A 529,888-nucleotide genomic window follows, 5' to 3' on the forward strand; every position below is an offset into this window, starting at 1 on the left:
TAACGATCAAATCAAACCGACTGAAAAAACACTATAGGAGATTCAAGTTTATGAACACTTCTTATGGTGTAGGGACACAGCTTTTAAATATATGGACTTTGTTTCTGTTTTTTTTTTTTTTTTTATCCGTTAGATTTGACGATTATTTGTTGATTTTAATGTTTTTTGGGGGGGGGGGGGGTTGGGGGTTATGTGAAGCTCTTTTTATTTATTTTTTGAAACTGCCACAAATATTTTTTTTAAATGCCCCTTTTGTGGTGGTATTCTATACACTAATATCAACCACCTCAATAGTGCCGTATGTACAGTATATATAGAAAGGCTTGTATCGAGGTGGTATTAAGGAGTATTAGAGCCCAGATCTCTCCATAATGGGACCTGTTACTGGCCATGTTGCTCATCCCTTGTGATAGCAATAAAGTTCATAAAAAAATAAAAGGTACAGTTAAATTTTTTTTTAAACAAAATGTAAAACAAAACATTTTTTCTCTTATATTCACCAACCAACACAGCTCCTCTCTGTAACTAAATGGGTTGTATAGCCTGCCATTAGGCGAAACTAGGCAAAATTGTTACTAAGTCCCCTTGCAGGTGGCAGGCAGGCTAGGGTCAGCATGGCTTCAGAAACTGGTGTTTCTTCCCCCGAAATCCAGGCTATAGCAACCAGGTCACCTGTGGTTAGAGCGGTACGCATGGACACCCTGACGGCGGTCCTTGACTCCTATGTTGCTAAGATAGAGGCGGCACGTGGCAGGAAAGGTGCATGTAAGAGGCCCCTGCCCCCGTCCTCTGGGGAGAGCTCTGATGCAGACCCGGGCCCTGCTGCGGCTGGAGACCCCTGCTCTGACCTATCAGACGTGGCTGACCAGGACCGTTCGGACACTGAGGATTATTCCCCATCTGGGCACGACAAGGTGCTTGTTGGAGCACTTATCACAGCTGTGCGTGATACCCTGAAGATTCAGGAGCCAGCGGATTCCTTTGCTAATGTATTGGTCCATTTTGGGTCCCGCAAGCCAGCACGTTCACCTAAGGTGTTCCCGTATTTGACTTATTCTCACAAATTCATCTACAGGGAATTGGGACGCCCGCAACGGACCTTTTCGGTCCCCAAAAATATGGCGGTGTGTTACTCCTTTGAGGAACGCCTTCTCAAAAAGTGGTCGGCTCCTCCGGTCGTGGACCCCCCAGTGTCTAGGTTAAATAAAGTAACCACAATTCCGGTTGAGGGGACTCCTGCATTCAAGGATCCCATGGAAAGGAAGGCCGAGGCAGTGGCTCGTTCCTTGTTTACGGTGGTGGGGTCGGCCGTGCGACCTGTACTGGCATCCGCACTGGTGTCAGACACTGACTGAGTGGGCAAAATGTTTGCACCGTGAGTTGGGAGAGCAGAACGCCTCCCCGGTCTGCGTAGAGCTAGCAGACCAACTAGTGCATGGCCTTAAGTACGTTTGTGACGCGGCCCTGGATACTCTCCCCCTGTTATCCAGGGCCTGAGTGTCAGCCGTGGTGCTGAGGCGCCTCATTTGGCTGAAATGCTGGTCTGCTGACCAGGCATCCAAGAAAGCCCTGACGGATCTTCCCTTCCTTGGCGAACAGCTCTTTGGAGCCTCGTTGGATGACATTATTAAAAATTCCACGGGTGACTACACTACTCCCACAGGCCAGGAAGGCTAAGGAGCCACGCCGCATAGAAAGGGCCCTCTTTTTCAGCTCACAAGTGGCTTTTTCGTCCGCCAGGTACTTCGGCAAAACGCCCCCCTGCCCGACAGGATGCCCACGGACGGTCAGAACCGTCCCTGGAACCGCAATCCTAACAAGCCTGCGCACAAAAGTGCTACCGCATGAAGATTTGCCCCCATCCATGTCTTGGGTGGGGGGTCGTCTTCGGGAGTTTGCAGCCCGGTGGACCTTCTGGTTATCAGACCAATGGGCCTGCGATCTAATTTCCACAGGCTACAAGATAGAGTTTCTCTCTTGCCCGCCAAACAGATTCTTCCCCTCCAGCAGACCCGTGTCCCCGGTTCACCGGGAGGCCCTGTTAGGGGCAGTGAGGGACTTGCTGAATCAGGGGGTGATTGTACCGGTTCCGGAATCGGAACGCTTCCAGGGGCTCTACTCAAATCTGTTTGTGGTTCCCAAGAAGGTAGGGGTACATCCAATATTTGACCTAAAAGCCCTCAATCACTTTGTAAAAGTGCAGAGGTTCAGAATGGAATCAGTTCGCTCAGTAATCGCACCATCAAGGGGACTTCCTGGCGTCCTTGGACACTCAGAATGCCTACCTGCACATACCCATATGCCCCCGGCATCAAAAGTTTCTGCGTTTGGCAGTCGGGGAAGCCCACTACCAGTTTGTGGCTCTTCCTTTTGGCCTGGCATCAGCACCCTGAGTCTTTACCAAAGTACTGGCTCCAGTATTGGCGTTGTTGAGACAAGGCGGGATCGCGATCGTAGGTTACCTAGACTATCTACTCCTGAGAGCTTCTTCTGCCTCAGAATTAGAGGAGGATGTGGCGATCACCTTGCAGTCCCTGCAAGAATTTGGGTGGCTGTTGAACTTAAAAAAGTCGGTGGTTTACCAACTCAGCGTCTAGAGTAATTAGGGTTGCTGTTGAAAGCAAGGGTTTTTCTCCCCTCAGACAAATTGCTGACTCTCAGATCTGCGGTAAAACTACTGATGAACAGCAAGTGATCATCGCTCAGCTTTTGCATGTGGGTGCTGGGGCTCATGGTAGCCTCTTTCTAGGCAGTACCTTATGCCCAGTTCCACACCAGAGTCCTGCAGAAGGAGATCTTGACAAAATGGGACAAATCTCTATTGTCCCTAGATCGGCAGATCCAGGTGAGCCAGCCAGTCAGGGACACCCTGATCTGGTGGTTGAGATCCCCGGTGATTCAGTCCGGAAAATCGTTCCTTCCTCTGAAATGGACGGTGATCACTACGGACACCATCCTATCTGGCTGGGGTGGAGTGATGGGGATTCAGTCGGCTCAGGGCCTCTGGTCGACGGAAGAATCCAAGTTGCCGATCAATCTGCTAGATTTGAGAGAGATCAGGCTGTGTCTCCACACATGGTCGATGTGTCTTTAGGGGAGTGCGACAAGCATACAGTCGGACAACGCCACGGCTGTGGCGTACATAAATCACCAAGGGGGAACAAGAAGCTCAGCCACTGCTCGGGAGGTCGCTCACATACTTCGGTGGCAGAGCGACACGTTCCGTGGCTGACAGCCATTTACATCTCGGGGGTGGAAAATTGTCAGGCGGACTATCTGAGTCGACAGATGCTAGACCCAGGAGAGTGGGCATTGCATCCGGAGATATTCAGGCTGCTGTGCCTGAAGTGGGGCACACCAGATGTGGATCTATTGGCCTCTCGTCTCAATCGGAAGGTGCCCAGATTTGTGTCCAGGACGAGAGATCCGTGGGCAGACGCGTCAGACGTGCTGGTGGCTCTGTGGGATCAGTACCAGCTGATCTATGCCTTTTCTCCACTAAAATTATTGGCACGTCTTCCAGTAATCTTGGTTGCCCCGGATTGGCCTCAGCGGCCTTGGTACGCACACCTGGTGCATCTGGTGGCAGACGTTCCCTGGCGACTGCCACTGAGAGAGGACCTCCTATCTCAAGGTCCAATCTTTCACCCTGCTTTACCATCACTGGCTTTAATGGCATGGCTATTGAGAGCCAGGTGCTGAGAACCAGACCTGTCGGACTGGGTGATTCCAACTATGCTGAGGGCGCGGAAATCTTCTTCACGGAAGGTATACCATCGTACCTGGAAGGCCTACATCTCCATGTGTGAGGAGAATGGGTGGAATCCGCCCTCCTTTTCTATATCCAGGATCCTGCTGTTTCTTTAGCAAGGAGTAGACCAGAAATTGGCATTGAGCACCATTAAGGGGCAAATTTCAGCCTTTTTTTCAGCGACCCCTGGCGTCTCACTCATTAGTGAGTATATTTGTTCAGGGGGTACGACATGTAGTCTCTCCGGTGCGTCCTCCGTTACCCCCATGGGATTTGAACCTGGTGTTGTCGGCGCTTCAGAAGCCGCTGTTTGAAAATATCAGGGAGATTACCCTGTTGACCCTTTCACAGAAGGTGGTTTTTCTAGTGGCCATCACATCGGCCAGGAAGGTTTCGGAATTGGCAGCCTTGTCCTGCAAGTCGCCTTTTCTGGTCATCCACAGGGATAAGGTGGTGTTGTGTCCGCAACCGTCCTTTCTACCGAAAGTGGTTTCGGCTTTTCACATCAATGAGGACATTATATTAGCATTGTTTTGTCCTAAGCCGAAGCACCCCAAGGAGGTGTCCCTTAACGCTCTCGATGTGATTAGAGCTCTGAAGGTGTACTTGTCGGCCACAGCTCCCTTGCGGAAGTCAGACTCACTGTTGGTTTCGGTGGCTGGTCCTAAGGAAGGCATGGCAGTCTTGTCGGCCACCATTTCCAGGTGGATCAGACATATTGTAGTCCAAGCCTACACCTTGAAGGGGCAGGTGCCCCCCTTTCCAGTCACGGCCCACTCTACAATAGCAATCGGCACATCTTGGGCCTTCCGACAGCAATCGTCTGTCGCTCAGGTGTGCAAGGGGGCGACCCGGTCGTCTGTCCATATGTTTACCAAGTTCTACAAGGTAGACACCGGTGCATCGGCTGATGCCTGTTTGGGCCGCAAGTTTTGCAGGTGGCCGTGTAGTTGCAATTACATTTTTTCCTGGTTTTTCGATAAAAACACAGTACTGTTTTGTTAATGCACTGTTGCATTACTTCCGCATTGTTGCGTCTTAAGGATCACCCGGTTATATAGTGGTGTTTTTCCATACACTGCTGTTTTTTTGTGGGTTTAGTTTCACTAGTTCCCACTTGCCATGGTGGATGAGGTTTTTATGCTGTTTTTTCCCACCCCTCGTTTGGCACTGCTTGGGGACGTCCCATTTAGTTACAGGGAGGAGCGGTGTCGGTCTGTGATTATAAGAGAAAATAGGATTTTTTGTACTTTTCCTGTAATTCATTGACCGACACAGCACCCACCACTCCTTTTTTCTACGTTATACTGCTTGTTGACGTACTGAAGCTGCTAGGAGCAGTGGGAAGGGTTGATAGCATAGGGTCCGCCACCCCAGAGGCGGGATTAAAGTTCTGTGTATTGTGTAACAATTTTGCCTAGTTTGTCCTAATGGCAGGCTATACAACCCATTTAGTTACAGAGAGGAGCTGTGTCGGTCGGTGAATTACAGAGAAAAGGATTTTACGGTGAGTACAAAAAATCCTATTTTAAAGTGTGCCCGTCCCCCAAATGCTTGCGTGTAAATTGCAAACGCACAACTTGATCCCACTTGCGTATGTAAACAGTGTATGCCCCATTGTGTGAAGTATCTCCGCAAATGTCAGTGTGAGAGCAATAATTCTAACACCAGACCTCCTGTGCAACTATAAACTGGTAACATGTAAAGGCCTTTAAAGTGTCGCCTATGGATAATTTAATGTACCGTAATTTGTTGCCCTTCCAGGAGCGTGTTGAGCTTTAAAGCCTGACATGGTATCTATTTACTCTAAAATTAGGTGTTCTATTGTTTAACCCTTTCACTGCCAAGTCCGTACGCCATACAGACCTACAGATGTGCCCGCAGGTGGCCAAGTCAGTACGGCGTTCGGACTGCCTTTCTCCCTCTCCTATAAGCTTATGGTCACTTCAGTGACCATAAGCTTATGCGGGTGAAGTTGGGGCTTAGTAAACATGTTGCAATGCATCAGACTGTAACTTTATGAATTAATGGAATCTCTATACAGATTCTTATTCAAGTAAAGTGATACAGTGAAAGGGACTATTTTCAACGAGATATGGGGGTCTGCCACCAAAGACCCCCCCCCCCCCCCCCATGGTCCATTTACATCAGTCTCTCCATAGAAAACAATGGGTTTTCTGATTGGGCCCGCCTGAAAAACCGACAAGCAGATGCGATAGGTGTGTTTGTGTGAAAGGGGCCCAAGGCCTTGTTCACACGGGAGGCATACACAGCGTACCTTTACAGGGACACACAGGTGTTCCGTGCATCTCTGTGCAGGCAGTCCCATTAATGTCATTTGGGATGTAGCACCTGCACGAACAGAGCCGTTGCTCCCAATATTACATCCATGTAGGTCTGCATGCATGTCCCAGACCTCACACTGTCTGCGTTTGGGGTCATGTACCCACACAGATGTTAGATTGCGAACAGTAGCTATGCCTGTGCAGCCGTTGCATCCCAATTGACATAAATAGGACTCCCTGTATGGGGATGCATAGAACACCTGTGCATCCCTGTGTGGGTAAACATGGCCCCCCATGGGCGTACACTTTAGTATGCCACATGTGAACAATGCTTTAGTACTAATTTAGCAGGAATTTTGTAAGTTATGTTGTGTATATGTGCAATATTAATGATTTTAGTGTATTTTTAGTGGAAATGGCGATATGATGAACATTTGCGCAATTATTGCAGGGCCCAAAAAAATCAGTAGCACTTTTTTTTTTATTCTACATGTCATGTGCTTTTAGAAAATGCCTAGTTTGAGGGGTATTTTCAAATTCAAAGCTGGAAGTGAAAAATTAAAACCTCCAGATTTTTAGAGAATTTTTTTGGTACGTTCGATTTTCACCATTTTGCAAAAAGGTACAATGTAAAAAAATTTAGCTTTTTGTTATGTATTGACTCATGTGGCAGCACGCAGGTAAAATCACCTGGTTGTATTCAGGATGGGAAATATGTGTGTCCTAGATTCAGGCTTTATGCAGACTTTTACAATTAGAGGGGAAGAGTTAATGAGCCCAGCTGTAATAAGTGGGCTCATTAAGACCTCTACAAAAAACCCCAGCATGCATAGGGAGATGCTCCATCCTGGAACCAGTTTTGTGTGTATAGACTGGGGAGTCTGAGATCTGTTCTGTGCGGTGAGTTAACGCCTGTGTGGCAAACCCCTACAATAGAGACAGGGATTGGGGCAGCACAAGGCTGCACCCAGTTGTTAGACAGGGAGTCTACGTGTGTAGTTAGAGGTCAAGCTGACCAGGATTTATTTTCTTGTTTTATTTTGTTTGGCTGTTATATGTATCATTGCATGTAGCCTAAATAAACCGGATCTTTTGTTTTTTGCACCTACACCGCTGTCTGCTGTGCCTGACTCTGTGTTGTGAACCCATCCAGGGGGTCACACACACCCGCTACCGAGCTAACCCCCTCACAGTTGGTGGAGAATTTTGGCAGTTTTTTTTTTCAATTTTTTTTTTAAAAGGCCAGCATGGAGGAGATACTGAGACAGCTGGCTCTAGCAAATGCAAATCAGCAGTAAGCAAATGCAAATCAGCAGCAAACAAATGCGGCTTTACAAAAGAGCCTTGCAGCTCAACAACAAGCCCAGCAGCAGGCAAATGCAAATCAGCAGCAGACAAATGCAACTTTGCAGCAGAGTTTGGAAGCTCAGCAACAAGCCCAGCAGCAGACAAATGCAACTTTGCAGCAGAGTTTGGAAGCTCAGCAACAAGCCCAGCAGCGATCTGAAGCCCGCTTCATAGACCTGTTGCAGAAGCAAGAGCAGAATTTTCAACAGCAAATAGAGACATTGATACAGCAACGTCCGCAGACCAATGAAGCAAGTGGGTACAATAATACCGCAACCTTTGGTGTGAGCCGTTTACTGACAAAAATGACTGGAGAGGATGATCCGGAGGTGTTTTTGACCACATTTGAAAGGACTGCTGAAAGGGAAAAGTGGCCTAAGGAGCAATGGGCTGGACTGGTGGCCCCTCTGTTAACTGGGGAATCGCAGAAAGCTTATTATGACCTAGAGCCTGACCAAGCAAAAGACTATGTGGTGCTAAAAGCAGAAATATTGGCACTGCTGGGTGTCACCCTGGCAGTCCGGGCTCAGCGTGTGCATAACTGGACTTTTCAGGTTGGAAAACCTCCCAGGTCTCAAATGTATGATCTCATTCACCTGAGCAGGAAGTGGCTGCAGCCAGAGATTTTGACCGCACCAAACATTGTGGAACGTGTGGTTATGGATCGTTTCCTGAGAGCTCTTCCTACTGCCATCCAAAAATGGGTAAGCCATGGAGACCCAGAAAATGCAGATAAACTTGTGGATCTGGTTGAGAGGTACTTGGCTACAGAGAACTTGACCACCTCTTCCAGGGACTCACGGACTTTCCCCCCTAAGACCAGATCATCCCCAGTGGCGGGTAAGATGACTCCAAGGGGTGAGGGTGGAGAGAGTGAGAGGGTGGGAGTTCTACCTAAGGTCTGGCGGGAGCAGCCCAGGAAGCCCATGCTGCAAGAGGCAGCAAAAAAAATTATTTGCTACCGCTGCCGGCAAGAGGGACATATTGCAGCCAATTGCCCAGTTGTGGATGAGCCTATGCAATGTGACTTTGTAAGGGAGAGACGTCAGTCGCTGTTTGCGACAGTTGCATGCACGGCCATTCGGGGACCTGAGAAACATTTATGTAAAATGTGTATTAATGGTAGAAATGTTGATGTGTTGCTGGATTCAGGTAGCCTGGTAACATTGATAAAAGCTGAATTAGTTACTACAGAGGTCTCTGGGAAGAACAGGGTGGCTGTTATTTGTGTGCATGGGGACACCCGAGAGTATCCTGTAACTTCAGTGTTTTTTGAGACCCCCAAAGGTAACCTCTCTCATCAGGTGGGGTTAGTGTCTCAGTTACCACATGATGCTATTGTGGGAAGGGATTTTCCAAAATTCTGGGAACTCTGGGATTGTCCTGAGGCCCCCATTGGTGCCCCTATAAACCAGGAAGATGACCAGAATTCCTCTGGGAGTGGTGAGGACTCTCCTGAATTTCCCTTGTCGGTATTGGCAGGGGAAACTCGAGAAACTGGGGAGGAGCCAACATCCTCAGATGAAAACATGCCGTCTGTGGAGTTTTCGGATCTTGAGGTTCACAGGGAAAATTTTGCCACAGAACAGTTAAAAGACCCCACCCTAATAAAGGCACGGGAAAATGTGGTGAAAGTAGATGGCGAGTTAGTGAACCCAGATAAGACTTGCCCTTATCCTTACTTCACTATGGAAAGGGACCTGCTGTATCGAGTGGCTCAAAGGGCAGAAGAAACCATTGAGCAACTTGTAGTACCCAAACCTTACAGGAAGTTGGTGTTAGAATTGGCTCATGGACACATTCTGGGAGGCCATCTGGGGACAGAGAAAACCAGAGAGAGGGTATTGCAGAGATTCTATTGGCCTGGGGTCATGAAGGAAATAGAAAAGTATTGTTCCTCCTGCCCTGTGTGTCAGAAGTCGGCACCTATGCCACATTTCCGTAACCCACTGGTACCTCTTCCTATCATTGAGGTCCCCTTTGAGAGGATCGCAATGGATTTGGTAGGTCCGATAATGAAGTCTGCTAGGGGGCATCAGTACATTTTGGTTATATTGGACTATGCCACCCGTTATCCGGAAGCAATTCCTCTCCGAAATACCTCGGCCAAAACCATAGCCAAAGAGCTATCCCTTGTTTTTAGCCGCGTGGGTATTTGTAAGGAACTGCTTACGGACCAAGGTACACCCTTTATGTCCCGGGTTATGAAAGAATTATGCAAGTTGTACAAAGTGAAGCAATTGCGTACATCTGTGTATCACCCCCAAACAGATGGGTTGGTTGAAAGATTCAACAAAACCCTAAAACAAATGTTAAAGAAGGTGGTGGATAGAGATGGAAAGAATTGGGATTGTCTAATACCCTATCTGATGTTTGCCATTAGGGAGGTACCCCAATCCTCTACGGGTTTCTCACCCTTCGAGTTGCTCTATGGGAGACACCCAAGAGGGCTGCTGGATATCGCCAAGGAAACTTGGGAAAATGAGAGTTCTCCTCACAGGAGTGTGATTGAGCACGTCGCCCTGATGCAAGATAGAATTGCACAGGTAATGCCAATTGTAAAGGAACATTTAACCCAAGCGCAGTTAGCACAGCAGAGAGTGTACAACCGTGGGGCCAAGACCCGTACTTTTTCCCCGGGGGATAGGGTCTTGGTGCTAGTCCCTACGGTTGAAAGCAAATTTCTGGCCAAATGGCAAGGTCCATATGAAGTAATTGAAAAAATTAGTGAGGTGAACTACAGGGTTAGACAGCCAGGAAGGCGAAAGCCGGAGCAGATCTATCACGTCAATCTGCTGAAAGCCTGGAGGGATAGGGAATCCCTAGTCGCAGAGACTTTGTCACAAGTACAGCCTGATTGCTTAGTTCCTGAGGTTGGAATAGCAGACACCTTATCGAAACCCCAACAACAGGAGGTTAAAGAGTTTGTACTTCGAAACAAAGAGATTTTCTCTGAGCTTCCGGGACAAACATCTGGCGTAGAGCATGACATTATCACCCCGCCAGGAGAAAGGGTAAAACTAAAACCTTATAGAATACCAGAGGCCCGACGGGAGGCAATACGTGGGGAGGTTCAAAGGATGCTGGAATTGGGTGTGATAGAGGAGTCCCAGAGTGACTGGTCCAGTCCTATTGTACTAGTGCCCAAACCTGACGGGAGCTGGCGGTTTTGTAACGATTTTAGACAATTAAATAAAGTTACAAAATTTGACACCTACCCCATGCCACGTATAGATGAGTTGATTGACCGGCTGGGAACAGCCCGATATATGACAACTCTTGATCTCACCAAAGGGTATTGGCAAATTCCCCTGGCCGAGTCGGCCAAGGAGAAAACTGCGTTTGTAACCCCCAGATGGGGCATTCCAATATAAGAGAATGCCGTTTGGGTTACAGAATGCACCGGCAACATTCCAGCGGAAAATGGATAAGATTCTGAGGCCCCATCAGAAATATGCTGCAGCTTACCTGGATGATGTGATTATCCATAGCACAGACTGGGTCTCACATTTGCCAAAAGTACAAGCAGTCCTAGACTCTATCCGGGAAGCTGGGTTTACGGCCAATCCAAAGAAGTGTACCATTGGACAGGAGGAGCCAAATATCTTGGGTACACTATTGGGAGGGGGGTGATAAAACCCCAAGTCAATAAAGTCGAGGCCATACAGAGTTGGCCACGTCCCAACAGCAAGAAACAGGTACGAGCCTTTCTGGGAATCGCTGGCTATTATCGACGATTCATTCCCCATTTTGCTTCTCAGGCTGTGCCCCTCACCAACCTGACAAAAGGGAAAGAGTCGGTTATGGTTAAATGGTCCCCAGAGGCTGAAGAAGCATTTCAGTCCTTAAAAACAGCCTTATGTAGCCAGCCAGTGTTGTACTCACCAGACTTCTCTAAGGACTTCGTGGTACAAACTGATGCATCAGACGTTGGGTTAGGAGCAGTGTTATCCCAGGTCTGGAACGGGGAAGAGCACCCAGTCATTTACCTCAGCAGGAAGTTGAAGTCCCATGAGGTAAATTACTCCACGATTGAGAAGGAATGTTTAGCAGTGAAGTGGGCTCTAGATTCCCTTCGGTACTATCTGCTAGGTAGGCACTTTGACCTGGTGACTGATCACGCTCCTTTAAAGTGGATGGCTCAAAACAAGGAGACCAATAGAAGGGTAAATAGGTGGTTCCTGGCCCTACAGGAATTTAACTTTACAGTTAAGCATCGCCCTGGTGTTAAAATGGGGAATGTGGATGCTTTGTCTCGGATACATGCGTGTCTGGCTGCTTGTGTTACAACCCCAAGGTTGAAACAAGAGGGGGGGGTATGTGGCAGCACGCAGGTAAAATCACCTGGTTGTATTCAGGATGGGAAATATGTGTGTCCTAGATTCAGGCTTTATGCAGACTTTTACAATTAGAGGGGAAGAGTTAATGAGCCCAGCTGTAGTAAGTGGGCTCATTATGACCTCTACAAAAAACCCCAGCATGCATAGGGAGATGCTCCATCCTGGAACCAGTTTTGTGTGTATAGACTGGGGAGTCTGAGATCTGTTCTGTGCGGTGAGTTAACGCCTGTGTGGCAAACCCCTACAATAGAGACAGGGATTGGGGCAGCACAAGGCTGCACCCAGTTGTTAGACAGGGAGTCTACGTGTGTATGGTTTTAGTGTATTTTTTGCAAATATATTGGTTCGATAAACATTAGCGCAAATACCACGGGGTCTAAAAAATCAGTAGCACCTTCTTTTTATTTCAGAAAATATCGTTTTGGTGGTCTTTCACAAATTCTGAAAGCTGTAAGGGGAAAAATTACACTTTTGCGTCTGTTTAATTTTCACTATTTTGCAAAAAGGCGCAATTTAAAAGTTGTAAATATTTATTTATTGACTCAATACAGGTTAAGCTTTTATATTTAGTTGGAATTTTGTAAAATTTGCTCTTTTTATCTGCCAATAATGGTTTTAGTGTATTTTTTGCAAATATATTGTTTTGATAAACATTTGCACAAATACGAGGGGTCTAAAAAAATCAGTAGCACCTTCTTTTTAGTCTACCGATCATGTACTTTCAGAAAATATATGGTTTGGGGGGTCTTTTACAAATTCTGAAAGCTTTTTCAGTGTAAAATAAAAAAGCAAAGGACAAATTGCAAAAAAGGTCTGGCCAACTGAATGTACAAAATGGAGCGCAGGGCCTGGCAGTGAAAGGGTTAAATCATAATGGCAACAGAAACTACCCAAATGACCCTGATCAAAAGTTGACATACCCCAGTTCTTAATACCGTGTATTGCCGGCCTATAATAAGGCTTACCTGTAGGTACCCAGGATATCTCCTAAACCTGCACGGCATGCGCAGGAGTGACGTCACTGCGGCTCCGGCCAATCACAGCGCCGGCAGTTGGCCGAAATGTTGCCGACTGGAGGGGGAGACGAGGACGGCTGCGGGGTCTTCGTTCTCGGGTAAGTATTTCATAGTGAGCTAGTGTGCTATGCATACTAGCTCATTATGCCTTTGTTTTGCAGGGTTTTTTTTTTTTTTACATCAATAACATCAATGACAGTTTTAAGTTTTTTGTGGTATTTGTGGATGAGGCTCTTTATCTTCTCAGATGGTAAAGCTGGCCATTCCTCTTGGCAAAAAGCCTCCAGTTCCTGTAAATTCTTGGGCTGTCTTGCATGAACTGCACGTTTGAGATCCCCCAGAGTGGCTCAATGATATTGAGGTCAGGAGACTGAGATAGGCACTCCAGAACCTTCATTTTTATTCTGCTGTAGCCAATGACAGGTCAACTTGGCCTTGTGGTTTGGATCAATGTCATGTTGGACTGTCCACGTACGTCCCATATGCGCAGCTTTCTGGCTGATGAATGCAAATGTTAATCCAGTATTTTTTTTAAACGTACTGCATTCATCTTGTCATCAATTTTGACCAAATTTCCTGTGCCTTTTGTAGCTCACACATCCACAAAACATCAGTGATCCACCTCCGTGTTTCACAGAAGGAATGGTGTACCTTTCATCATATTCCTTGTTGACTCCTCTCCAAATATAGCGTTTATGGTTGTGACCAAAAAGCTCAGTTTTGGTCTCATCACTCCATTTGATTTTTTGCCAGAAGGTTTGAGGCAGGTCTCTGTGCTGTTTGGCATATTGTAACGTGGATACTTTGTGGCATTTGCATAATAATGGCTTTCTTCTGGCGACTCTACCATGCAGCTCATCTTTCTTCAAGTGCCTCCTTATTTGGCATCTTGAAACAGCCACACCACATGTTTTCAGAGAGTCCTGTATTTCGACTGAAGTTATTTGTGGGTTTTTCTTTGACTCCTGAACAATTTTCCTGGCAGTTGTGGCTGAAATTTTAGTTGGTCTGCCTGACTGTGGTTTGGTTTCAACAGAACTCCTCATTTTCCACTTCTTTATTAGACTTTGAACACTGCTGATGGGTTATATATCTGCGTTGTGTTATGCTTTGGGTGAGCTCCCATAGAGAGGTACAGGTAGTAGCTTTGTATATAGAGCGTAGTGCTCTTTCCCAGTTATGGGCGGTGTAATTTTGTTGTAGATCTTATTCCCACGGGTGTAGAATCTTAGAGTGTTGGAAGACCGATTTTCTCATGTAGCATATTGTAAAAAACAGAAATGCCTTTTGTGTGTTTATTACTCAGTGAATAATAAGCGAGGGCTTGTACTGGCATAGGGGCCAGGAGGTGTGGGTTATGGTGTATACAGTGGGCAATTTGAAGGTATTGGTAGTATAATGTGTTAGGTCAGATTGTAGCTGGTTGAATGATTTTGTGCAGTTAAGGATGAGGTCGTTCAGTTGGGTATCTTTGGGCCATCTGTTGACGTTTATGCCTGGGATTAAAAGTGTTCGTATGGAGATTAGTAGCTTCGTGAAAGCTCTAGGTGTATCTAGCCAGGGCATGGAGATAAGCTTTCGCCATGTCCTGACTGATGCTAAAATAGTAGGAGAGAAGTGTTTGGATAGCTTGGATTTTGGGTGCAGGCTATATAGCCACGATTTCAGATTTCTGCAAGGTATGAGGCAGCGTTCCAAGTCTCCCCATAGGGAGTGGGCTTCTGTGAGAAACCACTGTTTGAGTTGGGCAAGCACAGTGGAGTAGTAGTAGTCTGCGATATCAACTAGGCCTGATCCGCAAACTGACTTATGCCTGGGCAACCCGTGTTTTTTTTTGCCTTTCGAAATGAATTTAGATAAGATAAATTGCAGAGAGCTTAAGTAGGAGTATGGGATAGGGATGGGGAGGGAGCAAAATGCATACAAGAGTTGTGGGAGGGTTGTCATTTTAAGCTAGCGTGCTGGCCCAGGAGAATTCGTGTTTGGATATTTGTTCTAGGGATTTAATGAATTTCTGTTTAAAGGGTATGTAGTTTGCTTTAAATAGATTCTCTGTATTTTTGGTCAGGGTGATTCCTAGGCCAGTCTCTGACCACTGGAATGGAAATTGTAGGGATAAAAGATTTTAGTGACACTGTCTATACCTAGATTAAGTGTATGTGATTTTGAGTCGTTCACCCTATAGTATGATACTTCGCTATATTTGTTGAGAAGAGCTTGGGCTGCGGTTAGTGAAGAGTGGGGATTTGTCAACATCAAGATGACATCATCGGCGAAAAGGCTGATTTTATGCGCTATTTGGAATCCTGAGATCAGGTTAGATGTTCCAGGGGTTCCATGGCTAGGTCGAAGATGAGAGGGGATAGGGGGCAACCCTGCCTTGTGCCATTGGTTATATGGAATGAAATTATCCTATTGGAGAATCCAAATTTGGCCAGGATGGCTTGCAGGTATCCCTAGTGGACTCTGTCGAACGCCTTCTCCGCGTCCAGAGGGAGGAGCAGAGAAGGCGTTCCAGAGCTTCTTGCCAAGCGAGTAATGTTAATCAGACACCTGGTGGTGTCAGAGGACTGATGACCCCTGACGAATCCTGCTTGATCTCTGTCTAGGTAAGAAATGATAGTCATTATCCTGGAAGCAATAATTTTAGCATACAGTTTTATGTCTGCATTGAAAGAAAAAAAGGTGGCAATACAGCGCTGTCTAAACAATAATTGAAAAATAAAACTGTGCTTAAAAAACTGAATAAAATAAACCCATTGAAATTAAACGTGAATAAATTACAAGCTGCAACTCAAATGTGAGATACCCACAATAATATCAACAAATTTTCCAAAAAAGCTGCGCTACATTAATTGAACAGCTATACAATATCTAACTTGTATAGCATAATATAGAAAATAAGAAATGATGAGATAAGCCTTATTCAATTAACCATATAGTGTTAACTCATGTGACATAGATTTAATCTATGTCACATGAGTTAAAAACTCAGGAAACTTTGCATTGAGCAGAGAAATTGGTCTGAAGTTCTGCGGTGTTGGTTCCTTCCCAGGTTTAGGAAGGGCCACTACTAGAGCCTTTAGCATTTCCTGAGGAGGAGGAGGTGGCAGCTTCATTGAAGAGCTCACATAGAAAGGGAGCTAGAGTGTCTTTGAACTGTTTGTAAAATTCCTTTGAGAGCCCATTGGGACCGGGTGATTTATCATTTGGAAGGAAGTCTATATATTGGGCGATTTCCTGTAGAGTAAAGGGAGCATTAAGTACTTCTAGTAGGCTCGTGGAGACAGTCGGGAGATTTATTTGGGATAGGAATTCTTTAATGTTAGCAGGAGTTGGCTGTGGGGTTGAGGTATCATTTTTAACCACTTCAATCACGGGCATTTATACACCTTTCTGCCCAGACGAATTTTGAGCTTTCAGAGCTGTCGCATTTTGAATGACAATTGCGCGGTCATGCTACACTGTACCCAACTAAATTTGTATCATTTTGTTCCCACAAATAGAGCTTTCTTTTGGTGGTATTTGATTGCCTCTGGGATTTTTATTTTCTGCTAAACAAAAAAGACTGAAAATAAAAAAACTTTGTAGATAAGTAAGTTTTCTCCTTCACTGATGGGGCTGCAGTGACGGGTACTGATAAGGCGGCACTGATGGGCACCAATGAAGTGGCATTGATGGGTGGCACTGATATACGACACAGACACTGATAGGTGGCACGGATTGGCATGGATAGGTGGCAAGGATTGGCAGGGATAGGTGGCACAGATGGGCATGGATAGGCGGCACGGATGGGCACTGATAGGCAGCATGGATGGGCACTGATAGGTGGAATTGTAGTGTACAGTATTGTAGGGATGGATGCCAAACAATGCATGGCAATCAGGGATGCCCATTGTGGGCACTGATTGGCATCCCTGGTGGTCTAGCTTGGCATACCTGGTGCTGGGCATGTCTGGTGGTCCAGTGTGGGCATCTTCAGGGGGGGGGGGGCTGCGCTGATAATTGATCAGCACAGAACCCCCTGTCAGAAGAGGTGAGGAAAAGCTGATTACCGGCTCTTCCTATTTACACTGTGATCATCCGTGATTGGATGTGGCTGATCCCATGGTAAAGAGTCTCTGTCAGAGACTCTTTACCAAGATCGTAGTTGCGTTGTGTCAGACTGACATAGCGCAACAACGGTCGCTGCGATGTGTGCCCCCAGGGGCACACAACGGCTTAATATCCTGATCAAGTCATATGACGTCCCGTCAGGATATTAAAACCACTTTGCCACCGTCATTTTGCTATATGGCGGGCGGCAAGTGGTTAAGGTTGTATAGGGACTCATAGTAATTGCTAAATGTGTTGGCTATCCCTTGGGGGTCTTGAATTTTGATCTTGGGGGTGGTGTGGAAAATAAATGGGATCTTGGCCTTGGTGCGAAGGCCATGAAGTCTCATGGCTATGCGTTTGCCTGCTTTGTTGCTAGTGGAATATGAGTAGGCTTTGAGCCTGCAATGTTTTCTTTTCAGAAAGATTCTAGTAATAAGGACCTGAGTTCTTGCCTCTGGGCCAGGAGTTTGTTTGAGGGAGTGGGATGGTGTCAGTTTGTTGAGGGATTCCGTGGACTCTATTTGGGAGATTACTTTGTCAATTCGCTGCGTCCTACTCTTTTTTTGCCTGAGACCCCAGTTTCATCAACACCTCGCTAATGACTGCTTTATGCGCGATTCGCAGAGTTGCGGCTTTATCCACTGAACCAACATTGTGTAGGAAATACTCATCTATCTGACATTGAATCTCCTCTGTGTAGGGAGGAGATTTCATTAGAAATGTATTAGCCCTCTATAACTTTGTGGGTTTGGGTGAGTTACTTGAGTCAATTGTTAGACAGATAGGAGCATGGTCCGACCACTTGTCAGTCAGGAAGTAATCAATCCTAAAATAAGAGTTATGTGCAGTGGAATGGAAAGTGAAGTCTTTCTCAGTGGTGTGATGGTATCTCCACACTGTATAATTCATTTGCTAGGATAAAATGGTGCATCTGGGAGGTATTTGTTGTGTCAAAGTGGTAATCTGGAGCAATGTTGAATTCTCCACATAGAATTAGAGAGCCCTTTTGGGCTTTACAGGCTTTCGTCAGTAGTTTATTTAGGAATGAAATTTGATGAGAATTTGGGGTGTATAGATAGACTAATGTGTATGGGGCTGAGTCCAGTGTACATACAAGGATCAGATAGCTTCCGTTAGGATCTGGGATTTTTCCACTAGTTGGAAGTCAATAGTATTTTTGACAGCTATCAAGACTCCATGTTTCTTTTCTGAGCTACAGGCTAGAAATACATGAGGGAAGGAGCTGTTTTGATCGAGAGGGTTGCAGTGTCCTTGAAGTGCATTTCTTGTGTACAGACAATATCGCTGTTCAGTTTAGGGCTGTTTGCCAGAGGGAGGTTCGCTTGGCCGGATGGTTCAGCCCTTTAGTGTTGCTAGATGTTATTTTAATGCCTATTGTGGGTAATGAGTGTGCTGGATGTAGCTGTACTCATGATTTGTTGGCAGCTTTTGGCTCTGGATATCCAGGATGTTGACTCTTCATCTATAGGTTTAGATGTTGTAATTTTGGTGTAGGAGCTGCAGTGGTTGTGGGATTAGATGCAGACTAGGGGGAAAAAAAACATGTAAACAAACAAACAAGAAAAAACTAAGAAATGCTCAGCTGGAGGTACTTGTGTACAGCTGCATATTCTGGGGAAGGGATATGCGTTCAAATAGGTTAGGAACTGCAGCTGAAGAGCATTCGGCGGGGGAGTTTTGTTGCTGACTTTTTCAGGGCGAGGGACCCTTCAGAATTTGGGTTGGAAGTTTCAGTTAGATTTGTGCCACAGAGGTGGAATTGGACCTGCAGCGTTCCGGGAGTTTGATATGGGTGGCGGGTCAGGAATAATTCCCCACTCATTTAGTAAGGCAAGGTCAGCCTCAAATGAGTTTATGGTAAATGATCTTCCGTTCCTGTCGATGGACAGCTTAGTTGGGTGGCCCCATTTGTCCTCAATGCTAAAGTTTCGCAGGGCTTTTGTGATTCTATTTAATTGGCATCTGAGGTCCTTTGTATACTTGGATAGATCCGCAAACACTTGTACGTTTTCGTAGAGGTCTGGAAATTTCCCCAGGGTTCTGGACTTCCTCAGAATTTGGTCTTTGGTTGTATAAAAGTGTACTCTCATGAGTACATCTCTAGGAATCGTGTCTTGCATGAACAAAGGTTTTGGGATTGCGGTTGATGGCTAATTAGATCGGTAGAAGATAAGGGAGGAGTGCATAGAAAAGGTCCATAGCATATTGTTTTAGCTCTGAAGATTGCACGGACTCTGGTATGTCACGCAGCTTCAGGTTATTTAGTCTAGAGCAATCTTCCAAATCTACGATCTTCACCTGCAGCCATTGTCTTTCTTCTATGCCATCTTCATTTGCATCCACTAGGTTATGAACTGTGGTAGTGATGTCACTTAAGGTTGTATAGGGACTCATAGTAATTGCTAAATGCGTTGGCTATCCCTTGGGGGTCTTGAATTTTGATCTTGGGGGTGGTGTGGAAAATAAATGGGATCTTGGCCTGTGTGATGGCCTGTGTGACTTGCATGGCAGTGTGAACTGCCATGCAAGTCGGATGCGATGTGGGAATCCGCAGTGGATTTGCAGGGTTACCGTATCGCATTAGTATGAACCGAGCCTCAAAGCATACAGCCTACAAATGTCACCTGACTGCTCCCACCAAGGCTTGGTTCACACTGGTGCGATTTGGGAACTCTGCAAATCCACTGCGGGTTCCCACATCACATCCGACTCGCACGTCAGTTCACACTGCCATATACGAACTGCTGGGGAGTGTCATACAATTTTAATGACACCGCCATTTCAACTTGCATGTCGCACTGCAAACTGACAGTTTGAACATGAATCGGATCGCATAGGTGTGAACACCCATGAGATCTGATTCTGGTACGGACCAAAAAAAAAGGGTCCTGTGCGTGTTTGCTCCGAATGTGATGCAATTGCAGCCATACAGTTTGTAGTTTGACATCACATGTGATCTGAACAGCAATGCAGAGTGTACAGTGGTGGGTAGTACATGCAGGATGGTGTCAGGATAGTGAACAGTGTCAGATTATTTTTTTATTTTACAATTAAAATTTATTTTTTTCAAAAGGTTTTTGGGACCAGTGGATTTTTTTTTTTTTTTTTACAATTTATTTTTTTACTATTTTAACAGTGATGGGAGGGTGGGGTTTTATTTTTTAAATATATTTTTTCACAGTGCTTTTGGGAAAGGGGGTGGTTGGTGTCGGTGGGGCAGGTGTGGGTGTCAGTGGTCTTGGGGCTCTGGACTGTGTCAGTATGGGTAGGCGGTTGTGGTATCTTTTTTTTTATCAGCCCTGTTGGGGGCTTTGGTGACATGTCAGGGGTCTAAACAGAGACCCCTGACATCTCCCATTTGAGACAGAGAGAGGGACAGAGGACACAGATTTCCCAGTCCCTTTCTCTGCATTGAAGATGAATGGAGAGGAGACAACGTCTGCTCTCCATTCATAAACTGAGCAGAGTAACACACAGGTTATTCCTTCACAAGTCCTCTAGCTTCACCTCTCTCACAAGAAAAAATAAAAAATCAGTATTCTGTGGGGGTTTTTTTTGGTGGGGGTTGGTTTATGCCCCCCTTGTAGCACCCTGTGCCAGAAACCACTTCTTACCCATCAGGGATATTCCCTTAAAATTTCTTACCAATATAGTAACCCTTTATGTTAATGAAAACATATTTTAGGTGTATCTCAGTACTATCGACTCTTTCCTACAAGACAGACCTCTTTCATCATTTGCAATTCCAAGGTTGTTGTATGCCAAGGACTATCCTTCCTTCATAGGTTCAGCATTCCATCTCTATGGCAGACATTGTCTGCCATCCTTGTGCCTGCCTCGAAGCATCCTAAAGCTGTATTAAACCCAAAAGCAACATTATATTGTAGCTGTGGGATCTGCCATATGCTTGACCCAGAGTGCCAAGATTTGACAAAAGACCATAGAGGGCTGCTCTACAGAGGGGGGAAAAAGGCTTTTAGGCGGGCCCCAAACAATAGATGTGAAGGCTGGGTTAGTTTTATTTTTTAGGCTCTTATTTTCAATTGGTGATCATGACATTAAGTCTGTTTTACAAAAGAACAAGCTCTTCTGCCATTGTAGCAGTTAAAGGGATGAGACAAACCATTTACTACTGACTGGAGTGCTTACAATTATCAGCTCTTATTACTTAACAGATGTCCCAGGAGACTTTGGAGTGAAGAAACCATTCCCCTGCATCCAGACGCTGACTGAGAAAGCCAACCTGCTAACAAGGCTACAACATGCCTTTCAGCCCAAGCCAGAATTAGGTTTGCTTCTTCAACAGCTTTGCAGCTTCTGGTTCTGCCATGATGATTGATATGATTGACTGAATCCTCACTTGATGTTCCTAAAGGTGGTCAGTCCACCCAGCAGGAGTAGGCTAATGTAAGTAAAATTCTTAGTTCAAAAATGTTACTGGGAAGTCTGGGCTTGCTTACTGAACACAGCCATGGATGGTTTATGTTCCTAGGACACCTTCCCAACCTAACAGGCTGGCATCTGTCATGGAAACCCGCAAGGTTAAACGAAGAAAAGACTGCCCCAATTGCTGTGCAGAGCAAGTGAGTCACCAGGTCAGAGATATCCTGGCCTTGGAACTGAGATGGATGGTTTTCTCTAGAGCCCGAAGGGGCTTTTCCCACAGTTTAGTATATTGAGCTGCAGAGGCCTAAAGTGAAACTGGGTGAACATCACTACCCAAATGAGGTACAATGCCCTCATGTCAAATCTGACTGCTGGAATTCTATGGCCTGGACATGAACTCAGAGAGGAAAACACTCATTCTCAGAGGGGAAATAAAAGGGGATATGGATATATACAGCCTTGATGTCTATTGATAGTAGACATTCCTCTTGTTGCAGTGGTGCAATTGCAGAATGGGTCAATTACATGCAAAAGTTTTGGACTTACAAGGAGGCGTTGAGGACCTTAAAATCTAGGATGGAATCAGTGTTAATTTTGGCAGCAAGTTTCAATTTAGTCTTAGGGCTAAAATGGCATTTTAGTTTTAGTCCCATTCTAGTCTGCAATTGTTTTAATCATATTTAGTCGACTAAATCTCCAGTACATTTTAGTTGACTAAAGTTCATTTTAGTCGTTTAAAATCGAATGAGTGTAATTATATTGTAATGCATTAGTTAACATTTCTCTATAATTTCCAAACTCATTATATACTGCTGGAGTGAAAAATCAAATATGTTATTAATTATGGTATTTAGGTATGAACATGCACTATAGACCAGAGTTAATTTTGAAGTCAAATTTCAATTTAGTTTTAGTCTTTTGACTAATGCCATTTTAGTTTTAGGCGTATTTTAGTCTACTAAAATAGTATTCATTTAGTCGACAAAATTAACACTGGATGGGATGCCTACCATCACTAGGCTTCAGAACCACAACCGGTTTAAATATAAAATCCCCAAAACTGTTCCTTTATAGGAAACAGTCACTACCAAAGATTGGAGTTGCTGCAAAACTGTCTGAAGGGCCCACAATCTTGTCAGAGAGGCAGTTTGAAGGGAGGCAGGCAGGGAGCAGAACTCCAGCTTGTGCCCCTGTGACATAACTTCTTGGACCCAGAGATCTGAAATGTTCTGAGTCAAGGCAGTCGAAAATGCAACAAAATCTCACTTTCAAGGATGGGGAAGTCCCCGTTATTGTAAGGACTTGGCTGGCTTTGACATCCAGGATGGAATGGAGGACTTGGCTTTTGAAGCAGAGGTTGAAAGAAACTCTTCCAAAAATGGCAGAATTTGTCTTGGCACCTTAGGCTTCTTCTTACTAGGTAAGTATGTGCTTTCTGCCCATGACATCCTTAAAGTGGTTGTAAACCCTCACAACACACTTTGACCTACAGGTAGGCCTAGATTAAGGCTTACCTGTAGGTCGAAGAAATATCTCCTAAACCTACACGGTTTAGGAGATATTTGCCGAAAGACAGGCACCGCTGTCTACGGCGCATGCGCCGCAGACAGCGGCGTGCAGGCGCACTGAGCGCGGCATTGTCAATGACAAAGATGCCGCATGTGTCGGCTCCCGTGCGCATGCGCGGGAGTGACGTCATCGCGGCTTTGCTGAATGACAGCGGCGGAGCAGCGAGACCCCACCGAGAAGATGGATGGGGACAGCGGTGACTTCGCTGGCGCCTGTGTCAGGTAAGTGACACATAATGGACTACTATGCGATGCATAGTAGTCCATTATGCTTTGCCTTTGCAGGAAAGAGGAAGTAAACTCATCAGGGTTTACTTCCTCTTTAATTAGGGTAGCTAGTGACTGAGCGGTCATTCTCAGTCAAATTGAATAATTTCTAAACATTTCTTACAAATTGTCTCTGAAAACCAATTTTACTGCCAGATGATCTTGTACATCTGTACTGACATGAGTGCCTGGTGAGAATTGAACACAGGTATTCTGTCAAACCATATATGCAGTAGTACAGAACTACTGCGTGGAGCTCCAGTATTTGGAGCACTGTGGGTTCTGCCATATGCTTGGCCCAGACTGCCAAGCTTTGACAAAAGACCATAGACACCACCAAGGGCTGCTTTACAGAGAAAAAAAAAAAAGGCTTTTAGGAGGGCCCCAAACCTTTTGTCCACTGGGTCTTTGAAAGCTGGGACACGCCCAACTGGAACTGTAAAGCTCCATACACACTATCCGTTTTTCTGCTGAGTTTTTCCTTCCGGTTTACCAAAACCATGTAGTGCAAGGGCCTGATTGCATACAAATTGAAACTCCTAAGGTTTGACCTCATATTATAGGGTTTTGGTAAATCTGAAGGAAAAACTCAGCAGAAAAACTGATAGTGTGTATGGGGCATAAGGGATTTGTTGAGATGGAAAATAGCCAGATCCAGCACAGGCATGTTACACTTCTTGAAAAACCTACAGACAAATCAGTGGTAGTAAGGTGCCCGATAGTATATAAAAGTAATTAGTGAAACAATCCTCTACAAAAAAAAAAAAAAAGACATTTAACAATCCAAACACAATTGTATATACAATGGGTGTAAAATATGTATCCAGTGAAAAAAGTAACCAAAAGGATGGTAATGTAGCAAAAAGGTGAAATAAACGCCCTTGCTTAAATAGGAACGTGCTGTATATCCCATAGCGAAATAAGCAACAAACGTTGGTACTCCCATCCGATTCATAAACAGGTAAAATTCCTACTCACCAAATGGAGTTGACCTTCATAGCAAGAGGTCAAATGCACTTTGTGCTCTCAAAGACTTGTGGAAACAGGAACTGCCAGGGTCCCAAGGAACAGCCTAGAGAGGGATCCTCCGCTCAACTACACTCTGCAAGGTCCAACCAATGATCAGATCTCAGTGATTACAGGCTCCACTCACGGACTCTAGCCAATAACTCCATTTCACTCTCCGTGCTCCAGATGGACAAATGGTATTTAAAAATAAAAGAAAAATGGCTCCACATAGTGTAAACCAGCATGGTTTATTGAAAAACTTTAAAAGTATTTAAAAACAGTTCTCAGCAAAAATTATAGAAACATCTTGCTATCATCGATGGGATGTAAAAGGTCCTCACAAATTCTCCAAAATGGCAATAAGCTTACTGTATAGCATCTAAAACTTGCTCCCACACACCGTTGACATTGTTTGCCCTAGTAAATTACATCAGCAGAAGCTTTTGATGACGTCATTTACTGAGAGCAGGTTCCGCCATCACCTAAGCACACTAGCAAAAAAGCAGAGGACTGCTGGGAGGGGTTTTCTGGGCTGTCCCAACAACTTGCATGTATTCTCTACTGTAAAGTTGACAAAAAAAATTCTTAGAACCTTCAAGCCACTGTCATTTTAATCTCTGCAAGACGGAGGATAAAATCAATCTTAACACCTGCAACTTTGACGTAATCTACATTTGTGAATTTAGTCATAAAAGCTAAGGGTCACAATGCACTGCTGCATTTAGAACGTATTATTTCCGTTCACACTCACCTATTTACTATTAAAGCAAAAGTAAACCTATCCATGAAACAGTTTCATTTACAGCACATGCCAGAAATGTAAAACTCCCATTGGTTGTGCTCTTAACCAAACTATCCAATGGCTGGTGTCATAACTGATCACATGTGCAGCATCATGGCAGTTGTAGATTAAACTGAGGCAAAGATGTCAGCTTCCTTGGCTGAAAACTATAGGGGGGGTTTACTTATACTTTAATTGAAACTAAATAAACCAAAAGCAAAGCTGCAGCATGCAAAGTTACCAAATTTGCTAATTAAGTAATACCAAAAAAGTGCTGCGCTATCAAATGTCAAAAAGTGCACTCAAAAATAAAGGATTGGGGGGCATGACCGGATGCTCTAGAGAGCGGTCGTGTGTGACCTAGTCCCCCCCATAGCTCCAGAAGAGATCCTGTCAGCTGGAGCCGATGCAGTGGCGAGAGGACAGCTTACCCTCAGTTTTGCAGCCCTGATGCCCTGCCAGGGGAACCCGCTCTTCAAAGCGGGATCGAGGGAACAGAGATGAGAGCTGCTGATGCACCCGGAGTATCTTCTGCCGTTGTCCTCGGGACACCCCTGTGCAGTGTGGATGGTCGGACGCCGATTAGGGGGAGACTTCACACAATCTGGTCACTGGTGAGGGGAGAGACCTTAAAGCTAAAAATGAGTCCGACATCTATAAATTATTTACCAGAGGCGGCTAGACTGGTCTGCAGTGACACCTGGTGGAAATTTCGTTATCTGCTTCTGGGATATTCCTGTTCTCTTTTGCATCTAAGGGGGGGATTATTATTGGGGTGCTACCTCTTAGCCTACTTCCCCTTTTTCTCGGATGCAAGTACTGTCCTCTCCCAAGAGTCTCTGCTAACACCTAGCAATGATGAGGAAGCGGGGTAAGACCCCGCGCAACAGGACACTGCCATCCACAATGAAGCATGAAGGGGAATCAGGCAGCAGCCAAACTAGAGAGATTTGCCCATAACTCAGGTCAGAACCCCCCAGAGAAGGAGGGTAAGAGAACATGAAAGCGCAATCTAAGGCATATGCTGGGGTCGCAACTGTGAGGAAAAGCCAAAGGCAAGTGACAGCAGCATCAGAGATAAATCATACAGGACTTAAGTCCACAGGGGAGGACATTCAGGACATCAAAGATACTGCAGCGCCCCTTCTGGAGCTGGAGCTTTAACAGAGGGACATCCATCATTAAAAGAAATCCTGCAGGTCTTTCCTAGGTGAACTGTCAGACCAGCTTAAAACAATCCACAAAGCTCTATCCTTTGTCAGGCATGACCTACAAAAAGTGCAAGAAAGGACTACCGCCCTTGAAGGAAGAGTTAGTCTGGTGAAGGATGACCTGAACCCCCTTAAGTGGAGATAACAGTAAAAGAACAAATGGTCAATTATGAGATAAAAAATGGACGATATGGAAAACAGAATGCGAAGAGAAAATGTAATGATTGTGGGGCTACCTGAGCACAGTGAGGGCCCGGATCCTGTGATATTTCTCAAAAAATGCTTCAGGGACCTTTTTGGAAAGGACATTTTCTCACCTTTTTTTTGCAATGGAGAGAGCTCATAGGGTACTTTCTAGACCTCCTCAACCAGGGGGCTACCCAAGATCCCTACTGGTAAAAATGCTCTTTTACAGAGTAACCATATTGCAGAAGGCCAGGGAAATAGGTTGGGCGATTGTTAGCCCATCTGCTGAAGACAAACTCACCCCCATCTATGGTCCCCATGATTAGTATAGGGGAGGGTAGGGTTTCCTCCCATACTCCAGAAATTGTAGATAAGTTCAAAGAATATGAGCACTTGTATAGCTCTTGGCAGAAAGTGGTCACTTTCTTTAGGGGCTTGGTGATTCTGGCCCTCTCTAAAACTGACAGGGAGGAACTGGACTTGCCAATAACATTAGAACAAGTCTGTTTACATCTGCCGCTCTGTAGAAGTGAATTGAGGGTCCGATTGGGTAGGGCCAATCATGTGAAAAGGGCTTAAGACTTTCATACTGATGTGCTGCAGTTTACCCACACCGCGGGTGCAGCATAGTGCACCTGTGTCTATCCTGAGGGTTAACTGAACCTTGCCATAGACTCTGCCTGTGGCAAAAGCTGGCGCTGTACAGGAAGCATCAGCTTATGGGGCTCTCTACCACCATCTTCATTCACAACACTGATGTCATGGTATGATGGGTCGGCAACCTGCAATCTGGGCTTGCTAACTTGCCATTCCAGAGCAGGAGGTCGTGGGCCACATGTGGCCCCCGGGCCACTGGTTGGCCACCCCTGCATTAGAGGAACTGTAGCGGGCCACAAGGGAGATGGCAGGCCAGAAGTCTCCTGGTCCCAACAACCTACAGACATTACGGGAAGGCGTTACTACCTGAGCTATTGGGGGGCTTAACTCGATCAGCGACTATATCTATCATAGTTGTTATACATAAGGAAGGTAAGGACCCAGTTAAAGCGGTTCTACACTCTAAAGGGGAAGTTCCGCTAATCTGATCCCTCCCCCCCTCCGGTGCTACAATCGGCACATTTCAGGGGGGGGTGCAGTTACCTGGATAATCCAGGTATCTGCACCCACTTCCGGGCAGACCGCCGCAGACGCCCCGCCCCCCGTTGTGTTCTGGGAAACACACAGTTCCCAGAGACACAGCGGGGGACCATAAGAGACGTGCAGCGTGACTCGCGCATGCACAGTAGGGAACCGGCCAGTGAAGCTGTAATGCTTCACTTCCCGATTCCCTGACAGAGGATGGCGGCGGGGGCAGCAACGAGACGACCGATCGATCGTCATCTGCCGCCGACATCGCTGGACCCTGGGACAGGTAAGTGTGATTTTATTAAAAGTCAGCAGCTGCAATATTAGTAGCTGCTGGCTTTTAATATTTTTTTTTTTAGGTGCAGAACCGCTTTAATACATCCTCATGTAGAAAAATGAGTGTATGCAGTGCTAAAAACATAAAATTAAGAGTCCATAGTGTTTAAGACAAAGTCCTTTTTCAGAGAAAGAACTGGAACCACTCACGGTGTAGACAGAGACACAATTAGGCAAGCATTAAATTATCCTCCACTGAACATCAACACACTGGGCCTCTTACCAAAGAAAAAGGACCACTAAATTACAGGTGGTTAAACAAGCATATGTCCACAGTGCCACAAAACCATTTCAATTGGATCATAGATGGCTGGGTCTTGTAGTCTCACCAAATGGGAATTCATAGGTACATGCATATAATACAAGAAAGCAACTCCTCATGATGTAGTATTTAAAACCACGATAAATGTATTTCTTAACCACTTCAATACAGGGCATTTTCACCCCCTTCCTGCCCAGGCCAATTTTCAGCACTGTTAAACTTTGAATGACAATTGCGTGGTCATGCGACATTGTGCCCAAATTAAAAGCTTTCTTTGGTGGTATTTGATCACCTCTGCGGTTTTTATTTTTTGCGCTATGAACAAAAAAAAGAGCGCTAATATTTATTACTTTAATAACTATCCCATTAAAAAAAAAAAAAAAAAAATGTTTCCTCAATTTAGGCTGATATGTGTTCTACTACATATTTTTAGTAAAAAAAAATCCCAATAAGCGTATATTTATTGGTTTACGCAAAAGTTAGTGTCTACAAAATAGGGGATAGATTTGTAATTTTTATTTATTTTTATTACTATTGGTGGTGGCCCTCTGCCATTTTTATTGTGACTGTTACATTGTGGCGGACAGATTGGACACTTTTGACACTATTTTGGGACATTTATAAAGCGTTCGGTGCTATAGAACCCCTTCAGTGCCCCCTTAGTGTTAACCCCTTTCCTGCCAGTCACATTTATACAGTAATCGTGGGGGGAGGGGACTGATGAGGGGAGACCGATCGGTGTTCTCCTCTCCCCTGACAGGACGTGGATCTGTGTGTTTACACACATGGATTCACAGATCCACGTCCCGGCTCTGTTACCGGGCAAACGTGGGTGCCCGGCGGATATCGCGGCTGCCGGGCACGCGCATCTGGTCCCCAGTGATGCTGCGCACGCGCTCTCCATATTACCGGGAAGCAGAGGACATCATAAAACGCCCATCGGGAGGGAACCGTTCCTGCCACCGCCATTTTACAATACGGCGGTAGGGAACTGGTTAAAAAAAACAACCAGGGTACTCACATTTTGTTAAATAAAAAAAGGCATGTCAGAAGCAGCAGTCTGTCATGGATAGCACTTGTTTCCAACCATAAAGATGGCCGCGATCTGCATGTTACTGTGTTGTGACATTAGAGCTCCACTCACCTCATATAGGCCCATCTCCTTCCTGAGCACAGATATTAAAATCTTGGCGACTAGGTTAAATAGGGTCATCCAGAAACTTGTCCATCCTGATCAGTCGGGATTTATACTTGGAAGATCCACTAGTATAAATATAAGACGTGTGTACATGAATTTACAGATCCCAGCTGATGGGGATGGATTGAGGGCCATGTCATCTTTGGATGCCGCCAGGGCTTTCCACAGCCTCAAATGGCAATATCTGTAGAGGGCCCTGGTCGAGTTACAATTTGGCCCGGGCTTCACACATTTGATAAAAATGCTATACAAGGGGCCAGAGGCAAAAGGGGTAGTGAACAATGAATACTCTGACAAACAGGGGTGCCCTATGTCCCCCCTGCTCTTCGCCCTACCAATCGAACCTTTGGCGGTGGCTCTCAGGTCTTCCCCGAAGGTAATAGGATTTAGAAGGGGGATAGTGGATGACCTTCTACTATTTCTAGGAGATACGCAGGCTTCCTTGTTGAAGGTAATGCAAATAATTTAAATCATTGGTCAATTTTCCAGACTTACCATAAACTGGGAAAAATCTGCTTTGTTACCAATAGACCCCCGGGAGAGTCCCTTACCTGAGGAGGTTGCCCAAATTCAAATAGTGGACAAAATGAGATACTCGGGAATTAATATCACAAGAGACCCTAAACAGTATATCATAAATAATATTGTCACACTTTTAGAAAAAGATATGGAAACGTCTCCCATTATCAGTAGCAGGACAATGTAACTTAATTAAAATGCCATCGATGCCACAGCTTTTGTATGCACTTCATAATGCTCCAGTGTGGGTATATGAAAAGTTAGACATCATTTTCAGAGAATTAATCTGGAAAGTTGGTCTGGCAAGAATCTGTTTGCGTACCCTACAATTACAGAAACAGGAAGGAAGGGTTGCACTTCCACACCCTCAGAGATACTTCCTCGTGGCACAATTACAGGAGGGTGTATCGGGTTGGAAGGGAGATATGTAGGGAGGGAAATGTTGCTACAAAACACTCCACATGGATCAATGGTGGAAGTGGGCTCTTTTCCCTCTAGGCTCCCCACACTAAATCTATTGGTAAAATTATGGGACACAGTGAAGACATTGCTAGGGTATAGGGGACACACAGAGTATACTCCCCTATGGGAGAATGGAAATCTGGGCGAAATTCAGAAGCTGGGGAAAGTTAAGGAATGGGAAAGGTGTGAAATAAAGTTTATTAGCCAGCTATACAAGGATGACACCTTGAAATCTTTTCGGGAACTGAGGGAACAATATTATATAGCTCAAATACTTTTTTTTAGGTACCTACAGATCAGGCATGCTGTGGGGGCGTGATTTAGAGAGAGGGCGCTTGAATGGAACAAGATTCCTTGCTCCAGAAGGTAATTAATGCAGCTACCCTAAAATGTCTTATCTCAAGCTTATATCCACATATATCCAGTGGGGCGCCTGGAAGGGATAGGGGTCCCACCAAGTAGGAAGATATGGGAACAAGATGTAGAAACTATAATGGAAGAGCAATAGAGTAGAATCCTTGAATTGAGCCCCTTGGTTTCACTTGCCCCCTCCCAATAGATGTCACATCTGTTTCTGCTACAGAGAGCTTATTATACCCCTCAAAGACTTTTTTTTTGTTTGGCCGCAGATCAGACACTAGTTGCCCAAGATGTGGAGAAATGGAAGGTGAGTTAATCCACATGTTTTGGAGGTGTCCGAAGCTATTCCGGTACTGGAGGGAGGTATCTGGAATTATAAGTCGGGTATTCAGAGGACCTCCAAACCCAGATATAAGGCTCTGTATTGGAGTTTTTAGAGGGGGAGAGAAACTCCGGATGCACCCAGATTGCAGTCTTTAGGTGTCTATTCCAGGTGAGGAAACTGATAGCACAAAGGTGGCAATCGGTTTCACCTCCCCTTTCACCCCCTTGAATTAGACAGTTTGGAAGGAAAAATCTGTATATGTCAGACAAGGTTGTTTTAAAAGAAATATGAAGAGATCTGGAAACCCTGGTGGGAGGCAAAAAGATTTCTGCCTCACTTTAGGAAGGATGACATTAATATTCAAGAACCATTTGTATAGAGGAAGAAAGACCAGAAGGTTTGTAGAGAGGACAGGGATAAATGATACCCATGTTAAAGGAAAAAGAAAATGAGTATTGAACAAAAATAAGAGGTGACATATAGGAACAGTAGAGTAGTGTGAATGAGGGTGAAAGGCACGGAACAAGGAGGGGTGGGTGGTCGAGAGTGGGTATTGGGATAGTGAGGGAAGCGATGGAACAGAAGGGGATTGAATGGTGTAGGAGGGTAGGTGTGGAGGTCTCAAATGGGAAGCGAACAAGAGGAAGATGGACCCGGTATAGAATAAATTTAAAAAATAAATGTATTGTGAATATGCTTCTTTCTGTATCTCTGCATATTAATTGGGGTGGGAAGGGGATAAGGGTTGTTTGTATGTAAATATGTTCAATGGAAAAAAAAAATTCAAGAAAGATTATAAAGTTAAACAAAAACAAAAGTAGTTAACTAATGTCAATAAAAACAATACACGTGATCTAGTGATGATCAGAAGGTTAACATTTAACCACTTGAGACCCGCGCTATAGCCAAATGACGGCTACAGCGCGGACCTCCTTTGCCGGGACTACGTCTATTGACGTTGTCCCGTGCACGAGCGGACTGCGCGCCCCCTGAGGGGCGCGTGCGGCGCGCTCTGTGATCGGCGAGTCTATGAGACTCGCCTGATCACGGATCCGAGCAAGGGGTCGATCCCGACCCCTTACCACATGATCAGCTGTCAGCCAATGACAGCTGATCATGTGATACAATGGAGCCAGTAATAGGCTATTATTCCTGTCAGCGCGAGGAGAAAAAAAAAAGAGCAGATCACCGGCGGCTGTGATCGGGACATCAATCCCGATCACGGCCAGCTTACCAGTGCCCACCTGCCCCCCTCAGGAATAAATAAGTGCCCCCCGTAAGTGCCACCCAGCAGTACCCACAGTGCCACCCAGCAGTGCCCACAGTGCCACCCACAATCTGCCTCAACAACGGTGCTGCACCCCAGTGCCACATATCCGTGCCCATCAGTGTCATCCACCAGTGCCCATCAGTCCCATCTATCAGTGGTACCTATCAGTGCCCCTTAGTGCCACCCATCCGTGCCATCTTATCTTTGCCCATCAGTACCGCCTTATCTGTAAACAAAGTAAAAAGTCCTGCGCAAATGGTGCCACTAAAAAATAAATGTATAAAGAAATATAAATGTATTAAAAAAAATATATATATATATAATATATAAAGTCAATAAATCAAGGTGAACACACCGATGTGTGAAAACAGTGAAAAATAGGAGAAAAGGCGGGACCAGCTGTTCCAAAATAAATAAATCCAGGCTCTCAGAACTCTCACCTCAAAGATGGAATAATCAGGCAAAGTAAAATAACCCCAGAGGATTCTCCTTAATATTTCTCTATGTAATAACCAAGGAATTATAGATGAAGCCTGTAGTATATCCTTCTGCCACTAGAGGGCCATTTCCAATATTTGAATACAACACTGCAGCTTGTAATTCCGTGGTATAGAGCTTGAAAAAAACACAGAGGAGATGGGGAGAGGGAGAAAGAGAGGGGACTCCAATAGTGTAGTAGTTGAATGAATGGACAAATTTATTAAAGCATAAAAAATGGACTCTCACATAAGCAAAAAAAGGGTAACACAGAGCAGATAAAAATGAAGACCTGGCGTTTTCAGCCAGTCTTACGCTGTTTCCGGTTGTCCTACGGCCACTCCCTACGCGTTATGTCACGTCATGTGACTTCTTCAATGGGGATAGTGATAGGCCATTGCAGATTTCCTTATATTTAGAAAAAGAACGAAACCGGAAGTGTCCGGGCGGCCATTTTGGAAGAGGTCAGCAGGATGTAAACAATAGAAAATGTTGAAAATCCGCCATCTTGCTCCTCTTAGATGGCAAAAAAGGAAGGAAGTGTGTATATCACTATTTAGACCGGAAGTGGTTATTCGGCCATCTTGCTCCTCCTAAATGGTGCAGAGCAAATACACCTCATGCCATCTTAAAACATGATAATCGACCCGGACAGAAAAAAATAAAGAAATAAAAAATAGCAAGTGTTAAAAAAGTCAGCGCATAGAAAATATGTGCATGTAGCGATATAGCTGAAAAAAAAATGAATAAGAAATCGCAAAGTGACACTTAGCAGCAGGATATAATTATTACAGAATGGTGACTGTTATCCTGGCTATTTAAAGTGCTAGGTCACTGTAAATAAAATATAGATACACGTACAAATATATACATTAAAAATATATAAATGCCAAAAATTTATCCAAATATTAAAATAAATATAAAATATTATAAAAATATTTTATAAAAATATTTTATGGTGAATATATACAAATATTATGGACAGCCGAAAAAGTAAAAAAATGGCATCCCGGAAATAGAGTAGGACTTTACATGGATATATCCTATCATAATAAATTCCACAAGGGCAACAAAATAATACACATATTAAAAAACATAGTACAATAAAAATATTAAAAATTATTTAAAAAGCAATTAAGATCAAAGTCGACATTTAAACCATCAGGATAAAAAGATCTCATAATAAAAATCCATCTGGATTCCTTCTGACTAATGGTTCTAATTTTGTGACTACCCCTCCACGAAGGATTAAATCTTTCAATACCCCAAAATTCCAGATGGGAGGGGTCCCTATTGTGTACTAGATCAAAGTGTCTAGAGACACTGTGTTGTGGAAAACCCTTCAGGATGTTCTGTATGTGTTCTTTCAATCTTACTTTAAGTGCTCTTTTGGTTCTTCCAATATACTGTAATTTACAACTGCACTGTAAACAGTATACCACGCCTTCCGTATGACATCCAATGAAATCCCGTATCTGATGTGTTTCCCCAGTAGTGGTGCTAGTAAAATCAGTTTTTTTATTTTGAAATTTTTTAGCATGTTGACAAGTAAAACAATTTACTTTTCCATTTTTTGACACGTATTTAGTCATTTCTGCACGTTTGAGCACTTAATAGCGCGAGGGTCCATTTTTCACATTTTTACATATTTACACATTTTTCCCTTGCTGCCATTATGGAAGTGTTCACTTTTTTGGAAAATAGAAATATTATTTTAGATGAAATTTTTTCACATAATAAAACACGTAACACGGATCTTGATAGTCTTATGAGAAAGCTAGGACACCATATGGAGAAAAAGATTAGTCTTTGGTGGGACACCATCACTTTTGATCAATATATTAGAGAAAATATTGCTCCAAGACGCATCAGGTGGGAGTTACCACCAAATGATGGTCTTATTGACAAAGAATCTAAGGAGGAGTGGTTTGAATTTTTTAACAGTAAAAGCGTTGAATGTGTCAAATTTTTACTCAAAAGAAAGCAAAGAAAGGCTCATATGATTGAGAAACAGATTGAGGAGATTAAAAACAAATTAGAATCGCATAAGGAATCGCCTGATTTTAACAAAATGGCTACACAACTTAATAAAGATCTTATTGCCAAAGATTTGGAGGTTCAACAACGAAAAATGAAAAAATATCATCGTGATATCACAGACTATAAAATTAATAAAGTATTTAAATGGCAAGGCAAATTAGAACCCACCATTCCGGAGTCTACACAATCTACTCCAGAAAGGGAAGAATACAAGATCCCATATCTTCTCATGTTGCCAATGGGCTTATATGGGAAAAGCAAAATGGCAGACTTGAAGCAGAGAGACCCCCCCAGTGGCACATTATAATAGAGGATATCCTGAGACGCCAAGAAGGCATGATCCAGCCCACAATTATCAACACACTACCCCAGTCCCATATGACAATCATACATATGAGGGGAACTATGTACAACATACCCCGAAAAAAGGTTGGAAAAAGCCCTTTAAAAAGTTCAAGAAGCCTTATTATAACAATTGGCACCAAAGAGACAACCTTAGACCCTCATATCAATATGACCATCAGGGAAGAAGGGATAGAAGTCCCATACCCACGTCTAATTGATATGAACCCATTAGAAATTATCATGAACAAAATTATTATGAGCATCCTTACCATCAATACCCGCGAGATACACAGGATCATTTTTTAGATCGAGAGAGGAGAGATTACTCCCCGAGAAGACCACAGGAGACATATTGGAGGAGGGACTCGCCGGGAAGAAGACCACCACAGGAACCGTATCATTGCCCGATAAGAAGGACCGAAAACGAAAGAACACGAAACAGCCCAGAACGAAGAGAGGCTGTAGAGCGGGAAAGAGAATCCAAACGCAAAAGAGAGTGATTGGAGAGGGTGTTATTAATTTGAGCGGTACCCCCATTTCCCCTGAAGAATTAGCTGTTCTTGACAGAGGTCTAAAATTTGCTCCTATAAAAAATTTAAATAAGTTTGACACCTACATTGGCATCCAAAAATATATTAGAAAAATTAATATTAAAAAGTATATGATGAATAATCCCATTAAATCCAGCATTATAATAGTAAATGAACCTAATCCCACGCAATTCAGCACACTACGTAACAATTCAGTATTCAATCCACAGGTTAGTGGTAACCAACACATAGAAGTCTTTAAGAAATTGGTGTTGGATGATTTGCATACTATGAAAATCAAAAAAGCATTCGATCCAGGATATATTAAAAAAGGCATCAAAATATTAACACAAAGGAAAGATATTGTAGTTCGGCTGGCCGACAAAGGTGGTGCTGTCGTTATACAATCCAAAAAACTATATTTAGAAGAGTTGGATCGACAATTGCAAGATAATAATACATATATTAAACTTTTGGGTAACCCGACAATGAAGTACAAAAAGGAATTGGAACAAATTATTAATTTAGGGAGTAAGAAAGCTATTCTTAACAAGAAAGAAAGCAGATATCTTTTCCCCGAATCATGTAGAGTACCAATTATATATACGATTCCTAAGATACATAAAAATAGGGATAATCCACCTGGCAGACCTATTGTTAATAGCATCGACTCTCTTACTTCAAGATTGGGGGAGTATTTAGATTTTTTTATCCAACCAGCCGTACAGAAGACTAATGCATATCTTAAAGACACGAAACATACGCTTCAATTACTTGAAACAGTGACTGTCTTAGAAGGAAGAACTCTGCTCGCTACCGCAGATGTTTCTTCTTTATACACTATAGTTGCGCATCATGAAGCATGCTCCGCGGTCAAATGGCTCTTAAGAACCTTTACTACATTAAGTTGTCAACAAAGAAAGTTTTTGATAAAATGTTTGGACTTTTGCCTAAAACATAACTTCTTTTGGCATAATCAAAATTATTATAGACAGGCTATAGGGATAGCCATGGGCGCAAAATTTGCGCCAAGTGTTGCAAATGCTTTCATGGCCCATTGGGAAGAAGATGCCATATATAAAAACACACCAGCAGAGCTATCTTTATATAAAAGATATATTGATGATATCATTATAGTATGGAATGGTAATTTGGATACTTTAGAAAAATATTTGACGAATCTGAACGGGAATGATAAAAATATCCACCTGGAATGGAAAATACATAATAAAAATATTGATTTTTTAGACTTGAATATTTCCCTGGATAAAAGTAAGATCATTACAAAAACTCACTTTAAGAACGTTGATGCTAACAGCTACATTTCTATTAATAGCTGCCATTTCAAGCCATGGCTATTTAATATACCCAAAGGACAATTAGTCCGGGTTAGAAGAAATTGCAGCAAAATCGAGGACTATTTGGAACAGGCTGATCTAATTGCTACTAGATTTAAGGAAAAAGGATATGATGATGCCTTCATAAAAAAAGAGATTGAATATGTCAAAAGTTTGGATAGGTTCAAGATGCTTGAAAACAACAATAAAGACAAAAATAAGTTCAATGGTGAAATTCCGTCAATAATACTGGATTTTAATGTACAACATAAGGAGATCTCCAAAATGTTAAGTCGACATTGGCATCTACTTAAGAAAGACAAAGATTTGAGGAATATTTTGCCGGAAAAACCGAATATTATCTACAAAAGGGCTCCCACTTTGAGAGACATTATAGCGAAATCTGTGGTAGAACCTCCCCCGAAAAGAGATTTTACTTTTTTTTACAGGGAAAGGTTTTTATCCCTGTAAAAATTGTTTTACTTGTCAACATGCTAAAAAATTTCAAAATAAAAGAACTGATTTTACTAGCACCACTACTGGGGAAACACATCAGATACGGGATTTCATTGGATGTCATACTGTTTACAGTGCAGTTGTAAATTACAGTATATTGGAAGAACCAAAAGAGCACTTAAAGTAAGATTGAAAGAACACATACAGAACATCCTGAAGGGTTTTCCACAACACAGTGTCTCTAGACACTTTGATCTAGTACACAATAGGGACCCCTCCCATCTGGAATTTTGGGGTATTGAAAGATTTAATCCTTCGTGGAGGGGTAGTCACAAAATTAGAACCATTAGTCAGAAGGAATCCAGATGGATTTTTATTATGAGATCTTTTTATCCTGATGGTTTAAATGTCGACTTTGATCTTAATTGTTTTTTAATCATTTTTAATATTTTTATTGTACTATGTTTTTTAATATGTGTATTATTTTGTTGCCCTTGTGGAATTTATTATGATAGGATATATCCATGTAAAGTCCTACTCTATTTCCGGGATGCCATTTTTTTACTTTTTCGGCTGTCCATAATATTTGTATATATTCACCATAAAATATTTTTATAAAATATTTTTATAATACTTTATATTTATTTTAATATTTGGATAAATTTTTGGCATTTATATATTTTTATATTTTTAATGTATATATTTGTACGTGTATCTATATTTTATTTACAGTGACCTAGCACTTTAAATAGCCAGGATAACAGTCACCATTCTGTAATAATTATATCCTGCTGCTAAGTGTCACTTTGCGATTTCTTATTCATTTTTTTTCAGCTATATCGCTACATGCACATATTTTCTATGCGCTGACTTTTTTAACACTTGTTATTTTTTATTTCTTTATTTTTTTCTGTCCGGGTCGATTATCATGTTTTAAGATGGCATGAGGTGTATTTGCTCTGCACAAGTAAATGCGCAAAAACAGGGTCAAAGATTTTCCCAATGTCCACCAGTCTCTCACCAATTGAAACCAAAGATCCAATTAAATGAATGAGAGTCCATATTATGAAAAAGTCCGTATGGTTATAAATATAAAAGCTACTGTCCAGTAGAACAAAGGAAAGCATTTAAAACCAGGAGCTCCATATCCAGGGCTGCCATCAGTGAAGGACAGAAACCATGTTCCAAAGTCTGTGAAAAAAAGCAAAGGAAGAGGCGCCTCTGGGTGTAGAGATAACAAACACTTTAATTAAAAAAACGCATATATTTCAGGCAACTCACATTTTGGATGTGGTCTATGAGCATTCAGTCACTTTAAAAGCTGAGCATGGCTGTGGTCATCTAGTAGTCCATCACGCTGAGGCACTGTAGCCGCTAGTGGCCAGGAAGTGGCACAGACGCGGAGAGCGATGACATCATGAGGTGGGTGCGACCGGTTTCGTGAGCGTACAGGCTGAGGTTGTTTGACAGCCGCGCTCCTTCATCAAGCAAGTGGGACAACAAAAAAGACTGGTATATATAGGCCATGCACAGGAGGAAGGGGAGGAGGCACTTAAAATGCAGGTGCAGAGGATTACAAATCTTAGTTGCAAAAAAAAAAAAAAAAAAAAAAAAAAAAGGGGGTGTCAGCGAGAACATGAAATAAGATATAAATGGATTGGAAATGGAAGATGAATAAATAAAATAATAAAGATGATGAATGTAAAAATAAAATTAAAAATAAAATAAATATAACAATAGTACTGGAAAAAAAAAAAAAAAAAAAAAAAAAAAAAAAAAATTAAGATAAATGATATACACACTATATCATAAATATCATAAATAAATAAATTAAGGTTTAACTTTAATTTATTTATGATATAGTGTGTATATCATTTATCTATTGCTGTCTTTGTATTGACCCATGAGTCTTGTATTTTTATTTAATTTTTTTTTTTATTTTTTTTTTTTTTTTTTTTTTTTTTCCAGTACTATTGTTATATTTATTTTATTTTTAATTTTATTTTTACATTCATCATCTTTATTATTTTATTTATTCATCTTCCATTTCCAATCCATTTATATCTTATTTCATGTTCTCGCTGACACCCCCTTTTTTTTTTTTTTTTTTTTTTTTTTATTTATTTATTTTTTTTTTTTGCAACTAAGATTTGTAATCCTCTGCACCTGCATTTTAAGTGCCTCCTCCCCTTCCTCCTGTGCATGGCCTATATATACCAGTCTTTTTTGTTGTCCCACTTGCTTGATGAAGGAGCGCGGCTGTCAAACAACCTCAGCCTGTACGCTCACGAAACCGGTCGCACCCACCTCATGATGTCATCGCTCTCCGCGTCTGTGCCACTTCCTGGCCACTAGCGGCTACAGTGCCTCAGCGTGATGGACTACTAGATGACCACAGCCATGCTCAGCTTTTAAAGTGACTGAATGCTCATAGACCACATCCAAAATGTGAGTTGCCTGAAATATATGCGTTTTTTTAATTAAAGTGTTTGTTATCTCTACACCCAGAGGCGCCTCTTCCTTTGCTGTATTTGCTCTGCACCATTTAGGAGGAGCAAGATGGCCGAATAACCACTTCCGGTCTAAATAGTGATAGACACACTTCCTTCCTTTTTTGCCATCTAAGAGGAGCAAGATGGCGGATTTTCAACATTTTCTATTGGTTTACATCCTGCTGACCTCTTCCAAAATGGCCGCCCGGACACTTCCGGTTTCGTTCTTTTTCTAAATATAAGGAAATCTGCAATGGCCTATCACTATCCCCATTGAAGAAGTCACATGACGTGACATAACGCGTAGGGAGTGGCCGTAGGACAACCGGAAACAGCGTAAGACTGGCTGAAAACGCCAGGTCTTCATTTTTATCTGCTCTGTGTTACCCTTTTTTTGCTTATGTGAGAGTCCATTTTTTATGCTTTAATAAATTTGTCCATTCATTCAACTACTACACTATTGGAGTCCCCTCTCTTTCTCCCTCTCCCCATCTCCTCTGTGTTTTTTTCAAGCTCTATACCACGGAATTACAAGCTGCAGTGTTGTATTCAAATATTGGAAATGGCCCTCTAGTGGCAGAAGGATATACTACAGGCTTCATCTATAATTCCTTGGTTATTACATAGAGAAATATTAAGGAGAATCCTCTGGGGTTATTTTACTTTGCCTGATTATTCTATCTTTGAGGTGAGAGTTCTGAGAGTCTGGATTTATTTATTTTGGAACAGCTGGTCCCGCCTTTTCTCCTATTTTTCACTGTTTTCACACATCGGTGTGTTCACCTTGATTTATTGACTTTATATATTATATATATATATATATATTTTTTTTTATACATTTATATTTCTTTATACATTTATTTTTTAGTGGCACCATTTGCGCAGGACTTTTTACTTTGTTTATTCTTATGTGATAGTTGGTGTTAACTATTTTGTCCCGCTGCATTTTTTTAGCAACACTTGCACTTTTGTATCACTTTCACTGTGGATTTTGTATTGCTATATTTTTACTTTTCCATTTTTTGACACGTATTTAGTCATTTCTGCACGTTTGAGCACTTAATAGCGCGAGGGTCCATTTTTCACACTGCCTTATCTGTGCCTATCGGTGCCACCTTATCTGTGCCTATTAGTGCCGCCTTAACTATGCCTATCAGTGCCCACCAGTGCAGCCTATCAGTGCGCCTCATCCGCGCACTTCAATGAAGGAGAAAAATGACCTTTATAACAAACTATTAAACATGATTTTTTTTGTTTTGCATCTTTTTTTGTTTGTTTAGCAAAAAATAAAACTCCCAGCTGTAATTAAATACCACCAAAAGAAAGCTCTATTTGTGGAAAAAAAATGATAAAAATTTAATTTGGGTACAGTGTTGTATGACCGCGCAATTGTCATTCAAAGTGCATCAGCGCTGAAAGCTGAAAATTGGTCTGGGCAGGAGGGGGGTTTAAGTGCCCAGTAAGCAAGTGGTTAACTGTTAAAGGGGAACATACGTAGTAAGACTTTTTATCATTTGTAGGTCCACAGCAGAAGGTGAGTAGCTGTCCTTTACATGCCAGTGGCGGAATTACTATTGGATTTCATTTCTGAATATTATCATCACTTGATCAAGTGTATTTTTTGATATTTATTTATTAATTCTCAAAGCATTGATTATGGTTTCTTCTTCCATACATACAAAAAGGAAAGTATTTTACAAACTACAATTTTATGTTTTTTTCATACATATAATAGATTTTTCTTCAACCCCTTTTGAAACTTTAACTACTTCCCACCCGGCCACTGTATATAAATGGCCGGGTGGGCACTCTCTGAGTGGACGTTCAAGAACATCCTTCAGAAGGAGGGGTATCGCCCGCGCAGCGGCATGATCACGATGTGTTCGTGTCACCCGGACACGGCGCATCTCCGATTGGCAGGAGGACTCTATGATTGGCCCTCCTGATCACAGGACAGCCATGTCCAATCACAGCCATCATGTGATGTAAATACAGAGACGGTTGCTAGGCAATCGGCTCTCCTCTCCTCACACAGAAGTTGTCAGTGAGGAGAGTAGAGCGGATTGCTGTCCCCGGCTGGTGATCAGTGAGTACGAGCTGTGTTTTACAGCTTTTTACTTGCTGATCACCAGTCTAGTGCCCTCAATGTAAAAAAGCACACATGTGCCCAAAACACGTCACCACAGAGTAAAAACACCTGTCCCCCACATATGTAACAGTAAAATCACATGTCCCAATGATTATCTGCACACATGTCAGTGATCACCTGCGCACATCTGTACATGATCATTTTTGTGTACATATGTCCGTGATCACACCATTATACATTTAACGGAATTTTTATTATACACTTAAAAAGAGGAAGTAAACCCTGATGAGTTTACTTCCTCTTTCATTCCCTGTAAAGGCAAAGCATAATGGACTACTATGCATCGCATAGTAGTCCATTATGTGTCTCTTACCTGACACAGGAGCCAGCGAAGTCACCGCTGTCCCCTGTAGTTCCGAGCGTCCATCTTCTTGGTGGGTCTCGCTGCTCTGGCGCTGTGATTCGCCGGAGCAGCGATGACGTCACTCCCGCGCATGCGCACGAGAGCCGAGACTCGCAGCATTGCCGTCATCGACGATGCCCCGCTCAGTGCGCCTGCGCGCCGCTATCTACGGCGCATGCGCCGTAGATAGCGGTGCCCGTCTTTGGGCAAATATCTCCTAAACCGTGTAGGTTTGGGAGATATTTCTTGGACCTACAGGTAAGCCTTAATCTAGGCTTACCTGTAGGTCAAAGTGGTTTGTAAGGGTTTACAACCACTTTAACGGAAACATGTAGCAGAATACATTTTGGCTTAAATGTATGACAAAATTCGATTTTAGTGGATTTCTTTTAAGATAGAAGGAAATAGTGTTTTTTTTTTTTTTTTCCCAAAGTTCTGCTCATTTTTTGCTTATATCGCAAAAAATATACAGAGTCATGAATTACCACCAAAAGAAAGCTCTATTTGTGTGAACAAAATTATAAAAATGTAATTTGCGTACAGCATTGCATGACCGCGCAATTGTCATCGAAAATGTAAGAACGCTGAAAGCTGAACATTGGTCTGGGAAGGAAGGGAGCAGAGTGCCCAGTATTGATGTGGTTAACATGTGTTAGTAAAACCATACATATCATCACAACTACTTTGTGCATCTAGATGGATTATACCTTGTTTTTTTCAGGAGAAATCGGGCTTTCATTTGGTGGTAAATGGTAATGAATATCGCCTGATTTTTTTTTTTTTTTTTAATCAAAGGAAAACTGGCCCAACATTGTAACAGCATTTATTTTTACATTTAGCTGTATATTACATGCTAACTACCATAACCTACCAAAAAACAACACAAAATAAATTTTCCTGCCCCTGACAATTGCAGTGAAACCACATACAGTGGGGCAAAAAAAGTATTTAGTCAGCCACCAATTGTGTTCTCCCACTTAAAAAGATGAGAGAGGCGTGCAATTGTCATCATAGGTATACCTCCACTATGAGAGACAAAACGTAGAAACAAATCCAGACAATTACATTGTCTGATTTTTGTAAGGATTTATTTGCAAATTATGGTGGAAAATAAGTATTTGGTCAATATCTAAAGTTCATCTCAATACTTATATATCCGTTGTTGGCAATGACAGAGGTCAAACCTTTTCTGTAAGGCTTCACAAGGTTGTCACACACTGTTGCTGGTATGTTGGGCCATTCCTTCTTGCAGATCTCCTCTAGAGCAGTGATTTTTTTTGGGGCTGTCGCTGGGCAACATGGATTTTCAACTCCCTCCAAAGGTTTTCTATGGGGTTGAGATCTGGAGACTAGCTAGGCCACTCCAGGACCTTGAAATGCTTCTTACGAAGCCACTCCTTCATTGCCCGGGCAGTGTGTTTGGGATCATTGTCATGCTGAAAGACCTAGCATCTTCAATGCCCTTGCTGATGGGTGGAGGTTTGCACTCAAAATGTCACGATACATGGTTCCATTCATTCTTTCATATACATGGATCAGTCGTCCTGTTCTCTTTGCAGAGAAACAGCCCCAAAGCATGATGTTGCCATCCCCATGCTTCACAGTGGGTATGGTGTTCTTTGGTTGCAACTCAGCATTCTCTCTCCTCCAAACACGATGAGTTGTGTTTCTACCAAACAGTTCTACTTTGGTTTCATCTGACCCCATATGACATTCTCCCAATCCTCTTCTGGATCATCCAAATGCTCTCTAGCAAACCCCTGACAGGCCCAGACATGTACTGACTCAAGCAGGGGGGCACGTCTGGCACTGCAGGATCTGAGTCCCTGGCGGTGTAGTGTGTTACTGATGGTAGCCTTTGTTACGTTGGTCCCAGCTCTCTGTAGGTCATTCACTAGGTCCCCCCATGTGGTTCTTGGATTTTTTGCTCACCGTTCTTGTGATTATTTTGACCCCACGGGGTGAGAGCTTGCGTGGAGCCACAGATCGAGGGAGATTATCAGTGGTCTTGTATGTCTTCCATTTTCTAATTATTGCTCCCACAGTTGATTTCTTCACACTAAGCTGCTTGCCTATTGCAGATTCAGTCTTCCCAGCCTGGTGCAGGTCTACACTTTTTTGTTTCTGGTGTCCTTCGACATCTCTTTGGTCTTCACCATAGTGGTGTTTGGTGTGTGACTGTTTGAGGTTATGGACAGGTGTCTTTTATACTGATAATGAGTTCAAACAGGTACCATTAATACAAGTAATGAGTGGAGGACAGAGGAGCCTCTTAAAGAAGAAGATACAAGTCTGTGAGAGCCAGAAATCTTGCTCGTTTGTAGGTAACCAAATACTTATTCTCCACCATAATTTGCAAATAAATTCTTTCAAAAATTAGACAATGTTATTGTCTGGATTGTTTCCACATTATGTCTCTCATTGTTTAGGTATACCTATGATGACAATTACAGGCCTTTTTAAGTGGGAGAACTTGCACAACTGGTGGCTGACTAAATACTTTTTTGCCCCACTGTATGTGTATGTTGTTTGTACCCATAGTAAGGCCAAGAAACAATAGTGCACATTTTGCCTACCTAAAAACATATGGACACTGACTGACTGATACAAAATATATTATTTTTTTTTCAATCCTACCCAATATATACTGACCATGACCTTTGATCCTTACTTGACCCAAACACTAGCCCTGACATTGACTTAGATCAAACCTTGATCTACCTATTTTTTTTTAAATATATTTATGTACTTTTGTTTATTTATCTTTCTTCCTGCAAGGAGAGGGATGCAATGGGGTTGATTTACTAAAGGCAAATCCACTTTGCACTAAAAGTGCACTTGAAAGAGCACTTGGGAGTGCACTTGTTGTAGATCTGAGGGGAAGATCTGAAATGAGAGGAAGCCATTATTTCTATCATCCATTAATGTACAAGCAAAAATGCTGTTTTTTATTTTCCTTGCATGCCCCCCTCAGATCTACAGGGACTGCACTTCCAATACAAAATGGATTTGCTTTTAATAAATAAACCCCATTGCATCTCTCCCTCGATTCAGGAAGAAAGAAAACACATGGGTGGGCTGCACAGTGACTGATCACCAATCAGAGGCTATTACATCGATCAGATGACCCGGAACCAGGATTTCTGGGTCTCCTGGTGAGAGCCTGGTTTCTGTGCTGGGAGCACGCTGTGCAGTGCACTGCCAGCACAAAGACCGATACACATAAATGCAGTCCCACGGAAAAATACCTACTTCTGTGAGGCCACATATATGCGCACTGTTGGTGGGAAGGGGTTAAAGAGGACTAAAGAACCATGTGCTTTACCTCAAAAATGTTTCTACAAAATATGTTTTATATATATTTATTATACATTTAATACATTTGTCATATAATTTGCACATAAATAAAATCTATATTTATGTATTATGAAATTATAACAAAGTCAAGTACCTTTTTCTACATAATACAAATTAAATAAAAACTACATGTAGAAACTATTGAAACCTAACCAAAACAGTTCCTCAGGTTGCATTGGCTTTTCTGGTAACATTCATTTTGTTGTAAAGTTGCCAGGAATCATCATCGATATGGCTTCTCAGTCCATGTCTTCATTGCTTATTTCTTGTCAAAGGAGCTTTTTAGTCGCTGGATCTCAGTGGCACACATGTGACCAAAAACTTTATTGTACCATTCACTTGTACGACCCCTGTAAAACAAAGCTTCACTCAGTATGTGAAAAATAAATACATTGTACTAAGACCATATACTGTAGCTACATAAATATTAACACATACTGTAAATCCCTGTGCGAAAGAGTAATGTATAAAAAAAGGTATATATATATATATATATATATATATATATATATATATATATGTAGAGTAGCAGAGCGTCCCAGAGAGAGCCAGGAAAAGTCCTGTTCGGGGTTTATACCTCTCCCAGGCTCCTCTCATACACATTTAGAAATCTGTGATCCATGATCCAGTTTGGGTCTTGGTCCTCTTCCCCAGGCTAATTTAAGCTCACCTGAACAGACAGCCTTTGCTTGGGACATTCACACAAAGTCAGTCTGTGAAGAGAGTAAGGTTGGTAAAACCTGTTAAGCAGTTCTTTGTAGAGACTGACAGCGTTAAGCTTGTTCAGCCTGGTAGTGAGGGTCTGTAGATTGTATAGCTAGAGCCGTGACACGGCTAGGATTTGTGTTTTGCTACTTTGCCCTTTAATTTGTTTTCTGGAGCACTGTACAGCACCTGTATATGGACTTGTATATACCACAAATAAACACAGCACTGTTGGTCACTTCATCTCTGGATTTGGTATCTGTGCCTGAGAAACTGCTCATCCCAGGGAGCTTTATACCTGCTACCTGTCCCCCAGGTCATATATATATATATATATATATATATATATATATATATATATATATATATATATATATATATATATATATATATATATATATATAAGTGAAAAACACATGAATAGAAGTGTGCCACTGCTGCCATCTTAAAAAAATATTAGATTAAAATTATAACATTGAAAAAAAGCACAAGAGAACCTACAACTCAAACCTACAATTATTGCTGTGACACACAGCCATTATGCACAAAGATAATAAAGCGCAAGAAATGTAAAGTCCATCAAGGTCCATGAACAATGCAATGGTGCTGTGAATATATCCACCAAGAATTTCCATAAACCACCACTTGTGCTCGTGACACACCTCCCCCTCCAGAGAGAAACTCACCAAGCCGTATTGCGAATCATTCTCATGATTGGCAATAAGGGCTTGTATATATTTGTGATAAAAACTTGGGATAAATCACCATTAAATCACTCCTCCATTCAGAAGATGATTTATCCAAGCATATAAAAGAAACAGCCTCCAATGGTATAATAAAATCTGCAACAGCCACTTTAATTAAAAATCCCACTCACAAAAGGTAAAATATTAAGGGTTCAAGCAAACTGAAGCTGATAAACTGATGTTTTTGGGTGTTTTGTTTTTGTTTTGTTTTTAACAGCCCTTAACCACTTCCCGCCGCCGTATGTAGAATGACGGCCAGGAATTGGCTGTTATGCTAACTGGGTGTCATATGACGGGCAGCAGGATAACATGCCGGCGATCGCAAGTGCGGCGTGTCAGTCTGACACCCCGCATCTCCGGCCGTGAAAAGGAGCCGGTGTCAGGGGCTTCTTACCACATAATCAGCTGTGACCAATCACAGCTGATCATCTCATGAACCAGGAAGTGCCAGTAAACGTCATTTCTTGGTTTGCGCTAACAGAGAGCCGATCGGCGGCTCGCCCTGTCAGAGTGGGGGGTCTGTGCTGATAATCAGCACATTGATGATCAGTGCAGCCCCCTCAGATGTGCCACAACACCTTTTTAAAATGTGCCCATAAGCTGTCAGTTAGTGCCCCATACAAACACAGCTCACAGTGCCCATATCAATGCTAATCAGTGCCCACCACAGTGCCCATCTCAGTGCACAGTAGTAAAACCTGTCAGTACCTGAACATCAATGCTTCTCATGAGTGCCACCTGTCAGTCCAATCGGTACCGCCTATCTGCCAATCAGTGCCACCTGTCAGTGCCCATCACAGGTGCCTATCAGTGCCCATCAACTCTACATATCATTGCTGCCTCATCAGTGCCCGTCAGTGAAGAAGAAAAAAGTTTAGAACCAAAAACGAAGAAAAACTTTTTTTTCTTTCCCAAAATTTTTTTCTTTTTTAGTTTGTTTAGAAAAAAATAAAAACTGCAGAAGTGATCAAATACCACCAAAAGAAAGTTCTGTGGAAGCTTTGTGGAAACAAAATGATAAAAATTTTGTTTGGGTACAGTGTAGCATGACCGCGCAATTGTCATTCAAACTGCGGCAGAGCTAAAAGGTAAAAATTGTCCTGGGCGGGAAGGGGTGAAAGTGCCTGGTAAGTGGTTAAACTCCCCTCTGTGTTATCCTGTGTGTCCATGCACATATGGATGTTTATTGATGTTTATCAGCAGGGGAGTTTATGGGCTGTTGTCTGAATGCCCTAAAATAGTGTTCAAGAGCGGTCCTAAAAAGCTAGGATGCAGGTAAAAGCTGTTAACTGTGATTTAAAGCTGTATGCCTTGTCAGGCATTTCTCTGCTTCTATTCAAAAATCAATGGTTCCCTATGAGAGCCCATTGATTTGAATAGAAGTCGGACCATGATGATCGGACTGGCAGTGCGGCTTGTGTGCTGAGGATCTTTAAGGGGAACCCCAGCCCAAAATGGAGAAAAAAAAATTGGTGTGGGCCCCTCCCCCCCAGGACAATACCAAATCCTTTGGTCTGATATGGATTTTAACCACTTCCGGACCGCCACACGCCGATATACATCCTTACTTTGAAGGAGAATATCATTGTTATGGCAGCAGCTAGCTGCCATAACCCCGGTATTCTCTTGTTCGGCCGGCGGTCTGCTTCAAGATAAAAGTGGTTTCTGTGGTGGATTCGCTGCAAGATCAGTTTTATCGGCGGCGGGAGAGGGCCCCCCTCCCGCCACGCTTCAATGCCCTCCGCCGCTTACTGTAGTCGGCGGCAGTGGCGATTGGATCTGGGGCCTTGGTATGGAAACGAGTGAGGGGAAGATGGCCCCCACCCGTCTCCATGGCATTGCAGGGCAGAACGTTACTTCTGCCCATAGCTCTTAAAGGGCCATTTTTTTCTTCTTTTTTTAATGGTAAATTATTATTTTTTAAATTCTTTTTGACTCCAGATCTCATATTTAAAAGGTCCTGTCATGCTTTTTTTCTATTACAAGATGTTTCCATTCCTTGTAATAGGAATAAAAGTGACGGCCTCAGACAACGTGGCAGCATACCTGGCGATGTTTGAGCGGGTTGCAGCAAGGGAAGATATCTACCTGATAAAGACTGGGTAGATGGAGGTCTGCGGTCAGGAAAGGAGCCAGTACAACAAGCATACTGTGACTTGGCCCCTGAATCAGCATGGGATTATAAGCTCCTGAAAGTGGAAATCCTAGCAAGGCTGGGAGTGACTGTCGCTTTAAGGGCGAACAGAGTCCATGGCTGGCATTTTCACAAGGCTAAGCTTGCCCGTGCGCAGCTTGCACTTGTTCCCAGATTGTCTGAAACCTGAGGAAAAGACACCCACTTGTCTTTTCCACAGATTGTGGAAATAGTCGCACTGGACACTTTACTGCATGGACTACCCAGGAAGTTCCACTGATGGGTGCCTCAGTACCTGGATGAGGTGGCTGCTAAAGTTGTGCAGAAAAGTTCCAGGAGAGTCCCTCTTTCCCAAGAGAGCTGGCCCATTTCTAAGAAATGCTTCCCAGCACAAGAGTGGCTCCCGGTGATCATATGGTGGCTGCCTGGGAGTATAATACAACTGCCAGGAGCACCCCAGGACCTAAGCTTCCAGGGAGTCGACAGGGGGATCCCTGTGAGGTGCGCTGTTGGTCCTGCCATCAACTGGGTCATCTGGAAGCCCAGTGCCCAAGTCGAGAAGAACCAATGGAGCGCGACATGGGTCACCGTGGCTCCATGTATGCCCATGCATTATGTGCTGCAACCAGCCTGCATCAGCATGAGTGTGGTGCCGGTCAATGGACAGGAGGTGGTAGCGCTCCTTGACTCTGGGAGTGTCGTCACCCTGCCCCGATTGGACGGGTTGCCAAGAAAACTAGTACCAAGGGAACAAGTCGGGGTCATCTGTGTGCATGGTGATGTTAAAAACTATCCGGTGGCCTGTGTGACCCTGTGTACACCAGCAGGAATGGCTACACTAAAAGTTGTACCTCATGACTTACTAATCGGGCGAGACCACCCCATGGTTTGGGACTTGTTTGAGCAAAGGTTCGGGGGTTTCCCCCAAAAAGCAAGAATCCACAGAGGTGGTAAATAATACTGTGTTGCAAGAGGTTGTTACTGAGGAAAAGTACCAGGTTGCTGAACCTGCAGGAAGTGAGCCGGTCCCCTGGAGGTGTCTGCGGGTTTGGAAGCGGAAAATACCTCCTCTGAGCCAGATATGTCAGATCTCAGGGGAGATTTGCTTAGTGCTCAGATGAGAGACCCCACGTTGATCCCTGCCAGGGAACAGGCCACAGTCTTAAATGGTGAACCACTGCACCCTGGGGCAGATGTGCAGTTCCCCCACCTTGGAGCTGCTAAAACTCAGGAATGGGTTTTACAGCATTTCTTTTGGCCCAGTGTATATCAAGAAATTAAGGACTACTGTGAGTCCTGCCCTACCTGTCAAAGAACTGGTCCAACAACCCATTTTTGCAGTCCGCTGGTATAGCTTCCAATTATCGAGGTTCCTTTTGATTGCATAGTCATGGATTTGGTGGGCCCTTTACCAAGTCAGCTAGGGGACACCAATACATTTTAGTTGTCCTCGACTATGCCACCAGGTATCCAGAGTCAGTCCCTTTAAGAAATTGCTCATCCAAGGTCATAACACAGGAGTTGTTTCAGATGTTCATGAGAACAGGGCTCCAAACTGAGATCTTGACAGACCAAGGTACTCCATTATTATTCACGATTTATATAGCGCCAACAGTTTACGCAGCACTTTACAATGTATAGGGGGGACAACACAATTACAGTACAATACAAAAAGGTACAGGGGGGCCCTGCTTGTAGAGCTTACTGTCAAAAGTGATGAAGGAACTCTGTAAACTGTTTAAGATTAAACACTTGTGGACTTCAGTGCATCACCTATAAACAGTTGGCTTAGTGGAGCTGTTCAACAAGCCCTAAAGGGAATGCTAAAGAAAGCAGTTGAGGAGGATGGTCGGGATTGGGATTGCTTGTTGCCTCCCTTGTTGTTTGCCATAAGAGAGGTACCCCAGGCCTCCACAGGATTCTCCCATTTTGAGTTGGTTTATGGGGGACACCCCGGTGGACTACTGGACATAATGAAAGACATGGAAACAAGAAGCTTCCCCGTATGGGAGTGTGGTACAACACATCTCTCAAATGCAGGAACGAATAACAAAAGTTATGCCCATAGTACAGGAACATTTGCAGGCTGCGCAAAACAGAGTCATGTATACAACTGATCTGCCAAGGTTAGAGAGTTTAAACCTGGGGATCGGGTGCTGGTGTTAGTGCCTACCGTGGAGAGTAAGTTTCTTGCCAAGTGGCAAGGACCCTTTGAGATAGTTGAGAGCATTAGCAAGGTCAACTATAAAGTCCATCAGCCCACCAAATGTAAACCCTACCAGATTTACCATGTCAGCTTGATCAAACCATGGAAAAAGACAGTTTTTGACAGTCAGTCTGAAGATCCTGATGCTCAGATTAAGAAGGTAGGGATTGCAGAGGCTCTCTCCCCTTCTCAAAACCAGGAGTCCTGGAAGTTTTTGCAGAGGAATCGAGACATTTTTTCAAACGTGCTGGGCCTAACCTCACTGGTTGAACATAACGTCACAGACCCTGGCGTTCGAGTGAACCTCAAACCCTACTGCATACCTGAAGCTCGCTGGAATATTGTCTCAGTTGAGCTTAAGAGTATGTTGGACCTTGGGATCATTGAGGAGTCTTCAAGTAGCTGGCCCAGCCTAATCGTCCTTGTACCCAAGCCGAATGGAACCTGGCAGTTCTGCAATGAGTTCTGAAATGAAGTCTCCAAGCCAGACGCATATCCCATGACCTGGGTGGATGAGTTAATCAAGAGATTAGGACCAGCTTGGTACATCCCCACTCTGGACTTGACCAAGGGATACTGGCAGATCACGCTTTCCCCAGAGGCAAAAAAAAAAAAAAGCTGCATTTGCCACACCAGGGGAGTTATGGCAATATGCCCGGATGCCATTTGGTTTACATGGGGCCCCAGCCACTTTCCAGAAGGCCATGGTCTTCATCCCGAGACCTCATAAGGAATTCTCAGGAGCCTATCTTGATGACATTGTCATCTTTAGTCAGGACTGGGAAAGTCATTTACCGAAGGTCCAGTTTGTCTTGGATGCTCTTTGAAGTGCAGGGTTTGCAGCGAACCCAGAAAAGAGCAGGTTTGGGTTGGAGGAGGCCTGCTACTTGGGGTATGTTGTAGGCAGGGGCGTGATTAAACCCCAACTAAACAAAGTAGAGGATATCCAGAAATGGCCCCGTCCACTCACAAAGAAACAGGTGTGTTCTTTCCTTGGAATTGTGGGCTATTATAGGAGGTTTGTCCAACTTTTTCAGTCTAGCAGTGCCTCTGACTGATCTCACCAAGGGAAAGAACGCAACTGAGTGCAGAAGCAGCGTTTATCGGTTGAAGCAAGCTTTGTGCCAGGAACCTGTGTTGGTAGCTCCCAACGTCCAAAAAGAGTTTCTGGTACAAACAGATGCCTCAAAGTTTGGTCTGGGTGCAGTACTGTCCCAGATGGTTGGGGGAGGGGATGAGCACCCTGTTGTGAAGCTGCTGGAAGCTCACACTAGCTGAGAGGAATTATTCCATTGTGGAAAGGGAGTGTCTCGCAATAAAATGGGCTTTGGAGACACTCCGCTACTACTTGTTGAAGCAACCCTTCAAGTTAGTTTCAGATCATGCATGCACCCCTTACATGGATGGCCCAAAATAAAGACAAACACTCCAGAATCACCTAGTGGTTCCTTGCTCTACAGGACTTCAAGTTTGTAGTGGTACATAGACCAGGTACTTCCTCTTCAGACCTGCTGTTTGAGGAGCTGTTTGAGTAGGAGAGAGAGAGACACAGCAGCATGCTGTCTGAAAAGATCCACTGTTGGATTGTGTACTTGCTGGGTGAGCTTAACCACATATAAGGCTAGAGCTCTGATTAGAGCCATGAACTATTGCCCGTAAGTCTGTATGTTTACGTATGCTGAAAAACTGTGAGCTGTGCGACAAGACAAGCCTGTTGTGTCTTTTGTTTGCTGAATAAAGCCATTTTTGTTTTATTGGACTGTCTCTGAGCTGGCTGTTCACCCCTCTGATCCCCTACAATATTTATATATATTCTGATATTTGGGGGTTCTTAAGCTTCTGTGTAGAGCACACCAGTGAGCAGAGTCCACGCCAGTCATGCCATTTAAGGGCTTGTTGGCCCACTTTTATTAAATGAAAAAGAAAACAAGTCTAATAACAGGTGGGTTGCCCACACAGGGTTTTCAGCTTTGCACAGCAACAATGTAATAATGAGCGGAAAAATACCAAGCCACCTGGCTTTATTCAGCAGTACTGCCATTTAGGCTTTACATTTTAGCCCTCTTGGCCATATAACAGATCCCGTACAACTACTGTACCTCTTTTTAGCTTCCTTGCTGCTCAGCCCACAGCTTTGGGCCCTCTCACTATACCATGCAGACATGCATGCCTCTCCCTTGCCTGGATCTTCGGGAGGGTGGAGCCCAGAACCCTGGTCCTGGCTCTGTTATAAGCCCAGGACCTACTTGCTCAATCAACCAGCCAGACTCCTGGCTGTTCCCAAAACCCGTTCCCAGGATTGGAGATTCCGTCCCACCCATAACGCTATGGAATCTCCAGGTCCCCAACTGGATTTTTGTAAACAATGAGGAAATGTAAAATCCAGTTTCCTCCCAAATAAACAACGCCCCTGGTTGAGAACCCTGCATCCTTCTGCTGGTGGGGTACCACACTACCACTATATATATATATATATATACACATATATATACACATATACACACACACACACAGTGCCTTGCGAAAGTATTTGGCCCCCTTGAACTTTTCAACCTTTTGCCACATTTCAGGCTTCAAACATAAAGATATAACATTTTTATTTTTTGTGAAGAATTACCAACAAGTGGGACACAATTGTGAAGTGGAACGAAATCTATTGGATTTTTGAAACTTTTTTAACTAATAAAAAAAAATGAAAAGTGGGGCGTGCAAAATTATTCGACCCCCTTGCGTTAATACTTTGTAGAGCTACCTTTTGCTGCGATTACAGCTGCAAGTCGCTTGGGGTATGTCTCTATCAGTTTTGCACATCGAGAGACTGAAATTCTTGCCCATTCTTACTTGCAAAACAGCTCGAGCTCAGTGAGGTTGGATGGAGAGCGTTTGTGAACAGCAGTTTTCAGCTCTTTCCACAGATTCTCGATTGGATTCAGGTCTGGACTTTGACTTGGCCATTCTAACACCTGGATACATTTATTTGTGAACCATTCCTTTGTAGATTTTGCTGTATGTTTGGGATCATTGTCTTCTTGGAAGATAAATCTCCATCCCAGTTTCAGGTCTTTTGCAGACTCCAACAGGTTTTCATCCAGAATGGTCCTGTATTTGGCTGCATCCATCTTCCCCTCAATTTTAACCATCTTCCCTGTCCCTGCTGAAGAAAAGCAGGCCCAAACCATGATGCTGCCATCACCATGTTTGACAGTGGGGATGGTGTGTTGAGGGTGATGAGCTGTGTTGCTTTTACACCAAACATATCGTTTTGCATTGTGTGCAAAAAGTTCGATTTTGGTTTCACCTGACCAGAGCACCTTCTTCCACCAGTTTGGTGTGTCTCCCAGGTGGCTTGTGGCAAACTTTAGACAAGACTTTTTATGGATATCTTTGAGAAATGGCTTTCTTCTTGCCACTCTTCCATAAAGGCCAGATTTGTGCAGTGTACGACTGATTGTTGTCCTATGGACAGACTCTCCCACCTCAGCTGTAGTTCTCTGCAGTGCATCCAGAGTGATCATGGGCCTCTTGGCTGTATCTCTAATCAGTCTTCTCCTTGTCTGAGCTGAAAGTTTAGAGGGACGGCCAGGTCTTGGTAGATTTGCAGTGGTCTGATACTCCTTCCATTTCAAAATGATCGCTTGCACAATGCTCCTTGGGATGTTTAAAGCTTGGGAAATCTTTTTGTATCCAAATCCGGCTTTAAACTTCTCCACAACAGTATTACGGACCTGCCTGGCGTGTTCCTTGGTCTTCATGATGCTCTCTGCGCTTTCAACACAACCCTGAGACTATCACAGAGCAGGTGCATTTATACAGAGACTTGATTACACACAGGTGGATTCTATTTATCACCATCAGTCATTAAGGACAACATTGGATCATTCAGAGATCCTCGCTGAACTTCTGGAGTGAGTTTGCTGCACTGAAAGTAAAGGGGCCGAATAATTTTGCACGCACCACTTTTCAGTTTTTATTTGCTAAAAAAGTTTAAAATATCCAATAGATTTCGTTCCACTTCACAATTGTGTCTCACTGTATATATTATATATACACATACACACATATATATATATATATATATATATATACACACACACATGCAAAAGGCACAAGAGCAGAAGCACACACAAGCACTCTAGTTCATCTCTTTGCAAGTATCACCGTAGAAACTGAATTATCACAAATACAAGTCCAAGCGGGAAAACTAATCTCAAATCTAATAATTTCACTTTTCAATAACAAGTATACAGTATATACCAGATAAACCTTAAATAATAAAAACATCAAAACACATAAAATTAAATCCAACCAAAAACAACTGGAGCCATGTTAGCAAATATGTATCAAATATATCAATAAAAGAGATTTTAATAATCACTTATGAAACAATTGATATCAACTTCAAAATTCAAACTGTCAGGTGCTAAAAACTGAAAATTATAGATCCACTTGGTCTCCCTCCTGGACCTTCTCCAGGAGGATACCCCAAAACTGCAAATTAGAGGGATTCCTTTCATGTAATGTATTGGATTGCCTCATGGGTGATCAGGAAGGAATTTTTTCCCCTGCTGTAGCAAATTGGATCATGCTTTGCTGGGGTTTTTCACCTTTCTCTGGATCAACAGTGGGTGAAGGATTGTGTATATGGGATTGAAGGATTTATAAAAAAAAAAATTATCCATCTATTTTTTAATTGGTTGAACTAGATAGACTTATGTATTTTTTCAACCTACCCTGTTTCCCCTAAAATAAGACCTAGCGTGATTGTCGGTGTTGGCTGCAATATAAGCCCTACCACCCAAATAAGCCCTACTCTGTTTCCTCAAAAGTAAGCCCTACCCTGAAAAGAAGACCTACAAGGACTTTAACTAGGGCTTATTTGGGGGGTAGGGCTTTTATTGCAGCTATCACCGACAATCACACTAGGTCTTATTTTAGGGGAAACAGGGTATGTAACTATGCAATTGTCTAAAATGTTGTGATGGTATTTATAGCCCTTTACTGCACATGTTCAGCTATACTCTTTTTCAGAGGGCGTATTGACCCTTATCCGACCATGCAGCCTGGAGGACAGAACCATACCAGGCCACATGCCCTCAATGTGGGAAGGGAGCTTTGGGACCCCCCCCCTCCCAAGCACCTTGTCTCCATGTTGATGGGGACAAGGGCCTCATACCCACAACCTTTGCACGGTGGTTGCGGGGGTCTGCGGGTGGGGGGGGGGGCTTATTGGAATCTGGAAGCAATCCCGGCACCCCCCATGTGAATATGTATCAGGTAAATTGTACCCCTACCCATTCATCAATAAAAACTGTCAAAAAGTAAAAAAAAGACAAAACACAAAAAATAATATTTAAAAATTCCTTTATTAAAAAAAAAAAAAAAAAAAAAAAGAAGACGGACCCGAAAATCATATAAAAAAAAAAAAAAAAAAAAAGGCTCTGCCTTGATGGGAAGCATCCCACCAATGGCTGTCTTTTCATGGTGACAAAGGCAAGGACGGGGCCACCCGCTGATGAAACCGGATGTCCCTGCCCCCTTTGAGGGCACATGACATCAGAAGGGGCGGGGTCACTCAGTTATGTCATGGGGCAATCTCGCAGTGCATTATGGGGCATTCTGTCGCGCTCAAATTTCCCGTGAACGCCCCATATGTTCAGTGCAAGCAAGCGAACACCCGATGTTCGAGTCAAACTTCTATTTAACTCGAACTGCAGGCTCATCCCTAATGGTCACCACACCAATCCCAGTGTCACCTGGAAGTGTCATTTTGTAGATGTTTTCACTGTCCTTGTGCACCAGAACCTCCAAATATGTGAAAGGTAGTTAGGAAATTAGATGTGTAATTTATCCCCCTAGAATGCCTGAAGGTGCTTCTTGGATTTTGGACCCCTCTATGCAGTGGTGTATTTAGGTTATGTGCTGCCCTAGGCCTGACTAAACTCATGCACCCCTAACTTAAATACAACCCTACCCTGCCCCTAAACATGCCCTTGTAAATTATCTCATGAAATTACACGGCTAAATGTTTTATGCAGAATTAAGTTCCAAAAATAAATATTAACAACTTTTGAACAATATCAACATAAAGTTTATCAGTGCAACCTCAGTAGTGCCCATCAGTGCAGCCTATCAGTACAGTATATTTGCGCAGCTTAACCGGTTCCCGACCAGCGCACGACGATGTACGTCGACAGAATGGCACGGGCAAGCATATTGGTGTACAGGTACGTCCAATATTCAATGCCGCCCTGCCATTGTCATTTACACAGGAATCACTGCATTTATATAGCAGTGATTATTGTATAAATGACAATGGTCCCAAAATGTGTCAAAAATGTCCGATGGGTCCCCCACAATGTCGCAGTCACAATAAAAATCGCTGATCGCCGCCATTACTAGTAAAAAAAAAAAAAAAAAAAAAAAATAATAATTAATAAAAATGCTATAAAACTATCCCTATTTTGTAAACGCTATAACTTTTGCGCAAACCAATCAATAATCGCTTATTGCGATTTTTTTTTACCAAAAATATGTAGAAGAATACGTATCGGCCTAAACTGAGGGAAAAAAATATTTTTTTATATATTTTTGGGGGATATTTATTATAACAAAAAAGTAAAAAATAATGCGTTTTTTTTCAAAATTGTCGCTCTATTTTTGTTTATAGCGCAAAAAATAAAAACCGCAGGGGTGATCAAATACCACCAAAAGAAAGCTCTATTTGTGGGAAAAAAAGGACGTCAATTTTGTTTGGGAGCCACGTCGCATGACCGCGCAATTGTCAGTTAAAGCGACGCAGTGCCGAATTGCAAAAAGTGGTCTGGTCTTTGACCAGCAAAATGGTCTGGTCTGTAAGTGGTTAAGAGTGCTACCTCATCAGTGCAGCTTTATCAATGCAGCCCATCAGTGCAGCCCCACTCTGTCGGGGACAGAGGGGGACACCAGGGACAGAGAGGGCTGCAGTGTGATGAGGACAGAGAGAGATGCGGGGGTCAGACAGAGAGGGATGCAGTATGAAGAGGACAGAGGGGGATGTAATGGGATGAGAACAGAGAGGGACACTGTGGTAGGGGGGAGGACACAGGGGGACACTGTGGTGGGGGGGAGGACACAGGGGGACACTGTGGTGGGGGGAGAACACAGGGGGACACTGTGGTGGGGGGAGGACACAGGGGGACACTGTGGTGGGGGGAGGACACAGGGGGACAGGCTGGTGCTTCCCATCCCTTTAAGGGTTTTCCGATGCCAGGAGGCTGGGGGGTCTAAGATAATGTGATTGCTGCGATTGGCTGTCACTCCAGTCACATGATCGGAAAGCAATCGGGAGCTTTCCGTTAGCCGTCTGCGCAGGTTTATTGGTAACTTTGTTTATAAAAAAAAAAATACATTTTAATTTTCTTTCCCATTTTTCCAGAAGCTTTTGGCAGAAAATTACAGACTCACTATGTCTTTCAAAAAATACCTTGGAATGTTTGCTTTCCAAAATGGGGTCATTTTGTAAGAGTTTTTACTGTCCAGGTGCTCCAGGACCTCCAAAAGGTTCTCTATGCATTTAGGCTGTGAAAAAGTCTCACATGTGGTATCTTCATACTCAGGAGACATGGCAAAATGTATTTTGGGGTGTGAGAAATAACTTGTTAAAATGACAAATTTGTGAAAAATCATGTTAATTCATTTTCTAAAAAATTGTGATAAAATTACAACTTCAAAAACCTTACCATGCCTCTTACTAAATATCTTGGACTGCCTACTTTCCAAAAAGTTATAATTTATTTGTACTGTCTTGCCATTTTAGGGCCTCATGAAATAGGCAGTCAGTATATCTCGACTGATCAATTTTCAAATATACTGTATATACACGCCATAGTTTCTAGACTCTAACTTTCATACAGACTAAATAATATATACTGATTTGGGTTATTTCTAACAAAGAAATGTAGAAGAATAAATGTTAGCCTACACTTATGAAGCAAGATTATTTTTTTTGCAAAATTATAAAATTCAGTCCAGATATACTGACTGTCACTCATTTCACGAGGGCCCTAAAATGGCAGGACAGTACAAATAACCCCCAAATGACCCCTTTTTGGAAAGTAGGCAGTGCAAGATATTTATTAAGAGGCATGTGAGTTTTTTGAATTTGTTGTAATAAATGCATTTATCACAATTTTTTAGAAAATTAATTACATAACATGATTTTTCACAAAGTTGTAATTTTAACAAATTGCAAAAAAAGTTTACGGCAAAGCACAAGTAATCTGCATGAAACACATGGATACACTGTGCTGCACCCCCATATAGGAAAACTGCACCACATCAGTCAATACAAAACATTTTTGTGGACTGAGTGACATTAACCCTGCTAGTGTCTCCTGCTAAATTACTTAAACATTTCCCACTCTCAGGTCTCTAAAACATTAATGCTAATCGTTTTGTAATCATAGATAAGAATTAGGTGGGCCCAAGTAAGTTCTTTGAGAAAACACGGAAATTTTTCATAGGACACAGGACAGCTCTGAATTTCTTACTTATTAACCACTTAGTTAATATTCTACAGTGATGCAAGTTGTTTTACCTTGTGTCTGTCCTACAGACATAGGTTACTTTACACTTCTGAGTGCCAATGTTTTCTATGAGGTGCTCACACAAAACGACATGTCCCAGGATCCCCGTGATCTCTACATCCTCACATTTAACTGAAGTTGCTGCCATAATACAAGTGCCACTTTTAGGGTCAGTCCTCCATGTCCTGAAAAACAATATAACATTAATGATATTATAGCAAATCCATCTTGTATATGCCAGAGGGTTACAAAGACTAAAGGCTTAGTTTAGTATGGAAACTACTTTATCTCAATATATTAAGGTTATTTGTAAATACCTGGAAAAAAATTAAAAAAAAAAAAAAAAAAAAAAAGTGTCCAGATTTGCACATTCTTTCTTTGAAAATTTTGTATAAAATTATTGAAAAAAAAAAAATTTATGTCCAGGCTTTAACTTATTTTTTAGGGTTTAAAGGAGAAGCCAGGCCAAATCCTTCTCATGTGGGTCACAGGAGCGCACTTCCTCCTGCACTCCTGTGACCTGTATTCAGCCGATAGACTAAAGTGCACTGACACCAGACATCACTCAGCTGGTCCAGGTTCTGACCGGATTCTGACTTTAATGTCGGGATCCACTCAGATGCCTAACCTGCAGCTGGCTCAGCTTTTCAGTATGCCACTGAGGGCCTAAGCTAGCCATTCCCACCCCCAAAGCCTAGCACTCCAGTGGGCGCTGGAGGGGCAGAGTAAAGAGCCAGTGACCGACAGCTACTTGCTCACTGAAGACAAAAGTGAGCAGTGGTTTTTGATCACTCAGTTCACTCTACAAAGAAAAAAAGTTAGCATTTTCCCCTAGTTTTCTTAAAGTTTCCTGGACTGAAACTGCACTAATCTGAGATGTTAATATTGATTTTTTATTTAACCAGCGTAACCTAAATTCTACTATGGGACTGATTTATAAGGAAATAGTATATTGTGGTATATACCGTACTTTTAATTTTTTGCATCTAACAATTTTGAGAGACTGTAGTGGAAAAATATGTTTGCCATTGTCATAGGGCAGATACATACATGCAAGCTGTTATCACAGCTCATATATGACTCCTAATAAATGTGATGTACGTTAAGATAAGGCTAAAAACAGCAGCAGGCTGGTTAGCACACTGCCAACTGAGGAGTAAATCAACAAATTACCATGGTGAGCAAAGCCCTCAAATATACTTTAATGAATGGGAAAAAAAATATCCATAAAACCACAAAATGTTCAAATAGTGAAAAATACACTATTTTACCCTTTATCAACAGTCTTCTACTGGATAATTGGTCACTATGGGCAAAATCCTAGTTTTTGTTCCCATTTTTTTTTTTTCTTACTACTGTTTCATGTGTTAGGCCGCGTACACACGCGCGGACTGTTGGCCCAACTTTGTCCGTCCAACAGTTTGAGCGAACAGTCCGCTCAAACTTAGCATGGACGGACATGGCCACACACGACGAACGAACAGTTTGCTGAAACCGTGCGCGATGACGTGAACGGCACGTACGACGGGACGCAAAATACGACGTCCTATACACTGCATTATAACTTTCGGCTTGAAAATCCTTTCTGAGCATGCGCGGAACTTAGTTTGACGAACAAGCCTACACACGGGCGGACTGTTCGTTGAAACAAGGTTTCAGCGGACAGTTTTTCGGAATTTCCGTAAAACCTTGTCCGTCCAACTGTCCGCTGAAACTGTCCGCTGAAAGCCCACACACGAGCGGACTGTCCGCCCAAACACTGTTCAGCGGACAAGGTTGGGCCAACAGTCCGCGCGTGTGTACGCGGCCTAAGAATCATATTGTCTATAAACTAATTTGGGACCTACATTTTAAGTGTAGCCAAACAGCTTAGTACTTGGGATAAATACACATTTGTAAACTGAATATAAAATATATGGGTAGTCCTGCGCTTATGGCAATAAGAACGCACGCCAGTTCCGCGTCCAGATCCCCGCTTGTTTCCTCGCTCGATTTACCGGCATCTGCAGACCGCTCAGGTCGGTTTTTAGGTTGTATTTTTTTACATTGACCAGCGGTGAGTAAACTCCCCTTTCCCTAGGGTGTCACGCTCTGTAGCCACATAGTGACCCTAAGGGTCCTGGGGATATCTCACTCAAGGGCTCCTTCGGTCATACTGGCCATATAGAGGGGTGTCAAATGCTCCTGCCCTGGTCTATGATAACAAACAACCTTTTCTTTTAAATAGACTTTTTATGTTTTGAGTCACCTGTTTGGGACTGTGACTCCTGGGACATTGTACAAAATATTTTTTGTTTTCTTCTTTTTTCTGTTTTGGTACTGACTTTTTTAATAAGATTTTTATTATATTTTTGTCATATATATATATATATATATATATATATATATATATATATATATATATATATATATTTTTTTTTTTTTAATCTCTGTTGGTGTAATAAAGTTTACAATTTTTTGAACGTATTTTTGTAAATTTTTTGAACTTCTGAAGATACTTCACTATGAGACCCTTTTCATTTTTCTGAGGATCCCCTGGTACAGCACTACTTATTGAGTATAAATTAGTCCACACACCAAGGAAGGTGATATAGCTGGAAAGTGGGTTTTTCGCTGGATGTGCCCCCTTCGGACGTGCCTACTCGTGGAACAACCAGATCCTGCATCGTGCAATATAGAATGCCTGATCGCCCTGTGTGGGCATAGAGTTTTGGTGAGTGGGGACCTGAGGGGGCGAGCACGGAAGTCACCTGAATTTTTTCATGTTTGAGCACCAGTCACCTTTATCTGCAACCATTGGAAGATTTAGAAATGTTATTTGGACTGCATTTCTGTTATTTATTTATTTCTATTTTTTTGTTCTTTGCTATGGTCTTGTTCTCTGATATTGCTCCTGGATTCGGTCCAGGTCCCATATAATAATATATATTTTTTGGCTCTTTTGGTTTTTTCCGGGTTTATGTTTTTTGTGTTTGTTTTTCACAAGGACTGTATCCATTGTCCGTGTAGGATGTTCCTTTGACTAAATTATGAACTCGGCATAACCGTTGCATTTTTTCTGCACACCTCTTTTTGCACAATTTTTGCATTTTTTGCACAACATTGGACACTGTTTGCTATTTTTGCACATAATATACATTATTTGTTGTACATGCTTATATTCGTTGCACAGATATATAATTGTTTGCACATATATAATTTATTTGCATATCTCTCATATACATTTATAGCACTTATGGTATATCGAGTACAGCTACATTCTGGTATTTATATACATCTATGACCTCCTATAGTGGTACTTAGACTGTACTTATACACCGCTTAGTCAGTATTGTAAATCTTTACCTTTTTCTCTCTGGAATGCTTATATTTATTATTTACTCACCGGTTATACATTTACGTACAATTTGGGCACAATTAGCTTTTTCCGTGAGAGTCACCTGTCCCTAGTACCTCTGTGCAGCCCGCTCTGGATATAACTCTATAAGAGACATTCTCTATAAGATCTTTTACTGTGATCTCCTGTGTGTGGTGATATAACTATTACTTACCTGGAATTTTCTCTTCCCTTCTCTCCCTGTTGCTGGAGGCACTACTTTTGCTCACACACATATGGTTTATATACATATTTTATTTAGCTACGACAGGTAGCGCCTGGGCCTCTCCCTCCCTTTCCCAATTTTCTTTATGCAAGCTGTTATCACAGCTCATATATGACTCCTAATAAATGTGATGTACGTTAAGATAAGGCTAAAAACAGCAGCAGGCTGGTTAGCACACTGCCAACTGAGGAGTAAATCAACAAATTACCATGGTGAGCAAAGCCCTCAAATATACTTTAATGAATGGGAAAAAAAATATCCATAAAACCACAAAATGTTCAAATAGTGAAACATACACTATTTTACCCTTTATCAACAGTCTTCTACTGGATAATTGGTCACTATGGGCAAAATCCTCGTTTTTGTTCCCATTTTTTTTTTTTCTTACTACTGTTTCATGTGTAAGAATCATATTGTCTATAAACTAATTTGGGACCTAAATTTTAAGTGTAGCCAAACAGCTTAGTACTTGGGATAAATACACATTTGCAAACTGAATATAAAATATATGGGTAGTCCTGCGCTTATGGCAATAAGAACGCACGCCAGTTCCGCGTCCAGATCCCTGCTTGTTTCCTCGCTCGATTTACCGGCATCTGCAGACCGCTCAGGTCGGTTTTTAGGTTGTATTTTTTGACATTGACCAGCGGTGAGTAAACTCCCCTTTCCCTAGGGTGTCACGCTCTGTAGCCACATAGTGACCCTAAGGGTCCTGGGGATATCTCACTCAAGGGCTCCTTCGGTCATACTGGCCATATAGAGGGGTGTCAAATGCTCCTGCCCTGGTCTATGATAACAAACAACCTTTTCTTTTAAATAGACTTTTTATGTTTTGAGTCACCTGTTTGGGACTGTGACTCCTGGGACATTGTACAACATATTTTTTTTCTTCTTTTTTCCGTTTTGGTACTGACTTTTTAAATAAGATTTTTATTATATATATATATATATATATATATATATATATATATATATATATATATATATATTTTTTTTTTTATCTCTGCTGGTGTAATAAAGTTTACAATTTTTTGAACGTATTTTTGTACATTGTAAAATGGCAATAAGAAAACTTCTGCCCCTACTGGTACAACCACATAGATGGAAGTGTTAAATGGAGAGAGGTAGGTGTGTATTTATATATTTATTTTATAAATTATTTTTTATTTATTTTTAACATGAATGCACAGTTTTGAAGAGCACCTGTCAATTTAGCTTTAATTTTGTGCTTTAAAGAATGGACTATATATGATCATAGCACATTCATCCATGTTTGCATATGTGTGTTGTCGGCACTTGTACACACCAGTGTATGCATCAAGCACTTGACACTTTAAACATGTTTAGCAATATGTTTTTTATTTTCATGAATTACATTGGGAGTATAATATAGGGACACATAGATTGTAAAACAGGGGCATGCAATTATTGCACCCTAGAACGGCGCCACACCTACCTCTCTCCATTTAACATTTGTAAACTGTACTACCTGCAAAAAAGTTTGAAATGTGTTCACCCAATTTTGTAATGTAAACACCTCTGACAGACACCATCCTGACAATTTAGCTTTCTCCAATGCAGTTGAAGCAATAAAGTTCAAGGATTGGATAGTAGAAGAAAAGCAAATTGCTAATGTGGTATTCGGTGGTGTGCCTAGGTTATATGGCACCAGAGGTTGAATAATATATTCTAGAATATCTAATATTCTGAAGTAATAAAGTTATGCGTACAAAGTGCTACTCCGAATTTTGCATGTGACCAAATTGCACTAACAATGTGTGTGGGGGGGAGAGGTCTTAAAAAAAAAAAAAATTAAATAAAACCTGAGCCAATCTAGACCCCCCCCACATAGCACACCCTCCTTCCCCACGATAACGTGTTACAAACTTTCCAGCACTCCAGAGGTATAGACAGCTGAACAGTACCAAATACAAAACAGGAATGCTCTACTGATGCAGCATTCCTCAGACAGGGACATCTTGACATAAAACTAAAAAACACACAGGTGGAGGCAAATGCCTTGCATTACAAAAAGTTTTTCAAAAACTGAAAGCACAAAAACAAACAAACATACTCAAGTGTGCTGTATAACAGCCATTGTATCTCATTAAATTCCACTCCACCACTGCGACAGAATCACGTGGTCCAAGCGGTCATTCAACACAATAGCCTTGCGCGTTTTGGGGAATGGGGAGATGCACCCCCTTTGTCAAAGCTAAAATAGGGCCATCATCCCCCTTTATATTAAATAATATGTAATTACTCTCAGCCCATTGCCACTTTAGGTGGGCAGAGCCAATGCAGCAGATAGGGGTAATAAATAAATCATGGCATAACACATAATTATACTCAAATAAAAAGAGGAGGTAAAAACCCAACACATGAAGTAAGCAATAGCTAAATATACATCACCTCACTGTATAATCAAACTAACACCTTGCCAATGCCCATGCAATATAAATATATCTCTAGGTGACATAGTGTAACGCGATACCAATAATAAAATGTGTACAAATAGTCCCTGACCAGCGTTCCAAACTCCATCTTGCTGACATGGGCCGCTGGAACGCACACTGTCTTAGGACTGCATAGGGGATATACAGTGGGGAAAATTATTATTTGATCCCGTGTAGATTTTGTGAGTTTGCTTACTTACAAAGAATTGAGGGGTCTATCATTTTTATCATAGGTGTATTTTAAATGATAGATGCAGAATATCAACCAAAAATCTAGAAAAAAAAAAAAACATAAAACAACTGCTATAAATTAAGTTGCAGTTCAGTGAATAAAATAAGTATTCGATCCACAAGCAAAACATGACTTTAGTACTTGGTGGAGAAACCCTTGTTGGCAAGCACAGAGGTATGAATATTTATAAAAATGTGCAGCGCTAATGTGAAAAAGGTCTCTGTATGACTACATGACGGTATATAATTGACAGTGAAAACAATACGGCAAAAAGACACTGTTCTCTAAAAAGGGACATGAATGGCCATTGCACAAAAAATTAATAAACATTAACCATATATTGATGCAACAAAAATAAATGTGTCTAAACAGAATGATGATAATTAATGACAGCTAGGCATTCCACAGAGTGAAAAAAAAAAAAAAGTGTTGTAGTTGATCCGGACTAGGTGGTTTAGTCCTTATGGTATCAATAATCCTTCGAAATCATGTGAATATAGAAGACAGCCACCGTCAACTTTGAGAAGGCTTACTGGAATATATGGACTCAGAAAGGCATATGCGTCACCAGGGAATGATGTGCCCCAGACTGGTACTGTCTGTATACTGCTTAGCCATAAGTACTCTTCTGCAGCAGAAGATTGATGGGGAGGAGCCTCCTTTTAAAGATGGGTGTGGCAATGTTTCCTGAGTAGGAGGAGGTGCTGTCCTTAAAGACACTACTCCAAAACAAGTTACCAGTCATACCATGTGAATATACGGGGAAGCCTTGGTCCACCCTTTGAGACTACCAGATTGCCTGGTTATTACCATTTTGTCAGAAACCATGAAATCAGACCGAGACAGAAGTATAGTTAAATCACACTTTAATACAGTTTAATAATAGAAGTAAAAAGAACAAACATAGTCAAAACATAGCCAACTTCAGTAACGGGAATGGATAGTCAGCCAAGCCAGATGTCAGGGATCAAAGCAGTGGAACAGCAAGCAGGATCCAGAGCCAGAAGGGATGTCAGCAAAGCCAGTCTTTAAACAGGAACGCAGGAGATGTTTCTTGTGATGTTGACCAAGGTAAAGGCAGAGCTCCTCTGGACTGGACTGTGGCTTAAGTAGGCAGGACTGACGAGCAGGATATTAACAACAGTTGAGTAACTGTGGAGAGAGATGGGAGCTGGCAATTAGCCCACAGCTGAGCGGCCAGCTCAGAGAAGGAAGGGCTGATCCCAACCCTGACACACTTCAAGTCATCCAAGGGACAGAGGGATCATCCCCAATTCAGAAGTTGTTCCATCCCATTGGTGTTTATTTACTATAAAGCCTTGGTGACTCATTAGGCATATGCCTTTCTGAGTCCATATATTCCGGTAAGCCTTCTAAAAGTTGGTGGTGGCTGTCTTCTATATTTATATGATTTCTAAGGATTATTGACTCACCAGATTATAAGATCCAGTAAGAAAGTGGGTCTAACAATGCTTGGTTTAAGATCCAGATTCCTGTTGTACCACCTCCTCCGATTTGATCTTTAATAAGTGAGCACATGCAAGGGTAAAAGAACCACAATAAATGATCATCGTGCAACCCTTTAATTAAAATCCCATAAAAGAAATGCAAGGAAAACTAAAGCTGTTATACTGACATGTTATGGTGCCTAGCACCAGCACCCAGTAGCACCAGCACCCAGTAGCACCCAGCAGTGTAATCTCTCAGCCGACCGCCGCTGCAGTAACTTTCAGCAGCCGATCTGACGTAACCGGAAGTGGCGATAATAGTTACATAACCCCGCTTCAGCGCATTTCACCGTCATCGCCGCTTTCAGGACTGTAAAGAGCATTGAGACGGGGTTATGAGGCCAATATTGTCACTTCTGGTGATGCAAGTTCCAGATATTATGGAAAAGTCTCACATTTTATATCTAGCGTTTACCATTTTGAAAATCTTTATTATACCTGGATCTCACAGTGTTGGTATGTACACACTGGGGAGGTGTAAGCATGATACCTGGAGTGGATTTTTAGAAGATTTTCAACACCTGAGAGTTTCATTTTTTCATGAACTGATTGAACAATTTATGTTTGTGTTATAACAGACTGTATTATTCTCACTTATTTAAGTAATTGTCCTTTGTACGCAAAATATCACAAATATTTTTTCATTTATGGGATTTGATGCCATATGTAACTACAGATTGTATTATTTTCACTTATTTATATAAATGGTCTTTAAACACAGGACTTTATCACATATACGTTTTCTTTATTTTTGGAGTTAGGATTGAAAAGCACTACACTAGTTATGTTTTAGCACTTTTTGAGTTGGTGAACAAACAAGGGTGTTAGCAGCTTTTCTATTTGTATAATAGTGGATTGGGTGTTTTTGGGGTAGTGCGGGTGTAATGGTAACACATACTAGGCTTGTCATTAGGCTGTGGGAAAGGGCAAGGATGCCAAGTTTGTGAATAGCAGAAGTGGTCCCCGTTTCTTCAACCCCCCAGGAAGCATCTGGTAAAATACACACACTAGTAGCTGATACCAGAACCTCCTTATCAGATCAGGACAGAGGCAGACCCTCTCATGCCTATTAGACAAATCCACACTTTAGTCTGGAAGCCCTTATAAAGCCGTCTGACTTGCTCGCTTGAGTGACTGGAGTTTTAACAGATACTTGCCAGTTGTCCCCAGTATCGTAAATCATAGAAATACACATTTCTGAGTATCCCCTTTCAACCGACCGTACGCACATTTGCAGCCTCGGCTTTAAGGGGTTACACCGTGATGATGCATGCATCATCTATGTATCGTTTTTTATAGCGGGCAGTCGGCTCTTCAGGGATAACAACCGATGCGGCTAAAAGCCGCTTGGCTGTTATCCCGGTAGAGTGGGGGGACTCCCCCTGCTGCCTTCCGCCGCTCTTCCCAGGCCTCCTGTCCCATCGGGAGACTCGAGCCATGATCTGGCATTTCCGCTGGCTAAAGTGAGACTGGAAGGAGACTGGAAAGGGCTTCTTTCCAGTCTCGTCTGTGTAAACACGGAAGCGACGTCACAACGTCACTTCCAGTTAATCGGCTGCCAATGGCGCCGGTTTAAAAAAAAAATACAATGGGAGCCTGACGGTTGCTTGTTGGGAAATCCTGACGCTATAGTGATTATCCGCCCAGGCATGGGAGCAAAGTGCGAACAGTTACTGATGCTACGAGTTACTCCCCCATTTCCTAGTTAGATGATTGTTATGGTTTACGTAGGACTCGTCTGTTACAGAGCTTTCTGAGGTTTTGAGTTGGAGCTCCTAAGTAGTAATATGATAACCTTCAGCACAAGGGAGCCATAGTCAACTTTCTACTCTTTATGTGCCACCCTACAGGCTTGTTAGTCTTAATTTGTCCTTCCTTACTGCTTTTATAGGTTGCCTACCTGTGTCTAGTTAAAACCCCATTGAATGTGATACTATGCCTCTATATTTAATATAGGTCGTAGGTCCGATGGTGGCTCTTTGATACACTTTCCTCGCGGTACTCCCACCACCCACAAGGTGGACTGACACGATTCGAGCATTAATACTAAAAACATACATCCTTCGTGCGGTTCACCCAAACCATACCGATTTATTGTAAATATTTCGGAGGGGCCGTAGGCGCGTCCCTACAGTCGGTGTTTACCAAATAGTCCATTCCTTTTCCCTTTTTCTTCCCTGTTCTCGATCCCTCCCCTTTCTTTCCCTGTTTCCTGTCTGCTTACTTCTGCCTTGGGGGTTCCTCTCTCCGTTGACTCCGTACCCTAGTGCTCTTCCCGGCTTGCCCTAGCTCTAGGTGTTCCTTCTTCGATAATTTATCGCAACGCAAGATGCCGACTCCCGCCATGCCCAAACTCACCTTCACGTCCCTTAATGTTCAGGGTTTAAACTTACCTGAAAAACGGAGACAACTGTTACTCCAGATGCAAAAATCTCGCCCTGACATCCTACTTGTTCAAGAAACGCATTTCAGGACAAATGCGATTCCGAAACTACACTCTAGATACTTCCCGGTGGTGTTTCACGCCACAAATTCGGAGGCCAAGTCAAAGGGGGTTTCTATACTCCTTGCATCACAGTGCAAGTTCATTTTTCAAGACAAACTGGCAGACCCAGGAGGTAGATACCTTTTTCTGAAAGGCAAAATAGGACATATCACGTACACCATAGCGAACATATACGCACCGAACTCTAGGCAGGTCTCCTTTTTTTAAGACTATTACCCAAGCTTTGACTCCCTTTGTAGAGGGTACCCTAATTCTTGGAGGTGATTTTAATGCTCCGCTGAACCCCATGCTCGACACGTCGAAAGGGAAATCGGCTATCCCCTATGCTGCTCTGCGCTCCATCAAGACCCAGTTACATAACCTATTGGTGCATGATGCGTGGAGGACCCTACACCCCGATACCAAGGACTACACGTTCTTTTCCCCCCCACACAACAAATATTCCCGTATAGATTATTTCTTTATATCCCAAAAAGATCTCCATCTACTTCACCATACCTCGATCGACCCTCAGATCCTATCTGACCATCACCCGATCTCCATGTCAATCTCTATGTCTGACAACCCACTCACAGCTGCGATCTGGCGTCTTGACCCCTCATTACTCACTGACCTCGCTACACTTGATAAAATCAAAACTTGCATCCAACAATTCTTTGCGGAAAACAAACCCACGGACACTTCCCCTCTGACCAATTGGGAAGCTCACAAATGTGTGATTCGAGGCATATTCATAGCAGAAATGACCCAACGTAGGAAAGCCAGGCAAAAACAATTTCGTGATCTCTTAGCCAAAATCTCTAATCTCGAGAAAGCCCACAAACAAACCCAGGCTTTACAATCCCTAACCCTGCTCATCCAGGCCAGACAGGAAATGTTGGAACTTCTAGAAAAACAGATCAAACGTAAATATATCCTTTCTCAAAAGTTCTTTTACGAATACGGTAATAAGGCAAGCAAGGGTTTGGCCAGAGCCCTCCAGGCGAAAAAGGCAGCTGTGACAATCCATTCTATTACAGGTACATCGGGTTGTAAATTCACATCAAACCCAGACATAGCCTTCCAATTCGTATCCTTTTATAAAAAGTTGTACAATCTTTCCCCTGCCTCACCATCTCAGCCGATAATAGATAGGAAGGGTATGATTTCAGATTTTTTGAGGAACCACGCTCCTTCCAAATTATCGACCGAAGAGTGTCTGAAACTCCAAGCCCCATTGTCAGCGGAGGAAGCTGCCCTGGCTTTAAAACAAATGAAGTCGGGTAAAAGCCCGGGCCCTGATGGGCTGACCACGGGCTATTATAAAGCGTTACATGATAACCTTATGGAACATTTCCTCTTAGCTTTTAACTCCTGCTCCACTCCCCAGGCCCCCCCCCACGAGACTTATTAACTGCCCACATAGTGGTCATTCCCAAACCGGACAAGGATGTGACGAAAGTAGCGAATTACCATCCGATTTCCCTTCTTAATGTTGATTTAAAATGGTTCGCAAAAATTTTGGCTAACAGATTACTCCCTTTGCTCCCTCAATCCATTAATCTAGACCAGGTTGGATTCATACCCGGCAGGGAAGCGAGGGACAATACAATCAAGGCTCTAAACGTTCAACATTGGCTACAATCCCAAAGACTCCCAGGTTTTTTTTTTGTCCCTCGACGCGGAGAAGGCGTTTGACAGGGTGGCCTGGGATTTTATGTTTCAAACGTTGGAATCCTTGGGCATACCACCATCAATGTTAAACCTGATCATGACTCTTTACTCTAATCCTACAGCTAAAGTAAGAGTGAATGGTTACCTGTCAAACGCCTTCCCCATCGCAAACGGTACCCGTCAGGGCTGTCCGCTCTCCCCATTAATTTTTATATTTACTCTCGAGCCCCTCCTCAACTGCATTAGAGCGAACCAGGCAATAAAAGGGATCCAAATACACCACCGTCAGTATAAAACAGCGGCCTTTGCGGACGATATACTTTTGTTTTTAACGGACCCCCTGTCCACTATTCCTGCCCTGCTCAATACACTACAACACTACCATCTTCTGTCCAACCTCCAAATTAATTATTCGAAGTCTACTGCTCTCAACCTGACCCTTTCAAAAGAGACCTGTGACCAGTGCAAAGCTAAATTTCCATTTATTTGGAGTACACATGGAATTAAATATCTGGGGATCCACCTCACAACGCCTATTCAAGATTGGTACGCCTCTAATTTTTTACCGCTACTACAGAATATCACCAAAGACCTTTCCAATTGGTCGGGAGGGTTATTTTCTTGGTTCGGGCGCGTGGCCATAATTAAGATGAATGTTCTTCCTTGGGTCTTATACTTCTTGCAGGCTCTCCCCATTACCATCCCGAAGATGTTCTTCGCCTCCCTACGTAGACTTTGTATGACGTTTATTTGGGGAAAGTCATCTCCCCGACTTAGTTTCTTGAAACTCACCATCCCTAAGAATGAGGGAGGACTAGGCCTTCCAGACATTTACAAATACTACCTCTCTAGCCATCTCACCAGGGTCCTTGATTGGAACTTACACTCTCAGAGGAAAGATTGGGTGCAACTAGAAAACTCCCTGATCCCATCGTTGTTAGGATCACTTCCTTGGATATCTACGAAATACACACCGCTCACCATACAAAACCATCCTCTGATTTACCCCACGTTAAAAGCATCCAAAGAATGCTTCACGAAATATGCTGTGTCCTCCCTTCAAAGCCCCTTAACACCTTTAAGAGGGAACCCTGACTTTGTCCCAGGCTTGGAGACAAACTTCTTGAACAATGTTTGGCCTCAGGACCCTTTGCAAGTTCGACACTTTTATGAGGGGGATAAATTGAGATCGTACGAATCCTTAGTAGCGATGACACAGACGACTTCTGTTCCCTTTTGGTCATACGTTCAATTAAGACACTTACTCCAGACAGCTCCATCTCCTTCTCAGTGGTCACGCCCCTTAACCCAATTCGAACAACTTTGCACACTGAAAGAACCACAACGTCACCTCACTTCACAGATTTATTCACTATTATTATCACCTTTTAAATCGGCTTCAGATAGATTGAAACAAAAATGGGAAGGTGACTTGTCCCAGTCCTTTTCTGTAGAAGATTGGGAAACTATATTCAAGCTGGCTCATAAAGGTTCCATGAACGCTCACATGCAGGAGAACGCATTTAAAATAATCTCAAGATGGTATAGGACACCTCTCCAGATGCAACGTTTTGTTCCGCACCTTTCCCCTCAGTGTTGGCGCTGCTTAGACGGAGTGGGATCTTTCTTACATATTTGGTGGACCTGCCCTAAATTACAACCGTTTTGGAAAGAAGTCCACAGAGTGATTAAACAGGTTACTACCTTTGACTTGGCCTTCCGACCTTCGCAATTTCTACTAGGTTTGCCCTCAATTCCCAAAAAACAATACTTTCGCTCATTATCAATGCACATGGTAAATGCAGCCAAATTATGCGTACCGACCAAATGGCGCAATTCCGATCCGCCCACCATTGTAGAATGGCTGGCGAGAGTTCGAAAAACGGCGGAAATGGAAGACTTGATTCATCAAGCTCACGACCAACCAGAAAAATTCACTTCCACCTGGGCTTGCTGGTTCCACTTCCTTTCTACCCCTGAATATAAATTACTCACACACCACGCTGGGTAGAGGGTACGGAGTTAATGGACAGACATCCTATTTCTCTCTTAAACTGCCTTTCCTTTACCCTTTCCCCTTATATTTCTATTATTGTTCCCTTATCTGACAGATCCCTGGCCTTGGAGAACCGGGGAGCCTAATTACTCCCCGGGGAGGGAACTAGAATTCCTTTTCACAACAGAACTTAATTCTGAAGACGTTCTTTCAGTACTTAAGGAGGATAAAGTCCTTGATCTCGCCCACCCATTCGGTTAAGAGATAAGCCACGGGTATAGCTCAAAACGATCTCGTGCATTTCATATACATAAGAGCCTCAAGGTTTATATTATTGCGCTTCATAAGTTAATAGAATTTGTTATACTGTGTAGCCCTTTCAACATAGTATTGGGTTTTCTTTTTCACATTCAGATTCTATTTTATTTCCATTGACATATGTGTATGCTCACAAACCTTAATACAATTGTCTGGAATATATTGTGGGGGGTTGGGTTTGCCTCCACACGGACACAGTCCAGCACCCTTTCGGGGTGTCCGGGTGGAGTCACTCCCTCCCTCCACCCAATTAAAAAGCGAAATACTGGCACGAGCCACCTTTGGTATTTGACATATTCTTTACCACGGCGCTTAGTGAATTCCTGGACTTAAAGTATGTGACACACATTAGCCGTTTCATGTTCTAAGAAGTTGTAATGTCATATTTTGTCAATACTGCTTATTTCACTTTGGTTAACAGATAAATTTTTTATTGGAGTATTCAGAAAAATACATCGTTAAAAAAATAAAAAATAAAGTACTGTCACAAGGGATGTTTAAATTCCTTGTGACAGCAATAAAAGTGATCAAATTTTTTTTTTAAAGCGACAATGTAAAAACATTAAAATAAATAAGAATTTTTTTTTTTAAAAGCACCCCCGTCCCCGTGAGCTTGCGCAGCAAAGAAAATGCCCACGTATGTTGTGCCTGCATATGTAAACGCTGTTCAAATCACATGTGAGGTATCGCCGCAATCAGAGCAATAGCAATAATTCTAGACCTTCTCTAACACTAACCTGCTAACCGTTATTTCTTTATCGTACATCACCGGACACAGAGCCACAGTAATTAATGTATGGGTTATATGGCACCTTCAGGTGATAGACACTGGCACACCCTAGACAGGAAGTTCAATTCCCCATATAACCCCTCTCCTTACCAGGAGTACCTCAGTTTTTTTGCCAGTGTCTTAGGTATTGGTCACGGGTAGGGATGAGCTTCGTGTTCGACTCGAACATCGGCTGTTCGCCCGTTCGGCGAATTCCGAACGTTATGGGCCGTTCGCACCAAATTCGTGTTGCTTGCACTGTGACCCCGCATGCTTGGCCAATCACAGCGCCGGCAGCGAGGAGAGCCATGATTGGCCACAGGCAGGATGCCTGTGGCCAATCATAGCTCAGGCTGTGTAGTACACGCCCCACACTATATAAGGCCGCCAGCGCGGCGGCCTTGTGTAGGGTGTTGGCGTCTGTAGCAGTTAGTGGGTGTTGTGTACCTTCAACACAGTATACACCGATCGTTATTGGCCGATTTTTCGTTCTTGCTCTTCTGTAGTGGTTGTTGTCTGCGTGCCCTGACCGCAGTATACACTGCTATATTCACCTATATAGCTAGCGATATATCTATCTTTTATAATAGAGCTTGCAGTCAGTGTTAGGAGATCGTGTGTGTGCTGTCTGCGTGCTCTGAACCCAGTATACACCGCTATATCCACCTATATAGCTAACTATCTTGCTCGTTTTAAATAGAGCTTTCAGTCAGTATTAGGAGATTGTGCGTGCTGTCTGCGTGCTCTGAACCCAGTATACACCGCTATATCCACCTACATAGCTCTTCTCGGTTTCAGCCATCTGCCATCTGCAGGAGTTAGTGGAAGTTGTGTGTGCCTCCAGCACAATATACACTACCCAATTGCTGGTTTTCCCCAACTCCCTTCAGGCCATTACCATGTCTGGAAGGCCAGCAAGGAGAGGCAGACAGGCTCGAGCCGATAAAAGAGGGCAAGCAGGCTCTGTGTCTAGAGACAACAGTGCTGGTCGTGGACGCAGTGCATCGTCATCATCAGCACATGGCCATGGGACACGCTTGTCCTTTTCAGCACCTGGACATGTTGAGCCGCAACATGCCAACGACTTGGTAGAGTGGATGACCAAGCCCTCTTCATCCTCCTCATCCTCTCTCACCCAGGCTCAGGGTACTAGCAAAGCAGCTGCCAACGCATCATCTTCCCTCCTCTCAATGTCATCATCAATGACTCCTTCTCTAGACCCACCACGTCCTCCTGAGGAGTCTCCTGAACTCTTTGAGCACAGTGTTGGGTACATGCTCCAGGAGGATGCCCAGTGTTTTGTAGGCTCTGATGATGATACTCAGCTAGAGGAAGGCAGTAGCATGAATGCAGAGAGAGGGGATGCTCAAGAAGGACAGCAATCTGGCAGTCATGTTCCACAAGCTGCAGCATACTGCCAGGTTTGCTCCAGCGATGAAGAGGGAGGGGATGATGAGGGCACTGACTCCACGTGGGTGCCTGGTAGGAGAGAGTAGGAGGAGAAGGCACATGTCCAACGAGGCAGAATGCCCTCCGGGGGCCAGCTTAGGGGCAGCACACCGACTGAATCACACCGCAGAGCTCTGCCTGTGCAGGGCGCTGCCTCTGCGTGTTATTCTAAAAGTTCTTTGGTGTGGGCCTTTGTGACGAGTGCATCAGATCGCACTGCTGCTATTTGCAGCATATGTCTCAAGCGTATCTCGCGTGGCCAAAACATCAGCCGCTTGGGCACCACATGCTTGACCAGACATATGTTGACCTGCCATGCAGCTCGTTGGCAAGCGTACCTCAAAGACTCACACCAAAGAACAAAGCGGACCTCTCCTTGCTCCTCATCAGCTGGGATCTCCAACCCCACTAGACCTTCAGTCCTCTCTGAAACCTGCTCTGAGAGGAATGAAGGTGTACAATTAAGTGTGTCACAGCCAAGTGCTTCCGGGCACTCTGCTAGCAGTACACCTACGTCCGATTATAGCAGGCAAATGTCCCTGCCCCAGCTGCTGGACCGGCGAAAGAAGTTCACTCCCAGCCATCCACATGCGCAGCGGTTGAATGCTAGCTTGGCTAAATTGCTAGCACTTCAACTGCTGCCTTTTCAGTTGGTAGACTCGGCCCCCTTCCGTGAGTTTGTACAATGTGCGGTTTCTCAGTGGCAGGTCCCCAAACGCCACTTTTTCTCATGGAAGGCGATTCCGGCTCTCTACCGGCATGTGGAAGGCAATGTCCTTGCCTCGCTGGACAGGGCGGTCAGCGGTAAGGTGCATATTACCGCTGACTCATGGTCCAGCAGGCATGGACAGGGACGTTACCCGTCTTTCACGGCCCCTTGGGTCACTCTTCTGGCAGCTGGGAAGGATGCAGGACAAGGTGCAGTAGTGTTGGAGGTTGTTCCGCCACCACGCCTCCAAAATGCTACTATTGGTTGTGACACACCTCTCTCCTTCACCCCCTCCTCTTCTTCCTCCATGGCCTCTTCCAGTGCTCTGTCCTCAGAACCAGCGGTGCTCCGTAGGCATTCCAGGGGCTACGCAAGTACGCAGGCAAAACGATGCCATGCCGTGCTTGCACTGGTTTGTTTGGGGGACAGGAGCCACACTGGGGCGGATGTTTTGTCAGCTCTGCAGGGGCAGGCCAAAGGGTGGTTGACGCCATGCCAGCTTAAGCCAGGAATGGTGGTTTGTGACAATGGCACCAACCTCCTCTCCGCCCTCCGACAGGGACAACTGACCCATGTGCCCTGTGTAGCTCACGTCCTTAACCTGGTGGTGCAGCGGTTCTTGGGCAGGTACCCGGGCTTACAGGATGTCCTGAAGCAGGCCAGGAAAGTCTGTGTGCATTTCCGCCGATCATTTAATGCCTGTGCTCGGCTGGCTGAGCTCCAAAAGGAGTTGAACCTGCCCAAGAACCGCCTTATATGTGACATGCCCACCAGGTGGAACTCAACGTTGGCCATGCTGCAGCGGCTGCACACGCAGCAGAGGGCCATCAATGAGTACCTGTGCGACTACGGCACCAGGACAGGGTCAGGGGAGCTCGGTTTTTTCTCACCACACCAGTGGGGCATGATCAGGGATGCATGCACTGTCCTGTCACCGTTTGAGGAGGCCACAAGGATGGTGAGCAGTGACAGTGCATGCATCAGTGACACTGTACCTCTTGTCCACCTCTTGGAGCATACGCTGCGTGGAATAATGGACAGGGCACTTGAGGCAGAACAGAGGCAGGAAGAGGAGGACTTCCTTGCCTCTCAAGGCCCCCTTTATCCAGACAGTGTTCCTGCTGTGCCACCCATCACACAGGATGAGGAGGAGGAGGAGGATGATTGTGTCAGCATGAAGGTGGAGGCTGGCACTCAGCAGCAGCAGCAGCAGTCTTGTAGGGATGATTTACAGTCCCAAGAAACCCGTGGACTTGTACGTGGCTGGGAGGAGGTAGCTGCGGTTCATATTGTCCTTAGTGACCAAGAGGACTCCGGACCGAATGCCTCAGCTAACCTACGCTGCATGGCCTCTCTGATCCTGCAAAGCCTGCAGAAGGATCCTCGTATTCTTCGGATCAAGGAGAGGGACCATTACTGACGGCCACTCTCCTTGATCCACGGTACAAGGGTAAGGTTGCCGACCTTATCTTGCCGTCGCAGAGGGAGCAGAGGATGAGACATCTCCGGGAGGCCTTGCAGAAAGGTCTGTGCAACGCGTTACAAACTCCTCGTCCTGGACAACGTGTTGCTGAGGCATCGGTCAGAACGTGGCCGTCTGACCGATGCTTTCGGACAATTTTTTAGTCCGCAGCCCCAAGGTATGATCTGTTCCAGCAACCAATGCCAGCGTCTGATTTACATGGTGCAGGAATACCTAGGGGCAAGGTCAGACTTGGACACCTTTCCCACCGAAAATCCTCTGGCTTACTGGGTCTTGAGGATGGATCACTAGCCAGAGCTTGCACAGTATGCAATTGAGCTACTGGCCTGTCCTGCATCCAGCGTTCTTTCGGAACGCACCTTCAGTGCTGCTGGTGGCTTTGTTACCGATCACAGGGTGCACCTGTCCACCGAATCAGTTGATCGACTGACCTTCATCAAGATGAATCAGTCTTGATTCACCCACAGCTACCAAGCACCTGAAGCTGATGTAACCGAATAATTTTTTTTGAAATATCACATCCCTTCAAGACTGCCTATGCTGATGCTGAGTGACTGTCCCGTTATGTTGATTGTCTATCCTCTTCCTCCTCCGCTGATATGTTGGAAGAACATTTCTGGTTCTGGATGATGCCATCAGCCCAATTTTTCTGCCCGTTTAACAGGGGCGTTTAATTACAATTTTTGATGCAATTCTTTGCAGCAGGGCTAATTCCTGCACTACAACTAGAGTATATGGGAGAAATTGAATTGTCGTGGCACCAGCACCAGTGCTTAAGGCCCAATTTTTCTGCCCTTGTTTAACAGGGGCGTTTAATTACAATTTTTGATGCAATGCTTTGCAGCAGGGCTAATTCCTGCACTAAAACTAGAGTATATGGGAGAGGTTGCAGTGTCGTGGCACCAGTGCCTAAGACCCAATTTTTCTGCCCCTGTTTAACAGGGACATGTAATTACAATTCTTGATATAATATTTCACAGGAGGGCCTGTTCCTGTGCCCACCCAGAGTAACTGTAAGGACTTATAGTGTTGTGGCACCAGCACCACAACCACCAAAGGTCAATTTTTCTACCACTGTTCAACAATGGCATGTAATTACAATTCTTGATATAATCGTTCACAGCAGGGCGCTCCAGCGCCCACCAAGAGTCACTTTGAGGGCTTACAATGTTGTGGCAAAACCAACACCTTGTTCTGCCATTTCTGCAGAGCATATAGGGCAGGCCCCTACTTTCAAACATCCAACTTACAAACATCTCCTACTTGCAAACGGAAGGAGACAACAGCAAGTGAGATGAAAAAAGACGGACGGCGAAACAAATTATACAGGGGTGATAACCCTTCCCTATGTTTTCCAAAAAGCTTAAAAATAGTTTTTTTTGACTGGAGCTACACTTTAAAAATGTACCAGTTGAAAATTACAAACAGATTCAACTTAATACAACAAACCTACACAGTCCCTGTCTGCACCGCCTGTATACTGCTGCTCTGAGTATATAGGGCCTGGGGGCCACACGCATTTCCTTTTTTTAATATGGGTACGGGGTTCCCCTTAAAATGCAAACAAGACCCAAAGGGGCTGGTAATGGCCAGGGAGGGCTACCCATGCCATTTTTCTCAATGATTTTCAACCATTTTGCAGGAACCAGATATAACATTAAAACCGCAAGCAGTTTTAAATGACATTATTTCCGTTAAATGTCATTATGTGCAGGGACTGTTCTAAACATGGGAAACACGTGGCACTTCACAGGCATACTACAGACACCCCCCAGGCACCATATTTAAAGGAATATTTCGCTTTTTTTTTTTTCACTTTAATCGTCATTAAAATCAGTGCTCCCGCCAAAACGGCCGTTTTTAAAACTTTTTTTTTGCATTGACCCATGTCCCCTGGGGCAGGAGCCAGGTCCCCAAACCCTTTTTAGGACAGTATCTTGCATATTAGCCATTAAAATAAGCACTTTTAATTTCGAATGTTCGAGTCCCATATACTTCAATGGGGTTCTAACGTTCGTACGAATTTGGGGTCCGTTCTAAAGTTCTGGTGCGAACCGAACCGGGGGGGGTGTTCGGCTCATTCCTAGTCACGGGTAAAGATGTGCTGTGCTGAGCTCTGCTGGAATATTCCAAGCTATGAAACCGAATCCATTCAAAGTGTCTTTTCCAGGCTGAATTGAATGGTACCCGGGCCTTGTGTCAGAAAAAACTAGGTTTTACCCCGGGATCCAGTATTTGTTTTTTTCAGCCGTATTCCTGGCAGGGTGTTTTACAGGCCCGCGGGTGTGGATCCCCCGATAAAAAGGTGCCCCGGTCCCTGAAGGTTTTTTAAATGGAGCCCACCATCTGGCTGGATAAGGTAAGGGAAATTCCTAAGGAATTTTTCAAATTCTTGTGGCTTTTCTCCTTTAAGTAAATGTTGTCATGCCTATAGTCACCACTGGGGGCTGTCAAGAGCATGTACCCGATTCCATGCTTGTCAGTCTCACTCTGTCACAAGCTGCACGCTTCCTCCAGCCCAAGCCCCAGGTAAGACATGGGAAGGGGTTTTTTTTCTCCTTGGACTGTCCCCCCACCTGGATAGCTTCACTCCAGGAGGCAGAGGGAGCATAGCTCAGTGGGCGGTGTGCCACGCTGCCCCTGCCATTACATACAATACAATTGCTTCTCACACTTCAACCCCTATCTATATAACTGAGGAGGCTTTCTCCTCAGCTATGAGTGGATTGGAGGAAAGATGAATCCTCCTCAGGGGACCGTGGAGAGACTGATTACTCCTCTTCTGAGGGATCAAGTGGGGAAAGACCTTCTTCAGCTGCACATGCTGAGAAGTTGCTGGTGCATTCTCTTTCTGAAATGGTCCGCTCCACATTTAAGCTACCCTTGGTTGAAAAGCCTACTTGTTTCGGTTCACTAAAGCCTCCTCCAGCTTTGTGTGCCTTTCCTGTCCATTCATTGCTGGAAAAGCTTATTTATTCTGAGTGGGATCACCCAGATAAGCATTTTTTTTCTTCTAAAAAGTTTTCAACACTTTATCCTATGGAGGAAAAAATTCCTAAGATGTGGAATATACCATCAATTGACACTGCTATATCCTCTGAATAAAAGTGTGACTTGTCCGATGCACAAATGCTTAGGGATCCAACTGATAAAAAAATTGGAATTCCTGTTAAAAAACATTTTTCCCTTGGCAGGTCCAGTGGCTCAACCTGCAGGGGCGGCAATATGTCAATCCTGGAGAGACCATTTGAAACAGGTGCTCAAGGTTTTCCCTGGCAGGCCCAGGAGTTAGCCAAGCTGCCAGCAGCTTTGGGTTTTGCAATTGACACAATCAGAGACTCTATTCTTCAAACCTCTTGCCTTACGCTTGGGTTGGTACAGATGCATAGACTCTTATGGTTGAAAAGTTGGTCAGCCGAAGCGCCATGCAAAAAGCTCCTGGCTGGTTTTCCTTTCCCCGGTGAAAAGCTGTTTGGGGATGATTTGTATAAATATATCCAAAAAATATCAAGTGGGAAAGTACCCTTTTGCCAGTTAAGAAAAAGAGTAAACGTCCCTCATTTAAACGGGTTCTTTCTCCAGTGCCGGGGGCATCAGCAGTCATGATGGCTTCCACCATCAGGTTCAAGAGATAAACCCCAGGGACAAAAGAAATCTTGGGGGAGGAAACCCACAAGACAGAACGCTAAAGCCTCTTTATGAAGGGGTGCCCCCACTCGTTCGAGTAGGGGGAAGACTTCTGCAGTTGTCAAGGATCTGGCAGGAAGAATTTCGAGACAGATAGCTCTAGGTTACAAACTAGAATTCCCATCTCCTCATTTGCCCAGGTCAAATGTCCTCAAAGATCCAGAGAAAAATAAGTCTCTCTAGTGTTAGACCAACTTTTGTCACAAAAAGTGATCATGGTGGTCCCCATGGAAGAGCAGGGGTTGGGGTGTTATTCAAACCTTTTCACAGTACCAAAACCAAATGGAGATGTCAGACCCACTCTCGATCCTGAAAATTCGCTCTTTTCACATGGAATCATTCCGATCAGTAGTCCCCATCCTACGAGGAGGAGAACTTCTGGCATCAGTCGACATCAAGGATGCATACCTGCATGTACCTTTTTTCCCCCACTCACCATTAATATCTGCGTATTCGAAGTAGAAAAACGTAATTTTCAGTTTGTAGCCTTGCCTTTTGGCTTAGCTACTGCACCTTGAGTGTCTACAAAACTTCTGGCCCGATTAAGGATTCAAGGTATAATGATAATAGCATACCTAGACGACCTGCTCTTGATAGACTGGCCAGTCTTCAAATATATACAACTGTTGTCCATGTGGATAAAATGTCCTCCTGCAGATGCGAGCAGCCTTCTTCAGGAGTACATTTCATTCACATGGACAACAGTTACATATATTTGAAACTGTCTGCATTGTACAAGAAACCTTTACCAGGCACTAATATGTAAAATTAAATCACTTCATGAAGGACGTTTCTTGATGCACACGATTGGAGTTTGAAGATCTTTTTTTAACCCCTGTATGTGTGGGCTGAGGTGAGTCCAGCCAAACACGAGAGTGTGAGGCTAATGCAGCTGGTGCATGTCTGAGGGGTGTGGAATCACTTGCACAGAGCTGTGGTGGATGATTAAAAGTGCACATTGACTACTTGGAAACACATCACTCATTTTCATACATCATATGTTCATTCATTAGAGACTTTAAGGCTCCCTTCACACTGGGGTGCTTTGCAGGCGCTACAGCGCTAAAAATAGCACCTGCAAAGCGCCCTGAAACAGCCGCTGCTGTCTCTCCGGTGTGAAAGTGTTGGAGTGCTGTAGGATCGGTGTATTTACCGCTCCTCAAGCGCCCCTTCCTATAGAAAACAATGAGGCAGCGCTGCAAACCCGCCTGCAAAGCGCCGATGTAGCTGCACTTTGCGGGTGGTTTCAAACCTTTTTCGGCCGCTAGCGGGGGTTAAAACTGCCCCACTAGTGGCCGAATAGCGCCGCTAATACGATGGTAAAGCGCCACTAAATACAGCGCCACTTTACCGCCAGTGACCGCAATGCCCCAGTGTAAAAGTAGCCTGTAGTAGTGTGAAATGGTCTGCACTTGTCACAGGGTGATATTAGTTTGACAACGTGTTTGTTATGTTTGTTGAGGGTGCTAAATGTTCCAGTTGGTTATTCATATATAAATTGTTTTTGCACTGGTCACAGAGTGACATCAATATTTATAACACCATCATAATTTATTGTTTTCTCTTCAGTGAGAAATACCGTTTTATTATCTTTTGCATTTATATTTATTTTGAGCGCCACTATTTATTCCGCTATTTTTTCTATTTGAATAGAGGTTTAAATAATGTTCACATATTTTGTTTTATTTAAGTGGTAGCAATCAGGTGGATGTAAGAAGGCATGAGGATATTGCCTTTGGGCGCAGTGTGCTTCAGGCAGCAGTATAGGTCCTCAGGTCTGACTGTACCCTACTTTTTTTGGTGTCCCCTCCCCTCAGATAGCATGGCTCTGGGACATTCCATACAGTAAATACTGTGGCGCTGTGTCCCATGATGTACGATAAAGAAAATGGGATTTTTATAACAGCTTACCTGTAAAATACTTTTCTTGGAGTACATCACGGGACAAAGGTCCCTCCCCTCTTTCTGGTTACACGTGTATTGCTTTGCTACAAAACTGAGGTACTCCCGGTAAGGGGAGGGGTTATATAGGGAATAGAAGTTCCTGTCTAGGGTGTGCCAGTCATCACCTGAAGGTGCCATATAACCCACACAGTAATTCCTGTGGCGATGTACTCCAAGAAAAGGATTTTACGGGTAAGCGGTTATAAAAATCCTTTAAGCGCCACCTATGGCGATTTTTAGGTACCATGGTTTGTCATCTTTCCACGAGTGTGCCCAGTTTCACAACGTGACATGTTAGGTATCTATTTACTCAGTGTAACATCATCTTTCACATTATACAAAAGAATTGGGCTGACTGTTTAGTATTTTTTTAATTCATGAAAGTGTCTTTTTTTCAAAAAGATTACGGTTGAAAGACCGCTGCGCAAATATAATGTGACATAAAATATTGCAACAATCGCCATTTTATTCTCTAGATTCTCTGCAAAAAAAAAAAATATATAAATATATATATATATATATATATATATATATATATATATATATATATATATATATATATATATATATATATATATATATGTTTGGGGGTTCTAAGTAACTATCTAGCTAAAAATACTGATGTTAACTTGTAAGCAACAAATGTCAGAAATAGGCTTAGGCATGAAAGGGGTAACTGGTTATCAGCCAAGACTCTAAAACGTCAGTATATATCATAACTCATTAAATAAGGACATATTTACCACCCTCTGTGAATTTGTAACATTTTGTGTCCAAACACCCCTATATTAGGCAATAAGGGGAGCCAAAGAGACAAAATAACCCTGCTAGGTAAAGTAAACAACTGAAACCTGCCATATTTATATCCATTTCTAAGGTAATTTTCTGCTGGATAATATGCATGTTAGACTGTAATCTGTAGGTATTTAGAGACATTAATACTTATAGAAAACTGTACCTGGGATACCATCATAAACACAGCGACATCCCCTGGCCACTGCTCAGCCACTTAATTGGTCAGATGATCTCTGTCAACGCCCCTTAATACCAAAGAAAAGTAGACTACAACCACATTGGACAGCTCCCATTTAACATCAAACCAAAGAACACCCACTCAGACTTGGTAGAGCCAATGTACTGTCTCTGCTTATTCATTGGACTCTGCAAACCAGGATTTTTTTTCTTTATTTTAACCTTTTTTTTTTTTTGCATAAACATTTTATTGAAAAGATATAATGTTGACATATACCGCAATGGCTCTATGAGCCCAAAGTAATAACACATGTATAATTCAGTCGAACAGAAATATAATGGAACATGTCTAAACATCTCTAAGTATTAAGCTTATTTTTAGATGGGGAAAACGATGTTTAGGAGAACATACCCTCAGAGAGAGAGAGACAAGGAAAATAAGAGCACTATAATAGAATACTGGAAAGAAAAGAAAAAAAGGAGGGGGGAGGAAGAGGGGAAATGTGAGATGAGGAGGGGTGAGGTAAGCACCAGCTATTCTCTCCAGCTTCTAGTGATCAGAATAAAATGTCTCTCATGAGCCTGAATCCGGGTCTGTCTTTAAGGACAGGGAAGAATCATCCTTGGTTAGGAATTAGTTTGTAGTATTTATAAGGTCTTGCTATAGTTGGGATCTTTTGAAGGTTATCCAGGCTTCCCAGGTAGTAGTGAATTTGGAGATATTATCCAAGGCAGTATAGATCAGCTCCTCCATCTCCGTGACACTATTCGATTAAGCCGTTCAGTGATGGCAGGCGGAGATGTAGACCACCAATGGATTGGTATACACATTCGAGCGGCATTAATCATGTGCATGGCAACCGACTTATATTATCGCTTTTTTAGGAATTTTAGCTAGGTGTAAGATATTGTGAAGGGCAAAACTCCAGCGGGAGCAAGGACACTCTTTTTGTCATGAACTTTATGCCAGTAAGGTTGGAGTGCCGGGCAATCCCACCAAATATGAAGAAATGTACCCGGCTCTTTGCCACAACACCAGCAGTGATCAGAGATAAAGAGGGAGAATTTATGAATCAGGTCCAGGGTTCTATACCAGCGGGTTTTTAATTTGTATCCATTTTTCTGGACAGATACATTAAAGGACCCTTTGTGCCTGTACAAACTAATACGGTCCCAGCTCTCCTCATCTATCTCTGAGCCTAGGGCAGATTCCCAGTAGGCTCGTTCTGAGCGTAAAAGTGTGGAGGATTCTCCAAATAATGAAGGGTAGAGCATGGAGATGACATGACATTGGGTGGTCGATCGGAAGCAGAGCAACTCCATGGTTGTGGGGCTCTTTGTAAAGCCTTGTTTGTGAGACGGATAATCTAAAAGATGTTTGAGCTGGATAGAAGGCCAGAATGTAAATTAACCCATGTCAAAGCTTAGCAAAATCAGTTTGCCACAAGAAGCGGCCTCTTTGAAAAAAGTGCTTGACCAACATTTCCATATGTGGCCATTCTGCTTTCAGGAAGGTACAAGATAAGCCTGGAGGAAAGTCTGGGTTGCCTCTCAATGGAGTAATGGGGCATAATTTAGCCAATACTGCGTGTACAGTGCAAGCTCTATCAAATTTGTGTAGGGTGGCCCCTACTAAGGGATGGGTTAGGGCCTTTGGAGATGCGCGTTCTCGAGAGCCGAGGAGTACGACATAGATCAGAATTCGTTAGCAGGTTTTCTAAATACACCCAGTCCTTACGTTGGCTATGCACTCTCCAGTCGATGATTCACGCTAAATGAACTGCCCGGTAATAGCGTTGTAGGTCAGGAGGACCAATTCCTCCATACGCTTTAGGAAGCACCAGTTTCAACCAGCTTATCCGTGAGGGTTTATTACAGTAAAGGAAGGTCCTGCATATGGACTTATAAAGCCCAAAAAAGGAAGGTGTTGGGCAGATAGGTAGTGTTTACAATTTGTATAGTAGCGTCATTTTAAGGATGGACTCTCGTCCAAACCAAGAGATGGTCAGTTTATCCCATTTTTTTAGGTCTTGGTATATATTTTTTAATTCCATCTGGAAGTTTCTGCTGTATAGCTCTGTCAAGTCAGCAGAGAGTTGGATGCCCAGGTAGGTTATGGCTCTCGCTTTCCATTGAAAGGGTAAATTAAGTTGACATTGCTTGGCCAGATCCATGGGTAGGGATACGTTCAACGCAAATGACTTTGAATAGTTAATTTTTAGGTTGGATAGGAGTTTAAAGTGTTCAAGAATTTGGAGAAGATTGGGTTAGGGTGTTATCGGTGAAGAGAAATAATTAGATCATCCGTAAAGGCCGCAATCTTAAATTCTCATTCCCGTATCTGTATACCTTTCTACCATTCTAGTATAAGTATATAAAGCAAGGGAGAAAGGGGGCACCCCTGTCTGGTTCCATTATGGATGGAGAAGGCGTCCGACAGATGGCCATTGACCTTAACCCGAGCTCTGGGGTTAGCATATGATAGGATTAAAGGCTTGCATACGGGTGCTGAACTGCAGTGACTCTTCCAGGGACAAATCCTACTTGATCCAGGCCCACCTAAGTCGCAATACGGTAAGACAGGCGATTTGCCAGAATTTTGGCAAAAAGCTTGATGTCCACATTAAACAGGGAGATTGGGTGATACCTGGCAACATTGGTAGGGTCTTCCCTTCCTTGGGAATAACAGATTATATATATATATATATATATATATATATATAAATAAATAAATATAAGAGGGCCAGTATGGTGGCCCGTAATTATGGGAGGAGCCCGGAGGGTATTTAAGCAGACCACCCACAATGGTCTGTGTCGGTTCCAGTGCAAGGTACTGCACATCAAGGGGCCGATTCTCCTCAGCTCCCTCACGGTTGACTATCTGTGCGTCCAATCGCAGGTGCACTTCGGCTTCTTCATTCGTCGGCGGTTCCCGCTCATGGTCGCAGATAAGTAGTATCCGAATCTTTTCATATCATGTGCAAACTTGCGGCTTATGCTTACTATCCTGCACCCCTTTCGCAAAACCTACCTCTGAGTTGTTGACACTCATGTCCCGACATCTTTCGGCTCAGGCATAGTACATTCATAAATTCCTTCTACCAAACATATGATTCATTCATAGATCCAAGCCTCCGAGTCGCTGTCGGTCATTCTCCAATATCACTCGCCATAGGCTTCACTGGTTATAAGATTCACTGTTCTCATCCTTTTTTTGAGATAAACAGGTATTGTTTGTATGGGTTTCTGTGGCTGATTGAGGTGTAATTAAACCAACCTGATGTCTTTCCTGCACTTGACTAGCCTGGGGGGATGGGTGGTTGATAGGTGTTTGGTTTCACAGTAAGGAATGGCATACACTCTGCAACCAATTTGTATCAGATACTCCTTACTGCCAATTTATATCAGATTCATCTCATACATTTTTTAAGCTGATTCGTGTCAAAAGCATTGCACAGGCTGACTCTGCCAACTCACTGCGTGTCCACGTAGTTGTACCTTCGAGATCGGTCGTATATCTTCGATTGTCCCACGCTCGGCCCGCTACACACTCACTGTCGTAGGTAGGACTTTGTTGTTACCGCTCCTCTAAACTCTAGTAGTTACGTTATCATGTTCGTTTATCATGTTCGTTTATCATGTTCGTTTTGCAAGAAGTCGCACTTACGCCACTGTATAGTCTTTCTATGTCATCTTTCATGTATTTCATGCTTTCTACCCAACGCGGGTTTACTCAAGCCGTTCACTTCACGGCGATGCGGTCAAACCCAACACTCAAGCCCCTTACTCACCTCGCATCTACAGCCGATTCGAATCTAGTCGCAACTTCGCTTCTATGTTTCGGATCCTCGGCAATCACAAGTCCCTTCAAACCACCATCACCATTTAGTCGATTCAAACCCAGCCATATCATCGGCAATACGGGCAGATCTGTCATACGAGCCCTGTAGTCCCCTCGCATCTACGGCCGATTCGAATCTAGTCGCAACTTCGCTTCTATGTTTCGGATCCTCTGCAATCACAAGTCCCTTAAACCACCATCACAATTCAATCAATCCAAACCCAGCCATATCCTCAGCGATACGGTCGGATCCCATATACGAGCCTCTCAGTTGCATCTACGGAGGATTCGAGTCTAGTCGCAGCATCGGCGCAACGATTCCAGTCCTTGCCAAACGCAACTCTAACAACCAAGCCGAATCCTGTTGCATCACCGACTCAAATCTTTCGCAGACTAATCCATAGCTATAACCCAGTTCAAACTAGTCACATCAACTGTACGAATTCAGCAGTACTTACGTTTGACTTTCTCAGTCTATCCATACATGATCATACACAATTCTCTCCACCAATTTGCCCAGTGTTGCGCACGGTCATTCCTACATAATCACATTTCCTCTATAACCTTTTCTTTCGCCTTTCAACAAAGCTCCTTGCAATCGCTGCAAGCATCAATGCAATGGCTCAATACGGCCACTCATCTCCAGTAGCAACAAGGCTGCTCTCCTCATTCCTACACACTAATTTAATTTATAGATACAAATAAAGCTGCTTTCTTGCAATCGCTGCAAGCATCTCTGCAATAGCTTAATACAGCCACTCATCTCCAGTAGCAACACAGCTGCTCACCTCATTCATTCATTCTCACCTCATAATTCAAATAAGGCCGCTTCCTTGCAATCGCTGCAAGCATTTGAGCAAGTGGCTCAAACTGCCACTCATTGTCTCCAGTAGCAACACGGCTGCTCATCGTTCTGTCGCTTTCCCCTTTTTAGGCCAGTTAGAGCACCAGTTAGTCCACCCTGCACAAGGTTTGGACAGTATCTCCCCAAAAAAAAAAAAAAAACCCCATTGTCGAGGGCTTGCATCTTCACCAGGGGGCCAGCTTTGCCCCAAACAGCTCTTTGCAATCCCCCTTGTCAAAACGAAATTCTCATGTCACCTTACTACAGGCTCCCGGTCAACTCAGTTCTATACCCCAACCAGTCGACTTCACAACTAGGGCATAAAGTCAGGTGTTTAGTTCAATGGGATTCTGCCTTTCTCTTAAACACTCTTTCACTACATATTTTTACTTTACATACAGAATTTGACCTGCTCCTGAGGCGTTAGCAACTGTCACATACTTCTGTGCACTTTACTCTGTTTTCGAAGCACAAGCCTTCAATACGCAGACAAGGTCGCCTAATCTCCATACTTGCTGGCAGTGTAAGCATTAGTAGACTGAACCCCCGTCAATTAACTACAGATCGCAACATTCCTACTTAGTATACCAGACTTCAGCTACCCACCCCAGTCCGCCCTGGGGCGCTCTGGTTCATTAGTCTGTGCTGAGCACAGACTGACACCCGAGCTATCGGTGACCTCCTGGCTCACCTCGGTTGTCGCACATTCTTTTGGGTTTTCTAAAGTCACACTCAACAGCGCTCGAGCGCAAACCAACTGTCACTATGGCTGTCGTTCCTTGTCCTATTCTTGTTTTCCTTCCACCTTTCATCTTATCTACCCAAACGCAACTATCCCCTCCTACCTTTGCAACTTACCTCAAACATACGCACCCCCCCCCCCTGCTTTTAGTTGACGCCATGTTGCAGGCAGACAGTGAGGACTTTGCCTCAGCCCTGCCATCACCCTTTACGGGCTCAGCAAGCAGCGGTTTACAGTCTCACTAGAGCTTGGACCAATAAAAAAAAAAAAAAAACTCATAGCAGAACGGTGTCGCAGGAGTAAATCCTACCCTGCCGCAGCCAGGAAACCAAGCCTTTAGGCTACTGTTTCCACCACCAGTGGCAGCCCTTCCAGGCACCACTTCAGTCTATCTTCTTTGCGACTACTCAGCTGCACTCCTGGGTAACCACACTGTCAACAGCAGTCGCCGAAGTCCAAGCAGAGTGACAGCCCTGGAGGTACGCCCAGCCGTGCCCCTACCCGCTCCAGTCACCACCGTCATTCCCGCACCTTCACTTACAGATACACCCAACTTCTGCACCATCATCTTCCCTGCACACCTTGTCCTAGCAGGGCATCTAGGAGGACATCTTGGATGACAACGACGTTAACTTAGCATCCCTCATAGCAGTAGACAACTTGGCCTAGAACAAGTCATATTCGCAGGGAGATGTCTCCGTCATCCTGAAGGCCAGAGACCCTTTACTTAATCGCAAGCTCACTGTCACAGAGTTTGTGCTGGCCTTGGGGACAGTCAGAGACATGCTAGGCAGAGAAACCCCAACAGGAGGGTAGAATTGGACCCGTATCTGCATGCAGCAGGTCACAAGTACGCAGGGTGCCCATCCTTTGACTATCACCGCTCATTTTCAGCCAAGGCAGCAGCCAGACTCAAGGTGATCCTTTACCTCCCACCTTTTAGTGTTTCTCTTCCAGGTAAAGACCCTGACTAAATCCTTAAATTAAGATGTGCCAGCTATAGCAGATCTGCCCATGGGAGTCGAATTTCTCACAAATTGGAATGGCATGCCAATGTGTATTCCCTCAGCATCTCTCTCTTCGTCTCGGGTAGTCATGGTCACCACAGCCTCCACAGGTCCTCGTCTCAATTTTTGGCCAACTTGGGTTTATAGGGCCATGGCCGTCAGAAATCCTCTTGATTCCTGGGTTCAGTTAGTCCTCCTCTTTGTTCGACCTCTACCCCATTGTCGCAGCAGCTCAAGTCTGGTGCAACAACTGGGCAGTAAAAACCAAGCCACAGCCAGTATTATGAATAAAGGAGGTCCTAGTAGCCACACTGGTCGTAGCTAACCTCGGATTCAAACAACACTTTCACGACGCTACCTGCCTTATTAACCACTTGCCGACTGCCGCACGACGATGTACGTCCTATTTTTGAAGAGGGATATCTCGGTAACGGCAGCAGCTGCTGCCACAACCGAGATATCCATCTCTTCAGGCGGCGGTCGGCTGTACGATAACGGTGGTCTCCGCGGCGGATTCGCCGCGAGATCACCGCTATCGGCGGCGGGAGAGGTGCCACCCCCCCCTCCCGCCGCCCTCCCGCACCTTCCGCCGCTTACCGGAGGTGATCGGGTCCTTCCGTCTGCTGGGCATAGAGACAAGTGAGGCTAAGATGGCCCCCACTCGTCTCTATACCATAGGAGGGCGGAAGCGACGTCAAAACGTCACTTCCGCCCATACCTCTTAAAGGTATATATTTTTTTTAAATGTCAGATTTTCTTTTTTTTTTTTTTTTTTTTTTTTTTGCATTTTAGCCCAAATATGAGATCTGAGGACCTTTTGACCCCAGATCTCATATTTAAGAGGACCTGTCATGCTTTTTTCTATTACAAGGGATGTTTACATTCCTTGTAATAGGAATAAAAGTGATCCATTTTATTAATTTTTTTTAAAAAGTGTAAAAATAAATAAAATAAATTAAAATAAATAAGAAAAAAAAAAAAAAAATTTTAACCACTACAATACAGGGCACTTTCACCCCCTTCCTTCCCAGCCCAATTTTCAGCTTTCAGCGCTCTAGCGCTTTCAGTGACAATTGCGCGGTCATGCTACACTGTACCCAAATGAAATTGTTATCATTTTGTTCGCACAAATAGAGCTTTATTTTGGTGTTATTTATTCACGACTCTGTTTTTTTTTTTGCGATATAAGCGCAAAAATTGCGGAAATTTGGAAAAAAAACAATATTTTCTTTTTTCTATTTGAAAAGAAATCCAATAAAATCAAATTTTGTCATAAATTTAAGCCAAAATGTATTCTGCTACATGTTTTTGGTAAAAAAAATTCCGTTAAGTGTATAATAATTGGTTTGTGTGATCACGGACATATGTAGGCAAATGATCATGTACATATGTGTGCAGATAATCATTGGGACATGTGATTTTAGTGGGACATATGTGGGGGACATGTTTTTATTATTAGGGACATGTGTTTTTATTATTTGGGGACATGTATGTTTTGGGGACATGTGTGTTTTGGGGACATATGTGGGGACTGTGTTTTTACTGTGTGGTGTGTTGTGTGTTTACACTACACTGATGATCAGTGAGTAAAAAGCTGTAAAAAGCAGCCCATACTCACTGATCATCAGCCGGCTGCAGCGTTCTGCTCTCCTCTCCTCAGCGGTGACTTCCGTGTGAGGAGAGGAGAGCCGATTGCCTAGCAACCGGCTGTTTGTTTACATCACATGACGGCCGTGATTGGACACGGCCGTCATGTGATCAGGAGGGCCAATCACAGAGCCCTCCTGCCGATCTGAGATGTGCCGTGTCCGGGTGACACGAGCACATCGGGATCGCGCCGCTGCGCGATCCCGCGCGCGATCCCGCTACTCCTGAAGGACGTTCCTGAACGTCCTATCAGGAGTAGACGGCTCCCACCCGGCCGTATATATGCATTGGCCGGGTGGGAAGTGGTTAAAAACACCCCGTTACGACGAGCTTGCGCACAGAAGCGAGCGCATACGTGAGTAGCGCCCGCATATGAAAACGGTGGTCAAACCACATATGTGAGGTATCGCCGCGATCGGTAGAGCGAGAGCAATAATTCTAGCCCTAGACCTCCTCTGTAACGCAAAAAATGCAACCTGTAGAATTTTTTAAATGTCGCTTATGGAGATTTTTGAGGCTAAAAGTTTGACGCCATTCCACAAGCGGGCGCAATTTTGAAGCGTGACATGTTGGGTATCAATTTACTCGGCATACCATTATCTTTCACAGTATAAAAAAAAATTGGGCTAATTTTACTGTTGTCTTATTTTTTTATTCAAAAAAGTGAATTTTTTCCAAAAAAAGTGCGCTTCTAAGACCGCTGCACAAATACGGTCTGAAAAAAAGTATTTCAATGACCGCCATTTTATTCTCTAGGGTGTTAGAAAAAAAAAACAATATAAAATGTTTGGGGGTTCTAAGTAATTTTCTAGCAAAAAAAACTGTTTTAAACATGGAAACACCAAGTCCGAAAAAGAGGCCTGGTCCTTAAGTGGTTAATCTTTCATTATCTCACAACACCCTGAAGGCCTACCGTGCAGCCTAGAGGTTCTACTGCATGTCAGGTTACTAGCCTCAAACCCCAGAGCAATACCAAGAGTTCTCCATCGCATCCTGGTCTTCATATTATGCCACCACACACAGTTGGCATTGTCACACAATACCTTAGACCCCACTCAGCTGACATTCAGTATTTCATCCCCTTATGAGAGCCTAACAAACCGTCTTGTTTGCCGCCCATACGGTCAAGACCATGTTGTGTGGTATTCACAGGCAATGACCCCAAATCAGTATCAAACGGCTACCCGTCACCAGCGCCATAATGCCCCGTGTCCATCCTAGATCAATTTTTGGCCCATATGTTTGATCCCAAGCAGGACAGCCCATTACTACCATTCCCAATTAGTACCCCAGGCAGCAACCAGTTCATTAGTCACGTCGGGTTCCTTTTGAGCAAATTAGGCCAGGACCTTGGTCATTTTCTTGGGCATTCTTTCGCATTGGAGCAGCATCAGCAGCCTCATGAAACTGGGTCCCAGTCCACGCGATCAAAGATGGGCAGGCGGGAATCCACCTGCTTTACTCGATACATCTCCAATCCACAAGTGGAAATGTCCTGAGCCTTCAGCAACTTTGCCCCGTAGTGTCTTGTTGTACATAAATGAATAATTCCCTCCCTAAACCAAGTCTTTTGCGGCCTTCTCTTGGCATATCGCCCAGCAGACCAGGGCTCACCGCCCAGCTCACCAGGGCACAATTCAGGTCTATTTTATGTTGTTAATCTTGTGATGTGTTTGTGTTCTTTCATATCTCAGAGCGGAGGGCTCCGACCATAAATAAGAGGGCCAGTATGGTGGCCCGTAATTATGGGAGGAGCACGGAGGGTATTTAATCAGACCACCCACAACGGTCTGTGTCGGTTCCAGTGCAAGGTACCCACCCACCCATTTTCCTTCTCAGAGTACTTTTCTTAAAACACGTTTCTCTACAGAAACATCCATTTACTTTCTTAAGGTATGCGGCCTTCTCTTGGCGTATCGCCCAGCAGACCAGGGCTCCCCGCCCAGCTCACCAGGGCTTACCTTACAGCAGACCAAGGGAAGAATTCAGGTCTATTTTATGTTGTTAGTCTTGTGACGTGTTTATGTGTTCTTTCATATCTCTTAGAGCGGAGGGCTCCGACCATAAATATATATATATATTATAAGCTTCGAGAAGTCTTTCTGACCTACAAGAATCAGTGGAAAGCAAATTAAATGCCTTGAGAAAGTGTGGCGCCTGAATGTCTGAAAAGGTTGCATAGTAAAGGGGCGTAAACCCATTGGGGCCTGTACTTTTACCTGGTTTTGTGGTTTTAAGTGCCTCTAGGAATTCCTCCGATGTCAAGAGAGCTTCTAAGGCCTGGGAGTCATCAGTCAACAAAGTAGAGGGACTGTATTGACTTAGGAAGTCTTTAATCAGTTCCTGACGTTTCAACCACGCAGCAGGATCTGTCTCCTGAACGGAGGTTGTATAGATTGCTGTAGATGTAATGACATTGGTGTGCAATGTCCTCATTTTTAGTATGTGTCCTACCCAAGGGGTCTACAATATGATGGATCATGGAAGCTAATTTGCGTTTTTTGTCGCTCTAGCCAATAACCTACCTGGTTATAGAACAGTTTTTCTAATAAACTATTATGTCAGCACACCCTTTTAAAAAGCTCTTCTAGTAGAAGTGTACGCGTTTCTATAAACTCTTGTGATGATTTTGAGTGCTAGTGTGCATTTGTGCTGGGCCTCCAGGTTACGTATTTTAATCGGACGTGCTAAGACCAGAGCCTGACGGTGTTCCTACTTTTTCCGTGCTGAGGCCGAAAGCAACTGGCCTCTAATGATACATTTGTGAGCCTCCCATTGTGTAATGGGAGAGACATCCGGTGTGTCTCTTTGCGGAGAAAGAAGGCCCCCCAACTCCTGTATAAAATGTGCTGTCTCCTGGATCCACGAGAAGGGACACCTTTAGTTTCCAAGTTTTGGTGGAGGTGATCACTTTGGGAACTAGCAAGGTAATTGTGATAGGGTGGTGGTCAGACAACGTCACTTCCCTATCCATGGTCTCTATGTCTGTTCCACTATTGGATCAGGTTAGTGCACATATGTTTCTATACAAATAATTATATAACTTGTTTACTCTGCTTATTTAGTAAGGTTTGTTATATACATTTATGCTAGAGTATACATACTCTTATATAAACATTTTTTACTACATTTTATAGCTTGTTCATCCTACTAAATTTGGCAAATCATTGAGACATATAACTCTATGTTTACAGCTGATATCTATCAAGTTACATACTGAGACAATTAGGACCATGCACCTTCACCCATGCCATGTCTGCCACCTGGCATCCCCCTTGGGGGTACCTGTGTTAGTCTTCTCCCCCTCAGCTCCCGTGCCATACTCTGGCTGCTGTCGTCCATTAGGGGGTTCAGCGATGGAAACCCTGGTCTCGTTCATTGGTAAGTATTGGGCCATTTTGCTCTTGCCCATTCTGCCATTGTCCTTACATTTACCACTGTGACATCTTTTTGTCTATTTAGATACACTTGATCCGCATCCACCCCTGATGAGCGAGCAATGATCTTGCGAAACGCACGTTGAGTTATCTAATGCGTGCATTGGTATATACTGCATTGTATAATGTTTGTATCAAATTGATTTATTCTTTTTACTTTGTGCGAATCCATTGGCTGAGCCAGTATGCTATATTATCCACGTATGTACAATTATTTTAATAAACATTTATACTACTATTACTCGCGTTACTCAGTGGCTAACTGTGACCACCTCATCTTTTTTTGTATGGGGCAATGCACATAGCCAATGTCACCAGCCTGTTTCTCAACAAGCATTTCAGGAAAATGTATCTACCTTCTGGGTAGTAGCTGGTCTTTAATCTCAAAAGATAACATTTTAGAGAGCAGTATGGAGACTCCCTTAGTCTTAAGCCCCATACACACTATCACATTTTCTGCAGATTTTTTCCTTCAGACTTACCAAAACCATATAATATGAGGTCAAACCTTTGGAGTTTAAATTTTTATGCAATCAGGCAGGCCCCTTACACTACATGGTTTTGGTAAATCTGAAGTAAAGAATCAGCAGAAATTCTGCTAGTGTGCTTGGGGCTTTAGAGTCAGGGCAGATGGCATGATAAGCCGTTGGAAAACGGTCATTATGGAAGCGTGGCGTTACATCAGATTTAAAGTGTGGTCCTTGGATAAAAAGGATTTGTGCTTCTGCGAGGACACTGCTGCACTTTTCCTGGATGTTCAATCCTTTAGCATTAAGAAAATAAAGCTAGAGAGAGGGGAGCGGAGTGTGCTGGATTAAGCGACATGGTCTACGTTGTATAGTAAATTGACTGGGATAGTCCTGTAATCTGACAACCAAGGCTGCGTGGGGCTGGGGAGAGTAGTGGAGGTGGTAGGGAGGGGAAAGGAAAAAGGGGGGAAGAGAGTAGCGGGGATAGGGAAGAGAAAAAAAAGGGGGGGGGGAAGAGGTGAGAGGGAGATCGAGGTAAGAGAATCACAGATTGACTTCCGGAGGTGGAGACAGGCCTGCTATTCCACCTAGCTGAACAGGATAGGGGTAATGTTGGGATCAGGGGAGGGTTAGCCGGAAACTTTCAAAGGGGAGCCTGCCACTCTGAGGTGGGGTAGAAGTCTAGTACCAGAATAGAAAGTAGTATCAACAAACTAGGGCTAATGCTGTGTACACACGACTTTGACAGCAATGTGCTGACGACACGAATCCGTCAGACAATCTGATTGTGTGTGGGCTTCATAGGACCTTTTCTGTCAAAAAATCTGACGGACTTTAGAAATAGAACATGTTTCAAATATTTCCACCGGAACCAGTTCCTATTGAGAAAACCGCCTGTCTGTATGCTGTTCCAATGGACCAAAAACGACGCATGCTCTGGAGCAAGTGCAAGACTGTAGCGCTCGGTCTGGTAAAACTAGTATTCATAATGGAGCTAGCACATTCTTCACGCCGCAAATTATGTGATCGTTTAATGCAGCGCATTATTGTCTTCTTTATAATGCTAGAAAAACAAAGTTGTTTTACTGCTCATATTCACACAGAGTTCTCACAAACAGATTTATGGATTATTTCCCCTGATCTCATGAATAGTATTGTATTTTTTAAAAGCCCAATCTCCATAATAATGTTTACAAATCTTTTTTAGAGTCATCTTTTATAATTTTTGATTTCATAAAGTTCTTTTTTAGGATTCTTTAATAATTTTCTAGTGATCTCCATATTTTTGTGTTTTTTTTTTTTTGTGTGTCAAGTTACCACAATAACATTATATTTTTTTTTGGAACCTCAAGGAGGTTGGTGTCCCTTGTTAATTTGACATTGTCTTTTAGAAATGTATTTGAATAAAAAACACATAGGCAAGTATTTTCAGAAAAAAAAAATAGGATTTTTGTACTCACCGTAAAATCCTTTTCTCTGTAATTCACCGACCGATACAGCTCCTCTCTGTAACTAAATGGGTTTGTTAGCCTGCCATTAGGAGAACTAGGCAAAAATTGTAACACAATACACGGAACTTTAGTTCCGCCCCGGGGGGCGGACCCTGTGCTAACCACCCTCCCTGCTGCCCAGGCAGAACTCAGTACGTCAACAAGCAGTATAACGTAGAGAAAAGGAGGGGTGGGTGTGGAGTCGGTCAGTGAATTACAGAGAAAAGGATTTTACGGTGAGTACAAAAATCCTATTTTCTCTTATATTCACCGACCGACACAGCTCCTCTCTGTAACTAAATGGGACGTCCCCAAGCAGTGCCAAACGAGGGGTGGGAAAAAACAGCATTAAAAGTTCATCTACCATGGCAAGTGGGAACTAGTGAAACTAAACCCACAAAAAACAGCAGTGTACGGAAAAACGCGCCGCCATATAACTGGGTATTCTCAACAGGAGAAATCCCTAACACCACAAACAATTTGCGGAAGTAATGCACTAGTGCATTAACAAACAGTACTGCGTTTTAACGAAAAACCCAGGAAAAAACTCAATTGCAACAACTACACCGCCTGCAAAACTTTGCGGCCAAAACAGGCATCAGCCGATGCATGGACACCTACCTTGTAGAACTAGGTAAACGTATGGACAGACGACCAGGTCGCCGCCTGAGCGACAGACGCTTGGTGTCAGAAGGCCCAAGACGTTCAGATTGCTCTTGTAGAGTGGGCCGTGATTGGAAAGGGGGGCACCTGCCCCTTCAAGGCGTAGGCTTGGACTACAATCTGTCTGATCCACCTGGAAATGGTGGCCGACGAGACCGCCATACCCTTTCTTTGGACCAGCCACCGAAACAAACAGTGAGTCTGACTTCCGAAAAGGGAGCCATGGCAGACAAGTACACCTTCAGAGCCCTAACCACATCGAGAGCGTGAAGGACCACCTCCTTGGTGTGCTTCGGCTTAGGACACAACGATGGTAATACAATGTCCTCATTGATATGAAAAGCAGAACCCACCTTCGGAGAAAGGACGGTTGCGGACGCAACACCACCTTATCCCTGTGTATGACCAGATAAGGCGACTTGCATGACAAGGCCGCCAATTCTGAAACCCTCCTGGCTGATGTGATGGCCACTAGAAAGACCACTTTCTGTGAAAGGGTCAACAAAGGAATCTCCCTGATATTCTCAAACGGCAGCTTTTGAAGCGCTGACAACACTAGGTTCAAATCCCATGGAGGTAACGGAAAACGCACCGGAGGGACTACATGTCGCACCCCCTGAACACAGGTACTCACTAATGAGTGAGACGCCAGGGGTCGCTGAAAAAAGACAGCCAGAGCTGAAATTTGCCCCGTAATGGTGCTCAACGGCAACTTCTGGTTTGCACCTTGCTGAAGAATCAGCAGGATCCTGGATATATAAAAGGAGTGCGGATGCCACCCTTTCTCCTCACACATGGAGATATAGGCCTTCCAGGTACAATGGTATATCTTCCTTGAAGAAGATTTCCGCGCCCTCAACATAGTTGGAATCACCGAGTCCGACAGACCCCGGTTCCTCAGTACCTGGCTCTCAACAGCCATGCCGTTAAAGCCAGCGATGGTAAAGCAGGGTGAAAGATTGGACCTTGAGATAAGAGGTCCTCTCGCAGCGGCAGTCACCAGGGAGCGTCTGCCACCAGACGCACCAGGTCTGCATACCAGGGCCGCTGAAGCCAATTTGGGGCCACGGATCTCTTGTCCTGGACACAAATCTCGGCACCTTCCGGTTGAGGCCGGAGGCCAATAGATCCACATCTGGTGTGCTCCATTTCAGGCACAACCGCCTGAATATCTCCGGATGCAACGCCCATTCTCCTGGGTCCAGCATCTGTCGACTCAGATAGTCCCCCTGCCAATTTTCCACCCCCCGGATGGAAATGGCTGACAGGGCCGGATCATGTTGCTCTGCCCACCGAAGTATGTGAGCGACCCCCCGAGCAGCGGCTGAGCTTCTTTTTCCCCCTTGGTGATTTATGTACACCACTGCCATGGCGTTATCTGACTGTATCCTGGTCGGACGGCTTTGAAGACATGTCGACCAAGAGTGAAGGCACAGCCTGATTGCTCTCAATTCAAGCAGATTGATCGGCAACTTGGATTCGTCAGTCGACCAGAGGCCCTGAGCTGACTGAATCCCCATCACTCCACCCCAGCCTGATAGACTGGCGTCCGTAGTGATCACCGCCCATTTCAGAGGAAGCAACGATTTTCCAGACTGAATCACCGGGGACCTCAACCACCAGATCAGAGAGTCTGACCTGTTGATCCAGGGACAACGGAGATTTGTCTCATTTTGTCAAAATCTCCCTCTGCAGGAACTGAGCATAAGGTACTGCCTCGAAGGAGGCTACCATGAGCCCCAGTACTCGCACGTAAAAGCGGAGTGACGACCAATTGCGGTTCATCAGTAGTTTGACCGCAAAGTCTGCAATTTGTCTGAGGGGAGAAAGACCCTTGCTTTCTTGGAGTCAAATAGTAAACCCAGGTACTCCAGACGCTGGGTCAGTACAACCACCGACTTCTTTAGGTTCAACAGCCACCCAAATTCCCTCAGGGTCTGCATGGCGATCGCCATATCCTCCTCTAATTCTGAGGCGGAAGATGCCCTCAGGAGGAGATCGTCTAGGTAACCCACAATCCCGCGTTGTCACAGCAACGCCAACACTGGAGCCAGTACTTTGGTAAAGACATGGGGGGCTGATGCCAGGCCAAAATGGAGAGCCACAAATTGGTAGTGGGCTTCCCCTACTGGCAAACACAGAAACTTTTGATGCCAAAGGCATATGGGCATGTGCAGGTACGCATCCTGGATGTCCAAAGATGCCAGGGAGTCCCCTTGATGGAGTGTAGCGACTACTGAGCGAACTGATTCCATTCAAAACCTCTGCACTTTTACAAAGTGATTGAGGGCTTTTAAGTCCAAGATTGGACGTACCCCTTCCTTCTTGGGAACCACAAACAGATTTGAGTAGAACCCCTGGAAGTGTTCCGATTCCAGAACTGCTACAATCACCCCCTGATTCAGCAAGTCCCTCACTGCCCCCAACAGCGCCTCCCGGTGAACTGGGGATGCGGGTATGCTGGAGGGGAAAAATCTGTTTGGCAGCCAGGAGAGAAACTATCTTGTAACCTGTGGAAATCAGGTTGCAGACCCATTGGTCAGATAACCGGGAGGTCCACCGGGTTGAAAACTCACAAGATGTTGGGTGGGGGCAAACCTTCATGCGGTAGCACTTTTGTTCGCAGGCTTGCGGCTTCAGGGACGCTTTTGACCGTCCGTGGATGTCCTGTCGGGCTGGGAACGTTTTGTCGAAGCACCGGGCAGACGAAAAAGACGCTCCTGAGCAGAAAAAGAGGGCCCTTGCCTGTGGCGTGGCTCCTAAGCCTTCCTGGCCTGTGGGAGTAGGGTACTCTTACCCCCAGTTGCATTTTTAATAATGTCATCCAACGAGGCTCCAAAGAGCCAGCTGCCAAGGAAGGGAAGATCCGTCAGGGCTTTCTTGGATGCCTGGTCGGCAGACCTGCATTTTAGCCAACTTAGGCGCCTCAGCACCACAGCTGACACTGAAGCCCTGGATAACAGAGGGAGAGTATCCAGGGCCACGTCACAAACGTACTTAAGGCCTTGCACTAGTTGGTCTGCTAGTTCAACGCAGACAGGGGAGGCCTGTTGCTCTCTCAATTCGTGGTGCAAAAGCTTTGCCCACTCAGTCAGTGTCTCAGACACCAGTGCAGATGCCAGTACAGGTCGCACGGCTGACCCCACAACCGTAAACAAGAAACGAGCCACCGCCTTGGCCTTCCTGTCTGTGGGATCCTTGAATGCAGGAGTCCCCTCAACTGGAACCGTGGTTACTTTGTTTAACCTGGATACTGGGGGGCCCACAAAGGCTTTCCTCAAAAGGGTAACGCACCGCCATGTTTTTGGGGACCGAGAAGGTCCTTTGCGGCCGACCCCATTCCCTGTAGATGAACTTGTCAAAATAGGTCAAATACGGGAACACCTTAGGTGAACGTGCTGGCTTGCGGGACCCAAAAGGGACCAATACATCAGCAGAGGTATCTGCTGGCTCCTGGATCTTCAGGGTATCACGCACAGCTGTGATAAGTGCTCCAACCAGCGCCTTGTCGCGTCCGGACCGGAAATCATCCTCGCTGTCCGAATGGTCCTGGTCAGCCTCGTCTGAAAGGTCAGAGCAGGGGTCACTGGCCGCGGCAGGGCCCAAGTCTGCATCAGAACTCTCCCCAGAGGATGGGGGGCAGGGGCCTTTTACGCGTACCTTTCTTTCCACGCATCGCCCCCATCTTTGCAACAAAAGAGTTAAGAACGGTCGTCAGGGTGTCCATGGGCACAGTGTCATCCGCAGGTGACCCGGTTACAATAGCCTGGATTTCGGAGGAAGAAACACCAGTTTCTGAAGCCATGCTGACCCTACTCTGTCTGCCACCTGCAAGGGGACTTAGGACAGTGAAGGTCCCACCCTCCTGCTGCCACCGCGCGGGGGGGTACCTAGTACCAGACTCACCACCCTGGGGTGTTCTGTGATTTTTACTAGCCGTGCCTGTAGTCCCCAAGAGGTTACCCAGTTGCAGAGTGAAGAAACTGTCGGCAGCAGTTGCAGAGAATAGCAGTGAAACAATTTGCAGAGCGTGCACCAGCGTTCAGGGAAGAGCCATCCAGCGTCCTGTATACACAGTGCACACAGGAAACCGCATGTGAGAGTATATGTAATGCTGTCCCAAGAGAACTGCGGTCGGGCTTAAAAAAAAAATGGCCGCCAATGCAACTAATAGGAAAATCCCATAGAAAATGGCTGCTGAGGCTCACAAGGGGAACCTGCTTTGCCCACAGTCAGAATGGGCGCCGGACAGCGCCATGAGGTGACAGGAAAAATCACAGAACAGTGCTGCCTGCATCCAGCAAGAACACCTCCACAGACACCTTTTGGGACCCCCCAGACTGGGACCAGGACCAACGCTAACTGCACAGAGCCCCCTACAAGTGAGAGACCCAGCAAACCCCACACACACCGCCCACAGCACATGCAGCCACCCCCCCGGAGGGGGTAAGGAGGGGAGATAGGGACCTGGGAGAGAACAGAAGGAGGTGAGGTGGCTCCCAAATCGACCTCCCAGGGAATGCCCAGCTGCTCACCCCACTGAAGCAGGGAGAGCCGTACTTACCAGTCCTGAAGAGCTGGGAGACATTCCACCACAGACCTACTCCTACGCAGTTACAGGGTAGCTGTTGGCCCAGTATACTGTGATCCAGACATCAGTAGCCCGGTCATATGTATACCCCGGAGCATTGAAGCTCACGACCACCTCTGGAGCCGAAGGTATGTTGTGGTCTGCCGAGCCTTAGCTGCGGCCTGCACTCGCTCGATGGCCAGACTGGGAAGACTACAAGGATAACTTAACCAGCCTGTCACCCAGCCAGCAGTTGATAGAAGATCCCAGGATTTTTCATCTTGCGCAAAAACATCAAACCTGCATAAAAAAAATGGACCAAAGGGCCCACAGGGTTCCTAGGTCATTCTCCTTCACTAAATAAAAATAAAACTGAGTTCTGCCTGGGCAGCAGGGAGGGTGGTTAGCACAGGGTCCACCCCCCGGGGCGGGACTAAAGTTCTGTGTATTGTGTTACAATTTCTGCCTAGTTCTCCTAATGGCAGGCTAACAAACCCATTTAGTTACAGAGAGGAGCTGTGTCAGTCAGCAAATATGAGAGAAATATCCATTTATTCTGGTTAACAAAATAAAGATGAAGGCAACGCTGGAGAAACTGCTGGAATTTGTGAAACCTTTTGGCCCCAGGGCACACATCAAGTCTGTGGAAAAGAAAATTGGGATCTTGAGGAGTCCATATCATAGGGAACACAATCTGGTCCAGAAATCCCAGAGATCAAGACCAGCAGCAGATAACATATGTCCCAGGCTGTGGTACTACACCAGCCTGCGTCTTCTGTCAGACCGGACTTAACCCAGGTCATCACTTTCTTCTCTTGGCTGAAGCCTTCCCTCCACGCTGCCCTGCAGAGGCTATGGCTCTGGTGGTGGACAAGAGGAGGAAGGGCTTGCTCAGATATCTGGCCGGTCTCAGTTAGCTGGCCCCTCAGCCCCTTCTGAAAGGCATCAAAAATACATTTTCTCACAGAGGAGGTGTTGGCCTTTCTCCAATTCAAGCAATCTGGTGGCTATATAGCAGCCATAGGCCTCTTCAGGGTCGAGGGGGCTCCTGAGGACATTCGTAGCTTCCCTAATGAGGCGCAATGATGCCTTCTCTGTCACCGTCCCCTTCCTGCCATTTTTGTTTGAATGCGGATGGGAGGCACCTGTGATTGGGTGTGGCTCCTACTGGGCCCGGCCACCTCCTGGCTGCCACTGGGCCCGGCCTCCTCCTGCCTGCCGCTTTCCACACCTTCATCCTGGCTGACTTCATCCCGTGTATAAAAAAAGGGACATAGTTTTCGTTTTTGGTTCATCAAAACACAATTTTCAGCTCATGACTTGCAAATTAAATGTTAATACATATAAGAGATCATTCTGACCCCAGCATTTTTTTCAAGCTGGTGACAAACATTTTTGGTCCCTACTGTCAATTGATATGTATACATCATTTTTTGGATAAAATCATTAATAGGTAATTATAACATCTATTTAACATCATTAATATTAGGAAACTAAATATGTAGAAAAATAATATACCCGGCTCCAGCTGGGTGCATCCGCTTCTTCCTGGATGGAAGGCCCAGGGTGTTCCTCGTCAGCTTCTGCTGGGGTGGAAGGGTGGAGGGAAGGCTGCAGGGAAGGGTGGAGGGAAGGCTGCAGGGAAGGGTGGAGGGAAGGCTGCAGGGAAGGGTGGAAGGAAGGGTCGAAAGAGATTCCCTGTCTTCAGTCTGGTCATCAAGAAAACGCAGTGTTTGGAAGTACCACAGCTTGGGTACATATACATCATCTGCTGATGCTCCTGATCTGAGGGAAGCCTGGATCTTATTGTGCGCCTTTCTATACATGTGCCTCAAGATCCCAATTTTAGTTTCCAAAATGTTCATGGTTGCTTCTGGGATCCAAGTCTGCACAAATGCCATAAGTTGTTCCTGCGTTGCCTTCCTTACTTGTTTGTTGTAATAAAACCTGTGATTCACCTCCCACAGATTCCTCATCTCCTTGTACTTGTCAATAAATTGGGACATAAATTCAGGGTCCTTAAACTTATTATTCATATTTTCTGTAAAAGACAAAAACATTAATGTTAGCCTAAACGCTCATAATCTTATCCCAACATAGGCCTCAATCTTTAAGCAGTATAGGCCACTGATGTTCGTAAATCGTTCGTAAAATTTGGATGCTCGCAACTTTCATTCCTCTTTCCTCTGCGCACGTACGGCACATGCGTGTTCTTTATATACACTTCGCATGCGTGAAACTCTGCCTGCGTCACCCACCCCTGACATTCTTTTTCACAAATATTCCCCGGTGTGCAGTAGGAGCTACATGGCGGAGAGACACAGCAGATTAATTATTCCAGTAACAAGGAAAGTCCGGAGCCCGAAACGTCCCCATCAGGGAAGAGGAGATTTAAGGCCTCCAATATGGCCTTTGAAGAAATGCTGTATATGGTGGACATCTTGCGGAGGAACGATTATGATGGGAAGCATGGACCGTACACCCATCCGAATTTGCGCAAGGCCCAAATCATGCCAAAAGTTGTGAAGACTCTGCATCAGAATTTTGGGGTACTACACTGCAAAGACCAATTAAGGAAACGCTGGTCCGACCTTAAACTGAGGCAGCAGGATCAGTACAGAAGAATAAAGAAAGTGCTTCAAAAAAGGCAAGTACTTGTCGTGTGTTCCTATTCTGATTATTAACTTGCATGCTGCTCCATGTGCTTTTCTTTACTGTTGTACAGTTTTAAATGGCTATTTTCATGTTCGTTGACACAGTAATCGTTTGTAGGAAACATTGTTTAAAAATATATATGGTGTATTTAGTTTATACAGGGTTTAAACAACATTTTTGTGTAATGTAAGGAGAAGACGCTCAGCAGCTGTTTACACATCTGGACTCAGGAGCACTAGTGTGGGACACCAGAGAACATTTTTTAGGGTAACCCACACAGATGCTCCAGGGGATACTTGGGGTGTCTCCAGGGGTCAAGTCCTGGGGAAAAAAAAAGTGTGGAAACTCCCACCCAAGATCCACTCCCCACCCAAAAAAAAAAAAAAAAAAAAAAAGATATGCTCATATGCACGAAAGCTTCAAAAGTGGCATTTTTCATCCAATTTTCGTATTGTGTGTATGAAGCTTAACTGTTCGTACACAAAAACAAAACAATCCTCAATAAACACAAATACGATAATTCTCTGAATAATCAGCATTCATTCAATTGTACTTCCATGCAAATGTGAACATCATGTTCTGATCTTTACTGGGGAATTTTATTTTGTATATAGAGTGTTTGTGGTGAGTTTACACTTTTCATTGAACAGAGTTTGGATAACACAGGGTTAAACGGAAAGGTCATAAATTAACTGCACATTATCTGGACATAATGCATGGGGAGATAGTGATGTGTTCCTGCTTAGGAGATGTATATTAGCTTGGGGGCCTGCAAACACTGCAGGGCTCCAACACACACTTGCTGGTATTCCAACCCTTCACATATTTCCACATAAACTTCCCTCCTGGCATTAAACTTTGCAAGGTATTGTGCTCAGCTTACCACCCCAAACTGATGTTCCTCCCTCAGCTCACCTCTCTCCCTGCATGTCCTGTGAGCAGAATAGCTGAGCTCCTCCTCTGGGTTACTCATCATATGGCACTGAAGATAGAGGAGGGGGGATTCAGCAGGCCACACAAAGCAAGTATGCAGGAGACTGGGGGGGGGGGGGGGGGAGGATGAGGAGACAGAAAATCAGGAGGGGCCAGCGGGGAGGAGTGCATCACAAGAGGTCTACCTAAATACAATCTCTTAGCAGCAGGGACCTGATCTACCTGTCAGCTAGCTGTGATTGACAGGTTGATCAAAGTGAAATCTTTCATGTGGCCCCCTACTGGCAATGCCTGAATGGTCAGGTGTGTGGCACTTACTATTGCGAGCTGTGTCGGCAGCTGCTGGTGTAGCACCTGCCACATAGCTCGCATACTTCAAAGTCTTGCAGGACACGGCTTCTAACAGGAACGGAGTTCCTGTTGTGGAAAAAGTACAGGAACTCCGTTCCCATGCGTTCCCGCAGGACTTGAGCCCTGGGCGTCTCCATCTGTGAAACTTGGCCAAAAAAATGTAAGTATTGCAGTTTGGTTAAAAGGGAATTTTAATCAGGTCTTCAACTTGGATCTCTTCCCAAACAGACAATTGTACACCACTTCAAAGCAATATTTCATATTCCTATTTTTGGACTCAAATATATTGTGCTAAGTATACCTTTTGTTTCATTCTCATAGGGGAGAAAAGACTCCGGGGACACCAGGGACCCCCACATCACCACGAAGGGGAAATCAGCCCTAGACCCCCCCCGAGGATCTTAAGGAAGGAGAGGTGGAGGAAGTGGGCGAGATTGACACCCAGACAGGTGAGTGTCTGACACCCCAGCTTCAGGTAATTATGTATGACTGCATATTTGTAATACATGTTTTTAACCAATTTTTAGGTGGTGTGCTGGTTGTTGAACAGCTAACTGAACCTTTTACAAGTGACAGCGCCCAAAGGCTCATCCACAACATCATGCTGTGGAATGGCGAAATAGACATTATAAAGGAAGAAATGAGATACCACTGATTTTCTGAACAAGCTTAACAATATACAACAATTACCATCTAACACACTTCTAGTCACCATGGATGTAGAATCTCTGTACAGTAACATCCCTCATAAGGATGGGTTGTCGGCATGTCACAGATTCTTATCATCCTCACCAAACCAGAAATACACTGCTGAGGATGTGACACAGCTCATCGAATTCATTCTTACACACAACTACTTCACTTTCAATAATGACATCTATCTCCAGTGTATGGGTACTGCTATGGGTAGCAAAATGGTACCCCAATATGCAAACTTATTTATGGCTGACCTGGAGGACAAATTTCTGAACAGCATACAACAAAAGCCATACAGATATTATCGCTATATTGATGATATCTTCATGATATGGACTGAAGGTGAAGAAAATCTAAACCAATTCTTCTCATTGATCAACACTTTTCACCCATCTATTAAACTAAAAATGGAGTATTCAAACACACATGTCAACTTCCTAGACACTACAGTATACATCAGGGATCACAAGCTTCACACTTCGATATACAGAAAACCGACTGACCGATGCAGCTATCTTCACAGTTCCAGTTTTCACCCGCAACACACTAAACGGGCCATCATACACAGCCAGGCCATCAGATACCACCGAATTTGTTCAGACCCAGAAGACAGAGATAAACATCTCAGAACACTGGCAGACTCCTTCCACAAGAAAGGTTACAAAGAGAAAACCATCAACAACAGCATAAACACAGCCTTGAAAACCCAAAGAGAAAATCTCCTCCAATACACAGAGAAAAAAAACAAATAACCGAGTACCTCTAGTCACCACATACAACCCAACACTAGAAGGGATCAAAAAGATAATCAAAGATTTACAACCCATTATAACAGAGGATGACACTCTGAAAGGAATATTCCAACAACCCCCATTATTGGCTTTCAGACAACCACCCAACCTCAGACACAAACTAATCAGTAGGAAACTTCACTCTGATTATGATGACACAAATAATGGAAGCAAACCCTGCAATAAAAAGCGCTGCAAACTATGCAACCAGATCAATCTATCTAAAAGTGTCACACACACACAAACAGGACCTTCAATATCATGGGATCTTACAACTGTACCTCCAGCAATGTTGTGTACCTCATCCAATGCAAAAGGTGCAGCAAAGGATCTTATGTTGGTGAAACAGGACAGAAGTTGCAAACGAGGATGAATTTACACAGACATACCATCAAGGAACATAAAGAAGACAGTTTATGTACACCTGTGGGACATCACTTCTCACAACCGGACCACACTATAGAAGACCTCAATGTTTTAGTTCTTAAAGGGAATTTCAGAACTATCCAGGAAAGGAAAACCTTTGAACTAAGAATGATAATTCTTTTTGACACAAAAAATAATGGCCTGAATTTAGATATAGGTTTCCTTACTCATTATACTAAAGTTTTACAACCCCCTCTGTGACTAGCAACACCCCCCCCCCCCCTCCATTCCATAGCTCTCCCTCTGTCTTATCTCACTAACTCTTCTCTTATCTTTATTGCCATTGATTTGTATGTGTTTTTTTGTTGTTTTTTTCTCTTCTTTCCCTCAGAGGTGTTTTTTTTTTTTTTTTTTTTACATTCTGCTTAAAAATTTGTAAATCAGTACTGCTTGGACCTTGAAGAAGGGGACATACCCGAAAGCTTGTCCTGAAAAATTGTATGTTAGTGCAAATAAAAAAAGTATCACGGACAGAACTCAATTTTCTCTGTCACAATTGCACTAATACGGCTACAATCACATTAAAACAATAAACAAATTTTGTGAAGGAACTTGGATAATTATGTCTGTGAAAGGTTTCTTAAAGTCCAAAGTGTATATTAACCTCCCTGGCGGTACGATTATTTCGGATTTTAGGTGCTAAAAGTGGTACAATTATTTTGCATGAAAATTTGGCGTTTTATATTGTAGTCCTGTAATTCTTAGCAATAACTCACTTAAATCTAGCAGACATCCCGGGTATGATAAAGTTTGAAAAATGAAATCATAAATTATAATATAATAAATAATTATAAATAATTGTACCAAATAATAATATAACAATAATAAAAATTATTCAATAATGTAATCAAATCAAAAACACTGAAATTTGCTCAGTTGCAGAGTTGTCACTGTCATTACTTTTCAATATTTGATGACGGATCTCCCCACAAATCGCTATCGCTCAATTCTGCAAGTGATCCCAATTTATTCTCGCTGTTTTCTAGCTGGTCTAAAATCATTTTTGATGTAAAGGGACAGTTTTGGTTGCTATGGACAATCTCCAGTTTCCAGGCATAAAGAACAGTTTTTATTATATAAAACTGCATGCAGGACACTGGGCAGACCACTAGGGACAAAGGGGATGTGAAATTATTACATACAGTATAAAGTAATCTTACAGATTACATTGCTGTATGTATAGTGAGTGTTTCACTTTTTGAATTTGGCGCCGATCTCCGTCCCCGTGCGTCGCAACGCTCGCAGGGCGTGGAGATCTGCTCCGTGATAGATCGAGTGGGGGTCTGCAGGTGGGGGCTTATCAGAATCTGGAAGCCCCCTTTAACAAGGGGGTCCCTAGATCCTGGCCCCCCCACCCTATATGAATGGGTAGGGGTACAATGTACCCCATGCTCAATCACCTAAAAAGTGTAAAAATTAAATAGTATACAGGTTTTTAAAGTATTTAATTAAGGCAGTTTGACGTCTCTTCTGATTTTTTTCTCACCTCTACAGCTCTTCTCCCTCCTCCAGTCCTTCTCTCTGCAGTGTCTTCTCCCTCTTTTGCTGGGTCTTCTTCACTGTCTTCTCCCTCTGTTCTTCTTCAGATGTTGACTCGACCCGATTTCCTGGTGTAATGCTGGGTCCGCCGTGTGCATTGACTTATACTTGTATGGGGAAAGGCCACCCTACGATGTCATCCAGGGCCCTGCACCCTTGTGACGCCATCATCCCATCATGCCCTGGGTGGTGATGTCATAGAGAGGTGGGGCCTCTAGATGACATCACGGGTGGCCCCACTCCATGCCAATATAAGTCATTGCACATGGCAGACCCAGCATTACACCGGGAGAGGGCGTTGAGTCAACCTCGGAAGAACAGAGTGGAGAAGACCCAGCGAGAATGAAGCACATAGAGAAGTCTCGGCAGAAGAGGGAAAAGACAATGCAGAGAGGAGAAGAACCAGAGAGGGAGATGGGCCGGAGAGGGGAGGAAAAAATAAAGGAGACGTTGAAACTGCCGTAATAAAATACTTGGGAGTTCCCCTTAAAATCCATACCCCAAAGGGTCTATGTCGTCCGGGGGGGGGGGGGGGAACCCCACGCCAATTTTGTTTTTCATTTTGGCGGGGGTTCCATTTGAACACCCTCAAATGGAACAGTAAGGCTGGGTTCACATACAGTTAGGTTCATCTAAATTTGGATACAGGCACGATTTGTTTTTTTCAACATATTCAAGCTATACTTATATAATGGATATGGGCTGAAACTCCTAGTTTTAATTTGAGGGTATGTACATCCAAATTGGAGGAAGGGTATGGGAATTACAGCTCTTAAGAATAGTTCCCCTCCCCCCTTTTTTAAGGGGCCAAAAGTAATTGGCCAATTGCATCAAAAGCTATTTGGTGGCCAGGTCTCTTAATGGAGCCCGTTCACACATGGGGTGGCTGTGGTGCGAATGCCAAAAGGATCCTCTCCGTTTTTGGGTCCGGTTCAAGTGCAAATTCAGGTAAAAATTTGGACCCGAATCACACCTGAACTGGTGAACAGGAACGCACTAGACCCCAGGCTGGAAACTGCGGCCACACATATGTGAACCTGGCCTGAGATGTCCATTCAAGACGGAGATGGTGGGGCCTATCACCAAAACAGATAATTTCTTTGTGAACTCTTTTTCCATTGGCTAGAGTTCAACAATGCTCTTAGAAGAATAAAAACTTTTTCTGGATTGACCAAATCATACTAAATTGCCCATACTATTTGTTTATAGATTTAGCAGTTCTCTTTGTAAATAAAGGGGTATGGTTAGCTGGAGAGGAATCAAATGCTACATTGCCTAGGCTTTTGAGCACAGCAGTAGTGAACATATCAAGATTTGCAAGCATCCTGTGTGAAGACCTCACATCAGGTGCATAGAAGCCTGGGGATGAAAAATCATCTATTGCCGTGTACACACAAGCGGACTTTTCAACATCAAAAGGTCCGACGGAACAATTCCGGCAGACTATTCGATCGTGTGTGGGCTGCAGCGGACTTTTGATTTTCAAAAATCCGTCAGACTTTAGAAATGGAACATGTTTCAAATTTTTCCGACGGAACTCCGCTGCACCCAGTTCCGATGTCGAATTCCGCTCGTCTGTATGCTGTTCCGACAGACCAAAAACGACGCATGCTCTGAAGCAAGTACGAGACGGAAGTGCTCGGTCTTGTAAAACTCCAGTTCGTATTGGAAGTAGCACATTCGTCATGCTGCAAATTCTGTGCTCGTTTAAATGCAGCGCATCTTCTTTATAATGCTAGAAGAATGAAGTTTCTTTGCTGCTCATATTCACTCACACAGAGTTCTCACAAACACATTTCTGGATTTTTTCTCCTCATCTCATGAATGATATTGTTTTTAGTTTAAAGCCCCATCTCAGTAATAATTTATTTTCTTTTTTTTTTGGTAGTCCTTTTTTTTTTTCATCTATCTTTTTAGTATAATTATTTCCCAATTATTTTCTAGTGATCTCCATATTTAATTATTCTGTCAAGTTAACACCAAAAACCTTTTTTTTTTTTTTGGGTGTCATTACCACAATAACCTTTTTATTTTGTGTGTGTCATTACCACAACAACCTTTTTATTTTGTGTGTGTCATTACCACAATAACCTTTTTATTTTGTGTGTGTCATTACCACAATAACCTTTTTATTTTTATTCTGGTGACAAGTTACCACAATACATTTTTTTTTTTTTTTTTTTGGAACCTCAAGGGAGGTTGGTGTCCCTTGTTAATTTCACATTGTCTTTTAGAAATGTCTTTGACTAAAAAACACATAGGCAAGTATATTTTCCAAAAAAAAATATCCATTTATTCTGGTTCAAAAAATAAAAATGAAGGCAACACTGGAGAAACTTGTGACATTTGTGTAGCCTTTTGGCCCCAGGGCAAACATTAAAGTCTGTGGAAAAGAAAGTTGGCATATTGAGAAGTACATATAATGGGGAGCACAATCTGGTCCCTGAATCCCAGAGATCAAGAGCAGCAGCAGATGGTATATATGTCCCCAGGCTGTGGTACAACAGGCTGCGTCTTTGGTCAGACCAGACTGAAGCCAGGTCATCACTTTCTTCTCTTTGCTCCACCCTTCACTGCACCCTTCCCTGCAGACTTCTCAGTAGCCTTCCTGTGAGGCTGTGTGTCTGGTGGTGTACTTGTGGCAGGAGGAAGAGGAGGAACAGGAGGAACTTGATCCACGATTTCGCTTGTGGCAGTTAACTCGCCACTCAGCCCCTTCTGCAAGGCCGAGAAAATGATTCTCTCACATTGGAGGCGTTGGCCCCTCTCTAATTGCTGCAACCGGCTGGCTATATAGCAGCCATAGGCCTCTTCAGCTTCGGGGGGGCTCCTTAAGACATTTGTAGCCTCTCTAATGAGGCGCAGTGATTCCTCCTGTGTGACCGTCATCTTCTTTTGCCTTTTTGCCGGAAGCCGGAGGGGAGGCACCTGCGACTGGGTGAGGCTCCTACTGGGCCCGGCCACCTCCTGGCTGACAGTGGGCCCAGCCTCCTCCTGCCTGCCACTTTCCACAACTTCCTCCTGACTGAGCTCATCCTGTGTATAAAAAAGGGACATCGTTTTAGTTTTTTGTTCATCAAACATTTTTCAGCTCCTGACTTTAAAATTCTGTTAATACATATAAAAGAGTATCATTCTGACCCCAGTATTTATTGTTTCTGCTGGTGACAAACGTTTGTGGCCACTACTGTAAATTGATATGTCAAAATATTTTTTTTTGTAACATCAATAATATTGTTTAAATTATAACATCTAGTTAACATCATTAATATTATGACTATAAATATTTATTGTAACAATATACCTGGCTCAAGCTGGGTGCATCCGCTTCTTCCAGGATGGAAGGCTCAGGTTGCTCATCAGCCTCTGCTGGGGTGGAGGGAAGGGTGGAGGGAATGCTGCAGGGAAGGGTGAAGGGAAGGGTGGAGGGAAGGGTTGAAAGCGATTCACTGGCCTTACTCTGGTCGCCAAGAAAACGTAGTTTGTCAAAGTACCACAGCCTGGGTACATACACAGCATCTGCGGATTCTCCTGATCTGATGGATTGAAGGATTTTATTCTGCTCCTTTCTGTACATATTTCTCAATATGCCAATTTTCTTTTCCAGAAAGTCCACGTCTGCCTCTGGGATCCAAGTCTGCACAAATGCCAGAAGTTTCTCCAGCGTTTGCCTTCCTTACTTGTTTATTATAGTAAGCACTGTGCTTTACTTGCCACAGATTTGTCAGCTCCTTGTACTTATCGATAAATAGGCTCAAGAATTCTGGATCTTTAAATGTCTTATTCATTTTTCTGAAAGACAATACACAAGCAAAAAACAATAATGTTAGCCCAGACTCTCCTAATCTTAGCCCAATATAGACCTCAATCTATAAGCAGTATATGCCACTGATTTTGGGATTTTTTTTAAACTTACCTTAGTTTTCCTTGCTCACAACTTCCGTTCCTATTTTATCCAAGCACGTATGACATGTGCATTTTGGCGTTGTATACAGTGCGCACGCGTAGAACCACGCCTGCGCTGCCCGTCCATGACGTTCTTTTGGTCAAGTCTTTTTTCCCGCCCTTTTGTGCGCACATAACGTACGTAAGCACGTACGACATGTGCATTTTGGCGTTATATACAGTGCGCACGCGTAGAACCACGCCTGCGTTGCCCGCCCATGACGTTCTTTTGGTCAAGTCTTTTTTCCCGCTCTTGTGCGCATATAACGTACGTAAGCACGTACGACATGTGCATTTTGGCGTTATATACAGTGCGCACGCGTAGAACCATGCCTGCGTTGCCCGCCCATGACGTTCTTTTGGTCAAGTCTTTTTTCCCGCTGTGCGCATATAACGTACGTAAGCACGTACGACATGTGCATTTTGGCGTTATATACAGTGCGCACGCGTAGAACCACGCCTGCGTTGCCCGCCCATGACGTTCTTTTACAAGAATATTTCCCGCCCCTTTTTCTCTACGGTGCGCAGTAGGAGAAACATGGCGGAAACACAACAGGTGCTTCATATTAATGACTCCAGTAGTCACGACTCCCCGGAGCCACAAACGTCCCAATCCGGAAAGGGGAGATTTAAGGCCTCCAATATGGCCTTTGAAGAGATGGTGGAGATGGTGGCAATCTTGCGAAGTAAGGATTATGATGGCAAGCATGGATCATACACCCATCCGAACTTGCGCAAGGCCAGAATCATGGCCAAAGTTGTTAAGACCCTGCACAATCTTTTTGGGGTACGACGGTCAAAAGACCAATTGAGGAAACGGTGGTCCGACTTTAAATTGAGGGAGCCAGATCAGTACAGAAGGATCAAGAAAGTTCTTAAAAAAAGTAAGTACTTGTCGTTTGTTCCTATTATGATTATTGCATACTGATCCATATGCTTTTCTTTACCTTTGTACAATGTAAAATTGCTGCCTTCATGTTGGTGGATACAGTAATCGTATCGTTAATAACAAACCCTTGTTCATTGTTCGTGTGAAACATCGTTTATGATACAGGGTTTAATCATCATTTTTTTTCAGTGTAATTTTTCTTAAGAAAAAAAAAGATTAGGGCATTGTGGTTTAGATGTGTTTCAAACTACAATGACTAGAAAAGAACATTCAGTGGAATTGAAGGAGAGGACACTTGGCAGCTGGTTAACACATCTGCACTCATGAGCAAAAGTGTGGGACACCAGAGAACATTTATTAGGGTATACCACACGGGGTTCCTTGGTATACTTGGGGGGGGGGGGGGGGGGCATCTGTGAAACTTGGCCCAAAAAGGTAAGTATTGTAGTTTTTTGCAAAGTGAATTTATTTATCATGTCTTCAACTTTTGCATCTCTTCCTAAACAGACAATTGTACAACACTTCTAATCAATGTTTCATCTTCCTAATTCTGGCCTGATATATCTGTGTGCCAAGTATACCTTTTGGTTTGTTAATTTCTCATAGGGGAGAAAAGACTCACAAAGCAGGATCCCAGGGACCGCCGCCCTTGCCAGCATGAATGTGAGGTTAGCCCCACCCCCCCGTGGATGTGCATGTGGAGGAAGGAGAGGTGGAGGAAGGAGAGGAGATGGGCACCCCACCAGGTGAGTGTCTGACACCACAGCTTCAGGTAATCGATGTATACCTGCATATTTCAAAACACATGTTTTTACATCTATTTTAGGTGATGTTCTGGGGAAAGGGACACATTTCCAAGCACCAGTGCCCCCCCCCCCCGAGGATGTGGAGGAAGGAGAGGTTGAGGAAGGAGAGGTGGAGGAAGTAGGGGAGATGGGCACCCCACCAGGTGAGTGTCCGACACCCCAGCTTGGTTAAATCTATGTATGACTGCATATTTTTTCAACCAATTTTTATCATCTATTGTAGGTGATGTTCTGGTTGTGGAAAGGGCCCCGTTTTCCAGTGACAGCGCACAAAGGCAGATTGGCCAGATAATGGGCTGGAATGGGGAAATAGATGCCATGCGAACTAGCCTGGATCTCATGAAGAATCGGATTGACAATATGCAGCAGGAAATGAAGAACATGATCGATATTTTGGGGAGAATATAATCCGTTTCTCCAGAATATCGATCATGTTCTTTATTTCCGTTGTTTTTATTAAGATTGGAACTTCCCAAATCAGAAATATTGGGGCTGTTTGTTGTTACATGTTTCAAGATTTTAACGAAAAGAAAACAAACAAAAAAAAAAAAAATTTAAATATAAAAAAAGGCAAATAAAATGTTTTTAAAATAAATAAAAAAATTAATACAAAACAAATATATTTTACATATAAATATTCAAAGGCACATGTGAATGTGGCCAAATTAAAAATTTGAATAATCAACAATGTGTGGCGTATTCTTTCAATGCTCAATACCAGTTTGGGAAAAGTGATTTTGTGTTTCCAGTGACAATGGGCCTTATTTAATTAATGAAAATACACTTGGCACTACAAGTGCACTGGGATAACATAGGAGACAGCACAAACCAAAAGCAAGCAAGAAAAACATTTCCTGATTTTATCTTCTTTTATTATTTTAATTTTTAAAACTTAAAGATTGTGTGGCATTGCAATGGCCCCCCTACTGTTAAAATAAGTCATATATTTTTCCCGAACCTCACGGGCACTTTGGGGGGCCAAGCCAGTACGGCCAGTATCCAGGCCTGTCATAGTTTCGGGAACAAGTCCAGCCTCAGGCCCAAATGAAGATAGATAATTAGAAGAGTTCTTATTTAAAAAATTGTGCAAGATGCAACATGTAAGGACAACATGATTAAGTTTGTATTCCGCCATGTGTATGGGAGTTAGAAAAACACGGAACCGGCTGGCCATTATTCCAAAGGCATTTTCAACAACTCTTCTCGCTCTGGCCAGCAGGTAGTTGAAAACCCTCCTCTCCGGGGGTGAGGGTTCTTTGGGGGAATGGCCTCATCACGTGCTCATCCAGACTGAAAGCTTCATCAGCTATGAAGATGAAGGGGAGTTCTTCAACATTATCTGTATCAGGTGGCAATCCCAGGCCACCTGTCTGTAGACGCTGGTAGAACTCTGGGCGAAGACTCCTCCATCTGACATCTGGCCATTCTTCCCCACGTCCACATACATAAATTCATATTGTGCCGACACCACCGCCATTAACACAATACTGTGAAACCCCTTATAGTTGTAATAGTATGACCCCGAATGGGGTGGTGGCACGATGTGGACGTGCTTCCCATCTATCGCCCCACCGCAGTTGGGAAAGTCCCAACGGGTGGCAAAATGGGATGCCACAGTCTGCCATTCCTGTGGCGATGAAGGAAACTGGGGAGGCAAAGCATATAAAAAAACAAAATAAGTACTTTTGCACATTAAACATTGTACATTACAACAAAAACATTATTTCCCGCTTCTGCCTAGTGACAGGACACCGATCGTCTGCTCCCTGTCATCGGGAGCAGTGATCAGGGTCAGGTCACTGCTAGCCCATCCCCCAGACAGTTATAAACACTCACCCAGAACACACTTAACCATTCCTCGGCCCCCTTGTGGTTAACAACTTCACTGCATGTGACATTTTTACAGTAATACAATTTTAGAGCATTGATCACTGTATTAATGACAATGGTCCCAAAAATGTATGGAAATTGGCCAATGTGTCCGCCATAATGTGGCAGTCACAATAAAAAATAAAAAAAAATCGGTTAGCACCGCCATTACTATTTCCAAAAATTGCAAGATTTAAAAAATGCCATCAAAATAGACCATATTTTGGATACGCTAGAACTTTTGCACAAACCAATCAATAAACGCTTATTGCGATTCATTTGAACAAATTTGTTTAAGAATACGTATCAGCATAAAATGATGTACAAAAAAATCTGGTTAATACATTTTTGAGGCTATATTTCTTATAGCGAAAAGTGAAAAATAATGCATATTTGTAAAAATGCGGTTTTGTTTTGTTGGTGGTAATCGCAAAAACAAAAAAAATCAGAGGTGATCAAAGACAACCAAATAAAACCTCTATTTGTGCTAATAAAATGAAGATAATTTACTAGAGGAGCCATGTTACAAGGACGCACAATTGTCAATTCAAGCAACGCACTGCCAAATCACAAAAAGTGCTGATGGTCAGGAAGGGGGAAAATCATTCCAGGGTTGAAGTGGGTTAAAAATACAATATATAATTCAACATTAATTTAAGGACACACAGACTATTTGGGATAATATTAAATGTTTGGTTTTAGGATAAAGCAATACAATGGAGCTGACAAAAGACATTTTAAGTGACTAGACTAGGTGGATATGGGCCTACCATAGCATGTTGGTGAGGTTTACTGAAGGCAAATATGCATGAAAGACAAAAAAGGAGCATTAAAAGATTACAGCATGCATGAGGACAAAGGGGACATTCACAGCATATTGCAATCATGGTAATTAGAGATTGAGGAAAGAAATACAAGACATTAGCAAACATTAAAGACAATAAAATGTGATGTTAAATGATAAATCTTACCTTAATATAGTCCTCCTGCAGGACCTGTATGATGGCAGAACAGGTCTCTGGAATAATGATCCCCAGAGCCTGGGGGGAGATGCCTGTAGAGAACTTGAGGTCCTGAAGGCTTCTCCCTGTCGCCAAGTAGCGCAACGTGGCGATGAGCCTCTGCTCTGGAGTGATGGCTTGCTGCATGCAGGTATCCTGCCTGGTGATATAAGGGGTGAGCAAAGCCAGCAGACGGTGAAAAATGGGGTCCGTCATCTGGAGATAATTCCTGAAATCATCAGGATTATTCTCCCGGATCTCACGAAGCAAAGGCATGTGAGAGAACTGGTCACGCTGGAGTAACCAATTCTTCGTCCATGAACTCCTCCCCACCCTGTTCACGGACTGGTCTTGGGTTGAAGAATGAACTACAACACCAAGCACAAGCAAAGCACGAACTCGATGATGAGTACGTACACGCAACATGGCTTCAAAACGGTCGGCTTGTCAGAACGAACTTAACAGAAGTCACTGAAGAACAGCAAGGCCTGTGAAGAGCGAGCTGAAAGTCAGCAACGAGCGCAGCAGATCGCACTGCAAAATACAGAGACGACCTGACTACACGCACTAAAAAACAGATACAAACCTCACAAGCACAAACTGAAAAGCAGTTAAACGTTCTGAAAAATATGAGTCTGAAAAACGCGAATCGTCTCTCACCAAACTTCTGCTAACACGAGGTAAACACGAAATTAGCAGAAGGAGCCCAAAGGGTGGCGCACTTGGCATTGAACTTCCGTTTTATAGTCTCGTCAGACCTGGTGTACGTCACCGAGTACCAGAAGGGCGGACTTTGTTGTGATCGTGTGTAGGCAAGTCCATTTCCACGGAACTCTGTCGGAACTCCGGCGGAACTCCGTTGGAAACTCCTTCGGAGTTCAGTCCGCTCGTGTGTACGGGGCATATGTCTTCCTTTAGTACCATCTTCTGGTCCTCTTTGTTAACTTCTATGCCTGCCTCTTCTAAGGACTCAGGTAGAGACAGTGGAGCCGGTAAAGGGGCCTGCCATTTTTTAATCCTGGACAGTGATAACTGTATTAAAGCTGTTAGCGGTCTGCGAAATTGTCACATAACCAGATAAAATTCTGTTTTATTCAGGTAGGCCACTTTTTGCATGCCTGAAATGGAGCTAGAATTGGATGCAGAGACCAGTGTAAGACTTCAGTCCTGCTCAGGTGCAAGGAAAGCATCGGAAATTTTAGAGTAAGTGTTGTGTTCGGCAGAGCAAGTGTTTTCCTGAGCTTTTGCCATGGCTCCCTTTTGCCTAGTTTCTGCCATTGCTACAGGTGAGGGCAGTGCCCTGTGGGGTACTCACAGAGCAGGAAACAGACATAGGATAAGCCTGTTCTAAAAGAATAGTATAGAATCCGGTTGATGACCATAATATAGCAAATTCTCCTGGCAAAAGGGCAGGAGGAAGCACCTGAGAACCATATTAGGGCTCCAGGAGAAAGTGTTAAAGTGTGTGACCTGTGGTGTGACACTAGGTCATCCACCTGAGACTAAGCTGACTGGTTGAATTTTAGCACCATGTTTGAAAAGTTTACACCATTTAGTGAATACATTTCAAGCACATACCTGGTTTCCCGAGAGATTCAACATATAACCACCAAGTATTGAAAAATGGGGCTACAGTAACTGTTCAATGAGCAGCCTGACCCTGTCTCACCTGTCTTATCTTGTCCATGTTGCTGCTCTTTATATAGGGTCCAGACTTCATCTATTATTGCAGACATACCACTACAGGGGTCCTCAGAGACTGGGTTCCATAGGGATGGACCATGGGCCTGGAACTGTACAGCACCCTTCAGCTAACTACACACATTGCACAAAGTGCCACGCAGCATCACTGATCACCCACATATGACCCAAAGCCACTTATAGACCCTCCCTATGACTGGACTAAGGTTGCACTGATCTGGATGCACTTTTCTATTGTGATAGTACAGAGCAGTGAGGCGTTGAATGAAGATTCAAAGTAAAATAATAAACTAGTTAGGCAAGAATAATTTATCCATAAGGGAGAAGGGATCTAAACAATAATTATTGCTTTTGACATATGTAGGAAAATTATCTGCCCTGGGTATCAAATACACTAGATATGCTACTGCATTGGGGGGGGGGGGGGGGGGGGGTAGTGTTCTGTAGTTCACAGAGGTGATCTGGGCAGGGTTGAAAACAATGTTTGAGACAACACTGCAGAGTGCATAGGACACAGGACAGCAGTGGATTTGTGGCAAGATCAACTGCAATTTTGTTATATTTGTAAATTCTTTGTAAGGGTTTAGACACATTAATGTATAGCAGCTGCTCCCGTACTGTGCTTGAATGTACAGAGGTTAATATAGAAATTGCATAAAAAAAGTTAATTACCTTAAAATTACATATTCCTTGCATGGTATTGGAGGCATGCTCTCTGTAGTGTAGTGGTAGATTTCTGTATCTTCATCCAGAGTATCTAAGATTTTGGACTGCTGTAAACTTGAATCCCATGTATGCTGTTTTCTCAAAATATATTGTAAGGCCACGTATGGTGTTGAATTAAGTTCAATAGAAACTTTCCATACCCTGATTGGATAGTCCTTGTTTTCAACCTGAGATTACAACACATAATTATACACAAACCATCAGCATTCCAGATCTCAAGATATTTAGAGCTTTGATTTTATACCAACCAAGTTTTAATGAGCAACTCTGAATACTGTCATTTGATATCATACTTCTGATGCTTACTGCTAGACCAAATATTATTAGTACAAATAAATAGAGGTAAGTTGCCTCTGTTTGTACTAATAAACTTAAGTTTAGCAGTGAGCAGAATGTACCCTACTCCTTGAAGAAGGCCAGTTGTGTTTTCTTATAAAGTAATAGGAACAAGCTGTCAGTTGGGAACCTGCCTTTTTATTTGTCTGGCATACTTTTCATTTGGCAGTCAGCAGACATTCATCGTTTTTTCCTTATTTTCAAGGACTATTTTCAAGTGTGTTTGTGTGTATGTACAGTATGCATATTTGCAGGACTCTATAGGTCTTGTATTGTTTTTCTGTAACTAAGTAGTTTGTATAGACAAAGCTCCTGTTTAGTAAAAGCATATTAGTATGATACTGTTTTTTGTTTTTGTTTTTTTGTTTTTTTTTTCCTTTTAAGTTTACTGCAAGAATTATAACAGTTAGCTTAGTTGCTCTCTATTTTTCGGCATTGTGCCAAAACTATAGAGGCTGATTTGCTGACAGTCTAAAGTTTTACTGCTGCTTTAGGGGCTTTGAGCTTCAGCAAAATGTCACCCTCCAGCAAAAAGAAACAAGAGCAATCCTGGAAACAATTTACAGAACACACAAATTTTGGTAGCGTAATTAATGTGGAATGTATGTTCCATGCTAAAGAACATTATTTTTTAATCGTTATTGTGGGCAAAGTTGACCTTTAAAGAAACTGTCTGTGGTAGGTTGCATTGAAATATCTGTCTGTTTTTGCCATCAAAGTTGTCTAAAAGTGATTTTCCAGTAAAAGGTGCACATCTACAAAAGAACAAGGTATATTTTACAAACCTTTTTGTAAGCTAGTTCAACATTTTCAAATCCTGCACATGCCACCCAGCTACGGAATTTGTCCTTTGCATCTCTCAGAAGATCCTGCATAGAGTTCTCCAAGGATTTGAGAGTATTGCAATATGCTGCCAATGAGTTTGTGCATGTGTCTCTGGTCACTTTAAAAGGTGCAGACATTGGCTGACAAATACTTTGACAGAAGTCATGGCAGTAGTCCGGTACCTTAAAAACAAACAAAAAAGAAATTCTGTACATAAATCTTTCTTAATAGCTGAACTCCTCTATGCCTCTTATCAATTTGGTTGCCCTTCTCTGCACATTCTCCAGTTGCCCAATATTCTTTTTGTGAACTGGTGCCCAAAACTGAATTGCAAATTCTAGATAGTGTCTTACTAATGCCTTGTACAGGGGTAAAATGGCATCCCTCTCTCTGGAATCTTTCCTCTTAATACAAGAAAGTCAACTGCTTGCTTTGGAAACTGCAGCTTTGCACTGCATGTTATTATGTCTAAGATCTACCAGAATATCCAATAAACGGTGCATTCAAGTTTGTTTGGAAGTTGGAGACATCCTGTAAGGACGTTATTACATTACATAGTTTGGTGTCATCTGCAAACACAGAAATTGTACTTTTAATCCCAAACTTAAAACATTAAGGATCTTACGCTGAGCCTTGGGGTATACCACTAAGGCCGCGTACACATGGGCGGACTGTTCGTCCAACTTTGTCCGCTGAACAGTGTTTCAGCGGACAGTCCGCTCGTGTGTGGGCTTCAGCGGACAGTCTGACAAACATAGTTTTTCGGAATTTCCGTAAGACTGTCCGCTGAAACTTGGTTTGAGCGGACAGTCCGCTCGTGTGTAGGCTTGTTCGGCAAACTAAGTCTCGCGCATGCTCAGAAAGAATTTACACGGCGAAGGTTGCATTGCAGTGTATCGGACGCCGAATTTCTCGTCCCGTCGTACGTGCCGTTCACGTCATCGCGCAAATTTTCAGCGGACTGTTCGTTCGTCGTGTGTGGTCAAGTCCGCTCATGCAAATTTTGAACGGACTGTTTGTCAAACTGTTTGACGAACCTAGTTGGGCGGACAGTCCGCCCGTGTGTACGCGGCCTAAGTCGTCATGTACACTGGACGTTTTTGCAGCTGCCTCTAGTGGCATCTGGTGTTTTTTTTTTCCTGACTTTAAACTTCCCTGCGTGTTAGCCCAAGTGTCCATGCACACGCAGACTTAGAGAATAATTGGGGGGGGGGGGGGGACAAATAAGAAAACATGTGTTTGTTTCCTAATATCAACAGAAAGACTGAATTTGTCAAAGTGTAAAAAAAAACATGTGTGTTGTATCCATGATTTAGCCAAATTTATGAGTAGATCATGAAATATCCAGAAACCCACAAAGTTAGAATATGAGTAACCACTAACCTGTATGCAGGGGGATATTTCTCAATACCTACATATAAAGTTGCTAAGGGAGGTTCTGGTTGTACTGGTATACCAGTGATTTCTAGGATAATACTGATTTATTCCTACAGGCCCAAAAAAGATGAAGAATGGTACCCGAGTGGCCACCTTCTCTCCAACAAAGTGAAGGCTGGGAGGGTTAGTTAGTACTTAGCCAGTTTCTAATTTATGGGTTAATTCCTAGTGATTGATACAGTGGGAGTAAGATACAGTGGGAGGCTATAAAATTGTATAGGAAGGCTAAGGACCACTGTTGGGGTGTCAATTGCGTCTTTAATTCTGATTCCCATGCTAGCATAGGGGGAGCTTTAACCAATTGTTTTTGCTGCAGTATACTGTACAGTAGGTATATACCCTTGTTTGAAGCTGAGAAACTGGTATAGTAGTTCCGCACTTGAGAATTTAATATAGATCGTGGGAGGTGGATGTTTAGTCAGGAAGGTAGTGATATGTGTATAAGTAAAGTGGGATGATTTAGGAAGGTCATATTGAGATGCCAACATTGAAAAAGCTGAGTATGCCATTCTGCAGTAGTTCATCTATCCAGGCTATACCTTTTGCCACCCATTGACTAACTGAAAGGTATGGAATTAGTGTTTACAGTACTCCCACCGGCAGTTGAAGTCTAGTGCATATTGGATCTTGTTGTGACAGATGAAGAATAGTTCTCCAGGAAATAACTGAAGCCTGTGTGATTGGGGGAAGGTTAGACAATGAAAGCGGTTTCAACTAATCTGCTAGCAAAAGCAGGGTTAAATTGGGAGCTTGTGACCAAGCTGTTTCTACGTTGACCCATAGTGTTTCAGATGTGGTCAAAAACAAGTTTTTGAGTTTTGTGCCAGAAATGTAGCCATCTGGTAATCCTGAATGTCTGTTAAACCCATTCGCCCCAACTTTCTATGTTGAATAAGGTGTTTGTGTGAGCAATGTGCTCTTTTCTCTTGCCATAGGAAATGCTTAAAACTACTGATGATGCCTGGCAAGTGAAATGGCTTTAGCTGAACCGGGAGTGTATGGAAAAGTTACAATATTCTAGGGAGAACCATAATTTTAAAAGAAGCAATTTTCCCTGCCTAAGACAATTCAAATTTAGCAATGCGTTAAAGATCTTGTCGGATGTGGTTTAAAAGTGGTTTGAGATCAACCAGTTGTGACATTTTGGCAGTTAAGGTTAGCCCTATCTAAGGGATGGATTGTTCCATCAAAGTATATGGAAAAAGGGATTTTAGATGAGCCCACGCATTGACCCTTAGATCTAAAATTAAGGATTTTGTGAAATTGACTTTGTAGTACAATATGTTCCTACAGCGATTAAGGATTTTGTGAGCAAATGGGAGTGAGATTGTTGGGTTGGTTAAGAAAAGTATTGGATCATCTGCAATTAAGTTTATAACGTGCACATTTTGGCTGAGTCTAAAGCCCTGATATATGTGGGTGCATCCGAATAGCCTCCGCTAGTGGCTCTATCACCAAGTTGAAAATGGATGGGAGGAGCGGGCACTCCTGCCAGTTACCATTAGAAATATTAAAGGTTTTGGACAACAGACGTTCAGTGAAGGCAGAGGGTTAGGAATATAGGGCAAAAATGGGCAAGAGGATTGTCTGCTTAAAACCAAATTTCTGGAGCACGGCAGACATGTAACCCCAACAAACTATATTGAATGGCTTCTGTGCGTCTATGGAGAGAAGCAGAGAAGGCAAACAGCAAGCCCAATTGATCAGGATTCACTAAGTATAGAAAGATGTCAAGCAACCTTGTAGCCAGTAATTTGGCATAGACTTTTAAGTCTGCATTCAGTACGGAGATTGGAAGTTAGCTGGCGTAATAGGGGGTTTACCTGGTTTGAGCAAAGTAACAATGTGTGCCTCAAGCATAGGGGAAAGACCCTAATGAGACAGCTTCATGAAACACTAATAGGGGATGTGGGGTTAAGATATCTTTGAAGAGTTTAATAATTAATTTGTGAGTCCATCTGGGTCTGGGGATTTAGCATTAGGGAGGGAAAGAATGGTGTGGTCAATTTCCTTTTTTAGTTATAAGACATTCTAATGCCCTGTACACACGATCAGATTTTCTGACAACAAATGTTGGATGTGAGCTTGTTGGCTGAAAGTCTAACCGTGTGTATGCTCCATTGAACATTTGTTGTTGGAATTTCCACCAACAAATTTTGGCTAGCAGGTTCTCAAATTTTCCGCCAACAAAACTTTGTTGTCGGAATTTCCGATAGTGTGTACACAAGTCCGACGCACAAAAATTCATGCATGCTCAGAATCAAGCAGAAGGAGTTGCACTGGCTTTTGAACTTGCTTTATCTTGACTCGTTGTATGTCACCACGTTCCCACATTTGTAATTGTTGGCCAACATTTGTGTGACCGTGTATGCAAGACAAGTTGGAGCCAACAATCTTCCAACAAAAATCCATGGTTTTGTTGTCGGAAAGTCCGATCGTGTGTACGGAGCAAAAGACTAGTTGGAATGGTCACATAGATGGAAGCTTTAACGTGTTTAAGAAGTTTTTAATAGCGGCTTCAGAGGGTTGAGAGGGTTGAGAGGTAGTCGGGTTATTAGTTTAATTATATAGTGAGCTCTAATAGTCAGCAAATGAGTCGGCTATTGCCTGTGGGTTAGTACGTTTGTCTTGCGTGGCAGCATGGATAATATGTGGGATTTTAGTCTTAACGCTCCACGTCTTAAGCCTGTTGGCTAGAACCTTGCCCATTTTGTTTTTGTTGCCATAGTAATTTAGTTTTGTGGGCATTGCAATTAGCAAAAGGATTTGTAGCTTGGGGCACACTGAATTTGGAAAAACTCAATCAAGAGTTGGGTTCTTTCGGATTTTCAGGATTTTGTATTACCAAGTTGTTGCATCTCTACAAATGTGTTGGTGCAAAGTCATTTCCCTCCTCTATTTGTAAAGAGATAGGCACATGGTCGGACCATGCGATATCTTGGATAGAGGAGTTAGACACTCTCTGCAACAAGTTTGTCTACAAAAGTCCAACCATGAGTAAGAGTTGTGAGCTATTTATATTTTTATGTGATGCTGTATGTATTTTTAAATAGCAAAAACAGTATCTTTTTGATAAAAATCAATGATGTACCTGAAATAGCCTCCTGCACTCTGCAATCATGTGAGCTAAGCCTTGAGTTGCTGCCAAGTTTTCACTTAAGTCTTTCTGGTCTGGTTTTCCAGTACTGCATTTCCTCTGACTTGACCTAATTTAAAAAAAAAAAGAGATAAAGTTTTATATTTACGCATAACAATCACATTGCAGTTGTAGCACTACCCCCCGTAGGAATTGCTGATGTCAGGGTTCCCAACTGCTACACAGCCAATCACTCAGCATTTCCTTCTTTCATCCAGATACAGAAATCAGTCCTTTGGCTTGCTTTTTTTTTTATTTTTTTTATTGATAACTAAATGGGGTAAGAGATTATGGGATGCCCAACTTGCAAATGTTCAATAAACAGAACCAGGGACAACTTCCTCCCTGTTTACAGATTCATATTCTTCCTTCCTCCTGCACAAACTTGATTTGCTTTCATACAGCTTCTGCTGGATCGCTCCTGGAGGAACTAACAGGCTCTCGTTAGCTCAGCAATAGCCCATTACAGGCTAGGAACTTTCAGTCCCTTGGTAAAGTAGCACACGTGCAGTGAACAGCATCTCGCACCACCTTCTGCTTCTCTGTAAACACTGATACCAGTTCTGCTGCTTGCAGAAATGCTAGCCCACCTGTCTGCTTACTCTTCTCCGTCTTCCTGACATACAAATGGAGACTCTCTAAAGTTGTTGTGAATGATTCCTCCATAGGCACCCAAACATGCAATTTTATTGTATAACATATGGTATATGCCACGGCTGAGGCCTATATCAATCACCAAGGGGGCACCAAGAGTCTCTCAGTTCAAAGAGAGGGGAACCATATCCTAACTTGGGCAGAAAGGAATGTCCCATCCCTGTCGGCAGTTTTCATTCCGGGAGTAGAAGATTGTCAGGCTGACTAAGTCGCCAGCAGTTATTCCCAGGGGAATGGTCTCCTCACCACGAACTGTTTTGGGCCATTTGCCAAAGATGGGGGACTCCGGACACAGATCTTCATGTGTCCAGATTCAACATGAAGTTAGTCAACATTGTGTCCAGAACAATGGATCCACTCGCATACCAAACAGATGCGGTGATAACCCCATGGGATCAGTTTTCACTGACCTGCGCTTTTCCCCCTGATTCAGTTGCTGCCTCAACTTCTTTGCAGGATCAAGCTGGAAAGAAAGACGGTAATTCTGGTAGCACCAACATGGCCCAGGTGGTCATGGTACGCAAAGATTGTAAAGATGGCAGTGGAGAGTCCTTGGCCTCTCCCACTAAGGCCAGATCTACCATCTCAGGGGCCGATATTCCATCCTACTTTACAAACACTAAATTTAATGGCTTGGCTATTGAAACCCACATTCTGAAGAAGCGTGGGCTTTCCAGGTCTGTTATCTCAACTTTAATCAGTGCGAGGAAACCAGTTTCCAGAGCTGTATATTATAGAGTTTGGAAAGCTTACGTTTCCTGGTGTGAATCCAAGGGTTGGCACCCTCGGGGATATATTATAGGCAGAATCCTTGCCTTTCTACAATTGGGCGTAGAGATGAAGTTGGCCCTATGTACTATTAAGGGCCAAGTCTCAGCCTTATCGTTTTTATTTCAAAGACCGATTGCTACGCATTCTTTAGTCTGGGGTTTTATGCAAGGGGTGATGCAGATTAATCTGCCAGTTAAATCACGTTTAACTCTTTGGGAATTGAATTTAGTTTTGTCAGCATTACAAAAACCACCATTTGAACTATTACAGCATGTTTCCTTAGTCCTTCTGACTAGGAAGCTGATATTTTTGGTTGCTATATTCTCAGCAAGGAGGGTTTCAGAATTGGCTGCTCTTTCTTGTAAAGAGCCATATATGATTATTCATGAGGACAGAGTGGTGTTACATCCTCGTCCAGGCTTTTTGCCAAAGGTGGTTTCAGGCTTTCATCTGAATGAAGATATTGTCCTGCCATCGTTTTTCCCCAAAACCATGCTCCAGGGAAGAAAAGTCACTACATTGTCTTGATGTAGTGAGAGCAGTGAAAATCTATTTAAACAAAACTGCTCAGATTCGAAACTCTGATGTCTTATTTATTCTGCCAGAGGGTCCTAAAAAAGGACAGGCAGCATCGAAAGGTACTGTTGCTAAGTGGATTCATCAAGTTATAATTCAAAACTTATGATTAAAGGGGTAAGATTCCCCCTATTCAAGTTAAGGCACACTCTAGAGTGGTTAGTGCTTCTTGGGCAGTGCGTCAACCAGGCCTCCTTTCCTCAGATCTGCAAGGCCCCAACTTGGTCTTCGGTCCATACAGTCACAACATTTTACCAAGTGGATGTAAGAAGGAATGAGGATATCGCCTTTGGGCACAGTGTGCTGCAGGCAGCAGTATACGTCCTCAAGGTCTGGGGGTGCCCTACGGGTTGCGTCTCCCTCCGCTCAAGTAGCATTGCTATGGGATGTCCCACTAAGTAAATACTTAGGCTCTGTGTCCTATGATGTACGATAAAGAAATGTGCATTTATACATTTCCCACAGGAGTATGGAAAGAATTTTCACCTGTGATCAGTAGACCATGGGTGCAATGCCAGGCTCCTGCATGGTCTTACACCTTAAATATGGGTGTAACGTGAAACATGCTCCCAAACATGAACTTATCCTTTAAATTTCTATCCATGTTTAAGGTTTTTTTTTTTTTTTAACACAAGAATAGGAGATTTCTATGTCATGCACTGTTAAGGGTGTTATGGCACTGTATATAGTGAAATTGCAAAACTTCCCAGTATATTTTCTTTAAGCTAAGTACACACAGATCGAAGTCTGGCCATTTCATCAGAGACCAGCCAAATTTCAAGCTGTGTGTAGTCCTCCTAGTTCAACAGAAGCCGGTCATTAGCTTGGCTTCTGTTGAATGGGACTGCTTTGATCAGTGGCTGGCAGCCAATCAGCTGCAGTGCTGATTAGTGTATCCTGACAGCGGGAGACTCCTGTACCCAACTCAAATCTGCCCATTGACTGACCGAAAAAAATGGTAGTGTGTACCTAGTTTAAGAAAGTAGCCACAGTCTGAGTGGAAAAGTGTTTCCTGTGAGGTTGAGTTCTCCCTTTAGGTCCCACATATCCCCTACTGAATCAAACGTTTAGCTCTTCAATTAGCAATGCTCATGCGTCCTGCTGACTGGAGTGAAGGGGTGTGTTGGGACCAATGATTCAATACAGACAGCAAGAGTCCTCTGCAGAATTCTGGATGAGGTCAGGTATTTTTTAGCCCAATTTAAAAGGAGAAATTACTGCCAGGTTATAGGCCTGTCATACACGTGGTATACTGTATATAGTTTTAGTTAGTAAGGTTGAATAAAGACACCAGTCCATCCAGTTCAACCTGAGTGAGTGTCTACAATTGTCCCTATACATTGCACACTCACATCGGTCCCTACCCTCAAGGAGCCCACAATCCAAGGTCCCCATTCATATACTAGGGCCAATTTTGGATAGAAGCCAATTAACCTACCTGCATGTCTTTGGATTGTCGGAGGAAACCCACACAGGCACAGGGAGAACATGCAAATTCCAGGAAGGTAGTGTTGTGGTTGGGATTCAAACCAGCGACCCTTCTTACTGCTAGGTGAGCGTGCTAACCAATACACCACTGTGCCACCTATCATCAAAAACATAGTGAAAGTATAGAAACATACAAGATTCAGTCCAATAAGCACCGGGAAGTTCAATACAAAATGGCACTCAAAAAACATGGACGGGGGGGGGGGGGGGTGTGATCGGGCAAGACGTGTATGGCAGGCCTATAACCTGGCAGTAATTCTTACTTTTAAATAGGGCTAAAAGAAATACCTGACCTCATCCAGCATGCTGCAAAGGAGGACTGGCTTTCCTCCTGAAAATTACCCCTTTGGAACCCTTCAAACCGACCCTTTCCCGGATAACTGTACCGATTCTGGTAGTGGGGAATGCGAAGCACATAAAATACAATCCTTGACCTAAAAAACCCCCCCCAAAAAAAAAAAAAAAAAAAAACACAAGGAGACCTGTCCTCCACGGCCATGGAATCAGAGGCAGCTCCACTCCCCACTCCCAGCGTGGTGGAGACGTTTGTTGGCCACACCCCTACCATCTGGGCTCCTGTGTCGTTCTCACAGTGTGCCAAAAGGCAGAGAGCGAGGATGGAGCAGGGATCAAGCACAGGCATTTAACACTGTGCACCGGAGATATCACCACTACCACCCCCCAAGTTAGAGGTGGAAACTGCGGCAATCACGGGTCTGATCCCGGAGGCGATCGCAGCGGCCAAGAATGAGCTTATAGGTCATATTGACCACCTGGCATCAGTATAATCTCGGACATGGCCTGGACAAGATCAGAGGCAGGCTCACAACTGCAAAAGACCACATCTGAGGTGGAAGATGCCTCCCACTCCCAGGGCTCCAAACTGTCTGAACTCAGGGACATGGTGAGATCACTCCAACAATCGCGCCAATGACGTTGAGGACAGGCAGAGGAGAAATGTGAGGGTAGTGGGATTGTCTGAAGGTGCAGAAGGAGCCAGATTGGTCCTGTTTGCTGAACAGTTTTTGAAAAATCTGCTTTCCTTGGAGGATATCCCACCCACATACGTGGTGGAGAGAGCACACAGGGTTCCCACTTGTGCTGGACTGCCTAGTTCTCTGCCCCGGCCCTTCCTAGTCAGGTTTCTAAACTATAGAGACTATGACATGCATCTGGCTGAAGCAAGAAAGCATCAGGATTTAAAGATTGAAAATGCTTGCATAATGCTCTTGTCAGACTTTTCTGCTGAAACAGAGAGGAAATGTCACTCCTCCTGTGATGAGAGGCTTCAGAGAAAAATAACTAAAGTACAGCATGCTGTATCCTAGCCATCTCCGGGTTCAATACAAAGGTTCGGTCAAATTCTTTGACACTCCATGAGATGCATGTGATTGGCTGGATGGTAATCCCTAACGCTACCTGGGTGTCCATTTCTCCTCGCATGAGGCCTGTTCTAGTTCCATGTTTTACTGCTACACATGGGAGGTTTTTCACTATCACATTTGCATCACCACCATTTGCGGTGTTGGCCAGCACAGTATGTTGCCGATAAATGTTTTTTTCTCAGTAATGACACTCTAACCTGCAGTTTGAAGAATGCACCACTCTTATAATTGGTTGGCAAGGAGTTCTGCGTGGAGATGCAAGTTTTACATATAGCACTGCTGAACTTTCTACACCAACGGTTGGACTTTTTCAGTTTTTTTGATTTTGCGAGCAAGCTGCATACTGGACAACATTTTTGGCTTCTGCTTTTTGGTTGCAAATTTCTGGTAAACCAGAAGGGGGGGTGGGGGGTTACCATTCAGTATATTCCTTTTTTTTTTTTTTTTTTTTTTAGAGGTTTTGCACCAATAATTGCTTTAGTTCAGAAATTGTGTCACAGGATCTGGATCTTGGAATGTAACGGGTTTGAACACTAAATTTAAAAGCGTAGACATTTTTCAGTACCTTAAACAAGTAAAGCCACATCACCCTCCTGCAGGAGACCCACCTGGCGGGAAGTAAAACCTCATCCCTGAACAAATCCTGGATTCAAAGGGCATTACACTCTACATACTCCACTTACGCAAGAGGGGTTTCCAACCTAAATAGCAAGGCTGTCCCTTGCACTATTCATCGGGTGTTCTGACCTGGGGGGGAGGTTTGATATGTGGCTGTGGTGCTGGATATATACAACCAGAAAACGTTCATTGTGAATATATACTTGCCTATTTAGATGCAAGTGCTTTATGATCTAATGGTAAAACTGGCTCCCTTTATTAGCCTGCCTACCCTATTCATGGGGGATTTCAATGCCATTTTAGACCCCACACTGGAATCTTCCAATACCAATAGGCCTGCCTCTGCTGACCTATGCTCTTGGATGTCTGTGACAAGTCTCGCTGAGTAATAGCGCTGGAAACACCTCAATGTCAAATCCTATTCACACTTATCTGCTATCCATAGATCTTCTGCCAGAATTGATTTGGCATTTGGCAATCCTCCACTGCTAATGCATGTTCATGACGCCGAATACTTGGCTGGGGGGGGAACGGCGGACCACTGCCCACTTTCAGTCTCCATGACTCTCCCGGTTGGGGGGAGGCTGGAGGTTGTAGGAGGATCAAGTGGCTTCCCAGATACAGGGCTCCATTGCAGCTTGCTGGTCAACCAATGTTGATACGGCTTAACCGACCTTGGTATGGGATGCATTTAAAGCTGCAGCAAGGGGGGACTGTATCTCTGCGATAAAAGCAGCCAGGAAAGATCACAATGCACAGGGAGAGCCTCTCCTAGCTAATGAATGAGAATGTGCTCACGCCAACTCCCCATCAGAGACCAATTATACAGCTCTGCTAGACTTTTGTCAGTGTACTTCTCTGAACTGGGCCACGCTGAAATAGGGAAGAGGGCGGAATCGATATTTTCTTATGGGGACAAAAATAGCAAGCTTTTGGCCCTCTTGGCAGCAGATCAAACAATACCTGTTAGTGTCCCTGTTATTAAAACCACTGGGGTGGGACATGGTCACTGACCCTTCTGGTATCTTGGAAGAATTTGTGAGGTATTATACTACGTTCTACTCCCCTATATTAGCGTATGACACCGGTGAGATAGATGGGGAGAGAGGGTTAATTTAATAACCCCTCTCTCCCCATATTGTCAGACTCAGATGTTACCCTTCTGGATGCTGATATTTCAGCTCTGGAAATTGAAGCGGCGATACTAGCTTTTCCGCCTCAGAAATCCCTGGGCCCAGATGGCTTCCCGGGGGGCTTCTATAAACAATATATGGCACAACTAGCCCCAAGACTCAGTGTCCTTTTTGGCCACTGCCGTAAAAGTGGAGTCCTCCCACCTTTAACGATGGAAGCATACATAATTCTCCTATTGAAACCGGATAAGGGCCAACAGGAGTGTTCGTCCTTCTGCCCCATAGCATTACTGAATGCAGATCTAAAGATCCTAACTAAGGTGTTGACATCACGACTAGCCAAGGTCATTCCTTCACTGGTGGACCAAGGGGAGAGTGGGTATGTTGCCTTCTCTGTCCCCCTGTGTTTTGTATGTATAACATGTGAAAAAACACAATAAAAAGAATTGAAAAAAAACAAAAAAAAAAAAAAACTTGAGTGACCACCAGGAAGGGTATTTACTGTCTATTGATCTTCAAAAAGTATCTGACACTATCTCTTGGCCTTACATGTTTAGAGTGCTAAAGAGGATTTTAGTCCCTGTTTTCTGGGGGTTTAACATCCCCTATTATTCTGCCCCACAAGTGCAGGTGAGGCTTCAAGGCCATCTGTCTCAACCAATTTCTATTGCTCGGGGTAGGAAAAAAGGCTGCCCCTTCTCTCCGCTGGTTCGCAATTGTGACAGAGACCCTGGCGATAGCCATTCGGACTGACCCAGACATACACGTGGTGCATTGTGGTTCACAGAAACACAAGTGTACTCTATTTGCAGATGATCTACGCCTATTCGTGACTTCTCTGTTGATTTCCACACCTAACATTTTAAATTTACTTAGGGAGTTATGGAGGCGGTATCAGGGCTTGAGATGAATGCATCAGTTGATAGCCTTAAATGTTACGTTTACGGCTGTGTTGCTTAATCCCCTCAGGGGACACTTTTCTGGAGCAAAATAAATATATTATACTAAGGTGTGCAGCTTTTCACCAATATTGACTCACTTGATAGATTTAATTATCCGCCCCATTCAGGAAATTGGAGGCGAATTTACAAGAATGGTCTTTATATAATCTTTTCTGGTTCGGCAGGATTCATATCTTTAAAATGACTCAGATTCTCAGACTTCCAGTTTTAGTGCCTACTCTTGCACTCCTTCGCATTGTGGGACAAGCTATGACAAAATTCAGATTTCGTTTCTTCTTTTTACCGGGCCTATTCTGGAACTCCTTTCTACCTGGAAAAACCATCACTTTTTCTAGAAAATTACTCAGAACCCCCAAACATTATATATATATATATATATATATATATGTGTTTTTTTAGCAGACAACCTAAGGGATAAAATGGTGGTTGTTGCAACTCTCTGTGTCACACAATATTTGCGCAACAATTTTTCAATCGTGTCTTTTCATTTGGAAAAAAAAAAAACAGTTTCATGAATTAAACAAAACAGTAAAGTTAGCAAATTTTTTTTGCATAATTTGATGTTACGTCGAGTAAATAGATACCCAACATGTCACGCTTTAATATTGTGCACACTTAGCGCCAAACTTTGGTACTCCATAGGCAACACAATTTTTTTCTTTTTTTACAGGTTACCAGTTTAGAGTTACAGAAGAGGTCTAGTGCTAGAATTGTTGCTCTCTCTAATGCACGTGGCGATACCTCACATGTGTGATTTGAACGGCATTTACATATGCATATGCGTTCGCCTCTGTGTGCGAGCACACAGGGATGGGGGCACTTTAAAAACAAAATGTTTTTTTTTATCACTTTTATTCCTATTACAAGGAATGTAAACATTCCTTGTAATAAGAATGGTGCGTGACAGGTCCTCTTTATGGAGAGATGTGGGTCTATAAGACCCCACATCTCTCCTCCAGGCTGGAAAGATTGAGATAAAAGAAAAAAATCCTATCGCATAACTTTTTTTCCCCACTTCCTCCAGGGATGGGGTGGCTATGGGGACTTGTTATGCCCCATCATATGCCAACCTGTACCTGGGGGAGTGGGAAAGTTCCCTTCTGTTATTAACTAGTCACATCACTACATGTTATCATTACATAGACAATGTATTCATTATTTGGGAGGGCTCTGTTGAAGCCCTCAATGCGTTTATGTCAGCTATTAAGAATAATTTCAACTTGTTTCACAATGTCTTGCATTTTTTTGGATGTGAAAAACAAAAAATATTAATGGGAGTCTCTTCAGTGGTCTTTTTCGAAAACCCACTGTGTGAAACACCATCCTACATTCAACCAGTGCACACCCTCAACCGTTGGTACAATCAATCCCTTACATTCAGTTTTTAAGGATAAGTAGTAATTGTTCAGACGATTCATTTAGTCTAGAGACCTAAAACGAATATTACTCAATCCTTCACTTGTCTTGAGAAAGCCTTTAACGGGCAAATAATCAATCCAGTCACAAGCTCCTCTTTTTGAATAAAAAATAAAACCTCAAACTACTCGGCTAATCATGAAATATAATACACAACATAGGGCGATTAGAAAATTATTGGAAAAACATTGGCATATACTACAAATTGACCCTACTAAGTCCCTACATACCATCTTATCCAGGAATCACCTATTGTAAAGCAAAATCAATCAAAGATCAATTCATTCAAAGTGAATTCGTAGGATCATTTAGATCTGATCCCTGTAAAAAATTAGGTACATTTACATGTGGTGGATGTACCACATGTCAATGTATGAATACCAAATCAGATATCACATTACCCAATGGTCAATTATTTAGACCTCAACATTATGCGAACTGTAAGTTGATAGGGGTTGTATACTTATTAACATGCTAATGGCCAACGTTTTTACATTGGCAAGACAAAATTGGAATTTCATAAATGTGCAGGTAGACATATTATGAGTATGCTAACAGCCAACCCTGAGCTCCTATTAGGGAGACATATTAGGGACTATCAGAAGTATATGTCCCTGAATTAAAATTTTTGATCCTGGATCGTATTCATCCAAATCCCAGAGGGGGGTAGGGACTGGAACAAGCTCCTCCCCCAGCATAAATCAGGCTGGATCATGGAGCTCAGGGCCACCACTCTACCAGGATTAAACAGTCAATGAAGTTTTTGACCATTTCTAGTGGTTTTTGTGTCAGGAATCTGCGAGAAAGATCTATAGCACATTATACCTTTAAGATCATATTGGCCCCCCTAAGTAACCAGTTGGGGCTCTTTACAATCTACAATTCTAATGGGGCTGTCTCTGGACCGTTTACTGTATGTCAAATGTATATGTCCAATTGCGAATTGACTGTAACATCTACATATAATGTCATATTAGACACTGTACTTTGATGTAATTGTTTGCATGTGAAAGCTTTATAATCCCCTGGAAGTGGCTTTGGAAATGGCTGACCAACCTATGGACCTCACCGGATTCCGCGATTTGCACATGATATGCATAGACTAAATGTCACTCTTGGTCTCTTCATCCCTGAAGGTACTATGGGAACCTGCCCTATATGCTCTCTTTAACCAAAACCCTGCTCCTTTTTTTTTTTTTTATCTATACGGGATGGCATCTTTATGTCTGAAATGGGGGCCTTTTGAATAGCATTGGCCTTCCTGCAAGTTACCTACCTGCTTTCTACTTTTCATCTCTCTATGGTTGCTATGCCTACTGCATCCTCTCCGCTAATGTTTTCGGAATGGCGAATCAGACTGCATATTTCCAGCGCATGTGCAGCAGCTAGCTGTACAATGCTGGTGCCTATATTGAAAATCCATCTAATAGAATAATTTATGGGAGGATGACCTATCCATCCCATTATATCTGACACAATTGCACTGATAATGCAGTGGACAGCCACCTGTGATGCAGATGCAATGATGGTCCAATCCTTCCCCTCGCTGCGTGTGATGTGGTCACGTCGACAGCGGAGGGAGGTGCCATCAGTGAGGCACATACTAGGATGGCCTATTCCTCCCACTGTACATGACGTGATGCAGATGCAATGATGGTCCAATCACCCCCCGCGGCATGTGACATGGCCACGCTGATGGCGGAGGGAGGTGCCATCAAAGAGACATGCACTAGGATGATCTACTCCTCCCACTGCACAACATGATTGTGTTGGCAGTAGGAGATGGCAGCCACCTTGGAAAATTGTGTGTCAGCCCACACAGCAACACATTGCGCATGTGTGGGCGTCTTTCAACTGATTATTAATGGGGCATGTCAGTATCTGCAGGCGCTGCCATCCTGAATCTGAGTCACATCAGGTGTTTTCTTCGATTCAAAGGTCAGGATGCATTATCTACTTATAGGCACTTAGATTAGGAAACTAGACAGGGATTAAATATTTGATATTATTATTATATGTAATGTCAATTGGAGTTATTTGCCACGCGTCCATATCCCAGTGTCCTGCCAATGCCTGAGTATGTACAGGCATGTATATAGATTCTATGTGAAAGCACGTTTGCCCTTACCTATTTATAGAGGGATTTTTTTTTACAGGGGAATTAGGATATGCTTCCCATGGCCCCTCTAGTGGTGCTATATAAAGTTGCTAGAGAGAGAAAGAAAATGATAGAGAGACAGACACACAAACACATGGATATCTATTAACATGTATAATAGATAGTTATGATATTTTTACCACTACCACCAACTATGTTGAAAGCCCTTTATGGTGTCTATATATTTCTCCACATGAACCACTCTTCCTTTGGCATACTTGTAGACCCTTGATTAAACAGCCAACACCTTTAAGACTCATAGGCTGAAAATCTTTTTTCATCTCACTTCCTATGATGCTCCCACTTTTTGTCTGTGGCCTTTGGCCTTTGATTCTTAATGTATGTTGTGTTTTATTATAGAATGTTACAATTTGTTAATCTCCTTATGGAATGATCCTGAAGAAAGGACTCTTCACAGGTCCTGAAATGCGTTGGCACAGCACCAGAACACTTCTATCCTATTCAATTCCGTCATATCTTTTTAATATGTTGGTACATGGTGATGTATACACCAATTTTTTAAACAGTGTTTAAATAAAACTTCTTAATCACATTCTGTATACTAGTTGCCTTAAAAGTCCCTTTGTGTATATTGGGGGATACCTCCTCTATATGGTCTCTTTCTTTCCAGCCGGGAGCTTGGCTTTGTTTACTTCTCTATGATCATACAGCGGCGGCAGATTCTCTGTGTCGCTGATTACATGAGCGAGCCTGGAGAACCACCGGAGGGGGGATGGCCTCTCCCGCCATCTGTAAGAATGATCAAGTAGCTGAGCTGCTGCTATGATTGTTCTTATGGTACATAGAACTTCCGGCTCTAAAAAGATGATATCTGAATTATGAACGTCACTGAAAGTCAACGACGTCTTATGACATCCTTGGGCTGGAAGTGGTTAATAATCTGCTTTTTCCTCCATGACAAGATATTAAGGTATTTCAGTGGTGGCTTGATAAAGAGCTCTATAGAATTAGACATTTCCCTTTACACTATATTTTTGCAAGTTAACCCTTGAGATGTATCCAACAGAATGCTTTTGATTGTTCCATATTTTCAACTTTCTGACATCTATCTAGCCAGACCCCTGACTCTGTTACCCCTTAGGAGAAATGATGCACACAAGACTCTGGTCAGCGGGGAGGTATCCATCTTATTTATGGGCTACTACTGGGCACTCCTCCCAAATTTTCTTAGATGTTAGAATGGGAGAGGGTTCTAGCAGAAGAGAAGGACCTTCAACTATGGCATACATTTTTTTTACGTTCATTTACTGGTGATGTGAATGTTGCCTTAATGGAAGATAATGTGAAGGTTCTTACCCAATGGTATTTAGTCCCCACAAGACTGGCAAGAATGTATCCCTCTGCATTTCCGTTATGTTTTAGAGAGTGTAACCTTAACCTGCTGGGATCTATGTATCATGTATGAGGGGGTGTGCCCTAGGATTCGTAGCTTTTGGAATAGTATCTTTGCTCTGTTGCATAGAGTTGCAGGTGTGTCAATTCCACAAACGCCACAAATTGTCCTTCTTAATGTCCTGGTGGAGTGTAAACCTAATCGTGTGCAACGCTTGATCTTCATCTTGTTGGGTGGCAAAATTACTTTTGCCAAATCTTGGAAGAAACCTTCTGTATACCTTGCATATGCAAAAAGAAAAATTACATGGATTATGTTACACAAAAACAATATTAGCAGATTTCCTTTGAGCCTTAATGTATGTTTTCGGGTCTGGAGAGTGTCTCTTCTATACTTGGTCCGCTTCTGTTGCCTTTTCCCCTTTTTTTTTTTCCATATTTTCCTTCTTTCTTGGACGTTTTTGGTATTCAAGGTTGTGGTCGGTACCTTCAAGGTCATTGGCTAGGAGCTCTATGCTGACTGTTCTCTACCTTTATATGCCTTCCAATATGAGCTGTGTACTATTCCATAGTCATTGGCTCAGAATAAGGTTTTTTACATCAAATGTAATTTGTTAGAATTGACCATGTACCTAGGGCAATAATTCCTGCTCTTGTTTTGCTCATATACGTTTGATGTATTGCTGTTTTGCGGTTATATACTACTAATAAATTATGGTAAATTGAAAGTAAAAAATTTCAAATGAAAGTTTACCTTCTTTGTAATTAGGTATTATATACATAGATTCACCCAAATATCTTGGAGTTTAGCGAATTCTATGTAAAAAAAAAAATCACTAACTTTCACTATTAACAAAAGTAAAAGTTCTCCATGACATCATTACAACATATTTCCTGCCTGTTTATCTACAGAACACCACCACACAAAGAAACTGATGATAAGAGATTAACCCCTGGAGTCGGGGCTTTCAGACTATACTTCTTTGAAGACTCCATTACAAAGTAAAACATTAACATCTATATATCTGGCAAGTTCCTTCAAAGTAGTCTTAAGTAGAAAAGACGCTTATAAGAGAAAAAAAAAAAAAAAAAAAAAAACACACCACCACACAATGAACTACTCATGCTGCATACAAGAAAGATTTGTAAAGAGTAGGATTAGGTCATTAAAAAAAAAAAAAAGAAAAGGTTAATCCTTTTTAAGTAATTCTGATAAAATGTCCATCAGTCTCTATGCATGTTAATAGGATATAAGGGGTATTTGAAGAAAATGCAGGGCTATGAACTAAAACATGTAAATTATTCAAACTTTTTTTTTATCTGATTTGACTTTCACCCAAACTAAATAGCAGACATCCCATGGCAGAAGTATGTGATTTTACTCTGATCTAGTGTAGGATCATCCAGATGTCAGGATGTTGACCGGATGCAGCCCACTCTAGCTTTTTCTGTGGTCCCACAGCTGCCTGAGAAATTTGTTTTTTTTTACATCATTTTTACTGGGATCCAGCAAATCTGAGATAAAGGCCTCCCCATGCAATCAGATAACTGATAGCATTAAACTGTAACATGTTTAAATTTTAAAGATATATGCTCTGAAATATTTCAGGTGTTCTTCTAATATACACCCAATAATAAAGACAGCGAGTAAAATAAGTATTGAACACCTAACCATTTTTCTAGGTAAAATATATTTCTAAAAGTCCTATTGACATGAAATCTTCACCACATATCGGTAAGAACCCATGAAATCTGAACATACAAAGAAACCAAAACAAATAAGTTCAGAAATTAAGTTATGTGTAATAAATGGAATGACACAGGGAAAAAGTATTGAACATGCTATCTGAATTTTAATACGTGGTACAAAATCTGTTGTTGGTAGTGACAGTTTCAAGGACACCTCCAGTCTCCAAAACTTGAAGGTTCTGTGGGATCATTGTCTTGCTGAAATATCGACCCTCGTTTCATCTTCATCATCCTGGTAGATGGCAGCAGATTTTTATCAAGAATGCCTTGGTACATTTTTTCCATTTGTCCTTCCTTCAATGATATGAAGTTAGCCAGTACCATATGCTAAAAAACAGCCCGCCCCACACCATGATGTCCCCACCTCCAAACTTCACTGTTGGTATGGTGTTTTTAGGGTGATGTGCAGTGCCATTTGACCCCCAAACATGGTATGTATTATGGCATCCAAAGTGTTCAATTTCATCTGACCAGATGATATTGTCCCAGTCTTTGACAGGCTTTTCTAAATGTTGTGCATCCAACTTTAAAGGAGCTTCAACATGCTTTTTCTTTAGCAAAAGAGTCTTGCGTAGTGAGGATGCATACAGGCCATGGTAGTTGAGTGCATTACTTATGGTTTTCTTTGAAACAATTGTACCTGCTAATTCCAGGTCTTTCTGAACAGCTCCACAAGTGGTTCTTGACTCTTGGACAACACTTCTGATAATTCATCTGGTCATGGCCCGTTTATGGTGAAATTATGTTTTTCCAATTCTGGATTATGGCCCCAACATTGCTTACTGGGACATTCTGTAATCAATGCCATCAGTATGTTTTGCAACAATAAGTTTGAGAGGGTCTTGAGAGAGCCCTTTGCTTTTACCCATCATGAGAGGTTTCTTGTGTGACATCTTGGTAATGAGACACCTTTTTTATAGGCCATCAGTTGAGACTGAACCAGCCGATATTAATTTGCACTGACAAGGGGCAGAATTGCCTTCTAATTACTGTACTGGTAGATTTCAGCTGGTGTCTTGGCTTTCCACGCCTTTTTGTGCCTCCCTTTCTTCATGTGTTCAATACTTTGTCCCGGTGTCATTCCATTTTATTACACATAACTAAATGTATGAACTTATTTGTTTTGTTTTCTTTGTATGTATGTATTACATGGTTTGTTACCGACATGTGGTGAAAGTTTCATGTCAATAGCATCTCTAGAAACATATTTACTTAGAAAAAAGGGGACGTGTTGAATACTTATTTTACGCACTGTATGTTTTAAAAAAAAAAAAGAAATGTTCTGCATGAATCAAATATGATAGATTCAAGTTTTGGCATTTGTGGCCCAATATAAAAAAAAAGGCCTGTTCATCTAAAATAATGTATGTAAAGAAATTTTACACATCAGCATATGAAGAATACTGAATATATTTTTTTGGTGAACAGAAATGAAGACTCAGATGTCATTATTGGCAGTAATCGAAATGATGGGGCAAGCAGAAGACTGGGAAAAAAACATTTGAAAGTTTAAAAAAAAAGACCAAAGGATTATGGGTGCTAATTAGTGACATGTGCGTTCTGGTGCATATCTAAAGAGTTTAGGTGCATTCTAGTGTATTTTGGTGCATTTTACATGTTCCATTGCACTATGTGCTACGTTTGTTGATTGTACTGGAACACACTGCAATGGTGAGAACTATTCCATTGGAATCCATGTAACCTACTGTCTGTGCATTTTTGCTGCAGAAAAAAATGCACTGTACTGCATGTGTTGTGAACCGACCCTAGGATAACTGCCCCTTTAGTACAGTTATGCTTAAAATGTCCTTTTTCACCCAGAAAGTCCTCCAAATCCTATACTTAACTTGTCGGGTAGTAGGGCTGTCAGTTGTTAGCCTCAACAAGTGCTGATGGACTTAGTGAAGTTATGCAAATAGTACAAGCATTAACTATATAAACTGAATTGAAACATGCAATTGTAAATCCAGGATAGGGGGGTCGAGGAATAAGATTTACAAATCATCATAAAAAGATACTTCACTTAAAATGGTCTTCAATCTCTTTATTGGATCATTAAGACAAATGCCATAAAAAGTTCATTTTACTCAGTCACAATCATAACCATACCTGTTTGAAGAAGTGCTCTCTCTTCGGAGGGAGTTTAAATGAAATAAACTTGGAGCGAGACACACAGCAATATTTGTTTGGGTCATCTGGTTTTCACTTGCACAAGCAACCACATCTCTTAGGAAGTACAGAAGCATCTTAAGGGCTTCACGGTTTTCATCTGGAAGTAGCATTACAGCAGCCTGAGCTGCAAACGTTTGTTGATCCTTTGGCACGTCTGAGAGACAAGAAAAAAAAAAAACTATATGGGTTCAGTCACAGGAAAATCTGAACAACCAAACAACTGCAAAAAAGTTAGAGGTAGGTGTTTCATTTTACATTTCTTTAGCAAAGCTGCTAGTTGAAACCTCAACACTAATGATTTTCTTCCCAAATATAATTTATTCCAGACTAAACCAAAATTGGTGATTTTTTTTTGCAGATAATGCCAACACGTCTCATAATTTTATTCTATTGTTGTTTTTATTACTATATGATACCTACCTTTCTTAGATTCTGGAGGTTTATGGTTAGAAGGATTTGGGGCAACGCCTTTCATTATCTGGCTGCTGGATTATCATTGGTGCCCAAATGCCCACTGTATATAAATGTTATTTTAAAATTCCAATTTTTTGATGTTTAGGACGTGGCACTGAGCTACCACAAGCTCCCATAGTTTCATCATGTGTTGGTGCTTTGATAACGCTAATGACCTGTACACACAGTCGGAAATTCTGACGGAAAAGGTCTGATCGGATTATATTGTGTGTGGGCTCTATTGGACCTTTTCCTTCAGAAATTCAGACGGAAAAAAGTTGAGAGCAAGATCTAAAATTTTACGACAAAAAAATCCAAACTGACTTTTTCCAATCATTTGTAGAGAATTCCGATGGACAAAGTGCCACGCATGCTCAGATTAAATTACAAGACCAAAGCTATTGGTTACTCTACCTAGTCCCGTCGTACGCAAGAAACGTCACCTCATTCTGAACGATCGGATTTTCCGACAACTTTGTCCGACCGTATGTATGCAACACCAGTGTCGGCCAAAATCAGTCTGAAAAAAATCAGACGGAATGTCCGACCGTGTGTACAAGGCATTAGATTCATACTTACAGGACATAGTGACTATGTGTTACAGAATTCAAGGAAGTAATTGTGTAGGGATCTTCACAATGTAAGTTTACAAATGTCAAGGTCATTGAGAATAATAGGAATAGGCTAGAAAGTTGAAATACAATGTGGAAATTAATATACAATTTTAAATATTAACCACAGATAGACTTTAATTTCCTCTGGCACATGTACAGTTCACTATTCATGAACATTATCCCGTAAGGGAGAAGAGGAAGTCATTAGTGTCAGATGATGCCAATGCCTACAGAGGGTTAGGACTCCTGGTAATTAAGGAGGAACAGAATTAAGGGAGTATGCAAGAAAGGTAGGCATCTGTGAGTGGAGTGATGTTCTTTTAAATATTAATCTGCCACTTTACGTTGAATGGCACAATTGACAGAGTCTCTAATAAAAAATTAAGAAAATTAAGAAAAAAACAAACAAAAAAAAAAACATACACGGACACACAGAACAGAGACGGATCTTACACTGATAAATGTGCAGGAAAGATTCATACAACTTGCTTGTGAATATAGGTTCAGGTAAATCACGGAAATACTGCTTCACCATGTCTGCCACATCGAATGCAAATTGGCCTTCATAATTCACAAAGTTACAGTTTAATTCATTCATTTCTCGTAGAGCCAGGATTCTAGACTTTACACCAGACTTTCGAAAAAGACCAACCTGTACAAACAATCATTGGTAATATTTTTCAGTATAGCATTGATTTTCAATATTTTAGAAGTGTTTTTTTGTTTGAGACTCTGCCAATTAACAAATTATCCTCAACAAAACCTTCATTAAAACAAATAGGGGGGGGGGGGGGGTATATTTTTACAACATGACAACACTTACAGCTTTGCAAACAAGGCAATGTGAAGTGAATATGTGGAAGTATGCAAAAGCAGTGTAGAGGACCTTTGGTGAAAACCACATTTAAAATATTTCATGGGGCTTGGATTGCCAATGGCCATGTGAAGATGCTCACCTCCTGAGCTTCTGCACCTGCTGTTCCTCCTATTGCGGGGAACTGCACACATTGGCATTCCCAATCCCAGAAATGAGCAGGCAACCCAGGAGGAAAGCCCAGAGCTTTAGTCTGATGGTTGCAGCGTACCTGAAGCCAGACATTTTGACTCTCTTTCACCAGCCCCGCACTTACCCCATCTAGGTGGCGGGCAGTGCTTCCTCCTAGTGCTTAGTGGCGGCTTCCCCTGCGTCTCCTCCTCCTATGATCGCTTCTCCCCTCTGCCATTCGGGTGATCCTGATTCTCTGGGAGGGGAATCAGGAAGACAATAGCGAAAATTAATTTGCTATTGTCACACAACTGGGTGGGCTCTACACCGCAAGACCACCCTTTTGCAAAGCCTTTTAGGGCCTATGGCTCTAATCATGTGCTTCTAAAAAAAAAAAAAACCCCATTGGAATCCATGTGTCTGGTGCCTTGCATGTAGATTGGGGGCCGGATGCATGGATTAGGGGGCCTGTGCCCTGCATAACGGGCCACCACTGCTCCCCAGCCCCATCCACCTGCTTCACTGGTGGCTCCAGACTGGCTCATACTCACACCCGCCCCGTGTTATATCTCTGGTTCCTTGGAGAAATATTTCTCCCTCCTTCCAACTAAGACCTTCACATTTACAGACATGGAAGACAGCCACAAGTGGGACATGGAGGATCTCCACATGAGCCTACAGGGGTTTCACAACAGAGTGGAGAATGTCATTCCAGTAATGATTTCTGGTCATGCTGACCATCAAGCAGCCTTAGTGGATCGTCATCAACTGCAAGCCCTCTTCTCCCATATAGTTGATCTGAAGTACCGCCATAGGATAAAAATAGAAATTTATATATATATTATATATATATATATATATATATATACACACATATACATACACACATATATATATTCTCTATCTATATATCTCAGTGGAGATTGGCGAAGAGGAGGTTCCTCTGACCCCTGAATTGCACATTACAGGAAGCAGGACATTCCCTAGCGATGGGGATACTCATTCCATCTATGGGCATGAAAGAATGGACATTTCTTTATAGTTTGCACTCCAGCTGATCTGCCTGCCTTTGTGAAGAATTGGAGTCTCTCCTCAGTGGAACTTGAACCATGGCCAGCCCCCCAGCCCCCCCACTTCCTGATTTATCAGAATCTCCATCCTGGGAACCTGGGAACCCTGGCAGTGGCCCTGTACCCCTTCCAAGACTTCCCCACTCCACTGAATTTGTGGAACAATTGCTGCATACTCTTTTGCCCGGAGTCCAATTTTCACTCTTCTATGCTGTGCATCGCATCCCCCCAAACCGGGCCCATAGGAATGCCGCCCCGCACTTTCATCCTCAAATTCCTTAATTTCAGGGATGAGGTGCTCCATGCTGCTCGGCTCCAGAAAGACTAACTACCAAAACACCAAGCTTCTAATTTTTCCTGATTATTCGGTGGAGACCCAAAAGCTAAGGTGATCGTTTGCTGATGTCAAGGCGGCAATGCGTACATGTGGAATCCAGTACAGTGACCAGTTTCCAGCCTGGCTAAGGGTCCAAGATAGGGAGACCAGATTTTTCATCTGCATTTACCTTGTTGGTTTCACTGCCTCCACATTGCTGAGAGATACGATTCCTCACTGCTTTATTCTTCACTGGTTGCTGCTGCTTACAGCTAGGGATGAGCTTTCTGTTCGGGTCGAACACGAGTTCAACTCGGACATTGGCTGTTCGTCGACAAGCCGAACATTATGGGCCATTCGGGCCAAATTTGAGCGGCGCGTAACAGCTGTTATTACACTGCGGGAGTGCAGTGCATTGCTGTATGATGATTGGCCAAAGCATGCACCATGATCTGCAATCACAGCACCCTCAGCTAAGAGAGGCATCATTTGCCAAAAGGCAGGGTGCCTTTTGCCAATCATGGCTCAAGGGGACTAAGTCCACACCCCACACTCTAGAAGGCTGCCTGCACGTCGGCCCCGTGTAGTGTGTTGTTGGCGTGGACGGATAGAGAGTGTCATTTAGATTGATACATATACACACACACACACATACATAATATATATATTATACACACACACACACACACACACACACACACACACACACACACACACATATATATATATATATATATATATACACACACATATATATATACACTATCTATTTTAGCTATATCTGACTGCAGGCCATTCCTGGTGTACTTTTTCTAATATTCTTCAGGTGGTGCACCCATAGTGCAGTTGCTACTACTTTTCTAGTGGTGTACAGAGTACACAATCCATACAGTGCACCCATAGCTGCTATTAGACTTCTGGTGGTGTACACAATACCGTGCACCCCTAGTGCAGTTGCTACTACTTTTCTAGTGGTGTACAGAGTACACAATCCATACAGTGCACCCATAGCTGCTATTAGACTTCTGTTGGTTTACACATTACCGTGCACCCCTAGTGCAGTTGCTACTACTTTTCTGGTGGTCTACACAGTACACAATACAGTGTAGTGTGGTTTTGCTAAACAAAATTTACAGCATGTCCGGGAGGCCACCAAGGAGAGGCAGACGCCCACAGGCCACTAAAACAGGGCAAGTAGGCTCTGGGCCTTGGATCGCGGCCACTCATCCTGCTGCCCCTACCTGCCTCACCACACATCTGCCTCCCTACAATGGTGAGCTGACTGGTGGAGGTTGATGGTGTGGACTGGTGGTGGTCCCTGGTATCCTTGCCACCTTCTTGCCTGGGTCCCCCTCCTTTGGGCCTTTCCTGGTCACATTCCCTGTCCACTATCCACACTGGACTGCTTCTGCCTAGGCGATAGCGGTGGGATAGGAGACTGAGGGTACTCGCAGCCTACCAGCCTGCCTAGAGTGTGCTCTCCCGGGTTCATTGCTGATTACGCATTTGGGCCACCCCTTCTGCCTCCTAGTCATTGCTCTGGGCACGTGCTGCTCCTCGGCTGGGCCCCCTTTAGAGCCTCATCAGATGTCCCCCACATCCAAAAAGGGGAAGAAGAATTCCAGGGCCACTGGGAACAGTTCATCACCCCTGCAGCCGCAGCTGTCTCCTCCGCAGTCAGACCCTACACTGATTACTGACTCCGACTGACTTACTGACTGACTCCCCATGCCTTTCTTGGTCCGCTTCCGAGACAGGGACATGATCCTCTCCGAAGCCCGCAAACACCCCACTCTTAAATATGGGAACACCTCCATTCTCCTTTTCCCCGAGTTTTCGGCCGATTTGCAGCGAAAGAGGAAGACCTTCAACGAAGTCCCTAAACGACTCAGGGATGAGAACATAAAATATGGCATGCTTTACCCTAGCTGCCTGCGAGTCCAACATGATGGAACAACCCGATTTTTTGACAACCCAACTGATGCCGATGACTGGCTGACCACCTTGCATTGAAGGCCCATTCCAATACAACTATTAGATGCACAAATCTCCCTCATCCTTGCCTGTTGTATCCTACTAAAAACTTCCTGTGAGTACCGAAGCCACCTCAATAGTACCTTGCAAAGTGATCCACATTGAACCCTCACGATCGAGCTGGTTCATATGGAGTGAGGGACCTGGTGCTCTCCATCTATAGAGAAGAATAATCACCTGGCCCCCTTTGCCGGGTGGGGATACAAGCCCCCCCCCCCCCCCCCGATTTCACCTACTGTTTAGGACAACACATGCTCCGATGAACTAAGCATAGCTTGGAGTGTTGTTACTACCTTGCACCAGCTTGCCCCCCCCCCCCCCCTCGGAGAACTTCCACAAGTTCTCATGTGCAACATTGAACTTTTGCCAAGAAAAGTTTAAAGGGTTAAATTGTTGTTTTCTGGGTATAGGCCCAATCTGATCGCTCCTAAGTTTTCGGGGATGCAATCAAATAAGGGCAGGGTTGACACTTTGCTGTCACCAAGAGTATTTTTGTTTTTGTCAATATATGTGTCTTTTTGTTTGTATGGTTAATGCTTGGTCATGACTCTTCCTATCAAGGGCTCTCTGGATCTATGCAGCTCTTGTTGCACGCATTTAATGTTAATACACGTCTCCTCATTATCATAATGGAATCTGATGGCTACTCATGACATGTCCACTTTTAATATCCTATCCTGGAATGTCCAGGGACTCAATTTCAAATTTAAAAGAGCAGTACTGTTTAAGTATCTTAAATTACATTCCCCCCACATGATTTTACTCCAGGAGACGCACCTTATGGGAAGAAAGATACTGGCACTAAAGAAGCCGTGGATCCAGAGCCGTGGATTCATGCCTCATACTCCACCTATGCCAGGGGGGTCTCGGTGCTGGTCAGCAAATCCTTTCCATGTGTAGTAGATTCACACCGACCCCCAGGGCAAATATGTGATAGTGGTTTTCACAGTTTGGGGCACAAGATCTATTGTGGTGAATATATACATTCCTCCTCCCTTCGACATCCACATTATACACTATTCTAGAGCGGGTTACCCCATATTGCCCTGCCAGGTTGCTACTTATGGGCGATTTCAAACGCCATACTAGCTCCAGACTTGGACAGACCAGTCCCCCCTACACATTACTCCTCAGACTTATCCACTTGGGCACAGGCAATGGGGGTGGCTGAGGTCTGGAGGTGGAAATATTCCTCGACCAGGGCCTACTCCTGCTTTTCTGTCACCTACAAACCGTCCTCACGTATTCACTTAGCTTTTGCCAATCCGGTCATGATGTCGGACGTGTGGGACACTACATATCTACCTAGTGGGCTGTCAGACCACTGCCCCCTCCTTCTCGCCATCCGCTCCCCCCCTCCCGCACCTCCGCCCTCTGGCGCCTGGGGACCCACTGGCTCTCCCACGCCGACCTGTCCGACACTATCCCACCTCACCTTACTGATTACTGGGAACTTAATACAGGATCCTCCTACCCAGAGATCACCTGGGATGCCTTTAAGGCTTTCACGAGGGGGCAGTACATTTCCTCAATAGCTGGAATCCGTAGAGAGCAAGCCGCTACCACAACTGAACTACAGAACAAGTTAGATACCCAGACTGAAGCCTACACGGCCGACCCCCCCCCTATACAAATATTTCCTAGCAAAAAGTAAAATAATGCATTTTTTTTCAAAATTCGCTCTTTGCTTATAGCGCAAAAATAAAAACTGCAGAGGTGATCAAATACCACCAAAAGAAAGCTCTATTTTTGGGGAAAAAAAAGGACGTCAATTTTGTTTGGGAGCCACGTCGCAGGACCGTGCAATCATTTAAAGCGACGCAGTGCCGACTTGCAAAAAACGCTCTGGTCAGGAAGGGGGTAAATCCTTCCAAGGCTGAAGAAGTGGTTAAAATGATCTTCCTGCACAAATTCAAAAATTTTTTTAGGAACTTTCCGATATGGGTCCCAGTTTCCTTTTTTAGAGAAATTGAACAATGTGTGGGGTCCTTCCTCTGGTGTGGTGGCGTCCCCAGACTGGCACACTCTACCCTTGTGGCTTCCAGCTCGCCTGGGGGACCTGGCCTTGCCCAACTTTAAGGTCTACTATTGGGCTGCAATGCTTGTAACAGTCCAGTGGTGGTTCATGGGCTTGAGATCGAACGCGGCCACTTGTTAAGAGGCGGTTAGTCTGGGTTTCCTAGCAGATTTATGCAATTTTGCATATAGAGGCCCCAAGGCTTACACACAGGTTCCTGGACCAACGAGAGCCACATGGAGAGTGTGGGTAGCTGTTAGACGTAGACTTATACAACCCAACTTGCAACAGTTCCGTACCCTGCCCGATCCCCAGGCTTGGGCCAGACGAGGTGTTGTAACCCTGGGAGATGTCATGCATCAAGGAGCTTTACTCCCCATGGAGGACTTAATTCACAAATTTCAACTGCCCCAGTGGACGCGCTTTAGATATCTTCAACTGTAACATGCTGCTAGAGCACAGTTTCCACAGCCACCAAACTTCACGCCAGGGAGGTTGGTTCCCTACCTACAACATAGACATTTCTTGATTAAAACTGCAGCATTAGGGAGACTCCAAAAGGGACGTTAAACCCTTTGAGGCCCTGTGCTTGCAAGACTCTGAATGTTTATATTATATTTTTCTGGGGCCTATTGCTAATTTTTCAATTCTCAATATCAGCAGGCTAAGCATTAATCCCTAGACACTGGAAGCCGCCTACACCTCCCACTACTTCGGAATGGGTGGTGGAGCTCCACCACATTATGAGGATAGAGGCGTCTGTTGCCAGCCTTCATGAACGCTATCCAAATTTTTGGGAATTATGGCACACCTGGATCGATTTTTACGCTTCCCCTAAACTGCAATCCTTCGCCCTACCAGACGCCCTCCACTTTTGATACTCCTCCTTTTTTCTTGGTACTTCATCTACCTTGAACCTGGTTCATTATACCTACTTTTTTCCTGTTCCCACAGTGCAAGATGGAAGGCACTACACCAACTGGCTTCATAGATCTAGACATACGATGTAGACAGTAGACTTTTCCTTCAAAGGTGAGCTCAGTGAACTTGTCTGTCTTCTCTATTGGTCCTATAAAATGATAATCATTTTCAAAGGCCAATAGAGTCACAAAGCGGGTGTGGTGTGGGGCCAAGCTCAACACTTACAGGAAATAAAAATCAAGTTTTGTGTCCAACTCTGTCTCCTGTTTGTTATGACATCTCCATTAAAAGATAATCTCTTCTTGTGTACTTATCTTCATTATTAAATTTAAATTTTTTAGATTTGGGTTTCGTTTTTTTTTTTTGTTTTTGTTTTTTAAAGGGCATGCATTTATATTCAGGGCTTAAAAAAATGTTTTTCCTTTAATTTTTGAGTTTGGCAAGTATAAAATACTGCATATGAACAATTTATATTTACAGAAATCAGATGAAACATTGGACTACTTTTCAAATTTTTTTACAATAACTAACGGCTTTTCAGAAAAGATTAATTGAGAATACTAGCTGCTGGATGAAAATTACCTGATCAACACAATGGATCCGCAAATATTCCATAGCCTGAAGGATGCTTTTAGGAATAGGATAGCCTGTCCTCTGCACATTTAGGATAAGTGGAACACCAAACACATTTTTATCTTTGTAGTCTGGAACCCTTATCTTACGAATAAATTTTGGAACACTCCTATAAAGTAAAGAAGAATTTATCATTGTATGCAAATTATTTTAAGAACAACAAAGGAATTACACAAATCATCATGCATATTTCACAACAAACATCCTCCCAGCTCTGTTTAATTTCAAAGTAGAAGTAGCAATGCATAATGGGAATTGTCAAAGGAAATGTATGATCATGGCATACGTGTATTTTATACTATCAGCATTGTAATAGCAGTACCATCAATAGTTATTTTTGACAACTCAATATAAGCTTTCTCTGCCTGTATGCTAGCCACCTCTTTCTGGCACTTTCTGAATTTCATGCATGCTTTGCGGCTTCTCTGCTATTTTCAATTTCTAAGAACTACATATCCCATGGTACTTTGCTGCCTGCAAGCTGAGATTCCCGTACTGACTTAATGTCTTGACTGCACCTCTGTAGTTCAGAAGGCTCTGTGATTTTTATGACACAGCAGTGTGTATCAACAAAGCACAGTAAATAAGTGGCAAAGAATCTTGGAAAGTAAATGTGTGGGGAGAGATTCACAATGCAAGTTTACAAACTTTAGGATTATTCCCATCAATGGAAGTAGGCTATAAATAATTGAAATACATTGTAGAAATATACAATGTTACAGTTTGACCATAGAAACACTTTACTACAGTTTCAATGAAGCTTCTTCCATGGTTAAATGGATACTTTATCCATCAAGTTGCATCGTCTAACATGCCAGACCATTATTCCTACTTTTTAAAAGGACAGCTTACTTACTTACTGGAATGGTACCAGCAGATTGGCCCAAAGCAAACATGGTACCAAAAAGGGGTGAGATAGTATGTAAACTATTGGAAGAAATAATAAGGGACCATAGCCAAGAATTTGCTGATGAAAATAGTTTCATTAGTAGTAACCAACATGAACTTAGAAAAAGACCATTCTTGCCAGACCAGCCTTTTAACATGCTAGGAGGACATAAGCTTTAATCTGAATAAAGGAGGCCTGTGAACTTAGTATTTTATATTTTGCTAAGGCATTTGATTCAGTACTCCAGAAATAATGCTTATTTAAAAAAAAAAATTAAGCTATTTTGGTACTTATGAGATCATATGTACCTGGATAGAAAACTGGTTGCAAGAGCATATCCATAGGGTGGTGAGTAATGGCATATTTTCTGAATGATTGTGGGGGTTGGCCCCAGGGCTCTGACTTGCGACCCATTCTGTTTAACTTGTTCGTAAAGAATATAGAGGTTGGAACGTATAGGGCAATGATGTTACAAGATAGCATCTTTATAACAGCGTTAAAGTTGTATTAAAATCAAAAAAGGAAAATATTGCAGCTGATCAAAGGAGTTTTTTTTTTTTTTTTTTGTTTAGCCTTTTTCCCCCCCATTTGTTTTCATCCGATGATCTGGCCAGTAACACGCCTCCTGTATTAGTGTGCCTGCTATCTGGATGGAGGAGCACAGAAGAACCTTTGGACAGCAGCATTGTCAGTGTGAAGGGAGGGTAGGGATAGATGCACGAGCAGTTTTAGAAACGCTTAACAAATTGAAACCAAACTTCAGCTAAAACTTTATAAGCTTACTTTTAAGTAGCATTTTTGTTCCTTTTGGGATAAAGATTTTACATTAAAAATAAAAGCTAATTGAAAGCCCCCTGTCAGTGGTAAATGTTTTGCTTAAACCCTCCAACTGCTACATCTGCAGGACAGCCCATTCCGTTGAAAAACAACGGGTTTACTGAAAAATCTGTTATATTTGTCATTGACAAATGCTTCAATAAACAAAGTGAGGGCCCATTCTGGGGCTCTGGGAATTCTTGCAAGGTACAATCATGTAGAACAAGCAAAAGTCTCACCCGAAACAAAGTTGCAGTTTGTGACAGTACGCATGAACTACATTAGTTATAATAAAATCAAACATTTAACAGTGTAAGTTTTGAGGAACTACTATAGTACGTTTATTATTAAGGCACACACATTGCAGATGCAGTTGTCTGCTCAGCTGACCAACTGGACCACACCTTGTCAACTTTTTTGGGACGACCCCTATTAAAAGTAAGTATCCTTATATAATGCTAAGCTATTATTCACTAATAGGAGGGACAGATGTTTTAGTGCATCGTGATTGCCTTCCTAGCATATAAGAGAAGCAAGCTAACCAGGGTTCTCTTAGCTACTGTGGGGATGACATTTTCCGCCAGGCCTAATAAGCAGATTGCCATAGTTGGCCTCAAGGAGATGTGATAATCATATCTAGTACCTCTCTCCAGAACCCAGAGATGGCGGGACAGGTCCAGAAGATAAAATCCCCAGGGGAGTGAGCACATCTCCAACTTTCCTGTGAATGTGAGGAAGTCACCTTGTGAAGTCTATAACGAGTCTAGTAGGCTCTGTGAACTATTTTGAGTTGTATAATTTTGCAATAAATATAGAAAATAACCAGCACTTTGTGGGAACTAGACAGCTGCTGGCACTAAAAGGGGAATATGCCTAAACTTTTGTAACTAGATTAGAAAGTACACCGCTTAATATATAAAAAGTATGATAAGCGTCGTAATGTGTAAACTAAGTAAAACAATATGTATAAACATTTAAATATATACAAAATTTGTCCATAAATGTAACAATCTCGAATGATAACAGTTCATATAGTAACAATACTCCTCAGTGATGCATCAGTCTTTTCTGGACTCTTCAGCAAAAATCCACAGTTTTTGCCACCACCATTAGAAATACACAGAAAGGACTGCTGCACGGATTATAGGCAGCAAACCATGTTCAATAAAAGGCTGATAAATTCTTCTTAGTGGACCCTTTAAGGAGATGACCCCTCTATTCTACCAGGGGAAGCAGCAGATGGCTTGTGAGACTGGAATAGGGACAAGTGCTCCACAAAAATCAATATATATAGCGTAGTATTTATGAAAAAAAAAAAAAGTGAAACAAATGCGATCTAATAAAAAGATATGTAAAAAAGTTGTATCTATACAAATCTCCATAGCATGCACCACCACCAGTCTAATGCACTCACCAGACCGCTGCCCATCATGTGAACAGCAAATGGGCACGATAGCAATCAAAAGGTCTCTGCAATTCACCCCTTAGAGAACGGTCCCTTTAAGGCAATATTCTTTATACAGCACTGACCAGAAATTATGTTATTTAGCAGCACCGCGGCAGATGGAAGGACTATGTGGAACAAGTGCTCACCAAAAGCAGAGCCAAATTGAAGGGGTTTAGTGTAGTATTTATTAAAATTATTGTAAAAGATCCAGGATAAAAAATAAATAAAAAACACACACACACACCACAAACAGTGTGCTAAACTTAAAAAAAAAAAAAAAAAAAAAAAATATGGAGTAAGAATGCTGACGTCATCACCACCACATGGTCTGTATGCAGCGGTGGCAATGACATCAGCACTCTTACTTCCGATCTTGCAAGGAAACCAAGGTGAGAAAAGGAAGGTTCCAGACTAATACAGCTGAAGACTTACTGAACCCAGGGTTTTATTTAACGCCAATAATTTGCTGCCCACAAACGAGTGTTGAGCCCATGCATGTTCACATGAAAGGTAAGTGAATGAGCATTGTTGTGTGGAGCCATGGTGGGAGTAGTGGTGTTTGAAAAACATAAGGAGCTTGCAGGACAAAAAGGGACATTCAAGGAGCAGCAATGTAGTTATTACCCCACACCACAAATACCCACAAACAAAATTCGGCACAAAAACCCAATAAGCACCGAGGTGGATAACCCATTACAAACCCCCCCCCAAAAAAAAGAATGCAGGGGGAGTAGTAAGAGGCCCAGCTGTTAGCCCCTGTAAACAAGGTCGGAGATTTCGACAACCAAATCCATCGGATCTTGTCCGTCGTATCTTGTCCGAAACTGTTGCATACACACGGTCGGACAAAGTTGTCGAGAAATCCGATCTTTCAGAACGTGATGACGTAATTTCGTTACGATGGGACTACATTCAGGCTAGTAGCCAATAGCTTTGATGTAGGAATTTGATCTGAGCATGCGTGGCACTTGGTCCGATCAAAATTCTCTACACATGATCGGAGTATGTCCGATCGGACCAGTTTGTCGGAAAATATTTCCAACAAGTTGGAAAATTGGGTCCGACGGATATTCCGACGGAATCAGTCCGATGCATACCACACACAGTCGGATTATCCGACAACACGGTCCGATAGGACACATTCCGACGGATTCTCCGACCGTGTGTACAAGGGCTTAGGATGCGGTCATGATCCCAGTAGATTAACAGGTAAAAAGGAGAAAAGGGCATGGAGGTGCCCCAGGCTTAGGAGGAACCCTGTGAGCCGTTTGACTACAAACTTAGATGGGAGGTTGTGGGATTGTACAGGGAGGTCAGCAGCTGTTTGGCAAACTCCGCTGGTTTGGCTCTCTTCGCATGCTCATGCAAACCCAGTATGTGAATGTTGTTCTGCCAAAGGCGATTTTCAATAGCAATAGCCTTCTCCTGTAGCACCCCGACATGGAGTTATAGGGCATGCAGCTCCCTGGTGTCAGACTGCACCATGTTCTCCACTACAGAAGCAGTCTTCAACTTCAGAAAATTGGGAGCAGAATTTATCCAGGTCATAATGGATGAGTCAGATGTTCGTGGCCAGATGACAATCTTAACTGTCAGTGTCTCTTTGCAGGCAGTGATAGCTGCAATAATCTCAGTACTGGGGGGGGCCCTCTTCACTCCATCCCCCACCGTGCCATCTGACATGGCTGCACTAGGAGATCTTGTGGGCTGATGACTTCCGAAGGGGAAGGGCCATCAATGTGCAAGTAGAGTGTAGCTTTCTGGGGCCATTTGAATTCTTTAAAATGAAGCAAGAAATCACCTAACAAAGTGGACAATGTTCCCAATTCTGAGAGGCGAGAAGAGCTCTGTGAAAAGCAGCTGAAAGGTAGACAGGATCGGAGCTCCGGCGGCAAACGTCCAGTCTGCTTCACATCCTGGCCACACCCCCATTTGCTTTTAGGTTTAATACCGCTTTAAAATAGAGGGGTGGGCAACTAGATGACAGAGAAGGTTTCATTCTAAAAAACATTTATAGTATTGCACTTAGGAGCTAAAAATATGTATGCAAGTTACTCACTAGTAGGGATGAGCTTTGTGTTCGAGTCGAACATACGTTCGTCTCGAACATCGGCTGTTCGCCCGTCGAATTCCAAACATTATGGGCCGTTCGCGCCAAATTCGCGTGGCGCTCGCGGCCCACAATGCACTGCGTCATCGCAGTGCATTGCTGGCTCATGATTGGCCAAGCATGCACTGTGACCCCGCATGCTTTGCCAATCACAGCGCCAGCAGCGAGGAGAGCCATGATTGGCCACAGGCAGGATGCCTGCGGCCAATCATAGCTCAGGCTGTGTAGTACACGCCCCACACTATATAAGGCCGCCAGCGCGGCGGCCTTGTGTAGTGTGTTGGCGTCTGAAGCAGTTAGTGGGTGTTCTGTGTACCTTCAACACAGTATACACTGATTGTTATCGGTCGATTTTCGATCTTGTTCTTCTGTAGTGGTTGTTGTTTGCGTGCCCTGACCGCAGTATACACTGCTATATTCACCTCACCTATATAGCTAGTGATCTATCTTTTATAATAGAGCTTGCAGTCAGTAGTGTTAGGAGCTTGTGCATGCTGTCTGCGTGCTCTGTACCCAGTACACACCGCTATATCCACCTACTCTTCTCTATTTGAGCCATCTGCCATCTGCAGGAGTTATTGGAAGTTGTGTGTGCCTCCAGCACAGCACAGTATTCATCTGTATATACCCCTTTATCTCTGGTGTTCTATAATAAAGACATCTGCAGGAGTTAGTGGGCGTTTTGTGCCTCCAGCACAATATACACCTGTATTTACCCTTTATTGCTGTTCTCTAATAGAGCCATCTGCAGGGCTTAGTGGGTGTTGTGTGCCTCCAGTACAGTATACCCCTTTATCTCTGGTGTTTTCTTTAATAAAGGCATCTGCAGGAGTTAGTGAGTGTTGTGTGCCTCCAACACAATATACACTACCCAACTGCTGTTTTACTCAACTTCCTTCAGGCCGTTACCATGTCTGGAAGGCCAGCAAGGAGAGGCAGACAGGCGCGAGCCGATAAAAGAGGGCAAGCAGGCTGTGTGTCTAGAGACAACAGTGCTGGTCGTGGACGCGGTGCATTGTCATCAGCACGTGGCCATGGGACACGCTTGTCCTTTTCGGCAGCTGGACATGTTGAACCGCAACATGCCAACGACTTGGTAGAGTGGATGACCAAGCCCTCTTCATCCTCCTCATCCTCTCTCACCCAGTCTCAGGGTACTAGCAAAGCAGCTGCCAACGCATCGTCTTCCCTCGTCTCAATGTCATCATCAGTGACTCCTTCCCTAGACCCACCACGTCCTCCTGAGGAGTCTCCTGAACTCTTTGAGCACAGTGTTGGGTACATGCTCCAGGAGGATGCCTAGTGTTTTGTAGGCTCTGATGATGACACTCAGCTAGAGGAAGGCAGTAGCGTGAATGCAGAGAGAGGGGATGCTCAAGAAGGACAGCAATCTGGCAGTCATGTTCCACAAGCTGCAGCATATTGCCAGGTTTGCTACAGCGATGAAGAGGGAGGGGATGATGAGGGCACTGACTCCACGTGGGTGCCTGGTAGGAGAGAGGAGGAGGAGGCACATGTCCAACGAGGTAGGATGCCCTCCGGGGGCCAGCTTAGGGGCAGCACACCGACTGAATCACACCGCAGAGCTCCGCCTGTGCAGGGCGCTGCCTCTGCACGTTATTCTAAAAGTTCTTTGGTGTGGGCCTTTTTTGAGACGAGTGCATCAGATCGCACCGCTGCTATTTGCAACATATGTCTCAAGCGTATCTCGCGTGGCCAAAACATCAGCCGCTTGGGCACCACATGCTTGACCAGACATATGTTGACCTGCCATGCAGCTTGTTGGCAAGCGTACCTCAAAGACCCACGCCAAAGAACAAAGTGGACCTCTCCTTGCTCCTCATCAGCTGGGATCTCCAACCCCACTAGACCTTCAGTCCTCTCTGAAACCTGCTCTGAGAGGAATGAAGGTGTAGAATTAGGTGTGTCACAGCCAAGTGCTTCCGGGCACTCTGCTAGCAGTACACCCATGTCCGATTATAGCAGGCAAATGTCCCTGCCCCAGCTGCTGGACCGGCAAAAGAAGTTCACTCCCAGCCATCCACATGCCCATCGGTTGAATGCTAGCTTGGCTAAATTGCTAGCACTTCAACTGCTGCCTTTTCAGTTGGTAGACTCGGCCCCCTTCCGTGAGTTTGTACAATATGTGGTTCCTCAGTGGCAGGTCCCCAAACGCCACTTTCTCACAGAAGGCGATTCCGGCTCTCTACCGGCATTTGGAAGGCAATGTCCTTGCCTCGCTGGACAGGGCGGTCAGCGGTAAGGTGCATATTACCGCTGACTCATGGTCCAGCAGGCATGGACAGGGATGTTACCTATCCTTCACGGCCCATTGGGTCACTCTTCTGGCAGCTGGGAAGGATGCAGGACAAGGTGCAGTAGTGTTGGAGGTTGTTCCGCCACCACGCCTCCAAAATGCTACTATTGGTTGTGACACACCTCTCTCCTCCACCCCCTCCTCTTCTTCTTCCTCCATGGCCTCTTTCAGTGCTCTGTCCTCAGAACCAGCCTTATATGTGACATGCCCACCAGGTGGAACTCAACGTTGGCCATGCTGCAGCGGCTGCACATGCAGCAGAGGGCCATCAATGAGTACCTGTGCGACTACGGCACCAGGACAGGGTCAGGGGAGCTCGGTTTTTTCTCACCACGCCAGTGGGGCATGATCAGGGATGCATGAACTGTCCTGTCACCGTTTGAGGAGGCCACAAGGATGGTGAGCAGTGACAGTGCATGCATCAGTGACACTGTACCTCTTGTCCACCTCTTGGAGCATACGCTGCGTGGAATAATGGACAGGGCACTTGAGGCAGAACAGAGGCAGGAAGAGGAGGACTTCCTTGCCTCTCAAGGCCCCCTTTATCCAGACAGTGTTCCTGCTGTGCCACCCATCACACAGGAAGAGGATGAGGAGGAGGAAGAGGAGGAGGAGGATGATTGTGTCAGCATGGAGGTGGAGGCTGGCACTCAGCAGCAGCAGTCTTGTAGGGATGATTTCAAGTCCCAAGAAACACGTGGACTTGTACGTGGCTGGGAGGAGGTAGCTGCGGATCATGTTGTCCTTAGTGACCCAGAGGACTCCGGACCGAATGCCTCAGCTAACCTACGCTGCATGGCCTCCCTGATCCTGCAAAGCCTGCGGAAGGATCCTCGTATTCTTCGGATCAAAGAGAGGGACCATTACTGGCTGGCCACTCGCCTTGATCCACGGTACAAGGGTAAGGTTGCCGACCTTATATTGCCATCGCAGAGGGAGCAGAGGATGAGACATCTCCAGGAGGCCTTGCAGAAAGGTCTGTGCAAAGTGTTCCCAGAGACTGGGAGGTTACAAACTCCTGGTCCTGGACAACGTGTTGCTGAGGCATCGGTCAGAAGGAGCGGTGGAGAAGGTGGCCTTCTGACTGATGCTTTCAGACAATTTTTTAGTCCGCAGCCCCAAGGTATGATCGGTTCCAGCAACCATCGCCAGCGTCTGATTTACATGGTGCAGGAATACCTAGGGGCAAGGTCAGACTTGGACACCTTTCCCACCAAAAATCCTCTGGCTTACTGGGTCTTGAGGATGGATCACTGGCCAGAGCTTGCACAGTATGCAATTGAGCTACTGGCCTGTCCTGCATCAAGCGTTCTTTCGGAACGCACCTTCAGTGCTGCTGGTGGCTTTGTTACCGATCACAGGGTGCTCCTGTCCACCGAATCAGTTGATCGACTGACCTTCATCAAGATGAATCAGCCTTGGATCACCCACAGCTACCAAGCTACACAGCTGATGTAACCGAATAATTTTTTTTGAAATATCACATCCCTTCAAGACTGCCTATGCTGATGCTGAGCGACTGTCCTGTTATGTTGATTGTCTATCCTCTTCCTCCTCCGCTGATATGTTGGAAGAACATTTCTGGTTCTGGGTGATGCCATCAGCCCAATTTTTCTGCCCCTGTTTAACAGGGGCGTTTAATTACAATTTTTGATGCAATGCTTTGCAGCAGGGATAATTCCTGCAATAAAACTAGAGCATATGGGAGAGGTTGCAGTGTCGTGGCACCAGCACCAGTGCCTAAGGCCCAATTTTTCTGCCCCTGTTTAACAGGGACATGTAGAATGGACTATCTTAAAACATTTTCAAGAGAGGAGATGGAGCGTACGTGAGAGGGGAGGGGCCTGACGGCGGCACTCACACGAGTGGATGGAGGAGGTCCCGCCGAACCAGCTGGAGCCGAGCGCAGTGAGAGAACGCAACGCTCCGTAATGACACCAACCTAACCCCGCTGACCGCGCTTCCCTGCCCGTCCGCACGAACCACACAAGCTCGGAAAGACGAGAAAGACGGTGAAATACTGCCAGTGAGACCCAGAGGTGTGCACCGCCGGCGGACGGTGCCGAGGATCCCGTTGGAGCGTGCAGAGCCCCCCGGATCTCCCCCCATGCTGCCCCCTGCCTCTGCCATCTTCCAGTGAACTGTGGAGCCTAAAGAGAAGAAAGGAAGAAAGAGCCACGGACAGGTCAGATTAAAAATATTCATTTCCTCTTGAACTATATATTATGGGCTGTTAAGGCCGGAGATGCGCAAACTAACATAACAGAAGTGCAATAAGTGTAATAAATATACAATTGGAGCTCTGGACCCGGGAATCTGGAAAGAACGTTTTGAAATGTATGTGAAGTTTTTCTGTTTTACAAAGGCAGTTGCTGGATGGAAAGGCTAATTAGAGCTCTTAATAAGCACTCCTATGAAAACATTTGCTGAGAAGCCCTGAAATGAACTATACTATATTATGAACTGTTTTTTTTTTTTTGTTCCTCTTGCATTGCCTTGAAACAAATTAAGCCTAGTTAAAAGGGTCATTGCTGTGCTTACAGGGGCCTGTACTCCAGACTGAATACTCAATATAAGATGAGATGTTAATGCTGAAAAAAATAAATAAAATCGTTGAATACCTGGTTGGCATCTATTCGTAGAAATTACGATTGACTGTACAATATATAGTACCGAGTGATTTCTCTTTAAACTGTTTACCAGCAGTAGGATATACCAACGTGCTACAAATTTTGAGTTAAAGTGCAAAGGACTGAACATAAAGGGATGAGTACGGGGTGGCAGAGAAGAGTAGGTGGTTTGGTGCGCTGAGGCTTGAGCTACCAGTTCAATATTAGCGAATACATCCCTGAGGAAAGGATCTCAAAATCTGACTCCTATAGATATCTATATATGTTCCCGGTAAGATACTAAGAAAGGAGTGCTTTCTTCCGTCTTGCTTCCCCCTCCTACTTCTTGGAAGCAATTAAACAAAGGGGAATCCTGGGGAAGAGAAAAATAAAGAGAGACAACATGAGGGGAAGAAATCAAAAAACGAATGACCCTAAAGCTCCGAGAGAGAGCTTAAATACAAGCACGATCCAGAAAAACCTGAAGGAAACAAGCCAAAAAAGCCCCGGCTTAGAAAGAAAACAGCAGGGGGTAAGAGAGAGGAAGAGAGACACTGGAAAACCAGAAGAGATACGGGGAGACACCTCCGGGGAGGAGATGGACTCAGACCTGGAGGGTAGAAGAAGGGAGCCGAGGGATACATCTCAAATACCAACAAAAGGCGAAATGCAGGAAATGTTTATGAAATTAGAAAATACAATTAAAGCTGAGATTTTATCAGTAAGGACGGAAATGGGACATTTGTTAAGAAGAATAGAAGAAGTAGAAGAACAAACAGGAAGACAGGCCCAGGAAATACTTGACTTAAAAATGCAGGCAAAAAAAATGCAAGAGGCACATAGGGACATCCTATATTAGATAGAGGAACAGGAGAACCAAAATCGACGCCAAAACCTGAGGATTAGAGCCCTTCCAGAATAACAGGGGGAAGACTTAAGAGCAAAGATGGGAAAGATATTTAACCCTATACTAGGAAGAGAGGAAGGTGCAGAGTTAAAGATAGATCGGGTGCACAGAGTGAGGAAACCCCCAGGATTAAAGGAAGAGGTACCGAGAGATGTGATCATAAAATTCCATCTCTATGAAGACAAAGCCAAGATCTGGAGTAAACTCAGAGGACTGTCACTAGTTCAATATGAAGGGATAACGTTACAGGTTTTTACAGATCTGTCTTTGGGAACTTTGGCGCGGAGAAGACGATTAAAACCTTTACTGGAACAAATGAGACGAGCAAATATAAGATATAGCTGGGGGTTCCCGGCAGCCCTCTTGGTTCAGAAAGAGGGAAGAACTATTAGGCTAAAGTTCTTAGACGAACTGGAGGATTTCTGCAATAGAGTGGGAATACCAACCCCAAAGATCCCTCTAGATCCACGTGAAATGTAACAATAATGGACGATGGGTGACGGGGGGAGAGTATGACGATAGACTCTTTGTTTTTGTCTTTTTTTTGGCTCTCTTTTTTCCTTTTTTCTTTTGCTCTGGACTAATTGAGACTTCTTGTCTGCTGACGGGGGGGGGGGTGTCAGGTGGAGGGAGGTGGAGGGGGGACAGATTGATGGAGGGATCAGGCGGGGCTTTGGATCCACCACTCTTAGTCTGTAGAGGGTGACCCCTTCTCCCAAGGGGTGAAGGGGTTTGGGAGTACAGAAGGGGGGTGCCGCAGTCTGAGTCATACCCTGGTAGATATTGCTTGCAGAAGGGAGTCAAGTCCACAATGCAAAGCAAAGGCCGTGAATGGGCCGGGGGAGTGGGGAGGAGTGGGGAGGCATGGGGGAGGCAGGAGGGAAAGGGGGGAAAAGATATTCCTTGCAGAGGAGGAGAAGGGGAAAAAAAGAAAAGGGGGTTCTAATGATTTGCAGGATTAAAAGGGGTAGACTAAGCACCTCTTTGGGGAGTTTTAGATGACAGAGGTAAAGTTTGTGTCATATACTGTAAAGGGCCTAAACTCTCTTGATAAGAGATATAAACTCTTAAAGGAATTACAGCAATATAAAAGCAGAAGTGGTGTTTCTGCAGGAGACCCATTTAACCCAAGATACAAATGTTAAACTGTATTCAGATAACTTCCCGAATTGGTTCTACGGGGACTCCCCAATAAGGAGGGCCAAGGGAGTGGCGATTGGGTTTGAGAAACATACAAAGTTCACCGTGATTGATAGGCAGACCGATCCGGAGGGCCGACACTTGTTCCTGAAAGGAAAACTCGGGGATAGGATTTTCACTCTGGCAAATGTACAGTGGTGTGAAAAAGTGTTTGCCCCCTTCCTCATTTCCTGTTCCTTTGCATGTTTGTCACACTTAAGTGTTTCGGGAACATCAAACCAATTTAAACAATAGTCAAGGACAACACAAGTAAACACAAAATGCAATTTGTAAATGAAGGTGTTTATTATTAAAGGTGAAAAAAAATCCAAACCATCATGGCCCTGTGTGAAAAAGTGATTGCCCCCTAAACCTAATAACTGGTTGGGCCACCCTTAGCAGCAACAACTGCAACCAAGCGTTTGCGATAACGTGCAATGAGGCTTTTACAGCGTCCTGGAGGAATTTTGGCCCACTCATCTTTGCAGAATTGTCCTAATTCAGTTACATTAGAGGGTTTTCGAGCATGAACAGCTTTTTTAAGGTCATACCACAACATCTCAATATGATTCAGGTCAGGACTTTGGCTAGGCCACTCCAAAGTCTTCATTTTGTTTTTCTTCAGCCATTTGGTGGTGGACTTGCTGGTGTGTTTAGGATCATTGTCCTGCTGCAGAACCCAAGTTCGTTTCAGCTTGAGTACACGAACAGATGGTCGGACATTCTCCTTCAGGATCTCTTGGTAGACAGCAGAATTCATAGTTCCTTTTATCACGGCAAGTCTTCCAGGTCCTGAAGCAGCAAAACAGCCCCAGACCATCACACTACCACCACCATATTTTACTGTTGGTATAATGTTCTTTTTATGAAATGCAGTGTTCCTTCTACGCCAGATATACTTGGACACACACCTTCCAAAGAGTTCCACTTTTGTCTCATCGGTCCACAGAATGTTGTCCCAAAAGTCTTGGGGATCATCAAGATGTGTTGTGGAGAAATTGAGACAAGCTTTGATGTTCTTTTTGCTCAGCAGTGGTTTTCTCCTTGGAACTCTGCCATGCAGGCCATTTTTGCCCAGTCTTTTCCTGATGGTGGAGGCATGAACGCTGACCTTAACTGAGGCAAGTGAGGCCTGCAGTTCCTTGGACGTTGTTGTGGGGTCTTTTGTGACCTCTTGGATGAGTCGTTGCTGCGCTCTTGGGGTAATTTTGGGCGGCCGGCCACTCCTGGGAAGGTTCACCACTGTTCCATGTCTTCGCCATTTGTGGATAATGGCTCTCACTGTGGTTCGCTGGATTCCCAAAGCTTTGGAAATGGCTTTATAACCCTTTCCAGACTGATAGATCTCAATTACTTTCTTTCTCAATTGTTCCTGAATTTCTTTGGGTCTCGGCATGATGTGTAGCTTTTAAGGATCTTCTGGTGGACCTTACTGTGTCAAGCAGCTCCTATTATATATAGCTCCTTATATATAAGTGATGCCTTGATTGTGAACAGGTGTGGCAATAATCAGGCCTGGGTGTGGCTAGAGAAATTGAACTCAGGTGTGGACAACCACAGTTATAGTATGTTTTAACAAGGGGGGCAATCTCTTTTTCACACAGGGCCATGATGGTTTGGATTTTTTTTCACCTTTAATAATAAACACCTTCATTTACAAATTGCATTTTGTGTTTACTTGTGTTGTCCTTGACTATTGTTTAAATAGGTTTGATGTTCCGAAACACTTAAGTGTGACAAACATGCAAAGGAACAGGAAATGAGGAAGGGGGCAAACACTTTTTCACACCACTGTATATAGTCCAAATAAAAATCCTGTCAGATATCTGAAACAAATTCTGGGGAGACTAGCAGATTTTAAAACAGGAGATGTAATATTGGCGGATGATCTCAACTTCGGTATGGATCCATCTCTGGATAGTATGCCCCATGCAAAGGGGATAAGTGGGAAAAGTATGAAAACAATTAAACTCCGACTGAGACAAAATCAATTGATGGATGCCTGGAGGATACAACATGAAAAAATAAAAAAGACTACATTTTTTTCTCCCCGGTACACGGGACGTACTCCAGGCTGGATTATATAATGGTTGACCATAGACTGCTTGAGACCGTGCTGGAAACAAAGATAGGAATAGTATCTCTGTCAGATCATTCCCCGGTGATAATGAAGATGAGGATACCTGGAATACATAGACATCCGTTTACTTGGCGATTAAATGAGAACCTTATACAGGATAAGAAAATCGCAGAAATAATACGGAAAGAAATAGAATTCTATTTCTCAACGAATGACACTGGTGAGACGACGGATGCCTCCCTTTGGGAGGGACATAAAGCATATATTAGGGGTATCCTCATCTCCATAGGGGCAAGAAAAAAAGGGAAAGAATAGAGAAAAGGGATAAATTGATAAAGGAGGTCCATAGATTGGAGCAGGAACATAAAAAACATAAAGGACCAACAACAGGAACGCTTTCATTTATTGATCAATAAGCGAGAGGAACTAAAAGATATGTATGACCAGGAAACAAGGAGGGTATTAGAGGGGAGAGCCAGAGAGAGATACTATGGGGAAAACAAAACAGGTAAATACTTAGCGAGACAGGTGAAAAGGAAGAGAGAGATTAATTTTATTGAAAAAATACAGGATAAGAACGGGAAGATGGTATATACAACTAGGGAAATCGCGGAAGTATTCAAGCAATATTATGAAGCTCTGTATAACGTAGGCCAGAAAGGGGCACAAGGTAAAGGGGAAAAGGAAAAAATCTAAGAATTTTTGTACAAAGCAAAATTACCACGTCTACCAGACAGTGGTAGACATAATATGGATAGACCCATTACAGAAGAGGAAATCCATAATGTTCTAAAAGACACGGCATCGGGTAAAAGCCCGGGTCCAGACGGGTTTACGATCACCTACTTTAAAAAATATAAGGAGATCTTAGTCCCTAAACTTTGTAAATATTTGAATGGATTAGGTACAAAATACGAAATGGGGGGAGAGGCCCTGCGAGCTTCAATTACGCTGATCCCGAAGGAGGGCAAGGATCACTTGCTCTGTTCTAACTATAGGACGATAGCCTTATTGAACACAGATACAAAGCTATACGCTAAAGTTTTGGTGTCTAGACTAAAGGAAAAAATGATAGAATTGGTACATCCGGATCAGGTAAGATTCATACCCGAGAGAGAAGGTAGGGATAATGGGGTGAGGGCATTGCTCCTTCTCCAGGCCCTAAAAAACAATGGGTCCCCAGGTCTATTCCTGTCAATGGATGCCGAGAAAGCATTCGACAGGGTAAACTGGGGACTCATGATAGAAACTCTACAAGTCATGGGTATGGGCCAGAGGATGATCCAGTGGATCAAAGTACTCTATAACCACCCGCAAGCTGCGGTAAAGGTTAACGGAGAATCATCCGCACAGTTTCAAATGGGAAATGGCACCAGACAGGGGTGTCCATTATCACCCCTTCTGTTTGCGCTGTCTCTCGAACCCTTATTGGCCTCTATCCGAAACAACCCAGATATAAAGGGGATTAGGGTGGGAGAGGATGAGCACAAACTCGCAGCATATGCAGATGATGTGCTTTTTTTCATCACCAACCCTAGGATAACGATTCCGAACCTGCTGAGGACGTTGGAAAAATTCGGGAAAATATAAAATTTGAAGATAAATCTGGGCAAGTCCGCAGTCCTAAACATCAATATTAGTAATCTGTAAGAGGTGAAACTCCGCGCAGAATTTCACTTTCCCTGGCGTAAGGAGATCAAATACCTAGGAGTTTTTCTCTCAGATACTATTAGGAAAATATACATGAATAACTACATTCCATTATTAGATGAAAATAAAAGAGAAATAAAAAAAATTTCAACAAGTCCTCTCTTGTGGTTAAATCGGATAAATGTGGTTAAAATGATTCTGGTCCCGAAGATCATATACAAGTTTCAAATGTTGCCCATCTCACTCCCTTCGGCCTTTTTTAAAATACTAAGAAATTTAATCTCCAAGTACATATGGCAATATAAAAAGCCGAGAATTGCCTTTGCGGTGCTAAGGAGGGGGAAAAAACAAGGGGGGTTGGCAATCCCGGATTTAAAAAAATATCATACTGCAGTGGTACTTTCACGGGTGGTGGAGTGGGCGAAAGAAGCAAACGATAAGAGATGGGTTAGTTTAGAAAAGGCAATATGCCAAGCACAATTAGGGAGAATAATATGGAACCCTCCACAATATAGGCCAATAGGAGTTAACACACATGAAATAACACGATATGCACTTAAAACTTGGGATCTAATCCATACACAAAATAAATGGGATTATAACTCACCGTTGATTTTTTTGAAAGAAAATGATTATTTTTTGCCTGGAAAACAGGAAGTGGGGGGGTAACTGGATAATAAAAAAATAATGCACAATTAAAAGATATATTATTTATGAGGATTGATGCATGGCGGTTCCTCCAGTTACGTCAGTTTGTTGCAAAGCTTCCCCAACCAGTACGAGGTGAAGAAGAACTAAGGCCTATTGAATGGCTCTGTCAGAGAAAAATCAAAAAATAATATAGCTCGAATATACAAAATCCTCTCAGAGGGGGACGAGCTGGAGGACCCGGCGTATATCAAAAAATGGGAAAAGGAGCTGGGGTCACAATGTAGCACTCAAATTAGAAAGAAAATACTTAAATTAGTTCATTGTGCGGTGGTGGATAATAAACTAATGGAGACGAATTATAAATGCCTAGCAAGGTGGTATGCCACCCCTGATAAACTGAGTAAATTTGGAGCTGAGCAACCCTCGGATTGTTGGCGTGGATGTAAAAAAACTGGGAACATGGGCCACATTTGGTGGGACTGTCCCATTATTAAAAAATACTGGAGGAAGATCATTGATATAATAAAAGTTGTAACAAAAAAATAAATAAGAGAAGACCCATGGATTGTTCTATTCCATGGGACAGATGAACCCACAAAGCAATATAAATCCTTGCTAATTCCCATACTGCTTGACACCGCGAAAGGTTTAATTCCGAAAAAATGGAGAGAGAAGGAGAGCCCTAAAATACAGGATTGGATCTTCCGAGTAAATGAAATACAAAACATGGAATGTTTTAATGAAGGGGGAGAGGATTTAACAGTAGAAGAGGGCGGTGTTGGGAAATGGGAACCCTGGAAAAAAATTTAAAAAATCATGGAGATATGTTGAGGAAATAACACAATAATATGAAGGAAAAACAACTCCTGTTAGAAAAAGACAACTAAATTACGAACCCCATGAGAAACCTGCAAGGAAGGGTAGGAGGGTGGGGTAGGGCGGGTGAGGGGGAAGATAGAAGGGAATTTAAGGTTAAGAGGGTGCATGTACAAAGTAAGAAGACATTAAGAAATGTTTGTAAATATGAACAATGTGTTTTTTACTTGTTCTCTCTTTTTGTACTTTGATGAAAAAAAATAGATAAATAAAGATTAAAAAAAAAACAAAAAAAACAGGGACATGTAATTACAATTCTTGATATAATATTTCACAGGAGGCCCGTTCCTGTGCCCACCCAGAGTAACTGTAAGGACTTATAGTGTTGTGGCACCAGCACCACAACCACCAAAGGTCAATTTTTCTACCACTGTTCAACAATGGCATGTAATTACAATTCTTGATATAATCGTTCACAGCAGGGCGCTCCAGCGCCCACCAAGAGTCACTTTGAGGGCTTGCAATGTTGTGGCAAAACCAAACACCTTGTTCTGCCATTTCTGCAGAGCATATAGGGCAGGCCCCTACTTTCAAACATCCAACTTACAAACATCTCCTACTTGCAAACGGAAGGAGACAACAGCAAGTGAGATGAAAAAAGATGGACGACAAAACAAATTATACAGGGGTGATAACCCTTCCCTATGTTTTCCAAAAAGCTTAAAAATAGATTTTTTGACTGGAGCTACACTTTAAAAATGTACCAGTTGAAAATTACTCGGTTCATTCCTACTCGCTAGGGGGAAAACATCTAGTAGATCAGAGGCACAGCAACAGCATGCACTGCCAACTTACAGCAAGCAAGGCTTGTAAAGCACTGCTTTACAAAACTACTGCTTTTACAAAATCCAAGTATACCATGCCCACAGCCACCTCTCTGTCCAAGGTTTTGCTTACCTCCTCAAAGAAATATCAGGTTTGTCCAACAACAACTTCTGTCTTTCATGAATTCATGCTGACTTTTGCTCAAAATGTTTTTTTCTAGCAAAAAAAAACGAATCTATGTGGTCTTTTATTAAACTCGCCAGTATCTTCCCAACTACAGAAGTTACATAGTAGGTGAGGTTGAAAAAAGACACATGTCCATCAAATCCAACCTCTTTTCTTTTGATCTTAATGAGAAGCCACGTGTCTTATTAAAGAGGAAGTAAACTCTCCCACTCTGATGCTTCTCTTCATTTAGTCCATTATAATAAGTAATTATCAAACTATAGCCACTGTAATCCAGCCCAAATCGCATATTACTTACTAAAGAAACTTTAAAAAAAACTTGTTTCCAGGGGTTAGGCAGCACCATCTTAAGTATTGTTTTCTGAGTCCACAGTGGAGTGTATTTCCGCCCTTATATTGAGCACTTCCTGTACTGTTAACCAAGCCTCCGTCTCAGTCCAACGTTTCTAAGGCAACTCTGCTTCCCTGTTCATAGTTGACTTGTTTTATTTCATAGTATTTACTTGTGCCGATATCTAATGTTTCTCTTTGTCAGTCTTATCAGCGTCAGCTGATGAGACAAGACTGCAGTAATGGCCAGGTTTACATTGTATGTCATGTCACATGGTGTGTAGGAGGAAGCTCTGAATGAGTCTGAAGTCTGCTGGGAGTTAAGTAGTGTGCTGTAGGAAGTCCTGACAACAGATAGAGAAGACAGAGAGTGTGCCATAAATCAGGGGAGATCTGGGCATGCTCAGTGACTTCATTCTACAGAACAAAAAGGATTACAACAATACTAAGCAAGTAAGGAGATATCTACAAGCAGTGTTCATTAGGGTTTTGTATGCCGATTTACATGGGACAAAGTTGTGGGGGAGGGTTTACAACCACTTTAAACTCCCTTCCACAGAAAAGTTTTATCCCTACTGTGGGGTCACCAGTATTTGTAAATTGAAATCATATCCCCTCTTAAGTGTCTCTTCTCCAGAGAGAATAAGTTCAGTGCTCATAACCTTTCTTCATAACCAATATTCTCCAGTCCCTTTATTAGCTTTGTTGCCCTTCTCTGTACTCGCTCCATTTCCAGTACATCCTTCCTGAGGACTGGACAGCATACTCCGGGTGAGGCCAGACCACAGAGTCTTGTAGAGTGGGAGAATTATCACTTTATCTCTTGAGTTAATCCCCTTTTTAATGTATGCCAATATTATGTTTGCTTTGTTATCAGCATGCCATTGCTGAACATATCATCTACTAGGACCCCGAGGTCCTTTTCCATTCTTGATTCCCCCAGAAGTTCTCCCCCCAGTGAGTAGATTGCATTCATATTTTTAACACCCAAATGCATTATTAAAATTTTTTCCAAATTAAACCTCATTTGCCATGTAGTTGCCCACCTCATTCATTTGTCAAGATCTTCGTTCAAGGTTTCCACATCTTGTGGAGACATTATTGCCCTGCTTAGCATCATCTGCAAATACAGAGATTGAACTGTTTACCCCATCCTCCAGGTCTTTTTGAACAAATTAAATAGGATTGGTCCCAGCACAGAACCCTGGGGGACCCCACTTTCCACCCCTGACCATACCGAGTACTCCCCATTTATCAGCACCCTCTGAACTCACCCTTGTAGCAAGTTTTCAAGCCATGTACTCACCCTATAGTCCATGCCAACGGACCTTACTTTGTACAGTAAACATTTATGGGAAACTGCGTCAAATGATTTTGCAAAATCCAGATACACCACCTCTATGGGCCTTCCTTTATCTAGATGGCAGCTCCTCATAGAAGGTTAATAGATTGGTTTGGCAAGAACGATTCTTTATGAATTCATGCTGATTACTGCTAATACCATTTCCATTACTAAAATCTTGTATATAGTCACTTATCACCCCCTCCAAGGGTTTGCATACTATTGATGTTAGGCTAACTGGTGTGTAATTCCCTGGGATGTATTTTTGCCCTTTTTAAAATACTGAAGCTACATTGGATTTTCTCCAATCAGCTGGTATTCCAGTCAGTAGACTGTCAGTAAAAATTAGGAACAATGGTTTGGCAATTACTTGACTGAGTTCCCTAAGGACCCTCGGGTGCAAGCCATCTGGTCCCAGTGACTTATCGATGTTAAATTTTCCAAGTCTATTTCTAATTCTGTCCTCTGTTAGCCATGAGGGTGCTTCCTGTAATGTGTCATGAGGATAAACACTGCATTTGTGGTTACTGAAGCCCCCCCCCATTCCCTCATGATGACCGAGGAGAAGAATAAAAAGCAAACATGTCTATGGTTACTTGGTAAAGTCTGGAGAAAAAGATTCAACTTCCAAAATATGGAAAGGCATCTTATCAGTAAGAGATGTGGAATATAGGTTCTGGCCAGCTCAGATTTTTTATTTTTTTTAAAAGGCCTGGATTATTTTTTAAACCACAAAATCTAACGGGATACTAATATTTATAGGTAAAATTGATCCAAGGAATATTGGATTGCCACTTGGGAGATCAGGAAGGACTCTTTCTCCTCCCCCCCCCCCCCACCCAGAGCAAATTGGATCATGCTTTATTTTTTTGCCTTCCTATGGATACTGTGGGTATATGATAAATGTATATTGAGGTTTTATGGTTTGTGGTAAGCATAAGAGACTGGATTTCCCCATAACAAATGGCCAGTGACAGCAATGAATATCACAAGTAGTAGAGGTGGATCACTTCACAGGATATACAGTACCTGACAGCGAGAATGTGTTCCTAGTGGTGATCCCATCACGCTGGTTCTCCGGGACAGGGTACTGTACATCTTGCGCTGGCTGCAATAGGAAAATGTGACATTTTCCTATTGCAGCCAGCGCGAGAAAGAAGCGACAATGTTGCCTCTCTAATAATAAAACCTGCATGGGTTCCCCTCCAGGGGAAGAAGACCCCCGGAGCTGCCTAATAAATTACTTTAAAAGCCTGTATAGTGTGTTTTTTTTTTACACTTTTTTCCCCCAGGGGAATAGGTAGGGGTACCCCATACTCATTCACATAGGTTAGGGGGCGGGGATCTGGGGCCCCCTTATTAAAGGGGGCTCCCGGATTCCGATAATCCCCCCCACCCGCAGACCCCAACAACCAATGGCCATGGTTGTCGGGAAGAGGCCCTTGTCCTCATCAACATGGGACAAGGTACTTTAGGGTGGGGGGGCCGCAGGGCGTACCCCTTCCCCAAAACACCCACCCCCCATCTTGAGGGCATGCGGCCTGGTACGGTTCAGGAGGGGGGGGCACTCACTCGTCCCCACCCCCTTTCCTGACCGGCTGGGCTGCATGCTAGGATAAGAGTCTGGTATGGATTGTGGGGGGACCCCATGCTGTTTTTTCAGTGTAAGGGGTTCCCCTTAAAATCCGTACCAGATCGAAGGGCCTGGTATGCTCCTGGAGGGGAACCCATGCCATTTTTTTAATTTAAAATTTGCTATAGAGTTCCCCCTCATGATTCATACCAAACAGAGTGTCTGGTATTGACAGGGATCCAAGTCGGATCCCCGCACCAGTGTGAACCTGGCGTCAATGTTAGCAATGCTTGTCACTCATTGGGAAAGGAAAATAACACATTTTTCCTTTCCCGATGAGCGAGCCAGCTCAGCGCTGGCTCCCGCAATGGGGCTTGCAGGGTGTCAATCTTGACGATAAAAGTGACTTTACAAACAGCAATAAAAATGTGACAATGGTTCTAGTCTCCCCCTTTTCCATCTAAAAAACAAACAAACAAAAAAAAAAAGATAACACTAAATTTGACAGTTATATTACTTCTTCCCTTTGAATACTGCTCAAATGACAAAGAAATATATTTCATGGAAAACCATCAAAAATTAGTTTATGCTTTTACGCAAATCTTAAATAATTTTCCTTTAGTTCCACTGAAATATAGACTGAGATTCAGTTAGAGCAGATTGTGTCACACAGAATTCCCATGAACTCACCAGTTCCAGCCTTGTTTGTTGGGAGGGGAATACTTATCCATCAGCGCTGTGAGCTTTAACAAAGACAGTTTCTGGATCCTGTTCAAGTGAGCCGCTGACTGTCTTTCAACTTGCATGGAAATATTTTCAGGCTCTGGACTGTCTCTGCAAATTTCAAAATCACAAACAGCTTAAAATGCTTACTGTATCGCAAGATACTTAGCACATTTTTTTTTTACCAGGTATGATGTATAAAGAAAGAAATTAGGCATTGATCATAGTTTGTATGAAACTAAACACATCTTAATTCAGAAACACAATCTAAAGTACTACTTGTCCGGAGTCACCCAAATGCAAAAAAGAAAAAGAAAAACAGCCCTGTATAGGGGAAAGATTTAAAAGATCTCAGGGTAGCTATATAAACTATTTAAAAAAAAAAAAAAAAAACACATGCACACACACACACGCTGCAATATACTACAGACATTATTAATTACACACATCTTAAAAAATAGATGCTGTCTGATCACTGTATAGAGCATACATAAGAAAAAGACAATATTACATCAACTAGTACTATATGTCTGAGCGCTCATATGAAATTCGGCTGCATTCACTGTACTACTTTGGGCCGACTTTAATGCGAGTTGGGGTCCATAGACCTCAGTTTACACAGGCATTCCGTGAAATTGCAACAAAATCATGTCAAAACCGCAGCTGCAAAATTGCGGTAAAATTGAAGCAAAATCCCGTGACTTTGAAGTCACGGTAGTGTGAGGTCCCTGTCACACTTGTGAGACTTGTCCTGTGACTTGGGACTTCAAAGTCGCATTACAAGTCGTTCCCCATGATTTCCAATGATAACCATTCATATACGTGCGACTTCAAGTCCCTGTACTAATTTTGGTCCAACTTTAGTGCGAGTTGAGGTCCACAGACTTCAAGCTTACAAATTGTGGCAAAATCGCGGCCCTGAAATTGCGTTAAAATCGTGGCAAAATCGCATCAATGTAAAAGGGGTCTTAAAGGGGCCCGAAGCTCAAAAAACTACATGATATTTTAGGCCCCTTTCACATTACTGCGACTTCAAAGTCACAAGATTTTGCCACAATTTCAGGGAATTCCTGTGTAAATTTGAGGTATATGGACCTCAACTCGCATCAAATTCAGACCAAAGTAGTACAGGGAATACTTTGAAGTCGGCACAACTTGAAGTCGCACATATATGAATGGTTATCATTGGAAATCATGTGGAATGACTTGTCATGCGACTCTGCGCGACTCTCCCAATTCGCAGGACAAGTCGCACAAACGTGAAAGGGGCTTAAGCGTATGGTTTGCAGGCAGAAAGTTGGTGCGCTTTTACTGTGATTTTCACAGGTCAAAAAGGTCACCAATGTAAAAAGCAGAAAAACGCCTCCAATTCTCCCCTCCCAAAAAAAAAAAAAAAAAAGTACACGCAGATGTGAACAGGGCCAATTTAAATGACTGGGATTTTGCTTGTTGGGCGTTTTTGAAATTTTGAGATGAGCGTTTACGAGCTGAAAACACTCAGGTGTGAATGCAGCCTAAAACAATTTTTATCAATAATGTAACATTAGTTTGAAGTATAACTAGCATAAAGGATCTAGATTTAAAACACAGACAGTTCAAAATAAACATGCACATGTATAAAAAAAAAAAAAAAAAAAGTCTCAAATCAACACCTATCACCAGCACAGATCTGATCACACTTGGGTGTTTAGATATTTTCATAATGGAGAGCGTGTCTCCCAATTCCAAGGTTTTCAATGCTGCCATGTCTGAATCTCGTCATAGGACTTATAAAAAAAGTTAACCACAAAAGTTGTCCTTCCACTTCCATGTAAAGGGTGTATATATCTGTCTAGACAAGTCATTCATTACTCAATAGAGATGGGCTCAGGCGTGTTTGAAAGCTAATGTGCCTTATACCGCCAGTAAGCCGAGGCAGGTGAGACATTTCCGTATCTGTGCAGTGGTGAACCGGGAAATGTCGAACTGCCTGCTGTGATTAGCCACGTGCAGTGTTGGCTTCCTGGCGGGATCGGTCACGTGGGATTTCAAACATGCCCAAGCCAATCTCTATTACTCAAGTACCCACTTTACAATGCAGGAAAGGGAATGCACTACTTGTGTGGACTGACAGGCGGATGATTGAAAGGTCCTACCCGTCCATTCACAGATTAAGTTTCATTCATAGAAGCTGTAGAAAATAAGAAGAAATTGGTTACATGCCAGACCATCAGATGCTTGAAAAAGAAGTCCTTTATTGTCACATATATGGTCATATATGCAGGGTACAGCAAGTCGGCGCGTTTCACACGGATATACCGCACTTGTGAATAAATGTGGTGACCCCGAGGTTAGCACCTGCACCCAATGCACCTGACTAGTGTCTGATGCGGTGTGTTTCTTTCAACTATAATGGCTGAATAGGACAGATTTAGAGAACTGTCAAAATGTAAGACTTTAGCAAAATGTAAGTTCTTCTATTGTATTGGACAGTCCAATATCGTATTGCACAGTGTCATAGCTCATCTCAAAGTGTCATTCCCCATTACCTAGCAGCACAGGCTATTGGCTACGCAGGTAATAAACCTACAGATTGTCGTACCACCTATATGGATGATTTATTATCGTTCATTTGAAACTATTATTGTCTGTAAAATAAAATTATTTTTTACATCAACCATTTCTATACAAATTCTCTGCTGCTAAAAAAACCCTGGGTTGACTTCCTGTTTTTTGTACGCTTTTGGGTTATGCAGCTCTGGGGGCTCCCCCATTGTGTTTTGTTTTCTATAAACCTACAGATAAGTAAATAGTAAATGGTGTTGCGCTCCACACAAAATTAATTAAATCTAATAATTAGTAAATAATCGCATAAAATCTTAAAGACGCACTCATGCGATTAAAATTACTTTAAATTATAACTACAAACTTTTGTGCTAAAATTTATACCAAGTGATTAGTAGAGTGTTCAGATAATAACTTATTCCTAGTGTTGTTCATAAAAAGAAGATCTGAATGATCTATACCATCATAATAAAGTGCAAGTGAAATAATATATGTAAAAACGCAAATCCTAATAATAACACTTCACAAGAATCGTGACATCAAACAAAAGTGTGACAGTCCATAAAAGTACATCCAAGTGCCAACGTGCGTACAGAAAACTTGTGTAAGAGAAGAATGAATACACAATAACAAAATATATATAAAAAATGTATATATAAAAATATATATCAAAAAGTGAAAAGACAATAAATCCAAAAAAAGGAGGGGTTCCTAAAAAGTGTCTCTTAAATTCGCATAAAAGGCTAATGATTCAGTTTGTGCAAAAAAATATTTTATAGAGTGAATCCACACTGTGCTATGTGAAGGGTTAATCCTGTGAACAACCCCGGGATAGTTCCACCAGTGATCTTGCAGCTCCTCAAACGTGGGTGCTCACACACTGAGTGCAGTGGGTACCTTACCTCACTGCTGTCAGTTAGACAGCAATATGCTCCAATATAGCAGGTGTCTCCTCAATTCGGATGTATGTCCTCAGTAGGTGTAGGAACACTCCAAAGATTTGCGGTGTATATCCCAAATACAATATGGGCGCCCCCAAAACTGTTCCTCCAGATACTCCGCAAAGGATCACAAGTCAGACCCAAGAAAGAGAAGAAGGGGCTCCAATAGTGAAGTACGTCACACAAATACTTTATAAAAAGGACCAAGTCCTTTTTTTGGATTTATTGTCTTTTCACTTTTTGATATATATTTTTATATATACATTTTTTATATATATTTTGTTATTGTGTATTCATTCTTCTCTTACACAAGTTTTCTGTACGCACGTTGGCACTTGGATGTACTTTTATGGACTGTCACACTTTTGTTTGATGTCACGATTCTTGTGAAGTGTTATTATTAGGATTTGCGTTTTTACCTATATTATTTCACTTGCACTTTATTATGATGGTATAGATCATTCAGATCTTCTTTTTATGAACAACACTAGGAATAAGTTATTATCTGAACACTCTACTAATCACTTGGTATAAATTTTAGCACAAAAGTTTGTAGTTATAATTTAAAGTAATTTTAATCGCATGAGTGCATCTTTAAGATTTTATGCGATTATTTACTAATTATTAGATTTAATTAATTTTGTGTGGAGCGCAACACCATTTACTATTTACTTACTATCACTTGAGGGGAGGGTTTGCACCTCTGCCGGTGTTTTTGCTGCAACCATACCAGTCTTCTTGAATTTACCATTGTAGCGCGAGGATAACCTATTATTACCAATTTTGACCTACTCTCCCATATATCCTTGCAGCCATAATGGAGGTGTTTTCCTTTATGGAAAAAAGGAAAATTGATTTAGAACAAGTGTTTAACAGCTCAGACTCCAATACAATAAAAAATGGGGGTTTGGAGAGTCTGATGCGGAAACTGGGCCACAACATGGAGAAAAAAGTGAGCCTTTGGTGGGACATAACCACTTTTGAACAGTACCAGAAAGACAGCATAGTGCCGAGACGACTCAGATGGGACATCACACCAAATGATGGTCTGGTTGACCAGGAGTCGATCGATGAATGGTTCACTTTTTTCAATGCAAAAGGCTTAGAACTACTCACTTTCCTACTAAGAAGAAAGCAGAGCAAATTGAAGAAAATAGATCAAACCATAGGAGAGATAAAAGGGGAACTGGAAACACATAAGGATAAGCCTGAACTCACTTTACTCATGTCACAACTGAATAAAGACCTAGCCAAGAAGGACAAAGAAGTCCAGACTAGGAAAAGTAAGAAATATACAAGGGATATTAATGATTTTAAAAATGAGGATGTTTTTAAATGGCAGAGACAGAGAGGTAATTTGGATCCGATTTCTACATTCTCCACTCCAGAGAAAACCATACAACATGAGAATATCCAACATAGACCAGAACGAAATGATCCACAAACTGGAAGTATGCCGGAGCCATCTAGGTATCCAAGGGGTAATGAGAGAGAGAATGACCATAACTACTCCACACCACAAAGAACTGAAAGACCGCCTTACCCAAACCAAACCCCACATAATGGGGGTAAAAAACCTCACTGGAAAAATAATAACCAGAGGAGAACACAGAATGGCAACTATAATAGACCACCATATGACCCTAGGGATCAAAGGGAAAATAGAGGCCCACCCCAAGGAACGCAGGGCCAACGAGGGAGGACCCCCCATATAATTATGGGACTGGACATAGAGATAATTGGGGTGCACCTCGTGACTATCCCCACTCGGATGGACGCTATCCAATACCCACACATAATTATTATGCTCCCCTAAGGGATAACTATGAGGAAAACAGAGATGGGAGATCCCATGGCTATTACCAGGACCAGTATCAAAACAGGCCTTTTTTAGGGAGGGGCATGGAGAATCACCCACCAAGACGCCTAAACGACCAGAGAGATCAAAGAAGAAGCCCTGTAAGAAGAGAGGAAAGAGGTTCGGAAAAAGAATACAGGCAAAGAAGAGACTAAAAGGTGAGGGGATCTTTAACCTTAGTGGCCTTCCTCTATCCCAAGAAGAGATTGGTGTATTAGATAAAGGTCTCAAATATGCCCCGACGAAGAATTTAGACAAATTTGAAACATATGTAGGAATACAGAAATATATAAGGACCCTGAACATTAAGAAATATCTGGCCGGTAACCCGATTAAAAAGCGAATCGAGAATGAGGATCCAGGTATTATACGGAGTGAATTAAGGAACAAATCAGTTTTTAACCCTTTGGTTTCGAATAACAGACATATTGAAGTTTTTAAAAAAGTGGTTTTACAAGATTTGAAAGGTCTAAAAATTAAGAAACTGGAGGAACCCAAATGTGTAAAGGGTGGCATTAGTAAATTAACAAAGAGGAAAGATATAGTTATCCGACCTGCTGACAAAGGGGGAGGTATCGTAATCCTTTCCAAAATGCAGTATAAAGAGAGTATGGCGAAATTGCTGTCAGATAGCACTACCTATACAAAATTGTCTAGGAACCCAGTTTTTAAATGCAGAAAGGAGCTGGAACAGGTGGTACATCTTGGATTAAAGAGAAACATCTTGAATAAAAAAGAAGCGAAGTATTTGATCCCTGAGGCATGTAGGACCCCGATTATTTACTCGCTCCCCAAGATCCATAAGGATAAAGTGGACCCACCCCCAAGACCCATAGTTAATGGGATCGACTCTTTGACCTCAAGAATGGGGGAATATATCGATAAATATCTCCAACCAGTGGTCAAGCAAACAAAAGCATACCTTAGAGACACCAAACAAGTATTACAAATCCTGGAAGGACTGCCAAAAGAGGAAGGCCCATGGATTATGGCATCAGCAGACGTCTCGTCATTATATACAATAATCCTGCACCACCAAGCGTGTGAGGCTGTGAAGTGGGGCCTAAGGAAATATAGTACATTGCCATGCGTTCAGCGAAAATACTTAGTGAAATGCTTGGACTTTTGCCTTAAGAACAGCTATTTTTGGTACGACCGCGAGTATTACTACCAAAAAACTGGAGTTGCGATGGGAGCTAAGTTTGCGCCCAGTGTAGCTTGCCTTTTTATGTCTCAATGGGAAGAGGATGTGGTACTACCTGGCAAACCTGAAGAGCTAATGCTGTATAAGAGGTACATAGATGACATCCTCATATTTTGGAAAGGTGATATAGACAGCTTAACCGCATTCCTGGAGACATTGAATCGCAACGACAGGAATATCAAATTATCATGGGTAGTTAATAGTGAATCCATCTCATTTCTTGATCTAGAAATCCTACAAGAAAATGAAACCCTACGCACAAGAACGCACTTTAAAAATGTTGACAAGAACAGCTACCTGCCAGTTATGAGCTGCCATCATAAAAACTGGTTGTGCAATATCCCAAAAGGGCAGCTAATGCGTTTGCGCCGAAATTGCACAAAAATTGAAGAATATCTTACACAAGCAGAGAAGATTGGCCAAAGGTTTACAAATAAAGGATATAAGGATGAAGAAATTAGAATGAAGATCTTAGAAGTTAAAAACATGGATCGCATGGAGATGATTAAAGACAAACAAACTCCCAAGCTGGAAGCTGGCAAAGTACCAATCATATTGAACTATAATGCCCAATATAAGAAAATAGAGGCGATTATTAAAAAATACTGGTATATTTTACGTTCAGACGTGCACCTAAAAGATCTTCTACCCCAGTATCCAAAGTTCGTGTACAAAAGGGCACCGACATTGAGGGATAAGATCGTCAGGAATGTTCCTGACCCACCATACAATGGTGTGACCTTTTTCACGGGAAAAGGCTTCTTCCCATGCAAGCGATGCTTTGCGTGTACAAAAACAAAACGCCCACCTGAAAAAAAGACTCAAATTTAGCTCCACAAGTACTGGGTACTCCTATGACATTAAAGATTTTATTTGCTGCAACACTGAAGGGGCCGTGTATGTCCTACAATGCAGTTGCGGCCTACAGTATGTAGGCCGTACCAAGAGACCCCTGAGGGTTTGCATAAAGGAACATGTCAAAAACATAATTAATGGATTTGACAAACACAGTGTGTCGAAACATTTCCTGACACACCATAATAAAGATCCTACCCATCTCACATTTTGGGGGATTGAGCCCTACAGGAAGCATTGGAGGGGGGGGGTCATAAAGTGAGAACACTCAGCCAACTAGAATCAAAATGGATTTTCACTTTAGATACTTTTGTACCCCAAGGGCTCAACATAGAGTTTGATCTTAACTGTTTTATCAGTAATTTTTAGATATTTTTATTATGGATTGGAATTTTACATATCTGAAGTGCCACGACATATATCGGTCTGTTTGTTTCGGTTTACTGTACTTAGGATGATACACTGAAATGGAAATATGGGAACTTTGGACTTCATTTCCGGTATCCATCCCTCAAATCGCATATATATGCAATTCTCCTGATACCTTGATGATCGCTAAATAAACTGTCGGGGGCATTTTATCTCCACATTAGAAAATACCATGCTACACTGTTTTAGATATAATTACGTTTTTACCCATAAATTAAAGAGAGTACCAATATTTTAATATTTTATATACTACCTCCTGTCTTAAGCCATTTTTAAGAAATTTTTTTCGAATTCTTTTATAACATCTTTTATCTTAAACTATTAGTTTACGAATGTTTTGTCGGTCCCGTCGTTTTAACAGTAAGTCAATGTGTTTAATCCTCTATCAACACCAAGAATGCTACTTGGAGTCATAGAGGTGGAGAAATCTCGTGTCGTTGCCCAAATAAATGCAACTACCGGGTGTCTGAATTGAATTTTAGTCCATGTAAGCGGACATATATCTGTCTAAACGATGAATAAATTAGCTTAGAACCTATAAGAAAAAACGACCGGGAAGCGTATAGAACCGGTCGGTACTATAGCCTATTAGAAAATGGCCGTGTAATTAGAGTCGTGACCGCGAATAGTAATAGATAGGACTGACTACAAGAAAATGGCCGCGAATTAGAGATCCTATTTAAACGTTCGTCCACCTCCTATGCATTAGTCCCTGATGAAGTCACGTGATCTATGACGATACGCGTAGGATTGGCCTAGGAGGACACCGGAAGTGACGTCCGGGGTACGAACGAGGAAGCCGTTCGTTGTTTTTAGCTGTAAACGTTTGAAATTTATTACATGAATGTGAGTACCCAGGACTTGGTCCTTTTTATAATAAAGTATTTGTGTGACATACTTCACTATTGGAGCCCCTTCTTCTCTTTCTTGGGTCTGACTTGTGATCCTTTGCGGAGTATCTGGAGGAACAGTTTTGGGGGCGTCCATATTGTATTTGGGATATACACCGCAAATCTTTGGAGTGTTCCTACACCTACTGAGGACATACATCCGAATTGAGGAGACACCTGCTATATTGGAGCATATTGCTGTCTAACTGACAGCAGTGAGGTAAGGTACCCACTGCACTCAGTGTGTGAGCACCCACGTTTGAGGAGCTGCAAGATCACTGGTGGAACTATCCCGGGGTTGTTCACAGGATTAACCCTTCACATAGCACAGTGTGGATTCACTCTATAAAATATTTTTTTGCACAAACTGAATCATTAGCCTTTTATGCGAATTTAAGAGACACTTTTTAGGAACCCCTCCTTTTTTTGGATTTATTGTCTTTTCACTTTTTGATATATATTTTTATATATACATTTTTTATATATATTTTGTTATTGTGTATTCATTCTTCTCTTACACAAGTTTTCTGTACGCACGTTGGCACTTGGATGTACTTTTATGGACTGTCACACTTTTGTTTGATGTCACGATTCTTGTGAAGTGTTATTATTAGGATTTGCGTTTTTACATATATTATTTCACTTGCACTTTATTATGATGGTATAGATCATTCAGATCTTCTTTTTATGAACAACACTAGGAATAAGTTATTATCTGAACACTCTACTAATCACTTGGTATAAATTTTAGCACAAAAGTTTGTAGTTATAATTTAAAGTAATTTTAATCGCATGAGTGCGTCTTTAAGATTTTATGCGATTATTTACTAATTATTAGATTTAATTAATTTTGTGTGGAGCGCAACACCATTTACTATTTACTTACTATCACTTGAGGGGAGGGTTTGCACCTCTGCCGGTGTTTTTGCTGCAACCATACCAGTCTTCTTGAATTTACCATTGTAGCGCGAGGATAACCTATTATTACCAATTTAAACCTACAGATAATCCACAATTGCTTTACAATACCAATTTTACTTCTTCTCCTGCAGGCAATTTAAAAAGACCTATATGACAGGAAAGGGCTGCTTTTACTTGGCTGGGAAAGACACAAATATTTATATACTTCTACACATGCAAGAGTAAAATATCCTACCAAGGGTGCTGTTCTTCCAGATATTACCTATAATAGCAGCTGTATGGCTTGTACCCCATTAGCTACTTGTGTATGACAACGCCAGAATAGTTTATGCTATTTTATGGAGATTCAAACGAACTGATGGGCTTGGCCTGCCAGACCTAAAGCTTTTAGCACTAGTGATGGACGAACTTCCGACAAGAAGTTTCGCTAACGCGGCCAAAGGTTTGCGAACCGCAAAGTTTGCGGAGGACCCCATTGACTTTAATGGCAGGTGAACCTTAAAAACCTCCAGGTCATATTTTCAGCCACAAAATACTTACTAGCTGTGCACACATAGTCCCACAACATGGACACTGACATAACAAAAGTATTAAGTGAATCTGGGAACGACAACGACAAGCATTCTTTTATTTATCTGTGAAATTTTGACAATTCAGCATCTTCCTGACAAAACAAAAGACAGAATGTAAAATGGCCGCCAGATCAGGTCTATTTATAAGGTAGGGGGAATGTCCAATTGTCCATGTGCTGTCCTGTACCCCATGATGGATATGTCATCATGGGTGAAAGTTCTTTCCCAATGTAAACGCATATGTCCGCCGCATGAACAGCGCCAGAAGTCTGCCGGTTTGGCAAATCGCGAACACGCAAAATTTGCCACAAACCGACCGCCGGGCGAACCGCAAGGCCATCCCTATTTAGCACCAAAGATAAATGGGTTTCTTTGAAGAAATTTATGGTGAGGCAAACTCCCCACATTCCGCATGGCACATTCACCCTGGCTGACAAGTATAAATGTTCTCTTGCCCATATTTCCTACCTGCTGAAAGCAGACAAAAGCCTTATGCCAGCTCTTTGAAAGAAAGGTATAATTCCTTCTTTGAAGGAGTGGTGTTTGAGGGTTAATGAGATTATGGAAAATGAAAGGAGGATCTAAGACCAGCCATAGACAGAGTGAATGTCTTTCCTGCAACCACGGGTTCCCCCATTAACACAGACAGTGCTGACATGAGTCCCTCTTGCCGAGCCATTGTGTTCTCCGGGCGGAGGAAGCCGTCCCTGCCAGCAGAACACAGTAATTATTGCTAGAAGCTTTAACAACCGTTGGCGATAATTGCATGTAAATACCGTCAGGCTGGTTGTACCCAATGTGATCGATTGATCATGCATTTAGCCTGCCCATATATGGTTTGAATCTCGGCCAATTCCTGCCGGACCAGTCAAGATTCGAACCGTCTATTAGCTGACGGATCAGTTCCAAGAGGCAAACATTATTGGTATATAATACAGTAGCATTGTGAACAGTCACCTTTCCTGAATTCAATTTGAATATAAAAAAAGATCAAAAACAGGTTTTGCATTATTCACCAACAATCCAGAGATTCTCCCCCCCCCCCCCCCCACAGTTTTTATTTTCTGCCACCAGATGTTCCCAGTCTAAATTCCAGTATATTTTAACCCACTTTCACTGAGCCCTGGCTGTCCTGGACCTGCCTTCTCCCTATCAGCAGGCTTTGTATTGACACACAAACTTATTATATTATTAATAATAATAATAATAATAATAATAACTTATTAACTCCTGATACTGCATTTGCCTCTCACACCCCAGCCCTGTTGTGCAGAGACTGCCAAAGGCTGATACCAGGTCAAAGTCAAGCGCTTCAATTGCTTTTATATAATAAATACATAATGCAATAATATGCAGCATTGCTGTAAGTAATATTGACCAAGTGAGATCTGTATTGTTTGGACAGAAGTGGGCAGGCTGTAGGCATCTGTATTACTGGGTTGCAAGGCAATATACATGCAGCTACTTCCAATAGAGTCAACCAGGGTTGATGGCTGTACACATGGCAAATTCTACATGTGGTACTCAACCTGCAAATATTGTCATAGAAGTGCACTAACTAAAGTTGCATAACCCCTATTTGAATTATTATTATTATTTAGCCTGTTTGACTGTTAAGTTGTGTTGAGTCCTTGATGCCCTCATGGTGTGAATGATTTTCTAGAAAAAAAAAAATGAAACATTTTTGATCTGTTGTGCTCATGCAATATAGAGGCAAAATAACCTAACGTGCATATTTTTGTGCATTGATGATTACATACAAAACAACCATTCAAGATGTCAGACTATGTCTGCACAAAATTACATCTCTGCAATTCATGCACTTTTTTCCATTTTTGTCTCCAAGATGCTGCAAATACCGTAAGATACCATCGATCTTTCTAAAAATCCAGTATGCTGCTAACTTAAGTGGACAATGCTGCCTCTCTTGTAATGAGGTCCCAAAGCGGTATGATCAGCTCTGCTCAAGTCTCTATTCTTGGATCACAGAACAGCTGTATGTTATGGAGATGAGGAGAGGGTAAAGTGTTCTGTAGTCCAGCAGGAAAGAACTTGCGCATCAAATAACTTTGCATGAGCTTTCAGTACAGTAGGAGCAGAGTTGACAGCCCACTACAGGAAGGTTGTGGGCACATATATTTTTTATACTTGCAGCATATTTTAAAGGGATAAAACATGGGGAAAGGCGCGTGTATCGCAGAGACATAGAATCAATTTTTTTCCCCAAAAACACTCTTAAAAAATAAGCAATGTCACTTCACAGCAAAGGCAGAATTAATCAACTAACCTGCTACAGTTGATTAAGGGAGATTGAATTTCTGAAATGGTTATATATGGCAGATCTGGATATTCACCGTCAGTGTGCAGTTTAGAAAAGTTGACGTCTGAACAGTCTGACAACTTGTCTTTCACTTGGGAATGACCAGTTTTAGGAAAGGATGGACATGACATGGATTCAATAAAATCAGAGCTCCCATTCTCTGACATAATTTCAGACCAAGAACTGACCAGTTTGCTGAGTCCATTGGCATCCTCAATAACATTATCCAGTTCTGAAAAAACATCATCATCATCATCAGGTGAGCAAATTTTATCAATCTGGAAGGAAACATCGGGTACATTATCATAAATGCTTAGTCGATTGCCAAGTGATAAGAGTGGAGCTTCAGTGTCTTTGATACCATTAGCTCTAATCCGGTTACTGTTTAAGCCATGAGTGCTTCCAGTCCTCCTGTTTACAGAAGTCTCTTTGATCGATAAAATGCTGTTTGCAGTAATAGTTTTAGGAAATGTCCCAGGCCTATGGCCTTGTGGTGTGTGAAATATTTGACATTCATGCAAATTTCTTTCATTTTTCAGCTTTTGATCAGAATTCTCATTCCACAAAGGAGGATTTGAAGCTTCAACATACTCTTCATCTACTCCCCGTTTTTTCATATGACTTCTGGCTCTAATAATTGGACTTGGGGTACTCATGGTGCTGCTGTTTTCAGATGGACTACTACTGTTACATGCTTGGAGAGCGCGAGAAAAAGTAGTTTCTCTTTGTGATTCCGTAAAGTCTGAAATATTTATACAGTTAAGACTGCGCAATTTCTCGTTATCAAGATCATCAAGAAGAACTGGGCTACTAATGATAGGTTTGACCTTTGGATGTGGAATTCTTTTTACAACAGAACTTCTAAGCCGAAACTTCTCCATTTTCCTGAGCAGACTATCTTTTTTGCCAGAAGGCTTATCAACCAACTTCTCAGTGGTTATATTTAGTATCTCAGTGGAAGGAGGGCCACTAAAAGCTGAATCTGGACAAATATGTTTTAAGGATGAAGCTCTAGAGGAGGATCTGCTTGTTGATAGATCTTCATATGTTTTAGAAAAGCAGCCACTCTCACCACTACTGGAGCTGTACATCGAGGATGCATCATTTCTTTCTCCTTGATTCAAAGCATCCTCTACTGGGATCTTTTCTATTCGTACCGAAAGGGAAGACGTTTGTTCACATGGAGAAAAATCAATATCTTCCAGGCGGGACCAGCGTTTGCTTTGCCTCTGATAAGACCATTTACTGCTAATGGCACAGGGTTCATCATCTTCAGATTCATCACTCTTAAAAATAAAATGTAATGGGTTTGAAAAGCAAGGCAACTTAGCAACATTAACAGGTCAATTATAAAGATGACCAGGTCAAACACACCACTAGTCAAAGTCTTTATAATAATAAATCTACTGTTTATTAACTACTTAAGTAACCCCCTGCAGAAAAAATGCAAGACAATATGAAAACCCACAAGATTACTTCATTTTGGAATGCAGACACAGCAAGGTTATCTAACTTTTTGCCAAAACTTTTTTGGTAATGATGAAAAACTAGAGTTCGTCTTACCAGTAACTCTGTTTCTAGGAGTCATCCAGGACAGCACTAGAGAGATAGGCTCCACCTCCAGAGGCAGGAAACACATCAGCAGATCTTTAAAGGCCAGAACAGCTTCTGAAACAACAAAAACACTTGTCCAAAGTTATAACAGCATATAGGGAGGGAATCCCTGCTGTCCTGGACGACTCCTAGAAAGATTTACTGGTAAGACCAAATCTAGTTTTCTTTAGTCATCTGTCCAGGACAGCACTAGAGCTACCGCTTGGAGGGCTTTTCTCCCAAACACTTGGTCTTGCACTGAGATAAGGTCCAATCTATAGTGCTTCATTAAAGTCGAGTAGTTTGACCAAGTTGCTGCTCGACAGATTTGTTCTGGCGTCGCAACAGCTCACTCTGCTCAAGAAGCCGATAGTGCCCATGTGGAGTGAGCCATGGGGGAAAAGAGACATTCCTTTTTCATAATTGTATAGGCTTCCACAATAGCTTGTTTAATTCACCTTGCGATTGTGTTTTTTGAAGCTTGGGATCCCAATTTTTTTCCACATGTAATATAAATAGAGCATTGGTTTTTTGAATGATTTTCGACATTTCCAGATACCGTAAGACACAGGCTCTCACATCCAGTTGGTGGCAAAACAATTTCCTGTGTTCTATGGAATTTTGTCACTACTTTAGGCAAAAACCCTGGGTCTGTGCGTAGTAACAGCCTGTCTTTAAAAACATGCAAAAAAGGCTCTTTAATGGAAAGTGCCTGTAGCTTGCTAATGGCTTGCTGTGGATAAGGCCACTAAGAAGACCATTTTGAGCACGACACATCTTAAGGAATTCTTCCTGTGACCATTTTATCTAACCCTGTAGAACTGTCAACAGGTCCCAATTTGTCAAAATCTTAAATGGAACAGGTCTAATTCTGGCTAACCCCTTAAAGAACCTGCTACTAGAAAGAATTGTGTTAGCCACCCTGTCCAAGAGTGGACTTGGTCTGACGGACCAGAGACTCCGCGGACAATCTGCCCGTGTGTGTGGGCTCTGGCGGACCTTTTGTTCCCAAAAGTCAGACTTAGAAATAAGTTTTGATTCAAAATTGACAATCCGCCCGTCTGTGTGCTAGTCCGCCTGACTTTTGAAATTAACGGATTTGCCCGCACACGAAGAAAAGTCCGTTCATTTTGAATGTGGCTCCAGGCAGATGGCACTAGAGAAGGAAGTCAATGTCGCCGCCTCCATTGGCGAGATTGACGCGTCACTAGCCCCGTCACCTGGTATGGACTTAAAGGGGAAGCGCTGAAAAAACGACATGTGGGTCCCCCCAAAGTCCATATCAGACCCTTATCCGAGCACACAGCCCGGCCGGTCAGGAAAGGGGGTGGGTATGCCCCCTCCCTCTTGAGCCATACCAGGCCGTGTACCCTCAACATGGGGGGGTTCTTTGGGGAGGGGAGAGCCCTGCGACCCCCCCACCCCAAAGCACCTTGTCCCCATGTTAATGAGGACAAGGGCCTCTTCCCAACAACCCTGGCCATTGGTTGTCATGGTCTGAGGGCAGGGGGTTATCAGAATCTGGGAGCCCCATTTAATAAGGGGGCCCCCAGATACCGGCCCCCCCCACCCTATGTGAATGAGTATGGGGTACGATGTACCCCTACCCATTCACCTGGTGAAAAAAGTGGATCTAAAAAAAAAAAAAAACACAGCACAACTTTTTAAAATAATTTATTGGAAAGCTCCGGTGGTCTTTTCTTCTGTCTTGGGGGGTCTTCTCACCGGACTCCTCAGCTATCTTCTGCTAGCTCTTTTACTAGCGGAGGTGCCCGGCCTTCTTTGTCGACACCGCCATCCGGGGGTCTTCTTCAGACTTCGGGGTTTTGTCCCGCTCTTCGGTTCTTCTGCCGGGCCATGTGTTCGTGGGCAGGGTTGGTTTCTTCCAGTGGAGAGTGATGGCCTTTCTGGCATAAAATAGTAACAAACTGAACATAGTGCATCCCGCCACAGTGGGGATGAATTGCTCAACCAGTCCCAACAGGCATACCGAGAGTTGTAGGGAAATATTGCTGACCAAACGTATACAGCACAATACATCCTCCCAAAATCAAACTACAACTGGGCAGGTCCAGAAGATGTGGGTAAAATCTCCCAGAGTTCCTCCACATCTCCAGCAGCCCGGGATAGAACCTGGGGTTCATTTTATGTAGTCTGTATGGGGTAAAATAGGCCCTATGGGTTATCTTAAACTGTATTAGAGGGTCTCTCAGAGAAACAAAGGGACGGAAAGGGAAGTTCTAAATATCATCCCAATCAATCATCTCCATCGAGCTCTGGGATGTCCTGGAGCCAGCGGGTCCTGAGTTTGTCCATGGCTGGTAGGGAGACTCTAAGGAGGTGAGAGTAGAAATGGGCCAGATTGAGGTTGCACCACAGCGGGGCATTTGGGGAATGCTCATCTTTCAGGTAGTGTTCTAGTTTTAGACTAGCTTTCCATGCCTGTAGGGTAGTGCGCATGGATGGGGTTAGGTCATAAGGAGCATGAGGGCCACAGAAGAGCAAAAACTTGAGGCCCCCAACGATCGCACCGCCGTTGCCTCCAGCATCATCCGCAGGGTTGGTAACATCTGGAGTCAGCCACTGCGCCGCTGCGACCTTTGTAAAAGTTGGGGAATGCCAGTCCCCCCTGGGAGGACGAACGGAGCAATGTGGTCCACCTATACCTTGGGGACTGGGGGCCCCAGACAAAGGAGGAGAACATACTATTGAGCTAAGTGAAAAAGGATTTGGGAATCCATTGCAGTGAGTGTCGAAAAAGATAAGTAAAGTTTGGTAGAACCTTCATTTTAATCAAGTATATTAGGCCCAATAGTGATAGGGGTAGGGACTCCCATGCCTTCAGCTTCTGCCTAACTTCTTGGACCACTGGGGACAAATTCAGAGCCATGTAGTCTGGCCTTCCTAGAAACCTCCACTCCAAGGTAACGAAGCTGTTCCATCCACAAAAGCGGCAGATCCGGGGAAGCCAGCTCCCAGGCCGCTAGATCAATTGGGAACAGAAGGGACTTGGACCAGTTCACCCGTAGCCCCGTAATCGGGGCAAACGTGTCTAGCACCTGCAGTGCACCCTTCAGCGATGGTCCCACATCATTAAGAGGAGGAAGTCATCTGCATACAGAGCCACCCTCTCCTCCAGCCAGCCAATCTACAGACCCTTAATGAGTGGGGAGGCACGGAGAGCTTCCACCACCGGTTCAATGGCGATGGCAAATAGGGCCGGAGAGAGGACAGCCCTGCTGGTGCCTCTGGACAATGGGAAGGGCAGGGATAGGCCTCCTCCTAACTTAATGACCGAAGTAGGGGCCTTCTGTAGCCATTGTATAAACAACAGTGGTAAACCCATCCGGAGGAGGAGGACCTCCCACAGAAAGGTCCATTTGACCGCGTCGAAGGCCTTTTCAATGTCCAACGACGTGACGACCCTTGACCCCACACTGGGGGTGTTGTGCATGAATATTGGTTTGCAGTCTCCTTAAGTTGATGTCCGTGGATCTGTTAGTCATGAAACCGGTTTGGTCAGTCTCGACGACCTTGGGCAGTAAAGGTTGGAGTCTCCTGGTGATCAATTTAGTCAGAATTTTAAAGTCCAGATTCAGTAGGGCAATGGGTCGGTAGGAGGCACAAAGGGATGGGTCTTTAGGAGGTTTGTGAATCAACACCACGTGAGCATGATGCATGGAGGCCGGTAGTTCTCCCGATTCCAAGCTGGTCGAGTAGAGGGAGGCCAAAAGCGGCGCCAGTAGATTACCATGAGTCCTGTAAAACTCAACTGGGATGCCATCAGGACCCGGGGACTTCCCCGTAGGGAAGGAATGGATTGCCTCCAGGACCTCCTCCAGAGTGATCGGTTCCACCAACGCGGTGCGCTCCCCATCCGACAGTCATCCCAGAGCTAGGGGGTCCAACTTTTCCACCAGATCTCTGGGTTCAAAATTGTGTGGCAGCACAGAAGTGTAGAGTGAGCCATAGAACTGCCGAAAGGCATCGAGTACGTCCTGCGGCGAGGAAACCGACCCCCCGAGAGAGGCCTAATTTCAGAGATCAAGGTTAACATCCGGTCGTGCTGTGCCAGCATTGCTAATAGGTGTCAGTTTCGGTCCCCCTGCTTGAAGAAAGTTTGTTTATTGTTGTAAAGGTCAAGTCTGGTAGCCTCAGTCAGTTGTAGGGGGCAAATCTCTCTTTTTACTCTGAAGTTTGTCAAACCTGGCCTCAGAAGGGTCTGCAGCGTATTCAGCCAAGCAGTAGTCAGTCTCCTGCAGAGAGGACACCATCACCTCTTGGTCCTTCCAGAACGCCGAGATAGAGTACATATATTGACCACGTGTGAACGCCTTGAAGGCATCCCAAGTGATCCCTGGTGATGAGGACCCTGCATTACATGCCCAATACTCAGTTAGAAGGGGGGGAATTTTATCCACTATCTCAGGGTGGGCTATCCATTGGAGCCCAAGTCTCCACAGGGCAGAAGTGCAGGAGTAGGGCAAGCGAATGGAAAGTTTCAGGGGGTTCTGGTCAGAAAGACCACTAGCCAGGTATATGGCTTCCAGCACATCCGACATTAAGGATGGGTTGGGAGAAGCAGGAGAATACCTTGTCTGTGGGGTGTTTCCACCACCACACCTCGTCCACTCCCATCGCCCAGGCCCACGCCCTCAGCTCCACAGAGAAATATTTAGGGGGACTGGACCGGTCTAGATCTGGGGCTAGGATGGCATTAAAGTCGCCCATAAGAACCAGTTTAGCCGGAGAGTATTGGGCTGTTTTCTCCATTATAGTGTACAGTAATGCAGAAGAGAAGGGGGGAAGTAAATATAAATTTGTCACAATAGAACGTTGTCCCCAGAATTTTAGTACCACCACTACATATATTTACCCTGAGGGTCTGTGTGGACATGTTCAACTTTGCATGGGAAGGATTTCGATATCAGCACGGATACCCCCCAGGCAAAGGAGGCGTACGAGGCATGGATTGTTCTATACAGCCATGGTTTCTTAATTGTCACGAATTTGCTGCCCACAAGATGCGTTTCTTGTAACAGTATTAGGCTAGGAGAGTAGGATTTGAGGTAACGGAACATCAGCGCCCGTTTAAATTTGGAGTTCAGCCCACAAACAGAGGATAGGATAGTGAATGTGGAGCTATTTAGTGGCGCCATTTTGGGAGCATTATACAGGATGAGCAGGGGTCTCCTTGGGCATCTCGTGAGCAGCAAAGACCAAGGGATCAAACACCAGAGCACAGCATCAAAGAGAGAACAGAGCATACATATCAACACAACCAAAAACAAATACCCAGAGAGCATCAAAGTGCCCACCCTGCCCAGGTCTGTGGCCATCTTTTTAACTAGACAGAACACAGAGCGGGCCTATTCCCTGTAACCAAAACTTGTTTTGGCAAAAGTATTTTGTCCAAGAACTTGAAAAAATCTTCTGCAGATCCGGACCACCTGCAGAGTACTGGATCCAGTCCCGGGACTGGGGTGTGAGAGGGAACCGCTGTAACCAGCAGAGATCCCGCTGGGACCGCAGTGCGGGTTCAAAAATGGGAAAAAAGGGACCGATCAAAGTAAAAAAAAAAACGGTGGTTGCTGATGGAGCTCCTCAGACAGGAGGATTGAGCGCTAGTCTAGCCAGCAAAGGACATTGGACCAACTAGGGTAATGGTGAATATTAGCAGAAAGGAAGGGCCCGGGGACCAATAGCGAGTAGAGCTGGAAGTCGCCATGAGACCGAAGGTAGTCATGTTAAGGGGGAAATGGTATTTGGCTGCTCCCAGCATGTTGCAGTCCCTCATGTGGCCTTGGCTGTATGTCATTAGCAGGTATCCAACCATGCCGCCGCGGCCTCCGGGGTGTCAAAGAACCGCATGTTGTCGCCGCCGGTGACCCGTAGCCTGTTGGGATATAATAGGCCAAAGCTAGTCCCCTTTCCCTGAGCCGGCGTCTCACATCAGTAAAGGACTTGTGGCGTTGCTGTACCTCCTGAGAGAAATCTGTGAAAAATAACAGTCTGGTATTTTCATACTTAATTTCAGGCATAGCGAGTGCCGCTGCCAGGATGCGATCCCGATCACGGTAGTTCAACAGCCTCAGTAGAAAGGAGCATGGAGGGGCCCCAGGTCTTTGAGTGAGCGGCGGGACCCTATGGGCCCTTTCGACCATGAAAGTGGGAGGCATGTCACCCAGGCTGAACAGGGTGGCCAGTAGCTGTTCAGTGAACTCAGCCGGTCTGGGACCCTCCGCCCTCTCAGGTAGTCCCAGTATGCAGAGGTTATTCCACCTAAGGCGGTTCACAGTGTCTATAGCCCCCTCCTGCAGTGCTTTCACCTGGAGCTGGAGGGCCCTTGCCTCCCTGGAGTCTGACTGGACTGTATCCTCCACCATGGCGACCCTGTCCTCGACCTCCGTGATGCAGGACTGGAATTTATCTATATCTTGACGACATCATTCGTCGGGAAGTCGATCTTAGTTTTCAAAGCTTGTTTGCGCTCCATAAAGGCCGCCAGGATCTCTCCTCCTGAGGGGGCCACCGCTGCCCCCGACTCCGTGACCATCTGACCACTTGCCGCCATCAGAGCAGCGGGATGCCTCATGGATGAGACTGCCGCCGGTGAGGGGGTACGAGGAGCCTTCGGACCAGATTTTGAGTAGCGAGTCGGGTGACCCATTCGAGGACTACTCTAAAATGGGGAGATTCTTGGGAAGCCCGTGGGTAGGCACTGGGGCCCTGGGAGCAGGATGGAGGGTGTGAGTGCTGAAGCACCGATATAGTAGCGGAGCTCCAGCGGGACATGTCCTCTCCCTATAAAGTCAGTCTACTCCCCCAGCTGCACCACACCTGTAAGGGAAGGCCTCTTTTTGTATGCAGTGCAATCTAGGACTTTTAGATCCTAGATACTGTCCAAACAAGAGGTCTCCTTCAAATGGGATGCCACACATAATGCTCTGCGAGATGAGTTTATAAGGGTGGGGGTCTTTGCTGATAGTTTGACCGACTCGGCAGATGTGTCTTCCATATAGCCCGCTGCCTTATGTAGTATGGGAAGGGAATCCAGAAGTTCCTTCCTGGAGGTCCCACTTTCCAAATGACCTTGTAATTGGTCCAGCCAGACCTCCAAATTACGAGCCACTATTGTAGCCATTGTGGGTTTTAGGTTTGCCATGGCTACTTCCCATGACCTTTTCAGCAGTACCTCCATCCTCTTTTCCATGAGTTCCCCAAGGACACCCATGTCCTCAAAAGCGAGGTCTGTTGATTTGGTGCACTGGGAAAAGGCTGCATCTACTTTGGGCACCTTGTTCCAAACGCAGGTCGAGTCCTCACTGAAAAAGAATCTCCTCCAAACTTTTGGGAAAAAAATAGTTTTTCTCCAGTTCCAACCACTCTTAGTAATAGAGTCTGCCAGTGCGCTGTGTAACGGAAAAACCTTGGTTTGGTCATCCTTCAGGGTCCAAGACATCTGGTCATGCAAAGACAAGGAGACTTGCTCTTCTTTAAAGAGGAAGTAAACTCTCCCACTCTGATGCTTCTTTCCATTTAGTACATTATAATAAGTAATTATGAAAGTATAGCCACTGTAATCCAGCCCAAATTGCATATTACTTACTGTTTAAAGAAACGTTGAAAAAAAAAAAACTTTTTTCCAGGGGTTAGGCAGCGCCATCAACTATTGTTTTCTGAGTCCACAGTGGAACGTATTTCCGCCCTTACATTGAGCACTTCCTGTACTGTTAACCAAGCCTCCTTCTCAATCCAGCGTTTCTATGGCAACCCTGCTTCCCTGTTCATAGCCGACTTGTTTTATTTCATAGTATTTACTTGTGCTGATTACCTAGTGTTTGCCTGTGTGAGTCCCATCAGCTTCAGCTGATAAGACTGCAGTGCTGCTGTCCCATTCCCTGGTTTACACTGTATGTCATGTCACATGGTCACATGGTGTGTAGGAGGAAGCTCTGAGTGATTAGCAGCCTCCCTGGAGTTCAGTGCTGTGTGCTGTAGGAAGTCCTGATAACAGATAGATAAGACATAGAGAGTGTGCCATAAATCAGGGGAGATCTGGGCATGCTCAGTGACGTTTTTCTAAAGAACAAAAAGGATAACAATACTAAGCAAGTAAGAAGATATCTACAAGCAGTGATCATTTGGGTTTTTTATGCTGATTTACATGGGACAAAGTTGTGGGGGAGGGTTTACAACCACTTTAATCTCAAGTGTCTCGTAGATCACCCCCAATAAGGCATCAACCTCCCCAAGTGAGAGCCTGTATCTGGGTGAACTTGTCCCTTGGCTAGGAGTATCTTTGGATGATGCAGCCTTACTTGGTTCATCCAAAGAATCTTATACCTCTCCCCCGGATTCGTCACCCACCTCTGGGGCGGAAGCAGGGGGGACTGCGGCTGGTTGTTTTGGGGTTTCAAGGTTTGCCAGCATTGTCTTAATGGCCTTCATTTCTTTCTGGACCCCAGAAATCAATTCCTTGCAGGCCCCCCCGTTCCCTCTTTTTAAACCAAATTGTCAATACAGGACTGACAGAGGCGCTTGTTACACCCTTAGTTAAATTTGTTCACATATGACAGACATTTCCTCTCCCCCCGACCTCTCGGTTGTTTGGGCTGAGCTGGAGACAAGAGAAGAAGAAGGAGGACAAGGGAAGGGAAAAAATTAAAGACAAGCTACTGTCAGCAAACCTTTTAGCAGACTAAGGGTGTCCTTCACCAACACCTCAGTGCACCCCACCAGCCGCTGACAGGATTCACAGGACTCTTTAGTCCGGATCAAGTCTAAAAAGAGGGGGGGGGGCAAAAAAAATGGTCTATCTAGGAGTCCATCACCTCCCCCCAGCCCCGTAGATCCAAGGCACCCCTGTGTCTGCCTACCTGAGCTGGGTCGGCTCCACTGCCACCTGGATCGGCTGCATCCATGCTGTCTGTTCCCTGCATTAAGGTTGACTGTGCTGTGGAGTAGCGTTTTCCTTCTGTGGCTGGCACTTTTCAAATAAAGCACCCTGGCTCTGTTGTCCACGCTCGCTGTGTGACTTGGAACTGGAAGTGGTACACCGGAAGTCCACGCCCTCCTCCTGCATTCCAAAGGCTGGAACTCGTGGCCTATGCCTGCCCCCTGCCTGACACGCTCTTATCTAGCAGCCAAGCTAGAAACGCCAGCCCTCCCCGGGCTATCAAGGAGGAGGACGCCAGCAACAGCTATGCTTAGCCTGGCCGGGGGACCCAAATGCCTGCCACCTTTTAGTGACGTGCTGACCGTCAGGTATGCAGACCTCCTTCCCCTTCTCCCATGGGTAGCTCCCAGGGTCAGGGGAAGGAGAGTTACTATATCCAGCCTCCTCCTTCGGTGGATGAAACACAAATACTGAAGCAGAGGGACGGAAGCCGCCCTTTAAAGATCTGCTGATGTGTTTCCTGCCTCTGGAGGTGGAGCCTCTCTCACTCTAGTGCTGTCCTGGACAGACTAGAGAAAATGCAGGTATTTAGTAGTTTAAAACATGGAGCTTGGTAATAGTGCATTGGGCACATTATTTTACAGGTCATACACTGAGGTTAAGAGGTTAATGTGCACAATAAGGGAGGGGAAAAGCTAATATACAGGGCAGAAAAGGTATACAGATACAGGCTAGTGGTCATAGGTACAGGAGAAGGGGGGGAGCGAAGAGATCCTATAGTCAATGAATTAATGATTTGATGAATAGATCATCAGCTCAATCCATTAATTTCCCAATGATAACTTCCTATGGTTCCTCTTCTTCTGTAAGAAGAAGAGGGCAGGGGAGGGATAAAACATGGAAACAGTAGCAGTAGTTTGGTAAACTGTACATTATCTGATCAGTGATTAGTGGGTGCAACTGCCAACCAATTGTGTTTTCTTTATTGGTGTTTATAACAGTTCACCAATCCACCATTTATAAATGTATGACTGTAGAAAATGGGCTAAATTACAGACAAAATCACAAAAATGTATATTAAAAAAGTATTACATTGTTATAGTTCGTTGTCCCACCTTTTTAAACTAAACTGAAATGATCTTGTGGCGATATAAGTATATGTATAAATAAAAGGTACTCTCTGTATTATGAAGAGCCAAGCTTGAACAAAAAAGTATTGCGCAATACCAACTGACTTGATCTGCTGATCTGAAACGCCAGACAATTTTTGATAGGTTTAAGCAATGTGGGAAGGGGTAATCCTTAAATAGTGTAAGTCTGTGTGGTTGGGCCTTTTGCTCTAGCCCCTGGAGCATAGGGAATCTCTCTGTATTTTATACTTTCAGTAAAATAACAGGAAAGTAGCAGACTTCAGTGAGTGTAGAAGTCACTGGCAGAGCTCTGTATATTATATTCTACTCTCCTGGTAAAATTATAATACACAGAATACAGGACATCAGTGGCGGTGGTGAGGATAGGGAGGACATCAGTGGCTGTGGTCCTCACCATCACTGTTACTGATGCCATCCCTATCCTCGCCACTGATGTCATCCCTATCCTCGCCACCAGTGTTACTGATGTCATTCCTATGCTCACCACCACCACCACCGTTACAGATGTCATCCCTATCCTCCCCATTGATGTCACCCTATCCTCACCACCATTGTTACTGATGTCATCCCTATCCCCACCATCACTGTACAATAAAGGAGACTCTGGGGACACATCCAGGGTCTAAACAGGGATATTTGACTTTAGACGACAGGGAGTTGTCAATTTTCATCTCCCGTATGTACCATTTACAGGTATGCTCTCTACACATAGCACTGTGTTCATTTCAGAGAACAGACACAGGGCACAGGTCACTATGCTCGTTATCATGCCTCCTCTTCTGAAATAACACAGTGACTGTGTAGAGAGCTTACCTGTGTTCATTGCTGGATATGAGCCCCCTCCCCCGCCATCACCCGGAGGAGAAGCCGACAGACTTGGAAAGCCTGAGTGAACGGAGGAGAGGGAAATTCGGAGGACACAGGAAGGAACATCAAAGCCCAGGGGAGAGGTGTTGGAGTTTAGCAGAGGAGAGCTTGCAGATAACAGCTAGAGGAAGGTGAGGATGTCACGGTTTGTATCACACTGTCTCTCTGCTTCCGGGTTTTAGCTGGGGACACGCTGCCATGGAAACAGAGGCACGTGAGGAACATGCTGATTCTAGATAGCAGTCTGGGTGTGCACATCTTCACCAAACACTCCCACATGTCCTCCAGAGGGAGGAAGTGAAGGAGAGGCTGGATTGTGGAGATGTTTCCACCCCCTGAAAAATTTTAAACTGAGAAAGAACCATTAGAGGCCGATTCTGGACACTTCAAAAGACTATTCTGCAAAAACTAAAAGGATTGAGGAAAGTAAGAAATGCAATGCAGGTATGAGGGTAGCATGTACCACCTATTTTTGCATTCCCATACTTCTCCTTTAAGCAGAACTTGTTATATCACTAAGCTGTAAGTAAACAATTTAAATGGATATGCAATGTGCATCTCTAGCTAAAACTTGATAGGTAATATACAGTCATACCTCGGTTCACATACGCTTCTGTTTACGAACAACTCAGTTCGCGAACATATGAGTTCACAAAAACTTACTTCAGTTCACGAACACAAGCCGCAGCCATCTTCCCTGCTCTGGCACGTTCATATTGAGACAAGAAGTGCAAGATGAGAGTCTTGGGCGAACCAGTCCACTTTAGATTGGAGTTTTTGCCCCTAACTACCATGAGGGTGGGCTCACTTGATTGAGAATCATGGAAAAACAGTTCATATGAATTCTGCAACTTTATGATGCCCTCAGATCTATTCCCAGATGCACAGTGCCGTTATCTAGCCCCTAGATTAGTCATTTAAATTGGGGTTTTGGAGTGTTTCAAACAAGGATTAAAGAGGAGCTATCATTTTTTTTTTCTTCTTTAGGCTATGTTTGCACCACTGTGTCACCAAAGTCGCACAATTTTGACGTGATTTTTTGCTGTGACTTGAAGCAATGCCTGTGAATTCTTGAGGACTATGGACCTCAAGGTGGGACCAAAGTAGTGTGGGACTACTTTGAAGTCGCTGCGTCTTTAAGTCGCACAGATATGAAGGGTACTCATTGGAAAGCATGGGCTACAACTTGTCATGCGACTTTTCAGTCCCAAATTGCATGAAAAGTCGCACTAGTGGAAACCTAGCATTAGATGCACATGAAAGAGGTCAGCTTAATGTAAAAGACCCTATGTAATATATGTTTAAAATCCTTTTTTTTGTATCTACATTTCATAATTTAATACATATAAACAAAAAAAGTTTAGAATGGATTAACATGATTTATATTGAACCCTATGGGAAAATTTGCCTTGGTTTGCAACCAAATTCTGTTCAATACTCTATTCTGAGTCGTTCTACAAATGAAGTTCGTGAACCAAGGTATCACTGTATTACTCTTTAATATGCACACACATTAAATTTTCTTTATGTTATCAAATATAATACATTTATGCAAAGGAAATTGTACTAACTCAAATAAAACTAACATACTTGTTTGCCATGATTAATTATTTCCACTTTCAAACTTGCACATTTGTTCAAGGTGTTCAAACGCCTGAAAAATAAATAACTTTGGTAATAATTGGTAATACAGTTTTAAAAAGTACACTGAAATACATATGTCCTACCTTCAGCTATGGATTTTTTCAGTAGAGGTTGGCAACACCAGGAATGGATGAGGCCACACAATGTGTATGGACTAAAAAGTCTAACGGTTTACCAATTTGATGAACAGCTCTACCCCTCATTATTTGAATCTTACATCAGTTGACTACCTCCCGAGTAAGAAAATATAAGGAAAATAAGGGAGACAAGACCAAAAATTCAGGGCCAGAATCATCAGTATGAAAAGTACACTTTCCTATGAGTAGTGATTGCAGCTTGTGTCTTTATGGACAGTCAAAGAGTATATAAATGTATTATTTATGTAAACAATTTTTTTATGTTTGGTTTCACATTTCTTCAAATGGCTCATCATCTATAACAACAACTTGCCTGAGCAGTGATTCCATTGAATCTTGATCAAGGAATTCATGATCGTACTTCACAAGATCTATGTCAATGGGGAACAGTAAATCTGAAACAGAATAAAAGCAATGGCAGTTGTGAACTGCAAAAAAAATATCAGTTAAAAACCAAGTGAAATTCTTACTACTGCTGATATTAAGATATATTGATACTATTGATATTCACATATTACTTTTATTGGCAAGCTGCTTCCTTACATAGTATATATGTGTACAAAAATAACACTGAGATAATATATGTCTGTTTAGAAATGCACAGCACCTCATTCCTAAATTAACCAGTATTGCGTGAAGTGAACACTTTACATTACTAACCATACATGGCTTGATTTATCTATCCATACTTCATCCATGCTAAACAGTGTGAATGGAGGGAATATCCACTGATGGATATTATATTCAGCAGCTCCAGCACCTATACCTGCCTATATACGGTGGGCTGCTGAACAGAGGCAGTATCTAAAAGGATGCAGTCACTGTTTGGCTGATCATTTTCTATTTGGCTCAGTCGATTTTTTAATTTCTTTGTCATTCTGGTTGATGCCTGTGGGCCTCAATGACACAATTTATGGTTGATAAAGCAGGAATCAGCCAAAACGTGAGCCATCTGTTACCAGCGTTATACGCCCCACTTATTAAGAATAAGGATTTCCCTGTAGAGGTTGATGCAGTATCTTAACGTAGACATTCAGCCTAAAACTAACATCTCTAAATCTATTCGCAGCCACGTTCTAAGGCTGCTTTCACACTGAGGCGCTTTGGAGGTGCAGGTCCGCTCCCAGGCCGAGCTGCCAGTGGCAGCTTCTGTGTGTGGAAGCGTGCAGAAGTGGTAGCCGACAACAAAAGCCCCATAATAACCCTATAGGTGACGTCACTTCCCAGGCATTTCACAGCCATGGTTGACTGTCTCCTGCACAAAGCTTCTGCCGCTGGAGACTGGACCGGATCTGCTTCAGAGAAGGTATGCAATAGCGATTTTTGCTTTACAGGGTTAGATAGCAAATAATGAATAGGTTACATAGTTACATAGTTACATAGTTAGTAAGGTTGAATAAAGACACCAGTCCATCCAGTTCAACAGGAGTGAGTGTCTACAATTGTCCCTATGCCTGTACATTGCACACTCACATCGGTCCCTACCCTCAAGGAGCCCACAATCCAAGGTCCCAGTTCATATACTAGGGCCAATTTTGGACAGAAGCCAATTAACCTACCTGCATGTCTATGGAGTGTGGGAGGAAACCAGAGTACCTGGAGGAAACCCACACAGGCACAGGGAGAACATGCAAACTCCAGGCAGGTAGTATCGTGGTTGGGATTCGAACCAGCGACCCTTGAGAGTCGCTGCTAGGTCACCTACTGCTAGGTGAGAGTGCTAACCACTACACCACTGTGCCGCCCATCAGGTTACTAGAGTTCTAGTCAGAATACTTCCCAGAATGAAGTAATATGTTGTACTATATTGTAATGTATTCCTTTGTTTCCAAGCATCGGCGGTCACTTGATTTATGGACGAATACTTTACTGATTAAACGAAAATCGCTTGTTCTGTTATCGTACAAGAATATTTTTTGTGCTTTTCCCTTCGGATAATTTCTCATGAACTGCCATGATCGGCTCACAAAAGCTGTGTACTAATGATCAGATTATCAGAAATCGCTCCTAAAATTTTATTTTTTGTCCGATTTTTTTCAGCAACTAAATGCACTAATAAATGTCATTTTAAAGTTTCTTTTTTCTTATCAACCCCTGGTTGAAGGAAAGAAAATTGCATAATATATGCTTCACTTGCAGGATAATGAGATTAAAATAAAGGAAAGAAAAAAAAATAATAATAATCTAGCCACCATATCTACAGACTGATAAGCTACAATAGGAACCATTTCTTTTTTTGGGGTTTAGATATTCTTTAGCCGAATGACAGCTACAGCACAGCCAGCTAGTTCTGGGAGGCCTTCATATGAGGGCCTCCTGTGATCACATCCACAGCAGGGCACAGGCGACGCACTCTGATCAGTGTGTCCTCCAGACACTGCTGAACACAGATTGAGGTAAAGAGTGACTCTTTACCACATGATCAGCTGTGTCCAATCACAGCTGATCACGGATGTAAACAGAAGTCTGTTATTAGTGCTCCTTTCCTCACGAGGAGAAGAGAGACAATAACCAGCTTGTGTAAAAAGGGACATTTACAATGAATCAGGGCACTGATTATCAGTGTAGTCCCAACAGTGCCCATCAGTGCCTCCTCATCAGTGTCATCTATCAGTGCCGCCTACCATTGCCCATCGGTGCCTAGTATCAGTGCAGCCTATCAGTGCCCATCATTGCAGCCTATGAAAACTTTTTTTTTTTTTTCAGTCTCTTTGTTTAGCAAATAAAAAAAAAAAAACCCCAGAGGTGATTAAATACCACCAAAATAAAGCTCTATTTGTGTGACAAAAATGATAAAAATGTTCTTTGGGCGACAGCGCTGAAAGCTAAAAATTGGCCTGGACAGGAAGAGGGTAAAAGTGCCCAGTAGGTAAGTGGTTAATATCAAATCATCACTCACAGGGGGTGCATCAAACAAACATTTCATGTTCTTGGCCAACAGGGCAACTGTGTGTTCTGTCTCACTTTTTTTTAGCATACAGAGACACCTGACAGCAGCACTGTCAATCTGGGGGAAGGGTGTGTTAGATGCACTAGCAGATGTAGATACACTAACAAATTGAATTTAAAATTCCAGTTAACACTTTATAAGCAAATACAAACATTTTTTTTCCATTTGAGATAAAGGTTTTACATTAACGGTTGGTTCAATAGCTTGTTAATTGACTTGTCTAAACCTCTAACTGCTACATGTGCATGAAGTCTGTACTTTTGAAAAACAACAGACTTACTGTCTGGATCACCAGTAGAGTTGGGCGAATAGTTTGGGCCAAGCAAAGATTCAGACCGACCATCGCCTGTTCGCCCCTGCGGCGAACACCCAAATTTGTGCACAGTGAATTCTAAGCCCTGATTGGGCAAAGCTTTGTCCGATCAGGGAAAAGTGAATAGCTGGTTGTTAAGGAGTGGGCTGGGAAGCCAGCCGTTACGTCCTCAACAATGGATGAGTCATCAGCTGTCAACAGGCTTCCCTGCTGACAGCTAGCTGAATGAAAAAAAAAAAAAAAAAAAAATAATAATAATAATAATAATAATAATAATAATAATAATAATAATTTCCAGAAATGTGAAAAAAAAAAAAAAAACGGTGTGGCCCCTCCTCTAAAATCAATACTCTCTGACATGGGGGGAGGGATCTGGAGGTCCCCTTGTTAAAAGAGGGCTTCCAGATTCCAATAAGCCCCCTACCCGCAGACCCCCACAACCACAGCCTAGTGTTTTCGGGAAGAGACCCTTGTCCTCAACATGCAACAAGCAACCTCCACCATGTTGGGGGCATGTGGCCTTGTATGGTTCAGGAAGGGGGGGGCACTCGCTCGTCCCCCCTTTCCTGACCTTCCCGGGCTGCATGCTCAGATAAGGATCTGGTATGGATTGCAAGGGGGGACCCCACGCCTTTTTAAAAACAATTTGGAGTGGGGTTCCCCTTAAAAAGTCATAGCAGACCCAAAGGGCCTAGAAAAGAAAGACCAGGTGCGCCCAAAGGGCCTGGTATAGATTGGCAGGGTGGTGTTCTATCGAATACTGCCCCTGTCCAAAAATGCCTCTGATGGGTCTGCGCATACACAGTACTCAACATCACTCCACCTAATATGTTGATCAGCTGGCATGACACCAACATCACATGCGCAGATCGTTTGAGCCAGTATCCGATGCTATGCAAACAGTGTTGGGAGAATGAAATTGTCAGATTCTGCCTCGTTATTGCAGGGCGGGTTTAACACAGGCAAAACCTGCCATTTAACACACTGAACCAGCCGTGTAGACAGACAGAAAACACACCATTCAATACAGCGAAAACCCATCCCGCAATAGCGAGGCAAAATCTGCCATGTACGTTCTCTGACCGCTGTTTGCATAGCATGGGATAATGCTTCCGACGATCTGCGTATGCGCTGTGTTTACGTCACATGTCAGTCATGCCTGTCAGTACCCTGATGAAGTCACGTGCCGTATAGAGAGTGGCCGGATACCGATTAAACCAGAAGTGACGTAAGAGGCGTCTGTAATGCCGAATTATTGATATTTCTGCTATTTTAAAAGTTTTTCTTTGTAAATGACCATTTGGCCGTTTGATAAACTTGTTAGCTCATATGGTTTTGCACTATAGGAGATTATTTTTATCACCTTTATGTCCGGTTTCTGTGAATTATTACACTGAGGATCAGAAACACAGCTTTAAGAGTGATATATCTGAGATGCTTCTTCCAGAGGCTCAAACTGACTTTAGGGATTGCAGGACTATCGACAGATCCCATTTAGGGAAACCTTTGACCGATACTGGTTTACATCTTGTAAAAGCTCTAAAAAAAAAAAAAAAAAAATAAACTCATTACCAGTGGCTCCGAGGCCACGGATTTTTCTAAGAACACTGCTAGCTCAGCAACTTGTACTTTCAGGGTACTGACCACTAATCCCTTATCTGCTCCATCCTGTAAAAAACTCCAGACTGGAAACAAGGTTCCCTGGGTCTTGGGCAGGAGAAGCGCACCATGAATTATAGACTTTCTAGGCTTTAGTATAAATGTCCCTTGCTACCTTTTTTTCTACTTGATAACAATGTTCCAATCAGCCGATTAGAAAACCCCTTGCTTTTTAGGAGCTGCTCCTCAGATACCAGGCTACAAGAGCCAGACACCTCTGGGTGATTTACTGGACCCTGTATTAGGAGATCATGCCTGAAAAAGGTAGATGCCAAATAAGTTTGGTTGCCATCCCCAGAACGGTCGAGAACCAGGGACCTTTTCAGCCAAAAGGGCGTAATCAAGATGAGCAGCATTTCTTCCAGATGGGACATCACATTGCTCTCCTGACATTCCCAATAAGGGATCCATATGGATTACGACACTTCCTGGGAGCCATATTTTTGGTTTGGATCTTTGCTGTTCTGGGGCAATTCTACCCCCCAAAAAATACCCTTTTGGAAACAGTGGACACGGAATTTCTAATATTTATGTCAGACTTTATTGTGTATGGACAAATGTGTCACCTCCCACTGCTGTTATTGGGGACTCGTTACTGCGGTTCTGGATACCTTGTTATTGACTGATGCTTGTACCTCCTATTGAGGAGTGGTTAAACCATGAGCTATCACCATATTATACTTCTTGTCACTCTCCACCCATGATGATAGTTTTTTCAAGCAAAAACTCACGCGTCGGGTTTTGGGGTATCCAATCCCCATGAGAGCATAAGTGTTTTTCTTATATGGTCTAATGTTTATTTTATATTGTGTTTTCTATTGTATATCTTTATGGCGCAGATGTGAGTCATTTGCTTTTATTTTTATCACTTTATGTAACAATAATTATATTTTATAGAATTTAATTTGTTTGTATGTGTTGGTAGTCTGTTAAAGTACCATCTAGGGGGTTTTCCTTTTTTAATCCATACATTGGGATGGGACCACCATACTGTTCTTTGCCGACATAGTGGGAGCCTCCTTTTTTGTAACCAAGATCACTGGTACCTTTTCCCTTTGAATTTCTTCAATATCAATGGAATCAACTGCAATGGGGGAAAGAATAGCAAAGATGACATTTCCATGGATACGCCAATGCATCTGTCCCTAGTCACCCGTCCAGATTGTTTAGGGAAAAGAGTTGAGCAGTCTCCTTTGAGGCAAACAGGTCCACCTCTGGCTGTCCCCACGTTCTGGCGATCATCGTGAAGACTTCTGGATTCAGCGACCACTCTGTTTCTTGAATGGGATACCTGCTCAGGAAATCGGCCACTCTGTTCAGGGTCCCCTTTAGGTGGTTTGCTGACAGAGACAGCAAGTGTTTTGCCCACTGAAGAATTGCCATTGCTAGTGCTTGCAAGGACCTGCTCCTTGTGCCCCGCTGTCTGTTTAAATAAACCACAGCCGTGGCATTGTCAGTACTTGAACATGGTGTAAACGGAGATCTTGAGCTAATGTTACTAGAGATAAAGCGATCACCTTGAGCACTCTCCAGTTTGAGGACCTTGTCGCCTCCTTCTTAGACCAACTTCCTTGAGCAAAGTCCTTCACTAGGTGGGTCCCCCAACCCCAAGAGCTAGCATCGGTTGTCCGTCTTCTTTTGACTGGAAATGCCCAAACTAGACCCCTTGATAGGATCTCTTGCCTCTTCCACCACCACAGCGACTCCTTCACCTGGTTTGGAATCCTCACCTCTGTGTCCAGGGCAGTGTTTCTCAACTCCAGTCCCCAAGGCGCACCAATAGGTCATTGTTTAAGGATTCAGAAGAAACAGCTGTGGTAACTACTAAGGCAGTGAAACTGATCAAATCACCTGTTCAAAATAGTGGAAATCCTGAAAACATGACCTGTTGGTGCGCCTTGAGGACTGGAGTGGAGAAACACTGGTCTAGGGATCTCAAACTGTGATCCCATGACTTCAGGAGAAAAGTCTGTAGACACCTGAAATGCAGTCTCGCCCACTGGACAGCGGACATTGTTGAAGTCAGTACTCCAAATGCTGACATGACCTGTCTTGTTATCTGCTGGTTGGTCTGCAGTATTGACACAATGTAGAGAATCTTGTCTTTTTGCTCTGGGGGAGAAAGATTTTCTGATCTACAGAATTGATTAGATAACCCAGAAAACAAAACTCATGTGATGGGTTTAAAGGAGGATTTCTGAAGGTTTAGAATCCATCCCAGAGATTCCAGATGGTTGCGTGCTTTGTTTAAGTTGTTCTGCAACTCTTCCCTTGAGGGGGCGAAAAATAGTAGGTCATCTAAATAGGGAATCACTGCAATTCCCTGAAGATGAAGCGGAGCAAGAGCTACTGCCATCACCTTGGTAAAAATTCAGGGCGAGGATGACAGACCGAGGGGTAAAGTCCTTAATTGTAGATGAATCACGCCTTCCACCCTTACCGCCAACCTGGGATACTTATGGGACTGGGGTGAAACTGGGATATGCAGGTATGCATCTTTTAAATCTATTGACACCATGAAGCAATATGGGGTCAGTAGATTTCTGATTGAAAAAAATCGAGTCCATCTTGAACCTTCTTGTATTTGATGGACTTCTTCAGAGGCTTTAGATTGAGAATCAATCAGAATTTTCCTGTTGGTTTTCTTACCAAGAAGACATGAGAATAAAACCCCTCCTGACACTCTTTTGGTGGCACTTGGATCACTACATCCTGCCCTACTGCATCAGCTCCTCTGAGTGGTCAGTATACACTGGTTTGATGTTATCCCTGACCAATGCGGAAGGAAATTTTGCAGCCTTCTGCCCACCCGCAAGGTCGAATCGTTGGGGTTTTTCTGCTTCTGTAGGAGGAAGGAAAAGGATTCCACCCTTTCCTTTTGCCCTTTGTGTGGACCAATTCTTCCTTCTACCCTAGAACTTGCTGTCCTGCTCCTGAGCTTTTTGACATAGAAAAATACGTTTTGGGGGTTGTTTCTTTTTTAACCTGAAAGGAATCTTTTCTTATCGGCAGTCCTGTCTAGAATGTTATCTAGATCAGGACCAAAAGAAGGTCACCGGAAAAGGGAATCCCACAAAGTTTACTTTTTGATGCTGCATCACCTGGCCAGGTTTTTAGCCATAAAGCTCTTCTCACAGCATTTGTCAAAGCTGCTAATCTAGCCGACATTCTAATTGCTTCAGGCGAAGCATCTGCTATATAAGCTACTGCAGAAGACAAGGTAGAAAATGAATCCAAAATCTCCTGTTTGGGTCAGTGCCACTATGAGACTTGAGCTGGTAAATCCAGTATTCCAGTTTCCTGGCTACACATGTGGCCATAGCTGGTTTTAAAGTGCTCATAACTGATTGCCATGATCTTTTGAGCAAGAGATCCATACGTTTATCCATTGGATCCCTTAGAACCCCCATGTCTTCAACGGACAGGTCGGTGGATCTTGAGACCTGGGAGAAGGCAGCATCCAACCTGGAAACCTTGTTCCAAACTGCAGAGGGGTCTTCCCCAAAAGGAAAGAGTCTCTTGTGGGCTTTAGAGAAAAAAGGTTCTCTCCGGATCAGCATTTCTTTATGGCGTTTGAAATTACCTGATGGACCAGAAATGTCCGACATTTAGGTTCGCTTAAACCTGCATACATGCGGTCATGAAGAGATAGTTATTTTTTCTTCACTTAAGCCAAGAGTAACATAAATGGCTCTAAGAAGCCCTTCAACCTACATAGTTACATAGTAGGTGAGGTTGAAAAAAAAAAAAAAAAAGACACAAGTCCATCAAGTGCAACCTATGTGTGCGATTATATGTCAGTATTACATTGTATATCCCTGTATGTTGCGGTCGTTCAGGTGCTTATCTAATAGTTTCTTGAAACTATCAATGCTCTCCATTGAGACCACTGCCTGTGGAAGGGATTTCCACATCCCTGCCACTCTTACAGTAAAGAGCCCTCTAAGTAGTTTAAGGTTAAACCTCTTTTCTTCAAATTTTATTTTAATCAATAGTTTTTATTAAAGTTTAAATTTTTATCAAGACAAAATGACAGAAATTATGACTAAATAACATATCAGTTACGGTATTTAGATACATAGATAATAGTATGCAAAAATACTAAAAAATATAATATAAAGAAAACCATATTAATTATCTCAATTATAATAGGGATAATAAAGGTAACGATTGGGAGGTTATGAATACATCCATTGTGGAGACAATACACAAAAGTAATATAAATATTATCTTCATATATTTATATATGGCCAATTCAAGTCATTCAAAGATAATGAACCTAAATATATTCCCAAACACCCCTATGGGTGCTAAACTGTGTTCGGTACAGTAATAGTAACCTGTCATTTAATAGATACAAAACAAAGATTAAAATATTAGAGCGGGGTAAGTAATTGTTTAATTCAAGTTATCTAGGAACAAAGAACTTGTGCAATGTTTTGGGGACTAGCCCATTTTAACCATGGCTGCCATATTTTATGAGTATGTTCTTTTTTGTGAGGCCGAAGAGCTAGAGTTGATTCATAAATGTAATGAGTTTGAGTCGATTCTATCACTTCTTTTATGGAAGGAGGATCAGGATTTTTCCAGTTCCTCGTTATACTGATCCTGGCTGACAGCAAAATATGTGTAAACACATTTCTAAACTGGATAGGATATCGATCAAGATCAATGGATAATAGAGCCAGTGAGGGATTTGGAGGAATGACTGTTTTGGTAATTTCAGCCATAACTTGAAAGACTTGTTCCCAATACTTCCCAAGTTTAGGGCATGTCCAAAATGTATGTAACATATCACCTTTTTTTCTGCACAATCTCCAACATTTGGCGTCAAATGTGCCGTTGAATTTAGATATTTTCTCAGGAGTAAGATACCATCATTGAGTCAATTTAATGGATACTTCCCATAATGTAGAGCAGTATGTGGCTTTATATGTGGTGTTACAAACTTTTTCCCATTGGTCAACTGTATAGGTGTATCCTAAGTCTTCTTCCCATCTAATTAAAGGGGTAGTCTTTATAAACACACTTTTTTGTTGAAGAAGATTATAGAAATAGGAGATCCTTTTTGTTGATATATGGGGATCTTAAGGAAGGACCAAGCCGATTGGGGAACATTATAGGACCAGGATGGGAGATTGGAAATGTAATTCTTAGTTCGGATGTAGAGGAATAAATCTGAATTTGGCAATTTAAATTTCTTTTGAAGTGTAGGAAATAGTTTGATCACCCCATTATCAAGTAGATCAGATAGATATTTAATTCCCTTCTCTATCCATGGTGTAAATGAGGCTGTCTTCATGAAATTATGTAAAGTATTTAGCGGAATTTGGACTTTGGTAGGAAGAGGGTGTGAGGAAGTTAGATGCAGAAATCGAATCCAGGATTTAAGTGTTGCTAATATTGTTGGGGATATGCGAGAAGGTATCTTGCCTCCAAGTGCCATGGAAGGAATCCATATTTATAGATTATTTCCTGGGACCTTAGCAGTTTTCATCTTCCCCATATTGTAGATGGAGGAGATAGAAACCATTCCTTAGACTGCGAGAACCGAGGCTAAATAATAATCTTGAAAATCCACATACCCTGTTCCTCCAGCTTGACGTTTCTTCACTAAGTTTGAACGAGCACATCTAGATTTCTTACCCTGCCAGATGAATCTAGAAAACAGAGTCTGAAGGGATTGGAAACATTTTAATGGAATTGGAATCAGGAGAGTTCTAAAAAAGTATAAAATTTGTGGAAAGTGAAGCATTTTAAATGCTGCCAAACGTCCCATCCATGAAAATTCATGGGATGCTAGTTTAGTGAGATTTTCTTGTAATGCATTACGAAGTGGAATATAATTATATTGGAACAGTGTTTTACATGAATTTGATAATTGAATACCCAAATATTTTATTGTACTTTCAGTCCATGTATAAGGGAATTTTAATTTAAGATGTTTAGTAGTATTTTCATCTATCCCCAAGTTCAATATGCAAGATTTATTCGTGTTAAGCCTGTAATAAGAAATTTTGCTAAACATATTTAGTGTTTCCTGAATTTCCAGTAAGGATTTCACAGGATCAGTAATCATAAGAACAACATCATCTGCAAAAAGGTTGATTTTATGTTCTTGTTCAGCAATGGCAACTCCTTAAAAAATGTTGTTGGACCTAATACTCTCAGCTAGGGGTTCAATAACAAGGTTAAAAATTAGGGGAGATAAAAGGCATCCTTGTCGTGTACCATTTGTTATTGGGAATGGAGGTGATAAAGAATCCGTAGTATACACTCGAGCCGAGGGGACAGAGTACAGGGCTAATATTGCTTTGTTGATTTGACCTGTTAAGCCAAATTTAGTCAGAACTGATGACAGGTATCCCCAATGAACTCTAGCAAACGCTTTTTCAGCGTCAAGCGACAGAAACAGGGATGGCGATTTGGTAAGTTCTACATGTTGTATTATATTTATCATTCTTCTAGTAGCATCCGATGCTTGACTTCCTTTGGTGAAACCTGATTGATCTCTATGGATAAGAGAGGGAAACAAACTATCTAGTCTTTTGGCTATAAGTTTTGCATACATTTTAACATCTAAATTGAGTAAGGAAATTGGTCTAAAATTTTTAGGTGAAGATGGTTCCTTATCTGGTTTTGGAAGAGTTACAACAAGAGCATTCAGCATTTCATTGGGAAATGATGAAGAATTGGCTGCTAAATTATAAATGTCACATAGTATAGGTGCTAGAGTACTTTGAAGTTTTTTTAAATATTCCCCCGTAAAGCCATCTGGACCAGGCGATTTCAAGTTAGGAAGGATACGCATAGTTTGTAGAATTTCAGGGATAGTAAAGGGAGAATTGTTGTGGGGAAATAGATGGAAGATTAACACTCTCCAAAAAGGTGTCAATCTCCTCCTGAGAAGGTTGATGGGTATCACCATCTTTCTTAATGTTATATAAATCATTATAATATGAGCTAAATGCTTCAGCTATTGAAGAAGGCTTAAGCAATTTTTCATTAGTGTGAGGATGGTAGAGGAATGGGATTTTAGTCTTAGATCGATAACCTTTAATACGTAATGCCATTGTTTCCCTGCTTTGTTCCCTGTTGCATAAGTAGCTCTGAATTTTTTATAGGATTTCTCATGTGTCTCTAGAAGTAGGGTTCTTAATTCATTACGTATCCGGAAAATTTGTGTTTTAATGAAAGAAGGATCATTTTTATTGTGTTCCTCAGCTTTTGCTATCTCCTTAGTAAGTTCATCCATTCTCTGAGTTCTTTCTTTTAGCTTTAGAACCTAATTGCATAAATGCCCCTCTCATAACAGCTTTATGAGCATTCCATAATATCATTGGGTCAGATATAGACGTCAAATTAATTGTAAAGAATTCAGCAAGATGTTGGAGTGTTGTGGAGTAATTTTCATTTTGCAGAATATAGTTATTAGCTCTCCATATATATGAATTTGGTTGGGATGATGTGGTTGTTATAGACATGCTAATGGGAGCATGATCCGACCATGTGGCCGTAGGTATATGGGAGGATGAAATCTTGTCAAGCAGCCATTTATCTGTCAAGAATAAGTCAATTCTGGAGTAGGTATTGTGCCGTGGTGACAAATATGTGTAATCCCTTTCATTAGCATGTCCACATCTCCACAAATCAAATAAGTCGTTCGAAGTTATGAACTTATCAAGGGGAGAAGCATAGCGTTTGGACTTTGCAGAAGAATCCATATCATTGTTTGGAATCAAATTGAAATCTCCACATATCAGGAGGTGTCCTTTTTGAACTTTCTTCGCCTCCTCTATAGTTCTTTTTATGAAATGCATTTGCCTCATATTCGAACATAAATAGATACAAGGGTGTATTGAATATTGTTAATGGTACAAATAAAAAAAATATAGTGGCCTTCAGGGTCAGTGATACCATTATCTAATTGAAATGTAATAGTATCTCTAATAGCTATTAACACCCCTCTTTGTTTTTTTGGAGAATTTTGTTTGAAAAATATGAGGAAAATGTTTATTTTGACACTTCGGAGATGCATCTTTAGCAAAATGTGTCTCTTGAACACAATATGTCACAATTAAAGGATAAGGTGGACCTCCACATAGAGGTTTGTTTTCGCTGGGTGATTCAGTCCCCTTGCATTTATGGACAATATTTTGAAAGACATATTAATATATATATATCAAAATTAGATGTTACTATAATTCTATATATTCCTAAAAGAATATTCTCTAGTTTCTATAACGCTTAAACTAAAGATCTAAGTATTTGCTATATGATCAGTTCACAGTTACTATTAAATCATGCACACAACAATGTCGATTTTTCTTTTTTTTTTTTTAATCTATGAAAAAACGAGTTATTACTCTATTAGTAGTTATTTGGCAATATATATTGCAATAGGAAAAAATAAAAAAATAAAAAATAAAAGAGAAGAAGAGAAGAAAAAAAAATAAGAGTAATGAAAAAAATATTTTCCAAGAGTCAGCAGTAATCCACTCAAAGGAATGCTGACCAAGATAGGGAGTGAAGTTCAAGTAGTAATGTAATGAGCATCAAACCAGACCGTATATGTCACTAATGCATATGAGTTAACAGGCAGGAGTAGTTCATTTGTATTTAATTCTATTTTGTTCACGTTTTTGTCCAAAGTGGAACAAATTCGTTTTTTCCTTCAAGGCAGGGGTGTTATGTGGAAGATCAACTATAATACCCCATGTTTGGAGTAATTGCATGCCATCTTCAATGGTAGATATAGCAAAATGTTTCCCATTGTAAGTGGTCAAGATAGTGGCTGGATGTCTCCATTTGTATGTGATCTTATGATTAGATAATGCCTTTGTTACAGTTCTGAGCTGTCTTCTCATTTGTAGTGTAAATTGCGAGAGATCGGCGAATAATTGTATATCTGAGTATGGTGGTGGGAGAGTAGTTCGCTCCCTCGCTTTGGAGAGAATTTGCTTTTTAGCTTGATAGAAATGGATTCGCAGAATAACATCTCTGGGAATTGATTCTTCTAGATGTTTTGGTTTGGGAATTCTATGAATACGATCGATTGTTAGTTCAATCGGTGATAATTCTGGCAATAATGTAGAAAATAGTGTATTTGCATAGTTACGCAAGTCCATAGGTAGAACTGACTCTGGTATTCCTCTCATTTTAATGTTGTTTCGACGTGAGTGGTCCTCGAGATCTGCCAATTTCATCTTGACCCACATGGAATCATCTTTTTGTTCTGTAGGACATCTATGCCCTAGAACATCCTACCCTAGTCTAATGCCGCGTACACATGACCGGACTTTGAGGGACTAGGTCCCATGGTCTTTCCGACAGACTTTCAGCGGAGCTCCGACGGACTTTCCGAATGAACGGACTTGGCCACACACAATCACACAGACGGATTCAAACGTGATGACGTACGACCAGACTAGAATAAGGAAGTTCATAGCCAGTAGCCAATAGCTGCCCTAGCGTCGGTTTTTGTCCGTCGGACTAGCATACACACAAATGGATTTCTTGGTCCGGCGGAGTTCCGATGGAAAAATGTAAAACATGTTCTATTTCTAAAGTCCGCCGAATTTTTGCCAAGCAAAGGTCCGATGGAGCCCATACACGATCGAATTGTCTGACGGACTCGTTCCGTTGGCCTTTGCTGTCAAAAAGTCCAGTCGTGTGTACGCGGCATTAGTCTTGGTCTTAATGGCAAATGCTAATATATGTGCAGCATTGGTTGACACTATAAAAAGGTAACATCTGGGGGGCAGCCTGAAAGAGGAAGTATAAGAAATCTGGAAAATAAGCTACCCTGCACCACCTCACAACTAGCACTGGCAAGCAACCAGAAAAAGTAGGATCTTGGGAATAGGTTCAGAAGGAATAACATTCAATCTGTCAGGCTACCAGAAAGAATAGATGGTATAAATCCTACCGACTTCATAGAACAATGGCTTCTGGATCTGTAGGGAGGCCCTCACTCCACTATTCTCTATAATAGAACAAGCCCATATAACGCCTGTGCACCCTTAACCACTGGGCCATCTCCCTAGACCAATGGTGGCACATATCCTGAACTACAAGGACAGAAGCATAGTACTACGCCTTGCTTGAGAGCATCAAGATATCCATTATAATGCGGTAAAGGTGCGTTTCTACCCAGATTTCTGTAGAAAGGCAACATAGAAGAGAGACAAGTTTGGTGAGCTGAAGAAACCAGTGCAACATCTCCATGTACCTCAAGCAATTCTCTACCCTGCAAAATTGATGCTAACTGCTTCAAATCAAAACCACTTTTTTGCAGCTGCTTCAGATGAATCCATCTGGCTGAACATTAACAAATCTCTCCCGAGCCAACAGGATCCTGGAGCGGTGGAATGATTATGTGACACTTTGTGAGCACTTGCCTGAAATTCACACCCCAGAATAGCGATCACCGATGAGAAGCGCTAAAACTGAGAACCATAGGGAGAGGCATGCCTTGCCCTGCAGCATGCTTTTTTTGCAGCTGGGGGAAGATGAATACCTCTGCCACCTAGGATTTACTAGCAGCAAGCTTGGGCTTGTGTAGCTGGGTAGCAGTGCCAAAGCAGCTTTCCTGTGTAGCTCTGCATCAGAAAAACACGTATACCTTCCTAACTCCTCTGTGTGCCCAACTGAACCCTAGTATCATGGCCTCCTGACACCTCTGTGTGGCATCAAGACCACCCAGCCCACCTGATCCCCAGTACCATGCCCTTCTGAACCCCCAGATCCATACCCTCCAGACCCCCCCCTAGAACTGTGGCTTAACCGACAGGATCGTGCCCTCCCGACGATCCAGTACTATGCTCTCCAGACCCCCCCTTACTGAACTCTTATTCCTCTGTACCAGGCCCTCCTTACCCCCCCCCCCTTTACACTGCCTTGTTGATGCCTTAATTTGCATTGTTCTCAGCCCTGCTAACCACTGTCCTACTCACACCTCATCTGCCCACTAACCTCCATACACTGCCCTACATCCTATTGACCTCTGTACACTGCCCTACATCCCACTGACCTCTGTACACTGCCCTACATCCCACTGACCTCTGTACACTGCCCTACATCCCACTGACCTCTGTACACTGCCCTACATCCCACTGACCTCTGTACACTGCCCTACATCCCACTGACCTCTGTACACTGCCCTACATCCCACTGACCTCTGTACACTGCCCTACATCCCACTGACCTCTGTACACTGCCCTACATCCCACTGACCTCTGTACACTGCCCTACCTACTTGACCTCTGCACACTGCCCTACCTACTACTGACCTCTGCACACTACTGTACTACTGACCTTTGTAAACTGTCCTACATCCTACTGACTTCTTTACACCGACCTACATTCCGCTGATCGATCTATAGCTCCTTCCTCTGTACTAGGGATGAGCCGAACACCCCCCGGTTCAGTTCGCACCAGAACTTTCGAACGGACCAAAAATTTGTGCGAACTTTAGAACCCCATTGAAGTCTATGGGACTCGAACATTCAAAATAAAAAGTGCTAATTTTAATGGCTAATATGAAAGATAGATATTGTCCTTAAAAGGGTTTGGGGACCTGGCTCCTGCCCCAGGGGACATGGGTCAATGCCTAAAATGTTTTTAAAAACTGACCATTTTTCGGGAGCACTGATTTTTAATGACGATTAAAAGGTTAAATATTCCTTTAAATATCGTGCCTGGGGGGTGTGTATAGTATGCCTGTGAAGTGGCACACATTTCCCGTGTTTAGAACAGTCCCTGCACAAAATGACATTTAACGGAAAAAAAGTCATTTAAAACTGCTTGCGGTTTTAATGTAATATCTGGTTCCAGCAAAATGGATGAAAATCATTGAGAAAAATGGCATAGGCCCCCCTGCCCATTACCAGCCTCTTTGGGCCTTGTACGGATATTAAGGGGAATCCCGTACCCATATTAAAAAAAGGAAAGGCGTGGGGCCCCCAGGGCCTGTATACTCAGAACAGCAATATAGAGGCGGTGCAAACAAGACAGACTGTAGGTTTGTTGTGTTCAGTAGAATCTGTTTGTAATTTTGAACTGGTACATTTTTAAAGTGTAGCTCCAGTCAAAAAATCTATTTTTAAGCTTTTTGGAAAACATAAGGACCCCATATCATAGGTGCTTATAACTTACACTATTGTGGATGGTCTGTCATCATTTCATCACAGCAGAGTCACTATCACTGTTCCTCAACTTGAGAACTTTTTTATATGGACTTTTCAATGTTATGACTATCAAAGTGTTTCTTTGTCACATGACCGTACCGCGTTAGTGGACCGGTCAGATATTAATTTTTGTTTAAGTATATTGATGTTTTCACTGTATTTTTACACTTATTTTTGCATAGATTGGTGTTAATATTCACTTATTTACCTTTGAGACGCAATATTAATTGATTTAATAGATTTTTCCTTTTTTTGCACAACCCACTCTTTTTCTGTCTTGTGTCGAATGTAGTATAACATTTGGGTTTGCAGCACATTTTTATTTTTTTGTGGTTAGGCAATCGCGGTTTTTCTTTTTTACACAACACCAACTAACTCCTGCTGATGGCTCAATTAGAGAACAGCAATATAGGTAGCTACAGGTGCATACTGCGCTGGAGGCACACAACACCAACTAACTCCTGCAGCTGGCTTAATTAGAGAACAGCAATATAGGTAGATACAGGCGTATACTGCGCTGAAGACACAAAACACCCACTAACTCCTGCAGACGCCGGAACACTACACAAGGCCGCCGCGCTGGCAGCCTTATATAGTGTGGGGTGTGTACTAAACAGCCTGAGCTATAATTGGCCACAGGCATCCTGCTATAATGCTATAATAGATATCCCAAAAAAAAAAAAAAACACATGTTTCTTCAGTTTAGGCCAGGGGTCTCCAAACTGTGGCCCGTGGGCCGAATCAAATTGCTTGCCTTTATACGGCCCTTAGGGCACCATTCCTCCCACTGATACCAGCAATGGGGCACTATCCCTCCAACTGAAACCAACAATAAAGGCCCCTGTGCGATGCATAGAATGATTGTCTGGGGGGGGGATGTGTTTGCTCTGTAAAGACATCATCAGTTTAGCAGATGTACACATGTCACTCCTGTGTGCCTCAACACATTTCGGGTGCCGTAGCGTGCACCTGCAGATAATCTCCCAGACACACTGTATGGTAGTATAGTAGACTGACCAGACGTCCCCAGCTTCCGGGGACAGCCCCTGGATTGCGGACGCTCTTCCCGGACCGAAAATATTCCTGGCTCCTCCTTCACTCGGCCGCCTGTCCAATCAGACAATCCGCCTCAAATTGGTATCCGCCAAACCCCTCCCACACTCAAGCCTCCTGCATGCAATGCATGCACTGTGCTCAGCCTACTTGTGAAAAAGAGCCTGGGGGGCATAATTGGTGAGTGAGCCATCTTCTCCATGAACAGCTCTCCTCTCACCAACCTCTTTGCATCTTTCCCTTCTCATTTTGTTTTCCTCCCTGTGCAGACTTGGGGGGGGGGGGGGGGGGGCGGGGGGATTGTGCAGACTGGGAAGGTTGTGCTGATTGGGGGGGGGGGAGATTTTCCTGACTGCTGGGGGGGGGGGTTGCGCAGACTGGGAAGGAGGGGGGGGGGGGAGTTGTGCAGACTGGGAAGGAGGGGGGGGGAGTTGTGCAGACTGGGAAGGAGGGGGGGGGGAGTTGTGCAGACTGGGAAGGGGGGGGGGGGAGTTGTGCAGACTGGGAAGGAGGGGGGGAGTTGTGCAGACTGGGAAGGAGGGGGGGGGGAGTTGTGCAGACTGGGAAGGAGGGGGGGGGGGGGAGTTGTGCAGACTGGGAAGGAGGGGGGGGGGGAGTTGTGCAGACTGGGAAGGAGGGGGGGGAGTTGTGCAGACTGGGAAGGGGGGGGGAGTTGTGCAGACTGGGAAGGGGGGGGGAGTTGTGCAGACTGGGAAGGGGGGGGAGTTGTGCAGACTGGGAAGGGGGGGGGGAGTTGTGCAGACTGGGAAGGGGGGGGGGGGAGTTGTGCAGACTGGGAAGGGGGGGGAGAGTTGTGCAGACTGGGAAGGGGGGGAGAGAGTTGTGCAGACTGGGAAGGGGGGGGAGTTGTGCAGACTGGGAAGGGGGGGGGAGTTGTGCAGACTGGGAAGGGGGGAGGAGTTGTGCAGACTGGGAAGGAGGGGAGGAGTTGTGCAGACTGGGAAGGAGGGGAGGAGTTGTGCAGACTGGGAAGGGGGGGGGAGTTGTGCAAACTGGGGAGTTGTGCAGACTGGGAAGGGGGAGGAGTTGTGCAGACTGGGAAGGAGGGAGGAGTTGTGCAGACTGGGAAGGGGGGGAGGAGTTGTGCAGACTGGGAAGGGGGGGGAGTTGTGCAAACTGGGGAGTTGTGCAGACTGGGAAGGGGGGGGAGTTGTGCAGACTGGGAAGGGGGGGGGGGGAGTTGTGCAGACTGGGAAGGGGGGGGGGGGAGTTGTGCAGACTGGGAAGGGGGGGGGGGGAGTTGTGCAGACTGGGAAGGGGGGGGAGTTGTGCAAACTGGGCAGTTGTGCAGACTGGGAAGGGGGGGGGGGGAGTTGTGCAAACTGGGCAGTTGTGCAGACTGGGAAGGGGGGGGGGGAGTTGTGCAAACTGGGCAGTTGTGCAGACTGGGAAGGGGGGGGGGGGAGTTGTGCAAACTGGGCAGTTGTGCAGACTGGGAAGGGGGGGGGGGAGAGTTGTGCAAACTGGGCAGTTGTGCAGACTGGGAAGGGGGGGGGGAGTTGTGCAGACTGGGAAGGGGGGGGGAGAGTTGTGCAGACTGGGAAGGGGGGGGGGGGAGAGTTGTGCAGACTGGGAAGGGGGGGGAGTTGTGCAGACTGGGAAGGGGGAGGGAGTTGTGCAGACTGGGAAGGGGGAGGGAGTTGTGCAGACTGGGAGGAGGGGGGGGGGGGGAGTTGTGCAGACTGGGGAGAGGGATTGTGCTGACGGGGAGAGGGATTGTGCTTACGAGGAGAGGGATTGTGCTGACTGTGCAGGGAGGAATTGTGCAGACTTGGGGGCTACATAGTGCTCTGAGAGGAACCCTGTAATGTACACAGTGCTCTGGAGGGTGGTATGAAGTGTTTCTTTTTTTTTAATCTCATGGATGAAATGTGAGAAATAATGTATATATCATACAATCATTCCATAAACACATACCACATACACTGCATAGATCATTTGAGGAAAATATGCTTATAAAATAGTTTACCATTTGCCAACAAAAAAAATAAAAAATATGACCCCGGATTTCATTTTGAAAATCTGGTCACCTTATAGTATGGTCCAGGTATACTTTGTTCTCCGAACAAAGCTGAATAAGGATTCACGAAAAATAGTAAAAAAACTGGAGCTTTTGAGTTGTTATGGTCAGGGACAGAGATCATGTTTTGTTAGCCATGCAGCTTCCTTTATTTAGTTAAAGAGCATGGTTTCCAGGTGAAAACACACACACTGTCCCTTCTCAGACACGCCCACCCCCTAGCCATTATTTTGTAAAAACCCACCCTGTTAGAATGATTTCCTGTGTTGACATTTGTATTCGGTGAGGTCACATCCTATGAGGTCATTTCCCATGGAGGAAGCGATTGACTGTTGGGGCAATCACTCCCTGTTTGTCATTGCTTTTGCTGTCTTTCAATAAAAGACCCAGTGCGGTGCTCGGTGGGGGCAGTTGTGCCGAGATGAGGACATAAGCTGTGGTCATGTCTGTTTATTTGGGGATGTGGGAAATAGAGTGATAGGTAAGATGCATTATACCATTAGAATAAATGGGTGCTTATTAGCACAAAAGAGTATGGTGGGATTTTCCACGACATAAGGCACTATCCCCCCCCCCCCCCCCACTGATACTATCAATGGAGCACTATCCCCCCTACTGATACCAGCAATGGGGCACTATCCCTCCCACCGACACCAGCAATGGGGCACTATCCCTCCCACTGATACTAGCAATGGGGCACTGTCCCTTCCAATGATGCCACCAATGGGGAACTAACTCTCCCAATGACACCAACGATGGGGCACTATTCCTCCAATACCAGTGACAGGGCACTGTTCCCACTCCTACTGACCAGAGGTCTTTTCTCCTTTTTATTCCTACTGGGCACAAAGTCAGAAGCATTGCTTACTCCCATGTTCTCTGGGCATTTGCAACTCTCGGGGGACCACAGTCTGGTACCCCTAATGTCTGAAGGACAAATATCTGGCCCTTTGTTTAGAAAGTTTAGAGACCCTTGGTTTAGGCCAATATGAATTCTTCTACTTTTTTTTTTTTTAACAAAAATATCACAATAAAAGTGTATATTGATTGGTTTGCACAAAAGTTGTAGCGTCTACAAAATAGGGATATATTTATGGCATTCTTGTTATATATATATATTTTTTTACTACTAATGGCGCCGATCAGCGATTTTTAGCGGGACAAGCGGCCTGTGCGGCCGCTCGTCCTGTTATCTATCCAAAATCTCCATTATTTGGATAGATGACGGACGAGCAGCCGCACAGGGAACTCTGGTGTTTGAAGAGCCATTATCCTGCACCGCTGAAGGCCCTCGGCGTAGGCAATAGGTCAACTCCTACAGGGTTCTTTTCTATATTCCGACCCCAGTGTGCCCCTTTTGTCTCTCTCTGCCTTTCGCGGTTTACACGTTACCCTCCTTCACGGGAGGAAGGGGATTCACCATCCAAGCACTCTGCAGGTCCTCTGCCGGCTGAGGGGCATAGATCTTTCCACCTATACATGCTCTCTAGGGATCCCTAGAGTGAGGACCTGTGAACATCTCTGTCCCAACACATGGTTTTAAATTAATGAAGTGTTTCTGTACACATCGTGTGAGCATCTGGTTCCCTGAAGGAGGGATTTATAGTCTCTGAAACGCGTCGGGTGTGAGAAACCTTGTGACTATAATGTACATCTATATGTTGTATTTATTTTGAGAGATGTTCAAACACTTCAGGTTTTTAATGCAGACATATATATTTTTTTGTACTTCTTGTAATAAATTATTTGAAATTTACTCTTCAACCTGTTTTTTTGGAGAATAAATATCTTGTGCAGTCAAAGTCCACTCTATAGGGGGTACCCTTCTGTTCTTCTCAATATTGGATGTGGCACATGATATTTGTCTTTAGGTAGTGGTGCTGGCTATACATATTTTTCCTTAAAAGTATATTGTCAAGAATGTACTGTATGTATTGTCAAGAATTAAGATATGAAGATATATATTAGAAACTATGAAGATATTAGTGAATTTATGGGATTTTTAAAAGGTGCATAGACTAGTAAGTGAATCCAAGGAGATTTAAAAGAAAAAAAACATTTTATATTTAACATCGGTTAAAATAATGTTTAAAAACTGTATTGTATAGCAGATTCATGTAGTACAGTCCTTAAGGTTACAGCAAGACTATTGTGGTTCCCAACATGTTTCACCCTAAAGCTGGGCTTCCTCAGGGGATGCAGTTCACTTGGAAACAAAGCCTTCTAATAAGATATAAGGAAGTATATACAGTGCCTTGAAAAAGTATTCATACCCCTTTAACTTTTCCACTATTTGTCATGTTACAACAAAAATTGTAAATGTATTTTATTAGGATTTTATGTGATAAACCAACACAAAGTGGCACATAATTGTGAAGTGGAAGGAAAATGATAAATGGTTTTCAAATTTTTTACAAATAAATATCTGAAAAGTGTGGTATGCATTTGTATTCAGCCCCCCTAAGTAAATCCGTTGTCGAACCACCTTTTTTTTTTAGGTGCAATTACAGCCGCAAGTCTTTTTGGGTATGTCTCTAGCGGCTTGACACATCTAGAGAGTGACATTTTTGTCCATTTTTCTTTGCAAAGTAGCTCAATCTCTGTCCTATTGGATGCAGAGTGTCTGAACAGCAATTTTCAAGTCTTGCCACAGATTCTCAATTGGATTTAGATCTGGACTTTGACTGGGCCAGTCTAACACATGAATATGCTTTGATCTAAGCCATTCTATTGAAGACCTGGCTGTATGTTTAGTATCGTTGTCCTGCTAGAAGGTAAACCTCTGTCCCAGTCTCAAGTCTTTTGCAAACTAACAGGTTTTCTTCTAAAATTGCCCTGTATTTGGCTCCATCCATCTTCCCATCAACTCTGACCAGTTGCATCCCCGCAACATGATGTTGCCACCACCATGTTTCACGGTTGGAATGGTGTGTTCAGGGTGACGTGCATTGTTCGTTTTTCGCCACACACATTGTTTTGTTTTTAGGCCAAAAAGTTGAATTTCGGTCTCATCTGACAAAAGTACCTTCTTCCACATGTTTGCTGTGTCCCCCCACATGGCTTCTCACAAAGAGCAAAAGGGGACTTCTTACGCTTTCAACAATGACTTTCTTCTTGCCACTCTTACAAAAAGGCAAGATTTGTGGCGTGCGTGACTAATAGTTGTCCTGTGGACAGATTCCCCCACCTGACCTGTGGATCTCTGCAGCTCCTCCTGAGTTACAATGGGCCTCTTGGCTGCTTCTCTGATTAATTCTCTCCTAGCCCAGCCTGTCAGTTTAGGTGGACAGCCATGTCTTGGTAGGTTTGCAGTTGTGCTATACCATTTCCATTTTCAGATGATGGATTGAACAGTGTATGTGAGATGTTCAAAGCTTGGGATTTTTTTTTATAACCTAACCCTGCTTTAAAGTTCTGCACAACTTTATCCCTTACTTGTCTGGTGTGTTCCTTGGCCTTTGTGATACTGTTTGTTCATTAAAGATCTCCAACAATCCTCAGAGCTTCACAGAACAGCTGTATTTATATTGAGATTAAATTATACACAGGTGGACTCTATTTACTAATTAGGTGACTTCTGAAAGCAATGGGTTCCACTAGAATTTAGTTAGGGGTATCAGAGTAAAGGGGGCTGAATACAAATGCACGCCACACTTTTCAGATAATTATTTGTAAAACAATTTGAAAATCATTTATTATCATTTTCCTTCCACTTCACAATGTGGCACTTTGTGTTGGTCTATCACATAAAATCACAGTAAAATACATTTAAGTTTTTGGTTGGAACATAATAAAATGTGGAAAATGTCAAGGGTTATTAATACTTTTTCAAGGCACTGTACACTATAATTAGCACAAAATATTTTAGCAAAAAACTGTATTAAGACAAATAAACAATACATATGTGCATATTCAGCACAAAGATGTCCTTACTCACCCTAGGATCTAAAGATAGATTATCAAACTGCAATCAATGGGAGTTCAGGTATTCTAAAGATGCCACATCCAGCCAGTGACTAATGACTAAAGAGTGGACTCGACAATTATGGAGAATGAAAAGACACTACCTGCCTGGAGCTTGCATGTTCTCCCTATGCCTGCGTGGGTTTCCTCCGGGTACTCCGGTTTCCTCCCACAATCCAAAGACATGCAGGTAGGTTAATTGGCTTCTGTCCAAAATTGGCCCTAGTATATGAACGGGGACCTTGGATTGTGGGCTCCTTGAGGGTAGGGACCAACATGAGTGTGCAATGTACAGGGATAGGGACAATTGTAGACACTCAAGTTGAACTGGATGGACTGGTGTCTTTATTCAACCTAACTATGAAACTATGAAGTATCCTTATAATACATATCTGTTAATCCAATCACTGTATGTCCGTATCATGTTTAGGGATATTCATAGGTGGTTTTAAATAAAGCTTAATATAAAATTTTTAAATATACACAACTATATTAAAAGATTCATCCTTTCGGCTTGTATAAAATACAGTAATGTAAACTGGCACCGCGACTGCAATTATGAGTCCATTCTATAGTATTTCCCCTTCTGAGTGACACGCCCATTCACTCTATAAAATGTACAATGCACCAGTGACTAATAAAGGCTTCCTGATGACGTAAACACCTACAAAACGTACGTCGAGGCGCAGAGGTCACATTCAACTTCCGGTCCCTTTGGTCCCAATGCTGAGCTAGGTGAAATGCACGCGAGCACGGGAGGAAACCGAGAGATTAACAAAAGACCTAAGAACATGCTCGCAGCCCTCTGTGCCGGGTGCAGGCATGATCGAGGTAAGCAAGCCATATGGCTTTTTGTATTTTTATGTTATTTTAATAAACGTGATTACACTATATCCGGCTTTTATAACTTTTTATACCATGCTCTATGATCCTTGGTGGGAAGAAGTTTGTTCTGCAAGCCCACGATCACCCACTGCCAGCAGACAGGTTCTGCTATAAGCGATGTATGACCTACTTTTTAGTTAAAGGGGTCAATCCAGTCTGGTAAGCGGCCCATCTACTTTCAGCACTTTATGGGTGATACACACTGGTGAAGGCTGGGGTTCTTTGAGATTCATTGGACTATCACTGCATGGCATTACATTTTTTTGGCTGTTGATACACAAGGACTTTGTTTTTTGTTTTTAATTCAGATTCACTATTTTTAAGTGGCACGTGCACTTGTAGCTGTGTGCATCATGATTTTTGTGCCCTCACTTTAAGAATAATGTGGGATTTCATTATTGGTGTTATGCAATATGAAGACTAAGTAAAGAATACTACATGTAGTTCACATTCTACCATATAGGTTTATCCCCAAACAGGTGGGGACAGAGAAAGATGGAGCTTTGAAAAGCAATACACAAGATAAATCTTTTTATCAAAAATAGATAAATATTTTATTGATGTGTACAAAACATTTTGCAGGAATGGAGTGGTAGATAATATATATAACCTACAGATAACATGTGGAAAATAGTGTATGTATATTGCCCATCTAGTACACTAAGCAGCCAAAAAACAAGGCAATCGATACGATGTGAGTCATAGCACAGTCCATAAGTATCACTATAAATCAGAATGGCTGTGGGCTTCCAAAAGTACGAAATGGCCTGCTGATGATGTGTCCTTAATAGAGCAATTACTGCTCGTCAGTAAAAAGGATATAAGCTAGTATACCAACAAAGTTCATTCTTTTACAAAGGTTTTTATTGCAAATGAAGTATTACAAAAGTGTACAAAGAATTACTGGTTACAGTAGACATCAGACAACATCATTTATAAAAAAAATAAATAAAAAGAAAAGAAGAGGTGAATGAAAGTAGGAAACAGAAAGAGAGCAGAAAGAGTAAGAAGAAAAGAACGGAAGAGGGGAGGAGGAGTCCATTCCACTAAAGGGAGCGGGGGGTGCACACGGAGACCCTAGATAGACAAAAGTTGGCTGTTGAATCTGGAAGGTTGGATAGAGGATATCCAGGGCCCCCAGGTTCTGAGAAACTTGTCATGAGTATCAAAAGCCAAGGAGGTAAGTTTTTCCATTTTTCATGATGTCACTCATACGGTTTTTAACTGCCTCGAAACTGAGTGTAGGCGTTTTCCAAGACTTAGCAATAATCAATTTTGTTGCATTGAAAAGGTGTTGGGCTAGTTGACGCTCTGGGCGGAGAAGTTCCTGGATAGGTTTACATAATAGAGCTGCATAAGGGTCTCTTCTCAGGTTGGTATGGAACATATTTCTTAACAGGGCGTATACCCGAACCCACAATCTACAGGCTCTAGGACAGGTCCACCAAATGTGGGCCATGGACCCCGGTACCGGGCAACCCCTAAAACAGTTAGGAGAATGTGAAGGAATGAATCTTGCTACCCTCTCAGGCGTGTAGTACCACCTATAAAAGACCTTATATGCATTTTCTAATATGAGAACATTCCTGGAACTTTTCATGAGATTTGTGGTCATGATCCGCCAATCTGCCGGGTCCAATTGCGTCCCTAATTCTTTTTCCCATTGGAGATGATATTTGGTTGTAGGGGGTTTGTTGGTAGAAATAATAGAGGAATATATCAAAGATATTGTCACCGGGAAATGAGGAGTAGCCCTACATACCTTTTCAAAGGGAGTTAGAGAGTACGGGGTTGGCTGAGCCCGGAGAAGCTGTTGTATAAAATGTTTTAATTGTAGGTAACTGTAATGTTCCCGCAGGGGAATGTCGTGAGAAGAACATAGCATAGCAAATGTAACTACTCTCGTGGGAGTGAGCAAAGAATGGACATCTGTGAATCCATTAGTGGCCCACCAAGAAAATTGACCGGGATCGTCTCTGCTAGGGGGGAATAATGGGCAATGGGAGAGGTGTAGCAAAGGCAGGTGAGGGGATATGAGGCCAGCCGAATATTTTATCGAGTCCCAGATGCAAAGCAAGTGGGCCATACATGGCCCTGCACCTTTCGGCCGCTGCGAGGGAGGGAGCCATGGCACAGAGGAAATGGCAATAGGGTGCGAATCCACCAGATCGATAGTGGCCCAGAGTGGCATTTGGTAGTTGTCATGAAAACGAGTGATTTGGGCGAGATTGGCCGCCATATAGTACGCTCGGAGGTTGGGGCCCGAGAGACCTCCTTCAGACCGCCTCGCGTACATTATCTGCTTATTAATTCGGGGGGCGAGAAGCGGCCCAAATGAATTTCAAAAGTTTACGCTGATGGATTCGCAAAATATGGGGGGGAACTGGAACGGGCAAAACTCTAAAAAAATATAACAACTTTGGGAGATAAGTCATACGAATTGCAGTGACTCTACCGAACCAGGAGATCGGGTAATGAGACCAAGATGATAACAGGGTGTCTAGCTTACGAAAGAGGGGGGGGAAATTAGCCTGGTACAAACCATCGTATCTGGGGGTGATACAAATTCCCAGGTAGGGTAGTGAGGGAGGCCATTGAAAGGGGAAACTTTCTTTTATAGTTGATAATTCCGATGGGGAAAGGTTTACCGACATAGCTTTAGACTTTGTGGGGTTAACACGTAAACCGGACAGGGACGCAAATGTCTCCAGGAGAGAAAACAAATTGGGAAGTGAAATTCTAGGTGATGTCATGGTTAGTAATATATCATCCGCAAAAAGCGAAATTTTATGTGGAAAACCTGCCACTTCCACGCCTTTGATATCCGGATGTGAACGGATCGACTCCGCCAGTGGTTCCATAGCCAATACAAATAAAAGGGGCGAAAGTGGGCAGCCCTGACGAGTGCCCCGTCGTATAGGGAACACATGGGATTCAAACCCATAATATTTAACTTTAGCTTGGGGGACATCGTACAGGGCTGCCAACCAACGCAGGAATGAGGCTCCGAAACCGTAATGGTGGAGAATGGTCATAAGATATGGCCAAGACAACGTATCGAAAGCCTTGTTCACATCCAGCGACAAAAGCATGGTTTCGAGGGATCGACTATGGGCAATATGCTGTAATTGGATAATTCTACGAATGGCATCTCCAGCCTGCCTCATCGGAACGAATCCTACTTGGTCCTTTTTAATGAGCCGAGGGAGAAACGAATTTAAACGGTTGGCCAAAATTTTCTTAAGGATTTTCATATCAATATTAATTAAAGATATAGGACGGAAATTCGCCCAGGAAGTATGGTCACGGTCAGGCTTCGGCAACATCACTATATTAGCTGTCAGTAGGTCTGATGAAAGGCTCTGCCCTTGCTTGACGGAGTTATACATGGCCGCCAAGGGGGCTGCAACTACATCCACCATTTTTCTATAATATAGTGCCGTGAAGCCATCCGGGCCTGGCCGCTTCCCGACTTTGAGGTCCTTAATACTTTGTCTGACCTCAGTCTCCTGGATATCACGGTCCATAAGAGTCATCTGGGCCTCTGTTAAAGTGGGCAGGGCTATTCGCTGGAGAAATTCCGTCCTATCCTGTTCTGTCTTAGAGTCTTGGGCTGAGTATAGGGTGGAGAGTCTATACCGAAATTCGTCCAGTATGTGAGCCGGATTACTGGTAAGCTTATTATGTCTGGTACGCAGAGTTATAGGGGTCAGTTTAGGGTTAAATGTTCGCAACCTCCTAGCCAGAGCCGCAGTGGGTTTATTCGCCTTAATATACCAGCGTTGGCGAGACCAGCGCAAAGTGCGTTGTGCTTGTTCGGTAAGACTTAAGTCTAGTTCCATGCGGGCCTGGGCTAGGAGCTTACGATTAGCAAGAGAAGGGGTTTGCTTAAAAAGTGCAGAAATGGAGTCCAAACGGGATTCCAACTTTCTCTGCGCCTCCTGCCTCTCCCTCTTGCGTTTAGACGCTATTTGAATGATACGACCCCTGAGCACCGCTTTATATGCCTCCCATAGCATCACTGGGGAGGAAACTGAAGTTGAATTAAAACGAAAATACTCAGATGACGCCTCTAGTAAGGTGTTATGGATGTCTCGTATAGATAGCAATGAGTCATTCATGACCCAAGGGGAGGGTTGAGAATTACGCATTAGGGACCGACAAACCACTAAAATGGGATCATGGTCTGTCCAGGGAGCTGCCAAAATAGAAACAGATTACACTAGGTGGAGGTGTTTTCTATGCATTATAACATGGTCTATTCGGGAATGCAAATGATGCGGATGGGAATAATGTGTGTAATTTTTGGTTGTCGGGTGTAACTCACGCCAAAGGTCGACCAAATCATAGGTACGTAACGAACAAGAAAACATTTTAGCTGCGGGGGAAATGGCCTTCTTATCGGATGGATACTTGTCTAATATGGGATTAAGGGCCACATTGGAGTCCCCCGCCAGCAACAGGGTCCCCTTCTGATGCGACACGAAGAGGGAGCAGATATGTGACAAGAAGGGACCTGGATTAGAATTGGGAGCATAGTAGGTCAGGATAGTAACCTCCGTATCTTGAATGCTGCCGAGAAGCAAAAGATATCTGCCTGCAGGATCTGCTATCTGTTTGCCGCACCGAAAGGGGACCGTCCTGCGGAAGGCAATTAAAACTCCCCTCTGTTTGGTCGGACCATTGGCCTGAAACACCTGTGGATATTGGGAATCGAAATAATTAGGGTGAGAAGTAGAGGAAAAATGGGTTTCTTGGAGACACGCAATATCAATGCGTTGCTTTCTGAGATATTTAAACACTTTTACTCTCTTGGGTGGTGAATTCATACCTTGGACGTTCAGTGACAGCCAACGCAGGGTCATAACGAGTAAGCAGGGAACCGCTTATCAGAGGCTCCGCGTGCATCCCCTATGGACTCAGGAATAAGAAGAAGAAGGGTTAGAGTAGAATAGAAAGTATTAGCATAAGAAGAAATGTAAAGAGAGCCAGAAAAAGTAAGCACAGAAGAATCGAAAAAAGCTCGGAAGAGAAGTAATAAGAACAACAACTGTGCATGTAAGCGTAGGCCTGGTGGCCAACCAGGAAGTCGGAAGTTGAGAGGGACCATAATCCCACGCAAGTACCGAAACTAGGGGGGCGCAGTGGTCCACCTGGCCCACTCGGTCTATCTTAAAAAATTACAATAAAACAAACATTGAACTTGAGCACTAAGTTACATAACTATTAACTGTAAGTAGAACAGAATACAAATGGTAATGTCAGACACGGAGTGCTGGTACTAAGACAACACCAGCGGGTTGAGAAAAGCTCAATAACTAGTAGGTCACACAAAGTAAAACCCCATAAACTGTAAGGGCACATGAGCTTGAAATTAACGCAACAAAGCAATTGACTAACGGACCTCCCCCGGCCCCCTGGAAAACCCTGGAGGGGAGCCGGGGGTGGCCCGCCACGGACATCTAGAAAAGTAAAAAAAAAAAGAAAAGAAAAAATACACATATATATACATTATATATATATATATAGATATATATATATATATATATATATATATATATATATATATATATATATATATATATACACACATACATACATACATACATACACACACGTATATTTTGATACCGATATCAAGCCCCCACAGAACAGCTGCTAGAGCTCGGGACAGGACCGGTACCTCACCCACTCCAGGTAAAGTGGGACAAAAAAAAAAAAAAAAAAAAACTGTGCAGACCGTTCGCAAGAATAATAACCCGCATATGGACGGGGGGAATGTCAGCCTGTGGGGACATCTTGGTAGCGTTGGGCCTGTAGCGATCGCAGGGCCTGAGATCCATGCAGGGAGGCTTGAGAAGACTTTCAGGAAGGCTGTGTCTGCCGGGCATGGGCGGATGGAGCAGCTGGGTCCCCTTGAGATGGTGGAAGGTCTAGCTGTAATTCTTGAAAGTGACGTCTCAGGTCAGAGACAGAGGAGGCTTGGACTTGATGTCCCCTATAGGTGAAGGACAACCTAAAGGGGAACCCCCACCTGTATTTTATGCCCAGATTCTGCAAGATCAATAGGTAGGGTTTTAAAAGTCTTCTTTTAGCAATCGTTACCGGAGATAGATCCGTGAACAGTTGTAGGGGGTAATTTTGGAAAGTGAGGTCTTGGCGATCTCTCGCTGCCTGTAGGAGTCTTTCCTTAGTGCGATAATAATGCAGCTTTATAATAACATCTCTGGGGGGGCCTTCCGAGGACTTTGGAGCCAGGGATCTGTGTATACGGTCGAACTCTAATCGCTCCAGGGGGATTTCAGGGGCAAGTTCTTGAAAAAAGGCCGTAGCTGTACCCTGTATATCTGTAATAGGAAGTGTAAATTGAGCTTTGGTGCTAAAACCTTTAACGTGCACTGTGAGTGCCAAAATTATATATATGTGTGTGGTGATCTATTATCTCTGCTGATGATCTAAATAATTCATGTGAACTAATGTGGAAATCTCCTAAAATCCACTATATAAGTGATATCTACCAAAATACGTGTGGGTATATCTAAGTAGATATATTAAAATAAAAATAAAATGGAAAAAATAAATGTGTCTGTTGACTTGCAACTCAGAAATGCACATGTGTTGCAAGAAAATAGTGAATAAATCGCATGAAAATAAATAATTAAAAATAATACATATGTGCTTAGTAAAGAAATCATATGCAAACCATAAACCTATATCTATAAATTATGCTCTATGTTCAGAATCCCAAAAGTGACAGTCCAAAGCGTTTGTAAAAGTACCAAGAAAAAATAACAAAAAACTTTCAATGTCCAACAGAACTTTTTTCAAAGTCGCATCATTCAGTTGCTGAAAAACGCATGGAATTTTTTCAAGTGAGGGGGATAGAGCAAGGTGACTAGTGCAGAAGGGTTAAAGTCATTCCTCTCCGGTGCGCCACTCTGTGTCAGGAAAAAAAAAAAAATATATATATATATATATATATATATATATATATATATATATATATATATATATATATATATATATATATATATATATATATATATATATATATATGCGCTCACCAGACCAAAAACCCTCAATGGGTTAACCGAGCAGTCACAGTATGAGCCACTGTGCAGCTTTCCTTGGGCTCTGCTTCTGCTATGCTGGGGGAATGCTTTGCACTTTTCCTTCCACAAATAGTCCATTTAGCAAATACACATAGGAGGAAACAGAAGTACAACCATAGTGCAATACTGTTTTTGAACGATTTATTTGTTTAAAAGTCAGGTTACTCACAATACCCAGTAAAAACAGATCGCCTTAATAATGACTGCGCCGGCGTTGCTGCTTGTATACCAATATGAGGTGCACGTCCTAGGCCACGCCCTACGCGTTTCGTCAGAGCGACGTCATCTGGAGCGGCCATGTTGGTGCACCCTCACGTTTATGTAGGGTGCAGTGCTCTTCTGCGCTTGCGCGATGTATTAGCGCCATTTTAACTGTGGGAATGCTCTACCAGAGCCGCTGTATGTCTATTACGTACTGTATGCTCCCTTATAACAGCACAAACATAGAAAAAAACTTTTTAGTTATTGCGGACACGGGGTATAATGCATTGTTAAACTATGGAGCATGCTGTATATTCCCTTATGCCAGCACAAATTTAAGAAACATTTTAACTATTGCGGACTCAGGGCATGGTGAATTGTTAAACTATAGAGCGCTGCAACCCACATGTTAAATTCCGGTATACAATGGGAAAATTGACAACAACTATGCACAAATATAATTGATAAAATGTATATAAACTGTATAAGAAATGTACATAAAAGCTATATAAACAATACGTTAATAAAAATGGTAATCCCCTGACCGACTACCTTATGCATGTGACCCCTGCAAATCATCCAGAGTACAGGGTTCTATCTGTATTTTTAATGCAAATTATAATTAAAATTGCTAAAAAACGAAAGTGAAATCAGACCATATAATCACTTCCCTAGTAAGTGAATGTACTCCGGAAAAAAGAAAATAAAATAAAATAAAAAGGAGAGAAAAGAAGGGGGAAGTGAATGAGACAAACTGGAAACATGAATGTATGTATACATATATATGCATCTATATCTGCACATCCATACATCAATCAGTTAACTCAGATCAATGGATATGAAGGGTAATTACAGGTGAGATTAAATTCCTAAAGGAAGTACCGGTATCTATTCATTTTTTTAGGGAATAATAAAAATAAAAGGAAAACAACAATAAGAATAAATATAAAACAATATAAAATGAAGGCCAGTGTATACATATATATCCCTCGTTCGGAAATAATGCATAGTAATGAACTCAAGTTTTGTTTACACATATAAATGTGTACTGCCCTCATTTGAGGACATATATGTATAACCTCAGACTTGGGTCACATAATGTGTATGCACCCTCTTTTAGGGGCCAGAGCTTTTAGGTGGATCTTTTTACTGTAATGCCACAACTTATTGGGAGAAACCTACTTAGTTTCATTACGAGACGAATGTTATGCTATGATTTTATGGATATAAACGGTCCTACCTTAGGTAAGTAATGTATAGTCTAGAACTGAGACTGGGGGAAGTTTTAAAAATTGGTCAGAAAGCAATTCAAATCCAGCTCCACATTCATTCCCTGTGGTTGGAGGGTATCTAAGTCATATATCCATTTGGTCTCGTTTTTGGATATTTTGATTGTTTTGTCCTCTCCTCTCCAGTGGGCCCTTATTTTATCAATGCCGTAAAACACCATCTGTCCTGGGTCACGATTGTGGAAATCCCTAAAGTGTCTGGAGACACTGTTTGGGATACCCTTTTTTGATGTTCCTAATATGTTCTCCGATTCTAATTTGGAGTTCTCTCGTGGTTCGCCCTACATATTGTTTGGAACAGGGACACTCTATAATGTAGGTGACATGAGTGCTTTTACATGTGATGAGCTCATTTATTCTATATTCTCTTTTACTTGAGGTTGACTGGAAGGTGGTTCTCTTCTTTTCCGTTCTTTTGCTGTTTTTGCAAGGGAGGCATTTGCCACATTTGAAAAAGCCTTTTAAATTACCCGCTACTTTTATTTGTCTTGGGGGATCAATAGTATTTTTAACTAGTTTGTTTCTCAGTGTGGGTGCCCTTCTGTAAATAAACAGTGTTTTTTTTGGTAGAATATCTTTGAGTGTACAATCAGCTTTCAGGATAGGCCAGTGTTTCTTGATAATGGATTCCACATCCCTATGTTGCCTATTGTATCCTGTGAGGAAGGCAATTGGTAAATTATTAACCTTATCTCGTCTTTTGTCTTCCAATAGTTTGTTCCGTTCCATTTGTTTTATTTCATTTTTCAACTTGCGTAAACACTTTTCATCATATCCCTTATTTTTGAACCTTTCAATGATTGTTTCCGCCTGTTGTTCATAATCAATGCTTCTGCTGCAATTTCTGTATAATCGCATCAGCTGGCCCTTTGGTATATTCCCCAGCCATTTAACATGATGGCAGCTGTTTGTGGGGATGTAGCCATTGCGGTCGGTGGGTTTGAAAAAAGTGCGTGTGCCCAACCTGTTGCCTTCTTTATATATTTGTAAGTCTAAATAGTCCACACTGCAGTTGTTGTAATTACCAGTGAATTTTATGTTATAAATGTTATTGTTGATCTCATTAAAAAATTCTTGTAGCTGTTCCGTTGTACCACCCCATACTATAACGATATCATCTATATATCGCCGGTACATTTGTGGGTCCTCCCTGTGTACGCCATAGATTTGCTCTTCCTCCCATCTATTGAGAAATAAATTCGCTACACTTGGGGCATACTTAGCCCCCATGGCTACGCCTTTGATCTGATTGTAGTATGTTCCTTTGTACCAAAAGTAGTTGTGGTTCATTGCCATTTTTAGACCTTCCATCAGGTATTTTATCTGCTCTTGTTTTAGGTCAGACATCTGTTGCAATGCCCACTCAACGCTACTGAGCCCATCATCCTGTTCTATGTTAGTATATAACGATTCCACGTCAGTAGTGACCAATAGGTCTCTCTCTTCAATTGTCAAGTTTCTTAATTCACCTATCAGTTGTTTGCTGTCACGTAAATAAGATTTTCCTTTGGTTACCAATGATTGTAAGAAACCATCAATGTAGGCCCCTAATCTGGAGAACAGGGAATCGATCCCACTTACAATTGGTCGCCCTGGTGGGTTGTTTTGATTTTTATGTATTTTGGGGACGTAATATATAAATCGGAGTTTTAGGTGCCTTCTGTATCAGATATCTAGATTCCTTTTTGTTTAAGATACCGAGGGTTTTCCCTTTATCTACATACTTTTTGAGTTTCTTTTCATACTCGGCTTTGGTATTTTTCTTCAATTTCTTATAGGTGTTAGGGATATTAAGTAAATTCTCCATTTCTTTCTCGTAATCTTGCTTATTTAAAATTACCAAACCCCCCCCCCCTTTATCCGCTGGTCTGATGACTATACCTTTCTGCTTCTCTATCCGTTTAATGGTTTCCCATATATTTTTTCCTTTAGTTCTTTTTATTTCTAAATTCTTCAGATCGTTCTCCACCATCTTCTTGAAGACTTTTATATTCTCATCCTGTGTTACCTTGGGGTTAAATGTGGAGTTATTCCTTAACTTGGAATGTTTGTATAGGGTATTGTCATTATCCCTTGTGTTTGGCTTTGTTACGCCAAAGAACTTTTTAATATGGAGTTTTCTCACGAATTTTTGAAGATCAATGTAGGTCTCAAATTTATCCGATCGATCTGAGAGAACGATCTGAAGAATTTAGAAATAAAAAGAACTAAAGGAAAAAAATATGGGAAACCATTAAACGGATAGAGAAGCAGAAAGGTATAGTCATCAGACCAGCGGATAAAGGGGGGGGGTTTGGTAATTTTAAATAAGCAAGATTACGAGAAAGAAATGGAGAATTTACTTAATATCCCTAACACCTATAAGAAATTGAAGAAAAATCCCAAAGCAGAGTATGAAAAGAAACTCAAAAAGTATGTAGATAAAGGGAAAACCCTCGGTATCTTAAACAAAAAGGAATTTAGATATCTGATACAGAAGGCACCTAAAACTCAGATTATATATTACGTCCCCAAAATACATAAAAATCAAAACAACCCACCAGGGCAACCAATTGTAAGTGGGATCGATTCCCTGTTCTCCAGATTAGGGGCCTACATTGATGGTTTCTTACAATCATTGGTAACCAAAGGAAAATCTTATTTACGTGACAGCAAACAACTGATAGGTGAATTAAGAAACTTGACAATTGAAGAGAGAGACCTATTGGTCACTATTGACGTGGAATCGTTATATACTAACATAGAACAGGATGATGGGCTCATTAGCGTTGAGTGGGCATTGCAACAGATGTCTGACCTAAAACAAGAGCAGATAAAATACCTGATGGAAGGTCTAAAAATGGCAATGAACCACAACTACTTTTGGTACAAAGGAACATACTACAATCAGATCAAAGGCGTAGCCATGGGGGCTAAGTATGCCCCAAGTGTAGCGAATTTATTTCTCAATAGATGGGAGGAAGAGCAAATCTATGGCGTACACAGGGAGAACCTTAAAATGTACCGGCGATATATAGATGATATCGTTATAGTATGGGGTGGTACGGTGGTACAACGGAACAGCTACAAGAATTTTTTAATGAGATCAACAATAACATTTATAACATAAAATTCACTGGTAATTACAACAACTGCAGTGTGGACTATTTAGACTTACAAATATATAAAGAAGGCAACAGGTTGGGCACACGCACTTTTTTCAAACCCACCGACCGCAATGGCTACATCCCCACAAACAGCTGCCATCATGTTAAATGGCTGGGGAATATACCAAAGGGCCAGCTGATGCGATTATACAGAAATTGCAGCAGAAGCATTGATTATGAACAACAGGCGGAAACAATCATTGAAAGGTTCAAAAATAAGGGATATGATGAAAAGTGTTTACGCAAGTTGAAAAATGAAATAAAACAAATGGAACGGAACAAACTATTGGAAGACAAAAGACGAGATAAGGTTAATAATTTACCAATTGCCTTCCTCACAGGATACAATAGGCAACATAGGGATGTGGAATCCATTATCAAGAAAAACTGGCCTATCCTGAAAGCTGATTGTACACTCAAAGATATTCTACCAAAAAAAACACTGTTTATTTACAGAAGGGCACCCACACTGAGAAACAAACTAGTTAAAAATACTATTGATCCCCCAAGACAAATAAAAGTAGCGGGTAATTTAAAAGGCTTTTTCAAATGTGGCAAATGCCTCCCTTGCAAAAACAGCAAAAGAACGGAAAAGAAGAGAACCACCTTCCAGTCAACCTCAAGTAAAAGAGAATATAGAATAAATGAGCTCATCACATGTAAAAGCACTCATGTCACCTACATTATAGAGTGTCCCTGTTCCAAACAATATGTAGGGCGAACCACGAGAGAACTCCAAATTAGAATCGGAGAACATATTAGGAACATCAAAAAAGGGTATCCCAAACACAGTGTCTCCAGACACTTTAGGGATTTCCACAATCGTGACCCAGGACAGATGGTGTTTTACGGCATTGATAAAATAAGGGCCCACTGGAGAGGAGAGGACAAAACAATCAAAATATCCAAAAACGAGACCAAATGGATATATGACTTAGATACCCTCCAACCACAGGGAATGAATGTGGAGCTGGATTTGAATTGCTTTCTGACCAATTTTTAAAACTCCCCCAGTCTCAGTTCTAGACTATACATTACTTACCTAAGGTAGGACCGTTTATATCCATAAAATCATAGCATAACATTCGTCTCGTAATGAAACTAAGTAGGTTTCTCCCAATAAGTTGTGGCATTACAGTAAAAAGATCCACCTAAAAGCTCTGGCCCCTAAAAGAGGGTGCATACACATTATGTGACCCAAGTCTGAGGTTATACATATATGTCCTCAAATGAGGGCAGTACACATTTATATGTGTAAACAAAACTTGAGTTCATTACTATGCATTATTTCCGAACGAGGGATATATATGTATACACTGGCCTTCATTTTATATGGTTTTATATTTATTCTTATTGTTATTTTCCTTTTATTTTATTTTTATTATTCCCTAAAAAAATGAATAGATACCGGTACTTCCTTTAGGAATTTAATCTCACCTGTAATTACCCTTCATATCCATTGATCTGAGTTAACTGATTGATGTATGGCTGTGCAGATATAGATGCATATATATGTATACATACATTCATGTTTCCAGTTTGTCTCATTCACTTCCCCCTTCTTTTCTCTCCTTTTTATTTTATTTTATTTTCTTTTTTCCGGAGTACATTCACTTACTAGGGAAGTGATTATATGGTCTGATTTCACTTTCGTTTTTTAGCAATTTTAATTATAATTTGCATTAAAAATACAGATAGAACCCTGTACTCTGGATGATTTGCAGGGGTCACATGCATAAGGTAGTCGGTCAGGGGATTACCATTTTTATTAACGTATTGTTTATATAGCTTTTATGTACATTTCTTATACAGTTTATATACATTTTATCAATTATATTTGTGCATAGTTGTTGTCAATTTTCCCATTGTATACCGGAATTTAACATGTGGGTTGCAGCGCTCTATAGTTTAACAATTCACCATGCCCTGAGTCCGCAATAGTTAAAATGTTTCTTAAATTTGTGCTGGCATAAGGGAATATACAGCATGCTCCATAGTTTAACAATGCATTATACCCCGTGTCCGCAATAACTAAAAAGTTTTTTTCTATGTTTGTGCTGTTATAAGGGAGCATACAGTACGTAATAGACATACAGCGGCTCTGGTAGAGCATTCCCACAGTTAAAATGGCGCTAATACATCGCGCAAGCACAGAAGAGCACTGCACCCTACATAAACGTGAGGGTGCACCAACATGGCCGATCCAGATGACGTCGCTCTGACGAAACGCGTAGGGCGTGGCCTAGGACGTGCACCTCATATTGGTATACAAGCAGCAACGCCGGCACAGTCATTATTAAGGCGATCTGTTTTTACTGGATATTGTGAGCAACCTGACTTTTAAACAAATAAATTGTTCAAAAACAGTATTGCACTATGGTTGTACTTCTGTTTCCTCCTATGTGTATTTGCTAAACGGACTATTTGTGGAAGGAAAAGTGCAAAGCATTCCCCCAGCATAGCAGAAGCAGAGCCCAAGGAAAGCTGCACAGTGGCTCATACTGTGACTGCTCGGTTAACCCATTGAGGGTTTTTGGTCTGGTGAGCGCATATATATATATTTTTTTTTTCCTGACACAGAGTGGCGCACCGGAGAGGAATGACTTCAACCCTTCTGCACTAGTCACCTTGCTCTATCCCCCTCACTTGAAAAAATTCCATGCGTTTTTCAGCAACTGAATGATGCGACTTTGAAAAAATTTCTGTTGGACATTGAAAGTTTTTTGTTTTTTTGTTATTTTTTCTTGGTACTTTTACAAACGCTTTGGACTGTCACTTTTGGGATTCTGAACATAGAGCATAATTTATAGATATAGGTTTATGGTTTGCATATGATTTCTTTACTAAGCACATATGTATTATTTTTAATTATTTATTTTCATGCGATTTATTTTCAAGCACAGGCAGCTTCAACCTTTGGAGTTCATCTCACCATTATTATTTTCCTTCATTTCATATAATTGAATTTCACTTGATTTCACTTGATTTTACAATTTTTTCTTGACCCGTGTAGTGAATAGGTACAATTTGTCCATAGCGCAATCTTATTTATTTTTTTGCTATATCTGTAATAGCCTCGGGGATACCGCGGATTCTCAGATTGTCCCTGCGGGCCCTGTTCTCAGAGTCCTCTAACTTGTCCTTCAATCCCTCCAGCTCCGTATGCAACTTTTCTAGCTCATCCTCGTGGCCCTCCAGCACTGTGGTGGATAAGTCCATCCTTTGCTCTAGTTGGTTTGTGCGGTGACCTAGCTCCTTAAGGCCTCGCATGAGATCAGAGAAAAGCTTACGTGAGGCTGCTGAGATCTCATCCCTGACTATAGAACGGAATCTGGCTAGCATATCCTCGGAAGCATGTTGTGCAGGGCTTACCAGATCCGAGGGGAACTGCTGCAGACTGTCAGGGGGAGAGGCTGCTCCCATCCCGGAGAGCCTCGTGGTGTCGTCTGGCTCTGGAGGCTCGGGCGCCATCTTGCCTGTCCCTGCTGCTTGCTGCATCTTGCGCTGTTTGGGAGACCTCCGCTTTCCCCCGTGGGACCGATGCATTCCCGCGGGTCCCCGCCGGTGTCCGCAATCTGGGGCTGCCGGTCCGGCGTGTCTGACTGGCCTATGTGCTCTGAGGACCGAGGAGTTAGCGGCCGGTGGCGCGGAGCGCGGAGACTAAGCGGCCATCTTCCGCCACCAACAAAGTTCATTCATGAGAGCAACTGTCATACATTACCGCTCCCGGTTGTATACTGGCTGTCAGGGCTGGATTGGCCCTTCCTTCTCTGGGCTGGCTGCTCAGCTGTCGGCTAATTGCCAGCTCTCATCTCTCTCCACAGTTACCAGCTGTTCCTTATCCAGCTCGTCTGACCTGCCTACTTAAAGCTGTCCAGCTCACTTCATATCTGCCTTCGCCTTGGTCACATCACAAGAAACCATCTCCTGTGGTTCTGTTTAAAGACTGTATTGCTGACATCCCTTCTGGCTCCTTATCCTGCTTGCTGTTGCTCTGCTTGGATCCCTGACTTCTGGCCTGCCCGATTACCCGATCTGGTTATTGAACTCTGGGCTGGCTGATTACTAGATCTGGTTACTGGAATCTGGCTATGCTTTGAATATGCTTACTCTATTTACCTTTTTATTTTTTATTAATAAACAAGTGTGATTTAATTGTACTTCTGTCTCGGTCGGATTCATGGTTTCTGACACAGACGCCGTCTAGTGCTGTGGCTGTGATGTATTCCTTCTCATGTAGCTTCCATAAGATACTCTTATCCAGTGGGAGGTCATTTGAGGAAGCGCTATATTTGCAAGATCAGCAGAGCTGCTGTGTATAAAGACTTGTTATCTGTATATCAAACAAAGTCCATGGACGTGCAAGTCAGTCTCCTTCCTTCCTTCCCCTTACCATGATCATTCATCTACCTTCAGTTTGCCTGCTGAACAGCACCGATGGGGGATGACGTAGTGACGCTGCATCCAGACAGTGACGTCAACGCATTTCCCATAGGGGTGTGTGTAGCTTCATCTGGACATGAGATAGAGATATATATATATATATATATATATATATATATATATATATATATATATATATATATCCTCCTTTTATATAAATCACATCCAGCCAAAGACTGACGGTGACCACGGGAAGCTTTTAAAGGACCATCTAAATAGATGATAAAAATGTTTGTACATTTATAAATAATGAACAGGATAAATATCTCTGAGAAATCATTTGTACATGCTAGTAGTATGAACCAACATTTAAGACAGATGCTTCAAAATGAAACAACCTAATCCCCTTGTTGCTATTAAAAAGCAGCCAGGGGATAACCTGCAGTGTGTGTGCATATCCCTGTGGTTCCAATGGTTGTACTGGCCGAATCAAGGGGACTTAAATGCCCCTCATCCAGCCAGCATGCATTGTGGACAGATGCGGATTAAAAGACTGCACTGCGCATGCGCCACTTCCTTAATCCACCCAACACACCACTAGGTCCTGATGCTCTGCCCGCAGGATGGATGCCCTCTGCTGGCTGGAGGGGAGTGTAGCTCCCCAAAAAGACAGCAGCAGACGAACACACAGGAAAGTAGGGCTGCGGCAATGACAGGAAGAAACTCAATGATGGTAATGGGTTGTGGACACTAAGGCATACAGCGGCAGGGTAAAGATGGGCGCTCTCTGGAGGGGAAAAAAAAGGGGGAAATCCCCCTTATGAGACATCCTGGGCATCTGTATGGTCCCCCAATTTGTCCAAGGCGAGCGGCCGTGACGGTAAAACCTATATACACACACACTGCAAAAGAAATTGATTAGAATGGGTTACATTAGAAAACGGGAAGCAAAGAAGGAAAAGACAAGATGAGGAGAGGACAATAGAGATGAGCATGCACATATGTTCGCAATCTTGCTACAAGCCACAGGATAATAAAAAAATATTAAATTTTTTTATATATATATATATATATATACACACACATACATACACACACACAGACACACACACACAGACACACACACGTGCTCATAAGTTTACATACCCTGGCAGAATTTATGATTTTTTTTATCCATTTTTCAGAGAATATGAATAACACAAAACCATTTCTTTCACTCATGGTTAGTGTTCGCCTGAAACCATTTATTATCAATCAACTGTTTACTCTTTTTAAATCATAATGGCGTGCACAGTGCAGTCTTGTTGCACACTGGCCGGATGGGGGGCATTACTGGCATAAGGCCAGTACAACTGCCGAAACCACAAAGATATGCACACACACTGCAGGACTCCAGGTACTAACTCTTTGAATAGAGATTCCCTATATATTGGACGCTAATGCTCTGTCATTCATTCTTTATTTTTAAACCCTGGCTGCTTTAATAGCAACATGGGGATTAGGTTGTTTCATTTTGAAACATCTCTGTCTTAAATCATTTGTACATGTTGGTAGTATGAACCAACATGCAAACATTTCTTGTTCTATTCGATTGCTTAGCTCCATACATGAGCGTCCTGCTTTGGAAACTCTTTCCCTGTGTGCCTTGCTTCTCTGCAAACCGTGTTCTGTAAGTTGGTTTTCTCCTGTTTTATCCTGTTCATTATTTATATATAAATACATCATGGTTTACAAATGGGGTTGAGCGGACACCTGGATGTTCAGGTTCAACGGCTTCGGCCGAACTTAGCAAAAAAGTTAGAGTTCAGGACCCGAACTTGACCCCGAACCCAAACCCCATTGAAGTCAATGGGGACCCGAACTTTTGAGGACTAAAATGGCTCAAAAAATAACTAATGGAAAGGGCTAGAGGGCTGCAAATGGCAGCAAAATGTTGATAAGGGCATGGCAAGTGCGCTGCAAACAAGTGTGGATAGGGAAATAACATAAAATACATAAAAATAAAAAATATGCTGGAGGCCCCCTTTCTCAGAAGAAGAGGTACAGGAAGTCATTAACCTCAAATCAGGTTCTGCTCCAGGCCCAGATTGTCTCCCTAACCCCTATTACAAGACATTTACCACCACCCTGACTCCAGATTTGACAACATTTTTTAACACAAAGACACAGGGAACCCCACTTGATCCTCACCTAAATACAGCCTACATTGTAATAATACCAAAACTGCATAAAAACCCAGAAGAAGTCAGTAATTATAGACCCATCGCCCTCATCAATAGCAACTTAAAAGTCCTTATCAAACTCCTTGCAAATCGTCTAGCTTCCTTCATTAACCGATACGTTCATAAGGATCAAGTGGGGTTCATCCCAGGCAGACAGGGACCTGATCAGATCAGAAGAGCCATAGACATAGTCTGCATCCTCCAGACAAACTGGCCAGGAGATCCAAAACAATCAGGCATGCTTTTATCGCTGGACCTTCAAAAGTCCTTCGATTCGGTCTCTTGGCCATACATTTTTTATTTTATTTTTTTATTTCTTTATTGAACGAAAGGAAAGCATAACAGTGGCATGATCAACATTGATACAAGCATAATACAGGTCAAGGAACAAATGACATTGTAGCAGTTAGTCTGCAAAATAAATTGAACAGTCCCATACTTGGGCAGTAACATGTTAGTAAAGGCTTCCAGCCCGATAACGTGGTTGTTATTCGTGACTAGGGATGGCCGAACGGTCCGCCCGGCGGTCGTTTCACTGCGAATTTCGGCTGTTCGCGGTCCGCCCGATCGGCGGACTATTGGCGCCGTTCGCCCGGCGGACTTCCGTGTTTACTGTGTAAAAGAACTTTGACCTATGATGACACATCCATCATAGGGTACAGGACAGCTAATTAAGACATTACAGCACATGGACATTCCCCCTAACTTATAAATAGAGCCGATCCGGCGGCCATTTTACATTCTTTCTTCTGTCACTATAGGGAGAGGTTGCTGTGTGGAGCAGGGAGAGATTGCAGTGACCCAAATCGCTAGCTATTTGGTACACAAAAGTTATTTTCAGGACTGGTATAGGTGTTAGGTGTAGTTCAGGATATAGGTTTGCTGTGCTACTGATTGTTGCAGCAGCCTGAGTGTCTTTTGTCAGTTTAAAGAAAGGGACAGGACGGTGTGTCTGCTGTAGGGACAGTCAGTTTAGTCATTAGCTGTTACTATCAGGTCCACAAAAGTGCTATTCCAGTTATTGTTCCAGTAGCCTCTGTTTTGTCAGTTTATATAGGGACAAGCAGTTTGTGAGGCAGTGAGGGTCAGTTTAATCAGTAGCTGTTACTATATTAGGTCCACAAAGATTCTTTTCAGGACTGGTATCAGTGGTATGGTAATAGGCTTGTACACATATAATATTCTTTCTTCCAAATATAGAAAGAATATTATACTTGAATGCTGCCCTTCTGCTGCAGTAGTCCTTTATCAGTATAGGGACTGAGGTACAGTCTGCTAATCAGTCACACACAACCTACTTGTCCCACAAAGGACTGGTAACTTGGTCTGTCTAGGGTGCTAGAGTACATAGGGTTGAGTGAGGTACAGTCTGCCATTCTATAAGGACTGGTATAGGTCCACAATACATAGGGTTGAGGTGCACTACTGCTGACCGCTGACCTATACTGCAGCAGTCCTTCATCAGTATAGGGACTGACGTACAGTCTGCTAATCATTTACACACAACCTACTTGTTCCACAAAGGTCCTTATAAGGACTGGTAATAACCTGGTAGGAGTAGGGCAGGAGCAACAGGCTTGAGCCAAAGTGGTAAGTTGCAGAAGGTGCGTTCAATTACTTTAAAGGACGCACCAGACTTGGTTGAGTGGCTCACTCAGCCTTACTCTTCTGCACCCTCCTCATCCTCTCGATCTGCACCCTCTTCTTCACTCTCTGCTATGTGCACCCCCAAAGACACTACCACCAACAACACCACCACCACATACCTTCCGCTTGAGTCACAGGAATTATTTTCCGATCCATATCAAGACATTTCTGATGCGCAGCCACTCTTGGTATTGGATCAGGAAGAGGAGGTAGCAACAACCGCTACTCGGCAGTCTGACGACAGTACCCAGATCAGCCCAAGAAGGAGGTTGGTCCCCGGTGTTGCTGCCTACTCCAAGATCTCTACTTATAGTGGTGGGGAAGGTGACGTCGATGATGACGTGTCTAGTGATGTCACGTGGGTGCCCACAAGAAAGGAAGAGGAGGGGAGTTCAGAGGGAGATATGGACCAGCAGATAGGGAGGAGAAGCAGGAATAAACTTACATTGCACAGGAGGGACAAAGCAGACTGCAAATGTATCAGGAGCGAGTCATCGACCATGTACGGTCACATCTGGCGCTCCCAGGACACCGGCACATGGCTCCGCAGTGTGGGCTTTTTTTAACATGTCCGCTGCTGACAATAGCGTTGCCATCTGCAATCTTTGCAGTCAACGCATAAGTCGCGGTAAGCCCAACACTCACCTAGGGACGACCGCCTTAAGAAGGCACATGAGCAGCCATCACCGAGCCCAGTGGGAGCAACGGAGCACACAAAGCCACACTCCAGGCTCTCACCGTCCAGCCTCGTCTTCTACTTCTCCTTCTCACAATTGTCCTCCACTCCACCTTCCATCACGCCAAGCTCACGTTTTTCTGCAAAAAGGCAGGCTTCCGTGGCGCGGAGCGAGTCATCAACCATGTACGGTCACATCTGGCGCTCCCAGGACGCCGACACATGGCTCCGCAGTGTGGGCTTTTTTTAACGTGTCCACTGTTGACAATAGTGTTGCCATCTGCAATCTTTGCAGTCAACGCATTAGTCGCGGTAAGCCCAACACTCACCTAGGGATGACCGCCTTAAGAAGGCACATGAGCTGCCATCACCGAGCCCAGTGGGAGCAACGGAACACATAAAGCCACACTCCAAGCTCTCACGGTCCAGCCTCGTCTTACTTCTCCTTCTCCTCTCTCCTCACAATTGTCCTCCACTCCACCTTCCATCACGCCAAGCTCACGTTTTTCTGCAAAAAGGCAGGCTTCCGTGGCGCGGAGCGAGTCATCGACCATGTACGGTCACATCTGGCGCTCCCAGGACGCCGACACATGGCTCCGCAGTGTGGGCTTTTTTTAACGTGTCCGCTGTTGACAATAGTGTTGCCATCTGCAATCTTTGCAGTCAACGCATTAGTCGCGGTAAGCCCAACACTCACCTAGGGATGACCGCCTTAAGAAGGCACATGAGCTGCCATCACCGAGCCCAGTGGGAGCAACGGAACACATAAAGCCACACTCCAAGCTCTCACGGTCCAGCCTCGTCTTACTTCTCCTTCTCCTCTCTCCTCACAATTGTCCTCCACTCCACCTTCCATCACGCCAAGCTCACGTTTTTCTGCAAAAAGGCAGGCTTCCGTGGGCCTAATGTTCAAGCGTAAAAAAAATGATGATGCCGGATAACCCTCTTGCCCAACGGTTGACGGCTGGCTTGTCAGAACTGATAGCCCGCCAACTACTGCCATATAAACTAGTGGACTCGGAGGCCTTTCGAAAATTTGTGGCCATTGGAACACCAAAATGGAAGGTCTCAGGAAGGAAGTATTTCTCAGCGAAGGGCATCCCAGAGCTATATGGCCATGTTCAGCGGCAAGTGAATGTATCTCTGGCACACAGTGTCGGTGCCAAGATACATCTGACCACAGACACGTGGTCTTGCAAACACGGGCAGGGAAGGTATATCACTTTTACTGCCCACTGGGTGAACCTTCTGATGGCTGTCAAGCATGTAACCCATGGCACCCGTGTAGATTTGGTTTTACCACCACGGATTGCATGCAGGCCTGGCTCTTCTTCTCCTCCTCCTACTCCATCCTCCTCCCTCTCCTCCTCGGCTGACTCCTCCTTTTCCGCTGCTAGCATCTCTTCCGCTGCGCCGCCCAAGCTCCCCAGAACCTATTTGACATGCCAGGTGAGACGTTGCCATGCCGTGCTGTGTCTGTTGTGCCTGGAAGCCAAGAGCCACACTGGCCCGGCACTCCTTTCAGCTTTGCGTTCACAGGCAAATCAGTGGCTAACACCGCTCAATTTGACAGTTGGTAAAGTGGTGTGTGACAACGGTGCCAATCTGCTTAGCGCATTGAAACAGGGCAAAATCACGCACGTGCCATGCATGGCACACGTCTTAAACTTGGTCGTGCAGCGATTCGTTGTCAAATACCCTGGGGTCCAGGACATCTTGCGGCAGGCAAGGAAAATCTCGGCCCATTTCAGAAGATCTTACACGGCCATGGCTCGCCTTGCTGACATTCAGCAGCGACACAATCTGCCGGTCAGACATCTTATTTGCGATTGCCCGACGCGGTGGAACTCAACCTTCTATATGCTTGATAGGATGCTCCAGCAGAAACGTGCAGTTAACGTCTACCTGTATGAACTCTGCGGCAGAACAGGTTCTGGGGAGCTGGTTTTTTTTTCAACGAGCCAGTGGCTGCTCATGCGCGACGCATGCAGACTTCTGCGGCCATTTGAGGAGATCACCAAACTGGTCAGTCGCAGCCATGGCACCATCAGTGACATGGTACCTTATGCCTTCTTTATGGAGCGTGCATTGCGGCGTGTCATTGATCAAGCTGTGGAGGAGCAGGAGCGGGAAGATGAGGAAGTCGCAATGCTGGATGAATTCCCAGGGGGGGCTACTCTATCTGAGACAAGTGAACAACAGGAGTCTGAAGAGGAGTCAGAGGAGGATGGTGCCGGGGCGGATGAGGAGGAGCAAGAAGAGCATGCTTTAAACCTTTCTGGGACCCCTGTTGTTGTGCGTGGATGGGGAGAGGAGAATGAAGAGGACGACATTATCCTGGATGATGAGCAGGAGCCAGGCCACCACACCGCTTCCACTTTAGTTCAAATGGGGGCCTTCATGCTCCAGTGTTTTAATAGGGACCAGTACTGGGTGGCAACGTACTTAGACCCCCGGTACAAACACAAAATGGCGGAAATGTTACCGCCGTCACAGAGGGCCGTCAGAATGCAGCACTTCCAGGCCTTGCTTCGAGAAATGCTGCATTCTGCTTTTGCGTGCGCTGGCAGAGGAGCAATTCCCACTCCCAGAGAAGGAGTTGCGGGTACCAATCCAACAGCGCCTACAAGAAGAGGCCGGTTTGAAGAGGTGTTGGTGACTTCAGATATGAGGTCATTCTTTCAGCCGACCCATCGACAGGTGTCATCCGGATCCAGCATCAGGGAACACCTAGACCGTCAGGTGTCCGACTACATCGGGTTAACGGCCGATGTGGACACTCTGAGGAGTGACGAACCCCTGGACTACTGGGTGGGCAGGCTTGACCTCTGGCCAGAGCTTGCCCAATTTGCAATCGAACTGTTGGCTTGCCCCTCATCCAGTGTCCTGTCCGAAAGGACGTTCAGCGCAGCAGGGGGGATCGTGACCGATAAGCGTACTCGCCTAGCTCACGACAGTGTTAACTACCTCACATTTCTAAAAATGAATGAGGCATGGATCTCAGAGGAATTCAACACATGTGACCAGTAGACCATGTATATGTCTATAAAAAAATTTTTTAATCGAGCACAGAGACCTTCTTTCTTCATTTGGCTCACTTCCTTGTCTAAAAACAGCACACCGTACTATATGCCCGTACCCTCCTCTTTGAAGAGGTTGAGCGGTGTCATATTTCTACTGGGGCTGCTTATTATGAGGGGCTCCCACCATCCCTGTGCTATGCTCATTATGAGGGGTTCCCACCATCCCTGTGCTATGCTCATTATGAGGGGCTCCCACCATCCCTGTGCTATGCTGACTTCCTCCTGGGGCTGCTTACGGTGCAGGTGTCAGTGCTGTATATCACGGTGCTGATGTCAGTACTCTCTATCACGGTACTGCTGTCAGTGCTGTATATCACGGTGCTGGTGTTAGTGCTTTATGTTACGCTGCTGATGTCAGTGCTCTCTATCACGGTGCTGTTGTCAGATCACTCTATCACGGTGCAGGTGTCATTGCTGTATGTCACGCTGCTGGTGATCATCTCCTGCACCCTCTTCTTTGCCTACCCTGACCTTCCCTCTCTTCCATTGCCTTCATGCGCTCCACAGTCCTGAATTGTCACAACAATTTCCCATATAAAAAAAGAATGCTTGTAGTTGTCGATCCCAGATTCACCTCACACATGTGTTATGTCATTGGCCATGTGGTGGGACTATGTGTGCACAGCTAGTTATTTTGTGGCTGCAAATTTGACCTGTAGGTTTGCAAAGTTCGCCTCCCATTGAAGTCAATGGGGCCTGCCGCCAATGTTCCGGTTCGTGAACTATCGGCCGCGTTCGCGGTCTGTGTTCGCGAAACGTCCCATCAGAAGTTCGTCCATCACTATTCGGGACCTCTGAGGCTGTCCAGACATCCTATATCCAGCCCAGGTAGATAAAGACCGTTGCCTAGTCATGCAATACAACAACAAACTTTCTATATGGACTAAAAAGGGGGCGATGGGTCTGCTGTCTAATTGGCCTAGACGTAAGGCATACAGTAGAGGTCGACCGATATGGGTTTTTCTCTGGCCGATGCCGATATTTAGAAATCATGGCGGCCGATAGCCGATATATGATGCCGATTTTTTTGGGCAGATATGTTAGGCCGATTTTATTTTATTTATTTATTTTTTTCCTTTTTTATTATTATTTTTTTTTAATCCCCCTTGATCTAACACACCTTTCCCACTGGGGCGTTTTTCAGGCGCTTTTGGGCTAAAAATAGCGCCTGTAAAGTGCCTGCAAAATGGCTCCCCTGCAGTCTGTGTGAAAGACAGAGTGCTTTCACACTGAGGCGATGCGCTGGCAGGATCTTAAAAAAAAAAAAAGTCCTGCAAGCAGCACGTTTGGAGTGGTGTATACCGCTCCTCCACCACTCCTGCCCATTGAGATGAATGGGCACCACTGCCGAAGTGCATGCAATGCGATTTGGCAGCAGTGCTTCATGGGCGCATTTAGCCTCTTCCTTGGCTGCTAGCTGGGTTATATGTGCCCCACTAGCAGCCAAATAGCACCGCTAAAATGATGGTAAAGAGCCGCTAAAACTTGCGTTTTACCATCAACGCCTGCCCGCTCCAGTGTGAAAGCAGTCTTCATAAGTGATACAGAAAATTTCTTACATTTAAACATTTATTAAACAAAACAAACCTCCAATCAGTTTACTTGTATGTATGATTTAGATTAAAAAAAAAAAAAAAAACCTATATATTAAATAAAAACAGGTAGTCAAAACTTTTGGACGAAAAAAAAAAAATGGGCTAACTTTACTGTTTTTATTTTATTTTTATTTTTATTTTTTAAATCGTGTATTTTTTTCCCAAAAAAATGCATTTGAAAGACCTCTGTGCAAATGCCGTGTGACATAAAATATTGCAACAACCGCAATTTTATTCCCTAGGATCTCTGCTAAAAAAATATATATAATTTTTGAGGGGTCTAAGTGATTTTCTGGCAGAAAATACAGGATTTTTACTTGTAAGCAACAAGTGTCAGAAAAGATTTAGTCTTTAAATGGTTAAACTGAGAACTTCTACACACAGAGATGACTTCATTCATTCAAGTGTAAACATTGTATCTTTCTGTTCTTTTCTTGGCAGCCTGCCCAGAGAGGAGGAAGACGTTTCTATGAGGACTCAGGCAACTTACACTGACTTCTATTACAGAAGTCATTTCAAAGTCCCGCTGTAGTTCTAAATCGGCTTTTTATCAGCACAATAGGCCGATGCCGATTAATTAAAAAACGGCAAATATCGGCCGATATATCGGCCGGCCGATATATCGGTCAACCTCTAGTATACAGTAGTATTTTAATTTCAAAGTAATTCCGTTCTTCGGCTGGGTACTCATGAATAGTCGGAAGTCATCAAAATAGGGGTATACTAAGGGGGGGAGGGGTAGGGAAGTGGTCAGCGGTAGGGGGGGTGCAAGGGGTCGGGAGGGGGGAGAGAAGGGGTAAAGGAGGGGCAGAGAAAGAAAGAGTGATTACAGAGTAAGGAGACAGCAATGAAGATTGAGATATAGTCAAAGGGTGAGGCACAGTCCAAGGGTGGGGGGAACAGGCTCAATGTATCAGGTGTTTCGAGCCCCCTCCTGGTGGTAGGCATCTGTGTAGATGAAATGCTGCCAGGGTCTCCACGGCTCCCGGAAGGACTCCTCCCTGTTGCCCAGTGTAGCCATGAGGTCTTCCATGTCCCTCAACTCATTCACTTTGGAAAACCATAAGGACTTTGCCAGTGGGTTCTCCAATCTCCAGCAAAGGGGGATACAGGCCTTTGCCGCATTCAGCAGCTGAATAGTTAGAGAATTCCTGTATTTTTTGATGGGTCGTTCTGTCAGGTGCAGCAGGCACGCCACTGGGTTCCCCTCTAGTGAAACATTAGTCAAGTGGCCGATTGTGCTGGTCACCTCTCGCCAAAAGGGGGCCAGCCTGGGACAGGCCCAGAAGACATGCAACATTGTCCCCTCCACATCAACGCATCGCCAGCAATGGTCCGACACCTGTGGGAAAATGCGATGGAGAGTAGTGGGTACTCTGTACCATCTGGTCGTTATTTTGTAGCATGTCTCCTGGACTCTGGTAGCAATGGACGATTTCTGCGTGAAGTGGAGACTTTTCTTCTTTTGGTCTAGAGTAAAATAGGTGTCGAGTTCTGCTTCCCATTTAGACACGAAAGGGGGGGGGGAATATATCCCTCCGCTGGTTGGGTTAAGGCGGAGTAGAGAAGTGAAAGACAGTGCCGCACTGGTTCCCCATGGTGGCATATGCGCTCTAGCTCCGTGAACTGGCGAGAGATGCCTGGCTTCCACAAACAGCTGCGCAAAAAGTTCTGCAGCTGTAGGCCACTCCAGAAGTCCGGGGGGGGGGGGGGTGGGTCCGTCGCCAGTGCCCCCAAGAAGTCACATAAACGCTGCCTGACATCTGCCGCCAGGCGTTGGAAGCAGGGGCTCCGAAAGCCCGGCAAAAACTCTGGGTTGCCCAAGATTGCCAAACAAAAATTGAAGGCGCACTGACCTAGTGCATTACCATAAAAAGAGCTTTATTGAAAACAGAACATATAGCAAAATGGCTACTCACAAACGAGTATTGATAAAAGGCATAATCAATACAATTGGATCCATCGCACCGAACATCGACACATCCAGATCTGATGTCAGATAGATTGATTGATGAATACCCCAACATAAACGGCTGACGCGTTTCTGGGGAGAACCCCTTTCCTCAGAGCCAGGCAATGGTTCCTCGCTGGAGGCTAATGTTTTATATATGGAGGTTTCTAAAAACATGTGGCCTGAAGGTCATAGAGCTCCACCCACAAAAAAAAGATCTGAGGAGCATTATTGCCCCAAGCAGGGTAAAGAAGATCAAAAGTAGAGGCCTAAATAGCATTTGGACCACAATTTTCGACCAAAAGGGTAGCTATAAATGTGGGAGTACCAATTGTGCTAACTGTACATATATGTGCCATAGGAAAAAGGAAGTAATAGGCACTGACGGAAAAGTTCACAAGATTAAACAGTTCATCAATTGTGGGACCCCCTATGTCATCTACGGTCTTCTGTGCCCTTGTGGCCTCCTCTATGTAGGCCGCACTTCAAGATAGATGAGAATCAGAATGAACGAGCATAGAAGTAACATCCAGACAGAGAAGGACAAGTACTCGTTGCCGAGACACTTCAAAGAGACTCATGCCAGTAGTGTGGATGGCATAAAAGTCTTCGGGATCGAGGCTATGCCAAATGATGTGGACAATGGTAAAAAACATCAGCTACTCTGTAATAGAGAGGCCTTCTGGATATTTTTTTCCTAGGAACTATGGCCCCTAAGGGCCTAAACGAAGAAATAGAATTACATAACCTCCTTTGAGATTGGTGGTTCTTGCAAGCCCTGGGGTTGGTTGGGGATTTGTTTATTCGATTGAGGCTATATGAAGCCCATGTGATCTGTCTATGGGGTCCTTCGACCACATGAGGGCCCAAGATTTTAGATAGGGTGTAGTTATTCCGGCCATATCCCTTTAGAAGCGTCATACATAATTAAATAGTGGTAGATCTAGCCTTAGGTGTGTATATTTGGCAGGTAGACAAGTTTAGTTTTGGGTCCGTTTTTCGGTTCAGCTTTTAATTATTTAATTAATTCTAATTAATTTAATTTTAGTTATTTATTCTCTTTTTATTACTAAAAAATGTATTCAGGTTTTTTTTTATTTATTTTTTTTATCAATTTTCCAATAACAATCTTTTATCATTATTTACTATCTATCATCATCAGTATTTTTATAATAATAATAATAATAATAAAATATATATATATATATATATATATATATATATATATATATATATATATATATATATATATATATATATATAATGAGTGAGTTGGTGAGTTGGTGTGTCTTTTGGAGTTGGAGGTTCCCCCTTATATTAATTTATTATTTTTTATTTTTATTTATTTTATTTTTTATTATTATTTTATTTATTTTACACATACACATATACATACATATATATATATATATATATACACACATACACACACATATATACACACACATGTAAACATTGATTTGTTGCCGCCCCCAGGCATTTGGCTGGCGTGCGTGAGGGCGGAGGGGTTGAGTCTGGCGGTCCATGGCTGTGGGCGGAACTGACTCCGCCCGAGCTTCCGATTTGTTGGTTTCAGCTTGCACTCCAGCGATTCTTGTGTACGCAGGAGCGGAAGCTGACTACAGAAGGCGGCCGGTGTTCTGCCGTATAGTGTCCGGCCATCAAATAGTGTCCGGCCATCAAATAGTGTCCGGGCCGTACTGCGCATGCGCAGTACGGAGCAGACGAAGCTTCGGAAAATCTCCAAAGCTGAACGGCGCCTGCGCCGTGAGTGGAGGTGGTAGCCCCACCATCCAAGCGGACATAGGGTTGTGAATATTAGAGGGCCCCTCGCAGGCGAGCTTTGCTCGCCACGCTTCGGGCTCGGCCTCGCTACGCCCGGCTCTTTTTTATTCCTACTCTATGTCCACTTGGATGGTGGGGCTAGAACCTGGACTCACGGCGCAGGCGCTGTTCATCCTCGGCAATTTTCGGAATCTGTGTTGCTGTGTACTGCGCATGCGCAGTACGCAGCGGACACTATCGGATGGAGGACGTTATATGACAAGACACCAGATGCTTACACTCAGGCGACCCGCACTTCCTGTTATATCAGGCTGGGTGCGCTCCAGCCATGAACCAAGTGGGGAAGAGAGTGAGGTGGTCACTTGGTAAGACTTCCTCCTTTCTATACACCAGCACAGACATCTGTGCTAACGTGGTGATGGATATAATCCTTGTTGATGCCTGCACCCCTGTGTATGTATATATATATATCCATGTATATGAAAAATAAGGGAAAAATTCATATACATGAATATATAAAATATACAAAATACAAATACATATTCGAGCAACGTTCCTCCACACAAACAAATATTTAAAAGTATAGAATTAAATATAAAAATAGAGACACTTCTATACCTCTTTATTCATCTATCTAAATATTCATACTATATATAATTATATATTAATTATTATTTTTATTTTTTTCCCCAAAACCAAAATGAAATTGAAAGTATTATTGTAATGAAATCAGAATAACATAAGTGAGATGGCTGCTGTTGGGGTTTTTTTTTTTTTTTTTTGTGGGTGGAGCTCTATGACCTTCAGGCACACATGTTTTTAGAAACCTCCATATATAAAACATTAGCCTCCAGCGAGGAACCATTGCCTGGCTCTGAGGAAAGGGGTTCTCCCCAGAAACGCGTCAGCCATTTACTTTGGGGTATTCATCAATCAATCTGACATCAGATCTGGATGTGTCGATGTTCGGTGCGATGGATCCAATTGTATTGATTATGCCTTTTATCAATACTCGTTTGTGAGTAGCCATTTTGCTATATGTTCTGTTTTCAATAAAGCTCTTTTTATGGTAATGCACTAGGTCAGTGCGCCTTCCCTTTTTGTTTTGCTTTTCTCCAGTATTTGAATACCCAATATTCTAAGGAGGGCTGCAAGACCTTTTTGACACTACCATCTCAAACTGTCGGTATCACACTTTGAAGACCGAGACACCAGAGCGCAGGAGAAGTTGTCTTTTTCTTGCCCAAGATTGCCACCATTGGGGAGGGTACCGGGGACACCAAGGAGTTCCTGAAAGTCTCCCTCGCCACCACCAGGGTACTGCCCAACGTGGGGTGTTCTGCTATGTGTCTTGGCAAGGGCGTTGTGAGCCAGGGCCTGCTCCTGGTCATGTCCACCGAATCTTCCCCCTCCATGGTCACCCAGTGCTTCACTTCCGCATGGCAATGCCAATCTACTATCCTAGTAAGGTGCACCGCCCTTTAATATACTTTCATATCTGGGAGGCCGACCCCGCCTCTGTTCTTTGCGCCGGTGCAGGAGCTGCAGTTTAATTTGTGGCTTGCGGTGCGACCAGATAAACGCACAAAGCATAGAATCTACACGCTTGAAAAAAGCAGGGGGTAGGCGTATGGGTAACGCCTGCAGCAGATACAATATCTTCGGCAGTAGGGTCATCTTGAGGGCGCTACAGCGGCCAAACCACGTCAGTGTGAGCGTATGCCAGTGCAGGAGATCCGTCTTAAGATGATCCAGCAGTGGCACATAATTGGCAGCATATAGGTCCGTGGGATCTGGAGTGATATCTACTCCTAAGTAGCGAATGTGGTCAGCCTCCCACCTCAATGGGAAGGCCACCCGCAAATGCTGGACCACGTCTCTACCCACTGTTATGTTGAGGATGGAAGATTTGGCCAAGTTGATTTGGAAGAGAGAGATCCGTAGTCTTTTAGGGACTGCAGAAAACTAGGTAGAGAGGTGAGGGGTCAGTTAGGAATCAGATCAGGTCGTCCACGAAGGCGGCCACCTTGTGGACTCCCGAGGGCTTGGGATAGCCGACAATGCCCGCATTCGTCCGTATGTGGCACAGGAGGGGCTCCAGGGACAGGATAAAAAATCAACGGGGACAGGGGACAACTCTGGTGGGTACCATTCCTAATGCAGAAGAAATTGGACCTCGTCTCGTTAACTTTGACCGCCGCAGTAGGGTTCGAGAATAAAGACAATATCCAGCTGACCATGGAGGACCACAGCCCAATGTGTTCCAGGGTGGCATGAATAAACGACCAGTCCACACGGTCAAAAGCCTTCTCTGCGTCTGTAGACAGCAGGAGAAGGACCCGCTTAGAGGTTCTGGCCGCATGGAACAGGTTTAGTACTCCGATAGTGTTGTCCCGAGGTTCTTGTAGTGGGACAGAGCCTGCTGATCTCTGTGGATGAGACTCGGGATATGGGGGAGTAGTCCGTTTGCCAAGACTCTGGCAAAGAGCTTCAGGTCGGTGTTTAACAGTGCAATTGGACGGTAGTTTCCGCAGCGCAACAGATCTTTCCCCTCCTTCGGAATGAGGGAGATACGGGCCCTCAAGGAATCCACCAGGAAGGGATTGCCTTCCGTAATGGAGTTGAGGGCAGAGACTAGAGTTTGTGCCAATGTGTCAAAAAAGGTTTTATAGTAGGCCGGGGTGAAGCCGTCAGGGCCAGGCGCCTTTCTAGGCTTCAAAGCCGCCAAGGCCAGCCCCAGCTCCGCTGCTGTGATGGGCTCCTCTAGCTCATCTCGAACCTCCCCAGGGAGAGAGGGCATGCCCGAGAAGGCCAGATACGATTAGGGGGTTGGATTGTCTCCTTTGCACATTTCAGGTAGAGATGGCTTGTGTAGATTGTAGAGACCCTCATAGAAGGCCTGAAACTCTTTCGCCATGTCAGCAGACGTGCTCAGTTTCTGGCCAGACGAAGCCATGATATGCGGGATATAGGTCTTGGTGCGTGGGCCCCGCAGGGGCCATGGCCAGTAATGACCCAGGCTTGTTCAAAAATTCATACATAGTCTGCCGTGCCCATGTCAGCTTTTGTTTGGTCTTATGGAATAAGAGCGAGCAGAGTTCCTCACGGGCCTTAAGGAGGTCCTGGAAGGTAGTCTGTGCCAGGCTCTCCTGTGAGCACTCCAGTCTGCGCATCAGGGCAAAGAGGTCTTCCGCACGACGAGTTCTCTCTCGTTTGAGACGGACTCCTATTCTCATTAGAGCGCCCCTGACGACCACCTTATGCGCCTCTCAGACTATAAGAGGGTTGGCTACGGATTCCTGGCCATACATCTTTACAATGCTTGAACATTGGAGCTTTGGGGACAAGTTTATGTGCCTGATCCAAGCTCTTTATTCAAATCCTAAAGCCCATTTTAGGCTTCAAGGCCACTACTCCAAACCAATACATATAGCCAAAGGCACCAGACAAGGCTAACCTTTATTTCCACTAATCTTTGCAATAGCAATTGAGGCACTCGCCATCTCCATTCGCCGGGACCCAAACATACAAGGAGTTCAATGTGGGTCTCAGGTTCACAAATGTGGTCTGTTTGCAGACGACAAACACTGATGCCTAGTCATGGATTCCCATCTTAGGAAAAAAGACACATGGTCATTTCCCCCCTCTCCTTACATTCACTCCTTGGGGTCGGTTGTTAAGTTCCTCCTCTCGGGCACAGCTAGCTCCCATTGGGGTTGTCCAGAGAGGAGGTACACCTCCGACCATTAACAGGAATACCAACCCTTCACTCGAACACTATCGTGTCTGTCTAAAATGATTTTACATTTTATATCTATGACGTGTTACACTCGATTCATCTTGTTGCGCTGCCTGTAACCTTTCTAGGTTTTGACTGAATCGATATTCTGAAGGTCACTTTCAAATGTATTATTCTTGTTGTGATACAAAATGAAATACTTTGAAATAAAAAAAAAAAAAAATAATAATCTTGATCTAGGAGGACGAGGTCCATATGGAGTAGGAGGTTGAGGTGGCGGTGGCGGTGGATGTGGCAGTGTAGGTGGAAGCGGCGGTGGAGGAGGACGAGGTAGCCAACACTGGTTTTTGTTTTTAATTACATCTTTTTTTAAATTGGGGTACACCCCAAAAGAGTGAGAAAGATCAAAAATACAACAATGGCTGGATAAAGTCGGTGATGTGTCGAATTCTGTCCCCCGTCGGATAGTGTCCGCCCTGTACTGCGCTTGCACAGTACGGAGGACAAGGGGATTCCAAAAATCTCTGAAGACGAATGGAGCCTGCGGCGTGAGTCCAGGTTCCAGCCCCACCATCCAAGTGGACATAGAGTTAGAATAAAAAATAGCCGAGCGAAGCGAGGCCGTGCCCGAAGGGGCCCTGTTACTATGTGCTACCGTATGTCCACTTGGATGGTGGGGCTTGAACCTGCACTCACTGCGCAGGTGCCGTTCATCTTCGGAGATTTTCGGAATCTCCTTGTCCTCTGTACTGCGCAAGCGCTGCTCCTGCGCAGTACGGGGCGGACACTATCCGATGGCCGGACAGTTTTTGTCAGAATACCGGTATACATGTCTATTCTGCACAAGGTATTGACAAGTCCTGTGGGATTCATGCCTGGTTCATTTTAATGAACATGAGCTTGTCCACATTGGCTCTGGACAGGCGGCTGCGCTTGTCAGTGACAATGCCCCCTTCCATGCTAAATACACGTTCAGATAATACACTGGCTGCAGGGCAGGCCAGCACCTCCAAGGAGTAAAGGGCAAGCTCAGGCCATGTGCCCAATTTGGAGACCCAGAAGTTGAAGGGGGCAGACCCATCATTCAGTACGTGTAGGCGTGTGCATACATACTGCTCCACCATGTTGGTGAAATGCTGCCTTCTGCTAAGACGTTCCATATCAGCTGGTGGTTCTGGTTCTTGTGGCATGCCGACAAAGCTTTTCCACATTTCGGCCTTGCTAACCCTGCCTTCTGAGGTGCTGCCGGTGCCCCAGCTGCGTTGGCAACCTCTTCCTCTGCCTTCGCCTTGTGCTTCCACTGTGCCCCCGCTGTCAGGTGGGAATGCCACCAGCAGCGTGTCTACCAGCATGCGCTTGTACTCTCGCATCTTACGATCACGCTCCAGTGAGGGAATTAAGGACGGTACGTTGTCCTTGTAACGGGGATCCAGCAGCGTGGCCACCCAGTAATCAGCACCAGTTAGAACGTGGTCAACTTGGGGGGGCTGGGTAGGATGGAGATGTGACGTCAGAGCGTTGGGGGAGGAGCCTGACGCGGCGGCCGTGAGGGCTGAGAGAGAGCCCGACATCCACGGAGGTGGAGGAGCTGGATGGACGGCCGGGGACAAAGCGTGGAGGCCCCCCACTAGGACGATCTGTCACCCCCCCCGCACGAAGAAGGCGGCGACCGCTATGGAGAGCGGTGGTGGCTGGTGAGAAGCAGCCTCCCACTCGCTGGACAGGAGAAGCGAATAGGATCTGTCTGAAGTGGTGCTCGGTTGGGGGCTGGTGAGAGCAGCCCTCCCCCCTCCTCTTGGACGAGGGAATCTGAGTGGACTCAGACACAGCGAGAGATCAGCTGTAGCTGGTAAGAGCAACCCCCTCCCCCCACCGGGGGTGATAAGAAGAAAAGAAGCCGACAGGATAACAGGTGACCCGGCCCCCTATAACCAGCTTTTGAGACCTGATGCATACCTATCCCTCTCCTCCTCTCTGTCCTCTCTACCCCCTCCTTCCTGGACCCCACTCTGTGTTTGCTTGATGGTTAACCCACGAGATGTTCAGGAGTGAGACAGAACAAGCTGCTGTAACATATACAGTGAAGGTAAAAATGCTTTTTTGAGATATTATTGTATGCAGAGACAATGTTTATACAGTAAATGCATAGACACGAATGAACAAAACTACAGAACCTGTGAGAGGAAAAAGGGACTGCCATTTAATTAATTCCAAGGTATCAGGTTGAATCATAATGTGTGAATAAAGGATTAATGAAGGAAGGCTGGAAAAGGCTCCCCTGGTGTACCATCCACTAAACATATATTAACAAAGTTATAGACTCAAAATAAAAAGGCGGAGATGGTTTAAAGAAACAATCTGCATGAGATACATGCTGGATTTGAACACATATGGGCAATTAATGAGTAATCATATACGTTTATTGTACCCGCACAGTATAGAGCCACTGACGGTTGAAGGGAGGTTTATGCTTCTTCCTTTTTTTTTGCAAATAAACGTATATAAACGTATACAAGGAAGGGAGAAGGGGAAGGAGGATCCCAAAAAGCAACAGAATCCAAAACCCCTAGAGAGAGCTTAAATTCGAGTACAAACGCAAGTTCAATCCAGAAATATTTAACAACTAAAGAAGGGAACACCAGAAGCCCTAGTATGGAAAAAAAAAACCAGCCCAGTCAGCTAAAGGCGCAAGAAAAGAGGCAGCTAAATTAAAGGGGACCCAAGGAGAGAAGATGCAGGAGAACATGGGAACAGAAATGGAGAGTACAGAGGGGGGAAGACCTGAGAAATGAATCCCTAATGCTCACTAAATCGGACATGTTTGCAATGTTTGAGAGAATGGAAAATCTAATTAAAAGCGAGGTCTCCAACATACGCATTGACTTGGGACACCTGTTAACCACTTCCCACCCGGCCAATGTATATATACGGCCGGGTGGGAGCCGCCTGCTCCTGATAGGACGTTCAGGAACGTCCTTCAGGAGTAGCGGGATCGCGCGCGCGCGCGCGCCCGCGCAGCGGCGCGATCCCGATGTGCTCGTGTCACCCGGACACGGCACATCTCAGATCGGCAGGAGGGCTCTGTGATTGGCCCTCCTGATCACATGACGGCCGTGTCCAATCACGGCCGTCATGTGATGTAAACAAACAGCCGGTTGCTAGGCAATCGGCTCTCCTCTCCTCACACGGAAGTCATCGCAGAGGAGAGGAGAGCGGATCGCTGCAGCCGGCTGATGATCAGTGAGTATGGGCTGCTTTTCACAGCTTTTTACTCACTGATCATCAGTGTAGTGTCAACACACAACACACCACACAGTACAAACACAGTCCCCACATATGTCCCCAAAACACACATGTCCCAAAACATACATGTCCCCAAATAATAAAAACACATGTCCCTAATAATAAAAACATGTCCCCCACATATGTCCCACTAAAATCACATGTCCCAATGATTATCTGCACACATATGTACGTGATCACCTGCACACATATGTACATGATCATTTGCGTACATATGTCCGTGATCACACAAACCAATTATTATACACTTAACGGAATTTTTTTTACCAAAAACATGTAGCAGAATACATTTTGGCTTAAATTTATGACAAAATTTGATTTTATTGGATTTCTTTTCAAATAGAAAAAAGAAAATATTGTTTTTTTCCCAAATTTCCGCTTTTTTTGCGCTTATATCGCAAAAAAAAAAAAAACGGAGTCGTGAATAAATACCACCAAAATAAAGCTCTATTTGTGCGAACAAAATGATAACAATTTCATTTGGGTACAGTGTAGCATGACCGCGCAATTGTCACTGAAAGCGCTAGAGCGATGAAAGCTGAAAATTGGGCTGGGAAGGAAGGGGGTGAAAGTGCCCTGTATTGAAGTGGTTAAAGAGGGTAGAAGAGGTGGAGAAAACGGAGAGACAAACACTGGAGATAGCTGGGCTAAAAACACAAATGAAAGAGCTGCAAAGGCAATAGAGAGAATGTCACTATAAAATGGAAGCGCAAGAAAACCAAAATAGGCGCCAAAACTTAAGGATAAGGGCTATACCAGAGCAAAACGGTGAAAATCTGGAGGAAAAGATGAAGAAGATATTTAACCCCCTACTAGAGAGAGGAGAGGGAGGAGTATAACCTATAGCTCAAGATCACGTGTAAAAAGGGCATTATCCTGGGTCTCGTATGATAACGGTAAATTGTGTGTCGTATAACGTGAGAGGTTTGAATGCAGCAAACGGTTTAAGATATTAAGAGAATTGGAGCAACTTAACGCAGAGGTTGTGTTTTTGCAGGAAACGCATTTAACCTATGAAAGCAAAATAAGATTGTATTCCCCAAGGTACCCGACCTGGTTCTATGGCGACTCAGTTTCAAGTAGAACAGGGGGGGTAGCGGTGGGGCTAGGCCGGGATATACAATTTAAGGTAGAGGGTAGGATGGGGGATCCGGAAGGAAGGTTCCTGTTTCTTAAAGGAAATTTATGGGGAATAAAATTTACCCTGGCAAATATATATAGCCCAAATAAGAACCCAATAACTTATCTGAGAAAGACACTGGGAAAACTCTGAATTTAAGGAAGGGAGGGTGATTATGGCAGGAGATCTGAATTTTCCGATGAGACTACACAGTTCGTCCCGTGCACAGGAGACGGGGAACGTACAGCGGAATGTAAAAAAAAAACCAACGGATGGCCGAGTTACAGTTGATAGACGTGTGGAGAATGCAGCATCCGAAGAAACGAGATTATACGTTCTACTCCCCTGTGCATGGAACGTACACCAGGATAGATTATTGTAGATAATGTAACAGCCTCAAGTTTAAACAGGATACTTCAAAAACACCCAGATTGAATTATTAAACAATCAGACAAGGGCGGAAACTTGGTCCTTATGACACATTTACAGTACCAAACAATGTGCAACTTGGTTTTGCACAATACATCATGGTATTCTCCTATTGAACCCTCTTTGATTGAGTCTTTCATCATGGAATTTCGCCAATTGGTAATTGGCGCATTCCAGGAGGGCCTCATTGACGAAGCAACTCTAAAATACATCAATACTGTTACCCCACGCACCCCTACCTTTTACACACTACCCAAAACTCATAAGAACATGCAAACCCCCCCAGGCCGACCCATTGTTTCAGGCCTAGGTTCCCTGACCGAGAATGCCAGCCGTTTTGTGGATTCTTTTCTTATGCCTCACGTTGTAGGACTGCCCTCTTTCATTAAAGATACAACCAATCTACTTAGAAATATTGAGGATATTCAGATCCCTCCGGACGCCCTGCTCGTGGCAGTTGATGTCGAGGCTTTATACTCGAGCATCCCCCACGAGCAGGGTGTCCAGATGGTTGAAACCTTTCTAAAAAGAACAGGATTGTGCGTTTTGGCCCCTCAATAGTTTTATTCTGAAACTGCTTAAATTCATTCTGACAAGGAATTATTTTTTTATTTATGGATCAGTTAGATTTACAAAAACAGGGTGTGGCCATGGGCACTTCCTGCGCCCCTTCCTACGCAAATCTTTACCTAGGTGCATGGGAAAGATATGTGTTTAGTGAGGATACCCTACAATATTTCCTAAATTCAGTTTTATGCTGGTACCGGTACATTGATGATTTATTCATTGTATGGACCGGCACGAAATCAGATCTTGAAAACTTTATTAATATGCTTAATACAAATTTAATTTGCAGTTCACTTATATGGTGGATAACAGTAACATTTCTTTTTTAGATTTAAACATCTTCAAACATCCATCTGGCACTCTCACCACGGACTTGTACCGAAAACCAACAGCCGGAAACACGATCTTACATGCCTCTAGTGCACATCCCCGTCCTCTGGTTCGCAGCATTCCATTTGCTCAATATTTAAGATTGAGGCGAAACTGCTCAGAGGACGGGGATTTTCATATACAAGCCAATCTATTGCGGGACCGCCTCCTGGCTAGAGGTTATAGTCCTACTAACCTCAAAAAGGCCTTTAATAAAGCCCTTTCTCGGAGTCGTCAGTCATTAGTTTACAGTCCTCCATGTGCACAACAGCCCCTCACTGTCAAAATAATAACCAAATACTTTTCACATCATCAACAACTTCGTTATATCTTATCCCAACATTGGCATCTTCTAACAGAACATCATGTGTTAGGTAGTTATGTCAAACCTACTCCTGAATTAATTTTTAAAAAAGCTGTCTCTCTCCGAGACAGATTAACAAGCAGTCACTACCGAGTACATTCTAGACCCCTGGATGGACCAAGAGGGACCTACAAATGTGGACATTGTTCCAAATGTCCATGGATTCATGAGGGAGGGACTTTAATCTTGCCCAGTGGAGAGATTTTTTTCGCCTCCACACCATGTCGATTGTGGCACCAGAGGGCTGGTTTACCTGATGGTCTGCGCCTGCCAAGCTTTTTACGTAGGAAAGACCATCAGGGAACTACGCCAGCGCCTGGGCGACCATTTATATTACTCGACTAACGGTAAAATGACTACGGTAGGCCGCCATGTTGGCATACATCATAAATTCCAATTTGAAATGGTGAAATTTCTTGTTCTCGAAGTCATCCCACAGGACCCCAGAGGGGGGAATTGGGACCAGGCCATTTTGAGACGAGAAACATTATGGATAGAGCGGCTAAATGCCCTTACCCCTCCTGGCTTAAATGAAGCTCACTCCTAAAGTGTTTTCTCTAAAAAAACACCGTACATGTACATATTTATCTATATACATATATAATATGCTGCAGCATTAGGAGGTTACTATGGTGTGTGTACACGTACATATATTCCTTATAGGGTTAATCAGTTGAAGAGTTTCCCCTGAGGTGAAGATCTTTTTTCCTCCTCCCCCTCATCTAAACGCTTCTAGACTGTAGTCTGCTTATTCAGGTTCATTCGTTTTTGTTGGTAAATGCTTTATTTTTTGTTTTTTTGCTTTTACTCACCGGGCACCAATACCCTTTGAACATATCCAGCATTCTAGCATACTATTTTATCTTCTAAGTTTTTATCTAATTGTATTTTTTCCTCCCACTGTGAGGCTTTAAATACATGTGATTTTGGCACTTTCCTGAAGGGATGGTTCTCATTTAAATATGTTTCAGTTTTGATGGCTGTCATCGGCTGACGGCTTTGGCTATCGAGGTGGGACCATTAGTTTGAGTTGCCCCGCCTTGTGCTCGAGCACTCAGCCGTGTGACCGCTGTTAATCTGTATGTTTTTTGTTATACATAATGTTTATGTCATGGCTCCCCTCTGGCTTTGCCCCTTCAGCCATCGAGACCTGAGGAGTTCACTCTCCCCCCCATAGGCGGACATGTGGCAACCTTTAGGGGTCCTTCACCATTCATGCCCCTCTCATTCCGCTGTAGACACTGTGCTCAGTAGGGAATAGAAGTGCATATGTGATACGTAATGCGCTGGTTGCCTGACCCGGAATTACCTCTGTCTAGACTGGAGTGACGGCGGACGGGGACTGCCTGTTGTGTAAGTCCCCACCCAGTTACGCCCTCCAGCATTCCCCGTTCCATCCTGTCTATGGGGGACCTTTCTCTGCGCACGCACGTATCCCGCACTTGCGCAGTAGACGGAGGGACACCGAGAAGGAGCGCACAGTTGCGCTCTGACTATTTCCGGGTCGGGGGTATGTAAGGCGCTGCCGGAATTCGATTCCCAGAGCGACGCCGTTGTAGACGAGACACACACGTGTATGGCTATTACTCCTAAGGTAAAACCACCACTATATCTTTGTCTTGCTGCTTCTTATACCTATGCTTTACAATTTCAAGCCTAGCTGTATTTATGACCCTTGCTGATCCAATTTTTCCTTTCAAACCTCTAATTAGAGAACACCCACTATTGAACCTGTTGATATTTAATACTGAAGATCTGCTGGGTTCCATATCATGCAGTATACTCTCTAGTAACTTTGACAAAGTTGGGGTAGGTTCTGTTTAATAGCCATGCCTCTTGGTTCTCACCTAGTTACACAGACCATGGACCACTGGGTGTTTTCTTTGGTGTGATAGATTTTATCTATTTCCTATTAAATCCAACTCCTTAAATTCCTTTGTCCATGGTCTTCAATATATATTTTTATATATGTTATCCTAAATGGACTACTCTATTTTCTATTCTAGTCCTTTTATCCGTTGTGTAGAGTCTCTCTACCCATTACACACACCCCCCGTGTCCGCCCCAAGGGGGGGCACCCTAATTTTGGGTGTCTCGAAGTTGGTCGCTTGGCTGTAGAGGGGTTGGGAGTTCCAGGGGTGAGTCATGACTTATTATTGTTTTTGGTTGTACCTCTACTTATGACATATTATGTTTGGATTATGATTATTATTTTTTGATTGTATCTGATTGCATTTTCTACTTGTGTATCTATGGTTCCAAATTTTTATTTTCTGTATCCATTAAAAAATCATATCTTTTATATACATTAGATTTGTAAAATGACGTTCCCTGAGGAAGCGGCGTTTTCAGTGCCGCGAAACCGGTCGGATCTATACGTCAACTCTACACTCCTGTAAAAAATCCCTTTGTTGGAAAACTTTAAAATTATTTTTGAATTTATTCTGTCTTTTTTTGGACTGAATTTATTCTATCTATTTTGGTCTTGTTGTGTATATGTTTCTTTTGTCATTTTCTATGTGTACTTATTTATAATAAAATATGATTGAATTTTATTGATTATTTTTCGATTATTACATGATACCGCAATAGTCCCTATTGTTCCCACTTAACTATTAGGAAACTCTCTTTTTGAGTCTCTTTCCTTGATGTTTTGAGCTCTATGCTCAGTTTTTCAGGATATATTATTGGTTGGTGGAACACCAGCTATTGGAGGAAGTGGTAGATACGGACATCGGAATCAGGACCCTGTCAGACCATGCATCCATAAATATGAGATTCAATATTCCTGAGGTGAAGAAACCCCCGTTTACCTGGAAACTTAAAGAATTATTAGATGTAGAAGGAGAGGAAATAATAAGAAAGGAGTTGGATTTTTTTTTTGCCTCAAACGGGAAGGAAATGATGGCGGAGAACATACTATGGGAGGCTCATAAGGCTTACATAAGAGGAATATATATCTCCCTTGGGGCAAAAAGAAAAAGAGAAAGGAATAACAAGGTAAAAAAATTAAGAGAAGAAATCAGAAGATTAGAATTACAACATAAATTAGAGAAACAGAATGGACAAGGACAAATACAGGCGATACAATGGAATTTAGCTATTAAACTAGAACTAGAGGAAATAATGGAGCAAGAAGTGAGGAGAGAATATTATAAGATAGCGAAAGAGCGATATATGTGGGGAAATAAGAATGGTAAGAGCTTAGCCAGGATATTGAGGAAAAAAAGAGAACAAGAAATTTTAAATCGAGAAAATATTAGATAAAAACAGTGAGACTAAGTATAAGACTAAAGATATAGCGGAGGTATTCAAGGAATATTATGAGCAATTATACTGGGTTAAAAAAAAGGAGACAGAACAACAAGAGAACATTAGAAGGGGGAAAATTAAAGAATATATAAAAAATGCCAAGGTCCCTAGATTATCACAGGAAATAGCACAGGATCTGGAGACCCCTATAATAGTATCTGAAGTAAATCAGGCAATAAAAGAAACAACAGGAGGGAAAAGCCTGGGCCCGGATGGTTATATAATAGAATACTATAAGAAATTCGGGGACATTTTGTCACCAAGGTTATGTGCATATTTTAATGGCCTAGGTATAAATCATGGTTTGCGTAAGGAAGCCTCTCTAGCAATTATTTCCACAATATTGAAAGAAGGTAGTGAGGGTATGATATGTTCAAACTATAGACCAATCTCATTGTTAAATACCGATATAAAATTATTTGCAAAAATATTAGCTACTAGAATGAAAAAATTAGACCCGAACTTGGTCCACCCAGACCAAGTGGGGTTTGTGGGGGGCCGAGAGGGAAGGGATAATGGAGTGAGGACACTACTGCTTCTCCAGAAAGCCCAAGAGAGCAGCATCCCCAGTCTGCTTCTGTAAATAGATGCAGAAAAAGCATTCGACCGAGTAGACTGGGGATTCATGCTGGACACGTTGAAAGAAATGGGATTTGGTGCCCGAATCCTGAGCTGGATAAAGACACTTTATGAGTGCCCAATGGCAGTGGTAAGGGTAAACGGTAATTTATCTGACCCCTTTAGAATGTACAATGGGACTAGACAAGGCTGCCCACTGTCACCCATACTGTTCGTGTTGACTTTGGAACCACTGTTGGAGACATTGAGGAAAAACTCTGATATAGGAGGAATTGAGCATGGGGAAGAGGTACATAAGGTAGCCGCATTTGCGGACGATGTCCTATTTTACGTGACGAAACCTAGAATCTCCATGCCAAACTTGGTAAAGAGTATTGAGCAGTATGGAGATTTATCAAATTTTAAAATAAACTAAAAAAAAAAAAAACGGAGGTTCTAAAATGTCAACATGAGCAGTGGGGAAGAACAGGATATCAAGGGTGAATTTCCCTTTCTATGGAAGAAGGAAATTAAATATCTAGGTATAAAGTTGGCAGCCTCAATAAAGAAAATCTATGAGATAAACTATATCCCTCTACTGGATGAAGTAAGAGAAGACACGAAAAAAATAATGACGAAACCATTGTCATGGTTTGGCCGGATAAATGCCCTCAAGATGATTATACAACCAAAAATATTATACAAGCTGCAGATGTTACCGATATATATCCCTCCTGTCTATTTTAATACTATTAAACATTTAATAACCAAGCTCATTTGGAAAAATAAGAAGCCTAGAATAGCCTTAAATGTATTACAACTGGGAAAAGAGAGGGGAGGTCTAAAAGTACCGGATTTTAAGAAATATTACGAATCTATAGTAATAACACGGGTGGTGGAGTGGACAAAATTAGACAATGAAAAGAGATGGGTGGCAATAGAACACAGCTCGGCAGAGACACGATTAGGAAAGGAAATTTGGATACCCCCAAAACACAGATCACTCGGACCAACAACACTTGCACTCACAAAAAACGTTTTTAGAATATGGGATGGAATTGATAAACATAATAAGTGGAAATACAACTCCCCATTAATGGCATTAAAAGAAAATAACTTATTTCCACCGGGGAAGAGCACTATGGGAGGACACTGGATTAGAAGAGAAGATATTCAATTGAGGCACATAATAAAACGTGGGTAAAATAAACACGTTAGGAACACTACAGGAGTATATGGATATAGATGGATGGAGGTACCTCCAGCTCAGACATTTTGTCTCATCATTGCCACAACCATTGAGAAGTGGAGAAGATCTTAACGTCTTAGAGCGGATGTGTGAGGGGAAAATAACAAGAGTAAATATCTCACAGATATATAAGATGCTGGGAGAAGTGGATGAGATGGAGGTACCCATTTATATAAAAAAATGGGAAGAAGAAATAGGGCCACGAGGGGAGAAACGGAATATAGAAAAAATCTTGCACTTAACACACGGGACATCAAAAAATCTTAATACAACAGAAATGAATTACAAAAGTCTTGCTAGATGGTATAGGACACCAGACAAGATGAGGAGATACCAGGAAGAACAACTGGAGACGTGCTGGAGAGGGTGTGGACAGCAAGGGAGTGCGGCACATATCCAATGGGAATGCCCAAAAATTAGAAAGTACTGGAGAGAAATACAAACTTTAATAAAAACAATAACAGGAACTCAGGTATCAGAAAACCCATGGACATTACTTTTCCATGGTACAGACACCCCAACTCAAAAGTATAAAGAAGGCCTCATAGGAAATTTAATAAACGTAACAGAGCTTGATTCCAAAAAATTGGAGACAGGTGGAAGCCCCAAAACTGAGGGAATGGATAGGAAAAGTAGAGGACATGTATAGAATGGAGGGATGGGAAGAGGATGAGGAGAGCGGGATTTTTTTTTCGAAAGAAATGGGAAAAATGGAAATTGTTTAGATTAACGAAGAAATATGAAGAGGTAGTAGGGCTATGGGGGGGGGGGGGGGGGAGTAGGGTGCATATGTATGTATATTATTAGTTTTATACTTTTTGTATGGAAAAATTTTTTAAAGTAAAAAAAAAAAAAAAAAAAAAAAAAGAATGTGGTCAACCTGGCGGTCGTTGCGGAGACACTGCAGCATGTAATCGCTCATGTGTGCCAGGTTGCCCAGAGGCAACGAAAAGCTGTCCTCTGTGGGAGGTGTATCGTCTGTGTCCTCTGTATCCCCCCAGCCATGCACCAGTGATGGCCTGGGTGTCACCCTGCTGTGAACATGGTTCCTCCTCCCCCATCTCCTCCTCATCCTCCACCTCGTCATCCTCCAGAACTGTGCCCTTGCTGGACAATTGTGTACCTGGCATTTGTTGGTGCAGGAACCCACCCTCAGAGCCACTGAATGACTGCCCTGAAAGCCTTGGAAATGATCCCTCTTCCTCCTCCCCCTCTTGTGCCACATCCTCTTCCCTCATCGCCCGAAGCGTTTTTACAAGGAGGCATAGAACTAGGATAGTAACGCTGAGAACAGTGTCATCAGCACTGGCCATGTTGGTGGAGTACTCAAAACAGCGCAACAAGGCACACAGGTCTCGCATGGAGACCCAGTTATTGGTGGTGAAGTGGTGCTGTTCCGTAGAGCGACTCACTGCTGCAGCTGAAACTCCACTATCGCCTGCTGCTGCTCCCATAGTCTGGCCAGCATATGCAAGGTGGAGCTCCACCTTGTGGGCACGTCACATATGAGGCGGTGAGCGGGAAGGCCGAAGTTACGCTGCAGCGCTAACAAGCTAGCAGCAGCAGGGTGAGAACGCCTACAGTGCGCACAGACAGCCCACACTTTCTGCAGCAGCTCTGGCATATGAGGGTAATTTTTAAAGGAACCTCTGGACCACCAAGTTCAGCACATGCGCCAGGCAAGGGATGTGCGTCGAACTGGCTAGGCCCAGAGCTGCTACGAGATTTCGTCCATTATCGCACACTACCAGGCCAGGCTTGAGGCTCATTGCCATCAACCACTCATCGGTCTGTTGTTCCATGTCCCTCCACAACTCCTGCGCGGTGTGGGGTTTTTCCCCCCAAACAGGAACGTTTTAAAACTGCCTGCTGTCGTTTACCCCTGGCTGTGCTGAAGTTGGTGGTGAAAGTGTTACGCTGACCAGATGAGGAGGGGGTAGAGGATGAGGAAGCAGAGTAGGAGGAGTTAGCAACAGGAGGCAAACTGAAGCGCCCTGCTATCGTAGTTAGGTGGACCTTGCCACAGATGGCGTTGCGCAGCGCACACCTGATTTTGTCCCCCACTTGGTTGTGCAGGGAAGGGATGGCCCACCTGGAAAAGTAGTGGCGGCTGGGCACGACGTACTGTGGGACAGCCAATGCCATCAGGCTTTTAAAACTCTGCATCTCCACCAGGCTGAATGACAGCATTTCAAAGGCCAGGAATTTTGAAATGCTAGCATTCAGGGACAGGGATTACAGGTGGGTAGGGGGGTACTTCCTCTTCCACTCCAGTGTTTGGGAGATAGAGAGCTGAATGCTTCCATGGGACATTGTGGAGATGGTTGGTGACCCAGGTGGTAGTGTTGCTGGCAGATCCTCTGTTTGCAGGTGCCACTGTCACTACAGAGGTGGATGAAGAGGCCGAGACTGCAGCAGAAGGAGGAAGCAGGAGGAGCCAGAGACCTTTCTTTTTTTTGAGGAGTCTACTCCACTGCAGCTCGTGCTTTGCACTTAGATGCCTGGTCATGCAGGTTGTGCTCAGGTTCAGAACGTTTATGCCTCACTTCAGGCTCTGAATGCACAGCGTACAAACCACTTGTGTCTTGTCATCAGCACATTGTCTGAAGAACTGCCACGCTAGGGAACTCCTTGGGACCTGGCTTTGGTGTGCTCGGCCCCTTGCTGCATTGGGCAGTAGTATGCGTACTGTCTAGCGGACGGACGTTCCGCTTTTGCACCCTGATCCCTCTTTTGCTCTGCTGGTGGCTCTGTGCGACCACCGCCTCTTCCTCCGAACTACACAGGTCACCTGCATGACGTTGATTCCATGTGGGGTCGAGGACCTCATCGTCCTCCACATCATCTTCCACCCAGTCTTCACCGCTGCCCACCTTGTCGGTCCACACAATTGTGAAAGCAGCAGCAGTTGGCACCTGTGTTTCGTCATCATCTGAGACATGCTGCGATGGTCCTCCCATGTACTCATCTTCAAACATAAGTGGTTGGGCATCAGTGCACTCAATCTCTTCCACTTCTGGGGCAGAACTAGGTGGATGGCCCTGGTAAACCCTGCTAACAGTCATCAAAAAGGAGAAGAGACTGCTGCATGATTTGGGGCTCAGACTGCTTGGCTGATTTGCAAGGGGGTGAGGTGAAAGACTGATGGATATCGGCTGCAGGTACCAACTCTGATCTTTCAGCAGTAGACTGGGTGGGAGACAATGTGAAGGAACTGGAGGCACTGTCAGCAACCCAATTTACTATTGCCTGTACTTGTCCTGGCCTTAACATTTGTAGAGCCGCATTAGGCCCGACCAAATACCGCTGTAGGCTCTGTCGCCTACTCGCACCTGAGGAAGGTGTTTCACATGTGCGTGTAGCTGGCACAGATCGACCACGTCCTCTCCCTGCAACAGGAGCTCCACCAGCAGCACCACGACCGGAGCCACGTCCCTTATTTGACGTTCTTCTCATATTTCTCAAATTTAGGATCTTGCCTTAAATGGGTGTTTTTTGAATAGCAGAATAGAAGAACAGTATCAAAACTGTGTATCTCACACGTACAGATATGCAGAAAACGCACCAAAAAATATATTTTTGCCCTAAATAATTATTTTTTGGAATAGCAGAATAAAAAACAGTAGCTAAAGTGTGTATCTCACACATACAGATATGCAGGAAACGCTGTGAAATATTTTTTCTGCCCTAAATGGGTGTTTTTAGAATAGCAGAATAGAGAAACAGTATCTAAAGGGTGTATCTCACAGTAACACATGCAGTGCTGGTGTACTAAACTTGCATAAAATGCCTGCCGATGCCAACCTAACTGACAGATAAAGGTTATATTTTCTCTGGCACTGGGCTCAGGGCAGGGTAAAAAGATTGTGCACTGTACCCAGACAACAAAATCAAAGGTAGATCGTTGAGTAATTATATTTTTGAATCAAGACTCCTATCCAATTCTCTCCCTCAAAGCAGCAGCAGCAGCAGCAGCAACAGCAGCAACCTTTCCCTACACTATCTAAAGCAGAGTGATGTGCCGTGCCATGTGCTCTAGCTTATATAGAGGCTGGGTCACATGCTGCACTGGCCAATCACAGCCATGCCATTAGTAGGCATGGCTGTGATGGCTTCTAAGGGCACACGGGTTAAACAAATGTTAATTGGCTGCCCTGCAGCTGTTTAAAAAGCACCATTACATTACCAAACCCGAACATACAGTAAGTTGTTCGGGTCCGGGACCCAAAAACCCCAAATTCCGGTACGAACCCGAACTGTAAACATTTTTTTACCATTTATTTAGTTGGCCCTTAACCACTTCAATACAGGGCACTTTCCCCCCTTCCTGCCCAGGACACATTTTCATGTTTCAGCGCTGTTGCACTTTGAATGACAATTGCGCGGTCATGCAACACTGTACCAAAACTCAATTTTTATCATAAATTTTCTTTCCACACATGGAGCTTTTTTTTGGTGGCATTTACTAAACTAAAAAAGACCGAAATAAAAAAAAAAGTTTTTTTGTTTGTTATAAAATGAAATTTTCTCCTTCATCGACGGGCACTGATAGCTGCCATTGATATTAGACGTGTGCAAAAGGAAAAAGTTTGTTTAGTTTCGTTTTAATTCGTTAATGAATTTAGTTTAGTTATATTCGTTAAATTAGTTAAATTCATTTTCGGATTTCGTTTTGTTTGCTACCGAATTCGAAAAATCGGTCGCATTCGAAAATATTTCAACCAAATTCAAAATGATTTCAACATGATTCGAAATTATATCAACCCCATTCGAAACTATTTCAACCGGATTCGAAAATATTCTGCAACCTGACTTTAGTGCCATGTATCTCGGGGTCACTTGGTGCTAGAAACCCCAAATTTAGAGATGTTGTAGTGCTAGGTCTACTGTGTTTGCATACCTAATTTGGGGTTTCTAGCTATAAGTGGCCCCGAGATACGTGACCCCAAATTCAGGTCGCAAAATGTCATTCTCTGCTGCAGAAAAGTACTTGGCATATTGCCCATATCTGGGGTCACTTGGTGGCAGGTGACGTGGCAAGTGGACAATCCACAACTTGGTCACGTGGCACTCGTGGCAGGTGTCGTGGCAAGTGGACAATACACAACTTGTGGCAGGTGAAGTGGCAAGTGGACAAATACAATACACAACTTGTGGCAAGTGGACAATGACATACAGCATATGAACTTGCCTTGCGATCAACATCCATGACTTCTTCAATCAGGCATGCTGACAACTTCATTGATACCATAAATATAAATGAAATAAGATGTGTGTGTTTTTTTGCACTGGTACACTGCAAGTATGAAAAGTTGATGTGACAGATGTATATAAGCAAGTATAAGTAACTAACCATCTTCCAAAATGTCTAATTCAAATAGAAAAGAATATAATTTAATAGAATAAAATAGAAAGAATATACAACCATCTTCTTTTCTATTCAAATTCAAACTCATTATATATGTATTCATATATATGAGCTTTCTTTTGGTGGTATTTAATCACCGCTCGGTTTTTTATTTTTTGTGCTATAAAAGAAAAAAATACAGAAAATTCTGTAAAATAATGAATTTTTCTTTGTTTCTGTTATAAAATTTAGCAGATTAGTAAATTTATACTACTACATATCTTTGGTAAAAATAAGTACAAATTGGTGGATATTATTTGGTCTTTGTGAAAGTTATAGAGTCCACAAGCTATGGTGCCAATATCTGAAAATTGATCACACCTGAAGTACTGACGGCCTATTTCAATTCTTGAGACCCTAACATGCCAGAAAAGTACAAATACCCCCCAAATGACCCCTTTTTGGAAAGAAGACATTCCAAGGTATTTAGTAAGAGGCATGATGAGTTTTTGAAGTTGTCATTTTTTCCCACAATTCTTTGCAAAATCAAGATTTTTTTTTACTTTTTTTTTTTTTCACAAAATTGTCATATTATCAGTTTATTTCTCACACACAGCATATGCATACCACAAATTACACCCCAAAACACATTCCGCTATTACTCCCGAGTACGGCGAGTATGGCGATACCACATGTGTGAGACTTTTACACAGTGTGGCCACATACAGAGGCCTAACATGCAGGGAGCGCCATTGCTAGAAAATTACATAGAATCCCAAAACATTATATATGTTTTTTTTTAGCAAACACCCTGGTGTTGCAACTTTTTATCTCGCACGGTATTTGCGCAGCAATTTTTCGAATGCTTTTTTTTTGGAGCAAAAAAAATAAAAAAAAAGTTTTGTGCTTAAAAAAACAAAAAAAAATGTAAAGTTAGCCCAATTTTTGCATAATGTGAAAGATGAAGTTACGCTGAGTAAATAGATACCCAACATGTCACTCTTCAAAATTGCACATGCCCGTGGAATGGCGCCAAACGTCGCTACTTAAAAATCCCCATAGGCGACGGTTTAAATTTTTTTTACTGGTTATATGTTTTGAGTTGCAGAGGAGGTCTAGGGCTAGAATTATTGCTCTCGCTCTAACGTTCGCAGCGATACCTCACGTGTGGTTTGAACACCGTTTTCATATGTGGGCGGGACTTACGTATGCGTTCGCTTCTGCATGCGAGCACATGGGGACAGGGGTGCTTTAAAAAAAAAAAAAAAAATTTTTATTGTTCATTTTACTTTTATTTTAGTTTGACATTTTTCCCCCAAAAATAAATTTTTTGATCACTTTTATTCCTATTACAAGGAATGTAAAAATCCCTTGTAATAGGAATATGGCATGACAGGTCCTCTTTATAGTGAGATATGGGGTCAATAAGACCCCGCATCTCACCTCTAAGCTGGGAAGCCTGAAAAAAAAAAAAAAAAAAAAAAGATTCTGGCTTTGATCGTATTGGCAAGTCGGTAGAAGCACCGGAGGGCGGCGGGAGGGGGGGGATGTCTATGGCTAGGTATTGCAGGGTATCACCGACTATGGCTGGGTATCTCAGAGTATTGCATTGCAGGGTATTGGCGGGTGTTGCAGAGCATTGCAGAGCATTGCAGAGCATTGCAGAGCGTTGCAGAGTGTTGCAGGGCATTGGCGGGTGTTGCAGGGCATTGGCGGGTGTTGCAGGGCATTGGCGGGTGTTGCAGGGCATTGGCGGGTGTTGCAGGGCATTGGCGGGTGTTGCAGGGCATTGCAGAGTGTTGCAGGGCATTGCAGAGTGTTGCAGGGCATTGCAGAGTGTTGCAGAGTATTGGCGGGTGTTGCAGAGCATTGCAGAGTAATGGCAGGGAATTGAGGGGTTACATTTCGGTGAGCAGCGATGTGGGCACTGCAGATGCAGCCCACAGCGCTGCTGACACCGATCTCTTCCCCCTCCGCTGTACCGATCGGTACAGAGAGGGGGAGGGAGGAACCGGTTTGTTTACAAGTGATCACTCCATGATGGAGCGATCACGTGGTAAACGGCCGCGATGAGCGGGCGTTTACCGTGATCCGTGATGCGCCGGGTCCTGTGGACCCGGCGGTCCCTGATGCTCGCGAGTGCGCGCCCCAGGGGGCGCACGAGAGCGGAATTCTGGGAGGACATCATATGACGTCCTCCCAGAGTTAAACAACTGCCCTGTAGCCGTCATTTGGCTATGGGCCGGTTGTTAAGTGGTTAAAGAAGTCACGGATGTCGATCACAAGGCAAGTGCATATGCTGTATGTCATTATCCACTTGCCACAAGTTGTGTATTGTATTTGTTCACTTGCCACGTCACCTGTCACAAGTTGTGTATTGTCCACTTGCCACGTCACCTGTCACAAGTTGTGTATCGTCCACTTGCCACGACACCTGCCACGAGTGCGACGTGACCTGACACGTGACCTGGCACAAGTGCCATGTGACCGGCCATTAGTGCCATGTGACCAAGTTGTGGATTGTCCACTTGCCACGTCACCTGCCACCAAGTGACCTGCCAGATACGTGGCCCCAAAGTCAAGTCGCAAAATGTAATTCTCTGCTGCAGAAAAGTGCTTGACATTTTGCGACCCGAATTTGAGGCCCCATAACTCGGGGTCACTTGGAGCTAGAAACCCCATTTTGGAGATGTTGTAGTGCTAGTTCTACTGTGTTTGCATACCAAATTTGGGGTTTCTAGCTACAAGTGGCCCCGAGATACATGGCCCCAAATTCGGGTCATTTTTCGATTTTGATTTGAATTTCGTCCGAAAACGGTTGAATTCGTTAGCATTGTAATTCGGTAATTCGGATGCATCCGAATGTCCAAATAATGAAAAATCGTCCGAATTTCGATTCGGAACGAAATGATATGCACATGTCTAACTTATATGTAGCACTGATAGGCGGCACTGATAGGATACTGACATGCATTACTGATGGGCACTGTTATGGGCTCTGACAGGGAGACCTGCCGATCGGCTTTCCGTGTCAGCATGAACGAGGAAAGCCATTTACCGACTCTTTCTTGTTCACAGTGATCAGCTGTGATTGGTCACAGCTGATTATGTGGTAAGGAGCCTCTGATGGAAAATGTGACTACTGTCAATATATGCCTTATAGTCAAGAGGTGCTACTTCCCAATAATCAAATTCATACAATCAAGTAAAAAGTAACCTGCCAGACACCAGGGATTGTATATCTGAAGAAATGTACATGTAATGAATGGTAAACAAATCAAATATCAGGTTTCCTTTATTAAGGAACACAAAATGGAAACCCCTATCAGCCGTCACGTTGGCCTTTTTCCATGGCTTCAGTTTACACACAATAAAATTCATGGCATTGGAACATATCCCCACTGATATTTGAGGAGGGAGTAATGATCAAAAACTCTTATAACTGGAATCCCGTTGGATTCACCTTCTCAAAGCCACTACTTACCCTGGCCTGAATGAAACACTGAGCTATAAACCTTTGTAATATATTGGTTTTGCCCCCTTTCTTTCCTTCCTTCCTTTTTTCCCCTACCGCTTCTCCTTTATTTTATTCGTTAGCCCCCACATGCCCCCCTCCCCTTTTTTTGATATATCAAACTTTGGCCACTATAATTATTGTATAAGCCATATAAACTGGCTTTTCAGTTTCCTCAGTGTTTTCTAAAGTCCACTTTGGGACCTGGAGCTCAGGGATTTCTGAGAGATCCGGGTGGGATGGAATCCCTAGTCCTGGGTCCTGATTTTGAGAACAACCAGCATACCGATTAGTCAGGTGTGTGCTGGGCTTTTAGTAGTAACCCGACTATGATTCTGGGTGCCACCCGACAGACAGGAAGTCTGTGCATAGGAGTCACGTGGACTCCCTTTACTCTGAGAGGAGTCAGAGGTTGCATGGGTGTAGCCAGAGCTGCAGTGCTGCAAGTGAAAAGCAACTAGGCTGAATATAGTTTTATTGATGAAAAGGAATGCTGAAACCCCTGCGAGGTTAACCTATCTTTCTTTGTTTGGACTTTCTTTTAATAAAAATGGGCAAACAAAGCCCTTAAAAAGAAGAACCAGCGAGGGGTGGTGTCCAAGCAAGTTCATATGTTATATGAACTGTGTTTTGGTTAATGAGTCTGTATAATATGTGTGCAGGTGAGGAGAGTCTGCAAGTAAAAGTGTGCTGTTTGTAAGTCTTAAAGAAGACAGTACGCAAAATGTTCTGGTGTTAAAAGGAACCGTGTTAAAAAGTGTTGTGTGCCTGACTGCAGAGACGGGCGGTCAAAACGCAAAAAGGAAGCAATGTTTGCTGAGATGAGAGACAGAACCCTGTGGCTGGAGGGGTTGTTACTGACAGAACAAGCCCCAGACTGGTGCAAAATGCACTTGGCCGCATTGGAGCAAAGGGAAAAAGGAAAGCAAGCCGTCACTTAGTGCAAAGAGTGAGCAGATGAGTGCGGTTGCCCATGGCAACAAAGCAGAAATCCGTACAGCTGACTTCATACGGCCTATGCTGCCTTCTGAAGATGTTGAAGACTTTTTGGATGATGTTGCGATGATTGCTTCCTCCAGAGGGTGGCTCAAAAGTTGCTGGGTTGAGTTGATGATTATAACAGATGACTACGACAATTTCCTAGGAGCAATCCAATCTAGAGAGCGCTGGAAAAGATCAGAGGGGAGAATGTGGTCTCCCATAGCAACCGGAGAAAGTCTGTTTGCAGAAAGGAGGAGCTACAGCAGAGTTGTGGCTCAAATTCTGAGTGAAGAGGTTTGTGCAAAAGTGTCTGCTGTTACCCTTGGCAACAGGAAATCTGTTTGGCCTGCAGGGGATGTTGGAAAATCCAAGAAGGGTGCAATGTTGTCCCATGTCCATGTGGGGGCACTAGCTTGTGAAAGTGCAAAGAAGGGACAACGCCCTCAACTGAAGCTTTCAACACCTGCCAAATGGAATGGTAAGACTGTTGCAGTTACAAATGTGAGAGAGACTGGTTATGGGACTATTCCCTGTGAAGTGGGAATAAGTCCAGTGGAAAAAATTGCTTTCAGAGACTTGCTTCAAGTGAATAACTTGTGTAGTAGCAAAGCCCAGTTTGAAGCTGAACCTGCAGCAAGCTTGAGGACTGGTAAGGACTTCTCTTCAGACAGTGTACCATGTAGCAGGAAGACAAGTGGTAAAAATGAATATAATGTGTTGCTCGCCAATGCGATTAAAAATGTGATATTGCATCCAGAAATGTCAGGGGTGACCACTGAGAAATATGTACCATTGCCTCTGGCAACCATGGCAGGTGTAGCAGAGGTGTCCCTGGAGACCTCCCAGGAGTTCATGGTGTCGGAGCTCAGGGTTTCCCAGGACTACTGTGTCGCTGCCCCGACGGACAAGTGTGTTTCACATGAGGTGAAAAGCAATGTACTAAAATATCCCACAATCTCAAACTGCTAAATGTGCCAACACCGCTTACACAACGAAAAATCATAAGCCGCGCTTAACAGATGCAAACAACTAATTGTGCAAAAAATAATAATGTTAGAATAAATAGTACACAAGGTATGGCGACCCTATATACATGCGTGATATAAAACAAACGTGTATTGATATCTCAAAAACGCAAAATCTGACCATTACAATTTAACCCATACAATAAAATTCCATGGCATAAACCTATATCAACATAAAGATAAAAACGAAGAAACATAAGCACCCAGTGTATGAGCAATAAGTCCGTGTATATGAGCCACCAAATTGGTTAACGCAGAGCTATAAATAAAGTCCTCCAAAAAATATGTAAAAAATATATATAAAAAATAAACCACAATGTTCGTAGAGCGGTACGCTATTCATCACCTCGTGTTTGTGACGGTTTCCAGGAGAACGGGTCTGTCCGTGTGCGTCCGGCCGGCGCTACGGACTTAAGGCTTATTTTCTTTTACACATTTGTAAGTGTATTTTTACTTTTTTTATCTTTATAATAAAAGGGTTTTACACTATTTCGAGTTCTATTTCTCCCTTTATGGTTTTGATGCCCCTGCTTTTGAGTCCCTTTTTGGACCTCTGAGTAAGACGCCAGGGAGTTAGTCTTCTTCCCAACATCCATTGGAGCGGTGGAACTAGGAGGACATCGAGGACCCCCCCCCCCGGCTGGAAGTGGTATCCATTTTTACAAGTCTTGTGTGACCCTCTGTAGTGGGGGGTCATGCCCTTCTGGTAAGCAGCAAACCTTATCGTATGTTGGTGGTGGATTGAACACTTTTTTCCCATTTTGGACCTAGTGGTGAACTTTCTACGAACATTGTGGTTTATTTTTTATATATATTTTTTATATATTTTTTGGAGGACTTTATTTATAGCTCTGCGTTAACCAATTTGGTGGCTCATATACACGGACTTATTGCTCATACACTGGGTGCTTATGTTTCTTCGTTTTTATCTTTATGTTGATATAGGTTTATGGAATTTTATTGTATGGGTTAAATTGTAATGGTCAGATTTTGCGTTTTGAGATATCAATACACGTGTGTTTTATATCACGCATGTATATAGGGTCGCCATACCTTGTGTACTATTTATTCTAACATTATTATTTTTTGCACAATTAGTTGTTTGCATCTGTTAAGCTCGGGTTATGATTTTTCGTTTTGTTTATTCTGTATTTATGTGACACAGTGAAGCCTCAGCTGAACAACTATTTTCAAAAATACTATACAAGAGTTCACATATCTTATATATCTTTCCTTTTACCTTAGCGCAGTTTTTTCTTCTTTTTTTCACAGCTTACACAAGGCAGGAAGGTGGATAATGATTATGTTGAAAAGTGTATTACTGACAATGTTGATGGTTTGGCGTCTCCCATGGTAACCACAGGTAGTGTCGCAGATGTGTCCCTAGAAGTCTCAAAGGAGCTCTGTGTGTTGGAGCCAGAGGTTGCCCAGGACAACTGTGGTGCCACTCTGATGGATAAGAGGGTACTTTGGTGATAACGTGCCAAATGTTAAAACTAAAACGTCTGAAATTACTTGTGGTGATAATGGGTTACTGCGGTCTGTCACTGCCGACAACAAAAGTCTTCATGAGTTTAATGAAGTGCCACCCGAGCAAGGTGGTGAAGTTATGGTGTTGCAGCCTGCTGTGTTTAAAAATGTTTTGCCACAGGTTAGTTTAAACAAAAGTAATATGTGCAATGTGCCTGATGTGGAGCCACTCAGTCCTGTGTCTCCTTTGGCAATTGGAGCAGTACTGCGTAGTACCTCTGATGGGAGCCCAGAGAAAGTAGACTGGGACAGAGGGGCAACAAGTCTGTTGGCTTTAGTGAAACACATTGAGATTTCTAACAATGGAGTGGACACAATTTCTGCTGTGCTAAATGGAGGAACTGCAGAGCAGCTTTTGGACAAGGGCTCGCTTGCTGCTGTTGCAGAGGATATTCCTCAGGAGATGGAAGGGCCAAGAGAGATTGAGCACATAGCAGAGGTATGTCCACAACCCATAAAAGATTAATTGGTGTGGGATACCAAACTAATGTTGTCCATAAAGAAAACCAGGAACAGATCATTGACACTGAGCCTGAGAGTTTAGTGGTGAATCCCGCACATGGCTGCGCTCTAGGAGACTTCCAGTGGGGAGGAAGCCCCTTTAAGCAACACCTCTAAGGCATCAGTAAATGAGTCTTTCCACATCCCAAGGAACATTAAGGACCCCAGGAAGGTCTTGAGTGTAGACTCATAGTGCCTTTTTATGACAGATATGCTGAGAGAAATGTTAGAATGTTGGAGTGTACAGCCAGTGTATGTTTTGCTGTCTGCTCCTGCATTTGGAGAACTTGTACCATGGGGTATACATAAATGGAGCTGGATATTACAGGCTGTACTATCACAATCTCTGCAATTGTGGAAGCATGTAATGCAATTGTTGTTATGGAAAATTGTCTCAGTGTGCTGGATTGCGTCATACAGAGGTTGTGTACGAGAGGCACTCTGGAGTACTGTTGGACAGGACAGAAATCTGGGCGGAAGTGCCAGAGGGCACACGTACATGCGATGTGTTTTGGGGCCATCAATCCAAAGGTGAAATTGGATAGTGAGGATCAGGTATCAGGACAGTTGCTGGAGGAGCGTCATGTGACAGTGGAGTTGATGGTTAGTGACGTTGCCATAATCGTCAACCACTCCACTTTGTGCGATTCTCCTCCAGACACTGCCTTGCAGAACATTGGTGAAAAGAGTTCTGATAAAAGGTGATGATGCTTCAGACAATGAGGAAAAGTGCAACACACTGGTAAATGTTTTGGTCACCATGGGTAACAACAAAAATAAGGGAAGACCTGATGGTCAAGGTCACATGGTTGCTCTTAATCTTAAAAAATACAGGAAGATGAATGGTAGGACAGACATAGAAGAGGGAATAGGTGCAGTAGAATTGGGCCCCCTACAGGTTCACGGGTGTAATTCTGGGAAGGATTTCCAGAGGTCCAGGAACCTCCCAAGTTGCAAGAGTAAAAAGGTATGAGGACACTGGTCCAAAGCTTAACAAGGTGTCATTAAAAGAGTTTAATTCCCAAATAAAAGTGCCCACACTTATGGCTAAAAAGGTGTTTAAAAATGTGACCACTTTAGAAGTAAAGAGAAAAAGGTTGAGAAACAATATCAAAGTCCTTGGTAAGCCCCTTAGTGTTAAAGTGTTTGAAGGTGCGGCCCCAAGGAAAAATGGGCAGATGGCGTTTTTGGAAGCGCACCCATTAAAAAGTCACTGGGGTGTCTTTGTGGTACCCAGGTCAGTGTAGGAGGGGGACATAGGGAAAGTCACCTGGTTAGACTGGGTTTGCCTTGGTGGTGGTAACTGCCACAGAGTTGCCATTTTGAAGAGGTTTGGCTGGTGTTACGCCCCCTCTGGGGTTGAAACGGGGGGGGGGGGTATATGGCAAAGCGTTGCCCTGCCAGGGTCCAGGAGGAGGATGTGGCCCAGAATTCTCAACCAGATAGGTTGAGGGGCTCCAGGGAGCATGCAACATGAAGAGGAAACTGGCTTTTCAGTTTCCTCAGTGTTTTCGAAAGTCCACTTTGGGACCTGGAGCTCAGGGATTTCTGAGAGATCCAGGTGGGATGGAATCCCTAGTCCTGGGTCCTGATTTTGAGTACAGCCAGCATACTGATTGATCAGGTGTGTGCTGGGCTTTTAGTAGTAACCCAACTATGATTCTGGGTTCCACCTGACAGACAGGAAGTCTGTGCATGGGAGTCAGGTGGACTCCCATTACTCTGAGAGTCAGAGGCTGCATGGGTGTAGCCAGAGCCGCAGTGCTGCAAGTGAGAGCCAACTAGGCCGAATATAGTTTTGTTGATGAAAAGGAATGCTGAAACCCCTGCGAGGGAAACCTATCTTTCTTTTAATAAAAATGGGCAAACAAAGCCCTTAAAAAGAAGAATCACTGAGTGGTGGTGTCCTTCAAGCTCTACATTTGATGCTAATCCTTTACATATATATCTATCCCCAACTCCCTCACACACAGCCGCTCGACTTGAACCACTTGAGGGACCATACGGACGTCTAGGGCATCTCATCTGAGTGATTATCCACTTTTTTTTATCCCCCCCCCCCCCAAAGAGAGCCTGTCTTTACCCTGCCACCTTACCACCATTAGGTTTCTTCCCATCATCCCTGCAGCCCTACTTTTCTGTCTCTTGGGCAGCTACACTCCCCTCCAGCCACCAGAGTGTGTCCACCCTGCCATCCTGTGGCTAGAGCATCAGAACCCAGAGGCATGTCAGATGGATTAAGGAAGTGATGCGAGAGGCACAGTGTGGTCTTTTCGTCCACATGGCATGCAGGCTGGATGGGGGGCATTTAAGGCTGTCGCTTGATTTAGCCAGTACAACTGCCAGAAACGCAGGAATATGCACATACACTGCAGGACTCCAGGTACTAACTCTTTGAATAGAGATCCTGTATATATTGCGCGCTAATGTGGCTTTAATAGCAACATGGGGATTAGGTTGTTAGATTTTGAAGCGTCTCTAGGTCTTAAATGTTTGAATGTTGGTTCATACTACCAGCATGTACAAATGATTTCTTGTTCTATTCAATTGTTTAGCTCCATACATGAGCATCCTGCTTTGAAAACTATGTCCCTGTGTGCCTTATTTCCCTGCAAACCATGGTCTGTAAATTTGCTTTCTCAGATATTTATCCTGTTCATCATTATTTATATATAAATACATAGAGGTTTACAAAAATGTGTTACCCTCTATTTAGTTTGTCCTTAAATGCCTCCCAAGGTCACGTGCAGTCTTTGGCTGGCTGTGACATCTTTAGAATACCTGAACTCCCATTGATTGTAGTTTGATAACCTTTAGATCCTGGGGTGAGTAGGGACATTTTTGAGCTGAATATGCACATACAGTATCTCACAAAACTGAGTACACCCTCACTTTTGTTAATATTTTATTATATATTTTCATGTGGCAACATTGAAGAAATGCCACTTTTCCACAATGTAAAGTGGTGAGTGTACAGCTTGTATAACTGTAAATTTTCCGTCCCCTCAAAATAATTCAACAGCCATTAATGTCTACACCGCTGGCAACAAAAATGAGTACACACCAAAGTGAAAATGTCCAAACTGGGCCCAAAGTGTCAATATTTCGTGCTGCCACCATTATTTTCCAGCACTGCCTTAACCCTCTTGGGCATGGAGTTCACCAGTGCTTCACAGGTTGCCACTGGAGTCCCCTTTCTCACTTCTCCAAATCCTAACTGAAGAATATAATAGGCAATCTCGTGCTCTAGATGTTGACATTATTCATTTATGTGGCAAACTGCAACAACTCAAACCACAAAGACCCATAATACATAAAGAAAATAAACTAAAAATCTATCTAGAAACATTTAATGGGGACATCCTAAAAAGGAAGAAAGGCCAAAAATTCTCCCACGATAAAAACGCCTTTAAAAGACTGCAGGGCATATAAATGGAGCCTTGCACCGAATAAATACAACCGAAATAGGAGGCCCTCGGAATTCAATATGAATGGGAACCTTGGATTATGGGCTCCTTGAGGGTAGGGACTGATGTGAGTGTGCAATGTACAGGGATAGGGACAATTGTAGATACTCACTCAGGTTGAACTGGATGGACTGGTGTCTTTATTCAACCTTAGCAACTATGAAACCCACACATCAGATGAGTAGCAATATTCCTTCTTCGTCTCATCCTCACCATCCTTACCCTCAATCCAAGCCATAAACCAAAAACTGGGTTCAGTGCAAAGCGCCAATACTCTGGCGATTCCACTGAAGGACAACAGGCAAAAAAATCAACACTAGATATGACTAAAAAAATCTCTCCCACTACTGCACCCCCACATTCCTCACTCACACGTCCCATTGACACGCAATCCTATTTGGCAGTTCATGAGGATTCCTCTAACATGCACAGATACCAAGGCACATAACACTGTCACTATTGACTCTTTTGATACCATCTCCAATGACCTGTCTTTTTTTAGAGCGAGTCCTAGCAGGTACTCTACCCCCGGTGGACAATCTCAACATCTATACACAAGTAGCACTCTAACACCAACCTGTGAACCATTGATCGATCTTAACATTGTTAACCTCTCTTCATACAAATTATCTGATGAAATCACGGTCTTGAAAAAAGGTCTAAACTTCTGCCCTAACCAAGACATAGATACTTTTGAAACCTATAAGGGCCTTCAACTCTTCATCCGAAAATTACTCTTAAAAAAATTGTTTTCTAAAACGGGAGACCTCTATTGAACAGACACCGCAGGAGGAACAAGCCATTAACCAATTTGTTTCCTTATTAGAAGAAAACAATCCAACCGATCTAATTGATCAGGTCGACCTCTCTTCAATATTGGAAGAAATCGAGAATCCAGGTGCCTTGCGAACACCAACTAATAAGTCCCTCCTTAAAAAAAAAATCCGACTTCTGCCCTGCACCAAGTACGTGCCCCAATACTGCAGCATTTCTTAAACTTATTTATAAGGAATTAGAAGCTCTACAAATACATAGTAAATCTCCTTCCAACCTCAATGAAAGAGAACACCTAGCTCTAAAACAACTCTCCAATAATTTAACAACAATTAAGGCTGCAGACAAAGGAGGCAACATTGTCATACTGGACAATGTCATCTATATCAACATGTGCAACAAAATACTTAGGAATGCAGACTGGTATTGTCGTGTCCCGGCCGACATTGTTAAGAAGTACAACAATGAATTGTATTTACTTGTACACACTGCCTATTCTAATAAAATTATCACCAAGCAAACCTGGGAGTATATTATGAACAGATTTCCCTGGACGCCAGTATTTTATGCGTTACCCAAAATTCACAAAGATGTTAAAAATCCCCCTGGTAGGCCTATCATTTCAGGAGTTGGCGCAGTAAGCGACAATGCCAGTAAACTCATTGAATTTCTCAAGCCATTGGTTACATCCCTGCCTTCTTTTGTTAAAGATACATTACATTTTCTTCTAATCTTTCATCATTTACAGATTTCTGATAATGTTCTACTTGTTACAGATCAATCCATCACAACAAGGGCCTGGCTGTAATCAAGCACTACATACAAAGAGAACAACACATTGATCCTACATATGGGGAGTTTATTTTATCAGTGCTGGATTTTATTCTCCAGCACAATGTCTTTACTTTTAATGGCTACCACTACCTCCAGGTGCAGGGGGTTGCAATGGGGACTTGCTGTGCCCCATCCTGTGCCAAACTGTACCTGGGGAAGTGGGAGGCCATGGTCCTAGGTGATGAAGACTTATCGATGTACTTCGGACCACATTCAATGTTGGTACCGGTACATCGATAACATCTTCATCATCTGGGACGTACCCTCTGATGTATTGGAACAATGGTTGTTGAGAATCAATAAAAAAAAAAAAAAAAAAAAAGATGGTTTTAACTTGAGATTCACCATGTCTTATGACCCACACCGTGCCACATTCCTCGATGTTGAAATCTATAGGGGAGAGATGGGCTCTATTATGAGCAAACTGTATAGGAAACTCACTGCAGGCAACTCTATCCATTATGCCTCTAGCTTCCACCCAAAGCCCCTTTGGAACTCTATCACTTACAGTCAATATTTGAGAGTAAGGTGCAACTGCCCTGAGGACACGATATTTAGGGAGGAGGTGAATAAATTCTGCGACAGACTTTTGCTGCGTGGTTATTCCCATGCCTCCCTGAAGTGGTCATTCAAGCAGGCATGCACACAGACCAGAGAAACTATTGTACTCAGCTAAACCCAAAAAAGATACCAACACTACTAGAATTATGACAAAATACAGTAATCAACAGGACAATAAGAAACATTGTTGATAAATATTGGCACCTTCTTGTATGTGATCCAGTATTGGGGAAATTTGTTGCATCCAAACCACTTTTTACGTTTAAACGCGCTACTTCTATTGGTGACAAACTAGTTCACAGTGAATATCGGGGAGAGGATAGGAAAAACCACTGCAAATATATAGGAACCTTTATTTGTGGTAAATGTCATTACTGCAAATATATGCTAGTGAAAAAAAAAAAAAAAAAACACAACTCTACCCAATGGTCAAACTTTTTACCCCAGGCATTTTGCCAATTGTCGAACGTTTGGGGTAATCTATTTACTCCTCTGTGAGTGTAATTGTTTTTATATCGGAAAAACTTGGAATTTTGGAAAAGGGCCTAGAGACATATTTTGAGTATGCGATTGTACGACCCAGACTTGCCCCTAGGTCGCCACACAACTATTCCATAATGGCAAATTTCCTAAGGTCAAATTTTTGATTCTAGACTGTGTACACCCGGACCCAAGGTGGGGGGGGGGGGGACTGGAATAAGGCCCTCCTCCAATTTGGAAACCCGGTGATTACACAAATTAAAAGCTACCCAACCACCAGGCCTTAATGATAGTATTTGGTTTAAACCGTTTCTTGAAGGTTTTTCATCAGGGGGTGTGGAAAAATAACAATCTTTCCCCTAGGTTGCCGCACTGATGTATCAAACTATCTTCATATTCTTCTGTTCTACCAGCCTTTAGATTTACACATAAATATTTGCATCGTTAAAGTTTTTTCTGTCCATGTTAATTTTGAGATTACATCAATGGTACTGTAGGTGGCAATTTGCAGCACCCTGATGTTAATCTTGATCATTGAGAGTCCAAACAATTTTCTGCACATGTATTAATTGTTCCAACTTTTCTCCCAGTTGAGATTTGCATATTAACAATATAAAAAAAAACTTTTCCTAATATTTCCATTTAACATCTTGGTTTTATTGCTATGCTTATGGATTATCAATATCTGGTTTTAATTGTTGCACAGTGTCGCTATTCATGCATATTCAATGTTGCTGCATTGTGTGGCTCCCAGTCTCCAGGGCCCCTATTGATTCATTTTTTTTTCGTTGAATTCTGTTTTGATCCTGACCTTTGGGGTTCACTTCGTTATTTATTTCTAGATGGGCTATTCATATGTCCTATTTTGGGTGTTTTCAGGTACACAGCATATTTTTATGCTGCGTCTTCCGCACATTATTACTATTACTCCCTGTACTGTTCTGTACTGCGCTGTCCACTGGGGAAGCTTGTGGAGTGGGCAGGGCCCCGTTCCAGCGTCAGTGTTTTAGACATGCGCGCTGGGGACGGGGCCGCATGCATACCGCTCAGGGGGCGTGCCTGTGCTCGGTCCTGTTCTCCTCCCTCTCCATCAGCTGTTGCAACTGGCTTTGTGCCGGCTGATTGGACTGGGGGCTCTATTTTAAGCACCAGAATTCATGTCCGTCGGTATTCCACAGCTGCACACGTGGAACGCCGCGCAGACGGTCTGGTGGCTCTCTCCTATCTGTTCTAATAAGGTAAATCTCTATGGTCTGCTTTCCTGCTTCTCTGCACACATGTTGGCTTTGGCCGCTTTATGTGTGCATGGATGTAGCATGGTATGCTCTTATCTTCATTTCCATCCTTTCATTCGCCTATTTTTATTGCTTTTACTTTGTGGAGAATTTTTTATTTTTTTTCCCCACACCATGTCCCCTCTCTTTCTATAATTCCTCTACTTACTTTTTATACATCAGCAACTATAACTTTAATCAACTACTACTTTATATCTACTTTTGACTAGCTTTGGTCTTATCTTTATAAGTTCTAGAATATACACACAATCCTGTCCACTTTCTTCTCCTAAAACATTTCAATACTCTTTACAGCTACCATTATGTTCTGCGAGTTTGGATTCTATACCCATCCACCCATCTTACCAGTGGTACTGTTACAGGTAGATCCATGTTAATATCAACAAGCATTTCTGCTATTACTCAGCTTTTGATTACATTTCTGTATACCATTATATTAGTTACTTCTCAAACACTCCACTGTCTCAACTTGTTTTTTCTTTGTCTTCTTAGGACCTAGTGCTCTTTTTCGCCTCAGTGTATCTCCCGGTCTCACTCAACGGAACTCGTTTTATTGGGGTGGGGGAGATCTCCTGGACCCACCAGCCTTTCGGCAGTAATATTTACTTCAGAACCTCATTCAATAGTATTCATGTATGGGAGCCTTGGACACTGGGAAGCCCCTCACTTTACCTGATTGGCCTTGCTGTTATTAATAAACAATATGCTGCATGTATGCAACTTCTTACCTTGATATGCAAGTACAAAGTCAAATAAGCATATAATGATTGAAAACTATTTCCCTGTCCTAATGTCCTGTCATTTGTATTCTCCACTTGAATTACGATCTATGCTTTATTTCCACCCCTGATGGAGACCACAAGAGCTCTAAAACGCGTAGGGTGACAAGCTCTATAGCCAATTGTATCTTGTATAGGTGATAAGCTTATTAGCTAAATTGTATTGTGTATATTGATATGTCATTCATAAACTACTTTTTATGAATGATTTTATACCAATTTAATGAATAAATCAAATGTTCTTATTCTATTCTGTTGTTGTACGTGCCTCCAAAATCCACCACCAGGGTTTTTTTCTTTTTTGTAGCCACTCCTCCATGACGACATCATGGAGCTGGTGGATGTTGGAGACCTTGCGCTATTCCAAAAAAAAAAAAAAAAAAATCTCCTTCGGAGGTTACTACGCACCTTAAATACCCTAATATCTTCTAATTTCAGTAGAAGATTCACTATGTGCATCAGATGCATTATACTGTTGTAATGGTAAACCATGATGATTTTTTTTTTTTCAATAAGGGTCCTTTTACACAGGGCAGATTACGCCTGCGATTTTCTAGCTCAACAGAGGATCTGTCCACTGATCCACTCTAAAAAGGCGGGTGAGAGGTCTGTGTCTGCTCTGCTTATGCACACAGCATGTCCTCTATTGCCCTGTACATACGGTCGGACATTCAGACGACAACATTTTGGCCCAAACTTGTCCTGCATACACATGGTTGCACAAAGTTGTCGGAAAATGCGATTGTTCAGAACGAGGTGACATAAAACATGTACGACGGGACTATAAAGAGGGCAGTAGCCAATAGCTTTCGTCTCATAATTTATTCTGAGCATGCATGGCACTTTGACGGAATTGTCTACACACAATCAGAATTTAAACGATCAGATTTTGTTGTCAGAAAAATTTAGATCCTGCTCTCAAACTTTGTGTGTCGGAAATTCCGACAGACAAAAGTCCGATGGAGCCCACACACGATCGGATTTTCACGATCACAGATTTTCAGTCGGAAAGTCTGACCGTGTGTACAGAGCATATGAGCAGGAGGATAGAAATGGACCACCTGTCTATTTACACTCGACTGCCATCTGATCCACTAGATGGAAGGGGAACTGATGCCCATCTGTCTGTTTTTAGTGAATCGGATGTAAGCGGGTGTAAATGAATAGAGGAGATTGGAGGTTTCATTCATGCCCGCATGACAAACTGACAGGTGGAACTCGACCGGAGCGTTTGCATGAAAGGGACATTAAGCATTTTTCAGAAAAATTGAGGGATGATCACATTTTTCTTCTACATATTATCTAGAATTTTTCTACTATGCACTCTGATGACAATTAAAAAAAACAATTTCCAATTTGACAAATGCAAATTGTATTCTGATATATTCCTTTTAATAATAAAACACTGTTAGTTTTACCAATGAAATAAAAGGCATTTGTGTATTTATTGCACTGCTACAAAAACAAAGAAATACTGACAATGAGATAAAATAACATTTTCCTGGAGCTGTACCACCAAAGCATACCACTAGATTTACACTTGTTATCAGTAAACCAGCACATGCTGATTTCATTTTACCAAGCCCCAAGTAAATGGCTGTCCAACCCTGGCCTATACAATTACCTTCATATAATTGTGCATATTGAGGAAATCCAGCTGCCTGCAGCCAGTCACAGGCTTCTTTGGCTTCAATCTCTAATAGAATGACAAAAAAAAAAAAACAACACTTGTAAATTTGACTGTATAAAACAGTATACATCAACTGCAACAATATGCATGCTTAACACACACACACACATACATTGGGATGCTTCTGTGCATAGCTGGAATTCAGGGCTGGACTGGGACAGAAATGTGGCCCTGGACTTCATCCAGACTGGCCCACTTACATTTTGAGTGTCCCATCAGCACTCCCTTACATCAGAGTGTCCCATCACCAGCCCCCTTACATCAGAGTGTCCCATCACCAGCCCCTTTACATCAGAGTGTCCCATCAGCACTCCCTTACATCAGAGTGTCCCATGAGCAGCCCCCTTACATCAGAGTGTCCCATCACCAGCCCCCTTACATCAGAGTGTCCCATCACCAGCCCCCTTACATCAGAGTGTCCCATCACCAGCCCCCTTACATCAGAGTGTCCCATCAGCACCCCCTTACATCAGAGTGTCCCATCAGCACCCCCTTACATCAGAGTGTCCCATCAGCACCCCCTTACATCAGAGTGTCCCATCAGCACCCCCTTACATCAGAGTGTCCCATCAGCAGCCCCCTTACATCAGAGTGTCCCATCAGCAGCCCCCTTACATTAGAGTGTCCCATCAGCAGCCCCTTACATCAGAGTGTCCCATCAGCATCCCCCTTACATCAGAGTGTCCCATCAGCCCCCCCTTACATCAGAGTGTCCCATCAGCACACCCTTACATCAGAGTGTCCCATCAGCAGCCCCCTTACATCAGTGTCCCATCACCAGCCCCCTTACATCAGAGTGTCCCATCACCAGCCCCCTTACATCAGAGTGGCCCACTGAGCCATCGGCCCACCGGGAAACTCCCTGTAGTCCCGATGGCCAGTACATGCCTGCTGGAATTAGAAGGTAACATTTATGTGCAGCCTTAGGAAGCTAAAAGAAATGCCAACACAATTAGTATTTTTTTTTTACTGATGTCTGTGGCTCCAGTAAGGAGATTTCTCCCCACTTTCTGCATCAGTGACATTTTCCATATGACAGGAAGTATGGACAAAATCTCTGCTGGGGCACAGCCAGTAATAAAGCTTGCACAAATTATAGCCTTCCTCAATGGTCACAAGTGTTATTACTGACAAAAGGTTTTAATTCTCTCTCACACTAACCAAAATGTAAAATTAAAACAAACATTTTAGCTTGAGAAACACTTTGGGTCAACTATATTACTACAGAGTAGGGATGAGCTCAGGCGTGTTTGCATACTCCATGTGCAGAGCCTACCAGGAAATCGATGCAGCGCTAATCACAGGCAATAAGACATTGCCCGATCTCTGCAGCCACGCATCGGGGGAAATGTCTCACTGCCTGTGATTAGCGCAGCACTGCACCGACTTCCTGGCGGGCTCTGCACATGGAGCATGCGAACACGCTTGAGCTCATCCTTACTACAGAGTAATCCAACTAAAAATGTAAGTTGTGTCACCTGTTTAAGGCTACTATCACACTGGGGTGGGCGGGTGTCAGCGGCTATCTTTAGTGCTATTTTAACAGCGCTATTCGGCCACTATCGGGGCAGTTTTGACCCCCGCTAGTGGCCGAAAGGGTAAAACCGCGTATTTTTAGCGTTGTATGTAGCCCCTGTAAAGCTCCTCAGTGTGAAAGTAGCCTAAAAGGAGAAGTATGGGAATCCTTTTTTTTGCAGATTAATACTTACCTAGGTGGATGCAGCATCGGTCCGATGCTGCATCTGTCTCCCGGGGGGCCTCTTCACTGAGAACTGAGCCACTGAATACTCTGGTTGGCTTTGCTCTCACTGCTCCAGCTCTCCTGCTCTGCTCCTCCATGCTCACTGGTGCGTGGGGGGGAGAGGTGGGGAGCGGCCGTCTCAGTAGCCAGCATCCAGACTGCCAGAGTTGGGATGACGCAATGCCTGGATTGATCTTGGGGACATCAGCAGAGAGCGGACTTCAGTCTGAAAACGGTTCACAGGAGTGCAAAAAGAATAGGGCTCCTGTGACCCATAGGAGAAGCCCAGCCGAATGAGCTCAGGCTGGACTTCTTTATAGTAAATGTGTCATTAATCTGGAATATATGATATAAAAAAAAAAATAAAATAAAAAAGTATGAGAGGTCTCCTTCCAGCCTATTGGCCAATAAGTTGTATAAGTGTCTCAAAATCTATTATGAATGTTTAAATTATTGAAGGTAGGCTGTGGTTGTACTGCTTAAAGTGTCAGAAATGACATGAATATGTATTCCAAGCACCTCATCCCTACAAAAACGACGAGAATAAAAAATAGACAGGATAGAGGACTTTGAAGGTGTGTATGATCTCAGGAATGAATATTGAAAACTCCAATATTACAGTATCATATTTTATTAGAATGAAAATATTAAATCAGATGGGGTGGGGCGAGAGGGAGGGGAGTTTATGTCCACTTCTTTCTGCCACCACTGGGTATACGCGGCCTTTATTTCAGATTTTTGGAAGGCATTAGTTGCTTGCCTTTCAGTGGTATGATATTCTTACCCCTTTTCTTCATTTGTTGCAGCATTCTGGGATGCGTATGATAATTTCCTTTCGATGTATACAAAAAGTATTATTTTTTTATTACACATCCTTTAGGAGATTTTTTTGATGTCCTGTATGTGGAGTGTGCTCCTCATTCATACCTACCCTTGTGAGGTGGCACAGACCTGTATTGACAATATATTTTCCCCCTCTTTCCCATGGTTAAGCAGCACCACACATTTGTATAATAACCATTTTTGAATATTGTGTACAATATTTATGCGCAGGATAGGGAGTGATTGTGATGATTGGAATTGTCTATATATATATATATATATATATATATATATATATATATATATATATATATATATATATATATATATATATATATATATATTTTTTTTTTTTCATCAACCGCACCAAAAAAGATCTCCTGAGGAGGCATAATCCGTAAAACGCATTGAGATTCAGCTTCTCCTGATGTCCCACTCTCATATCAGAGTTTTCTATGCATCCTTACAGGCTTATGTTATATGCAATTACATAGTGGTTATGATGCTGAAGGGTTTGGTGTTGTAACCAAATTGTACAAAATTGAAATACACATTTTTAATTTTAATCTGATTTTAATATTTTCAATATAATAAAATATGGTAATTCAATATTGGGAGTTGTTCATGTTCATTCCTAAGGTTGAAAGCACTTTAAAAGTCCTGTATCCTATCTATTTTTTCTTGTAGAATTGCAAAACATGGTCCTGAAGGTGGACATAGTTTGAGTGAATTGGATATAAAATGGTAAAACATGGCAAGAGAAAAGGGTATATTTGGGCAAGTTAGGGCACACTTACTGATGGTGCCTTGCAAGTTACTGTCAGGATGCTTCCACCAGCAGACAGTCTCATCCTCCCAGAAGACCCCTGAGGTGCGGAAGAATGCGCATTCCTGTTGCGCACAGAAACCGGGCTATGGCACATAGATGTGCGCAAGCGCGAACGAGAGCGCAAACAGAAGCCGTTGCACACCCTTATTCGTGACGGCGCTTGCGTGCACCCACGCCCCGACGCTTGAGCGCATACACACTGGCGCCAAACTAGTATATTTAAGTTCAGCCAGCACTTTGCCCAGTGCTGCTTTGTTTTCAGCTCCTGAGTATCCTGTCCCCTGTGAACCTGTGTCCTGATTACCTGTTACCTACCCGGCTCGTCTGACCATCCTTTGAACTCTGCCTGTACCAACCCCGGCTTGTTCCTGTGTCTCCTGTCTTCTCCCTGGCACCTGTACCACTGATCTGGTTTGACCTGGCTTGCTTCCCGACTACGATCCTGCCTGAACCTTGTACCCGATTCTGCCTGCCGTGTATGACCCTGCCTGTCTGACCTTGCCATTTGCTGCTGCCATCTGCACCTGCTGCCACCTGTTGGTTTCCTGCTGAAGCCCTCCTGTGTCTTCACCAGCACTTTTGGGACAAGCCACCAGTTGCCACCAAGGCCTTCCTGGCGCTCGTGCGACTCTACTCTCCGGCGCCTCCTGTTTACTCTATCAGGGGCCCTGAGTCAGAATGGTAAGGGAGGCCTTGCTCGTCCATTCAGGCTCTTCTACCAGGTACGGGACAGTTACTGAGAGGTAACACAACAAGATGACTATGCACATAAAAATAAATAATGGACATTAAAAAGGAAGCTCAAACTGTTCCTCAATGTAGGTGCTCTAAATTATCCTCTTGGGAAACAGGTGTCATATGCAGAACAGATCCAATGAATGGAAAATATTAAACAATACTTTATCACTGAATTGCTGGTTAGAAGATCTGTCAATGCACTGTGCAAAAGCTTTAGGCAGGTGTGAAGAAATGTTGTAAAGTAAGAATGATTTCAAAAATATATAAAATTGTAATTGTTTTTATCAGTTTACAAAAAGCAAAGTGAGTGAACAGAAGAAAAATCTAAACCAAATCAATATTTGGTTACTACCCTTTGGCTTCAAACCAGCATAACTTCTTACACTTGCAGAGTCAGGGATTTTTTTAGGATTAGAGTTAAGTCTACGATCAATTATACAAAGCTGGTGGTAAAGATCATCAATTTCATATGTAGGTTGAAACATAGTCATTACCTGAAACAAACAGTTGAGTAGGGGGCTTAAAACTAGGTGAGGAACAGCCAAACTGGTACTGAATGTGGAACACACTTTAATGCCACAGGTCATACTTTATGGCAAGACTGAGCACAACAAGACACAAAGTAGTTATACTGCATCAGCAAGGTCTTTCTCAGGCAAAGATTTCAAAGCAGATTGGGGTTTCAAGATGTGCTGTTCAGCGTTGCCCGTTTCGTTGTGCTTCTTTAAAAGAGCTCAGTATACAATCCGGAAGTGGCGCGGAAGTGAGCTAGGTGGAACGCAGGGAGGAACGCACGCTAGGTACGATTACCTACGTGCCTGTTTCCATACTGGGGCACTGTCAGCTCCTACATAGGCAGCAAGCCCATACCCCCGTGTGAGGACTAGCGGCGGATGTGTGTGTTTTTTTCCCCCTAACCTGCCGCTTTGGACACAGTGGACTCCGCACTCTGGGGAGCAGACAGGTGTACTGCAACCCCCCCTGTTTATCCAACCCTGCTCACCTTCTTGGTAGCGTGTGTGTGCACATTACCAGGGCCCTCATTAGGGCTTTAGGTATAGGAGAGGTGCACATATTAAAGCTACCACTACTTACTGCTTATAAAAATATTTTTATTTTTACTTTTATTTTTTATATATTTTTTATTCTTTTCCGGCTGTTTTTTAAATCTTTTTGTGTTCCGTGGAATTGTTCGCCTGGCCTCAGCCATCTTGGGGCTTCATATAGTACACCCCTTAGGGGTTCTTTGAGGAATTTTTTATATGAATTTTTTATATATATTTTGATGTTATTTTTTGTAAAACACATCTCCCGCATTGGTGTATGAATAAAGTTTACAGTTAAAAACTTATTTTCTGAGATCTGGAATTACTACACTATGGAATCCTCCCCCCTTTTTTCTTCCTGAGGAAACCCTGAGTATCAGCACCAGTGTTCTTTGTACATCAGGAAGAGATTGGATTACAACCTTTGGAAAATCCTTCATCAGCGCATCAACGCTTGCTGTGCGATTTCTACGGGCCTGACTGCCCTTCGTGGGCTCATCGTTCCGGTGAGTGGGGAGCTAAGGGGGTGAGCATGGAAGTCGCTAATAATTTTGATTTTTGGACTGCACAGCAAAGGAGATTGCCATTTTGGCTATATATGAACTAATTTTGGGGTTTATATGTATTTTTTGTGTACTGTTTATTATAGAATAATTTTTAAATATTTATTCATAATTTTTTTCTTCACATTTCACTATTACATATATATATATATATATATATATATATATATTTATTTTTTATTTTAACAATTAGCCTATTTTTGAGGGCACAGTGCACTGTGTTTACTGCACTTTTATTGCATCTTTAGTTCCAATTAATCTTACCGTGATCACTTTCTATTATATTTATTAATCTAGTGGTTAATGATTATATTCTGTTCATCACTTTTGCACGTTATGTATATGATTGTATTTTATGCACTATAGTAGTAACCCCTGACGTTTATGCACGTGTTTAGATTTGTGTACGCATAATTATCATCTGTGGAACCCTAGTGGTTGACTATAGGTACGGGTGTACAATATCAGTGGTAATGGTACCTTTATATTAGGAGAAGTCAGTCGAAGGGTTTGTTTCTGCATACTCCCCCTTCTCCTCCTTTGTAATTTATATATACAACTTTTTTGGATAGGTTTGATACCTACTTTGGTAACTATTGTGCTCCTGTGGAGGCCAGTGGTGTGCGTGTACTCACATTCTGTGTACACACTCCATTGTAGCCAAGTAACAGTGGCGCCGGACCCCGTATATAAATATTTCTGTTACTGGTTGCATCCCTTTGGGGCTGCGATTTATAGGGGTGGCGACGCTGTTTGTGTGCCCTTCCATTTACGTCCTAATCTCATTTTAGCCTCCGTAGCGCGGCCTGGGATCTGCAAGATCCGAGTACTTTTTCATCGTTTAACTCTGAGAGGCCGTTAATTAACGGCCTCCCAGAATTCTGCTCTCGTGCGCCCCCTGGGGTGACCTGGACCCAGCGCATCACGGATCACGGTAAACAGCCGCTCGTCGCGGCCTTTTACCACATGATCGCTCCGTCAAATGACGGAGTACTCACTTGTAAACAAACCGGCGTCATGTTATGACGCCGGTTCCTCCCTCCCCTCTCTGTACCGATCGGTACAGCGGAGGGGAAAGAGATCGGTGTTAGCAGCGCTGTGGGCTGCATCTGCAGTGCCCAAATCGCTGCTCACCGAATTCCCTGCCATTACTCTGCAGTACCCTGCCATTACTCTGCAGTACCCTGCCATTACTCTGCAGTACCCCCCAATACTTTGAGATACCCTGCAATACCCAGAGCCATACTCGGTGATACCCTGCAATACCCAGCCATAGACGCCCCCCACCCCTGACCGCCCTCCGGTGCTTCTACCAACTCGCCAATACGATCAAAGCCAGAATTTTTTATTTCAAGCTTGCCAGCCTAGAGGTGAGATGTGGGGTCATATTGACCCCCAGATTTCACTGTAAAGAGGACCTGTCATCCCATATTCCTATTACAAGGGATGTTTACATTCCTTGTAATGGGAATAAAAGTGATCAAAAATTTATTTTTGGGGGAAAAAATGGCAAACTAAAATAAAGTAAAATGAAAAAAAATAAATAAATAAATTTAAAGTGCCCCTGTCCCCATGTGCTCGCATGCAGAAGCGAACGCATACGTACGCCCCGCCCACATATGAAAACGGTGTTCAAACCACACATTTGAGGTATCGTCGTGAACGTTAGAGCGAGAGCAATAATTCTAGCCCTAGACCTCCTCTGTAAATCAAAACATGTAACCAGTAAAAAAAATTTAAAGCGTCGCCTATGGGGATTTTTAAGTAGCTACATTTGGCGCCATTCCACGGGCATGTGCAATTTTGAAGAGTGACATGTTCGATATCTATTTACTCAGCATAACTTCATCTTTCACTTTATGCAAAAATTGGGCTAACTTGACTGATTTTTTTATTTATTTTTTTAAAGCACAAAACAGTTTTTCCCCCAAAAAAACGCGGTCGAAAAATTGCTGCGCAAATACAGTGTGAGATAAAAATTTGCAACGACCACCATTGTATTCTCCAGGGTCTTTGCTAAAAAAAATATATAATGTTTTGGGGTTCTGTGTAATTTTCTAGCAAATAAATGATGATTTTTACATGTAGGAGAGAAATGTCAGAATTGTCCTGGGTGCTCCAGAACGCCTGATGGCGCTCCCTGCATGTTGGGCCTCTGTATGTGGCCACACTGTGTAAAAGTCTCACACATGTGGTATCACCGTACTCAAGAGTAATAGCAGAATGTGTTTTGGGGTGTAATTTGTGGTATGCATATGCTGTGTGTGAGAAATAACCTGATAATGACAATTTTGTGAAAAAAAAAAAAAAAAAAAAACGAAAAAAAAAATCTTGATTTTGCAAAGAATTGTGGGAAAAAAATGACAACTTCAAAAAACTCATCATGCCTCTTACTAAATACCTTGGAATGTCTTCTTTCCAAAAAGGGGTCATTTGGGGGGTATTTGTACTTTTCTGGCATATTAGGGTCTCAAGAATTGAAATAGGCCGTCAGTACTTCAGGTGTGATCAATTTTCAGATATTGGCGCCATAGCTTGTGGACTCTCTAACTTTCACAAAGACCAAATAATATTCACCAATTTGTACTTATTTTTACCAAAGATATGTAGTAGTATAAATTTTGGCCAAAATTTATGAAGAAAAAATTACTAATCTGCTAAATTTTATAACAGAAACAAAGAAAAATTAATTTTTTCACAGAATTTTCGGTCTTTTTTCTTTTATAGCACAAAAAATAAAAAACAGAGGTGATTAACCACTTCAATACCAGGCACTTAAACACCTTCCTGCCCAGACCAATTTTGAGCTTTCAGCGCTGTCGCAATTTGAATGACAATTGCACGGTCATGCTACACTGTACCCAAATGAAATTTTTATCATTTTTTTCCCACAAATAGAGCTTTCTTTTGGTGGTATTTGATCACCTCTGCGTTTTTTTTTTTTTGCTAAACAAATAAAAAAATACCGAAAATTTTGAAAAAAAAAAAATGTTTTTTTTGTTTCAGTTTCAAAACTTTGCAAATAAGTAAGTTTTCTCCTGCACTGATGGGCAATGATAAGGTGGCACCAATGAAGTGGCACTGACGAGGTGGCATTGATGGACACCGATATGTGGCACTGATAGGCGGCACTGATGGGCGACACGGATGGGCACTGATAAGTGGCACAAATTGGCACTGATAGCTGGCACGGATTGGCATGGATGGGCATAGATAGGTGGCACAGGTGGGTATGGGTTAGTCGGCACAGGTGGGCATGGGTAGGCGGCACAGGTGGGCATGGGTAGGCACTGATAGGTGGCATGGATGGGCACTGATAGGCGGCACAGATGGGAACTGATAGGCGGCATTGTATTATAATATATTGTATTAATTGATGCCAATCAGTGCCAAACAATAATGCATGCCAATCAGTGATGCCCATTGTGGGCACTGATTGGCATCCATTGTGGCACTGACTGGAATCCCTGGTGGTCTAGGGTGGCATACCTTGTCCTGGGAATCCCTGGTGGTCTGGTGGCATCCCTGGTGGTCCAGTGTGGGCATCCTCGGGGGGGCTGTGCTGATAATCGATCAGCACAGACCCCCCCTGTCAGAGGAGCAGCCGATCGGCTCTCCTCTACTCGCGTCTGACAGACGCGAGTGAGGAAAAGCCGATCACCGGCTTTTCCTATTTACACTGTGATCAGCCGTGATTGGACACGGCTGATCACGTGGTAAAGAGTCTCCGTCGGAGACTCTTTACCGAGATCGTAGTTGCCGGGTGTAAGACTGACACCCCGCAACAACGATCGCCGCGATGCGCGCCCCCGGGGGCGCGCAGCGGCTCATAATCCTGATCACGTCATATGACGTCCGATCAGGATTATGCAACCACTTTGCCCCCATCAATTTGTTATAGGGCGGGCGGCAAGTGGTTAAATACCACCAAAACAAAGCTCTATGTGTCATATGGGTACAGTGTTGCATGACTGAGTAATTGTCATTCAAAATGTGAGAGCACCAAAAGCTGAAAATTGGTCTGGTTATTAAGGGTGTTTAAGTGCCCAGTGGTCAAGTGGTTAAAAACAATCTTCAGTGTAAAGAACAAGTGATGGTTTGGCCCCAACAGGGCCCTGATCTCAACATTGAGTCTGTCTGGGATTATATTAAGAAACAGAAGGATTTGAGGCAGCCTAAATTCACAGAAGATCTGTGGTTAGTTCACCAAGATGTTTGTAACAACCTACCTACTGAGTTCCTTGAAAAACTGTGTGCAAATGTATCTATGAGAATGGATTCTGTTTTAAAAGGCAAAAAGGGTGGTTACACCAAATATTGATTCCATTTGGATTTCTCTTCTGTCCACTTACTTTCCATTTTGTTAATTCGTAAAAAAACAAAAAAAAAATAAAATAAAATTAAAACTTCTATTTCCGAAAGCATTTTTAATTTACAGCAATTTTTCACACCTGCCTAAAACTTTTGCACAGTAGTGTACTTTGAAATTCTGATATGCATGTTGCTTGAGGAAGAGATTGCCTGATAACTAATACATAAATTGATATAGCCAGATTTTCAACATAACTTGTAGAAGATAAAACCAATAAAAGAAGCATGGGAATTTTTATTTATTTTTTAAATCCTACCTACCTAGCTAGATGCCGCACTAACTGCTAACTGTCAGTCACTCTGCCCCCCCCCCCCCCACGCTCATTGGAGTGTTGGGCAGTGGAGGGGGCGGGAGTGACAGACTCAGCCTCTCAGGGGTTCGCTGAGCTGGGTGCCGGTCCAGGCATACGGGCAGACTGCGACTTCATTGTCACGATCTTGCCTGAGCCTGGACCAGCTCTCTGATGTCAGCAGACAGTGGACATTAGACCGCTGTCTGCTGAAAATGGGTCAGAAAATTGGCTTTTTTTGTAAAAAGGAGCTCCCTGCTGTAAAAATTATGAAATAGACCAAAAAATAAAAAATAAAATGCAGATATATCCCCATTAAAGACAAGACAAGGCAAGACTAAAAACACTAAAAAAACAAAATGCTCTCCAACTGTGTATATATTTGTGTATACAACAGAGCAATAGAAGTCCTTGTTACTTGTTTCGCTCCTCTGATGGGTAAGCCCATACTGGAATTAGAAAAAGGGTGCCAAAAGCAACTATGTGCAATCATCCATTCTCAGAAAAGTTGTGAGAGATGGTAAAAAAAAGATGACCAATGATGTATTCCATCTGTTGTCAGCAGGCTTTTCCAATAGGAATCAAGGTGGTGAGGCTAAAAAACGTCACATGATGGAAAGAGATGCTAACCTCTTTTTCTAAATTCCAGCTCCCCTGTGTACCAATATTGCATTAACTTATCTTTTTTGCAAAAATCTAATGACACTTACTTTGTACTAGGAGTCTCAACGAGAGAACGATATGAAAGAACACATGAAAAAGACCTGTGGTGTGCCAAAAGGACACGTGGTCAGTATACCTAAAGGGGGCATACCCAAAATATGAAATGGAAAAAGGGAAAATAATGCACAATCAGATTGTATAGTGCATGACCACCTTTATACACCTAAAATTACTAGTTGCGCTTTCAGTTCCATTAATTGTTAATGGCACACCAAACACAGAAGCAAACATTTTGCCATGTGAAAAAATGGGTGGCAAATGCTGCAACAGTAAAAAACACGCAACCCACAAAATGTCCCATAAGCCACACGTGGTGCAGTCCATTAAAATCAACAGGCTGCCTTATGCGTGTCAAAGGAAAAATGAGCCACAATATGTGCGCTCCCACTATACTAGATGTGAATGGGGCCCTGAAATTGAAATTGGTGCATTACCACAAGAACAATGAGATTCACATCTGTGCGTTTCTTGCATTTCAGAAATGTTCTGCACCAAAAATCCCAATAAAGCCACCCCAAGCTCCGGTCTAAAAAAAACTTTATGAAGCTTCTTTGTGGCGATTTCTGTGTGCCCCCCCCCCCTCGCTAAAAAAACAAACCAAAAATGCATGTGGGAGTTCCCGCTATGCAGAGATGTGCACGTGGTGATCATTTAAAAGCTTGCTTCAAAGAGAACCATGGTGGATATACAATTTGGAAATTAAGTCGTGTATAAGATTAAGGCATAGTTCACACTAATGCGATGTGGGAAACAGCAAAATCTATGCGTTTCCTGCACCACATTGCAATTGCATGGTGTCCATTCGTTTTGCTGCAGGTGTCAATGTTAGATTAACAACACCCTGAAACAGATAGCAAAATGCAATCTGATTGCCAGAAACGGATCGTATGGGTGTAAACACCCATGCACTGCAATTCAGGTGTGGAAAAAAAAAGGGTCTTGTGCCATTTTGTTGCGGATGCAATGCGATTTAAGCCATACAAAAAGGTATTGCCCAAATCGCACACCACACAGACATTACTTGTGATGTACACTGGAATGCAGTGCGATTTCTGTGTGAATCACATGCCGTGTCCCGCAACACAAAAGTGTGAACCCAAGCTGAATCAGGACTTATCTACAAAAAGTTTTCAACTATTCCGGTTTTCTGGCACTGCATATTGTGACCTGCTGTTTAATGAGTGGATGGTTAGTCAATTAACAGGATAAGCAGTTGTACTGACAATGCAGTATATTCCCTCACACTGTGAGCAAAGTAGAATTTGAAAAAGTTTAACAACCAGGAATTTCAAAACAAAAGGAGTTAAAGTAGAACTAAAAACAAAACTTTTTTTAAGTTTTGGATACAGTGGAGAGGGTTTAGAAAGCCGTCCATTTTTATGGCTGTCTGTGCCCCTATTAAGGAGATGCACTGTCTATTTGGCCATTCTCAATGAAAGAAAAATCTGAAATTTTGGGTTATTCCCAGAAAAGTAATAGAGGGGAAATCTTCCACTAGGGCCACTAGTTCAAGGAATTCCCTTAATTTGCAGGGATTTTCTCTCACCTCCTGTTTTGGCTATGGGACAGGAAGTGAAGTGAAATCCCCGTAATGAGACACAAATGGCAAAAAAATAAATAAAAATAAAAATCTAACAGGAGTTGTAATCCTCCCTTACTATTTCCAAAATATATAGCATTATAAATATAATATAAATATTTATATAATCACACACATAAGTTGAACTTGATTAACGTCACATCAACCTCGCCTACTATGTAAGTATATAACAAAAAAAAAAAAAAAAAAGGATAGATAGAGATAGATAATATATATATATATATATATATATATATATATATATATATATATATATATATATAATCTATCATCTAACCTGTATAGTAGAATTTTACATTTCCTGCAACTAATAATAAAGTGGAACTTCACTTAAAAGTGAAAATTCTGCTCATCCTTCTCCTTTCCCTCTTCTCTGCCTTGATTGGCAGTTTTTTTTTTTTCTGAGATCGGGTACCTTTTTCTCACAGGTACCCGTTCCAACAATTAGCCTCTAGGCAACAATAACAGAAGTTCACCTCCACGCAATCTCCTGGACACCTCACAGTCCCAACAGACTGCGAGACCAGTCTCAAAGCACAGCACATCCCGCATATGTGCAGTGGGGAGCTGGCCGTGGAGCAGCAGGAAGTCACAGCCAGCTTCCCCACAGCCAAGATGACAGCGCCAGGGATCCAAACACTGGCAAATAACTGGCTGGTGTGAAGATGGCACTGGATTCCTGGAATAGTGAGTACCTGGTTATTAACCACTTCAGCCCTGGAAAGATTTACCCCCTTCCTGACCAGAGAACTTTTTGCGATTTGGCACTTTAACTGATAATTGCCCAGTCGTGCAACGTTACACCCAAACCAAATGGACATCCTTTCTTTCTATGAGTAAAAAACGTATCTTTAAATGTCAATGGGCTTAACCACCCGGCCAAGCGAAGCTCCTTGTGGCGTACTGCCAAATCTCAGCCTTGAGAAATTCTATGCGTGCAGGAAACACACTTCCAACAAGGCAAAGAGCCTAAATGTACACACCCTGACTTTCCCCTTATTTTTTGTGCATCTGGCCCCCAGAAAACAAAAAGGTGTACTCATAGCCATCCACCGTTCAGTAAACTTCCAGTTGATTGAATCTATTCCGGATATTAATGGACGGTATATTATCCCAACATGCCTAATTGATAACACTCCCATTACCTTAGCTTCGATTTATACTCAATCGTAAATAACTGTCTTTTTTGAATAACGTACTGAGGAAAATCTATAAGGTGCAAAAAGGTTCTTTAATTCTTTCCGGTGACTTTAATACTATTCACGATCCAGATCTGGATTCCTCCAACCCCAAATCGAGATGTCATTCCAATTTGGGTCCTCTCTTACACAGCCACTAACTATATGATACCTGGAGATGCCACCATCCAACTGAGCAAGAGTATTCCTTCCATTCAACAGTTCACAATACTTATACTCGTATTGATTATATTGTTGTTGATAAATGGTTGTTGAAGAGGGTCGCGGAGTCTGACATTGCGCCCATAACCTGGGCAGATTACGCCCCTATTCGTATTACACTACACATATCCAACCCACATCCTAAGCATAGGATATGGAGGGAAAATGCCCACCTCCTAAAAATGCCTAACACAGCCAAAACTCTGAATTCCCATATCATCAAATTTTTTACGTTAAATGCGGGATCGGTGTCAGACTCGGTCACCCTCTGGGGAGCACATAAGGAGTTTAGTAGAGAGATTCTCATTCAACTTAAAGCACAAGCTAAAAGGAGGAGGACGCAGCACATTGACTCTCTTACGACTGAAATAAAGCAGCTAGATACCCTGAACCAATCAAACCCAACTCCTCAACTAAAACAAAAACTTCTAATTTTAAGACAGGAACTTAGGTCGACCCTATTTATTTTTTTTTTTTTTATAATTAATGTTTATTAAAGAAGAGAGGCGTGTACAAAGCATAACGATCAATACATAAACCAATATCAAGGGCAGCAACATTATATCGTTAGTTACAATGGCACAGACAAATACACCCACCTCTTCCATTATAAAAGAGGGAATATAGTGGACAGAAATAGAGGGAGAGTAAAGGAAAGGGAAAATAAACAGAAAGAGAGAGAAAAAGAGAAAGAAGGGGGGGGGGGATGTGGGGGGGGGGAAGGGGGGGGGCAGACCACCCTCAGGCATACAATTGCAAAATTACAGTTGATATAGTAAGAACAAGAGTTATGATCACATCACACTGGTTGGGACATTATGGCTGCATAACTAGATGAATATTTAAAGGCAACCCAACATGCCCAGATCTTCGTTGCCAACTCAGATTTACCCCGGAGGGAGAGAGTCATGTCCTCCATGTAATATGTGGTATCCACGTTGAGTAACCAACGCCGGAGCGTGGGGATCGTCTTCAGCTTCCAAAACTGAGGAATGAGGGTTTTGGCAGCGTTTAAGAGGTGTGGTGTAATTGACCTCTTATATGGGCCCGTCGGCCTCCCCGTGCAATGGAACAGAACATACCACGGGTCATTAGGAACCTCCCACCCCTGGATTTCTTTAATCGTGTAGAAAATCGCCAGCCAGAATGGGCGGATCCTCGGGCAGTACCACCAAATATGAGCATGAGTGGCTACCTCCCCGCACTCCCACCAACAAAGTGGGGAGGACTGAGGAGAAAACCTATGTAAAACAACCGGTGTGTAGTGCCATCTGGTCAAAAGTTTATACGCCATTTCTGATGTCTTAGAGGATCCAGAGGAGGTATGAGCCAGGGTTAGGATTTGTGACTGCTGGGACGGAGACAGCGCCGTATGTAGTTCCCTTTCCCAGTACCGTAGGAAGGAGGGAGTACCCGTAGAAGTGAGGGACAGCAATGCCTGATAGAAGTACGAAACCGGTCGCTCAATCGGGTCAGGTTCGGCAAATGCGGTTTCCACAGGTGTAAGCTCCGCCAAGGTGCGCAGGGGCTTTGGGAGCATGCGAACAAAGTTCAATAGTTGATGATGTTTCCATCGATCCATGTAGGATATGGAGGAGTCACCCATGATGGAAGAAAGATGCAACACCCCGGATGGGCCGGTGAACTGATGTAGACATGTGTTAGTGCCCAGCCGCCACGGGTGAATCTGAGGGTCCATATTACCCGGTGGGAAAAAATCATGACCCACCAGGGGCATCAGGGGGGAGTTATACAACCAGCCATGCATCTTACAGATAGAGTCCCACACCATCAAGGAGGAGTGTGTAAGCGGTGACGTGGTAGACAAAAGGGTCCGGAACTTCCTCGGGATCCACATCAGTGTGGAAGGTTCAGCGCCACAGAGGTCCTTTTCTAAGTTTACCCAGAGTTTCGTGTCCTTGCAATACTTCAGGTCAGAGAGCCTAGTCAGCACAACGGCCCTGTAGTAAAGCTTAAAGTCTGGTACAGCTAAACCCCCACTACACTTAGGGCGGATGAGGAGAGATATATTCAGCCTGGGTCTTCTCCTATTCCATATGTACCGGTATACCAAAGATGTCAAGATTGTAAAAAACCCCACCGGTATCCCAAACGGGACCATCTGAAGCATGAAGAGCACCCTAGGCAGCAAGTTCATCTTAACCAGACCAATTCTACCCAGCCAAGAATGTCGTAGCTGGGACCACCTTTGGATATCTGACCTAAGTGTGTTGAGCAAAGGCATAAAGTTAGCGCGGAAAAGGGACGATAGTGAGGGCGTAAGTTGAATGCCCAAATATTTCATGGAGCTCAACTGCTAGGTGAAGGGATAGTTCTTTTTCAGGTGAGATACCTGTTTGGTGGGGACAGAGATGTTTAACATTTCCGATTTGGACATATTGATTTTAAAATTTGACACCGCACCGTAGGCCGAAAACTCGGACATAAGATTTGGAAGGGTGATCAGAGGCTGTTGCACATAAAACAAAATATCGTCCGCGTAAGCCGCGTATTTGTTTTCCGTCGTACCTATTGTTACGCCACGTATATTCGGGTTTCGCCTAATAAGGGATAAAAATGGTTCCAGGGAGATCGCGAATAAAATCGGCGAGAGCGGGGAACCCTGGCGAGTCCCGTTGTATAGGGTGAAGGGGTCACTAAGGGTACCGTTAATCCGTATCTGAGCTGTGGGGCAGTGGTACAACGCCGCTATTTTGGAGCGCAAAGTGGGTCCTATACCCAAGTGTGCCAGCGTAGCCATAAGGAAGTCCCAGTCCACCCTGTCAAACGCCTTCTCAGCATCCGTGGAAAGTAACAGGGTGGGCTGGGAAGTCCGCCGCACATAGGCCATCAAGGAAAGTGTGCAGAGAGAATTATCCCGTGCCTCCCTCCCGGGGATGAATCCTGTCTGATCCCGTGAAATCCACTGTGGCACCAAGGGGAGCAGCCTATTCGCTATGGCTTTAGCATAAATCTTCGCATCAATATTCAAGAGCGAAATAGGGCGGTAGCTCGCGCAGTCACTAGGGTCCTTGCCCTCCTTGGGTAATACCGTGATGTGAGCATGAGTGGTCTCCGGGCGAAGGTCCCCGCCGTCCGAGGTCACGTTAGCATATCTGATCAGATACGGCAACAGTATGTCAGCGTACGCTCTATAATAAGATACCGTGAGGCCGTCTGGTCCCGGTGCCTTACCGCGCGCCATAGCTTTCATGGCGCCCAGGAGCTCCGCAGCCGTAAACTCCCCCTCCAAGGAAGCCAAAACCTCCTCGGAGAGTTTCGGGAGGGCGGCACGGGCCAGATATTCCCCAATAAGGCGTCCCCGAGCCTCTCTGTCATGGACACCCTGGTGTACCTGATACAGGCGCTGATAAAAGTCCCTGAATGTCTTGGCTATACGGGGGGTCTCGAACACCAGGTCTCCCGAGGGGGTCTTAACTTTGGCAATGAACGCCGCGTTCTTACGCTGTCGCACCGAGTTGGCCAACAGCCTACTGGGCTTATCTCCCCACTCGTAAAATCGGTGAGCTACTATCCGCGCGCGTCGCTTGTGATCTAAATGAAGGAGGGACTTCAGGGTCTCCCGTTTTTCCGTTAATGCGTGGAAAAGGGGCGGAGTCTGGTTCAGCTTATGCCGGCGTTCTAAGTCTGTGATGTCACGCAACAAGTCAGACTGTTGAGTTAAGCGCTCTCTCTTTTTCCTAGAACCCAATTCCATGAACTTTCCCCTAATATACACCTTGTGGGCCTCCCATAGCACTCCCGGTGAAACTTCAGGACTGACATTAGTCTTAAAATAAAACTCCAAACTGTCACCCATCACCTTTTTATCCGCCTCTTCGGCTATGAGTTCCTCGTTCAACTTCCAGTTAGTGGATTTCAGGGGTACGGACGCCACGCTAATGGTTAAGGAAATCGGAGCATGGTCCGAAATGGGGGATGAGTCAATGCTTGACTTCACTATGAGCGGGAGGTGCTGGTGATCAATGAAGCATAAATCTATTCTAGAGTAGGTTTGGTGCACCGGAGAAAAGTAGGTAAAGTCCCTTTCCCGCGGGTGATTAATTCTCCAGACATCCATCAACTGTAGATCATGGAGTCGAGAACGTATATACCTCACTCCCCTGCCGGAAAGCGAGGAACCACCTCTAGAGGTGTCCACAGTAGGTTCCAAGGGAACATTAAAATCGCCCGCTAGAAGAATGCATCCACGTGCAAAATTACGCAGGGAGTTGAGTGTGGAAGCCAGAAAACGCACCTGGTTTTTGTTAGGGGAGTATAAGGTGGCCAAAGTACACTGCATGCTGCCCAGGGTGCCCCGCAGAAACAGAAAACGTCCCGCAGGATCACACAACATTTCCTCAAACGTGAACGCGGTTCCCCTACGGATCCCAATGGCCACACCTTTTGCTTTAGAAATGTCGGAGAGGCTGTAGTACCACGTGGGGTACTTTGGTGAGTGCAGTCTAACTCGAGTCGTCTGCGTGAGGTGGGTCTCCTGGAGGAAGACCACGTCCCCCCGCAAACGGTCCAGCTCCCTATATAAGTTGTGTCTCTTCCCCGGGGCGTGAAGGCCCCTTACATTAAAAGATACAAGGTTCACAGTAGCCATGGGGTCTCAGGAGGAGGAACCGCGACCACCACAACATTACCAATGCAATACAGAGGCGGTCTGCCGCCAAATAGGGGGGAGGGGATCAGAGGAGGTGGAGGCAATAGACAAGAAAGGTGAGAGAGAAAAGGAAAGGAGAAGGAAAGGCAACAAGAAAATGAAAGACCCCACCTTAGTGGGAAAAACAAAATGAACCAAAAAAGGTGCTGTCAGAGAACAGCTAGTAGTGCACGCATTTCCATGCCGTGAGAGAGCGGGCCGCGTGACCGCCACAGGGCCCCCACGCCCGCCACCCCAACAGGGGAACGGACGCCAGGGCCCCGCGCCGGGCAGCCCCCGCTCAAAAAGGGGGAGACGGGACTCAGGCAGCCGGGCGCAAACCACACCATAAAAGGTCCAAAGTAGCGCCCCGCGGTCCGGTGCCGACACCAAGGCATAAAAATCTAGAGATAACATCATCCAAAACATAAAACGGTAAAACGCCTGGAAAGAACAATATGGGTATGAAGCTAAGGCGGTAAGATACACAATGGGGGGGGGGGGGGGTACCGCGGGTCAGTCACGCTCCAAAAGCACAGAGAGGGAGATGGAAAAATAACACGCCATTAAATAAGGCAAAAGAACAGCAATGTTCGCATCCAGACTGAGGCCCCCAAGGAGGAACCGGGGTATGGGCCACATGGCCAAGGGTGACACAGCCGTGGTCATTGCAAAAACTCGCACAAACTTGGTAAGGGAGCCCCCCCAATTGCGCTCAGGCGGTATGTCCCACAAATGCAAGTAGACATCCTGAACAGGTAAACTAGTTAAAGGGCAGGTTGCCAGTTCAAGGGCGGTAATCAGGTGCAGAAGTGCGGCGGGCACGGCTCACTCTCTGCCAGCCCTGGTCGGCCCCAGCGGGCAGGGGCGGGATGCCGTCCTGCCATCCAGGCAGCTCCGGAATAGGAACGGACATATCCGTGCAGAATTTGGGCAGCTCCTCCGGGAATCGAAGTATTGCGGTTCTGCCGCCTCTAGAGGCGATCAAGGCCGCAGGGAAGCCCCACTTATATTTAATGGACGCCGCCCGAAGCAGTTCCGTGAGGGGTCGTAGGGCCCTGCGTCTATCCAAGGTTTCCTTAGCTAGGTCCGGGAAAAAGGATAACATCGCTCCATGAAAATCAAACGGATTAGCTCCCCTAGCTTTCTGCATAATCAGTTCCTTTTCAGGATAATGGTGGATCCGGCAAATGATGTCCCGTGGGACGTCTGTAGCAAGGTTGCGTGGTCGGAGTGCCCTGTGCACCCGGTCAATCTTCAAGGGGGCGTCCGGTGCTCGTCCCAGAAGACTGTTGAAAATGCCCCGAACGGACGGTAACAGGTCGTCGTCCCCAGTCGCTTCGGGAAGTCCCCTAATCCGAACGTTATTACGTCTGTTACGATTCTCTTGATCTTCGATCTTATAAACGGTCGTACGATGCGAAATGGCAAGTTGTCGTGTAGTCGCCTGTAAGGATCGGATAGCGTTCGCGTGGCGATCTAGACGTTGCTCCGACTCTTCGACACGAACCAATACTTGCGAGAGATCCGAACGAACTGCGGAGACCTCCTTCTTAATGACCCGCTCGAGGTTCAGAAGCATGGAGGCGAGATGGGAGGTGGTAGGGAGACCGCTCACTCTCGGCGCCGCTCCGGCGGAAGGATGTTGCTCCCCTTCATCGCCCGAGCCCGCCGAGGACTCGGGCAAGCGCGACCTCCGGTCCGGCCCATCGCGGGAGGCGAGATCTACTCCACCCCGCGGCTTGCGGCCTAGGTCGTCCTGCTCCTCCACCTCGTCCGGTTCCACGGAAAGGAATCGTTTAATTGACCCCGTCGAGGCTCCTTTCTTGGGCAGAGACTTGCCCGTCCGCCGGCCCATCGCTCAGGTAGCAAAAATATGGATTTTTGGATGATTTTAGGTATTTTTCTCGGTGTCGGCCTCAGAGCTCACAGAGCACACGTCTGCTCTAGCACATCACCAGGCCCCTCCTCTCAGGTCGACCCTATTAGATACCTATGAGAAGCAGTTTCATAAATTGAAAGCTAGATATTACCATACCAGTAACAAGGCTGGCAAGACCTTCGCAAGAATAATCCAGGTTTGCCACACTAAATCTAGGATTCCTTATTTGCACCACCCCATTACCAACATAAAACTACAAGATCCCCAATCTATAGCGGATGCTTTTAGTTGCTACTATAGCACTCTATATAAAATTTAGAAAAGGACCCAATCCACCCCCAACCCACACCTGAATTGATATGGCAATTTTTAGATACAATTCATCTTCCTTCTCTTACTGACACTCAACGGGAGGCCCTTAATGCTCCCGCATCTATTGCATCTTTCCCAAATTGGAAATCTCCTGGCCCAGATGGCCTAACTGCAGAATATTATAAACTACTCAAAGACACTTTAGCTCCACAACTCTGTCAATTGTACAATGATGCTGCCTCCTCCTCCTCCTCATTTCCAGAAGAAATGCTTACAGCCCTTGTGGTCACCCTGCCAAAGCCAGGCAAAACACCTGATGTCCCACAAAATTTTCGACCAATATCGCTTTTGAACACAGACCTCAAGATTTACGCAAAGACAATAGCAACTTGACTGACAATTTTTATGCCCCAACTTATACATAGAGACCAAACAGGATTTATTAAAGGTAGACAAACCTCAGACGCAACTAGATGTTTGATTAATATCATCCATCATGTGGACCGCTCTCGAACGCCTTCTCTGCTTCTTTCCCTAGATGGGGAGAAGGCGTTCGACAGGGTCTATTGGGGATAACTCCGACAAGTGCTCATTAAATTTGGGTTTACTGGCCCCATCCTTTCAGCAATATTAGCTTTGTATAGCCGGCCTTCTGCCCGGGTCTTTGTTAACAAGATGCTGTCCCTTCCATTTGCAATCTCGAACGGCACAAGACAAGGATGTCCTCTCTCCCCCTTGATCTTTAAATTTGATTATCGAACCTTTAGTAGAGAGAATTCGCTCAGATCCCATCTCTACAGGTATAAATATTGGACCCACAGATCATCGTATAAGTCTATTTGCAGATGATATTATCCTTATAATTACCAACCCTAGCACTTCCCTCCCGCGCTTACAATCTATAGTAAAAGAATTTGGTGCTATATCCTACTATAAAGTAAACAAAACCAAATCACACATACTTGATCTGGGAGTAGACGATGCAACGAGACATGATCTTTCCACCTTTCCATACACATGGGAAGCTGACGGAATTCCATATTTAGGAGTAACATTAACCAAATTTACTAATAGACTATTCTCTGCCAACTTTCAACCCTTTAAACAACAATTTGAATCAGAATTACAGTCCCTTAGCAAATTAGAATTTTCCTGGATAGGCCGACTTGCAGCCTTTAAGATGATGGTGTTACCCAAACTGTTATACCTACTTAGAGCCCTCCCTATTTTCATTCCTAGAAGTTACTTAAATTCACTACAAAGCATGTTGGGCCGTTATTTATGGCAACAAATGAAACCCCGAGTCTCAAGACTAGCTCTTACTAAACATAAATCAATAGGTGGCTCTGCAGTCCCTGACCTCAACGACTATTATGACGCCACTATCCTCAGCCAGCTTAGAGAGTGGTCCTGCTCCCCCCACAAATCCCTGTGGGGGGGAAATAGAACTAGCATTTATTCCCCAATCCTCTCTCTCTACTACTGGTTGTTCAGTTGTCGAGTGAAAGAACCCATACCAACCCATCTCCTGCCCACAATCAAAGCAAGTGTTTTGAGTTGGCACCGTATTCTTGCTAATCAGTGGAGCGATACCCCAACCACTAAACTGAACCCGCATTTGACAATCCTCACTTCATTAATCCCCAATGTCAATATTAAATCATGGAACATACCATCTGATGCTAAACTTAGTGTATTATATAACCAGGAGTCCCTAAACCGTACCATCAAATTCAAACAGACTTCAATCTCCGAATGTCTGCTCACTTTACTTACCTTCAAATAGCACACTGCCTCAATGCTAATCCCCAGCTCCGGGCTAGGATTCCCGTTAAAATTTGGACATATTTAGCGAATCCCACCCTAGGTTTGAAAGGTATATCCACTATATATAATATACTGAATGAGAAGACTATATTTAAAATGACACCACCACTTGTAAACTGGTGGCCTAGGTCAAGTTCCCATTTGACGTTATCTCAATGGAAGACTGCACTCCAATCCATATATAAAGCAACAGCTTGTGCCACAATAATAGAACTAACGCAAAAAATAACACAACGTAGATAGTTAACCCCATCGGTTATTTCAAAATTTGGGGGCTCTAACCCCCTTACCTGCTGGAGAAAGTGTGGTAAACCGGGGACAATATTCCATATCTTCTGGGACTGCCCTGCCATCCTAGACTACCGGAAAACTGTTTTTGGGCTGATCTCCGAAGTCATAGGCACTCCTTTTCAACCTGCCCCAGAACTGACCCTACTTAACTTAGAAATCAATACCATTCCCCTTGTACATCGTAAAATGGTAACTCACATAATCCTGGCAGCTAGATTATCGATCACCAGGAAATTGAAAGCGGACACCCCCCCTTCCTTAAATGATGTTATACATTTGACTCAGACCCACCATTCCTATGAACTTATAACTACAAATTCATGTACCCATTACCACAAAGAACAACAGTTATGGGCACCATGGGTCAAATGGTACAAAGGCTTTAAAGAAAAATTATTATACTGTTAGCTAGTGGACCCAATTTTACGCCTTTAAGTGTTGGAGGTACTAGGTGATACCGACCTTGAGACCTAGGTGGTGGTGTCGGACCCTCCCGACACAGAAAGTTCCCTCTAAGGGGTGTCGGGGGCGTCCTGATACTACCACTAGGGTCGAATACTGCCGCTATCTACTTGACTACCTGTACTAAAATATACTCAGATTTTGAAACTGGATTCTGCACTTATCTATATGCCTCTTGCTGTGCATTATGTGCTGAGCAGTGGCACTCTTATTCCTCCTATTACATGCTCAATATATGCTGTGTTCGGTCTTTGTTTATTTTTTTTATTTTGTTTACTTCTCCTCATTTTTTGTACTGCTTTACTGTTTAAAATCAATAAAAAGATTTGACACAAAAAATATTAATATAAACATTAAGTGCTGAGAATTTTGGGAGTATTCCATGCCCTAACCCCTCTCCTATTAAAAAGTTTCTTCAAGCAATAAATATACAGAAAAAATATCCCCTAGACTGTTATTGGAGCCAAAGAGTATGGACTGGTGCTTGTGTCTATGTATTTGGAAAGAACCAGCTATTACCAGTGGCCCCTTTAAGGGTAGTGCTACACAGTTATTATCCAGTTTCAGGTTCATATAGTTATTAGCATCAACATACTGTATGTCTATTGTTTTCACTTGTCTTTTTTTATGTGATTTTTAGGTTATTTTAAAAACCTCAGGCTGATCGCGTCCTCTGATAACTATGTAGCTGTGGCGAGGGCAATGTTAGAAGTTAAACAGGAAATACAAACATCACACCTTAGAATTACTGTACATAGGATTTATTTCCATTTGGCCAGTCTACAAATTAAATTATAATTAGAAATGCACATAATATAAACTAAATTGTTAGCTTTTCCCTACAATTTATTTTTAGCCAAATATCACCCAATTCTTATACTTGCTTTCTGGCCTACAGGCAACAGATGTCTAGATTTAACTGCTCATTTTGTAGCAATTAATAAAACTCTAGAGGCAATGCTTTTACATTCCCACAGGAGCGGGGTCAGGCTCTAACCTTCCACAATTACACACACCAGATGCCTGAAAAATGTAAACAACTTTAGTAGGTTTTAGAAGCATAGAACAGCAGTAAAATCTAACCAGTAACACAAATTTCAAGATGTTTCACATAGGCCATCTGTTTCACAGGGGCCAGAAAGAGTGGAAAAGGAGGAACCGAGTCTCAAACCTTTCTCTAAACTGCTATTCTATGCAACTTGTGCAGGCACTGCATTTTCAAAACACATTAAAAGCATTTAAGAAATATACACCAAACAACTCAGTGATAGAATCTATTACAGATGAGGTGGCCACCCACTCCGTGCAATTCTTGGTTATATCTGTAGCCAGCCTGTACATTACTATAAATGACAGAACACATGGAACCATTCACTAAAGTCTGTAGCTGATTGAAGAGGGTTAGGAAATCACTTATCAATCTGTATGCACAGTGTTAGCCAATGCGTTCACATAAAGTTGCAGTGCTTCATTCTTGCTGACTATCCATGAAAAATTTAATGCTAACATTACAGAGTACAAAGCTCTGTAGGAAAGTGTAAACATGACAAACTATTACTGTTATGTCATGTTGTGAATTGGTCTCTGTCCACCCTATTCTGTCATTCACCTCAAAAATTTGAATGCCTCTCATATACTGTCGTTTTCCTGACAGACTCCATGGCAGCCTACGTATGGATTAATCCCACCTCATATACCTCATAGGACCCCTCTCCCATAAATTTTTGCTCTGAGCCAGAAGCCATGTTCCTTTTTTGTCCTCCTCCTAGGACCATAACGAATCCTTACCTTTTATGAAGTTTCTGCAATTCAGGCCTTGTGGTGTGCATATGATCTCTTTATGGCGGTGCCTTCTCGAGTCCAGCAATCTCTAGCCATTAGCAGGGTGGATACGGGCAATATCTGTGATGCCACAGAGCTTACTAGCCAAACATCCCAGCTATTACAGGGAGGCTTCCTTACCACACACCCTGGTCATGCAAGGGATAGAGCATCAAATCCCGGTTCCAGGTCTGGTCGCAATACTGCTGATGGTGGTAAAGTATAAGATATCATGGCAGCGGTTATCGGGGTTGTCTGTCTTGCAGGAGTAATGCTGGTGCCCATTGCTATGGCGGCTGGAACGCATCTGCATTTATATTGTAAAGTGATGCGTAAATTGCTGGCGCTATATAAATCCTGAATAATAAAAATAATAATTTGCCATTCCTGAGTCCTCCTAGCCCTCTGCTCAGCCGCTGGCCGTAAGTGGGATTGAAGCTTGGTTCACGCATGTGTGGTAGTGGCAAGACTCGGCCACGCCCAGCGGTGATGGTACCTGCGCAGGCATGCTGTGGGGCGTGATGATGTAATCGTCAGATGGTAGATTTAAACAGCTGTCAGAGCAGCTGATCCCTGGGATAGACTGCGGGCTTTGGCGGCGGTTTCCCTGGGCAACGCTTACTCTACAGCTAAGGTAGGTGACCAGGCTGCAGGCTTAGCTGCTTCTGCCTGCTCTATTTATTGTTGATGGTCTGTTTTATTACATTACGGTCCTGTTACCTTCTGCCTTGGGTGTGTCATCGCCCCCTGTGGCCAACCCTTACACGGCAGGTAGAATTTTTTTTTTTTTTTTTTTTTTTTTTTTTAGTTTTTTCTTTTGGTTATCCTGCCCGTTTGGGTTAATCAACCGGAAGCATGTTGTTTTCTTTCCCTCTCAGCCCTTCTAGGTCTGAACACCATGCAGCACATGAAGATAAAGACTATCCTAGGTCACAACACCCACCGTAACTCACTGAGTTCCAGACGCCATAGATCACCCTCTAGATCTGGATGTCACAGGGAAAAGCCAAAAACGATCTCACCACCATTCCAGCCACTCTGATAAGAAAGCTCGCTGGGGATGTGGGGCTCAGGGTAAATCCCTTTGTCAGCCATGCTATACCCGAGCTGTGGGGGAAACAGAAGGTGGAGACCAACAAGTGGAAGCACTGGTCAGAAAGGTGTTTCAGGAATCCCTGAGCAGAACAGACTCCGGCCTTACCATCAATCCTATTGACACAGCATCAGTCCCTGCGGGGGGGGATGATCCTGAGGCTCCAGGTCCCTCTCATCATACACATTCCTTAAGTGAAGCCTCAGACAGTCAAGGAAGCTTTGAGGTGGGAAGAGCCAGTGGAAGCACCCTCTAAGCAGAGGACGCATTTCAAACACCTCAAGAAAGAGCACCCAAACTTGCCCTTACTGGGTGAACTGGGCGATATTATTACAGATGAATGGGGTGACATTGAGAGAAAAAATGTGCTACTTATTTAAAATAGCAAAAATGTACCCATTCAAGAGCAAGGATGTGAAACATCTAGAGTCGGCTCCTCTCATTGACGAAGCCCTAATGAGGTTAGTGAGGCATGTCACACTCCCCCTGGAAGACACAGTTTCTTTCAGGGATGGCTTGGAGAGGAAGATCGATACTGACCTCAAAATGCATTTATATTACAACAGATATGGCCTGTGTCAGGAAGATCCTGTCAGTAATCGACGCTCCAGACTCAGTGGTGCGCGGGCGCCATTGCGTGCCCATCTCTGTTGGCGCCAGGCGGGTTATTTAAACCTGTCTGACAGGCAGTCCCCGCTGTCTGCTCTACAGCGTTCCGTGTGCCTTACCTGATCTGACCTGAGATTTACCTGTGAAGACCCGGCCTGTGTGCGACTATTCCAGCTATCTGCCTGCATCAGACCTCCGGCTTGCCAAGACCATTCTTCTGCTTGTTCCCTGGTACCTCTATTGTCCCCTTGATACCTGAGCACCGGCCTGCCCGACTATTCTTCTGCCTGCTCCACGGTACCTCTGCTGTCTGCCCGATATCTGACCCTGCCTGCCTGACCTCTCTATGCGTATTCCTGCCTGCTTCTAGTTCCTGGTTCCAGTCCAGCACCCCAGTCTCCAACCTACTTGCCTGCTGCTAGTTCCTGGTTCCAGTCCAGTACTTTGGTCTCCAGCCTGCTCTCCAGTCCAGTCTTCTGTCTCTGCAAGTGATTCCTACTGAATGTTGATCCTGCCAGGCACCCATACCACTCCTCACTCCTGTGCCCTCTGTCTATCTCCACTCCAGGAGGCCATGAGTAGGAGCCGTAATTGCCTCTCTCTGCAATTTGGGCTCAAAACCACCAGGTATGTGAGCCTGTAAACCAGCCTTGGCCCTTGCAGCCCTTTTCAAAGAGATGGAGGCCTGGGAGAATGATGTGGATGCATCCTTGGGAAGAGTCGCTGAATAAATAGCCAGGAGTTCACCGGTACATGAGCTACAGCTGGCATCATTTTTTCCTGGGGGAAGCCTCTCAAAATAATTTGCATGGTGGCACTAGTCATGCTCTCATCCGTCATGGCTTGTGGCTACGTCCATGGGTAGCTGACCCTGCCTCCAAGCAGGCATGGTGCAGGATTCCCTTTGATGGTTCGTCCCTCTTTGGTAACAAGCCAGACAGTGCCATCACTCGTACCATGGATGGCAAGTCTGGGTTCTTGCCCCAGGTTAGTCGCCTGCTAGGTCAGAGGAGAGCTCATCCCAGGCAAGATCCGGATCGTGCAAGAGGTTGTGAGTTCAGGAAGAACTGAAAAAGAAACCAGCCTTCATGCCAAAAATATTCAAAGGGAGCATCTTCCGGTGGACATGAAGCCTCAAAGTCCTTTTGATATAGGGCCTGTCTAATCGGAGCAAGTTGGGATTCGTTTACTCCATTTTCAACACATCTGCGCAGCCTTGATCAAGGATTACTGGACCGTCAAAAAGGTCTCAGGACATGCCTGGACGTTCAGCAGTCCACCACACTTCGGTTTGTACCCACAGTCTTGCCTCACTCAGATGAGAAAAAAAAAAAAACACAAGTCCTTCTATCATAAGCAGACTCTAGTGGCTCAGGGCACCGCCATAAAAGTTCCAACCTGCGAAAGATTTCAAGGAGTCTACTCGCCCCTCTTAATGGTCCTGAATAAGAACAGCTCCTGGAGGCCAGTCATAGACCTGAACCACTTGAATTATTTGATCAAGAAGGAGAAATTCAAGATGGAGACGCTGCTCACAATCCATCAGGCAATTCAGCCAGGTGACTGGCTCGTGTCCATAGACCTGAAGGGCACTTACTTCCATGTCCCGATAGCAGAAGAGTTCCAGAAGCATCTTCGCTTTGCAATAGATCAAGGTCGACCTTCAGGTAACCAGTCTCCCATTTGGGCTTACATCACCTCTGGTATTTTCAAAGCCCTTATTGGCTGTTGTGGCACTAATCAGGATCAGAGGTATATGTCTGCATCACCATCTGGATGACCTGCCGTTACTCTCGAGACAGGGAGCAGCTGTTAATCCATCGATCTCAGGTCATCTCCACTCTGATCGAGTTTGGTTAGCTGTTGAACAGGGAAAAAAGAGCCACCTAGAACCTACACAATCCCCGATATTCCTCAGGGCTCAATTCGACACACTGTAGAGCACCATCTCCTTGCCCCTGGAGAAAATTCCGGTGATTCGGTAAAAAAAGTTGTCCTCTCGTAATGTCCTCTTCTCAGGGCCTCAGTGTCTGAAGATCATCTGCACCACGGTGGTCACAGCCCCTATGGTGAAATGGGCACATTGGAAGATGCAGCCCTTCCAGAAGAATTTTCACCCACAGTGGGATCCAAGTCCTGAGATCATTCCATCTGCAAAACTCCTTCCGTGCAGGAGAGCCTTCCTTGGTGGCTGCAGTGGAAGAATCTCCTCAACTGCCACTCCATAGCACCTGTCTCCTGGATTACAGTCACAACGGATGCCAGCAACAGAGGCTGGGGCGCACTCTGCCTGGCAGAAATAGCCCCAGACAAATGGAGTTTTCCGTCCCGAGGGGTAGATGCAAATGCCATGGAGCTCTGGTCAGCATTCTGTGCTCTACAAGAATCTCACCACTTGATGGCGGAAGCCTCAATTCTCCTAAGACTGGACAACATAACAGCAGTCAGTCACTACCTGCTGAAGTAGAGCCGATCATACTTGGCAAATCTGACAGCAGTCTATCTCCCCGGAAGTTTAGAACATCCAGGCAGACTTTATTTTGAGAGTATTCCTGGACAACAACGAATAGGCTCTCCACACGAGGTTTTCAATTGGGTCCTGTCTCTGGGAATCATACCAGAGGTGGGTCTGTTTGCCTCTCCGTGCAATTTCAAACTGAAGAGGTACTACACGAGAGGTCATTGTCCCCAGGCCTTCAGGGTGGATTCCACAGGGCCTATGATTTTTCTTCCACCGGTTCCTGTCGAGACTCAGGTAGGAAGAAGCAGAAATAGTGGGAACAGTCCCGCAATGGTCAAACAGTCCATGGATTCCTCTGCTGATGCAATTCAGCTTCCGGGACCCAGTTCTTCTGCCCTCCAGGCCAGATCTGTCGCAACGGACGACTTTACATCCATTCCTGACCCATCTGCACCCTATGGCTTGGTTTTTGAGAGGGGAAGGCTGGAGGCCCTAGGTTGTCCAAGCAGGGCTATCTCTACGTTGCTGAACGCCAGAAGATCAGGTAACAGAGTCTACCAAAGGATTTGGTCTAAATTTGCAGACTACATTTCCACCACTGAAGGTTCTTGCAATAACCCAAAGATACAGTATATCCTAGGCTTTCTACAAATGGGCCTGGATCTTTTACAAGAAGACTCGCTGCTCCAGAAGTGGCTTTGAAAGCCCGATGATCTGGACAGGTGCCTGCCTCAGCATATAATCAAAAGAAGAAATGGCCGCGCTCTCTACTGGATCAAAATTATTTTATTCAGAACATCCCAAAGTGTTGACAGAAAGCTGGTAGATGCATTTCACACACTCCAATTGCGCTCGTCAGTCAGCTCCTTATGGGTTCAAGTTTCTGCAATTTCTGCATATCCTGGGCTAGACACTCTTACACTAGGCAATTCTTCAGAGGAGCAACAAGGCCCAGAGCTCAGAGAAAGCCAAGGTTTTCCAAGCGGGACCTTCCTTGTCCTGGATTTCTTCTCAGGAAGAGAGCTGCAACACATGGATCAGTTGTCTATCAAGGAACTTTCTCTAAAAGTTGCCTTCCTGGTGGCCATAACATCGGCCAAGAGGGTCTCTGAAAATGGCTCTCTAGACTACAAGGAGTCATTGCTAAAAAAAAATCCTGATCGGGTAGTTTTGATCCCTATGCTGGGCTCGAACCCCAAAGTATCATCTGTCTTTCACAAGAATCAGGAGATTGCTCTTCCAATGTTCAGGTCAGCTGAGGACTCTCCCTGTAGATGTTGGAGAAGCTCTGAAACAGTCTTTATAAGCCACAGCTCCTTTTCGCCAGTCTGAGCATCTGTTCGTTCTCTTCCATGGGAAAAACAAAGGATTGTGTGCCTCTTCCAGATCTATCGCAGCATGGCTTGTTCAGGCCATTCAGTGGGCCTATAAGGCTAAGGGTTTGGCACCTACAGAGGCGGCGACCACTCATCAACCAGGAGCATGTCTACATCACGGGCGGCTTCCCGACATGTCACCCCAGAAGTGATTTGCAAAACGGCCTCGCGGCCTTCAATTAATACGTTCATGGCGCACTACTCCGTAGAGCCGGCCTCATTGTCTTCTGTTAATTTTGGTTTACATATTCTGTCTGTTGATGGTGCTAATTAAACCTTTTTTTTTTCTTTAACCAGCAATTGCCCACCTGGGTGTGTATAGCTAGTTTTTTCCCATATGTACAGTGGTGTGAAAAAGTGTTTGCCCCCTTCCTCATTTCCTGTTCCTTTGCATGTTTGTCACACTTAAGTGTTTCGGAACATCAAACCAATTTAAACAATAGTCAAGGACAACACAAGTAAACACAAAATGCAATTTGTAAATGAAGGTGTTTATTATTAAAGGTGAAAAAAAATCCAAACCATCATGGCCCTGTGTGAAAAAGCGATTGCCCCCTAAACCTAATAACTGGTTGGGCCACCCTTAGCAGCAACAACTGCAACCAAGCGTTTGCGATAACGTGCAATGAGGCTTTTACAGCGTCCTGGAGGAATTTTGGCGCACTCATCTTTGCAGAATTGTCCTAATTCAGTTACATTAGAGGGTTCTCGAGCATGAACAGCCTTTTTAAGGTCATACCACATCTCAATAGGATTCAGGTCAGGACTTTGGCTAGGCCACTCCAAAGTCTTCATTTTGTTTTTCTTCAGCCATTCGGTGGTGGACTGGTATAATGTTCTTTTTATGAAATGCAGTGTTCCTTCTACGCCAGATATACTTGGACACACACCTTCCAAAGAGTTCCACTTTTGTCTCATCGGTCCACAGAATGTTGTCCCAAAAGTCTTGGGGATCATCAAGATGTGTTGTGGAGAAATTGAGACAAGCTTTGATGTTCTTTTTGCTCAGCAGTGGTTTTCTCCTTGGAACTCTGCCATGCAGGCCATTTTTGCCCAGTCTTTTCCTGATGGAGGCATGAACGCTGACCTTAACTGAGGCAAGTGAGGCCTGCAGTTCCTTGGACGTTGTTATGGGGTCTTTTGTGACCTCTTGGATGAGTCGTCGCTGCGCTCGTGGGGTAATTTTGGGCGGCCGGCCACTCCTGGGAAGGTTCACCACTGTTCCATGTCTTCGCCATTTGTGGATAATGGCTCTCACTGTGGTTCGCTGGATTCCCAAAGCTTTGGAAATGGCTTTATAACCCTTTCCAGACTGATAGATCTCAATTACTTTCTTTCTCAATTGTTCCTGAATTTTTTTGGGTCTCGGCATGATGTGTAGCTTTTAAGGATCTTCTGGTGGACCTTACTGTGTCAAGCAGCTCCTATTTAAGTGATGCCTTGATTGTGAACAGGTGTGGCAATAATCAGGCCTGGGTGTGGCTAGAGAAATTGAACTCAGGTGTGGACAACCACAGTTATAGTATGTTTTAACAAGGGGGGCAATCACTTTTTCACACAGGGCCATGATGGTTTGGATTTTTTTTCACCTTTAATAATAAACACCTTCATTTACAAATTGCATTTTGTGTTTACTTGTGTTGTCCTTGACTATTGTTTAAATTGGTTTGATGTTCCGAAACACTTAAGTGGACATGCAAAGGAACAGGAAATGAGGAAGGGGCAAACACTTTTTCACACCACTGTAGGCTGCTATGGAATCTGTCAGGAACATGGAAAATTTATTATCAAATACTTACCGTAAATTTTCCTTTCCTGATGGACTCCATGGCAGCAGGAGTTCCCTCCCATTTTCTGGAGTAGGCCAAGTTACGGAACACGGCCTTTGGCTTGGAGCAAATGGGAGACAGGTCCAACGCTGTATGAGAGGCAGGCTTAACCCATATGTAGGCTGCCATTGAGTCCATCAGAAAAGGGAAAATTATGGTAAGTATTTGACAAGAAATTTTCCTACTAGTTATGAGATATGTATCTTTGCAAACTTGCTCCAGTTTAGACATTATGGTATCGATATCCGTTTGCCTGAAGTTTTTACCCCTCAATTCCCTGCCAATACTCTGCCATACCCAGCCATACCCTCCCGCCACCCTCCGGTGCTTCTACCAACTCGCCAATACGATCAAAGCCAGAATTATTTTTTCCTCTTATTTCAGGCTTCCCAGCCTATAGGTGTGATGCGGGGGTCTTATTGACCCCATATCTCACTGTAAAAAGGACCTGTCATGCCATATTCCTATTACAAGGGATGTTTACATTCCTTGTAATAGGAATAAAAATGATCAAAAAAATTTTGGGTAAAAAAACATCAAACTAAAATAAAGTAAAATGAACAATAAAAAAATAAATAAAAAAAAATTAAAGAGCCCCTGTCCCCAAGTGCTCGCATGCAGAAGCGAACGCATACGTAAGTCCCGCCCACATATGAAAACTGTGTTCAAACCACACATGTGAGGTATCACTGCGAACGTTAGAGCAAGAACAATAATTCTAGCCCTAGACCTCCTCTAACTCAAAACATGTAACCAGTAAAAAAAAAAATTAAAGCGTGAATAGTGACATGTTGGAGATCCATTTACTCAGCATAACTTCATCTTTCACATTATGCAAAAATTGGGCTAACTTTACTGGTTTTGTTTTTTTTAGCACAAAAACGTTAAAAAAAAAAAAAAAAAAAAACACGTTCGAAAGATTGCTGCGCAAATACCGTGCGAGATAAAAAGTTGCAATGACCACCATTGTATTCTCTAGGGTCTTTGCTAAAAAAACATATATAATGTTTTGGGGTTCTATGTAATTTTCTAGCAAATAAATGATAATTTTTACATGTAGAAGAGAAATGTCAGAATTGTCCTGGGTGCTTCAGAACGCCTGATGGCGCTCCCTGCATGTTGGGCCTCTGTATGTGGCCACGCTGTGTAAAAGTCTCACATATGTGGTATTGCCATACTCGGGAGTAATAGCAGAATGTGTTTTGGGGTGTAATTTGTGGTATGCATATGCTGTGAGCAATAAACTGATAATATGACAATTTTGTTAAAAAAAAAAAAAAAAAAAGTAAAAAAAAAAAAAATCTTGATTTTGCAAAGAATTTTGGGAAAAAATGACAACTTCAAAAAACTCATCATGCCTCTTACTAAATACATTGGAGTGTCTTCTTTCCAAAAAGGGGTCATTTGGGGGGTATTTGTACTTTTATGGCATGTTAGGGTCTCAAGAATTGAAATAGGCCGCCAGTACTTCAGGTGTGATCAATTTTCAGATATTGGCACCATAGCTTGTGGACTCTCTAACTTTCAAAGACCAAATAATATCCACCAATTTGTACTTATTTTTACCAAAGATATGTAGTAGTATCAATTTTGGCCAAAATTTATGAGGAAAAATTACTAAATCTGCTAAATTTTATAACAGAAACGAAGAAAAATTCATTTTTTTTATTTTTTACTGAATTTTCGGTCTTTTTTCTTTTATAGCACAAAAAATAAAAAACCCAGCGGTGATTAAATACCACCAAAAGAAAGCTCTATTTGTGTGAAAAAAAAAAAAAAGGACAAACATTTCATATGGGTAGTGTTGCATGACTGAGTAATTGTCATTCAAAATGTGAGAGCACCGAAAGCTGAAAATTGGTCTGGTTATTAAGGGTGTTTAAGTGCCCAGTGGTCAAGTGGCTAATAATAATGCTTAAAGTGAAACAAAAATGAAATATTCCTTTAACAACTTGCCGACCAGCCGCTGTCATGCTGTGACATGGTGGCACGATACTCTATTATGGGCCCACCCCCGATCGTTCCCCGCAGTGACAGGATGGGTATCTGCCTGTGTAAAGAAGGCAGCTCACACAGATCCTGTCTTTCTGCTAAGCAGGAAGATGGATCTGCTTTCCCCAGTCACACAGTCCCACAGACAGTTAGAAAACACCTCCAGGGAACACATTTAACCCCTTGATTGCCACTATTAACCCCTTCCCTGCCCGTGTCATTAGTACAATAACAGCGCATATTTTTAGCACCGATTACTGTAATAATGTCACTGGTTCCCAAAAAAAGTGTCAAAAATGTCTGGAGTCTGCTGTGTCCTCCAATGCCGCAGTCCCGCTAAAAATCACTGATTGCCACCATTACTAGTAAAAAAAGTAAACTAGTAAATGAAAACCACAGAGGTGAGCAAATACCAAAAGAAAGCTCTATTTGTGGGGAAAAAAAAAGAACATCAATTTTGTTTTGGTACAGCATTGCATGACTGTGCAATTGTCAGCCAAAGCGATGCAGTGCCGTATCGCAAAAAATGGCCTGTCAATAAGTGGGTAAATCATTCTGGGGCTGAAGTGGTTAAATATCGTCCCTGGGGGTCCCCTTAATCTTCCTGTAAAGTTGTGCATCTGTGCTATGTGTAGAACAGAGCCACAGCAATAATGGCATTTCTAAAAGGATATTATATCTATATGGCTGTAATGTATTGCCAGATGCCAACAAAATGGATGAAAAAAAAATAATAAATCAAGGAAAAAACAGTTATGTGAACCCCCCCCCATGTGAATTGGCATTGGGTATATTGTATCCATTCAACAAAAAAGGTGTCAAAATAAAAACCACAGATGTTTTTTTTGACAAATCCTTTTTTTTTTTTAATAAAGTATCCAGCGATGTCCATCCATCTTCAATCACACCTCCCGATGGAACTGAAAAATAGAAAAAAGCTCTGCGTCCACGGGAGGCCCCCAGGCGACTGCTGTTTTTTAGATTTGACAGCTCTTATATAGGCAAGGGTGGGGCCACCTGCTGACGTAACTGGGTGACCCCCGCCCCCTCTGTCATCACATGATGTTGGTAGGATGCGGGGTCACTCTGTTATATAGGCAAGGGCGATGCCATCCGGTGATGTAACAGCTGACAGTCGCCGGGAGGCCTCCCATTGAGGTGGAGCTTTCATTTTTTTTTCTTTTTTCTGGGTCCATTGGGCAGCATGATTGAAGATGGATGGACATCACGAGACACTTAAAAAAAAAAAAAAAGGAATTGTCAAAAACTGTGATTTTTTCCATTTTTACACTTTTTTGGTGAATGGGTAGGGGTACAATGTACCCCTAACCATTCACATGGGGAGGGGATCTGGGGCTCCCTCTGGTTAAAGGTGACTTCCAGGATTCTGATAGGGCCCCCCCGCAGACCCAGACAACCACTGGCCAAGGTTGTCGGGAAGAGGCTCTTGTCCCCATCAACATGGCCTGGTATGGATTTGGGGGGGCCCATGCCGGGTTTTTTCTTAATTGTCATAGGGTTCTCCTTAACCACTTGGGATCCGCGCTATTGCCGAATGACGGCATTAGCGCGGACCTAGATTGCCGGGACCACGTCTATTGACGTAGTCCCGGTTACAAGCGGCCTGCGCGCCCCCTGAGGGGCGCGCGCGGCGCGCTCTGTGATCGGCGAGTCCGTGAGACTCGCCTGATCACCGATCCGTGTAAGGGGTCGATCCCGACCCCTTATCACGTGATCAGCTGTCAGCCAATGACAGCTGATCATGTGATAAAACGGAGCCGGTAATCGGCTAGTATTCCTCCTCGCGCTGACAGCGCGAGGAGAAAAAAAAAAAGCCGATCGCCGGCGGCCGTGTTCGGGACATCAGTCCCGATCACGGCCAGCAATTCAAGCGGACACCTGCCCCCTGCCAGTGCCCACCTGCCACCCGCAGTGCCATCCTGAAATAAAGTAAGTGCCCCCCTGTCAGTGCCACCCAGCAGTGCCCATAGTGCCCACAGTGCCACCCAGCAGTGCCCACAGTGCCACCCAGCAGTGCCCACAGTGCCACCCACAGAGCCACCCAAAATCTGCCTCAAAGGTGCTGCACCCCAGTGCCGCCCATCAGTGCCACCCATCAGTGCCCAGCAGTGCCGCCCATCAGTGCCCAGCAGTGCCACCTATCAGAGCCACCTATCAGTGCCACCTATCAGTGCCACCTATCAGTCCCATCTATCTGTGGTACCTATCAGTGGCCATCCGTGCCACCCATCCGTGCCACTTATCCGTGCCACCCATCCGTGCCATCTTATCTGTGCCCATCTTTGCCCATCAGTGCCGCCTTATCTGTGCCCATCGGTGCCGCCTTAACTATGCCTATCAGTGCCCACCAGTGCAGCCCATCAGTGCCCACCAATGCAGCCCATCAATGCAGCCCATCAGTGCCCACCAATGCAGCCTATCAGTGCCGCCTAATCAGCGCACTTCAATGAAGGAGAAAAATGACCCGTTTGCAAAATTTTATAACAAACTATTAAAACATGATTTTTTTTTTTTTTTTTTTTTGCATCTTTTTTTGTTTGTTTAGCAAAAAATAAAACTCCGAGCTGTAACTAAATACCACCAAAAGAAAGCTCTATTTGTGGGAAAAAAATGATAAAAATTTCATTTGGGTACAGTGTTGTATGACCGCGTAATTGTCACTCAAAGTGCATCAGCGCTGAAAGCTGAAAATTGGTCTGGGACTGAGGGGGGTTTAAGTGCCCAGTAAGCAAGTGGTTAACCACTTCAATACACTGTATTATACACTCAGCAGTTTATTATTTATATATATATATATATATATATATATATATATATATATATATATATATACACACACACACATACACATACACATACACACACACACACACACACACTACACTGATGGCACTATATACTCTCCACTGATTATATATACACACACACACACACACTACACTGATTGCACTATACACTCTGAATTGTATTATATACAGTATCTCAAAAGGTTACTCTGAACTGCATTATATATACTATATGGACTGCACTATATACTCTGAACTGTATTATATACAGTATCTCACAAAGGTGAGTACACCCCTCATATGTTTGTAAATATTTTATTACATCTTTTCATGTGACAACACTGAAGAAATAACACTGCTATCAGGGATCAAGTCCTGCGGGAATGCATGGGAACAGAGTTCCTGTACTTTTTCCACAACAGGAACTCCGTTCCCGTTAGCAGCCGTGTCCTGCAAAAGACTTTGAAGTATGCGAGCTTTGTGGCAGGTGCTACACCAGCAGCCGCTGACACAGCTCACAATAGTAAGTGCCGCACACCAGGGGTGGACTGACCATTCAGGCATTGCCAGTAGGGGGCCCCATGACAGCTTCCTCTTCGATCTACCCGTCAATCACAACTAGCTGATGGGTAGATCAGGTCCCTGCTGCTAAGAGATTGTATTTAGTCAGACCTCTCATAATGCGCTCCTCCCTGTCGGCCCCTCCTGATTTTATATCTCCTCATCCCCCCCCCCCCCCAGTCTCCTGCATACTTGCTCTGTGTGTCCCGCTGAATCCCCCCCTTCTCTATCTTCAGTGCCATACGATGAGAGAACCCAGAGGAGGAGCACAGCTCTTCTGATCACAGGACATGCAGGTAGAGAGGCGAGCTGAGGGAGGAACATCAGTTTGGGGTGGTAAGCTGAGCACAATACCTGGCAAAGTTTAATGCCAGGAGGGACGTTTATGTGGAAATATGTGAAGGGTTGGAATAACAGTGAGTGTGTGTTGGAGCCCTGCAGAGTTTGCAGCCCCCCAAGCTAACATACATCTCCTAAGCAGCAACACATCACTATCTCCCAAAGCATTCTGTCCAGATAATGTGCAGTTCTTTTATGACCTTTCCGTTTAACCCTGTGTTATCCAAACTCTGTTCAATGAAAAGTAGGGTGACCAGACATCCCCGGTTTCCGGGGACAGTCCCCGGATTGAGGAAACTGTCCCCAGACCAAGTCTGTCCCCGGATTGGATTTGAACAGAGGCTGGGGCAATTTCAAAAACATAAAAAAAATTAAATAAAAATTCTGAATTACACCTCTCCCCGCTCCTACTAGCTTAGGGGATGTATTTTTTTTCCATTATCTGTGCCCCTTTTTGATGATCCTGTGCTGGTCGGAGAGGAGGGAATATTTTTTTCAGTATCGGGTCCATGTTATTTTGCCTTGGCTCAAGTCCTGGCCAGCTGCCTACCTGCTTATCTCCTTGCCTTCTCTGGTGGAGTGATCTTCCTCCACTCCTAACCCAGTAGTAGCCGGGGCCCGGAGAGTAAGACTGCACAAGCTGTGAGGCGGGCGGCGGCGGCGACGGGCAGAGAGTCGCTGATTGCCGCCATTACTAGTAAAAAAAAAAAAAAAAAAAAAAAAATTATATATATATATATATACACACAGTGCCTACAAGTAGTATTCAACCCCCTGCAGATTTAGCAGGTTTACACATTCGGAATTAACTTGGCATTGTGACATTTGGACTGTAGATCAGCCTGGAAGTGTGAAATGCACTGCAGCAAAAAAGAATGTTATTTCTTTGTTTATTTTTTTTTTAAATAGTGAAAAGTTTATTCAGAGGGTCAATTATTATTCAACCCCTCAATTCAACAGAATTCTGTTTGGTTCCCCTAAAGTATTAAGAAGTAGTTCAGGCACAAAGAACAATGAGCTTCACATGTTTGGATTAATTATCAGTTTTTCCAGCCTTTTCTGACTATTTAAGACCCTCCCCAAACTTGTGAACAGCACTCATACATGGTCAACATGGGAAAGACAAAGGAGCATTCCAAGGCCATCAGAGACAAGATCGTGGAGGGTCACAAGGCTGGCAAGGGGTACAAAACCTTTTCCAAGGAGTTGGGTCTACCTGTCTCCACTGTTGGGAGCATCATCCGGAAGTGGAAGGCTTATGGAACTACTGTTAGCCTTCCACGGGCTGGACAGCCTTTGAAAGTTTCCTCCCGTGCCGAGGCCAGGCTTGTCCGAAGAGTCAAGGCTAACCCAAGGACAACAAGGAAGGAGCTCCGGGAAGATCTCATGGCAGTGGGGACATTGGTTTCAGTCAATACCATAAGTAATGTACTCCACCGCAATGGTCTCCGTTCCAGACGAGCCCGTAAGGTACCTTTACTTTCAAAGCGTCATGTCAAGGCTCGTCTACAGTTTGCTCATGATCACTTGGAGGACTCTGAGACAGACTGGTTCAAGGTTCTCTGGTCTGATGAGACCAAGATCGAGATCTTTGGTGCCAACCACACACGTGACGTTTGGAGACTGGATGGCACTGCATACGACCCAAAGAATACCATCCCTACAGTCAAGCATGGTGGTGGCAGCATCATGCTGTGGGGCTGCTTCTCAGCCAAGGGGCCTGGCCATCTGGTCCGCATCCATGGGAAGATGGATAGCACGGCCTACCTGGAGATTTTGGCCAAGAACCTCCGCTCCTCCATCAAGGACCTTAAGATGGGTCATCATTTCATCTTCCAACAAGACAACGACCCAAAGCACACAGCCAAGAAAACCAAGGCCTGGTTCAAAAGGGAAAAAATCAAGGTGTTGCAGTGGCCTAGTCAGTCTCCTGACCTTAACCCAATTGAAAACTTGTGGAAGGAGCTCAAGATTAAAGTCCACATGAGACACCCAAAGAACCTAGATAACTTGGAGAAGATCTGCATGGAGGAGTGGGCCAAGATAACTACAGAGACCTGTGCCGGCCTGATCAGGTCTTATAAAAGACGATTATTAGCTGTAATTGCAAACAAGGGTTATTCCACAAAATATTAAACCTAGGGGTTGAATAATAATTGACCCACACTTTTATGTTTAAAATGTATTAAAATTTAACTGAGCAACATAACTTTTTGGTTTGTAAGATTTATGCATCTGTTAATAAATCCTGCTCTTGTTTAAAGTTTGAAGGCTCTAACTTATTTGCATCTTATCAAACCTGCTAAATCTGCAGGGGGTTGAATACTACTTGTAGTCACTGTATATATATATATATATATATATATATATATATATATATATATATATATATATATATATATATATATATCCCCGGATTTCATTTTAAAAATCTGGTCACCTTAATGATAAGTGTAAACTCACCACATAAAGACTCTATATACAAAATAAAATTCCCCAATAAAGATCAGAACATGATGTTCACATTTGCATGGAAGCACAATGGAATGAATGCTGATTATTCAGAGAATTACCGTATTTATGTTTATTGAGGATTTTTTTTTTTTTTTTTTTTTTTTTTTTTATGTACTAACAGTTCAGCTTCATACACACAATACGAAAAATACCACTTTTGAAGTGTTCATGCATATGAGCGTATTTTTATTTATTTTTTGATGGAGTGGATCTTGGGTGGGAGTTCCCACACTTTTTTCCCCAGGACTTGACCCCTGACTGCTACAATGTAAAGTAGTGAGTGTACAGCTTGTATAAAAGTGTCAATTTTCACACACACATATAATATATATATACATCTCTATACACACATACACACACACACACACACACACACACACAGCTTAATCCCCATTCATTCACTATATACAGCCGCCGTGTAAGCAGCAGCACATCGTGTTGTGATTGGCCAAAGCATGCAGGTTAGGTGCATGCTTTGGCCAATCAGCAGTCAAGGCACTGCGATATCGCAGTGCATTATAGGGCGCTCCTCAGCAGGCGCACTTGCCACGAGTGGCACATATGTTCGAGTCAAACTTGTGTTCGTCCCCAACATCGGGACCGTCCCTAGAACACATCAATGATGTGCATCCAGGAAATGCATTCACAGAAATCCATGCAGAAATAGTGGCGATACACAGCCCTTTAGAGGTTAAACAAAAAAGCAATCTAGATTGGATGGTGTTTGATGCAAAGGGCTAATTTATTAAAGGCATATAGGCTGATCACTTTGAGAGAAACATTGCACTGTGCAAAGGAATGCAATTAAACTTTTTGCAAAGACTACCCAATAACATGCAAGGAAAATTAAAAAGTATTTTGTCTGTTTTGGGTGGATTCTTCTGCGGGGTAAGCGTTTTTTTTTTGTAATGTCCAGCGTATATATAATTATATATGTAAAATGTTCTATATCCGGTTCCCGACCAGCACGCGCCGATGTACGTCGACAGAATGGCACGGGCAGGCATATTGGCGTACATGTACGTCCAATCTTCAATGCCGCCCTGTCATCGGGACCCCCGTGAGTCCGGTCGCGGGACACGCGGACTCTATCGCCGCAGGCATACCCGCGATCGTCTCACGGGACGGCTGAATGGAGGAAATGCCGTGTAAACAGCATTTCTCCATTCTGCCTAGCAACTAGTGACGCTGATCTCTGCTCCATGTGATTGGAGCAGAGATCAGTGTTCACTAAATGAAAGCCCAACCCCCCCACAGTTAGTAACACACCCCTAGGAACACTTAACCCCTACACTGCCACCCACTGGTTAACCCCTTCACTGCCAGTGTCATTTACACAGGAATCACTGCATTTATATAGCAGTGATTACTGTATAAATGACAATAGTCCCAAAAATGTGTCAAAAATGTCCGATGGGTCCCCCACAATGTCGCAAGTCACAATAAAAAAAAAAAAAAAAAAATCGCTGATCGCCGCCATTACTAGTAAAAAAATAAAAAATAAATTATTAATAAAAATGCTATAAAACTATCCCTATTTTGTAAATGCTATAACTTTTGCGCAAACCAATCATTACCAAAAATATGTGGAAGAATACGCAATGTTTTTTAGATATATTTTTGGGGGATATTTATTATAACAAAAAGTAAAAAATAATGCGTTTTTTTCAAAATTGTCGCTCTATTTTTGTTTATAGCGCAAAAAATAAAAAACCGCAGGGGTGATCAAATACCACCAAAAGAAAGCTCTATTTGTGGGAAAAAAAGGACGTCAATTTTGTTTGGGAGCCACGTCGCACGACCGCGCAATTGTCAGTTAAATCGACGCAGTGCCGAATCGCAAAAAGTGGTCTGATCTTTGACCAGCAAAATGGCCCGGTCTGTAAGTGGATATATTGTAATTAGGTCTTTTGCTCACTAAAAACTAGCTCTTTATTTTTGTGTATATGCAGTTTTCTGTGACATTACTGTGTTAGTTTGCACATACCCTGAAGAAGCAACACAGCAAAACATGTCGGGCTAATGTGCAATCATTTTCTATTTAACCTGCTTGTCGTGACCACCACTTTCATGGACTGCTGCCTTCTGTCTACTACGGCCATTGTTTGCGTACTTTCATGTGTTTTTTAACCTTGAGCTTATTAAAAAATTGTTAAATAAAAAAAATCTTTTTATACTACGGTTACAATTTTCTCTCATTACTATTCAATTATTTTGCACCAATAAAATCCCTTTTCCCTCTCATTCCTCGTTTACAGTATTTTTGTCTTGTCTGTCCTCCATTCCCTAGGATTCCAGTCAATTCTTGAAAGTAAAATGCATCTAGGTCTCTAGGGTCAGGGGGTGGGTAATGCTGCTTTTGCCCACGAACATTGTGTCGGCAGCATTCAGAGGCATAAAAAATGCTCCAAACCTGTGATAGGGTAAATACTGGCATCATTTATTCTGGTGTCACCTTCATTCACCTTCGCTGTGTTGTTTCCCCCTCTCCACTTGTGTCACTCACCTCCTTCATTACTGTATACTACTATTCCATCCAATCCTCACTTTATTCCCTTTGTGGGGCTGGGCTCCGGTGAGTGGTCCACTCTGGTCCCTCAGCCAGTTGTTCGGTCGGGCCGCATGATGGGAGGAGGAGAACTCGGGCAGCAGTGGATCTGAACTAGAGGTCGACCGATATATCGGCCGATAGTTGCACTTTAATTAATCGGCATCGGTCGATTGTGCTGATAAAAAGCCTGATTATAACTACAGTGCGACTTGCAAATTACTTCTGTAATAGAAGTCAATGCAAGTTGCCTGAGTCTTCAGTTAAGCGACTTTCCTCCTCTCTGGGCAGTCTGCCAAGAAAAGAGCAAAGAGATACAATGTTTACACTTCTGAATGAACTGAGCTCTGTGTGTAAGAGTTCTCAGTTTAACCATTTAAAGACCAAATCTTTTCTGACACTTGTTGCTTACAAGTAAAAATACTGTATTTTCTGCCAGAAAATCACTTGGAACCCCCAAAATGTATATAGTATACAGTGTGTGTGTGTGTGTGTGTGTGTGTGTGTGTGTGTGTGTGTGTTTTTGGGAAAAAAATACACTAAATGATTTAAAAAACAAAACAAAAAAAAAAAAACAAACACACACACACACACACACACACTAAAACAGTTAAGTTAGCCCATTTTTTTTCCGTCTAAAAGTTTTGATTAAAAAAAACGATATATTAAATAAAAACAGGTAATCTAAATTATACATACAAGTAAACTGATTGGAGGTTTGTTTTGTTTAATAAACGTTTAAATGTAAGAAATTTTCTGCATCACTTAAGGCTGCTTTCACACTGGAGCGGGCAGGCGTTGACTGTAAAACGCTGCTAGTTTTAGCGTCGCTTTACCGTTATTTTAGCGGTGCTAGCCGGCTGCTAGTGGGGCGCATATAACCCAGCTAGCGGCCAAGGAAGAGGTCAAATGCGCCCTTGAAGCACCGCTGCCAGATCGCATTGCATGCGCTTCAGCAGTGGTGTCCATTAATATCAATGGGAAGGAGTGGTGGAGAAGCGGTATACACCACTCCAAAGGTGCTGCTTGCAGGCCTTTTTTTTTTTTTTTTTTAACATCCTGCCAGCGCATCGCCTCAGTGTGAAAGCACTCTGTCTTTCACACAGACTGTAGGGGGTGCATCGGCATCGGGCAGAGAAAAACCCATATTGGTCGACCTCTAATCTGAACCAGTCCAGCCAGAAGTGCAGCAGCACACAGACAGAAAAAGGTCAGGCCGGCTGCTGCAAGTCACTATCTCTGCATGCAATGCCGGCAGTGGGCCGCAGGTGTCGGAGATGGAGCGGAGCGGTGGAGACACTGGCATGAAGAAGATCTCACACACACACACACACAGACACACACACAGACACACACACACACAGACCAGTCCCTCCTTCCTGCCAGGTTACTCCCACTTATGCTGCTTCACGCTGGAGGAGGTGGGTGTGAAAGCTGAAAGCTGTGTTGTGCTGCACTAGGTGCAGGCTTCTCTCTGTTCGGCCTCACCCTGCATGAGACAGACATCACTGGTTGCTAGATGCCAGGCTGAGTGGCCCTAGCAAACAGTTTCGGCAATCTAGTTTTGAAGGGTGGCTGTGTCTCATAGTGGGTAATATATTCTCGGGGGGGGGGGGTTGCCTCATTGTCTCCCCTGTATCCGCTCCTGCATAGGTGTTTGGTGGAGTTTAGAGGCAAAAAAATAAATAAAACATGAATCACTTGTGCATTCAGAACAGCTTTCGAGCATAAATGCTTTAGGTTGGGTTCACACCATTGAGAATTGGATGTGTGCCACATCTGATTTGCATAGCAGGAGATTGTGACCAGCTCTTTATGGCGCTGGTTCACACATCTCCGGAGCGGCTCTGGAGCGAATTGCACAAGAGTCCTGTGCATCTTTTGATGCATTTCAGGTCCAAATTTAGCCCAAAATTTGGGCTGAAATCGAACCTGAACAGGTGAATGGAGATGCACCAGATCCCTGCTGTGAGCCGATCCATGCTCTAGTGTGAACCCAGGCTAAAAAACAAAACAAAAAAAAAAAAAACTAAATGTGCATAAAAACGCACACTGTATTCTAATGGCCAGAATGCTAACCATTATAAATTTCTTAAAGCCAGACACAGGAACATGCATACAAAAATTTGGCTTTTTACCCCCGTTTTTGCTGCTGCTAACTCCTGCAGGAGAAAAAAAGCATTAATAGAATAGAAGTCTTTTCTCTTAGTTCTAGTCTGAACACATTCTCTCTACACTGGTGCAGTAGCTGCCTGCTTCTAGCAATTTTTGATTTACAGTGATTACATTAGTAAAAGTTTTGGAAGCTTAAGCCTGGTATACATAGACAGTTTGTTTCCATTCAACCCAGCAGGCTAAATGGAAAAAAAAAAAAAAAAAAAAAAAGTAACAGCTCACGAGGAGCTTGCTGTACTAACTATGCAATGTTAGTAGAGTGATCTCCCTACTGAGTGTGTATGTGTGTCCCCAGAACACACCGGTCAGCATTTGCAGCCATTGGCTACAAGCACTGATAGAATGTCGATCGGCTGTTTTTCCAGCATGCCGTTTTTTTTCTTGCCACCTGTGTCCCATAGAGAAGAGTTCCCTTCACTTCTTGTCCCATAGGCTAAACAGGAAGTGACAGAATCCTGAGGCGTCACCAGGTTCACCAGAACCAATGTCCCCATTGGAAGTTTTCACCTGTATTATTGTTCCAATGTCAACCCAATATTCTGGATATTCTTTTACTTTGACTTTAAATGATAACAGTACACAGGACACAGAGAGGGTGAATCTCCCTCAGGTAGAAATAAAAAAAAAAAAAAAAAAACTCACGTGTTCTAATCCCTTGCCTTTAGTTACACTTTAATATGTTGAATGCAAAAGGTGTTGACACCTTCCTTGTTTTCAGTGCTTGTCTACAGTTATTTTCCTTTCTATTGATTGAACCAGATGGACCTGTGTCTTTTTTTTTCAACCTACATATTTATGTAAAAATGAAGCTGAATGGTAATGCAATGTATGTAGCGCTGACATCCTTGCATATTGATGTGATTATGCATGCTTTAATGTAAGGTATATGGACAGTACTGTGGTTTCGTACCAGAGCCATCAAGTGACCAAATATTTGTAATGCACCTGTTTATTAGTACCTCAGAACAATCTAAAGACTTGTACAGGAAGTGACTGTTTGGATTCTGAAGGTTGACCTTGTTACCCAGGAGTCCATGTGACCACTCTTACACAGTGCATGCTGGGTAGGGGAAAAAAAGGGACCCAAACGGACATTTTAGGTCTCTTGGGACCACGCTGCCTGCCTGGACGGATCTGTGGAGAAGTTTCCCGAGAGACAGCGGCTGATCGCTATCGCGGAGCGCGAGCCGGTTTGTTTTTGTGAAGTGACCTGACGGAGCCCGAAAGATGGTAGCCGGATTGAGAAAGTCCAAAGACACTCAGTGGAGAATCGGAGAACCGGAGCGATACAGAGCGCCTGGCCCAGCTGATGGAAAGGAAAGCTACAGGCACAGGACCAAAGTGATCACGCGGAACCCTGATCCAGTTGGTGAGCGGGTTGTGGCCCACTGTTTGTTAACTTTGCATGCAGTTAGACTCACAAACAGGCCTCGTGGAACCTGAAGTTCCACAGAGGTGTAGCAGAGCAACTGACACTGAGCAGGCTTGAGGCCTATCTACTTTGGCGCCTCAGCATTTGTAAATAAGTTACTGGACTTACACCAGGAGCATTTCAGCTTAATCCTCCATGAACTTTAGATTACAAATACAAAAGGAGTGACTTTGGCTAGCGAAGAAAAGAAGACCCTGGATTAAAGTACTTAGTGAGGCCTCACATATAGCCTTTAAAGCAGGGGGAGCTCCCAAGTTTATATAAATACATACATACATATTTTATATTGTGTTATATGGAAATATATTGTGCTGTCGTCCTATGTTGGGATGACAGCACAATTACTGTAACCACCCGTTTAAATATTTTACTGTAAACAATATTTCTGGTTAAGTATCCAGTTGTGTGGCGTATGGTTTGTTCCCCACCAGGTGGAGCCAGTGGATCCTGAGGGTATATACAGGTACTTTGCATTGCTTTTTATTGTACTGTATTACATTGCACCACAACTGTGCCAAGGGGATTGAGTCAAGTTAGTGGTGTTTCTAGGTAAAGTACAGGCCCAATTCAAACCAGCAGCTCCTTCGAGGGTCAGTGCTATATGTATAACATGAAAGTGCAATGTTTTTAGTTTTGGATAGAGTGGAGAGGGATTTTTTTTGTTTTTGCTGTCTGTGTCCCCATTAGGTAGATTCTGCCTCTCTATTTTTCCTATTTACCATCATCACCGAAAGAAAATCCCAAATTTTGGGTTGTCCACACAACAGGAATAGTAGGTATATCTTCCAGCGGAGACCCTAGTTCTGGTGACAACCAGGGATTCACTTTGTTATGGCTATGGGTCAGGAAGTGAAGGGAAATCAACGTAATGGGGGACAGATGGCAAAAATAAACCTTACAGAGATTAGAACCCTCCCTTGGTGAATCCAAAATCTAGCTAACACTTTTTAACCACCTCAATACAGTGCACTTACACCCCCTTCCTGACCAGACCAATTTTCATCTTTTAGCACTCTCACAGTTTGAATGACAATTACTCAGTCATGCAACACTATACCCATATGAAACTTGCGTCCTTTTTTCCACACAAATAGAGCTTTCTTTTAGTGGTATTTAATCACTAGTGGGTTTTTTATTTTTTGTGCTATAAATAAAACTTACATTTTGTGAAAAAAATGCCTCTTTGTTTCGGTCATAAATTTTTGCTAATTAGTAATTTTTCTTCATAAATTTTAGCCAAAATTTATACGGCTACATATCTTTGGTAAAAATAACCCACATTAGTGTATATTATTTGGTCTTTGTGAAAGTTATAGAGTCTACAAACTATGGTGCCAATCGCTGAAAATTGATCACATCTGATCAGGCCTTCAGTACATCAGGTGTATCTCATTTCTTGAGACACTAACAAGTCGGGAAAGTACAAATACCCCCCAGTATGGTGAGTTTTTTTAAGTTGTAATTTTTTCCCACAATTCTTTGCAAAATTGATTTTTTTTTATTTATTTTTTTACAAAATTGTCATATTATCATCAGGTTATTTCTCACACACAGCATATGCTTACAACAAATTACACCCCAAAATACATTCTGCTACTCTTCCCGAGTATGGCGATACCACATGTGTGAGACTTTGACACAGCCTGGCCACATACAGAACACCAACATTGAAGTAGTACCTTCAGACGTTCTACGAGCAAAAATGACCCATCTCATTTCACAGCCACCTATTACACTTTTGAAGGCCCTGGAGTACCAGAACAATGGAATTTCCCATAAAATTACCCCATTTTGGAAAGCAAACACTCCAACGTATAATCTGTGAGGCATAATGAGTCTTTTGAACGGTTCATTTTTTTCCAGAAGTTTTTGGAATATGTGGAAAATAAAAATAAAAAACGCATTTTTTTTTTCCACACAAAGTTGTCAATTTATAAGATATTTCTAACACATAGCTTGTATATAGCAAAAATTACACCCCACACACATTCTGCTACTCCTCCCCAGTATGGCGATACCACATGTGTAGGACTTTTACACAGCCTGGTCACATAGAACATTGAAGTAGTACCTTCAGGCGTTCTAGGAGCATAAATGACACATCTCATTTCATTCCTACCTATCACACTTTTGAAGGTCCTGGAGCACCAGGACTGTGAAATTACCCACAAAATGACCCCATTTTGGAAAGCAAAACACCCCAACGTATATTCTATGAGGCATGGGCTGCAAATAGGTACTCGGGTACTCTGATGGCCTGGGGACAGGTATTCGGGTACTCAGATGGACTGTGAGTGACATGTACTATGAGGGGTGGTGACAGATCCTCTTTATTGGGGGGGGGCAATCAGTGTGATTGGTGTACACTGTAAGCGGTAACGAGATGTTACCGTAATCTCCTCCTCACACATGATTGGTGTGTGAGGAGGAGAACCCGGTAACATCTCGTTACCTCGGTTTGTTTACATTTTAGTGATCGGCTGTGAAACGATCACAGCCGATCACGTGGGTAAACAGCCAGCCAACGGCTGTTTACCAGCGTCGGTGACGAGCAGTGTTCCCGGGGAACACGCTGCCACCGACGTGCTTGCGCAGTGGGGGTGTGACCATCTCGGTCGATCACGTGGTAAACAGCCATGCGCAATGGCCGTTCACCCCCTTCGGTGGCGAGCGGTGTCTCAGTGACACACCGCCACCGAAGAAACAGGGATGCTGTCGGGAAAGGGTTCGTTCGCTGGTAAGATCCATCATTTGGCATGCAGTGCTGAGGTCCACCAGCAGGTGTCTCTTGGCAGTTTGTAACTGTCAGGAGAGACTTTCCCTGCTGGTGTTATGTCATCATTGGGCCGCAGTACTAACGTCCACCAGCGGGTGGATCCTGGCAGTATGGAGCAGGCAACACTTCCTGCGCGCAGGTGTTACTTGAGGACAATTAATGCAGTCTTATAAATACCCAGCAAGCCCACGCATGCTTGCCTTGGTATCTCTCTCCCTGGGCCCTGACCTTGAGCCTGCTATACTGACCTTGAGCCTGCATCTGACCCGACCCGACCTAATCCGATCCGATCCCATCCCGGACCTGTCCCTCCTGATTGCCTTGGATCCCTGCTCTGCAGCCCATCCATCCATCCATCCCCGCCCTGTTTATTCCCCATCCTTACCCATCTGCTGATCCCCCTGTGTATGACCTCGGCCTGGTTTTTGTTACGATTCTGGCATTTCCCATTATTTGTATATATCATTGTTGTTTGTGGTTTTGGGTTGGTTGTACACTATTATATTCACTTACTTATCACCTATGTAAATAAACACCATTATTTTTCACTTGCATGCGTTTCTGGTTTCCTCTGTGCAGTCCACACAGTCTGGTCTACTAATTCCCTGACAGTATACCAAGGCCATCCCTGACCAGACGTGGCTGCATTGAGGAACCATCCTGGCTTGTTAGTCTGCCGATATGGATTTCAATGAAATCACTTATTCTCTGCTGGCAGAAGAGGATGGTGAATATTGTCGCCAGATTTTAAAAGGGTGGACTAGTGACCAGCTGATGGAAACCATCCAATCAGCTCATTCCCTGGTGGATCAGGGCTACATGTCATTTGAGGATGTTCAGCACTTGATCCAATTATGTGCAAAGCCAGCCCTGTCATGTTGTCCGGAAGGAAGTGATGATTTTTCTCCCCCCTTCAACTATGGCCAAGTGGAATCTCTGGTATGGTTGTTAGAGGATGATCCAGCCTATTTCATGGAACGTTATTCCTCTTTTTCATAGCAGGTGTTGTCTGATTCAGGGCCGGTGCTAGACTATTTTGCACCCTAGACGAGACCAGCTACTTGCGCCCCCCCCCCCCCCCCCCCCAAAAAAATGTATTCAATAACTTTAGCACCAGAACTGGTCCAGGTGGACAGGAGAGGGGGTGCAGCCAGGTGGGGGAGGGATATAGCCAGGTGGACAGGAAAGGGGGGGTGCAGCCAGGTGGAGGGATGGAGTGAGGTAGACAGGAGAGGGGAGGTGCAACCAGGTGGGAGGAAGGATGAAGCCAGGTGGACAGTAGATAGGGTGCAGCCAGGTGGACAGGAGAGGGGAGGTGCAGACAGGTGGAGGGAGGATGGAGCCAAATGGACAGGAGATGGGGTAGCCAGGTGGAGGGATAGAGCCAGGAGATGGGAGGGAGCCAGGAGATGGGAGGGAGCCAGGAGATGGGAGGGAGCCAGGAGATGGGAGGGAGCCAGGAGATGGGAGGGAGCCAGGCGGAGGGATGTGGCGAGGTGGAGGGATGGTACCAGGGGATGGGATGGAGCCAGGCGGAGGGAGGGAGCCAGGTGGAGGGAGGGAGCCAGGCGGAGGGATGGGGCCAGGGGATGGGATGGGATCACACACCAAAGATAAGCTCTGACTGGAAGCCTTCATCCCCAGCGCTTCCCCCCACCACCTGACAAGTTCTTACCTTGGTGCACTTCTTTCTCGCTTCCTCCACATGTCAGGCAGCGGGCGGCAGTCCGTATCACGTCCGGGAGACCTCCTTCAGCTCCACCCCCGTTCAGCTGATCCACCCCCCCCCCGCTCCCCCGCTCCAGCGGCGGCGCAGAGAGGCTGGATGAGCTGCAGGAAAAGCTTTGCTTTTTGGTCCTCGCTCCTCCAAGACAAGTGGCCCGGCAGGCTCGGCCCTGCGTTTGTCCTATAGCTAGTCCGGGCCTGGGTGGATCCATGCCGCCCGCCCTGCTCCTCCAATGGCTGCACATCAACCAGGGAGGGAGGCGGGGCGGCCAGAGAGCTGACACCCATGGCTGCTGGACATCTGCATGGTCATCCCTGGCTTAGTCCGAAGGGTGAGATCTGCCTGCTCCCCCGCCCAGCAACTCTGCAGCCGGCCATATGGAGCCACCTCCTGCTACAGTCTGCACCACTCACCAAGGGGGAACTGATCCTCTGGAGCGGACCAAGGCTGTGGCTGCACCCCTAGGCGGCAGTGCGCCCTAGGCGACTGCCTAGTTCGCCTAGTGGGAGCGCCGGCCCTGGTCTGATTGCATCCATTCAGTGCAATCTCTGGTTAGTCAGGCTGTGTGTAAATCAAGGTTTGTTCAACCTATGCTACAAGCATGGTTAGATCTCCTGCATTTAGTTAAGCCACAACATTCCAGCCCCGTCATTGATCACCTGCCTTCCCGGGTATCTATCTCCCCATTGCCTATGGCAACCTCAACTACAGCACAGTTTACTCCAGCCTGATGTCTCTGCTTCCCAGCCTGATGTGCCAGCCTTCCAGCCTGATGTGCCAGTCTTTCCAGCCTGATGCCTCTGCTTCTCAGCCTGATGTGCCAACCTCCCAGCTTGATGTCTCTGCTTCCCAGCCTGACGTGCCAGCTTCCCAGCCTGACGTGCCAACCTCCCAGCTTGATGTCTCTGCTTCCCAGCCTGACGTGCCAGTTTCCCAGTATGACGTGCCAACCTTCCAGCTTGATGTCTCTGCTTCCCAGTCTGATGTACCAGCGTTCCAGTCTGATGTGCCAGCCTTCAGACTGGGAAGCATAGACATCAAACCGGAAGGCTGGCACATCAGACTGGGAAGCAGAGACATCAAACCGGATGTGCCAGCCTTCCGGTTTGAGGTCTCTGCTTTCCTGCCTGACGTGCCAGCTTCCCAGCCTGACGTGCCAGCTTCCCAGCCTGACGTGCCAGCTTCCCAGCCTGACGTGCCAGCTTCCCAGCCTGAAGCCACTGCTTCCCAGCCTGATGTGCCAGCTTCCCAGTCTGATGTCTCTGCTTTCCAGCCTGATGTTTTGATATTGGTGTTCCAGTCTGAAGTCCCCGTGTCTCAGCATGAAGTTTTTGGTGCCCGTGTCTCAGTCTGCTGAGCCGGTGCCTGTGATCCAGCCTGCCCTTACGGTACTTGCTGTTCAGCCTAGATTCCCGGAGCCTGCTGCCCAGCTTGAATTACCCATGCCTGCTGCCAAGCTCGATGACCTGGAGCCCTCTGTCGGCCATGATGCCCTGCCTGAAGAGCCTGTTGCACAGCCTGATATACCCCCATCCAGTGTTCTGTTTGATGCCATAGACTATGGACAATTTCAGCCAATTGGAGCGTCCGGAGGCCGCTCTTTGGGGGGGGGGGGGGGGGTACTGTCAGGAAAGGGTCCATCCGCTGGCAAGATCCATCATTTGGCATGCAGTGCTGAGGTTCACCAGCAGGTGACTCCTGGCAGTTTGTAACTGTCAGGAGAGACTTTCCCTGCTGGTGTTAGGTCATCATTGGGCCGCAGTACTAGCGTCCACCAGGGGGTGGATCCTGGCAGTAGAGAGCAGGCAACACTTCCTGCGCTCAGGTGTTACTTGAGGACAATTAATGCAGTCTTATAAATACCCAGCAAGCCCACGCATGCTTGCCTTGGTATCTCTCTCCCTGGGCCCTGACCTTGAGCCTGCATCTGACCCGACCTGATCTAATCTAATCTGATCCCATCCTGGACCTGTCCCTGTCCCTCCTGTTTGCCTTGGATCCCTGCTCTGCAGCCCATCCATCCGTCCCCGCCCTGTCCTGTTTATTCCCCATCCTTACCTATCTGCTGATCCCCTGTGTATGACCTCGGCCTGGCTTTTGGTACGATTCTGGTATTTCCCATTATTTGTATATATCATTGTTGTTTGTGGTTTTGGGTTGGTTGTGCACTTTTATATTCACTTATCACCTATGTAAATAAACACCATTATTTTTTGCTTACATGTGTTTCCGGTTTCCTCTGTGCAGGCCACACAGTTTGGTCTACTAATTCCCTGACAGATGCATGCGCACAATCGCACGCATTACTTGTTTAAACGGGAGGACGTTTCATATGACGCCCTCCCGCCACAATGGCCGTCATTTGAAAGCCGGCGGTCAGAAAGTAGTTAAAGATAGATTCCAGTTATGGCATTTTTCACATAAATTACACTGGTTCAGCTTGGGCCAGTTTAAAGTAGAACTACTTGAGTGATCCTTCTAGAAGCTGATAATCAGTGGAGCAGACATCACTACTCCAGTGATCTCCACTAGCTTCTGGATCTAAAACACTGTACATAATGTAACTTTGTAACAAATGGCAAACTTGGAATTCTTCCTTAATTGTTTACAAGGAAGTCTTTCCTTTTGGAATATAGGTTTTACATACACGAATAACCGTTAACCTTTGTAAGCACCTCTGTTAGTGTTAAAGTAAAGTAATTCCAGGCTAAACCTAGCTTGTCTTAAAGTGCTCCCTCCCACCTTCTTACATCTCTGATGACTAACCTGTGAAAAGGAAGATTGACAGACACAGGGCGAGTTAAAAACAAGTACATACAGCTTTCATAGGCCTCTTTCACACGATCGATGCGTTCAGGTCTGCCTGGCAGTTTTTTAGGCGGACCTGAATGGATGCTCCATAGATCTCTACATGTCCGCTGACATCCGACCCACTCCGATCCGAAAAAAATCCCAGCAGGATCCTGCTGTTTCTTCAGCAAGGTGTAGACCAGAAGTTGGCGTTGAGCACCATTAAGTGGCAAATTTCAGGTCAGGCTGTCTTTTTTTTCCAAGCGACCCCTGGCGTCTTTCATTAGGGAGTACCTTGTTCAGGGGGAACGACATTTAGTCCCTCTGGTACGCCCACCGTTACCTTCGTGGGAATTGAACCTGGTGTTGGCGCTTCAAACGCCGCCGTTTGAGAATGTCACGGAGATTCCCTTGTTGACCCTTTGTCAGGAAGATCCTTCTCACCGGCATCCGAGCGGCGTAAGACGCAGAAGATCTTCTGTGTGGTAAGAAGAGCGTTATTGCGGTCGGCCGTGTGCGGGAGCGCGCGCGGCCGTTTGACGCAATTGGCGCCAATAGCGCTATTTAAAGTGGATCCTTGCTTTACTGCCTTGCTGCCCGATCAACAGCGTTCCTGTGTACTCTGGTATCCTGTATCTGAACCTGAATCTGAATCCGTATCCTGATCCGTATTGAACCCGGCTTGTTCCTGACTTCGCTGTTTGCTGCCTGCCCCCGACTTTTGGCTTTGTACCCGACTACTCTTCTGGATTTCGTTTCTGTACCTGATCTGACCTGTGCCTGACCTGGACCGTCGTACTATCTGTTACCTGCCAGTTGCCCGTTTACCGCTGCTGGACTACAGGACACCTCCCAGTCCACCACCGTACCCGGCTGCTGCCTCCTCTGTGCCCTGTTGCCTCTTGCCTCTTACCTCTTGCTGCGGACTACAGGACTCTTTCCACTACCCACTATATCCTGTTTGCACCTGCACCCGCTGTTGGACTACAGAACTCCTCCCGTTGTCCGTTGTATCCTGCGATCACTTGCACTCTGCTGTCGGACTACAGGAATCCTCCCGCTGTCTGCTGTACCTTACCATCACCTGCATTCCGCTGCTGGACTACAGGTCACCTCTACCATCAACGGTCTACTGCTTCCTACATCAACCATCCAGTCAGACACTTGTGCTCCTCTGTGCTCCCGAGCCCCTGTCATCACTACCAGGGCCTCCCGAGTCAGAGGTCTACGAGAGGCCGCTCCCTGCATTCCGGGCTCTGCCTTAAGGTACGTGACACCCTTTCACAGAAGCTGGTTTTCCTAGTGGCCATAACATCGGCCAGGAGGGTTTCGGAGTTGGAGGCCTTGTCCTGCAAGTCGCCTTATCTGGTCATCCACAGGGATAAGGTGGTGTTGCGTCCGCAACCATCCTTCTACCCAAGGTGGTCTCGGCCTTTCATATCAATGAGGACATTGTATTACCATCGTTGTGTCCTAAACCGAAGCACCCCAAAGAAGTGGCCCTTCACGCTCTCAACGTGGTAAGGGCTCCAAAAGTGTATTGGTCTGCCACAGCTCCCTTTCGGCAGTCAGACTCGCTGTTTGTTTCGGTGGCTGGTCCAAAGAAGGGTTTGGCGGTCTCGTCTGCCACCATTTCTAGGTGGATCAGACAGATTGTAGTACAAGCCTATGCCTTGAAGGGGCAGGTGCCCCCTTTCCAGTCACAGCCCACTCTACAAGGGCAATCGGAACGTCTTGGGCCTTCCGACACCAAGCATCTGTCGCTCAGGTGTGTAAGGCGGCCACCTGGTTGTCTGTCCATATGTTTACCAAGTTCTACAAGGTAGACGTCAGACGTTTTATTACGCCCCGCAGCTAAATAGAATGGCAGCAGGTTGCAGGGAAGCAAAACTAAATTAAATATATGTGGCTGAGTTGCAAATGGTTAAAGAAAACCTATTGATTTCCATGTATGTATAAAACACTTTAAAAAAAGGAGAATGCCGCGTACACACGGGCGGACTATATGGCGTACTTAGTCCGTCGAAACACATTTCAGCGGACAGTCCGCTCGTGTGTGGGCTTCAGCGGACGTTTTCAGCGTGCAGTCCGGCGTACTAAGAATTTTGGATTTTTCGAAATTCTGTCCGTCGTACTTTGGTTTCAGCGGACAATCCGCTCGTCAGTATGCTAGTTCGATGGACTAAGAATGGCGCATGCCCAGAAAGGATTTACACGGCGGAAGGGTGCTTTGCTGTGTATTGGACTTCCTATTTCTAGTCCCGTCGTACGTGCTGTACACGTCATCGCGCAAGCTTTCGACGGACTGTTTGGGTATCCGTGTGTGGTCAAGTCCGTTCAGTGGAAAGTACGACGGACTGTCCGTCGGATTGTATGACGAACTAAGTACGCCATACAGTCCGCCCGTGTGTACGTGGCATTAGTTAACCTTTAGAAAAATGTTACATGTTCTACACGTATTCAGGGTGTATTATGTAACATGTTACTAAAGCACCTTCCCACAACCCAACCCTATCCCCCAATTGTGACAGTGTGCAGGGGATCTTCTCCCCGCACCCCTTGCCACAACTTAAAAACAGCGCAGCTGTGTGGGGCTCCACCTACACAGCCACATCATTCATTCACAGAAATCCATGAATGAACTACAAATCAGCGCGACAAATGGCTTGTAGTTCTCGATGAACTGTGAGGGTGCCAAGGAGCCTTCTTGTAGTTCATGGGTTCTTTCTGGACATTAGTAACTGGGAGGTATGAGCAGACAGCTGTACTAAGTCTTCAGAAGCCTAACATTGCACCCACCATCTGCTGACCATTGGTGCAATGCTCTGCAGGTTCCTAGCAAAAAAAAAAAAAAAGAATATAAAATTGTTTATTTATATATATATATATATATATATATATATATATATATATATATATATATATATATATATATATATATATATATATATATATAGAGATAGAGAGAGATACTAATTTATTTCACCATTTTATTTAAAGTGAATTTATCGAATTTATCCTTTAAGTGTGAAAATTCCTCAAATATGCCTCCAATCAGCACAGTGCAGATCAAATAACCACAAAGCACAATGATGCACCTGTTACCCACAGCAAACAATCACAATTTAGTTGCCTGGGGAAAGAGAATTCTGGACTTTGATGCCAATTAGTAACGAATTTAGTACTTAGCCAAAGCCCTAACAGGTGTAGAAGAGAAGATAATGACATTTTTTGTAGGATAAATGAAATGTAAAACAACCATGCATGTTCCTTTTAATGTTCTACCAGGATAATTGGCGAGAGATCACCAAAGCAACAAAATGTGTCATATTTACTGCACCTTTTACCACTGCAGAAACATCCTTAAAAAAAATTTGAAGCCAAAAAAAAAAAAAAAAAAAAAACTTTGCCGTTTTAGATTCCCAGTAAGGACTTTATAGCTGCTTGTGTCCTGCAATAAGGCTTTTTTTAAATGCAGCAAAAAGGCAATACAAAAACGCAAAGGAAAGAAAGCCTAGCTTTCATGTGCAATGAAGGAAAATAAATAAAATAAAACCTGCAAAACACGTAAATGCAACTTAAAAAAAAGAAAAAAACAAAAAAAACAAAAAAAACAAAACAAACAAACAACACACAAAAATCATTTATATGCTTCCTGTATTTGTTAATTTTTCCTTTCCATAAACAATTTGACTTGCAACAAGTTTGGCTACTAAAGATAAGTAAATTTCCAAAACACAGCCCCCTCCCTCCTTTGGACAAGGGAAAAATATTACTATACCACTGACCGACCAATGCCTTTAGGGAGGAAGAGAACACCTCCAGCCTGCAATTCCTTTATAGAGGAAAGGGAAAGAGAACATCACTGACCATGCATTTTGGTGATGAGGGGGTTTACAATACTGACCATGCATTTGGGGACACAGACCTTCAATACCTTTAGGGAAGGTAGGAACATAATTTACCACCTGCCATTTAGAGAATGGGGGGGGACATCACTGACAACCAATACAAGGGAACAACGAGAGAAAAGAGAGAGAGAGAGAGAGAGAGAGAGAGAGAGAGAAAAGAGAGAGAAAGAAAAGAGAGAGAGAGAGAGAGAGAGAGAGAGAGAAAAGAGAGAGAGAGAGAGAAAAGAGAGAGAGAGAGAGAGAGAGAGAGAAAGAAAAGAGAGAGAGAGAGAAAAGAGAGAGAGAGAGAGAGAGAGAGAGAGAGAGAGAGAGAGAGAGAGAAGAGAGAGAGAGAGAGAGAGAGAGAGAGAGAGAGAGAAAAGAGAGAGAGAAAAGAGAGAGCGAAAAGAGAGAGAGAAAAGAGAGAGCGAAAAGAGAGAGAGCGCGAGAGAGAGCGCGAGAGAGAGCGCGAGAGAGAGCGCGAGAGAGAGCGCGAGAGAGAGCGCGAGCGAGAGCGCGAGCGAGAGCGAGAGCGAGAGAAATTTAAATAAAAATTCTTACCTTAAATCTATACCTTTCACGCAAACCATATATACACATGTGTTAGGATTTTTTTCTTACCAAAGTCATGAAGAAATTTAGATTTTGAATTAAAATAGTTTTTTTTTTCTGTCCTTTTTCGTACATAATACAAAAAATAAAATAAAAAACCCAGTGGTGATCAAATGCCATCAAAAGAAAGCTCTATTTGTGTGAAAAAAAATTCTAAAAATGTAGGTGACACTGATGAGGCGTCGACTGTCAGTTTATTTTTTTTGTATAATTTTATTTATTTTTTTCAATTTGTATAGGTTTGTTTTTTGTTTGTTTTTTCTGGAGGGGGGGGGGGGGGAATGTAGGGTGAACAGTGTCAGTGTTTTTTTTTTTTTTTCAGATTTTATTATTTTTACCATTTTACTTTTAAATATTACTATGTTTATTTTTGACTTTTGATTTTTTGTTATTATTTTGACATCTCCCCTTTGAGATAGGGAAAGCCACTGAGGATAGAGATTCCCCAGTCCCTTTCTCTGTAGCCTCAGATGCACTAAAGATGAATGGACAGGAGACAGCGGCTCCTGTTCATTCATGAATGGAAGCATCGTAAACACAGTTTTACAGTACTCAGTTATGAACGGACAGGGTCAGCAATTACTGACTCTGCATTCGGAAAAGGAAGGAGCCGGTAAATTACAGATTTACCAGCTCCTTCCTCCGCACACCATCCTGACAGATCTGAGGCAGGGAGGACTGGAGGAGGAGCCGGAGGTAGAGTGGAGGAGAGGAGCGGCTGCCAGCTGCTTTACTGAAAGGAGATCGGTGCTTGTAACAGTCCCCACCCGCGCACCAATCATCCCCTTACTGCCAGGTATCGGATTAGGCATCGGAGCATTTTCACCAGTATAAGTACTCGTGCAAATGCTCGGTATCGGCATTGATCCTAGTATCGGTATCCGTGCAAACCTATGCGACACTGTAAGAAGTAATTTGTGATTACAAAAAATGTGGCATACATGTGCGGTGCATACCGAGTGTAGACTAAAGCTGGCCATAGAGGACAATTTTCTTATCAGCAGCCATGAGTTGCAGGAAAGAAAATTGCTAAATTTCTCCATGAACACAGTCACTTTCGATATGGGCACGAGGGGAGCCGAGAGAGAACACAGTGGTTACTGCTAGCGACTAGTTGCTCGCAATAATCGCATTCTAACAATCTGACACAGTGGTTGTACAATCAGCCTGCCCATACGTGGTTCGAATCTCGGCAGGTTCCTGCTGAAGACTGCTTAAGACTATTAGGCCACACCCAGTATTCAGTGTAATTCAACCACATCCATAGCACATCCGGCACATCCCCCCCCCCCCCCCCCCATTTCCCCAAAGTTTCCTTCAAAAATTGGGATGTATGAGAGTCTGCTGACATCTCCCAGCAGAAACCCCAGGGCTTTTATAGACCCCTCCCCCCACAACCTTACATAAAATACTGTATTTAATCGGTGTATAACACGCACCACAATTTAAGAGGGACGATTCAGGGAAAAAAAACAACTTAAAAATAAACCACTTTGAAGCAAAATAATGGTCAGTGAGCCTCAATGCAGCCTGATCTGTGCCCATCTCCCCATCAATGCAGCTCACCATCTAATCTCTCGCAGGAAAATCACCAAGCCACCATCTGTTTAATCGGCTCTCAGTCAGCAGTCACATACACAGACCTGCTTCTGCCACCGGCATTGGACCAACTCATGTGATAGACAGAACACTGGTCCAATGCCGGTGGCTGAGGCAGGACTGTGTTTGAGACGTGCAAGCCAAGTGGAGAGGAGATGACAGCCTGGCCAATTCTGGCGGCACTCGTCCCCCACCTTCCCCTCCAAGATACGCTGTCGGCGTATAACACGCACTCGCTATTTTCCCCCTATTTTCAGAGGGAAAAAGTGCGTGTTATACGCTGATAAATTATGGTATGTTAAATGCATATAGAATCTTACAATTTTGGCTGCTTTGTATTCCCCAGGATTTAAGAATGTGAATTCAACCTTGCCTAGAGACCGATGGCAGAAGATGGGGATAAGGAAAGTATAAATCTAACTTTTTTACTTTACAGGTACATTTTGTTTACACATTGCTTATGATTTTTATAGGGTAAGGGGGCCTGAATAATATAGGAAAACCTTGTATTTTACTGCAGGGTGCACTTTAATACCTTTTGAACAGTTGCAGTGTTTTTTGGGAAAAAGGATTCAGCTACTAAAGACTAATTGTGGTAAGCGCCCATGAACAGGTTGAATAGTTTGTACCAAGCCCTGTACCTGGCACTTTTGCTAGACAGCTTGGCCTGTAGAAGGAAGATGAAAATGACCAGTTACACTTACCGGTAACGTCTTTTCTAGGAAATCTTCCAGGACGGCAGGCCTACTTAGGTGTGCCGTCCTGGAAGATGACTGGAGAAAATGACCAGTTACACTTACCGGTAACGTCTTTTCTAGGAAATCTTCCAGGACGGCACACCTAAGTAGGCCTGCCGTCCTGGAAGATGACTGGAGAAAAAAAAATACCATTTACTGGCAGGATCAACAAGCAATAAATCTATTTTACATGTAGGTCATGCCAATTACTGACTTCATGATATACAATTGTGCTCATAAGTTTACATACCCTGGCAGAATTTATGATTTCTTGGCCATTTTTCAAAGAATATGAATGATAAAAAGCACAAAAACTTTTCACTCATGGTTAATAAATGGCTTCAGCCAAACAGGAGCAATCAACTGCGTTTACTCTTTAAATCATAACAAAAACTACCCAAATGACCCTGATCAAAAGTTTACATAAACCAGTTCTTAATACTGCGTATTGCCCCTTTTAAAACATCGATGACAGCTTGAAGTCTTTTGTGCTATTTGTGGATGAGGCTCTTTATCTTCCCAGATGGTAAAGTTGCCCATTCCTCTTGGCAAAAAGCCTCCAGTTCCTGTAAATTCTTGGGCTGTCTTGTATGAACTGCACGTTTGAGATCTCCCCAGAGTGGCTCAATGATATTGAGGTCTGGAGACTGAGATGGCCACTCCAGAACCTTCACTCTATTCTGCTGTAGCCAATGACAGGTCAACTTGGCCTTGTGTTTTGGATCATTGTCATGTTGGAATGTTCAAGTATGTCCCATGTGCAGCTTCCTGGCTGATGAATGCAAATGTTCCTTCAGTATTTTTTGATAAACTGCATTCCTCTTGCCATCAATTTCGATTAAAATTTGCTGTGCCTTTGTAGCTCACAAATCCCCAAAACATCAGCAATCCACCTCCGTGCTTCACAGTAGGAATGGTGTACCTTTCATTATAGGCCATTTTGACTCCTTTCCAAATGTGGCATTTATGGTTGTGGTCAAAAAGCTCAACTTTGGTCTCATCGCTCCAAATGACTTTGTGCCAAAAGGTTTGTGGCTTGTCTCTGTGCCGTTTGGCGTATTGTAAGATACTTTGTGGCATTTGTGTAGTAATGACTTTCTTCTGGCGACATGACCATGCAGTCCATCAGTGCCTCCTTATTGTGCATCTTGAAACAGCCATACCACATGATTTCAGAGAGTCCTGTATTTCACCTGAAGTTATTTGTGGGTTTTTCTTTGCAACCTGAACTATTTTCCTGGCAGTTGTGGCTGAAATTTTAGTTTGTCTACCTGACTGTGGTTTGGTTTCAACAGAACCCCTTATGTTCCACTTCTTGATTAGAGTTTGAATACTGCTGATCAGCCTTCTCAATTCCTTGATATATCTTTTTATATCCCTTTCCTGTTTTATACAATTCAACTACCTTTTCCCCACAAAGCCTTTGACAATTCTTTTGCTTTCTCCATGACTCCGAATCCAGAAACATCAGTGCAGTACTGGGTGAAAGATGCAAGGGTCTGTCAGGAGTCCAGAAACTCAAACATTTATACACACACACACACACACACGCAAACAGATCACAGGTGAGGATGGTTACCTTTTAATAGCCATTCAAACCCCTTTGTGTCAACTTGTGTGCATGTTATCAGGCCAAAATCACCAGAATATGTAATCTTTTGATCAGTGTCATTTGGGTAGTTTGTTGTGATTCCAATTCAAAAAAAAGAGTAAACACCGTTGATTGATAATAAATGGCTTCAACACTAGCCATGAGTGAAAAACGTTTTATAGTGTTATTTATATTCTCTGAAAAATGGCCAAGAAATCAAATTCTGCCAGGGAATGTAAACTTATGAGCACAACTGTATGTCCTTCTTGACTTCACCCATAATGTAATAATTGTTCTGCAAGAGGTAGAAATATTTCCTTGTCCCTTACGTGCTTTAAAATTTGACAATGCACATTGGTGAACATTGTAATTGTGTAGCCTCAGAGGCCGTACAGGTTTTTGGGTATGCTCCTAGTAGCAGCACGGGCTGCACAAATGGTCTTTTTAACACACTTTTATACTCACTGGAGACTTTCTGTAATGTCTACAGGCAGAATATGAAAACCAAAGGCTGGTGTAAGAAAAATGCAAGGGCCAAAAAGCCAAAATTTTCCCACTCTGAATGTTATACTGTAATTGTGCCTTAACCACTTCCCAACCGCAGCACGACGATGTAGGTCGACAGAATGGCACGGGCAGGCATAAGGGCTTACATGTACGTCCTTGCCTTCCCGCGGGTCGGGGGCCCGATCGGGCCCCCGCCCGGTGCCTGCAGCGGTCGGTATTCGTTCGCGAGCGATCCGGGATGAGGGGGCGGCCATTCATTCATGGCCACCCCCTCGCGATCGCTCCCGACGAATAGAAATCCTTCATCACATCACTTCCTCTCCTGTAATGTAAACACAGGAGAGGAAGTGATGTAATCTCTCCTCCGTGTCGGTGTTTTTCGTTCCGACACCGAGGAGAGAGGATCGGTGAGTTGCACCAACACGACACTACACAGTAGAACATGCCAGGCACACTCACACCCCCCCGATCACCCCCCCAATTACCCCTGCCCCCCAGTCACAGTGACACCAATGTCATTTTTTATTTTTTTTGCATTGGTGTCATTTGTGACCCTAATAACTGTTAGGGCAGTTAGGGTTAGCCCCCTTTAGTTCTAATGTACCCCCCTAACCCCCCCAATAAAGGTTTAACCCCGTGATCACCCCCCGTCGCCAGTGTCACTAAGGCTGGGTTCACATTGCAGCGGTTTATGAGAACGAATGTGATTCGCACCGCACTGCAGTGCAAATCACATCCGATCTCTGTGCGATTCGAGTTCAGCCATACAGATAGTATGGCTGAATTCGCATCGCACCCGCCGCAAATTCGCACGGGACCCTTTTTTTGGCCCGCAGCAGAATCGGATCGCATGGGTGTTCACACCATGCGATCCAAGTTTGCAGATCGCACTGCGATATGCGAACTGATCTGGGGGTGTCATTAACATTTCACTGACACTCCCAGCAGTTCGCATAGGGCAGTGTGAACTGCCGCTGGGAGGCATGCGATGCGGGAACCCGCCGCGGATTCGTGGCGTTCCCGCATCGCTCCAGTGTGAACCCAGCCTAATAAGCGATCGTTTTTCTGATCGCTGTATTAGTGTCACAGGTGACGCTAGTTAGGCAGGTAGGTATTTAGGTTCGCCGCAGCTTTTTATAGCGCCAGGGACCCCCATATACTACCGCATAAAGCCCCCTGATTGTCCCCTAGTTAACCCTTTCACCAGTGATCACCATATAACTGTTACAGGTGACGCTGGTTGGTTAGTTATTTTTTTTATAGTTTCAGGGCACCCGCCATTTATTACCTAATAAAGGTTTAACCCCCTGATCACCCGGCGGGTGTCATTTGTGACTGTAATAACTGTTAGGGTTAGCCCCCTTTAGTTCTAAGGTACCCCCCTAACCCCCCCAATAAAGGTTTAACCCCGTGATCACCCCCCGTCGCCAGTGTCACTAAGGCTGGGTTCACATTGCAGCGGTTTATGAGAACGGATGTGATTCGCACCGCACTGCAGTGCAAATCACATCCGATCTCTGTGCGATTTGAGTTCAGCCATACAGATAGTATGGCTGAATTCACGTTGCACCCGCCGCAAACTCGCACGGGACCCTTTTTTTGGTCCGCAGCAGAATCGGATCGCATGGGTGTTCACACCATGCGATCCGAGTTTGCAGATTGCACTGCGATATGCGAACTGATCTGGGGGGGGTCATTAACATTTCACTGACACTCCCAGCAGTTCGCATAGGGCAGTGTGAACTGCCGCCGGGAGGCATGTGATGCGGGAACCCGCTGCGGATTCGTGGCGTTCCCGCATCGCTCCAGTGTGAACCCAGCCTAATAAGCGATCGTTTTTCTGATCGCTGTATTAGTGTCACAGGTGACGCTAGTTAGGCAGGTAGGTATTTAGGTTCGCCGCAGCTTTTTATAGCGCCAGGGACCCCCATATACTACCGCATAAAGCCCCCTGATTGCCCCCTAGTTAACCCTTTCACCAGTGATCACCATATAACTGTTACAGGTGACACTGGTTGGTTAGTTATTTTTTTATAGTTTCAGGGCACCCGCCATTTATTACCTAGTCTCACTAGTGTACCCCTAAATTTAGGGGTGTCTACTTTCCAAAATGGGGTCATTTGGGGGGGGGTTTGTGCCATCTTGGCATTTTATGGCCTTCAAAACTGTAACGCCCTTAGAAAGCCTGAAGGCGGTGCTTGGTTTTCGGGGCCCCGTACGCGGCTAGGCTCCCAAAAAGTCCCACATATGTGGTATCCCCGTACTCAGGAGAAGCAGCAGAATTTATTTTGGGGTGTCATTTCACATATAGCATGTGTATAGCATGCCCATAGCATGTGTGAGCAATATATCATTTAGTGACAACTTTGTGTAAAAAAAAAAATAATAATTTTTTTTTTGTCATTATTCAATCGCTTGAGGCAAAAAAATTAAATATTCAATGGGCTCAACATGCCACTTATCAATTTCCTTAGGGTGTCTACTTTCCAAAATGGGGTCATTTGGGGGGGTTTTGTACTGCCCTGCCATTTTAGCACCTCAAGAAATGAGATAGGCAGTCGTAAACTAAAAGCTGCGTAAATTCCAGAATACGTACCTTAGTTTGTAGATGTGACAACTTTTGCGCAAACCAATAAATATACAATTATTGACTTTTTTTTTACCAAAGACATGTGGCTGAATACATTTTGGCCTAAATGTATGACTAAAATTGAGTTTATTGGATTTTTCTAATAAAGTAGAAAATATCATTTTTTTTTCAAAATTTGCGGTCTTTTTACGTTTATATCGCAAAAAATAAAAATCGCAGAGGCAATCAAATACCATCAAAAGAAAGCTCTATTTGTGGGAAGAAAAGGACGCAAATTTTGTTTGGGTACAACATTGCATGACCGCGCAATTACCAGTTAAAGCAGCGCAGTGCCAAATTGTAAAAAGACCTCTGGTCATTTACCAGCAAAATGGTCCGGTCTGAAAGTGGTTAAGTAACCATAGGAAAGCTTCTCTATTATGCTTTGTCTTTAGAACATAAGATGTGTTTACAGAAAGATGGCGTATAGATAACTTGTCAAATCATTTCCAGGGTGGTGATAAGAAACCCCTTCCTTAAATACAGAGTCTTTTGGAAAGTTGTCAGGAAATATAAAAGGGTTTACAAATCACAATCCTACGTGCAGCCTTTTCCATGCTTATCACACATCTGTCAAGGGGTAATTTGTTTAACAAAAAGGCTTATCACAGCAAAATAACTCAATTTAAGACAACCTCAGCAATGTTCTCTGCAAAAACGTCCATATGCTTAGCATGTTCTGTATATGGAGGTTTCTATTCATATTTTTCGATTGGCTGAACTAAGTGGACCTGTGTCTTTTTCAACCTGATTACTATGCAACTGACAGAAATATGCATTAATGGCACTTGAATTGTTATTTGAGCCTGCTGCAGATCATAATAAACCAAGGTAGGACGCATAAAAACATTTTAAAAATGTTATTTATTTATTTTTATTTCTCCAAATGCCGGTTCAAGAGTCCTATTTCTCACAGCAGGCTAAAGTACCACAGCTCCAACTACGATTCAACATGCCCTCCTGCACAGTCACAACTACTACTCTCCAGCAGCAAGGAGCATGGGAAACTTAAGACATTTAAAAAGTCATGGAGGGAATTTGTAAAAAAAGAGTATATTACAGACAGACAGTCCCCAGGTTACAAACAAGATAGGTTCTGTAAGTTTGTTAAGTTGAATTTGTATGCAAGCCGGAACAGGTAAATTTTTTTATGTGCAGCTTCAGCCAAAAAAAAGATTTATGTTTTTGAATAGCATAGGGAAGGGTTAACACCCCTGTAACATTTGTTTTGCCATGTCCCTGTTCAGAAGAATCACCTCACTTTCTGTCCCTATGACAATTGGATTTTGAAAATTTTGGGTTGATGTGGAAGCAAGTATTGGTGATAAAGCGTCAGTGGAGACACCTTTTTCCTATGCCAACTCTAATGCCGCATACACACGAGCAGACTATCTGGTGGACTTAGTGGGGACGAGCGAGCGCCCCCCCCCCAAACCATATCAGGCCACATGCCCTCACCATGGGGCGGTGGGGACGAGCGAGCGCCCCCCCCCCCCAACCGTATCAGGCCATGTGCCCTCACTATGGGCCGTTGGTTGTCGGGGACTGCGGCTTATCAGAATCTGGGAGCTCCCTTTAAAAAGGGGGCCCCCCCATATCCCGGCCCCCCACCCTATGTAAATGAGTATGGGGTACATGGTACCCCTACTCATTAACCTGAGGGATACAGTGTTAATAAAAAAAAAAAAATTAAAAAAAAAAAATATATATAAAAACACATAACACAGGTTTTTAAAGTAGTTTATTAGACAGCTCTGGGGGGTCTTCTTGCTGGGCTCCACCGCTATCTTCTGCTTTTTTACCACTCTTACTAGCGGAGGAGCCCAGCTTTCTCCTTCGTCGCCGCTGTCCGGGGGTCTTCTTCCGACTTCGGGGGGTCTTCTGCTATCTTCTCCCAGCTCTTTTACCCGCATTGGCCCGGTCTTTTCATTCATCGCTGTCGCCGCCTTCTTCTTCCTCCTTCCAATGTTGACACGATGCTCTCTCCGGCCATAATGCCAGGGATGCGTTGCGTGGCGACTTATATAGGCATAAGGGGCAGGGTCACTGGGTGATGTCGCATGGTGACCCGGCCCTTATGATGTCACAGTCCCAGCATCCCCCGGGACTGACATAAGGGGTGTGACCCCTTATGCCTATATAAGTCGTCGTGCAACGTGTCCCTGGGATTATGGCCGGAGAGAGCATTGTGTCAACATCGGAAGAAAGGAGAAGAAGAAGGGAGAAGAAAGAAGAAGACATTGACGAACAAGAAGACCGGGCCAATGCTAATAAAAGAGCTGAAAGAAGATAGCGGAGGACCCTGGCAGAAGAACAGAAGACCCCCAAAGTCGGAAGAAAACCACCGGAGCTGTCTAATAAACTATTTTAAAAACCTGTGTTGTGTTTTTTTTATTAACACTTTAGCCCTCAGGTGAATGGTTAGGTGTACCATGTACCCCATACTCATTCACATAGGGTGGGGGGGCCGAGATCTGGGGGCCCCCTTATTAAAGGGGGCTCCCGGATTCCGATAACCCCCCTGCCCGCAGACCCCGACAACTAATGACCAGGGTATTCAGGAAGAGGCCCTTGTCCTCATCAACATGGCCCCCTGCACGCCCCCCTTCCCCAAAGCACCCCCCCATGTTGAGGGAACGCGGTCTGGTACAGTTCAGGAGGGGCTCTCGCTCGTCCCCACCCCCTTTCCTAAACAGCCGGGGTGCATGCTCGGATAAGGGTCTGGTATGGACTTTGGGGGGACCCCCACAACGTTTTTTTTGGCGTAGGGGTTCCCCTTAAAATCCATACCAGGCGACAGGGCTAGCAAGGTGTCAATCTGGCAGATGGAGGTGGCGACAGTGACTTCCTTCGCTAGTCCCGCCTACCTGGAGACACGTTCAAAATGAGCGGGACTTTACTCCGTGTGTGGGCTAGTCCGTTCATTTGAAAAGTCCGGACTAGCACACAGAGGGGTGGATTGTTCGCCGGACTGCCGAGTCCCGCAGACAATTTTGAGTCAAGACTTCTAAGTCTGCTGGACTTTTGGGAAGAAAAAGTCCTCTGGGGCCCATACACGGGCGAATTGTCAGTGCCCAATTTATACCCGTCAAAGCAGGTACATGAATCTGTTGGCGCCTGATACTGAGGTTGGATCCTGTTAGTCTACTACTACTACTACTACTACTACTAAAGTAAATCTATGGTCCAAATGCAAAATGCTAGCTATATTTCCACATAGTATTTATTTTTATTTGTAGCCTTCTTCCATTGATCTGAACCATCTTGAAGTTTAAAAACATACCTTTGGAAGAACTGCACACATTTTGTTCCCTAAACTGTGTGACATATATTCATTAAGTTCTGTGAATAGGCACTGCTGCGACACACATTTTACAGAGCCAGGGGTTCTAGGAAAAGAACTTTAATTTAGCACAGTCAATTCAGAAATCATTGCTTGAAAGCAGCAAGATACCATGGGATATGTAGTCCTTAGCACATCAAAAGTAAACCAAAGAAACAAGCAGAAGAGAAGCTTTAAAGTGGGAGGGGGGGGGGGTTCAACCATTTTACCTTCCTGGGCTGCATTGGAAGAAGAGGAATGGTCTTGGGCCACACATAAAATACACTAATAATAAGGATAACTGATGAGCAGAAAAAGTCGGGGAGATCAGAAGTTTACAATCACTGATATGGATAATGTACTTATCAGAATAATAAACATTTATTTTTTTGTAATTATTTTTTATTCTAAAAGGGCAAAATAAAAAACTAGTGCGATATTTGACATGGTTTCTGATAAACGAATGCATCAATATCTGGTTTGATGGATGTAGTAGCAATTCTCCAATGAATTCAGATTCTAATTTTGCCCTGCCTGTGCTTCATCATTGAAAATAATTGCTCACAAATATAGGTGCTGCTGAAAACTGATGGCGTGAATAGGGCATGATTGTGAATAGTGGAATATTTTTATTTGGGAAGATAAAAAAAACAAACAAACATACTTGTAAAAGTCCTGTAAAGAGATACTGTCAAATTCTCTTCAGCTGCATGTGTCCACATTATTTTATTTTTAAAAAGGGAGAAAAAAAAAAAAAAAAAAATTTTTTTTTGTGTTGGGGCACATTCATAGCAGTCTTTGGCCACAAGCTGGACACTGAAGTAGAATAAATAACATGTTGAACCAGGCAGGACCTCAGTGATGCAGGTTTATTAACAGCTGGGAACATATAGGTTTATGTTCAAAGTATTACAAGATGCAGGTTACATAGTAGGGGAGGTTGAACAAAAAATAAATAAATAAGGACACAAGTCCAACCTATGTGTATGATTATAGGTCAGTATTACATTGTATATCCCTGTATGTTGTAGTTGTTCAGGTGCTTATCTAATAGTTTTTTGAAGCTACTGATGCTCCCCGCTGAGACCACCACCTGTGGAAGGGAATTCCACATCCTTGCCACCCTTACAGTAAAGAACCCTCTACGTAGTTTAAGGTTGAACCTCTTTTCTTCTAATTTTAACGAGTGGTCATGTGTCTTGTTAAATTCCCTTCCGCAAAAAAGTTTTATCCCTATTGTGGGGTCACCAGCATGGTATTTAGAAATTGAAATCATATCCCCTCTCAATTGTCTCTTCTCCAGAGAGAATAGGTTCAGTGCTCGCAACCTTTCCTCGTAACGAATATCCTCAAAATCCTTTAGCTTTGTTGCCCTTCTTTGTACTCGCTCCATTTCATTCTTCCTGAGGACTGGTGCCCAGAACTGGACAGCATACTCTAGGTGTGGCCAGACCAGAATTTTTGGCGTTGATCCCCCTTTTAATGCATACCAATATTCTGTTTGCTTTGTTAGCAGCAGCTTGGCATTGCATGCCATTGCTGAGCCCATCTACTAGGACCTCCAGGTCCTTTTCCATCCTAGATTCCCCCAATGTATAGATGGCATTCATATATTTGCCAACCAAAAGCATTATTTTAAGTTTTTCTACATTAAACCTCATTTGCCATGTAGTTGCCCCACCAATTTGTTCAGATATTTTTGAAAGGTTTCCACATACTGCAGAGAAGTTATTGCCCTGCTTAGCTTAGTATTGTCCGCAAATACAGAGATTGAACTGTTTACCCCATCCTCCAGGTCATTTATGAACAAAATAAATAGGATTGGTCCCAGCACAGAACCCTGGGGGGCCCCACCTCTGACCATTCTGAGTACTCCCTATTTATCACCAACCTCTGAACTCGCCCTCGCCATTTTTCAATCCATGTACTCACCCCCCTATGGTTCATGCCAACGGACCTTAATTTTGTACAGTAAACGTTTATGAGGAACTGTGTTAAATGCTTTTGCTAAAATCCAGATACACCACGTCTTTGGGCCTTCCTTTATCCAGATGGCAACTCACCTCCTCATAGAAGGTTAATAGATTGGTTTGGCAAGATCGATTCTTCATGAATCCATGCTGATTACTGCTAACTATACCATTCTCGTTACTAAAATCTTGTATATAGTCCCTTATCCCCCCCAAGAGCTTGCATAATATTGATGTTAGGCTAACTGGTCTGTAATTCCCAGGGATGTATTTTGGGCCCTTTTTAAATATTGGTATCACATTGGCTTTTCTCCAATCAGCTGGTACCATTCCAGTCAGTAGACTGTCGGCAAAAATTAGGAACAATGGTCTGGCAATTACTTGACTGAGCTCCTTAAGCACCGTCGGATGCAAGCCACCTGGTCCCGGTGATTTATTAATGTTAAATTTCCCAAGTCTAATTTTAATTCTGTCCTCTGTTAACCATGGAGGTGCTTCCTGTGATGTGCGATTAGGATAAACACTGCAGTTTTGGTTACTGAAGCCCCGATTCGCTCGTGAAGACAGATCAGAGGAATAAATTCAACACTTTTGCCATCTCCCCATCCTTTGTAACCAGATGTCCTTCCTCACTTTATGGGGCCAATATGGTCTTTCCGCCCTTTACTGTTTACATACTTAAAGAATTTCTTGGGATTTTTTTTGCTCTCCTCCACCATGGGTCTTTTGTGTTCCAATTTAGCTGCCCTAATTGCACCCTTACATTTCTTGTTGCATTCTTTATAAAGTCTGAATGCCGACGATGATCCTTCAACCAGGTATTTTTTGAAGGCCTTCTCCTTTTATATGCATTTTTACATTGGCGTTAAGCCGTACAGGACTTGTGTTTACCCAATGGGATGCATTGGCTAATGCCCTTATTTAATATGCTCTTAAAAGCAAACCCATCTTGTTAGAAAAGTTTTAAATTTTTATTGTGTGGCTATTAGAAAAACAATAACCCCGAGACTGATTTTTAAGATGACTTTTGAGCACATTGTATTAACTTGCTGTATCGTTTGCTTTAACTAACGCCATAGTAAGTTGTAGGATGATTAGGATTCCTGTGTGAGAAATTGTGTCTGAAAAATAAATAAATAAATAGAAAGTTCAACTCTTGACCAGCTATGACAATAAAAGAAAAAAAAAAAAAAAAAAAAAAAAAAAAGGTGCACGGATAACACCAGGTTGCTTTAATATTGCCATGGTGTTAAAAGAAGCACATGGCAGAAATTGTTGATGGTTTTGAGGAGGTAGATGGGAGACACGAAGGTGGATTGCACTGTGGAGCGAACAGAAAGTTGTAGAATGAAGTGGCTTGATGAATGCGAGAAAAGAAAAGGCTGAGAATGTTTTGATTACTTTAAATGTGTCCAGTCCAGAGACAGTATGTGACTGAGTGCCAATTTTACTGCCATAAGGAAAAGAGGATTTGAATAGGCTTTGCTAAGAGAAGTGTACAGTAGTATTGAAGCCCAGAGAGAGGAGAGTTGGGAATACAACAGACTTGGTGCTTTTTTTTTTCCCTTTTTGAAAATGTATTATTTGAAATCTTTTCTTAACATGTTGCAACGTGCTATAGTCACCCATATTTTCTAACAACTTCACATTGCCTTCCCGCCTTATTCCTACATCCTCTGGCCTTTTATCCCCCCCCCATCCCTCCCCCCCACATACCCCATAGACCACCACCTCGAAGTTACCATTCTCTACCAGATTTGCACCCGTGTGAGCGTTATGACCTTAACACTTCTGTAAAGAACCATTTTTTTTTTTTTAATTCTTGCCAACTCTTCCATTTCATGGTGGTGTGTTTGTTACTCCTCTCCTCCCGACTATTACATAAGCATTCCATCTTATAGGTCTCTTCTACAGCATCAACCCAATCCCATATTGAAGGCGCCTCTATCTCCTGCCATTTTTTTGGGATACATTTTTTCCCCACATTTAATAAATGCGGGATTAAGGACTCCTTTTACCCCACCCTTTATGCCATGAAATAAGACTACCCAGGGGTCCGCAACCACCTCGATTTTCGTTATCCCTTTAATGTGAAGCAGAATCTTATTCCAGTATTTTTTTATCTTTGGACAGCCCCGCCATTGTGCCCACCTCCTTGCACCCACGCCAACATTCCCTTGGACTTCCTGGTTGGAATTTACTGTTCTTTTCTGGGGTGTAGTACCATCTCGACAGACATTTATAACTCATCTCTGCCGTTTTAGAATCTACGGCAGCGCCATGCACCAATTTAAATATTTTGCCTATCGTTACATTGTCTTTTTGAGTGCCCAATTCCCTTTCCCAACTTTTGATGAATGGCGGTACTCCCGACTCCCCCCCTGATAACAACAACTTATACCACCTTGAAACAAGCCCCTGGGGGTTCTTTGATATGCATAATTGTTCCAAGGGGGTCAGTTCTCCAGCCGATCGAAGCGGTTGCGGTAGTTTTCCCACAAAGTTGCTCATATCTCCATCCAGCTGAGCATATCTCCATCCATCAATCACCATTAAACCAGTTTTTTGTTTGATTTCGTGAAATGGTTCTAAAACTCCGTGCTTAATTACGTCTTTTAATTGTGCATACTCCTTCACCCAATTTCCTCCTATCTCTTTACAACCTAACAAGAAGTACTCATTTTCCTTTAATGCTATGAGAGGTGAATTATATTTCCCATTTGCTTGCCTATAAACCTTATCCCAAATTCTAAAAGTGTTGCGTGTTAAATTATTCCTATTAAATTAAATTCCTAATTGTGCCTTACAACTTACGTGCTCAAGGTTTACCCACCTTTTTTCCGTGTTTTCCCTCTTTGTCCACTCACTCACTCTAGACAGAACGAGCGCGTTATAATAAGTCTGTACGTCTGGTATCGCCAACCAACCCCTATCTTTAGGTTGTCGCAAGCTGGCAAGGGCTAATCTGGGTTTTTTGTTCTTCCATATAAAATTTCATTAGTAGCGATTTTAATTTCATGAGATAAACATTGGGAAGTGCTATCGGTAGCATCTGAAACCGGTACAGAATTTTAGGAAATATCATCTTCACTGTATTTATACGCCCTAACCACGATAATGGTCTATTACTACATCTTTTGCATTCCGCCTGGATTTAGTCTAATAACGGTATGTAATTGATTCGGTACTGTTTCTTCTCGGACTTAGCCAACTTTATTCCCAGATACTTGAGTTCCTTCCGCCACGGGAAACTCCATTCCCGGTGGAGTGTCTGCTCCTCAACTCTGTTGATATTGATGTTTAACCACTTGCTTACTGGGCACTTAAACACCCTTCCTGCCCAGACCAATTTTCAGCTTTCGGTGCTCTCACACTTTGAATGACAATTACTCAGTCATGCAACACTGTACCCAAATTAATTTTTTTTCCTTTTTTTTTCCCCACAAATAGAGCTTTCTTTAGGTGGTATTTGATCACCTCTGGGGTTTTTATTTTTTGCACTATAAATGAAAAAAAATTTGAAAAAAATGCATATTTCTTTGTTTCTGTGACAGAATTATGCAAATTATAAATTTTTCTTCATAAATTTTGGCCACAATTTATACTGCTACATATCTTTGGTAAAAATAACCCAAATTAGTGGATATTATTTGGTCTTTGTGAAAGTTAGAGAGTCTACAAGCTGTGGTGCGAATCGCACAAAATTGATCACATCTGATGTACTGGTGGACTATCTCGCTTCTTGTGACCCGAACAAGTCAGGAAAGTACAAATACCCCCCAAATGACCCCTTTTTGGAAAGTAGACATTCCAAGGTATTTAGTAAGAGGCATAGTGAGCTTTTTGATGTTGTCATTTTTTTCCCACAATTCTTTGCAAAATTAAGATTTTTCATTTTTTTTTCTCCACAAAATTCTCATTGCAATAGGTTATTTCTCTCACGTGGCATGTGTATACCACAAATGACACCCCCCAAAAAATTCTGTTACTCCTCCTGAGTATTACAATACCACATGTGTGGGACTTTTTTTACAGCCTGGCCACAGAGAGGCCCAACATGCAGGTAGCGCCATCATGTGTTCTAGGAACATAAAATTACACATCTAACTTGTTGACTATTTATTACACTTTTGAAGTACCAGGACAATGACACTGATGACAGATGGCACTGCTACGTGGCACTGATGACAGATGGCACTAATATGTGGCACCGATGACAGATGGCACTAATATGTGGCACTGAAAACACGTGGCACTAATACGTGCCACCGATGACAGATGGCACTAATACATGGCACCGATGACGCGTGACACTGATGACAGGTGGCACTGATAAGTGGCATTGATGACACGTGACACTGACAGGTGGCACTGATGACAAATGGCACTGATGACAGATGGCACTAATATGTGGCACTGACGACAGATGGCACTGGGGGCAGGTAGCACTGAGGCGGGTGGCACTGCTGGGGGAGGATGGCACTTTTTTTTTTTTCTATCAACTCCAGGCAGAACGGCTGCCGCTGCAGCCGTTCATCTCTCCCCTCTCACACTGTCTGTGTGAGGAGGGAGAGCGGCGCTGAGAGATGATCTCATATATGTTTACATATGAGATCATCTCCCATTGGACACGCCGATCACGCTGTAAACGGCCGCTGTGATTGGCCGTTTACAGCGATCTGTGTTTGCCTGTCCCTGGGGGACACGGCGAACACAGAACTTCCGCGATGCGCGCCCGCGGCGGCGCGCATTGTGGAAGTAAACATTAGGACGTCCATGGACGGCCTCCCGGACGAACGCGCCTGCTCTACGGCCGTCATTCGGCTATAGGGCGGGCGCGAGGTGGTTAATATCTCAGATTTAAGCCGGTTTATTTTAAAATTGGATAGGTCCCCGTACAGTTCTAGCATCCTTATTAAGTTTGGCATAGTCTTCTTTGGGTTGCTAATGTAAAACAGTATATCATCCGCGAATGCAGAGAGTTTATGTTCCTCCTTCCCAATTTTTACACCTAATATGTCTGGGTTTTCCCTTATTGACGGCAAGAGGGGTTCCAACGACAAACACAAACAGGAGGGGCGACAATGGGCACCCCTGCCTTGTACCCCTTTTCATTTCGAAATGGGATGAATCCTGTCCATTAACTTTTATCCTTGCCGTAGGCTGATTATATAAAACTCTCACCTTCTGGATCATTTTCGGGCCTATCCCCATCCTTTCTATTGTGTGAAACATGAACCCCCAGGCCACTCTGTCGAAGGCTTTCTGCGCATCTGTCGACGGCTTTCTGCGCATCCGTCGACGGCTTTCTGCGCATCCGTCGACAAGAGTAGACTGGGCCCCCCCCCCGTCGCATCTGTTGGATTAGAAGAAGTGTTCTTATCCCGTTGTCTCTTCCCTCCCACCCTGGCACAAACCCCACCTGGTCTGGGTGGACTAAAGTTGTCATCAAACCCCTCATCCGCTCAGCCAAGACCTTTGCATATAATTTTGTGTCTGTGTTAAGCAACGAGATCGGCCTGAAACTTGTACATTGTGTTGGATCTTTCCCCTCTTTTTGGATTAAGGTAATTGTAGCCATTAGGCCTTCACTACTCATTTTATATTCCTCTCCCAACCCATTCATATAGCGACACATTTTTGGGGTGAGAATTTCTCTAAATGTTTTATAGTAAAACGTTGTAAACCCATCTGGTCCAGGAGATTTTCCCGGGGCTGATTTTATCAATGCCCTATTTATTTCCTCTTCCGTTATTGGCCTCTCGAGAATCTCCCAGTCTTGAATGCTTATTTTGGGTAATCTGACTTTTTTTTAGAAAGGCCAAGATATTCTTCTCTCTAGCCTTATCCTGGGCCCCCTGATGTCTATCTGAATAGATCCCCTCGTAATATTTCCTAAAAGTATCCGCGATTTCTTTCGTTGTATATACCATACTACCATTTTTATTTACCATTTTTCTGATAAAATATTTTTTTTTTGCAACATCTTTGCTAGATACTTACTCGGCTTATCTCCCCATAGGTATTGTTCGCGGGCCAGGCCCTTGAAAACCCTCTTGGTTTCTTGTTACATCAGGCCCTTTAAATTCTACCCTTTTACTAACTAATTTTTTTATACACCATTTCCTTTTGATTCTGACCTTTTTTTTGACCCTAATGCTATCAAAATTCCCCTGATGTATGCTTGGTGTGCATCCCATAATGTGTGACCTGCTATTTCCGTCGTATGTTTAATGTGAAATACTGTTCAATCTCTCTGCTAACCTTGGCCCTATCCTCCTCATCGCGTAGCAGGTCTTCATTGATCCGCCACGACGGGGTACTTGTCCCGCTTCTCACGATATTCGTTCTTAATTTTACTGGGGCGTGATCCGAGAGGGTAATCACTTCAATACCCGCTTCTACCACAATCTAGCAAACCATGATCTAGGAGTATGTAATCAATGCGAGAGTATGTCCTATGAACCGCTAAGTAGAACAAGTAGTCCTGGGCCTTCAGATTCATGATTCTCCATACATCCACCAATTGACAAATATATAGTTTTTGCAAAATATTTTTTAACTGTTCGTTTCTCGTCCTCTGTGCCCCCGACGTACTGTCCACTCCCGTATTCAGACAAAAATGTATATCTCCCAGCATGATCACATACCCCTTTTTGAATTCCATTAATTTGGTTAATATTCTGTTTAAGAAGCCGATAGGGTTACTATTAGGGGCATAGATATTGACTAGCGTACTCTCCATTTCGTCCAGTGTGCCCTTCAGGAACAGATACCTTCCTTTCCGCATCACTCATTCCATCTAGTAATTGGAACCTCACTTTTTTAGAGAAACCTATAGCAACCCATCTGCTTCTTGTAGATATTGTGTCGCTGTAATACCAAGTAGGGAAATTCTTTGAAAATAGTCTAATATTTGATGCCAGGGAGATGTGTTTCCTGAAGAGCCACTACATCAGCTTCATATCGTTTTAGCTCCGCTAGGATCTTGTATCTCTTTGTTGGGGTATTCAGTCCCTTCACATTGTATGATAAGAAATTAGTGCCTATCATTATGCTACTTTACGTCCTATTGACCTAGTGCATCTCTTCCTCCACACAGGTGCTTTACTGTATTGCTCAGGTGGTCTACTATTCGTCCCTTTCACCCCTATCCCTCCCACCCACCTACTTCCCCACCCCCCTTCCATCTCCCCCACCTCCCTTCACTCCCTCCCCCCACTCCCTGCGGCCCCTGTCTTGGCCCTTGGTTGGTTGATGGTCATATAAGCCCATACCATCTTCCAATCAACTTGTTTTGGGGCCTGGGGCTCTTTAACCTGCGCCTCTCCCCCCCCTCCTCCCCCCTCCCACCTCCTCCATTAGGAGGAGGTGGTAGGATACCTGACCTGTATCCCCTGTGATCACCCACACCCCCCCCCCCCCGAATTCCATCTAGAAACTCCTACAGACTGTGATAATCCCTAACCTCTCCCATCCATCCTGGGAGCTCAGGTATGCGCAAATCTAATTTGTAAACAAAATCTGTCAGATCTTCAGGGAATCTCAGCTTCGCTGTTTTGCCATCTTTAACCCCCATTAGACATGCCGGGAAGCCCCAACTATATTTTACTTGCTGGGCGCGCATCTCCGCCAGCAGTGGTTTTAGGATCCGCCTCCTTTCTAACGTCTCGGCTGATATATCTGAAAAAATTTGCAAGTCCCAACCATTATACTGTAAGGGGGCCCTCCCCCTTAACTTTCTCCAGAGTGCTGATTTTTCTTCAAAAAAGGTGAGAGTCTTGCAATTATATCACGAGGTCTTTCTGTGTCTAGGTGTCTTGTTTTCCCGATCCTGTGTATTCTGTCGATTTTTGGGGGGCCCACCAACTCATCCCACCCAACAGGGGGCAAAAATGCTTTCAAAATTTTTTTCTCAGGTCTTCGCCTTTTACCTCCGGGACTGAGCGGATCCTTACGTTTTTTCTTCTGCTCCGGTTCTCCTGGTCTTCCAACTTGTACATAATATCCCTCTGTATTCGTTGTATTACTGTTACTTGCTCCTTAACTTTACATATCTCCTGGGCCTGTTGGTCCATACAGTTCTCAGTGGCCTCTACTCTCTCTAACAGGCCTCCCAGGTCCTCCCGGAGCCCCATGATGTCTGCTTTAATTGCATTTTCAAGTTTCATCAACATCTCCAGCATTTCACCTTTTGTGGGGGGGGGGGGGGGGGGGGTGATCTTCTACCCTGGACTCATCTACTTTACTATTTTCCGCGTCACTATCTGTTACTATATCATCTCTAGATTGGTGGCTCATTCCCTCTTTGTGTTTTTCCAATCCTTTTCTCTGTGCTTGCATAGGCAGCTGTTTCTTACTCGTTCCAGGGTTTTTAGGGCTTACTCCTGGGGTCATGTATTGTTGGATCGTGCTGTCCAGTCCTTTTTCCTTTGGGGTCCGCGAGGCCCCACTTTTGGAGCCTTTATTTGCCGATTTGCTCAGGATGTCCTTCTCGGATCTTTTTTTATGTCTCCCCAGTTTTTCCTATTATCCTGTTAGCCCACCTCTTCATCCTGCTCCTACTGGGGGCAAAATTCCCACTTCTCACTGGGTCCGTTACTCTGCCTTCCTAGTGTCACCCAGGATGTTGCCCACCTTATTGATTTTCACTCAATTACCCTCTGCGGTTAAATATCTGGTAAAGTATTTTCTCCAGGTATAGGGCATTGGGTCTATTTATACCATTACATGCATGTCCGCCTGGGGATACCTTCCCACCGACCGTTACACACTTTTTTTTTCTTTTTTTGCGATGTCCTTCTGAGACAATGTTTTATCAACTTAGTTTTCCATGCACAAAAGCTCACATGCAAATATAGAAGGAGTTCCCAAGCACCATAAAGATGTATCCTTTCTCCCAGTATTACATCATACGCCCTTTCACAGGCATGGGACTTGTAAAGTTCCAATGCCCCCTGATCTTATTTGGCTTTGCTCTGGATATTCACACACAGCTTGGGAATGTTACATCGTTATCTGGCTGTGTGTATGAGAGAAGTCCAATACAACGTATCCTATATAATCTATTTCACTGATTATTTCCAGCCTGGCTCTTAAAGATGTGGCCACAACGTTTATTGGGCTGGCATTTTTCCTATTCAGATATCACATCTCACCATAAATACAGCCTTTCCCAGGGATATCCATCCACAGAGTCTGTATTAGTTCATCTTCATAAAAAATAAAAAATAAATAAATAAATAAAAACCATCCCCATGCATACATGTACCAAGGGTCACAAACAGCACAGTCTTAATAGGCAGCTCTCATAGAATTACTGGAAGGGTCATTTGAATAAATACATGTTACCGTCCTTTTGCTAAGACGCTTTAGATTCCTCCAGCATCACTGTGTCTTGTAGGCGATTCCATTCAGCCTCACATCAGCGGAGGGAGCACAAGCAGAGGGGGGGCCGCCGGCAGCTCAATGTTACCATCTGCTCGTTCGAGCTGTTTCTCTCTCCACGGGTGGCCGGGATACAGGACCCGGCTGAATACGCGTCACAGTGCTAGAGCAGGAAGGAGTCCACGACGCCCGTCCCGGAGCCCGTCCCGGAGCCATACACCGTGATTAGCGCAGGCCAGCCCCTCCCCCTGGGCGGTCGCTACGTCCTCACGTCTCGCACTCCGCCCATGTCTGTGCCGATGCCCTCCAGACTTGCCGCTTTTATAGCACAAAAATGGATGGTCAAGAAGCGGTTTCTCAGAAACAAGAAAATGCAGATTGCCTGACAGACTTAGAAAGGAGATGGAGATAATAATCGATGACTAGTAGAGCAGTATTAACTCTGAGCACACAGAGGTTAATTTGTGCATCTGAAAATATTAGGACTTTCGGTGGGAAAAAGTCTGAATAATAGTCTTAAAGAAAATATTTCTTGGATATGTTACTTTTAGAATTCCCACACTTTCAACTGTAAAGTGTTAACGATTCAATGCAGTTTATATTTGGGTACATTTATAAAGTTAAAAGGCTAAGAATCAGAATATGTGTTTGGAAAAAAAAAAAAAAAAAAAAAAGTGCTGTTTTGGGACCCTGTGGATTTCACTTGGGACCAGAGAATAAGGGGAGCTATACAAAGGGGGGTTCAAGTTTTCTTAAATTCTGCTAAAATTTTGGGGTCTGAGAAAAAAAAAAAAAAAAAAAAAAATTCAGAGATATGTGTGTGAATATATATCAACAAAAGATATCACATTTGAGCCCAGCACGACACCTTTCCTGTATGACAATCCTCTTGACACAACCTCACTTAACAATACAGAGATGTACTACATTAAACCCATCCACACTACTACCACTTCCTACTGATGGTCATAAACATGACTGCTGCCATCGCTGAAAAGGTACTGCCACAAAGTGATTTGAAAGATGTACCATTATTTAACCCTGACATGACACTTTTTGTTGATGGCTCCAGTAAGGTCATTATCAAAACATTATTCAGCACAAGTAGCACTGACAAGAGCATGCAGACTATCAAAAGAAAAATCTGTAACCACACTGACAATTAATATGCCTTTTCAACAGTACATGTTTTTTGCACAACAATGGAAAAACAGGGGGATGGTCACTGGTCAATTTCACACACGGACTTCATTCTAGAACTCCTAGATGCAATACAGTTACCAAAAGAGCTTGCAATCTGCAAATGTCAAGCACACAAAAAATATACAGATCCCATCTCAAAAGGGAAATAAAAAAGGCAGATGAAGCTGCCAAAATAGCGGCACAAGAAACACAAATAATGACAGAACAAGAAATACATAGATATAGATCATGCAGTCCTTACCGATATTCAGCATTTCCCCCCCCCCCCCCGGGAAGAAATATTGGAAAACAAAAGGTTGCACAATAATACATAGCATCTACATGTCACCTGATTGAAAACTGGTATTGCCAAAACCCCTATTTAGGTATGCAGCAGTACTGACACATTGAGAATGACTGAGATGCTAACCACTTCCCACCCGGCCAATGCACATATACGGCCGTGTGGGAGCCGTCTACTTCTGATGGGACGTTCAGGAACGTCCTTCAGAAGGAGCGGGATCGCCCGCGCAGCGGTGCAATCCCGATGTGCTCGTGTCACCCGGACACGGCGCATCTCAGATCGGCAGGAGGGCTCTGTGATTGGCCCTCCTGATCACATGACGGCCGTGTCCAATCACGGCCGTCATGTGATGTAAACAGCCAGTTGCTAGGCAATCGGCTCCTCCTCTCCTCACACAGAAGTCATTGCTGAGGAGAGGAGAGCAGATCGCTGCAGCCGGCTGATGATCAGTGAGTATGAGCTGTTTTTTTACTCACTGATCATCAGTCTAGTGTAAACACAGAACACACCACACAGTATAAACACAATGTCCCCAAAACATAAAAACATGTCCCCCACATATGTCCCACTAAAATCACATGTCCCAATGATTATCTGCACACATATGTACGTGATCACCTGCACACATATGTACATGATAATTTGCGTACATATGTCCATGATCACACAAACCAATTATTATACACTTAACTGAATTTTTTTTTTACCAAAAACATGTAGCAGAATACATTTTGGCTTAAATTTATGACAAAATTAGATTTTATTGGATTTCTTTTAAATTAGAAAAAAGAAAATATTGTTTTTTTTTTCCAAATTTCTGCTTTTTTTGCGCTTATATCGCAAAAAATAAAAAACGGAGTCGTGAATAAAGAACACCAAAATAAAGCTCTATTTGTGCGAACAAAATGATAAAAATTTCATTTGGGTACAGAGTAGCATGACCGCGCAATTGTCACTGAAAGCGCTAGAGCGATGAAAGCTGAAAATTGGGCTGGGAAGGAAGGGGGCGAAAGTGCCCTGTATTGTAGTGGTTAAATAAGGTATGTACAGCCTACGGCTTCACCAACTACTAAAATAAAAACGTTTTGCTCTGAATGCATTATATGTTCAAGATACAGGGAAGTTCCCCACACCGCAATATCCATTCCAACACATTTGCATGGATTTTATTGAATTAGACAAATGTGAAAGGAAGAAATATTGTTTGGTAATCAGACACCCTGACCAAATGGGTGGAGATATTCCCGACAGGAAGTGCAGATGCACAGACAGTGATAATGGACCCCATTTTGTAAATAAAACTATACAACATTTAACAGAAGTGATGGGAATTCAAGTGAAATACCATTGTGCTTATCCCCAATCAGCTGGATTGGTGGAAAGACATAAAGGCATTCTAAAAAGCAAACTGAGAAAAGCTAAAAGGTAAAAATTGGATGTACTGCCTACAAGTAGCTGTGACCAGTATGCATATCACACCCACAAAAGAAGGTTTAAGCCCATTTGAAATAATACATGGAAGGTCATATAAGATACCCATACAACCAAATGAAACACCTACTGAACAGTCTGAGCACACACTAGCAGAATACATGTCTAGGTTGTTAAGACAAAGACGTACTAATGATTTTGGTTCTGTCCTAGAAGGTCCAATTCAAGAAGATGAAAAGGTGCATGTGGGAGATTGGGTCTTAACAAAAAGTAATAAGAAAAAGCAGTGGTATTCCCCAAGGTGGGATGGTCCTTTCAAAGTCCTCCTAACTACACCTACTGTGATAAGGCTTGCAGAGAGGTCTACCTGGATTGACCAGTCCCATTACAAAAAAGGTTTTACAGGCAGAATAGGGTCAGTTGGCTACAAGAGGTTCAGAAAATCTGGCTACAAACTCCCCTACCCTATCCACTGGAACTCTGTAGCTGGTTAGGATGAAAGGGACAGTAATTATCCTTGGGTTACTGGTGATTCTAGGAGAAGCATCCATAAGAGGGGGTAGATGTTATGGAAGAGCAGAGGAACCTTTGGATTGGGAAAAAACAGGAAAAGGATTGAATCTAACCGTTAGAGGCAATAACTAGCACTATAGTGGTAGACTTCTGTCAGATTGCAGATTGTGGGGATACAACTGGGGCTAGAGGACTTCTATGGGCAGATAAATACATTTGCTGGCTCTGGAATAGGGCAGGATGTCAAGCATGGGATCAGGCCCTGTTGGCCACAGTGCATCAAGATGGGGGGGGGGGGGGGGGGGGTATAATCTACCAGGGCCTAAAAAGAGTGGAATAAAGGAAAAAAAGACTCATAATTACAAAAGCAGCCAACTCCCCCTGCACACATAGTAAGAACTGTAACCAATTATTGATAACATTATAAGGAGCCCAGGAAGTAAAATCAGTGGTTGTTCTCCAAGTGAGCATGGGTGTCAGGAACTGATCCCTCAGGCAAAAAATTTTCCTCGAGGTATTACCACCTAATAAAACCAGACAACAGGAAAAAAGGTAGACACAGAAGTGAAAGAAGAAGGGAATACTAAAATAAATGTTATAGTTTCACTCAGAACTTCTATTAACCTAACAGTAGAAGATGCCATAACTTTGGAGACAGGATACCAAGAAAAGAAATGAGTGGTTAGAAAATACATGGTTAAAATAAAAAAAAAAAATAAAAAAAGGAAAAAAAAACTGTTTAGTTTGTGCTAGAGCCAGACTAGATTTAGCAATGGTCCCTTTTCCTCTAGATCACAATACAGATCCAGAAGGTTTAAAATTAATGTTGTGATTGTATAATAAGAGCTAGAAACCTGAAACAAATTCTACCTGTTACACCAGGCATGTCCAAAGTCCGGCCCGCGGGCCAATCGCGGCCCGCGTTCCGGTTTCGGACGGCCCGTCTGGTCATGTTCACATATCTATCTTTTGTGGCCCCCAACGAATCCCCGATCGCCGGGGGCCACAAAATATAGATATGCTGGCTGCCATGGAGGGGGCAGGACGAGTGCCGTGGATACAGGACAGCGTCCTGTGTAAAAGGAAGTCCCGTCCTGTGCTGCCATTGGACAACCGTTTTGTCCATCACAGGAGGCGGGACTTTCAATTAAAGAGGCCGTCGATAGAAACAGGAGTTTCTCCTGTATGTCTGTCGGTGCTCGTCCCGCCCCCCTCCCTGTCTCCTCCAACGCTGCAGAGGGACATGAATCAGGCTGCACTGATGGCAATGGTGAGTCTGCATTCGTGGCAATACGCTGGGGGCTGCATTCGTGGCAATACGCTGGGGGCTGCATTCGTGGCAATACGCTGGGGGCTGCATTCGTGGCAATACGCTGGGGGCTGCATTCGTGGCAATACGCTGGGGGCTGCATTCGTGGCAATACGCTGGGGGCTGCATTCGTGGCAATACGCTGGGGGCTGCATTCGTGGCAATACGCTGGGGGCTGCATTCGTGGCAATACGCTGGGGGCTGCATTCGTGGCAATACGCTGGGGGCTGCATTCGTGGCAATACGCTGGGGGCTGCATTCGTGGCAATACGCTGGGGGCTGCATTCGTGGCAATACGCTGGGGGCTGCATTCGTGGCAATACGCTGGGGGCTGCATTCATGGCAATACGCTGGGGGCTGCATTCATGGCAATACGCTGGGGGCTGCATTCATGGCAATACGCTGGGGGCTGCATTCATGGCAATACGCTGGGGGCTGCATTCATGGCAATACGCTGGGGGCTGCATTCATGGCAATACGCTGGGGGCTGCATTCATGGCAATACGCTGGGGGCTGCATTCATGGCAATACGCTGGGGGCTGCATTCATGGCAATACGCTGGGGGCTGCATTCATGGCAATACGCTGGGGGCTGCATTCATGGCAATACGCTGGGGGCTGCATTCATGGCAATACGCTGGGGGCTGCATTCATGGCAATACGCTGGGGGCTGCATTCATGGCAATACACTGGGGGCTGCAGATGGGCACTGACCCTTATTTTGCTTCACATGTCTTTATTTAAAAATGTAAGATTTTTTTTTTTTTTCCTGAGACTTCCTTTTTAAAGTTAAGGTGTGTGGTATAAGCCGATTAAATACAGTATATCCAAATAACACACCCAAGCTCATCTGTTCACCACACACAGCACAAAGGCAAGAGAATTCTTGTTGGGCCGTGTATTAGTGCTCGGATGAACACACTTAGACTGAATTTTAATGGTTTAAAGAATGTCAAGCAAAATGGTCGGCCCTCGAGCATGTTCACTTCATCAAATCTGGCCCTCTTTGAAAAAAGTTTGGACACCCCTGTGTTACATGTTGAGTTTGTGGTTTCTCCCAGTACAGAGACTTCAGATACCTCGAGTGGTTACTGCTTATTTGGGCAACTTTCCTTGTTTTGCATTCCCAGGGAACCGTAGCGGGGTGGATCTTGGGTCACTACCCGATGACTACTGTGTGGAGAGGATTAACACGGGCAATGGTGACTGGGTTGAACATGACATTCAGAGAGCGGATGTCTGGTGGATGTGTTGGAATAAGAAACTGCAAGCTAGGATACTGGCCAATGCCAGAGGGAACTGTGCTATGGTCCAGCTGGCTATGCCCCCAAGGATCCTGTCAGAGCACCCGTGGACTAAGTCACTAACGGTATAGGAGGGACACCTCTCCCATAGGGTCATTTGACTCTCAGATCTACATAGATGAGCGCAGGGTGCCGGATGAGTTTAGGGCCAGGAATCAGGTGATTTGCTGGGTTTGAGTCTCTTCTCTGGTGGGTGACTAAATAAAATAAAAAATGTTGACTGGATTAACTATATGTACTATAACCAACAATGATTTGTAAACTATACTAGGGACGCTGTGAAGGGCCTAGCAGAACAGTTGGCCTCCACATCTCTAATGGTATGGCAGAACCGAATGGCCTTAGATATGGTCCAAGTTGCAAGAGGAGGGGTATGCAAAATGTTTGGCAGCATGTATTGCACCTTTATCTCCAACAATACAGCTCCTGGAGGGACCGTGACCAGAGGCTTGAAGGACTGACTGCTCTATCTAATGAATCACCGGAAAACTCAGGTATTAATGATCTATTCACAAACTGGCTTGAAGGATGGTTCGGTAAATGGACTGGACTTAACACATCATGTTTGATCTCAAGTGCTGTGGCTTTGGAAGTTTGTCACTTGCGGATGCTGCTGCATTCCCGGTATTCGAGGACTTTCACAAAAACTGATTCAAACTGCAGTCTCAAGAACAATGTATCAAGCCCTTCCTAGCTCTGAGGAGACCTATGTGGACATTGAAGCTCAACTTAATGACCTACAGTCCGAAAGTGTATAACACAGGGACTATGTGTTGAGATAAAATAGTCACACAAGAGGAGGGCATGTTAGAAAAGTTTTACATGTTTATTGTGTGACTATTAGAAAAACTATTAGAAAAACAATAACCCTGAGACTGATTTTTAAGATGACTTCTGAACACGTATTAACTTGCTGTATCGTTTGCTATAACTAACTCCATAGTAAGTTGTAGGATGATTAGGCTTAACCATATATGGTAGAACAAGACTGTACAGGAAACACGAATTAGCAAAAGTACCATTTTGTACCAGGCACGCCATCTGTGTTTCCTCAGCCAATAGACGTGTTGAGGCTATATTATTGTAGATATTAGGAGGGGGGTATACTTTTTGTGCGATACTTACTGCATCTTTTGGCTTGTAAGCATCATCCTTTTGTGTGACACATCTGAAATAAATTGTCTGCTTCTCAATACAGCTGGAGTCCAACTGATCACAAGAGAAGAACCCTAACACATCTCTCCTGTGTTCTTTGTTCTTAAGATTTTATCCCAAATGGGGGCGTGGCTAACCGCTAAGGCGGATGGACGCATAGAGAGACTGATCCGCAGCAAGGGAGAATTATACAACGAACCAAGCCCGCCACGGAAGGTGCTATAGCCTCAACAGACCACTGGAGACAAGCCGACCTTCCGCCGAGCATGTCCCGCAAACGGTTGGGGGAACACAAGCCGAAGAAACGAACATCTTTCATGTTCCCGCTGGAGACGGATCTGAGGGGATTCAAAGATGGCGGCGGCAGCAATGTGATACAACGCTCGAACACCACAGATCCTACAGGTGAGAACCAGGGGGAAATGGACACTACTGCTCAACCCACATCCCCTACACAAGATCTGGGTGTAGACCCCCTTACCAGCAGCCCTGCCAAAGCTAGGAAGCGGATGGATGCTCTGCATCAGCGGCCACCTCAGCAGATAATTGAGACCCAGGCCTTTAACCTGCTGCAATCAAAACCAGGCCCTGCATTCCTCAATTACGTCTTTTCCCACCACTGGACAGCCAGCTATGGACATTACCCTAAAAGAGATGCTCCTCTCCCTGCAGACATCCCTGATCATGGACCTATCCTCCCCGTTTCATAAATTCACCTCAGACATGCAATCTATGAACCATAGGGTTACCTATATTGAGCAAGGTATGGCAGAATGTACTGATACGGCGAATGAGCCGATTGATGCATATGAGGACGTCAAGGTAAAACAGGATTGGGTCCAGGCCAAGCTGGCAGATTTAGAAGATCGCTCCCAACGGAATAACGTTAAGCTTGGGGGGGGGGGTCCCTGAAAATATCCCACCAGCAGACCTTCCTAAATACGCCAAAGACCTCATGCATGCTATTCTACCTGAGGTGTCTCCTAGAGATCTGACTATAGACAGGATACACAGACTGTCAAAACCCCCACATCTAGCAGCATCCGTTCCCAGAGATATCTGAATGCTGGTACACTTTTTCCATATCAAGGAAAGATTGATGATGGAAGCCAGATCCAAAATGCCACTACCTCATCCATACGAGGGGCTGCAGCTTTACCCGGATCTGTCCAAATATACGCTACAGCTTAGGAGAAATTGAGCACAGTAACTACTGCCTTCATAACCACAAAATCTTATATAAATGGCGTTACCCTGCAACCCTTCTCATCTCTAAAAATGGCACCATGCACACTGTCACAGATCTGAGGAAAGGCATGCGCCTCCTACAAGAATGGGGCATCATTGTAGAGACCCCCAAAGAGATGATGTCAGCCTAAAACCAGTAGAGAAATGTGCAGCATCGCCGGAATCAAGAGGCCAAGAAACACCAACATGTCCTCAACACCTGATAGAAATGGGCATATGAATGACACATCTTTCTCCCTCGCTGTTCCATGGTCACAGATCATAAATAAGTTCTGTTACTCTGTTACTAACTGTTTTTCCCCACAGCGGTTCAACTATTGTAGCTTTTTGGGTACAACCCACCGCAGCACCCAAATCTGCATTACCTAAAATTTCTAACAGGAAAGTTTTATTGGGCAATTGTTATAATTGGTTTGTCTTGTTGCTTATTTCCACTGCTGACAGTTTCAGGTCCACACTTCCAGACCACCATCACATCCGCTGGGACCTTCTCTTATATAGCAGCGCAGTTTTACCATCCTCAAGCCGAACTCTACTAACTGTAAGTGTACACTACCTTTTAATCTTCTACACCACATGTTACCTTGAGTAAATTATGCCACTGAATATTGTATTGCTCAATGCCAAAGGACTGAATCATCCTGCCAAAAGGACACTCCCTGTGGCAAACAGCCGCCAAGCTGAACAGTGACATCCTATGTGTCAAAGAGACACACCTAACGACGGAGTCACTCCAAAGATGTTCAAACAAATTCTCCCACATATACCATATTTAAAGTCCAAAAAGAGAGGAGTATTCCTCGCCATAAATGACACGGTGGACTTCCAATTAATTCACTCAACTGCAGACCCTGGAGGCAGATATGTACTTTTGATTTGTACTCTGAACAACGCCAAAATACACCTTACTGAATGTGTATAGTCCTAACAGCAATCGGATGTGCTTCCTTAGCCCTTGTACACACGGTCGGAGATTCCGACGGAATGTGTCCTATCGGACTGTTTTGTCGGATATTCCGACTGTGTGTGGTCTCCATCGGACTGTTTCCGTCAGAATATCCGACGGACCAACTTCTCCAACTTGCCGGTAAAATTTTCCGATAAAATGCTCCGATCGGACATACTCCAATCATGTGTAGCCTACTCCGACGGACAAAGTGCAACGCATGCTCAGATCAAATTCCTAGACCAAAGCTATTGGCTACTAGCCTGAACGTAGTCCCATCATAACGAAATAACGTCATCACGTTATGTACAATTGGATTTTCCGACAACTTTGTCCGATCGTGTGTATGCAACTGTTTCGGACAAAATCAGTCTGACAAAATCCAACGGATTTGGTTGCCGAATTGTCCCACCGTGTGTACAAGGGCTTAGACGTACATTGACTAAGGCCCAAAGAGCCAGGCAAGGTCACCTGATCGTGTGTGGACTTTAACCTAGTCCCAGATATCCAGATGGACACCACCTCCGCAGCGAAGAGAGTCTCCATTACAGAAATTCCTTCATTCTCAGGACCTCAGGATGTGTGGAGATGTCACCACAGCTCCGAAAAAGACTATACGTACTTATCCCCACGTCACAAGTCCTACTCGAGGATTGATATGTTTTTTTTTACCGACAAGTGGTTATTGCAAAAGGTCAGCGCATCTAAGATCCACACCATGACGTGGTCGGACCACGCTCCGATTTCAATCTCCATCAATGACACGGGTCGCTAACGAAACTCGTTTCTCTGGCGAGCCAATAATTATATTATACAACACCCAGCCTTCTCCCAAGAAATTAAATCTCACTTGACTGAATATTTTAATATAAACTGCGGTTCAGTGGCGGACCCCGCTATGGTGTGGAACGCGCATAAAGCGGTTATCCGCGGGATCATAATGAAACTAAGCTCCTTATGCCCAAAAAAATAAAAAAATAAAATAAAAAAAATAAAAAAGGAGGACACAGCGCTTGGATGAATTGACCACACAAATTGCTAATCTAGAGAACATTCACAAAATCTAACCCCAACTCTACACATTTGGCAGACCTACTATCCCTGAGACAAGAACTAAAAACACTACTCCTACATTCGTTCGAACATATTCAGTGTAAAATCAAAGCCAAATCGTACTCCGCATCCAATAAGGCAGGGAAAAAACTAGCGCAACGTATAAAAGGTCATCGACAAAAAACTAGAATAACCCATCTGTATCACCACCGCACTAACCAAAAATGAACTAACCCACAAGATATTGCTAAACGCATTTAGTGACTATTATAGTACCCTTTATAACATTGATCAAGACAAGACTACACATCAACCCTCCAACGAAGATATTGGACAAATTCTTGCAAAAAAATTAACCCTCCCTCAGCTATCAGACGCCCAACTTCAGTCCTTAAATGTACCCTTCACAGACCAAGAAATCCTTAAGACGATCTTGACATTACCATCTGGGAAATCCCCAGGCCCAGACAGCCTATCTGGGGAGTATTATAGGCAATTTTCTCATATACGGATCCCACATTTCACCCAAATTTTTAACAATGCTGCCTCTTCTTCTAAATTTGATACAAAGTCGTTAGGCATTTTTTATTTAACATGCGAGTTGATATATTGAAGTGATGTGCGAGTTGCTTGAATACATTTTTAAACGGTATCACGCTATGTGGAGCATTGTATTTAACTTTTTACATATGGATAAACCTTGCCTGGAATGATCGAGGGATAGACCCAAGGGGGGGGTTTATACTGCTTTTTTGCCAAACACGAAAGTGGGAGGCAAAATCAGTCGGTGAGTGCGTTTCAATTGGGCGAGATGTCACAAGCACATTGGTGTGGTGGAAGTCTGAAGGAGTTTGTGAAGACTGATTCCTTTCTGTGATTTTCAACATTCTGTTTAATGGACTTTTAGTTGTCTATATCACTGCATCACGGGGTGATAAATTGAGTATTTTTACTTTGCACATTTGTTACATTATTATGAGTGCTACGTAAATTATCTTTCAAATATTTTTGCAGTACACATTTGGAGGTATAATTTATTCTTATAGGTCTTGTAAACTAGCATTCGTAATGGAAAATTAACATTCGGGACATGGCAAATTATGCCATCTCCAAATGCAGTGCATATTCTCTTCTTTAATGGCATAATAATGAAGCTGTTTTGCTGGTGATACTGATGGAGTTATTGCAAACGAATTTTCAAAGGCTTTTTTTTCTAGTGATAGCAAGAATAATTATTATGCTTTTTATTTTTTTTATTTGGGCAAGTTAACACAACACCGTTATCCAGTAGTTTTTAAGATCAAAGATACAACTATATTGGTGTCCCTTGTTACATTTTAAAAAATACAATGTAAAATTAACTGCCTACTCCTAAAATGTCCTTTGAAGTAAAACACATAACCAAATGCTATTCTACAATTTTTTTTTTTTTTTAATGCACAAAAGGAATTAAATTAAACATGCTATCTGCCAATATAATTTAATCAAAAAGTGCATTCTATGCATCCAAAAATATACCAAATCAAATCATGATTCAAGCAAAAAAATAATGTCAAAGCTAGAGGTCGACCGATATGGGTTTTTTTCTGGCCGATGCCGATATTTAGAAATCGCCACGGCCGATGGCCGATATATGATGCCGATTTTTTTGGGCCGATATGTTAGGCCGATTATTTTTTCCCCTTCATCTCATAAAATCTAACAGACACCTTTCCCACTGGGGCGTTTTATAGGTGCTTTGAAATAGCGCCTGTAAAGTGCCTGCAAAACGGTTCCACTGCAGTCTGTGTGGAAGCCCTGAGTGCTTTCACACTGGGGAGATGCGCTGGCAGGACGTTAAAAAAAAAAAGTCCTGCAAGCAGCATCTTTCGAGTGGTGTATACCGCTCCTCCACCACTCCTGCCCATTGAAATGAATCGGCACCGTTGCCGAAGCACCTGCAATGCGATTTGGCAGCGGCGCTTCACGGGCACATTTAACCCCTTCCTGGGCCGCTAGCTGTATTATAAGTGTCCCGCTAAAATGACAGTAAAGCGCCGCTAAAACTGGCAGCGTTTTACCGTCAACGCCTGCTCGCTCCAGTGTGAAAACAGCCTTAAGTGATACAGAAAATTTCTTACATTTATTAAACAAAACAAACATCCAAACAGTTCACTTGTATGTATAATTTAGAATGAAATGAGATATATGATAGAGATATATATATATATATATATATATATATATATTACACAAAAACAGGTAATCAAAACTTTTGGATGAAAAAAAATGGGCTAACTTTACAGGTTTTTTTTTTTAAATCTGTGTATTTTTTCCAAAAAAAATTGAGTTTCAAAAACCGCTGCGCAAATACCGTGTGACATAAAATATTACAACAACCGCTATTTTATTCCCTAGGATCTCTGCTGAAAAAATATATACAAGTTTTGGGTTCTAAGTGAATTTCTAGCAGAAAATACAGGATTTTTATTTGTAAGCATCAAGTGTCAAAAAAGATTTAGTCTTTAAATGGTTAAACTGAGAACTCTACACACAGAGTTGAGTTCATTCATTCAAGTGTAAACATAGTATCTTTTTGATCTTTTCTTGGCAGACTGCCCAGAGAGGAGACAAGTAGCTTCACTCAAGTCTCCAGGCAACTTGCACTGACTTCTATTGCTGAAGTCATTTGCAAGTCGTGCTGAATATATCATCGGCCTTTTTTAACAGCACAATCGGCCGATGGCCATTAATTAAATGCCAAATATCAGCCGACTTCTAGTCAAAGCAATAACTCCAAGGCCAATAATAATGTATTATTTATCTCCTCTGATTCCGCAACATGTCTAGTTGACAAACTGAAAAACGCAAACTGAAAAAGTGCGCATCAACACTCACAAAACTTCTACTAATGTGAAATTAGCAAAAAGGAGCCCAAAGGGTGGAGCTAAAGAGCTGAAAAAACACGTAGTACGTCAGTACATTCGTAATTGTTGGCCAACAATTGTGTGACAATGTGTATGCAAGACAAGTTTGAGCCAACACCCTTTGGACAAAATGCCACGGTTTTCTTGTCGGGAAAGTCCGATCATGTGTACGAAGCATTAAATGGGATGTAAACCCTTGTTTTATTTGTCATGTCTTAATGCATCCTATGTACCTGTCACAGTCCACCCGAGTACCAGTCACCAGCCCATCAGAGTACCCATCTTTAGCCCAGAGTACCCAAGTACCTTTCATCAGCCTATCAGAGTACCCGAGTACCTGTCACAGTTCATTCGAGTACAGTCCCTGAGAAAATTCTTGTCGCTTCTCTATTTTGTAGAAACGCCTGCTATTAACCCGACTTTTAATTAATCAATTGGTGTTAGAAATAGCTCATATGAAAAGCTAAAGCCCTCCCAAATGATGTTTAATGCACTGAAATAAATTTGTTTTTTCAGTGAAAGATTTAGCATTTAATCAAGACAGACAGGTCAAATTTTGGCCAGACAAAAGTTTTGTCGCCTATACAGTAATTGAACAACTTTTTTTTTATTTTTTTTTATTTAATTACTCTTTATTGAAAAGAATCTTCTCTTTTTTTCCTTGATATAACAGACATAGTTACAAAAAATTGACATATAAAAACAACAAAAAATACAAATTCTACCATCGTAAAATTTACCCAAATATGCAGGTGTAACCATGTGATAACATACTAATTATCCCTACCCCGCATGCTAAGCCACCCCCCCCCCCCCCCCCCAATACCCTATTCTAAGAACACGTGTTGCTGACGCCGGCCTGACCAATTCAGGCCGACCAGCGGGTGAATGACAGATCACTTCGGGAGCAGCAATAGAGAGCGCCAAAGAGTCCTCAATAGTGATGGCCGAACGGTTCGCCCGGCGGTCGTTTCGCGGCGAATTTCCGACATTCGCGGTCCGCACGTTCGAACGCCTTTTTCCGTCGTTCGCCGCGGCGGACTTACGTGTTTAATGTATACAAGAACTTTAACCTTTGGTGACACGTTTATCATGTGATACAGGACAGCCAATTGAGACATGACAGCACATGGACACTTGTACATTCCCCCTAACCTATAAATACACCCGATCCGGTGGCCATTTTACATTCTTTCTTCTGTTAAGATAGGGACAGGTTCCTGTGTGGAGTAGGGAGAGATAAACCACTAGCTATTTGGTACACAAAAGTTCTTTTCAGGACTGGTATAGGTGTTAGGTGTTGATAGGTTTGCTGTGCTGCTGATTCTTGCAGCAGCCTGAGTGTCTTTTGTTAGTTTAGAGAAAGGGAAAGGACGGTGTATGCTACAGGGACAGCCAGATTAGTCTTTCATCATCATCATCATCATCATCATCATTAGCTGTTACTATCAAGGTCCACAAAAGAGCTGTTCCAGTAACCACTAATCGTTCTCTTTTTTTGCCAATTTGTATAGGGACAGGAAGGAAGCAGTGTTGTCAGGCAGTGAGGGTAATTTTAAAGACTTGCTGTTATTATTAGTTCCACAAAGGTTCTTTTCAGGACTGGTATCAGTGGTACAGTAATAGGCTTGTACATGTATAATATTCTTTCTTCCAAATATAGAAAGGATATTATACTTGACTGCTGCCCTTCTGCTGCAGTCTGCTAAACATTCACAACTCACTTGTTCCACAAAAGTTCTTATAAGGACTGGTAACTTGGTATAGGGTGCTACGGTACATAGGCTTGAGTGCGGTACAGTCTGCTGTTCTGTAAGGACCGCTATCGGTCCACAATAGATAGGGTTGACGTGCACCACTGCTGACCGCTGCCCTATACTGCAGCAGTCCTTCAGCGGTATAGGGACTGACGTACAGTCTGCTAATCACTAACACACAACCTGCTTGTTCCACAAAAGTTCTTATAAGGACTGGTAACTTGGTATAGGGTGCTACGGTACATAGGCTTGAGTGCGGTACAGTCTGCTGTTCTGTAAGGACCGCTATCGGTCCACAATAGATAGGGTTGACGTGCACCACTGCTGACCGCTGCCCTATACTGCAGCAGTCCTTCAGCGGTATAGGGACTGACGTACAGTCTGCTAAACACTAATACACAACCTGCTTGGTCCACAAAAGTTCTTATAAGGACTGGTAACTTGGTATAGGGTGCTACGGTACATAGGCTTGAGTGCGGTACAGTCTGCTGTTCTGTAAGGACCGCTATCGGTCCACAATAGATAGGGTTGACGTGCACCACTGCTGACCGCTGCCCTATACTGCAGCAGTCCTTCAGCGGTATAGGGACTGACGTACAGTCTGCTAAACACTAATACACAACCTGCTTGGTCCACAAAAGTTCTTATAAGGACTGGTAACTTGGTATAGGGTGCTACGGTACATAGGCTTGAGTGCGGTACAGTCTGCTGTTCTGTAAGGACCGCTATCGGTCCACAATAGATAGGGTTGACGTGCACCACTGCTGACCGCTCACCTATACTGCAGCAGTCCTTCAGCGGTATAGGGACTGACGTACAGTCTGCTAATCACTAACACACAACCTGCTTGTTCCACAAAAGTTCTTATAAGGACTGGTAACTTGGTATAGGGTGCTACGGTACATAGGCTTGAGTGCGGTACAGTCTGCTGTTCTGTAAGGACCGCTATCGGTCCACAATAGATAGGGTTGACGTGCACCACTGCTGACCGCTGCCCTATACTGCAGCAGTCCTTCAGCGGTATAGGGACTGACGTACAGTCTGCTAAACACTAACACACAACCTGCTTGGTCCACAAAAGTTCTTATAAGGACTGGTAACTTGGTATAGGGTGCTACGGTACATAGGCTTGAGTGCGGTACAGTCTGCTGTTCTGTAAGGACCGCTATCGGTCCACAATAGATAGGGTTGACGTGCACCACTGCTGACCGCTGCCCTATACTGCAGCAGTCCTTCAGCGGTATAGGGACTGACGTACAGTCTGCTAAACACTAATACACAACCTGCTTGGTCCACAAAAGTTCTTATAAGGACTGGTAACTTGGTATAGGGTGCTACGGTACATAGGCTTGAGTGCGGTACAGTCTGCTGTTCTGTAAGGACCGCTATCGGTCCACAATAGATAGGGTTGACGTGCACCACTGCTGACCGCTCACCTATACTGCAGCAGTCCTTCAGCGGTATAGGGACTGACGTACAGTCTGCTAATCACTAACACACAACCTGCTTGTTCCACAAAAGTTCTTATAAGGACTGGTAACTTGGTATAGGGTGCTACGGTACATAGGCTTGAGTGCGGTACAGTCTGCTGTTCTGTAAGGACCGCTATCGGTCCACAATAGATAGGGTTGACGTGCACCACTGCTGACCGCTGCCCTATACTGCAGCAGTCCTTCAGCGGTATAGGGACTGACGTACAGTCTGCTAAACACTAATACACAACCTGCTTGGTCCACAAAAGTTCTTATAAGGACTGGTAACTTGGTATAGGGTGCTACGGTACATAGGCTTGAGTGCGGTACAGTCTGCTGTTCTGTAAGGACCGCTATCGGTCCACAATAGATAGGGTTGACGTGCACCACTGCTGACCGCTGCCCTATACTGCAGCAGTCCTTCAGCGGTATAGGGACTGACGTACAGTCTGCTAAACACTAATACACAACCTGCTTGGTCCACAAAAGTTCTTATAAGGACTGGTAACTTGGTATAGGGTGCTACGGTACATAGGCTTGAGTGCGGTACAGTCTGCTGTTCTGTAAGGACCGCTATCGGTCCACAATAGATAGGGTTGACGTGCACCACTGCTGACCGCTGCCCTATACTGCAGCAGTCCTTCAGCGGTATAGGGACTGACGTACAGTCTGCTAAACACTAATACACAACCTGCTTGGTCCACAAAAGTTCTTATAAGGACTGGTAACTTGGTATAGGGTGCTACGGTACATAGGCTTGAGTGCGGTACAGTCTGCTGTTCTGTAAGGACCGCTATCGGTCCACAATAGATAGGGTTGACGTGCACCACTGCTGACCGCTCACCTATACTGCAGCAGTCCTTCAGCGGTATAGGGACTGACGTACAGTCTGCTAATCACTAACACACAACCTGCTTGTTCCACAAAAGTTCTTATAAGGACTGGTAACTTGGTATAGGGTGCTACGGTACATAGGCTTGAGTGCGGTACAGTCTGCTGTTCTGTAAGGACCGCTATCGGTCCACAATAGATAGGGTTGACGTGCACCACTGCTGACCGCTGCCCTATACTGCAGCAGTCCTTCAGCGGTATAGGGACTGACGTACAGTCTGCTAATCACTAACACACAACCTGCTTGTTCCACAAAAGTTCTTATAAGGACTGGTAACTTGGTATAGGGTGCTACGGTACATAGGCTTGAGTGCGGTACAGTCTGCTGTTCTGTAAGGACCGCTATCGGTCCACAATAGATAGGGTTGACGTGCACCACTGCTGACCGCTGCCCTATACTGCAGCAGTCCTTCAGCGGTATAGGGACTGACGTACAGTCTGCTAAACACTAATACACAACCTGCTTGGTCCACAAAAGTTCTTATAAGGACTGGTAACTTGGTATAGGGTGCTACGGTACATAGGCTTGAGTGCGGTACAGTCTGCTGTTCTGTAAGGACCGCTATCGGTCCACAATAGATAGGGTTGACGTGCACCACTGCTGACCGCTCACCTATACTGCAGCAGTCCTTCAGCGGTATAGGGACTGACGTACAGTCTGCTAATCACTAACACACAACCTGCTTGTTCCACAAAAGTTCTTATAAGGACTGGTAACTTGGTATAGGGTGCTACGGTACATAGGCTTGAGTGCGGTACAGTCTGCTGTTCTGTAAGGACCGCTATCGGTCCACAATAGATAGGGTTGACGTGCACCACTGCTGACCGCTCACCTATACTGCAGCAGTCCTTCAGCGGTATAGGGACTGACGTACAGTCTGCTAATCACTAACACACAACCTGCTTGTTCCACAAAAGTTCTTATAAGGACTGGTAACTTGGTATAGGGTGCTACGGTACATAGGCTTGAGTGCGGTACAGTCTGCTGTTCTGTAAGGACCGCTATCGGTCCACAATAGATAGGGTTGACGTGCACCACTGCTGACCGCTGCCCTATACTGCAGCAGTCCTTCAGCGGTATAGGGACTGACGTACAGTCTGCTAAACACTAATACACAACCTGCTTGGTCCACAAAAGTTCTTATAAGGACTGGTAACTTGGTATAGGGTGCTACGGTACATAGGCTTGAGTGCGGTACAGTCTGCTGTTCTGTAAGGACCGCTATCGGTCCACAATAGATAGGGTTGACGTGCACCACTGCTGACCGCTGCCCTATACTGCAGCAGTCCTTCAGCGGTATAGGGACTGACGTACAGTCTGCTAAACACTAATACACAACCTGCTTGGTCCACAAAAGTTCTTATAAGGACTGGTAACTTGGTATAGGGTGCTACGGTACATAGGCTTGAGTGCGGTACAGTCTGCTGTTCTGTAAGGACCGCTATAGGTCCACAATAGATAGGGTTGACGTGCACCACTGCTGACCGCTCACCTATACTGCAGCAGTCCTTCAGCGGTATAGGGACTAAGAGTTTTGTCACAGGGTCATTTAAAAAATGACATGCAGAGGAAGAGGCAGGCCCTTCCGCAGGGGTGGTAGGGGTAGGGCAGGAGCAACAGGCTTGAGCCAAAGTGGGAAGTTGCAGAAGGTGCGTTCAATTACTTTAAAGGATGCACCAGACTTGGTTGAGTGGCTCGCTCAGCCTTACTCTTCTGCACCCTCCTCATCCTCTCGATCTGCACCCTCTTCTTCACTCTCTGCTATGTGCACCCCCAAAGACACTACCACCAACAACACGACCACCACCACCACCACCACATACCTTCCGCTTGAGTCACTGGAATTATTTTCCGATCCATATCAAGAGGACATTTCTGATGCGCAGCCACTCTTGGTATTGGATCAGGAAGAGGAGGTAGCAACAAGCGCTACTCAGCAGTCTGACGCCAGTACCCAGATCAGCCCAAGGAGGAGGTTGGTCCCCGGTGTTGCTGCCTACTCTACTTATAGCGGTGGGGAAGGTGACGTTGATGATGACGTGTCTAGTGATGTCACGTGGGTGCCCACAAGAGAGGAAGAGGAGGGGAGTTCAGAGGGAGATATGGACCAGCAGATAGGGAGGAGAAGCAGCAATGACTTACATTGCACAGCAGGGACAAAGCAGACTGCAAATGTATCAGGAGCGAGTCATCGACCATGTACGGTCACATCTGGCGCTCCCAGGACACCGGCACATGGCTCCGCAGTGTGGGCTTTTTTTAACGTGTCCGCTGCTGACAATAGCGTTGCCATCTGCAATCTTTGCAGTCAACGCGTTAGTCGCGGTAAGCCCAATACTCACCTAGGGACGACCGCCTTAAGAAGGCACATGAGCAGCCATCACCGAGCCCAGTGGGAGCAACGGAACACACAAAGCCACACTGCAGGCTCTCACCGTCCAGCCTCGTCTTCTACTTCTCCTTCTCCTCTCTCCTCACAATTGTCCTCCACTCCACCTTCCATCACGCCAAGCTCACATTTTTCTGCAAAAAGGCAGGCTTCCGTGGGCCTAATGTTTGAGCGTAAAAAAATGATGACGCCGGATAACCCTCTTGCCCAACGGTTGGCGGCTGGCTTGTCAGAACTCATAGCCCGCCAACTACTGCCATATAAACTGGTGGACTCGGAGGCCTTTCGCAAATTTGTGGCCATTGGAACACCACAATGGAAGGTCCCAGGAAGGAAGTATTTCTCAGAGAAGGGCATCCCAGAGCTATATGGCCATGTTCAGCGGCAAGTGAATGTATCTCTGGCACACAGTGTCGGTGCCAAGATACATCTGACCACAGACACGTGGTCTAGCAAACACGGGCAGGGAAGGTATATCAGTTTTACTGCCCACTGGGTGAACCTTCTGACGGCCGTCAAGCATGTAACCCGTGGCACCCGTGTAGATTTGGTTTTACCGCCACGGATTGCATGCAGGCCTGACTCTTCTTCTCCTCCTCCTACTCCATCCTCCTCCCTCTCCTCCTCAGCTGCCTCCTCCTTTTCCGCTGCTAGCGTCTCTTCCACTGCACCGCCCAAGCTCCCCAGAACCTATTCCACATGCCAGGTGAGACGTTGCCATGCCGTGCTGCGTCTGTTGTGCCTGGAAGCAAAGAGCCACACTGGCCCGGCACTCCTTTCAGCTTTGCGTTCACAGGCAGATGAGTGGCTAACACCGCTCAATTTGACAGTTGGTAAAGTGGTGTGTGACAACGGTGCCAATCTGCTTAGCGCATTGAAACAGGGCAAAATCACGCACGTGCCGTGCATGGCACACGTCTTAAACTTGGTCGTGCAGCGATTTCTTGTCAAATACCCTGGGGTCCAGGACATCTTGCGGCAGGCAAGGAAAATCTCGGCCCATTTCAGAAGATCTTACACGGCCATGGCTCGCCTTGCTGACATTCAGCGGCGACACCATCTGCCGGTCAGACGTCTTATTTGCGATTGCCCGACGCGATGGAACTCAACCTTCTATATGCTTGATAGGCTGCTCCAGCAGAAACGTGCAGTTAACGTCTACCTGTATGAACTCTGCGAAAGAAACGGTTCTGGGGAGCTGGGTTTTTTTTCACCGCGCCAGTGGCTGCTCATGCGCGACACATGCAGACTTCTGCGGCCATTTGAGGAGATCACCAAACTGGTCAGTCGCAGCCATGGCGCCATCAGTGACATGGTACCTTATGCCTTCTTTCTGGAGCGTGCATTGCGTCGTGTCATTGATCAGGCTGTGGAGGAGCAGGAGCGGGAAGATGAGGAAGTCGCAATGCTGGATGAATTCCCAGGGGGGGCTACTCTATCTGAGACAAGTCAACAACAGGAGTCTGATGAGGAGTCAGAGGAGGATGGTGCCGGGGCGGATGAGCAGGAGCAAGAAGAGCATGCTTTAAACCTTTCTGGGATCCCTGTTGTGCGAGGATGGGGAGAGGAGAATGAAGAGGACGACATTATCCTGGATGATGAGCAGGAGCCAGGCCACCACACCGCTTCCACTTTAGTGCAAATGGGGGCCTTCATGCTCCAGTGTTTTAATAGGGACCCCCGTATAAAAAGCATGAGGGTCAAGGACCAGTACTGGGTGGCAACGTACTTAGACCCCCGGTACAAACACAAAATGGCGGAAATGTTACCGCCGTCGCAGAGGGCTGTCAGAATGCAGCACTTCCAGGCCTTGCTTCGAGAAATGCTGCATTCTGCTTTTGCGTGCGCTGGCAGAGGAGCAATTCCCACTCCCAGAGAAGGATTTGCGGGTACCAATCCAACAGCGCCTGCAAGAAGAGGCCGGTTTGAAGATGTGTTGGTGACTTCGGATATGAGGTCATTCTTTCAGCCGACCCATCGACAGGTGTCATCCGGATCCAGCATCAGGGAACGCCTAGACCGTCAGGTGTCCGACTACATTGGGTTAACGGCCGATGTGGACGCTCTGAGGAGTGATGAACCCCTAGACTACTGGGTGGGCAGGCTTGACCTCTGGCCAGAGCTTGCCCAATTTGCAATCGAACTGTTGGCTTGCCCCTCATCCAGTGTCCTGTCCGAAAGGACGTTCAGCGCAGCAGGGGGGATTGTGACCGATAAGCGTACTCGCCTAGCTCACCACAGTGTTAACTACCTCACATTTCTAAAAATGAATGAGGCATGGATCTCGGAGGAATTCAACACATGTGATCAGTAGACCATGTATATGTCTATAAACAATTTTTGGAATCAAGCACACAGACCTTCTTAATTCATTTGGCTCACTTCCCTGACCCAAAAAAGCACACCGTACTATATGCCCCTACCCTCCTCTTTGAAGAGGTTGAGCGGTGTCATATTTCTACTGGGGCTGCTTATTATGAGGGGTTCCCACCATCCCTGTGCTGTGCTGACTTCCTCCTGGGTGTTCTTATTATGAGGGGCTCCCACCATCCCTGTGCTGTGCTGACTTCCTCCTGGGGGTTCTTATTATGAGGGGATCACACCATCCCTGTGCTGTGCTGACTTCCTCCTGGGGCTGCTTACGGTGCTGCTGTCAGCGCTGTATGTCACGGAGCTGCTGTCAGCGCTGTATGTCACGGAGCTGCTGTCAGCGCTGTATGTCACGGAGCTGCTGTCAGCGCTGTATGTCACGGAGCTGCTGTCAGCGCTGTATGTCACGGAGCTGCTGTCAGCGCTGTATGTCACGGAGCTGCTGTCAGCGCTGTATGTCACGGAGCTGCTGTCAGCGCTGTATGTCACGGAGCTGCTGTCAGCGCTGTATGTCACGGAGCTGCTGTCAGCGCTGTATGTCACGGAGCTGCTGTCAGCGCTGTATGTCACGGTGCTGCTGTCAGCGCTGTATGTCACGGAGCTGCTGTCAGCGCTGTATGTCACGGAGCTGCTGTCAGTGCTGTATGTCACGGAGCTGCTGTCAGCGCTGTATGTCACGGAGCTGCTGTCAGCGCTGTATGTCACGGAGCTGCTGTCAGCGCTGTATGTCACGGTGCTGCTGTCAGCGCTGTATGTCACGGAGCTGCTGTCAGCGCTGTATGTCACGGAGCTGCTGTCAGCGCTGTATGTCACGGAGCTGCTGTCAGCGCTGTATGTCACGGAGCTGCTGTCAGCGCTGTATGTCACGGAGCTGCTGTCAGCGCTGTATGTCACGGTGCTGATGTCAGTGCTCTGTATTACGGTGCTGCTGTCAGTGCTCTGTATCTCCTGCACCCTCTTGTTTGCCTACCCTGGTCCCTGACCTTCCCTCTCCTCCATTGCCTTCATTAGCTCCATAGTCCTGAATTGTCAGAACAATTTCCCAAATAAAAAAAAAATGCTTGTAGTTATCGATCCCAAATTCACCTCATACATGTATTATGCTATTGTCCAGGTGGTGGGACTACGTGCTACCCCCTAATAATTACCCCGTGGCCGCAAATTCGACCTAAAGGTTTGCGAAATTCGCCTCCCATTGAAGTCAATGGAGCCCGCGGCGAACGGTCGTTTTCGCGAACGTTTGTGTCCGTTCGCGTTTCGCGTTCGCGAAACGTCCCGTCGGAAGTTCGTCCATCACTAGTCCTCAACCTACGCCAAGCCCAAACCAAGTAAGTACTCACTAAGTCTTGTCATCCTCTGTCTCATCCAGGGGGTAGCCAATATCCCTCAACCATGGGTTCCAAAAGTGCCCTAAATTTTTTTATATTATTTTGTCTAACAAACATTGTTCATTCACACCAAATTGTGGAGTTTATGGCGTTTACCCATGCTTGTAATACTGGGGGGCTTTTTGCCTGCCAGTTCAACGCAATTAGTCGCCTGGCTTGGTATAAGCACCTCAGTATAGATATCTTTGTTACAGCAGATACTCTACCCCCTTCCATAATCCCTAGTAGACAAGTCTTAGCTTCTGGTTTTAGGGCGGCGTTAAAAATCCTATTAATTCTATGTACAATTTCTATCCAGTACTGATATAATTTTGGGCATTTCCATACCATATGGAGAAGGTCCCCTAATGCCCCACATCTGGGGCAGTTGCCATTAGATTTTCTATTTATTTTCCACATTTTTTTTTAGGGGTGTAGTATGCCCTATATATAAAGAGCTTATGGGACATACGCTGTGATGGAGAAATAGATACCAGGTTCCCCTGTGCTAAGGTCTCGTCCCATTGCTCTTGCTTAAGTGGTCCCAGATCTACCGCCCATCCCCTTCTACTCTTATCGGGTCCCCCTCCTTTCAACACTTTATCCTTGAGTTTTATATATAGCCTAGAGATCTGGCCCTTTGTTTGCCTTCGTTCAAGGAGTTCCTGAAGTAGGGGGGACTTTGTCCTCTCAATAGTAAGTGTGCTATACTGTGCTTGTATCCCATGCCTCACTTGCAGGTATGTGTAGAACGTTTTATTTGAAATGCCGAATTCCTGCCGAAGAATTCCCTTGGTAGAGATGGACTAGCCTACTAATCCCTCTTCTCTCCCACTCCAATGATTTACCTATACTGTTTAATTCAGCCAGGTCTCCGTTGTTCCATAGGGGCGTATACTCAGTTACTCCCTCATAGTCTAGGAGTTGCTTGACTGTCTGCCATACCTTCCTCGCCAATACGTTGGTAGGACATTTGCATGCAAATGAGTTGGCCTCCAAGACTTCAGCTAATGTTTTATGATGTGCTTTGTCGGTCATCAATTTATGGTTTGGGCTACCACCTCCTTCAAGCCCAGCCCCAGTAAAATGCTGGAGCTGGGCTGACAGGAAGCGTGTTCTTGGATGTGGTATCGCTACTCCTCCTTTTCCTGCAGACAGCTGCAGTGTCTGCAAGCGAATACGAGGCTGTCTCTTCCCCCATATTAATTCACGAGTCAGTGCCTCCAATCTGGTAAACCACTTCCGGTTGATCCAGATTGGGGAATTATGGAGGATATATAAAATCTGTGGCTGCCAAATCATTTTAACTAAGTTACAGCGGCCTGCCACAGACAGAGGGAGGCGACACCAGCTGTTGACCTTTTGTTCCAGCTTCGCCAGTAATGGTACCAAGTTCTCCACAATATACTGGTTTATATCTCTAGGAATCCAAATACCCAGATATTTTAGCTTGGGCACCACTTCTAATCCCAAAACTGACGATGACATTAAATCTCCCGATCCCGACAGTGGCATAAGGGCTGATTTGCTCCAGTTGATGACCAGGCCTGATTGTTGCCCAAATTCCTCCATCAGCTGCACTACATTAATCAGAGTAGAGCCCGTGTCACCAATAAAAAACAAAACGTCATCTGCGAATAGGGCCACTTTCTCCTCCTCCGGTCCACGCCGGAACCCCTGGATGTCCGGGCGCGATATCGCCAGCACTGCCAGGGGCTCCATAGCCAGCACGAACAGGAGGGGAGAAAGCGGACACCCCTTTCTAAATAAAATGTATCGGAAAATCTAGTCCCCATTTTAATCTTTGCCCTGGGTCCCCCATAGAGCAACTTTACCCATTGGATAAATAACGGGCCAAAGCCGAAACGTTCCAATACACCCCAGAGGTAACCCCACTCCAGACTGTCAAAGGCTTTAGTAGCATCCAGGGCCAATATGGCACCTGGGCTTTCATGATCTCTGGGTATTTGTAAATTTAAGAAGACCCTCCTAATGTTAGTGCTAGTTGTTCTGCCCGGGATAAACCCGGACTGATCTGGATGTATTAACTTATGAATATAGTTATTTAAGCGAGTTGCTAGGGCCTTGGCTAAAATTTTTACGTCTGAACATAGCAGGGATATCGGCCGGTATGACGAGACCTCTTGTTGATCCTTCCCCTCCTTTAAGATTAATGTAATATTGGCCTCTAGCATTGAGGCAGGAAGCTTTCCCGCTTCTAGTGCGTGATTTAATGTCTCCAGCAGTGCCGGCATCAGCTGTTCGCTATAGCGTTTATAAACTTCTACTGGGAGCCCATCAGGGCCAGGTGATTTATAGTTAGGCATACTAATCATTGCACTTTTTAATTCTTCCAACGTAAGTGGGAGATCCAGATTCAGTTTATCCTGATGTGAAAGCATGGGAATCACTGCTTGATGTAAAAAATTAATGGCCAGATGTCTGTGTTCCTGTGTAGTTGATTTATATAGATTTCTGCAATAATCGCTAAGTACCTTCATAATCTCAGGGGGTCTGGAGACAAGGTCTCCATTCTGTGTTTTAATTGCTTGTATTACTGTGGAGGGACCATTAGATTGTACTAATAAGGAAAGAACTCGGCCCACCCTTTCTCCTTCACCAAAATAACGTTGACGTTGGAAGATGCGCTGGTTTTCTGCCTTCTTTAAGAGGGCCATTCTATATATCTGCTGGCAGTCCACCCAGGCCTGTTGCTTCCCCGGCGTTGGGTCCTCCACAAACACTCTCTCAGCCTGAATAACATCATTTCTAATTCCTTCCTCTTGCTCTCGAGCTTCCTTTTTAGATATTGCAATTTTTTGTATAAGTATTCCTCTGAGAAAGGCTTTTAGGGAGTCCCAAACAAATCCGGGCGCCGCTGTCCCTCTATTGATTTGGAGAAATTCCCCTATCTGTGTCCCTAAGAGGTTGGAGCTATCAATTAGCTCCAGCCAAGCAGGGTTTATTTTCCACTCTCTCTGTGGGGCACTCTCTCCCGAACTCAAGGTTATAACTAAGGGGGAATGATCTGAAATCCCGCGTGCCCCATATTCTATATCTACCACCAACCCTGATGCCTCTTTATTTCCCAAACCCATATCTATTCTCGATAACGTCTGGTGGGTACTAGAGAAGCAAGAGTACTGCCTGTCCTCGGGGTGTCGTATTCGCCAAATATCACTTAATCCAACTTCTAGTAGGAATTCGTGTAGCCGGCCCGTTCTGTTCCCCCCTGGGCAAGGAAATCTGTCCAGGCTCTTATCTATAGTTTCGTTAAAATCTCCGGCTATAATCCATGGGGCACCTGGTTTACCCAAGCTGAACACAAGGAATGTGTACATAACCTCTAGCTTGAAGGGGGGAGGTATATAAAATATTGGCCAAGACATATTCTTGCCCATCAATCAGACAGTGCAGAAAAACAAATCTCCCCTCCCCATCGATCTGGGACTCTTTACATAAAAAAATCTATACCCTTCCGGACTAGCACACTCACGCCGCGAGAGTATGATGAATAAAAAGAGTGATAGTGTGCTTGAAGATTCCGGTTGTGTAGATGGGGGGCCGTAGTTGGAGTTAGATGGGTTTCCTGTAGGAAAACCAAACCGGATCCCTTCCTCTCCATCTCCAACATCACGGACCCCCTCTTCTTAGGATCTCCCAGTTCCCTCACATTCCATGAGATTATATTCCACCTACCCATTGGTTCCAGTAGTTACTATATCCATGTAATGGGGGGGGTGGGGGGAGGGAGCCGCTTCCTCCCCCCAACGCCGCCCCCCCCATCTCAACCTGCTCCCCGTCACCCCCCTAATGTCAGCAGCATGTGTTCAAAAACTCACCCCCTCCCCCCTCCCTCCCAACCCTGCCCATCAGAGCGACCCCTAGGGGTCTCGACTGTAGCCGGTATGATCTTACCCCATTCAAAAATACCCGTGCTCCCCACCCCCCCAGACAATCCTACCATACCCATTTAACATAGATTCAAGGTGGGATCATAATCCCTCCATGACACCAGTTATGTCCCGAAGGAGAGAAAGGAAAAAAAAAAAAAAAGGGGGAAAGGGGGGGGGGGGGAAGATGCCAATAAGGCTTCAAGAGCTCAATGGCCATAATAATATATACCCCCAAAATATAACCATATCCCCACTGCTCCCACCCCCCCCCCCCCCTCGAGTCTCACCCTCCCAGCTCCACTATAGAACCTCATTTGCCACATCCAGTGTAAAATGATATAATATTTAATTTATCCTAATAGTGTCATAGTGCTCCATAACCCATAGTGCTTGCCCTACGCCATTAATTATATCGTTATCCCTCTTCTCTCGAATAGCAGACAGTGACATTATACCTTCCCCTCTTATTCGTTAATATACATTCATAAACAAAATATTACTAATAATATTTATACTCAATTTTTGTATGCATTCCCTCACACCCACCCCCCCGCCCTCGCACCCCAGCTGTGGCTACACCTTACATATACTTATACACAGTGCAATTCGCATATAATACACAATAACCCGTGATGCATTGATCCCCATTCCTGTTGATACATTATAACCCCCTGCTCATCCCCCTCCCATTCCCCACCTCTTCAACCATTAATAACATGTGGCAAAAACAGTACAAAGCAGAGCAACCAAAACCCAAGGGAGAGAAAAGAAAGAAGAAAGAAGAAGAAAGAAGAAAGAAGAAAGAAAGAAGAAGAAAGAAGGAAGAAGGAAGAAGGAAGAAGAAGGGGGGGGGGGACCCACCCCTACCCCCCTCCAGGAGCTGATACAAAAAATAATACACAGTGACTCTAAATGCCACTAAAGAGACCCTTTATGTTCCTCCAGCCAGTTCGTAGCCTCCATTGGAGAGCTAAAAAATAGTGTTGAGCCCAAGGCGGACACCCGGAGTCGGGCTGGATACAGTAAGGCGTAGGTTATCTTGTACTTTTGCAAGGTACGCTCAACAGGTACAAACTCCGCTCTCTGTTTCTGCAAGTCCGATGAAAAATCTGGGTAAAATGACACTCTAGTCCATCTATAGAAGATGTCTCCCAATCCCCTAACTCTCTGCATCAAAATCATTCGGTCGTTATAATTAATACATTTCAGTATCATTGGCCTGCAGCGTCCCTCTGCCAGATACGATCTAGCAGGGACTCTGTAGGCTTTTTCAATGCAAGAGAGCGAAGAGAAGGAGACACCTCCCAGTAATTCCTTAAAACCAGTTCTCCAAGAAGATTATAGGGTTAGAGCCCTCGCTTCCCTCTGGAAGGCCAATTAGTCGCACGTTATTCCTGCGACTTTTGTTGTCCATGTCGTCTATTTTAGATGCTTGTGCGACAATTTGTTTCCGGAGCACAACAATTTTTTCCTGCAGGGGGGGTAGTTCGTCTTCCACCATACTTAGTCTTCCCTCTAGGGCATTTGTTCTATCAATGGTATTGCTTAATAGTTGGCTCACAGAGTGCAGTTCATTTTGAACATTTTTTAATTGGCTGTCAAGGCCAGAGATAGAAGTTTTACACTCGTTAACCGCCAACAGAATCTCTTGTAGGGTAGGCTCACCACCCCCTGCAGGTTTTTGGGATTTATTCTCCCCTTGAGGTGGCTCGCCGCCCCCCCCTCCAGGAGGGTATAGATAAAGTGCCAGGGTCTATTGCCACATTACCCGCACTAATTGAACAACTTTACTGAAAATCCAAAAATATATGGTCAGCCAATTAAGTAGTGGTGCTGTGAGATCCAAATGTAATATCTTGTATGACTTCCATGAGCTTGAAGGACAGCATCCATGCGGTTTGGCAAGAATTCATACAATTTATTGATGAAGTCATCAGGAATAGCAAAGAAAACAGTCTTGCATGCCTCCCAGAGTCCATCAATATTCTTTGGTTTCGTCTTCCATGCTTCATGTTTCATCCTACACCACATATGCTCAATGATGTTCATGTCTGGTGACTGGGCTGGCCAATCCTGGAGCATCTTGATCTTCTTTGCCTTAAGGAACTTTGATGGGGAGATGAAGTATGCGATGGAGCACCATCCTGCTGCAAAATTTGGCCTTTTTTATGGTTGGGAATATAAGAGGTAGCTAAGATTTCTTGGTGTTTTAGACTATTGATGTTGTCTTCCACCCTGCAGATCCCTCGCACACCCCCGTAATGGATGTAACCCCAGACCATGATTTTGCCTACACCAAACTTCACTTTTATGGGTAAATCTCGGCTCCATGCGGGTTCCAGTAGGTCTCCTGCAATATTTGCGGCGTCTGTGGTGTAATTCAACAGAAGATTCATCTGAAAAATCCACCTTCTAACACTTTTCCAGAGTCCATCCTTTTAGCAGGCTGTGGCCCTTGGCAAATGCCACACGGTTTTTCAATTGTCTTTTGTTTAGTGCTGGCTTATGGGCACTGATTTGACCATGGAGGCCATTTCGAGACAGAATCCAACAAACTGTTCTGGTTGACACAGGGACTTCAAGTGACCAGGTCTCGTGGAGCTCTGCTGCAGTGGAAAATGGGCTGGCCTTGGATTTTCGTGCCAACAAACGGTCCTCTCGAGCAGTTGTCTTGCGGGGTTGGCCTGACCTGTCCTTGTCCAAAACGTCTCCAAGTCTTTTCAAATCTTTATTTTATCCTCTGAACTTGACGCTGAGACACATTGGAGGTGTCTGCCACATCAGCAGTGGATCTGGTCTCCAGCCTCCTGATAATCAACACTTTAGTCTCCAGGTGAATCTTAGGCATGTTTGCAAAGGTCTAGTTGCAGTTGAGAAGGTCTAGTGTACTAGTGTTCTTTTTATACACACCTGAGACCTAATTGATCCATTATTAGTCACAGGTGAAGCTCATATAACAAGGCGACAACACTTATGTCTTGGCAAAAATTGACTCAATGGGCTTTACACCAAGCTGTGAATATTAGAGTACTTTTTGTCAGTTTAGTTTTGCACTGAAACATTATTACAAAAGCTGTTGGGATTAAAACGACCCATTTCTTGTAACAAAATCTTGAATAGAAATATATTTTAGCGGCACTTCAGGTCAATTTGTACACAAGCGACAAGACTTTTGTCAGTGACTGTATCGGTCACAGTTCATACGAGTACCGAGTACCTGTCAGCACCCTTCAGAGTACACAAATACCAGTCACCAGCCCATCAGAGTACCCAAGTACCTATCTGTAGCCCATCAGAGTACCCGAGTATCTGTCACCAGCCCATCAGAGTACCTATTTGCAGCCCATGCCTCAGAGTATACTTTGGGGTGTTTGCTTTCCAAAATGGGGATATTTTGTGGGTAATTCCATTGTCCTGGTGCTCAAGGACCTTCAAAATTGTGATAGATAGGAATGAAATGAGATGTGTAAATTTATGCTTCTAGAACACCTGAAGGTACTACTTCAATGTCGGGCCTCTGTACATGGCTAGCCTGTGTAAAAGTCTCACACATGTGATATCACCATACTCGGGAAGAGTAGCAGAATGTATTTTGGGATGCAATTTGTTGTATGCATATGCTGTGTTTGCAAAGAATTGTGGGAAAAAAGTGACAACTTAAAAAAACTCACCATGCTATTCAATTAATACCTTGGAATCAAGGAAAAAAAAAAAAAAAAAAAAAGGATACCGGCGCTCAAAGTATATTACATATAGGTGTGCTGCAGTCAACCAAACCCCTAATTTGGGGTGAAAAAAAAGACAATATATGGGATTGCGCCAACTACCCAAAATATAAATAAAATTATGCATATATAATGTGCAAACTACTAATAATACCACCCTTGCTATTTAACACAATACTATTCAGTGCTCAAAACAACTCTCAATCTACAAAAACCTACACGATGATGACAGTTCATATATAAAACATTAATTCCAGTATATGAGTGAGGTGAGATACAATTTCTTCATCACAAGTCAAAGTGAAGAGAAAAGTTCATTTATGGATAGTCAGGTGCTTCTAATGAACTTTTCTCTTCTCTGAATTGTGATGAAGAAATTGTATCTCATCTCATTCATTTACTAGAATTAAATGTTATACATGAACTGTCACCATCGTGTGTGTTTTTTGTAGATTGAGAGTTGTTTTGAGCACTGAATAGTATTAAATAGCACAGGTGGTAACCTTTAAAAAAAAAAAAAATATTTATATATATATATATATATATACACACATACTCAGCTGGTATTAGTAGTTTTCACATTATATATGCATAATTATTTATATTTTGGGTAGTTAGCGCAATCCATAATACCTTGGAATGTCTACTTTCTAAAAAGGGCTTATTTGGGGGTATTTGTACTTTCCCAACTTGTTAGTGTCTCAAGAAGGCCTGATCAAATGTGATCAATTTTCAGTGACTGGCACCATAGTTTGTAGACTCTATAACTTTACCAAATAATATACACTAATTTGGGTTATTTTTACCAAAGATATGTAGCAGTATAAATTTTGGCAAAAGTTTATGAAGAAAAATCCGCCTTGCCATCGCGCTCGCGATGGCAGGACGGCATTTAAAATTGGACGTACCCGTATATGCCAATATGCCTGCCCGTGCCATTCTGCCGACGTACATCGGCATGCGATGGTCAGGAAGTGGTTAAAGAAGATCTCCTCCCTTTCTGCAAGGGCTTGCATATACCATGTCCCAAGTTATTCAGCTGAAATCCACTTTCTAAACCTAGCATACAATTAGTGATCTGGAATACGGTCATCCAAAAGCAAATCTGGATCTATGCACTTCTAATGATGGCCATACACAATTGTTTTTCTCTCATTAAACCAACTGGCAGAATGAAAGAAAATAACTAGATTCCCCCATCCATACACTTGGTGTTGATGGGAGGATCTCTCACAAAGATTATTGTATTCTGGCAGCAGGGAGACTTCCCCATCATCAGAACACACTGGTCAACACTGTTGGCTACAGCTGGTGGTGCTGACTGAAAGAAGATTTTCTATCAATAGACTTTTATACAACCAGCCTGCCCATTGCATGGATCGAAATGTGGCTGGTCTCTGCTGAACCCACCAAATTTAGATCCATATATGACTGACTTAAGTAATCTTGCTGACGTAGTTACTGAATTCTGTTGGGGGTTACACCCAATGTAGTGTGACTTTTGTCATACTTCATAGTAGCTTATTGTAACTAATTATTTTGATTGTTAAAGAACATAGTGTACCGTGATACTGATCAATTTATATGGTCAGATCATGCCTTTTGTTTTTCTCATTAGCTCTAGAATGTTCAAGAACATGCCATTTGATTTTAAATCTAGGTCTTCTTAAACAAGGATTCTAGACATTACTTATTTGACCAACGTATTCTGTATTTCCAGAAAAACGAGAGCTCTGAAATCTATCACTCTACTTTTGGAAAGCACAAAGGTGCCTTACCTTTAGTCTGAAAAGAGACTACATCTCTGAAATGCATGCTAACAACACAGGCTGTCAACCATTCAAAAGGAATACCTGCTAAAACCACTTTTAAATAAAGAAGTTTTCCCCTTAAAATAACGTTTGGTTTTTCCACTTCCACCTTTGCTGCTCCATGTGAGGTATTGCTTGCTACTATGTTTTGGTCATTTTGTTATTAAATCCTTTGCTGTATATACTTTATATTAAATATGTATGGGTTTGTTATCAGCTACTATTGCATACAGTGGTGTGAAAAAAAGTGTTTGCATGTTTGTCACACTTAAGTGTTTCGGAACATCAAACCAATTTAAACAATAGTCAAGGACAACACAAGTAAACACAAAATGCAATTTGTAAATGAAGGTGTTTATTATTAAAAAGGTGAAAAAAAATCCAAACCATCATGGCCCTGTGTGAAAAAGTGATTGCCCCCCTTGTTAAAACATACTATAACTGTGGTTGTCCACACCTGAGTTCAATTTCTCTAGCCACACCCAGGCCTGATTATTGCCACACCTGTTCACAATCAAGGCATCACTTAAATAGGAGCTGCTTGACACAGTAAGGTCCACCAGAAGATCCTTAAAAGCTACACATCATGCAGAGACCCAAAGAAATTCAGGAACAATTGAGAAAGAAAGTAAATGAGATCTATCAGTCTGGAAAGGGTTATAAAGCCATTTCCAAAGCTTTGGGAATCCAGCAAACCACAGTGAGAGCCATTATCCACAAATGGCGAAGACATGGAACAGTGGTGAACCTTCCCAGGAGTGGCCGGCCGCCCAAAATTACCCCAAGAGCGCAGCGGTGACTCATCCAAGAGGTCACAAAAGACCCCACAACAACGTCCAAGGAACTGCAGGCCTCACTTGCCTCAGTTAAGGTCAGCGTTCATGCCTCCACCATCAGGAAAAGACTGGGCAAAAATGGCCTGCATGGCAGAGTTCCAAGGAGAAAACCACTGCTGAGCAAAAAGAACATCAAAGCTTGTCTCAATTTCTCCACAACACATCTTGATGATCCCCAAGACTTTTGGGACAACATTCTGTGGACCGATGAGACAAAAGTGGAACTCTTTGGAAGGTGTGTGTCCAAGTATATCTGGCGTAGAAGGAACACTGCATTTCATAAAAAGAACATTATACCAACAGTAAAATATGGTGGTGGTAGTGTGATGGTCTGGGGCTGTTTTGCTGCTTCAGGACCTGGAAGACTTGCCGTGATAAAAGGAACTATGAATTCTGCTGTCTACCAAGAGATCCTGAAGGAGAATGTCCGACCATCTGTTCGTGCACTCAAGCTGAAACGAACTTGGGTTCTGCAGCAGGACAATGATCCTAAACACACCAGCAAGTCCACCACCGAATGGCTGAAGAAAAACAAAATGAAGATATTGGAGTGGCCTAGCCAAAGTCCTGACCTGAATCCTATTGAGATGTTGTGGTATGACCTTAAAAAGGCCGTTCATGCTCGAAAACCCTCTAATGTAACTGAATTAGGACAATTCTGCAAAGATGAGTGGGCCAAAATTCCTCCAGGACGCTGTAAAAGCCTCATTGCACGTTATCGCAAACGCTTGGTTGCAGTTGTTGCTGCTAAGGGTGGCCCAACCAGTTATTAGGTTTAGGGGGCAATCACTTTTTCACACAGGGCCATGATGGTTTGGATTTTTTTTCACCTTTAATAATAAACACCTTCATTTACAAATTGCATTTTGTGTTTACTTGTGTTGTCCTTGACTATTGTTTAAATTGGTTTGATGTTCCGAAACACTTAAGTGTGACAAACATGCAAAGGAACAGGAAATGAGGAAGGGGGCAAACACTTTTTCACATCACTGTAGTTTAAACGACCATTGTGAAGAGATCCCTTATACATATTACATGCTTTATTAGATGTTTACTATATCATGAAATTCCCAATACAAAAAACCCAACATGTTTTGTGGGTTAACCTATATTTGTACTCTTACCTTGGATTTGGGGTTACCTTATTTGCTGATTAATATATTTATAATAAATGGACATACGTCCATTGTATACACCTATTGAGACAACTAACTTTAAGCTTAACAGCTGGCGTTCTGCAGAAAAAACAATTTTTTGGCACAAAAATATTTCAGCCAGTACGGTTTTTGAGATATTGGAATTCAGATTATGCAACATCAAGTCCCACCAACTTCGCACCCAATGTAATTCGCACCCAATGTTATTAACCTTAAAAAACAAATATAGCATTAGTTTGCACTGCATTTGTGCCGCAAAAAATGAACGTATGTGCTGGTTTGGTTTCAGAGATATTGCGCAGTATAGTTGAGGATACCTCTCCCATTTTGCACCGCTTATTACATTTTAAAAACAATTATACAATTTGTACCACAAAAACAAACTTTGTTGGGTTTTTGAGATATTGGACATTCAACGTTCGATGTAAACTAAAGCCCTATCCACTTTACATTTCAAAAACAAATATACCATATTCATGCTGTGTTGGCAGGAAAAACAAGCATATTGGTATAGTGTATTTTTTTCATATAGCACTCTCATTTTGTATTAGAAAGAATGATTATGGGACTCCTTTATGGTTTTTTCCTGAGCTACCCTGAAAACCTAAAAATATACCTTTGAAGTTTTTCAGACAATCTTTTTAGAGCTAGCTGTGGGAAGTCTATCTTGAAAAGTTCACACGTTAAACTGTGGCAGGACGGCTCTCCTATGCAAACCGCTGTCGGTCTACCCTGGTCTTTGCACAGGAGATAATGGGCGCATGCCTGCCATGTACCACGGGAGCGTGCACACGGGTCCGATGGACTCGATGTCTGCCAGCGACCCACAATCGCGGTATATAGAGGCAGAACATTGATCTGCCTATGTAAACAAGGCGATTCCTGTTTTGCCCGATGATATGTCAGAGCTCCACTGGAACACCATCAGGAACAGCTGTCCCTGGTGGCCCATTCCCCCCTACAGTTAGAACACACTTAAACCCTTACCTGCCAGTGTTTCGCTTCAGGAGCGATCCGTGATGAGGGGGCGGCCATTGATTTCTGGCCACCTCCTCGCGATTGCTCCTGGCGAACTTCCCCTGCCTGTGTACTGTAAACACAGGCAGGAGGAAGTGATGTCGCTCTCCTCGTGGCAGTCTTTTTGACCAGACAGCGAGGAGAGAAGACATCACAGTAAGTGCACCAACACTAAACTGACACGTAGGCACACTTTTCACCCCCAGTCACCCCCCCCCCCCCCCCCCAGTCACAGTGTCACTGATTGCAGCGGTCATTTATTTACTGATCACTGCATTTAGTGTCAGTTGTGACTGTAAAAAGTGTCAGGGCAGTTAGTTTTAGGCCCCTTCAGGTCCAGGGTAGCCCCCTCCCCCCCCCCCCCCAATAAAGGTTTAATCCCTTGAGTGTCACTAAGCGATCATTTTTCTGATCGCTGCATTAGTTTCACTGGTGCCGCTAGGAAGCCAGTTATTTTTTAGGTTCACCGCCAGGTTTTTATAGCGTTAGGTACCCCCATATACAACCTAATAAAGGTTTTAACCCCCCCCCCCCCCCCCGATTGCCCCTAGAGTTAACCCTTTCACCAGTGATCACCGTATAAAAGTGTCACTGGTGACGCTGGTTAGCCAGTTAGTTAGTTATTTAGGTTCCCCATCAGGTTTTTACACAGCGTCAAGTACCCCCATATATTACCCAATACAGGTTTTAACCCCCCTGATTGCCCCTAGTTAACCCTTTCACCAGTGATCACCGCATAAAATATTTACGGGTGATGCTGGTTAGTTATTTTGCTTTTTATAGCATCAGGGCTCCCACCATTTATTACCCAGTAAAGGTTTAACCCCCTGATCGCCCGGCGGGTGATATAAATTAGGTTTTAGGGTCATATAGGGTCTGTGTCGCCCCAGGCAGCATCAGGTTAATGTCAGTACCGCTAACAGCCACGCGCAAAGCATACGCCTCCCTTAGTGGTATAGTATCTGAACGGATCACTATCTGATCAGATCTATACTAGCGTCCCCAGCAGTTTAGGGTTCCAAAAAACGCATTGTTAGTGGGATCAGCTAGCACCCGTGTTTTGCCCCCCAGCCCAGCCCACCCAAGTACAGTATTGATCGATCACTGTCACATACAAAAACACAACACACATAACTGCAGCGTTTTCAGAGTCAGGCCTGATCCCTCGCTAACAATTTTTTTTGGTAGCGTTTTACACAGTTGTTGACAGCCTAGGTGCTTTCTTACCTGTGAATCTCACTAGTTGTACCAGTAAATTTGGAGCCCAAAACGGCATATCGAAGGTACACTAGTGAAGAGGCCTACACTTCTCTGATAGTGACAGATAATGAAAAGGAGGTCACTCCTCTGTCTGTCCCTCGTATGGAGCAGAGAGCCAGTACTAGCACCGCTATTCCTTCTGGTGAACTGGCAAGCACCAGTGGCCTAGTACACCCTGGACATACATCCAGCACTGCAGTAACACGTGGTGACGTGGCGAGTCCCATAAGTGCAGTTCAAGCTGGTGAGGTGGCAAGCACAAATAGTGTCCCGCTGCCACCAAGAAGAAGACAAAGGCAGGCCCGTGGTTCCCATAGTGTCCTTCCTGCAGAATTCGCCAATACTTCCCCCATTCACTGGCCAACCCGGCAGTCAGGTGGAAACAGCTGATTTTACATCACTTGATTTTTATTCGCCGTTTTTTTCACGGAAGATCTCTATAGATCTATTGTGGACCAAACTGATTTATATGCTGGTCAACACATCGCCACTAATACCAAGTTGCCTTCCCTTGCCAGAGATTGGAAACCAATTACGGTTTCCGAATTTAAGACCTTTCTGGGCCTTTCCTTTAACATGGGCATACATAAATTCATGCAGTTTCGGAACGTATAGGTCCACGCATCCAATTGACCATATGCCCGTGTTCTCTGCCTCCATGTCCAGGAAACGATACGAGCAGATCTTGCGGTTCTTGCACTTCAACGACAATGAACTTTGTCATCCTCATGGAGACCCTAAATACGATTGGCTGTACAAAATGCAGCCCCTCAAACCACTTTAACCATCGTTTTGCAGCCTTGTTTATTCCCCATCAAGTTGTCTGTGTTGATGAGTCCCTGATTAAATTTTCTGGCCGCTTGTCTTTCAAACAGTACCTTCCCAGCAAGCGTGCCAGATAGGGGGTCAAGCTCTATAAGTTCTGTGACAGGGCAACAGGCTATACTTGGAACTTTACGGTTTATGAGGGAAAAGATAGTTACGTAGAGCCGGAGAACTGCTCAGATTACAAAGGGAGCGCTGGCAAGATAGTGTGGAACTTGGTGTCACCCTTATTCGGAAAGGGGTACCACTTGTACATGGACAATTACATGAGTGTGCCACTGTTTAGTCATTTGTTTGATCAGCAGATTGGAGCATGTGGCACCGTGTGACCTAATCGCCGGGGCTTTCCTCAGCGGCTTGTAGATTCCTGTCTTAGGCTGGGGGAGAGAGCCTGCTTGCAGTGTGTAATAACTTGCTCGCTATGAAGTGGAGGGATAATAAGAATGTTTTCATTCTTACCTCCCTTCATGCAGGCATGACAGTCCAAATTACTACGGCGACTGGTGTTGGAGAAATCCCTCTGCGTCCACGAATATAACCAAAATATGGGAGGGCTGGACCTCAACGACCAGTTGTTGGCGCCGTATCTAGTTGCCGTAAGGCCAGACGCTGGTACAAAAAAAAAAAAAAAAAAAAAGTGTCTGTTTACTTATTTCAATTGGCTTTGCTGAACGCTTGTGTGCTATACAGAGCTTCAGGTGGGACTTTATCCTTGCTTATATTCCAGAAAGATTGTCACAGACCTTCTGTATCCAGACGGTTCTGCACCTCACCATTCCCAACCAAATGCAGTAAGCCGGCTGCATGAGAGGCATTTTCCGTAGGTCCTCGAGAGTACCCCTACCCAACGAGTCCCCCAAAGAAGATGTTGTGTTTGTTCCAAGTGCGGATATAGGCATGACACCCGCTATTGTCCACTCTGTCCTGGCAATCTTGGTCTTTACATTGGTGAACGTTTTGAACGCTAACACACACTAGTGAAGTTTTAGCGTAGGATACAGCATGTCACAGGCTAGGACACACTTACACAGGGTCTCCCAAGATGCCATCGCATTTTGAGAGACCCAAAACCATTACAGTTGTTAGTTACAGAAATTTTTTTTTAAAAAAATAAAAATATAAAAAAAAAACACACAAAAAAAAAAATAGTTGTTTTATTGTTCTCTCTCCATTTTCTCTCTATTGTTGCTCTTTTTTACTGTATTCTATTCTGCAATGTTTTATCATGCTTGCTTTTCAGGTATGTAATTTTTTTTATACTTTACTGTTTACTGGGTTTCATTGTTAACCATTTTTTAATTTTATTTTCAGGTGTGCCACTCCAGTGCTGTAGGAGGCGATTAAAAAAAAAAAAAAAAAAAAAAAAGGGGGAGCATATACGCCGAAGCATAGGGGCAGCAGGGGCGGAGGAGTGATTTTGCTCCTAATGCCACGTACATATGGTCGAAATTCCGATGGAGGGCTTGCCCGTGGAAAAGTCTGACCGTGTGTACGTGGCATAACTTTTTTGCAGGATGATGCCCCCATGTTTCAGCATATATAAATGGTGCATGTATGCCCATCATTAGAAGTGGGTGGATGAAGGGAGGCATTCTAATGGTGGGCATACCCACCAATCAATCTTTTTTTCATTCAGCCAACAGGTTGCATGAAAAAAAAAAAAAAAAAAAGAAGGGGGATTACAATATATGTCCAACAATGACCAGCAACGTACTGGTATTTTGCTGGACTTTGAATGGTTATACCAGAATGATGCCTGCGGGTTTAAGTATTCTTTTCGGCCAGTGATCGGCTTTCATGTAATAGCAATCCTAGCGGCTAATTAGCCTCTAGGCTGCTTTTACAAGCAGTGGGAGGGTATGTCCCCCCTCCCGGATATAAACAACGCCACTACCTATTGCCATCATGGGGGATATTTACATTCCCTAAAATAATAAAAATAATAAAAAGCACCCCTGCTCTTGCGCAAAGGCAAACGTCGGTCTGGCGTCATATGTAAACAGCAATTGCACCATGCATGTGAGGCACCACTGCGAAGGTCAGATTGAGGGCAGTAAATTTAGCAGTAGACCTCTTCTGTAATGCTAATGTGGTAACCTGTAAAGGCTTTTAAAAATGTATGTAGTTTGTCGCCACTGCGCATTTGTACGCAATTTTAAAGCATGTCGTGTTTGGTATCCATGTGCTCAGCCTAAGATCATCTTTTTAATTTCAACAAAAATTTGGGAAATATAGTGCATTTTAGTGTGTTAAAATAAAAAAAAAATAAAAAAAAAATAAAAAAAATGTATTTTTTCCCCAAAAAATGCATTTGAAAAAAATCACTGTGCAAATACTGTGTGGGAAAAAAAAATGCAACACCCACCATTTTAATCTGTAGGGCCTTTGCTTTGAAAAAATATATAATGTTTGGGGGGGGGGGCAAAAAAAAGTTTTCATATAAACAAAAACAAAAGTGTCAGAAAGGGCTTTGTCTTCAAGTGGTTAGAAGAGTGGGTGATGTGTGACATAAGTTGTACATAAAATGCCAGGACAGTTCAAACCCCAAAAATGGTCCATGGAATATTTTATATTTTGACACAAATTGCGTGAAAAAAAAAATTATAATAAATAATTTTTTATTTTTTTTTGCACAAAGTTGTCACTAAATGATATATTGCTCAAACATCCATGGACATATGTGAAATTACACCACAAAATATACACTGTTGCTTCTCCCGAGTATGGAGATACCACATGTGTGAGACTTTTTGGGAGCCTAGCCGTGTACGGGACCCAAAAAACCCAGCACCGCCTTCAGGCTTTCTAAGGGTGTACATTTTTTATTTCACTCCTCACTGCCAATCTCAGTTTCGGAGGCCATGGAATGCCCAGATGGAACAACTGCCCCCCCCCCAAATAACCCCATTTTGGAAAGTAGACACCCCAAGCTATTTGCTGAGAGGTATGGTGAGTATTTTGCAGATCTCGCTTTTTGTCACAAGTTTTGACAATTGAAAAAAAATAGATAAATAAAAAAGTCTTTCTTCATTTTCAAAAACAAATGAGAGCTGTAAAATGCTCACCATGACTCTGAAATAGTTTGGGGTGTCTACTTTCCAAACTGGGGTCATGATGGGGGGGGGGGGGGGGGGGGTTGTGCTATTTTGGCATTTTATGGCCTTCGCAAATGTAAAAGGTAGTGAGGAGTGAAATCAAAAATTTGCACCCTTAGAAATCCTGAAGGCGGTGATTGGTTTTCGGGGAGGCCGTACGCGGCTAGGCTTCCAAAAAGTCCCACATATATGTGGTATCCCCGTACTCAGGAGAAGCAGCAAAATGTATTTTGGGGTGCAATTCCACATATAACCGGGGCATGTGTGAGCAATATATAATTTAGTGACAACTTTTTGTAAATTTTTGCCTCATGCCTCTCAGCAATTTCCTTGGGGTGTCTACCTTCCAAAATGGTGTCATTTGTGGGGGTTTGTAGTGCCCTGCCATTTTAACACCTCAAGAAATGAGATAGACAGTCAAACTAAAAGCTGTGTAAATTCCAGAAAATGTACTCTAGTTTGTAGACGCTATAACTTTTGGCAAACCAATAAATATGCGCTTATTTACATTATTTTTATTTTATTTTTTTTACTAAAAGACATGTGGCTGAATACATTTTGGCCTAAATGTAGGACTAAAATTGAGTTTAACCACTTACAGATCGGACCATTTTGCTGGTCAAAGACCAGACCACTTTTTGCGATTTGGCACTGCATCGCTTTAACTGACAATTGCTCGGTCGTGCGACGTGGCTCCCAAACAAAATTGACGTCCTTTTTTTCCCCACAAATAGAGATTTCTTTTGGTGGTATTTGATCACCTCTGCGGTTTTTATTTTTGCGCAAATTTTGAGCGACAATTTTGAAACATTTTTTTACTTTTTGCTATAATAAATATCCCCCAAAAATATATAAAAAAACATTTTTTCCCTCAGTTTAGGCCAATACATATTCTACATATTTTTGGTAAACCAAAAAAAAAAAAAATAAAAAAAAAAAAAAAAACCGCAATAAGCGATTATTGATTGGTTTGCGCAAAGGTTATAGAAAATTATTAGGTTATTACAAAATAGGGATAGTTTTATGGCATTTTTATTAATTTATTAATTTATTTTTTTTTTTTACTAGTAATGGCGGTGATCAGCGATTTTTATTGTGACTGCGAGATTATGGAGGACACATCGGACATTTTTGGGACCATTGTCAGTTATACAGCAGTCACTGCTATATAAATGCAGTGATTCCTGTGTAAATTACACTGGCAGTGTAGGGGTTAAGTGTTCCTAGGGGTGTGTTACTAACAGTGGGGGGTTGGGCTTTCATTTAGTGAACACTGATCTCCGCTCCAATCACATGGAGCAGAGATCAGCGTCACTAGTTGCTAGGCAGAATGGAGAAATGCTGTTTACAACGGCATTTCTCCATTCAGCCGTCCCATGAGACGATCGCGGGTATGCCCGCGGCGATCGAGTCCGCGGGACCCGCGACCGGACTCACGGGGGTCCTGACCGGCACGCGAGCATGCTGCCGGCAGCAGGCTTGTGATGGCAGGGCGGCATTGAAGATTGGATGTACCCGTACGCCAATATGCCTGCCCGTGCCATTCTGCCGACGTACATCAGCATGCGCTGGTTGGGAACCGGTTAATTCGATTTTTCTATGTTCAAAATTTTCAATCTTTTTCTGTTTATATCGCAAAATAAAAAAAATCGCAGAGGCAAATACCAGCAAAAGAAAGCTCTATTTGTGGGAAGAAAAGGACCCAAATTTTGTTTGGGTACAACATTGCATGACCGCACAATTACCAGTTAAAGCAGTGCAAAATTGTAAAAAGACCTCTAGTCCTTAGGCTGACAATTGGTCTGGGGCTTAAGCGGTTAATTACTTTTTCATCTTGTGATGTTTCCAGATTCACTATATCTGAAGTGGCAGGTATCAACAAGTGTTTATCCCACCTATGGTATAGGATTTTCCCCAATTTTGATACATACAGTAGGAATCATGGTGGTCATTGTTGAAAAAAATTTTTTTATCACTTTACGTGTATGGTTGAACATGTGCCGTTATTAACCAATAATCTGGGACTCAGTACATTTACATATTAACTGACTTCTACTAAACATGGCCATAGATGGGTGGAATCTCAAAAGAAAAAGTTCTAAACGTTCATTTTTCAAATCCATAAGTGGGGTCAAATCAATATTCATTTTTTAACTACAGTGGTGGGGAAACTCAAAGGAGCAGGATGGAACATTTTTCTCAAACTAATTTCTAACAGCATTCGGTAAATCCTTGGATTGCGAGCATAATTCGTTCCAGAAACATGCTTGTAATCCAAAGCACTTGTAGATCAAAACAAATTTCCCTTTAAGAAATAATGGAAACTCAATGATTAGTTCCACAATCATTTATTCATAGGTCCTTCAATTTATAGTCAATATGAAGCGGTACCCCCGTAGGGCATTCACTTCCAGACACTCCACGACAATGAACAAGTCCATCAGCTTTGTTTTTGTATATTATTGAGGGATTAGACCTTGGATGGGGTTAAGGAATTCACGGGATTCCCAGAAAATGGATTCTTGCATGGTATGGGAACATTCAGATATTCTCCAGCTGCAAAACACTTGCTGCAGACTCTCTCCCCTTCTCCCTCCAGCACAATTGTTCAGGCACTGCTAGCACATGGTTTTAGCCAGGCCTTAGCAAAGTTCCTTATTACAGGCAGGGACTGCGGGCCCCTTTAGTATAACAACAAAAATAGGAAAGACTTTCGTGCTGACCTTGGTGGACTACTGATCCCAGTCAGCCCTTTGCAAGCCCTGACAGCCCTCCTGAATTCAGTGGCCTGACTTTAATACCAGTAACATCACAGTCTCCTGCTCTGGCTCTGCATTCACCTGACTGCACTCCCAGCTGTCCCCCTGACTCACACTCACTGACACCTGGTGAATCCCTACTGGAGACTTGCCTGGCAATATTCCCCACTGTCCTCTCCTGCTAAGGACACCCCTTGGGTTGTGTGGGGTTCCTGATAAGTTCTGAGCCCCCTTCGCCAATGTCAACTCCCCCCCATGTTGAGATTTTTTTTTTTAACAAATTTTCCTTAGTCTTTTCCTAAGAATATTCATTCACAATTCGGTCCATCAATGGCCAGTTTAAGAGAACAAAAAGACCTTTAGTCCAACAATTGACAAATGCTAGGTCATTTTGAGGCTAAAATTGAAAACCATAAAAATACAGTTAAGCTAACCTCAGACATGAATAAAGGTCCCATACATATGCTGAAAATCATCTGGACAATAAGTGAAAAATGATTCTACAAACAAACATACATACATACATACACACACACGCATGCATACACATATGTGCAAGTCATCGGCACATTCCCAGAGCCCTTACGCAAGCTTCATTATGTTTGATTCATTAAATAAGGCCAAGTTTCTTTTTAAACATGTTGTCAATTAAGGCTGCCAATTTATGCATACAACTCAACTACAGCCCACATGGGAACAGGAAACCACGGTTTCCTTCAATTTACCTCAATGTAAGGTGCCTGCCCTCGTTCCCTTTTAATCTAATGTCTATCCTGTGCAAATGTCTCCACAGCAATTCTATTGTTTTAATCTTTGCTTGATTTCAGTACGACATTACATTCTCTCATTCATTGTTGCACACTCTGCAATAAAAAAAAGCCTACCATTGTACACTTAAAGTGAATCTGTTATAAGGTGCCATGTATTAAGGTGCAGGGTCTATAGAATGCCATGTCTGTCCCCAAAGGGAGGTCTGGAATCAAGCACATATTCTTCGGCCACGACCTAGGCCAAGATATTCTATACTGGTAACATCACAAGGGCATCCAAGGCAAACTTTTTAAAGTTAGGGTGTATTCTATAAAATAGCAGTATTTTAACTAGTAGCACTTGCATAGTTACATGGGTGGTCAGGTTGAAGAAACACAAAATGTAATATTTAAAAATTTTAAATATGCATTATTAAATTATTATAATGTGAAAGAGATAGAGATGATAGAGATAGAGATGATAGAGATAGAGATGATAGAGATAGAGATGATAGAGATAGAGATGATAGAGATAGAGATGATAGAGATAGAGATGATAGAGATGATAGAGATAGAGATGATAGAGATAGAGATGATAGAGATAGAGATGATAGAGATAGAGATGATAGAGATAGAGATGATAGAGATAGAGATGATAGAGATAGAGATAGAGATGATAGAGATAGAGATGATAGAGATAGAGATAGAGATGATAGAGATAGAGATGATAGAGATAGAGATGATAGAGATAGAGATGATAGAGATGATAGAGATAGAGATAGAGATAGAGATGATAGAGATGGAGATAGAGATGATAGAGATGATAGAGATAGAGATGATAGAGATAGAGATAGAGATAGAGATAGAGATGATAGAGATAGAGATAGAGATGATAGAGATAGAGATAGAGGAGATAGAGATAGAGGAGATAGAGATAGAGATAGAGATAGAGATGATAGAGATAGAGATGATAGAGATAGAGATAGAGATACATATATACACACACACACATACACACACTTTCGACAAAGTCGTATAGGAGACATAAGGCTAAAAGCAGGCAAATGGCATAAGCAAAGGTGCAATTTCCTTAGTCATTAACCCTCTCTATGCCACCAGTAAGCCTTATTTTTTTTTCTTTTTTTTTTTTTTCTTAGGGTAACAAAGATCCTCTTCCTTTAAAGCATGTTATACAGCATAGTGCTTGTGCTGTGTCATTTGGACCCCTGTAACACCTGAAATACCTGATCTTGCCTGGTTCTGCCCTCCCCCTGTAAACTGACCGTTGTTTATCATGGCTGCTGAGCCCTGACACCATGGTCAGTTTACGTGACTCCATCATACACAGCCCTGCTCTCTGCTCTCCCTGTCCTTCCCGCCACCCCCCTCGCTGCTCGTCAGCTTGTGACAATGCTCACTCCTTCCCCTCCTGCTGCTGAAATAACTTCTAATGCTTTATATAATCCTGTGCGTTTCCTAATCCTGTGTACCCCAGGGTCTGCGCTTTGTTTAAAAAAAACACCATCTATACCAAACTTCAGAGCACCACTCTCTGCTCACATGACCAGACGGCTCTCTTCTCTCAGATGTGGCTTAACCCCGCATCTGGATGCAAACTATCTGCATCCAGGGCTGGCCAGAGGATCCATTTGCACTTAAAGTGGTGGTAAACCCTGTTACAACACTTTTCCCCTATGGGTAAGCCTATAAAAAGGCTTGCCTGTAGGTACCCTGAATAAACTGTGTGCAAGTTTAGGAGATATTCAGTATATGCACGTCATCGGCACATGCGCACTGAAGAAAAGGGTCACTGGTGCCTTTTGTTCAGGAGTCGTGCCATGACCGGTGACTCCCGCATGCATGGGCAGGAGTGAAGTCATCGCGGCTCCAGCCAATCACAGTGCCAGAGTTGCGAACCCGGAAGCAACTCTGGTGAAAGATGTCTGTGCTGTACTCAGAGGGCTGACTCCGATCCAGGGTATCAGTCTAAGGCAAGTATTTTATAATGAGCTAGTATGCAATGCATATTAGCTCATTATGCCTTTGTCTTGCAGGGTTCCCTCCCTTCTCAAGGTTTACAACCTCTTTAACTGCTCGCACAAGCAGTTATATGCAAACAAAAATGGCACCAGACACCGATTTGTGAAAGATACAAATCTGGCTTGGCTGTTTACGCAGAATGTGTATGATTCTTGCCAGAAGACAGGCCAATTTCCCATGTAAATATAAACACCACATCCTCCTCCCCACCAACACACATGCATAATGTACAGTTAGGGATTTTTATTCAGCTGGAATTTGGTGGAAAACTGGAGTTAGTACTTATGTGATGCATAATGGACATTTATTGGGACTTTTAACGAAGCTATGGCCTGGTAAGGTCATGTGCTTCCATCCCACGGGACTTTAAATGAAACTATGGCCTGGTAAGGTCATGCGTTTCCATCCCTATTGTATTCAAAAAAAGAGGGGGGGGGGGGAAACAAGGGGGACATTGGGACTTTACATGAAGTATGTGGTAGCAAGAGAGTACAAGGTGAACTAATAGGAATTTTATTGATCGTTGCAATTAGATTTACAAGAAATAAATAAATACAATGATAAACAAAGTAATAAACAATGCATGATAATGGTAATAATGATAATAATAATACAGCATGATAATAACATAAATATTACAAAGTATCATAATAATAAAACTCCAAAGTTCACCGCAGCAAGATTGAATAAAAGCATATGTAAGATAATGTCTGCAGGACCAAGGTCTTTTTGCACCAATTAGGGTAATATCAAAATCTGAATGTATTCAAAAGAAGCACGGCATATGATAGCTCTACGCACGTTTCGTGGCCTTTATACCACTCATCAGGAGCAGAGCACGTGTTCAATCTATAATAAAGAGTAATATGATATTCAGAAGTAAGGTAAATGAAAAATAAAAATAGTAATGAAAACGCATGAAAAAAGGTTGGGGTAAACGAGTCACCCACACCTAATACATGCTTACTCACTTAGGTAAGTGCACTGATAGTCTAGTAGGTGGGTGCCGCAAGCCGTCCAAAATACACCCCCAACCGGGAGCCGTGGTGGGTAACTCAATGGAGATAGCCACAAGGCCGCAGCACAAGCAGGCATGGAATCACCACGAGGCACTTCTATAGAGAGTGAAAGATTAGAACCATTAGGAGATATGCAAGGTGTGAAGATGGTGAAGGATTAAGAAAGATAGTAAGGGGAGCTGAATGTTAAGAAGAAAGAGAGAATATAAAAAAGTTAGGGCTCACCGAGCAAAAAAGTGAGGGGACCAAACATAGGGCTGTTAGCCATAGGAATGCAGTGAAGGAGTGAAAGATTTAATTAAAAGAACTGCATGTGATCTGGTGTATAAAAAGCCTTGAGTGACCACACCCTCTAAAGAGCCGCCCCCACGAGTATCACCACAAGTCATCCCACCACCGTCACGCCGCATGGCGAAATGGGGGGAGAAGAGGGCTTCCGCCAGCCGGATAGTATATATCTCCAGTCTGGCGGCTCCGAACTGCCCCCATAGTGCCAGCAGTGTGTAAAACTGCTTTACACACTGCTGGCACTATGGGGGCAGTTCGGAGCCGCCAGACTGGAGATATATACTATCCGGCTGGCGGAAGCCCTCTTCTCCCCCCATTTCGCCATGCGGCGTGACGGTGGTGGGATGACTTGTGGTGATACTCGTGGGGGCGGCTCTTTAGAGGGTGTGGTCACTCAAGGCTTTTTATACACCAGATCACATGCAGTTCTTTTAATTAAATCTTTCACTCCTTCACTGCATTCCTATGGCTAACAGCCCTATGTTTGGTCCCCTCACTTTTTTGCTCGGTGAGCCCTAACTTTTTTATATTCTCTCTTTCTTCTTAACATTCAGCTCCCCTTACTATCTTTCTTAATCCTTCACCATCTTCACACCTTGCATATCTCCTAATGGTTCTAATCTTTCACTCTCTATAGAAGTGCCTCGTGGTGATTCCATGCCTGCTTGTGCTGCGGCCTTGTGGCTATCTCCATTGAGTTACCCACCACGGCTCCCGGTTGGGGGTGTATTTTGGACGGCTTGCGGCACCCACCTACTAGACTATCAGTGCACTTACCTAAGTGAGTAAGCATGTATTAGGTGTGGGTGACTCGTTTACCCCAACCTTTTTTCATGCGTTTTCATTACTATTTTTATTTTTCATTTACCTTACTTCTGAATATCATATTACTCTTTATTATAGATTGAACACGTGCTCTGCTCCTGATGAGTGGTATAAAGGCCACGAAACGTGCGTAGAGCTATCATATGCCGTGCTTCTTTTGAATACATTCAGATTTTGATATTACCCTAATTGGTGCAAAAAGACCTTGGTCCTGCAGACATTATCTTACATATGCTTTTATTCAATCTTGCTGCGGTGAACTTTGGAGTTTTATTATTATGATACTTTGTAATATTTATGTTATTATCATGCTGTATTATTATTATCATTATTACCATTATCATGCATTGTTTATTACTTTGTTTATCATTGTATTTATTTATTTCTTGTAAATCTAATTGCAACGATCAATAAAATTCCTATTAGTTCACCTTGTACTCTCTTGCTACCACATACTTCATGTAAAGTCCCAATGTCCCCCTTGTTTCCCCCCCCCCCCTCTTTTTTTGAATACAATAGGGATGGAAACGCATGACCTTACCAGGCCATAGTTTCATTTAAAGTCCCGTGGGATGGAAGCACATGACCTTACCAGGCCATAGCTTCGTTAAAAGTCCCAATAAATGTCCATTATGCATCACATGAATTCAGGGATGGAAGTATGTGGTAATGCTCTATCAGCTTAAGTATCAGTACTTCTCTGCTACTATTGACCTTGGCCAGCCCCTTTCATCTATATGTAATTATCTTGTTTACCTTTTGTATCAATTTTCTTTTTGTTTACTACCTCATTTATAGTTTTAAATCATGTGCAATATATATTCCATTTTGGACCTGCCAGTCTTGTCTGCTGCTCTGCTGGTGCCTTGTGGGGATGTGCTGCTATGACGTCCGGCTTCCATCTCCATTTCCGGGAGCTGTGACGCACACTGATAGTCTCCTCCCATCCTTTGCGTCATTGGACGCCTGATGGGTGGATGCGTCTCACTGTGCGTCGACGTCACGCAATTCACGCAGGATGTGCAGCGTTCTTTTATTGCTGCTACGTCCTTGCAGTTGAGTTTTACACACTGCTGGCACTATGGGGGCAGTTCGGAGCCGCCAGACTGGAGATATATACTATCCGGCTGGCGGAAGCCCTCTTCTCCCCCCATTTCGCCATGCGGCGTGACGGTGGTGGGATGACTTGTGGTGATACTCGTGGGGGCGGCTCTTTAGAGGGTGTGGTCACTCAAGGCTTTTTATACACCAGATCACATGCAGTTCTTTTAATTAAATCTTTCACTCCTTCACTGCATTCCTATGGCTAACAGCCCTATGTTTGGTCCCCTCACTTTTTTGCTCGGTGAGCCCTAACTTTTTTATATTCTCTCTTTCTTCTTAACATTCAGCTCCCCTTACTATCTTTCTTAATCCTTCACCATCTTCACACCTTGCATATCTCCTAATGGTTCTAATCTTTCACTCTCTATAGAAGTGCCTCGTGGTGATTCCATGCCTGCTTGTGCTGCGGCCTTGTGGCTATCTCCATTGAGTTACCCACCACGGCTCCCGGTTGGGGGTGTATTTTGGACGGCTTGCGGCACCCACCTACTAGACTATCAGTGCACTTACCTAAGTGAGTAAGCATGTATTAGGTGTGGGTGACTCGTTTACCCCAACCTTTTTTCATGCGTTTTCATTACTATTTTTATTTTTCATTTACCTTACTTCTGAATATCATATTACTCTTTATTATAGATTGAACACGTGCTCTGCTCCTGATGAGTGGTATAAAGGCCACGAAACGTGCGTAGAGCTATCATATGCCGTGCTTCTTTTGAATACATTCAGATTTTGATATTACCCTAATTGGTGCAAAAAGACCTTGGTCCTGCAGACATTATCTTACATATGCTTTTATTCAATCTTGCTGCGGTGAACTTTGGAGTTTTATTATTATGATACTTTGTAATATTTATGTTATTATCATGCTGTATTATTATTATCATTATTACCATTATCATGCATTGTTTATTACTTTGTTTATCATTGTATTTATTTATTTCTTGTAAATCTAATTGCAACGATCAATAAAATTCCTATTAGTTCACCTTGTACTCTCTTGCTACCACATACTTCATGTAAAGTCCCAATGTCCCCCTTGTTTCCCCCCCCCCTCTTTTTTAGTACTTACCGGTAACTCCTTTTCCGGTGGTCTTCCAGGACAGCCCTTGAGAGATGGAGCTCCTCCCATCGACACAGGAAACACATTGCCACAGTTCAAAAGGCGGTCCCTCAGGTCCCTGGTCAGTCATTCACCAAGAACCGAAGGATGGAACTGAAAAACATATAAACCATAACAGGTAATAACATTAGTACATCACTATAATCAAATAAAGGGTGGGATCGTGCTGTCCTGGAAGACCACCGGAAAAGGAGTTACCGGTAAGTACTAACTCCAGTTTTCCCAAGTGTTCTTCCAGGACAGCCCTTGAGAGGATCCCCAAGTACTTACCAGATTAGGGGGGGACCACGGCCTGGAGGACTTTCCTCCCAAAGGCCTGATCCTGACTAGACATTAAGTCCAGTCGGTAATGCCTTGTAAAGGTGGAAAAGCTTGACCATGTGGCTGCTTTACATACCTGCTCTGGGGTGGCACCAGCTCTTTCTGCCCAGGATGCAGACAACGCTCTTGTGGAGTGAGCTTTAACACCCTCAGGAGGATCTCTATTCAAGGCCTTATACCCCTCTGCTATAGCTAGCCTAATCCATCTAGCTATGGTTACTTTTGAAGCTTTCTGTCCCCTACGCTGTCCGGAAAAAAGGACAAAAAGGGAGTCTGAGATTCTGAATGGATTTGTTACTTTAAGGTATTCTAGAATACACCTCCTCACATCCAATAAATGAAAACGTTCCTCTTTCTTATTTGCTGCATTTTGACAAAATGAAGGGAGGACAATATCTTGGGGACCTATGGAAGCTAGATGCTACCTTTGGTAAGAACCCAGGGTCTGTCTTTAGTATGACTCTGTCTTCTAGGATCTGTAGAAAAGGTTCCCTGATGGAAAGGGCTTGGATTTCACTGACCCTACGGGCTGAAGTGATTGCCACCAGGAGTACTGTCTTAAATGTAATAAGCCTTAAGGAGGCCTCTGAGATAGGCTCAAAGGGTGACCCCAAGAAAGCTTTTAGTACAACTGCTAAATCCCAGGATGGGACTTTGGTGATTCTGACTGGCTTGCGTCTAGCGACTGCCTTACAGAATCTAGCGACAAAAGGATTTTCCTGTAAGCGTTCATCTAGGTACACACTTAAGGCAGCTATCTGTACCTTAATAGTACTTAAGGTTAAACCCTTGTTTACGCCTTCCTGTAAAAACTGTAGAATATTAGCCGTATTTATGTCACGCTATTCAGCCAGCTATTAAATTTTTTCCAGACTTTTTTGTAAATAGCCCTCGTGACTGGTTTGCGACTCTGTAGTAAGGTCGCAATTACCTCATCTGTCAGGCCCTTACTCTTTAAGATTTCCTCTTCAGTAACCACGCTGAAAGCTTCAGTGTGGCGACCTGTGGATGGTAAAGAGGTCCCTGCGACAGGAGGTCCTGTCTGTAGGGAAGCCTTAGAGGCGGACAATCTGTCAATTGTAGCAACGTTGTGAACCATGGTCTCCTGGGCCAAAAAGGTGCTACTAGAATCAAACAGGTTTTCTCCTTGAGGAATCTTGCTAGGACCCTCGGAATGAGATGAAGAGGGGGAAATGCATACGCCAGACTGAAAGTCCATGGAGTTTGCAAGGCATCTACAGCCAGGGGCTGATCTCCTGGGTTTAGCGAGAAAAAATTTGGAACTTTTGCATTCTTTTTGTTCGCAAAAAGGTCTACCTCTGGTTTTCCCCAGTGAGTTGTTATGAGATTGAATGCCTCTGGGTGTAAGGACCATTCTTGGTTTGAAATCTTTTGTCGACTCAAGAAGTCCGCCGTGTTGTTCAGTTCCCCTTTCAGGTGAACTGCAGAAATAGATTCCAGATTGGCTTCTGCCCACTGGAAAATGCGTCTGGCTACCAACATCAAACGAGGACTTTTGGTACCTCCTTGTTTGTTTATGTATGCTACAGCCGTCGTATTGTCTGAACGGACCTGTAGATGGTGACCCTGTATTGTGGGGTGAAAAGCTAGAACAGCTCTCAGGATTGCTGTTAGCTCTTTCCAATTGGAAGAGAAACATTTCTCTTCCGGGGTCCACTTGTCCTGGACCCAGTTTGAGCCGAGGTGGGCTCCCCAGCCCCAACTGCTCGCATCCGTTGTTAGTGTTGAAGTGATAGGAAGGACCCAATGAACCCCTTTGTTTAGGTTCTCCCTGTCCTTCCACCACCAGAGGGAGCGTTTTATCTTTGAGGGGATCGATACCTCCTCCTCCAGATCTCTGCCCTTTAATTGTTCCAGCAGAAATCCCTGAAGGTCTCTCTGGTGGAACCTGGCCCATTGTACGGCTGGAATGGCTGCCGTCATAAGACCTAAGACCGACATTACTTCCCTCACCGTACATTTGGGGCTGCATTGAAGAAAAGATATTCTCTGCCACAGATTCAAAATCTTTTCTTCCGGCAGTATAATTTTCTGATCTACAGACTTGATCCAGTAACCCAGATACAGGATCTCCTGTGTTGGGGTTGTCTTGGATTTCTCCTGACTGACAATCCACCCTAATCGACTCAGGTTGAGTTGAGTCAATTCCAGATCTTGAGAAAGACGACTCTCTGAGTGTGCTGTTAGGAGCAGATCGTCTAGATAGGGGATAATTGAGACTGATTGAAGCCTCAGTGGAACTAAGGCCTCTCCGAGAACCTTGGTAAAGATTCTTGGGGAGGATGACAGACCGAAGGGGAGCGCTCTGCACTGAAAGTGGTAAACCTTTGTGTCTATCTGCACTGCCATCCGAAGGAATTTCTGGCATTCCTCCCTTATTGGAATATGCAGATAAGCATCCCTTAGATCCAGGGTCGCCATAAATATCTCTTTCTGCAGGAGATTCTTTATGGAATAAATGGACTCCATCCGGAATCTCTTGTAACGGATGGAGCGATTCAATGGTCGGAGGTTCATAATTAGCCTGAATCTCCCAGACGGCTTTTTTACCACAAAAATGTGCGAGTAAAAACCGTCTCCTTGTTCCTGAATAGGGACTGGTGTCAATACCTCTTGATCCACCATTTCCCCTATCAGTAAAGGTAAGGCCCTGGCCTTTTCTGAGTGACTTGGGAGCTTTGTCACCAGAAATTTGGAAGGAGGGCTGCTGTGGAATTCCAGCGCATGACCCCTTTTTATTATGTTTAAGACAAACTCGTTCGAGGTTGTCTCTTCCCATTGTGGAAGAAATTTGCTTAATCTTCCTCCCACAGGAACCCTGACGTCACTGGGGTTTGGGATCCTGATTGGGGGGGGCTAAACAGTATGCCCCCTTTTCCTTTCCCTTTATGTCCCGACCAATGTTTTTTGGGGGTTGAACTCTTCTCTGATTTAGAGGGTTCCTTAAAGGGACGAAAAATTTTTCTTTGAAAATTTTTCTTTTTTGCGGGAAAGGTTTTCTTTTTATCCGCCGTCCTTTCTAAGGCGGAGTCTAATTCAGGCCCGAAGACTAAGTCTCCTGTAAAAGGGACGCTGCACAGGCGGGTTTTAGACGCCGTGTCTCCCCCCCAAGTTTTCATCCATATTGACCTCCTAGCTGCCACTGAAAGTGCTGCTGACTTGGCCGTAAATTTTACGGAGTCCGTGGAGGCGTCAGATGAAACTGGTGGCCTTAAAAAGCATAGGGAAGGATTTCAGAAGCTCCCCCCTAGGAGTGCCTGCTTTTAAATGTTCCTGTAGTTGTGATAACCAGAACTCCAGGTTTCTAGCTACACAAGAAGTGGCTAGAGCTGGTTTTAAGCCTGCCATAGAGGCATCCCAGGCCCTCTTTAAGACAATGTCTGTTTTCCTGTCCATGGGATCTTTCAGATGGCCCATATCCTCAAAGGCCAGATCAGCTTGTTTTGAGATTTTGGACAGAGGGGCGTCTAGTTTAGGATTTTTATTCCAGACCGCCTCTGGGCTCTCATCAAAAGGGAACCTTCTCTTAAGGGATTTAGGAAAGAAAACCTTTTTATCTGGTTCCGACCACTCCTTAAGGACAAGGTCAGAAAGCACCTTATGTATAGGGAAAACCCTTGCTTTCTTTTTTCCCAGAGCCTCATACATCATATCATGTCTGGATAACTGAGTTTCTTCCTCCTCAATTTCCAGCGTGTCATAGATAGCCCCCATTAGCTCATCTACTTCCTCAAGAGACAATCTATACTTTGAGGCTTTGGATGTTGCTTGATCCTCTTCCTGATCGGAATCAGTGTCAGAGGAATCGGGGCTAATCAACGTGGGGCTAGGCTCCCTGAACATACAGGGCTCCCCTGAGCTGGGTGTTGTAAAGCATGGTGAGGAGGAGACTGCAGTTGTTTTACTCGTGGAGGCAGCCGCAGCTGACCCCACGTCAGTGATTAACTCTCGGAGGGACTTAAAGGTCGATGCCATTTCCTCTTTAAAGGAGCCCAAAAATTTTGCCAAAGGGGAATCTGTCTCAGATTTAAGCAGGTTTGTAATGCATTGCTTGCATAGGGCTTTGTTAGAGCCAGAGGACAACCTATTCCCACAATTAGGGCACTTTTTGCGGCCTGCCTTGTCTTCCTTTGGTATCTCTTTAACCTGAAAATAAGAAGACAAAGGATTTTTAGCGCCAGCCCCCTGTCCCTCCTTAGAATCACCACTAACTGCACACAACCTAGACTGTGAGTAACCACCACCGTGGGGCACTACAGAACCCATCCTACAAACACCACCGCTCCACCAGAGTAATAGCATGCCCGGCAGCCTACCTGGGATTGGCTGGTGCCTGTCTCCGCCGGAGTGTCCTGGGGAATAGTCTCCATAGTCCCCCTCTGGCGCTCCGGATCCCGCCGCTAGTCCGGTATTGCTGGACGCTGGTCGGGCTTTACAGGCACAGCGCTGGCTCTCCCTCTCCCCCTTGTACCCTAGAGACCCGGAACCGGAAGTCTCGGCACACAGAGATGACGCGGTTCCGCCGGAAGTGAACGCTCGGCGTCTCCGACCCCCTGCAACGAGGAGGGAAGATGGAAGGTTCCACACACCACTCCTGGGGGAAACCGGCGTCATTCTGCCCCTGGCCACCTCGGCACTGGAAGGAGGAGGGTAACGGGTCTGCTCCGGTTCAGCTGGACGGTACCCGAGCCAAAGAAAAGAGGTATGGACCCAAACTGCAGCCATAAACTAGGACCCGGTCCCTTAGGCTTGCAGGTTCTCAGGCAGCCCCTGAGAGGGGCCTCCAGGTTCCTGGCAACATGTTCCTCCGACGGAGGAAACACAAATGACTGACCAGGGACCTGAGGGACCGCCTTTTGAACTGTGGCAATGTGTTTCCTGTGTCGATGGGAGGAGCTCCATCTCTCAAGGGCTGTCCTGGAAGAACACTTGGGAAATTTGTGTTTACAAGCAATAGCTTGTCCAGATCAGATCTCCTATGAAGATCCCACTGAGTGCAGGACAGGGATAAGGAAGATATAGGAGTGTAGTAATAGGTGAGAGGCCTCGCGTAGTAGGCTGCACCCACTGTGCTCTCCTATTTGTTCCGTGGTGCTGAAATACCAATGCCCCCACTGTGTGATCTCCCTGGAAGCGGGAGAGGCACTGTACTCCATGTGCAGCAGAAAGGCGCTGCACTCCATGTGTAGGGCACTCCTAAAGTCTGCACTCTGTGTGCAATTCACTCCTAGTGTTTATCCCTCCTTTAAAGAGGTTGTAAACCCTCCCCCACAACTTTGTCCCATGTAAATCAGCATAAAAAACCCTAATGAACACTGCTTGTAGATATCTCCTTACTTGCTTAGTATTGTTGTAATCCTTGTTGTTCTGTAGAATGAAGTCACTGAGCATGCCCAGATCTCCCCTGATTTAAGGCACACTCTCTATGTCTTATCTATCTGTTATCAGGACTTCCTAGGGCACAGTACTGAACTGTGCTTATCACTCAGAGCTTTCTCCTACACGCCATGTGACATGACATACAGTCTAAACTTGCCCATTACTCCAGTCTTATCAGCTGAAGCTGATAAGTCTGACAAAGGGAAACATTAGACATAGGCACAAGTAAAGGCTATGAAATAAACAAAGTAAGCTATGAACAGGGAAGCAAGGTTGCCATAGAAACATTGGATTGAGAAGGAGGCTTGGTTAACAGTACAGGAAGTGCTCAATGTAAGGGTGGAAATACACTCCACTGTGGACTCAGAAAACAATACTTAAGATGGTGCTGCCTAACCCCTGGAAACAAGATTTTTAAAGTTTCTTTAATCAGTAAGTAATATGTGATTTGGGCTGGGTTACAGTGGCTATAGTCTGATAATTACTCATTATAATGGACTAAATGAAAAGAAATATCAGAGTGGGAGAGTTTACTTCCTCTTTAAGAAACTCCCACTGTTAGTCAAATTTGGCCACACTCACGATCAGTTGCGCTCCTGGCACTTATTCTCTGAGAGAAAAAAAAGCCCTGTGTAAAAGTACACACATTGCAGTATTGCATATTATGTGCGTTAGTTCAGTACGCACAAGTGCTGCACTACGTTATTGCAATGCTTTGGTCCCCACCCCCCCACTTTAAAAAAATAAAATAAAAATCATCTTCATTTAACGCTATGCACAGCAATGTACTGTGATGCATTGGCACGTGTTGTAACACTGTGTTGCGATAAAGTGTATGTCTGCAACAATTTGTTGCAATACGCACACCACTTGTGGATCAAGTGTTACCACAATGCACAGATTTGGAGCCAGCCTCCAATCTTTTAGCGTAAGTTGCTTATTTACAGTTTTGAGTACCTTTGATTTTTGTACTATTTAAAATTTACAAACATTTTTTATTCAATACAAATTTTATCTTTTAAATTTAATAGGAAACTTGTAATTTATGTTGTGTGTCTGCTCAAATAATGATTTTAGTGTATTATAATAGAAAATATAAACCGGTGCAACTATCACGAATTGTCGAAAATCGGTGGCACCATCTTTTTTATTGGGTCCTCTGTTTTTGAGAAAATGTATGGTTTGGGGAGGAGATAGGAGTAGAGACACACACACTATATTGTCAAAAGTATTGGGACACCTTACTTTACACACGCACATGAACTTTAATGGCATCCCAGGCTTTGTGTACTGGTCCAAATCATTTGGTGGGTTGGACTTGGCCCCTTACTGCCAGTGAAGGGAACTCTTAAGGTGTCAGCATACCAAGAAATTTGGGACAATTTCATGCTCCCAGTGTTGTGGGAACAGTTTGGGGATGGTCCCTTCCTGATCCAACATGAAAAGCAGGGTCCATAGAGACATGAATGATATCAAACCCTACAGACCAAGACTGGGATGCCATGTTTGTGTAAAGGTAGGCGTCACAGTACTTTTGAGAATTTGCACACACACACAAATAAAAATAAAAAAGTATTCACCCCCTTGCCATTTTTCGTGTTTTGTTGCCTCACAAACTGGGATTGTTTGAGGATTTGCATCATTTCGTTTACAGAATATGCCCACAACTTTGAAGATTTTTTTTTTTTTTTTATTATTGTGAAGCAAACAGTCAATGTGCATAACTATTCACCCCCCCTAAAGTCAATACTTTGTAGATCCACCTTTTGCGGCTATCACAGCTCCAAGCCGCTTTGCGACATCTTACCACTGGGAGTTTTGCCCATTCCTCCTTGCAAACTGCTCCAGGTTCTTCAAGTTGGATGATTTGCGCTTGTGAACAGCAATCTAAGTGGGACCACAGATTTTTCTATTGGATTGAGGTCTGGGCTTTGACTAGGCCATTCCAGCACATTTACATGTTTCCCCTTAAACCACTCAAGTGTTGCTTTAGCAGTGCGTTTGGGGTCATTGTCCCGCTGAAGGTAAACCCCTGTCCTAGCCTCAAAAATCACACACAGTGGTGCAGGTTTTGCTCAAGAATATCCCTGTATTTAGCACCATCAATCTTTCCCTCAAAACTGACCAGTCCTACATAAACACACTAATAATACATACATACATACATAGTCCAACATGGCACCTCATGGCAAAGAGGATCGGAACAAAAGAATTGTTGCTCTACACAAAGATGGCCTAGGCTATAAGAAGATTTTCAAGACCCTGAAACTGAGCTGCGACATGGTGGCCAAGACCATACAGGCCTCGCCATGGTTGACCAAAGAAGTTGAGTGCACATGCCCAGCTTCCTAGTCAGAGGCTGACTTTGGGAAATAGATATACAAGTGCTGCCAGTATTGCTGCAAAGGTTGAAGGGGTGGGGGGGGCGGGGGTCAGCCTGTCAGTGCTCAGACCAGACCATACGCTGCACACTGCATCAAATTGGTCTGCATGGCTGTCGTCCCAGAAGGAAGTCTCTTCTAAAGATGATGCACGAAAAACCCTGCAAACAGTTTGCTGAAGACAAGCAGACTAAGGACATTAATTACTGGAACCATGTCCTGTAGTCTGATGAGACCAAGATAAACGTAGTGGTTCAGATGGTGTCAAGCGTGTGTGGCAGCAACCAGGTGAGGAGTACAAAGACAAGTGTGTCTTGCCTACAGTCAAACATGGTTGTAGGAGTGTCATGGTCTGGGGCTGCATGAGTGCTACCAGCACTAGGAGCTGCAGTTCATTGAGGGAACCATGAATGCCAACATGTACTGCGACATACTGAAGCAGAGCATGATCCCCTCTCTTTGGAGACTAGGCCACAGGGCAGAATTCCAACATGATAATGACACCAAACACACCAAGACAACCAAAGAAGCTGCAGGTAAAGGTGATGGACTGGCCAAACATGTCTCCACACCTAAACCCTATTGAGCATCTGTGGGACATCTTCAAAAAGGAAGGTGGAGGAGAGCAAGGTCTATAACAGTGATGGCGAACCTTGGCACCCCAGATGTTTTGGAACTACATTTCCCATGATGCTCAACTACACTGCAGAGTGCATGAGCATCATGGGAAATGTAGTTCCAAAACATCTGGAGTGCCAAGGTTTGCCATACCTGGTCTATAACATCCACCAGCCCCGTGATGTCATCAGCCCTCAAACTTTCCACTCACCTACTCGCATTTTGTTTCTGGCAAGGAGCTGGGCTGCCAGGGAGTGGGGGGCGAGCACCGCCGGCATGCTGGGTTAAACGGGAGCCATTCTACCATCGATTGGCCTGGGGGGAAGAGAGCATGGAATCATAGAGCGATAGTCTGCTGTTATAGTTTACATTGCTATTGCCTCCGCTCGTGGTAACACACAGCCCCGCCATTCCTCACCCTGCACCTGTGATAGACAGAATGCTAGTACAATTCTCTGACATGTTCTGTCTATCACAGTGTCTATAACAGGCGTGGGGTCAGGAGGGCGGGTGTGTAACCATGAGCGGAGGCAATTGCAATGTAAACTGTAACAGCAGGCGATCGCTCTGTGATCCGGTGGCTTTCCTCTTCCCCGTTATGATCCTCTGCACAGGTGAGGCTGCAGTGGTGGGCACAGGTGAGCTGAGGCTGCAATGGTGGGCACAGGTGAGCTGAGGCTGTAATGGTGGGCACAGATAAAATTTGTTGTTAATATTTATTTTTGTAACTTAATTCTGCATAGAACATTTAAGTGTCATTTCATGAGCTCATTTATGAGGGCGTGTATAGGGGCGGAATTAAGAGTGGTGCATGGTAGGGATTGGGTGGGGCAACTGTTGGTGAGTATCCCTTAAGGCCTGGCTAGTAGCTCAGCACTTGACATTTTGAGCCCTGATGTTATCATGGAGGAGTGGAAGAGGACTCCAGTGGCAACCTGTGAAGCTCTGGTTTACTCCATGCCCAAGAAAGTTAAGGCAGTGCTGGAAAATAATGGTGGCCACACAAAATATTGACACTTTGGGCCCAATTTGGACATTTTCAAATAGGGGTGTACTAATTTTTGTTGCCAGCAGTTTAGAAATTAATGGCTGTGTGGCCGAGTTATTTTGAGGGAACAGCAAATTTACACTGTTTTGCAAGCTGGACACTCACTACTTTACAAAAATGTGAGAATATTATATATATATATATATATATATATATATATATATATATATATATATATGTTTAGCCACCTGATGTTGAGAGAACAGGACCCTGTAGAGAAGGATTAAAAGCTCCCATTACATCCTAGCACGTCACCGAGCGGACAGGAAAAACCACAGCCCTGGCCCATCTGTTCAGCGTGAATAAGTCAAATTCACTGTGAGTTCTAACACCCACAAAATTGATTAAGACCCCTTCCACACTGCCGGCGCCTGGGCGTGAAGCGGCGCTATTTTTAGAGTCAATTTACCATCGTTTTAGCAGCGCTATTCGGCCATTAGCGGGGCGGTTTTAACCCCTGCTAGTGGCTGGGAAAGGGTTAAAAACCACCGCAAAGCACTGCTACAGCAGTGCTATACTGGTGGTATAGGTGCGCTGCCCCATTGATTTCAATGGGCAGGAGCGGTGTATACACTGCTCCTTCACGGCTCTAAAGATGCCGCTAGCAGGACTTTTTTTAGCGTCTTGCCAGCGCACTGCTCCAGTGGTTGTTTCAGGGCACTTTGCATTTGCTATTTTTAGTGCTGTGGCACCTGCAAAGCGCCCCAGTTGAAAGGGGTCTAACTTATAAACTGCCTGAATAACCTAAATGTTAGGGCAGTGGAATAAAGCAGAATTCTAGGCTTAACCCAACTGGTCTGAAAAATGCCCCCTCTCCCTTCCTAACACCTATGCTGACTAACCTGTGTAAAAAAGATGTACATATTTACCTATTCTCAGTCCGCTCCAGTCCGGTCACATGATCCCCCATGTCAGCTGCAAGGGAGAGGAGAGAGTGCTCAGCAATGGCTGGGAATGCCCTCTTCCCTGCAACCTCTGCTGGCTGACACAGGAGAGCTAGATCAGTTGATTGGACCAGAGCAGGTTGAAAATAGTTACGCACATACTGTACATCTTTTCTACACAGGTTAGTTAGCATACGTGTTAGGAGAGGAAGGGGTCATTAAGACTAGTGAGGTTTAGGCTGGATTTGTTGCTTATGTTTAACCAGTTGCCGACCGCCGCACGACGATGTACGTCGACAGCATGGCACGGGCAGGCATATTGGCGTACATGTACGTCCCTTGCCTCCCGCGGGTCGGGGGCCCGATCGGGCCCCCGCCCGGTGCCTGCGGCGGTCGGTTTTCGTCCGGGAGCGATCCGGGACAAGGGGGCAGCCATTCATTCATGGCCACCCCCACGCGATCGCTCCCGACGAATAGGAATCCCCCGTGACATCACTTCCTCTCCTGTAATGTAAACACAGGAGAGGAAGTGATGTATTCTCTCCTCCGTGTCGGTATTTTTCGTTCCGACACGGAGGAGAGCGGATCGGTGAGTTGCACCAACACTCTACACACACAGTAGAACATGCCAGGCACACTCACACCCCCCCTTTACCCCCCGATCACCCCCCCAATTACCCCTGCCCCCCAGTCACAGTGACACCAATGTCATTTTTTTTTTTTTTTTTTTTGCATTGGTGTCATTTGTGACTGTAATAACTGTTAGGGCAGTTAGGGTTAGCCCCCTTTAGTTCTAAGGTACCCCCCTAACCCCCCCAATAAAGGTTTAACCCCGTGATCACCCCCCGTCGCCAGTGTCACTAAGGCTGGGTTCACATTGCAGCGGTTTATGAGAACGAATGTGATTCGCACCGCACTGCAAATCACATCCGATCTCTGTGCGATTCGAGTTCAGCCATTCGCCGCACCCGCCACACCCGCCGCACCCGCCGCAAATTCGCACGGGACCCTTTTTTTGGCCCGCAGCAGAATCGGATCGCATGGGTGTTCACACCATGCGATCCGAGTTTGCAGATCGCACTGCGATATGCGAACTGATCTGGGGGTGTCAGTAACATTTCACTGACACTCCCAGCAGTCTGCATAGGGCAGTGTGAACTGCCGCCGGGAGGCATGCGATGCGGGAACCCGCCGCGGATTCGCGGCGTTTCCGCATCGCTCCAGTGTGAACCCAGCCTAATAAGCGATCATTTTTCTGATCGCCGTATTAGTGTCACAGGTGACGCTAGTTAGGCAGGTAGGTATTTAGGTTCGCCGCAGCTTTTTATAGCGCCAGGGACCCCCATATACTACCGCATAAAGCCCCCTGATTGCCCCCTAGTTAACCCTTTCACCAGTGATCACCATATAACTGTTACAGGTGACGCTGGTTGGTTAGTTATTTTTTTATAGTTTCAGGGCACCCGCCATTTATTACCTAGTCTCACTAGTGTACCCCTAAATTTAGGGGTGTCTACTTTCCAAAATGGGGTCATTTGGGGGGGGTTTGTGCCATCTTGGCATTTTATGGCCTTCAAAACTGTAACGCCCTTAGAAAGCCTGAAGGCGGTGCTTGGTTTTCGGGGCCCCGTACGCGGCTAGGCTCCCAAAAAGTCCCACATATGTGGTATCCCCGTACTCAGGAGAAGCAGCAGAATTTATTTTGGGGTGTCATTTCACATATGCCCATAGCATGTGTGAGCAATATATCATTTAGTGACAACTTTGTGTAAAAAAAAAAAAAAAATTTTTTTTTGTCATTATTCAATCGCTTGAGGCAAAAAAATAAAATATTCAATGGGCTCAACATGCCACTTATCAATTTCCTTAGGGTGTCTACTTTCCAAAATGGGGTCATTTGGGGGGGTTTTGTACTGCCCTGCCAATTTAGCACCTCAAGAAATGAGATAGGCAGTCGTAAACTAAAAGCTGTGTAAATTCCAGAAAACGTACCTTAGTTTGTAGATGTGACAACTTTTGCGCAAACCAATAAATATACAATTATTGACTTTTTTTTTACCAAAGACATGTGGCTGAATACATTTTGGCCTAAATGTATGACTAAAATTGAGTTTATTGGATTTTTCTAATAACAAAAAGTAGAAAATATCATTTTTTTTCAAAATTTGCGGTCTTTTTACGTTTATATCGCAAAAAATAAAAATCGCAGAGGCAATCAAATACCATCAAAAGAAAGCTCTATTTGTGGGAAGAAAAGGACGCAAATTTTGTTTGGGTACAACATTGCATGACCGCGCAATTACCAGTTAAAGCAGCGCAGTGCCAAAGTGTAAAAAGACCTCTGGTCATTTACCAGCAAAATGGTCCGGTCTGAAAGTGGTTAAAGGTTATCTAAACCCAAAAAGTAAAAATGTAATATATTGCATTTTACCAGTCCTTAGTGGGCTGCCCTTGACCCCCTTCACGACCAGGACATTTTTTTTGCTTTTTAGTACTGCACTACTGTAACTGGTAATTGCAGGGGGCCATGCAACACTGTAAGCAAATTACATTTATGTAAAATTTTCACACAAATAGAGCTTTCTTTTGGTGGTATTTGATCACCACTGTTTTTTTTTTAAATGTACAAAACAAAGACCAAAAATGTTGAAAAATTGTATATATATATATATATATATATATATATATATATATATATATATATATATATATATATATATATATATATATATATTTTTTTTTTTTTTAACCTGGGGGACAGGTAGCAGGTATAAAGCTCCCTGGGGTGAGCAGTTTTCTCAGGCACAGATACCAAGTCCAGAAATGAAGTGACCAACAGTGCTTTGTTTACTTGTGATATATAAAAGTCCATATACAGGTGCTGTACAGTGCTCCAGAAAACAAAATAAAGGGCAAAGTAGCAAAACACAAAACCTAGCCGTGTCATGGCTCTAGCTATACAGTCTGCAGGCCCTCACTACCAGGCTGAACAAGCCTACTGCTTGTCAGTCTCTACAAAGAACTGCTTAACAGGTTTTACCAACCTTACTCTCTTCACAGACCAACTTTGTGTGAATGTCCCAGGCAGAGAGCAAAGGCTGTCTGCTCAGGTGAGCCTAAATTAGCCTGGGGAGGAGGACCAAGACCCGAACTGGATCATGGATCACAGATTTCTAAATGTGTATGAGAGGAGCCTGGGAGAGGTATGAACCCCGAACAGGACTTTTCCTGTCTCTCTCTGGGACGCTCTGCTACATATCCTCCCCCCTTGTTTCAACTCAACCTGGAACACCTGTGGCCCAACTGGAGTGAACACGGGACAGGGCATCTACATTCCTCATCTCAACACCTGGCCTGTGTTTTATGGTGAAGGAGTAATCCTGTAGAGCCAAAAACCACTGGTTCACCCATCTATTAGTCTCCTTCTTTTGGGCCATCCACTTCAGGGGAGCATGGTCAGTTACTAACTCAAACTGGCACCCTAACAAATAGTATCTGAGTGAATCCACGGCCCACTTTATGGCTAAACATTCCTTTTCAATGACTGCATACTTTTTCTCATGGTCATTGAGCTTTCTGCTTAGGTATACCACAGGGTGTTCTTCCCCATTGTGTACCTGCGATAGTACTGCCCCGATGCCAACATCAGACGCATCCGTCTGAACCAAAAAAATCTTTGGAGAAATCGGGGGAGTACAGAACTGGCTGTACACAAAGCCTTCTTCAGGATTTGGAAAGACTCCTCTGCTACTGAGGACCATTTCACCATTACAGAGTCTTTACCTTTCGTCAGGTCTGTCAGAGGGGCAGCTATAGTTGCAAAATGTGGAATTTTAACTTCTGCTATAAAGCATATCCGATACATTTTTAAAAAAAAATAAATCATTGTTTTGCATTAATTTAGGCCAAAATTTATTCTGCTACAAAAAATCCCAATAAGTGTATATCAATTGGTTTGTGTGAAAGTTAAAGCATCTACAAAATGATGAATTATATATTTCATACTCGTAATGGCAGTGATTAGGGAAATATTGTGAGACCGATAGTGCTGCAGGCAAACTGACACTGGGTGGGAATGGACACTGATGTCAACTGTGACTGTCACTGTACTAATAAACCTGCAAAAAAGGGAGAGAAAAAAAAAAGCCAGCCACATCTCTGCTCCCTGTACAGAGTACCGCATAATAAACACAGGGCTCTGTACTGTCAATTACTAAGCCAATAAGCAGGTTCCAGCCATAAATCATTGTCTTGGACCTGTTCTGTACCTATTCACAACACAGATCGAGTGGTGGGCACACGCTCCCCTTCTTCCACGGTCCCTAATCCATCTCCTGATAAGAAAGAACCTTTGGAGTCACACTGCACATGCTCAGTTTGGTGTATATTGCTAGAGAGTTTTTCTTAGATGGGTGCATGTGATCAGCACTGGGCCAATCAGCACTGTCCAGACAGAGGGTCAGGGGGTCCTGCAGCCTTAAAGGACAGTAGAATAAAAAACTACTCCTACAAGCTTTACTCAGACACAGATAGAGGTCACAAGACTGCTAATGAGAAAAGGTATTTAGTTTATATTTACTAAAATAATTGCATGTTCTGTGTACTATGGGAGACCAGATATAGTGAATGCAGGGTCCTGGGTTTAGTAACATTTTAACCACTTGACCACTGGGCACTAAACCCCCTTCCTAACCAGACCAATTTTCAGCACTCTCACACTTTGAATGACAATTACTCAGTCATGCAACACTATACCCAAATTAAATGTTTGTCTTTTTTCCCCACACAAAATAGAGCTTTCTTTTGGTGGTATTTAATCACCACCACTTTTATTTTTTGTGCTATCAAAAAAGACGGAAAATTTGGTAAAGAAAATAAAATAATAATAATTCTTTGCTTCTTTTAAAAATTTATTGCAGTGTATTGGCAGAGTCCATGGACGCACTCCCAGAATAAGCCGACCGCACTGTAGCCGTCCTTCGACTATGGCCCAGTCGGCATGTGGTTAAGCGTAAGGCTCGGTTCACACAGGGGGCGATGCGAGGCGACACGACTTGCCTCGCCGCGACCTGCCACGACCTCAGTGGCGACTTGCAAATGACTTCTGTATAGAAGTCAATGCAAGTCGCCCCGAGGTCGCCCAAAAGTAGTACAGGAACCTTTTTTCTGAGTCGGAGCGACTCGAGTCGCTCCTCTTAGAACGGTTCCATTGTACAGAATGGGGGCGACTTGTCAGGTCGCGGCACGGAAAGTCGTGTCGCCTCGTGTCGCCCCCTGTGTGAACCGGCCCTTAATAGATTTTTAAACAAATGTTCATACAAAATATTTGATAGCTTGACAAATGTTCCAAAGTAGTTTAAAATTGAATTTGCTGTTAACATCCAGTTTTGGAGTGAATGTACTTTACTGAACAAAAACCACATTATCCATTTGAAGTTTGAGAACAATATTCCATTTTTAGATTGTAAGCTCTAACGAGCAGGGCCCTCTGATTCCTCTTGTACCAAATTGTAATGTAACTGTAATGTCTGCCCTCATGTTGTAAAGCGTTGAGCAAACTGTTGGCGCTATATAAAACCTGAATAATAATAATAATAATAATAATAATAATAATCATCATCATCCTACTCCTTCAAATATTCTCATTGCTTCGGTCGAAATAAAAGAAAAATAAATAATAAAAAAAAGGGGGGGGGGGGGTTGATTTAAACCCATTAACGATTAGTCAATCGAACAAACTTTTTAAAGCAAAACCTCTCAAACCAGCATTGGGATGACAATATTCACTTGTTGCACTGTATCTATTCAGGAGCAATGCTTTCACCCTAATGATCCGTACTACAAATGCCTTCATTCTCAGAAGCTCCTTTTTGTTGGGGGGGTAATGGAAAGCCATTGTTGAAAGAAAGCCATAAGAAGTCCTATTTGCAGTTTGCGAGAAGCTATGTGGGGGACACAGCAAACATGTGAAAGAAGGGGCTCTGGTCAGTTGAGACCAAAAAAAAAAAAAAACGTTACTTTTGGTCTAAAAGCAAAATGCTATGTGTGGCAGAATAACACTGCACATCACCCTGAATACACAATCCCAAACATGAAACATGAAATTGGCAGCATCATGTTGTGGGGATGGTTTTCTTCAGCAGGGACAGGGAAGCTGGTCAGAGTTGATGGGAAGACGGATGGAGCCAAATACAGGGTAATCTTAGAAGAAAGCCTGTTAGAGTCTGCAAAAGACTTGAGACTGGGGCGAAGGTTCACCTTCCAGCAGGACAACAAACCTAAACATACAGCCAGAGATACAATGGAATGGTTTAGATCAAAGCATATTCATGTTTTAACCACTTCAGGACCGCCGTATTGCCAATGTACGTCAACACAATGGCACAGGCAGGCACAATCACGTAAATGTACGTGAATGCCTTCTAGCGGGTGGGGGGTCCGATCGGACCCCCTCCCGCTAGATACGGCGGTCCCTTTCGGTGCCGGAGCGATCGGCGATGAGGGGATGGCCGTTGGTTTCCGCCCATCCCCTCTCGATCACTCCTGGCCAGTGACGAACTTCCTCCCCTGTGAAAATGTAAACACAGGAGGAGGAAGTGATGTCACACTCCTCGTGGCGGTCTTTTTGAACCGGACAGCGAGGAGTGAAGACGTCCAAGTAAGTGCACCAACAGTCCACTGACACATAGGTACACATTTCACCCCAGTCACCCCCCGATCACCCCCCCGCCCCCCCCCCCCCCCCAGTCACAGTGTCACTAATGCAGTGTTCATTTATTTATTGATCACTACATTTAGTGTCAGTTGTGACTGTAAAAAGTGTCAGGGCAGCTAGTGTTAGGCCCCTTTAGGTCCAGGGTAGCCCCCTACCCCCCCCTAATAAAGGTTTAACCCCTTGATTGCCCTCCCAGTTAACCCTTTCACCCTCTTTTACCAGTGTCACTAAGCGATCGTTTTTCTGATCGCTGCAATAGTGTCACTGGTCCCGCTAGGAAGCTAGTTTTTTTTTTTAGGTTCAACGCCAGGTTTTTATACCGTTAGGTACCCCGATATATAACCTAATAAAGGTTTTAACCCTTTGATTGCCCCTAGAGTTAACCCTTTCACCAGCGATCGCTGCATAAGTGTCACTGGTGACGCTGGTTAGCCAGTTAGTTATTTAGTTATTTAGGGCCCCGTCAGCTTTTTATAAAGCTTCAGGTACCCCCATATAAATACCCAATAAAGGTTTTAACCCCTGATTGCCCTTAGTTAACCCTTTCACCAGTGATCACCGTATAAGTGTTACGGGTGACGCTGGTTAGGTAGTTCGCTTTTTATAGCATCAGGGCACCCGCCATTTATTACCTAATAAAGGTTTAACCCCCTGATCACCCGGCGGGTGATATAAATTTGGTTTTAGGGTCAGAAAGGGTCTGCGTCGCCCCAGGCAGTGCTAGGTTAGTGCCAGCACCGCTAACACACACGCGCAAAGCATACACCTCCCTTAGTGGTATAGTATCCGAACAGATCAATATCTGATCTGATCAGATCTATACTAGCGTGCCCAGCAATTTAGGGTTCTAAAAAAAACGCATTGTTAGAGGGATCAGCCCAGATACCTGCTAGCACCTGCGTTTTGCCCCTCTGCCCAGCCCAGCCCAGCCCACCCAAGTGCAGTATCGATCGATCACTGTCACTTACAAAACACAACACACATAACTGCAGCGTTCGCAGAGACAGGCCTGATCCCTGCGATCGCTAACAGTTTTTTTTGGTAGCGTTTTATACAGTCGCTGACAGGCTAGGTGCTTTTTTACCTGTGAGTCTCACTACTGTACCCCTAAATTTAGAGCCCAAAATGCCAAAGCGAAGGTACACTAGTGAAGAGGCCTACACGTTTCTGAGCATGACAGATAGTGAAGAGGAAGACACTGATCTGTCAGATTCAGGCTCAGAATACGAACCTGTAGAGGACAGCGCCTCCATGTCAGATAGCTCTGACGATGAAGAAGAGGTCCCTGCTATTGTCAGGCGTACCCGACCCCGATTTTCTGATGTTGTTGAGGTGCAGGAACCGCAAGTCCCTCGTATGGAGTATAGAGCCAGTACTAGCGCCGCTCATCCTTTTGGTGAACTGGCAAGCACCAGCGGCCTAGTACACCCTGGACGTACATCCAGCACTGCAGTATCACGTGGTGACGTGGCGAGTCCCATAAGTGCAGTTCAAGCTGGCGAGGTGGCAAGCACAAGTAGTGTCCCGCTGCCACCAAGAAGAAGAAGACAAAGACAGGCCCGTCGTACCCATAGTGCCCTTCCTGCAGAATTCGCCTATCCCAATTGGGTGCCCACCACTTCTGCAGAACCCGTACTTCCCCCATTCACTGCCCAACCCGGTATTCAGGTGGATACAGATGATTTTACGCCACTCGATTTTTATTCTCTGTATCTCACGGAAGATCTCTATAGATCTATTGTGGACCAAACCAATTTATATGCTGGTCAACGCATCGCCGCTAATCCCCAGTTGCCGTCTCTTGCCAGAGATTGGAAACCAGTTACGGTTTCCGAATTTAAGACGTTTTTGGGCCTTTCCCTCAACATGGGCACACATAAATTTATGCGGATGCGGGCTTATTGGTCCACGCATCCGGCTGACCACATGCCCGTGTTCTCTAACTCCATGTCCAGGAAACGATACGAGCAGATCTTGCGGTTCTTGCACTTCAGTGACAATGAACTTTGTCGTCCACGTGGAGACCCTGAATACGATCGGCTCTACAAAATTCGGCCCCTCATAAACCACTTCAACCAACGTTTTGCAGACTTGTTTACTCCCCAAAAAGTTGTCTGCGTTGATGAGTCCCTGGTTAAGTTTACTGGTCGCTTGTCATTCAAACAGTACATTCCCAACAAGCGTACCAGATACGGGGTCAAGCTCTATAAGTGCTGTGACAGGGCCACAGGCTATGCATGGAGCTTTATGGTTTATGAGGGTAAAGATAGTTACGTAGAGCCGGAGAACTGCCCTGATTACATAGGAAGCGCTGGCAAGATAGTGTGGAAATTGGTGTCACCCTTATTCGGAAAGGGGTACCACTTGTACGTGGACAACTATTACACCAGCGTGCCACTGTTTAGTCATTTATTTGATAATCAGATTGGAGCATGTGGCACCGTGCGACCTAATCGCCGGGGCTTTCCCCAGCGGCTTGTAGATTCCCGCCTTAGGCTGGGGGAGAGAGCCTGCTATCGGTGTAATAATTTGCTCGCTATGAAGTGGAGGCATAATAAGAATGTTTTCGTTCTTACCTCCCTTCATGCAGACACGACGGTCCAAATTTCTACGGCGACTGGTATTGTGGAGAAACCCCTCTGTGTCCACGAATATAACAAAAATATGGGAGGGGTGGACCTCAATGACCAGATGTTGGCGCCGTATCTAACTTCCCGTAAGACCAGACGCTGGTACAAAAAAGTGTCTGCTTACTTATTTCAATTGGCTTTGCTGAATGCTTTTGTGCTATACAAAACTTCAGGCGGAACATTAACCTTTCTTTTCTTCCAAAGAGAGGTTGTCACAGAGCTTCTGTTTCCAGACGGTTCTGTACCTCACCATTCCCAACCAAATGCAGTAAGCCGGCTGCATGAGAGGCATTATTCTTATGTCCTCCCGAGTACCCCTACCCAACGAGCCCCCCAAAAAAGATGTCGTGTCTGTAGCAAGCGCGGATATAGGCGTGACACCCGTTCTTATTGTCCACGCTGTCCTGGCAATCCTGGTCTTTGTCAGGGTGAGTGTTTTGAACGCTACCATGAACTAGTGAAGTATTAGCGTAGGGTACAGCATTTCACAGGCTAGGCACACTTACACAGGGTCTCCCAAGATGCCATCGCATTTTGAGAGACCCGAACCGTTACAGTTACAGTTTACAGTTCAAAAAAAAAGTGTATAAAAAAAAAAAAAAAAAAAAGTAAAATATAAAAACCAAAAAATATATAAAATATAAAAAACCAAAAATAGTTGTCGTTTTTTTGTTCTCTCTCTCTCTCTCTTCTCTCAAATTTTTTATAATTTACTGTTTACTGTGTTATTGTTAACCATTTTTCATGTTTTCAGGTACGCCATTCAGCTGCAGCGTGGATTTATTTATCTTGACAGCAACAGCGTTTGCTCCCACGATACATAAAGCCGCGACTCCAGTGCTGTAGGAGGTGATTTCACCACCACAGTTAAAAAAGAGCATATATGCCGAAGCATGGGGGCATAAGGGGTGGAGGAGCGATTTTGCTCCTAATGCCGCGTACATACGGTCAAAATTCCGACGGAGGGCTTGCCCGTGGAAAAGTTTGAACGTATGTACGCAGCATAACTTTTTTGCGGGAGGATGCCCCCATGCTTCGGCATATATATATTTTAGGCACAGGTTGTGTTAAAAAATGTTTTATTTTTTACTGTTTTTTTTGGCAATTGCTTTGCAGGTATGGTATGGTAAGGTTTTACTGGGATGGTACTTTGTTTTAACGTTAACCATAATTTGCTTAGCAGGTACGCCATTCAGCTGCAGCGTGGATTTATTTATCTTGACAGCAACAGCGTTTGCTCCCACGATACATAAAGCCGTGACTCCAGTGCTGTAGGCGGTGATTTCACCACCACAGTTAAAAAAGAGCATATATGCCGAAGCATGGGGGCATAAGGGGTGGAGGAGTGATTTTGCTCCTAATGCCGCGTACATACGGTCAAAATTCCGACAGGGGGCTTGCCCATGGAAAAGTTTGAACGTATGTACGCGGCATAACTTTTTTGCGGGAGGATGCCCCCATGCTTCGGCATATATAAATGGTGCATGTATGTCCATCATTAGAAGTGGGTGGATGAAGGGAGGTATCTAATGGTGGGCATACCCACCGATCAATCTCTTTTTTTTCGTTCAGACAACATGACTCTCAGTAAATAGCTTGGGGTGTCTACTTTCCAAAATGGGGTAATTTGGGGGGGTTTTGTGCTATTTTGGCATTTTATGGCCTTTGCACCCTTAGAAATCCTGAAGGTGGTGATTGGTTTTCGGGGTGCCGTACGCGACTAGACTCCCAAAAAGTCCCACACATGTGGTATCCCCGTACTCGTGAGAAGTAGCGGAATATATTTTGGGGTGCAATTCCACATATAACCATGGCATGTGTGAGCAATATATCATTTAGTGACAACTTTTTGTACATTTTTTTTTTTTTTTTTTTTTTTTAGTCATTATTCAATCCCTTAGGACAAAAAAAATAAATATTCAATGGGCTCAACATACCCATCAGCAGTTTCCTTGGGGTGTCTACTTTCCAAAATGGGGTCATTTGGGGGGGGTTTGTACTGCCCTGCCATTTTAGCACCTTAAGAAATGAGATAGGCAGTCATAAATTAAAAGCTGTGTAAATTCCAGAAAATGTACTCTAGTTTGTAGACGCTATAACTTTTGCGCAAACCAAAAAATATACGCTTATTGACATTTTTTTTACTAAAGACATGTGGCTGAATAAATTTTGCCCTCAATGTATGACTAAAATTTAGTTTATTCAATTTTTCTTATAACAAAAAGAAGAAAATATCATTTTTTTTCAAAATTTTCGCCCTTTTTCCATTTATATCGCAAAAAATAAAAATCGCAGAGGCAATCAAATAGCATCAAAAGAAAGCTCTATTTGTGGGAAGAAAAGGACGCAAATTTCGTTTGGGTGCAATATTGCATGACCGCGCAATTACCAGTTAAAGCAGCGCAGTGTGAAATTGGAAAAAGACCTCTGGTCCTTAAGGTATTTATTGGTCCGAGGCTGAAGTGGTTAAAATGGCCCAGTCAAAGTCCAGACCTAAATCCAATTGAGAATTTGTGGCAAGACTTGAAAATTGCTGTTCAGAGGACACTTGATGGTGCTTATTTATATCATGGTGCTTATTTATATCATGGACTTTTATATTATTTCTTGATTTAAAGCAGAGGTCCACCCTAAAATGGACCTCCGCTCATCGGAATCCCCCCCCCCCCTCCGGCGCCACAATCGGCACCTTTCAGGGGGGAGGGGGGTGCAGTTACCTGGATAATCCAGGTAACTGCACCCACTTCCGGGCTAGCTCTCTGCGGAAAGGGGCGTACGTTACGCCCCTTTCCGCAAGCGCCCGCCCCCTTCAGCAAGTGCCCCGCTGCCTGCTGGGAAACACACACAGCTCCCAGAGGCAGCGGGGACCGTCCGGATTGCGCCGCGCGGCTCGCGCATGCGCAGTAGGGAACCGGGAAATGAAGCCGAAAGGCTCCATTTCCTGATTCCCATACCCAAGATGGCGGCGGCACGAGCGAGCGGCTTCGGGTGCCGACATCGCGGGCGCGCTGGACAGGTAAGTGTCACTATTTAAAAGTCAGCAGCTGCAGTATTTGTAGCTGCTGGCTTTTAAAAAAAAAAAAAAAAAACAAAAAAAAAAAACGCGGAGTCCCGGTGGACTCCCGCTTTAAGCCTAGATTAAGGCTTACTTGTAGGTGCAAGAAATATCTCTCAAACCTAAAAGGTTTAGGAGATATTTGCAGAAACTGAGCTATGCATACTAGCTCATTATGCCTTTGTCCCGCAGGATTATTATTTTTTTTTTTTTTTAAATGAGAGGGTTTACTTTAAAATTAGTGCACATATGAGGTCCTAGGTGCTCCTGGCTCCTCCTCCTTGACCAGTGCCCCCAACAGCAAACTGTGTGCTATGGGGCATTGGTACATGCTCACTTCTGAACCCCACTTTACGCCTTCATAAGACACATAAGAGCCACAGCCTGGCCCAGCCCCCCCCCCCCCCCCCCCCACTCTCTCTTTATTGGCTCACTGGCTGTGATTGACAGCAGCTCTATCTCAGCCAATGAGGAGAGGGGGGTCCTGGGACAGCCGAGGCTCTCGTGCACATCGCTGGACTGAGAGGGAGCTTAGGTGTTGGGGGGCTGTTGAGGGATCAGCACACAGGTTTTTACCTTTATACAGAGAATCCATAAAGTAAAAAAAAAAAAAAAAACAAACAAAAACACACACACACACACTTCAGCCTTTACAGATGAATTTAAAGCATGTACAAGTCCAAATGAGACAACCACTATTCATCACTGGGGCTTAAAGTGCAGAGGCTTTCCACTTGTTTGGTGTAAGTGGAAAATGCTTTCAGACACTCAGGAGAAAGCAAGGTTCCCCTTAATATCCATATCAGACCTGAAGAGTCTGGTATGGATTTTTAGGGGGACCCCCACGTCAATTTTTTTTTAAAAATTTGACAGGGGTTCCCCTTAATATCCATGTCAGACCTGAAGGGCCTGGTAATTGAATTTAGGGGAACCCCCACGCTTTTTTTTTTTAATCAATGAATGAATGAATGGTCGGTTAATACAGAGAACACTCATTGAGTGTTCTCTGTATTACGGAGACCCGACAATTTAGCCGCAAGTGATTTTAAAATACTTTTTTTCCTGCACAAATGACACTTTGTGCAGGGACAGTTCTAAGCAGCAGGCATACTATAGATACCCCCCAGCTACGAAATTTAAAGGAATATTACACTTTTATTGTTTCACTTTAATCATTATTAAAATCACTGCTGCTGAAAAAACGGCCGTTTTTAAAACTTTTTTTTGCATTGATCCATGTCCCCTGGGGCAGGACCCAGGTCCCCAAACACTTTTTAGGACAGTAACCTGCATATTACCCTTTAAAATGAGCACTTTAGATTGTGAACGTTCGAGTCCCATAGACTTTAATAGGGTTCTAAAGTTCACACGAAGTTTAGGTCTGTTCGCAGGTTCTGGTGCGAACCGAACAGGGGGGTGTTCGGCTCATCCCTAATCACCACACGTTCCCCTTCCTATAGGAATTGCACTCACCGGACTCCTAATTATCAATCGTCTTACTGAATTGATCCAACTTCATCTCGGCAACTAAAAAGGACATCAGCATGAGATTTCAGTAACGATAAAAAATCGACAGAGATATGGCATCCTGATCCTGAACATTCCAGGCTGAACACACCCACAATCCTCTTATTCCACTCAAGCATATAGAAGGAAAAGGAATCCACATAGTGTGAAACTGCAAACTTTTTATTGTCCCAAAAACACCTGACCCTTAAGCTTTTGCACTTACAAAAGATATATTTAAAAACAGCATTCAGGTAAAATATATACTGCTGTTGAAAACAGTTCCGATAATCTCACCACCTCAGAAAGAAACAGATCATTCGCGGTGGTTCCCGGGAGAGACTTGGAACAAATCCCCAGTGCTGCTGGTTGCTCATATGCAATTCTTTTTTTAGAACTTTATGCGTTTGTTTGTTTTATTTTTTTTTAAGCGCTGCTTAAGCTGGAAATAACCTTTTCTTTGGAACTTTTTTGCTTTCTCCTGAATGTTATATTTGATTATAGCAGCTGCTTAGTTTAATTTATTTCTTTATCTTGAGTGCTGGATAAGTGACCCTGTTAGCAGGGGCATCGAGAGGGGGTGGCAAGGGGGGCTGAACCCCCGAATGTTACCCCGAAAAGCCCAAAGTCTATTGAATGCTGCATTCTATTGTTAGCCCCGAGTGCCGGGACCGATCTGATCGTGAGTGCGGCCACAAGTGGACGAGTGCAGCAGAAAGTAGGAGAGTGCCATAGTGCCCGAAAGTGGCCGAGTGCCATAGCAGGACGTGAGTGACCTACATTCATCTTAGCCTGCAGGCTCCAGAAGGTGGGAACATCACATCCCGCTTGGTTCTCCTATCCTCCTCAGCTCGTCTCCTCTCTGACGAGTGACTGACTGACTGCCTGCTGTGACCGCACACCACGGCTGAGCTGAGGTGGCAGGTCAGACAGTGTGTGCATGTAGATCAGTGTATATAGGTCAGGCAGGTGTGTTTAGTGTTCAGAATTGATGGGCACTGGTAAGTCACATAACTCCAATGACCAGCCCAAAAAAAAAAAAGCCGCACCACATACAAACACCACCCTTCCGGTTCCCGATTCTTGGACTTCAGGCTGAAGCCCCTGGTCTTTTTGCCACCTAGCAACGCCCCTGTCTGTTTGCTTTTACTTCTTGTACAAATGATAATGCACTATAAACAGAATGAATTTTATCTTGTGATCCAGGAATTTTTTAGCTTGATGGAACAGTGGAGGAGGTTGACCACATTAGATGTTAGAAGATAAAAATGTAGATAAACACAAAGCAATAACATCATGAGCTACAAATATTGTTTGTGCAAAAATTTTTGTAACAAAAATGAGAAAACTGGACAAGAAGACATGGCATTACAAGTGATCTGGCAGGTTTTTAAGTTTTACCCAGTGTTCTCTGCTGATAAAGGAGCATAGGGGCAAGTAAAAGCTGATATCCATGTTGGGGGAGTGTACAATTGTTCCAGTACGTGTTTGGAATTATGGAATAGCTAGCTCCAACTGTGTCCAGCCTGACATCCTGTCAACCTAATGCCCTGTACACACGGTCGGAAATTCAGACGGAAAAGGTCCGATTGGATTATATTTTCGGAAAACCCGATCGTGTGACGGCTCTATCGGACTTTTTCCGTCGGAAAAAAATTCGAGAGCTGGATCTAAAATTTTCCGACAGAAAAAAATATAAAAATAAAAAAAATCAGATCAAACTTTTTCCGATCGTTTGTAGAGAATTCCGGCGGACAATGTGCCACGCATGCTCAGATCAAATTACGAGACCAAAGCTATTGGCTACTAGCCTCTACGTAGTCCCATCGTACGCAACGAACGTCACCACATTCCGAACGATTGGATTTTCCGACAACTTTGTCTGACTGTGTGCATGCAACACCAGTTTTGGACATAATCTGTCAGAAAAATAAATAAATAATCAAACGGATTTTGTGGTCGGAATGTCTGACCGTGTGTACAAGGCAATAGACATACTAGTTATCAAGAGTACTTCATCAGACTTCAAACACATTTCACTAATAAACTTGCACTGTTTAGGAGATATTCAGAGTACATGCAGCCGGTGACGTTACTGGCGTATGCGCTCTGAAGGTCCGGCAATCTATGCCGGACTTTCAGAGCCCGTGCCGTCGTAAACACCGACTCCCGTGACATCTTTGCTCCCCCGGCCACTCATGTAGCCAAGGGCCACGAAACTGGAGTGAAGACCAAGTGAAGATGGAAGCCCTCTCAGCAGGTGACAGCACGATGCTGGAGGGCTTTGTTTTAAAGGCAAGTCTCTCATAATGTGCTGGTATGCAATGCATACTAGCACATTATGACATTGCCTTGCAGGGGATTTTTTCTTTAACTGCGGTTTACTATCGCTTTAAGACTCCATATACACCTGAGCGCAGCACGAATACATGGGTTTTTTTTGGGGGGGGGGGGGTTGTGCTTACTTCAAGCGTTAACATTCACTGTGCCAAAAGTAGCTCCAGAACCTTTAATAGTCATGGAGCGCTAGGCCTCTTTTTAAGTGGATGTTTTGACGCATTTGTAGCACTTCTTGTCACACAACAAACAAGTGACAAAACACGCATCTGCCACCCATGCTTGTAATGTCATTAACAATGAATGGCACCACAAGCGCAACCCGTGCGTTTCGCAGCAAAAGAGAAATTTTTGTGTGTGTTTCGGAAACGGGCAGGTGTAAATTCAGCCTTAATAAAGAAAGTTTTTTTTTTTTTTTTTTTTTTTTTATTTGTGCTTCAAACATACACACACACACATATTTTATAATATCCATCTATCTATATCTCACATACAAACACACGTAAGTAGGATTTTTTTTTTTTTTTTTTTTTATAAGTGCCATGTTTTAATATCCTGAATTTACTGCATTAAATACATTTGTTAGATCCCCCAGCAGCAATAGATCCCCCTCAAGAGAATACCACCCCAGCAACAATAGATTTCCCAGCATCAATATACTCTCCAGCAACATAAGCCCCCTCCCGCAACAGTAGTATTCTCCCATAAACAATAGATCCCATCAGCAGTAATAAACTTCCCCACTGCCTTTCAAGTGGTTGTAAACCCTTACAACACACTTTGACCTACAGGTAAGCCTAGATTAAGGCTTACCTGTAGGTCCAAGAAATATCCCCTAAACCTATATGGTTTAGGAGATATTTACCGAAAGACAGGCACGGAGCGCGCCGCCGTCAATGGCAATATGCCGCGCGTGGCGGCTCCTGTGCGCATGCGTGGGAGTGGCGTCATCGCGGCTTCGCCGAATGACAGCGGCGGAGCGGCAAGACCCACCAAGAAGATGGATGCGCCGGACTACAGGGGACAGCGGTGACATCGCTGGCTCCTGTGTCAGGTAAGTGACACATAATGGACTACTATGCGATGCATAGTAGTCCATTATGCTTTACCTTTGCAGGGAATGAAAGAGGAAGTAAACTCATCAGGGTTTACTTCCTCTTTAAGTTAACACGGCTGTACTATGGGTAGGTTACCCATGACCTAATCCTGGACTTCAGGTACAGAATATTGCATAGTGACTGGGAACCAAAGAGCATGTTGGCTTAGATTCATGTGATGAGAAGAACATCCCTGAACATGTGAACAGTGATACGCACATCTTTCTAGCTATTCAATACAACAAATGAAAGAATTCAGAGGATAGATGAAAAGCACTACACCCCCCTCTCCCCCTGCCTGCCGCAGACACACTGCTAAAGTCTGTGCCCCCTTACCAGTGACATTTCCTGAGTCCCGGCGCATCCTCCTCACCTCAGGTTGTTGCGTTGGCGGCACTGCAGGGCAGAAGCCGGGAGGCGGGGCACTCGGAGGCGGAGCAGGGAGGAAAAAGCTACCACCTCCTCCTCTTCCTGGGACGGTCCTGGCAAATACTTTTCTCGGACAAAGGGCAGTGGTGGACTGGAAACCCTGTGGTGGCAGCAGGCAAGTCTTGTTTAAAAACAGTGGGGTTAATCCAGCCCCGATGTTACCTCTATAGTTGTGGCTATAGCATCCCTGACAGCAGGCGGCGGAGTGATATTCAGCTGTCAGGGATGCAGTAGCTATAGAACTATAGAAGCGGCATCGGAAAATGCGGCCGCTTGCCTGCTCACTCCGCATTCAGGATCTGACACTCACAGGAGTTATAGAGCCAAATAAAAAAACAGTCCCACTCGCATAGTCTCAGCGTTCCCATTGTCCATCAGTAGAGGTGCCTGATGGATAATGGTAATGCTGCGACTACGCGAGTGGGACTGTTCTTTATTTGGCTCTATAACTCCTGTGAATGCAGATCCTGCCAGCAAAAAAGCCCTGGGGTCTGCCTGGGCATTAGGGTGTGCCCAGGCATAGCCGGCACACCCTGTGCACACCAGGGGCAGATCCAGGGGGGGGGGGTAACGGGGAAATTGCCCCCTCCGAGAATACGGCCGGCGGGTGACAGCGCGGCCGGTTCAGTGGGTGCCAGCGCGGCCCGTTCCGCGGGTGCCAGCGCTGAGTGCTGGTGAGTGGACGGGTGAGGGGGCAGCTGGGCGGCTTAGGGTCTGAGGACTGCTGGCCAATCAGGAAGCCAGCGGGCAGGGGAGCAGGGAGTTGACATCATCTCTCACTGCCCTGCATCCATCCAGTTCCGCCCTCACTGTGTGGGAAGCTGTGTGCAGCAGAGAGATTACATCATCTCTCTGCTGCTTATCTTCACTCTGGGACACAGCAAAAGACCACCTTAGCAGAAAAGTGACAAAGTAGGTGGCAATCCGCAATGTGTGGCAAGCGCCCATCTGCAATGTGTGGCAGGCTACGTGGCAAGTGGCAATCAGCAATGTGTGGCAGGTGACGTGGCAATCTGCATTTGGTGGCAGGCGATATGCTCAGGGCTCCCACTGATTCTGCATTATGGGGAGTTGAACCATTTAATTTTATATTACATTGTAATAATAGAAATGATGCGCTTCAATCATCCTGACACCATAACAACCATGGTGCCATAATGATTGAAGCACCAATACCAGCCATTTCCCATATAAATTTCCCCGAAAAAAACATTTTATAGCAGTGCCCCTCCCGAGACTAGACTCTGGATCTGCCCCTGGTGCGCACACCTATGAATATAGGACATGCTTGTCTAGAATAGAACTGTGTGAGAATGAACTGTATGTGTAAAAGATGACAAAAATAGTGAATAAATGTGAATGGCATGCAAATTTGAATGAATGCAGACTGCTGGCAAAGGGCACCTTTCCAGGGACAACATCTTTAGTATCAGCCATTGGTACACATCTGGGCTGTGATAACATTGATCACACAGCCAGGGAATGAGCCAAATGAACACAAGAAGCTTTATGGTTGCCCATGGCAGTGTTTCTTAACTGCAGCTCTCAGGGCGCCCCAACAGATCATGTTTTCAGGATTTCCCTCAGATGAAGCAGCTGTGGTAATTACTAAGGCAATGAAACTGATTAAATCACCTGTGCAAAATAATGGAAAGCCTGGAAACATGACCTGCTGGGGCACCTTGAGGACTGGAGTTAAGAAACACTGGCCTATGGTACATCATGTAGGTACACCTGTATCAAAAGCCCCATACACACTATCAGATTTTCTGCAGATTTACCAAAACCATGTAGTGTAAGGACCTGCCTGATTGCATACACATTGAAATGCCTAAGGTTCAACCTCATATTATATGGTTTTGGTAAATCCAAAGACATAAATCAGCAGAAAATCTGATAGTGTGTGTGGGGCTTAACTCCAAAATCTAAATAAAACAAAACATGAAAAGAATAAAATAACTATTACAAATAAAAAATGATAGTAAAACAACAAATACAGGGTGAAGAGTGGCAGTGCGTTCCCTTAGGACACCCGGGCAAGGGGATACGGCCAGTGCCGTGATACACCAAGCAGTGGGATGGGTCCATGTGTGATATGGGAAGTTGTAGTGCACAGCTCTCATTTCTGGGACTTCACAAAGCACTTTAAGCAGAAAAGAAGTGTGGCTGACTCACGTGTTCCAATCATTTTGCTCACTCTTCCAAGATCCTCACTGGTATCCATATATTGCAGAGCAGGCTAATCCAGGGAGGTTATCTCCAGCTTGTCCTGGTCATTGTGCTCCAGTGTCAGTCCCTCCAGCACCTCTTCCCATCACTCCACAATCAGCACTCAGCTCACAGCCCCAGGCTGGGAAGAGGAAAGCACAGGATCTTCCCATGTGGGAGGAGCTTTCCACAACACAGCCAATCAGATCATAGTTCAAGCTTTTCTGTCATTTCGCTGGATGTTGTAAACTCATTCTGTGCTTTACTCTATGGCAGTTTGGTTTTCAGATCTGGTATTTGCTATGTAACTATCAGGGATATACAATGTAATGCTGACATATAATCACACACACAGGTTGGACTTGATGGACTTGTGTCTTTTTTCAACCTCACCTATTATGTAACTATGATTTTCTTTATCAAAAAAAAAAAAAAAGATAAATTAAGTATTACTAAAGGCAAAAAAAGATAGATTTAAACGGAGGGGTGAGTTAGAACCACTATAAGGGAAGGTACACGCCTAGTGTCTTGTAAAAAAATGTGTGCGCCTGCACTGCAATCCTTATTGTTCTTTTCAGATTCGTTCAAGTGCACACACGTCGCATTTATATTCTGCCTCCAAGAATTTTGGAATGGAAAAAAAAATGGACGCTTTTCTTTTTAAATCGAGTCGCAGTTTGGCACGCGCGCCAATTCCCATGCATAGCATTGCCATTTTTTTTTTTTAACTTCCACAGCTAAAAAAAAGTAGCTGCTGACTTTTAATAAGGACACTTACCTTTCCAGGGCTCCTGCGATGTCGGCCGCCCGAGGCCGACCCGACCCTCGCCTCTCGGGTCCCGGCGCCGCCATCCTCACTAAGGGTAACAGGCAGTGGAGTGTTGCGGCTTCACTGCCCGTTTCCTACTGCGCATGCGTGAGTCGTGCGGAGCTTTGTGAATGGGACGCGCTGTATTAGGAAACACACAGTTCCCAGGAACACAGCACGCCCCAGTCCCCAGAAGACAACGCGAGGAGGAGAGAAGACCGAAGATCACAGTGGAGTAGGAAGAGGCAGATTAGAAAGACTGCCTAGTGACAGGGGTTTCTGGTAAGGTAAAAAAAAAAAGAATATTAATGCTGTTTTTTTTTTGTTTGTTTTTTTAAGGGTGGCCCTCCACTTTAAGAATTAATAGCACCATCAGCATATGCCAAAGTGCAGCACATTTTTTCTAGAGGTCAGAAATGCATACGATTTTGCTTCGTTCCCCAGCCGCAAAAGAGTGAACCTAGCCTAAAGTAGTATTACGCCATCAGCATTTTTTATTATTTAATACTTTGAGAGAAATAAAATAAACAGTGAACTATCAGTTAAAATTATTACCCCAGCTCTTGCACTTTAGAACTTTCAGAGATGCTCTGGATCTGTGCTTTTTCTCTGAAATTCCAGTCTTCAAAGGAAAGAGTTAAAGTGGTTGTTAAAAAAAAAAAAAAAAGTTACCCTCAAAGGGGGCACAGGGGGCACCTTTGGACAGCAGCATTGTCAGTCTAGGGGAGGGGAGTGTTATGTGTACTAGCAGATTTAAATACACTAACAAATTGCAACCAAACGGCAGCTCACACTGCATTTGCACAAGCAGTTACAGCAATAGTTTTTTTTCTTTGGGGATAAAGGTTTTACATGAATAAAAACTGATCAATGTAAGCAGCCCTGTCAGTGGCAAATGGTTTCTCTCCACACTAACTGCTACATTTGCAGGAGAGGCTGTGCTCTTGAAAAGAAATTGACTTTCTGGCCAGATCACCAGATGATGATGATGGAATGAAAGCCAAAAAAACTAAAACTAATATAGCCATGGCATCTAAGAGTTTGTAAGTTGCAATATAATACATGCTTGCTTTTGGATTTATTACTGCTTGAACACCAAGAAAATCAGCCTTTAGCTCACATGAGACATCTAGTGGTCAGAATTACATCTTTTCAAGTGATGTAAATATTTGTAAAAAAATGACACATGTATCAAGATTTGTACTACATAAATAGTAGGAATTGCATCCCACTATTATATTTCTATATACTGTATATATACACCACTGAAAAAGAACAACACTGGGACTAATACTGGGATTTTTTAAAGGTGTCATACCCTAATCAGAGAAAGTATCTTGTATTAAAGAACCATCCTTTTCTCTAAAAGCATGATTTTATTTACAATTCCACGAAATTATACATAAATATAGGCCTCATTCACACAAACGTATTTAAGCCTGGGTTCCAGTGCCTGGACAAGCTCATCTGGTGCCCAGGACGAAGATGGCAACACAGGGCTCTGGGCTGTAATTTGACACAGCAAGGCAGTAGATCCCGGCCACGAATCATTGCCTGGGATCTGCTGACAGACTCTCACTGTGTCAAATCGCAGGGCGGTAGGCAGGCAGGGGCATGCACCCAAAACCCTGAAACAGGCAGTGACGTACGGATACGTCGCAGTGCTTGTAGCTGCCACCCCATGGCAGTATATGTACTTCGGCAGGTCGGCAAGTGGTTAATTACAAATGGTATTTTTGTGCAGGTGAATTCATTAACTTTTTTTTGGGTGTGGGCGGGGGGGGCTGAGGAGTGGTTAATGAATTACAAATGGTATTTTTGTAATATGCATGAATGGGTTAATGTGTATTGCCACTGGTCACTAATACATTAGTGACAAGTGGCAGTTAATTAACCCCTTTGGGCTGCATTAGTGGTATCAGTGTTATTTAACCCCTTAACACTGACACTGGTGCCACTAATGCAGCACAAAGGGGTTAATTAACTGCCACTTGTCACTAATGTACTAGTGACCAGTGGCAATACACATTAACCCATTCATGCATATTACAAAAATACCATTTGTAATTCATTAACCACTCCTCAGCCCCCCCACCCAAAAAAAAAAGAGTTAATTCATCTGCAGGTGGCTTATTATTGCTTGGTTCCTCCTCCTTCTCTAGACCGCACTTGCAGCTCCGGCAGCACTCTATGCTACCCTCCACTCCCACCTCCCTGTCAGCCTCTTAATGACGTCTAGGGATGAGCTTCGTGTTCGAGTCGAACGTACGTTCGACTCGAACATTGGCTGCTCGTCCGTTCGGCGAAATCCGAACATTTTGGTCCGTTCGCATCAAATTCGCGTGGCGCTCACGGCCCACAATGCACTGCGATGGCGCAGTGCATTGCTGGCTCATGATTGGCCAAGCATGCACTGTGACCCTGCATGCTTGGCCAATCGCAGCGCCAGCAGCGAGGAGAGCCATGATTGGCCACAGGCAGGATGCCTGTGGCCAATCATAGCTCAGGCTGTGTAGTGCACGCCCCACACTATATAAGGCCACCATTGCGGCGGCCTCGTGTAGTGTGTTGGCGTCTGAAGCAGTGGGTGTTCTGTGTACCTTCAACACAGTATACACCGATCGTTTTCGGCCGATTTTCTATCTTGCTGTTGTGTAGTGGTTATTGTCTGCGTGCCCTGACCGCAGTATACACCGCTATATCCACCTCACCTATATAGCTAGTGATCTATCTTTTATAATAGAGCTTGCAGTCAGTAGTGTTAGGATTTAGTGCGTGCTGTCTGCGTGCTCTGTACCCAGTACATACCGCTATATCCACCTACATAGTTCTTCTCTATTTGAGCCCACTTGCCATCTGCAGGAGTTATTGGAAGTTGTGTGTGCCTCCAGCACAGCACAGTATACATCTGTATATACCCCTTTATCTCTGGTGTTCTCTGGTTATTGTCTGCGTGCCCTGACCACAGTATACACCGCTATATTCACCTCACCTATATAGCTAGTAGTAGTGATCTATCTTTTATAATAGAGCTTGCAGTCAGTAGTGTTAGGAGATAATGCGTGCTGTCTGCGTGCTCTGTACCCAGTAGTGTTAGGAGATAGTGCGTGCTGTCTGTGTGCTCTGTACCCAGTACATACCGCTATATCCACCTACATAACTCTTCTCTATTTGAGCCCACTTGCCATCTGCAGGAGTTATTGGAAGTTGTGTGTGCCTCCAGCACAGCACAGTATACATCTGTATATACCCCTTTATCTTTGGTGTTCTCTGGTTATTGTCTGCGTGCCCTGACCGCAGTATACACCGCTATATTCACCTCACCTATATAGCTAGTAGTAGTGATCTATCTTTTATAATAGAGCTTGCAGTCAGTAGTGTTAGGAGATTATACACAGTATACATCTGTATATACCCCTTTATCTCTGGTGTTCTATAATAAAGGCATCTGCAGGAGTTAGTGGGTGTTGTGTGCCTCCAGCACAATATACACTACCCAACTGCTGTTTTACCCAACTCCCTTCAGGCCATTACCATGTCTGGAAGGCCAGCAAGGAGAGACAGACAGGCGCGAGCCGATAAAAGAGGGCAAGCAGGCTCTGTGTCTAGAGACAACAGTGCTGGTCGTGGACGCGGTGCATTGTCATCAGCACGTGGCCATGGGACATGCTTGTCCTTCTTTTCGGCAGCTGGACATGTTGAACCGCAACATGCCAACGACTTGGTAGAGTGGATGACCAAGCCCTCTTCATCCTCCTCATCCTCTCTCACCCAGTCTCAGGGTGGTAGCAAAGCAGCTGCCAACGCATCGTCTTCCCTCCTCTCAATGTCATCATCAGTGACTCCTTCCCTAGACCCACCACGTCCTCCTGAGGAGTCTCCTGAACTCTTTGAGCACAGTGTTGGGTACATGCTCCAGGAGGATGCCCAGTGTTTTGTGGGCTCTGATGATGACACTCAGCTAGAGGAAGGCAGTAGCGTGAGCGCAGACAGAGGGGATGCTCAAGAAGGACAGCAATCTGGCAGTCATGTTCCACAAGCTGCAGCATACTGCCAGGTTTGCTACAGCGATGAAGAGGGAGGGGATGATGAGGGCACTGACTCCACGTGGGTGCCTGGAAGGAGGGAGGAGGAGGAGGAGGAGGCACATGTCCAACGAGGCAGGATGCTCTCTGGGGGCCAGCTTAGGGGCAGCACACCAACTGAATCACACCGCAGAGCTCCGCCTGTGCAGAGCGCTGCCTCTGCGCGTTATTCTAAAAGTTCTTTGGTGTGGGCCTTTTTTGAGACGAGTGCATCAGATCGCACCGCTGCTATTTGCAACATATGTCTCAAGTGTATCTCACGTGGCCAAAACATCAGCCGCTTGTGCACCACATGCTTGACCAGACATATGTTGACCTGCCATGCAGCTCGTTGGCAAGCGTACCTCAAAGACCCACACCAAAGAACAAAGCGGACCTCTCCTTGCTCCTCATCAGCTGGCATCTCCAACCCCACTAGACCTTCAGTCCTCTCTGAAACCTGCTCTGAGAGGAATGAAGGTGTAGAATTAGGTGTGTCACAGCCAAGTGCTTCCGGGAACTCTGCTAGCGGTACACCCACGTCCGATTATAGCAGGCAAATGTCCCTGCCCCAGCTGCTGGACCGGCGGAAGAAGTTCACTCCCAGCCATCCACATGCCCAGCGGTTGAATGCTAGCTTGGCTAAATTGCTAGCACTTCAACTGCTGCCTTTTCAGTTGGTAGACTCGGCCCCCTTCCGTGAGTTTGTACAATGTGCGGTTCCTCAGTGGCAGGTCCCCAAACGCGGAAATTTTTCTCACGGAAGGCGATTCCGGCTCTCTACCGGCATGTGGAAGGCAATGTCCTTGCCTCGCTGGACAGGGCGGTCAGCGGTAAGGTGCATATTACCGCTGACTCATGGTCCAGCAGGCATGGACAGGGACGTTACCTGTCTTTCACGGCCCATTGGGTCACTCTTCTGGCAGCTGGGAAGGATGCAGGACAAGGTGCAGTAGTGTTGGAGGTTGTTCCGCCACCACGCCTCCAAAATGCTACTATTGGTTGTGACACACCTCTCTCCTCCACCCCCTCCTCTTCTTCTTCCTCCATGGCCTCTTCCAGTGCTCTGTCCTCAGAACCAGCGGTGCTCCGTAGGCGTTCCAGGGGCTACGCAAATACGCAGGCAAAACGATGCCATACCGTGCTTGCGCTGGTTTGTTTGGGGGACAGGAGCCACACTGGGGCGGATGTTTTGTCAGCTCTGCAGGGGCGGGCCAAGAGGTGGTTGACGCCATGCCAGCTTAAGCCAGGAATGGTGGTTTGCGACAATGGTACCAACCTCCTCTCCGCCCTCCGACAGGGACAACTGACCCATGTGCCCTGTGTAGCTCACGTCCTTAACCTGGTGGTGCAGCGGTTCTTGGGCAGGTACCCCGGCTTACAGGATGTCCTGAAGCAGGCCAGGAAAGTCTGTGTGCATTTCCGCCAATCATTTAATGCCTGTGCTCGGCTGGCTGAGCTCCAAAAGGAGTTGAACCTGCCCAAGAACCGCCTTATATGTGACATGCCCACCAGATGGAACTAAACATTGGCCATGCTGCAGCGGCTGCACACGCAGCAGAGGGCCATCAATGAGTACCTGTGCGACTACGGCACCAGGACAGGGTCAGGGTAGCTTGGTTTTTTCTCACCACGCCAGTGGGGCATGATCAGGGATGCATGCACTGTCCTGTCACCGTTTGAGGAGGCCACAAGGATGGTGAGCAGTGACAGTGCATGCATCAGTGACACTGTACCTCTTGTCCACCTCTTGGAGCATACGCTGCGTGGAATAATGGACAGGGCACTTGAGGCAGAACATAGGCAGGAAGAGGAGGACTTCCTTGCCTCTCAAGGCCCCCTTTATCCAGACAGTGTTCCTGCTGTGCCACCCATCACACAGGAAGAGGATGAGGAGGAGGAAGAGGAGGAGGAGGATGATTGTGTCTGCATGGAGGTGGAGGCTGGCACTCAGCATCAGCAGCAGCAGCAGCAGTCTTGTAGGGATGATTTACAGTCCCAAGAAACACGTGGACTTGTATGTGGCTGGGAGGAGGTAGCTGCGGATCATGTTGTCCTTAGTGACCCAGAGGACTCCGGACCGAATGCCTCAGCTAACCTACGCTGCATGGCCTCCCTGATCCTGCAAAGCCTGCGGAAGGATCCTTGTATTCTTCGGATCAAGGAGAGGGACCATTACTGGCTGGCCACTCTCCTTGATCCACGGTACAAGGGTAAGGTTGCCGACCTTATCTTGCCATCGCAGAGGGAGCAGAGGATGAGACATCTCCGGGAGGCCTTGCAGAAAGGTCTGTGCAACGCGTTCCCAGAGACTGGGAGGTTACAAACTCCTGGTCCTGGACAACGTGTTGCTGAGGCATCGGTCAGAAGGAGCGGTGGAGAAGGTGGCCGTCTGACTGATGCTTTCAGACAATTTTTTAGTCCGCAGCCCCAAGGTATGATCGGTTCCAGCGCCCATCGCCAGCGTCTGATTTACATGGTGCAGGAATACCTAGGGGCAAGGTCAGACTTGGACACCTTTCCCACCGAAAAGCCTCTGGCTTACTGGGTCTTGAGGATGGATTACTGGCCAGAGCTTGCACAGTATGCAATTGAGCTACTGGCCTGTCCTGCATCCAGCGTTCTTTCGGAACGCACCTTCAGTGCTGCTGGTGGCTTTGTTACCGATCACAGGGTGCGCCTGTCCACCGAATCAGTTGATCGACTGACCTTCATCAAGATGAATCAGTCTTGGATCACCCACAGCTACCAAGCACCTGAAGTTGATGTAACCGAATAATTTTTTTTGAAATACCACATCCCTTCAAGACTGCCTATGCTGATGCTGAGTCACTCTCCTGTTATGTTGATTGTCTATCCTCTTCCTCCTCCGCTGATATGTTGGAAGAACATTTCTGGTTCTGGGTGATGGCATCAGCCCAATTTTTCTGCCCCTGTTTAACAGGGGCGTTTAATTACAATTTTTGATGCAATGCTTTGCAGCAGGGCTAATTCCTGCATTAAAACTAGAGTATATGGCAGAGGTTGCAGTGTGGTGGCACCAGCACCAGTGCCTAAGGCCCAATTTTTCTGCCCCTGTTTAACAGGGGCGTTTAAGTACAATTTTTGATGCAATGCATTGCAGCAGGGCTAATTCCTGCAATAAAACTAGAGTATATGGCAGAGGTTGCAGTGTGGTGGCACCAGCACCAGTGCCTAAGGCCCAATTTTTCTGCCCCTGTTTAACAGGGGCGTTTAATTACAATTTTTGATGCAATGCTTTGCTGCAGGGCTAATTCCTGCATTAAAACTAGAGTATATGGCAGAGGTTGTAGTGTGGTGGCACCAGCACCAGTGCCTAAGGCCCAATTTTTCTGCCCCTGTTTAACAGGGGCGTTTAATTACAATTTTTGATGCAATGCTTTGCAGCAGGGCTAATTCCTGCATTAAAACTAGAGTATATGGCAGAGGTTGCAGTGTGGTGGCACCAGCACCAGTGCCTAAGGCCCAATTTTTCTGCCCCTGTTTAACAGGGGCGTTTAAGTACAATTTTTGATGCAATGCTTTGCAGCAGGGCTAATTCCTGCAATAAAACTAGAGTATATGGCAGAGGTTGCAGTGTGGTGGCACCAGCACCAGTGCCTAAGGCCCAATTTTTCTGCCCCTGTTTAACAGGGGCGTTTAATTACAATTTTTGATGCAATGCTTTGCTGCAGGGCTAATTCCTGCATTAAAACTAGAGTATATGGCAGAGGTTGTAGTGTGGTGGCACCAGCACCAGTGCCTAAGGCCCAATTTTTCTGCCCCTGTTTAACAGGGGCGTTTAATTACAATTTTTGATGCAATGCTTTGCAGCAGGGCTAATTCCTGCATTAAAACTAGAGTATATGGCAGAGGTTGCAGTGTGGTGGCACCAGCACCAGTGCCTAAGGCCCAATTTTTCTGCCCCTGTTTAACAGGGGCGTTTAAGTACAATTTTTGATGCAATGCTTTGCAGCAGGGCTAATTCCTGCAATAAAACTAGAGTATATGGCAGAGGTTGCAGTGTGGTGGCACCAGCACCAGTGCCTAAGGCCCAATTTTTCTGCCCCTGTTTAACAGGGGCGTTTAATTACAATTTTTGATGCAATGCTTTGCAGCAGGGCTAATTCCTGCATTAAAACTAGAGTATATGGCAGAGGTTGCAGTGTGGTGGCACCAGCACCAGTGCCTAAGGCCCAATTTTTCTGCCCCTGTTTAACAGGGGTGTTTAAGTAAAATTTTTGATGCAATGCTTTGCAGCAGGGCTAATTCCTGCAATAAAACTAGGGTATATGGAAGAGGTTGCAGTGTGGTGGCACCAGCAGCAGTGCCTAAGGCCAAATTTTTCTGCCCCTGTTTAACAGGGACATGTAATTACAATTATTGATATAATATTTCACAGGAGGGCCCCTTCCTGTGCCCACCCAGAGTAACGGTGAGGACTTATAGTGTTGTGGCACCAGCACCACAACCACCAAAGTCAATTTTTCTACCACTGTTCAACAATGGCATGTAATTACAATTCTTGATATAATCGTTCACAGCAGGGCGCTCCAGCGCCCACCAAGAGTCACTTTGAGGGCTTACAATGTTGTGGCAAAACCAACACCTTGTTCCGCCATTTCTGCAGAGCATATAGGGCAGGCCCCTACTTTCAAACATCCAATTTACAAACATCTCCTACTTGCAAACGGAAGGAGACAACAGCAAGTGAGATGAAAAAAGATGGACGACAAAACAAATTATACAGGGGTGATAACCCTTCCCTGTGTTTTCCAAAAAGCTTAAAAATAGTTTTTTTGACTGGAGCTACACTTTAAAAATGTACCAGTTGAAAATTACAAACAGATTCAACTTAACACAACAAAACTACACAGTCCCTGTCTTGTTTGCACCGCCTGTATACTGCTGTTCTGAGTATATAGGGCCTGGGGGCCACACGCATTTCCTTTTTTTAATATGGGTACGGGGTTCCCCTTAATATGCGTACAAGACCTAAAGGGGCTGGTAATGGGCAGGGAGGGCTACCCATGCCATTTTTCTCAATGATTTTCAACCATATTGCAGGAACCAGATATAACATTAAAACCGCAAGCAGTTTTAAATGGTGTTATTTCCGTTAAATGTCATTTTGTGCAGGGACTGTTCTAAACACGGGAAACACGTGGCACTTCACAGGCATACTACAGACACCCCCCAGGCACCATATTTAAAGGAATATTTCACTTTTTTTTCACTTTAATCGTCATTAAAATCAGTGCTCCCGCCAAAACGGCCATTTTTAAAAACATTTTAGGCATTGACCCATGTCCCCTGGGGCAGGAGCCAGGTCCCCACACCCTTTTTAGGACAGTATCTTGCATATTAGCCGTTAAAATTAGCACTTTTCATTTCGAACGTTCGAGTCCCATAGACTTCAATGGGGTTCTAACGTTCGTTCGAATTTGGGGTCCGTTCGAAAGTTCTGGTGCGAACCGAACCGGGGGGGTATTTGGCTCATCCCTAATGACGTCATGCTGGGCCAGGACTAGGAAACGCCTGTCAGACAGGGATTACTCTGGAAACCTCCGAATGACAGGAAAGTGAAGGGCTCGTCCTAGGCCTGTGCACTCGACACATCGTTGCAGCTCGGACTCCGGCTCTGCAGTATTCTAGTGCAGCCTGTGTGTACAGTCACAGGCAGCAGTGTAGTTAGGTTTTGTGCTGCCCTAGGCCTGACTAAACTTGTGTACCCCCTAATTTAAATATGACCTACCCCTTCCTGTCAAGGCCACACCCTTGCTGTTTAAGACCCGTCCTGCAATTTTTCGAGTGGGGACAGTAGTTCTGAGGGCACGGGGTGGGAAGGCAATGGATTTCCTTCATTTGCATAGATTTCCTCTTACTTCTTTTTTTGGCTATGGGGCAGGAAGTGAAGGGAAATCTCTGCAATGGGACAGGGATAGTAAAAAATAAACTGACAGGGGCTATAACCCTCCCTTACTCTATCCAAAATGAAAAAAAAAGTGTTGCCTATAGTTCTACTTTAAGCACACATTTTTGTTAATTTTATGGAGAGGACTAAGAACATATAACCATGCCAATGGTGTAGCAGAAAACATAGCACAGTGACGATGGTTTGTGTTCCAGGGTGATAGGACAGTCAAAATTAGAATCAGCTCCGCCCCCCCCCCCCCCCACATTTGCAGAATGCTGACTGTGCACATACTGGAAGCAGTGCGGCCCGCTTTATGGGGGCGCTAGACTAATTTGCCTCTCAGCCCACTCCATCCTGGACCAGATCCCTTCCTCAAATGGAATGCACACAAGTCTGTCATGAGTAGGGCTGGGGGAAAAATCGATTTTAATCTTGAATCCAGTTGTGAGTTCAAATCGATTCAGATTTGAAGAAAATCGTTTATTTTTTTATTTTTTTTCCCTTCAGAGTTTCCGTAGAAGGGGGCGTGTCCACAGGCCCGTCACGACAGGACAGGCAAAACAAGTGGCTTTGCAGAGCACACAGAGGACACGGGAGGCTGTATTCCTGATCTAACCAGCAGTGAGGGGGTGGGGCCGGGAGGTCCACTGACTCGCTGACTCCGCCCCATGTAGCCTTTATGCTCAGAAAAGAATGGCTGTAGTTGCAGCAGTGATCGGAGTGGGCGTGTCAGTGGAGCTCCCGGCCCTGCCCCTCTATACTGGCTGGGGAATACAGAGGTCTGGGGGTGGGGCCAGAAGCTCCACTGACGCACCCACTCCGATCACTGCTCTAACTACAGCCACTCTGTTCCAAGTGGAGCTCCCAGCTCTGCCCCCTCTCTGCTAGCTAGCACGCGAATACAGCCTCCTGTGTCCTCTGTGCAGTGCTCTCTGCAAAGCTGTCATTGGGGCTCCAATTCACAGGTACTCTCATGCAGTATATCCGCAGTCTCTGATAATCTCATGCAGTATGTCCGCAGTCTCTGGTAATCTTGTGCAGTAGGTCCCTCTCCCTGCACATACTACCTGCCGCCATACACTCAATGCTCCTCTCCTGCACATACTACCCACCTCCACACACTCCTCTCCTGCACATATTACCCACCTCCATACACTCCTTACTCCTCTCCTGCACATGCTACCCACCATCATACACTCGATACACTATACATTCCCTATTTAAAATTACTATATTCTGCACTGTAAGTCATCTCAGACTCTATTAAATTACACCCCCTTTAAGCCACACCCAATATTTAGTGCAATTTATACCACACCCACACTCCGCATCGGTGCACTATACGCGCAGCAATTTTTTTTGTTAACTGCCTAGGGCCCACCCTTTTTACTTCACACACGGGCTAGCTGATTTCATGATACACCTCTCCAGAGAATGCATTAAGGTGAAAAACCATGAGACTTTACAACTCCTTTAAGGTATTTTATGCATGTTAGATACCTATTAAAAAATTTTATGTTTTCCATAAGCATTTATGGAAAGGAAAAGAATTGAAAACATTTATGTTTGGAGCTGTTAACTGCATTTTGTGCAATTTGGAGAAAGAATTTCCTTAAAGTTGAACACCAGATATCAACCCCCAACCTAATAACTATGTAAGAAAAATAAATTACAATCTAAATGTACCTTTCTCCTTTCTTATCGTACATCATGGGACACAGAGCCATAGTAGCTACTATGTGGGTTATAGGCCACCTTCAGGTGATGGACACTGGCTGCCCTAAGACAAAAGGTGCACTCCCTATATAACCCCTCCCACTACTGGGAGTACCTCAGTTTTTTTGCCAGTGTCTGAGGTGTTGGTCATGAGTAAAGATGTGCTGCGCTGAGCTCAGTTGGAGAAATCCTTGCTGGTGCTAGCCATGCAGCCGGATCCATTCAAAGTGTCTTTTTGGCCAAATTGAATGATACCTGGGCCTCATACCCGAAGAAATTAGGTCTTGCCTGTAACGCTTCTCTTTTAGAGTGCTGGACCCCAGGATCCAGTACTTGTTGATAGTAAGGCCATAAAGTTTTACTGGCGGTGGGGCTATTACAGGTCCAGGATTGTGGATTTCCTCAAGGATTCCCAGCTCCTGAAGGTTTAACGGAACCCACCGTGAAGGGTGAAGATTGGGTCTGTTGGTTTACCACAGAAAACCCTGCGGTGGGAAAGGTAAGTGGAGTTTTCTAAGACATTTTTAAAACATTTTCTTATGAATTGAATGTCTCCTTTAAATCAGTAAATGTTGTCATGCATATGTGTCACCACTGGGGGCTGTATAGAGAACTTACCATCTCTTGCTTCTCAGAGAGCTCACGAAGTGTCCAGGAAACAGCAGTTTTCTGTTCCTTCAGCTGGCAGCAGACCTCCAGTAAGTATGGTATGGGGGTTTTTACCTCCCCACCAGACGCCCCTTTGTGCTGTTTTTTCTTCTCCTCTTCTTGGGGAAGGAGCCCTTCAAAAAAAAAAAGCACGAACGGGACACCTAATGGTGAAGGGCGGGCTTCCAGGCCATTACTGCCTCTCTCTCTCTGTTGATCCCATAGGATCAGAGCCCACGCTCGCGTGGGAACAACTATTTTTTTAAAGGAAGAGGAAGGGCCATAGACAATGGAAGGGGGGGGGGGGGGCTTAGTATGGCGTTGGCATCCTCCAATGTCCGGCATGAGAAGGGGTGTTTTAAAAGGCTGAGCATTAATAGCAGCAGAAGCAGAGCTGGACTATTTCTCAAGCAGTGCATGCATTCCATCTGGCAGTAGTACCTCTGCTTTGTGCATCAGGATATGGTCGGAAGGGGGGTTAAAAACACCCCCCAAAAAAAAAAGGGCTCTAGAAGGACTATAGTCACATAGCAGCCTAGAACCATCTCAAAAAATATGGCATCCTCCCTGAGAGTAATATGGCTGGTCAGAATGAGCCATCAGGAGGGGCAAGTGTTGCAGCTGCTCTTAACACTGCAGCCCCTGTTTATATCACTAAGGAGATTTTTTCTTCAACCATTTTAAGTTTGGAGCAAAAGTTTGATGCTTTAATTACATCTCAGAGTGGGGCCAAGTGTAGCAGATCCCCGTCCATTTCTCAGGACCCTCATGCTGAGGAACCAAGGGGCGAGAGATGACACATTTCTCTCAAAGGACCAGGAAGAGACTGGTGACTCCTCTTCCAAAGAACCTAATATGGAAGGATCAGATTTGCAGGAAAGGTTGTTGGTACAATCTCTCACTGAATTGGTCCGCTCCACATTTTTACTGCCAATAACGCCGTCAGTCGATGAGCCCACCTCTGGTTTGGGTTCACTAAAGCCTACCCAATCTGTTCATGATTTTCCTATCCATTCATGGCTAAAAAAGCTTACGTATTCTCAGTGGGAGCACCCAGATAAACAGTTTTTCCCCTTTCAATGCTTTATTCTATGGAGGAAGAGTTCTATAAGAAATGGGGAATTCCAGCAATTGATGCTGCTATATCCTCTGTAAACAAAAAGCTGACTTGTCCAGTAGACAATGCTCATATGCTAAAGGATACAACAGATAAGAAGTTGGAATTCCTTTTTTAAAAACTATATTTCACTCGCAGGTTGAGTCGTTCAGCCTGCTCTGGCAGCGATCAGAGTATCTCAGTCCTTAAAGGGGTTGTATAGGTTTGATTTTTTTTTTTTAATAGTCAAACATGTTATACTTACCTCCATTGTGCAGTTCATTTCGCACAGAGTAGCCTCAATCCTGCTGTTCTGGGGTCCCATGGTGGCTGCCTCGGCTCCTCCCTGCCAAAGCTAACCCACTCTGGGAAGCTCTTTCCCAAGGGGGTTAGCTTGCAGGCACACTCCCGTGTCATACACTTGGTGTCCATAGACGCCAAGTATATGACTCGGTCCCGCCCACCAGCGGCCGCATCATTGGATGTGATTGACAGCAGTGCGAGCCAATGGCTGTCAGCTTACCAGATGTAGTTGACCTAATTAATGAAAAAAAGGTGAAACAAGCTTTATCAAGATGGTGCTTGCTACAATGAAGGGATCTGTAGATCAGGTGACTTGCTCCTACACCGTATGGCGCTCGCGTATGGAGCTCGCGAATGGGTTATGAAAACAAAAAATAAGAGCAACCAAAAATAGTGTAATCTCGTTTATTATTAAAAGGTTAAAAATAAGAAACGCCAAGTGGCTGCTTACACTGAGGCTGAAAAGCATATTGTATCAATGGATGTCCCGCAGTAAGATGCTGAAGAGCAGTGTGCGTTCCACCTACAACAGTGAGCAGCCAGGGGGACCGTATGTGATGTAATCGCGTGACCAAGTACCGCCTCAACGTACGTTTCGTTAAACACGTCTTCAGGAAGCGTATTTGGCCAGTATGGAAATGGATGTTAAATACTACTCATTCGTTTAGCATACTGGAAGGAGTTTTGAATACTTAACAGTCTCAGCGCCAGTCACAGGCAAACATACAGACTGCCCCTTGTGCAAATACAAATCCTCCACAATAAACCAAATAAAATATCAGTACAGCAACAAATATGTCTAAAAATTGGTCCCATTAATTAGCATAGTCTCATAAAAACAAAATTGAAAAGAATTTACATGATAAAAAAAAATGTATGTAAGAAAAAAATTCATAATAATAAAAATTTAAAAAGGGGGGTACAAATACAAATAGACAGACCGCTCAAACATGAAACGATTGTAAATACATTGAGAGATCAATCTATAAAAAGGGAAAAAAACAGATAACTAAAAATGAGAATTAATCAATGTGTATAAAAGACAATTACTACAAAAATCCCAAGCCAAAGAAGCCAAAAAATAAATAAAAAAATTGGACCCCAAAAACCAAGGCTCAAGCCAAAGGGATAATTGCATGAACTAATCATTAGTTAAAAAACAGTTAGGGCCGGTTCACACAGCGAGGCGATGCGAGGCGACACGGCTCGCCTCGCCTCGCTCCCGCAAGTCGCCCCCGTTCTGTACAATGGAACCGTTCTGAGAGGAGCGACTCGAGTCGCTCCGACTCAGAAAAAAGGTTCCTGTACTACTTCTGGGCGACTTCGGGGGCGACTTGCATTGACTTCTATACAGAAGTCCTCTGCAAGTCGCCGCTGAGGTCCCCGCAGGTCGCGGCGAGGCAAGTCGGAGACGCCTCGCCGCGCCTCGCTGTGTGAACCGGCCCTTAAGATCCAGTTCAATATTTAAACCCTGGGGCTGCATTGTTTGTAAACAATACAGCCACTGGGTCTCATTCTGGGAGATAGCCTTCTTTAACTACTTGACCACTGGGCACTTAAACCCCCTTAATAACTAGACCTATTTTCAGCTTTCAGTGTTGTTATTTTTTGAATGACAATTACTCAGTCATGCAACACTGTACCTATATGAAATTTTTGTTCTTTTTTCACACAAATAGAGATTTCATTTGGTGGTATTTAATCACCACTGGGTTTTTTATTTTTTGTCCTATAAAAGAAAAAAGCCGAAAATTCTGTAAAAAAAAAAAATAATTTTTCTTTGTTTCTGTTATAAAATTTAGCAAATTAGTAATTTTTCTTCAAATTTTGGCAAAACTTTATACTACTACATATCTTTGGTAAAAATAAGTACAAATTGGTGTATATTATTTGGTCTGTGTTAAAGTTATAGAGTCCACAAGCTATGGTGCCAATATCTGAAAATTTATCACACCTGAAGTACTGACGGCCTATCTCATTTCTTGAGACCCTAACATGCCAGAAGGATACAAATACCCCTCAAATGACCCCTTTTTGGAAATAAGACATCCCAAGTCATTTAGTAAGAGGCATGGTGAGTTTTTTGAAGTTGTAATTTGCAATATCAAGATTTTTTTTCATTTTTTTTTCACAAAATTGTCATATTATCAGGTTATTTCTCACACACAGCATATGCATACCACAAATTACATGGCGATACCACATGTGTGACCACATACAGAGGCCCAACATGCAGGGAGCGCCATCAGGCGTTCTGGAGCACCCAGGCCAATTCTGACATTTCTCTCCTACATGTAAAAATCATCATTTATTTGCTAGAAAATTAGATATAACCCCAAAACATTATATATGTTTTTTTTAGCAAAAACCCTAGAGAATACAATGGAATTTGTTGCAACTTTTCGAACCCATTTTTTTGGGGAAAAAAGTTTTGTGCTTAAAAAACAAAACAAAACAAAAAAAAAAAAAAAAAACAGTAGTTAGCCCAATGTTTTTCCATAATGTGAAAGATGAAGTTACGCTGAGTAAATAGATACCTAAAATGTCCCCGTTCAAAATTGTACACACTCGTGGAATGGCGCCAAACTTCGCTACTTAAAAATCCCCATAGGCTATGCTTTAAATTTTTTTACTGGTTACATGTTTTGAGTTACAGAGGAGGTCTAGGCCCAAAATTATTTGTCTCACTCTAACGTTCGCAACGATACCTCATGTGTGTGCTTTGAACACTGTTTTCATATGTGGGCGGGACTTACATTTGCGTTCGCTTCTGCATGCGAGCACACAGAGACAGGGGAGCTTTAAAAAAAAAAAAAATTGTATTGTTCATTTTACTTTATTTATTTTAGTTTGACACTTTTTTTCCCAAAAATACATTTTTTTATCACTTTTATTCCTATTACAAGGAATATAAACATCCCTTGTAATAGGAATATGGCATAACAGGTCCTCTTTATAGTGAGATATAGGGTCACTAAGACCCCACATCTCACCTCTAGGCTGGGAAGCCTAAAATAAAAAAATAAAAAAAAAACGATTCTGGCTTCGATCATAGCGGTGAGTCAGTGGAAGCACTGGAGGGCGGCAGTTGGGGGGGGGGGGGTGTCCCCTCTCGCCTCCCGTTAGAACGCTGAAGCAGCGGAACAGCCACTATGATCATTATTATGGTGTACGGAATCGCCGGCTTAAAAAAGCAGCTGCCGGCATCATTCAGATATCCCCGGACAAAGTCAAGGACGTCATATGACGGCCGGCGGATGGGAAGTGGTTAAAATGCATTTTTTTTTAACACAAAGTTGTCCATTTATACAATATTTCTAACACATAGCATGTACTTACCAAAAATGACACCGCAAAATAGATTCTCCTACTCCTTCTGAGTACGGCGATACCACATGTGTGAGACTTCCACAGTTTGACCACATACAGAGGCCGAGTACAGCCGAGCATGGCTGAGCATGGCCGAGTATGGCCGAGCATGGCTGGGTATGGCTGAGTATGGCCGAACATGGCTGCATATCGCCGAGTATTGCAGAGTATGGCTTGTTATTGCAGGGTATCCCTGAGCAGTGGTGGTCCGTCCATAGGGGGCGCTTGGGCACCGCCCCCCAAGCTTAAAAAAAAAAGTCACTTTAAGGGTGACCGGGCGCTGGACATGCGGCGGTCTATGGGAAGCTTCCCAGCCTGCAATCAACTGATTGCAGGCTGGGAAGCTGATTTGCCCACGTTTAGGGTGTGTGCAGGGCGCAAGCTGTGCGCCCGCACACACTCCCACTCTCCTGGGATTGGTCAGATTTACTATTATTAGCCTAGGATTGGCTGACGGGGACCGGAGGAGAGGACAGTGGGTGGCTGCGATACTATGGGGGTGGATGACTGGATGCAGTGACTCACTGGCTCCCCGGTCACAGGGGGAGGAGTCGACCTTTAGTACGTGTGCGTGCAGTGCGTTGGACTGGATCCAGAGAGACAGAGGAGTAGCTGCGGTGCCATTGAAGATAAGTCAGTGCACTGCTGTGCAGCGATGACACACTGTTTCTTGCCCCTCGTTCCGCACAGCCACACACACATGCTGCCTGTCTGTATGACTCTCTGCACAGCACCAAGCCCCACACTGTCTCTCCGCTGGGTCTGACAATTTCATCACAAGCAATAAGAAGATGATGGCTGACCCATGCAGTGAATACAGTGATGGGGGAGGAACTACAGGAGGTCACGGCCGCTGTGTGAGTTTTCACACAGAGACACATAGAAATGCAGGGGAATCCCCAGGGCTGTGATTGCCAATGAACCCAGTCCCCACCACCACCGCTGATTCCATCCCACCCCCAGCACTGACACAAATTCATCCCATCTCCCCTCAGCACTGCCACTCATCCCATCTCCCCCCAGCACTGACACTCATCCCATCTCCCTCCCAGCACTGACATTGACGCCACCCCCTCAACACTGACACTGATGCCACCCCACCCAGCATTGACACTCATCCCATCCCCTCCAGCACTGACACTTACCCCCAACCCCAGCACTGACACTCATCCCCTCCCCCCAGCACTGACACTGACGCCACCCCCCAGCACTGACACTGACACCACCCCTCCTCCAGCACTGACACAATGCTACATGCCAGGCTTGTTAGAAATGCTATATACCAGGCTTGTGAGAAATGCTATATGGCAGGCTTTGTGAGAAATGTTATATACCAGGCTTTGTGAGAAATGTTATATACCAGGCTTTGTGAGAAATGCTATATGCCAGGCTTTGTGAGAAATGCTATTATATGCCAGGCTTTGTGAGAAATGCTATTATATGCCAGGCTTTGTGAGAAATGCTATTATATGCCAGGCTTGTGAGAAATGCTATATGCCAGGCTTGTGAGAAATGCTATATGCCCGGCTTTGTGAGAAATGTTATATGTCAGGCTTGTGAAAAATGCTATATGCCAGGCTTTGCGAGAAATGTTATATGCCAGGCTTGTGAGAAATGCTATATACCAGGCTTGTGAGAAATGTTATATACCAGGCTTTGTGAGAAATGCTATTATATGCCAGGCTTATATGCCAGGCTTTGTGAGAAATGCTATATGCCAGGTGTGTGAGAAATGCTATATGCCAGGCTTTGTGAGAAATGCTGTATACTCCTGACACTGAGTGGAAGCAAGTGGAATACAGGGGACGGAGTGGGTGGATTCTATAAGGGGTTTGGCTTATGAGAAATGAGAGGGACCAACTGGGAAGGGGCGGGTCTGCCGCCCCCCCATCCTAAAACTTCACCAGCCGCCACTGTCACTGAGTATGGCTGGGTATTGCAGGGTATCACCGAGTATGGCTGGGTATTGCAGGGTATCACCGAGTATGGCTGAGCATGGCTGAGCATGGCCGAGTATGGCTGGGTATTGCAGAGTATGGCTGGATATTGCAGGGTATCACCGAGTATGGCTGGATATTGCAGGGTATCACCGAGTATGGCTGGGTATTGTAGGGTATTCACCGTGTATGGCTGGGTATTGCAGGGTATCACCGACTATGGCTGGGTATTGCAGGGTATCACAGAGTATGGCTGGGTATTGCAGAGTATGGCTGAATATTGCAGGGTATCACCGAGTATGGCTGGGTATTGCAGAGTATCAACGAGTATGGCTGGGTATTGCAGAGTATCAACGAGTATGGCTGGGTATTGCAGAGTATGGCTGGGTATTGCTGGGTATGGCAGTTTATGCCAGAGTATTGGCAGGATATTGCTGGGTATTGCAGAGTATTGGCAGGGTATTGCTGGGTATTGCAGAGTATTGCTGGGTATTGCAGAGTATTGGCAGGTTATTGCAGAGTATTGCTGGGTATTGCAGAGTATTGCTGGGTATTGCAGAGTATTGGCAGGGTATTGCAGAGTATTGCTGGGTATTGCAGAGTATTGCTGGGTATTGCAGAGTATTGGCAGAGTATTGCGAGTATTGGCAGGGTATTGCTGAGTTAATTGTCAGTGATCTCTCACCTTTCACACTATACCGATCGGTACAGAGAGGGGAGGGAGGAACAGGCATTATGACATGTCGCCGGCCTGTTTACAAGTGATCGCTCCGTCATTTGACGGAGTGATCATGTGATAAATGGCCGCAATGAGTGCCCGTTTACCATGATCTGTGATGCGCCGGGTCCATAGGACTTGGCGGTCAAGGATGTTCTCGAGTGCGCGCCCCAAGGGGCGCACGAGAGCGGAATTCTGGGAGGACGTCACTGTACGCCCTCTCCGAGTTAAGCAATCGCCCTGTAGCCGTCATTCAGCTATGGGCCGGTTGTTAAGTGGTTAAATCTGTACCCCTCCAATTCTGGGTAATTCTATCTATCCCATAAAAAAGTAAGTAGACGATGTATCATGTACCATGCGAAAGTGACGTGATACACGAATCCCTTCTTAATATTGGCAACATGTTCATTAATACGGACCCTTAATTTCCTTTTGGTGCGACCCACATAGGGAGCACGGGCACTCTAGCACATATGTGACATGGCTTGAGTTGCATGTTATTAAGGGTTTTAATGGAAAATTCTTGTGTAACTTTGGATTGAAATTTGGAAATCTTCTTTCCTGTACATTTTAATGCGACAGGCTTTTCACCTTCTACAGTAATGAAACCCTGATCCATCAAGAAAAGTGGAAAGTTTTTTTTTACTGGGGTCATTTGAAGCTATCATATTTCTCAATCCTGGTGCTCTCATGTAGATAAATTTAGGTCTCGGGGGGAAGGGTAGTTTGCAAATCTTGGTCCTTTAAAAGTATAGACCAATATTTTTTTTAAATATTTTGCGTGGGTTTTTGCCGGCCCACAAGAAGGTATTTATCTACTTGTGTAGCTTTTTTATATCCAAATGTTTCCATAGGAGCGGTATAGTCTGCATCGGATACAATAGCCTTGCAAAAGACACCATTTTAAATAAGTGGCATCTCCCAAAGAGGGAGAGGGGGAGGGTCGCCCACGCTTCCATCTCCTTTACAATTTTCATGATTAATGGTGGAAAATTAAGAGCATATAGGGAAGTTGGATCCCGACCTATGTGAATCCCCAAGTATGTGATATGTCAGGTGGCCAGGGTGAATGGTGAGGATGTTCTCCATTTAATAGCTAGCCAGGGGTTTAAGGCTAAAACCTCACTTTTGTCATAATGAATGCTAAATCCAGAGCTGAGTTGAAAGGCCGCAAACAGATCATGTAGGATACTGAAGTCTGACAAAGGGTTTGATGAGAAGAGCAGAACATCATCCGCAAATAATACAGAGTGAAGAAATTGGTCGCCTATGTTGATACCACTGATGCCTGCAGGTGAGTTCAGAATTCTGGACAATGGTTCAATCGCTATGTTAAAAAGTAAGGGGGAAAGAGGGCACCCCTGCCTTGGTAAGAGGTATAGTTTCGGAAGTAAAGTCCAGGGTCGTTAAACGGGCTGTAGGGGAGGTGTACATTTGGTGTAAACTGGCCCGAGAAGCCAAATTCAGTCATTACCCTGAACAGTCATGAAAAGCTAATATTATCGAAAGCCTTTTCGGCGTTGAGTGAAATAATCGCAGTGTCCTGGTCCGGGTGTGATTTGGCATATTCCAGAGCTATCAGTACTTTGCAAATATTCAAAGTTGCTAATCGTCCTGAAACAAAGCCTGATTGAGCTGGATGGAGTAGAATGGGAAGTAGTGTAGCGAGACGACAAGCGGCTATTTTGGAGAGGATCTTTACGTCCACGTTTATCAGTGATATTGGTCTATAGGAGCCTGGTTGCTATGGATCTTTTCCTTTTTGGGCAGTAATTTAATATGCGATTGGGATCCCGAGGGGAGGTAGGTACTTCCTTCCCACATGGCGGTGAATACATGTTTCAATGTGTTAGCCCTTGTACATACGGTCGGACATTCCGACGGAAGGACCATGTTGTCGGATAATCCGACTGTGTGTTGTCTCCATCGGACTGTTTCCGTCGGAGTATCCGACGGACCAAGTTTTCCAACTTGTCTATAAAATTTTCCGACAACATGCTCCGATCAGACATACTCCGATCATGTGTAGCCTACTCCGGACAAGGTGCCACGCATGCTCACAATCAAATTCGGACACGGAAGCGCTCGCTCAGGTAAAACTACCGCTCGTAATCGATATAGCACATTCGTCAGGCTGCAATGTTAAAAATTCTTTCATGAAGCGCATTCTCTTGTTCTTTACAATGCTGCAAGAATGAACTTCTTTTGATGCTCATAGTCACACACACTTCTCCCGAAAGTATTTCTTGAGTCTTTTTACTCATTTCAGCAATACAATATTTTAAATCATCACATCTACACAATCTTTTTTTTTTTTTTGGGGGGAATTTTGTGGTTTGTTTTTTTCATCAACATCTCCTTTTTTGACAGTTTGCTCATCTTTGCATTTTTTGGGGTGTGTTTTGGGTTCAACTTACCACAACACCATTTTTATCTTTTTTGTATTTTCTTTTTTAATCTACAGGAGGTTGTTTAGTGTTGGTGCCCCTTGTTATTCATTTCACTTTGTATTTTTGAAATGTACCTGCCTACTCACAAATAAACTGTCCTTTTTTAAGTAAAACATATACGCAAGTATTTATTCAAACAAAAAAAAACTTTATTTAGGTGTCAGTAACAGATAAAGAGGGAGGCAGCGCTGGAGAAACTGGGGAGATTAGCGAAGCCTTTGGCCCCCAGGGCACACATCAACTATTTAAACGCAAAAATTGGTGGCCTGAGGAGTACATGTCTGAGGGAGAGAAGTCTGGTCCTGAAGTCCAAGAAACCCAGAACAGCAGCAGATGACATCTATGTTCCAAGGCTGTGGTACTACAAGAGGCTGCATCTTCTGTCAGACCAGACTGAACCCAGGTTATCACACTCTGGTCTTCCTTCCACGCTTCCGTCCAGGCTGCGGCTGTGGTGTTGGAGGTGTGGCAGAAGGAGGAGGAGGAGGGGCATGGGCCAAATCACACAAGTGTGTTGCTTGTGTGATTTGGCTCAACAGACCCTTGTTGAGGGTGTGTATAATTAGCTCATAACACAAGATCGTTTGCCCCTCCTCCATTTGCTCGAGTTTACATTCAGCCAAGGCGGCAAAGGCCTCTTGATAGGTGGGGGTGGCTTTGAGGGCCGCTGAAGCCTCCCCGATGTGCCTCAGAGCCGACTCCTCCACATTCCCCCCCTTTCTCGCCCTTTTGCGGAGGGGAGGGACCTGGGATTCTGTCAGGCTCCTCCGCCCACCCACCGCCTGGCTGCCGCTTACCCCTACCTCCTCCTGGCTGCCACTTTCCACAGCCACCACCTGGCTGCTGCATTCCACACCCTCCTCCTGGCTGACGTCTTCCTGTGTATGAAAAAGGGACATAGTTTTAGTTTTAGGTTCATCAAACACACACAATTTTCACATCAAGACTGTTGCAAATTGTTAAGCAATAGAAAAGACTATCATTCTGAGCCCAGCATTTTTCATTCTTGTCCCAAAGGTTTTGGCCACTACTGTCTATTGATATGTGAAACACTTTCTAAAATCAGCAATTAGTGAGCAAAAATCAAGTTAACATCATTAATTTTTACTCCCAAAATATGTAGAACAATACTATACCTGGCTCAAGCTGGGCTCCCCCAGTTCTTCCTGAGTGGAAGGCCCAGGTTGGGCGTCGGAAGACTCAGCGAGTGTGGAATGTAGCATAGAAGGACGCATGGAAGGAAGGGTAGAGAGTAATTCCCTTACATCAGCCTAGTCTGACAGAAACTGCATCCTCTCGTAATACCACAGCCTGGGGACATAAACTTGATCTGCTGCAGCTCCAGATTGCATGGACTTCAGCACCTTGGTCCTCTCCCTCAGATATGTACTCCTGAGGCCACCAATTTTAGCTTTTAAATAGTGGATGTTCTTTCCTGGGGACCACTGGCTTCACAAACGCAACCAGTTTCTCCAGCGCTGCCTGCCTCTTTTGTCTGTTTACTCTAATGAGGGTGTGTAGATTGCCACAGGCAGGGCAGCTCCCTGTATTTATCGATGAACAGAGGGAGGAAACTGTGGTCATTGAAACCGTCCATAATCTCTACAAGACACAACACAAGATAAACCCTAATGTCAGGCTAAACTTTACTAATGCAGGCCTCAATCTAGAAGCAGCATAGGCTAGTGATGTACCAAGTTAAAAATGTTACCTTCATTTGCATGATCGTCACGTCAGCTTCTCCCTCTGTTCCCAGATCGTACGTACGACACACACGTGTGCCGTTTTATATACAGTACACAATATATACATATTATATACACAATAATGTTCTCACCTTTGAACTCGGCCAAAAAACACAATTGTACCACACTTCCAAGAAATGTTTCATATTCCTATTTCTGCCCTCTGTGTGCTAAGTATTCCTTTTTTACATTCTCATAGGGGAGAGAAGACTTGGGAAGTCTGAGGACACCAGGGACCCCACACCTCCCAAAGAAGGCAAAATTCCAACACCAGAAGCAGAGGAGGAAGAGGAGGAAGGAAAGATCATTGAAGTTGGACAAATTGTCACCACAACAGGTGAGTGTCTGAGACCACAGCTTCTGGTAAGCTCATCAATGTATGTCGTCATATTTATAATACATGGTGTTTTTTTTCGTTTATTTTTTAGGTGATGTGGAAGAAGAATCACATTTTACCAGTGAAAGTGCTCAGATCCTGATTGGTGAGATAATGGGGTGCAATCGGGATTTAGAAAATATACAGAAAAACATCAATGATGTTCAAAATAAAATGAAGAACATCATTGATGTTTTGGGGAGAATCTGAAACACCCCAAACTAGCTAGGGTTTTATTTTTGTGTTTTGACAAAACAAATTTTGTATTTTACAAAAAGACAAAATTGGTAGATGCACACAGTGTGTCAACATGTGGTATCTCCCATCATGGGGGATCAATGTACGTGTTTTGTGGAAAGTGGCTGATATGAAGGGGTTGCAGCTCCAAAACATGTACATTGATCACCCATGATGGGAGCTAGCACATTTTGACACACTGTGTGCATCTACCAATTTTGGCTTTTCCAGGGGTGACACCCCATGTGATGATGGCAATATCAGCCCAGTTTGTACATACTCATGTCTGATATTGTCTTCACTTTTCAAAGTTGAACTTTGTAAGTTCCTGTGTTCTGTATGTTATGCTTTGATACATGCCTGTTTACACAAAAACGCCAAGTTACAAAAAAATTACCTTAAATAATGTTTTTGATACACCCAACATGTTGGTTTGTTGTAAAACCCTTTTCTAAACGCACATGTGAATGTGCTTTGATTAAAATGTTAAATTATCAACAATGTGTGGCTTCCTTTTTCAATGCGCAAAAGCAGTATTTTTGGAGTAAAATTGTTGTTTTCGGTGACAATGGGTGTTATTTACTAAAGGCAACTCCACTTTGCACTCCAAGTGCAGTTTCAGGTGCACTTTTGCAGTGCACTTGTAGTGCATAGTGGATGTGTCTTTAGTAAATAGCACCCACAGTGATGTGTAAATTTGGCCAATCATGCCATTTTCCTGACCCCACATATTTCTGCCATGGTGCGGAAAATAAGCAAGATTTTGGTCAGTAATGCACTACATATATTAGTTAATAAATACAAGGTGTGTGTGTAGCAGACCCACAACATAATAAGATTATCTGAAGAAGAGACTGTCCCCTCATTTAGCTCAGAACTTGGGTTTGCACTGTTGTAGAAAAAGGCACAACAACAAAAATGATAAATTTACCTATGAGACACCTAAAACCAAGCCAAGCAGTAAATGAAAACAAAGATTATTGTAGTTTCAAAGAAAAATGTATTACAAAAATGCCTCTCAGACATTGTCTGGCATATCAATAGCCCCCCTACCCACAAAGTACTCCATGTATTGGGTTCGTACCTCGTGGGCGCTTTGGGGGGGGCAAGCCAGGACGAGCAGCTTCAAGGGCCATGAGATTATCATTTTCTGGCAAGTCTGCATCTGGGCCAACTGAGACCACATAGTTTGCTGAATGTCTTTTCAAGAAATTGTGCAGAACACAGCAGGCAAGCACTATGTGATTGATTTTATATTCCGCCATGTGGATTGGCGTTAAAAAAAAGGCAGAACCGACTGGCCAGCATTCCAAAAGTGTTCTCCACGACTCTTCTGGCTCTGGCCAGCCGGAATTTAAAGATCCTCTGATCCGGGGTGAGGGTCCTCATCGGGAAAGGCCGCATCAGATGGTTTGCCAGGCCAAATGCCTCATCCGCGAGGAAGACGAACGGGAGTCTTTCCTGATTCTCCTCAGGGGGTGGCAAGCCCAGACTGCCACTCTGGAGACGCCAGTAGAATTCCGTCCGTGAGAACACTCCACCATCCGACATCCGGCCATTTTGCCCCACGTCCACATACAGGAAGTCATAGGTCACTGACACCACCGCCAACATCACGATACTATTAAACCCCTTGTAATTATAATAGTACGACCCCAGGTTGGGGGGTGGGACGATGCGGACGTGTTTCCCATCAATTGCACCTCCACAATTGGGAAAGTCCGAATGACTGGCAAAGTGGGAGGCCACAGTCTGCCATTCCTGTAGTGTTGAAGGAAACTGCGGAGTGAAACAAGACAAAAAATTTGTAATTTTGCACATCAACATTGCAAGCAGATTAGACACCAACATTTTTGGCCAAGATCAGTATAACATTTTGGGAAATTAGTATTTAAAGCCTAAAGTATATGGTCCCCTTATCAGAGTCATCCCCCCCATCTGATGGGCCCTTGAAAAAAATGAGGGGATGTTTTGGACAGGTAACCCTCTCCACTTGATTGAGAGCTGAATGCCTAAATAACGTGTAATACTTTGGGAAGCCCCTCCTTACTTACACTATTGGCAGCCCACCGGACAGGTAAGAAGTGTCATAATACCAAATATTAAAAAAATGGAAGCACATTTTGACATTCTGCTATTACCTATCAAGATAATAATAGGGAAAAAAAAATATATAGCATTTGAAAGTATTGAGGCAGGCCCTTGCACTACATGCTTTGGTGAATTCGTCCATAAATGTGCCATAAAAAAGGTAGGTATAGTGTGTATTGGGTTTGGTAAAGTCAGTAGATAGAAGATTGCTATCAGCTGACCTAGCAGTTGGGGGGAGGGGGGTTCCTAATGAGTTTGGCCCAACCAAAAAAAGGGCACTCTTCATGAATTGAAGCACACACATAACATTTGTAAACATTTTAGGGGGTGTTTAGGGGAAAGCAATACTATGGAGCTGACAAAAGACATTGCTAAGTGACTAGACTATAGTTTTATGGGCCCAGAAGAGCATGGTGGGGAAGTTAGTGAAGGCAAATATGCATGAGAACAAAGGGGCAGAGCATATGAATTAGAGCATATTGCAATCATGGTAATTAGGGAATGAGGAAAGAAATCCAAGACATTAGCAATCATTAAATACATAGAATGTGATGTTAAAGGAGAAAACTTACCTTCATATAGTCCTTCTGCAGGACCTGAATGATGGCAGAACAGGTATCTGGAATAATGATCCCCAGAGCCTGGGGGGAGATGCCTGTGGAGAACTTGAGGTCCTGAAGGCTTCTCCCTGTCGACGTGGCGATGAGCCTCTGCTCCGGAGTGATGGCTTGCCGCATGCAGGTATCCTGCCTGGTGATATAAGGGGACAGCAAAGCCAGCAGACAGTGAAAAACGGGGTCCGTCATCCGGAGATAATTCCTGAAATCATCAGGATTATTCTCCCGGATCTCACGGAGCAAAGCCATGTGCGAGAACTGGTCACGCTGGCGCAACCAATTCTTGGTCCACAAACGCCTCCTCGCCCTGTTCATGGACAGAGCTTGTGTGAAAGCTAAAAGCCCAACACCAAGCCCCTGCACAGCACAAACTCTACGACGAGTACGTACACGAAACATGGTTTAAAACGGTCGGCTGGTCAGAATGGACAACGGAAAGCACCGATAAACAGCAATGCCTGAAAGAACGACCTGAAAAGCAGAAGCAAACAGATAATAAGCAATGCAAATCAAAGCATACTATACCAAGATATAGTCCACAATGAGAAACAAATGCTTACTGACTACACGCACTGATAATCAGATACGCAAAGACAAGCAGAAACTGAAGAGCAGTACCGAACTGAAGCACAAATCTGAAAAGCGCAAATCGTCTCTCACCAAACTTCTACTAACACGCGATAGACACGAGATCAGCAGAAGGAGCCCATGGGTGCCGGATGTGGTGCTGAACTTCCTTTTTCTAGTCCCGTCGTACGCAGCTTACGTCACCACGTTCTTGGCAACCGGAACTTCCGACAACTCAGTCCGACCGTGTGTATGCAACATCACTTCCGGACCTCTTCCGGACTAAATTTGGTTGCCGGAATGTCCGACCGTGTGTACGGGGGCTAAAGGATGAAGTCATCGGTCAATTTGAAAAACTCGGCAGTATAGCCATCTGGGCCGGTGGGCTTTCAAGGATGCTAAAGATTTGATCGTCGATTGAATATCTTCTAACGTAATAGGCGCATTGAGAAACTCTTAATGGGCAGTAGTGAGTTGGGGCAATTGTACTTTGGACAAAATGGTCTCCGCCATTACTTGATCAGTTGGATCCTCAAAGTAAAGGGATGTATAGTACTCAGTAAGGATTTTACTAATTTCTGTAGGGGATGTAGCGAGAGAGCCATCTGTGTTTTTTAAAGCCGATATGTATGTAGGTCGTTTAAAGCCCGTGATTAATCGAGACATAAGCTTGCCCGCCTTGTTACCTTATTTATGCAATTGAAGCGAAAAGTACAAAGACTTGGTTGCTTCTTGTTGTTCGGCCCAAAGGTCAAAATTTTGTTTGGCGAGTTGCCGGGCTTTGATATTATCCAAGGTACAACAATGTGTTAGGGTAGCATGCACAGAGCGCAACTGCTTACTAGCCTGAACATATTGCCATCTGGGGTGTTTTTTAAACTGTTGAATATGAGATGATCTTGCCTCTCAGGAAGGCTTTGCCCGCCTCCCAGAAAAGATTTGGATCAGTGAGGTGTGCCCCATTTGTGGATGTATATTCCTCCCAGGATGTACGCAACATGTGTTTAAAATCTTCGTTGTTGGATAAGTATGAGGGAAATTCGCCATGTAGGAGGGGGTGTCGGGCGTTTATTATGGGTTATGTGTATAGTAATAGGACTGTGGTCCGAGATCACAGCATCTGCGAATTCTGGTTCACAGATTGTTGCCAATAAGGCTTGAGACGCAAAAAAATTGTCTATTTGTAAAAAAGAATTGTGGGAAGGCGAAAAAAAAGTAAAGTCGCGTTCGGTTGGGTGGGTTGGCGCCAGAAATCTATAAAGTTTATGGAGGATACAGCTCGAGCAAGTGGCGTTGTGGCTTCAGTTGGAGGGTCAGTGTTTCGCATCTGTTGGTGTTTATTACTTGTACGGTCTTCCAATGGGCACATGACTGAATTGAAGTCCCCTCCGATCAGTTGGAGAGCTTCAGGAGCCGTCAGAATCCAAGACACCATGTCTTGAAAAAAGGTGCTATCAGGTGAGTTGGGGGCATAGAAGTTGGTAATAGCCATGTTTTTAGATGCTAGTGAAAGACATAATGTGATTTTGCGACTAGTCGAGTCAGCTCGGATACCTTGGACTGTATGTTTCAGATTTTTGTGTAGAATAGCTACGACGGCTCTGCGACCCACTGCAGGAGAGCCATAAACATCTCCAACCCATAGCTTACGTAGCCGTGGTAGATCATCTATGGATAGATGGGTCTCCTGGAGGAGGGCAACATCAGCAAGGAGTCGTTTTAAATGTCGTAGGATTTGCATACATTTGTTTGGAGAACAGAGTCCCTTAACATTCCAAGAAATTATTTTTAAGTGATCCCCTTTATCTTGAGGAACCATTTCCATTGTGTAAAGGTTTGAACTAGTACTAACATGACAGCTAAGCCTATGACAGTTAAGGTATTAGTAGAATAAGGGATGCACATAGATCGGGAAGCTTCCAGTGATGAATATGTGGAACAGGCTACAAACTCAAATAAACAAGACAGACAGGGTTGGGTTAGAAAAATCAAAACCAGTAGGAGCACCACCTAGCATACCATATCGACTTCGCTTTTTTCCGCATGAGAGCCTATACCCATGCAGAGCTCCTGCTTGACACTCATTCCTCTCTCAGGAGAAACACTGAATGCCCTTCGCCTGTTGCCTAATATATGTTTTCTTCCTGCTACTTCCTGTCCAGCCCCTCATCTCTATTTAAATCCCTTTCTAACTAGCTACCATGACTACCACTACTCGTAAACTGATCTTCTGTGTACCGACCCGGCTTGTTCTGATTACGTTGTCTGCAGCCCGCCCTGACCTTGGCTCACTATCTTTCCTTGCTTCATCCATCCATCCTTGTCTATAGTGTCTTCTGGTACTTCCCTAGCGAGCAGGGTGAACCCGGGGGTCGTGACCTGGGGTCAGCACACAGCTAAGTCCAAACCTTTGTGAGAGGGTCCCTGGCGGAACACCAGCTGACTCTTAGATTCCACGCCCTGGGGGATGCCGTGTCACCTGCTTACCTGTGGGTTCGCTGTAAGTAGTACCATGACAGTTTGCTCAAGCCATGAGTGTCTCTGAGAATCGGCCATTGACTGAGGATCAAATGCAACATCTAGTTCAGAGACTTAACTCCCAGCAAGCTAATCAAGAGCAAATAATGCTGGTTCTTCAGGATCTTGCCTCTCGTCTGGATCGTCTGCAACTCACTGCAACTTCAGCTCCTCCCGTTGCTGCTCCTGCTTCAGTTGCTCCGGTCTTACCTGCTGCACCTGGCAATCCCTGCCTGCATCTGGCGTCGCCACCTCCGTTCTCCAGTGATTCTAAAGCCTCATACACACGATAGGACTTTGTACAAACTTTCCCTTGGATTTTTGTACAAAGGGCGTCGGCCCTGAACTTGTATTGCATACACACAGCAGGACTTTTTCAACCAACTTTCACCAAATCATGTGGTTTTTCTGCTCTTTACCGCCACCTTTGGACAACTTCTGTATTGTTGTCTGATCTTTTGCATTGGTTCTGAGCATGCCTGTTTGTACTTTGTACAAAAGTCCTATGGTTTTCTGTACACATGATCAGACTTTGCTCCATCTGACTTTTGTTGCCAGAAAGTTTGTCCGTTCGCACAGCCAACAAAAGTCTGATGAAAACCAAAAAAGTTTGTCTGATGGAGCATACACACCATCGGATGTTGCTCCAAAACAGCTAATTTGCATGTTTGTTGTCAAAAAGTCTGATCGTGTGTATGGGCCTTATGGCTTGTCGGGGCTTCATTAATCAGTGTTTCATCCACTTCGAACTTTCCAGCCACCATTTTCCAACTGATCGCACCAAAGTCACATATATCATCTCTCTCCTCTCCGATGATGCTTTAGCTTGGGCCTCTCCACTCTGGGAATCACATGCTCCTATCACCTCTGACCTCCAGCTCTTTTTGGATGCATTTTGGAAAACATTTGATGAGCCCGGCAGAGTGTCTTCATCTGCTGGGGCCCTCCTTCGTCTTCGTCAGCAAGAAATGACAGTCTGCCAATACGCAGTTCGATTCCGTACGCTGGCCGCTGAACTCAAATGGAATAATGAGGCCCTTACTGCTAGCATTGAGAAATCCAGATCCAGTCATCCCCCTGCTGGCCGTCCAGCACAGGTAGTCCAAAGATCGGTGCAATCCTCTCCGTCTTCGACCTCTCACGTGTTGGAAGAACCTATGCAGCTTGGGCGAACCCGCCTCACTCCCAAGGAGCGTGGCCAACGCATGGGACTGGGTTTGTGCCTTTACTGTGGCGATAAAGGACATCTTTTGAACTCCTGTCCACTCCGTCCGGGAAACTCCAGGGTCTAGCTCACTCGGAGGGAGGTGATCTAGACCGATCCGTTAATTTTCCTCGCTTCCCTCGTTTCACCCTTCCCGTAGCTATCCGCTGGGCTCAGAATGCCTATCAACTCTCTGCATACGTGGATTCTGGTGCTGCCGGGAATTTCATTGAACAATCTGTAGCTTCCGAGTTGGGCATCACCTTTGTTGCCTTGGCTATACCCCTCTCCGTGACCGCAGTAGACGGCTCCTTCTTGCCGATGAGTCCAATCCAGTTTAAAACCTCTCCTATAGAGTTACGCATTGGGGCTTTCCATAGTGAGGAGATCTCTTTCCTAATATTGCCTAAATCCTCCAGTCCCATCATCCTGGGCCTCCCATGGTTGCAGAAACATTCCCCACATCTTGACTAAAATTCTGGACAAGTATTGGCTTGGAGCCCTCCATGCCAACAACAATGTATTTCCAAGGTGCTACCTCCTCCTTCCATTCCTCTTGCTGAGACCTCCACAACTCCCATGTTGCCTGCCCAATATCAATCCTTCCGAGATGTTTTCTGCAAAAAGACCGCCGATCGCCTTCCTCCTCATAGAGACTTTGACTGCTCCAATTAGTTTTTACCTGGGACCTCTCCTCCCCGTGGCCGAGTCTACCCTCTATCTATCCCCGAGACACAAGCCATGTCTGAATACATTCGGAAAAATCTGCAAAAGGGTTTCATCTGAAATCTAACTCACCTGCCGGAGCCAGGTTCTTCTTTGTAGCGAAAAAAGATGGTTCACTCTGTCCATGCATCGACTACAGGGGTCTTAACGCCATCACCGTGTAGAACCAATACCCTCTTCCTTTAATTTCCGAACTCTTTGACAGACTGCGAGGTTCTCATATCTTTACTAAATTGGATCTTAGAGGGGCCTACAATTTAATAAGAATCCGGGAAGGAGACGAATGGATGACCGCCTTTAACACCAGGGATGGACATTATGAGTATCTTCTGATGCCCTTCGGCTTATGCAATGCCCCAGCGGTCTTCCAAAATTTTGTTAATGAGATCTTTCGCGACCTTCTGTATGTCTGTGTTATTGTATATCTGGATGATATTCTAATTTTCTCGCCAGACTTACCTACCCATCGTCTTCATGTAAAAACTGTGCTACAGCGTCTACGGGACAATTGTCTATATGCAAAATTGGAGAATTGTCTATTTGAACAAACATAAGTTCCATTTCTGGGCTATATAATCTCGTCACAAGGTTTCCTCATGGACCCAGCCAAACTTCGGGCCATCTCCGAGTGGCCTCAGACCTCTGGTCTTAAAGCCACCCAATGCTTTTTGGGCTTCATCAATTACTACCGCCAATTCATTCGTAACTACTCCACCTTGGTGGCTCCTATTACATCGCTCAACCCGCAAAGGTGTAAATGCTCGGCTCTGGTCCCCTGAAGCCATTGAAGCTTTCCGCGAACTCAAGACAGCCTTCCTCTCTGCCCCTATTCTTCTACGTCCGGACATTACTAAACCCTTTTCTTTGGAGGTAGATGCCTCTTCTGTAGGAGTCGGTGCCGTCCTACTCCAAGCTCAGCAGGGCAAGTCTCAACCTTGCGGATTCTTTTCCAAGAAGTTTTCTGATTCTGAGAAAAACTATACCATTGGGGACCGTGAGCTACTCGCCATTAAACTAGCTCTTCAAGAATGGCGACATCTTCTAGAGGGTTCTCCCCATTGTATTACCATCTATACTAATCATAAAAATCTGCAGTATTTACAATCTGCGAAACGCTTGAACCCACGTCAAACTCGCTGGGCCCTCTTTTTCGCCCGCTTCAATTTTAACATTACTTTCCATCCAGGTGCCAAGAACCTTTGAGCCAATGCCTTGTCCAGGTCGTTTGATGTCAATGATTCTGAGAATCACCTAGATCCTGGTCCCATCATTCCTCTGCATCGTATTCCAGCCACCACTCAGCTCCAGTCTACACAGCCTCCTCCTGGTAAAACTTTTGTAGCCCCTGCACTTCGTCCCAAACTCCTTGCTTGGGCACATGACTCCAAGTTCTCTGGACATCCTGGCATACCTCGTACTTGTGACCTTCATCAGCATCATTATTGGTGGCCCTCTCTTCGTAAGGATGTTAAGGAATACATTCAAGCTTGTACGGTTTGTGTACTTTCCAAATCTTCCACGTCCACCCCTGCTGGGTTGCTTTTGCCCTTACCAGTGCCTGATGTACCTTGGCGTTGTATTGCCATGGACTTTATCTCAGATCTGCTTCCCTCAACAGGTTCTACGGTCATCTGGGTAGTGGTGGATCGGTTCTCCAAAATGTGTCACTTGATTTCTCTCCCAGGCCTACCTTCTGCTCCCAGTCTTGCCACAACTTTCATTAAGGAGATCTTTCGTCTTCATGGCATGCCTTCCCATATCGTCTCCGACAGAGGAGTTCAATTTACTGCCCAGTTTTGGAGAGCCTTGGCCAGCTCCTTTGGGATTAAATTGGATTTTTCATCTGCCTTTCATTCCCAGCCCAATGGGCAAACGGAACGTGTCAATCAAAATGTAGAACGTTTTCTCGGTGCCTTCATTTCAGCCCACCAAGATGACTGGGTGGACCTTTTGACCTGGGCAGAGTTTGCCTTAAACCATCATGCCAATGCCAGTTCTGGGAAATCTCCTTTCTTCACAGTTTATGGGCAGCATCCATCTGTTCCCTTTCCTGTTCCCATTTCTCCTGTGGTACCAGCAGCAGCTGAGACCCAAAGGTCCTTCAAGTCAATCTGGAAAGAAGTCTCTGGGAATCTTCATCTAGCTGCTTCCAGGCATAAAACTGCGGCAGATCGTCATCGCTGTCCGGGTCCTAAGTTCCTGCCTGGCGATAGAGTTTGGCTCTCTACCAAGCACATCCGACTCTGGGTACCCTCAATGAAATTTGCCCCTCGCTTCATTGGTCCATTTCCTATTCTCTGCCAGATCAATCCAGTGGCTTTCAAGCTCCGTCTACCCTCTCATCTCAGGATACCCAACACCTTCCATGTGTCCCTGCTCAGGCCACTGGTCCTCAATTGCTTCTCTCGCCCTTCTTCTCACCCCGCTCCTGTGGCTGATACCTTGGATCAGTATGAGATTAAAGAAATATTGGACTCCAAGTACTCCTGGGGGAGGTTATTCTATCTCATTGATTGGAAGGGTTATGGTCCGGAGGAGAGGTCTTGGGACCCTGCCACTGATGTCTCTGCCCCACGTCTAGTGACCAGATTCCATCAGAAATTTTCCTCCAAGCCAGCCCCCAGATGTGTAGGGAGGCCTCGTAAGAGGGGAGGTACTGTCACAGATCAGCTGCGGAGCTGATCTGTGTCTCACCTTTACTGCAGTGGGTCGGCTGGCATCTGTTGTCTACTTTCAGGTGTTTAGCTCTGTGCACTCTGCAGCTATGGGTGTCGACGCCCTTCACCTGTTGCCTAATATATGTTTCCTTCCTACTACTTCCTGTCCAGCCCCTCATGTGCTTCTCTATTTATATCCCTTCCTAACTAACTACCATTGCTTGAGCAACGTTTGTTTCTGAAGCTCCCCTGTGTAACCTGTTTTACCTGACTACTCGTGAACTGATCTTCAGTGTATCGACCTGGCTTGTTCTGATTACGTTGTCTGCAGCCCGCCCTGACCTTGGCTCACTATTTGGCTTTCCTTGCTTCATACATCCATCCATCCTTGTCTATAGTGTCTTCTGGTATTTCCCTAGTGAGCAGGGTGAACCCGGGGGTCGTGACCTGGGGTCAGCACGCAGCTAAGTCCAAACCTTCATGAGAGGGTCCCTGGCGGAACACTGGCTGACTCTTAGATTCCACGCCCTGGGGGATCCCGTGTCACCTGCTCGCCTGTGGGTTCGCTGTAAGTAGTACCGTGACAGTCAAATTTGAAAGACTTACATAGTATTATAGGTAAACTAATTACCTAAATTTCAACAACAATTCAACAATCATAACTAGTAACATACATGTTGAATTAAACATGTCTACCCCTGATGAAGGAGACCACAAGAGCTCCGAAACACGTTGGGTTACAAGCTCTGCAGCTAATTGTACCCTGGATAGGCGATAAGTTCATCAACTAAACTGTACCCTGTACATTGGAATGTTTGTTCATAAACTATTTTTATCATATGTTTTTTTATCACTCTTTTGAATAAATAAAATTGTTTCTATATATTCTACTGTTGTACGTGCCTCCAAAGTCCACCACGAGGGTTTTTTCTTCTTATAGAATATATTTTCTTGTGCCTTTTTATTGCAAATTGAAGATCACATAATACAGTCCACAGCAAAAGTGATACAGAAAAAAATGCTGATGCGTTTCACACTATAATAAATGCTTACACATAGCAAATCTATCAAACACCAGCAAATGACTGGGCTGCTTAAGAAAGGCAGCAGGGCCACATACATGCCCAGACCCCATCCCATTGGCTGGTGTTTGATAGCTGCTGGGTCCTGCCCACCCCCCAACATCAACGCTCAATTTTGACAGCTGGTCTCTGAATTCAGTTACATAACATGTCAGTTTCACACTCAGCGGCTTTGGCAAGCGTCAATATCAGCTCAGTGTGAAACTGTCTCACAGGCAGCACGGACTGCACACTCATTGGATGCAGCCTTTCACAGCAGTCCACCAGGCAGATCTCAGGAGACAGTCGGAACGGGTTACCGGACAGGTACAACTGCCGCCCCTCTTAAAATGCCAGCTGCGATTGTGGGGCTGGCCCTGATTGAGACTAGTGCTCAGAGGCAGTGAGTTGTTTTCAAGGTGAAAGGTATGTTTTTTTATAGTACTGCTTAGACACAATAAATGTTTCTAATGTATCCTATAAAATAGAGAAGTTCAGGTCTAGTCTACTAAAGTAGACTAGGCTCTGTTTTTTTTCTACCTGAACTTTTTTGAACACATGGGGGGTTATTTACAAAAGGCAAATCCACTTTGCACTGCAAGTGCACTTGAAAGTGCACTTGGAAGTGCAGTGCCTCTAAAGTTAAGGGGTAGATCTGAAATGAGGGGAAGCTCTTCTGATTTTGTCATCCAATCATGTGCAAGCTAAAATGCTGTTTTTAATTCTCCTTGCATGTCTCCATCGGATCTACAGCGACTTTACTTCCACGTGCACCTTCAGTGCACTTTCAAGTGCACTTGCAGTGCAGAGTGGATTTTCCTTTAGTAAATAACCCCCATGGTGTTCATCTCATTTATTAGATATTATATATTGTGACAGTATGGTGCCTTGCCATGGCAGAAAAAGGGGTTTGTGTCACCCAGGCAGGTTGGGGGGCTCTGTGCTGCTTGTTTCTTAGGGCAGAAATTGGATTTTAATTTCTCAGTTTTGGCCCTGGAGCCTAGAGGCTTTGTATTAACTTGGAAATAATGAAGCCTACAGCCCTGGGTCCACATTTTGCAGACAACCAGTGCAATGATTTTATAGGTTGCTCTGGGCTTTTGCTAAAAAAATTTACATATATTTAGAGCTCCACCCTTCTTAGGAGTCCATGTAGCTAAACGGGAGCATGTGTGTACAAGAGTTTTGAGTTCTATCTGGTGGAAGAAATAAGGGCCCACATTTTAGTTCAGAGCAGCAGCACTGCAAGTGAAGGCCAGAAGGCTAGTGAACTATTTTGTTTTGCCTATGCATATGGCCCTAAAAGCAGGCACCACTCAGTACAGTGTTCAGCAGCAGATTATTTAATTCTGCCATAGAATTTGACAGGCTAAAGGCAGAGGAAATTAATGCCGTACCTGTACACTAAAACATCATAATGGGACACACAGGTGCTAGACACTCCATGCTGCAACCAGCCTAAAGATAAAAGTCTAAAGATAAATAATATAAAATGAACACCAATTTGAAATGTGAGCCACTACTACACAAAAAAAATGATTTCAAAAGGCAAGAAGTAATATCAAATACAGCAGCAAAAATTCTGTGTGGTGCTGTCAGAAACCATGAAATCAGGCAGAGACAGAAGTACAGTTAAATCACACGTTTAATAATAAAAGTAAAAAGAACAAACGTAGTCAAAACATAGCCAAAGTTCAGTAACCAGATTGGACAGTCAGACAAGCCAAAAGTCAGGGATCAATGTAGTGGAAAAGCAAGCAGGATCTGGAGCGAGAAGGGATTTCAGCAAACAAGTCTTGGACAAGATCGCAGGAGATATAACTTCACCCACAACCATAGGTGTTCCACAACGGGGGAGTCACCATCTGAACCAACCGCAGCAGAACTTGCGGTCAACCTATGCATCAGAGTGCAAATAAATTCAAAAGAGTGTAAAATTGCAACATTACACGGCCACCTGCAAAACTTTCCGGCCAAAGCAGGCATCAGAAGATGTGCTTACTTCCACTTTGTAGAACTTTGTAAAGGTGTGTATGGAAGATCAAGTTGCCGCCTTACACACCTGGGCTACTGACGCTTGATGTCGGAAGGCTCAAGAGGTCCCAATTGCCCTGGTGGAATGGGCCCTGACAGGAAAGGGGGGCACCTGCCCCTTTAAGGCATAAGTCTGGACCATGATCTGTCTGATCCACCTGGAAATGGTGGATGACGAGACCGCCAATCCTTTTTTTGGACCAGCTACCAAAACAAACAGAGAGTCTCACTTCCAGAAGGGAGCCGTGGCAGACAGATAAACCCTTAAAGCTCGGACTACGTCCAGGGAATGGAGGGCCACCTCCTTAGGATGTGTTGGTTTAGGACACAGAGATGGAAACACAATGTCTTCATTGAGGTGAAAAGCCAAAACTACCTTCGGTAGAAAAGAAGGTTGCGGACAAAACACCACCTTATCCTTGTGAATAACCAGCAAGACAAGGCCGCCAGTTTCGAAACCCTCCTGGCCGATGTAATGGCCACTAGAAAGACCACTTTCTGAGAGAGTCAACAAGGGAATTTCCCTGATGTTCTCAAACGTGGGTTTCTGAAGCGCCGATAGCACCAGGTTCAGATCCCCCGGAGGCAAGGGTGGACGCACCGGAGGGACTACATGCTGGACCCCTTGTACAAAGGTGCTCACTAGAGAGTGAGACGCCAGGGGTCATTGGAAAAAGACAGCCAAGGCTGATATCTGTCCCTTGATGGTGCTTAAAGCCAGTTTCTGGTCTACTCCTCGCTGTAGGAACAACAGGATCATGGAAACAGAAGAGGTGCGCGGACGCCACCCCATCTCCTCACACATGGAGATATAAGCCTTCCATGTACAATGGTATATCTTCCGAGAAGAGGATTTTCATGCCCTCAGCATAGTGGAGATTACCGAGTTCGACAGACCTCGGTTCCTTAGCACCTGGCCTTCAATAGCCATGCCGTTAAAATCAGCGACGGTAAAGCAGGATGGAGAATTGGACCTTGAGACAGAAGGTCTTCTCGCATTGGTAATCGCCACGGAGCGTCCGCCACTAGGTGTACTAGGTCGGTGTACCAAGGACGCCGAGGTCAATCTGGGGCAATCAGTATCACTGGTCTCCTCGGCCACCACTCAGCGGAGCAGACGTGGTAACAGTTTTAGCGGAGGAAAAAACGTAGATCAGTCGGTACTGATCCCATGGAGCCACCAGCGCCACGGACGCGTCTGCCCAAGGATCTCTCGTCCTGGATACGAACCTCTGCACCTTTCAATTGAGCTGAGGCCAGGAGGAGATCTACATCTGGTGTGCCCCACTGCAGGCACAGAAGCCTGAACACCTCCGGATGTAACGACCACTCTCCTGGGTCCGGCATCTGGCGACAGACAGTCCGCCTCACACTTTTCTACTCCCGGGATGTATATGGCCGACAGGGCCAGTACATGCCGCTCTGCCCACCGAAGGATGTGAGCGACCTCCTGTGCTGCAGTTGAGCTTCTTGTTCCTCCTTGGTGGTTGACATATGCCACTGCCGTGGCGTTGTCTGACTGGATCCTGATCGGACGCCCTCTTAGTCTCATCGACCATGTGGAGAGGCATAGCCTGATCGCTCAGAGATCGAGCCCATTGCTCGGCAACTTGGATTCCTCCCTCGACCAGAGGCCCTGGGTCGACTGTACTCCCAGTACTCCACCCCAGCCAGTCAGGCTGGCGTCTGTTGTGATCACTGTCCAATGCAGAAGTAGGAACTACTTCCCAGACCGAAGTGCCGGAGATCTCAGCCACCAGAGAGTCCCTGACTAACTGGCTCACCTGAATCTGTTGATCCAGGGATAACGGAGATTTGTCCCATTTTGCCAATATCTCCTTCTGCAAGACTCTGGTGTGAAATTGTGAAATCAAAGGGGGCCACCATGAGGCCCAGGACTCGCATGCAGATGCATAGTGATGACCACCTGCGCTTCACCGCGGCTCTGAGAGTCTGCAGTTTGTCTGAAGGGAGAAACACTCTCGCTTCCACGAAGTACAGCAGTAAGCCTAGCTACTCCAGGCACTGAGTCGGCACAAGCATCGACTTTTTGAGGTTCAACACCCACCCAAATTCCTGCAGGGTTTGCATGGTGATCACCACATCCTCCTTTAATTCTGAGGCGGAAGCTGCTCTCAGGAGAAGAACGTCTAGGTAACCCACGATTGCGACCCCGTGTTGGAGCCAATACCCTGGTAAAGACTCGGGGTGCTGAAGCCAGGCCAAAGGGGAGAGCCACAAACTGGTAGTGGTCTTCCCCTACTGCAAATCGCAGAAACTTCTGATGCATGAGGCATATGGGTATGTGCAAGTACACGTCCTGGATGTCCAAAGACGCCAGGGAGTCCCCCTGATGGAGTCCAGTGACTACTGATCGAACTGATTTTATTCTGAACCTCTGTACTTTCACAAAGCAATTGAGGGCTTTCAGGTCCAAGATTGGACGTACCCCTTCCCTTCCTTTTTGGGGACTACAAAACAGTTTGGAGTAGAACCCCTGAAACCTTTCCGTTTCTGGAATAGGCACTATCACACTGTGGCTTAGCAGGTCCCTTACCGCCCCCAACAGGGCCTCCCGGCAAGCCGGGGGTAAAGGTATGCTGGAGGGGAAGAATCTGTTTGGTGGCCAAGAGAGGAACTCTATCTTGTAGCCTGATGAAATCAGTTCGTAGACCCATTGGTCAGACAGCCGAGAGGCCCACCGGGCTGCAAACTCCCGAAGGCAACCCCTCACCCGAGTGACAGGTGGGGGCAAACCTTTATGCGGAAGCACTTTTGCTCACTGGCTTGCTAGGCTTGTGAGTCCAGGGACACTTCCATCCCTCAGTAGTTGCCCTGTCGGACTGGGATCGTTTTTCTGAAGTCCCGGGCGGAAGAAAAAGCCTCTTTTAAGCAGAAAATGAGGGACCTTGCCTGCGCAATGGCTCTTTACTCTTCCTGGACTGTGGGAGCAAGGTGCTCTTCCCATTTGTGACATTCTTAATAGTGTCATCCAACGAGGCTCCAAATAGCCATTCACCAAGGAAGGGTAGATCTGTCAAGGCTTTTTTGGATGCCTGGTTCCGCAGACCAGCATTTCAGCCAAATCAGTTGCTGCAGCACCACTGTTCACACTGATGCCCTGGTGAGCAAGGGAAGCATATCCAGGGCCGCGTCACAGATGTACTTAAGGCCGTGCACTAACTGGTCTGTCAGTTACATGCAGACAGGAGAGGCCTGCTGCTTCTCCAAATCACGGTGCAATAGTTTTGCCCACTCAGTAAGTGTCTGCGACACTAATGATGTGTCCAGTACTGGTCGTATCTCTGACCTCACTAGTGTAAACAAGGAACGGGCCACTGCCTCGGCCTTCCTGTCGGTAGGGTCCTTAAAGGCAGGAGTCCCTTCTATAGGGATCGTGGTTACTTTGTTTAACCTGGATACTGGAGGGTCCGCAACCAGAGGAGCCGACCAATTTTTAAGAAGGCTCTCCTCAAAGGGGTAACGCACCGCCATTCTTTTTGGGAAAAAAAGTCAGTTGCCGGCCTCCCCATTCCTTGTAAATGAACTTATCGAAATAAGTCAGATACGGAAACACCTTAGGTGTACGGGCTGGCTTACAGAACCCAAAAGGGACTGCTACTTCAGCAGAGGATCCTACTGTATCCTGAATTTTCAGGGTATCATGCACAGCTGTGATAAATGCTCAAACTAGCGCTTTGTCTAGCGTGGACCCAGACAGGGAATCATCCTCGCTGTCTGATCGGTCCTGGTCAGTGTCCCCTGACACATCAGAGCAGGGGCCACCAGTTGCTGTGGGGCCCGAGTCTGAGTCAGAACTCTACCCGGAGGATGGGGGACAGGGGCCATTTTTTACCACCTTTGAGCCCGCACACCGCCTCCACCCTGGCAACGAATGTTTCAAGGGCTGCCGACTAAGCGCCCAAAGGCACTGCTTGCAGACGAGCCAGTTGCAATTGCAGGGAGTTCTGGGATTAAACACCAGTTTCTGAAGCCATGCTGATCCACTTGGTCTGCCACCCTTGGGGACTTAAGACAGGTGCTCAATCCCACCCTCCTAGCTGCTGCAGACTGAGGGACCACCATCACAGGACTCACCACCCCGACCGAGTGCTGCGCCATGCTGTTACAAGTGGCTGTGTCCAGTGTCAGCTCCCAGGTGTCCAGAGCAAAAAAACGCGCTGTTCTGATGTACAGGGACCAGCGCTGAAGAGAAAAACCACGCTGAGGCTACAACAAAATGGCCGCCTGGCACCCTGTATAAGGGACAATCACAGAGAAAATGGCCACCGACTATGCTATGCACAGAGACTCACAGAAAATGGCTGACAAGTAACTGTACACAGTGAATGAACAGAGATAATGGAGGCAGACAGCGCTATGAGGCAGCATATACAGAGCCCACAGACACCAGCAGAGAGACCACAGACAACCAATCCAGGATCAGAGCCCCCCAGAGGACCCCTGGCTCAGGTACACACCGCTCAGTAGCCCAGCCATGCAGCATCCCCCAGGTAGGGAATAGGGACAGGGAGAGAAGAGAGGGAGGAGAGGGACCCCCTAATCGACCTCCCAGGGAATGCCCAGCTACTCAATCCCGCCGAGGCAGGAAGAGCTGTACTTACAATCCGGACGAGCTGGGGACATCCCATCAGACTCACACCCGAGCAGTACGGGGTGGCTGCTGGCCACGGCCCACTGTGACAAAGACATTGGTAGTCCAGGCATATGTGTGCCCTGGAGCGTTGTGCTCACTGGCCGCCCCTGGAGCCTGAGGGGCATGTCGTGGCCGACCCAGAGCGTAGCTGGGATCTGTACACGCTCAATGGCCAGGCTGGGGACACTAAAAGGATCTATATTATCCAGCCTGTCACCCAGCCGGCTGTTGATAGCAGATCACAGGATCTTAAAATCTTGCGCAAAAGGCAAAATCCAGAAAAAAAATCCTGAAGATGGCGTAATAACCTAAGGTCAAGATTACTGGAGCTGTGTCCATCAATGAACGAAAGACAAAACTGTTTCCTAGATGGGGGGTTTTAGCCCTAACAACCTTAAACTTGAAGGAAGGGGGGGAAACACTTCATAAGCAGGATGCAAAGAGTTTTCATAATTCCATATTGAGGACCATCTTCCTATACCCGCTATTGTAAATATTAGTGATGATGAGCAGATTGCTGCCAAAAATCCTCTGGGCAGCCTTTACCATCCAGCAGTACCTGTTTATTTGCAGTAGATTACCCTACCAAACAGTAATGCAGAAAGTAAAGATGCTCTCCATCACACACTTAAAAAATGTGCTGAGGACTGAAGTATTAAGGTCTTCTACACTATGTTGACTGTATTGGTGCTTCAGCTGAGGTTATCAGACATGTGCACTCCCAAATCTAAAGGGACTCAACAGCTTCACCTTGGATATGGACACAAGCGGAGTGCTGCTCGATCTTCCTAAAGTCCACAATAATCTATTTTGTCTTCCTTTTTGTTGCTTATAAATCATCCTGTATTCTCCAGTAATCCTGTAAGAAAGCATCAAACCAGAAAAAAAAATTGTCCTGTCGATTGCCAATTGAGCAATTGCCATTCAAAATAATATATAAATTTACTGGCATTTTTTTCTGTGTTTTTTTTTTTTTGTTAAGCTTTTTTGCAGATTTTTAAAAGCGTTTAGAAGTGTATTACCAGCTTTTTACAACTTCAGGTGTTTTTTTTAGCTAATAGAAAGCACTAGGGGAAGGAGAGGCAGAGGAAATTAGGGGCGAAGAGCTACTATTTCAGTGTTGCCAACCGCCAGTATTTTTCCTGGCAGACTGTAAAAAATGTGCACTTTTCTCCTGCCAGTAAATGAAAAGGGTTGCCAGTAAAACATATGGCTGTGACGCTTGGCCAAGACCATCCAAGTGCCTGCTACAGTGTGTTTGGACCATTCCGTCAGTGTGTCTTGTGAAGTCACGGTGCAAGGGAATGGAGCAGTCGGAGCCTCATGTGCAGGTCTGTGGAACAGGAGGAAGGCAACCTGAGAGTGGACTGAAGGGACCACCTGGCATGGAGAGAGAGGGTCACTGTGACTCAGGAGTGGATGTGTCGGTGAGGTGCCATTATCATCTGTGCTGCTGTACACTGCTGTCAGTGTCACTGTGAGAGTCAATTGCATGTGTGTGTGCCGCCCATTCTAATTTCTTGCCCTCCTGATTCCTGTCTCTGAGCTACTTATTTACTATATCGAAAATGAAATAAGTAATATGTTTTTGCCTTAATATCTTTTTTCTATTTGCATATTGTACGATTGTACCCTAAATACAGAAATTTGTAATTAAAACTGTCATAACTTTTAAATATGGCAGTAAAAACTTGACTGTGCTAGTACATTTTGGGTGTCCTGTCAGTAAATTTCAATCTGGTAGGTTGGCAACACTGTACTATTTGAGCATTTTTCTGCTCAAGTCAGGTGTTTCTATTGAAGTCAATGGGGCCAAAAATGCTTGTAATCTGCCAAAAAGAAGCTCATGTACTTTTTTGAGCTTCAGGTGTTTTGCTTCAGGCGACAGAATGCTCATATGTGAATAGGGGCCATTAAAATGAATAGAATTTTGCTTGTTGGACGTTTTGGAGCTTCGGAGCTTAACGTTTTACAAGCTGAAACTCTCTCAGCTGTGAACGGGGTCTTAAAGCGGACCTGCAGTAATTTTTTCAACTTTCCATCTATTAAATCCTCTGCCTTATTGTTTTAATTTTGGATAGTAAAACATTTTTCTTCTGCCAGTAAATACCTTATACAGCCCACTTCCTGTTTCTTGTCTGGTCAGTAGCCTAGGCTTATGGCATCATGAACAGCTCTTTCTCTCACTCTTGTGACATTTTGCCAGGAAGGGAGGGGGGATGTGTCATAAGAGGGCCAATGAGAGATGCAGGGCTGGAGGTGTGCCCTTTTGTGTGTCTGTATAAATCCAGGAAGTGAACAGGCAGAAGCTTCAGCTGCCCAGTTAAAATGGTTGCAGCCAGACTCAGTGGAGGGAGATTTCTACAGCATATTTGGCAAGTACAGAATCACAGTATAAATAAAATAATATTCAGCTTCAGAATGGTAAAGATGTTTTTATTACAAATTATGTGAGCAGCCTGCAGTTCCTCTTTAAAGTGGAGTTCCGCTGCCCCCAGCAAAATATTAAAAGTCAACAGCTACACATACTGTAGTTGCTGACGTTTAATATTAGGACATTTACCTGTCCTGGAATCCAGCGATGCTGGCACACCAACCGATGCCGCCTCCATTGGTGGTAAGGGAAACCGGTAGTGAAGCTTCACAGCCAGTTCCCTACTGCACATGTGCGAAGTGCGCTGCACTTTCTGAATGGCTGTCACGTACCTTAAGGCAGAGCCCGGAATGCAGGGAGCGGATTCTCGTAGACCTCTGAGTCGGGAGACCCTGGAAGTGATGACAGGGGCTCGGGAGCACAGAGGGGCACAAGTGCCTGACTGGACAGTTGAAGTAGAGCAGCAGACCGATGATGGTGGAGGTGTCCTGTAGTCCAGCAGCAGAATGTAGGTAATGGAAGGTTCAGCAGACAGCAGAAGGATTCCTGTAGTCCAGCAACGGGATACAAGTGATGGCAGGGTACAACGAACAACGGCAGGAGTTCTGTAGTCCGGCAGTAAATGCTGGTGCAAACTGAATACAGCAAGAAGTGGGAAGAGTCCAGTAGTCCGCAGCAAGAGGTAGAAGGCAACAAAGTGCAGAGGGAGTAACAACCGGGTACAGTGGTAGACTGGGAGGTGTCCTGTAGTACAGCAGCGGTAAACAGGCAACAGACAGATAACGGATGGTGTAACAGTCCAGGTCAGGCACAGGCGAGCAGATCAGGTACAAAAACGGAATCCAGAAGAGTAGTCGGGTACAAGCCAAAGTCGGGGGGCAGGCAGCAAACAGAGTCGGGAACAAGCCGGGTTCAATACGGATCAGGATACGGATGCGGATTCAGGTTCAGATACAGGATACCAGGATACACGGGAACGCTGTTGATCAGGCAGCAAGGCAGTGAAGCAAGGATCCACTTTAAATAGCGCTATTGGCGCCAATTGCGCCAAGTGGCAGCGCGCGCACGCGCACACGCATGCGCGCACAGCTGATCGCGGTAACGCTCTTTAAACTGCACAGAAGATCTTCTGCGACTTACGCCGCTCGGACGCCTGTGAGAAGGATCTTCCTGACAATGGCCCGGCATCAGGGGAAGGAGGAGGGGAGCTGAACTTCAATGGCGAGATCTCTCGGAAGTGGGGATGCGCACCTGTCAAAAATAGGTACCCACCCCCCCGAAAAGGTGCCAAAAGTGGCACTGGGGGGGGGGTAGAGGCAGATAAGCAGAGCTTCCACTCTGCATTAAAAGATTTCATTTAACCTAGAAAAAAACATTTGGAGTAAAAAAAATTTTTTTATACCTGTTGCTATGTAGTCCTCGTAATCTGCCAACTCCTGGTCTGCAGAGCTCCTCGTGACTTCCTCCCTCGCTATCATTTCCCAGGAGTCAGTACTGTCCTCAAAAATCGTGTTATTTCATTACACAAGAAATTATGCGATTTAAGGCGGATCACAGCCCCATCTTTGTTCAGAACGTTACCTAAGTTGTCATAATAACGGGGCGGCAACATTAGAAACAATCGGTGCTGCCAAGAGTTGCATGCTGGTTACCCAGGTGAAGAAAATATAATAAAAATGGGTGGGAGCATTTCAGAAGGCGCCCACTTCCCCTCTCCGCAGCCTCTGCACAATCTGAAGGCATCCCATTCTAAAATGTAAAAAACAAAACGAATAGTTTAACATCTACACATGTAGGACACTTGTACTAGTATTCCAAGATTTCTCTTTCCTCTTAGTTTCTCTCCCTCACTCAGCTAATGTGACCACAGTGCTGAGTGGGCAAGGGAGGGGTAAACAAGGGTGTTGTAGACCAGTGGTTCTCTAAAACTGTCCTCAGGACATCACAGGTGATATAATTTGCTGCTCAGTGATTGTAGTATCCTAATCTACATCTCCCCAAGGTAAAGCCCCATACACACTATCAGATTATCTGCTGAGTTTTTCCTTCAGATTTACCAAAACCATATAATATGAGGACAAACCTTTTGGCGTTTCATTGTGTATGCAATCAGGCAGGCCCTTCTACTACATGGTTTTGGTAAATCTGAAGGAAAATCTCAGCAGATAATCTGATAGTGTGTATGGGGTTTAACACTTAAAATTTTGGCTTGTTAGTGGGTCCTGAGGACAGGAATCAAGAGCCACTGCTGTAGAGGCTCTCAACATCCTCCTTATCAACTGATGACGTCATTAGGGTGCCAGTGGCTAGAAGGTTTTAATGGTGCAACTGAAATTGTGTAACCAAACTTAAAGCGGGAGTCCGCCGGGACTCCACGTTTTTTTTTTTTTTTAAAAGCCAGCCAGCAGCATCTGTAGATCGTCTCTCGGGTGCTGCCGCCGCCATCTTGGGTATAGGAATCAGGAAATGGAGCCTTTCGGCTTCATTTCCTGGTTCCCTACTGCGCATGCGCGAGCCGCGCTGCGCAATAAGGACGGTCCCCGCTGCCTCTGGGATCTGTGTGTTTTCCCAGCAGGCAGCGGGGTACTTGCGGAAAGGGGCGGGCACTTGCGGAAAGGGGTGTAATCCACGCCCCTTTCCGCAGAGAGCTATCCCGGAAGTGGGTGCAGATACCTGTACTGTACAGGTATCTGCACCCCCCTCCCCCCTGAAAGGTGCCAATTGTGGCGCCGGAGGGGGGGAGGGTTCCGATGAGCGGAAGGTCCACTTTAGGGTGGACCTCCGCTTTAAAGGGGTTGTAAACTCGTGTTTTTTCACCCTAATGCATCCTATGCATTAAGGTGAAAAAACTTCTGTCAGTCACCTGTTCCTCCAGTTTTAGTCACCTAAGACCTGTAATTCCCATGCCGGAGACATGCTCTTCCCCTCTGGCCCGATTCGTTCCTGAACCGGAGAATGGGGACGCACAGCTTACCTATGCAATCAACAGCCAGTTCCAGTGTGAACCAAGCCTGAGACAGGAACAATTAAGGCATGTCAGTCGCCTCAGAAAGAGTTACTTGAAGACCACAATATATACATACATTATATATATATATATATATATATATATATATATATATATACATACATACATACATACACACACACACACACACACACACACACACAGTACCTTGCGAAAGTATTCGGCCCCCTTGAACTTTTCAACCTTTTGCCACATTTCAGGCTTCAAACATAAAGATATAACATTTAAATTTTTTGTGAAGAATCACCAACAAGTGGGACACAATTGTGAAGTGGAACGAAATCTATTGGATATTTTAAACTTTTTTAGCAAATAACGGAAAAGTGGTGCGTGCAAAATTATTCGGCCCCTTTACTTTCAGTGTAGCAAACTCACTCCAGAAGTTCAGCGAGGATCTCTGAATGATCCAATGTTGTCCTAAAGGACTGATGGTGACAAATAGAATCCACCTGTGTGTAATCAAGTCTCTGTATAAATGCACCTGCTCTGTGATAGTCTCAGGGTTCTGTTGAAAGCGCAGAGAGCATCATGAAGACCAAGGAACACACCAGGCAGGTCCGTAATACTGTTGTCTTCGTAATACTGTTGTGGAGAAGTTTAAAGCAGGATCTGGATACAAAAAGATTTCCCAAGCTTTAAACATCCCAAGGAGCACTGTGCAAGCGATCATTTTGAAATGGAAGGAGTATCAGACCACTGCAAATCTACCAAGACCTGGCCGTCCCTCTAAACTTTCAGCTCAGACAAGGAGAAGACTGATCAGAGATGCAGCCAAGAGGCCCATGATCACTCTGGATGAACTGCAGAGAACTACAGCTGAGGTGGGAGAGTCTGTCCATAGGACAACAATCAGTCGTATACTGCACAAATCTGGCCTTTATGGAAGAGTGGCAAGAAGAAAGCCATTTCTCAAAGATATCCATAAAAAGTCTCGTCTAAAGTTTGCCACAAGCCACCTGGGAGACACACCAAACATGTGGAAGAAGGTCCTCTGGTCAGATGAAACCAAAATCGAACTTTTTGCCCACAATGCAAAACGATATGTTTGGCGTAAAACCAACACAGCTCATCACCCTCAGCACACCATCCCCACTGTCAAACATGGTGGTGGCAGCATCATGGTTTGGGCCTGCTTTTCTTCAGCAGGGACAGGGAAGATGGTTAAAATTGAGGGGAAGATGGATGCAGCCAAATACAGGACCATTCTGGATGAAAATCTGTTGGAGTCTGCAAAAGACCTGAAACTGGGACGGAGATTTATCTTCCAACAAGACAATGATCCCAAACATACAGCAAAATCTACAAAGGAATGGTTCACAAATAAGCGTATCCAGGTGTTAGAATGGCCAAGTCAAAGTCCAGACCTGAATCCAATCGAGAATCTGTGGAAAGAGCTGAAAACTGCTGTTCACAAACACTCTCCATCCAACCTCACTGAGCTCAAGCTGTTTTGCAAGGAAGAATGGGCAAGAATTTCAGTCTCTCGATGTGCAAAACTGATAGAGACATACCCCAAGCGACTTGCAGCTGTAATCGCAGCAAAAGGTGGCTCTACAAAGTATTAACGCTAGGGTGCCGAATAATGTTGCACGCCCCACTTTTCATTTTTTTATTAGTTAAAAAAGTTTCAAAAATCCAATAGATTACGTTCCACTTCACAATTGTGTCCCACTTGTTGGTGATTCTTCACAAAAAATAAAAATGTTATATCTTTATGTTTGAAGCCTGAAATGTGGAAAAAGGTTGCAAAGTTCAAGGGGGCTGAATACTTTCACAAGGCACTATATATATATATATATATATATATATATATATATATATATATATATATATATACATACACACACACACACACACACACACACACATACACACACATATACACACATATACACACATACACACACGTCATTGGTCTAAGTGTTTATCCTGGGACAATGCCTGCAGTTACAAGCATCATCCCAGGATGTTTTTTGGTGTGCAATTTTTGTAGAAGCAACCCTAGCTGCTAATTAGCTACTGGGTAGCTTCTACAGGCAGCGGAGGGGGGTCCTTCCCAGTACTTTCCTAGGCTCTCCAGTCGCACTGGGGAGCCCAGGACTGAAGCCAGTACTTTTGCTGGCTTACTTTAGAGCTGAATGGGGACCAGAATGGCCCCGATCATCTCTATGGTATAGGAAACAACGAGTATTTTGTCACTTCACTGTATGTCAACAAAGCCATTTTTGGTTTGGGAAAGCATCAGATCACACCTATCTTGGTGTGATCAGGTGCTTTTAATGGCAGTGGAGACATCTAGGCAACTGTGCTGTGCAAACACTGTGTGGCAACAAAAATTGCAAAACCCACCATTTTATTCTGTAGTGCCTCTGTCCTCCGCTTAAAAAAAAAAAAAAAAAAAAAACATTGGTTATTTGCTAAAACTTCATGGTGCAAAATCTAGTGCAGCTCTGCATAGAAACCAATCAGCTTCCAGATTTTATTGTCAAAGCTTAGCCGAACAAGCTGAAATTAGGATTGGCTACCATGCACAGCTACACCAGATTTTGAGTGCACCAGTTTTAGTAAATCTCCCTAAAGGCCCGTACACACGATCTGACTTTTTGACAACGAACATGCAAATTAGCTGTTTTAAGGCAACATTTGACCGTGTGTACGCTCCATCGGACAAACTTTTTTGGTTTTCATCGGACAAATGTTGGCTGTGTGAACAGACAAACTTTTTCGACAACATAAGGCCGATGGAGGAAAGTCCAATCGTGTGTACAGAAAACCATCGGACTTTACAAACAAGCATGCTCAGAACTAATGCAAAAGATCAGACAATACAGAAGTTGACCAAAGGTGGAGGTAAAGAGCAGAAAAACTACGTGATTTGGTGAAAGTTGGCTGAAAAAGTCAGATCGTGTGTATGCTTAAAGCGGACCTCCACCCTAAAGTGGAAGTTCCACTAATCTGAACCCTCCCCCCTCCGGTTCCACAATTGGCACCTTTCAGGGGGGAGGGGGGTGTAGATACCTGTATAATCCAGGTATCTGCACCCAATTCCGGGAATAGCTAGCCACAGATGCCCCGCCCCCCTGTTGTGTTCCAGGGCACAACGGGGACCAGTGAAGATGCCCAGCGAGACTCACGCATGCGCAGTAGGGATCCGCGGAGTGAAGCCGAAACAATTCACTTCCTGATTCCCTGACAGAGGATGGTGGCGGGGCAGCTGAGAGACGAGCGGTTGCTCGTCATCTGCTGCTGACATCGCTGGACCCTGGAACAGGTAAGTGTCCATTTATTAAAAGTCAGCAGCTGCAGTACTTGTAGCTGCTGACTTTTAATATTTTTTTTAAAGGTGGCACTCCTCTTTAACAAGTTTGCGGCCAACACCCTTTGTACAAAAGTCCACAGGAAAGTTTGTCTAAAAGTCCGAACGTGTATATGAGGCTTTACAATGTTTGGGGGTTCTAAGTAATTTTCTAGCAAAAAATACTTTTTTTTTCTTTTGTTTTTTACATGTAAACAAAAAGTGTCAGAAAAGGCCTGGTTTTAAGCCCAGTACACACGATCCGAAAATCGAACAGATCGATTGTTGCATATCGAACGTGAAGAGTTTACTAAATCGGAAGTGATGTCATGTGTTGTAGTTTATTTTTGGACGACAACTGTACTAATTAAAATGGAAAATCGTACGATCTGGTATGGTACGAGAATAATTTTCGCGCATGTCCAATTGGATAATATCAGGTGAACTGTTGTGATCGCCCCCGAAAGCTGTGAACTAACGATCCAATTATCGTACGATTGCTTCGTAAGCGGTATTTTTCGTACGATTTTCGAGATCGTGTGTACGGGCCTTTAGAGTGGTTTATTGGTTAAAGATTTCCAAAAGGGAAAGGCACAAACCAAAATTGTACAACCCCCCCGAGGTCTGAAAGTTTACGAGAGGAGCATAAACCCTGAACAGGTCTTTTCCAGGCTCCCTCTGAGCCATTCTGTGTGTGTATGTATGTGTATAGTATATATACACACACACACACAGTATGTATTTGTGCAGGTACCTGTAGTACCTCAACACTGTAATGCAGTGTTTTTTTTTTATTGAAGTTTTTAGACAACTGCAGTAAAGACAAAGCAGAAGTAGTATGCATCAATTCTACATACAAACTTTTCGAAATTTGTTGACAATATTTTGTGATCCCTCGTTTAAACATGCCTTGAAGCCGTTATGCCTTTATGTCCTTACTAGTGGTAGTGAATTATTATTACCCCCTAACCCCTAACGGGATCAAACTGTGATTGGCATATGCCAATTTCAGGACATAGAAGCATAACACATTACTCGGGTTCCAGGGTATGTAGTGTAATGTAATATAACAGGTAAAGTTATGCTGGATAGTATAAAATAAATATATGTTGAACGCAAACAACAAAAACTTAAAATGAAGATGTAAAGAAAATATAGTTACCAACGTTTAGTCAAAAGCACAGCATGCATTATATAAGTTGTGATACCCATAGAAAGCTGCAACTACTATAATGTTAAGGATTTTAGGTATTTTTTCTGCTTCCGGATGAAGAGACCAAGCTTGCCACCTTTTTATAAATTGGGGTGCTTTAAAGTTTTTTGAATGCCAGTAGCTTTTCATATTGACATTGTAAATTGATCCTTGTATATATTTCTCTTATTGTTGGGAGGTCCTGGCTGTGAATAATACATGAGTGATCATTGTCTTAACTGTAATAGGATGAGTCTAGTCCTATGTTCAAAAGTGCTAACTCCGGGGTAAGTGGTTTATACAGGTCTGTGATTTCGTTAAGGACTCTATACTTTCCCAAAAGGATAGTATAGGAGGGCAGTTCCATAGAACAGGTTTCCTATATGGTTACAGTTTCTCTAACAACTGTTTGCAGAGTCTTTAAATATTTTTGACAGCCTGTAAGGTCATATACCACCTATGATATCTTTTTTGAAAATTTTCCCAGTGCTCAATACAGAAAGATATACTAAAGCTCAATTGTATTGCGTTCAACCATTTGGGAATTCTTTCTGCAGGTCCCTTTCCCATTTGTACATGTCTGGTATTTTAGTCACTAATATGGGGCCAGATATTGATTTGTAGAAGAAATAAATTCCAGGTATCGCTTTATTAGATTTCCCTTGAAAGAATTCCCAAACAGAGCTTGGAATTTCTACGCATTATTTGCATTTGGTAGTTGAGTGGTAATGTCTGATTTGTAAGGACTAGGGATGAGCTTCGTGTTCGAGTCGAACATACGTTCGACTCGAACATCGGCTGTTTGCCCGTTCGGCGAATTCCGAACGTTATGGGTCGTTCGCGCCAAATTCGTGTGACGCTCATGGCCCACAATGCACTGCGTCATTGCAGTGCATTGCTGGCTCATGATTGGCCAAGCATGCACTGTAACCCCACATGCTTGGCCAATCACAGCGCCAGCAGCGAGGAGAGCCATGATTGGCCACAGGCAGGATGCCTGTGGCCAAGCATAGCTCAGGCTGTGTAGTACACGCCCCACACTATATAAGGCCGCCAGCGCGGCGGCCTTGTGTAGTGTGTTGGCGTCTGAAGCAGTTAGTGGGCGTTCTGTGTACCTTTAACACAGTACACACCGATCGTTATCGGCCGATTTTCGATCTTGCTCTTCTGTAGTGGTTGTTGTCTGCTTGCCCTGACCGCAGTATACACCGCTATATTCACCTCACCTATATAGCTAGTGATCTATCTTTTATAATAGAGCTTGCAGTCAGTAGTGTTAGGAGCTTGTGCGTGCTGTCTGCGTGCACTGTACCCAGTACACACCGCTATATCCACCTACATAGCTCTTCTCTATTTGAGCCCACTTGCCATCTGCAGGAGTTATTGGAAGTTGTGTGTGCCTCCAGCACAGCACAGTATACATCTGTATATATCCCTTTATCTCTGGTGTTCTATAATAAAGGCATCTGCAGGAGTTAGTGGGTTTTTTGTGCCTCCAGCACAATATACACCTGTATCTACCCTTTATTGCTGTTCTCTAATAGAGCCATCTGCAGGGCTTAGTGGGTGTTGTGTGACTCCATTAAAGTATACCCCTTTATCTCTGGTGTTCTATAATAAAGGCATCTGCAGGAGTTAGTGGGTGTTGTGTGACTCCAGCACAATATACACCTGTATCTACCGTTTATTGCTGTTCTCTAATAGAGCCATCTGCAGGGCTTAGTGGGTGTTGTGTGACTCCATTACAGTATACCCCTTTATCTCTGGTGTTCTATAATAAAGGCATCTGCAGGAGTTAGTAGGTGTTGTGTGCCTCCAGCACAATATACACTACCCAACTGCTGTTTTACCCAACTCCCTTCAGGCCATTACCATGTCTGGAAGGCCAGCAAGGAGAGGCAGACAGGCGCGAGCCGATAAAAGAGGGCAAGCAGGCTCTGTGTCTAGAGACAACAGTGCTGGTCGTGGACGCGGTGCATTGTCATCAGCACGTGGCCATGGGACACGCTTGTCCTTCTTTTCGGCAGCTGGACATGTTGAACCGCAACATGCCAACGACTTGGTAGAGTGGATGACCAAGCCCTCTTCATCCTCCTCATCCTCTCTCACCCAGTCTCAGGGTACTAGCAAAGCAGCTGCCAACGCATCGTCTTCCCTCCTCTCAATGTCATCATCAGTGACTCCTTCCCTAGATCCACCACGTCCTCCTGAGGAGTCTCCTGAACTCTTTGAGCACAGTGTTGGGTACATGCTCCAGGAGGATGCCCAGTGTTTTGTAGGCTCTGATGATGACACTCAGCTAGAGGAAGGCAGTAGCGTGAGCGCAGAGAGAGGGGATGCTCAAGAAGGACAGCAATCTGGCAGTCATGTTCCACAAGCTGCAGCATACTGCCAGGTTTGCTACAGCGATGAAGAGGGAGGGGATGATGAGGGCACTGACTCCACGTGGGTGCCTGGTAGGAGAGAGGAGGAGGAGGAGGAGGAGAAGGCACATGTCCAACGAGGCAGGATGCCCTCCGGGGGCCAGCTTAGAGGCAGCACACCGACTGAATCACACCGCAGGATGAGGAGGAGGAAGAGGATGATTGTGTCAGCATGGAGGTGGAGGCTGGCACTCAGCATCAGCAGCAGCAGTCTTGTAGGGATGATTTACAGTCCCAAGAAACACGTGGACTTGTACGTGGCTGGGAGGAGGTAGCTGCGGATCATATTGCCCTTAGTGACCCAGAGGACTCCGGACCGAATGCCTCAGCTAACCTACGCTGCATGGCCTCCCTGATCCTGCAAAGCCTGCGGAAGGATCCTCGTATTCTTCGGATCAAGGAGAGTGACCATTACTGGCTGGCCACTCTCCTTGATCCACGGTACAAGGGTAAGGTTGCCGACCTTATCTTGCCATCGCAGAGGGAGCAGAGGATGAGACATCTCCGGGAGGCCTTGCAGAAAGGTCTGTGCAACGCGTTCCCAGAGACTGGGAGGTTACAAACTCCTGGTCCTGGACAAGGTGTTGCTGAAACATCGGTCAGAAGGAGCGGTGGAGAAGGTGGCCGTCTGACTGATGCTTTCAGACAATTTTTTAGTCCGCAGCCCCAAGGTATGATCGGTTCCAGCAACCATCGCCAGCGTCTGATTTACATGGTGCAGGAATACCTAGGGGCAAGGTCAGACTTGGACACCTTTCCCACCGAAAATCCTCTGGCTTACTGGGTCTTGAGGATGGATCACTGGCCAGAGCTTGCACAGTATGCAATTGAGCTACTGGCCTGTCCTGCATCCAGCGTTCTTTCAAAACGCACCTTCAGTGCTGCTGGTGGCTTTGTTACCGATCATAGGGTGCGCCTGTCCACCGAATCAGTTGATCGACTGACCTTCATCAAGATGAATCAGTCTTGGATCACACACAGCTACCAAGCACCTGAAGCTGATGTAACCGAATAATTTTTTTTTAAATATCACATCCCTTCAAGACTGCCTATGCTGATGCTGAGTGAGACTGTCCTGTTATGTTGATTGTCTATCCTCTTCCTCCTCCGCAGATATGTTGGAAGAACATTTCTGGTTCTGGGTGATGCCATCAGCCCAATTTTTCTGCCCCTGTTTAACAGGGGCGTTTAATTACAATTGTTGATGCAATGCTTTGCAGCAGGGCTAATTCCTGCAATAAAACTAGAGTATATGGGAGAGGTTGCAGTGTGGTGGCACCAGCACCAGTGCCTAAAGCCCAATTTTTCTGCCCCTGTTTAACAGGGGCATTTAATTACAATGTTTGATGCAATGCTTTGCAGCAGGGCTAATTCCTGCAATAAAACTAGAGTATATGGGAGAGGTTGCAGTGTCGTGGCACCAGCACCAGTGCCTAAGGCCCAATTTTTCTGCCCCTGTTTAACAGGGACATGTAATTACAATTCTTGATATAATATTTCACAGGAGGGCCCGTTCCTGTGCCCACCCAGAGTAACTGTAAGGACTTATAGTGTTGTGGCACCAGCACCACAACCACCAAAGGTCAATTTTTCTACCACTGTTCAACAATGGCATGTAATTACAATTCTTGATATAATCGTTCACAGCAGGGTGCTCCAGCGCCCACCAAGAGTCACTTTGAGGGCTTACAATGTTGTGGCAAAACCAACACCTTGTTCTGCCATTTCTGCAGAGCATATAGGGCAGGCCCCTACTTTCAAACATCCAACTTACAAACATCTCCTACTTGCAAACGGAAGGAGACAACAGCAAGTGAGATGAAAAAAGATGGACGACAAAACAAATTATACAGGGGTGATAACCCTTCCCTATGTTTTCCAAAAAGCTTAAAAATAGTTTTTTTGACTGGAGCTACACTTTAAAAATGTACCAGTTGAAAATTACAAACAGATTCAACTTAACACAACAAACCTACACAGTCCCTGTCTTGTTTGCACCGCCTGTATACTGCTGTTCTGAGTATATAGAGCCTGGGGGCCACACGCATTTCCTTTTTTTAATATGGGTACGGGGTTCCCCTTAATATGCGTACAAGACCCAAAGGGGCTGGTAATGGGCAGGAAGGGCTACCCATGCCATTTTTCTCAATGATTTTCAACCATATTGCAGGAACCAGATATAACATTAAAACCGCAAGCAGTTTTCAATGATGTTATTTCTGTTTAATGTCATTTTGTGCAGGGACTGTTCTAAACACGGGAAACACGTGGCACTTCACAGGCATACTACAGACACCCCACAGGCACCATATTTAAAGGAATATTTCACTTTTTTTTTCAGTTTAATCGTCATTAAAATCAGTCCTCCCGCCAAAACGGCCATTTTTAAAAACATTTTAGGCATTGACCCATGTCCCCTGGGGCAGGAGCCAGGTCCCCAAACCCTTTTTAGGACAGTATCTTGCATATTAGCCATTAAAATTAGCACTTTTAATTTTGAACGTTCGAGTCCCATAGACTTCAATGGGGTTCTAAAGTTCGTTCGAATTTGGGGTCCGTTCGAAAGTTCTGGTGCGAACCGAACCGGGGGGTGTTCGGCTCATCCCTAGTAAGGACCTATAGGCATCATTAGGTAGGCTGCTATGATGCAGGATATTTGTGAAGTTTATCCCTCTTTTCAGGCAATCTCTCGTGGAATTAACTATTCATATGTTTTGACTGGGATATTTCGTTTGTATGCATTTTCTGTGTACTTTTTGTGGGAGAGTAATGTGCGCCATGCTTTAAGGGTGGCTGCAATTGTAGGGTGATGAACCAAAGAGGTTCCTTGGGTGGACATAAGAGATGCTGATAGAAGTGCAAGGGAGTCTTGGTGTTTCATAAAGTTTTATTCCATGTCGACCCATAATTTGTCCTCAGTCGGTTTAAACCAGTTTTTAGCTTGGTCTAGTAATGACGCAGTATAGTAACCCTGCAAATCTGGTAAACCGATACCACAAATTGTTCTCAATTGTAGTGCGGAAAGTGCTTTCTAGTATTCTGTGGTAAATCTATCTATTCCTGGCGAATTCCCTAGAGAAAGGGATGCAATTACATCCATAACTTCTTGCTTTTCTATAGGGAGATTAAGGCGGTTCAGTGAGACTTTATCAAGTGCAGGTAAATTTTTTATTTTTTTTAAGAATTTGGAAATTACTTAAGCGTTTGGTTGAGGGATGGTGTGGTCGTCTTTTAGATTATAAAGTGCTTTGTAATAATCCCTGAATGATCGATCTATATCTAATGGGTTAAGGGCATGTTTGTTTACCTGTTCTGTGGTGACATAGTCTGGTCAGTTTTTCCTTAGTTCTTTTTTGTTTCAATTGCATGGCCAATCTTTTCCTTGCTTTATTATTTTGTGAATAAGCTGTTAGTTTAAGGCCCTTGATATATTTATCATGCTCGGCTATCAATACTGTTCTAAGTTCCACTCTAAAGCCCCATACACACTATCAGATTTTCTGCTGAGTTTTTCCTTCAGATTTACCAAAACCATGTAGTAGAAGGGCCTGCCTGATTGCATACAAATTGAAACTCCTAAGGTTTGACCTCATATTATATGGTTTTGGTAAATCTGAAGACAAAAATCAGCAGAAAATCTGATAGTGTGTATGGGGCTTAAGAATTACAAGGAGGGACAGTAATGTATTTTGGGAAGATTGTGCTGGGCTTCTAACAAGGCTATTTCAGCAAGGAGATTTGAAATTTGTAATTTCCTACTACTATTTTCCTCTGTTTAGAGGCCATCTGGATCAGCACTCTCCTAACAAAAGCTTTATGCGTGCACCAAAGATTGAATATACTACTAGAGCAGTGGTCATCAAGCCTGTCCTCAGGGCCCAGTAACAGGCCAGGTTTTATGTATTACCTTGGGGAGATGCAGACCAGAATACTGCAATCACCGAGCAGCAAATTATAGCACCTGTGATGTATTTCTTGCAAACCTGGCCTGTTGGTTTGCCCTGAGGACAGGGTTGATGACCACTGTACTAGAGGATTCCGAATTAAAGGAGAATGCTACCAATTGTGTTCCTAGCTCTTTTACATATTCTGGGTGAGATAGTATATAGGTGTTATTTCTTCACAGTGGTGTATATTTACCTGTGTATCCCTGAGATTTCTAGCAAAATAGGGGCATGGCCAGACCATGTTACGTTACAAATATTTGACCCTATTAACTTCTAGAGAAGAGTTCTGTCCATAATAAAGCAGTCAATTCTGGAATATGTGTTATGGGGATGAGAGAAAAAAGTATAGTCTCTTTCTGTGGTATGTTGGTAGCGCCATGGGTCATGTAGATCTTCTTGCAGCAAGAATTGTTTAAGTCACGGTTTTCCCGCTGAGTTCCTATTGGTAGTGTATTTCGGGATCCATGGTGATGTTGAAATCACCACAAATTAAAAGGTGACCTTTTTGGATTGAGTGAGCTTTGGTCAGAATCCTTCTGACAAACTTTATTTGGTGCGTGTTAGGATCGTAGATATTGATGAGGGTGTAAAGGACTCAATTTATTTCTGCAACAAGGATTATATATCTACCATCTTCATCCACCATTGATGCATGTAACTTAAAAGAGTATAGAATCTCTTATTGCCACCATAACTCCTCTTTTCTTTTCTTGAAATTGGATTGGAAAATTCTTGTGGGTACAGCTGGGAGGTTTTGCAGACAAGAAATTTGATTCTTGTACACATAAAATACCTTCCACAGTCCCCGTCTCTTGTTGGGGATGTTAAGTTACCATCGTTGAACACGAAAGGTCTTAAAGTGGTTGTAAACCCTTACAAACCACTTTGACCTACAGGTAAGCCTAGATTAAGGCTTATCTGTAGGTCCAAGAAATATCTCCCAAACCTATACGGTTTAGGAGATATTTGCCCGAAGACGGGCACCGCTGTCTACGGTGCATGCGCCGTAGACAGCGGTGCGCAGGCGCACTGAGCGCGGCATTCTCGATAACGAAGATGCCACGCGTCTCGGCTCCCGTGCGCATGCGCGGGAGTGATGTCATCGCGGCTTCGCCGAATGACAGCGGCGGAGCTGCGAGACCCACCGAGAAGATGGATGCGCCGGACTACAGGGGACAGCAGTGACTTCGCTGGCTCCTGTGTCAGGTAAGTGACACATAATGGGCTACTATGCGATGCATAGTAGTCCATTATGCTTTGCCTTTGCAGGGAATGAAAGAGGAAGTAAACTCATCAGGGTTTACTTCCTCTTTAAGTACCATTGAGTATAGGCGCATTGCAGGCAAACGATTTGTCTTTGTGTGTAGGGTGTAATCAGGTCCAAGATATCCTCTTCATCCTGTGGGAGAAGGCCCAAGATTTCACTAATTCCAGACTTTCTTCTAGAGTGGTAACTAGCCAGGTTTTGTTGTTCCTTTCAATGGACAGCTTTGTTGGGAATTTCCATTTGTAGAGAATATTATTTCTCAAGATCTTGGTAATGGTGAGCAGATTCTTCTGAGCGTGAATGGTTGCTAGTGAGAGGTCTATATATAGTGAGATTCCAGAATATGGTTCTGGTAAGGAATTGCGTTTGTAGGACAAGTACATGAGCTGATCCTTAATGTGGAAATAATGGATCCTGGCAATCAAATCTCTTGGTACTTGGTCAGGTAGATAGGACGGCTTTGGCAGACGGTGAGCTCTGTCTATCGCAAATTCATGGGATTTTGTCGCTGGGAGTAACTCAAGCGGTGTATACATTAAAAACAATGGGGCAGCGGCGAAATGCGGGCAGTTTTAACCCTTTTCGCCCGCTAGCGAGGGTTAAAACCATCCTGCTAGTGGCCGAATAGCACCGCTAAAATGTCAGTAAAGCTGACGGTTTACTGCGATGCACACCCATGTCTGAAAGTAGCCTAAGGCTGCTTTCACACCGAGGCATCGGTGGTAAAGAGGAGATATTTTTAGCGCCGCTTTACTGATGTTTTAACCTCAGCTAGCGGCCGAAAAAAGGGTTAAAAATGAGCAGCATAGCGGTGCTTTGCCAGCGCTACCCATTCATTTCAATGGGCAGGTTCAGTTTCGGAGTGGTATATACACCGCTCCTACAGCGATGCAAAGATGCTGCTTGCAGGAGTTTTCTTTAACGTCCTGCCAGCGCATCATCTCAGTGTGAAAGGACTGGAGGGGAGCCGTTTTTCAGACACTTTACAGGTGCTATTTTTAGCCCAAAAGCACCTGAAAAAAACCCCAGTGTGAAAGGGGTCTTCTATTGAATGACTAGACAGGACCAATTACTACTCCTCCCACCCTCACCGTTTCACGAAAATATAAATGTGCAGAAACTTTTTGAAGACTCCTCGTACATTCTCTTTATATGAAAACTGAACATTTCTGACAGCTTTTCTCATCTTCTCTGTGAACCAATTGGATTTTACTTCCCCGGTCCTGTAACATTTACAATAAATGGGTTGTATGGTTGTTCAATAGACATGAATATACAGACAGCAATTTAAACATTGTCATTATCCCTCCCTCACTCTTTTAAAAATATTTTTGTTCATGTGCCTGTTCAAAATTTTACCCAATTTTCCCAGGCAATAAACAAAAACCTAAAAAAAACAAAGTGCACCAGATAGTACCAAATTTGGAACATGAAACTCACAGGCACTGTTTTATCACAGAAGTCCAGTGCAATTATGATGCCTTCCACCCTCTTCTGGATGGCCCGAGGTTTTTTTTTTTTTTGGGATACGAATATAACTAACGATCAGAAATTATCTGTGGTTAGGATCTACACCTGATGCTTTTAGCAAATCTGCTGTTGTTCATTAAGCATTTCAAAGTCTATGCCTCTATCCCAGAATAGTGGCATCATCAGGAGGGTTGGCAAAAAGATAGAGGGCTTCTGCAACCTCATAGCTGGGTTCCTTCTAAGTTCAATACTGATTTAATGAAACATTCAGAAGCAATAATGTTCTGCACTCGTATACCTTGTATTGTTTGTGTGTTATTTTTATTTTTTAGCTTACAATTTTATCTCGATTCAAAAGGTGCAAGGATTCACGGGAGAGGCTGACTCTTGGCAATACTGGGTGAATGTGTGCTTATCAACTAACGTTTTTGTAATAAAAACCTGCTTGAGGTTCTAACTCTTCCCCACTCTGTCCAAAAACGAAATAAAAACATTTTGTCTGGAGACAGAATGTAAGGTCTAACGATAGGTCTGCTGCGACTTGTAGCTTTCATTGCATGCAAAATCACGTGGAATAGGTGCTATGTACCTCTTTGTACAGGAGCATGCATGTCCAAGCAAATGATCCATTTATGTACCAGAAGGTCCTAAAAGCATTTCCGTATCTCTGTACAAGTCCACACTGGTCTCTTTTGGGCCAGTAGCACAAGTCCTAAAATGCTGCAGCATTATTCTTCTCAGAGATGTAGAATTAGAAAATCATAGGATGCCACACTAAAATCGCTCCTGTTCAGCAACACTCATATGCTCCTTTTCCTAAAAACCTACTTTGTATATATACAGTGACTTTCATATTCCACACTTTTGATTTTCTTGTATTAAAAAAAAGGGGGCAAACATATAGGGCTGTGTGTGTGTACAGTACACTATATTATCAAAAGTATTGTGACACATGCTTTTATATGCATACGAGATCCAATTTTCCCTGTATTTGTAGAAATACATTAGGTTTTATGGTCTTGTAATAGTAAAACTTTTTTTCTTTTTTTAAAAACACATTACTAGAAGTCTGCCAGGGTGATACACAAGTACGTAGTTGAATGCAAATCACTCATGCATACTGGTTTTATTGTATACAAATGCAGCCTTAAAAGCATGAATATTACATCAAACCAAAAGCTAATTTGTACATTAAGTAAACATATTTTAAACAAAGCAAAATGTAATATAATTAAAATAAGTTATGATTTTTTTTTTTTATTAATATGATTTAGAAAAAAATTGCAGTCTTATACAACAGAACACAATATGATCAACTGAAGAGAATTATATACAGTATATATGGGTTAATTTACTAAAGCAGTAGAGCACATTCACTTTGCTAAGTGAATTTTCAATTAGATTAGTGAATAAGAAAAAGTTCTGTTCGCTTTGAATTCCCAATCATGTGCTAGAAAAAAAATAAACCAGAACATTTTGCTTATATATGATTGGATGACTGAAGTCAACATAGCTTCACCTCATTTACTACACTAAAGGAAAATTCACATACAAACTGAACATGCTATTTAATAAATCAAGCCCACTATAAAAGCACTGAACACTAAGCAGCATTCAGAAAAATATCCTTTTTAATTCCACTAGAGTGAACACAACACAAGAAAAAGAACGTGCACATCTGTAATTGCAATGGCATAATGCAGGTCATCTGTTCATATGGGATACTGATAAAACTGAACACATCTGAAACTAATTTTCATATGTGGAATGATTTTTCTTTGGCTTAGCCACCAAAATATTAGATATATTTTAAAGGAACCTTATCTAAAAAAAAATAGTCACAACCTTGAAGCTCTCATGTTTTATAATTTTTGTAGAATAATAAATTATAAATAAAACGTGTGTGTGCACCATTCTTGTGTACTTTTGGCTTTATACTGGAGGTAGTTGGGAGTCGAATAACTAGTATTAGAATTTAATGTCCTCTGAGACAGCATAAACTAGACCGGGAAAAAAAAAAAAAAAAAAGGAAGTATTTCTAAGGAGTATTCTAAATCAAAGGCATTGCTCCCTTACTGGCTGAATCTCAGTAGCCAGCAGAAAAGCAACATCTAACTGTTCTGGTCAGCGACGGAGTGATATCATAGAAACAGATCAGCGTTTCCCCCCTTTCTTAGCAATGCTGTCACTGATGAGTTGTCATCAGTGGCTGAATTAAGAGTGACATAGGAGCCTTAATCCGGGTACACACAAGCCGAATGTTGGAAGACAACAGGCGGTTAAAAAAAAAAAACGAGCAACATTCGGCCCATGTGTATGTCAGTTGGTTGACAGAAGCCATATGCAATCTGTTATTTGACATGTTTTACTGCAACTGAAGGAACTGTATTTAAAAAAATAAAAAATAAAATTGTGCATGACATTTTCACTATTGTGAAACCAAGCTCCTGTGTTTTTCTTTTAAATGTAATTAATCCAAACATTGTAATTGACATATACAGTATATGTGCAATAAATTTATGAAAGCTGTAGTGTGCTTTATATTGCTTGTTTAGGTAATTTTTTTAAATTTTACAAGTTTTGAGCAGGAGAATTTCAAAAGCAAGGTGTAAGGGTCATTTCACAAGGGCTTGTCCGCTTGCTCAGTGGAGGATCGAACCGCTGATCTCGCTGAGAAGGCGGAGGAGAGGTCCATCTCTGCTCACTGTGCTGAGACGGACCTGTCAGAGTCCTGCTCTCCTCTATGGGGAGATCGGACAAAAACAGACCGCCTGTCCATTTTTCATTTGATCCGATCCACCAAATGGATGAAAAATAGGGTCAACATATGTCTGTATTTCAAGGACAGGATCAAATCAAATAGCAGCGGGTGTCAGAAGACATGTAACTGCTGACATCCGCCACTCCATAGAAGTAAATGGAGGCTCGAATCAGGTCTGCCTGAAAAACTGATGGACGGACCTGATTGCAAAGTAAATGCGAAAGGGGCCTAACTGTCATCTTATCTGTTCTAGGTTTGAGATAACCAATTAGCATTCTCTTGTTTTGCCATATGAGATTTAATACAATCATGATGACACTGTTATTAAATTGATAATGATATCATTATGCGTGGAAATTGGAAATATGTAAAACAAAGACTAAATGGGTAAAATAGTCCTCAGAAAAAAACAAAACAAAAAAAAAAAACCTAAAAAAAATAAATAAATAAAAAAAAGTCGTTTACCTAGACTCCTAAAATCGTACCTGACTGTATTACCAACTTCAACTTTTGTTCTTAAAAGTTTTGATATATGTTAGTTAATGGGAATTCATTCAAAATGCATGTACAATATGTGTGGTATACAAACTAAATCTTCATCTTTGATTAGTACCAAACAGTAAGGGGTCCACTGTTTTTCTCAAGAACAACCTGTTACATAGTTACATATTTAGTCAGGTTGAAAAAAGACACAAGTCCATCCAGTTCAACCTTAAAAGAAAAATGTTAGAAAATGATTTTTATTATCAGCGCCTCTACTAATAGTAATTCAAACCTCAATGGACTTTATTACAATTCTTGAAAAATGTCACCATTTTCAAAGTGGCTGAAGAAGGCATCTAAAGATGTAGTGACATATTTCGGAATAATCAATAAATGAATGCACCAAAAAGGGAATGACAAGCCTGGAATGTTGCATGTTCACATAAAAAAAAAAAAAAAAAAAAAAAAAAACTCTAAGTCAAATCACATCACAATTCCAGTGCAAGGACAAACAAGATCTCAATGTGTTACAAATGGATTGGTACGATCTGGTATTATGCGCTGCATTTTATACACATATTAAATGGCAGTAGCAATGGGTACACAAGAATTAAGGGATACAAAATTGTAAAACGTATATTCATTAAAATGTACATGGCAGATTTGTCCAGTGTTTTAAATACTGGATTTAAAGTGCCATAGACCACTCATAATAATTTTTTGCTCCACCCTACTAAAGCCATGTAATGCAATCTTTCCTAGATACATGCGATATATTTAGGGACCAAACTAAATTTTATTGCGCTATTGAGAATATCAAGCAAGATAAGCCTTTTTTTTTTTTTTAATAAAATTTAATTACTTCGAGAAAATCACTGTATATAATTTTTTCTACATTTTAAAATGCGATCGACCTAATGGAAATATTGCACATAAGTGTTAATGTTTTAAAAACACTGTTAACTTGTAAGGTTTCTGTGTAGTTACCTTCATAGAACATGGGTCTGAATGATCAGTTGATTCAATGATAAAGGCTGTTGATAATATATGCAACTCTTAACATTTTTATTTTAAGTCTTTTCTTGGCCCCACCCTTTCACTTCCTAACCATTCCCACTAGCCATTTAATGCAATGAATGGGCAGAGAGACCAAACTAAACTTTTTGGCATTAGATTCTCACAAAAACTACAGCTGTTTATGTAGTCTTTTCACTATTGTGACAGGTTCACTATAAACAGTAACACCACATATATTTCCTGATTACCATAAAGAGGGCATTTACTAACTATATTAAATAAAATAGGTAGAATTGTGGAGCCAAGTGAAGTTACTATACAAAACAATCACTGCAACATTACTCCTTAAAATAGATACATACTGGGCATCAAACCTTATATTTATAGATTTTTTTTTTCCAACGCCTTCCAGTAACTATTAACATGAAAGAGTACTTTTTTGAATAATATTTCACAGGAAGAAAAAAAAAAAAAAAAGGAACAAAAAAGGGTTGGAAATGTAGCAATTTACTGTTGTCTGGAAAGCAAAATACAATGCAAATGGAAGGTTTTCTCGAAAGTAACATCAAAATTATATACATCTCCAGTAAAACATTTAATAGCCCTATGCTCGGTTGTGAATGTTTTCAGTACACAGATATTTTTCTAATATTGGACTATTCCTGTCATTACTTGCAAAATTAACAATGGTCACCTCTTGTGAATGTTAGGATCCACTATAAATAACCCTCTATGCAGGAAAAAAAATTATGGGAGAAGTGTATAGGAATCTAAAATATGAAATAACCACTCCTCACCCCACATCTGCAATGGGGTTAACAGACATCCCGCCCCTTTTTTTTAGGTGTCCCAGTGTGTAACACTACAAAGCATTTTCAAGTAATCAACAGTTTAGGCTTTAGCATTTGCCTATTGGACAACAATTCCATTTTAAGGTCCATACAGAGCTAAAAAAAAAAAAAAAAAAAAAACACAAAAAAAAAAAACCACGATGCCGGTATGTTTTTGTGCTGACTCCATTTTACAAACACAAAATCTGAGTTCTTTGTTAATATGTTAGCAATAATTGTGGCATCACATTTACTTCATATAAAATTCTAGAAAGTGCACATTTACAAATACTTCAGCTGTATGGCACATGCCAGGTCGAGAACAATTGGACTATATGCAATATATAATACGCCATCACCACTGGTAAAAAATTGTATAAAGATCCATTTTCCCAACACTCTTATGTCAATGGCAACTTTCACAGCAGCTGGTTCAGAGAGGTGGAGGAAGTCCCGATTTTAATGCGTGAAACTGTATTAGGGTTTCATGAAGTTCAGCAGCCCTAAAACTCCCTTGATGAGCAATTTGAAACAGCGGGCATCGGCACAGGGAACTAGTGTATGAAAAAACAATTTTGAATACAAGCATATGATAAGGCAACAGAGATGAATATTTAAGGTCACAATGAATCATTTACATTCCAGTGAGGCAACTTAAGATGTTTTATCCTAGAATGGCTCCAACATAAATAATAAAAATAAAAAAATAGAATTGTTGTGCTTACCATAAAGTCCTTTTTTTTGGAGTATATTAAGAGCACAAAGGAAAGCATTTACCTTCAGGTTATACTGCCACCTACAAGAGAACTAAACACTGGCATACAAAAAAGTAAAAAAGTTTTAGGCCAGCCCAGAACAACCCATTCTACTACCAGGAAGCCTTAGTATCAAGTGCATGATTATAAAACACAGATGGGTAGGACCGTGTCCCTCAAATGGATTTTTACAAATTGTAGTTTTCCTTCAAATGAAATGAGGGACACAAGTAGTTAGCCCTCAGGATGTCCAAAAGTAGTCAAACTGAGGGGTAGGCAACACAACAAATAAAGGTTAATGTGCTCAAGAAAACCCCCCCCAAAAAACTGGGGACTGCTTGCAGCTGAACGATGTGCCTGAAGGACCTTACACTTGAAGCTGGCATAATGTAAGGCCTGAACATCTACTTGGGAGAACTTGTTAACAGAAGACCAGGTGGCAGCCCTGAAAATGTGGGAAACAGATGTTTGATGCTGAAAAGCTGAAGAAGTTCTCACAGATCTATAATAGCGTGCGCTTTGACAGGAAATAGTGGAAACCGATGCTTGAGACCAGAGCCTGCATTGACTGTTCCCTCAGCAGAAGGTTGTCTAAGTATTCTGCAATGGGGATGCCATGAGAGAACAACAGGGCTTGTACCAGGGCCAGAAGATTTTTGAACATCCAAGGTGCAAAAGAGGGTCACAAACCAAAGTACAGGGGCCCACAGCAGAGCACAGAATACACTGAAAGAAGGGGACATGCAAGTAGTTATGGGTCCTTGATTTCCACAGAACCCTGGCAAAAAGGAAGCAGTGATAGACCTTGTGGATTCCATGCAGATTTCTCTGGTTTAATGAAACATTCAGTGCTGTAAGATCCAAGGTGGAGCCAATTCCCCCTCCATGGGTTTGGGAATAGAGAACAGGTTACGTAAAACTTCTGAAACCATTCTGCCACAGTAACTGACACTGATTCAGAAGATCTAAGCGGGGCTTCCTAGAGATCTAGAAGACCTGAAAGGCTAGGAGCAAAAGTCTAGCTTGTAGACCCTGGAAACTACTTTCTACACCCAAACACCTAAAATCCAAGTGTCTGCGTTGGCTAACAGACTTCCTTGATAAGGGTATGCAGAGTAGATATGAAGGGACATGGTCTCTTGAAGGTAATGCAGAGCACGCATTTTTTAGATGCTGTTACAGCAGTCCAACATTTTAACCAAAGTGCCCACCCCATGTGTACTGATGAGACCCATATGGAAGATGAGGTAGGAAATCTCCAGCAGCTCATCACAACTGCAGCTTAAAAGTAAATTTCCATTGATTGTTTGTACCTATAGGTAAGCCTATAAGGCTTACCTAGAGGTACTGTGAATATCTCCTAAACACCATTTTGGAGAGATTTACTGCATATGCAGCAAATGACCTCATCAGCGCATGCGCTCTGAAGGAATGGCCACCTGTGCGGTATCTTTAGAGCCCTGTGCCATGACCGGTGGCTCCCGTGCGCAGAACGGGTGCCGGGCGGTTCTGGCCGGTCACACAGCTAGAGTCTGCAGACCCGGAAGGAAAAGGGGCGAAGATGGATGCGTCCTCCAGTGGGGACGAGGGCTTCGTTTGCATGCAAGTTTCACATAATGTGCTAGTATGCGATGCATACTAGCACATTATGTGAAAGGCAGCACTTTACTTCTTTAAAACAACAATTATTTGTTCTAAACATTCTATGATCAAGGGATCAACTGAGGTAGTGATAAGATCCTTTTTAATGGACTTTGACCAGTCAGCTCTAGAAAGGGCTTCAAACTGCTTATTGGTGGGGTCTTGAACGACAGGTGCTTCATCCACTGCTACTGTGATCACTTTGGTAAGTTGGGACAGTGCCGAATTTCACAGCGCTGCCAACTCATTTTTTTAACAAGATCCTTTTTAAACAGGTACAAGACTCATAGGTGGTTAGGAGGAGCAAACATCTGGTCAGGGCTCTTGACTGAAAACAGCACATTGATCCTTTTAAGAGTGGTGTGCATCACATCAATAAAAGCCCAAACAATTACATTTTTAGTAGTAGTAGCAGAAGACTGCGACTCCTCAGAGGGCATGGCGCTCCAAGAGCCAGGCTGAAGACAGTCACACCAGTCAGCTATGCAAAAATACCAGCACTAGCAGCAATGTAGAAAATATGTTTAGTAGAAGAAAATAATATGAATGAAAAAGATAATGCTAGAAAAATTAGGATATACCCTTTTCCAGCAGAGCTGAAGAAAAGATGTACACCCTCCTAAAACATCAGCAAAACACACTGTTAGGAGTGGATATTGTGGGGTGGTTTACATATTTAATCTCCAATCCTGTTGTAGACAGCAGTAGAACTGATAGGTGCATGACTTACCATGTCCCTCACGGTAACGAACGAGGAATAAAAAAAATATTACCTTCCTTTAACATAACTAATTTTCAAATGTAAGGCTTAAAAAACGTACAGCTTCAGATGGGACAGTAAAGAAAGAAAAAGTACCATCCTTACTGCTACAGTGAACAGCATATATTTCAATTTTGACTCATAATCGTCAGAGAAAAACAGATACAGTAGATGATATACAAGAAGCTTTTTAGGGCACCTTATCACTTGCAGTGTGTTGCCTTAGAGCAGCCCCATTCATTTTCAATAGATGAACTGCCTTAATGCAGTGTATATTCATGAATTTACAAGAATGTGCAGTATTGTATGCTGCATAAAATCAGGCTTGGACTTTTTTGCAACAAACGTGCACTCAAGGCATGTTCGCAAGGCGATTTAAAATGCCTTTCAAAATAAAATGAATGGTACTGCAATGTATCACCACAAAACTAGCACAATGATTAGGTGTAACCATTTGAATTTCAAACAAACATACACCTGATGTACATGAGACAGAAATTAACTCTCAGATTGGTCAACTGGTACATTAGGGCAAAACAATCACATGGCATGTAAAAAAAAATAAAAAAAATAATTGCACTCGCTGTAAAATTATTTTCTCCAGTAGTTCATTTGGGGGGGGGGGGGGGGGGGGGACACGCCAGATCCATGGGTAAATTATATGGCTGTGGCCCTCCAGCTGTTGCAGAACTACAAGTTCCATCATGCCTTTGCTTTTAGGAGTCATACTTTTAACAGTCGGCCTTGCAATGTCTCATGGGACTTAGTTTCGCAACAGCTGGAGGGCCACAGGATGAGCACCCATGCGCTATGCAGTGAGGCACAAGGCAAAAAAAAAAAAAAAAAAAAAAAAAAAAAAAAAAAAAAAAAAAAAAAGGTACACCTTCCCCTCGTGCCTCCCCGGGATACAGTAAGCACAACTCCCTAAAAGAGGCCCTGTGTAAAGACTTGAAAATAGCTCAGTCCTGTAGAAGTGAGTGGAGAAGAGCCTGTTAAAGAGGAAGAGATAGAAAATGCATTTTGTACCCTGTCTAAATTACCTCCTTCTCCCAGGCGACTGTGATGTTGCAAAAACAGAATTCGACAAACCTTAACAAACTTTACTCCACCCTGTTGTCCAAAGCCAAGAAAAGACTTTCAATGGATGCCCAAAAATAGTGATCTCTTAAAAAGGGACATTGGGAAAAAAAAAAAAAAAAAAAAAAAAGGACTCGTAGCCCAAGGACCAGCACTTGAGGTGATGTGGGCAATCACTCTCCATCCAGAGAGGTGTTACATATGTACTTGGCTGCCTGGACCAACTGACCCAGCATATTGTTCAGGTGTTGGGATGAGCCTTTAGACACAAGGTCCTGCTGCCTGATTCTTGACCACTTCGCAGTAGCCTGAGACACCCAGGTATAGGTCAAAAAAAGTTTGTGTGCAGAACCAGCTGCTGAAGAAGAATAGCTTAACAAAGATATTCGTTTTTTTCAACTCAATACTTAGAAAAGCAGAATTGGCAACAGGAATTATTGTTGACTTTTTAGGCTTCCTACAGGTGGGTCTGGCAATAGTGGAGCAGACCATTTTTTTTTTTTTTTTTTTACCAATTCCTCTGAGAATGAGTATAATAGAAGGTAATTTGGGCTTGGGAAAAAGGCTTCAGGGAAGTTAACAGGTGGTATTAATGTAAAGCTTCTTCCATCCCAGTAGGTTATATAATAAATATCAAGTAGAGAAACAAACTCTCCTACAGCCTTTTCACCATTTGTAAGGGCAGTAAAAATGTCAGTGACTCTCCGAATCTAGAGTTTGGCATGACACTGAGAATGTGGTTTCTGTAAGCCAAGGGGTCCAACATGACATTGAGGGAATGAGCTTCTGAAGCTGATACTGGTCTGGTATGATAATGACGTACACATCTGCTGCTAGGATGAATTTTCAAGATATAGGAGATAAAAGAATGACATGGCCAGCAGCTGTTGAGTATGAATGATAATGCAAAAATC

At 43.9% G+C, this 529,888-nt stretch overlaps 1 protein-coding gene across 2 annotated transcripts; it reads right to left on the minus strand.

Moving 5' to 3' along the window:
• Positions 1-45,641: 45,641 nt before the first annotated feature.
• On the minus strand, positions 45,642-457,266 carry LOC143963764 (rho GTPase-activating protein 7-like). Of its 2 annotated transcripts, none has more exons than XM_077473491.1 (14): positions 457,107-457,266; positions 294,678-294,749; positions 203,127-203,208; positions 202,623-202,686; positions 188,490-189,808; positions 175,956-176,099; positions 153,488-153,647; positions 146,016-146,214; positions 144,433-144,649; positions 128,016-128,130; positions 123,448-123,669; positions 122,273-122,493; positions 60,015-60,188; positions 45,642-45,998 (listed from the first exon to the last, which is right to left on the minus strand). In XM_077473491.1, exons 1-14 carry the CDS (start codon positions 457,153-457,155, stop codon positions 45,908-45,910), a joined length of 3,129 nt encoding a protein of 1,042 aa, XP_077329617.1. In that variant the 5' UTR covers positions 457,156-457,266; the 3' UTR covers positions 45,642-45,907. The 2 variants fall into 2 exon arrangements, with proteins under 2 accessions (XP_077329617.1, XP_077329616.1); XM_077473490.1 differs by having other exon boundaries at positions 203,127-203,241.
• Positions 457,267-529,888: the final 72,622 nt, after the last annotated feature.

The sequence above is a fragment of the Lithobates pipiens genome, unplaced genomic scaffold, assembly GCF_037356315.1.
Source record: "Lithobates pipiens isolate NorthernLeopardFrog02 unplaced genomic scaffold, aLitPip1_a1.2 Scaffold_8, whole genome shotgun sequence".
Lineage (NCBI taxonomy): Eukaryota > Metazoa > Chordata > Amphibia > Anura > Ranidae > Lithobates > Lithobates pipiens.

Coding starts and splice junctions, on each gene's coding strand:
- LOC143963764 (XM_077473490.1), bottom strand. CDS start 457,155: ATGGATACCAGTGAGGATCTTGGAAGAGTGAGCAAAATGATTGGAACA. Junction 202,687..203,126: donor TCAATGGAATCACTGCTCAG/GCAAGTTGTTGT, acceptor TTTATTTTTCAG/GCGTTTGAACACCTTGAACA. Junction 153,648..175,955: donor AACAAACAAGGCTGGAACTG/GTGAGTTCATGG, acceptor TTTACTTTATAG/GAGTGTTCCAAAATTTATTC.